This window comes from Ranitomeya variabilis, chromosome 6 (genome assembly GCF_051348905.1).
Source record: "Ranitomeya variabilis isolate aRanVar5 chromosome 6, aRanVar5.hap1, whole genome shotgun sequence".
Classification (NCBI taxonomy): domain Eukaryota; kingdom Metazoa; phylum Chordata; class Amphibia; order Anura; family Dendrobatidae; genus Ranitomeya; species Ranitomeya variabilis.
This window is the reverse complement of record NC_135237.1, coordinates 580,211,369-580,669,954: the sequence shown is the minus strand read 5'-3', so window position 1 is coordinate 580,669,954 and position 458,586 is coordinate 580,211,369. Positions and strand designations below refer to the sequence as shown.

General features: G+C 52.0%; 6 protein-coding genes across 16 annotated transcripts; 3 read left to right on the top strand and 3 right to left on the bottom strand.

Moving 5' to 3' along the window:
• Positions 1-2,025: 2,025 nt before the first annotated feature.
• Positions 2,026-29,986, bottom strand: LOC143783177 (uncharacterized). Its single transcript, XM_077271569.1, has 5 exons — positions 29,623-29,986; positions 10,742-10,804; positions 7,054-7,197; positions 6,822-6,980; positions 2,026-3,467 (listed from the first exon to the last, which is right to left on the bottom strand). The coding sequence occupies exons 1-5, from the start codon at positions 29,658-29,660 to the stop codon at positions 3,338-3,340; spliced, it is 534 nt and encodes a 177-aa protein (XP_077127684.1). The 5' UTR covers positions 29,661-29,986; the 3' UTR covers positions 2,026-3,337.
• Position 29,987: 1 nt separating this feature from the next.
• Positions 29,988-220,037, top strand: MROH1 (maestro heat like repeat family member 1). Of its 3 annotated transcripts, none has more exons than XM_077271557.1 (43): positions 29,988-30,121; positions 33,850-33,948; positions 35,378-35,523; positions 35,714-35,845; positions 37,657-37,819; positions 64,268-64,366; positions 66,325-66,476; positions 66,612-66,752; positions 71,428-71,520; positions 72,108-72,186; positions 73,227-73,340; positions 73,421-73,494; positions 74,923-75,045; positions 75,158-75,268; positions 75,497-75,641; positions 78,844-78,884; positions 90,810-90,951; positions 100,926-100,978; positions 102,960-103,064; positions 103,150-103,269; positions 104,679-104,801; positions 107,386-107,532; positions 108,540-108,566; positions 123,217-123,339; positions 123,995-124,074; positions 124,276-124,393; positions 126,293-126,388; positions 126,470-126,574; positions 127,444-127,579; positions 141,590-141,702; positions 142,726-142,878; positions 142,962-143,116; positions 149,897-150,062; positions 189,773-189,969; positions 192,019-192,156; positions 192,259-192,373; positions 203,238-203,384; positions 203,462-203,650; positions 213,668-213,823; positions 214,816-214,950; positions 215,068-215,170; positions 215,308-215,373; positions 219,425-220,037. In XM_077271557.1, the coding sequence occupies exons 2-43, from the start codon at positions 33,864-33,866 to the stop codon at positions 219,508-219,510; spliced, it is 4,992 nt and encodes a 1,663-aa protein (XP_077127672.1). In that variant the 5' UTR covers positions 29,988-30,121; positions 33,850-33,863; the 3' UTR covers positions 219,511-220,037. The 3 variants fall into 3 exon arrangements, with proteins under 3 accessions (XP_077127672.1, XP_077127674.1, XP_077127673.1); XM_077271558.1 differs by lacking the exon at positions 29,988-30,121 and adding an exon at positions 30,153-30,173; XM_077271559.1 differs by lacking the exon at positions 108,540-108,566.
• Positions 220,038-230,412: 10,375 nt separating this feature from the next.
• BOP1 (BOP1 ribosomal biogenesis factor) lies at positions 230,413-319,315 on the bottom strand. Its single transcript, XM_077271560.1, has 16 exons — positions 319,142-319,315; positions 289,344-289,487; positions 271,306-271,377; positions 237,448-237,602; positions 237,133-237,250; positions 234,546-234,647; positions 234,227-234,439; positions 233,985-234,146; positions 233,834-233,914; positions 233,663-233,732; positions 233,169-233,301; positions 232,433-232,613; positions 232,071-232,359; positions 231,886-231,970; positions 231,699-231,806; positions 230,413-231,612 (listed from the first exon to the last, which is right to left on the bottom strand). Exons 1-16 carry the CDS (start codon positions 319,172-319,174, stop codon positions 231,459-231,461), a joined length of 2,100 nt encoding a protein of 699 aa, XP_077127675.1. The 5' UTR covers positions 319,175-319,315; the 3' UTR covers positions 230,413-231,458.
• SCX (scleraxis bHLH transcription factor) lies at positions 238,495-251,362 on the top strand. Its single transcript, XM_077271568.1, has 2 exons — positions 238,495-240,045; positions 250,951-251,362. The coding sequence occupies exons 1-2, from the start codon at positions 239,536-239,538 to the stop codon at positions 250,987-250,989; spliced, it is 549 nt and encodes a 182-aa protein (XP_077127683.1). The 5' UTR covers positions 238,495-239,535; the 3' UTR covers positions 250,990-251,362.
• Positions 319,316-319,411: 96 nt separating the features above from the next.
• HSF1 (heat shock transcription factor 1) lies at positions 319,412-377,069 on the top strand. 7 transcript variants are annotated; one of them, XR_013217112.1, is made up of 16 exons: positions 319,416-319,554; positions 338,532-338,685; positions 345,923-346,031; positions 346,116-346,252; positions 346,365-346,489; positions 346,634-346,709; positions 346,901-346,962; positions 350,240-350,336; positions 361,779-361,909; positions 361,983-362,210; positions 365,822-365,899; positions 374,512-374,629; positions 374,738-374,803; positions 375,545-375,602; positions 375,678-376,367; positions 376,505-377,069. XR_013217112.1 is itself a non-coding variant. In XM_077271561.1 (15 exons), the coding sequence occupies exons 2-15, from the start codon at positions 338,578-338,580 to the stop codon at positions 375,854-375,856; spliced, it is 1,572 nt and encodes a 523-aa protein (XP_077127676.1). In that variant the 5' UTR covers positions 319,416-319,554; positions 338,532-338,577; the 3' UTR covers positions 375,857-377,069. The 7 variants fall into 7 exon arrangements, 4 of the variants coding, with proteins under 4 accessions (XP_077127679.1, XP_077127676.1, XP_077127680.1 ...); XR_013217111.1 differs by having other exon boundaries at positions 375,678-376,460; positions 376,495-377,069; XM_077271561.1 differs by having other exon boundaries at positions 375,678-377,069.
• A 20,940-nt stretch (positions 377,070-398,009) lies between these two features.
• LOC143783164 (uncharacterized) lies at positions 398,010-420,058 on the bottom strand. Of its 3 annotated transcripts, none has more exons than XM_077271521.1 (9): positions 419,983-420,056; positions 419,525-419,580; positions 418,080-418,133; positions 415,845-415,877; positions 414,893-414,934; positions 414,692-414,820; positions 408,769-408,813; positions 408,635-408,673; positions 398,010-398,711 (listed from the first exon to the last, which is right to left on the bottom strand). In XM_077271521.1, the coding sequence occupies exons 1-9, from the start codon at positions 419,997-419,999 to the stop codon at positions 398,701-398,703; spliced, it is 426 nt and encodes a 141-aa protein (XP_077127636.1). In that variant the 5' UTR covers positions 420,000-420,056; the 3' UTR covers positions 398,010-398,700. The 3 variants fall into 3 exon arrangements, with proteins under 3 accessions (XP_077127636.1, XP_077127637.1, XP_077127638.1); XM_077271522.1 differs by having other exon boundaries at positions 398,569-398,711; positions 414,893-414,931; positions 419,983-420,057; XM_077271523.1 differs by lacking the exon at positions 414,692-414,820 and having other exon boundaries at positions 398,569-398,711; positions 419,983-420,058.
• Positions 420,059-458,586: the final 38,528 nt, after the last annotated feature.

The window sequence follows — 458,586 nt, the reverse complement described above, 5'->3', positions numbered from 1 at the left end:
AAATGTGATCCCAAATGTTATGTAAAATGTTCCCAATAACAGCTTCAAGTCAATCCAGAAAAAAAGCAAGTCCCCACTCAGGTCTATCATGGTAAACGGAAATATAGGGGGCTTCCACGTTACTGTTGGCAGAAAACCTCTGGAAAAACGAAACAACGCCTCGCCCTCCAAAAGAATTCAGCAAATTCTCCATTCCCAAATCCAAATGCCCGCCTCTCTGAGTCCCAGTGTGTCTAAACAACATTCAGCGTCCACGTTTGGCATTTCTGTAGTGATGAGAGCCCGCCTAATTTACAGGTGCGTGTCTCCAGAAGCATGAGCTTGAACAACGTACTGGTCACTACAACGGCAGTTTGCAATTTTTCGCACAGCAACATCCACTGCGGTTGTTTCTGGAAAACACTCATGGAGTCAAAATCGTTACTACATCTGTAGATAAATTCCCAAAGGGTTATAATTTCCAAAATGGGGTCACTTGAGGGGAAATTCTGCTCTTCTAGCAATTAGGGGCTCTGTATATGGAGTCTGCAAACTATTGTAGGAAAATCTGTGCTCCAGGAGGCAAATAGCGCTTCGTTCCTCCCAAGTTTCTGCGTATGGCAAAGTAGCACTGTACAGGCACATATGGGGCATTGCCACGTTCAGTAGAAATTGTGGGAAAAACATTTGTGCCATTTTTACCCATTTCGTAGTATGAAAATGTAGAATTTGGGGCTAATGCAGAATTTTGGTGGTAAAAATGTAATTATTTTTTCTTAACTGCCCAATGGTATAAAATTCTATGACACACCTGTGGTGTCAATTTGAACACTGCACCCCTAGATGAATTCATTGAGAGGTTTAATTGGTAAAATGGGGTCATTTGTGGGGGGTTTCCACTGTGTAGGCACATCAGGGGCTCTCTGAAAGCTACATGGCGTCCGCTAACTATTCCAGGAAATTTTACATTTAAAAAGTCAAATGGTGCTCCTTCCCTTCCGAGCTCTGCCATGCACCCAAACAGTAGATTTCCCCCACATATAGGGTATCGGCATTCTTACGAGAAATTGCACAACAATTTGTATTGTCCATTTTATCCTGTTACCCTTATGAAAGTAAAATAAATTGGGTCTAAAGGATTATTTTTTTTGTGAAAAAAAAAAAAGATAAATGTTCATTTTTTCCTTCCATATTGCATCAGCTCCTGTGAAACACCAGAAGGGTTAATAAACATCTTGAATGTGGTTTTGAGCACCTTTAGGGGTGCAGTTTTTAGAATGGTGTCACTTTTGGGTATTTTCTGTTATGTTGACCCCCAAAACTCACTTCAAATGTGATGCAGTCCCTAAAAAAATGGTTTTGTAAATTTTGTGGTAAAAATGAGAAATCGCTGGTCAACTGTTAACCCTTATAACTTCCTAACAAAAAACAAAATTTGGTTCCAAAATTGTGCTGTAAAGTAGACATGTGGGGAATGTTATTTATTAACTATTTTGTGTAATAGAGAGAAGAAATGGGGATATTCAGCACGTCCATCCAGTGTAAGGAAAATAACCAAAATTTATTAGAACATTTTAAAAAACAATTTTAAGAAAAGAGAGAAGAACCCTCTTTGCCTGACGCGTTTCTGGCGCACCACAGCGCCCTTAGTCATAGGAACTAATACAACATGGATAAACAGGTTTATATATGACAGGGAACCAATCACAGACATAGCAATCAATTACGATTTTTTTTTAAATTGTTTTTTAAAATGTTCTAATAAATTTGGGTTATTTTACTTACACTGGATGGACGTGCTGGATATTCCCATTTCTCCTCTCTTCTACTTCAGCAGAAAATCACCAGCAGGTACGGCACCCACCAGTTACATCTGCGAGCCGTTGCAAGTAAATGTATGTCTCGGCGTGTCAAGCTTCAACCCTTCCCCCCTCCTCCTTTTTTTGAATTATTTCGTGTAATATCTCTCTGACTTAAGGGCATAAAAATTCAAAGTTTAAAAATTGCTAAATTTTTGCCAGAATTCCATTTTTTCATAAAGACAAGTAATATCAAATAAATTTTACTGCTAACATGAAGTACAATATGTCACGAGAAAATCTCAGAATCGGTGGGATAAGTTGAAGCGTTCCAGAGTTATTACCTCAAAGTGACAGTGGTCAGAATTGTAAAAATTGGCCCGGTCATTAAGCTGCAAATTGGCTGTCACTAAGGGGTTAATTAACCAGACGTCTATTTTCAGCAAGGCAGGAGGAATAGACTGTTATCTATACGCTGATTTTTTAATTTGTGTGTTTCTTACTGGTTTGTCAAGCAAACACATAACTTCTTTTTATAGTTTACCTGTGATGAAGGACCGTTGTTGAAGGGTAGAATGATGAAACCAACTCGGATTGTTTGAATATGTAATCTATTTGCATAGTTTTTCCTCCTCTGTTTTGCAAGTCAACAGACTGGCTGGCCTGGGCAATGTGTAATCAACATATCAGCAAACATCAGTAAACATTCAGGATAACAGCACCGCATGTTACATCAAATGTCAACTTTTGAAGTCAATATTACAGGCTTACACGAAACAAAGGTCTGTGTTTTCTTGACCAACCATAAAAAAAAAAAAAAATCAAAAGTCAAGCTATAGATAACAGTCTATTCATCCTGGCTTGCTGAAAATAGACATCTGGTTAATTAACATAAAATGCTGTGTCGTCACACATGTAGTAGACGAGATATTATTGTGTCTTATACATACACAGCAGAATAGTGAGTGCAGCTCACAGATGAGCGCCGCTCTCACTGTTAATGAATCTCTGTACGACTGACAATCACGTTTATTCTCTTCCATGTGATGACCGCACTGGAGACGTCTTATAGTTGCAGTATGGGACATGATGACGTTCCAACATCTCGCCTTTGCTCCTGTGCAGTTCATCCTGTAATGTCTGTATTCTTGGCGGGTGCTGGATCGGTGGTGTGGTGGCACTGGTCTGCAGAACATACTTCAGCTGTGGGATAAGTCTTGTCACACATAGGTGGGCCGAGTACATGGTGGCAGGAACCAGCACCCCGAACATGCAAGATCGCCCGTGTGTCATCCCTCAGTGGGAGGGACTGTATATGATGTTCAGCATGTATCGCCCTAGAGGGGCAGAGGCGAGTCCCTTGTCAGCTCACAGCTTTCCGTTTCGCCCTGCAGTGGGCGGAGCCTCGAGGATGAAGGCGTGCTTGATGCATAGCTCCTCCCATTACCACCTTGCTGTGATGACATCATATAAAACGTAACTTACACAACAATATGGGGTCAGATAATACAGACACCCTGGGTCGATCTACAGGGCGACCTCTAAGTCACTGTGCAGACTCACAGCTGCATCGCCTCCTCCACTTCCCGCCGGCTGCACCTGTCTTCCATACCCGCCAGCGAGCGCAGAAGCTGATGGATGGGACCAGATGGAGGTGACCAGAGGACCAGCTCCAAGCATGGTGACGACCTGGGGAAAATCAAAAGGAGTTCCTGACCGGTGTGAGAACAGAGACATTGACTGTGACATTCAGCGCAGTCTCCTCCTATCAGAAAGACCATGGTGGACGGCAGGGAGGCAGCCCCAAGGTGGAGGAAAGGGCAGGAGGTGGCCAAGAGGAGGCGGAAATGGCAGGATGCGGCCCATAGAGGGAGGACAGGGCGGGGGATGGTGGGAGGCAGCCCCGATGGTGGGAGCTGAGGCTGAGAAGGTGGCTCCGAGGGGAGCAGAGGGCGGGGGATGGTGGGAGGCAGCCCCGATGGCGGCAGCTGAGGCCGAGAAGGTGGCTCCGAGGGGAGCAGAGGGCGGGGGATGGTGGGAAGCAGCCCCGATGGTGGGAGCTGAGGCCGAGAAGGTGGCTCCGAGGGGAGCAGAGGGCGGGGGATGGTGGGAGGCAGCCCCGATGGCGGCAGCTGAGGCCGAGGGGAAGAAGGTGGCTCCGAGGGGAGCAGAGGGCGGGGGATGGTGGGCGGCAGCCCCAATGGCGGGAGGTGAGCCTGAGGGGAGCAGAGGGTGGGGGATGGTGGGAGGCAGCCCCAATGGCGGGAGGTGAGCCTGAGGGGAGCAGAGGGCGGGGGATGGTGGGAGGCAGCCCCAATGGCGGGAGGTGAGCCTGAGGGGAGCAGAGGGCGGGGGATGGTGGGAGGCAGCCCCAATGGCGGGAGGTGAGCCTGAGGGGAGCAGAGGGTGGGGGATGGTGGGAGGCAGCCCCAATGGCGGGAGGTGAGCCCGTGGGGGAGAAGACGGCTCCAAGGGGAGCAGAGGGCGGGGGATAGTGGGAGGCAGCCCCAATGGTGGGAGCTGAGGCCGAGAGCGTGGCTCCGAGGGGAGCAGAGGGCGGGGGATGGTGGGAGACAGCGCCAATGGTGGGAGGTGAGCCTGAGGGGAGCAGAGGGTGGGGGATGGTGGGAGGCAGCCCCAATGGTGGGAGGTGAGGCCAAGGGGGAGATGGCGGCTCCGAGGGGAGCAGAGAGCGGTGATCGTGGGAGGTAGCCCCAATGGTGGGAGGTGAGGCCGAGGGGGAGAAGGTGGCTCCGAGGGGAGCAGAGGGCAGGGATGGTGAGAGGCAGCCCCAATGGTGGGAGGTGAGGCCGACGGGGAGAAGGCGGCTCCAAGGGGAGCAGAGGGCGGGGGATGGTGGGAGGCAGCCCCAATGGCGGGAGGTGAGCCCGTGGGGGAGAAGACGGCTCCGAGGGGAGCAGAGGGCGGGGGATGGTGGGAGGCAGCCCCAATGGTTGGAGCTGAGGCCGAGAGGGTGGCTCCGAGGGGAGCAGAGGGCGGGGGATGGTGGGAGGCAGCCCCAATGGTGGGAGCTGAGGCCGAGAGGGTGGCTCCGAGGGGAGCAGAGGGCCGGGGATGGTGGGAGGCAGCCCCAATGGTGGGAGGTGAGCCCGTGGGGGAGAAGACGGCTCCGAGGGGAGCAGAGGGCGGGGGATGGTGGGAGGCAGCCCCAATGGTGGGAGCTGAGGCCGAGAGGGTGGCTCCGAGGGGAGCAGAGGGCGGGGGATGGTGGGAGGCAGCCCCAATGGTGGGAGCTGAGGCCGAGAGGGTGGCTCCGAGGGGAGCAGAGGGCGGGGGATGGTGGGAGGCAGCCTCAATGGTGGGAGGTTAGCCCGTGGGGGAGAAGACGGCTCCGAGGGGAGCAGAGGGCGGGGGATGGTGGGAGGCAGCCCCAATGGTGGGCGCTGAGGCCGAGAGGGTGGCTCCGAGGGGAGCAGAGGGCGGGGGATGGTGGGAGGCAGCCCCAATGGTGGGAGGTGAGCCCGTGGGGGAGAAGACGGCTCCGAGGGGAGCAGAGGGCGGGGGATGGTGGGAGCTGAGGCCGAGAGGGTGGCTCCGAGGGGAGCAGAGGGCGGGGGATGGTGGGAGGCAGCCCCAATGGTGGGAGCTGAGGCCGAGAGGGTGGCTCCGAGGGGAGCAGAGGGCGGGGGATGGTGGGAGGCAGCCCCAATGGTGGGAGGTGAGCCTGAGGGGAGGAGGGTGGGGGATGGTGGGAGGCAGCCCCAATGGTGGGAGGCAAGGCCAAGGGGGAGTTGGCGGCTCAGGGGAGCAGAGAGCGGGGATCGTGGGAGGTAGCCCCAATGGTGGGAGGTGAGGCCGAGGGGGAGAAGGTGGCTCCGAGGGGAGCAGAGGGCAGGGATGGTGAGAGGCAGCCCCAATGGTGGGAGGTGAAGCCGACGGGGAGAAGGTGGTTTCGATGGGAGCAGAGGGCGGGGGATGGTGGGAGGCAGCCCCAATGGTGGGAGCTGAGGCCGAGAAGGTGGTTCCGAGGGGAGCAGAGGGCGGGGGATGGTGGGAGGCAGCCCCGATGGCGGCAGCTAAGGCCGAGGGGGTGAAGGTGGTTCCGAGGGGAGTAGAGGGCGGGGATGGTGGGAGGCAGCCCCAATGGTGGGAGCTGAGGCTGAGGGGGAGAAGGTGGTTCCGATGGGAGCAGAGGGCGGGGGATGGTGGGAGGCAGCCCCAATGGTGGGAGCTGAGGCCGAGAAGGTGGTTCCGAGGGGAGCAGAGGGCGGGGGATGGTGGGAGGCAGCCCCGATGGCGGCAGCTAAGGCCGAGGGGGTGAAGGTGGTTCCGAGGGGAGCAGAGGGCGGGGATGGTGGGAGGCAGCCCCGATTTTGGGAGGTGAGCCCGAGTGGGAAAAGGCGGCTCAGAGTGGAGCAAAGGGCGGGGATGGTGGGAGGCAGCCCCAATGGTGGGAAGTGAAGCTGAGGGGGAGAAGGCTGCTCCGAGGGGAGCAGAGGGCGGGGGATGGTGGGAGGCAGCCCCGATGGTGGGAGGTGAGGCCGAGGGGGAGAAGGTGGCTCCGAGGGGAGCAGAGGGCAGGGATGGTGAGAGGCAGCCCCGATGGTGGGAGGTGAGGCCAAGGGGGAGAAGGCGGCTCAGAGGTGAGCAGAGGGCGGGGATGGTGGGAGGCAGCCCCAATGGTGGGAAGTGAAGCTGAGGGGGAGAAGGCAGCTCCGAGGGGAGCAGAGGGCGGGGGATGGTAGGAGGCAGCCCCGATGGTGGGAGGTGAGGCCGAGAGGGAGAAGGCGGCTCAGAGGGGAGCAGAGGGCGGGGGATGGTAGGAGGCAGCCCCGATGGTGGGAGGTGAGGCCGAGAGGGAGAAGGCGGCTCAGAGGGGAGCAGAGGGCGGGGGACAGTAGGAGGGAAAGGTCGGGGGACACTGTGAGGGCAGACAGTGTGAGGGCGTAGGGGGTGGGCGGTAGCCCTAAATGCAGAGGTGCAGGGATGAGAAAAGGCAGACCCACAAGTGGGGCACAGGGATGGCGGCAGGGAGGCAGCCCAGCAGAGCAGTTTCCCTTTGGTAGGTACAGTACTACTCACAGTGAGTGCAGCAGACTCTCGGGGATGATGCTCTCGGGTCGGGGGTCTCTCAGCGTCTCTTCCAGCAGTGGGCACACACTGATCACATTACAGCCGCCCAAACTGAACTCTCCAGGATCCAAAATAACATTGTCATCCTCAGTGCTGGGATCCGGGCTCCTGCAGGAAGCATGAGAGGATGAGAATGGCGACGAGGCCTCCAGGCCATGCTCAGGAGTGATCAGCCCCTCACCCGTTCTCCGGGTCCTGCGATTCCTGGTGTGCTGACATTTTAGGGAGGCCGTTCCCTCCATAGCTGTGATCATTCTCCAGGCTCAGGCGCTGAAGACGGGCAGAAACCACGTCCTCAGACATGTAAAGCTTCATGGCAGGACCCCTGCAAGAAACACAACTATAAGAGGACACGGAACATAGAAAAAACACAGGACACGTCAGATACAGGACACGCACACCGCGTCAGGTACCGGACACGCACACCGCGTCAGGTACAGGACACGCACACCGCGACAGGTACAGGACACGCACACCGCGACAGGTACAGGACACACACACCGCGTCAGGTACAGGACACGCACACCGCGTCAGGTACCGGACACGCACACCGCGTCAGGTACAGGACACACACACCGCGTCAGGTACAGGACACACACACCGCGTCACGTACAGGACACACACACACCGCGTCACGTACAGGACACACACACACCGCGTCAGGTACAGGACACACACACCGCGTCACGTACAGGACACACACACCGCGTCACGTACAGGACACACACACCGCGTCACGTACAGGACACACACACCGCGTCACGTACAGGACACACACACACCGCGTCAGGTACAGGACACACACACCGCGTCACGTACAGGACACACACACCGCGTCAGGTACAGGACACACCGCGTCAGGTACAGGACACGCACACCGCGTCACGTACAGGACACGCACACACCGCGTCAGGTACAGGACACACACACCGCGTCAGGTACAGGACACACACACCGCGTCACGTACAGGACACACACACCGCGTCACGTACAGGACACACACACCGCGTCACGTACAGGACACACACACCGCGTCACGTACAGGACACGCACACCGCGTCAGGTACCGGACACGCACACCGCGTCAGGTACAGGACACACACACCGCGTCAGGTACAGGACACACACCGCGTCAGGTACAGGACACACACACCGCGTCAGGTACAGGACACACACACCGCGTCAGGTACAGGACACGCACACCGCGTCAGGTACCGGACACGCACACCGCGTCAGGTACAGGACACACACACCGCGTCAGGTACAGGACACACACACCGCGTCACGTACAGGACACACACACACCGCGTCACGTACAGGACACACACACACCGCGTCAGGTACAGGACACACACACCGCGTCACGTACAGGACACACACACCGCGTCACGTACAGGACACACACACCGCGTCACGTACAGGACACACACACCGCGTCACGTACAGGACACACACACACCGCGTCAGGTACAGGACACACACACCGCGTCACGTACAGGACACACACACCGCGTCAGGTACAGGACACACCGCGTCAGGTACAGGACACGCACACCGCGTCACGTACAGGACACGCACACACCGCGTCAGGTACAGGACACACACACCGCGTCAGGTACAGGACACACACACCGCGTCACGTACAGGACACACACACCGCGTCACGTACAGGACACACACACCGCGTCACGTACAGGACACACACACCGCGTCACGTACAGGACACGCACACCGCGTCAGGTACCGGACACGCACACCGCGTCAGGTACAGGACACACACACCGCGTCAGGTACAGGACACACACCGCGTCAGGTACAGGACACACACACCGCGTCAGGTACAGGACACACACACCGCGTCAGGTACAGGACACACACACCGCGTCAGGTACAGGACACACCGCGTCAGGTACAGGACACGCACACCGCGTCACGTACAGGACACACACACCGCGTCAGGTACAGGACACACACACCGCGTCACGTACAGGACACACACACCGCGTCACGTACAGGACACACACACCGCGTCAGGTACAGGACACACACACACACCGCGTCAGGTACAGGACACACACACCGCGTCAGGTACAGGACACACACACCGCGTCACGTACAGGACACACACACCGCGTCAGGTACAGGACACGCACACCGCGTCAGGTACAGGACACGCACACCGCGTCAGGTACAGGACACGCACACCGCGTCAGGTACAGGACACGCACACCGCGTCAGGTACAGGACACGCACACCGCGTCAGGTACAGGACACGCACACCGCGTCAGGTACAGGACACGCACACCGCGTCAGGTACAGGACACGCACACCGCGTCACGTACAGGACACGCACACCGCGTCAGGTACAGGACACACACACCGCGTCAGGTACAGGACACACACACACCGCGTCAGGTACAGGACACACACACCGCGTCAGGTACAGGACACGCACACCGCGTCAGGTACAGGACACGCACACCGCGTCAGGTACAGGACACGCACACCGCGTCAGGTACAGGACACGCACACCGCGTCAGGTACAGGACACGCACACCGCGTCAGGTACAGGACACGCACACCGCGTCAGGTACAGGACACGCACACCGCGTCAGGTACAGGACACGCACACCGCGTCACGTACAGGACACGCACACCGCGTCAGGTACAGGACACGCACACCGCGTCAGGTACAGGACACGCACACCGCGTCAGGTACAGGACACGCACACCGCGTCACGTACAGGACACGCACACCGCGTCAGGTACAGGACACACACACCGCGTCAGGTACAGGACACGCACACCGCGTCAGGTACAGGACACGCACACCGCGTCACGTACAGGACACGCACACCGCGTCAGGTACAGGACACGCACACCGCGTCAGGTACAGGACACGCACACCGCGTCAGGTACAGGACACGCACACCGCGTCACGTACAGGACACGCACACCGCGTCAGGTACAGGACACACACACCGCGTCAGGTACAGGACACACACACACCGCGTCAGGTACAGGACACACACACCGCGTCAGGTACAGGACACACACACCGCGTCAGGTACAGGACACACATACCGCGTCAGGTACAGGACACACACATACCGCGTCAGGTACAGGACACACACATACCGCGTCAGGTACAGGACACGCACGCACACCGCGTCAGGTACAGGACACGCACGCACACCGCGTCAGGTACAGGACACGCACGCACACCGCGTCACGTACAGGACACGCACACCGCGTCAGGTACAGGACACACATACTGCGTCACGTACAGGACACGCACACCGCGTCAGGTACAGGACACACACACCGCGTCACGTACAGGACACACACACCGCGACAGGTACAGGACACACCGCGTCACGTACAGGACACACACACCGCGTCAGGTACAGGACACACACACCGCGTCAGGTACAGGACACACACACCGCGTCAGGTACAGGACACACACACCGCGACAGGTACAGGACACATAATAACACGTCAGATACAAGACACATAATAACACGTCAGATACAGGACACATAATAACACGTCAGATACAGGACACATATAACACGTCAGATACAGGACACATAATGTCAGACACAGGACACATAATGTCAGACACAGGACACATAATGTCAGACACAGGACACATAATGTCAGATACAGGACACATAATGTCAGACACAGGACACATAATGTCAGACACAGGACACATAATGTCAGACACAGGACACATAATGTCAGATACAGGACACATAATGTCAGACACAGGACACATAATGTCAGACACAGGACACACCACATGGGGGGCTGTGGACATCGTGTGACTTTGGAGTGCGCATTATATGATACAGATTACTTACTCGTCTTCTGCTTGAAATCTCCTCTTGGAGCATGAAGGGTCCGGGCGGACGGAGGTCGGTCCCCTGCAGAGGACACAGCGGGGGCTCAGAACCAGCAGCATATACCCAACCCATCATCCCAGAGCTAAGGTAATGCTGGAGTGGCAGGGCCGGTCTCTGAGGGGTTGGTAGTCTGATACTGGGGCGGTCCGGTCTGTGCTGGTCTGTAGTCTGCTAGTGGGAGAGTGCAGTCTCTGCAGGGGTCTCTAATCTGGTATTGGGGGTGTTTGGTCTCTGTATTTGGGGGTCTGGTCTCTGTATTGGAGTGTCCAAATTCTATGTATCGGGGGTGGGGGTGTCCTGCCTCTTTATTGGGGGTGGGGCGGTGTCTCTATTGGTGTCCTTTCTGTCTATTTGTGGTCCATTCTCTGTATTTGGGGTCCGTTCTCTGTATTTGGGGTCTATTCTCTGTATTGTGGGGTGTCAGGAATATGAAATATTTGATTGTCTATGATCACGCACACTGAGCTCTGCTACATCCATTAGAGTTGAGTACAGACACACGCTGCGGGATTTCCGACCCCCCTCCTCCCAGCTTTCTCCCTGCTGACAATACAGCTGTAATGTGAAACTCCAGTGTGTGACTGTTCCCCCTCCCTCAAGAATGCGGGGGTTAGCAGAAAACTTTCTTTTGTTTGCAGCCATGCGCTTTATGATTTGTGTGAAAGTTATTTGTGATGAATAATTCAATCCCAGGTGGTGACAGAGATATGAAAGTTACATATTTGGGATATGCAACAACAGGGCTACACACCAGTGCGTTTTGTAAGCGCAGCGCCTAGCAGAAACGGATTACTACTTAACCGGGGCACCCAGCTACTCCATGTGTAGACTTAAATGGAAGCTAACCTTGTGAGGACATGCAATACGTTCATCGTCACTCTACGAGGTTCCCAGTGTATGCAAGGACGAAAATGAGTTTTAATAAAGTTCTGCATCTCTGGAAAGGAGAGTGGAGTCCATAGCTCCACCCACTCAGTGATGTCACGGCCAGGGGTAGAAGTAAATGGGAGCTAATTTTTCACTAGTCTTGGTCCAGGAATCTAGCTGACTCTGATGCATTGGGACATATGCTCCCTTCCAGTGGTGCTGCCATCATGAGGCAATAATAATATTACTGAAGCAAGCATATTAGATGTAATTTTAAAGGTATAAAGAAGCAAATAGGTAACCAATATACATAAAGGACATGTAAGAAAAAGGGGCCAGCTGTAAAATATGAATACAGAAAAGAGGCTAAACAGCCATGAAGTCCCATAAAATGTAAATTTTATTAAATAGCATTAAAATCATTTAACAGGACATATTCAGTACAAACAAAGAGAAATAATGCACAGTACAAATGGCCATGGCAAGAAACGGGCCCAAGCCACCCACATCCGACCTGCCTAGCTATACCACCGGGTTATATAAGAATAAATGCCCATTGCTGCAAAAACATATGATGGAACAGTGCCAAAGCATAGGGTACCAAACATACATGTACCTACCCAGTGTGCGTATAAACCAGGCTGGACTGGCGGCTGGACCCGACCCCGACGCGCGTTTCGGAGCGGGCAGCTCCTTCATCAGGGGGTAAGTGTGGACATCCCAATATATATATATATATATATATATATATATATATATATATATATATATATATATATATATATATATATATATATATATATATATATATATATATATATATATATATATATACCATACCATAATCAGGAGAGCGCATTCATCCCACGCACCTGCGGCAGGACGCCGAGCAGCACGCGCGACCTCCATAATGGCCGCCGGACGGGAAGGGAAGCCGCGTGGCGCACAGCGCCCCAGCGCATGCGCACAGGACAGGGAGCACATCTCGGCCATATTTGAAAAGGGAATACAGAACAAGACCATAACAATTAACCCTAACAATGGAATACAGAGACAAAAACGCCATACGGTAATAGGACAATCACATGTCCATAGATCATGCACTACCTCAATAAGAATATGCATAACAGGTGGCCATATGATATACATGTTATTAAAAATGGCATATAACATACACCGCATGATCGACAACGGACCGCATATATAACAACAATACGTCCCATCGTATGAATAGCCAAACAGAACTAACTATATATATATATATATATATATATATATATATATATATATATATATATATATATACAGACATACTATAAATACCAACCATTTGTATATACATAGAATATATTAGATGGGCAATGGACAAGAACCTCCCGATGCAGAAAATATAGCGTCACACAAGTAGCAGTATCAGTCCCATCATTGTGACACGCAGCAATCTGTATTCCTTGGACATGATCTACAGGATTCCATTAGAATGTCAATATTGATGCTGTAATCAGACAAATAAAAATAAGACAAAAACCACACCAAAAATATGTAAGAGATTAAAAAATATATAGAAGCCAGGCCAAGAAATACTAGCATCCTTAATGGTGTGCAGCAAGAGTGCGGATCACAAAAATGGGGCAAATGAAAGATTCTCATTCAACCCGTCAGGGTGATTGGTGCGCAAAGTCCATATCCACCTTGTCTGTAATTGTGCACGGCGTTTGGACAGACAGCCCCTCTAATATTGATATTAAGAAGATCAATACCCCGCACCTTAAACAGCGCTGAATCCCAGGAGTGCATTGTGGTATCTTTACACTCTGCTGCCGCCTGTATCCCAAGAACGCGCTCTCTGACTCTTGTAGTCAGGCCAATATATATTAAGCCACAAGGGCAGGTGGCATGATAAATCACATATGTAGAAACGCATGATATGTGCTTCTTAATTACAAAGGTCTTAGTGCCATCAGAATTCGAGAAAGAAGAGCAACGCTCAATGTTTGGGCAGGCGACGCATCCTGTGCATTAGAACAAATGCGCCGTCAGCGCAAGAATTGGCCAACCGGAATAGCCCTAATCATATGGGAAGGATGGCACGATGAGGCATGCAGGAGGGTATTCGTGGCGGTCGGTTTACGGAAAATAGCCGTCTGAATACAGCCTCCCGCACCCCTACAAATCGTGACATCTAAGAAGTCAATCCTCTCATTATCCCACACCGGGGTAAGACGTATGTTGAGGTCGTTGCTGTTCAAAAGGGATATGAATTGCACAAGGTCGATGGAGGTGCCCTGCCAGATAAAGAAGATATCGTCGATATAACGTGTCCAAAATAGGACACGATCAATCCACCCCTGTTTATCGGACAGGAAGAGGTCCCTCTCCCACAGACCCAGGAACAGATTAGCATAGGAGGGCGCAAAGGCCGCCCCCATAGCTGTCCCCTGGATCTGTAGGTAAAAGGAACCTTTGAACACAAAAAAGTTGTGTGTTAAAGTGAACTCTAAGGGTATGTGTCCACGTTCAGGATTGCATCAGGATTTGGTCAGGATTTGACATCAGTATTTGTAGCCAAAACCAGGAGTGGAACAATTAGAAGAAAAGTATAATAGAAACATCTGCTCCACTTCTGTATTTATCACCCCCTCCTGGTTACAAACACTGATGTAAAATCCTGACCACATCCTGATGCAATCCTCAGCGTGGACACATACCCTTATAGCTCCAGGATGAGATCCCTGACGGGTTGAATGAGAATCTTTCATTTGCCCCATTTTTGTGATCCGCACTCTTGCTGCACACCATTAAGGATGCTAGTATTTCTTGGCCTGGCTTCTATATATTTTTTAATCTCTTACATATTTTTGGTGTGGTTTTTGTCTTATTTTTATTTGTCTGATTACAGCATCAATATTGACATTCTAATGGAATCCTGTAGATCATGTCCAAGGAATACAGATTGCTGCGTGTCACGATGATGGGACTGACACTGCTACTTGTGTGACGCTATATTTTCTGCATCGGGAGGTTCTTGTCCATTGCCCATCTAATATATTCTATGTATATACAAATAGTTGGTATTTATAGTATCTCTGTATATATATATATATATATATATAGTTAGTTCTGTTTGGCTATTCATACGATGGGACGTATTGTTGTTATATATGCGGTCCGTTGTCGATCATGCGGTGTATGTTATATGCCATTTTTAATAACATGTATATCATATGGCCACCTGTTATGCATATTCTTATTGAGGTAGTGCATGATCTATGGACATGTGATTGTCCTATTACCGTATGGCGTTTTTGTCTCTGTATTCCATTGTTAGGGTCTTGTTCTGTATTCCCTTTTCAAATATGGCCGAGATGTGCTCCCTGTCCTGTGCGCATGTGCTGGGGCGCTGTGCGCCGCGCGGCTTCCTTTCCCGTCCGGCGGCCATTATGGAGGTCGCGCGTGCTGCTCGGCGTCCTGCCGCAGGTGCGTGGGATGGGTGCGCTCTCCTGATTATGGTATGGTATATATATATATTGGTATATTGGGATGTCCACACTTACTCCCTGATGAAGGAGCTGCCCGCTCCGAAACGCGCGTCGGGGTCGGGTCCAGCCGCCAGTCCAGCCTGGTTTATACGCACACTGGGTAGGTACATGTATGTTTGGTACCCTATGCTTTGGCACTGTTCCATCATATGTTTTTGCAGCAATGGGCATTTATTCTTATATAACCCGGTGGTATAGCTAGGCAGGTCGGATGTGGGTGGCTTGGGCCCGTTTCTTGCCATGGCCATTTGTACTGTGCATTATTTCTCTTTGTTTGTACTGAATATGTCCTGTTAAATGATTTTAATGCTATTTAATAAAATTTACATTTTATGGGACTTCATGGCCGTTTAGCTTCTTTTCTGCATCATGAGGCAAGTAGAGTACTTTGCCTCAGGCGGCGTAGCATCCTTAAAGAAAGGAGCGGCAGAGCGGCAGTCAGAACACGTGGTGCCGACTCTCCCTGTAATCCCTGCTCTGACACTTGCTGACAGTGCAGGGTCACAACAACCTAACGTGCGGCGTGCCCAGCAGGTGACTGTTACTTACCCGGGCTGAGGTGCAGGGGCGGTGCCCAGTCTCCAGACCTGCTGGGACACACACTCTGCGGGGAGCAGTAACCGCAGTAAGTAACTGTAAAAAACATCACCCCCCACCCCACTGCTGCACAGCTCTGTCACGGTTCACAGCTGCCCTCCATCAGACTGTCAGAAGTAGAGAACCTATGTGAACCAGCTGGGGTTTTCAGATCTGAAAGCAGTAAAGAAGTGGGATATAGCAGAGTTGATGTGTGTTACCCTATGTGGATGAGCTGAGGTTGTCAGATATGGTCCTGCTAAGACTTATTTGTACTGATTTTACTACATGGGGGGTGCCGTTTTGCAGTTCGCCTCAGAGAGGCTAGGTTCACCCCTGCTCCCTTCCCCCCAGCCGCATGGTCAGCCATATGAAAGGACATAAGCAACTGTAAGTTGATTTTCATCTTTAATCCCGTTTTATTTTGTAATTGTCTGTATATACATAAGTGTCTCATTTTTTGTAATATCTTTTGATACTTTTGTAAACACTGCCTACCTTTTGGAGTAAAATGTATAAAATTACCAGCTTCGTTTCTCCTTGCTCTATAACGTACGGTCACGTCCTCTGAAGTGAATTACACTACTAACTGGGTTGGCTCCTGACCTGTTATTATTTAAGGAACAGGAGCTGGTGGCAGCGGACCGTACTGAGCTTGTTGGGTAAAGCTGGCAGCAACGGAACGGGGTTTAAAAGTGTATTGCTCGGCTGTGGCAGGGAATAATTATATCACCCTCGCTGCAGTGTGCCCAATAGCCAGTACATAGCAGGCAGCCTTTGTGGCGACTAATTATCCTAGGTGCAGTTCCCTGACTGACCTGAGGGTAAGGGGGGCGCCAGAGAGCTGCGAGTTCCAAACCAGAAAAGAACAGGGGGCAACCAAACTACCCCGGTTCATGACATGGGGTGAAAACCCCTTTTGAGAAAGCTGACCGCGAAACGTGCGTCAGGGGGCCGCTTGTGGAACAGGGAGAATCATCCATACACGTGGGTAAGCTGCCTGATGACAGGATATGACTGTTACGTATTATGTCGGACTGCACCTGAGATTGTTGTAGAGTCACATAGGACTACGGTATGTACTCCATAAGTCCCCAGCACTTGTGACATATTATAGGCAGTACCTGGGGTGTAATATTTCTTCTCTCTTTTGTTCCCCAAGCATACCATACGCTTCCTCCACACCCTATGTGGGCATACGTGCCTTCACTGTATTACTGGTCACAGTAAAATGTATACCTTTTTATGAATATAATCTCTGGGATGTTTTTACTCCGTTCTCTTGTGCACTATGTTATTTGGAGTTTCCGGATTTGTCCCATAGATTTGGACATGACATTGGGGGAGGTGTACACTTCTACCCCCGGCCACAAAGCGACCATAGGTTGTCTGAGTGTTGTGCTGAGCTTAGGACAGAGGCGGAATGCTGGACTGAGAGTGGGGGAGAGATAGGCCAAAATACGTGCGGAGAGCGGGCACGTGACATCCCTCTGTACTGGGGTCTCCTCCCTCTGTACTGGGGTCTCCTCCCTCTGTATTTTGGGGTCTCCTCCCTCTGTATTGGGGTCTCGTCCCTCTGTACTGGGGTCTCCTCTCTCTGTATTGGGGTCTCCTCCCTCTGTACTGGGGTCTCCTCCCTCTGTATTGGGGTCTCCTCTCTCTGTATTGGGGTCTCCTCCCTCTGTACTGGGGTCTCCTCCCTCTCTATCGGGGTCTCATCTCTCTGTATTGGGGTCTCATCTCCCTGTATTGGGGTCTCGTCCCTCTGTACTGGGGTCTCCTCTCTCTGTATTGGGGTCTCCTCCCTCTGTACTGGGGTCTCCTCCCTCTGTATTGGGGTCTCCTCCCTCTCTACTGGGGTCTCCTCCCTCTCTACTGGGGTCTCCTCCCTCTCTACTGGGGTCTCGTCCCTCTGTATTGGGGTCTCGTCCCTCTGTACTGGGGTCTCCTCTCTCTGTATTGGGGTCTCCTCCCTCTGTACTGGGGTCTCCTCCCTCTGTATTGGGGTCTCCTCTCTCTGTATTGGGGTCTCCTCCCTCTGTACTGGGGTCTCCTCCCTCTCTATCGGGGTCTCATCTCTCTGTATTGGGGTCTCATCTCCCTGTATTGGGGTCTCGTCCCTCTGTACTGGGGTCTCCTCTCTCTGTATTGGGGTCTCCTCCCTCTGTACTGGGGTCTCCTCCCTCTGTATTGGGGTCTCCTCCCTCTCTACTGGGGTCTCCTCCCTCTCTACTGGGGTCTCCTCCCTCTCTACTGGGGTCTCCTCCCTCTCTACTGGGGTCTCCTCCCTCTCTACTGGGGTCTCCTCCCTCTGTATTGGGGTCTCCTCTCTCTGTATTGGGGTCTCCTCCCTCTCTACTGGGGTCTCCTCCCTCTGTACTGGGGTCTCCTCTCTCTGTATTGGGGTCTCCTCCCTCTGTACTGGGGTCTCCTCCCTCTGTATTGGGGTCTCCTCTCTCTGTACTGGGGTCTCCTCCCTCTGTACTGGGGTCTCCTCCCTCTGTACTGGGGTCTCCTCCCTCTGTATTGGGGTCTCCTCCCTCTGTACTGGGGTCTCCTCTCTCTCTATCGGGGTCTCATCTCTCTGTATTGGGGTCTCATCTCCCTGTATTGGGGTCTCGTCCCTCTGTACTGGGGTCTCCTCTCTCTGTATTGGGGTCTCCTCCCTCTGTACTGGGGTCTCCTCCCTCTGTATTGGGGTCTCCTCCCTCTGTACTGGGGTCTCCTCCCTCTGTACTGGGGTCTCCTCCCTCTGTACTGGGGTCTCCTCCCTCTGTACTGGGGTCTCCTCCCTCTGTATTGGGGTCTCCTCCCTCTGTACTGGGGTCTCCTCTCTCTCTATCGGGGTCTCATCTCTCTGTATTGGGGTCTCATCTCCCTGTATTGGGGTCTCGTCCCTCTGTACTGGGGTCTCCTCTCTCTGTATTGGGGTCTCCTCCCTCTGTACTGGGGTCTCCTCCCACTGTACTGGGGTCTCCTCCCTCTGTACTGGGGTCTCCTCCCTCTGTATCGGGGTCTCCTCCCTCTCTACTGGGGTCTCCCTCTCTACTGGGGTCTCCTCCCTCTATATTGGGGTCTCCTCCCTCTATATTGGGGGTCTCGTCTCTCTGTATTGGGGGTCTCCTCCCTCTGTATTGTGATGTCTCCTCCCTCTGTATTGGGGGGGGGGTCATCTCTCTGTATTGGGGCTGTCATCTCTCTGTATTGGGGCTGTCATCTCTCTGTATTGGGGCTGTCATCTCTCTGTATTGGGTCTCCTCTCTCTATTGGGGTCTCCTCTCTCTATTGGGGTCTCCTCTCTCTCTATTGGGGTCTCCTCCCTCTCTATTGGGGTCTCCTCCCTCTGTATCGGGGGTCTCGTCTCTCTGTATTGGGGTCTCCTCCCTCTGTATTGTGAGGTCTCCTCCCTCTGTATTGGGGTCTCCTCCCTCTGTATTGGGGTCTCGTCCCTCTGTATTGGGGGGGGGGGTCATCTCCCTGTATTGGGGGGGGGGTCTCGTCTCTCTGTATTGGGGTCTCGTCCCTCTGTACTGGCGTCTCCTCCCTCTGTATCGGGGTCTCCTATCTCTGTATTGGGGGTCTCGTCTCTCTGTATTGGGGTCTTCTCCCTCTGTATTGTGAGGTCTCCTCCCTCTGTATTGGGGTCTCCTCCCTCTGTATTGGGGGGGGGGTCATCTCCCTGTATTGGGGGGGGTCTCGTCTCTCTGTATTGGGGTCTCCTCTCTCTGTATTGGGGTCTCCTCCCTCTGTACTGGGGTCTCCTCCCTCTGTATTGTAAGGTCTCGTCCCTCTGTACTGGGGTCTCCTCCCTCTCTACTGGGGGTCTCGTCTCTCTGTATTGGGGGTCTCCTCACTCTGTATTGGGCTCTCGTCCCTCTGTATTGTGAGGTCTCGTCCCTCTGTATTGGGGTCTTGTCTCTGTATTGGGGGTCTCGTCTCTCTGTATTGGGGTCTCCTCCCTCTGTATTGGGGTCTTGTCTCTGTATTGGGGGTCTCGTCTCTCTGTATTGGGGTCTCCTCCCTCTGTATTGTGAGGTCTCCTCCCTCTGTATTGGGGTCTCCTCCCTCTGTATTGGGGGGGGGGGGGTCCATCTCCCTGTATTGGGGGGTCATCTTTCTGTATTGGGGGGGGTCATCTCCCTGTATTGGGGTTTCCTCTCCCTGTATTGGGGTCACGTCCCTCTGTATTGGGCTCTTGTCTCCCTGTACTGGGGTCTCGTCCCTCTGTATTGGGGGGTCGTCTCCCTGTATTGGGGTCTCGTCCCTCTGTATTGGGGTCTCCTCCCTCTGTATTGGGGGGGGGGTCTCCTCTCCCTGTATTGGGGGGGTCATCTCCCTGTATTGGGGGGGTCTCGTCCCTCTGTATTGGGGTCTCCTCTCCCTGTATTGGGGGGGGTCATCTCCCTGTATTGGGGGGGGTCTCGTCCCTCTGTATTGGGGGGGTCATCTCTCTGTATTGGGGTCTCCTCTCCCTGTATTGGGGGGGTCTCCTCCCTCTGTATTGGGGGGTGTCCTCCCTCTGTATTGGGGTCTCCTCTCTCTGTATCGGGGTCTCCTCCCTCTGTATCGGGGTCTCCTCCCTCTGTATCGGGGTCTCCTCCCTCTGTATTGGGGTCTCCTCCCTCTGTATTGGGGGGGGGTCTCGTCCCTCTGTATCGGGGTCTCGTCCCTCTGTATCGGGGTCTCGTCCCTCTGTATCGGGGTCTCCTCCCTCTGTATCGGGGTCTCCTCCCTCTGTATCGGGGTCTCCTCCCTCTGTATTGGGGTCTCCTCCCTCTGTATCGGGGTCTCCTCCCTCTGTATCGGGGTCTCCTCCCTCTGTATTGGGGTCTCCTCCCTCTGTATTGGGGTCTCGTCCCTCTGTATCGGGGTCTCGTCCCTCTGTATCGGGGTCTCGTCCCTCTGTATCGGGGTCTCCTGTCCCTGTATTGGGGTCTCCTGTCCCTGTATTGGGCTCTCCTCCCTCTGTATTGGGGGGGGGGGTCTCCTCTCTCTGTATCGGGGTCTCGTCCCTCTGTATCGGGGTCTCGTCCCTCTGTATCGGGGTCTCCTCCCTCTGTATTGGGGGGGTCTCCTCCCTCTGTATTGGGGGGGTCTCCTCCCTCTGTATCGGGGGGGTCTCCTCCCTCTGTATTGGGGTCTCGTCCCTCTGTATCGGGGTCTCCTCTCTCTGTATTGGGCTCTCCTCCCTCTGTATTGGGGGGGGTCTCCTCCCTCTGTATCGGGGTCTCGTCCCTCTGTATCGGGGTCTCGTCCCTCTGTATCGGGGTCTCGTCCCTCTGTATCGGGGTCTCGTCCCTCTGTATCGGGGTCTCGTCCCTCTGTATCGGGGTCTCATCTCTCTGTATCGGGGTCTCATCTCTCTGTATCGGGGTCTCCTCTCTCTGTATCGGGCTCTTCTCTCTCTGTATTGGGGGGGTCTCCTCTCTCTGTATTGGGCTCTCCTCCCTCTGTATCGGGGTCTCGTCCCTCTGTATCGGGGTCTCCTCCCTCTGTATTGGGGTCTTCTCTCTCTGTATTGGGGGGGTCTCCTCTCTCTGTATTGGGCTCTCCTCCCTCTGTATCGGGGTCTCCTCTCTCTGTATTGGGCTCTCCTCCCTCTGTATTGGGGGGGTCTCCTCCCTCTGTATTGGGGTCTCCTCTCCCTGTATTGGGGTCTCGTCCCTCTGTATCGGGGTCTCCTCTCTCTGTATTGGGCTCTCCTCCCTCTGTATTGGGGGGGTCTCCTCTCTGTATCGGGGTCTCGTCCCTCTGTATTGGGGGGGTCTCGTCCCTCTGTATTGGGGTCTCCTCTCTCTGTATCGGGGTCTCGTCCCTCTGTATTGGGGGGGGTCTCGTCCCTCTGTATTGGGGTCTCGTCCCTCTGTATTGGGGTCTCATCTCTCTGTATTGGGGTCTCGTCCCTCTGTATCGGGGTCTCGTCCCTCTGTATCGGGGTCTCGTCCCTCTGTATCGGGGTCTCGTCCCTCTGTATCGGGGTCTCCTCTCTCTGTATTGGGGTCTCCTCTCTATCGGGGTCTCATCTCTCTGTATTGGGGTCTCCTCTCCCTGTATTGGGGGGGTCATCTCCCTGTATTGGGGGGGGGTCTCGTCCCTCTGTATTGGGGGTCATCTCTCTGTATTGGGGTCTCCTCCCTCTGTATTGGGGTCTCCTCTCTCTGTATCGGGGTCTCCTCTCTCTGTATTGGGCTCTCCTCCCTCTGTATTGGGGGGTCTCCTCTCTCTGTATCGGGGTCTCCTCTCTCTGTATTGGGGTCTCCTCCCTCTGTATTAGGGTCTCCTCTCTCTGTATTGGGGTCTCCTCTCTCTGTATTGGGCTCTCCTCCCTCTGTATTGGGGTCTCGTCCCTCTGTATCGGGGTCTCGTCCCTCTGTATCGGGGTCTCGTCCCTCTGTATCGGGGTCTCGTCCCTCTGTATCGGGGTCTCCTCTCTCTGTATCGGGCTCTTCTCTCTCTGTATTGGGGGGGTCTCCTCTCTCTGTATCGGGGTCTCGTCCCTCTGTATTGGGGTCTCCTCCCTCTGTATTGGGGTCTCATCTCTCTGTATTGGGGTCTCCTCCCTCTGTATCGGGGTCTCGTCCCTCTGTATCGGGGTCTCCTCCCTCTGTATTGGGGTCTTCTCTCTCTGTATTGGGGGGGTCTCCTCTCTCTGTATTGGGCTCTCCTCCCTCTGTATCGGGGTCTCCTCTCTCTGTATTGGGCTCTCCTCCCTCTGTATTGGGGGGGTCTCCTCCCTCTGTATTGGGGTCTCCTCTCCCTGTATTGGGGTCTCGTCCCTCTGTATCGGGGTCTCCTCTCTCTGTATTGGGCTCTCCTCCCTCTGTATTGGGGGGGTCTCCTCTCTGTATCGGGGTCTCGTCCCTCTGTATTGGGGGGGTCTCGTCCCTCTGTATTGGGGTCTCCTCTCTCTGTATCGGGGTCTCGTCCCTCTGTATTGGGGGGGGTCTCGTCCCTCTGTATTGGGGTCTCGTCCCTCTGTATTGGGGTCTCCTCTCCCTGTATTGGGGTCTCCTCTCTCTGTATTGGGGTCTCGTCCCTCTGTATTGGGGTCTCCTCCCTCTGTATTGGGGTCTCGTCCCTCTGTATTGGGGTCTCATCTCTCTGTATTGGGGTCTCATCTCTCTGTATTGGGGTCTCGTCCCTCTGTATTGGGGTCTCCTCTCTCTGTATTGGGGTCTCCTCCCTCTGTATTGGGGTCTCATCTCTCTGTATTGGGGTCTCATCTCTCTGTATTGGGGTCTCCTCCCTCTGTATTGGGGTCTCCTCCCTCTGTATTGGGGTCTCATCTCTCTGTATTGGGGTCTCGTCCCCCTGTATTGGGGTCTCCTCTCCCTGTATTGGGGTCTCGTCCCTCTGTATTGGGGTCTCCTCCCTCTGTATTGGGGTCTCCTCCCTCTGTATTGGGGTCTCCTCCCTCTGTATTGGGGTCTCCTCCCTCTGTATCGGGGTCTCCTCCCTCTGTATCGGGGTCTCCTCCCTCTGTATCGGGGTCTCCTCCCTCTGTATCGGGGTCTCGTCCCTCTGTATCGGGGTCTCGTCCCTCTGTATTGGGGTCTCCTCTCCCTGTATTGGGGTCTCCTGTCCCTGTATTGGGGTCTCCTGTCCCTGTATTGGGCTCTCCTCCCTCTGTATTGGGGGGGGTCTCCTCTCTCTGTATCGGGGTCTCGTCCCTCTGTATCGGGGTCTCGTCCCTCTGTATCGGGGGCTCGTCCCTCTGTATCGGGGCTCGTCCCTCTGTATCGGGGTCTCCTCTCTCTGTATCGGGGTCTCCTCTCTCTGTATTGGGGTCTCCTCTCTATCGGGGTCTCATCTCTCTGTATTGGGGTCTCCTCTCCCTGTATTGGGGGGGTCATCTCCCTGTATTGGGGGGGGGTCTCTGTATTGGGGTCTCCTCCCTCTGTATCGGGGTCTCCTCTCTCTGTATCGGGGTCTCCTCTCTCTGTATTGGGCTCTCCTCCCTCTGTATTGGGGTCTCGTCCCTCTGTATCGGGGTCTCGTCCCTCTGTATCGGGGTCTCCTCTCTCTGTATCGGGGTCTCCTCTCTCTGTATTGGGGGGGGTCTCCTCTCTCTGTATTGGGCTCTCCTCCCTCTGTATCGGGGTCTCGTCCCTCTGTATCGGGGTCTCGTCCCTCTGTATCGGGGTCTTCTCTCTCTGTATTGGGGGGGGGTCTCCTCTCTCTGTATTGGGCTCTCCTCCCTCTGTATCGGGGTCTCCTCTCTCTGTATTGGGCTCTCCTCCCTCTGTATTGGGGGGGTCTCCTCCCTCTGTATTGGGGGGGGGGTCTCCTTCCTCTGTATTGGGGGGGTCTCTCTCTGTATTGGGGTCTCCTCTCTCTGTATTGGGGGGGTCTCCTCCCTCTGTATTGGGGGGGTCTCCTCCCTCTGTATTGGGGTCTCGTCCCTCTGTATTGGGGTCTCCTCACCCTGTATTGGGGTCTCCTATCTCTGTATTGGGGTCTCGTCCCTCTGTATTGGGGTCTCCTCTCCCTGTATTGGGGTCTCCTATCTCTGTATTGGGGTCTCGTCCCTCTGTATTGGGGTCTCCTCTCTGTATTGGGGTCTCATCTCTCTGTATTGGGGTCTCATCTCTCTGTATTGGGGTCTCCTCTCTCTGTATTGGGGGGGTCTCCTCCCTCTGTATTGGGGTCTCATCTCTCTGTATTGGGGTCTCATCGCTCTGTATTGGGGTCTCGTCCCTCTGTATCGGGGTCTCCTCTCTCTGTATCGGGGTCTCCCCTCCCTGTATTAGGGTTTCCTCTCCCTGTATTGGGGTCTCGTCCCTCTGTATTGGGGTCTCATCTCTCTGTATTAGGGTCTCATCTCTCTGTATTGGGGTCTCGTCCCTCTGTATTGGGGTCTCGTCCCTCTGTATCGGGGTCTCATCTCTCTGTATTGGGGTCTCATCTCTCTGTATTGGGGTCTCATCCCTCTGTATTGGGGTCTCGTCCCTCTGTATTGGGGTCTCGTCCCTCTGTATTGGGGTCTCGTCCCTCTGTATTGGGGTCTCGTCCCTCTGTATCGGGGTCTCATCTCTCTGTATCGGGGTCTCATCTCTCTGTATTGGGGTCTCATCTCTCTGTATTGGGGTCTCATCTCTCTGTATTGGGGTCTCGTCCCTCTGTATTGGGGTCTCATCTCTCTGTATTGGGGTCTCGTCCCTCTGTATTGGGGTCTCCTCTCTCTGTATTGGGGTCTCCTCTCTCTGTATTGGGGTCTCCTCTCTCTGTATTGGGGTCTCCTCTCTCTGTATTGGGGGGGTCTCCTCCCTCTGTATTGGGGGGATCTCCTCCCTCTGTACTGGGGTCTCATCTCTCTGTATTGGGGTCTCGTCCCTCTGTATTGGGGTCTCATCTCTCTGTATTGGGGTCTCGTCCCTCTGTATTGGGGTCTCATCTCTCTGTATTGGGGTCTCGTCCCTCTGTATCGGGGTCTCCTCTCTCTGTATTGGGGTCTCCCTTCCCTGTATTAGGGTTTCCTCTCCCTGTATTGGGGGGGGTCTCCTCCCTCTGTATTGGGGTCTCATCTCTCTGTATTGGGGTCTCGTCCCTCTGTATTGGGGTCTCATCTCTCTGTATTGGGGTCTCATCTCTCTGTATTGGGGTCTCGTCCCTCTGTATTGGGGTCTCATCTCTCTGTATTGGGGTCTCGTCCCTCTGTATCGGGGTCTCCTCTCTCTGTATTGGGGTCTCCCTTCCCTGTATTAGGGTTTCCTCTCCCTGTATTGGGGGGGTCTCCCTTCCCTGTATTAGGGTTTCCTCTCCCTGTATTGGGGGGGTCTCCTCCCTCTGTATTGGGGTCTCCTCTCTCTGTATTGGGGTCTCCTCTCTCTGTATTGGGGTCTCCTCTCTCTGTATTGGGGTCTTTTCCCTCTGTATTGGGGTCTCGTCCCTCTGTATCGGGGTCTCCTCCCTCTGTATTGGGGTCTCATCTCTCTGTATTGGGGTCTCGTCCCTCTGTATTAGGGTCTCCTCTCCCTGTATTGGGGTCTCGTCCCTCTGTATTGGGGTCTCCTCTCTCTGTATTGGGGTCTCCTCTCTCTGTATTGGGGTCTTCTCCCTCTGTATTGGGGTCTCCTCCCTCTGTATTGGGGTCTCGTCTCTCTGTATTGGGGTCTCGTCTCTCTGTATTGGGGTCTCGTCCCTCTGTATCGGGGTCTCCCCTCCCTGTATCAGGGTCTCATCTCTCTGTATCGGGGTCTCATCTCTCTGTATTGGGGTCTCATCTCTCTGTATTGGGGTCTCATCTCCCTGTATTGGGGTCTCCTCTCTCTGTATTGGGGTCTCCTCTCTCTGTATTGGGGTCTCCTCTCTCTGTACTGGGGTCTCCTCCCTCTGTATTGGGGTCTCCTCCCTCTGTATCGGGGTCTCCTCCCTCTGTATCGGGGTCTCATCTCTCTGTATTGGGGTCTCGTCCCTCTGTATTAGGGTCTCCTCTCCCTGTATTGGGGTCTCCTCTCTCTGTATTGGGGTCTCCTCTCTCTGTATTGGGGTCTCCTCCCTCTGTATTGGGGTCTCCTCCCTCTGTATTGGGGTCTCCTCCCTCTGTATTGGGGTCTCGTCCCTCTGTATTGGGGTCTCCTCCCTCTGTATTGGGGTCTCATCTCTCTGTATTGGGGTCTCGTCCCTCTGTATTGGGGTCTCGTCCCTCTGTATTGGGGTCTCCTCTCCCTGTATTGGGGTCTCGTCCCTCTGTATTGGGGTCTCCTCTCTCTGTATTGGGGTCTCCTCTCTCTGTATTGGGGTCTCCTCCCTCTGTATTGGGGTCTCCTCTCTCTGTATTGGGGTCTCATCTCTCTGTATTGGGGTCTCGTCCCTCTGTATTGGGGTCTCATCTCTCTGTATTGGGGTCTCCTCTCTCTGTATTGGGGGGGTCTCCTCCCTCTGTATTGGGGTCTCGTCTCTCTGTATTGGGGTCTCGTCCCTCTGTATTGGGGTCTCATCTCTCTGTATTGGGGTCTCCTCCCTCTATATTGGGGTCTCCTCCCTCTGTATTGGGGTCTCCTCCCTCTGTATTGGGGTCTCGTCCCTCTGTATTGGGGTCTCATCTCTCTGTATTGGGGTCTCGTCCCTCTGTATTGGGGTCTCGTCCCTCTGTATTGGGGTCTCATCTCTCTGTATTGGGGTCTCCTCCCTCTGTATCGGGGTCTCGTCCCTCTGTATCGGGGTCTCCTCCCTCTGTATCGGGGTCTCCTCCCTCTGTATCGGGGTCTCCTCTCTCTGTATCGGGGTCTCATCCCTCTGTATTGGGGTATCCTCCCTCTGTATTGGGGTCTCCTCCCTCTGTATTGGGGTCTCCTCCCTCTGTATTGGGGTCTCCTCCCTCTGTATTGGGGTCTCCTCCCTCTGTATTGGGGTCTCCTCCCTCTGTATTGGGGTCTCCTCCCTCTGTATTGGGGTCTCATCTCTCTGTATTGGGGGGGTCTCCTCCCTCTGTATTGGGGTCTCATCTCTCTGTATTGGGGTCTCGTCCCTCTGTATTGGGGTCTCATCTCCCTGTATTGGGGTCTCCTCCCTCTGTATTGGGGTCTCCTCCCTCTGTATTGGGGTCTCATCTCTCTGTATTGGGGTCTCATCTCTCTGTATTGGGGTCTCATCTCTCTGTATTGGGGTCTCGTCCCTCTGTATTGGGGTCTCATCTCTCTGTATTGGGGTCTCCTCCCTCTGTATTGGGGTCTCATCTCTCTGTATTGGGGTCTCCTCCCTCTGTATTGGGGTCTCATCTCTCTGTATTGGGGTCTCCTCCCTCTGTATTGGGGTCTCCTCCCTCTGTATTGGGGTCTCCTCCCTCTGTATTGGGGTCTCCTCCCTCTGTATTGGGGTCTCCTCCCTCTGTATTGGGGTCTCCTCCCTCTGTATTGGGGTCTCATCTCTCTGTATTGGGGTCTCATCTCTCTGTATTGGGGTCTCATCTCTCTGTATTGGGGTCTCGTCCCTCTGTATTGGGGTCTCATCTCTCTGTATTGGGGTCTCCTCCCTCTGTATTGGGGTCTCATCTCTCTGTATTGGGGTCTCCTCCCTCTGTATTGGGGTCTCATCTCTCTGTATTGGGGTCTCCTCCCTCTTTATTAGGGTCTCGTCCCTCTGTATTGGGGTCTCCTCTCTCTGTATTGGGGTCTCATCTCTCTGTATTGGGGTCTCCTCTCTCTGTATTGGGGTCTCCTCTCTCTGTATTGGGGGGGTCTCCTCCCTCTGTATTGGGGTCTCATCTCTCTGTATTGGGGTCTCATCGCTCTGTATTGGGGTCTCGTCCCTATGTATCGGGGTCTCCTCTCTCTGTATTGGGGTCTCCCCTCCCTGTATTAGGGTTTCCTCTCCCTGTATTGGGGTCTCGTCCCTCTGTATTGGGGTCTCATCTCTCTGTATTAGGGTCTCATCTCTCTGTATTGGGGTCTCGTCCCTCTGTATTGGGGTCTCGTCCCTCTGTATCGGGGTCTCATCTCTCTGTATTGGGGTCTCATCTCTCTGTATTGGGGTCTCGTCCCTCTGTATTGGGGTCTCGTCCCTCTGTATTGGGGTCTCGTCCCTCTGTATTGGGGTCTCGTCCCTCTGTATTGGGGTCTCGTCCCTCTGTATCGGGGTCTCATCTCTCTGTATCGGGGTCTCATCTCTCTGTATTGGGGTCTCATCTCTCTGTATTGGGGTCTCATCTCTCTGTATTGGGGTCTCATCTCTCTGTATTGGGGTCTCGTCCCTCTGTATTGGGGTCTCATCTCTCTGTATTGGGGTCTCGTCCCTCTGTATTGGGGTCTCCTCTCTCTGTATTGGGGTCTCCTCTCTCTGTATTGGGGTCTCCTCTCTCTGTATTGGGGTCTCCTCTCTCTGTATTGGGGTCTCCTCTCTCTGTATTGGGGGGGTCTCCTCCCTCTGTATTGGGGGGGTCTCCTCCCTCTGTATTGGGGTCTCATCTCTCTGTATTGGGGTCTCGTCCCTCTGTATTGGGGTCTCATCTCTCTGTATTGGGGTCTCGTCCCTCTGTATTGGGGTCTCATCTCTGTATTGGGGTCTCGTCCCTCTGTATCGGGGTCTCCTCTCTCTGTATTGGGGTCTCCCTTCCCTGTATTAGGGTTTCCTCTCCCTGTATTGGGGGGGTCTCCTCCCTCTGTATTGGGGTCTCATCTCTCTGTATTGGGGTCTCGTCCCTCTGTATTGGGGTCTCATCTCTCTGTATTGGGGTCTCATCTCTCTGTATTGGGGTCTCGTCCCTCTGTATTGGGGTCTCATCTCTCTGTATTGGGGTCTCGTCCCTCTGTATTGGGGTCTCATCTCTCTGTATTGGGGTCTCGTCCCTCTGTATCGGGGTCTCCTCTCTCTGTATTGGGGTCTCCCTTCCCTGTATTAGGGTTTCCTCTCCCTGTATTGGGGGGGTCTCCTCTCTCTGTATTGGGGTCTCCCTTCCCTGTATTAGGGTTTCCTCTCCCTGTATTGGGGGGGTCTCCTCCCTCTGTATTGGGGTCTCATCTCTCTGTATTGGGGTCTCGTCCCTCTGTATTGGGGTCTCATCTCTCTGTATTGGGGGGGTCTCCTCCCTCTGTATTGGGGTCTCATCTCTCTGTATTGGGGACTCCTCTCTCTGTATTGGGGGGGTCTCCTCCCTCTGTATTGGGGGGGTCTCCTCTCTCTGTATTGGGGGGGTCTCCTCCCTCTGTATTGGGGTCTCGTCTCTCTGTATTGGGGTCTCGTCCCTCTGTATCGGGGTCTCCTCTCTCTGTATCGGGGTCTCCTCTCTCTGTATTGGGGTCTCCCCTCCCTGTATTGGGGGGGTCAGTCTTTCCCCCGCTTGTAGTCGGGCTTAGGCTCCCGTGGATTCGCCCAGCCATGCTGAGACTTGTAGTTCCGCCGATAGGAAGCACCAGTTACCTGCTGTCCGGCCTCCTCCGCAACCCCGGGACCCTCATCCCGAAATCCACTCCACAGAGGCTTCACAACAAGACCAGGCCTCTGCCACACTGCGCATGTGCCGGAATCACGGACTACAGCAACTTAATCATCAGAGGAGCCAGTAGACCACAGCGGCGGCGTCAGCGGTGCGGCCCTGCCAGAAACCCGTGTGATCCGGGGCGAAGAAGCCTCCGCCTCACCCTTCGCCTCTTGGAATTAACGAGCTAGACGAATTACAGGAAACCCACCAGAAACATGGCGGAAGTGTCCATAGAGGCGACACCAAGCGAGGCCGGAAGTAGGTGGGGCGCTGATCACGTGCTGCACATAAACACTCAGCCTGAGGCGATGTCTCGTGCTTCTGTCAAGTTTTCTGAAGACCACGCCCACGTGTACTTGTCAGCCAATCAGGAACTGAGTTGCAGATCATGTGATCACTCCCGGAGTCTCTACAGGAAAGCGGCGATTGTCAGAACAGGTGAGTCCGGAGGTAAGAGAAGAGGAGACGGTGTGTGGTGGAGGAGGAGACGGTGTGTGGTGGAGGAGGACGGGGCAGGAGACGGTGTGTGGAGGAGGACGGGGCAGGAGACGGTGTGTGTGTGGTGGAGGAGGACGGGGCAGGGGACGGTGTGTGGTGGAGGAGGACGGGGCAGGAGACGGTGTGTGTGTGGTGGAGGAGGACGGGGCAGGGGACGGTGTGTGTGGTGGAGGAGGACGGGGCAGGGGACGGTGTGTGTGATGGAGGAGGACGGGGCAGGGGACGGTGTGTGTGATGGAGGAGGACGGGGCAGGAGACGGTGTGTGTGGTGGAGGAGGACGGGGCAGGGGACGGTGTGTGTGATGGAGGAGGACGGGGCAGGGGACGGTGTGTGGTGGAGGAGGACGGGGCAGGGGACGGTGTGTGTGATGGAGGAGGACGGGGCAGGGGACGGTGTGTGGTGGAGGAGGACGGGGCAGGGGACGGTGTGTGTGATGGAGGAGGACGGGGCAGGGGACGGTGTGTGGTGGAGGAGGACGGGGCAGGGGACGGTGTGTGTGATGGAGGAGGACGGGGCAGGGGACGGTGTGTGGTGGAGGAGGACGGGGCAGGGGACGGTGTGTGTGTGGTGGAGGAGGACGGGGCAGGGGACGGTGTGTGTGATGGAGGAGGACGGGGCAGGGGACGGTGTGTGGTGGAGGAGGACGGGGCAGGGGACGGTGTGTGTGATGGAGGAGGACGGGGCAGGGGACGGTGTGTGGTGGAGGAGGACGGGGCAGGGGACGGTGTGTGTGTGGTGGAGGAGGACGGGGCAGGGGACGGTGTGTGTGTGGTGGAGGAGGACGGGGCAGGGGACGGTGTGTGTGTGGTGGAGGAGGACGGGGCAGGGGACGGTGTGTGTGTGGTGGAGGAGGACGGGGCAGGGGACGGTGTGTGTGGTGGAGGAGGAGACGGTGTGTGGTGGAGGAGGACGGGGCAGGGGACGGTGTGTGTGGTGGAGGAGGAGACGGTGTGTGGTGGAGGAGGACGGGGCAGGAGACTGTGTGTGGTGGAGGAGGACGGGGCAGGAGACGGTGTGTGTGATGGAGGAGGACGGGGCAGGGGACGGTGTGTGGTGGAGGAGGACGGGGCAGGGGACGGTGTGTGTGGTGGAGGAGGAGACGGTGTGTGTGGTGGAGGAGGAGACGGTGTGTGTGGTGGAGGAGGAGACGGTGTGTGTGGTGGAGGAGGACGGGGCAGGAGACGGTGTGTGTGGTGGAGGAGGACGGGGCAGGGGACGGTGTGTGTGGTGGAGGAGGAGACGGTGTGTGTGATGGAGGAGGACGGGGCAGGGGACGGTGTGTGGTGGAGGAGGACGGGGCAGGGGACGGTGTGTGTGGTGGAGGAGGAGACGGTGTGTGTGGTGGAGGAGGACGGGGCAGGGGACGGTGTGTGGTGGAGGAGGACGGGGCAGGGGACGGTGTGTGTGGTGGAGGAGGAGACGGTGTGTGTGGTGGAGGAGGACGGGGCAGGAGACGGTGTGTGTGGTGGAGGAGGACGGGGCAGGAGACGGTGTGTGTGGTGGTGGAGGAGGACGGGGCAGGAGACGGTGTGTGTGGTGGTGGAGGAGGACGGGGCAGGAGACGGTGTGTGTGGTGGTGGAGGAGGACGGGGCAGGAGACGGTGTGTGTGGTGGTGGAGGAGGACGGGGCAGGAGACGGTGTGTGTGGTGGTGGAGGAGGACGGGGCAGGAGACGGTGTGTGTGGTGGGGGAGGAGGACGGGGCAGGAGACGGTGTGTGTGGTGGGGGAGGAGGACGGGGCAGGAGACGGTGTGTGTGGTGGGGGAGGAGGACGGGGCAGGAGACGGTGTGTGTGGTGGGGGAGGAGGACGGGGCAGGAGACGGTGTGTGTGGTGGGGGAGGAGGACGGGGCAGGAGACGGTGTGTGTGGTGGGGGAGGAGGACGGGGCAGGAGACGGTGTGTGTGGTGGGGGAGGAGGACGGGGCAGGAGACGGTGTGTGTGGTGGGGGAGGAGGACGGGGCAGGAGACGGTGTGTGTGGTGGGGGAGGAGGACGGGGCAGGAGACGGTGTGTGTGGTGGGGGAGGAGGACGGGGCAGGAGACGGTGTGTGTGGTGGGGGAGGAGGACGGGGCAGGAGACGGTGTGTGTGGTGGGGGAGGAGGACGGGGCAGGAGACGGTGTGTGTGGTGGGGGAGGAGGACGGGGCAGGAGACGGTGTGTGTGGTGGGGGAGGAGGACGGGGCAGGAGACGGTGTGTGTGGTGGGGGAGGAGGACGGGGCAGGAGACGGTGTGTGTGGTGGGGGAGGAGGACGGGGCAGGAGACGGTGTGTGTGGTGGGGGAGGAGGACGGGGCAGGAGACGGTGTGTGTGGTGGGGGAGGAGGACGGGGCAGGAGACGGTGTGTGTGGTGGGGGAGGAGGACGGGGCAGGAGACGGTGTGTGTGGTGGGGGAGGAGGACGGGGCAGGAGACGGTGTGTGTGGTGGGGGAGGAGGACGGGGCAGGAGACGGTGTGTGTGGTGGGGGAGGAGGACGGGGCAGGAGACGGTGTGTGTGGTGGGGGAGGAGGACGGGGCAGGAGACGGTGTGTGTGTGTGTGGTGGAGGAGGACGGGGCAGGGGACGGTGTGTGTGGTGGAGGAGGACGGGGCAGGGGACGGTGTGTGTGGTGGAGGAGGAGGACGGGGCAGGAGACGGTGTGTGTGTGGTGGAGGAGGACGGGGCAGGGGACGGTGTGTGTGGTGGGGGAGGAGGACGGGGCAGGAGACGGTGTGTGTGGTGGGGGAGGAGGACGGGGCAGGAGACGGTGTGTGTGGTGGGGGAGGAGGACGGGGCAGGAGACGGTGTGTGTGGTGGGGGAGGAGGACGGGGCAGGAGACGGTGTGTGTGGTGGGGGAGGAGGACGGGGCAGGAGACGGTGTGTGGTGGAGGAGGACGGGGCAGGAGACGGTGTGTGTGTGGTGGAGGAGGACGGGGCAGGGGACGGTGTGTGTGGTGGAGGAGGACGGGGCAGGGGACGGTGTGTGTGGTGGAGGAGGAGACGGTGTGTGGTGGAGGACGACGGGGCAGGAGACTGTGTGTGGTGGAGGAGGACGGGGCAGGAGTCGGTGCGTGGTGGAGGAGGAGGACGAGGCAGGAGTCGGTGCGTGGTGGAGGAGGAGGACGGGGCAGGAGTCGGTGCGTGGTGGAGGAGGACGGGGCAGGAGACTGTACTGTGATCACAGCCTTGCCCCCTGATGACGCCTGTTGATGGCAGCAGTCAGTGATTTTGTGGTGTGGGGTTGATGTCGGCCGCCCTTCCCCCGGTCACTGTCACATGTCAGCCCTGTGAGCGCCGTTAATGACGCGTGTCTGATGATGAGCGCGCCTGTGTCCGGTCACACTCTGAGCGCTGCGGTCTAGTCCTTCTGATTTTCCTTGTGGCATTACTGTGGTCACATTCGGGGTCCTCGGTTGGGGGCTTCGCCTCTGACCTTTTGGACGGCAGGTGCTAATCTCCTGCACGGTGTGATCAGTTCCGGTGTCTCCTGTGACCTCTCACCATGTGGCCCTCGTGCTCTGCCCCGGGGGCCGCTCGCTGTGTCTGGGCCGCAGGCTTGTTTGCTCTCATCACTTGACTGCTGGGTGGATCCCGCGGGTGCCGGGTGGGGGAGGCGCGGTGTCACTTCTCGCTCTTATTTCACTTTCTCTCCTCCTGCGGTGGTCTGGATGATGGCGCCATGAAAGGGGGCGCTGTGTAGATGCCGCCACTGACCAGACACACTGAAGAAACGGACGAGCGGACCCTAAACGCCACAGCCAGCATGGCCAGCTCCAGTGTAAAGCGTGAGTACCCCAACTATCAGCACCGAGCCGTGTCTCCAGACACCCCCAGAGCTGCGCTCAATATTCTGCTGTTACATCATGTCTTATCCTCCGGTCACCTCCAGAGCTGCGCTCAATATTCTGCTGTTACATCATGTCTTATCCTTCAGTCACCTCCAGAGCTGCAGTCACTATTCTGCTGTTACATCATGTCTTATCCTCCAGTCACCTCCAGAGCTGCAGCCACTATTCTGCTGTTACATCATGTCTTATCCTCCAGTCACCTCCAGAGCTGCAGCCACTATTCTGCTGTTACATCATGTCTTATCCTCCGGTCACCTCCAGAGCAGAGCTCACTATTCTGCTGTTACATCATGTCTTATCCTCCAGTCACCTCCAGAGCAGCGCTCACTATTCTGCTGTTACATCATGTCTTATCCTCCAGTCACCTCCAGAGCAGAGCTCACTATTCTGCTGTTACATCATGTCTTATCCTCCGGTCACCTCCAGAGCAGAGCTCACTATTCTGCTGTTACATCATGTCTTATCCTCCGGTCACCTCCAGAGCAGAGCTCACTATTCTGCTGTTACATCATGTCTTATCCTCCGGTCACCTCCAGAGCAGCGCTCACTATTCTGCTGTTACATCATGTCTTATCCTCCGGTCACCTCCAGAGCAGAGCTCACTATTCTGCTGTTACATCATGTCTTATCCTCCGGTCACCTCCAGAGCTGCACTCACTATTCTGCTGTTACATCATGTCTTATCCTCCAGTCACCTACAGAGCAGCGCTCACTATTCTGCTGTTACATCATGTCTTATCCTCCGGTCACCTCCAGAGCAGAGCTCACTATTCTGCTGTTACATCATGTCTTATCCTCCAGTCACCTCCAGAGCAGCGCTCACTATTCTGCTGTTACATCATGTCTTATCCTCCAGTCACCTCCAGAGCAGCGCTCACTATTCTGCTGTTACATCATGTCTTATCCTCCGGTCACCTCCAGAGCAGCGCTCACTATTCTGCTGTTACATCATGTCTTATCCTCCGGTCACCTCCAGAGCAGAGCTCACTATTCTGCTGTTACATCATGTCTTATCCTCCGGTCACCTCCAGAGCAGAGCTCACTATTCTGCTGTTACATCATGTCTTATCCTCCAGTCACCTCCAGAGCAGCGCTCACTATTCTGCTGTTACATCATGTCTTATCCTCCGGTCACCTCCAGAGCAGAGCTCACTATTCTGCTTTTGGACTCTGGTATAGTGTGGTGCTCGGGCCTCTGGTGCTGCGGTGTAGCATGGTGTAATACCTCTGCTTGCTGTTGGTTTCGGTGGCTGTGGTGGGCATTGCTGTATGACGCCTCTTGTGTCACCGTCTGGGTGGTCTGTGACCCCTGGGATCTGTGGACGGTGTGCAGGTGAGGTGCGTGACTTCTGTCCATCCTTTCCAGGCCTGGCGGTGACCCTCATGGACGCCTCGACTGACAAGGACCCCGACGTACAGGAGCAGATCTACAGCTCACTGTGCTTCATAGGAGAGACCGCGCCGGTGGAGGTGCTGGAGGCCTGCGACACCTACCTGCGCCAGCATGAAAAGGTGAGGCGTATGTGTGAGCCGCGCTGCTGGGAGGCGGCCGCCGGTGCATTTCTGGCTGTTGTGCCGCTCCCCGCTGGGGCCGGAATGTTTCTGGCTGTCGGGCCGCTCTTCGCGGGGGGCGGTGCATTTCTAGCCCTCCTGCCGCTCCCCTCGGGGGGCCAGTAAATTTCTGGCTCTCTTGTCTCTCCAGCTATCGTACGCTCATCGCACCATCATCCTGAGAGCAATGGAGACGGTGGTGAAGAACAACCTGGGCAACCTGAGCAAGGAGACAGCGAAACTGACCATCGTCCTGGCATCCAGCGAGATGACCAAGTCTAAGGTGTGCGCTGAGACGACCCCACCACCTCTGTGTGTTCAACCCCCGCCTCCTACATGCAGTGTGTGTGCTGATACCACCTCCTGTGAGCAGTGTATGTGTGTGTGTGTGTGAGGATATCGCCTCCTGTGTGTGACTCCCGCTGACACTGTGTCCGTTCCTCCTGTGTGTGGATATCGCCGTGTGTGTGTGACTCCTGCTGACACTCTGTTCCTCGTGTGTGTGTGTGTGTGTGACTCCCGCTGACACTGTGTCCGTTCCTCCTGTGTGTGTGTGACTCCCGCTGACACTGTGTCCGTTCCTCCTGTGTGTGTGTGTGACTCCCGCTGACACTGTGTCCGTTCCTCCTGTGTGTGTGTGTGTGACTCCCACTGACACTGTGTCCGTTCCTCCTGTGTGTGTGTGTGTGACTCCCACTGACACTGTGTCCGTTCCTCCTGTGTGTGTGTGTGACTCCCGCTGACACTGTGTCCGTTCCTCCTGTGTGTGTGACTCCCGCTGACACTGTGTCCGTTCCTCCTGTGTGTGTGTGACTCCCGCTGACACTGTGTCCGTTCCTCCTGTGTGTGTGTGTGACTCCCGCTGACACTGTGTCCGTTCCTCCTGTGTGTGTGACTCCCGCTGACACTGTGTCCGTTTCTCCTGTGTGTGTGACTCCCGCTGACACTGTGTCCGTTCCTCCTGTGTGTGTGTGACTCCCGCTGACACTGTGTCCGTTCCTCCTGTGTGTGTGTGTGTGTGTGACTCCCGCTGACACTGTGTCCGTTCCTCCTGTGTGTGTGTGTGACTCCCGCTGACACTGTGTCCGTTCCTCCTGTGTGTGTGTGTGTGACTCCCGCTGACACTGTGTCCGTTCCTCCTGTGTGTGTGTCTGTCTCCCGCTGACACTGTCCGTTCCTCCTGTGTGTCTGTCTCCCGCTGACACTGTGTCCGTTCCTCCTGTGTGTGTGACTCCCGCTGACACTGTGTCCGTTCCTCCTGTGTGTGTGTGACTCCCGCTGACACTGTGTCCGTTCCTCCTGTGTGTGTGACTCCCGCTGACACTGTGTCCGTTCCTCCTGTGTGTGTGACTCCCGCTGACACTGTGTCCGTTCCTCCTGTGTGTGTGACTCCCGCTGACACTGTGTCCGTTCCTCCTGTGTGTGTGTCTGTCTCCCGCTGACACTGTCCGTTCCTCCTGTGTGTCTGTCTCCCGCTGACACTGTCCGTTCCTCCTGTGTGTCTGTCTCCCGCTGACACTGTCCGTTCCTCCTGTGTGTCTGTCTCCCGCTGACACTGTGTCCGTTCCTCCTGTGTGTGTGTGACTCCCGCTGACACTGTGTCCGTTCCTCCTGTGTGTGTGACTCCCGCTGACACTGTGTCCGTTCCTCCTGTGTGTGTGTGACTCCCGCTGACACTGTGTCCGTTCCTCCTGTGTGTGTGTGTGTGTGACTCCCGCTGACACTGTGTCCGTTCCTCCTGTGTGTGTGACTCCCGCTGACACTGTGTCCGTTCCTCCTGTGTGTGTGACTCCCGCTGACACTGTGTCCGTTCCTCCTGTGTGTGACTCCCGCTGACACTGTGTCCGTTCCTCCTGTGTGTGACTCCCGCTGACACTGTGTCCGTTCCTCCTGTGTGTCTCCCGCTGACACTGTGTCCGTTCCTCCTGTGTGTGTGACTCCCGCTGACACTGTGTCCGTTCCTCCTGTGTGTGTGACTCCCGCTGACACTGTCCGTTCCTCCTGTGTGTCTGTCTCCCACTGACACTGTGTCCGTTCCTCCTGTGGGGGCGCCTGTAACTTTGTCCTGTGTGTTTGCTTTCCTGTCACCTGCAGGATGTCATCTTCGAGTGGCAGCAGGCAGCCAGTAACGTCCTTGTAGCTGTTGGGAGACGTTTCATTAATTCCGTCATGGAGGAAATTCTGGTGAAGTTCCAGCCGGGGATTCTGCCACATTTCTTTGTCATGCAGACGCTGGCCAACCTCTCCCTGGCAAATGGTACGTTCCAGAGCCCCCTATATACCCTTGTGTGAGAGCGGTAACATGTACAGGAAGGCACTGCTGCCAGTGATAGCTTGCTGCTACCTGGTTTGGGGCTGGAGAAGTGAGCTGAGAAGGAGCAGGCGGTTTTGAGTTGTTTCAGGAGATTTCTGCGTGTAGTTGGTTTGTGTCTCCCAGTCTCTGCTCCCGTTTGGTTCGCCTCACCCTCCCCTTCCCTATTTCCCACTCAATTGTGAGTGTTTTTGTCTGATTGCGGTTTTCATTTGTCCCTGTCCGTTTGTGTCTTTACACTAGAGCAGGTGTCAAGAATCCCACCAATAATATGTCACGGTTCACGGGGAGGATACCTTTTTCATCCCCACTGTCACGGATCCCTCCGTGCTGCCACTAATTTGTCACGTGCCCGCTCTCAGCACGTGACTTAGATTAACCCTTGCAGGCGCATCCCCATCTCCCCTCTCTCAGTCCAGCATTCAGCCTCTGTCCTATGCTGTAATGGGACCTTAAATCACACACCGACCCAGACCACACACCCGCTCATACACGCTGCCACCACTCACCAAACACACGGGTGATGAGTCCCGGAAATATTAGTACTACTGTCTGCCACTCATAAGGATCAAACAGTTTAAGGCTATGGATTCTTTAGAACATACAAGGTTCAACTTGTTAAAGTTTTATGCTTTAATACAAAAAGGTACAGTGCTTACAGTAAAGAAAAGTATAAAAATATGCTAATAACAAAACATACAGATATGCAAAACAGTATAAAATAAACAGGAGAAAAAGGAGAAAACATACAGTAATAGCTAATTTGTATTCTGCTTCTGCTCCCTGAGGGGGGGGGGGTGAATATGGACTGGAACACATGAGCTAGGCTGCCCCTCAATCTGTGAACACTCCCCCCTTCCCCCCCCTTTGGGTGTAGGTCTAATTTATAGAGTCACCCTGGAGGTAAAATTTCTAGACCAGCCCCTCATGTTGATATTATAATTGCTTGTCTCTGATTGGACCATGGCCACTCCACCAATGAATATATTATTTTCTTCTGGTATTCCCTGTGTAAGGGTCCCTTTCCACTTGCGAGAGAAAAAACGGTCCGTAATCTGGACCGAAAAAACGGATGTAACGTATGCGAGTGTCATGCGAGTGCAATGCGATTTTTAATCGCATGATCCGTTTTTTGTAATTGCATCATCCGTATGACATCCGTATTACTGTCCGATTTGTACGCACCGGTGTCCTTTGAAAAGCCGGCAAATCAGTGCTGTGTACAGTAAAATCACACTGACTGGTTAGAATAGAGTAGATATATGCACATAGAATAGGTATATATACATATATATATATATATATATATATCAGTGAGACACCTATATATGTATATTTATATTTAATGCAGCGCTAGATAGCATTAAAGCCGCTAATTCAATTGCCGGCTTTTCATTTCTCCTTCCCAAACCCGACAGGATATGAGACATGATTACATACAGTAAACCATCTCATATCCCTTTTTTTTTTTGCATATTCCACCCTACTAATGTTAGTAGTGTGTATGTGTCAAATTTTGGGGCTCTAGCTCTGAAATTAAAGGGTTAAATCGCGGAAAAAATTGGCGTGGGCTCCCTCGCAATTTTCTCCGCCAGAGTGGTAAAGCCAGTGACTGAGGGCAGATATTAATAGCCTAGAGAGGGTCCATGGTTATTGGCCCCCCCCCGACTACAAACATCTGCCCCAGCCACCCCAGAAAAGGCACATCAGGAAGATGCGCCTATTCTGGCACTTGGCCACTCTCTTCCCACTCCCGTGTAGTGGTGGGATATGGGGTAATGAAGGGTTAATGTCACCTTGCTATTGTAAGGTGACCTTAAGCCAGATTAATAATGGAGAGGCGTCAATTATGACACCTATCTATTATTAATCCAATTGTCTGAAAGGGTTAAAAAAACACACATTATTAAAAAGTATTTTAATGAAATAAACACACAGGTTGTTTTAATATTTTATTGCTCTCTCAATCCATGTGAAGACCCTCGCTTGGCAAAATAATAAACCAACAATATACATACCTTCAGATGACCTGTCACGTCCCACGAGGTAATCCATCTGAAGGGGTTAAAATATTTTACAAGCAGGAGCTCTGCTAATGCAGCTGTGCTGGTGCTTGTAAGCCCCAGGGAATGAAGGAAATGTAGGTCAATGACCTATAGTTACCTTCAGTTGCGGTGATGCGCCCCTGCTGGCTGTCCTCATGAACAGCAGCCTAGGAACTTTTTCCCACGCTCGAGGTCATAGGACAACCAGCAGGGGGCGCATCACCGCGACTGAAGGTAACTATAGGTCATTGACCTACATTTCCTTCATTCCCCGGGGCTTACAAGCACCAGCACAGCTGCATTAGCAGAGCTCCTGCTTGTAAAATATTTTAACCCCTTCAGATGGATTACCTCGTGGGACGTGACAGGTCATCTGAAGGTATGTATATTGTTGGTTTATTATTTTGCCAAGCGAGGGTCTTCACATGGATTGAGAGAGCAATAAAATATTAAAACAACCGCTGTGTTTATTTCATTAAAATACTTTTTAATAATGTGTGTGTTTTTTTTAACCCTTTCAGACAATTGGATTAATAATGGATAGGTGTCATAATTGACGCCTCTCCATTATTAATCTGGCTTAAGGTCACCTTACAATAGCAAGGTGGCATTAACCCTTCATTACCCCATGTCCCACCGCTACAGGGAGTGGGAAGAGAGTGGCCAAGTGCCAGAATTGGCGCATCTTCCAGATGTGCCTTTTCTGGGGTGGCTGGGGGCAGATGTTTGTAGCCAGGGGGGGGGGCAATAACCATGGACCCTCTCCTGGCTATTAATATCTGCCCTCAGTCACTGGCTTTACTACTCTGCCGGTGAAAATTGCGCGGGAGCCCACGCCAATTTTTTTCCGCCATTTAACCCTTAAATTTAATAGCTACAGCGCCCAAATTTTGCACATACACACTACTAACATTAGTAGTGTGGAATATGCAAAAAAAAAAAATGGGGATATGAGATGGTTTACTGTATGTAATCATGTCTCATATCCTGTCGGGTTTGTGAAGGAGAAATGAAAAGCCGGCAATTGAATTAGCGGCTTTTATGCTATCTAGCGCTGCATTAAATATAAATATACATATATAGGTGTCTCACTGACAATAAATATATATATGTGTGTGTGTGTGTGTGTGTGTGTGTGTGTGTGTGTGTATGTATGTGTTCTATGTGTATATATATATATATATATATATATATATATATATATATATATATATATATATATATATATATATATATATATATATATACCTATTCTATGTGTATATATCTACTCTATTCTAACCTGTCAGTGTGATTTTACTGTACACCGCACTGAATTGCCGGCTTTTCAAAGGACACCGGTGCGTAAAAATCGGACAGAACTTGCATGGTGCGAGTGCTGTGCGATTTTTTTTTTTTTTTTTTTCTCAGTCTGATTTCAGCTGAGAAAAAAATCGCAAATGAAAAGACACCTATTGAATAACATTGGTCCGAGTGCAATCCAATTTTTTTATCGGATTGCACTCGTCCGTTTTCCTCGCAAGTGGAAAGGGGCCCTAAAAGTTTCTCACGGATAGATGGTGTCAGGCCCTAATTGACATCTCTCTTCAAAAGAGCCGAAGGTATGAAGCGCTTCATCTCCTTCCTGGTCCTTAGCTAGGCCCCCTGGCTGGCGAGATTGGAGACAGAAGGCTGCATTCTCAGGATAACACATTTTAACACCTTGGTGAGACCTGCAGCATTCAGGGCATATGCTAAACCACTGCAAGTCACACAATCATACCTAGACATATTTCACTACACCCACCGCTCACACCAATTTGTCATGAACCGGGGTTGTTCGGTTGCCCCTGTTCCTTTTCTGAAGGGGATTTATCTATATCCCACTTCCCAGTTCCGGTTTGGAACCTGCAGCTCCCTGGCACCGCCCTTACCCTCAGGTCAGTCATGGTACTGCACCTAGGATAATTAGTCGCCAGAAAGGCTGACTTACTTTGCACTGGCTATTGGGCACGCTGCAGCGAGGGCAATATAACTACTCCCACTCAGGCAGGAACAATAATTATCAATGCCGCCAGTCGCTACAAAGACTCCCAACCGCACAGGACAAATTCCGCTGCCACCAGCTCCGATTTCGTGATTATTAACGGGTCCGGAGCCAACCCAAATTAGTAGCGTAATTCATTTCAGAGGACGTGTCAGTTCGTTATAGAGCAAGGAGAGACAAGCTAGCAGTTTTATAGTTTACTCCAAAAAAAGGTAGGCAGTGTGTACAAAGTATAAAAAGATATTATAAAGACAATTATCATATGTACAAGACCATTACAAATAAAATGGGATTAAGGTTGAAAAATCACTTGCATTTCGTTGTCATATCATCTGATGGCTGACCATGTGCTGTGGGGGAAAGATGAGCATATATCCAGATGCATCACCCCTGTATAGCAGCTAGACCTCAGACCGAGACACTGCAAGACTGCTGTCTCACAGACCAAAACCCAGGCTCTCCCCCTGTCGTGACCTCACTTAGAGGCTGAAACCTCACCTTTACTTGGAGCTATGGCAACTATTTTTATGCCTACCTCGCTGTATGAATCTCGTATACTAAATACACAATGATCTTTTAAGTGTAAACACGGAGTAACTACATGACTCGCTAACTGAGAAATCCACTCTCTGCACTTGTTGCGTTTAGCTGCTAGCGGTTTCAGTGAGTTATAGATCTATCGATGGACATCTGGAATATATAATTCTTATATCTGTAGCCCATATCGGTGCCCCTATATATCACTTTAATAGAACAAAGAATCTCATGCTTTCTCTACTAGTTTTGGCCAGTACCAGGTGAGAGGGGGAATGAGTAGTGTTCAGAGTCTGGTATTTGCAACGTAGAGCTATATAAATTTCTTGTGGGAGGAGGGAAACTGAGGGGTTTTGAATTACACACACAGGCAGCAGGCAGAGTGAGAAGAGGGGGGGTGCGGAATGGCCCACAGCGTGTCTGCCATGGAATCTTCCAGAACTAAACTCATAATATGGCATTTTTACATTACACCTCCCCTTTTTGGACTGCGCTACGGTTGCAGAACCTCTCGGTACTCCTCCATGTGCACCTCGGATAGTTCACCCCGGCGGCACAACCGGTCGGCATTGCCATGTTCGCTGCCCTTTTGGCGCTAACCGCTTAAGCAGCTCCTCGATGCGCAGCGTTAGGTGCACGTCAGAGACTGTGATGGTGTTGAGCCTCCTGTAGTCCACGCAGAACCGGGTGGTCTGATCCTTCTTTGGTACGAGAACTACAGTCAAGGCCCACGCTCTCTTTGACCGTTGAATCACCCCCAGCTGTAACATTTCATCAATCTCCTGGCGCATAACCTGCTGCACCTGGTCGGAGATCCGATAGGGTGTTTGCCGTAGTGCGGCATGATTCCCAATGTCCACCTCGTGGACCGCTAACTCAGTCCTTCCAGGTCGGTTGGAGAACATTGCCGGAAGAGTTCCAGCGGGGTCCGCAACTGTGACCGCTGGGGTTCGGTTAACAAGGCGCTTACCTCCACGTCCTTGATGGGCCCCACCGGCCTTGGCTTGGGCCAGCATGTCCAGGAGGGGGTCTTCTGTTATGATCCAGTGACCTTGGAGCCGCATGAGACTTTCTCAGGAGTAGGTGGAACCTGTACTGACCGCAATCCCTAAACTGACACCGCAACTAGAAGTAGCCGTGGGGTGTACCTAACACATCCTAGACGCCTCGACACAGCTGGAGGACTAAATACCCCTATAGATGGAAATGGGAATTCTATCTTGCCTCAGAGCAGAACCCCAAAGGATAGGCAGCCCCCCACAAATATTGACTGTGAGTATTAGAGGAAAGACACACGCAGGCAGAAATCAGGATTTAGCAAAAGAGGCCACGCTAGCTAAATAGGAAGGATAGGACAGAATACTAAGCGGTCAGTATTAAAACCCTAAAAATATCCACAGCAGATAATACAAAAATTCCACCATCTAACTAAAGACATGGAATGTATATCTGCATCTCCTGAGAATCCAACTTGACTGAAATATCCAAACACAGTCTAAGCTGGACAAGAAAAAACAATGAATAGCACTGAATTGTAAAGCACACAGCATGTGTGCTGTAGAAACAAAAACCAGACACTTATCTTTGCTGATTTGGAAGCAGGGCAGGAGGAACCAGACAGATGAAAAACCTCCAAGAACAATGGACACCTGACAAGGGCTAATGAATCTTGCACACCTAAATACCCCAGTCAGAGCTGCAATCAGCAGGGACACCTGCCCAGGATTGCAACCCAGGGACAACTGCACTACCACCAACAACCACCGGAGGGAACCCAAGAGCAGAATTCACAACAGTCTTCCTCCCGTCTTCGGGCAGGCTGCAGACCTTTAGGACGTAGGCTTCACGTTCGTGATGAGCCTTCATCATATTGACGTGAAAGGCTTTTCGCCTACCCCGAGCATGCTCACCCTAAGGTCCCTGGACTCGCCTGCCGTACAGGAGCTCAAAGGGGGAGAACCCCGTCAAGGCCTGCAGAACCTCTCGGTAAGCGAATAGCAGGTGTGTGAGGTACCGCTCCCAGTCGCGTTCTTGTGTCAGCCAGCATGCCTTACATCTGTTTGAGGGTACCATTGAAGCGCTCACACAAGCCACTGGTCTGTGGGTGATACGCACTCGATACCAGACACTTCACATAATAATAATCTTTATATAGCGCCAACATATTCCGCAGCTCTTTACGGTTTAGGCTATGTGCACACGTAAGAAAAGAGGTGCAGAATTTTCTGCACAAAATCTGCATCTCCTGGCAGAATCCGCAGCTGCGTTTTTTGTGCGTTTTTTTTGTGCAGATTTTATTTCTATAATGGAGGGGTACAGAAACGCTGCAGAACTGCACAAAAGAAGTGACATGCACTTCTTTGAAATCTGCAGCACAAAAAAACGCTGCAGAACTGCACTGTGATTTACAGTAAAATGTAAATCAATGTGAAAAGAAAAAAGAAGCTGTGCAGATGGTGCAGAAAAATCTGCGCAGAAACACTGCAGATTTCAAAGAAGTGCATGTCACTACTTTTGTGCAGTTCTGCAGCCCTCCATTATAGAAATAAAATCTGCACAAAAAACGCAGCTGTGGATTCTGCCAGGAGATGCAGATTTTGTGCAGAAAATTCTGCACCTCTTTTCTTACGTGTGCACATAGCCTTACAGTTTCAAACACAACGGTCATAAGTAACAACGTTAACAATACAATAATAAAGCACAATAAGCCGCCCCTGCTCGTGAGAGCTTACAATCTACAATGAGGTGGGGAGATACAAAGTACCGGTGAGTATTTACAATGATGTATTTACAATGAGGGTCCGGCCATCTTCAGGGGGTGGGGGGTAGATGAGATAGTGAATGGGCTACACACAAACATAAAATGACTGATTAGGGAACGTGATAGGCCGCTCTGAACAAATGTGTTTTGAGCGAGAGCCTAAAACTATGCAAATTGTGGCTGGTCCTAATATGTTGGGGTAGAGCATTCCAGAGGATTGGTGCAGCACGGGAGAAGTCTTGGAGTCGGGAGTGGGAGGTACGGATTAGTGCAGAGGTTAGACGAAAGTCATTTGCAGAGCGCAGCGGTCGGCTAGGCTGATAGACAGAAATGAGGGAGGAGATGTAAGGGGGCCGCACTGTGGAGAGCTTTGTGGGGGAGAGCAAGTACTTTGAATTGTATCCTGTAATGAATGGGCAGCCAGTGTAACGACTGGCAAAGAGCGGACACGTCCGAGTAACGATTAGCCAGATGGACGACCCTGGCTGCTGCATTAAGGATAGAAAAAACGAAATTTCCAGCTTGCTCTTGATAAAATATAAATCTTTAATCCAAATGGTTAAAATAGCAGTACAGGCTCCCTGGACCCACCATAAACCCCTGAGGGTAAGCGACGCGTTTCGACTGACAAGCAGTCTTTATCCAAGCTAATCTACCCCATACAAACACCGTTATTTAAAGACCCGACAACCAATGAGAATCCTGATACAAATCACATGATATAATCAATGAACAGGTCCTGAGAAAATATGTGCGAATAAAAACCACACAAAAAGCGAGAGGTTTATTGACCCTTTCGATGCCAGAGACTCTGAAAGATGAAATGTCACGTGAATGATAATCTATAAAATGTTTGGCTGCAGAAGAGATATTGCGGGTAAAATTTCTTTCATTAGAAATGTCATGCAGATGCTCAGAAACCCGATTCTTTAGTTTACGAATAGTGCAACCGACATAAGATTTATTGCAAGCAACACAATCAATTTTATATATTACAAAACGGGTATTGCAATTAATGAATTTCTTTATATAAAAAATGTTAGAACCCGTATGATCAGTAAAAGATTTAGTGGTGATCATTTGTCTACAGGTGGAACAGTTGCGGACGTTACATTTATAGCTACCTTTACAACGTAACCATGTAGATTGCGGTTTCTCTGAAATAAATAGACTGGGTGATAAAATGTTCCCAAGAGTGGGTGCCCTTCTAGCCACAACAATGTCAGAGTCTCTGGCATCGAAAGGGTCAATAAACCTCATCGTGGGGGTGATTTCCATAGAACTTTACTCACCCGTGAAGCAGATTGGATTTTTACGCTGCGCACAAGGTTTCCTGACGGACTCAACCACAGAAATGAAATTGTTTCACTATTGATCTCCGTCATTTCTTTGCAGCTTAATTCATGTATAATTCTGTTATTTTATATTTGTATATATTTATTTCATTCTCGCTTTTTGTGTTGTTTTTATTCTCACCTATTTTCTCAGGACCTGTTCATTGATTATATCATGTGATTTGTATCAGGATTCTTATTGGTTGTCGGGTCTTTAAATAACGGTGTTTGTACGGGGTAGATTAGCTTGGATAAAGACTGCTTGTCAGTCGAAACGCGTCGCTTACCCTCAGGGGTTTATGGTGGGTCCAGGGAGCCTGTACTGCTACTTTAACCATTTGGATTAAAGATTTATATTTTATCAAGAGCAAGCTGGAAATTTCGTTTTTTCTATTTACTCACGTCACATTGGGACTTCTTCCGTGCTTCTCTTCAGGATCAGTGGGCTGGCTCCCTAGCTTTCTTTCCTTTCTATGCAATAAGGATAGACTGGAGAGGGGAAAGTCAAGTGAGGGGGAGGCCAATTAATAGAGCATTGCAGTAGTCCAGGCGGGAGTGGATTAGGGCGACAGTGAGAGTTTTTGTTGTCTCCATGGTGAGAAAAGGGCGGATTCTAGAGATGTTCGTTAGGTGTAAGCGGCACGAGCGGGCAAGAGATTGTATGTGGGAGGTGAAGGAGAGATCGGAGTCAGACATAACACCCAGACAGCGTGCCTGCTGCCGGGGTGTTATTATGGGGCCACCCAAGGAGAGGGAAATGTCAGATTTAGGGAGGTTAGTAGATGGCGGGAGCAGAAGAAGTTCAGTTTTGGAGAGGTTGGGTTTCAGATAGAGAGCGGACCTGATGTCGGAGACTGCGGACAGACAGTCAGTGGCGTTCTGTAGAACAGCGGGGGTAAGGTCAGGGGATGACGTGTATAGTTGTGTGTCGTCGGCATAAAGATGGTACTGAAAGCCAAATCTGCTGATGGTCTGTCCAATTGGGGCCGTGTAGAGGGAGAAGAGAAGGGGCCAAGGACTGAGCCCTGAGGTACCCCGACAGTGAGAGGAAGAGGAGATGAAGTGGAGCCAGAGAACAGAACACTGAAGGAGCGTTCAGAAAGGTAGGAGGAGAACCAGGAGAGAGCAGTGTCCTTAATGCCTAGTGACTGGAGCCTAGAGAGTAGGAGAGGGTGGTCAACAGTGTCGAAAGCTGCAGAAAGATCGAGAAGAATGAGCAGAGAGTGGTCACCGTTACTGTGAAGGAAGCCCCTGTTCCTCCCACGTCACCAATCCGTGACGTCACTACACAGGCACAGCTCTCCGGCGCCCCCTTTGTCTCTCAGGTCAGTAAGGGAACTGCACCTAGAGCAAATGGCCGCCGGGGAGACTGCCCTGTTACCCACACTGGGTATTCTAAGATTCGCAATCAGAGTAAAAGGATCAGCCCAAAATTAATTTATGATTTAATTGCCTTAAGGGCGCACTAGGTAATTACAAGAAATATACAATCACAATATATCAAGAGTTACAGTCAGAGTACAATATAACAATAATAATACAAGGCTTAAGGTATAAAGCTGGAGGTCACTTTACCAGGTTAGAGGTCGCTTGTGGAAGCCGGGGGGCGCAGCGTTCCGCAGGTCCAAACTTTAGTTGCTGGGCAGCCCCCAGAAAGCATGTGCTTGCCCCCCTCTGGCTGGCATATGCCCTGTTTCTTAGGTGGTCATCTTCTGTGTGTCCCACTCTCCACATGTTCCAGCTCTTAACCCTGCCGTGTCCCTCCCCCTGTAGCTGGGTGGGCTTAGCAATCTCCACCCCTCTGCCTTCCTGCAAGATTTATTCCAATATCTAATAAATGGGATAACTTCTCTCAGGATGATCGGATCAGTACCCGGGCAGTACCAGCGCCTGTGGTTTGTTCTGCCGGTCGGACAGGGATCAAACCTGGACCCATTCGGTCCCTGTGGGAGGCTGATCTCTATATCTCGGGTTTCAGACCTCCCAGGGACACAGGAGTCGCACTATTAGATGCACCATTTCTTTAGGACGAGGGGAATATTTTTTTATGAGCCGGTACCTCGGACGATGCGTCCATAATTCACGATTCCATGTCAGAGACGGTTTGACTGGACAGCCATAAGAGATGTGTATCCAGTGGCCCCTTGACATGCGTGCTTTAATTAAGCCCCCAGGCATTTCCAAGCCCCCTGCTGGTGTGGCTTCCTCCCTGAGCTTTGAAGTACCTTCTGCAATCTACACTGAGCTCAGCCGATTACCATACTAATAGGCACTATGTTCATTAGAAAAGGTGGGGGCCAGGAGCACTCCTCTCTGCAGACCTGTGACCAGGAGACAAAATGGAGTCACGCCAATCTCTGTTAGTATGCCCGTCCAAGATGGCGGCTGTTCCCTCGTCACAGTTACATTTTGCTGTCAGAAGGTCATTGGTCACTTTGATGAGTGCAGTTTCTATCGAGTGTAGGGGCGGAAGCCGGACTGTGAAGGGTCTAGAAGGGAATGGGTGGAGAGGTAACGGGTAAGGCAGGAGTAGATCAGGCGCTCCAGGAGTTTAGAGATGAAGGGGAGATTGGAGACCGGTCTGTAGTTATTTGTGCAGGATGGGTCGAGAACGGGTTTCTTTAGTAATGCAGTAATGATAGTGTTTGAAGGAAGAGGGGAAAATGCCTGAGGAGAGGGAGAGATTAAAGATTGTAGTTAGGTGAGTAGTGACGACTGGAGAGAGAGACTGGAGGAGATGAGAGGGAATGGGGTCGGTGGTGCATGTAGCCGGACGAGAAGAGGAGAGGAGCTTGGAGATTTCTTCTGTGATGGGATCGAATGTGAAGAATGATGCAGGGAGGGCTGGGAGTCACTGAACTTGGTGATTAGGAGTGGATTTCCTGACGGATGTTATCTAATATATAAAGCTGAATGTGTGTGTATGTATGTATGTGTGTATGTCCGGGATTGGCATCTGCACCGTCGCAGCTACAGCCAGAAAATTTTGCACAGTCACACGTCTGGACCCTGAGAGCGTCAAAGCTATGTTGTGAGGCGAAATTTTAACCCCGCGCGTTCCAATTCACTAAACAATTTTACCCCTATCTACATAATGGGGAAAAAGTGAAAGGAAAAGTGTTGGGGGCAAATTGACAGCTGCCAGATGTGAACAAGGGGGACTTAAAGAATGAGAGTGATGGCGCCAAAGAGTATATACCGTACAGTTGCTAAGGTGGGGCCCTGACATGGGATACTCACCACACCACCACGGGGATATGAACACACACACAAAATGCGCCACACACTACCACGTGCTTGAACACATATCACCCTCAGCACACATTTCACCACACATACACCAACCTCACCACATAAAAGTCGACACACAAAAGTCACCGCTTAAAACTCGCCACATGCAAAACTTGCCACATGCAAAACTTGCACACGCGGAAAAATTGCCACCTGCACAAAAGTTGCAATACATGCAAAAGTTGCCTCACACAACTTGCACATACTCAAAACGCACCACAAATAAAACTCGCCATGCGCAAAACTCGCCACGCGCAAAACTTGCTACACTAACCAGTCACATGCAACTCGACACACAAAAAGTCGCTACATGCATGTCTCCACACGTAACTCAACACACACAACTTGACACATGAAACTCGCCCTAAAACACACCCAAGTCTGGTATTATCCTTCAAAAATAAAAATCTGATTTATAAGCAGACAAACTACAAGAGCAACAACTGTACGATATAGGAAATACGGCAGCTGTCAGTCACATGACCTGTCTATTATGTGTATGTGTGAGCTAATATATACTGCCAGGGGGTGGGTTTATTGTTGGCTGGGGATTTATCAGGCTGCCAATTTAGCTTACAAATACTGAGGTAGAAATACTGAGCAAATAACGTGTGAACGAGGTGTAATACAGGAGGAGATGACATACAGATATATACTATATACAGGAGGAGATGACACACAGGTATATACTATTTACAGGGGAGATGACACACAGGTATATACTATATACAGGAGGAGATGACACACAGATATATACTATATACAGGGGAGATGCCATACGTATATACTATATACAGGAGGAGATGACATACAGAAATATACTATATACAGGAGGAGATGACACACAGGTATATACTATATACAGGGGAGATGACACACAGGTATATACTATATACAGGGGAGATGACACAGGTATATACTGTATACAGGAGGAGATGACATACAGATATATACTATATACAGGAGGAGATGACACAGGTATATACTGTATACAGGAGGAGATGACATACAGATATATACAGGAGGAGATGACATACAGGTGTATATACTATATACAGGGGAGATGACATACAGGTGTATACTATATATAAGGGAGATGACAAACATGTATATAATGAGGGGAAAATGAGAGGTGTGAGTGCAAAATGAGATGAGTGAGAGAAAATAGTGGAGTGATCAGAAAATGACAGATGTGAGGTCGAAATGACAAGTGTTAGGGGAAAATGAGAGATGTGAGGGGGAAGCTGAGAGAAGTGATGTGCTAAATGAGGCGTGATGGGAAAATAAGAGAAGTGAGGTGCTATAACTAACCACAGATATTTACTATGCCCAGGCAACGCCGGGCTCTTCAGCTAGTTTTCTCTATAAAGTGGGAGGCCAGGTCATCAGCACAAATGTCTGTGATAGGGGCTTGTGCTTTCGGCCTAAGGAGGGAGTGAAGGGTGTCAAAAATTTTCTTGGGGTTGTTGGTGAAGTAGGCCTGTTTGGCGAGATGAAGGGCAGATTTATAGGTTTTTAACATAAATTTGAAGTGTATGAAGTCTTCTGGTGTGCTAGTTTTCCTCCCATAAGCGTTCAGCACTTCTAGAGCATCGCTGGAGAAATCGGGTTTGCGATGTGAGCCAGGGCTGTTTCACTCTGTGTTTGGAGGTTCTGAGGGTGAGGGGAGCTACTTGGTCTAGGGTGCTTCTAAGAGTGTCATTGTAGTGATGTACAGCCAGATCAGGACAGGAAAAAGAGGAGATTGGGGACAATGATGAGTGTAAGGAGTCTGAAAGTGTATGAGAGTTAATGGCTTGTAGATTTCTGAATGTGTGGTAGGTAGGAGAGTGCTGGGGTGGGCGAGGAATTGAGCGTGAATGAGAGAATGCTGTGATCAGAGAGGGGAAGCGGTGAGTTGTCTAGGTAGGAGATTGAACAGAGCCGGACAAAGACCATGTCAAGGGTGTTACCGTCTTTGTGTGCTTCGGAGGTTGAGATCTGTGAGAGGCCGAGCGAAGTGGTTAGTGATAGAAGCTGGGATGCAGATGTGGAAGTGGGGCTGTTAATGGGGATGTTGAAGTCTCCCAGAATAAGGGTTGGGATTTCTGAGGACATGCACTGCGGCAGCCAGGCAGAGAAATGGTCCAGGAAGTGGGTGGGTGAGCCTGGGCGCCAGTATATGACCGCTACTCTGAGGGAGAGGGGACGGAAGAGCCTGATGGTGTGGACCTCAAAAGAAGGGAATGAGAGTGATGGAACTGGGGGGATGACCTGGAAAGTGCATTGTGGGGACAGGAGTATGCCAACTCCACCACCATGTCTGTTTGTGGGTCTTGGGGAATGTGAGAATTGTAAGCCACCATGGGAAATGGCAGCAGGGGAGACGGTGTCAGAGTCCTGGATCCAGGTTTCCGCGAGAGCCAATAGATTTAGAGTTGTTCAGAAAGTAGTTGTGCAGGAAAGGAAGCTTGTTACATACAGACCGTGGATTCCAAAGGGCACAATTAAAAGGAGACGAGGGAGTGCAGCTAATATTAGTAAGGTTAGAATGGTTTTGATGTCAGGTAGGGTAGCAGTTGAGGTTGTGGGATGGTGGACCTGGGTTGGGGGAGATGTCTCCTGAAATCAGTAGGAGGAGGAAGATAAAAAGCAAGAAGTTTTTGGAATTGTAAGAAGTTTTTTTGTGCAGTGTGTTTGGGCAAGACGGGCTGAGGTTTTTCAGGAAGGTGAGAAGTGCATGGGAGCTGTACATGGGAGAGTGAAGGAGAGAGGGGCTGATGTGTATGAGTCGTGATGGAGGTGGGATGGGGCTGTGAATGTGGATGGCAAGGGAATATAGGAGGATAGGAATATAGCACATGGATAGAAGGGAGAGCAGAGTGTGGGTTACCTGACTTCTGCCCTAACTGCCATGGAATAACTGCCCTATAACTTGATGCTTAGCTAATGCGATGCTTTGCTGAATGTGTGCGACCCCCACACCTGCATTCTCTTACAGAGAGCCTCCATTAGGCAAGAAATGAATTGGGTCCCTTGATCGGTAAGCATCTCCCTGGGAAATCATACCCGTGAAAAGATGGCCAACAGTGCATCCGCCACCTTATCCGTCCTAGTTGAGGACAGAGCCATTGCCTCCGGGTAGCGTAGTCTACCACAGTGAGGATGTATTGCTTTCCAGAGCTGCTGGGGACGGCCAGCGGGCCCACAATGTCCACCGCGATCCTCTGGAAAGGCTCCTCTATCTCTGGCAAAGGGATCAGGGGAGCCTTAAGAGCAGGCCCCGCCTTCCCCACTCTTTGACAGGTGACACAGGTGCGGCAGTAGTTTGTCACATCTGTCCCCATCTTAGGCCAATAGAAGTGTTGAGACAGCCGGGCCTTTGTTTTGCAGATCCCCAAGTATCCAGTGAGTGGGATCTCATGGGCAATCCGTAACAACTCACCCCTGAATAGGTATGGGACGGCCAGCTGTCTTTCCCTCAACCACTCCTTTTGCGATTTTCTGGGTACTGTCTCCCGGTACAACCTCCCTTGTTCCCAGAACACCCTCTCCTTATCAGTCACGGAGGTGGGCGTCTCAGCGAGGTGTCTCAAGGTCTCCAGGTTCGCATCTGAGTGCAGAGCAGCCTGGAACTCCTGGCTGGAGGCAGCCAGAAGTGACATCAGGGTCCCTTCCTCACGGGAACCCTCTGGGACCTGCTCTGGGTCCATCTCTGGTTCAGGCACACCTGTGACTGAGGAGGGTCCAGAAGGCAGAACGTTATCTGCGTTTCGGGCATTCTGACTATGGGTGACAGCAGCTACGTAGGCTGTCTCCCCGGGGATTTACACAGACCCATCAGCCGGTGCTGCTATGGGTACTACCTCCCCATCCACCCCCAACATTCCAGGAGCAGTGCTACTTATGGGGCAGTTACCTTCCTCTGCGTCACTGGTCAGTAGCACGGCATCACCTTCCTCACGGTTCCCATGCATCTCCCCATTTCCCTGAGCAGCTTGCTCTTTTTAGAGGTTCCTAATCCATCCCTCCCCGCGCAGTGTCGTGGCTGAGCACTCCTCCACCTGTGAACACATCATCCTTAGGATACAAATGTTTAGCAGGTAACACATGCACATTTTCATCATTATCAGTATTACCCTCGGCATTTTCAGAAAAATCATTATCAGGTACATCATTAATCGGTAAAGCATTGTCAGGTAACACATGTAATTTCCCATTGCTATCATCAGCATTCGATTGGGGAGAGGAGTCGGGGATATAATATGCAACCATCCGCCCCAAATCAGTCCCCAATAAAACATCAGTGGGCAGTTTATCGGACAGCCCAACTTCCTTCACTCCGCTCCCGGCACCCCAATCTATATACACCCGGGCCATTGGCAGGGGACAGCGGATGCCCTCAATCCCGGTGACATGGTTTTCCCCAGAATAATCTCTTCAGTTTCGTTCAGCCCCGGTGTCCTTGAGGCCTGTAGCGACATGGCCCCCCACGGTGACATGCTGCACGTTGTCACACACCCTCCTAACCACCCCACCCACCAAAAGAACTGCTGCATTAGGCCCTGGGGCCTTGGCTGGGGGGGTTCTGCTTCTCTGGACAATGGGCACTGATAATGACCAGTCCCTTTGCAGAGAAAACACTAGCGAGGGTCGGTCGGTGGTAGGTCTGATGATGTTGGCAACAGGGACAGGACCTCTGGTGAGTTGGCTGGCAGGGGTACTGGCATTGGTTGCAGGCTTACCCCCTCTCCAGCTGGTGGTGACTGGCTTCCGCAGTTCCGATTTACGGTTGGCCTTATAGGCATCGGCAATCTGCTCTCTTTATCTGCGTCTTTGGGCTCTCTGTCGATCATTAACTGTCGCACCTCAGCTGGCCATAGATGTAAGAACTGGTCTTTGATCATAAGGTCTCGCAGCTGTGCAAGGGTAGTCACTGACAGTCCTTGGATCCACTGGTCAAAGTGGGTCCCGAGTCCATTCGCCACATCGCCGTAGCTGTCGTGTGGGCCACGTTGGAGGTTCTGGAATTTTTCTACGGTAAACCTCAGGTGTTAGCTGGTACTTTGTTATCAGGGCCTGCTTGATGGCATCATAGTCACCATCTTGATCTTGAGGGAGAGCAGCAAACGCCTCCAGAGCTTTGCCTCTTAGCCCTGGGGTCAGGTATCGGACCTATTCATCATTCGGCAGCTGATACTGTCTACAGGCCTTTTCAAAGGCTCTCAGTGTCCAAGTTCCCTTCCTTTTCGATCATAGAAAAGTGCTCTGGCCGGGGTTTAGGGGTCTGAGCGCTGTTGGGCTCACCGCTGGACTGGGACGACTTCGGCCCCTGGAGTTGGGCTAACTGCAGCTGGTACTCCTGCTCCGCTTGGCCTCTCTCCTGGCATTGCTGGAGCAGCTGCAGACGTCCATCACAGTTGTCGGCGGGGAGTTGCTCCAAGGCCTCCAGCAGGTTGGGGTACAGTCCGCCCTGGTTGCAAGTAGGGCCATCATTCAGTGGTTGGACTTCTGCTGCAGCACCATTTTCGCTTGTGCTGGCTTCTGCGGCCACTGGGCTCTGAAACCGGGCTTGGTCGTCTTCAAATTGTACCAGTTCCGTGACCAATTGAGCCTTGGTTTTGCTATGTGGGTCCAGGCTATTGTACGTGCATACTCCAGCAAGAGTGTCCCTCTTCTGGGTGTACCAGGCTTCTTCTTTTGCGGAGATCATTGCCAAATAAAAGATAGGATAGAAAAATGAAAAGAAGGTTAGGGGGTAATCGCAAGTATATACCATTGTCTCAGGATTAGTCAACACTGAGCTGGTTCTTCAAAACTTTTTTGCGTCAAGTCCTCGCAAGAACTGTGCAAGTTTTTAGTGAGAGGAATGATTGCTCAAACCAGATAACTAATGCTCTATTATCCCACTGCTCTGCCACCAATATGTCACAAATCCCACCGTATGTCAGGGATCCCACCAATAATGTCACAGTTCACCGGGAGGACACCTTTATCATCCCCACCAGTCACACCAATTTGTCATGAACCGGGGTTGTTTGGTTGCCCCTGTTTCTTTCTGAAAGGGATTTATCTGTATCCCACTTCCCAGTTCCGGTTTGGAACTTGCAGCTCTCTGGCGCCCTCTTACCCTCAGGTCAGACAGGGTACTGCACCTAGGATAAAATCTATCGATGGACATCCGGAATATATAATTCTTATATCACTAGCCCGGATCGGTGCCCCTATATATCACTTTAATAGAGCAAACAATCTCATGCTTTCTATACTAGTTTTGGCTGGTACCAGGTGGGAGGGGGTAATGAGTAGTGTTCAGAGTCGGCTATTAGGAGCGTAGAGCTATATAAATTCTTGTGGGATGAGGGAAACTGAGGGGTTTTGAATTATACACGCAGGCAGAGTGAGAAGAGGGGGGTCGGAATGGCTCACAGCGTGTGTCTCCCATGTAATCTTCTAAAACTAAACTCACAATGTGGCATTTTTACATTATCATGACAGCAGGTCCATCATTCCTGCTATCCTATTCACGAGTCAGGGTGGTACTTGGGGTAAAACAGGGATAGGAACGTGATCGCTGCACGGGGTGAAAGAACCCATCTTGGGGCGGTAGGAAGCTCAGCGGGCGCAGGGCAATTATCGGGTGTCACCTTGTATCCTTCTCTAGTGGCAGAGCTTCCTCCCCCTCTGTCTCGCCGTGTGACAGATGGGAAGGAGAAAGTCTGGAGAAGGCTTGGAGCTGCTCCTGATCCTCGGCACATCCAGTGTAACACAAGGTGGAGGTGGTGTGATGGCGTGGGCATGCATGGCTGCCAATGGCATCGGGTCACTAGTGGTTATTGATGACATGGCTGATGAATCCTGTGTGTACAACTACAAACCACTATAGAAGTCACTGCAGGAAAGTTGGCAAAGCCTCAAACCAGAGGAGACCAGCGATGGTGACGTCCATGGCCTCCAGACTTCAGGCCATCGTTGCTGCAAAGCCTCACACTGGAGGAAACCAGCGATGGTGACGTCCATGGCCTCCAGACTTCAGGCTGTCATTGCTGGAAAGCCTCAAACCGGAGTAGACCAGCGATGGTGATGTCCATGGCCTCCAGACTTCAGGCCATCATTGCTGGAAAGCCTCACACTGGAGGAGACCAGCGATGGTGACGTCCATCGCCTCCAGACTTGAGGCCGTCAATGCTGCAATGGATTCTCTAGAAAGGGTTAAACATGGACATTTTATTTATGGGGAAGTGAATTTGTCCAATAACTTCTGAACCCATGAAATGAGGAGGATTTCTAGGAAAATGGCTGCAATTCCCTAACATTTCACAGGAGATTTCTGTTCAACCCCTTTAAATAACACTGAAAGTCTCCACTTAAATAGCAATAGAGCGGCCTGCAGAGCTGAAATTACCAGGATTCATTACTGGACGAAGATTTCTGGACCAAACTGTGTTGCCTCCATCATCAGTATCTGGTGACCTCTGTCCTCTCCATCATCAGTATCTGGTGACTGCCCGTCCCCTCAATCATCAGTGTCCCGATAATGAAAAAGTGCCATATCGTGAGTTTAGTTCTAGAAGGTACCGTGGCACAGACACACACTGAAGATTCGACCCCCCCTCCCCTTTCTCCCCCACTGCATTCACTGATACGAAAACAAAGCTCTATGGCAGACACACTCTGGTCAACTTGATACCAATGTGTAGCAGCCGCACTGAGCAGTTTATGGCTTTACGCTGCAAATACCAGACTCTGTGAACACTACTCATTCCCCCTCCCACCTGGTACTGGCCAAAATTAGTACAGAAAGCATGCGATTCTTTGTTCTATTAAAGGGACACTGTCACCTGAATTTGGAGGGAACAATCTTTAGCCATAGGGGCGGGGTTTTCGGGTGTTTGTGCTTGTGCAGGCGTGTACTACGGAGGACAGAGAATGAACTTCAATCCCATATTGCAGCCAGCGGGTAAGGAAAGGGTGAATCAAACACCCGAAATCCCCGCCCCTATGGCTAAAGATTGTTCCCTCCAAATTCAGGTGACAGTGTACCTTTAAAGTGATATGTAGGGGGCACCAATCTGAGCTAGAGATATGAGAATGATATATTCCGGACGTCCATCAATAGATCTAAAACTCACTGAAACCGCTAGCAGCTAAGTGCAAAGAGTGGATTTCTCCGTGAGCGGGTCATGTAACACTCCGTGTTTACACTTAATAGAATCCCCATGATGTGGGGCACATCCTGATCATTGTGTATTTAGTATACGAGATTCATACTGTGAGCTAGGCATAAAAATAGTTGCCATTGCTCCAAGTAAAGGGGAGATTTCAGCCTCTAAGTGAGGTCACCACAGGGGGAGTGCCTAGGTTTTTGGCTTTGAGACAGCAGTCTTGCAGTGACTTTCATCCGGGGTCTAGCTGCTGTATAGATGTGTGATATGCATCTAGATGTAACCCATCCTCCTCAGCACACGGCCAGCCATCATGATGCAATGACATAACGAGCTGTAAGTGTTCTTTTCAATTAAATGCTTTTTGGGCTCTGCCTTCCTCCTCTGTTCTGCTCCCTTCTCCCCTTCGGGTGGTTTCTGGGACCTCTCCTGGCCCACCTGACAGTGATCCCCTTCCTGGATGCCTGTTATGATCTGGTGGCCTAAGAGCAGCATGAGACGTACTCTGGAGAAGGTGGGCGCTGTACTGACCGCAGACCCTGAACTTAACACCGCAACTAGATGTAGTCGTGGAATGTACCTAACACTCCCTGGACATCTCAATACAGCCGGAGGTCTAATTACCCCTAGAGATAGAAAAGGGAAAACTATCTTGCCTCAGAGAAAATCCCCAAAGGATAGACAGCCCCCCACAAATATTGACTGTGAGAGGAGAGGGAAATAACATATGCAGACTGAAATCAGGATTTAGCAAAGGAGGCCACTTCTAGCTAAATAGAAAGGATAGGACAGAGTACTATGCGGTCAGTATTAAAACACTAAAAAATATCCACCACAGAAAATACAAAATCTCCACAGCTAACTAAAGATATGGAGGGTATATCTGCATCTCCAGAGATACCAGCTTGGCTAAACAAATCCTTATACAGACCAAGCTGGACAAGACAAAAACGTGGAAAAGAACTGAACAATAAGGCCCACAGCATGTGGACAGCAAAAATCAAGGCCAGAACTTATCTTTGTTGAAATGAACAGCAAAGAAGGAGAGACCAGGCAGGGATGTGAATCCTCCAGGAACAATGGACAACTGGCACTGACTAAAGGGTAGAGCAAGACTAAATAGCCCAGTCAGAATTGCAATTCAGTGGACACACCTGATAAATGCTGAGATCCAGAGACAGCAGCACTACCACTTATAACCACCGGAGGGAGCCCAAGAACAGAATTCACAACAGATGCCTCCCTGAGCCCTCCGGCTACTCCCCCTCCTGTGCGCGCCGTTCGGTGACCCGGAAGTCGCGTCACTTCCGGGTCCAGCGTTCCAGTGTGGAACGTGTACTTCTTCCTGTCTAAGCCCTGAGCGGGCCCTGGATGCCTAGTGGCGTGCTAAGCACGCTGAAGAGTCTGATGCCTGCTGCGGACCTTGGAGGGGGAGACATCTTGCCAGCTCTGATAGGCAGTGTTTATAGGCTATATAAACCTGCCAGAAGACGTCTCCCAGGTAAAACTGATCCCCTGTCAGCATGGAGAATACATCCTGCCCTGCGCCTGCAGAGCTCAGCGCTCCCCCTGCCCCAGTAAGTGTTGGGGAAAGGTCCTAATAGGAGTATGGGTATTATAAGGCTCCCCTACTTATATTTCCTTTATTTTAGGGAGACAAGTCTACCCATAAAACCTCCACTAGAAGCAAATGTGCCATCTGTAATCTAAAGCTGCCCTTGAGATGGGAGAAAAAGCTATGCCAATCTTGTACGGATAAGGTGGTCAGAGCTTAGGACCCTTCTCTAATCGAGGAGATATGTACGCTCGTCAAACGAGGTCCAGGTCTCATTAGCCACAGTTACCCCTCCCCCACCACCTCCCTCACCTGGTCCATCTCTCCATAAAAAGAGAGTTTCAGGTGGAGGACTTTGACTCCGAATCAGACATCTGAGTCGTCTTCAGGTAGATGGGAAGAGTCCATACCCCATAGGAACCTGGAGGTTAGGAAATATCTATTTTCCTCAGAACATATCGAAGAGTTGGTGAACGCAGTGCTGAGCACTATGGGGCTAGACTAGGAACCTGTCCCTCCATCCATCCATACAGGAGGAGTTATTTAGTGGCTTAAAAATGGACAGACAGACAGGTTTTCCCTTACATAAGAGTATTGTGAATATCTCCGTGCTGCCGCTAATTTGTCACATACCCGCTCTCAGCTTGTGACTTGGGGTTGTGCTTGCCATGGTTAATCTATCTCCCCACTCTCAGTCCAGCATTCAGCCTCTGTCCTATGCTGTAATGGGAGCATAAATCACACACCGACCCAGGCCACACACCCGCTCATACACACTGTCCCCACTCACCGAATACACGGGCGATGAGTCCCGGAAATACTACTACTGTCTACCACTCATAAGGCTCACTGTCATGGTTCTCAATGGCAAGAGACCGTAGTAAAGCATACAAAAGGACTAGCTCTTGGAAGATGGGAACTCGAGCTGACTGTGAGCTAAACCTACCGCACAACTAACAGTGGCCGGGTAGCGTGCCTACGTTTTATCCCTAGACGCCCAGCGCCAGCCGGAGGACTGACTGACCCTAGCAGAGGAAAATACAGACCTGGCTTACCTCTAGAGAAATTTTCCCCAAAAGGCAGACAGTAGCCCCCACATATATTGTCGGTGATTTTAGAGGAAAATGACATACGAAGTATGAAGATAAGTTTAGCAAATTGAGGTCCGCTTACTAGATAGTAGGAAGACAGAAAAGGGAACTTTACAGTCAGCTGAAAACCCTTTCAAAACACCATCCTGAAATTACTTTAAGACTCTAATATCAACTCATGACACCAGAGTGGCAATTTCAGCTCACAAGAGCTTCCAGCCTCAGAAATATTCAAAAACAGAGAACTGGAACAAAAATGCAAAACAATCTTTGGACTACAAGTCCAACTTAGCTGATAGTAGTCTAGGAGCAGGAACATGCAACAGAAAGGCTTCTGGTAACATTGTTGGCCGGCATAGAAATGACTGAGGAGCAAGGCTAAATAGAAACTCCCACATCCTGATGGAAACAGGTGAACAGAGGAGATGAAGCACACAAGTTCAGTACCACCAGTGACCACCGGGGGAGCCCAGAAACCAAATTCACAACAGCTCACACACCTTAGGCTATGAATTCTTTAGACCATACAAGGTTCAACTGTTAAAGTTTTATGCTTTAATACAAAAAGTACAGTGCTTACAGTAAAGAAAAAGATACAAAAATATGTAACTAAAAGACATACAACTATACAAAACAGTATAAAATAAACAGGAGGAAATTTATAGAAATAGCTAACTTGTAGTCTGCTTCTGCTCCCTGAGGGTAGGATGAATATAGATTGGATCACATCAGCTTCCCAGGCTGCCCTCACATGTGAACAATTTTGAATGTATACAAGCCAAATTTATAGTCACTCTGGAGGTCAGATTTCTAGACCAGACCCTCAAGTTGATATTCTAATTGCTTGTTTTTGATTGGACCACAACCGAGCCCCCAACGAATATATTATTTTCTCTGAGATTCTTTGTGTAAAGCTTCCCACAGATAGACAGTGTCGGGCTGTAATTGACATCTCTCTTCAAAGAGCTAGGAGGTGTCAAATGTTCCCTTGCTTCTTGGTTCCCAGCATGACCCCCCTGGTGAGATTGGAGACAGAAGTCTGCTGTCTCCGGAAAATACATATTAACACCTGGGTGAGACCTGCAGCCTTCAGGACAGATGTTCAATTATTACTAGTCACACAATAAACCTATACATAGTTCACTGCACACATATATTTTTATACATATTTCAATAGTCACGTCCTCTGAGGTGAATTACTCTACTAATCTGGGTTAGCTCCGGACCCGTTAATAATTACTAACTCGGAGCTGGTGGCAGCGGATTTGTTCTGTGCGTTTGGGAGGCTTTGTAGCGACGGACGGCGTTGATAATTATTATTCCCGCCTGAGTGGGAGTAGTTATACCGCCCTCGCTGCAGTGTGCCCAATAGCCAGTACAAAGTAAGGCAGACTTTCTGGTGACTAATTGTCTTAGATGCAGTACCCCACCTGACCTGAGATTAAGGGCGCGTCGGAGAGATACAAGTTCCAAACTGGAAGTGGGATATAGATAAATCCCCTTCAGAAGGAACCAGGGGCAACCAAACAACCCCGGTTCATGACAAATTGGTGTGATTCCTGACATACCCTCCATCATCAGTATCTGCTGACTGCACATCTCCTCCATCATCAGTATCTGGTGACCGCCCGTCCCCTCCATCATCAGTATCTGGTGACCGCCCGTCCCCTCCATCATCAGTATCTGGTGACCGCCCGTCCCCTCCATCATCAGTATCTGGTGACCGCCCGTCCCCTCCATCATTAGTATCTGGTGACCGCCTGTCCCCTCCATCATCAGTATCTGGTGACTGCCCATCCCCTCCATCATCAGTATCTGGTGACCGCCTGTCCCCTCCATCATCAGTATCTGGTGACCGCCCGTCCCCTCCATCATCAGTATCTGGTGACCGCCCGTCCCCTCCATCATCAGTATCTGGTGACCGCCCGTCCCCTCCATCATCAGTATCTGGTGACCGCCCGTCCCCTCCATCATCAGTATCTGGTGACCGCCCGTCCCCTCCATCATCAGTATCTGGTGACCGCCCGTCCCCTCCATCAGTATCTGGTGACCGCCCGTCCCCTCCATCATCAGTATCTGGTGACCCCCGTCCCCTCCATCATCAGTATCTGGTGACCGCCCGTCCCCTCCATCATCAGTATCTGCTGACTGCACATCTCCTCCATCATCAGTATCTGGTGACCGCCCGTCCCCTCCATCATCAGTATCTGGTGACCGCCCGTCCCCTCCATCATCAGTATCTGGTGACCGCCCGTCCCCTCCATCATCAGTATCTGGTGACCGCCCGTCCCCTCCATCATTAGTATCTGGTGACCGCCTGTCCCCTCCATCATCAGTATCTGGTGACTGCCCATCCCCTCCATCATCAGTATCTGGTGACCGCCTGTCCCCTCCATCATCAGTATCTGGTGACCGCCCGTCCCCTCCATCATCAGTATCTGGTGACCGCCCGTCCCCTCCATCATCAGTATCTGGTGACCGCCCGTCCCCTCCATCATCAGTATCTGGTGACCGCCCGTCCCCTCCATCATCAGTATCTGGTGACCGCCCGTCCCCTCCATCATCAGTATCTGGTGACCGCCCGTCCCCTCCATCAGTATCTGGTGACCGCCCGTCCCCTCCATCATCAGTATCTGGTGACCCCCGTCCCCTCCATCATCAGTATCTGGTGACCGCCCGTCCCCTCCATCATCAGTATCTGGTGACCGCCCGTCCCCTCCATCATCAGTATCTGGTGACCGCCCGTCTCCTCCATCATCAGTATCTGGTGACTGCCCGTCTCCTCCATCATCAGAGCTGCCCCCAGATCTTCTGTATAATGAGGCTTGTGTGGATCCTTCTTGTGATGACAGACGGGATGGGATCTCCTCTGCTTCCCCCCTCTGTAAATCTCTTCACTGGCTCCCATTCCCTCAGCCTATCCAGTTCAAACTACTAACACTGACCTACAAAGCCGTCCACAACCTGTCCCCTCCCTATATCTCTGAACTAATCTTCCTTCACGTAATCTTTGATCCTCCCAAGACCTCCTACTCTCCTCCACATATTCGTTCCTCACACAACCGCCTCCAAGATTTCTCCCGAATATCCCCCATCCTCTGGAATTCCATGCCTCAACACGTCCGACTATCCACCACCCTCGGATCCTTCAGATGGAACCTGAAAGCCTACAGCCTGCAATAACCATTTAATTCTGCCGCGCCACCACCAGCCGAGCTGCCGTCTCCCCATTATCCCGTAGAATGTAAGTCCGCAAGGACAGGGTCCTCGCCCCTCTGTACCAGTCTCCTTGTAAATATGTTTGCTGTAAACGATATGTATAATTCTGTATGTAACCCTTTCTCATGTACAGCACCATGGAATTAATGGTGCTATATAAATAATAATAATGTGAGATCAGATACCGACGCCGGAGGTGACGGGCGGTCACCGGATACTACTGGGATTATAATTCATGAGAATAGTCTATTAACCCTTCCATGACTGTAATCTGACTGTCTGCAGCCCCTCGCGTGCGCTGTAACATTACATAGCCATTGTAGCCTGCCTGGGGCCCCATGTTGTGAGTCCTCCGGGGCCCGCTGTATGTAGTGACTGTGGCTGTTCTCCGCAGTATTTGGCATGGTCCCGTTCCTGAACTCTATCCTGGGCACGATGCTCCCGATGTTGGGGATGGTAAAGCAGGACCCCGTGAAGGCCGTCTTCTGTGTTGGTGAGTAATGTGGGGAGACATGCTTGTGGTGCATGCAGGATGCACAGGAGCCCCTGACCCTGCACGGGTGTATATACATGAAAGTGATGGTCGGGGTCTCCCCGGGTGGGCGCTTTACTTCTCACTTCCTTTTCTGCACACTGGAGCTGTGCATCCGTGACGATCGGGACACGGCGAGCAGCTGGTGCTGCGCTCGAGCAACTTGGTGTTATTATTGGGCAAAAAGTGTGTAGGACCCTGGTTCTGTGATTGGGTCATTAGTCCACGGGCCGGCGGCCCAGAGCCCTGCGAGCTTCCCCACCACCCGCCAGCCCAGAGCCCTGCGAGCATCTAACCGGGAGCCGCCGCTATGATGGCGAGAGATGTACAGTGATCTAACTGCAAGAGAAGTGCTGCGTAAGTGTGCATCATCTGCCTGCCCCTCCACGGACACTCTCGCTGGTCACTCCCCAGCTGCACACCTCTCAGGCTCTGGCACACTGTCCACCATTAAATGTCTATTTTCTCCCTAACATAAGACCGCTCAGCTGCCTGACCGGTGAGGACGCGGCCCCCCTCTGGACGCACGGCCCCCCTCTGGACGCACCGCCCGCCTCTGGACGCGGCCCGCCGGGTGCATCTCACCCGGACCTGATTTTACCACACACAAAAATGAAACAAAAAGTAACCAAAAAACTGTGTCCCAAAGTATTAGCAATAAAATCTACGGCTCGTTTCACAAAAACCGAGTCCTCGCTCCGCTCAGTGGTGAGAAGGAAAAGCGCAGCCCTTCCATATAAACCGAGTATAATAGCACAAACTATGAGCTCCTTAAAAAAAACTGTTCTGGATTACAGTAATTTTTTACTAGAAGGCTCAAAAAATAATCCAAGTCCGATGTCCCAGTAAAAACGACCACTTTTCCCAAACAAGAAGCCTCATACAGTAGCATTGTTTTGTGTCAGGTCCTTCCAGAAAAGTGTGTAAAAGTTTAATGATTTACATGCACCCAACATGACGCTACTGACAAATACAACTGACCCTAAAAACAACAAAACTGCCCCCATATGACCACACCGTGATCATAAGTTCTGGCCCTAGGAGCTCGTAAGAAACAAAAACCCAATCGGGCCGTGACGTGTCACGCTCGTGCCACAGGGTGTGGGTGTGACGCTCGGGCCACGGGGTGTGGGCGTGACGTGTGACGCTCCGGTCATGGGGGGTGGCCGTGACGTGTGACGCTCGGGCCATGGGGGGTGGCCGTGACATGTGACGCTCGGGCCATGGGGTGTGGGCGTGACGTGTGACGCTCCGGTCATGGGGGGTGGCCGTGACGTGTGACGCTCGGGCCATGGGGTGTGAGCGTGACGTGTGACGCTCCGGTCATGGGGTGTGACCGTGACGTGTGACGCTCGGGCCACAGGGTGTGGGTGTGACACTCGGGCCACGGGGTGTGGCCGTGACGTGTGACGCTTGGGCCATGGGGTGTGAGCGTGACGTGTGACGCTCCGGTCATGGGGTGTGGTCGTGACGTGTGACGCTCCGGTCATGGGGTGTGGCCGTGACGTGTGACGCTCGGGCCATGGGGTGTGGCCGTGACGTGTGACGCTCGGGCCACGGGGTGTGGCCATGACGTGGGGTTATTTTCCATGGGGTGTGGCCGTCACGTGACGCTCGGGCCGTGACGTGTGACGCTTGGGCCATGGGGTGTGGCCATGATGTGGGGCTTAAAGGGGTTTTCTCGACCTCTTCCATGTAACGTTGTGAAGTGCATGAAAAAATCCAATTTGCAATTTCCGTCTTAATAAAAATCGTCTGACTTCTCCTAAACCTCTGGAACTGTTTTGCTCCCATTCACTTGCCGTTGCCTCGGTTACCAGCCACCTCCTGAGGCATTCAGCGGTGGACGGTCTCCTAAGCACAGAGTGCAGCGCTCATGTGCTTCTCGTTATAAAGCCTGTAACAGCGGCCTTTCTCAGCTCTGCAGCATTTCAGTGAGAGTATTCTGGAATACCTGGCTAATCTGGACAAGGCCCCGGACCCCACTGTGAGGAAAGACACCTTCTCCTGTGACCTGTACAGCGCCCATGACGTCCTGTTCAATAACTGGCTGCAGAACCGCGAGTCCAAGGTGAGAGCGCGCAGGCCGAGCTCCGCAGCATCTGCGCACCTCCCCCAATTATTGCTCCTGGGGGCTGCCCGCCACCACAAAACGGCTCCACTGTCCCTATGACCCACTGCCTTTCCCCCATGTGGCCCTCTGCAGGTCCGGCTCGCAGTGGTTGAGGCTCTGGGTCCAATGAGTCACTTACTTCCCAATGAGAAGCTGGAGGAACAACTGTCTCGCCTGCTCCCGGGCATCCTGTCCCTCTACAAGAAGAACGTGGAGCCGTACTATGTGACCAAGGTGAGAGCAGGGTCCTGCTGCTGCCACCCTGTGCTCTCTCTGTGCGCCGGCCCCCTCCTTCCCCCTGCTCTCTCTGTGCCCGGCCCCCTCCTTACCCCGGCGCTCTCTGTGCGCCGGCCCCCTCCTTCCCCCTGTTCTCTCTCTCTGTGCCCGGCCCCCTCCTTCCCCCTGCTCTCTCTGTGCGCCGGCCCCCTCCTTACCCCGGCTCTCTCTGTGCGCCGGCCTCCTCCTTACCCCGACTCCCTCTCTCTGTGCGCCGGCCCCCTCCTTCTCCCAGCTCTCTCTGTGCCCGGCCCCCTCCTTCCCCCGGATCTCTGTGCGCCGGCCCCCTCCTTCCCCCTGCTCTCTCTCTCTGTGCCCGGCCCCCTCCTTCCCCCTGCTCTCTCTGCGCCGGCCCCCTCCTTCTCCCAGCTCTCTCTGTGCCCGGCCCCCTCCTTACCCCGGCGCTCTCTGTGCGCCGGCCCCCTCCTTCCCCCTGTTCTCTCTCTCTGTGCCCGGCCCCCTCCTTCCCCCTGCTCTCTCTGTGCGCCGGCCCCCTCCTTACCCCGGCTCTCTCTGTGCGCCGGCCTCCTCCTTACCCCGACTCCCTCTCTCTGTGCGCCGGCCCCCTCCTTCTCCCAGCTCTCTCTGTGCCCGGCCCCCTCCTTCCCCCGGATCTCTGTGCGCCGGCCCCCTCCTTCCCCCTGCTCTCTCTCTCTGTGCCCGGCCCCCTCCTTCCCCCTGCTCTCTCTGTGCGCCGGCCCCCTCCTTCTCCCAGCTCTCTCTGTGCCCGGCCCCCTCCTTCTCCCAGCTCTCTCTGTGCCCGGCCCCCTCCTTCCCCCGGATCTCTGTGCGCCGGCCCCCTCCTTCCCCCTGCTCTCTCTCTCTGTGCCCGGCCCCCTCCTTCCCCCTGCTCTCTCTGTGCGCCGGCCCCCTCCTTCTCCCAGCTCTCTCTGTGCCCGGCCCCCTCCTTACCCCGGCGCTCTCTGTGCGCCGGCCCCCTCCTTCCTCCTGTTCTCTCTCTCTGTGCCCGGCCCCCTCCTTACCCCGGCTCTCTCTGTGCGCCGGCCTCCTCCTTACCCCGACTCCCTCTCTCTGTGCGCCGGCCCCCTCCTTCTCCCAGCTCTCTCTGTGCCCGGCCCCCTCCTTCCCCCGGATCTCTGTGCGCCGGCCCCCTCCTTCCCCCGGCTCCCTCTCTGTGCGCCGGCCCCCTCCTCCCAGCTCTCTCTGTGCCCGGCCCCCTCCTTACCCCGGCGCTCTCTGTGCCCGGCCCCCTCCTTCCCCCTGCTCTCTCTGTGCGCCGGCCCCCTCCTTACCCCGGCTCTCTCTGTGCGCCGGCCTCCTCCTTACCCCGACTCCCTCTCTCTGTGCGCCGGCCCCCTCCTTCTCCCAGCTCTCTCTGTGCCCGGCCCCCTCCTTCCCCCGGATCTCTGTGCGCCGGCCCCCTCCTTCCCCCTGCTCTCTCTCTCTGTGCCCGGCCCCCTCCTTCCCCCTGCTCTCTCTGTGCGCCGGCCCCCTCCTTCTCCCAGCTCTCTCTGTGCCCGGCCCCCTCCTTACCCCGGCGCTCTCTGTGCGCCGGCCCCCTCCTTCCCCCTGTTCTCTCTCTCTGTGCCCGGCCCCCTCCTTCCCCCTGCTCTCTCTGTGCGCCGGCCCCCTCCTTACCCCGGCTCTCTCTGTGCGCCGGCCTCCTCCTTACCCCGACTCCCTCTCTCTGTGCGCCGGCCCCCTCCTTCTCCCAGCTCTCTCTGTGCCCGGCCCCCTCCTTCCCCCGGATCTCTGTGCGCCGGCCCCCTCCTTCCCCCTGCTCTCTCTCTCTGTGCCCGGCCCCCTCCTTCCCTGCTCTCTCTGTGCGCCGGCCCCCTCCTTCTCCCAGCTCTCTCTGTGCCCGGCCCCCTCCTTACCCCGGCGCTCTCTGTGCGCCGGCCCCCTCCTTCCTCCTGTTCTCTCTCTCTGTGCCCGGCCCCCTCCTTACCCCGGCTCTCTCTGTGCGCCGGCCTCCTCCTTACCCCGACTCCCTCTCTCTGTGCGCCGGCCCCCTCCTTCTCCCAGCTCTCTCTGTGCCCGGCCCCCTCCTTCCCCCGGATCTCTGTGCGCCGGCCCCCTCCTTCCCCCGGCTCCCTCTCTGTGCGCCGGCCCCCTCCTCCCAGCTCTCTCTGTGCCCGGCCCCCTCCTTCCCCCTGCTCTCTCTGTGCGCCGGCCCCCTCCTTCCCCCTGCTCTCTCTGTGCCCGGCCCCCTCCTTACCCCGGCGCTCCCTGTGCGCCGGCCCCCTCCTTCCCCCTGTTCTCTCTCTCTGTGCCCGGCCCCCTCCTTCCCCCTGCTCTCTCTGTGCGCCGGCCTCCTCCTTACCCCGACTCCCTCTCTCTGTGCGCCGGCCCCCTCCTTCTCCCAGCTCTCTCTGTGCCCGGCCCCCTCCTTCCCCCGGATCTCTGTGCGCCGGCCCCCTCCTTCCCCCTGCTCTCTCTCTCTGTGCCCGGCCCCCTCCTTCCCCCTGCTCTCTCTGTGCGCCGGCCCCCTCCTTCTCCCAGCTCTCTCTGTGCCCGGCCCCCTCCTTACCCCGGCGCTCTCTGTGCGCCGGCCCCCTCCTTCCCCCTGTTCTCTCTCTCTGTGCCCGGCCCCCTCCTTCCCCCTGCTCTCTCTGTGCGCCGGCCCCCTCCTTACCCCGGCTCTCTCTGTGCGCCGGCCTCCTCCTTACCCCGACTCCCTCTCTCTGTGCGCCGGCCCCCTCCTTCTCCCAGCTCTCTCTGTGCCCGGCCCCCTCCTTCCCCCGGATCTCTGTGCGCCGGCCCCCTCCTTCCCCCTGCTCTCTCTCTCTGTGCCCGGCCCCCTCCTTCCCCCTGCTCTCTCTGTGCGCCGGCCCCCTCCTTCTCCCAGCTCTCTCTGTGCCCGGCCCCCTCCTTACCCCGGCGCTCTCTGTGCGCCGGCCCCCTCCTTCCTCCTGTTCTCTCTCTCTGTGCCCGGCCCCCTCCTTACCCCGGCTCTCTCTGTGCGCCGGCCTCCTCCTTACCCCGACTCCCTCTCTCTGTGCGCCGGCCCCCTCCTTCTCCCAGCTCTCTCTGTGCCCGGCCCCCTCCTTCCCCCGGATCTCTGTGCGCCGGCCCCCTCCTTCCCCCGGCTCCCTCTCTGTGCGCCGGCCCCCTCCTCCCAGCTCTCTCTGTGCCCGGCCCCCTCCTTCCCCCTGCTCTCTCTGTGCGCCGGCCCCCTCCTTCCCCCTGCTCTCTCTGTGCCCGGCCCCCTCCTTACCCCGGCGCTCTCTGTGCGCCGGCCCCCTCCTTCCCCCTGTTCTCTCTCTCTGTGCCCGGCCCCCTCCTTCCCCCTGCTCTCTCTGTGCGCCGGCCCCCTCCTTACCCCGGCTCTCTCTGTGCGCCGGCCTCCTCCTTACCCCGACTCCCTCTCTCTGTGCGCCGGCCCCCTCCTTCTCCCAGCTCTCTCTGTGCCCGGCCCCCTCCTTCCCCCGGATCTCTGTGCGCCGGCCCCCTCCTTCCCCCTGCTCTCTCTCTCTGTGCCCGGCCCCCTCCTTCCCCCTGCTCTCTCTGTGCGCCGGCCCCCTCCTCCCAGCTCTCTCTGTGCCCGGCCCCCTCCTTACCCCGGCGCTCTCTGTGCGCCGGCCCCCTCCTTCCTCCTGTTCTCTCTCTCTGTGCCCGGCCCCCTCCTTACCCCGGCTCTCTCTGTGCGCCGGCCTCCTCCTTACCCCGACTCCCTCTCTCTGTGCGCCGGCCCCCTCCTTCTCCCAGCTCTCTCTGTGCCCGGCCCCCTCCTTCCCCCGGATCTCTGTGCGCCGGCCCCCTCCTTCCCCCGGCTCCCTCTCTGTGCGCCGGCCCCCTCCTTCCCCCGGCTCTCTCTCTGTGTCCAGACCCCTCCTTACCCCAGCTCCCTCTCTCTCTGCGCCGGCCCCCTCCTTACCCCAGCTCCCTCTCTCTGTGTGCCGTCCCCCTCCTTACCCTGGCTCCCTCTCTCTGTGCGCCGTCCCCCTCCTTACCCTGGCTCCCTCTCTCTGTGCGCCGGCCCCCTCATTACCCCGGCTCCTTCTCTCTGCGCCGGCCCCCTCCTTCCTCCAGCTATCTCTCTCTGTGCGCCGGCCCCCTCCTTACCCCGGTGCTCTCTCTCTCTGTGCGCCGGCCCCCTCCTTCCCCCGGCTCCCTCTCTGTGCGCCGGCCCCCTCCTTTCTCCCGGCTCTCCCTCTGTGCGCCAGCCCCCTCCTTCCCCCGGCTCCCTCTCTGTGCGCCGGCCCCCTCCTTCCCCCGGCTCTCTCTCTGTGTCCAGACCCCTCCTTACCCCAGCTCCCTCTCTCTCTGCGCCGGCCCCCTCCTTCCCCCGGCTCCCTCTCTGTGCGCCGGCCCCCTCCTTCCCCCATCTCTCTCTCTCTCTCTCTCTCTCTCTCTCTCTCTCTCTCTCTCTCTCTCTCTCTCTCTCTCTCTCTCTCTCTCTCTCTCTCTCTCTCTCTCTCTCTCTCTCTCTCTCTCTCTCCCCCTCTCCCCCTCCTTCCCCCGGCTCTCTCTCTGTGCCCGGACCCCTCCTTTCCCCCCCGGCTCTCCCTCTGTGCGCCGGCCCCCTCCTTCCCCCGGCTCTCCCTCTGTGCGCCGGCCCCCTCCTTCCCCCGGCTCTCTCTCTGTGCGCCGGCCCCCTCCTTCCCCCGGCTCTCTCTCTCTCTGTGCGCCGGCCCCTTTAGTCTCTTCTATGATGGTTCTCTTCTTGCAGAGTCTGTGTCAGATCCTGGAGAGCGCGGTGGGTAATGAGAGCCGTACGCTGGAGCCTCAGATAGAGTCTGTGCTGTCAGTGCTGCACACCCAGGTGAGGTGACGGCCGCCCGCCGACCTGTTCTGTGCGATCCACTAATTAATCATGGAGGAGGGAAAGGGAGCAGCTAAGTAGTCGCAGGATTGCAGCGTGGAGGCATCGTTGGTCTCGGATTTGTTTACCAGTTAAAGCTGTGCTTACATGGGTCCTCTGGGGCGGTGCCCCCCAGCCTGCCTGCCTGGGTCCTCTAGGGCGGTGCCCCCCAGCCTGCCTGCCTGGGTCCTCTGGGGCGGTGCCCCCCAGCCTGCCTGCCTGGGTCTTCTGGGGCGGTGCCCCCCAGCCTGCCTGGGTCCTCTGGGGCGGTGCCCCCCAGCCTGCCTGGGTCCTCTGGGGCGGTGCCCCCCAGCCTGCCTGCCTGGGTCCTCTGGGGCGGTGCCCCCTGCCTGCCTGGGTCTTTTGGGGCGGTGCCCCCCAACCTGCCTGCATGGGTCCTCTGGGGCGGCACCCCCAGCCTGCCTGCTTGCATGAATCTTCTGGGGTGTGTGGGGGAAAACAGGACAGGTTGGGCGGGTGCGTTCTGGGGCGCTGGAACGAGCGTGTGCTGTGTAGGTGGACTGTTGACTCCTCCATGTTGTCTGCAGATCTGCTCCTCCACAGACGCGGCCACACAGATGCTGGTGAGGAATCGGAACGAGGTTCTGCGCTGCTTCACAGTTCTCGGTAAGCGGGGGGATAGTCTGGGTTTGTGGGGTGGAAGAACACTCTTGTTTATTCACTAGGGGTTTGCATTGACTCTTCATTAAAGGGGCAGTTGTTATATTCTCATGTGATTGAGGTAAATGCTGAGGGTTCTGTTCTGCTGCCTCTGTGACTGCACTACCATGTGGCTCCTCAGGGGCGGGGCATGTAAATAGTGATCTGATGGACCAACACCATTAAGGGCCCTCCCATCATTAAATACCAAAATCCTATAAACATGTAGGAACATGAGCCATAAGGAGAAAACTTCAACTCTTTATTACAACGATTAAGACGTAGAAAATGTATAAAAACATGAAAAGGAGAGTAACAAACACGGCAAAGGCACACAAAAAGCCATAAAGTACAACCGCCCTTACTGAATAGTAAGAGCAACCTCAATGTCACAATGTATCACTCACAAGTGCAGGTATATGGAGGGAGAAACGCCGGCCACAAAATTACATGAAAGGATTGGAAAGACCAGTGTACAAAGTAGAATTAGACCTGTGTGGCAGGGAAGGAGCCCCGACGCGCGTTTCATGTACGGCTTCCTCAGAGGAGGGGAGTGATTCTGTCCCATCACATCTACACACCGGTATTCCAGTGGCCTATAGATACACGTTGGTATAAGTTGGTCCCGGTATAGAAGTGGTCATTATCATTTGGTGGCTTACCGAGTGATTCCCGGCTGAATCTGCTGCGGATTCATCGGTTATTTTCGCCTCGCTTCTATACAACCTTCTGATAATGGACGTGTGTGCTGCGGATATTTTCTTTACCAGCATTTTTCGGCCCTGTCCCTTCGTATTTCTCCCTCCATATACCAGCAGTTGTGAGTGATACGTTGTGACAGCGAGGTTCCTGCCGCTCGGTGAGGGACGGCGGTTGTACTTTGTGACTTTACTGTTGTTGTCACTCTCCTTTTTCTACATCTCCTACGTCTCGATCCTTGTAATAGAGTTGAGGTTTTCTCCCGCTCACCTTCCTGCGTCTCGCTGTAACCTCCATCTTTCCCACAGCCTCTTCATTTCCCGATAACCTCCTCTCCTTTCTGCTCCCCAAACTGGAGACCAGTAACCCCAAAGTGCGTGTGGGGACCCTGGTAATCCTCAAGCAGGTCATCAACTCTGCAGGTAAGCGGGGGCCGGGGCCACAGGCTTCCCAGATGATGATGATGCTTTGCTCTCATTTTCTGACTGATCTTGGATTTCAGCTTCTGTGATGGAGGTGAAAAAACCTCTGATCCTGACTGCGGTCAGAGCGTCCCTCCAGGACGGCAGCAACCAGGTGAGTGTCCCTGCATCCCCCCAAAACTATTCCCACCATGGGAGTTTGTGCCATGGGCTCACCTGGGGTCCTCCCATTTGTATGTTTGTGTCTGGTGGGCTTGTCTGGGGTCCCCCTGTGTGTGGCTCACCTAGGGTGTATGTGTGGTGGCCTCACCCAGAGTCATCCCATGTGTGTGGGGGTTCCTGTTTTGGTGCGTCTACCCCTGGGGTCCTTATTTAGTGTCTCTGCCCATGGGGTCTTTATTTGGCATGTCTCTGCCCCGGGGGCCCCTTGCTTGGCTTGTCTCTGCCCCAGGGGTCCCTTGTTTGGCTTGTCTCTGCCCCGGGGGCCCCTTGTTTGGCTTGTCTCTGCCCCGGGGTCCCTTGTTTGGCTTGTCTCTGCCCCGGGGGCTCCTTGTTTGGCTTGTCTCTGCCCCGGGGGTCCCTTGTTTGGCTTGTCTCTGCCCCGGGGGCCCCTTGTTTGGCTTGTCTCTGCCCCGGGGTCCCTTGTTTGGCTTGTCTCTGCCCCGGGGGCTCCTTGTTTGGAGTGTCTCTGCCCCGGGGGTCCCTTGTTTGGCGTGTCTCTGCCCCGGGGGCCCCTTGTTTGGCGTGTCTCTGCCCCGGGGGTCCCTTGTTTGGCTTGTCTCTGCCCCGGGGGCCCCTTGTTTGGCTTGTCTCTGCCCCGGGGTCCCTTGTTTGGCTTGTCTCTGCCCCGGGGGCTCCTTGTTTGGAGTGTCTCTGCCCCGGGGGCCCCTTGTTTGGCGTGTCTCTGCCCCGGGGGCCCCTTGTTTGGCGTGTCTCTGCCCCGGGGGCCCCTTGTTTGGCGTGTCTCTGCCCCGGGGGTCCCTTGTTTGGCGTGTCTATGCCCCGGGGGTCCCTTTGTTTGGCGTGTCTCTGCCCCGGGGGCCCCTTGTTTAGCTTGTCTCTGCCCCGGGGGCCCCTTGTTTGGCTTGTCTCTGCCCCGGGGGTCCCTTGTTTGGCGTGTCTATGCCCCGGGGGTCCCTTTGTTTGGCGTGTCTCTGCCCCGGGGGCCCCTTGTTTAGCTTGTCTCTGCCCCGGGGGCTCCTTGTTTGGCTTGTCTCTGCCCCGGGGGCCCCTTGTTTGGCGTGTCTCTGCCCCGGGGGCCCCTTGTTTGGCGTGTCTCTGCCCCGGGGGCCCCTTGTTTGGCGTGTCTCTGCCCCGGGGGCCCCTTGTTTGGCGTGTCTCTGCCCCGGGGGTCCCTTGTTTGGCGTGTCTCTGCCCCGGGGGCCCCTTGTTTGGCGTGTCTCTGCCCCGGGGGTCCCTTGTTTGGCGTGTCTATGCCCAGGGGGTCCCTTTGTTTGGCGTGTCTCTGCCCCGGGGGCCCCTTGTTTAGCTTGTCTCTGCCCCGGGGGCCCCTTGTATGGCTTGTCTCTGCCCCGGGGGCCCTGGCACGTCCGGCGGTCTCCTGTACCCTCTCTCTCGGCAGGTGAGGAAGGCGATGGTGCAGCTGATCAGTACCATGGCCCATCATGGCTACCTGGAGCAGCCGGGGGGAGAGGTGATGCTGGACTACATCATCCGGCTGTGCTGCGTGTCTGCGGAGAGCTCGGTAAGCTGCAGGATGGGAGGAGTAGTACCTGCTGTGTGGGTTCTGCGCCATCACATGCGGAGCGTCCATCCGCGGACCCCTCAGATATTAACGGTCTCCCCTCCGTCATCAGCCGCGGCGGCGGCAGAGCATCGGGCAGGAAGACGTGACGGAAGAAAGTGTGAGACGGATCAGTATCAACACCCTGTACCTGATCAGCACCACGGTGGAGCGCATGAGCAACGTGAGTCCCCGCCACCGCTGCACATCGCGCTGTTAACCCCTGACATGCTGCCGACATTTTGATATTTTGTCTTTGATACTTTTATGCGATTCTTCTACTTGATGTGTGAAACGTGACCCTGTGCTCCGCTCAGACACCGATGTTGCGGTGTACTGCATGGCAGGAAGAGGTTAATGCACCAACGGCTTATGTCAGGTGAATAGTTAACACATCGTGTTCCTCCGGCAGATCCTGTGGCCCCACCTGCTGGAGTTTGTGGTCCCTGTACAGTTCACCAACGCCCTGACCCCGCTGTGCAAGAGCCTGGTGCACCTGGGCCAGAAGAAGCAGGAGGAAGGCGTGGAGGAGTTCCTCATCAACTTCAATGTGAACGGTGAGCCCACCGCCCAACATGTCACCCCTCCTAGGAGCTCCACGTCCAATATGTCACCCCTCCTAGGAGCTCCACGTCCAATATGTCACCCCTCCTAGGAGCTCCACGTCCAATATGTCACCCCTCCAGGAGCTCCACCCCCAACATGTCATCCCTCCTAGGAGCTCCACCCCCAACATGTCATCCCTCCTAGGAGCTCCGCCCCCAATATGTCACCCCTCCTAGGAGCTCCACCCCCCAATATGTCACCCCTCCTAGGAGCTCCACCACCCCCTAATATGCCACCCCTCCTAGGTGCTCCACCCCCAACATGTCATCCCTCCTAGGAGCTCCACCCCCCAATGGCACCTCTCCTAGGAGCTCCGCCCCAATATGTCACCCCTCCTAGGAGCTCCACCCCCCAATGTCACCCCTCCTAGGAGCTCCACCACCCCCTAATATGCCACCCCTCCTAGGTGCTCCACCCCCAACATGTCATCCATCCTAGGAGCTCCACCCCCAACATGTCATCCCTCCTAGGAGCTCCACCCCCAACATGTCATCCCTCCTAGGAGCTCCACCCCCAACATGTCATCCCTCCTAGGAGCTCCAACCCCCAATATGTCACCCCTCCTAGGAGCTCCACCGCCCCATATGTCACCCCTCCTAGGAGCTCCACCGCCCCATATGTCACCCCTCCTAGGAGCTCCACCTCCAAAATTTCACCCCTCCTAGGAGCTCCACCCCCAACATGTCATCCATCCTAGGAGCTCCACCCCCAACATGTCATCCATCCTAGGAGCTCCACCCCCAACATGTCATCCCTCCTAGGAGCTCCAACCCCCAATATGTCACCCCTCCTAGGAGCTCCGCCCCCCAATGTCACCCCTCCTAGGAGCTCCGCCCCAATATGTCACCACTCCTAGGAGCTCCAACCCCCAATATGTCACCCCTCCTAGGAGCTCCAACCCCCAGTATGTCACCCCTCCTAGGAGCTCCAACCCCCAGTATGTCACCCCTCCTAGGACCTCCACCGCCCCATATGTCACCCCTCCTAGGAGCTCCACCTCCAATATGTCACCCCTCCTAGGAGCTCCACCTCCAAAATTTCACCCCTCCTAGGAGCTCCACCCCCCAATGTCACCTCTCCTAGGAGCTCCGCCCCCAATATGTCACCCCTCCTAGGAGCTCCACCCCCCAATATGTCACCCCTCCTAGGAGCTCCACCACCCCCTAATATGCCACCCCTCCTAGGTGCTCCACCCCCAACATGTCATCCATCCTAGGAGCTCCACCCCCAACATGTCATCCCTCCTAGGAGCTCCACCCCCCAATATGTCACCCCTCCTAGGAGCTCCACCCCCAACATGTCATCCCTCCTAGGAGCTCCAACCCCCAATATGTCACCCCTCCTAGGAGCTCCACCGCCCCATATGTCACCCCTCCTAGGAGCTCCACCTCCAAAATTTCACCCCTCCTAGGAGCTCCACCCCCAACATGTCATCCCTCCTAGGAGTTCCACCCCCAACATGTCACCCCTCCTAGGAGCTCCACCACCCCCTAATATGCCACCCCTCCTAGGTGCTCCCAGGGTGGCGCCCCCTTACCCTCAGGTCAGTCAGGGAACCGCACCTAGGATAAGTAGTCGCCGGAGAGGCTGCCCTGTCACTTACTGGTTATTGGGGCACTCTGCAGTGAGGGCGGTATATATATATCACCAGTCCAAGGCCGGGAATATATATACCCTATAAGCAAGCAGGTGAGTATGATTTGACAGCCGCCGACACCCTGGGACAATGACTAGAATATAAGTTGAGAGGGGCACTTTCAGCCTACAAAAATGGGCTGAAAATCTAACTCGAGTATATACGGTGCATGTGTATGTGTGTGTGTGTGTGTGTATGTGTGTGTATATAAATATATATATATATCTCTATCTCTATCTATCATAAACCTCCGGTCCGTCGCTGCCAGGATCCCCCAATAACCCCAGAATGGTATGCTGCCACCAGTTTCTCGTTACATATAAGCCTGGTTCGTTATGAAGCTTAAATCGGGTCAGAGACCAACCCCAGGTAGCGTAAAAAAACTAGCCGGACTCATGGATGTGGGAAATTAGGTTTCGAGATAAAAGAGCAGCTCAAAATTAATTGATATTTCAATTGCGGAAAGCCGCACTAGATGATATAAATATATACAGAGATTACAGCCAGAAGTACAGATAAAGGGAGAGTACAGGCTGGGGATAGCAGTTAGCTGTATGGGTCACGTTACCGTGTCTTATAGCATGTGGGCCCAGGGAAGCGCTCGAGTCCACAGGTACTTAGTTCCTGGTCCGTCTCCACATGCGACATGACATGGCTTCCATGGCAGAACAATGACACTGGCTAAAGGTGTGCAGCCAGCTTTTAACCCTTCGCTCGCCTACTCCCATATTTGCCACCGCCCCTCTGGGTTGGACTGAATTCTCCTCCCTTGACCTCCTACCTGAAATAATTCCCAATATCTGGGATGGGTCATAACTTCCCAGGGGGAGGTCCAAACAGGACGACTGGTGTCTCAATGGGTTCGATGGGGCTGGACCGATATGGAGAGTCCAAACTTGGGTCGGCTTAGAGATTCTGGAGAGCCGGTCTCGATAGCTCAGGATCCGGAACAGCTAGAGAGGTATGAGATGCGGGGGTGCGTGCATGGGGCTCCCAGGGTTCTGGTGGTATATTGGACTTAACCCTGAGATGCACGGTACTTCAATAATTCATTTCTAGATGTTGGTGCCAAAGAGCCTAGAGTATTCTAGCTCTGCTCCTCCTGGCTTCATTAACATGTGGCGTCTAATTCTCTGGCCATTTGGCAAAGCGCTGCTCTTTTGGGAACTGTGTACTTTTCCCAAGGGTGGAGGCCACATTTCAGGAGTGGACAGAGATCTCCTGACTCTATGGGGACTGAATTCATAAATCCAAAATGGAGTCTCCCTCGTCCCTCACACCCTCCTAAGAGCTCCCCCACACCCCAGTGTCAATCCTCGTAAACTCAGCAACCAGCCAATATGTCACCTTCCCCCAGGAGCTCCACCATACCCCAATATGTCACCCTTGATAAAAAAAAATCCACTGCCCCATTTTGTCACCCCTCGTAGGAGCTCTGCCACTCCCAATGTGAGACCCCTCATAGGACATTTGTGCTCTACTTCTAATGGCTAATGATTTCAATTTTGTGTTCACAGTGAATCTGCCGTCACCACACGCTCTGTACGCAAGACTGCTGGTGAGTGTCCCCCTAATGTATATAGTATATACCCAGGAGGACGGTGGGGAGGAACGGACACTTGTAGTCCTGTCCTGTAGTGATGTATATAGTATATACCCAGGAGGACGGTGAGGAGGAGCGGACACTTCTAGTCCTGTCCTGTAGTGATGTATACTGTATATACCCAGGAGGGCGGTGAGGAGGAGCGGACACTTCTAGTCCTGTCCTGTAGTGATGTATACTGTATATACCCAGGAGGGCGGTGAGGAGGAGCGGACACTTCTAGTCCTGTCCTGTAGTGATGTGTATAGTATATACCCAGGAGGATGGTGAGGAGGAGCGGACACTTCTAGTCCTGTCCTGTAGTGATGTGTATAGTATATACCCAGGAGGATGGTGAGGAGGAGCAGACACTTCTAGTCCTGTCCTGTGGTGATGTATATAGTATATACCCAGGAGGGCGGTGAGGAGGAGCGGACACTTCTAGTCCTGTCCTGTAGTGATGTATATAGTATATACCCAGGAGGACGGTGAGGAGGAGCGGACACTTCTAGTCCTGTCCTGTAGTGATGTATATAGTATATACCCAGGAGGACGGTGAGGAGCGGACACTTCTAGTCCTGTCCTGTAGTGATGTATATAGTATATACCCAGGAGGACGGTGAGGAGGAGCGGACACTTCTAGTCCTGTCCTGTAGTGATGCATATAGTATATACCCAGGAGGACGGTGAGGAGGAGCGGACACTTCTAGTCCTGTCCTGTAGTGATGTATATAGTATATACCCAGGAGGACGGTGAGGAGGAGCGGACACTTGTAGTCCTGTCCTGTAGTGATGTATATAGTATATACCCAGGAGGACGGTGAGGAGGAGCGGACACTTCTAGTCCTGTCCTGTAGTGATGTGTATAGTATATACCCAGGAGGATGGTGAGGAGGAGCGGACACTTCTAGTCCTGTCCTGTAGTGATGTATATAGTATATACCCAGGAGGGCGGTGAGGAGGAGCGGACACTTCTAGTCCTGTCCTGTAGTGATGTATACTGTATATACCCAGGAGGGCGGTGAGGAGGAGCGGACACTTCTAGTCCTGTCCTGTAGTGATGTATATAGTATATACCCAGGAGGACGGTGAGGAGGAGCGGACACTTCTAGTCCTGTCCTGTAGTGATGTGTATAGTATATACCCAGGAGGATGGTGAGGAGGAGCAGACACTTCTAGTCCTGTCCTGTGGTGATGTATATAGTATATACCCAGGAGGGCGGTGAGGAGGAGCGGACACTTCTAGTCCTGTCCTGTAGTGATGTATATAGTATATACCCAGGAGGACGGTGAGGAGGAGCGGACACTTCTAGTCCTGTCCTGTAGTGATGTATATAGTATATACCCAGGAGGACGGTGAGGAGCGGACACTTCTAGTCCTGTCCTGTAGTGATGTATATAGTATATACCCAGGAGGATGGTGAGGAGGAGCAGACACTTCTAGTCCTGTCCTGTAGTGATGTATATAGTATATACCCAGGAGGATAGTGAGGAGGAGCGGACACTTCTAGTCCTGTCCTGTAGTGATGTATATAGTATATACCCAGGAGGACGGTGAGGAGGAGCGGACACTTCTAGTCCTGTCCTGTAGTGATGTATATAGTATATACCCAGGAGGACGGTGAGGAGGAGCCCACACTTCTAGTCCTGTCCTGTAGTGATGTATATAGTATATACCCAGGAGGACGGTGAGGAGGAGCGGACACTTCTAGTCCTGTCCTGTAGTGATGTATATAGTATATACCCAGGAGGACGGTGAGGAGGAGCGGACACTTCTAGTCCTGTCCTGTAGTGATGTATATAGTATATACCCAGGAGGACGGTGAGGAGGAGCGGACACTTCTAGTCCTGTCCTGTAGTGATGTATACAGTATATACCCAGGAGGATGGTGAGGAGGAGCGGACACTTCTAGTCCTGTCCTGTAGTGATGTATATAGTATATACCCAGGAGGACGGTGAGGAGGAGCGGACACTTCTAGTCCTGTCCTGTAGTGATGTGTATAGTATATACCCAGGAGGACGGTGAGGAGGAGCGGACACTTCTAGTCCTGTCCTGTAGTGATGTATATAGTATATACCCAGGAGGACGGTGAGGAGGAGCGGACACTTCTAGTCCTGTCCTGTAGTGATGTGTATAGTATATACCCAGGAGGATGGTGAGGAGGAGCGGACATTTCTAGTCCTGTCCTGTAGTGATGTATATAGTATATACCCAGGAGGATGGTGAGGAGGAGCAGACACTTCTAGTCCTGTCCTGTAGTGATGTATATAGTATATACCCAGGAGGATAGTGAGGAGGAGCGGACACTTCTAGTCCTGTCCTGTAGTGATGTATACAGTATATACCCAGGAGGATGGTGAGGAGGAGCGGACACTTCTAGTCCTGTCCTGTAGTGATGTATATAGTATATACCCAGGAGGACGGTGAGGAGGAGCGGACACTTCTAGTCCTGTCCTGTAGTGATGTATATAGTATATACCCAGGAGGACGGTGAGGAGGAGCGGACACTTCTAGTCCTGTCCTGTAGTGATGTATATAGTATATACCCAGGAGGACGGTGAGGAGGAGCGGACACTTCTAGTCCTGTCCTGTAGTGATGTATATAGTATATACCCAGGAGGACGGTGAGGAGGAGCGGACACTTCTAGTCCTGTAGTGATGTATATAGTATATACACAGGAGGATGGTGAGGAGGAGCGGACACTTCTAGTCCTGTCCTGTAGTGATGTATATAGTATATACCCAGGAGGATGGTGAGGAGGAGCGGACACTTCTAGTCCTGTCCTGTAGTGATGTATATAGTATATACCCAGGAGGGCGGTGAGGAGGAGCGGACACTTCTAGTCCTGTCCTGTAGTGATGTATATAGTATATACCCAGGAGGACGGTGAGGAGGAGCGGACACTTCTAGTCCTGTCCTGTAGTGATGTATATAGTATATACCCAGGAGGACGGTGAGGAGGAGCCCACACTTCTAGTCCTGTCCTGTAGTGATGTATATAGTATATACCCAGGAGGACGGTGAGGAGGAGCGGACACTTCTAGTCCTGTCCTGTAGTGATGTATATAGTATATACCCAGGAGGACGGTGAGGAGGAGCGGACACTTCTAGTCCTGTCCTGTAGTGATGTATACAGTATATACCCAGGAGGATGGTGAGGAGGAGCGGACACTTCTAGTCCTGTCCTGTAGTGATGTATATAGTATATACCCAGGAGGACGGTGAGGAGGAGCGGACACTTCTAGTCCTGTCCTGTAGTGATGTGTATAGTATATACCCAGGAGGACGGTGAGGAGGAGCGGACACTTCTAGTCCTGTCCTGTAGTGATGTGTATAGTATATACCCAGGAGGACGGTGAGGAGGAGCGGACACTTCTAGTCCTGCCCTGTAGTGATGTATATAGTATATACCCAGGAGGACGGTGAGGAGGAGCGGACACTTCTAGTCCTGTCCTGTAGTGATGTATATAGTATATACCCAGGAGGACGGTGAGGAGGAGCGGACACTTCTAGTCCTGTCCTGTAGTGATGTATATAGTATATACCCAGGAGGACGGTGAGGAGGAGCGGACACTTCTAGTCCTGTCCTGTAGTGATGTATATAGTATATACCCAGGAGGACGGTGAGGAGGAGCGGACCCTTCTAGTCCTGTCCTGTAGTGATGTATATAGTATATACCCAGGAGGATGGTGAGGAGGAGCGGACACTTCTAGTCCTGTCCTGTAGTGATGTATATAGTATATACCCAGGAGGACGGTGAGGAGGAGCGGACACTTCTAGTCCTGTCCTGTAGTGATGTATACAGTATATACCCAGGAGGATGGTGAGGAGGAGCGGACACTTCTAGTCCTGTCCTGTAGTGATGTATATAGTATATACCCAGGAGGACGGTGAGGAGGAGCGGACACTTCTAGTCCTGTCCTGTAGTGATGTATATAGTATATACCCAGGAGGACGGTGAGGAGGAGCGGACACTTCTAGTCCTGTCCTGTAGTGATGTATATAGTATATACCCAGGAGGACGGTGAGGAGGAGCGGACACTTCTAGTCCTGTCCTGTAGTGATGTATATAGTATATACCCAGGAGGATGGCGACGAGGAGCGGACACTTCTAGTCCTGTCCTGTAGTGATGTATACAGTATATACCCAGGAGGATGGTGAGGAGGAGCGGACACTTCTAGTCCTGTCCTGCAGTGATGTATATAGTATATACCCCTGGAGGATGGTGAGGAGGAGCGGACACTTCTAGTCCTGTCCTGTAGTGATGTATATAGTATATACCCAGGAGGACGGTGAGGAGGAGCGGACACTTCTAGTCCTGTCCTGTAGTGATGTATATAGTATATACCCAGGAGGACGGTGAGGAGGAGCGGACACTTCTAGTCCTGTCCTGTAGTGATGTATATAGTATATACCCAGGAGGATGGTGAGGAGGAGCTGACACTTCTAGTCCTGTCCTGTAGTGATGTATACAGTATATACCCAGGAGGACAGTGAGGAGGAGCGGACACTTCTAGTCCTGTCCTGCAGTGATGTATATAGTATATAACCAGGAGGACGGTGAGGAGGAGCGGACACTTCTAGTCCTGTCCTGTAGTGATGTATATAGTATATACCCAGGAGGACGGTGAGGAGGAGCGGACACTTCTAGTCCTGTCCTGTAGTGATGTATACAGTATATACCCAGGAGGACGGTGAGGAGGAGCGGACACTTCTAGTCCTGTCCTGTAGTGATGTATATAGTATATACCCAGGAGGATGGTGAGGAGGAGCGGACACTTCAAGTTCTGTAGTGATGTATATAGTATATACCCAGGAGGATGGTAAGGAGGAGCGGACACTTCTAGTCCTGTCCTGTAGTGATGTATACAGTATATACCCAGGAGGACGGTGAGGAGGAGCGGACACTTCTAGTCCTGTCCTGTAGTGATGTATATAGTATATACCCAGGAGGACGGTGAGGAGGAGCGGACACTTCTAGTCCTGTCCTGTAGTGATGTATATAGTATATACCCAGGAGGATGGCGACGAGGAGCGGACACTTCTAGTCCTGTCCTGTAGTGATGTATACAGTATATACCCAGGAGGACGGTGAGGAGGAGCGAACACTTCTAGTTCTGTAGTGATGTGTATAGTATATACCCAGGAGGATAGTGAGGAGGAGCGGACACTTCTAGTCCTGTCCTGTAGTGATGTATATAGTATATACCCAGGAGGACGGTGAGGAGGAGCGGACACTTCTAGTCCTGTCCTGTAGTGATGTGTATAGTATATACCCAGGAGGATGGTGAGGAGGAGCGGACACTTCTAGTCCTGTCCTGTAGTGATGTATATAGTATATACCCAGGAGGACGGTGAGGAGGAGCGGACACTTCTAGTCCTGTCCTGTAGTGATGTGTATAGTATACACCCAGGAGGATGGTGAGGAAGAGCGGACACTTCTAGTCCTGTCCTGTAGTGATGTATATAGTATATACCCAGGAGGACGGTGAGGAGGAGCGGACACTTCTAGTCCTGTCCTGTAGTGATGTATATAGTATATACCCAGGAGGACGGTGAGGAGGAGCGGACACTTCTAGTCCTGTCCTGTAGTGATGTATATAGTATATACCCAGGAGGATGGTGAGGAGGAGCGGACACTTCTAGTCCTGTCCTGTAGTGATGTATATAGTATATACCCAGGAGGACGGTGAGGAGGAGCGGACACTTCTAGTCCTGTAGTGATGTATATAGTATATACCCAGGAGGACGGTGAGGAGGAGCGGACACTTCTAGTCCTGTCCTGTAGTGATGTATATAGTATATACCCAGGAGGACGGTGAGGAGGAGCGGACACTTCTAGTCCTGTCCTGTAGTGATGTATATAGTATATACCCAGGAGGACGGTGAGGAGGAGCGGACACTTCTAGTCCTGTCCTGTAGTGATGTATATAGTATATACCCAGGAGGACGGTGAGGAGGAGCGGACACTTCTAGTCCTGTCCTGTAGTGATGTATATAGTATATACCCAGGAGGACGGTGAGGAGGAGCGGACACTTCTAGTCCTGTCCTGTAGTGATGTATATAGTATATACCCAGGAGGATGGTGAGGAGGAGCGGACACTTCTAGTCCTGTCCTGTAGTGATGTATATAGTATATACCCAGGAGGACGGTGAGGAGGAGCCCACACTTCTAGTCCTGTCCTGTAGTGATGTATATAGTATATACCCAGGAGGACGGTGAGGAGGAGCGGACACTTCTAGTCCTGTCCTGTAGTGATGTATATAGTATATACCCAGGAGGACGGTGAGGAGGAGCGGACACTTCTAGTCCTGTCCTGTAGTGATGTATATAGTATATACCCAGGAGGACGGTGAGGAGGAGCGGACACTTCTAGTCCTGTCCTGTAGTGATGTATATAGTATATACCCAGGAGGATGGTGAGGAGGAGCGGACACTTCTAGTCCTGTCCTGTAGTGATGTATATAGTATATACCCAGGAGGACGGTGAGGAGGAGCGGACACTTCTAGTCCTGTCCTGTAGTGATGTATATAGTATATACCCAGGAGGATGGTGAGGAGGAGCGGACACTTCTAGTCCTGTCCTGTAGTGATGTATATAGTATATACCCTGGAGGACGGTGAGGAGGAGCGGACACTTCTAGTCCTGTCCTGTAGTGATGTATATAGTATATACCCAGGAGGACGGTGAGGAGGAGCGGACACTTCTAGTCCTGTCCTGTAGTGATGTATATAGTATATACCCAGGAGGACGGTGAGGGGGAGCGGACACTTCTAGTCCTGTCCTGCAGTGATGTATATAGTATATACCCAGGAGGACGGTGAGGAGGAGCGGACACTTCTAGTCCTGTCCTGCAGTGATGTATATAGTATATACCCAGGAGGATGGTGAGGAGGAGCGGACACTTCTAGTCCTGTCCTGTAGTGATGTATATAGTATATACCCAGGAGGATAGTGAGGAGGAGCGGACACTTCTAGTCCTGTCCTGTAGTGATGTATATAGTATATACCCAGGAGGACGGTGAGGAGGAGCGGACACTTCTAGTCCTGTCCTGTAGTGATGTATATAGTATATACCCAGGAGGACGGTGAGGAGGAGCCCACACTTCTAGTCCTGTCCTGTAGTGATGTATATAGTATATACCCAGGAGGACGGTGAGGAGGAGCGGACACTTCTAGTCCTGTCCTGTAGTGATGTATATAGTATATACCCAGGAGGACGGTGAGGAGGAGCGGACACTTCTAGTCCTGTCCTGCAGTGATGTATATAGTATATACCCAGGAGGACGGTGAGGAGGAGCGGACACTTCTAGTCCTGTCCTGTAGTGATGTATATAGTATATACCCAGAAGGACAGTGAGGAGGAGCGGACACTTCTAGTCCTGTAGTGATGTGTATAGTATATACCCAGGAGGACGGTGAGGAGGAGCGGACACTTCTAGTCCTGTCCTGTAGTGATGTATATAGTATATACCCAGGAGGACGGTGAGGAGGAGCGGAAACTTCTAGTCCTGTCCTGTAGTGATGTATACTGTATATACCCAGGAGGACGGTGAGGAGGAGCGGACACTTCTAGTCCTGTCCTGTAGTGATGTATATAGTATATACCCAGGAGGACGGTGAGGAGGAGCGGACACTTCTAGTCCCGTTCTGTAGTGATGTATACAGTATATACCCAGGAGGACGGTGAGGAGGAGCGGACACTTCTAGTCCTGTCCTGTAGTGATGTATATAGTATATACCCAGAAGGACGGTGAGGAGGAGCGGACACTTCTAGTCCTGTCCTGTAGTGATGTATATAGTATATACCCAGGAGGACGGTGAGGAGGAGAGGACACTTCTAGTCCTGTCCTGTAGTGATGTATATAGTATATACCCAGGAGGACGGTGAGGAGGAGCGGACACTTCTAGTCCTGTCCTATAGTGATGTATATAGTATATACCCAGGAGGATGGTGAGGAGGAGCGGACACTTCTAGTCCTGTCCTGTAGTGATGTATATAGTATATACCCTGGAGGATGGTGAGGAGGAGCAGACACTTCTAGTCCTGTCCTGTAGTGATGTATATAGTATATACCCAGGAGGACGGTGAGGAGGAGCGGACACTTCTAGTCCTGTCCTGTAGTGATGTATATAGTATATACCCAGGAGGACGGTGAGGAGGAGCGGACACTTCTAGTCCTGTCCTGTAGTGATGTATATAGTATATACCCAGGAGGACGGTGAGGAGGAGCGGACACTTCTAGTCCTGTCCTGTAGTGATGTATATAGTATATACCCAGGAGGATGGTGAGGAGGAGCGGACACTTCTAGTCCTGTCCTGTAGTGATGTATATAGTATATACCCAGGAGGATGGTGAGGAGGAGCGGACACTTCTAGTCCTGTCCTGTAGTGATGTATATAGTATATACCCAGGAGGACGGTGAGGAGGAGCGGACACTTCTAGTCCTGTCCTGTAGTGATGTATATAGTATATACCCAGGAGGACGGTGAGGAGGAGCGGACACTTCTAGTCCTGTCCTGTAGTGATGTATATAGTATATACCCAGGAGGACGGTGAGGAGGAGCGGACACTTCTAGTCCTGTCCTGTAGTGATGTATATAGTATATACCCAGGAGGATGGTGAGGAGCGGACACTTCTAGTCCTGTCCTGTAGTGATGTATATAGTATATACCCAGGAGGACGGTGAGGAGGAGCGGACACTTCTAGTTCTGTAGTGATGTATATAGTATATACCCAGGAGGACGGTGAGGAGGAGCGGACACTTCTAGTCCTGTCCTGTAGTGATGTATATAGTATATACCCAGGAGGATGGTGAGGAGGAGCGGACACTTCTAGTCCTGTCCTGTAGTGATGTATATAGTATATACCCAGGAGGACGGTGAGGAGGAGCGGACACTTCTAGTTCTGTAGTGATGTATATAGTATATACCCAGGAGGACGGTGAGGAGGAGCGGACACTTCTAGTCCTGTCCTGTAGTGATGTATATAGTATATACCCAGGAGGATGGTGAGGAGGAGCGGACACTTCTAGTCCTGTCCTGTAGTGATGTATATAGTATATACCCAGGAGGACGGTGAGGAGGAGCGGACACTTCTAGTCCTGTCCTGTAGTGATGTATATAGTATATACCCAGGAGGACGGTGAGGAGGAGCGGACACTTCTAGTCCTGTCCTGTAGTGATGTATATAGTATATACCCAGGAGGACGGTGAGGAGGAGCGGACACTTCTAGTCCTGTCCTGTAGTGATGTATATAGTATATACCCAGGAGGACGGTGAGGAGGAGCGGACACTTCTAGTCCTGTAGTGATGTATATAGTATATACCCAGGAGGACGGTGAGGAGGAGCGGACACTTCTAGTCCTGTCCTGTAGTGATGTATATAGTATATACCCAGGAGGACAGTGAGGAGGAGCGGACATTTCTAGTCCCGTTCTGTAGTGATGTATATAGTATATACCCAGGAGGACGGTGAGGAGGAGCGGACACTTCTAGTCCTGTCCTGTAGTGATGTAAACAGTATATACCCAGGAGGATGGTGAGGAGGAGCGGACACTTCTAGTCCTGTCCTGTAGTGATGTATATAGTATATACCCAGGAGGACGGTGAGGAGGAGCGGACACTTCTAGTCCTGTCCTGTAGTGATGTATATAGTATATACCCAGGAGGACGGTGAGGAGGAGCGGACACTTCTAGTCCTGTAGTGATGTATATAGTATATACCCAGGAGGACGGTGAGGAGGAGCGGACACTTCTAGTCCTGTCCTGTAGTGATGTGTATAGTATATACCCAGGAGGATGGTGAGGAGGAGCGGACACTTCTAGTCCTGTCCTGTAGTGATGTATATAGTATATACCCAGGAGGACGGTGAGAAGGAGCCCACACTTCTAGTCCTGTCCTGTAGTGATGTATATAGTATATACCCAGGAGGACGGTGAGGAGGAGCGGACACTTCTAGTCCTGTCCTGTAGTGATGTATATAGTATATACCCAGGAGGACGGTGAGGAGGAGCGGACACTTCTAGTCCTGTCCTGTAGTGATGTATATAGTATATACCCAGGAGGACGGTGAGGAGGAGCGGACACTTCTAGTCCTGTAGTGATGTGTATAGTATATACCCAGGAGGGCGGTGAGGAGGAGCGGACACTTCTAGTCCTGTCCTGTAGTGATGTATATAGTATATACCCAGGAGGACGGTGAGGAGGAGCGGACACTTCTAGTCCTGTCCTGTAGTGATGTATATAGTATATACCCAGGAGGATGGTGAGGAGGAGCGGACACTTCTAGTCCTGTCCTGTAGTGATGTATATAGTATATACCCAGGAGGATAGTGAGGAGGAGCAGACACTTCTAGTCCTGTCCTGTAGTGATGTATATAGTATATACCCAGGAGGACGGTGAGGAGGAGCAGACACTTCTAGTCCTGTCCTGTAGTGATGTATATAGTATATACCCAGGAGGATGGCGAGGAGGAGCGGACCCTTCTAGTCCTGTCCTGTAGTGATGTATATAGTATATACCCAGGAGGACGGTGAGGAGGAGCGGACACTTCTAGTCCTGTCCTGTAGTGATGTATATAGTATATACCCAGGAGGACGGTGAGGAGGAGCGGACACTTCTAGTCCTGTCCTGTAGTGATGTATATAGTATATACCCAGGAGGACGGTGAGGAGGAGCGGACACTTCTAGTCCTGTCCTGTAGTGATGTATATAGTATATACCCAGGGGGATGGTGAGGAGGAGAGGACACTTCTAGTCCTGTCCTGTAGTGATGTATATAGTATATACCCAGGAGGACGGTGAGGAGGAGCGGACACTTCTAGTCCTGTCCTGTAGTGATGTATATAGTATATACCCAGGAGGACGGTGAGGAGGAGCGGACACTTCTAGTCCTGTAGTGATGTATATAGTATATACCCAGGAGGACGGTGAGGAGGAGCGGACACTTCTAGTCCTGTCCTGTAGTGATGTATATAGTATATACCCAGGGGGATGGTGAGGAGGAGAGGACACTTCTAGTCCTGTCCTGTAGTGATGTATATAGTATATACCCAGGAGGATGGTGAGGAGGAGCGGACACTTCTAGTCCTGTCCTGTAGTGATGTGTATAGTATATACCCAGGAGGATAGTGAGGAGCGGACACTTCTAGTCCTGTCCTGTAGTGATGTATACAGTATATACTCAGGAGGACGGTGAGGAGGAGCGGACACTTCTAGTCCTGTCCTGTAGTGATGTATATAGTGTATACCCAGGAGGATGGTGAGGAGGAGCGGACACTTCTAGTCCTGTCCTGTAGTGATGTATATAGTATATACCCAGGAGGATGGTGAGGAGGAGCGGACACTTCTAGTCCTGTCCTGTAGTGATGTATATAGTATATACCCAGGAGGATGGTGAGGAGGAGTGGACACTTCTAGTCCTGTCCTGTAGTGATGTATATAGTATATACCCAGGGGGATGGTGAGGAGGAGAGGACACTTCTAGTCCTGTCCTGTAGTGATGTATATAGTATATACCCAGGAGGACGGTGAGGAGGAGCGGACACTTCTAGTCCTGTCCTGTAGTGATGTATATAGTATATACCCAGGAGGACGGTGAGGAGAGGACACTTCTAGTCCCGTTCTGTAGTGATGTATATAGTATATACCCAGGAGGACGGTGAGGAGGAGCGGACACTTCTAGTCCTGTCCTGTAGTGATGTATATAGTATATACCCAGGAGGACGGTGAGGAGGAGCGGACACTTCTAGTCCTGTCCTGTAGTGATGTATATAGTATATACCCAGGAGGACGGTGAGGAGAGGACACTTCTAGTCCCGTTCTGTAGTGATGTATATAGTATATACTGTAGTATGGTGTGACGGTTGGGTGGTTTCCTTTGTTAGGTGGTGTCGGCGTCTCTGGACCTTGATGACGGGAGGACCGCTGCTGCTCTTCGCCTTCTGTCTGTTCTGCAGATTAACATCCACCCCAGTATCGGGCAGTGCTGGGAGCAGGAGATTCCGCCGCTGCTTCAGTTCCTGGAGGGTGAGGGCCTTTATTATTATTATTATTATTATTATTATTATTATTATTATTATTATTTTCTGTGTCTTCTATCTATATCTGTGTATGAATATATTGTATGTATAATAGTGCATATGTTTGAGCCCCGGCGGCTGTGTGACCCACATGCGAGGATCTCTTGCCTGTGACAGATCATATACAGTTCTTATCTCCAGGAGACACATGACCATCTAATGCTGGGTGGGAAATTCAACCACATGTTTAACATAGAGGAAGTGCGCAAATTGCATATAGATAAGAAGTGACCAAACTAATTAAAGCTCCCTTTGAAGCTGTGACTACCTGTGGTGATCCGATTGTTAAAACAGGGTTTCTATTGTGAGATGCACTTTTTTTTTCCCCCCCCCAAAATGTTGGTGGAAAATGGGGGTGTCTCTTATAATTGGAATATAGATCTTACCAGCTCTGGTGGAGGAGGGAAGAGTGGAGCGTTGCTGCAGGCCTCCAGGCTCCACAGATGGAGATGTAGGCACCAAGATCTCGGGAGATGAGATCTCAGCGCCAGGATCTCCATTGGCGCATGCACCGCCCCCGGCAGCCATTTTCCTGGAGTCCACCACATAGTAAACCATAGAAGTGCGGGGGCTCACAAAATGTCGGCGGAGTTCCCGCACCACTGAACACCCGCAGCTTCGCACATTCGAACACCCCTTTCTCTGGGGTCCGCAGCGACCGGGGGACCCCACTTCATTGCAGCTACAACCCCCAGTTAGCAATAAGATGCATGGATTGTTAGAAGCACCACCATTTCATTAAAAAAATAAATTCTATTTTTCTCCCCAAAATTTGGGCTTTGTCTTGTTATCCGGTGCTTCTTATAAACCACAAAATACGATAGGTGCTGATAAATAATAATAAAAAAAGATGGAAATTATGTTAAATGGCGGAAGGTGCATCGCCATGTGGAGTTGCTCCACATTTATCAGACGTACTTCTTGGGGATTGCTTCTATCCTCTGAGCTCTGTGGGCATGGTTGTGACATCAGGTTTAGTAACTTTCTTTCCAGGATGTCCCTCCTGACTGCACCACCTCCAGGAGGTAGTCCTTCGTATCCTTGATAGGGACAGGAACACAGAAGTAGCCCGTCCCCACCACCACCCTTCAGTGTTTTTCCTGTCTCTATCAGGGACAGACGCAGAAGCGGAGCTCAGTAGTGTGAAAAGTAAGAGCATACCTAACAGCCGCGCCAATGTTCCCTCCGGGCGTCGGAGTCCTGTCGAGCAGAGAGAACATCTCTATACCTTTCTAGAGGGTTCTGGGGCTGCGGAGGCCCTGTCCGGTGGGCAGGCTCCTGATTCATGCTGAAACCCAAAAGAGGTTCCTCAGCATCCGGTCGAGCTGGGCGCTCTTGGGGTCTGCCGTTTCCCTCCCCATGTGGCTCTGGGCAGCCGCTGCTGTTCCGGCTTTGCGCATCTTCGGGCCGGCGGCGCGCTCACCTGAGTACGTCCGGCGCACCGCGTCATCAGTGGACGCGCCGGTGACGCGGCTTCCGGGGGTGTGTCCGCAAGGCACCCAGATCAAGCTGGGAGCATGGCGCCGGATACAGACTTTTCTACTGTGGCGGGCGTGCGTTCCGGTGGAGTGTGCGTAGTACGGCCAGGAGGATGGGCTTGGGAGGATGACGATTCCGATGTCCTGAAGCCGGGTAAGGCTGGCTACTGAAAGGATGGACCGCTGACAGCACCTGACTTGGTACGGAGAGTGCTAGCCGTTCTGACGTCCAGTCCTTAGAGCCATCCGTGGACCATGTGAGTAAGGCGTAGTAAGGGTCTGTTAGCTGGGGCCTTCTTCATATATTGTCTTTTAGGACAAAGACTCCTAGACGGTCCACCTCAGCGGCCAAAAGGAATGCTAACAGATGTTCTATATGTAATGCCAGATTCCCAGAGAGCTACCATAAGAAGCTCTGTGAAGGATGTAGTTCCAAATTATTTAAGGAAGAGCAGACCTCTCTACTGGCCAGTATAAAGACCGTGATTAGGGAGGAGGTACACATGACCGTTTCTGCCCTAATGCCGTTCCAATCACCTCATCCTAAGAGACCCAGATGGAAGGAAGGAGAGGTATCTGGCTATTCTGACCCGGACTCTGGAGAAGGCGAGGGTTCCTCAGTAGTGCTTCCGGAAGAACGGAAAAGATGTTTTCCTCTGAAAATATGGACTTGCTCCTGCAAGCCATTAGGGGCACCATGGAGATTGATGACTCCATTGAACCTCTGACGGTCCAGGATGAAATGTTTGGGGGCTTGAGAACCCGTAGAAACATAACAGCAATGATACTGACAGAGTGGGAGGGCGTGGGGAAAAAGCTGGCGTACCCAAGCCTTTTTAAGTACCATCTCCTTTTGATCCAGAAGAGACCAAGGTATTGGAAACCGTGCCAAAAATTGACATGCCTGTAGCAAGGGTCTCTAAGAAGACTGCTATTCTCTTCGAGGACTCCTCTGGCCTTAAGGATCTGATGACAAAAGATTGGAGGACCTCCTTAAGAAGGTCAGGGAATCTTCTGCAGGGATTATGAAAACAAACATGGCAGCCACCTCGGTAGCAAAGTCTGAGTCTATGGGTGGATCAAGTGGAGAGTCATATTAAAAACAAGACTCCCAGGGAAGAAATCCTGAAATCGCTACCTATGCTGGAAAATGTTGACCGATTTCATGGCATACACTTCAGCAGAGTCAGTCCGGGTTAGAGAGTGCCTATACCATGTACCTATCTATACCTCGCACCAAAAATACCTCAAGTTTGCGATAAAGAATAGGGAAGGTGCAGCATTTCCGGTTTCACAATAAATTGCTTCACCCAACCACTAACCACGAGTGGAGAAAAAGTTTAGGTGTTATTCATATTCTCTGAAAAAAGGCCAAGAAAGCAAAAATTCTGCCGGTTTTTGTAAACTTCTGAGCACAACTGTATTTGTGTATAATATGTGTGTGTGTGTGTGTATAATATTCACTGCTCAAAAAAATAAAAGGAACACTAAACTCCCACATCCTAGACCTCACTGAATGAAATATTCCAGTTGTAAATCTTTATTCATTACATAGTGGAATGTGTTGAGAACAATAAAACCCAAAAATGATCAACGTAAATCACAACTAATATCCCACGGAGGTCTGGAGTTGGAATGATGCTCAAAATAAAAGCGGAAAATGAAGTTACAGGCTGATCCAACTTCAGTGGAAATGCCTCAAGACAAGGAAATGATGCTCAGTAGTGTGTGTGGCCTCCACGTGCCTGTATGACCTCCCTACAATGCCTGGGCTTGCTCCTGATGTGGCGGCAGATCGTCTCCTGAGGGATCTCCTCCCAGACCTGGACTAAAGCATCCGCCAACTCCTGGACAGTCTGTGGTGCAACGTGACGTTGGTGGATGGTGCGAGACATGATGTCCCAGATGTGTTCAATCGGATTCAGGTCTGGGGAACGGGCGGCCAGTCCATAGCTTCAATGCCTTCATCTTGCAGGAACTGCTGACACACTCCAGCCACATGAGGTCTGGCATTGTCCTGTATTAGGAGGAACCCAGGGCCAACGCACCAGCATATGGTCTCACAAGGGGTCTGAGGATCTCATCTCGGTACCTAATGGCAGTCAGGCTACCTCTGGTGAGCACATGTAGGGCTGTGCGGCCCCCAAAGAAATGCCACCCCACACCATTACTGACACACTGCCAAACCGGTCATGCTGAAGGATGTTGCAGGCAGCAGATCGCTCTCCACGGCGTCTCCAGACTGTGTGCCATGTGCCACATGTGCTCTGTGTGAACCTGCTTTCATCTGTGAAGAGCACAGGGCGCCAGTGGCGAATTTGCCAATCCTGGTGTTCTGTGGCAAATGCCAAGCGTCCTGCACGGTGTTGGGCTGTGAGCACAACCCCCATCTGTGGACGTCAGGCTCTCAGACCATCCTCATGGAGTCGGTTTCTAACCGTTTGTGCAGACACGTGCACATTTGTGGCCTGCTGGAGGTTATTTTGCAGGGCTCTGCCAGTGCTCCTCCTGTTCCTCCTTGCACAAAGGCGGAGGTAGCGGTCCTGCTGCTGGGTTGTTGCCCTCCTACGGCCCCCTCCACGTCTTCTGGTGTACTGGCCTGTCTCCTGGTAGTGCCTCCAGCCTCTGGACACTACGCTGACAGACACAACAAACCTTCTTGCCACAGCTCACATTGATGTGCCATCCTGGATGAGCTGCACTACCTGAGCCACTTGTGTGGGTTGTAGAGTCCGTCTCATGCTACCACGAGTGTGAAAGCACAACCAACATTCAAAAGTGACCAAACCATCAGCCAGAAAGCATTGTACTGAGATGTGGTCTGTGGTCCCCACCTGCAGAACCTCCTTTATTGAGGGGGTCTTGATAATTGCCAATAATTTCCATCTGTTGTCTATTGCATTTGCATAACAGCATGTGAAATTGATTGTCAATCAGTGTTGTTCCTAAGTGGACAGTTTGGTTTCACAGAAGTTTGATTTACTTGGAGTTATATTCTGTTGTTTAAGTGTTAAGTAACGGGCACACGTGATCACTCGATTGCTGCTGGCATCGGAACAAGATGCCAGGGAGTGCAGAGACTGTAAGTAGGATGGTTTTCTGATGGGGGCCATGCTTACCAGGATAGGGTTAAGGAGCCATGTATACCAGGATAGGGATGAGGGGCCATGTATACCAGGATAGGGATGAGGAGACATGTATACCAGGATAGTGATGAGGAGCCATACATACCAGGATAGGGATGAGGGGCCATGTATACCAGGATAGGGATGAGGAGCCATGTATACCAGGATAGGGATGAGGAGCCATGTATACCAGGATAGGGATGAGGAGCCATGTATACCAGGATAGGGATGAGGAGCCATGTATACCAGGATAGGGATGAGGGGTCATGTATACCAGGATAGTGATGAGGAGACATGTATACCAGGATAGTGATGAGGAGCCATACATATCAGGATAGGGATGAGGGGGCCATGTATACCAGGATAGGGATGAGGAGCCATGTATACCAGGATAGGGATGAGGAGCCATGTATACCAGGATAGGGATGAGGAGCCATGTATACCAGGATAGTGATGAGGGGGCATGTATACCAGGATAGGGATGAGGGGCCATGTATACCAGGATAGGGATGAGGGGCCATGTATACCAGGATAGGGATGAGGGGCCATGTATACCAGGATAGGGATGAGGAGCCATGTATACCAGGATAGGGATGAGGGGCCATGTATACCAGGATAGGGATGAGGGGCCATGTATACCAGGATAGGGATGAGGGGCCATGTATACCAGGATAGGGATGAGGGGTCATGTATACCAGGATAGTGATGAGGAGCCATGTATACCAGGATAGTGATGAGGGGCCATGTATACCAGGATAGGGATGAGGAGCCATGTATACCAGGATAGTGATGAGGGGGCCATGTATACCAGGATAGTGATGAGGGGGCATGTATACCAGGATAGGGATGAGGGGCCATATATACCAGGATAGGGATGAGGAGCCATGTATACCAGGATAGGGATAAGGAGCCATGTATACCAGGATAGTGATGAGGGGGCCATGTATACCAGGATAGGGATGATGAGCCATGTATACCAGGATAGGGATGAGGAGCCATGTATACCAGGATAGGGATGAGGAGCCATGTATACCAGGATAGGGATGAGGAGCCATGTATAACAGGCTAGGGATAGGGGAGCCATGTATACCAGGATAGGGATAGGGGAGCCATGTATACCAGGATAGTGATGAGGGGGCCATGTATACCAGGATAGGGATGAGGAGCCATGTATACCAGGATAGGGATGAGGGGGCCATGTATACCAGGATAGGGATGAGGGGGCCATGTATACCAGGATAGGGATGAGGGGGCCATGTATACCAGTATAGGGATGAGGGGCCATGTATACCAGGATAGGGATGAGGAGCCATGTATACCAGGATAGGGATGAGGGGGCCATGTATACCAGTATAGGGATGAGGGGCCATGTATACCAGGATAGGGATAGGGGAGCCATGTATACCAGGATAGGGATGAGGAGCCATGTATACCAGGATAGGGATGAGGGGCCATGTATACCAGGATAGGGATGAGGGGCCATGTATACCAGGATAGGTGTTATGACCCCAATGGCAGAGGGTCTCAGGAATAAATACCAAGTCTGCAAACACAAAAAAAACAGCTCATAGGGCAGTGGTAACTGGGCTGACCATATATCTAATCCTAGCACCACAAATAGAAGTAGCCGGGGAACGTGCCTACGTTTGTTCTAGACGTCTCGCGCCAGCCGAAGAACTAACTAACCCTAGAAGGGAAAAGAAAGACCTTTCTTGCCTCCAGAGAAAAGACCCCAAAAGTTGGATACAAGCCCCCAACAAATAATAACGGTGAGGTAAGAGGAAAAGACAAACATAAGAATGAGCTAGGTATTTAGCAACGAGAGGCCCACTAGCTAATAGCAGAATATAGTAAGATGACTTATATGGTCAGCAAAAACCCTATTAAAATTTCCACGCTGGATATTCAAGAACCCCCGAACCGTCTAACGGCCGGGGGGAGAACACCAGCCCCCTAGAGCTTCCAGCAAAGTCAGGAATCACATTTAGTACAAGCTGGACAAAAATAGTAGCAAAGCAAGTAAATCAAAAAACAAAGAAGCAAGACTTAGCTTAATTTTGCAAGAGCCAGGACCAGCAGACAGGAGCAACAGAAGGATCTGATTACAACGATGCCAGGCACTGGACTAAGGATCCAAGAAGTTAATATAGCGACACCCCTGGACTAACGACCCAGGTGAGTGCCAAACTGAAGAAAGACAATCCCAGAGTCATATCACTAGTAACCACAAGAGGGAGCCAAAAAGTCTAATTCACAACAGATAGGGATGAGAAGCCATGTATACCAGGATAGGGATGAGGGGCCATGTATACCAGGATAGGGATAAGGGGCCATGTATACCAGGATAGGGACGAGGGGCCATGTATACCAGGATAGTGATGAGGAGACATGTATACCAGGATAGGGATGAGGGGCCATGTATACCAGGATAGTGATGAGGAGACATGTATACCAGGATAGTGATGAGGAGCCATACATATCAGGATAGGGATGAGGGGCCATGTATACCAGGATAGGGATGAGGGGCCATGTATACCAGGATAGTGATGAGGGGCCATGTATACCAGGATAGGGATGAGGGGCCATGTATACCAGGATAGGGATGAGGAGCCATGTATACCAGGATAGGGATGAGGAGCCATGTATACCAGGATAGGGATGAGGAGCCATGTATACCAGGATAGGGATAAGGGAGCCATGTATACCAGGATAGGGATGAGGAGCCATGTATACCAGGATAGGGATGAGGAGCCATGTATACCAGGATAGGGATAAGGGAGCCATGTATACCAGGATAGGGATGAGGAGCCATGTATAACAGGCTAGGGATAGGGGAGCCATGTATACCAGGATAGAAATAGGGGAGCCATGTATACCAGGATAGTGATGAGGGGGCCATGTATACCAGGATAGGGATGAGGAGCCATGTATACCAGGATAGGGATGAGGGGGCCATGTATACCAGGATAGGGATGAGGAGCCGTGTATACCAGGATAGGGATGAGGGGGCCGTGTATACCAGTATAGGGATGAGGGGCCATGTATACCAGGATAGGGATGAGGAGCCATGTATACCAGGATAGGGATGAGGGGGCCATGTATACCAGTATAGGGATGAGGGGCCATGTATACCAGGATAGGGATAGGGGAGCCATGTATACCAGGATAGGGATGAGGAGCCATGTATACCAGGATAGGGATGAGGGGCCATGTATACCAGGATAGGGATGAGGGGCCATGTATACCAGGATAGGTGTTATGACCCCAATGGCAGAGGGTCTCAGGAATAAATACCAAGTCTGCAAACACAAAAAAAACAGCTCATAGGGCAGTGGTAACTGGGCTGACCATATATCTAATCCTAGCACCACAAATAGAAGTAGCCGGGGAACGTGCCTACGTTTGTTCTAGACGTCTCGCGCCAGCCGAAGAACTAACTAACCCTAGAAGGGAAAAGAAAGACCTTTCTTGCCTCCAGAGAAAAGACCCCAAAAGTTGGATACAAGCCCCCAACAAATAATAACGGTGAGGTAAGAGGAAAAGACAAACATAAGAATGAGCTAGGTATTTAGCAACGAGAGGCCCACTAGCTAATAGCAGAATATAGTAAGATGACTTATATGGTCAGCAAAAAACCCTATTAAAATTTCCACGCTGGATATTCAAGAACCCCCGAACCGTCTAACGGCCGGGGGGAGAACACCAGCCCCCTAGAGCTTCCAGCAAGGTCAGAAATCACATTTAGTACAAGCTGGACAAAAATAGTAGCAAAGCAAGTAACTCAAAAAACAAAGAAGCAAGACTTAGCTTAATTTTGCAAGAGCCAGGACCAGCAGACAGGAGCAACAGAAGGATCTGATTACAACGATGCCAGGCACTGGACTAAGGATCCAGGAAGTTAATATAGCGACACCCCTGGACTAACGACCCAGGTGAGTGCCAAACTGAAGAAAGACAATCCCAGAGTCATATCACTAGTAACCATAAGAGGGAGCCAAAAAGTCTAATTCACAACAGATAGGGATGAGAAGCCATGTATACCAGGATAGGGATGAGGGGCCATGTATACCAGGATAGGGATGAGGGGCCATGTATACCAGGATAGGGACGAGGGGCCATGTATACCAGGATAGGGATAAGGAGCCATGTATACCAGGATAGGGATGAGGGGCCATGTATACCAGGATAGGGATGAGGAGCCATGTATACCAGGATAGGGATGAGGAGCCATGTATACCAGGATAGGGATGAGAAGCCATGTATACCAGGATAGGGATAAGGAGCCATGTATACCAGGATAGGGATGAGGGGCCATGTATACCAGGATAGGGATGAGGGGCCATGTATACCAGGATAGGGATGAGGAGCCATGTATACCAGGATGGGGATGAGGAGCCATGTATACCAGGATAGGGATGAGGGGCCATGCTTACCAAGATAGGGATGAGGGGCCATGCTTACCAGGATAGGGATGAGGGGCCATGTATACCAGGATAGGGATGAGGGGCCATGTATACCAGGATAGGGATGAGGGGCCACGTATACCAGGATGGGAATGAGGGGCCACGTATACCAGGATGTGAAGGAGGAGCCACGTATACCAGGATGTGAAGGAGGAGCCACGTATGCCAGGATAGGGATAAGGGGCCACGTATACCAGGAAGGGGATGAGGGGCCACGTATACCAGGATGGGGATGAGGGGCCATGTATACCAGGATGGGGAGGAGGAGCCACGTATACCAGGATGGGGAGGAGGAGCCACGTATACCAGGATGGGGATGAGGAGCCACGTATAACAGGATAGGGATGAGGAGCCACGTATACCAGGATGTGAAGGAGGAGCCACGTATACCAGGATGTGAAGGAGGTGCCACATATGCCAGGATGGGGATGAGGGGCCACGTATACCAGGATGGGGATGAGGGGCCACGTATACCAGGATGGGGATGAGGGGCCATGCATACCCGACTTATACTCTAGTGAGTATGTTTCCACAGTTTTTCGTGGCAATATTTGGTGCCTCGGCTTACTCGTGGGTCTTATACTCTAGTATATACGGTGTTTGTGTATATTATATATTAGTGTGTACATGTATCTATATTATCTATTTGGTGTATACTTCTGTTATTATTGCATTGATCGTATTCGCAGCGCACACACGACGGTCGCACACACGACGGTCGCACACGACTGCGTCTTTGATAGATCGTTAGTTTTCCTGTGATCTCGGTCTCGCAGATTTCAGACTTTCTTCACTTTTTCTTTGTGTCCTGATCGGCAGATTGTGGATCTGATGATTGAACTCTTGTATTTGTAGAATCCCCGGAGAAACTTCTGCATCAGACTGTGTGGGAGGAGCGCTTACTGAAGGTAGGGGGCGGGGCGGGAGCGCTTACTGAAGGTAGGGGGCGGGGCGGGAGCGCTTACTGAAGGTAGGGGGCGGGGCGGGAGCGCTTACTGAAGGTAGGGGGCGGGGCGGGAGCGCTTACTGAAGGTAGGGGGCGGGGCGGGAGCGCTTACTGAAGGTAGGGGGCGGGGCGGGAGCGCTTACTGAAGGTAGGGGGCGGGGCGGGAGGGCTTACTGAAGGTAGGGGGCGGGGCGGGAGGGCTTACTGAAGGTAGGGGGCGGGGCGGGAGGGCTTACTGAAGGTAGGGGGCGGAGCGGGAGCGCTTACTGAAGGTAGGGGGCGGAGCGGGAGCGCTTACTGAAGGTAGGGGGCGGGGCGGGAGGGCTTACTGAAGGTAGGGGGCGGGGCGGGAGGGCTTACTGAAGGTAGGGGGCGGAACGGGAGCGCTTACTGAAGGTAGGGGGCGGGGCGGGAGCGCTTACTGAAGGTGCGGGGCGGGAGCGCTTACTGAAGGTAGGGGGCGGGGCGGGAGGGCTTACTGAAGGTAGGGGGCGGGGCGGGAGCGCTTACTGAAGGTAGGGGGCGGGGCGGGAGCGCTTACTGAAGGTAGGGGGCGGGGCGGGAGGGCTTACTGAAGGGCGGGGCGGGAGCGCTTACTGAAGGTAGGGGGCGGGGCGGGAGCGCTTACTGAAGGTAGGGGGCGGGGCGGGAGCGCTTACTGAAGGTAGGGGGCGGGGCGGGAGCGCTTACTGAAGGTAGGGGGCGGAACGGGAGCGCTTACTGAAGGTAGGGGGCGGGGCGGGAGGGGTTACTGAAGGTAGGGGGCGGGGCGGGAGGGGTTACTGAAGGTAGGGGGCGGAACGGGAGCGCTTACTGAAGGTAGGGGGCGGGGCGGGAGCGCTTACTGAAGGTAGGGGGCGGGGCGGGAGCGCTTACTGAAGGTAGGGGGCGGGGCGGGAGCGCTTACTGAAGGTAGGGGGCGGGGCGGGAGGGCTTACTGAAGGTAGGGGGCGGGGCGGGAGCGCTTACTGAAGGTAGGGGGCGGGGCGGGAGCGCTTACTGAAGGTAGGGGGCGGGGCGGGAGCGCTTACTGAAGATAGGGGGCGGGGCGGGAGCGCTTACTGAAGGTAGGGGGCGGGGCGGGAGCGCTTACTGAAGGTGCGGGGCGGGAGCGCTTACTGAAGGTAGGGGGCGGGGCGGGAGGGCTTACTGAAGGCAGGGGGCGGAACGAGAGCGCTTACTGAAGGTAGGGGGCGGAACGGGAGCGCTTACTGAAGGTAGGGGGCGGGGCGGGAGGGCTTACTGAAGGTAGGGCGCGGGGCGGGAGCGCTTACTGAAGGTAGGGGGCGGGGCGGGAGCGCTTACTGAAGGTAGGGGGCGGGGCGGGAGGGCTTACTGAAGGCAGGGGGCGGAACGGGAGCGCTTACTGAAGGTAGCGGGCGGGGCGGGAGGGGTTACTGAAGGTAGGGGGCGGAACGGGAGCGCTTACTGAAGGTAGGGGGCGGGGCGGGAGCGCTTACTGAAGGTAGGGGGCGGGGCGGGAGCGCTTACTGAAGGTAGGGGGCGGGGCGGGAGAGGTTACTGAAGGTAGGGGGCGGGGCGGGAGAGCTTATACTGGAGCGGGTGGGGCGAGGCTGGAGGGCTTATACTGGAGGGGGAGGGGCGAGGCTGGAGGGGGAGGGGCAAGGCTGGAGAGCTTATACTGGAGGGGGAGGGGCGAGGCTGGAGGGGGAGGGGCGAGGCTGGAGGGCTTATATTGGAGGGGGAGGGGCGAGGCTGGAGGGCTTATATTGGAGGGGGAGGGGCGAGGCTGGAGGGCTTCCTTTAGGGATCAGGCTGGGGATTTATGCAGGTTGGGGCAGAGATGTGGAGGGTACTGCACAATCCCTGTGCTGTGTACTGCACAATCCCTGTGCTGTGTACTATTCTTCTGCGCGGCTCCTGGTGGGCTTGCTGTGGGCCGTCTAGTCTTGGGTGTCAGGTACCTTTACTCTCTGGTGCAGTTCCTGGTGGGCTCGCTGCAGGTCGTGTCCGATGACGTCTGGATCTTTCAACTCTCTGAGGAGATGAGAAGACAACTACCAGAGTATACCTCCGCTCTGGAGAAGGTGAGAAACGTCCGAGCTGAGGATGATGGTGGTTCTGGTGCTCGGTGTCCAGTGGGGGGCGACATTCTCCACTTTCTCGTTTCAGAATTTCCTTTATAAATGCATCGGGAGCAGCCTGGGTGCCTGCTCCAACCGCGAAATGGTGAGGAAGGAGCTGCAGGAGCTGCTGACTGGTGCCCGTTACCAGCAGGAGGCTGAGAGAGAGGTATCGTCCCAGCCCCTGCCGCTCTGGTCCTCGGCCGCCCCCTGCCGCTTTGGTCCTCGGCCGCCCCCTGCCGCTCTGGTCCTCGGCCGCCCCCTGCCGCTCTGGTCCTCGGCCGCCCCCTGCCGCTTTGGTCCTCGGCCGCCCCCTGCCGCTTTGGTCCTCGGCCGCCCCCTGCCGCTCTGGTCCTCGGCCGCCCCCTGCCGCTCTGGTCCTTGGCCGCCCCCTGCCGCTCTGGTCCTCGGCCGCCCCCTGCCGCTCTGGTCCTCGGCCGCCCCCTGCCGCTCTGGTCCTCGGCCGCCCCCTGCCGCTCTGGTCCTCGGCCGCCCCCTGCCGCTCTGGTCCTCGGCCGCCCCCTGCCGCTCTGGTCCTCGGCCGCCCCCTGCCGCTCTGGTCCTCGGCCGCCCCCTGCCGCTCTGGTCCTCGGCCGCCCCCTGCCGCTCTGGTCCTCGGCCGCCCCCTGCCGCTCTGGTCCTCGGCCGCCCCCTGCCGCTCTGGTCCTCGGCCGCCCCCTGCTGCTCGGCCGCCCCCTATCGCTCTGGTGCCCGGCCGCCCCCTATCGCTCTGGTCCTCGGCTGCCCCCCGCCGCTCTGGTGCCCGGCACCCCCCACCGCTCTGGTCCCCGGCACCCCCCACCGCTCTGGTCCCCGGCACCCCCCACCGCTCTTGTCCCCGGCACCCCCCACCGCTCTGGTGCTCGCCCGCCCCCTACCGCTCTGGTGCTCGCCCGCCCCCTACCGCTCTGGTGCTCGCCCGCCCCCTGCCGCTCTGGTCCTCGGCCGCCCCCTGCCGCTCTGGTGCCCGGCCGCCCCCCATCGCTCTGGTCCTCGGCTGCCCCCCGCCGCTCTGGTGCCCGGCACCCCCCACCGCTCTGGTCCCCGGCACCCCCCACCGCTCTGGTCCCCGGCACCCCCCACCGCTCTGGTCCCCGGCACCCCCCACCGCTCTGGTCCCCGGCACCCCCTACCGCTCTGGTGCTCGCCCGCCCCCACTAGTATACTTCTCTCATCCTGTTTGTGCAGCATTTAATAAGAGGGAATTGTCGGTGCATGGGGGTGGTGTATCCCTCCGCTGTGTCCTGACCGCCATCTTGCTGCTTATAGGGTTAATATCTGCAGCCTCCTGGCTGTGTATGGCGGCCTCTGGCAGACCGTTTCCCTCCTATAGATAAGAATGGACCTGCTGTGCTGCAACTACAAGTCCCAGCATGTCAGGAAATATGTGGACTACTGGGACTATAGTGGAGGGATGGCGAGATGTCCGGGCATGCTGGGCAGTGTAGTGCAGCGAGCATGTTGGGGTGCAGTCTGCTGTGGAGGATGCACGACGACTGATCCTCTTTTCATAACAGCGCCCCCTTGTCCTCAGGCTTGGTGTGGTATTGCTCCACGGTAACACTCCTCTGTGTGCAGGGTCTGGCGGTGGCGTTGGGCATCTGCTCCGCTCATCACTTGGACGACACTTTGGCGAAGATGTCAGAGTTCCTGAAATCCGACATCATGAAGAAAAACACAGGAATCTTCAACCTCTTCAAGGTGTGTAGAGGCGGGCGGCGGGGCGAGCGCCATGGCCCAAGGCATTGTGGGTGACAGAGACAGTGCCTGCTAGTGTGCTGTGCCCCCAATCCAGCATCGGCCAGTGTGCGTCCGCTTCCCGCATCCAGCGTCGGCCGGCGTGCGTCCCCTTCCCGCATCCAGCGTCGGCCAGTGTGCGTCCCCTTCCCGCATCCAGCGTCAGCCGGCGTGCGTCCCCTTCCCGCATCCAGCGTCGGCCGGCGTGCGTCCCCTTCCCGCATCCAGCGTCGGCCGGCGTGCGTCCCCTTCCAGCATCGGCCAGTGTGCGTCCCCTTCCCGCATCCAGCGTCGGCCGGCATGCGTCCCCTTCCAGCATCGGCCGGCGTGCGCCCCCTTCCCGCATCCAGCGTCAGCCGGCGTGTGTCCCCTTCCAGTATCGGCCGGCGTGCGTCCCCTTCCAGCATTGGCCGGCGTGCGCCCCCCCCCCATCCAGCGTCGGCCAGCGTGCGCCCCCTTCCCCCCGTACTGGTGACGCTCCATGCAGGGAATGTTAATTCGATCTTCAGCCCTCACAGTAATGGACCTAGCAGACCCTGGATGACATGGCCGCCACTTCCTCCCGGAGGAGACAACCTGCACCGGAGGCCGGGGGCGAGCGATCATCTCCACCGCACGTGTATACAGGAAGCTGCACATGACTGTCCCTGTGTCTCCCTGCAGCACCCGGATCTACGCCGTGTGCCTGTAATATCCTGGCAATATCCGGAGCTCGGGGTGTTATACCCGGATTATAACCCCCGGCCCTGTAATATCCTGGCAATATCCGGAGCTCGAGGTGTTATACCTGGATTATAACCCCCAGCTCTGTAATATCCTGGCAATATCCGGAGCTCGGGGTGTTATACCCGGATTATAATCCCTGGCCCTGTAATATCCTGGGAACATCTGGAGCTCGGGGTGTTATACCCGGATTATAACCCCCGGCCCTGTAATATCCTGCGAATATCCGGAGCTCGGGGTGTTATACCCGGATTATAACCCCCGGCCCTGTAATATCCTGGGAACATCTGGAGCTCGGGGTGTTATACCTGGATTATAATCCTCGGCCCTGTAATATCCTGAGAATATCCGGAGCTTGGGGTGTTATACCTGGATTATAATCCCCGGCCCTGTAATATCCTGGGAACATCTGGAGCTCGGGGTGTTATACCCGGATTATAATCCCCGGCCCTGTAATATCCTGGGAATATCCGGAGCTCGGGGTGTTATACCCGGATTATAATCCCTGGCCCTGTAATATCCTGGGAACATCTGGAGCTCGGGGTGTTATACCCGGATTATAACCCCCCGGCCCTGTAATATCCTGAGAATATCCGGAGCTCGAGGTGTTATACCTGGATTATAACCCTGAGCCCTGTAATATCCTGGGAATATCCGGAGCTTGGGGTGTTATACCTGGATTATAATCCCCGGCCCTGTAATATCCTGGGAATATCCGGAGCTCGGGGTGTTATACCCGGATTATAATCCCCGGCCCTGTAATATCCTGGGAATATCCGGAGCTTGGGGTGTTATACCTGGATTATAATCCCTGGCCCTGTAATATCCTGAGAATATCCGGAGCTTGGGGTGTTATACCTGGATTATAATCCCCGGCCCTGTAATATCCTGGCAATATCCGGAGCTCGGGGTGTTATACCCGGATTATAACCCCCGGCCCTGTAATATCCTGGGAACATCTGGAGCTTGGGGTGTTATACCTGGATTATAATCCTCGGCCCTGTAATATCCTGAGAATATCCGGAGCTCGAGGTGTTATACCTGGATTATAACCCCCAGCCCTGTAATATCCTGGCAATATCCGGAGCTCGGGGTGTTATACCCGGATTATAATCCCTGGCCCTGTAATATCCTGGGAACATCTGGAGCTCGGGGTGTTATACCCGGATTATAACCCCCGGCCCTGTAATATCCTGGGAATATCCGGAGCTCGGGGTGTTATACCCGGATTATAACCCCCGGCCCTGTAATATCCTGGGAACATCTGGAGCTTGGGGTGTTATACCTGGATTATAATCCCTGGCCCTGTAATATCCTGAGAATATCCGGAGCTCAGGGTGTTATACCCGGATTATAATCCTCGGCCCTGTAATATCCTGAGAATATCCGGAGCTTGGGGTGTTATACCTGGATTATAATCCCCGGCCCTGTAATATCCTGGGAATATCCGGAGCTCGGGGTGTTATACCCGGATTATAATCCCTGGCCCTGTAATATCCTGGGAACATCTGGAGCTCGGGGTGTTATACCCGGATTATAACCCCCGGCCCTGTAATATCCTGGGAATATCCGGAGCTCTGGGTGTGATACCTGGATTATAATCCCCGGCCCTGTAATATCCTGGGAATATCCGGAGCTCGGGGTGTTATACCTGGATTATAATCCCCAGCCCTGTAATATCCTGGGAACATCTGGAGCTCGGGGTGTTATACCCGGATTATAATCCCCGGCCCTGTTATATCCTGGGAATATCCTCCCGGGTTAGTGCGGGGGCCGGGGATTGTAGCGCTGTACATCGCGCTCATCGTCTTCGTGTCTGTTTCAGGATCGGGCGGATGGCGACCTGGAGAAGATTAAGAGCGCCCTCATCCTGGGCTACGGCCACGTGGCAGTTTGCGCCCCCACAGAACTTGTGCTGCCACGGATTGAGTCCGATATTCTGCGCAATGTCTTCCTTTACTTCCACACCAAGGTGAGACGTCGTACTGCACTCCTGCCCCGTGCTCCCTCCATGTCCTGCCCCCCGCCATAAGGGAGAGCTCAGCAGTTTCCCCCTACAGATATCACCACCTCTTCTGCGCTGTGCCCCTACAGTTATCCCCACCTCCTCTTCTGCACTGTGCCCCTACAGATATTGCCACCTCTTCTGCGCTGTGCCCCTACAGATATCACCACCTCTTCTGCGCTGTGCCCCTACAGTTATCACCACCTCCTCTTCTGCACTGTGCCCCTACAGATATCACCACCTCTTCTGCGGTGTGCCCCTACAGATATCACCACCTCTTCTGCGCTGTGCCCCTACAGATATCACCACCTCTTCTGCGCTGTGCCCCTACAGATACCACCACCTCTTCTGCGCTGTGCCCCTACAGATACCACCACCTCTTCTGCACTGTGCCCCTACAGATATCACCACCTCTTCTGCGCTGTGCCCCTACAGATACCACCACCTCTTCTGCGCTGTGCCCCTACAGATATCACCACCTCTTCTGCGCTGTGCCCCTACAGATATCACCACCTCTTCTGCGCTGTGCCCGTACAGATATCATCACTTCTTCTGCGCTGTGCCCCTACAGATATCACCACCTCTTCTGCGCTGTTCCCTTACAGATGTCACCACCTCTTCTGCGCTGTTCCCTTACAGATGTCACCACCTCTTCTGCGCTGTGCCCCTACAGATATCACCACCTCTTCTGCGCTGTGCCCCCAACAGATATCGCCACGTCTTCTTCGCTGTCCCCCCTGCATTCGCTACTCAGCAGTGCCCCCTACAGATATCGTTGCCTCTTTTGCTCTATGCTCCCCTCCCTGCTCCTGCCGCTCAGAGGTGCCCCTTTGATTTATTGCCTGTCCAGTCTCCTCTTCCAGACCCTCGCACCTGCTCCCCGCCTCTCCTAGGTGCTGCCTGGGGTAGGCACAGTTGGGTACTTATTCCTTCAGACGGACCCTAACCTTCTGTTCTCCTAATTTACCTCTCAGGTTCTGGGGATAAAAGTAGAGCCCAAGGTAATGTGTGCCCTGCTCCTGCCCTTCTGCTCCTGCCTTCCTGCTCCTGCCCTCCTCTCTTTGCTCATATGTCTTGCAGACACTAGTTTGGGTATAGGGGTCGGGCTCCTCCAGAGTTGGGGGCACTGCAGACATCACTGCGAGCCCAGACCGGGTATAAATCAATGGAAAGGGCAGCTTCAGAGCAGAAACTATGCCGAAACGCAGGCGGCAAGCCGCAAGGGGGCGGGTATGGGGGCGGAGCCCTGATCGGCGGGTGAGACCTAGGGTTTGATTGGTGGGTGAGGGCTAGGGCAGGGTATTGGTGGTAGGTGGAACCCTGATCGGTGGGTGAGGCCTAGGGGCTAGCTATTGCTGGTGGTGGAGCCCTGATTGGTGGGTGAGGCCTAGGGCGGGGTATTGGTGGTAGGTGGAGCCCTGAACGGTGGGTGAGGCCTAGGGCGGGGTATTGGTGGTAGGTGGAGCCCTGAACGGTGGGTGAGGCCTAGGGCGGGGTATTGGTGGTAGGTGGAGCCCTGAACGGTGGGTGAGGCCTAGGGCGGGGTATTGGTGGTAGGTGGAGCCCTGAACGGTGGGTGAGGCCTAGGGCGGGGTATTGGTGGTAGGTGGAGCCCTGAACGGTGGGTGAGGCCTAGGGCGGGGTATTGGTGGTAGGTGGAGCCTTGATCGGTGGGTGAGGCCTAGGGCTAGCTATTGCTGGTGGTAGGCGGAGCCCTGATTGGTGGGTGAGGCCTAGGGCAGGGTATTAATGGTAGGAGGAGCCCTGATTGGTGGGTGAGGCCTAGGGCGGGGTATTGGTGGTAGGTGGAGCCCTGATTGGTGGGTGAGGCCTAGGGCAGGGTATTAATGGTAGGAGGAGCCCTGATTGGTGGGTGAGGCCTAGGGCAGGGTATTAATGGTAGGAGGAGCCCTGATTGGTGGGTGAGGCCTAGGGCGGGGTATTGGTGGTAGGTGGAGCCCTGAACGGTGGGTGAGGCCTAGGGCTAGCTATTGCTGGTGGTGGAGCCCTGATTGGTCGGTGAGGCCTACGGCAGGGTATTGGTGGTAGGTGGAGCCCTGATCGGTGGGTGAGGCCTAGGGCTAGCTATTGCTGGTGGTAGGCGGAGCCCTGATTGGTGGGTGAGGCCTAGGGCAGGGTATTGGTGGTAGGTGGAGCCCTGATTGGTGGGTGAGGCCTAGGGCAGGGTATTGGTGGTAGGCGGAGCCCTGATTGGTGGGTGAGGCCTAGGGCTAGCTATTGCTGGTGGTAGGCAGAGCCCTGATTGGTGGGTGAGGCCTAGGGCAGGGTATTGGTGGTAGGTGGAGCCCTGATTGGTGGGTGAGGCCTAGGGCAGGGTATTGGTGGTAGGCGGAGCCCTGATTGGTGGGTGAGGCCTAGGGCAGGGTATTAATGGTAGGAGGAGCCCTGATCGGTGGGTGAGGCCTAGGGCTAGCTATTGCTGGTGGTGGATCTCTGATTGGTGGGTGAGGCCTAGGGCGGGGTATTGGTGGTAGTTGGAGCTGTGATTGGTGGGTGAGGCCTAGGGTGGGTTATTGGTGGTAGGCGGAGCCCTGATTGGTGGGTGAGGGCTAGGGCAGGGTATTGGTGGTAGGTGGAGCCCTGATTGGTGGGTGAGGCCTAGGGCAGGGTATTGGTGGTAGGCGGAGCCCTGATTGGTGGGTGAGGCCTAGGGCAGGGTATTAATGGTAGGAGGAGCCCTGATTGGTGGGTGAGGCCTAGGGCTAGCTATTGCTGGTGGTGGATCTCTGATTGGTGGGTGAGGCCTAGGGCGGGGTATTGGTGGTAGTTGGAGCCGTGATTGGTGGGTGAGGGCTAGGGCAGGGTATTGGTGGTAGGCGGAGCCCTGATTGGTGGGTGAGGGCTATTGTTGATGACTGGATCCATGGATCAGGGTTACTGGCATTGTGTCGTCAGGGCTACAATTGGATACTAGAGGATTATAGGCTGCTGGTGGTTAGGTAGAGGTTGGAATATTTGTGCGTGGGGCCTGGGCTTCCTGGTGGGTGGGGCCTGGGCTTCCTGGTGGGTGGGGCCTGGGCTTCCTGGTGGGTGGGGCCTGGGCTTCCTGGTGGGTGGGGCCTGGGCTTCCTGGTGGGTGGGGCCTGGGCTTCCTGGTGGGTGGGGCTGGTTTAGTCTGCAGACTTCCTTGTACAGGCTGATGGTGGCGGCGGTACATCGTGTTCTCACCTTAGCGCTAATCTTTATCATTAACGCTTTTATGCTACAAAAGTGTGTAACTAACATGGCAAGTGGGCGGGGCTTCATAATGAGAACATGGACCGCGAATCCTGGAGAGACTGCAATGTATACAGGTGACGTATAACGATACGTAGAAGGTACCGAGAAAATCTACTGCCCTGCATTTCACACAAAGGCGTGGCCTATGTGCTCATTATAATACACGGCAGATGCTGTATATCGGGAGGACATGATGTAATATTACACACCTGATGCCGAAAGTCAAGGAGAACACCAGACAGGTCACCCAGATCCCACCGCTGCCACTAGTTGTCAGGAACTGTTCACTCCGCTGCCTCCAATCGTCTGGACAATTACACAACTGACTGAGGAGCAATGGACGAGGCTGCGGCTGCCCCCAATACTAGGCCGTATATTGGGGGGGATCACAGTGAGCGTATGGTGTATACACCTCCGAATCCAGCGCATGGAAAATATATAATATATATATATATATATATATATATATATATATATATATATATATATATATATATATATATATATATATATATATATATATATATATATACATATATATATATATATACATATATACATATACATACATACACAGTACAGAGCAAAAGTTTGGACACACCTTCTCATTCAAAGATTTTTCTGTATTTTCATGACTATGAAAATTGTACATTCACACTTAAGGCATCAAAACTATGAATTATCACATGTGGAATTATATACTTAACAAAAAAAGTGTGAAACAACTGAAATTATGTCTTATATTCTAGGTTCTTCAAAGTAGCCACCTTTTGCTTTGATGGCTGCTTTGCACACTCTTGGCATTCTCTTGATGAGCTTCAAGAGGTAGTCACCGGGAATGGTTTTCACTTCACAGGTGTGCCCTGTCAGGTTTAATAAGTGGGATTTCTTGCCTTATAAATGGGGTTGGGACCATCAGTTGTGTTGAGCAGAAGTCTGGTGGATACACAGCTGATAGTCCTACTGAATAGACTGTTAGAATTTGTATTATGGCAAGAAAAAGCAGCTAAGTAAAGAAAAACGAGTGGCCATCATTACTTTAAGAAATGAAGGTCAGTCAGTCCGAAAAATTGGGAAAACTTTGAAAGTGTCCCCAAGTGCAGTGGCAAAAACCATCAAGCGCTACAAAGAAACTGGCTCACATGAGGACCGCCCCAGGAAAGGAAGACCAAGAGTCACCTCTGCTTCTGAGGATAAGTTTATCCGAGTCACCAGCCTCAGAAATCGCAGGTTAGCAGCAGCTCAGATTAGAGACCAGGTCAATGCCACACAGAGTTCTAGCAGCAGACACCTCTCTACAACAACTATTAAGAGGAGACTTTGTGCAGCAGGCCTTCATGGAAACATAGCTGCTAGGAAACCACTGCTAAGGACAGGCAACAAGCAGAAGAGACTTGTTGGGGCTAAAGAACACAAGGAATGGACATTAGACCAGTGGAAATCTATGCTTTGGTCTGATGAGTCCAAATTTGAGATCTTTGGTTCCAAACACCGTGTCTTTGTGCAATGCAGAAAAGGTGAACGGATGGACTCTACATGTCTGGTTCCCACCGTGAAGCATGGAGGAGGAGGTGTGGTGTGGGGGGGCTTTGCTGGTGACACTGTTGGGGATTTATTCAAAATTGAAGGCATACTGAACCAGCATGGCTACCACAGCATCTTGCAGCGGCATGCTATGCCATCCGGTTTGCGTTTAGTTGGACCATCATTTATTTTTCAACAGGACAATGACCCCAAACACACCTCCAGGCTGTGTAAGGGCTATATGACCAAGAAGGAGAGTGATGGGGTGCTACGCCAGATGACCTGGCCTCCAGTCACCAGACCTGAACCCAATCGAGATGGTTTGGGGTGAGCTGGACCGCAGAGTGAAGGCAAAAGGGCCAACAAGTGCTAAGCATCTCCGGGAACTCCTTCAAGATTGTTGGAAGACCATTCCTGGTGACTACCTCGTGAAGCTCATCAAGAGAATGCCAAGAGAGTGCAAAGCAGTCATCAAAGCAAAAGGTGGCTACTGTGAAGAACCTAGAATATAAGACATAATTTCAGTTGTTCACACTTTTTTGTTAAGTATATAATTCCACATGTGATAATTCATAGTTTTGATGCCTTCAGTGTGAATGTACAATTTTCATAGTCATGAAAATACAGAAAAATCTTTAAATGAGAAGGTGTGTCCAAACTTTTGGTCTGTACAGTAAATCACATCCCCCCGATATACAACATCCAGGGTGTGACATTATAACATCCGGGGTGTGATACTATGTCGTATCTTCCCGATATACAGCATCCGAGGTGTGATATAATATTGCCCCAGATGCTGTATATCAGGGAGATATAATATATTACCCCCTCGGATGATGGATATCGGTGAGATATGGTATAATATTATCCCCCAGATGCTGTATATCGGGGGGATGTGATGTCACACCCTGGATGTTGTATATCAGGGAGATATGATATAATGTTACCCCCCTGGATGCTGTATATCGTGGAAATGTGATATCTCAGACCCCAGATCCTGTATATCGGGGAGATCTAATATTTCACTCCCGGATGCTGTGTATCGGGGAGATACAGTGGGGCAAAAAAGTATTTAGTCATTCAGCAATAGTGCAAGTTCCACCACTTAAAAAGATGAGAGGCGTCTGTAATTTACATCATAGGTAGACCTCAACTATGGGAGACAAACTGAGAAAAAAAAATCCAGAAAATCACATTGTCTGTTTTTTTATCATTTTATTTGCATATTATGGTGGAAAATAAGTATTTGGTCAGAAACAAACAATCCAGATTTCTGGCTCTCACAGACCTGTAACTTCTTCTTTAAGAGGCTCCTCTGTCCTCCACTCATTACCTGTAGTAATGGCACCTGTGTAAACTTGTTATCAGTATAAAAAGACACCTGTGCACACCCTCAAACAGTCTGACTCCAAACTCCACTATGGTGAAGACCAAAGAGCTGTCAAAGGACACCAGAAACAAAATTGTAGCCCTGCACCAGGCCGGGAAGACTGAATCTGCAATAGCCAACCAGCTTGGAGTGAAGAAATCAACAGTGGGAGCAATAATTAGAAAATGGAAGACATTCAAGACCACTGATAATCTCCCTCGATCTGGGGCTCCACGCAAAATCCCACCCCGTGGGGTCAGAATGATCACAAGAACGGTGAGCAAAAATCCCAGAACCACGCGGGGGGACCTAGTGAATGAACTGCAGAGAGCTGGGACCAATGTAACAAGGCCTACCATAAGTAACACACTACGCCACCATGGACTCAGATCCTGCAGTGCCAGACGTGTCCCACTGCTTAAGCCAGTACATGTCCGGGCCCGTCTGAAGTTTGCTAGAGAGCATTTGGATGATCCAGAGGAATTTTGGGAGAATGTCCTATGGTCTGATGAAACCAAACTGGAACTGTTTGGTAGAAACACAACTTGTCGTGTTTGGAGGAAAAAGAATACTGAGTTGCATCCATCAAACACCATACCTACTGTAAAGCATGGTGGTGGAAACATCATGCTTTGGGGCTGTTTCTCTGCAAAGGGGCCAGGACGACTGATCCGGGTACATGAAAGAATGAATGGGGCCATGTATCGTGAGATTTTGAGTGCAAACCTCCTTCCATCAGCAAGGGCATTGAAGATGAAACGTGGCTGGGTCTTTCAACATGACAATGATCCAAAGCACACCGCCAGGGCAACGAAGGAGTGGCTTCGTAAGAAGCATTTCAAGGTCCTGGAGTGGCCTAGCCAGTCTCCAGATCTCAACCCTATAGAAAACCTTTGGAGGGAGTTGAAAGTCCGTGTTGCCAAGCGAAAAGCCAAAAACATCACTGCTCTAGAGGAGATCTGCATGGAGGAATGGGCCAACATACCAACAACAGTGTGTGGCGACCTTGTGAAGACTTACAGAAAACGTTTGACCTCTGTCATTGCCAACAAAGGATATATTACAAAGTATTGAGATGAAATTTTGTTTCTGACCAAATACTTATTTTCCACCATAATATGCAAATAAAATGATAAAAAAACAGACAATGTGATTTTCTGGATTTTTTTGTCTCAGTTTGTCTCCCATAGTTGAGGTCTACCTATGATGTAAATTACAGACGCCTCTCATCTTTTTAAGTGGTGGAACTTGCACTATTGCTGACTGACTAAATACTTTTTTGCCCCACTGTATAGTATAGTATTACACTCCTGGATGCTGTATATCGGGGAGATGTGATGTAATATTACCCCCCGGATGCTGTATATCAGGGAGATATGGTATATTACCCCCTGGATGCTCTATATCGGGGAGGTATGATATAACATCACACCCCAGATGCTGTATATCGGGGAGATGTGATATAATATTACGCCCCGGATGCTGTATATCGGGGAAATATGATATGTCACACACCGGAAGCTGTATATCGGGGAGATGTGATATAATATTACGCCCCGGATGTCGTATCTGGGGGATATGATAGATTATCCCACTGTTGTTGTATTTCAGGGGGATGCAATATAATATTACCCCTCGGATGTTGTATATCGATGGGATGTGATATAATACTACCCCCCAGATGCTGTATAGCGGGGAGATATGATATGTTACACACCACATTCTGTATATCTGGGGGATATGATATGTCACACCTTGGATGCTGTGTATTGGGTGGATATGATATAACATTAGCCCCCGGATGTTGTGTATCGGGGGGATGCGATATAATATAACCCCGCGAATGCTACATATAGGGGCGATATGAAATATTACATCCTGGATGTTGTATATAGGGGGGGATGTGATGTAATATTACACCCCGGATGCTGTGTATCGGGGAGATATGATATAATATTACAACCCGGATGTTGTATTTCTGGGAGATTGTGATATAATATTACCCTCCGGATGCTGTATATAGGGGGGGATGTGATCTATTACCCCTCGGATGTTGAATTTCAGGGGATGGGATATAATATTACCCTCCGGATGCTGTATATAGGGGGGGATGTGATCTATTACCCCTCGGATGTTGAATTTCGGGGGATGGGATATAATATTACCCCCCCGGATGCTGTATATAGGGGGGGGGATGTGATCCATTACCCCTCGGATGTTGAATTTCGGGGGATGGGATATATAACCCTCTGGATGCTATATATCGAGGGGATGTGATATAATATTACCCCCCAGACGTTGTGTATCGGGGGGAGGCACATTATCGCGTGCAGTGCTGAGAATTGCGGCATTGTCGGGGGGAGCGGTTCATTCCAGGGTAAGTGGCGGTTTCCTTTTGGCTTCTGCTGGTGACACGAGCGCTGCCGGCGGTGACATCATCTCATCATCTTCTATATTTAGGGGCTGAGGTCAGGGATCTGCAGTATCCACAGTCACCACTGGGGGGCAGTCTCTCCTGTAAATTCATCCATCACATAATGTAATCTTAGAAACTGAGCTGCGGCCACAGATGCCCCCAAATACTGCAGGGTGTACCCCAACATGAGACGCCCCCAAATAATGCAGGTGTACCCCAACATGAGATGCCCCCGAATACTGCAGGGTGTGCCCCAACATGAGACGCCCCTGAATACTGCAGGGTGTACCCCAACATGAGATGCCCCCGAATACTGAAGGGTGTACCCCAACATGAGATGCCCCCGAATACTGCAGGGTGTACCCCAACATGAGATGCCCCCGAATACTGCAGGGTGTACCCCGACGTGAGATGCCCCCGAATACTGCAGGGTGTACCCCAACATGAGATGCCCCCGAATACTGCAGGGTGTAGCCCAACATGAGATGCCCCCAAATAATGCAGGGTGTACCCCAACATGAGATGCCCCCGAATACTGCAGGGTGTGCCCCAACATGAGATGCCCCCGAATACTGCAGGGTGTACCCCAACATGAGATGCCCCCAAATAATGCAGGGTGTACCCCAACGTGAGATGCCCCCGAATACTGCAGGGTGTACCCCAACATGAGATGCCCCCGAATACTGCAGGGTGTACCCCAACATGAGACGCCCCCGAATACTGCAGGGTGTACCCCAACATGAGATGCCCCCGAATACTGCAGGGTGTACCCCAACATGAGATGCCCCCGAATACTGCAGGGTGTACCCCAACATGAGATGCCCCCGAATACTGCAGGGTGTACCCCAACATGAGATGCCCCCGAATACTGCAGGGTGTACCCCAACATGAGATGCCCCCGAATACTGCAGGGTGTGCCCCAACGTGAGATGCCCCCAAATAATGCAGGGTGTACCCCAACGTGAGATGCCCCCGAATACTGCAGGGTGTACCCCAACATGAGATGCCGCCAAATACTGCAGGGTGTACCCCAACATTAGACGCCCCCGAATAATGCAGGGTGTACCCCAACATTAGACGCCCCCGAATACTGCAGGGTGTACCCCAACATGAGATGCCGCCAAATACTGCAGGGTGTACCCCAACATTAGACGCCCCCGAATAATGCAGGGTGTACCCCAACATTAGACGCCCCCGAATACTGCAGGGTGTACCCCAACATGAGATGCCGCCAAATACTGCAGGGTGTACCCCAACATTAGACGCCCCCGAATAATGCAGGATGTACCCCAACATGAGACGCCCCCGAATAATGCAGGGTGTACCCCAACATGAGACGCCCCCAAATAATGCAGCGTGTACCCCAACATGAGACGCCCCCGAATACTGCAGGGTGTACCCCAACATGAGACGCCCCCGAATAATGCAGGGTGTACCCCAACATGAGACGCCCCCAAATAATGCAGCGTGTACCCCAACATGAGACGCCCCCGAATACTGCAGGGTGTACCCCAACATGAGACGCCCCTGAATACTGCAGGGTGTACCCCAACATGAGACGCCCCCGAATAATGCAGGGTGTACCCCAACATTAGATGCCCCCGAATACTGCAGGGTGTACCCCAACGTGAGATGCCCCCGAATACTGCAGGGTGTACCCTAACGTGAGATGCCTCAGAATAATGCAGGGTGTACCCCAACATGAGATGCCCACAAATAATGCAGGGTGTACCCCCAACATGAGATGTCCCAATTAATGCGGACATAACCAATCAGAGGCGCCCCCAAATAATGGGGTGCGTACCCCAAACTGAGACATTGCTGGAAGGATCATCTGCGTAGTAACCAGGAATCTCCGGTCATCACCCTGTAGATGCTTAGTGATGGGGGCGTCCTGTGAAGCTCTGATTCCTGTACAGACCCTCACAGCGTCTCAGACCACCCAAAACTCTCATGTCAGGTGGAGGTTGTGGTCACTATATGGAGGGGGTTGAGAACGAGTGTTGTGGTCATTATGTGGCTGCGGGATAGGACAGCGTAGGCTGAGCTCACTATGTGGAGGGGGTCGGGGGTTAACATCACTGTGGAGGGGGACTGAGGGCTCTGGGGGTTAACATCACTATGTGGAGGGGGACTGAGGGTGCCGGAGTTTGTCGTCACTATGTGGAGGGGACTGAGGATGCCGGGGGGGGTTGCTGTCACTATGTGGAGGGGGACTGAGGGCGCCGGAGTTTGTGGTCACTATGTGGAGGGAACTGGGACCGCTGGGGCTTAGCGTCACTACGTGGAGGGGACTGAGGACGCCGGGGGGGTTACTGTCACTATGTGGAGGGGACCGAGGATGCCGGGGGTTGCTGTCACTACGTGGAGGGGACTGAGGATGCCCGGGGGGTTAACGTCACTGCGTGGAAGGGACTGAGGATGCTGGGTGTTAACGTCATTGTCACAGATTCCTTCTCTGTGGTGTCACTAATTTGTCACGTATCCGCTCTCATCACGTGACTTGGGGTTGTGCTTGCAAGGGTTAATCTATCTCCCCACTCTCAGTCCAGCATTCAGCCTCTGTCCTATGCTGTAATGGGGGCATAAATCACACACCGACCCAGGCCACACACCCGCTCATACACGCTGCCACCACTCACCGAATACACGGGCGATGAGTCCCGGAAATATTAATACTAATAATGTCTACCACTCATAAGGCTCAGATACCTTAGGCTATGGGTACGTTAGAACATTCAAGGTTCAACTTGTTAAAGTCTTATACTTTAATACGAAAAAGGTTCAGTGCTTACAGTAAAGAAAAAGGTATAAAAATATGATAATAAAAAGACATAAAACTTATGCAAAACAGTATAAAAATAAACAGGAGAAACTTACAGAAATCATCTAACTGGTAGTTGCTTTCTGCTCCCTGGGGGGGGGGGTGAATGGAGTTGGTGGAACACATCAGCTTCTCAGGCTGCCCCCAACATGTGAACCCGTTTCTCTGAATACAGGTTTACTTTATAGCTTTGGTCTGGAGGTTAGGTTTCTAGACCAGCCCCTCAGGTTAATTATTATTATTATTATTTATTTATATAGCAACATTAATTCCATGGTGCTGTACATGAGAAGGGGTTACATCAAATACAAATATCACTTACAGTAAGCAAACTAACAATGACAGACTGGTACAGAGGGGCGAGGACCCTGCCCTTGTGGGCTTACATTCTACAGGATTATGGGAAGGAGACAGTAGGTTGAGGGTTGCAGTAGCTCCGATGGTGTTGAGGTGGCCGTGTCGTCATTACAGGCTGTAAGCTTCTTTGAAGAGGGGGGTTTTCAGGTTTCTTTTGAAGGATCCAAATGTGGTTGATAACCGGACATGTTGGGGCAAAGAATTCCAGAGGATGGGGGATATTCGGGAGAAGTCTTTGACGCGATTGGGTGAGGAACGAATAAGTGTGGAGGAGAGAAGGAGGTCTTGGGAGGACCGGAGATTACGTGAGGGAAGATATTGAGAGATAAGTACGGAAATATACGCAAAAACAGCAATATATAATAGTTTGAATGTATCATATGATCCTACCAAAATCTTGAGAACATAGCATAAGCAGGAATCAAAATGAAAACATAACTTTTAATGTATAACCAAATAAAGGAATATATTAAATAAACTGTCACCCAAAAAAAAGTGTATCGATAAAAAAGTACTACTGGGTATACCCTGTCAGAGGACGTGCCATAAAAAATGTAGTACTTATACAAGATTTTATTGCAGACGCTGGCAGTGGTCCAGTGTCCTATCACTCAATCCAAGGTACCTGATTAAATGGTGATAATGCCTGTAGAAGAAGCATTTATCAATACAAATAAACAGATCGCCTTGTTTGCATTAATATTAGCAGTTATCACAAAGCAAAGGGAGGGGTAAGATCAATTGGAAAAGACATGTACACAAAGGTAATATTGGAACAATCTCCCCACTTGCTGAGGATAGGTGGAGCCCCAATTCGCTTAGGTGGAGAGATTCTTCCAGCCACAGCAGCAGGAGACAATTCCCTGTCAGTCCCTGGGGGGCTATCAATAAATCTCAATCCACGCAGTGGGCACCATATAATTGGTAAAAAAAAAAAAGAATTAAAATAAAAAATAGTCCTATACTCACCTGCGATGTCTTCCCGCCTCACCGCTGCATGCTGCCGCTTCGGTTCCTATAGCTGCTGTGCGGTGAAGGACCTGTGATGACGTCACTGTCTTGTGATTGGTCGTGAGCGGTCATGTGACCGCTCACGTGACCGCTCACATGACCGCGACGTCATGGAAGGTCCTGCGCGCACACACCAGCTATAGGAAGAGGAACGGACGCCGCTGAGGAGATGTCTGGGTGAGTATAACCATTTTTTTTATTTTTTTTATTATTTTTAAACATTCTATCTTTTACTATAGATGCTGCATAAGCTGCATCTATAGTAAAAAGTTGGTCACACTTGTCAAACACTATGTTTGACAAGTGTGACCAACCTGTCAGTCAGTTTTCCAAGCGATGCTACAGATCGCTTGGAAAACTTTAGCATTCTGCAAGCTAATTACGCTTGCAGAATGCTAAAAAAAAACGCAAAAAAAACCGCAAAAAAAACGCAAAAAAAAAAATGCGGATTTCTTGCAGAAAATTTCCGGTTTTCTTCAGGAAATTTCTGCAAGAAATCCGGACGTGTGCACATACCCTTACTCCGAGGCAGCGGATGACCGGGACAGGAGAAAGTGTGATTTCATTTATTTTGATGCATAGATCAGGTAGGGAAGATCTGTGAGATGGAGGAAAGATGATGAGTTCAGATTTGTCCACATTGAGCTTGAGGAAGCGAGAGGAGAAGAAGGAGGATATGGCTGATAGACCCTCCGGGATTAATATCATGCTGCTTGTTTTTTGATTGGACCACTGCCGCGCCCCCCAAAGAATATATTATTTTATCTTGAGATCCTTTGTGTAAACGTTCTTAGGGTACCGTCTCACAGTGGCACTTTTGTCGCTACGACGGTACGATCCGTGACGTCACCGCTGTGCTCTGCTTTCACTTTACGGCTGGCAGTCAGTCAGTGCGGGAAGCAGACGGCTAGGGACCTGACGGACACCGGAATGTAAGTATGTACGGTTTTTTTTTTTTTACATTTACGATGGTAACCAGGGTAAACATCGGGTTACTAAGCGCGGCCCTTCGCTTAGTAACCCGATGTCTACCCTGGTTACCCAGGGACTTCGGCATCGTTGGTCGCTGGAGAGCTGACTGTGTGACAGCTCTCCAGCGACCACACAACGACTTGCCAACGATCACGGCCAGGGCATATCGCTGGTCGTGATCGTTGGTAAATCGTTTTGTGTAACGGTACCCTTACAGAGGTACTATCAGGCCGTAATTGACATCTCTCTTCCAAGAGCTAGGAGGTGTCAAATGTAACCTTTCTTCTTGGCTTCCCGCAGGACCCCCTGGTGAGATTGGGGACAGAAATCTACTTGTCCCAGGAAAATACATATTAACACCTGGGTGCGACCTGCAGCTTTTCAAGACAAATTTTACATTATTGCCAGTGACAGAGTAAATCTATACATAGTCCACTGCACACACATATATAGATATATGTGTATATATACACATATTTCACCACAGTCACTATGTGGAGGGAACTAGGGACCCTGTGGGATTGCTGTCACTACGTGGAGGGGACTGAGGACGCCGGGGGGTTGCTGTCACTGTGGAGGGGACTGAGGACGCCGGGGGGTTGCTGTCACTATGTGGAGGGGATTGAGAATGTCATGGTTTGCGGTTATTGTGGAGGGAACTGATGACGCCGGGGGTTAATGTCACTGTGGAGAGGACTGAGGACGCCGGGGGGTTGTGGTCACTATGTGGAAGGGACTGAGGACGCTGAGGGATAACGTCACTACTTGGATGGGACTGAGGACGTCGGGGGTTGCGGTCACTATGTGGAAGGGACTGAGGATGCTGGAGGTAAACATCACTACTTGGGAGGGGACGGAGGATGCCGGGGCGTTGCTGTCACTACGTGGAGGGGATTGAGAATGTTGTGGTTTGCAGTCACTGTGGCGGGGACCGAGGACGCCAGGGGTTGCGGTCACTATGTGGCGGGGACCGAGGACGCCAGGGGTTGCGGTCACTATGTGGTGGGGACCGAGGACGCCAGGGGTTGCGGTCACTATGTGGCGGGGACCGAGGACGCCAGGGGTTGCTCTCACTATGTGGCGGGGACCGAGGACGCCAGGGGTTGCGGTCACTATGTGGCAGGGACCGAGGACGCCGCGGGTTGCGGTCACTATGTGGCGGGGACCGAGGACGCCGGGGTTGCAGTCACTATGTGGCAGGGACCGAGGACGCTAGGGGTTGAGGTCACTATGTGGCTGGGACCGAGGACGCCAGGGGTTGAGGTCACTATGTGGCAGGGACCGAGGACGCTAGGGGTTGAGGTCACTATGTGGCGGGGACCGAGGACGCCAGGGGTTGCTCTCACTATGTGGCGGGGACCGAGGACGCCAGGGGTTGCGGTCACTATGTGGCAGGGACCGAGGACGCCGCGGGTTGCGGTCACTATGTGGCGGGGACCGAGGACGCTGGGGTTGCAGTCACTATGTGGCAGGGACCGAGGACGCTAGGGGTTGAGGTCACTATGTGGCTGGGACCGAGGACGCCAGGGGTTGAGGTCACTATGTGGCAGGGACCGAGGACGCTAGGGGTTGAGGTCACTATGTGGCGGGGACCGAGGACGCCAGGGGTTGAGGTCACTATGTGGCTGGGACCGAGGACGCCAGGGGTTGAGGTCACTATGTGGCGGGGACCGAGGACGCCGGGGGTTGCGGTGACTTTTCTCCCATGTGATGACTGTTTCTTCAGTGGTTTTATCTATATCCGGTAATTTCCGGTGAAACCTGATGAAGATGATGATGGTGATTATCCTCCTCCTGCATGTGGCCCATTTATTGGTGGCATGTTATACATGGCAGCCCCTGTGTTAAGTCGCTGACATTTTGGGATGCCTGTAGAGATGCCCCCTCCTGGGGGGGTACATTCCAACCTCATAACTGTTTTCTTCTTGTCTTCCTCAGGACCTGAGCCTGAAGCTGAGTCTCATCAGGAGCATCTCTATGATAGGAATGGCCATCTGCAGCAGCTCGCAGGCTGGATTCTTCCACTTCAGCCGCAAGGCCGAGCTGATCAGCCAGCTGGTGGTGTGTGAGGCCATGTGTTCACTACCCCCTCCTTCGCGTGTTTCCCGCCCCCTCCTTCGCGTGTTTCCCGCCCCCTCCTTCGCGTGTTTCCCGCCCCCTCCTTCGCGTGTTTCCCGCCCCCTCCTTCGCGTGTTTCCCGCCCCCTCCTTCGCGTGTTTCCCGCCCCCTCCTTCGCGTGTTTCCCGCCCCCTCCTTCGCGTGTTTCCCGCCCTCTCCTTCGCGTGTTTCCCGCCCCCTCCTTCGCGTGTTTCCCGCCCCCTCCTTCGCGTGTTTCCCGCCCCCTCCTTCGCGTGTTTCCCGCCCCCTCCTTCGCGTGTTTCCCGCCCCCTCCTTCGCGTGTTTCCCGCCCCCTCCTTCGCGTGTTTCCCGCCCCCTCCTTCGCGTGTTTCCCGCCCCCTCCTTCGCGTGTTTCCCGCCCCCTCCTTCGCGTGTTTCCCGCCCCCTCCTTCGCGTGTTTCCCGCCCCCTCCTTCGCGTGTTTCCCGCCCCCTCCTTCGCGTGTTTCCCGCCCCCTCCTTCGCGTGTTTCCCGCCCCCTCCTTCGCGTGTTTCCCGCCCCCTCCTTCGCGTGTTCCCCCCCCCCTCCTTCGCGTGTTCCCCCCCCCCTCCAACCTTTTACGTGTGTTCCCCCCCTTTTCACGTGTCGTGTGCCCCCAGGATTTTCTGAAGCTGGAGCCAGTAGACGTCCTGAAGTCCCCCCTGCGGCACCGTGCCCTCGCCGCCTGCTCTTACCTGGTGTATCCTTAGACTACGACTCTCATCATTGTGAGGGGGCGGCCTCTGTAGCAGCTGACTGTGGCGGGGTCTTTTCACAGGCTTGCTGATTGTTTCCCTCCTGATGAGGGGTGGTATAGCGGAGCAGACTCCTCCGTCTCCTCTCTGCCGCCCGCCATGTTCACCCTGATTTTTCCAGATTTAGCTTCTTAATTCATGGTCAGTAAATTGGAGCCACCTCTGATCGACGCGGAGAAAGCGGAGCTGATGAACACGGCGCTGTCCTGCGTCTTCCCGCTGCCGCCCATCTCCACCGGGAACCTGGGAGAACTGCACAAAGGGGTAAGAAGAGTCCCAATGAGGAGCATGAGAGGGGAGGGGCTAATGTCACATGACTGAATTTGGAGGGGAAGCGGTCTCATTGTGTGGGGAGGGGGGCATCCTTGTATTTGTGTCCACTGCATCAGGTGGCGGGTGGGCCCTGACTGGAGCGGGTGGCGGGTGGGCCCTGACTGGAGCGGGTGGCGGGTGGGCCCTGACTGGAGCGGGTGGCGGGTGGGCCCTGACTGGAGCGTGTGGCGGGTGGGCCCTGACTGGAGCGTGTGGCGGGTGGGCCCTGACTGGAGCGCGTGGCGGGTGGGCCCTGACTGGAGCGCGTGGCGGGTGGGCCCTGACTGCATCAGGTGGCGGGTGGGCCCTGACTGCATCAGGTGGCGGGTGGGCCCTGACTGGAGCGTGTGGCGGGTGGGCCCTGACTGGAGCGTGTGGCGGGTGGGCCCTGACTGGAGCGTGTGGCGGGTGGGCCCTGACTGGAGCGTGTGGCGGGTGGGCCCTGACTGGAGCGTGTGGCGGGTGGGCCCTGACTGGAGCGTGTGGGCCCTGACTGGAGCGGGTGGGCCCTGACTGGAGCGGGTGGGCCCTGACTGGAGCGAGTGGGCCCTGACTGGAGCGTGTGGCGGGTGGGCCCTGACTGGAGCGTGTGGGCCCTGACTGGAGCGTGTGGCGGGTGGGCCCTGACTGGAGCGTGTGGCGGGTGGGCCCTGACTGGAACGTGTGGGCCCTGACTGGAGCGTGTGGGCCCTGACTGGAGCGTGTGGGCCCTGACTGGAGCGTGTGGCGGGTGGGCCCTGACTGGAGCGTGTGGCAGGTGGGCCCTGACTGGAGCGTGTGGCGGGTGGGCCCTGACTGGAGCGGGTGGCGGGTGGGCCCTGACTGGAGCGCGTGGCGGGTGGGCCCTGACTGGAGCGCGTGGCGGGTGGGCCCTGACTGGAGCGCGTGGCGGGTGGGCCCTGACTGGAGCGCGTGGCGGGTGGGCCCTGACTGGAGCGTGTGGGCCCTGACTGGAGCGGGTGGGCCCTGACTGGAGCGGGTGGGCCCTGACTGGAGCGAGTGGGCCCTGACTGGAGCGTGTGGCGGGTGGGCCCTGACTGGAGCGTGTGGGCCCTGACTGGAGCGTGTGGCGGGTGGGCCCTGACTGGAGCGTGTGGCGGGTGGGCCCTGACTGGAACGTGTGGGCCCTGACTGGAGCGTGTGGGCCCTGACTGGAGCGTGTGGGCCCTGACTGGAGCGCGTGGCGGGTGGGCCCTGACTGGAGCGTGTGGCAGGTGGGCCCTGACTGGAGCGTGTGGCGGGTGGGCCCTGACTGGAGCGGGTGGCGGGTGGGCCCTGACTGGAGCGCGTGGCGGGTGGGCCCTGACTGGAGCGCGTGGCGGGTGGGCCCTGACTGGAGCGCGTGGCGGGTGGGCCCTGACTGGAGCGCGTGGCGGGTGGGCCCTGACTGGAGCGCGTGGCGGGTGGGCCCTGACTGGAGCGGGTGGGCCCTGACTGGAGCGTGTGGCGGGTGGGCCCTGACTGGAGCGTGTGGGCCCTGACTGGAGCGTGTGGACCCTGACTGGAGCGTGTGGACCCTGACTGGAGCGTGTGGGCCCTGACTGGAGCGTGTGGGCCCTGACTGGAGCGTGTGGGCCCTGACTGGAGCGTGTGGCGGGTGGGCCCTGACTGGAGCGCGTGGCGGGTGGGCCCTGACTGGAGCGCGTGGCGGGTGGGCCCTGACTGGAGCGCGTGGCGGGTGGGCCCTGACTGGAGCGCGTGGCGGGTGGGCCCTGACTGGAGCGCGTGGCGGGTGGGCCCTGACTGGAGCGCGTGGCGGGTGGGCCCTGACTGGAGCGCGTGGCGGGCAGGGCATTCATGGCGGGGCCTGACTGTGGCGGGTCACCTCTCAGCACGGCCGCTCTCTTCCAGGCACTGTATCGGGACACGATGGAGGCCGTGTCGGAGCTGTTCAGAAGTCTCCTCTCTTGGAACATCACACCTCAGGGTCTGGAGGAAGTGTTCCAGGTGGGTGGTGTCTCGGTGGTCTCCTCCTTCGGGGGGCTTGGTATTGGGCTGCAGGACGCCTCATTCGGTTTGTTTCGGCAGATCCTGAACCCCTGGATTAGGTCCAGTAAGGAGCAGGAGCGGGATAGAGCCATGGAGATCAGCAGCGCCCTCCTGGACTTCTACCTGCTCAAGCTGAACGTCAATGTAAGGCCGGCTGCATCACCGCCCGCGGCCCTCCGCTCCCCGTGGCCCTCCGCACCCCGCGGCCCTCCGCTCCCCACGGCCCTCCACTTCAGAGCTCTCACTGTGTGGCCGGATACCCAGCAAAGCAACCCCCACCGCAGTGCAGAGAATTTAATTAGATGAAATGTAAACCACCATGGAGGAGCAGAGTCCTGGATGCTTTGTATACCCCCCACTGCCACCCGCAACTCTGGTAAATTCCACCCATGCCATGGTCTCTTGTCACCCACTCCCGTGTTCCTGGTATCCCACCCAACATTCGGTCTCTGGTATTCCCCCCACCTTTCCTTCGTTACCCACGCCTATATATCTGGTATCCCACCCAACACTCGTTCCCTGGTCTCTGGTATCCCCCCCCACCTCCCCCCTCTATCACCCATGCCTGTGTTTCTGGTATCCCACCCAACATTCGTTCCCTGGTCTCTGGTATCCCCCCCACCTCCCCCCTCTATCACCCATGCCTGTGTTTCTGGTATCCCACCCAACACTCGTTCCCTGGTCTCTGGTATCCCTCCACCTTTCCTTCGTTGCCCACGCCTATATATCTGGTATCCCACCCAACTCTAGTTCCCTGTCTCTGGTATCCCCCCCACCTTTCCCTCGTCACCCATTCCCGTGTTTCTGGTATCCCACCCAACAATCGTTTCCTGGTCTCTGGTATCCCCTCTGCCATCTGCACCCGGATCTCATGTATGTCCCCGCTCTGCCCACCAGCCCCTCTGTTTCTCACGGCTCTGTAGATGACTGGGTGGACTGCTGCTCTGGTGAGAGCTTGTGCATGTTGGGGGTTGTAGTCTCCCGGTACTGACCACCGCCTCCTTGGCTCGCAGAGCGTGGTGACATTCCATAACCTGGGAATCCTGGTGGGCCGGTTGTCCCCTCGCTGCTCGGACTCTCTGGCCTCCATCCGGCAGCACACGCTGGACTGCATCTACGCCCTGCTGTACATCCAGCTGAGATACGAAGGTAAGCGACGCCATCTCCTCCCAGTCACCGTCACCCCTCTGTAGTGCTTCCCCCATCTGACCATATACGAATATGGCTAGTGATGAGCGAATATACTCGTTACTCGGTATTTCTCGAGCACGCTCGGGTGACCTCCGAGTTTTTGTTAGTGCTCGGAGATTTCGTTTTTCTTGCTGCAGCTGAATGATTTACATCTATTATCCAGCTTGATTACATGTGGGGATTCCCTAGCAACCAGGCAACCCCCACATGTACTCAGGCTGGCTAACAGATGTAAATCATTCAGCTGCAGCAAGAAAAACTAATCTCCGAGCACTAAAAAATACTCGGAGGACCCCCGAGCGTGCTCGAGAAATCTCGAGTAACGAGTATATTCGTTCATCGCTAAATATGGCGTCACAGGGCCCATCCCTCCTGACTGCTGGCACATACTCGGAGAGCTCTGCTGCTGGCCAAGTGTCGAAGGATCGGATAAATCCTGGGGACTAGGAACATCCTAATAAGGGAAAGCGCTCCATTATGCCATGCTCTCCTACTGTGTCTGGTGTCCCCTCTGCCATCTACAGTGCCAGCTGCCTTACAGGATTTTATTCGGACTTTCTGTGACACAAACACTAATCAACAATAAGTATTTGTGACATGAAAAGCAAATTATACAAGGTGTACTAATTATTGTAAAAATATACATTTGAAAATTGTGACACTGTGCATTAGTATTCAGCCCCTGTAGTCTGATGCCCCTAAATAACATCCTGAGTGACCAATAGCCCCCAGAAGTCACTTAATTAGTTCATTGTGTCCCCCTGGGTGTGATTTCTTCTCTGTGTAATGACAGCTGTTCTGTGAAGGCCTCAGAGGTTTGTATGAGAACTTTAGGGATGAAACAGGATCATAAAAAGCAAGGAGCCCACCAGACAGGTCAGGGATAAAGTTGTGGAGAAGAGGAAAGCAGGGTGTGGTGAAATGTGTGTGCAGTGACCTATGTATAGGTATTGTGTGGTTAGTAACATCTGTCCTGAAGGCTGCAGGTCTCACCCAGGTGTTAATATGTCTTTTCCTGAGACAAGCAAACTTCTGTCTCCAAATCTCACCAGGGGGTCTAGCTAGGACCAAGAAGAAAGGTAACACTTGACACCTCCTAGCTCTTGGAAGAGAGATGTCAATTACGGCCTGATGGCATCTCTGTAAGAACGTTTAAACAAAGGATCTCAAAAGACAATAATGTATTCATTGGTAGCACGGCCGTGGTGAAATAAAAAACAAGCAAGTTATGATATTAACCTGAGGGGCTGGTCTAGAAATATGACCACCAGACCAAAGCTATAAATTAGACCTGTATACCTAGAATCGTGTTCACATATTGGGGGCAGCCTGAGAAGCGGATGTGTTCCACCAACTCTATTCACCCCCCCTCAGGGAGCAGAAAGCAGACTACCAAGTTAGATGATTTCTGTAAGTTTTCTTCTGTTATAATGTTTTGCATAAGTTGCATATCTTTTTATCATATTTTTATACCTTTTTCCTACTGTAAGCACTGAACCTTTTTGTATTAAAGTATAAACTTTAACAAGTTGAATCTTGAATGTTCTAACAAATCCATAGCCAAAGATGTTTGAGCCTTATGAGTGGTAGACAATATCATTAATATTTCTATGACTCATCATCCGTGTATTCGGTGAGTGGTGGCAGCGTGTATGAGCGGGTGTGTGGCCTGGGTCGGTGAGTGGTGGCAGTGTGTATGAGCGGGTGTGTGGCCTGGGTCGGTGAGTGGTGGCAGCGTGTATGAGCGGGTGTGTGGCCTGGGTCGGTGAGTGGTAGCAGCGTGTATGAGCGGGTGTGTGGGCTGGGTCGGTGAGTGGTAGCAGCGTGTATGAGCGGGTGTGTGGGCTGGGTCGGTGAGTGGTGGCAGCGTGTATGAGCGGGTGTGTGGCCTGGGTCGGTGAGTGGTGGCAGTGTGTATGAGCGGGTGTGTGGCCTGGGTCGGTGAGTGGTGGCAGTGTGTATGAGTGGGTGTGTGGCCTGGGTCGGTGAGTGGTGGCAGCGTGTATGAGCGGGTGTGTGGCCTGGGTCGGTGAGTGGTGGCAGCGTGTATGAGCGGGTGTGTGGCCTGGGTCGGTGAGTGGTGGCAGTGTGTATGAGCGGGTGTGTGGCCTGGGTCGGTGAGTGGTGGCAGCGTGTACGAGCGGGTGTGTGGGCTGGGTCGGTGAGTGATGGCAGCGTGTATGAGCGGGTGTGTGGCCTGGGTCGGTGAGTGGTGGCAGCGTGTATGAGCGGGTGTGTGGGCTGGGTCGGTGAGTGGTGGCAGCGTGTATGAGCGGGTGTGTGGCCTGGGTCGGTGAGTGGTGGCAGCGTGTATGAGCGGGTGTGTGGGCTGGGTCGGTGAGTGGTGGCAGCGTGTATGAGCGGGTGTGTGGCCTGGGTCGGTGAGTGGTGGCAGCGTGTATGAGCGGGTGTGTGGGCTGGGTCGGTGAGTGGTGGCAGCGTGTACGAGCGGGTGTGTGGCCTGGGTCGGTGAGTGGTGGCAGCGTGTATGAGCGGGTGTGTGGCCTGGGTCGGTGAGTGGTGGCAGCGTGTATGAGCGGGTGTGTGGCCTGGGTCGGTGAGTGGTGGCAGTGTGTATGAGCGGGTGTGTGGCCTGGGTCGGTGAGTGGTGGCAGTGTGTATGAGCGGGTGTGTGGCCTGGGTCGGTGAGTGGTGGCAGCGTGTATGAGCAGGGGTGTGTGGCCTGGGTCGGTGAGTGGTAGCAGCGTGTATGAGCGGGTGTGTGGCCTGGGTCGGTGAGTGGTGGCAGTGTGTATGAGCGGGTGTGTGGGCTGGGTCGGTGAGTGGTGGCAGCGTGTATGAGCGGGTGTGTGGCCTGGGTTGGTGAGTGGTGGCAGCGTGTATGAGTGGGTGTGTGGCCTGGGTCGGTGAGTGGTGGCAGCGTGTATGAGCGGGTGTGTGGCCTGGGTCGGTGAGTGGTGGCAGTGTGTATGAGCGGGTGTGTGGCCTGGGTCGGTGAGTGGTGGCAGCGTGTATGAGCGGGTGTGTGGCCTGGGTCGGTGAGTGGTGGCAGTGTGTATGAGTGGGTGTGTGGCCTGGGTTGGTGAGTGGTGGCAGTGTGTATGAGCGGGTGTGTGGCCTGGGTCGGTGAGTGGTGGCAGTGTGTATGAGCGGGTGTGTGGCCTGGGTCGGTGAGTGGTGGCAGTGTGTATGAGCGGGTGTGTGGCCTGGGTCGGTGAGTGGTGGCAGTGTGTATGAGCGGGTGTGTGGCCTGGGTCGGTGAGTGGTGGCAGCGTGTATGAGCGGGTGTGTGGGCTGGGTCGGTGAGTGGTGGCAGCGTGTATGAGCGGGTGTGTGGCCTGGGTCGGTGAGTGGTAGCAGCGTGTATGAGCGGGTGTGTGGCCTGGGTCGGTGAGTGGTGGCAGCGTGTATGAGCGGGTGTGTGGCCTGGGTCGGTGAGTGGTGGCAGCGTGTATGAGCGGGTGTGTGGCCTGGGTCGGTGAGTGGTGGCAGCGTGTACGAGCGGGTGTGTGGCCTGGGTCGGTGAGTGGTGGCAGCGTGTATGAGCGGGTGTGTGGCCTGGGTCGGTGAGTGGTGGCAGCGTGTATGAGCGGGTGTGTGGCCTGGGTCGGTGAGTGGTGGCAGTGTGTATGAGCGGGTGTGTGGCCTGGGTCGGTGAGTGGTGGCAGCGTGTATGAGCGGGTGTGTGGCCTGGGTCGGTGAGTGGTGGCAGCGTGTATGAGCAGGGGTGTGTGGCCTGGGTCGGTGAGTGGTAGCAGCGTGTATGAGCGGGTGTGTGGCCTGGGTCGGTGAGTGGTGGCAGTGTGTATGAGCGGGTGTGTGGGCTGGGTCGGTGAGTGGTGGCAGCGTGTATGAGCGGGTGTGTGGCCTGGGTCGGTGAGTGGTGGCAGCGTGTATGAGCGGGTGTGTGGCCTGGGTCGGTGAGTGGTGGCAGTGTGTATGAGCGGGTGTGTGGCCTGGGTCGGTGAGTGGTGGCAGCGTGTATGAGCGGGTGTGTGGCCTGGGTCGGTGAGTGGTGGCAGTGTGTATGAGCGGGTGTGTGGCCTGGGTCGGTGAGTGGTGGCAGTGTGTATGAGCGGGTGTGTGGCCTGGGTCGGTGAGTGGTGGCAGCGTGTATGAGCGGGTGTGTGGCCTGGGTCGGTGAGTGGTGGCAGTGTGTATGAGCGGGTGTGTGGCCTGGGTTGGTGAGTGGTGGCAGCGTGTATGAGCGGGTGTGTGGCCTGGGTCGGTGAGTGGTGGCAGCGTGTATGAGCGGGTGTGTGGCCTGGGTCGGTGAGTGGTGGCAGCGTGTATGAGCGGGTGTGTGGCCTGGGTTGGTGAGTGGTGGCAGTGTGTATGAGCGGGTGTGTGGCCTGGGTCGGTGAGTGGTGGCAGTGTGTATGAGCGGGTGTGTGGCCTGGGTCGGTGAGTGGTGGCAGTGTGTATGAGCGGGTGTGTGGCCTGGGTCGGTGAGTGGTGGCAGCGTGTATGAGCGGGTGTGTGGGCTGGGGCGGTGAGTGGTGGCAGCGTGTATGAGCGGGTGTGTGGCCTGGGTCGGTGAGTGGTAGCAGCGTGTATGAGCGGGTGTGTGGCCTGGGTCGGTGAGTGGTGGCAGCGTGTATGAGCGGGTGTGTGGCCTGGGTCGGTGAGTGGTGGCAGCGTGTATGAGGGGGTGTGTGGCCTGGGTCGGTGAGTGGTGGCAGCGTGTATGAGCGGGTGTGTGGCCTGGGTCGGTGAGTGGTGGCAGCGTGTATGAGCGGGTGTGTGGGCTGGGGCGGTGAGTGGTGGCAGCGTGTATGAGCGGGTGTGTGGCCTGGGTCGGTGAGTGGTAGCAGCGTGTATGAGCGGGTGTGTGGCCTGGGTCGGTGAGTGGTGGCAGCGTGTATGAGCGGGTGTGTGGCCTGGGTCGGTGAGTGGTGGCAGCGTGTATGAGTGGGTGTGTGGCCTGGGTCGGTGAGTGGTGGCAGCGTGTATGAGCGGGTGTGTGGGCTGGGTCAGGGTGTGATTTATGCCCCCATTACAGCATAGGACAGAGGTTGAATGCTGGACTGAGAGAGGAGATAGATTAACCCTTGCAGGCGCAACTCCAAGTTACGTGTGAGAGCGGGCACGTGACGAATTAGTGACACTACGGAGTGGGGATGCGTGACACAGGGTTAGACTATCGAAAATAGCCCAAGCTGTGGACATGTCACAGAGCATAAATCCATCATCCAAACATGGAAAGAGTATGGCACAACTGCAAACCTACCAAGACATGGCCGTCCACCTAACCTGACATCCCAAGCAGGGAGAGCATTAATGATAGAAGCAGCCGAGAGACCCATGGTCTCTGGAGGAGCCTCAGATCCACAGCTCAGGGGAGAATCTGTGTAGAGGACAACTATTAGTTGTATACTCCACAAATCTGGCCTTTATGGAAGAGGAGCAAGAATAAAGTCATAGTGGAAGCCAGAAGAAGTCCCATGTAGGGCACACAGCGAGCATATGTAAGAAGGGCTCTGCTCAGATGACACCAAACGAGAATTTTTGGGCTAAATGAAAAACGCTATGTGTGAAGGAAAACTAACTGTGCACATTACCTGAAAAACACCACCTGGCGGCATACATGGTGGTGGCAGCATCGTGCTGTGGGGAGGCTTTTCTTCAGCAGGGGCAGAGAAGATACTCCAGAAGTGATGGGAAGATGGATGAAGCTAAATACAGGGTAATCATGTAGGTTTGCCTTCCAGAAGGACAACGACTCTCAACATCCTGCCAGAGCCACAATGGAGGGTTTAGCTCCGAGCATCTTCATGTGTGTGAACATCCGAGTCATGGTCCAGACCCAAATCTCAGAGAATCTGTGACATGGAGACGTCTGTGATCAGCAATTTTCACATTGTGCTGTCAATCTGAAACAAAAGCAAATGTGCAAAGAAGGGGCAAAATGACACCCCTTGATGGAGAAAAGCTGGGGAGTCAGACCCCACAACACTGCAGAGAAATATGGAGAGACAGACCCCAAAAGACTGCAGAGAAAGGAGAGAGACAGACCCCAAAAGACTGCAGAGAAAGGAGAGACAGACCCCAAAAGACTGCAGCAGAGAAAGAGGGAGACAGACCCCAAAAGACTGCAGAGAAAGGTGGAGAGACAGACCCCAAAAGACTGCAGCAGACAAAGGTGGAGAGACAGACCCCAAAAGACTGCAGAGAAAGGAGGGAGAGACAGACCCCAAAAGACTGGAGAGACAGACCCCAAAAGACTGCAGAGAAAGGAGAGAGACAGACCCCAAAAGACTGCAGAGAAAGGAGAGACAGACCCCAAAAGACTGCAGCAGAGAAAGAGGGAGACAGACCCCAAAAGACTGCAGAGAAAGGTGGAGAGACAGACCCCAAAAGACTGCAGCAGAGAAAGAGGGAGACAGACCCCAAAAGACTGCAGAGAAAGGAGGAGAGACAGACCCCACAACACTGCAGAGAAATATGGAGAGACAGACCCCAAAAGACTGCAGAGAAAGGAGGAGAGACAGACCCCAAAAGACTGCAGAGAAAGATGGAGAGACAGACCCCAAAAGACTGCAGAGAAAGCTGGAGAGACAGACCCCAAAAGACTGCAGAGAAAGGAGGGAGAGACAGACCCCAAAAGACTGCAGAGAAAGGAGGAGAGACAGACCCCAAAAGACTGCAGATAAATATGGAGAGACAGACCCCAAAAGACTGCAGAGAAAGGTGGAGAGACAGACCCCAAAAGACTGCAGAGAAAGGAGGAGAGACAGACCCCAAAAGACTGGAGAGAAAGGTGGAGAGACAGACCCCAAAAGACTGCAGAGAAAGCTGGAGAGACAGACCCCAAAAGACTGCAGAGAAAGGAGGGAGAGACAGACCCCAAAAGACTGCAGAGAAAGGAGGAGAAACAGACCCCAAAAGACTGCAGAGAAAGGGGGAGAGACAGACCCCAAAAGACTGCAGAGAAAGGAGGAGAGACAGACCCCAAAAGACTGCAGAGAAAGGAGGAGAGACAGACCCCAAAAGACTGGAGAGAAAGGAGGAGAAACAGACCCCAAAAGACTGCAGAGAAAGCTGGAGAGACAGACCCCAAAAGACTGCAGAGAAAGGAGGGAGAGACAGACCCCAAAAGACTGCAGAGAAAGGAGGAGAGACAGACCCCGAAAGACTGCAGATAAATATGGAGAGACAGACCCCAAAAGACTGCAGAGAAAGGTGGAGAGACAGACCCCAAAAGACTGCAGAGAAAGGAGGAGAGACAGACCCCAAAAGACTGGAGAGAAAGGTGGAGAGACAGACCCCCAAAAGACTGCAGAGAAAGCTGGAGAGACAGACCCCAAAAGACTGCAGAGAAAGGAGGAGAGACAGACCCCAAAAGACTGCAGAGAAAGGAGGGAGAGACAGACCCCAAAAGACTGGAGAGAAAGGTGGAGAGAGAGACCCCAAAAGACTGCAGAGAAAGGAGGAGAGACCCCAAAAGACTGCAGAGAAAGGAGAGACAGACCCCAAAAGACTGCAGAGAAAGGTGGAGAGACAGACCCCAAAAGACTGCAGAGAAAGGTGGAGAGACAGAGCCCAAAAGACTGCAGAGAAAGGTGGAGAGACAGACCCCAAAAGACTGCAGCAGACAAAGGTGGAGAGACAGACCCCAAAAGACTGCAGAGAAAGGAGGGAGAGACAGACTCCAAAAGACTGCAGAGAAAGGTGGAGAGACAGACCCCAAAAGACTGCAGAGAAAGGAGGAGAGACAGACCCCAAAAGACTGGAGAGAAAGGAGGAGAGACAGACCCCAAAAGACTGCAGAGAAAGGAGGAGAGACAGACCCCAAAAGACTGCAGCAGACAAAGGTGGAGAGACAGACCCCAAAAGACTGCAGAGAAAGGAGGAGAGACAGACCCCAAAAGACTGCAGAGAAAGGTGGAGAGAGAGACCCCAAAAGACTGCAGAGAAAGGAGGAGAGAGACCCCAAAAGACTGCAGAGAAAGCTGGGAGAGACAGACCCCAAAAGACTGCAGAGAAAGGAGGAGAGACAGACCCCAAAAGACTGCAGAAAAAGGAGGGAAAGACAGACCCCAAAAGACTGCAGAGAAAGGAGGAGAGACAGACCCCAAAAGACTGCAGAGAAAGGAGGAGAGACAGACCCCAAAAGACTGCAGAGAAAGGAGACAGACCCCAAAAGACTGCAGAGAAAGGAGGAGAGAGACCCCAAAAGACTGCAGAGAAAGGTGGAGAGAGAGAGACCAAAGACTGCAGAGAAAGGAAGAGAGACAGACCCCAAAAGACTGCAGAGAAAGGAGACAGACCCCAAAAGACAGCAGAGAAAGGGGGAGAGACAGACCCCAAAAGACTGCAGCAGACAATGGTGGGAGAGACAGACCCCAAAATACTGCAGAGAAAGGGGAGAGAGACCCCAAAAGACTGCAGAGAAAGGAGGAGAGACAGACCCCAAAAGACTGCAGAGAAAGGTGGAGAGACAGACCCCAAAAGACTGCAGAGAAAGGAGGGAGAGACAGACCCCAAAAGACTGCAGCAGACAAAGGTGGGAGAGACAGACCCCAAAAGACTGCAGAGAAAGGAGAGACAGATCCCAAAAGACTGCAGAGAAAGGAGGAGAGACAGACCCCAAAAGACTGCAGAGAAAGGTGGAGAGAGAGACCCCAAAAGACTGCAGAGAAAGGAGGAGAGAGACCCCAAAAGACTGCAGAGAAAGCTGGGAGAGACAGACCCCAAAAGACTGCAGAGAAAGGAGGGAAAGACAGACCCCAAAAGACTGCAGAGAAATATGGAGAGACAGACCCCAAAAGACTGCAGAGAAAGGGGAGAGAGACCCCAAAAGACTGCAGAGAAAGGAGGAGAGACAGACCCCAAAAAACTGCAGAGAAAGGAGAAGAGACAGACCCCAAAAGACTGCAGAGAAAGCTGGAGAGACAGACCCCAAAAGACTGCAGCAGAGAAAGGTGGGAGAGACAGACCCCAAAAGACTGCAGAGAAAGCTGGAGAGACAGACCCCAAAAGACTGCAGAGAAAGGAGGAGAGACAGAACCCAAAAGACTGCAGAGAAAGGTGGAGAGACAGACCCCAAAAGACTGCAGAGAAAGGAGGAGAGACAGACCCCAAAGACTGCAGAGAAAGGAGGAGAGACAGACCCCAAAAGACTGCAGAGAAAGGTGGAGAGACAGACCCCAAAAGACTGCAGAGAAAGGAGGAGAGACAGACCCCAAAAGACTGCAGAGAAAGGTGGAGAGAGACCCCAAAAGACTGCAGAGAAAGGAGGAGAGACAGACCCCAAAAGACTGCAGAGAAAGGAGGAGAGACAGACCCCAAAAGACTGCAGAGAAAGGGGGAGACAGACCCCAAAAGACTGCAGAGAAAGGAGGAGAGACAGACCCCAAAAGACTGCAGAGAAAGGTGGAGAGACAGACCTCAAAAGACTGTAGAGAAAGGATGAGACAGACCCCAAAAGACTGCAGAGAAAGGAGGAGAGACAGACCCCAAAAAACTGCAGAGAAAGGGGGAGAGACAGACCCCAAAAGACTGCAGAGAAAGGAGGAGAGACAGACCCCAAAAGACTGCAGAGAAAGGAGGAGAGACAGACCCCAAAAGACTGCAGAGAAAGGAGGAGAGACAGACCTCAAAAGACTGCAGAGAAAGGAGGAGAGACAGACCCCAAAAGACTGCAGAGAAAGGTGGAGAGACAGACCCCAAAAGACTGCAGAGAAAGGAGGAGAGACAGACCCCCAAAAGACTGCAGAGAAAGCTGGAGAGACAGAGCCCAAAAGACTGCAGAGAAAGGAGGAGAGACAGACCCCAAAAGACTGCAGAGAAAGGGGGAGAGACAGACCCCAAAAGACTGCAGCAGAGAAAGCTGGAGAGACAGACCCCAAAAGACTGCAGAGAAAGTTGGGAGAGACAGACCCCAAAAGACTGCAACAGGAAATACAGAAAGGTGGTCTGTCAAGAATCCTACCACGCTGCCACCAATATGTCACGGTTCATGGGGAGGATATCTTTATCATCCCCACCACTCACACCAATTTGTCATGAAGCGGGGTTGTTTGGTTGCCCCTGGTTCTTCCTGAAGGGGATTTATCTATATCCCAGTTGCGGTTTGGCACTTGCAGCTCTCTGGCGCCCCCTTTACCCTCAGGTCAGACAGGGTACTGCACCTAGGATAATTGGTCGCCAGAAAGGCTGCCTGCTATATACTAGCTATTAGGCATGCTGCAGTGAGGACGATATAACTATTCCCACTGAGGCGGGAACAATACTTATCAACGCCGCCGGTCGCTACCAAACCTCTCAATTGCACAGGACAAATCCGCTGCCACTAGCTCCGATTTTGAAATTATTAACGGGGCCGGAGCCAACCCAGATTAGCAGCTTAATTCACTTCAGAGGACACCACCGTACGTTATAGAGCAAGGAGAGACAAGCTAGTCATTTTATATTTTACTCAAAAAAAAAAAAAAAAGGTAGGCAGTGTTTACAGATGTATAAAAAGATATTATAAAGACAATTATCATATGTACAATACAATTACAGATAAAATGGGATTAACCCCTTCACCCCCGGAGCTTTTTTCGTTTTCGTTTTTCGCTCCCCTCCTTCCCAGAGCCATAACTTTTTTATTTTTCTGTCAATTTGGACATGTGAGGGCTTATATTTTGCGGGACAAGTTGTACTTTTGAACGACATCATTGGTTTTACTAGAAAACGGGAAAAAAATTCCAAGTGCAGTGAAATTGCAAAAAAAGTGCAATCCCACACTTGTTTTTTGCTTGGCTTTTTTGCTAGGTTCACTAAATGCTAAAACTGACCTGCCATTATGATTCTCCAGGTCACTACGAGTTCATAGACACCTAACATGACTAGGTTATTTTTCACCTAAGTGGTGAAAAAAAATTCCAAACTTTGCAAAAAACAAAACAAAATTGCGCCATTTTCCGATACTCGTAGCGTCTCCATTTTTCGTGATCTGGGGTCAGGTGAAGGCTTATTTTTTGCGTGCCGAGCTGGCGTTTTTAATGATAGCATTTTGGTGCAGATACGTTCTTTTGATCGCCCGTTATTGCATTTTAATGCAATGTCGTGGCGACCAAAAAAACGTAAATCTGGCGTTTCGAATTTTTTTCTCATTACGCCATTTAGCGATCAGGTTAATGCTTTTTTTTAATTGATAGATCGGGCGATTCTGAACGCGGCGATACCAAATATGTGTAGGTTGGGGTTTTTTTTAATTGATTTATTTTGATTGGGGCGAAAGGGGGGTGATTTAAACTTTTATATTTTTTTTTATTTTTTTCACATTTTTAAAAACTTTTTTTTTTTACTTTTGCCATGCTTCTATAGCCTCCATGGGAGGCTAGAAGCAGGCACAGCCCGATCGGCTCTGCTATGTAGCAGTGATCATAAGATCGCTGCTACACAGCAGATTTGCAGGTGTGCTGTGAGCGCCGACCACAGGGGGGCGCTCACAGCCACCGGCAATCAGTAACCATAGAGGTCTCAAGGACCTCTATGGTTACAATGTACAAGCTTTGCCGACCCCCGATCATGTGACGGGGGTCGGCGATGAGCTCATATCCGGCCGCACGGCCGGATGCGGTAGTTAAATGCCGCTGTCTGCGTTTGACAGCGGCATTTAACTAGTTAATAGCGGCGGGTGATCGCGATTTCACCCGCCGCTATTGCGCGCACATGTCAGCTGTAAAAAACAGCTGACATGTCGCGACTTTGATGTGCGCTCACCGCCGGAGCGCACATCAAAGCGGGGGTCCCGACATGTGACGTACTATACCGTCACATGTCGGGAAGGGGTTAAGGTTGAAAAATCACTTACAGTTTGTTATGTCATCTTATCTCATGGCCGACCATGTGCTGTGGGGGATGGTCGAGTATATATCCAAATGCATCACCCCTGTATAGCAGCTAGACCCCAGAAAAAGACACATGAAGACTGCTGCTTCACTCACTTATTTCCTAGCCTAAACCCAAGGCACTCCCCCCTGTGGTGACCTCACTTAGAGGCTGGATACTCCCCTATCTTAGCAGTATGAAAAATCATCATCCCACATATCTTGGCGTAGGAACCTCGTAGAAAGCCGACACTCGTGTCATTAAGCTTAGCGTGCCATAGGGATTCTTTTAAAAGTATAAACATGGGGTGGCTGGGTGACCCAATTCTGTAGTAATCCGTTTCTCAATTGTGCTGGTTCTGGAACATAGAAAACTCACTGGCCGATGGTTCTACCGAAGCCCATGTCAAAAATGTATTTTTCCCACTTCTATCATTAATCAGTGCTATGATATTTACATTAGCAAAGACAAAGAAACTTTGATTTTTTTCCCCATGTGCTTCTACTTGTACTTTCACTTTGAAGCCATATAAATTCTTGAGGCAGGAGGGAAATGAGGGGTTTTGGATTACACACACAGGCAGAGTGGGAAGAGGGGAGTTGGAAAGCCCACAGCTTGTCTGAAAAGCCATGGTACGTTTAGGTAGATACTCAAACATGGCATATTCACATTATGTGACATAGTCCTACAAAGTACTGACTCAGGGGGGATTGAAATGCAGCTCACAATATTCAGATTTATATTTCTAAGAACACCCAGAATCATTTCCTTTACTAGTCACTGATACTTGTTACTTTGTATCAGAGAAAATCCCAATGAAATACAAAACTACATTTACATTTGTGGCTCTAACGAGAAAAAAAATTTGTGGAAAAGTTCATGGAGTTGTCATGTACATGTCATGTCTCACTCAGTCCAGCATTCAGCCTCTGTCCTATGCTGCAATAGGAGCATAAATCTCCCCCCCGACACAGACCACACACCCTCTCATACACGCTGCAACCACTCACCGAACACACGGGCGATGAGTCCCGGAAATATTACTACTACTGTCTGCCAATCATCAGGATCACACACTATAAGTCTATGGATTCTTTAGAGCATACAAGGTTCAGACTTATTAAAGTTAAACGCTTTAATAGAAAAGGTACAGTGCTTACAATAAAGGATATAAAAATATGGGAATAAAAAGTGACATACAAATATGCAAAACAGTTATAAAAATAAAGGGAGAAAAACCTACAGAAATATCTAAACTTTGCAGTCCGGCATTCTGCTCCCTGAGGGGGGATGAATATGGAATGGCTCACATCAGCTTGGCTGCCCCTCAATCTGTGAGCAGCTTTCTATGTGTAAACGCCTAATTTATAGAGTCAACCTGGAGGTCAAATTTATAGACCAGCTTCTCAGGTTAATATTCTAATTCTTGGTTTGTGACTGGATCCTGGCTATTTTACCAATGAATACATTATTTTTCTTTGAACACTATTCGTGTAATCTTTCTTTCTCTTATTAAATATACAGTGTCAGGCTGCAATTTGGCATCTTCCCATCAAAGGCACTAGGAGGTGTGAAATGTTTCAAATTCTGTGTGTTCCCAGGAAATCCCCCCTGGGGTGACTGGAGACCAGGAGACTGCCTGCTCAGGATAACATAGGTCACTCATTTTTGTGAGAACTGCAGTCGGTAAGACAGATGTTAATTTACTGCTGATCATACATCCATACATATACCGGTACATATTTCACTAGAGTATGAAAAAGTTTTAAAGCGCTGTATTTCTGGTCCCCATTTTGTATATCGGGGTCACTTTCCCCGTTGCCGTCCTCTCATCCTGTCTGGTCTCCATCTTGTATATTGGGGTCTCTTCCCCCCCCCTGTGCCGTCCTCTCATCCTGTGTCTAATCTTCATCTTGTATATTGGGGTCTCTTCCCCCCCCCCCCCCATGCCATCCTCTCATCCTGTGTCTGGCCTCCATCTTGCATATTGGGGTCTTTCCCCCCCCCCCCCGTGACGTCCTCTCATCCTGTGTCTGGTCTCCATCTTGTATGTTGGGGTCTCTTCCCGCCCGTTGCCGTCCTCTCATCCTGTGTGTGGTCTCCATCTTGTATATTGGGGTCTCTTCCCCCCTGCTGTACTTTCTCCCTCGGTTCTTGGGTCACTTCTACGTCTCAAATTTTCAGGTTTTGCTCCTGACCACAAGGATGAGCAGGTGGAGAAGCTGCAGACATTGAGGTGCGGCCTCCTGAACCCCGACTCTAATGTCCTGTTCCATACTTGCTATGAAATTGCGATGGTAAGAGACGGGGTTATGGCGGATTCAGGGGTCACTATTTTTGAGGGGCCATACTGCCATTTAAGAGTAAGACTCATAAATGGTGGCAGTCAGCATGGGCCGTCTCTCTGTGATAGGAGGAGGTGTCAGAGTGGGCCGTCTCTGCGATAGTAGGCGGGGTCATCATGGGCCATCTCGCTGCCACTAGGACAGCATCGGCTTTGGCGCATGTCAGTGACTTGAAGGGGGGTCAGCTTGGATCGTTTCTCTGTGATAGGAGGCGGGGTGAGGGTGGGCTGTCTCTCTGTGATAGGAGGCGGGGTGAGGGTGGGCCGTCTCTCTGTGATAGGAGGCTATGTCAGGGTGGGCCGTTTCTCTGCAATAGGAGGCGGGGTGAGGGTGGGCCGTCTCTCTGTGATAGGAGGCGGGGTGAGGGTGGGCCGTCTCTCTGTGATAGGAGGCTATGTCAGGGTGGGCCGTTTCTCTGCAATAGGAGGCGGGGTGAGGGTGGGCCGTCTCTGATAGGAGGCGGGGTCAGGGTGGGCCGTCTCTGATAGGAGGTGGGGTCAGGGTGGGCCGTCTCTGTGATAGGCGGGGTCAGGGTGGGCCGTCTCTGTGATAGGCGGGGTCAGGGTGGGCCGTCTCTGCGATAGGAGGCGGGGTCAGGGTGGTCCATCTCTGATAGGAGGCGGGGTCAGGGTGGGCAGTCTCTTGGTCACTAGGGAGCTGCGTCAGTCATGTGTCTCACTACGGGCAGGGTCAGCGTGGATTGTCTCTGGGTCTCCATGGGTTATGTGTCTATCACTATGGAGCGGGAGTTGGTGTGGGCCATTTATGGGGGCTTGGTTTACTAGGGGCTTGGTTGGCGTTGGTATCTAGGAGGTGTGGTCAGTCTGGGTGGTCTCTTTGCCGCTAGGGGGCAGGGTTACCTTGGGCCGTCTGTCACTATGGGGCGGCGTGGGCCATCTGTCACTATGGGGCGGCTTGGGCCGTCTCAGGTTCTCCAAGGCTCTTGCGATGTCAGATACGGTGGTGTCTCCTCAGATCATCGGGAAGCGCCTTCCCCCGGAGCAGCTCACCAGTCTCCTCTTCATCACCTTCGAGGGTCTCTCCGATCCTGATGCCAATTGCTCTAGAGCTGCCACTGTGATGATCAATTCCCTGCTGAAGGATCGGGGGGCCATCCTGCTGTCCAAGGTAGGGTCAGCTCTGCGGATCTGCGGCCCCTGACACCCATCCGGTGTAATCTAAAAATGATAGACTGATACTGTTCCTCCAAGGTCCCGGAGATAATTCTGCGAGTTCAGGAGCAGCTGGAGGAGACCCCTGAGGAGCACGTCAGGAAGGCAGCTGTACAGACCGTGTACATACTGGCCACACAACATGTGAAGGCCGTGGTGTCCAGCCTCCTGTCCTGCCCTGTACCGTACGACAGGTAATGGTCGACTCCACCCATCTACTGGCTTCACGAGAGACCAAACATGTGGAAGTGTCCTCTGAGCCTTCCCTAACCCCTCCACGATCCTCTGAGCCTCCCCTGACCTCTGTCTTCCGCTGAGCCCGTCTCCACCCCGCATGCCCCTCCTGTCCACTCTTTACTATCTGGTCCCCACCTGTACCCCCCTTTCCTCTTTGGGCCTCTCCTATTACCCCTACCTCCCATTTCCTTTCTGGGCTTCTCCTGTCTCCCCTTCCTTCCTCTCTGGGCTTCTTCTGTCCCCCCCTTCCTCTCTGGGCTCCTCCTTCCCCCCTTCCTTCCTCTCTGTGCCCCTCCTGTCCCCCCTTCCTTCCTTTCTGTGCCCCTCCTGTCCCCCCTTCCTTCTTCCCTCTCTGGGCCCCTCCCATCCCCCCTTCCTTCCTACCTTATGTCCCCTCTAGGCCCCTCCTGTCCCCCCTTCTGCCCTCTCTGGGCCCCTCCTAACCCCCCTTCTATCCTCCCTCCCTCTCTGGGCCCCTCCTTTCCGCACTTCCTTCCTTCCTCTCGGGGTCCCTCCTTCCCCCTTCCTTCCTCTCTGGATCCTTCCTGTCCCTCCTTCCTTCCTTCCTTTCTGCGTCCATCCCGTCCCACTTCCTTCCTCTCTGGGCCCTTCCTGTCCCCCCTTCCTTCCTTCCTCTCTGGGCCCTTCCTATCCTCTCCCTTTCTTCCTTCCTCTCTGGGCCTCTCCTGTCCCCCCTTCCTTCCTTCCTTCCTTCCTCTCTGGGCCCTTCCTGTCCTCCCTTCCTTCCTCTCTGGGCCCTTCCTGTCCCCCCTTCCTTCCTCTCTGGGCCCCTCCTTTCCCCACTTCCTTCCTTCCTCTCTGGGTCGCTCCTTCCCCCTTCCTTCCTCTGGACCCTTCCTGTCCCCCCTTCCTTCCTCTCGGTGCCCATCCCGTCACCCCTCCTTCCTCTCTGCACCCATCCCGTCCCCCTTCCTAACTCTCTAGGCCTCTCCTGTCCGCCGTTCCTTCATCTCTGGGCCCCTTCCGCCCCCCCTTCTTCCCCATCTGTGCCCCTTCCTTCCCCCTTTCCTTCCTCTCTGGGCCCCTTCCTTCCCCCTTTCCTTCCTCTCTGGACCCCTCCTGCCCCCCTTCCTTCCTCTCTGGGTGCCTCCTGTCCCCCCTTCCTTCCATCCTCTCTGGGTCCCTCCTGTCCTCCCTTCCTTTCTATCTGGGCCCCTTCCGTCCCCCCTTCCTTCCTCTAAGGACCCCTCCTGTCCCCCCTTCATTCCTCTCTGGGTCCCTCCTGTCCCCCCTTTCCTTCCATCGTCTCTGGGCCCCTCCTGGCCCCCTTCCTTTCTCTCTGGGCCCTTCCTATCCTCCCTTCCTTCCTTTCTGGGCCCCTCCTGTCCTTCCTTCCTTCCTTGTTTCCTCTCTGGGCCCTTCCTGTCCCCCCTTCCTTGCAACGTCTCTGGGCCCCTCCTGGCCCCCTTCCTTACTCTCTGGGCCCTTCCTATCCTCCCTTCCTTCCTTCCTTCCTTCCTTTCTGGGCCTCTCCTGTCCCCCCTTCCTTCCTTCCTCTCTTGGCCCCCCTGTCCCCCCTTCCTTCCTTCCTTGTTTCCTCTCTGAGCCCTTCCTGTCCCCCCTTCCTTCCTCTCTGGACCCCTCCTGTCCCCCTTCCTTCCTCTCTGGACCCCTCCTGTTCTCCCTTCCTTCCTTCCTTCCTTCCTCTCTGGGTCTCTCCTGTCCCCCCGTCCTTCCTTCCTCGGCCCCTCCTGTACCCCCTTCCTTCCTCTCTGGGCCCTTCCTATCTCCCTTTCTTCCTTCCTCTCTGGGCCTCTCCTGTCCCCCCTTCCTTCCTTCCTTCCTTCCTTCCTCTCTGGGCCCTTCCTGTCCTCCCTTCCTTCCTCTCTGGGCCCTTCCTGTCCCCCCTTCCTTCCTCTCGGTGCCCATCCCGTCACCCCTCCTTCCTCTCTGCACCCATCCCGTCCCCCTTCCTAACGCTCTAGGCCTCTCCTGTCCGCCGTTCCTTCATCTCTGGGCCCCTTCCGCCCCCCCCTTCTTCCCCATCTGTGCCCCTTCCTTCCCCCTTTCCTTCCTCTCTGGGCCCCTTCCTTCCCCCTTTCCTTCCTCTCTGGACCCCTCCTGCCCCCCTTCCTTCCTCTCTGGGCCCCTTCCTTCCCCCTTTCCTTCCTCTCTGGACCCCTCCTGCCCCCCTTCCTTCCTCTCTGGGTGCCTCCTGTCCCCCCTTCCTTCCATCCTCTCTGGGTCCCTCCTGTCCTCCCTTCCTTTCTATCTGGGCCCCTTCCGTCCCCCCTTCCTTCCTCTAAGGACCCCTCCTGTCCCCCCTTCATTCCTCTCTGGGTCCCTCCTGTCCCCCCTTTCCTTCCATCGTCTCTGGGCCCCTCCTGGCCCCCTTCCTTCCTCTCTGGGTCCTTCCTATCCTCCCTTCCTTCCTTTCTGGGCCCCTCCTGTCCTTCCTTCCTTCCTTGTTTCCTCTCTGGGCCCTTCCTGTCCCCCCTTCCTTGCAACGTCTCTGGGCCCCTCCTGGCCCCCTTCCTTACTCTCTGGGCCCTTCCTATCCTCCCTTCCTTCCTTCCTTCCTTCCTTTCTGGGCCTCTCCTGTCCCCCCTTCCTTCCTTCCTCTCTTGGCCCCCCTGTCCCCCCTTCCTTCCTTCCTTGTTTCCTCTCTGAGCCCTTCCTGTCCCCCCTTCCTTCCTCTCTGGACCCCTCCTGTCCCCCTTCCTTCCTCTCTGGACCCCTCCTGTTCTCCCTTCCTTCCTTCCTTCCTCTCTGGGTCTCTCCTGTCCCCCCGTCCTTCCTTCCTCGGCCCCTCCTGTACCCCCTTCCTTCCTCTCTGGGCCCTTCCTATCTCCCTTTCTTCCTTCCTCTCTGGGCCTCTCCTGTCCCCCCTTCCTTCCTTCCTTCCTTCCTTCCTTCCTCTCTGGGCCCTTCCTGTCCTCCCTTCCTTCCTCTCTGGGCCCTTCCTGTCCCCCCTTCCTTCCTCTCTGGGCCCTTCCTGTCCCCCCTTCCTTCCTCTCTGGGCCCTTCCTGTCCCCCCTTCCTTCCTCTCTGGGCCCTTCCTGTCCCCCCTTCCTTCCTCTCTGGGCCCTTCCTGTCCTCCCTTCCTTCCTCTCTGGGCCCTTCCTGTCCTCCCTTCCTTCCTCTCTGTGCCCTTCCTGTCCTCCCTTCCTTCCTCTCTGTGCCCCTCCTGTCCCCCCTTCCTTCCTACCTTACTTCCCCTCTAGGCCCCTCCTGTCCCCCCTTCTGCCCTCTCTGGGCCCCTCCTAACCCCCCTTCTATCCTTCCTCCCTCCCTCTCTGGGCCCCTCCTTTCCGCACTTCCTTCCTTCCTCTCTGGATCCTTCCTGTCCCTCCTTCCTTCCTTCCTTTCTGCATCCATCCCGTCCCACTTCCTTCCTCTCTGGGCCCTTCCTGTCCCCCTTCCTTCCTTCCTCTCTGGGCCCCTCCCGTCCCCCCTTCCTATCTTCCTTCCTCCCTCTCTGGGCCCCTCCCGTCCCCCCTTCCTTCCTTCCTTTCTGCGTCCATCCCGTCCCACTTCCTTCCTCTCTGGGCCCTTCCTGTCCCCCCTTCCTTCCTTCCTCTCTGGGCCCCTCCCGTCCCCCCTTCCTATCTTCCTTCCTCCCTCTCTGGGCCCCTCACGTCCCCCCTTCCTTCCTTCCTACCTTCCTTCTCCTCTAGGCCCCTCCTGTCCCCCCTTCCGTCTGCCCTCTCTGGGCCCCCCTAACCACCTTCCTTCCTCTCTGGGCCCCTCCTGTACCCCTTCCTTCCTCTCTGGGCCCCTCCTGTGCCCCTTCCTTCCTTCTTCTCCTCTGGGCCCCTCCTGTGCCCCTTCCTTCCTTCTTCTCTGGGCCCATCCCCCCCCCTTCCTTCTTCTCTGAGCCCATCCCGTCCCCCCTTCCTTCCTCTCTGGGCCTCTCCTGTCTGCCCTTCCTTCCTCTCTGGGCCCCTCCTGTCCCCCCTTCCTTCCTCTCTGGGCCCTTCCTGTCCTCCTCCTTCCTTCCTCTCTGGGCCCCTCCTGTCCCCCCTTCCTTCCTTCCTCTCTGGGCCCCTCCTGTCCCCCCTTCCTTCCTTCCTCTCTGATCCCCACCTGTACCGCCCCACCTTCCTCTTTGGGCCTCTCCTATTACCCCTACCCCCCATTTCCTTTCTGGGCTTCTCCGGTCTCCCCTTCCTTCCTCTCTGTGCCCCTCCTGTCCCCCCCCCTTCCTTCCTCTCTGGGCTCCCCCCCCTCCTTCCTTTCTGTGCCCCTCCTATCCCCCCTTCCTTCTTCCCTCTCTGGGCCCCTCCCATCCCCCCTTCCTTCCTACCTTACTTCCCCTTTAGGCCTCCCTTCTGCCCTCTCTGGGCCCCTCCGATCCCCCCTTCTATCCTCCCTCCCTCTCTGTGCCCCTCCTTTCCCCACTTCCTTCCTTCCTCTCTGGGTCGCTCCTTCCCCCTTCCTTCCTCTCTGGGCCCTTCCTGTCCCCCCTTCTTTCCTTTCTGCGCCCATCCCGTCCCCCTTCCTTCCTCTCTGGGCCTCCCCTGTCCGCCCTTCCTTCCTCCCTCTCTGGGCCCCTCCTGTCCGCCCTTCCTTCCTTCCTTCCCCTCTAGGCCCCTCCTGTCCCCCCTTCCTTCTGCCCTCTCTGGGTCCCTCCTGTCCCCCCTTCTTTCCTCCCTCCCTCTCTGGACCCCTCCTTCCCCCCCTTCCTTCCTCTCTGGGCCCCCCTATCCTCCCTTCCTTCCTTCCTTCCTTCCTTCCTTCCTTCCTTCCTTCCTTCCTTCCTTTCTGGGCCTCTCCTGTCCCCCCTTCCTTCCTTCCTTTCTGGGCCTCTCCTGTCCCCCCTTCCTTCCTTCCTCTCTTGGCCCCTCCTGTCCCTCCTTCCTTCCTTCCTTCCTTCCTACCTACCTTCCTTCCTACCTACCTTCCTTCCTTCCTTCCTCTCTGGGCCCCTCCTGGCCCCCTTCCTTTCTCTCTGGGACCTTCCTATCCTCCCTTCCTTCCTTCCTTTCTGGGCCTCTCCTGTCCCCCCTTCCTTCCTTCCTCTCTTGGCCCCCCTGTCCCCCCTTACTTCCTTCCTTGTTTCCTCTCTGAGCCCTTCCTGTCCCCCTTCCTTCCTCTCTGGACCCCTCCTGTTCTCCCTTGTTTCCTTCCTTCCTTCCTTCCTCCCTCTCTGGGCCTCTCCTGTCCCCCCTTCCTTCCTTCCTTCCTTCCTTCCTCTCTGGGCCCTTCCTGTCCTCCCTTCCTTCCTCTCTGGGCCCTTCCTGTCCCCCCTTCCTTCCTCTCTGGGCCCTTCCTGTCCCCCCTTCCTTCCTCTCTGGGCCCTTCCTGTCCCCCCTTCCTTCCTCTCTGGGCCCCCCTATCCTCCCTTCCTTCCTTCCTTCCTTCCTTCCTTCCTTTCTGGGCCTCTCCTGTCCCCCCTTCCTTCCTTTCTGGGCCTCTCCTGTCCCCCCTTCCTTCCTTCCTCTCTTGGCCCCTCCTGTCCCTCCTTCCTTCCTTCCTACCTACCTTCCTTCCTTCCTACCTACCTTCCTTCCTTCCTTCCTCTCTGGGCCCCTCCTGGCCCCCTTCCTTTCTCTCTGGGACCTTCCTATCCTCCCTTCCTTCCTTCCTTTCTGGGCCTCTCCTGTCCCCCCTTCCTTCCTTCCTCTCTTGGCCCCCCTGTCCCCCCTTACTTCCTTCCTTGTTTCCTCTCTGAGCCCTTCCTGTCCCCCTTCCTTCCTCTCTGGACCCCTCCTGTTCTCCCTTGTTTCCTTCCTTCCTTCCTTCCTCCCTCTCTGGGCCTCTCCTGTCCCCCCGTCCTTCCTTCCTCGGCCCCTCCTGTACCCCCTTCCTTCCTCTCTGGGCCCTTCCTATCCTCTCCCTTTCTTCCTTCCTCTCTGGGCCTCTCCTGTCCTTCCTTCCTTCCTTCCTTCCTCTCTGGGCTCTTCCTGTCCCCCCCCCCCTTCCTTCCTTCCTCTCTGGGCCCTTCCTGTCCTCCCTTCCTTCCTCTCTGGGCCCTTCCTGTCCCCCCTTCCTTCCTCTCTGGGCCCTTCCGGTCCCCCCCTTCCTTCCTCTCTGGGCCCTTCCTGTCCTCCCTTCCTTCCTCTCAGGGCCTCTCCTGTCCCCCCTTCCTTCCATCCTCTCTGGGCCCTTCCTGTCCCCCCTTCCTTCCTCTCTGGGCCCTTCCTGTCCTCCTTTCCTTCCTCTCTGGGCCCTTCCTGTCCTCCCTTCCTTCCATCCTCTCTGAGCCCTTCCTGTCCCCCCTTCCTTCCTCTCTGGGCCCTTCCTGTCCCCCCTTCCTTCCTTCCTCTCTGGGCCCTTCCTGTCCTACCTTCCTTCCTCTCTGGGCCCTTCCTGTCCTCCCTCCCTTCCTTCCTCTCTGGGCCCTTCCTGTCCTAGCTTCCTTCCTCTCTGGGCCCTTCCTGTCCTCCCTTCCTTCCTCTCTGGGCCCTTCCTGTCCCCCCTTCCTTCCATCCTCTCTGAGCCCTTCCTGTCCCCCCTTCCTTCCTCTCTGGGCCCTTCCTGTCCCCCCTTCCTTCCATCCTCTCTGAGCCCTTCCTGTCCCCCCTTCCTTCCCTCTCTGGGCCCTTCCTGTCCCCCCTTCCTTCCTCTCTGGGCCCTTCCTGTCCCCCCTTCCTTCCATCCTCTCTGAGCCCTTCCTGTCCCCCCTTCCTTCCTCTCTGGGCCCTTCCTGTCCCCCCTTCCTTCCTTCCTCCCTCTCTGGGCCCTTCCTGTCCCCCCTTCCTTCCTTCCTCGGCCCCTCCCGCTGTGATTTTCTAGCACTAATGCCCCCACTCTCCTGCGGCGGTCTCTTGCAGTGAGGTGTGCAGCCTGTGGTGGGCGCTGTCTTCGGATCCTCCGCTCGCGTCTCAGGTTCTGAATATTCTTGTGGAAAAAATAACAGGTGACGTCCCCTACAAAGAGTGCAAGACATCGCTGCTGAGCTCCACCTCCAGCCGGGTGGCCACCCTCATGCCGCTCGCGGTGAGTACAGCCCTGCCCGAACATGTGACCCCGGGACAGCGAAACGAATGGCTACTGACCCTGACAACTTCTGTGTACAGTGTGGTATCTCCTATAGGGGGTTGTCACCCGCCCCGCACACTGTATACATCCTATATACCCCGACCCTCCTCCTGACAACCACTGTGTACAGTGTGATATCTCCTATAGGAGGTTGTCACCCGCCCCGCACACTGTATACATCCTATATACCCCGACCCTCCTGACAACCTGTGTACAGTGTGATATCTCCTATAGGGGGTTGTCACCCGCCCCGCACACTGTATATATCCTATATACCCCGACCTTCCTCCTGACAACCTCTGTGTACAGTGTGATATCTCCTATAGGGGGATACGTCCGGAAAAGCCTGGTTGTGACCCTCCAGTCACCTGGCCCTTATACCTCAGTGGACTGTCATCTTTCTAAGCTTGTCGTTAACTCCTCTCTGTGTGCGTGTCACAGGTGGGTTAATCGGCCCTGGAAGCTCAGACATAACATCTGCCATTATCCCGGCGAGTCAGCCGAAGGGTGGGACTCTGTAACGTGCACCATCTGGGACTGTTCTTGTTATCTGTTGGTGGTTCGATAAAGTATTTCCACTGTGTTACCCTCACCTTGTGTTGTCTGAGTAGTGGGATGATATGGTAGGAAGATGAAAGTCCATTGAGTTACCAGGCCAGTTGACCAGAGGGTCACAACCTGGCTTCTCCGAACATCTCCATGGAGCCAGGCGACCCGTGGTGTCCAAATTCTGGCTTTCTCAAACATCCATGGGACTCCCAGGTGACCCATGGGATGGGGTATATAGGATGTATACAGTGTTCTGGGCGGGTGACAACCCCCTATAGCTGTTCTCACACTGTACACAGAGATTGTCAGGAGGAGGGTCGGGGTATACAGAGGTTGTCAGGAGGAGGGTTGTGGTATATAGGATGTATACAGTGTGCGGGGCGGGTGACTGTCTGTGTTTGATGCTTCTCTCTGTTATGGGACAGCGCTCTGTGTTTCCATATTACTCGTGCTCTTACTGACGCCGTCCTGCCGCTCTGCCCTCTGGTCTTCTCTCTGCTCTTTATCTGCTCTCTTCTCTGTTCTGCGCTCTGCTCTGTTCTTATCTCTGTTCTTCTCTTCTCTGCTCTTCTCTCTGCTCTTCACTTCTCTCTGCTCTATTCTTCTCTCTGCTTTGTTCTCTGCTCTGCTCTTCTCTCTACTCTCTGCTCTTCTTTCTGTCCTTCACTCTGCTCTTCTCTTCTTTCTGCTCTACTCTCTGCTCTTCTCTTCTTTCTCCGCTGTGCTCTTTGCTCTTCTCTTCTTTCTCCGCTGTGCTCTCTGCTCTTCTCTTCTTTCTCCTCTGTTCTCTACTCTGCTCTTTTCTCTGCTCTGCTTGCTCTTCTCTCTGCTCTCTTATCTCTGCTCTCTCCTCTCTGCTCTTCTCTCTTCCCTCTGCTCTCTTCTCTCTGCTCTGCTGTGCTCTCTGCTCTGCTCTCTGGCCGTCCATCCTGAACAGGAGCTTCATTCCAGACGCGCAGCTGTAACACATCTTCATTTCCTCCTGGCCGGGGAGGGAGCGCAGGGAGTCTGGAAATATGGTCTGGACGGTTTATTCTCCTCTATTCCAGTTAATCCCTGGCTGCATACACACCTCCGCTGTCCAGGTGTTCAGGACCCCCCTCCCCCGACACTTCACACTCCCTCCAATCTCTCCTCCTGTCACACTGTCACTGGCCTGTGCACCAGCACTGCCACCAGTCTGGGCCCTGCTCACTCTGCTGGTGCAGTCACTGTGTACATATATTACATTACTGATCCTGAGTTACACTCTGTATTATACTAAAGAGCTGCACTCACTATACTGCTGGTGCAGTCACTGTGTACATACATTACATTACTGATCCTGAGTTACATCCTGTATTATACTCCAGAGCTGCACTCACTATTCTGGCGCAGTCACTGTGTACATACATTACATTACTGATCCTGAGTTACATCCTGTATTATACTAAAGAGCTGCACTCACTATTCTGCTGGTGCAGTCACTGTGTACATACATTACATTACTGATCCTGAGTTACATCCTGTATTATACCCCAGAGCTGCACTCACTATTCTGCTGGTGCAGTCACTGTGTACATACATTACATTACTGATCCTGAGTTACACCCTGTATTATACTAAAGAGCTGCACTCACTATTCTGCTGGTGCAGTCACTGTGTACATACATTACATTACTCATCCTGAGTTACATCCTGTATTATACCCCAGAGCTGCACTCACTATTCTGCTGGTGCAGTCACTGTGTACATACATTACATTACTCATCCTGAGTTACATCCTGTATTATACCCCAGAGCTGCACTCACTATTCTGCTGGTGCAGTCACTGTGTACATACATTACATTACTGATCCCGAGTTACATCCTGTAGTTATACTCCAGAGCTGCACTCACTATTCTGCTGGTGCAGTCACTGTGAACATACATTACATTACTGATCCTGAGTTACATTCTGTATTATACTCCAGAGCTGCACTCACTATTCTGCTGGTGCAGTCACTGTGTACATACATTACATTACTGATCCTGAGTTACACCCTGTGTTATACTCCAGAGCTGCACTCACTATTCTGCTGCTGGAGTCATTGTGTACTGTCACGGTTCACGGGGAGGATACCCTTATCATCCCCACCACTCACACCAATTTGTCATGAAGCGGGGTTGTTTGGTTGCCCCTGGTTCTTTCTGAAGGGGATTTATCTATATCCCACTTCCCAGTTCCAGTTTGGAACTTGCAGCTCTCTGGCGCCCCTCCTTAACCTCAGGTCAGACAGATAATTAGTCACCAGAAAGGCTGCCTTACTTTGTACTGGCTAATGGGCACACTGCAGCGAGGGCGATATAACTATTCCCACTGAGGCGGGAACAGTAATTATCAACGCCGCAGTCGCTACACAGTTTCCCAAACGCACAGGACAAATCCCGCTGCCACCAGCTCCGATTTCTTAATTATTAATGGGTCCGGAGCTAACCCAGATTAGTAGCGTAATTCGCTTCAGAGGATGTGACAGTACGTTGTAGAGCAAGGAGAGACAAAGCTAGTAATTTTATATTTTGCTCCAAAAAACTTAGTTTTTACAGAAGTATAAAAAGATATTATAAAGAAGACAAATATCGTATGTACAGTACAATTACAAATAAAATGGGATTAAAGTTGAAAGAACACGTACATTTCATTCAGATCATTTCATCTCCTACCTGACCATGTGCTCAGGGGGACACATCAAGATGCATATCACACATCTGTATAGCAGCTAGACCCCGGACAAAAGACACTGGAAGACTGCTGCTTCACTCACTTATTTCCTAGCCTAAAACCAAGGCACTCCCCCTGTGGTGACCTCACTCGGGGCTGAATCCTCCCTTTCTTAGAGCTGTGACCGACCATTTTTATACCTAGCTCGCTGTATGAACTTGTATACGAACGACACAATGATCAGGTTGTGCACCACATCGGGGGGAATCTTTTAAGTGTAAACACGCAGGCAGAGTGAGAAGAGGGGGGGTCGGAAAGGCCCACAGCGTGTGTCTTAAAAACCATGGAACTTTTAGGTATATGCTCAAACATGGCATATTCATATTATCGTGACATGTACATACATTACATTACTCATCCGGAGTTACCTCCTGTATTATACTCCAGAGCTGCACTCACTATTGTGCTGGTGCAGTCACTGTGTACATACATTACATTACTGATCCTGAGTTACCTCCTGTAGATCTTTTATTATAAAAATGAAAAACATAACAATAATAATAACAGAAACAAAACAGAAATATCAGCCAGAAAAAAATAATCAGTATACTGAACACTGGTCCAGCCGCTCATTCTCTCCTCTCACACATATTATACAGTATATACAGAATAATAACTACTTTGACCTTCTGGTCCGGTCACCAAACAAAATAATAATAACAAATAAAATAAACTATGGCAAACAAAAACTATATACATAAACTTTTTTCTCTTTTTTTTTTTTTGATTTTTTGAATTATTATTTTTTTTTTATTATTTTTTTTTTTAGTTTTAAATAAAATAACTACAAATTAAACAAATATATACAATACTACAAGCTATCCTCCATTCCCAACCCCCCGCACTGACCTGAGAGCTGGTCCTGCGTCTCATGCCTCAGTCCATGTCCAACGTCCATAGGCCAGATCAGGCAGTGCCAGTTTTTCCCCCAAACAACCCAGTGTCCCATAGTCCCAGAAGATAATCCCACCTCCCCCCTTTTCCCACCACCCAACCTAATACCTACACCCAATTCTATATCCCTATATACAATATATACACTATATACAGCAGCACACACCACAATAATTACAAAACACGAAGCCCAAGTTCGGTGCCTGCAGCCCTACATCACTGTATAATGATCAAACAAAACAAAAATCTACAGTGTCAGCAGCAGCCCACCACCAGGAAAGGAGATGACCAGACTAGGGCACACTAAAAGAAAAGCCCCTCCAGAGGAGCGCGGCCCTCCGTGCGCCCAGTCGCCCATACTCCAGAGAGCGCACCTTCACCAGGTCACCGAGTATGGTCCTAAACACATCGTCCACTGGGAGGATTTTTCGTTGCGTCGATACTAAGCACCGTGCGTTCCACGTGTGATACCTAACCACTGCGCTAACTAGAAATAAGGTGCAGCGGTCCCGACCACCCAGGTCTCTGAATGCTCCATAGGCCCATTCCGCATAGGAGAGACCGGCCAGCCGAGACCAGCCAATGAAGGCGCCCACCCTGTTGTACACCTCTGTGTTGAAGGGACAATGAAGCAGGAAGTGGTCCATGCTTTCCAGCAAGGTACCACAATGCTCCCGAGGACAATTCCTGTCCTCAGAGCTCCTACACTTCAGATTGTCCCTCACACACAGTTTCCCATGGAAGCAGCGCCAAACCAAGTCCCAAAACTTCGAGGGGATCCTGATAGAATTCAAAAGATGCAAACCCACCCCAAGATCCCGACTTGGGCAGTCCCTGAGCGCCAGAGGCCTCTGGAAATGGGTCAACAGAACCCTACTGTCAAGTAGTTTCCTTGGCAGAGTCCTGATCTCCCACATTCCCAGACCCCACCGACGAATTACCTTCAGAACCAAGGTAGCGTAAGCCGGAAGATGTCCATGCGGTGTGCGAAGATCCTTCACTTGCCCTCCTGTCTCCCATTCCTGGAAGAAAGGCTGAAACCATCCCCTACAGGAGAATACCCACGGAGGAGCCCTCTCTTTCCAGAGGTTTGCGATATTGATCTTAATGAAGGTATCCACAAGGAATACCACAGGGTTGACCATACCCAACCCTCCTAGTCTCCTCGTACGGTAAGTAACCTCCCTCTTGACCAGGTTCAGTCTATTCCCCCATAACAGTTGGAAGAACAAACTGTAGACCCGAGTCCAGAGAGATTCCGGCAAGATGCACACACTGCCCAGATAAATCAGTAAAGGGAGCAGGTAAGTTTTGCTCAGGTTTACCCTTTCCCTTAGGGTCAAAGACCAACCCTTCCATTGGTTCACCTTCTGAGTGGCGATCTCTAGCCTGCTGTCCCAATTTTGTTTGGGGTAATCCCCCTGGCCAAATTCGATGCCAAGGACTTTTGCAGAGACTTTGGGTCTTGGAAGGGTGTCCGGGAGCTCAAAACCAGGATCTCCTCCTCCCAGCCAGAGACTCTCACACTTATCCCGGTTGATCTTGGACCCGGATGCCTCCGAGTAGCGATCTACCTCTGACATCAGCCACCCTGCCTCCTCGTGAGAGGAAGCAAACACAGTGACATCATCGGCATACGCCACCACCCTCAGAGTGGCTTCCGGTGCTGCCTGATCCATCCCGATCCCGGCCAACGGTCCACGCTCCACACTCCTAAGAAGAGGGTCAATCGCAAACACGTACAGCAGCGGGCTCAAGGGACAACCCTGGCGAACACCGGACCCAACCTCAAAAGAGCTACCAATCCAACCATTCACAAGCGGGAAACTCTCTGCCCCACTGTACAAGGTCTTAAGCCAATCAACAAACCCCCCCGGCAGGCCATATCTCAGAAGGACGGACCAGAGGTACTCGTGATTAACCCGATCAAACGCTTTTGCCTGGTCCAGTGACAGCATGTACCCCTTCCAGTGACCAGCCCTACCCTGCTCCACTGCCTCTCGGACACAGAGCACAGCACTAAATGTGCTGCGGCCTGGAACAGAGCAATGCTGGGCCCCCGAAAGGAGTCGGGGTGCAAATTTCACCAGCCGATTAAACAGCACCTTTGCCAGAACCTTCCTGTCTGCATTGAGAAGCGCTATGGGACGCCAATTCTCAATGCAAGACGGGTCCTTACCCTTTGACAAGATGATCAGAGCAGACCTCCTCATTGACTTCGGCAGAGTGCCCGAGGAAAGACACTCATTGAATACCTCAGTCAAGAGGGGAACCAAAACGTCCTTAAAGGTCTTATAGAATTCAGATGTTAAGCCATCTGGACCAGGCGATTTTTTGGGAGCAAGCCCTTCAATCGCCAACTGAACTTCCTCTTCCTTGATCATTTCTGTCAAAACGTCAAGAGAGGGGTCTACCCCTGGTTCGGGGACAGCTTCTGCCAGGAAAGCCGACATCTCATCCCAATCAAGATCCCTCTTCCCCAAGAGGTGCGAGTAGAAGGATCTGACAACCTCCAGGATCCCTGATCTGGATCGCCTCAGGGACCCCGTAGTGTCGACCAGTCCTGTAACCACTTTACTATTCACTGACATCTTGCAGTTTCTGTAAGGGTCGGGCGAGCGGTACTTCCCGTAATCCCTCTCAAAAACCAAAGATGCGTGTCTATCGTACTGACACCTCATAAGCAAAGATTTCACTCTGGAGATCTCCTCGCGGCTACCTCCAGTTGAGACAAGATGCTCGAGTTTCCTCCTCAGACCCTGATACAGGCGGTACCTGCTCAGACTCCTGAGGCTCGAGAGCTGGCGGAAGAATCTCGCCACCCTTTCCTTGAACATCTCCCACCACTCTGACCTACTACTACAAAGATCCAGTAAGGGTACCTGGCTCTGAAGAAAATCCTCAAAGGACTGTCTTATCTCCGCTTCTTCCAAGAGAGACGAATTGAGCCTCCAAAAGCCTCTTCCCATCCGGAGGGTCTCTGTAACATTCAGAGAAAACAAAATTAAACAGTGGTCGGAGAACTCCACCTCAACAACAGACACTGCTGAAGAGACAGCTTCCTCCTTTAAATAAAACCTATCTATTCTGGACCTACAGTTACCTCTATGATAGGTGAACCCCTCGTGGCCTGGGGTGTGCCGAATGTGGACATCCACCAGGCGAGCCTCACTAGCTATACTATTAAGGGCGACGCTATCATAAGTCAGCTTGTCTCTGGAACCTCCTCTATCTCGGGGCCTCGTGACAGCATTGAAGTCCCCTCCAAAGACAACCTGCCGACTTGTAAAAAGGTAGGGCTTGATCCTCATAAAGAGACACTTCCGGTCCCACTTAGATTGGGGACCATAGATGTTAATGAGCCGGAGCTCTTGTCCCTTCATGAGGACATCTAAGATCAGGCACCTCCCCATTTCTAACTCAATAACCCGTCGGCATTCCACCGGTGCGGTAAAAAGGACCGCCACTCCGCTATATGGCTCGGCCGCAAGAGACCAATAGGAGGGCCCGAGTCTCCACTCCCTCTTAGCTTTAAACACATCTGCCATGTTTGGCAGCCTGGTCTCTTGCAAAAAGAAAATGTCAGCTTCAACCCGGCTGAGAAAATCAAAGGCCGCAAATCTAGCTGTATTTGACTTTATGCTGGCGACATTAATGGACGCCAGCGTCAACGGAGTGGGTTCCGCCATCATTGGTGATTGAGTTAGATGGCTTTCTTTTTCCCACTCCCCTTATCCTCTGCCTCAGAGGAGGAATCCTTCCCCCTCTTTAATGACATGGAGGTATCCATTTCCACGCGTTTTTTATTTTTTTCATCCTCGTCTCCGGACTCTGGGCCAGTCCCTCCAAGGATTTTACGTTCCCAGAAGGAGGAGACTCGGCGCCCCCTGTGAGCCCCGCCGAAGCCAGAACCTCACCCTCAGCTTCCTCCTCAGAGGAAGAGATGTTTTCAAGGGCTTGGAACCGGTTAGAAAGACCAACCAGAGGGGAGTCGGTTTTTCCTTCCTTAGGTACCTTGGTCAGAGTGAGAGAAGATTTTTTATCTCCCTTCTTTCTCTTCTTTTTGGTGCCGAGCTTACGCTTGTCCTCTAGCCACTGCCTATTATCCTCATCCATACTTTCATAATGGGAGGACTCTGAGGCAGTGGCACTCTCCTCCCTGTGGATCCTCCTGACCTCCTCATCCAACTCATCATCCCTTGGGGCCTCAGCAGCAAGACTGGCATCCAGGACAGGGGCCGCCCCAGTAGCCCGAGGCTCGCCCAGCTCCCTATCCTGTCTGCGCTTGTCTAGACGCCTTAGCTGGGCAGGCGTCTTTTTATTGCTTTTCTTCCTTGGCCCCTCAGCTCCCTCACCCTTGCTAGTCCCTTCCCCAGCAGAATCAGCCTCACGGCTTTCTCCCACCGGGGTCACGACTGCGTTAGCGAAGGAGCGAGGACAACGGCTGAATGGGTGACCTAACTCACCACACAGGTGGCACCTAATCTCCACACAAGATGCAGCAAGATGGCCGACATCCCCACACAATGCACACTTCTGCACAGTGCAGTTTGCGCTGAAGTGTGTGGGGTCGCCGCACTTGTGACAGAGCTTCGGTTGCCCCTGGTAGAAGACCAGGATACGATCCCTACCCAGGAAGGCAGATGATGGTATGTGGGCAACCGTACCACCTGAACGATTAAGTTTTACCATAAACGTCCAGGCCCCTGACCAGATACCAAACTCGTCACGGTTTTTCTTTGGCATCTCCACTACCTCTCCATACCGGCCAAGCCACGTCATGATGTCATAACAAGAAAGCGACTCGTTACATGTCATCACGGTCACTTTCTTGACTTGATTTTGGCGAGACACCGCCTGAACGGCAAAGTCTCGCCAGCCGGGCTCATTTTTTGCCAACTCATAGTTCGACCAGAAAAGTTCAAGCCCCTCCGGCCGAACAAAGCTGACATCAAACTCAGGTGTGGAATAGGGATGTATCAAGGCGTAGATGTCAATCGCCTTGAAGCCCATCCTCAGCAGGAGCTCCACAACCTTCGACCTTGGAGGACACGCATCACTGCCCCTCCACCGAAGACGGACCACATTCCTACGCACACTACCCGGCCCGGCTGTTGGGAGGGACCACACTGTATCCCCCCCTCTTTGCTCTCGGAAGGCCCCGAGGCCATGCCTCTCTATCCAGAAGGATAGATCAACCTCTCGACCCTCTACCATTAGTGATCTATCTCCCCTCTTTAGAGCCTCCAGGAGACGCCGTTGCAACATGCCGTCCCCAGAGCCCAGAGACGAGGAGGACGCCCTATTTCCCCCGGAGGTGACAGCGGCATAACTCCTGACAGGTGCTGCCACCACCGAGGGGGCAACCGGACCAGTGACCACATCCACACCAACAGTATCACCATTACCCACCTCCATAACCTCCTCACCCTCCACCAAACCAGCAACCACACCACTAGACAAAGAGTTTTCCTCATCCATACCCACCACCACATTCACTCCTGCTGGACCAGTGACAACAGGGGGTGACATTTTGGCCTCCGCATCATCAGGCACAAGGGGCTGAGTCTCCTCCACAGAACTGGAGGTGACCTCACCCCTGGTTTTATGTGTGCCCTCCGCATCATCAGTTGATATTTTCCGCTGCTTCATGGTTGCTACCAGGCGCCGCTGATCTTTCGCTGCTGTGAGGCACCGCTGATCCTTAGCATCAGGATCTTGTTGACCAGCGGCGCCAACACAGAACAGGACTTTGGTGGGAGGACCGGAACGCCCAGCCCCGGTAACCCCCTCACACTGCCGCCGCTTCTCAACTAAGTGATCAGCGGCAACAGCATTCAGGGGCGCCGAGGCTACCGGAGCTGCCCCTGACACCGGGCTGCTCCCCCCTCCCACTGGGGAGCGCACCACAGTATTGTGGCCTGATTTTTCGCCCGCCGCCGGGCCGCCCTCACTGTCCAGCCTCTCGGCTGATGCACCTGCTGCTACGTCCCTGCTACTACAAGCAGAAACGGAGCTCTGCGCCTCACTACATTGCTTTACACTACACTACACTACATTGCTTTGTAGTCTCCCCGCGCCTTTGCACCGGATCCACAGCAGAACCCGGGCTGGGCTGGGCAACGGGGCTTATACAGCGAGCTGACCCTGCAGCCGACTCAGGGGGTACAGGGAGGGGGGCATACACATAGCTTACCGCTTCCTGCAGCTTAGGTTTGATCTTCTTCACCTTTTTTTTCCGGCCCCCAGGTGCCTCCTCTGGCAAATCATCACCAAGATGGAAGTTCTGAAGGCACACTGGGGACTCCAGGAGCTTGATCTCTGCCATTAGCGCCCCTCCCTGGCCGATGTTGTCACTGTCCTCCCCAGAGCCAGCAGAACTGCGACGAGATGTCATTGTCGCCTGTCCAGCAGGGAGCTCGCTGCACGTGGCCTGTGAGTGACTAAGCAGGCTGCCAGGTGGGGCTTTCTGCTGGTCATCCTCCTCCTTCTCATCATCATCATCATCATCATCCACCTGGCTCCCAGGCTGCAGCCCTATCTGCCTTTGCTCTCTGTTATCAGCCATTTCTCTAAATCGGTCTTCATTTTGCAATTTTTCTTTAAATGGTCCACTTTTTTCTTGGATAAAAGCTTTTCTTACCTCCAGGTCATTAATTTCAAGCTTCAGCCTCTTTACCTCAGCCTGGAATTGCGTCTTCCTGGGTCTGGAGGCGCCTGCAGCTTTTGCGCTTGTGCTTGAGCCTTCTCAATCTCTTGCTTGCTTCTTCATACTCACGAAGGTGGCTCATGACCCGGGAGGCATAGGTGGACACAGACTCCCGGGGTCTCTGCAGCGCCCAACCCTCCTCAGTGAGGTCAGCCTCACCTCCGTGAGCACTCAGCTTTCCTCCGGAAGGGCTGTCATCCTGCACGCTAGCAAGCTTCTCCTCCATGGAAGCCTTGCGGCTTCTCTGGGTCTCTGCAGACCTGGGGGGAGTAGGAGCCACATTGCTGCGACTCCTGGTGGAGCGTCTCACCCCCGAATCTTCTGATGTGCAGGCTGGTTGCTGGTTCTTTCTGCCCCCCGCCAGCCTGGTCCGGGAAGCAGAAGCCTGGGACTTGGCTCCTTCACTCATCCCAGGAAACCCACTCACTCCCTGGGTAAGAGAGAGAGCAGGTCCCCGGGTGGAGAGGTGGTGGTTCTCAGGAGCTCAGGAGCACACAGCAGGTTCAGCAGCGACCGCACCCACAATCAACACAGTGAGTAGCAGCTGAGCAGAGCTGCACCCACTATCCTGCTGGTGCAGTCACTGTATACATACATTACATTACTGATCCTGAGTTACATCCTGTATTATACCCCAGAGCTGCACTCACTATTCTGCTGGTGCAGTCACTGTGTACATACATTACATTACTCATCCCGAGTTACATCCTGTAGTTATACTCCAGAGCTGCACTCACTATTCTGCTGGTGCAGTCACTGTGAACATACATTACATTACTGATCCTGAGTTACATCCTGTATTATACTCCAGAGCTGCACTCACTATTCTGCTGGTGCAGTCACTGTGTACATACATTACATTACTGATCGTGAGTTACATCCTATATTATACTCCAGAGCTGCACTCACTATTCTGCTGGTGCAGTCACTGTGTACATACATTACATTACTGATCCTGAGTTACATTCTATATTATACTCCAGAGCTGCACTCACTATTCTGCTGGTGCAGTCACTGTGTACATACATTACATTACTGATCGTGAGTTACATCCTGTATTATACTCCAGAGCTGCACTCACTATTCTGCTGGTGCAGTCACTGTGTACATACATTACATTACTGATCCTGAGTTACACCCTGTATTATACTCCAGAGCTGCACTCACTATTCTGCTGGTGCAGTCACTGTGTACATACATTACATTACTGATCCCGAGTTACATCCTGTAGTTATACTCCAGAGCTGCACTCACTATTCTGCTGGTGCAGTCACTGTGTACATACATTACATTACTGATCCTGAGTTACACCCTGTATTATACTCCAGAGCTGCACTCACTATTCTGCTGGTGCAGTCACTGTGTACATACATTACATTACTGATCCTGAGTTACATCCTGTCACGGATCCCACAGGGAGGATATTTTTATCATCCCCACAGCTCACACCAATTTGTCTTGAACCGGGGTTGTTTGGTTGCCCCTAGTTCTTTTCTGAAGGGGATTTATCTATATCCAACTTCCCAGTTTCGGTTTGGAACTTGCAGCTCTCTGGCGCCCCCTTACCCTCAGGTCAGACAGGGTACTGCACCTAGGGTAATTAGTCACCAGAAAGTCTGCCTTACTTTGTACTGGCTAATGGGCACACTGCAGCGAGGGCGATATAACTACTCCCACTCAGGCGGTAACAATAATTATCAACGCCGTCCGTCGCTCCCCGGTTCCCCAAACGCACAGGACAAATCCACTGCCACCAGCTCCGATTTCTTAATTAAGAACTCGTCCGGAGCCAACCCAAACTAGTAGCGTAATTCACTTCAGAGGACGTGACAGTACGTTATAGCGCAAGGAGAAACAAAGCTAATAATTTTATATATTTTACTCTAAAAGCTAGGCAGTTTTTAAAAAAAGTTAAACATATTATAAAAGAAGACAAGTATCATATGTACAAACAATTACAAATAAAAAGGGATTAAAGTTGAAGAAAAACACTTTCAGTTCTCATATCATTTCAGATTGTGGCAAAACATGTGGCTGAGGGAGGGGCGAACATCAGATTGTACTACAGAGCGTCTCAGCTAGCTTCCTGGTGAAAGGCTCACTCACAACTCACCAGGGTTAAGATATGCCCTCTGGTTGTGACATCGCTGAGTGGGCAGAGTTACAGAAAGCACTCCTACTTTCTCAGAGGGACTCAGATTTATGGAACATTCTTATCCACCGTAGCTCCAGGATGCAACCTCGTATAGCGACGACGGAATTATCATTGATCTTGTTTTGCGACTAGCATTCTACTAAGACCAAACATGACCTGGCTATGCACCGCGAGTAAGCAGTAATTCGTTTCTCGGATACCAAGGGTATAGGAAATTGGAAAGCGCACTGGGTGATGGCCCGGCCGATACACATACCAAAAATATATCTTTCATGTCTGTCACTAATTGGGGTCAAGTTATGCCTTACTATTAAGTTTGTACATGAACAAAAGAGCACATGGTTTCAGACAAAAGACTGGTTATTTAACTCCCAGACAGAGTCCCACACTGGAGTTTCGAGTTACATCTGTATTGTCAGCAGGGAGCAAGAGTTGGGAGGAAGGGGGGTCGGAAAGCCCGCAGCGTGTGTCTGTGCTCAGCTTTAATGGACATAGCAGAGCTCAGTGTGCGTGATCGTAGACAATCAAATATATCATATTCCTGACACCGCTCCCTTTTGCACTGCCCTAAGGAGGCAGGACCTCTCGGTACTCCTCCATGTGCATCTCGGCAGGTTTGCCCCAGCCGGACAACCCATCTGCATTTCCATGCTCGCTGCCCTTTTTGTGTTTCACGGTAAAGTCGTACTGTGGGAGAGCGAGGCTCCAGCGTAGCCGCTTTCCGTTTGTTCCACACATGGCTTGTAGCCAGCGCAGAGGGTTGTGGTCAGTGACCATAGTGAAGGTGCAACCGTACAGGTAGGGCTGCAAACATTGCAGGGCCCAGACAATGGCCAGGCACTCCTTCTCGATGGTGAAATAGGCCACTTCCCTCAGCAGAAGCTTCTGATTCAGGTACAACATGGTGTGCTCTTGGTTCCCCAAGTCGACCTGGCTCAGCACCGAACCGAGGCCAAAATCGCTGGCATCGGTCTGCACCAGGAATGGTCGATTGCTGTCGACTGCTTTTAACACGGGAGAGTTGCACAGGGCTGTTTTCAAAGCCTGGAAGGCCACCTAACAGCCGTCTGTCCAGTCGACTGTTTTGGATAGCTTCTTCCTGTTGGGGTCCGTCAAGGGTTTTGCCAGGCTACTATAGTTCTGTACGAAGCGCCTATTGTACCCTGCAGTGCCCACTAAGGACATCACCTACTTCTTGGTCCTGGGGGTCGTCCACTTTCCCAGGCTCTGGCCTCATAGAGTTCCCGCCTACCCGGTGCCCCAGGTAGTGGTCCTCTCTCATGCCCATCTGGCACTTTTCCCGGCTTGATGGTCAGACCTGCTTGGTGAATTCGCCTGAGCACCTCCTGGAGATGCTTCAGGTGTTCATCCCAGGAGGAACTGAAGATGGCAATGTCATCCAAGTACGCCACCGTGTACCTCTCCAGTCCGTGAAGCAGGTGGTTGACCATCCGCTGGAAAGTGGCAGGAGCATGCTTCATGCCGAAGGGCATGACAGTCGACTCGTACAGTCCGAAGAGTGTGATAAAGGCGGACTTCTCCTGCGCCTCAGGGCTCAGGGGAATCTGCCAGTATCCCCAACTCAGATCCATTATGGCCAGATATTTTGCACCAGCTAACCACTCAAGCAGCTCCTCGCTACGCGGCATTGGGTGCGTGTCAGAGGCTGTGATGGCCTTGAGCCCCCTGTAGTCCACGCAGAACCGGGTGGTCCGATCCCGGGCGTTCTGGTCGTACCAGTGCTTCTGATCAGCCTGAGCCTGCGACATGTTGTCATGCACCAACTGCGCCAAGGTCTGGATTTTGTCACAGAAGCGCATGACATACTCCACGATGGACACTTCAGAAGGGTTCTGTTCCTCTTCCCAGGATTCCCTTACCAACTCAAGGGGTCCCCGGACTCGCCTGCCGTACAGGAGCTCGAAGGGGGAGAACCCCTGTCGAGGCCTGCAGAACCTCTCGGTAAGCGAATAGCAGGTGTGGGAGGTACCGCTCCCAGTCGCGTCCTTGGGTCTCAACCAGCATGCATAGCATCTGTTTGAGGGTACCGCTGAAGCGCTCACACAAGCCATTGGTCTGTGGGTGATACGCACTCGATACCAGACGCTTCACCTGCATTCTCTTACAGAGAGCCTCCATTAGGCGAGACATGAATTGGGTCCCTTGATCAGTAAGCATCTCCCTGGGAAATCTTACCTGTGAAAAGATGGCCAACAGGGCATCCGCCACCTTATCTGCCCTTGTTGAGGACAGAACCACTTCCTCTGGGTAACCGGGTAGCGTAGTCTACCACAGTGAGGATGTATTACTTTTCAGAGCTGCTGGGGACGGCCAGCGGGCCCACAATGCAAGTGATAGAGTAGCCTTTCCAGAGGATCGTGGTGGACTAAGAGATCAAGGGAGCCTTAAGAGCAGGCCCTGCCCTCCCCACTTTTTGTCTGGTGTTACAGGTGCGGCAGTAGTTTGTCACATCTGTCCCCATCTTGGGCCAATAGAAGTGTTGAGACAGCCGGGCCTTAGTTTTGCTGATCCCCAAGTGTCCAGCGAGTGGGATCTCCTGGGCAATCCGCAACAACTCACCCCTGAATTGGTGTGGGATGACCAGCTGTCTTTCCCTCAACCACTCCTTTTGCGATTTTCTGGGTACTGTCTCCCGGTACAACTTCGCTCGTTCCCAGAACACCCTCTCCTTATCAGTCACAGAGGTGGGCGTCTCGGCGAGGTGTCTCAAATTCTCTAGTCTTGCATCTGATTGCAGAGCAGCCTGGAATTCCTGTCTAGGGGCAACCAGAAGCGATGTTAGGGTCCCTTCCCCACGGGAACCCTCTGGGACCTGCTCTGGGTCCATCTCTGGTTCAGGCACACCTGTGACTGAGGAGGTTCCAGAAGGCAGAACGTTATCTGCATTCCGGGCACTCTGACTGTGGGTGACAGCAGCTACGTAGGCTGTCTCCCTGGGGATTTCCACAGACCCATCAGCTGGTGGTGCTATGGGTACTACCTCCACCCCCACCATCCCAGGAGCAGTGCTACGTATAGGGCAGTTACTTTCCTCTGTAGCACTGGTCAGTTGCACGGCATCACCTTCCTCAATGTTCCCATGCATCTCCCCATTTCCCTTAGCACCATCACTTGCTCCTGTTAGGGATTCCTCAGCCATCCCACCCCGCAGAGTGACGTGGCTGAGCACTCCTCCACCTGTGAACACATTCTTAGAACACAAATGGTTAGCAGGTAACACATGCACATTTTCCTCATCAGTATTGCCTTCAGCATTTTCAGAAAAATGGTTATCAGGTACCTCATTAACGGTAAAGCATTGTCAGGTAACACATGCAATTTCCCATCGCTATCATCAGCGTTCGATCGCGGAGGGGAGTCAGGGACATAATATGCAACCATCCGCCCCAAATCAGTCCCCAATAAAACATCAGTGGGCAAGTTATCGGACAGCCCCACATCCTTTACCCCGCTCCCAGCACCCCAATCTATATACACCTGGGCCATTGGCAAGGGACAGCGGATGCCCCCAATCCCGGTGACAGTCAGGGTTTTTTCCGGAATAATCTCTTCAGGGGCCGCCAGTTTGGGTCGGATGAGGGTTCGTTCAGACCCGGTGTCCTTGAGGCCTGTAGTGACATGGCCCTCCACAGTGACGTGCTGCACGTTGTCACACACCCTCCCAACCGACCCACCCAGAACTGCTGCATTAGGCCTTGAGGCCTTGGCTGTGGGGTTCTTATGCTTCTCTGGACAGTTGGCGCTGATATGATCAGTCCGTTTGCAGGAAAAACACTGGCGAAGTTCGGTGGTAGGTCTGGTGCTGTTGGCCACGGGGACAGGACCTCTGGTGTGTTGGTTGCAGGCTTACCCCCTCTCCAGCTGGCGGTGACTGGCTTCTGCACTTCAGATTTACGGTTGGCCTCATAGGCATCGGCAATCTGCGCTGCTTTCGTCACGTCTTTGGGTTCTTTGTCCATCACGAACTGTTGCACCTCAGCTGGGCAAAGATGTAAGAACTGGTTTTTAATCATCAGGTCCCGCAGCTGTGCAAAGGTGGTCACTGACAGTCCTTATGTCCACTGGTTAAAGTGGGTCCTGAGTCAATGCACCACATCGCTGTAACTGTCATGTGGGCCACGTTGGAAGTTCCGGAACTTTCTACGGTAAACCTCAGGTGTAAGATGGTACTTGGTTATCATGGCCTGCTTGATGGCCTCATTGTCTTCATCTTGGTCTGGCGGGAGAAAAGCAAACTCCTCCAGAGCTTTGCCTTTTAGCCCTGGGGTCGGGTAACGGGCCCATGCGTTCCCAGGCAACCGGTACTATCTGCAGGCTTTCTCAAATGCCTGCAGAAATGTGTCCAGGTCCCGTCCTTTTCCATCACAGGAAAGTGCTCTGGTCGGGGTTTAGGGGACGGAGCGTTGCTGGACTCACTGCTCCGCTTGGTAGATGGTACGGCTCTGAGTTCGGCCAGCTGCTGTTCATGGTTTCTCTGGGCCTCTCTCTCAGCCTCCTGGAATTGCTGGATCAGCTGCAGACGTCTCTCTGTGTCATCTACAGAGCATTGTTGCATAGCCAGCTGCAGGCGGGGGTCCACGCTCCCCTGGTTGCAAGTAGGGCCGGCATTCAGCGACTGGCCTTCGGCAGCAGCGCCACCTGCGCTGGTGCTGGCTTCTGCGTTTGCTGGGCTCTGAGGCCTGGTTGGTCCGCTTCAAATTTCACCAGTTCCGTGACCATTTGGGCCTTGGTTTTTCCATGGGTGTCCAGGCCGTGCTACGTGCATTTTCCAACAAGTGTCCTCCTTCTGCTGGGTGTACCAGGCTTCTCCTTTTGCAGCCATCATTGCCAAATAAAAGATTGTTTTTCTATCCTAAGAGAAAGGGAGGGGGTAATCGAAAGTACATACGGTATCGTCTCGGGACTAGGAAACACTGAGCTCGTTCCCCAAAACTTTTTTGTGCAGAGTCCTCTGAAGAACTGTGCAAGTTTTTAGTGAAAGGAATGATTGCTCAAACCCGATCACTAATGCTCTATGATCCCACCGCTCTGCCGCCAGTATGTCACAAATTACAAGGAGGATAATTTTATCACCCCCCAGCTCACACCAATATGTCATGACCCGCGGTTGTTTGGTTGCCCCTGGTTCCTTCTGAAGGGGATTTATCTACATCCCACTTCCCAGTTCCGGTTTGGAACTTGCAGCTCTCTTGTGGCCCCCCTTACCCTCAGGTCAGACAGGGTACTGCACCTAGGATAATTAGTCACCAGAAAGGCTGCCTTACTTTGTACTGGCTAATGGGCACACTGCAGCGAGGGAGATATAGCTACTCCCACTCAGTCGCTACCAGGTTCCCCAAACGCACAGGACAAATCCGCTGCCACCAGCTCCGATTTCTTAATTTAATAACGGGTCCGGAGCCAACCCAAATTAGTAGCGTAATTCACTTCAGAGGACGTGACAGTACGTTATAGAGACAAGAGAAACAAAGCTAGTAATTGTATGTATTTTACTCCAAAAAGGTAGGCAGTGTTTACAAAAGGGTAAAAGGATATTATAAAAGAAGACAATCTATCGTATAAACAATTACAAATAAAAAGGGATTAAAGTTGAAGAAAAACACTTACAGTTCTTTATATCATTTCAGATTGTGGCAAACCATGTGGCTGGGGGAGGGGCGAGCAGCAGAATGCATTACAGAGCATCTCTCAGCTATTCTATTAAGACCAAGCATGACCTGGCTATGCACCACGAGTAAACGATTAATTTGTTTCTCAGATACCAAGGGTACAGGAAATTGGAAAACGCACTGAGTGATGGCCCGGCCAATGCACATACCAAGTAGATAACTTTCGTATCTCTGTCACTAATTGGGGTCAAGTTATGCCTTACTATTAAGTTTGTACATAAAAGGAAAGAGCACATGGATTCAGACAAACGACTGGTTATCTGTTCACTCCTGCATTGGAGAGGGAGGGGGGACAGCATCCCACACTCGAGTTTCAAGTTACAGCTGTATTGTCAGCAGGGAGCAAGAGTTGGGAGGAAGGGGGGTCGGAAAGCCCGCAGTGTCTCTGTGCTCAGCTTTAAAGGGAACCTGTCACCCCCAAAATCAAGGGTGAGCTAAGCCCACCAGCATCAGGGGCTTATCTACAGCATTATGTAATGCTGTAGATAAGCCCCCGATGTATCCTAAAAGATAAGAAAAAGAGGTTTGATTATACTCGCCAAGGGGCGGTCCCGGTCCTGTCCGATGGGTGTCGTGGTCTCGTCCGGCGCCTCCCATCTTCATCAGATGACGTCCTCTTTTGGTCTTCACGCTGCGGCTCCGGTGCAGGTGTACTTTGTCTGCCCTGTTGAGGGCAGAACAAAGTACTGCAGTGAGGAGGCGCCGGGCCTCTCTGACCTTTCCCGGCGCCTGCGCACTGCAGTACTTTACTCTGCCCTCAACAGGGAGGAGAAAATACGCCTGCGCCGGAGCCGCAGCGTGAAGACCAGAAGAGGACGTCATCGTAAGAAGATGGGAGGCCCCGGACCGGACCGCGACGCCCACCGGATCGGACCGCCTGCCCAGGTGAGTATAATCTATCCTCTTTTTCTCATCTTTTAGGATACATCGGGGGCTTATCTACAGCATTACAGAATGCATTACAGAGTGCTGTACATAAGCCCCTGATGCCGGTGGGCTTAGCTCACCCTCGATTTTGGGGGTGACAGGTTCCCTTTAATGGACGTAGCAGAGCTCAGTGTGCGTGATCATAAACAATCAAATATATCATATACCTGACACATCCTGTATTATATTCCAGAGCTGCACTCGCTATTCTTCTTGTGCAGTCACTGTGTAACATAGTAACATAGTTAGTAAGGCCGAAAAAAGACATTTGTCCATCCTATATTCCATCATAATAAATCCCCAGATCTACATCCTTCTACAGAACCTAATAATTGTATGATACAATATTTTTCTGCTCCAGGAAGACATCCAGGTCTCTCTTGAACCCCTCGACTGAGTTCGCCATCACCACCTCCTCAGGCAAGCAATTCCAGATTCTCACTGCCCTAACAGTAAAGAATCCTCTTCTATGTTGGTGGAAAAACCTTCTCTCCTCCAGACGCAAAGAATGCCCCCTTGTGCCCGTCACCTTCCTTGGTATAAACAGATCCTCAGCGAGATATTTGTATTGTCCCCTTATATACTTATACATGGTTATTAGATCGCCCCTCAGTCATCTTTTTTCTAGACTAAATAATCCTAATTTCGCTAATCTATCTGGGTATTGTAGTTCTCCCATCCCCTTTATTAACTTTGTTGCCCTCCTTTGTACTCTCTCTAGTTCCATTATATCCTTCTTGAGCACCGGTGCCCAAAACTGGACACAGTACTCCATGTGCGGTCTAACTAGGGATTTGTACAGAGGCAGTATAATGCTCTCATCATGTGTATCCAGACCTCTTTTAATGCACCCCATGATCCTGTTTGCCTTGGCAGCTGCTGCCTGGCACTGGCTGCTCCAGGTAAGTTTATCATTAACTAGGATCCCCAAGTCCTTCTCCCTGTCAGATTTACCCAGTGGTTTCCCGTTCAGTGTGTAATGGTGATATTGATTCCTTCTTCCCATGTGTATAACCTTACATTTATCATTGTTAAACCTCATCTGCCACCTTTCATACTGATGCTGAATTGTAATGTAATGTATGTACACAGTGACTGCACCAGCAGAATAGTGAGTGCAGCTCTGGGGTATAATACAGGATGTAACTCAGGATCAGTAATGTAATGTATGTACACAGTGACTGCACCAGCAGAATAGTGAGTGCAGCTCCAGAGTATAATACAGGATGTAACTCAGGATCAGTAATGTAATGTATGTATACAGTGACTGCACCAGCAGAATAGTGAGTGCAGCTCTGGGGTATAATACAGGATATAACTCAGGATCAGTAATGTAATGTATGTACACAGTGACTGCACCAGCAGAATAGTGAGTGCAGCTCTGGGGTATAATACAGGAGGTAACTCAGGATCAGTAATGTAATGTATGTACACAGTGACTGCACCAGCAGAATAGTGAGTGCAGCTCTGGGGTATAATACAGGATGTAACTCAGGATCAGTAATGTAATGTATGTACACAGTGACTGCACCAGCAGAATAGTGAGTGCAGCTCTGGGGTATAATACAGGATGTAACTCAGGATCAGTAATGTAATGTATGTACACAGTGACTGCACCAGCAGAATAGTGAGTGCAGCTCTGGAGTATAATACAGGATGTAACTCAGGATCAGTAATGTAATGTATGTACACAGTGACTGCAGCAGCAGAATAGTGAGTGCAGCTCCAGAGTATAATACAGGATGTAACTCAGGATCAGTAATGTAATGTATGTATACAGTGACTGCACCAGCAGAATAGTGAGTGCAGCTCTGGGGTATAATACAGGATATAACTCAGGATCAGTAATGTAATGTATGTACACAGTGACTGCAGCAGCAGAATAGTGAGCGCAACTCTGGAGTATAATACAGGATGTAACTCAGAATCAGTAATGTAATGTATGTACACAGTGACTGCACCAGCAGAATAGTGAGTGCAGCTCTGGGGTATAATACCGGAGGTATCTCAGGATCAGTAATGTATGTACACAGTGACTGCACCAGCAGAATAGTGAGTGCAGCTCTGTAGTATAATACAGGATGTAACTCAGGATCAGTAATGTAATGTATGTACACAGTGACTGCTGTTGTGAATTCCGCTCTTGGGCTCCCTCCGGTGGTGGTAAGTGGCACTTTTGTGAGTTCTGCTCTTGGGCTCCCTCCGGTGGTTTTAAGTGGTACGGCTGCTCCTTGGATTTAGCAGTCAGCAGCTGCTTCCACTGATCGTCTGTTCTGGCTCGGCTATTTAAGCCTGGCTCTATCCTTCAGCCAGTGCCAGTTGTCAATGGTTCCTGGTTGGATTCACATCTCCTCTTGGATTTCCCTGATGTTCTGACCAGTTCAGCAAAGATAAGTCCTTGTTTTGTTCTTTTGCAGTCCACATTTTGTGGACTTTATCGTTCAGCACTTTCTATGTTTTTTCTTGTCCAGCTTGTCATTATGGATTTATTCAGTTAAGCTGGAAGCTCTGGGAAGCAGATTTACCCTCCACACCTTTAGTCAGGTGTGGAGATTTTTGTAAACTCTGTGGTGGATTTTTCTAGTTTTTAAATACTGACCGCAGAGTATTCTGTCCTATCTATCTAGCTAGAGTGGCCTCCTTTGCTTCATCCTGGTTTCATTCTGCGTATGTCATTTCCCTCTCCACTCACAGTCAATATTTGTGGGGGGCTGTCTATCCTTTGGGGATTTTCTCTGAGGCAAGATAGCTTTCCTGTTTCTATCTTTAGGGGTAGTTAGTCCTCCGGCTGTGACGAGGTGTCTAGGGAGTGACAGGAACATCCCACGGCTACTTCTAGTGTTGTGTTAAGATCAGGAACTGCGGTCAGTACAGGTACCACCTCCTCCAGAGCTCGTCCATGTTGCTCCTAAACCACCAGTTCATAACAGACTGCACCAGCAGAATAGTGAGTGCAGCTCTGGTGTATAATACAGGATGTAACTCAGGATGAGTAATGTAATGTATGTACACAGTGACTGCACCAGCAGAATAGTGAGCGCAGCTCTGGAGTATAATACAGGATGTAACTCAGGATCAGTAATGTAATGTATGTACACAGTGACTGCACCAGCAGAATAGTGAGTGCAGCTCTGGTGTATAATACAGGATGTAACTCAGGATGAGTAATGTAATGTATGTACACAGTGACTGCACCAGCAGAATAGTGAGCGCAGTTCTGGAGTATAATACAGGATGTAACTCAGGATCAGTAATGTAATGTATGTACACAGTGACTGCACCAGCAGAATAGTGAGTGCAGCTCTGGGGTATAATACAGGATGTAACTCAGGATCAGTAATGTAATGTATGTACACAGTGACTGCACCAGCAGAATAGTGAGCGCAGCTCTGGAGTATAATACAGGATGTAACTCAGGATCAGTAATGTATGTACACAGTGACTGCACCAGCAGAATAGTGAGCACAGCTCTGGAGTATAATACAGGATGTAACTCAGGATCAGTAATGTAATGTATGTACACAGTGACTGCACCAGCAGAATAGTGAGTGCAACTCTGGAGTATAATACAGGAGGTAACTCAGGATCAGTAATGTAATGTATGTACACAGTGACTGCACCAGCAGAATAGTGAGTGCAGCTCTGGTGTATAATACAGGATGTAACTCAGGATGAGTAATGTATGTACACAGTGACTGCACCAGCAGAATAGTGAGCACAGCTCTGGAGTATAATACAGGATGTAACTCAGGATCAGTAATGTAATGTATGTACACAGTGACTGCACCAGCAGAATAGTGAGTGCAGCCCTGGGGTATAATACAGGATGTAACTCAGGATCAGTAATGTATGTACACAGTGACTGCACCAGCAGAATAGTGAGTGCAGGTCTGCGGTATAATACAGGATGTAACTCAGGATCAGTAATGTAATGTCTGTACAGAGTGACTGCACCAGCAGAATAGTGAGTGCAGCTCTGGAATATAATACAGGGTGTAACTCAGGATCAGTAATGTCATGTATGTACACAGTGACTGCACCAGCAGAATAGTGAGTGCAGCTCTGGAGTATAATACAGGATGTAACTCAGGATCAGTAATGTAATGTATGTACAAAGTGACTGCACCAGCAGAATAGTGAGTGCAGCTCTGGGGTATAATACAGGATGTAACTCAGGATCAGTAATGTAATGTATGTACACAGTGACTGCACCAGCAGAATAGTAAGTGCAGCTCTGGAGGATAATACAGGAGGTAACTCAGTATCAGTAATGTAATGTATGTACACAGTGACTGCACCAGCAGAATAGTGAGTGCAGCTCTGGGGTATAATACAGGATGTAACTCAGGATCAGTAATGTAATGTATGTACACAGTGACTGCACCAGCAAAAAATAGTGAGTGCAGCTCTGGAGGATAATACAGGAGGTAACTCAGGATCAGTATTGTATGTACACAGTGACTGCACCAGCAGAATAGTGAGTGCAGCTCTGGAGTATAATACAGGATGTAACTCAGGATCAGTAATGTAATGTATGTACACAGTGACTGAACCAGCAGAATAGTGAGTGCAGCTCTGGGGTATAATACAGGATGTAACTGAGGATCAGTAATGTAATGTCTGTACAGAGTGACTGCACCAGCAGAATAGTGAGTGCAGCTCTGGGGTATAATGCAGGATGTAACTCAGGATCAGTAATGTATGTACACAGTGACTGCACCAGCAGAATAGTGAGTGCAGCTCTGGGGTATAATACAGGATGTAACTCAGGATCAGTAATGTAATGTATGTACACAGTGACTGCACCAGCAGAATAGTGAGTGCAGCTCTGGTGTATAATACAGGATGTAACTCAGGATGAGTAATGTAATGTATGTACACAGTGACTGCACCAGCAGAATAGTGAGCGCAGCTCTGGAGTATAATACAGGATGTAACTCAGGATCAGTAATGTATGTACACAGTGACTGCACCAGCAGAATAGTGAGCGCAGCTCTGGAGTATAATACAGGAGGTAACTCAGGATCAGTAATGTAATGTATGTACACAGTGACTGCACCAGCAGAATAGTGAGTGCAGCTCTGGGGTATAATACAGGATGTAACTCAGGATCAGTAATGTATGTACACAGTGACTGCACCAGCAGAATAGTGAGTGCAGGTCTGGGGTATAATACAGGATGTAACTCAGGATCATTAATGTAATGTATGTACACAGTGACTGCACCAGCAGAATAGTGAGTGCAGCTCTGGAGTATAATACAGGAGGTAACTCAGGATCAGTAATGTAATGTATGTACACAGTGACTGCACCAGCAGAATAGTGAGTGCAGCTCTGGGGTATAATACAGGATGTAACTCAGGATCAGTAATGTATGTACACAGTGACTGCACCAGCAGAATAGTGAGTGCAGGTCTGGGGTATAATACAGGATGTAACTCAGGATCATTAATGTAATGTATGTACACAGTGACTACACCAGCAGAATAGTGAGCGCAGCTCTGGAGTATAATACGGGATGTAACTCAGGATCAGTAATGTATGTACACAGTGACTGCACCAGCAGAATAGCGAGTGCAGCTCTGGAGTATAATACAGGATGTAATTCAGGATCATTAATGTAATGTATATACACTGTGACTGCACCAGCACAAAATAGTGAGTGCAGGTCTGGAGGATAATACAGGAGGTAACTCAGGATCAGTAATGTATGTACACAGTGACTGCACCAGCAGAATTGTGAGTGCAGCTCTGGAGTATAATACAGAATGTAACTCAGGATCAGTAATGTAATGTATGTACACAGTGACTGCACCAGCAGAATAGTGAGTGCAGCTCTGGTGTATAATACAGGATGTAACTCAGGATGAGTAATGTAATGTATGTACACAGTGACTGCACCAGCAGAATAGTGAGCGCAGCTCTGGAGTATAATACAGGATGTAACTCAGGATCAGTAATGTATGTACACAGTGACTGCACCAGCAGAATAGTGAGCGCAGCTCTGGAGTATAATACAGGAGGTAACTCAGGATCAGTAATGTAATGTATGTACACAGTGACTGCACCAGCAGAATAGTGAGTGCAGCTCTGGGGTATAATACAGGATGTAACTTAGGATCAGTAATGTATGTACACAGTGACTGCACCAGCAGAATAGTGAGTGCAGGTCTGGGGTATAATACAGGATGTAACTCAGGATCATTAATGTAATGTATGTACACAGTGACTACACCAGCAGAATAGTGAGCGCAGCTCTGGAGTATAATACGGGATGTAACTCAGGATCAGTAATGTATGTACACAGTGACTGCACCAGCAGAATAGCGAGTGCAGCTCTGGAGTATAATACAGGATGTAATTCAGGATCATTAATGTAATGTATATACACTGTGACTGCACCAGCAGAATAGTGAGTGCAGCTCTGGGGTATAATACAGGAGGTAATTCAACATCAGTAATGTAATGTATATACACTGTGACTGCACCAGCACAATAGTGAGTGCAGCTCTGGAGTATAATACAGGAGGTAATTCAGCATCAGTAATGTAATGTATGTACACAGTGACTGCACCAGCAGAATAGTGAGTGCAGCTCTGGAGTATAATACAGAATGTAACTCAGGATCAGTAATGTAATGTATGTACACAGTGACTGCACCAGCAGAATAGTGAGTGCAGCTCTGGAGGATAATACAGGAGGTAACTCAGGATCAGTAATGTAATGTATGTACACAGTGACTGCACCAGCACAAAATAGTGAGTGCAGCTCTGGGGTATAATGCAGGATGTAACTCAGGATCAGTAATGTATGTACACAGTGACTGCACCAGCAGAATAGGGAGTGCAGCTCTGGAGTATAATACAGGATGTAACTCAGGATCAGTAATGTAATGTATGTACACAGTGACTGCACCAGCAGAATAGTGAGTGCAGCTCTGGAGTATAATACAGGATGTAACTCAGGATCAGTAATGTATGTACACAGTGCCTGCACCAGCAGAATGGTGAGTGCAGCTCTGGAGTATAATACAGGGTGTAACTCAGGATCAGTAATGTAATGTATGTACACAGTGACTGCACCAGCAGAATAGTGAGTGCAGCTCTAGAATATAATACAGGATGTAACTCAGGATCAGTAATGTAATGTATGTACACAGTGACTGCACCAGCAGAATAGTGAGTGCAGCTCTGGGGTATAATACAGGATGTAACTCAGGATCAGTAATGTAATGTATGTACACAGTGACTGCACCAGCAGAATAGTGAATGCAGCTCTGGGGTATAATACAGGATGTAACTGAGGATCAGTAATGTAATGTCTGTACAGAGTGACTGCACCAGCAGAATAGTGAGTGCAGCTCTGGAGTATAATACAGGGTGTAACTCAGGATCAGTAATGTAATGTATGTACACAGTGACTGCACCAGCAGAATAGTGGGTGCAGCTCTGGAGTATAATACAGGGTGTAACTCAGGATCAGTAATGTCATGTATGTACACAGTGACTGCACCAGCAGAATAGTGAGTGCAGCTCTGGGTTATAATACAGGATGTAACTGAGGATCAGTAATGTAATGTCTGTACAGAGTGACTGCACCAGCAGAATAGTGAGTGCAGCTCTGGAATATAATACAGGGTGTAACTCAGGATCAGTAGTGTCATGTATGTACACAGTGACTGCACCAGCAGAATAGTGAGTGCAGCTCTGGAGTATAATACAGGAGGTAATTCAGGATCAGTTATGTAATGTATGTACACTGTGACTGCACCAGCAGAATAGTGAGTGCAGCTCTGGAGGATAATACAGGAGGTAACTCAGGATCAGTAATGTAATGTATGTACACAGTGACTGCACCAGCACAAAATAGTGACTGCAGCTCTGGGGTATAATGCAGGATGTAACTCAGGATCAGTAATGTCATGTATGTACACAGTGACTGCACCAGCAGAATAGTGAGTGCAGCTCTGGAGTATAATACAGGATGTAACTCAGGATCAGTAATGTATGTACACAGTGACTGCACCAGCAGAATAGTGAGTGCAGCTCTGGAGTATAATACAGGATATAACTCAGGATCAGTAATGTAATGTATGTACACAGTGACTGCACCAGCAGAATAGTGAGTGCAGCTCTGGCGTATCATACAGGATGTAACTCAGGATCAGTAATGTAATGTATGTACACAGTGACTGCACCAGCAGAATAGTGAGTGCAGCTCTGGAGTATAATACAGGATGTAACTCAGGATCAGTAATGTATGTACACAGTGACTGCACCAGCAGAATAGTGAGTGCAGCTCTGGGGTATAATACAGGATGTAACTCAGGATCAGTAATGTAATGTATGTTCACAGTGACTGCACCAGCACAAAATAGTGAGTGCAGCTCTGGAGTATAATACAGGAGGTAACTCAGGATCAGTAATGTAATGTATGTACACAGTGACTGCACCAGCAGAATAGTGAGTGCAGCTCTGGGGTATAATACAGGATGTAACTCAGGATCAGTAATGTATGTACACAGTGACTGCACCAGCAGAATAGTGAGTGCAGGTCTGGGGTATAATACAGGATGTAACTCAGGATCATTAATGTAATGTATGTACACAGTGACTACACCAGCAGAATAGTGAGCGCAGCTCTGGAGTATAATACGGGATGTAACTCAGGATCAGTAATGTATGTACACAGTGACTGCACCAGCAGAATAGTGAGTGCAGCTCTGGAGTATAATACAGGATGTAACTCAGGATCAGTAATGTATGTACACAGTGACTGCACCAGCAGAATAGTGAGTGCAGCTCTGGAGTATAATACAGGATATAACTCAGGATCAGTAATGTAATGTATGTACACAGTGACTGCACCAGCAGAATAGTGAGTGCAGCTCTGGCGTATCATACAGGATGTAACTCAGGATCAGTAATGTAATGTATGTACACAGTGACTGCACCAGCAGAATAGTGAGTGCAGCTCTGGAGTATAATACAGGATGTAACTCAGGATCAGTAATGTATGTACACAGTGACTGCACCAGCAGAATAGTGAGTGCAGCTCTGGGGTATAATACAGGATGTAACTCAGGATCAGTAATGTAATGTATGTTCACAGTGACTGCACCAGCACAAAATAGTGAGTGCAGCTCTGGAGTATAATACAGGAGGTAACTCAGGATCAGTAATGTAATGTATGTACACAGTGACTGCACCAGCAGAATAGTGAGTGCAGCTCTGGGGTATAATACAGGATGTAACTCAGGATCAGTAATGTATGTACACAGTGACTGCACCAGCAGAATAGTGAGTGCAGGTCTGGGGTATAATACAGGATGTAACTCAGGATCATTAATGTAATGTATGTACACAGTGACTACACCAGCAGAATAGTGAGCGCAGCTCTGGAGTATAATACGGGATGTAACTCAGGATCATTAATGTAATGTATATACACTGTGACTGCACCAGCAGAATAGTGAGTGCAGCTCTGGGGTATAATACAGGAGGTAATTCAACATCAGTAATGTATATACACTGTGACTGCACCAGCACAATAGTGAGTGCAGCTCTGGAGTATAATACAGGAGGTAATTCAGCATCAGTAATGTAATGTATGTACACAGTGACTGCACCAGCAGAATAGTGAGTGCAGCTCTGGAGTATAATACAGAATGTAACTCAGGATCAGTAATGTAATGTATGTACACAGTGACTGCACCAGCAGAATAGTGAGTGCAGCTCTGGAGGATAATACAGGAGGTAACTCAGGATCAGTAATGTAATGTATGTACACAGTGACTGCACCAGCACAAAATAGTGAGTGCAGCTCTGGGGTATAATGCAGGATGTAACTCAGGATCAGTAATGTATGTACACAGTGACTGCACCAGCAGAATAGGGAGTGCAGCTCTGGAGTATAATACAGGATGTAACTCAGGATCAGTAATGTAATGTATGTACACAGTGACTGCACCAGCAGAATAGTGAGTGCAGCTCTGGAGTATAATACAGGATGTAACTCAGGATCAGTAATGTATGTACACAGTGCCTGCACCAGCAGAATGGTGAGTGCAGCTCTGGAGTATAATACAGGGTGTAACTCAGGATCAGTAATGTAATGTATGTACACAGTGACTGCACCAGCAGAATAGTGAGTGCAGCTCTAGAATATAATACAGGATGTAACTCAGGATCAGTAATGTAATGTATGTACACAGTGACTGCACCAGCAGAATAGTGAGTGCAGCTCTGGGGTATAATACAGGATGTAACTCAGGATCAGTAATGTAATGTATGTACACAGTGACTGCACCAGCAGAATAGTGAATGCAGCTCTGGGGTATAATATAGGATGTAACTGAGGATCAGTAATGTAATGTCTGTACAGAGTGACTGCACCAGCAGAATAGTGAGTGCAGCTCTGGAGTATAATACAGGGTGTAACTCAGGATCAGTAATGTAATGTATGTACACAGTGACTGCACCAGCAGAATAGTGGGTGCAGCTCTGGAGTATAATACAGGGTGTATCTCAGGATCAGTAATGTCATGTATGTACACAGTGACTGCACCAGCAGAATAGTGAGTGCAGCTCTGGGTTATAATACAGGATGTAACTGAGGATCAGTAATGTAATGTCTGTACAGAGTGACTGCACCAGCAGAATAGTGAGTGCAGCTCTGGAATATAATACAGGGTGTAACTCAGGATCAGTAGTGTCATGTATGTACACAGTGACTGCACCAGCAGAATAGTGAGTGCAGCTCTGGAGTATAATACAGGAGGTAATTCAGGATCAGTTATGTAATGTATGTACACTGTGACTGCACCAGCAGAATAGTGAGTGCAGCTCTGGAGGATAATACAGGAGGTAACTCAGGATCAGTAATGTAATGTATGTACACAGTGACTGCACCAGCACAAAATAGTGACTGCAGCTCTGGGGTATAATGCAGGATGTAACTCAGGATCAGTAATGTCATGTATGTACACAGTGACTGCACCAGCAGAATAGTGAGTGCAGCTCTGGAGTATAATACAGGATGTAACTCAGGATCAGTAATGTATGTACACAGTGACTGCACCAGCAGAATAGTGAGTGCAGCTCTGGAGTATAATACAGGATATAACTCAGGATCAGTAATGTAATGTATGTACACAGTGACTGCACCAGCAGAATAGTGAGTGCAGCTCTGGCGTATCATACAGGATGTAACTCAGGATCAGTAATGTAATGTATGTACACAGTGACTGCACCAGCAGAATAGTGAGTGCAGCTCTGGAGTATAATACAGGATGTAACTCAGGATCAGTAATGTATGTACACAGTGACTGCACCAGCAGAATAGTGAGTGCAGCTCTGGGGTATAATACAGGATATAACTCAGGATCAGTAATGTAATGTATGTACACAGTGACTGCACCAGCAGAATAGTGAGTGCAGCTCTGGAGTATAATACAGGAGGTAATTCAGGATCAGTTATGTAATGTATGTACACAGTGACTGCACCAGCAGAATAGTGAGTGCAGCTCTGGAGTATAATACAGGAGGTAATTCAGGATCAGTAATGTAATGTATGTACACAGTGACTGCACCAGCAGAATAGTGAATGCAGCTCTGGGGTATAATACAGGATGTAACTGAGGATCAGTAATGTAATGTCTGTACAGAGTGACTGCACCAGCAGAATAGTGAGTGCAGTTCTGGGGTATAATACAGGATGTAACTCAGGATCAGAAATGTAATGTTTGTACACATTGACTGCACCAGCAGAATAGTGAGTGCAGCTCTGGAGTATAATACAGGATGTAACTCAGGATCAGTAATGTAATGTATGTACACAGTGACTGCACCAGCAGAATAGTGAATGCAGCTCTGGGGTATAATACAGGATGTAACTGAGGATCAGTAATGTAATGTCTGTACAGAGTGACTGCACCAGCAGAATAGTGAGTGCAGCTCTGGAATATAATGCAGGATGTAACTCAGGATCAGTAATGTCATGTATGTACACAGTGACTGCACCAGCAGAATAGTGAGTGCAGCTCTGGAGTATAATACAGGATGTAACTCAGGATCAGTAATGTAATGTATGTACACAGTGACTGCACCAGCAGAATAGTGAGTGCAGCTCTGGGGTATAATACAGGATGTAACTCAGGATCAGTAATGTAATGTATGTACTGTTGTGGATTCTGTTTGTGGGCTCCCTCTGGTGGTTACTGCTGGTACTGGGTGACTTTGGTGGGTTGCGGCCTTTGGTTTCCACCTGTCCATCAGAGGCTGGGTGTTTCCTATTTTACCTGGCCTTTCTGTCATTTCCCTTGCCGGCTATCAATGTATTCAGATGTGCTCTGTTTGGTTCCTGCCTACCTGCTCCCAGATCTTTCAGGATAAGCTAAGTGCTGATTTTCAGTTGTTTGGTTTTTTGTCCAGCTTGCTTAGAATGTCTCTATGCTAGCTGGTAGCTCTAGTGGACTGAGGTTCTCCCCATGTGCCATGAGTTGGCACATGGGTTCTTGTAATCTCAGGATGGTTTTTTGATTAGGGTTTTTTGCTGACCGCTCAGTCCCCTTTTGTATCGTTCTGCTTTCTAGTTTACAGCGGGCCTCAATTTGCTAAAGCTATATATATCATCTCTATGTGTGTGCCTTCCTCTCATTTCACCGTCAATACATGTGAGGGGGCAACTATATCTTTTGGGGTTCATTCCTCTGGAGGCAAGTGAGGTCTTTATTTTCTCTGCAGTACTAGTTAGCTCTTAGGCTGGTGCGTGGCGTCTAGAACCAACGTAGGCACGCTCCCTGGCTATCTCTAGTTGCGTTTGTCAGGCGTAGGGCAGCGGTCAGCCCAGGTTCCATCACCCTAGAGCTCGTCCGTTATTACTTTGTGCTTTGCTTGTCCTGTGCTATCCCTAGCCATTGGGGATTCATGACAGTATAGCCGGCCCACAAAGTGTTATTTGTTTGGGCTGAAGCAGGAGAAAAAGAAGTGTTTAAGGGTTATTTTTTTTTTTTTTTTTTTTTTCCCTTCAGAGTTTTGCTGCCTAGCCCTTAATTGCTGTCTAGCTGCTTCTTACCTCCTCTTAACCCTTGAATGGCTCTGATCTTGGCTGTTTAACATGGATGTCCAGAGTTTGGCTTCCAGCCTGAGTAATCTCGCGGCAAAAGTTCAAAACATACAGGATTTTGTTGTTCACACTCCCATGTCTGAACCTAGAATTCCTATTCCAGAGTTCTTTTCTGGAGATAGATCAACCTTCCTGAATTTCAGGAACAATTGTAAATTGTTTCTTTCTTTAAAATCTCGCTCCTCTGGAGACCCTGCTCAACAGGTCAAGATTGTAATATCTTTCCTGCGGGGCGACCCTCAGAATTGGGCATTTGCATTGGCACCAGGGGATCCTGCATTGCTCAATGTGGATGCGTTTTTTCTGGCATTGGGATTGCTCTATGAAGAACCCAACCTGGAGATTCAGGCTGAAAAGTCTTTATTAGCCCTCTCTCAGGGGTATGATGAAGCGGAAATATATTGTCAAAAATTTCGGAAATGGTCGGTGCTTACTCAGTGGAATGAGTGCGCCCTGGCTGCAAACTTCAGAAATGGTCTTTCTGAGGCCATTAAGGATATTATGGTGGGGTTCCCTGCGCCTACAGGTCTGAATGAGTCTATGGCTATGGCCATTCAGATTGATCGGCGTTTATGGGAGCGCAAACCCGTGCACCAGTTGGCGGTGTCTTCTGAACAGGCACCTGAGACTATGCAATGTGATAGAATTCAGTCCAGAAGTGAACGGCAAAATTATAGGCGGAAAAATGGATTGTGTTTTTATTGTGGTGATTCAGCTCATGTTATATCAGCATGCTCTAAACGCACAAAAAGGGTTGATAAATCTTTTGCCATTGGTACTCTGCAGCCTAAGTTCATTTTGTCTGTGACTCTGATTTTTTCACTGTCTTCCATTTTTGTCGATGCCTATGTGGATTCGGGCGCTGCCCTGAGTCTTATGGATTGGTCATTTGCTAAACGCTGCGGTTTTAGTCTGGAGCCTCTGGAAGTCCCTATTCCTCTGAAGGGAATTGACTCTACACCATTGGCTATGAATAAACCGCAGTACTGGACACAAGTGACCATGCGCATGACTCCCGTTCATCAGGAGGTGATTCGCTTCCTTGTACTGTATAATTTACATGATGTACTAGTGCTTGGTCTGCCATGGTTACAAACTCATAATCCTGTCCTGGACTGGAAAACAATGTCTGTGCTAAGCTGGGGATGTCAGGGGGTTCATGATCATGCACCTCCGATTTCTATCGCTTCATCTACTCCTTCGGAGATCCCTGCGTTTTTGTCGGATTATAGGGATGTTTTTGAGGAGCCTAAGCTCAATTCGCTCCCTCCTCATAGAGAGTGTGACTGTGCTATAGAATTGATTCCTGGCAGTAAGTTCCCTAAGGGTCGTTTATTTAATCTGTCACTGCCAGAGCATACTGCTATGCGGAATTATATTAAGGAGTCCTTGGAAAAGGGACATATTCGTCCATCTTCGTCCCCTCTGGGAGCAGGTTTCTTTTTCGTGGCAAAAAAAGATGGTTCCCTGAGGCCTTGTATAGATTATCGCCTTCTGAATAAGATTACAGTCAAATATCAGTATCCATTGCCATTATTGACTGATTTGTTTGCTCGCATTAAGGGGGCTAGGTGGTTCACTAAGATAGATCTTCGCGGTGCGTATAATCTTGTGCGGATAAAGCAGGGTGATGAGTGGAAAACCGCATTTAATACGCCTGAGGGCCATTTTGAGTATTTGGTAATGCCTTTTGGACTTTCTAATGCTCCTTCAGTCTTTCAGTCCTTTATGCACAATATTTTCCGTGAATATCTGGATAAGTTTATGATTGTGTATTTGGATGATATTTTGGTGTTTTCTGATGACTGGGAGTCTCATGTTCTACAGGTCAGGAAGGTGTTTCAGGTTCTGCGGGCCAATTCTCTGTTTGTGAAGGGCTCAAAGTGTCTCTTCGGAGTCCAGAAGATTTCTTTTTTGGGGTACATTTTTTCTCCTTCTACTATTGAGATGGATCCCGTCAAGGTTCAGGCTATTTGTGACTGGACACAACCTACATCTGTTAAGAGCCTTCAGAAGTTCTTGGGGTTTGCTAATTTTTATCGTCGGTTCATTGCTAATTTTTCCAGTATTGTTAAACCTTTGACTGATTTGACTAAAAAGGGTGCTGATGTTGCTGATTGGTCTCCTGCGGCCGTGGAGGCCTTTCAGGAACTTAAGCGCCGGTTTTCTTCTGCTCCTGTGTTGTGTCAACCAGATGTTTCACTTCCTTTTCAGGTTGAGGTTGATGCTTCCGAGATTGGAGCGGGGGCGGTTTTGTCACAGAGAAGTTCTAATGCCTCGGTGATGAAGCCATGTGCATTCTTCTCTAGAAAATTCTCGCCCGCCGAGCGCAATTATGATGTGGGTAATCGGGAGCTTTTGGCCATGAAGTGGGCATTTGAGGAGTGGCGTCATTGGCTTGAGGGTGCTAAACATCGTGTGGTGGTCTTGACTGATCACAAGAATCTCATTTACCTTGAGTCTGCCAGGCGTTTGAATCCTAGACAGGCTCGTTGGTCGTTGTTTTTTTCTCGTTTCAATTTCGTGGTTTCATACCTGCCAGGTTCAAAGAATGTGAAGGCAGATGCTCTTTCCAGGAGTTTTGTGCCTGACTCTCCTGGAGACTCTGGGCCTACTGGTATCCTTAGGGATGGGGTAATATTGTCCGCCGTATCCCCAGACTTGCGACGTGCATTGCAGGAGTTTCAGGTGGATAAACCGGATCGTTGTCCACCAGAAAGACTGTTTGTTCCGGATGATTGGACCAGTAGAGTCATCTCCGAGGTCCATTCTTCTGTGTTGGCTGGTCATCCTGGAATATTTGGTACTAGAGACTTGGTGGCCAGGTCTTTTTGGTGGCCTTCCTTGTCTAGGGATGTGCGTACCTTTGTGCAGTCTTGTGAAGTGTGTGCTCGAGCTAAGCCTTGCTGTTCTCGGGCCAGTGGGTTGTTGTTATCCTTGCCCATCCCGAAGAGGCCTTGGACGCACATTTCCATGGATTTTATTTCTGATCTTCCGGTTTCACAGAAAATGTCCGTTATCTGGGTTGTGTGTGACCGCTTTTCTAAGATGGTTCATTTGGTGCCCTTGCCTAAGTTGCCCTCCTCCTCTGAGTTGGTCCCTTTATTTTTTCAGAACGTGGTCCGTTTGCATGGGATTCCGGAGAATATCGTTTCTGACAGGGGATCCCAGTTTGTGTCTAGATTTTGGCGGACGTTTTGTGCCAAGATGGGCATTGATTTGTCTTTCTCGTCTGCATTCCATCCTCAGACGAATGGCCAGACGGAGCGAACTAATCAGACCTTGGAAACTTATTTGAGGTGTTTTGTTTCTGCTGATCAAGATGACTGGGTTGCTTTTTTGCCACTGGCCGAATTTGCTCTTAATAATCGGGCTAGTTCTGCCACGTTGGTCTCTCCTTTTTTTTGTAATTCGGGGTTTCATCCTCGTTTTTCCTCTGGTCAGGTGGAGTCTTCGGATTGTCCTGGAGTGGACATGGTGGTGGACAGGCTACATCAGATTTGGAATCAGGTGGTGGACAATTTGAAGTTATCTCAGGAGAAGACTCAGCAGTTTGCTAATCGCCGTCGCCGCGTGGGTCCCCGACTTCTTGTTGGGGATTTGGTGTGGTTGTCTTCTCGTTTTGTCCCTATGAAGGTCTCTTCTCCTAAGTTCAAGCCTCGGTTCATCGGTCCTTATAGGATCTCGGAGATTCTTAACCCTGTATCTTTTCGTTTGGATCTCCCAGCATCGTTTGCTATTCATAATGTGTTCCATCGGTCGTTGTTGCGGAGGTATGAGGTGCCCGTTGTTCCTTCGGTTGAGCCTCCTGCTCCGGTGCTGGTGGAGGGAGAATTGGAGTATGTCGTTGAGAAGATCTTGGATTCTCGTGTTTCCAGACGCAAACTCCAGTATTTGGTTAAGTGGAAGGGTTATGGTCAGGAGGATAATTCCTGGGTGGTCGCCTCCGATGTTCATGCGACTGATTTGGTCCGCGCCTTCCATAGAGCTCACCCTGATCGCCCTGGGGGTTCTCGTGAGGGTTCGGTGACCCCTCCTCAAGGGGGGGGGTACTGTTGTGGATTCTGTTTGTGGGCTCCCTCTGGTGGTTACTGCTGGTACTGGGTGACTTTGGTGGGTTGCGGCCTTTGGTTTCCACCTGTCCATCAGAGGCTGGGTGTTTCCTATTTTACCTGGCCTTTCTGTCATTCCCTTGCCGGCTATCAATGTATTCAGATGTGCTCTGTTTGGTTCCTGCCTACCTGCTCCCAGATCTTTCAGGATAAGCTAAGTGCTGATTTTCAGTTGTTTGGTTTTTTGTCCAGCTTGCTTATTATGTCTCTATGCTAGCTGGTAGCTCTAGTGGACTGAGGTTCTCCCCATGTGCCATGAGTTGGCACATGGGTTCTTGTAATCTCAGGATGGTTTTTTTGATTAGGGTTTTTTGCTGACCGCTCAGTCCCCTTTTGTATCGTTCTGCTTTCTAGTTTACAGCGGGCCTCTATTTGCTAAAGCTATATACATCATCTCTATGTGTGTGCCTTCCTCTCATTTCACCGTCAATACATGTGGGGGGCAACTATACCTTTGGGGTTAATTCCTCTGGAGGCAAGTGAGGTCTTGTTTTCTCTGCAGTACTAGTTAGCTCTTAGGCTGGTGCGTGGCGTCTAGAACCAACGTAGGCACGCTCCCTGGCTATCTCTAGTTGCGTTTGTCAGGCGTAGGGCAGCGGTCAGCCCAGGTTCCATCACCCTAGAGCTCGTCCGTTATATATTTGTACTTTGCTTGTCCTGTGCTATCCCTAGCCATTGGGGATTCATGACAATGTACACAGTGACTGCACCAGCACAAAATAGTGAGTGCAGCTCTGGAGGATAATACAGGAGGTAACTCAGGATCAGTAATGTATGTACACAGTGACTGCACCAGCAGAATAGTGAGTGCAGCTCTGGAGTGTAATACAGGATGTAACTCAGGATCAGTAATGTATGTACACAGTGACTGAACCAGCAGAATAGTGAGTGCAGCTCTGGGGTATAATGCAGGATGTAACTCAGGATCAGTAATGTATGTACACAGTGACTGCACCAGCAGAATAGTGAGTGCAGCTCTGGGGTATAATACAAGAGGTAACTCAGGATCAGTAATGTAATGTATGTACACAGTGACTGCACCAGCAGAATAGTGAGTGCAGCTCTGGGGTATAATACAGGATGTAACTCAGGATCAGTAATGTAATGTATGTACACAGTGACTGCACCAGCACAAAATAGTGAGTGCAGCTCTGGAGGATAATACAGGAGGTAACTCAGGATCAGTAATGTATGTACACAATGACTGCACCAGCAGAATAGTGAGTGCAGCTCTGGGGTATAATACAGGATGTAACTCAGGATCAGTAATGTAATGTATGTACACAGTGACTGCACCAGCACAAAATAGTGAGTGCAGCTCTGGAGGATAATACAGGAGGTAACTCAGGATCAGTAATGTATGTACACAGTGACTGCACCAGCAGAATAGTGAGTGCAGCTCTGGGGTATAATACAGGAGGTAACTCAGGATCAGTAATGTAATGTATGTACACAGTGACTGCACCAGCAGAATAGTGAGTGCAGCTCTGGAGTATAATACAGGATGTAACTCAGGATCAGTAATGTAATGTATGTACACAGTGACTGCACCAGCAGAATAGTGAGTGCAGCTCTGGGGTATAATACAGGATGTAACTTAGGATCAGTAATGTAATGTATGTACACAGTGACTGCACCAGCAGAATAGTGAGTGCAGCTCTCGGGTATAATACAGGAGGTAACTCAGGATCAGTAATGTAATGTATGTATACAGTGACTGCACCAGCAGAATAGTCAGTGCAGCTCTCGGGTATAATACAGGATGTAACTCAGGATCAGTAATGTAATGTATGTACACAGTGACTGCACCAGCAGAATAGTGAGTGCAGCTCTGGGGTATAGTACAGGATGTAACTCAGGATCAGTAATGTAATGTATGTACACAGTGACTGCACCAGCAGAATAGTGAGTGCAGCTCTGGGGTATAATACAGAATGTAACTCAGGATCAGTAATGTATGTACACAGTGACTGCACCAGCAGAATAGTGAGTGCAGCTCTGGAGTATAATACAGGAGGTAACTCAGGATCAGTAATGTAATGTATGTACACAGTGACTGCACCAGCAGAATAGTGAGTGCAGCTCTGGAGTATAATACAGGAGGTAACTCAGGATCAGTAATGTAATGTATGTACACAGTGACTGCACCAGCAGAATAGTGAGTGCAGCTCTGGAGTATAATACAGGGTGTAACTCAGGATCAGTAATGTAATGTATGTACACAGTGACTGCACCAGCAGAATAGTGAGTGCAGCTCTGGAGTATAATACAGGATGTAACTCAGGATCAGTAATGTAATGTATGTACACAGTGACTGCACCAGCAGAATAGTGAGTGCAGCTCTGGAGTATAATACAGGGTGTAACTCAGGATCAGTAATGTATGTACACAGTGACTGCACCAGCAGAATAGTGAGTGCAGCTCTGGCGTATCATACAGACTATTGTACAATGACAATACTGATTGTTTGTGGGGTCTCGTCTCTGCTGTTTCGGTCTCCGCTTCTGGTGTGGAGGATGTAAGGGGTTAATAAGCGCTGATGAGTGGAGGGTCTTCCAGGCAGCTGTGAGTCCTGGTGAATTGTGGTCGCTGTTGGTTATTTCGACTCCTCTTCTCCTTTTTCAGGTCCTCCAATGATGACCTGATCTCTTCGCTTTGTCACCCGCAGTTTTTGCTCTCGGGGGCTGTAGGAAAGCTGAGGGTGTAGTTGGGGGTCCGGTGATGTTTGGGGTTGTCTCTGGCGTCTCATACTTCCTCTCTGTTGCAGGCCACTTGTGCCCTCCGCGAGGTGCTGTCTCAGCCGCAGTCATTTCCTGCTGTACAGGAGCTTTACTCCCAGCTGTTTGTGGTGCTCCTCCTGCGGATCAGCTCTATGGTCAGTGTGCAGCCCCCCAAGAACCTCGGACCCACCAAAGAGCGGAAGAACAGCCAGAACCAGAGCAGCCGCAGCCTGGACCCGTGCAGGTAATATGTGAGCCACCGAGGGGTTAATGCCAGCTGTCACTGCTGAGGGATAAATGCAGTTGAGATGTTTCCTCAGAGTATATCCTCCGATGCGCCCTGCCCCGTCCTCCGGCCGCCCCTGCCCCGTCCTCCGGCCGCCCCTGCCCCGTCCTCCGGCCGCCCCTGCCCCGTCCTCCGGCCGCCCCTGCCCCGTCCTCCGGCCGCCCCTGCCCCGTCCTCCGGCCGCCCCTGCCCTGTCCTCCGGCCGCCCCTGCCCTGTCCTCCGGCCGCCCCTGCCCTGTGCTCCTGCCGCTTCCAGTCTGCCTTTGGTTCTATGCCCCTTTCTCCGGGGCACTACCACCCCTTTCTCCGGTACGCTGCCACCCATGTCTGTCTCCTCTGATTCTGGGCCCCTTTGTCCGGTACGCTGCCACCCATGCTCGTCTCCTCTGATTCTGGGCCCCTTTCTCCGGTACGCTGCCACCCATGCCCGTCTCCTCTGATTCTGGGCCCCTTTCTTCCGTACGCTGCCACCCATGCCCGTCTCCTCTGATTCTGGGCCCCTTTCTTCCGTGCGCTGCCACCCATGCCCGTCTCCTCTGATTCTGTGCCCCTTTCTCCAGTGCGCTGCCACCCATGCCCGTCTCCTCTGATTCTGGGCCCCTTTCTTCCGTGCGCTGCCACCCATGCCCGTCTCCTCTGATTCTGGGCCCCTTTCTTCCGTGCGCTGCCACCCATGCCTGTCTCCTCTGATTCTGGGCCCCTTTCTTCCGTACGCTGCCACCCATGCCCGTCTCCTCTGATTCTGGGCCCCTTTCTCCAGTGCACTGCCACCCATGCCCGTCTCCTCTGATTCTGGGCCCCTTTTATTCCGTGCGCTGCCACCCATGCCCGTCTCCTCTGATTCTGGGCCCCTTTCTTCTGTGCGCTGCCACCCATGCCCGTCTCCTCTGATTCTGTGCCCCATTCTCCAGTGCACTGCCACCCATGCCCGTCTCCTCTGATTCTGTGCCCCTTTCTTCCGTGCGCTACCACCCATGCCAGTCTCCTCTGATTCTGTGCCCCTTTCTCCAGTGCACTGCCACCCATGCCCGTCTCCTCTGATTCTGGGACCCTTTCTTCCGTGCGCTGCCACCCATGCCCGTCTCCTCTGATTCTGGGCCCCTTTCTTCTGTGCGCTGCCACCCATGCCCGTCTCCTCTGATTCTGTGCCCCTTTCTTCCGTGCTCTGCCACCCATGCCCGTCTCCTCTGATTCTGGGACCCTTTCTTCCGTGCGCTGCCACCCATGCCCGTCTCCTCTGATTCTGGGCCCCTTTCTTCCGTGCTCTGCCACCCATGCCCGTCTCCTCTGATTCTGTGCCCCTTTCTCCAGTGCGCTGCCACCCATGCCAGTCTCCTCTGATTCTGTGCCCCTTTCTCCAGTGCACTGCCACCCATGCCCGTCTCCTCTGATTCTGTGCCCCTTTTTCCAGTGCACTGCCACCCATGCCCGTCTCCTCTGATTCTGGGCCCCTTTCTTCCGTGCGCTGCCACCCATGCCCGTCTCCTCTGATTCTGGGCCCCTTTCTCCGGTGCGCTGCCCCCCATGCCCGTCTCCTCTGATTCTGTGCCCCTTTTTCCAGTGCACTGCCACCCATGCCCGTCTCCTCTGATTCTGGGCCCCTTTCTTCCGTGCGCTGCCACCCATGCCCGTCTCCTCTGATTCTGGGCCCCTTTCTCCGGTGCGCTGCCCCCCATGCCCGTCTCCTCTGATTCTGTGCCCCTTTCTCCAGTGCACTGCCACCCATGCCCGTCTCCTCTGATTCTGTGCCCCTTTCTCCAGTGCACTGCCACCCATGCCCGTCTCCTCTGATTCTGTGCCCCTTTCTCCAGTGCACTGCCACCCATGCCCGTCTCCTCTGATTCTGGGCCCCTTTCTCCAGTGCACTGCCACCCATGCCCGTCTCCTCTGATTCTGTGCCCCTTTCTCCAGTGCACTGCCACCCATGCCCGTCTCCTCTGATTCTGGGCCCCTTTCTTCTGCACGCTCAGCCCTGCGCCAGGCTCTGACTGTGTCCTCTCTCTCCAGCTCTGCGGCAGAGGCTCTGCACTTCATGCTGGTCCAGGGAGGCAGCGAGGAGGTGGCGCTGAATGTGGCAGCTGATGGAGGCTGGGAGAATATGAAACGGGAGGACACTCATCATATTGGAGTATCGTCACTGAGCAGGTAAGAGCCCGCAGCCACAGGTCACCCAAATGTTGTGCGCCCTATCTTCGCGCCCTATCTTCTCTCTTCCTGCCATGCGTCACGTCTCCTCTCTTCTCGCAGTGCCATGGTGCGGTACGCCGGACCCAAACTCCCAGACATCATGAAGAGACTGCAGGCGATCCAGAGCAGCGCGTATGACAACCAGCGGGTCACCACCACCGCCTTCCTCGCCCAGGTCAGGAGAACATTACCCTGGCCCATGTCTACCCCCCCCAACCTTGCTCTGTATATCCCCCCAATATTTTTGTACACCCTCTTCCGTGTTGAATTTTAGACAGTGCTTGACATATGCCAGTTCTGTTGGATCTAATGTCGGGGGTGCATGCGAGTGCCATTTGCGCATCTGAGCTCGGTTCGTGTACCAGTTGCGTGTCTGGACTTGGTGTTGGGTGTCTGGTGCCAGCTGCGTGCCTGGGCTCGGTGCGGGATCTGGTACCGGCTGCGTGCCTGGGCTCGGTGCGGGATCTGGTACCGGCTGCGTGCCTGGGCTCGGTGCGGGATCTGGTGCCGGCGGCTGTGCTTTGTGTGGGTGCCAGCTGCGTGCCTGGGCTCGGTGCGGGATCTGGTGCCAGCTGCGTGCCTGGGCTCGGTGCGGGTGTCTGGTGCCGGCGGCTGTGCTTTGTGTGGGTGCCGGCTGCGTGCCTGGGCTCGGTGCGGGATCTGATGCCGGCGGCTGTGCTTTGTGTGGGTGCCAGCTGCGTGCCTGGGCTCGGTGCGGGATCTGGTGCCAGCTGCGTGCCTGGGCTCGGTGCGGGTGTCTGGTGCCGGCGGCTGTGCTTTGTGTGGGTGCCGGCTGCGTGCCTGGGCTCGGTGCGGGATCTGATGCCGGCGGCTGTGCTTTGTGTGGGTGCCGGCTGCATGCCTGGGCTCGGTGCGGGATCTGATGCCGGCGGCTGTTCTTTGCGTGGGTGCCGGCTGCGTGCCTGGGCTCGGTGCGGGATCTGATGCCGGCGGCTGTGCTTTGTGTGGGTGCCAGCTGCGTGCCTGGGCTCGGTGCGGGATCTGGTGCCAGCTGTGCACCTGGGCTTGGTGTGGGTGCCTGATGCCGGCTGTGCGCCTGGGCTTGGTGTGGGTGCCTGATGCCGGCTGCGTGCCTGGGCTCGGTGCGGGATCTGGTGCCGGCTGTGCACCTGGGCTTGGTGTGGGTGCCTGATGCCGGCTGTGCGCCTGGGCTTGGTGTGGGTGCCTGATGCCGGCTGCGTGCCTGGGCTCGGTGTGGGTGCCTGATGCTGGCTGTGCACCTGGGCTTGGTGTGGGTGCCTGATGCCGGCTGCGTGCCTGGGCTCGGTGTGGGTGCCTGATGCCGGCTGTGCACCTGGGCTTGGTGTGGGTGCCTGATGCCGGCTGTGCGCCTGGGCTTGGTGTGGGTGCCTGATGCCGGCTGTGCGCCTGGGCTTGGTGTGGGTGCCTGATGCCGGCTGTGCGCCTGGGCTTGGTGTTGGTGCCTGATGCCGGCTGTGCACCTGGGCTTGGTGTGGGTGCCTGATGCCGGCTGCGCGCCTGGGCTTGGTGTGGGTGCCTGATGCCGGCTGTGCACCTGGGCTTGGTGTGGGTGCCTGATGCCGGCTGTGCGCCTGGGCTTGGTGTTGGGTGCCTGATGCCGGCTGTGCGCCTGGGCTTGGTGTGGGTGCCTGATGCCGGCTGTGCGCCTGGGCTTGGTGTGGGTGCCTGATGCCGGCTGTGCGCCTGGGCTTGGTGTGGGTGCCTGATGCCGGCTGGGCACCTGGGCTTGGTGTGGGTGCCTGATGCCGGCTGCGCACCTGGGCTTGGTGTGGGTGCCTGATGCCGGCTGCGCGCCTGGGCTTGGTGTGGGTGCCTGATGCCGGCTGTGCGCCTGGGCTCGGTGCGGGATCTGGTGCCGGCTGTGCACCTGGGCTTGGTGTGGGTGCCTGATGCCGGCTGTGCGCCTGGGCTTGGTGTGGGTGCCTGATGCCGGCTGTGCGCCTGGGCTCGGTGCGGGATCTGATGCCGGCGGCTGTGCTTTGTGTGGGTGCCAGCTGCGTGCCTGGGCTCGGTGCGGGATCTGGTGCCAGCTGTGCACCTGGGCTTGGTGTTGGTGCCTGATGCTGGCTGTGCGCCTGGGCTTGGTGTTGGTGCCTGATGCCGGCTGTGCGCCTGGGCTTGGTGTTGGTGCCTGATGCCGGCTGTGCACCTGGGCTTGGTGTTGGTGCCTGATGCCGGCTGTGCGCCTGGGCTTGGTGTTGGTGCCTGATGCCAGCTGTGCACCTGGGCTTGGTGTGGGTGCCTGATGCCGGCTGTGCGCCTGGGCTTGGTGTGGGTGCCTGATGCCGGCTGTGCGCCTGGGCTTGGTGTGGGTGCCTGATGCCGGCTGTGCGCCTGGGCTTGGTGTGGGTGCCTGATGCCGGCTGTGCGCCTGGGCTTGGTGTGGGTGCCTGATGCCGGCTGTGCGCCTGGGCTTGGTGTGGGTGCCTGATGCCGGCTGTGCGCCTGGGCTTGGTGCGGGATCTGATGCCGGCGGCTGTGCTTTGTGTGGGTGCCGGCTGCGTGCCTGGGCTCGGTGCGGGATCTGGTGCCGGCTGCGTGCCTGGGCTTGGTGTGGGTGCCTGGTGCCGGCTGCGTGCCTGGGCTCGGTGCGGGATCTGGTGCCGGCTGCGTGCCTGGGCTTGGTGTGGGTGCCTGATGCCGGCTGTGCGCCTGGGCTCGGTGCGGGATCTGATGCCGGCGGCTGTGCTTTGTGTGGGTGCCGGCTGCGTGCCTGGGCTCGGTGCGGGATCTGGTGCCGGCTGCGTGCCTGGGCTTGGTGTGGGTGCCTGGTGCCGGCTGCGTGCCTGGGCTCGGTGCGGGATCTGATGCCGGCGGCTGTGCTTTGTGTGGGTGCCGGCTGCGTGCCTGGGCTCGGTGTGGGTGCCTGGTGCCGGCTGCGTGCCTGGGCTCGGTGCGGGATCTGGTGCCGGCTGCGTGCCTGGGCTCGGTGCGGGATCTGATGCCGGCGGCTGTGCTTTGTGTGGGTGCCGGCTGCGTGCCTGGGCTCGGTGCGGGATCTGGTGCCGGCTGCGTGCCTGGGCTTGGTGTGGGTGCCTGATGCCGGCTGTGTGCCTGGGCTCGGTGCGGGATCTGGTGCCGGCTGCGTGCCTGGGCTCGGTGTGGGTGCCTGGTGCCGGCTGCGTGCCTGGGCTCGGTGCGGGATCTGGTGCCGGCTGCGTGCCTGGGCTTGGTGTGGGTGCCTGATGCCGGCTGTGCGCCTGGGCTCGGTGCGGGATCTGATGCCGGCGGCTGTGCTTTGTGTGGGTGCCGGCTGCGTGCCTGGGCTCGGTGCGGGATCTGGTGCCGGCTGCGTGCCTGGGCTTGGTGTGGGTGCCTGGTGCCGGCTGCGTGCCTGGGCTCGGTGCGGGATCTGATGCCGGCGGCTGTGCTTTGTGTGGGTGCCGGCTGCGTGCCTGGGCTCGGTGTGGGTGCCTGGTGCCGGCTGCGTGCCTGGGCTCGGTGCGGGATCTGGTGCCGGCTGCGTGCCTGGGCTCGGTGCGGGATCTGATGCCGGCGGCTGTGCTTTGTGTGGGTGCCGGCTGCGTGCCTGGGCTCGGTGCGGGATCTGGTGCCGGCTGCGTGCCTGGGCTTGGTGTGGGTGCCTGATGCCGGCTGTGTGCCTGGGCTCGGTGCGGGATCTGGTGCCGGCTGCGTGCCTGGGCTCGGTGTGGGTGCCTGGTGCCGGCTGCGTGCCTGGGCTCGGTGCGGGATCTGGTGCCGGCTGCGTGCCTGGGCTTGGTGTGGGTGCCTGATGCCGGCTGTGCGCCTCGGCTCGGTGCCAGATGTGTCCCTACCTGCTGTGACACGCTCCCCACCCGGCCCATCATACGTGTACACAGTGGTGAGGAAGGAGCAGTGTCCCGTCCTCGGTCATTCTCACCGCAGTCTGGAAGTTTCCAGCATAGCTAACATGTTGCGTCAGCGCTGAGCGGCTCTGGCAGGACGTCCCAGGTTATGGAAAAATCCATAATCTGCCGTTCCTCCGTGCTCCCTGGATGGCGGCTCGGTCACCGCTCCTGTGTCCTGGAAGCAGAGCCTGTAACACGAGCAGCTGAGGCCGATCTGCGGAGCAGGAGTGAGCCGGCCTGGCACGTCGCCCCATCTATCACCGCTGCACACTATCCATACTAAACCGGAGGTGCAGGACACAACCACAACCCCCATCCTCCCCCTGAGGGTGACGTGCTGCAGAATGGAGGTCTGCTGCTTGTGCTTCACACCTCGCCATGTACAGAATGGATAAAGAGGGACATGTAAAAGCCGAGCTAAGAGTACGCCGCACACCGGAGAGACGCCATGTATCATAGAATAGTGCAGCTAAGTGGTACTGGATCACCGCACACTGCTGAACATGTAGTGCTGATATGGAGAGGTGCAGGAAATAAATCATAGGTACAGTTGTGGCCAAAAGTATTGACACCCCTGCAATTCTGTCAGATAATACTCAGTTTCTTCCTGAAAATGATTGCAATCACAAATTCTTTGGTATTATTATCTTCATTTCATTTGTCTTAAATGAAAAAACACAAAAGAGAATGAAGCAAAAAGCTAAACATTGATCATTTCACACAACTCCAAAAATGGGCCAGACAAAAGTATTGGCACCCTCAGCCTAATACTTGGTTGCACAACCTTTAGCCAAAATAACTGCGACCAACCACTTCCGGTAACCATCAATGAGTTTCTTACAATGCTCTGCTGGAATTTTAGACCATTCTTCTTTGGCAAACTGCTCCAGGTCCCTGATATTTGAAGGGCGCCTTCTCCAAACTGCCATTTTTAGATCTCTCCACAGGTGTTCTATGGCATTCAGGTCTGGACTCATTGCTGGCCACCTTAGAAGTCTCCAGTGCTTTCTCTCAAACCATTTTCTAGTGCTTTTTGAAGTGTGTTTTGGGTCATTGTCCTGCTGGAAGACCCATGACCTCTGAGGGAGACCCAGCTTTCTCACACTGGGCCTTACATTATGCTGCAAAATTTGTTGGTAGTCTTCATAATGCCATGCACACGGTCAAGCAGTCCAGTGCCAGAGGCAGCAAAGCAACCCCAAAACATCTGGGAACCTCCGCCATGTTTGACTGTAGGGACCGTGTTCTTTTCTTTGAATGCCTCTTTTTTTCTCCTGTAAACTCTATGTTGATGCCTTTGCCCAAAAAGCTCTACTTTTGTCTCATCTGACCAGAGAACATTCTTCCAAAACGTTTTAGGCTTTTTCAGGTAAGTTTTGGCAAACTCCAGCCTGGCGTTTTTATGTCTCGGGGTAAGAAGTGGGGTCTTCCTGGGTCTCCTACCATACAGTCCCTTTTCATTCAGACGCCGACGGATAGTACGGGTTGACACTGTTGTACCCTCGGACTGCAGGGCAGCTTGAACTTGTTTGGATGTTAGTCGAGGTTCTTTATCCAACAGCCGCACAATCTTGCGTTGAAATCTCTTGTCAATTTTCTTTTCCGTCCACATCTAGGGAGGTTAGCCACAGTGCCATGGGCTTTACACTTCTTGATGACACTGCGCACGGTAGACACAGGAACATTCAGGTCTTTGGAGATGGACTTGTAGCCTTGAGATTGCTCATGCTTCCTCACAGTTTGGTTTCTCAAGTCCTCAGACAGTTCTTTGGTCTTCTTTCTTTTCTCCATGCTCAATGTGGTACACACAAGGACACAGGACAGAGGTTGAGTCAACTTTAATCCATGTCAACTGGCTGCAAGTGTGATTTAGTTATTGCCAACACCTGTTAGGTGCCACAGGGAAGTTACAGGTGCTGTTAATTACACTAATTAGAGAAGCATCACATGATTTTTCCAACAGCGCCAATACTTTTGTCCACCCCCTTTTTATGTTTGGTGTAGAATTATATCCAATTTGGCTTTAGGACAATTATTTTTGTGTTTTTTCATTTAAGACAAATTAAATGAAGATAAGACCAAAGAATTTGTGTTTGCAATCATTTTCAGGAAGAAACTGAGTATTATCTGACAGAATTGCAGGGGTGTCAATACTTTTGGCCACATCTGTTGATCTCCGATAACGTTTCCACCATGCCAGGATCTTCTTCATATTGTCGCCGAGGATAGATGACTGACAATTGACTTCATCATGTGCGTTTCCTACACCTTTCCAAGTATCCGGTGGTTCATTACTACTTATGTATCATCTACACACTGCTGACAGAGCGAGGCACCCATTATACTACGGGGCCTTCTGTATATGTCCCTGCCATATTGCATCCGGCCGTAGGGTCACCTATGATCTCCTGTATGTCAGTCTCTCCCTCCTGTGTCCATTCTAGGGTCACTTCCTGTATAATGGATATCTGTCCGTCCATTTTGTGTGCAGCTGTATGGTCCCCCCCGGTCTCCTGTATGACTGATGTCTGTCTATCCGTCCATCCTGTGCCCGGCTGTAGAGTCGCCTCAGGTCTCTTGTATGACTGATGTCTGTTCGTAATGTGTCCGAGTGCGGAGTCACCTCCGCTCTCCTGTATAACTGATGTCTTTCTGTCCGTCCTGTGTCCGGCTGTAGGCTAACCTCCGGTCTCCTGTGTAACTGATGTCTGTCTGTCCTGTGTCAGGCTGTAGGGTCACCATCGGTCTCCTGTATGACTGATGTCTGTCTATCCGTCCATCCTGTGCCAGGCTGTAGGGTCACCTCAGGTCTCTTGTATGACTGATGTCTGTCTGTCCCGTGTCCTGCTGTAGGGTCATCTCCAGTCTCTTGTATGACTGATGTCTGTCTGTCCATCCATCTTGTGTCCGGCTGTTAGGTCGCTTTCGGTATCCTATATGACTGAGGTCTGTCCTGTGTCCGGCTGTAGGATCACCTCTGGTCTCCTAAATGACTGATGTCTCTCATAGTTATTAAGGTTGAAGGAAGACTGTAAGTCCGTCTAGTCCAACCCATAGCCTAACCTAACATGCCCTAACATGTTGATCCAGGGGAAGGCAAAAAAACCCATGTGGCAAAGAGTAACTCCACCATGGGGAAAAAAATTCCTTCCCGACTCCACATACGGCAATCAGACTAGTTCCCTGGATCAACACCCTAACAAGGAATCTAATATATATACCCTGTAACATTATACTTTTCCAGAAAGGCATCCAGTTCCCTCTTAAATTTAATTAATGAATCCCTCATTACAACATCATACGGCAGAGAGTTCCATAGTCTCACTGCTCTTACAGTAAAGAACCCGCGTCTGTTATTATGCTTAAACCTTCTTTCCTCCAGACGTAGAGGATGCCCCCTTGTCCCTGTCTCAGGTCTATGATTAAAAAGATCATCAGAAAGGTCTTTGTACTGTCCCCTCATATATTTATACATTAACATAAGATCACCCCTTAGTCTTCGTTTTTCCAAACTAAATAGCCCCAAGTGTAATAACCTATCTTGGTATTGCAGACCCCCCAGTCCTCTAATAACCTTGGTCGCTCTTCTCTGCACCCGCTCCAGTTCAGCTATGTCTTTCTTATACACCGGAGACCAGAACTGTGCACAGTAGTCTAAGTGTGGTCGAACTAGTGACTTGTATAGAGGTAAAATTATGTTCTCCTCATGAGCATCTATGCCTCTTTTAATACATCCCATTATTTTATTTGCCTTTGTAGCAGCTGCCTGACACTGGCCACTGAATATGAGTTTGTCATCCACCCATACACCCAGGTCTTTTTCATTGACGGTTTTGCCCAGAGTTTTAGAATTAAGCACATAGTTATACATCTTATTACTTCTACCCAAGTGCATGACCTTACATTTATCCCCATTAAAGCTCATTTGCCATTTATCAGCCCAAGCTTCTAGTTTACATAAATCAGCCTGTAATATAAAATTGTCCTCCCCTGTATAGATTACCCTGCAGAGTTTAGTGTCATCTGCAAATATTGAAATTCTACTCTGAATGCCCCCTACAAGGTCATTAATAAATATGTTAAAAAGAAGAGGGCCCAATACTGACCCCTGTGGTACCCCACTGCTAACCGTGACCCAGTCCGAGTGTGCTCCATTAATAACCACCCTTTGTTTCCTATCCCTGAGCCAGCTCTCAACCCACTTACACATATTTTCCCCTATCCCCATTACTCTCATTTTATGTAACAACCTTTTGTGTGGCACCGTATCAAAAGCTTTGGAAAAGTCCATATATACTACGTCCACTGGGTTCCCTTGGTCCAGTCCGGAACTTGCCTCTTCATAGAAGCTGATCAAATTAGTCTGACATGATCGGTCCCTAGTAAACCCGTGCTGATACTGGGTCATGAGGTTATTCCTCTTCAGATACTCCAGTATAGCATCCCTTAGAATGCCCTCCAGGATTTTACCCACAGTAGAGGTTAAGCTTACTGGCCTATAATTACCGAGTTCAGTTTTTGCCCCTTTTTTGAATATTGGCACCACATTTGCTATACGCCAGTCCTGTGGTACAGACCCTGTTATTATGGAGTCTTTAAAGATTAATAATAATGGTCTATCAATGACTGTACTTAGTTCCTGCAGTACTCGGGGATGTATCCCATCCGGGCCCGGAGATTTGTCAATTTTAGTGATTTTTAGCCGCCGCTGTACTTCCTGCTGGGTTAAGCAGGTGACATTTAATTGGGAATTTTTATCACTAGTCATATTGGCTGCCATGGGATTTTCTTTTGTAAATACTGATGAAAAAAGTCATTTAGCATATTAGCTTTTTCCTCATCCTCATCCACCATTTCACCCAGACTATTTTTAAGGGGGCCAACACTGTCATTTTTTAGTTTCTTACTATTTATATAGTTAAAGAATATTTTGGGGTTATTTTTGCTCTCTCTGGCAATGAGTCTCTCTGTCTCAATCTTTGCTGCCTTGATTTGCTTTTTACAGAATGTATTTAATTTTCTGTATTTATTTAATGCCTCCTCACTACCTACTTCCTTTAATTCTCTATATTCTTTTTGTCCCTTATTGCGCCCCTTACAGCTCTATTTAGCCATATTGGTTTCCTCCTATTTCTAGTATGTTTATTCCCATACGGTATATACTGTGCTCAGGTCCTATCCAGGATGCTAATAAATGTCTCCCATTTTCTTTGTGTATTTTTGTGTCTCAGGATATCGTCCCAGTTAATTGCACCAAGATCCTCTCTCATCCGTTGGAAATTTGCCCTCCTGAAGTTTAGTGTCCTTGTCACCCCTCTACTACCCATCTTATTAAAGGTTACATGAAAACTTATTATTTTGTGATCACTATTCCCCAAGTGACCCCCAACCCTTATATTTGATATGCGGTCTGGCCTGTTGGTTAATATTAGGTCTAGCAGTGCCCCCCTTCTTGTTGGGTCCTGAACCAGTTGTCAGAGGTAATTGTCTCTCATAGTTGTCAGACCCCGATCACCTTTGCTGGAACTGCAGGTTTCTGTTCCCCAATCTATTTCAGGGTAGTTGAAGTCCCCCATAATAATGACTTCTCCTTGAGTCGCAGCTTCATCTATTTGCTTTATGAGGATATTCTCCATTGCTTCCATTATTTTTGGAGATTTATAACAAACCCCTATCAGTAATTTATTATTTTCCCCCTCCCCTTATCTTCACCCACAGGGACTCTACATTTTCATTAAATTCACCTATATTATCACGCAGGATGGGTTTTAAGGAAGATTTTACATATAGACACACCCCTCCCCCTCGCTTATCTGTACGGTCATTTCTGAACAGGCAATAGCCCTGCAAGTTAACAGCCCAGTCATGGCTCTCATCCAGCCACGTCTCAGATATCCCCACCATGTCATAATTATGCTCCAACAACATTAGTTCTAATTCATCCATGTTGTTGGCGAGGCTTCTGGTGTTAGTATACATGCACTTGATGTTCCTCTCTGTACCTCTATTCTTTCTTAAATTACTAACTGTTCTAACCCCACCCCCCATGCCACCGCCACCCCCTACTTCCTTATTTGTGCCCAGGTCTCTATCTGCACTATCTTCCCCTCCTATAAAATGAATACCCTCCCCCCAATCCCTAGTTTAAACACTCCTCCAACCTTCTAGCCATTTTCTCCCCCAGCACAGCTGCACCTTCCCCATTGAGGTGCAGCCCGTCCCTAGCGTAGAGCCTGTAGCCAACTGAGAAGTCGGCCCAGTTCTGCAGGAACCCAAACCCCTCCTTCCTACTCTCTCTGTCTTCCTTTCGACTGTAGGGTCACCCCCGGTCTCCTGTATCACTGATGTCTGTCTGTCCATCCATCCTGTGTCTGGCTGTAGGGTTACCTCCTGACTACTGATTGACTGATGTCTGTCTCGCTGGCTTCTTGCGTTCGACTGTTGGGTCACCTCCAGTCTCCTGTATGACTGATGTCTGTTCGTCCTGTGTTCGACTGTAGGGTAATTTCCTGTCTTCTGTTTGAGTGATGTCTGCCCGTCTCCGGCAATAGGGTCACCTTCGGTCTCCAGTGTGACTGATGTATGTCTGTCCATCATGTGCCCAGCTGTAGGCTCACATTCGGTGGTTTGTACGACTGATGTCTGTCTGACCTGTATCCGCCTGTAGGGTCACTTCCAGTCTCCTGTGTGACTGATGTCTGTCCGTCCTATGTCCGACTGTAGAGTCACTTTCGGTCTTCTGTATGAGTGATGTCTGTTCATCCGACCTGTGTCCGGCTGTAGGGTCACTTCCCGTCTCCTCTATGACTGATGTCTGTCTGTCCATCCTGTGCCCGGCTGTAGGGTCACTTCCGGTCTCCTGAATGACGTCTGTTTGTCCTGTGTCTGGCTGTAGGGTCACTTCTGGTCTCTTGTATGACTGATGTCTGTCCATATTGTGTCCGAGTGTGGAGTCACCTCCGGTCTCCTGTATGACTGATGTCTGTCTGTCCTGTGCCCGGCTGTAGGGTCACCTCTGGTCTCCTGTATCATTGATGTTCGGGTGTAGGGTCGCTTCCGGTCTCCTGTATGAATGATGTCTGTCCAACCTGTGTGCGGGTGTAGGGTCACTTTCGGTCTTCTGTATGACGTCTGTTTGTCCTGTGTCCTGCTGTAGGGTCACTTCCGGTCTCCTGTATGACTGATGTCTTTCTGTCTTGTATCTAGCTTCTGCTGAGTAGTGACCTCAGTGACCTCATCTTCCTGGAGCCGCTGATGGAGAATATGACTGGACGGCTGAAGGATAGCAATGTCACCGTTCGCATGCTCGCTGTTCGTGGCCTGGGGAACATCGCAAGTGGATATCCTGAGAAGGTCAGGACCCTGTGGTTAGTGGTAAGGGCGGTAAATAGCTGAAAATTTGCTGAGGCTTTGTGTCTGCCTCATTACAGGTCCGAAAACATGGATCTCACTTGCTGACCGCCATGATCAACGCCATGGATGATCGAGAAGACCCCGATCATATAGTGACCCAGGAGGCCATGTCCAATCTGTCTCGTCTACTGCCCCATGTGCAGGACTCTGACATGCAGTCGCTTCTCATTCATACCGCCATCCGCATCAGACCCTTCTTTGACCACGTGAGTAACAGGCAGCTACAGATGTCACTCTGTTTAGGGGTCTGCAAGACCCACCGAAAACTCGAGATGTTTCAATGATCGACCGCCGAAAAAATTATCGTCCTATTATCCCCGATGTATAGAGAGGATAGAACCTTGATCAAGAAGAGATCGGCCTATAATACACCTGGTAATAGTGTCACACATACAGTGCTCAGCATAAATGAGTACATCCCTACTGCCTTTACGTTCCTCTCACAACCCACACTCTCCATGGACACGGCACTATAGAACACTCCACAAATGTCGTTCACGGATTGTAAACAGGATTTGCTATTTTGCAAACATAAGTAATTTTCTGAAAATATTCATTCAAGACAATGTTGCAACAATGAGTACACCCCAATGAAAGTCTTTGGAGTAAAGCTAAAGTTTAGACCACAGAATTCTAAGTAACAAGAATTCCCCCAGGTCACTGTCATCCTTCAGTAAACCGGAGTCCAGCAAACGGGCGACTATAAGAGCCCGATACCTAACACAGAAAACCCCCATTACTGTCAGCAATGGCACCACATGGAAGAGAAATGTCACAAGACCAAGAAAGATGACGGCTACAAGAAGATCAGCGAAGCTTCACTCATCAGTCAGATACTGGAGCAAAAGTGATAGAAAATGGAAGAAAGATGGAGCTACAGCTTCTCACAGAGAGGTCCAGAGACCTCGAAGTCACCACTGAAACAGGTGAGAAGGGAAGAAGATCCACATGTAAGAAAAAGCCGAACCGGGGACACAATCCGGTGCACACTGCAGAGGAACGGTAGCATGGGGGGCATCCACGGAGGATGCCCCTCAAATATCAGGCACAAAAAAACCTGCCAACAATGTGCCGGGTGTCAGGCTGAGAAATATGGAGACACTGGGACTCTGTGATCTGGAGCTGAGACTAAGAAAAATGGGGTCACCAAGGTGAAGAGGACAAAGAAAACTACATGGGACCGTGTCATTATGTGGGGGGACATGTGAGCTGCTGGTGTCAGTAGTCAGGCACTTTTCCAACATGACAATGATCCAAAACTCACATCTGCTGTCTTTGTGAGGAAAAACAAGTGACTGTGGCCAAGTATCTCCTGATCTGACAACTGGACATCTATGAGGAGTTCTGGAGACATGTTCTCAGCACTCTCCATCCAGTGTCCAGGCTCTAGAGCTCGTTTTGAAGAATGGAGAAAGAAAAACGCTCTAATATGTCACCACCTTGTTCATTCCAGACCTAGAAGACTGAGCATGTTCCCTACAGCAAGTAAATGGTAATAGTACATGTAATAACATTTGGGACTTGGTTAACCGTGTGTTGATCAAAAAAGCATAAAAACCATCCCACTGCATTAAGGTGTATCCATAAGGATGGTCCTTACCGGTCTTTTAGTATTAAAACCTTACCAGCTTATAGTCCGGCTCATTTCTTTGGTTTTGTTGTAATTTCTTGTACTTTGTATAACCAGGCGTGTGGCCCTTTTTTCTGAACTTAGTATTTCATCTATATTGCTTCCCATGGACGGGTGTCTGTCGGGCCCGGTCCTTATTCAAATTAACACCGTATGACACATGATGAGGTTTTAATACTAGACAGGTTAGGACCGTCCGTATGGCTACACCTTGTCGCGGTGGATGGTTTTTATGCCTTGATTGATCAAAAGATATTAAAAGTGGCAAGGAATTACAAAAACAAAAAAAATCAGTCATAAAATTATTAGAGAACAAGAAACCAATCACAAACTAAGATGTTTACATACAAATGAACAGAGCACGGGCAACAAACAAGGGGAATTGGAGCTGCTAAGAAAGGGAGAGATATGATGTCATAGGCATCACTGAAACTTGGTCAGATGATACACATGCTTGGAATACAATCCTTGAAGGCTACAACATATTAGAAACTGAGCTAACAAGAAGGGAGAATGTTGGGAAAACGTATATCTCCACAGAGATCCAAGCTTAAGAGACTGGTAGCTCTGTAGAAACTGTTTGATAAGAATACAAGGAGAGAAGAACAGAAAGGACACTATTATAGGTGTTTACTATAGGCCACCTGGACAGACTGAAGATATGGATGAACTCTTTTTACCTCAGATGTCTCTCACAAAAGTGTGACATAGTGATCATGGGCGATTTTAACTATCCAGATATTTGTTGGGAATCTCTCAAACAAAAGTACTGGGACCAGAAAATTGTAATAATTATATGGATACTACGGAATCTGATAGCATGGGATAAAGCCAGTCTGAGAACAAAGTTGCAGCAAAAGATGTATTTACTCACAAACAAAAATGTAAACAGAACTAACAGATATTTCTGCAGTTGTAACGAGGTCCTCAGCTCTATATAGAAAACAGCCAACAGGTTAGCAAACAAAACATAGTACAGATATTCCTGCAATTGTAACGAGGTCCTCAGCTCTATATAGAAAATCACAGCAAACTGAGTAGCGGGGCTCAACCGCTAATGTGAACCAGTCCAGCAAGGAAATTATGTGGGAGCAAACAAGACACTTGAACGAGGAAGTCCAATAAGGTTTAGTGCAAATGCACACAGTATTTAAATGATGAAGTCCAGCAACACTTGCTCATACGTGCGCACAGTACTTGCTAGTAGGAGTCCAATAATTCACAGATGATGCGTCATGTGAATGACGTCCTAGAAAAGAGAGGACGAGGGGAGAAAGAGGGAGAGCGCCATCTAAGCGTAGTAGATAATAAATCTTGTAGCGATAACACAGCTTGAATCTTGCTCACCTGGTGTGGTTGTGCAAAGAGGCACAACACTGGGAAAAGTTTAGTACACAAAGGAAATCCTTCCACTGGTGTGCTGCAGTCGCAGCAGTTTCAGAGGCGAGAGGTAGCTGAACGGGGTGAGGCAGACCTGAGTAGTGAGCAGCAGAAGCAGGGAGTTAACCAGCAAACAGGCAGATGCTCAGGAGCCAGCAGCACAAAATATTCAGGCACAGGTGAACACAAGACACAGACAGACAGATCAGACAGACAGGAAGTTCCATGACAGGGTGAGATCCAAGCCTCCATCTTGGATCAGGGCGAACAGACACCAGGAAAGTCCGGAATCCTTACATTAATTCTTATCTTCTGTCGCTGACAAAGGGTAGAAGAGCGAACAAGAGCATCTGCTACCTTGAATCTAATCCTTATAAGCAGGGAGGAAATGGTTGTGGAAATAAAGGTGGCTGGGAGTTTAGGAGGCGGCGATCATGCTATCCTCGAATTTTGGATTACTAGAGGATGCAGACTTTAAGGTTGGACTTCAGAAATGCAGATGTTAATGAACTCAGAAAGAGGGTACGAAAAGTCCAGTGGCCGGATGTTATAAAGGACAGAAATGTCCAAGAGGAATGGGAGATTTTTCTAAATGAAATTCTCACTGCACAATTGGTAACAATCATGAAATGAAGGAAGAATTGGAAGCATTAAAGAGACCAGGGTGGATGAACACAGAACTTGCCACTTGTAAAAAAAGAAATGTATATCAAATGGAAAGAGGGGGCATATCTATAGTACAATATAACGCTGTCTGCAGGGAATGCAGGGCAAGAGCTAGAAGAGCTAAAGCCAGTAATGAAATGAGGCTTGCAAGGGAGACAAAAGCAGCAAAAAAAGGATTTTGGAGGTATGTCAAAAGCAAAAGAAAAGTCAGAGATGCTATAGGATTTTACTGGATGAAAAGGGTGAAGTGGTCAGAAATTATGTTGAGAAGGATTAACTTTTACCTCTCACTCCCGTCTCCAAGACTTTACACGTGCTGCGCCGATTCTTTGGAATGCACTACCCAGGTTAATACGATCAATCCCCACAGTTTTAAGCGTGCTCTAAAAACGCATTTGTTCAGACTGGCCTACCGCCTCAACGCATTAACCTAACTATCCCTGTGTGGCCTATTCAAAAAACTTAAACCATAATCAGGTTCCTCGCATCATGTTCTTATACACTTTATGCAGTTAATATCCCTCTGTGTCTGTACTGTTACATACTTAGGCAGTTAACTGGTTCATGCAGCTTTACATGAACACCCGAGCCTCACACTATGGCTGGTCTGAACAACGAAAGCAATTGTTACCATCCACCTCTCGTGTCTCCCCTTTTTCCTTATAGTTTGTAGCTTGCGAGCAGGGCCCTCATTCCTCCTGGTATCTGTTTTGATCTGTGTTTATTGTTATGCTGCAATGTCTTTTATTGTATGTACAAGTCCCCTCTAAAATGTAAAGTGCTGCGGAATATGTTGGCGCTATATAAATAAAAAATTATTATTACTTTTACATTCTTATTTTGCATCTTTAAGAAAGCAATTGTAATATCAACTGATCTTCATGGGGCCATCAAAGGAATAAAATAATCCACACTATCCATAAACAGAGAGATGGTGAGGGAACACTAGGCTAATTTACATGAATTTGCATCTCCTGATCCAGATGAATTTCATCCTAGGGAACTGAAAGAATTAAAGGAAACTGCAGAACCACTAGCCAGAATTTTGAAAAAATCCTTGAGAACAGGAGAAGACCCTGAAGATTGGAAAAGGGCAAATGTTGTCCCTGTCTTCAAAAAAGTAAAAAAGTAGAAAGTAGATGAAGTCAAGAAATTACAGGCCAGTGAGCCTTACATTTATACCAGGAAAGATCTTTCAACAAATTATTAAACAGCATGTATGAAAGTACTTGGATAAGGATACAGTAATTTACCAGATCCAGCATGGGTTTGTAGCAAACAAGTCATACCAGACTAATGTTATTTCCTTCTATAATGGAATCACTGACTTTGTGGATCATGGAAATGCCGTAGATATAGTATATGATGACTTCAGCAAAGCTTTTCATAAAGTATCTCAGACAATGCTTATTGAAAAAATGACCAAGTATGGGATTGACAAGGCTACAGTTAGGTGGACTCTTGACTGGCTCAGTGATTATACTCAGAGTGGTAATAAATGGTTGCATATCCAATTGAAAGAGTATTACAAGTGGGGACCCAAGGTTCTGTCCTGGCCCCAGTGTTGTTTAATGTTTTTATAAATGATCTAGATAAGGAAACTGAAGGTAAAATGATCAAATTTGTAGACAATGCAAAGGATAGCTAACACTATAGAAGACAGAGAAAGGATTCAGAAGGATCTAGATAAGCTTGAACAATGGGCAGCGACTAATAGAATCATATTTAACAGGAAGAAATGCAAGATTCTACATCTGAGCAAGAAAAACAAAAATTACATCTACAGAATGGGAAGAATAGAACTAAGCAACAGCACGTGTGAAAAGACTTGGGTATATTAATGGATCACAGACCGCACATGAGTCAACAGTGTGATGCAGTAGCAAAAAAGGCAAACAGAGTTCTGGGATGTATTAAGAGAAGCATAGAGTCTAGACCACGTGAAGTAATTCTCCCCCTCTACTCCTCGGTCAGGCCTCATCTGGATACTGTGTCCAGTTCTGGGCACCACACTCTAAAAAACACATTGAAAAACAGGAGCAAGTTCAGAGAAGAGCTACGAGGATGGTTAGCGGACTGAGAAGTATGTCTTACGAGGAATGGTTAAGGATCTGAGAATGTTTAGCTGCAAAAAAGGCTAAGAGGAGACTTAGTAGTTGTCTACATATATCTGAGGGTCTGTCACATTGTAGAAGGATCATTATTCTCATCTACCCATGGAAACATGAGAAGCAATGGAGTGAAGCTGAAAGGAGAAGATACAGATTAGATATTAGAAAAAAAAACGTTTTGGCATATAGGGTGATCTATGAGTGGAACAGGCGGCCACGAGAGGTGGTGAGTTCTCCTTCAATGGAAGTCTTCACTCAGAGGCTCCTGCATTGAGTGGGGGGTTGGACAAGATTATCCTGGAGGTCTCTTCCAACTCTAAACATTATTTTGAGTCGTACAATCATAGAATGTTAATGAAGTGCCCTCTGTTATTACATGTACCAGTACCATTTACTGATTTACTTACTGTAGGGTATATGCTCATCATCTTTTTTTTTTTTGTTTTATAATACAAAAGGTATACTTTATTTATGCTGGGCAATGGTATCTCTCATGTACTGATAATACAGAGGGTGTACTCCATAATGCTGAGCTCCGTTTGTGTGTGTATTTTTATATATATATATATATATATATATATATATATATATATATATATATATATATATATATATATATATATATATATATATATATATATATATATATATATGTGTATATGTATGTGTGTGTGTATATGTATGTGTGTGTGTATATATATATATATATATATATATATATATATATAATTACTGTAAAAGTCAGAAGGACGGTAAAACCTAGGATTTACCGGTCAATCTGGACATTCACCGAGCCCGTCGGTAAAAGCTCAAAGTGAAAAGTAAAATTGGACTTTTACCGGTGAAGTCTTGGTAAATGTTAATATTTCTCAACAGCGTTGGTAAAAGTCAGAAATATCTGGTGTGAAGAAGGAACATCTGACTTTAACCAAGCGCAGTTGGTAAATGTGCACACTTACCACGGCTTCTTGGTAAATGTAGCTGAGAAGGGTGTAATAAAAAGTGTAAGCCATTTCTAACGATTAAGGCCTTCATCAGAGTCAGAAATTGCGTTTAGTTAACTTTTACAACCATCATCTGCTGGTCAGAGTCAGAATTCTGTGACTCAAAGTTACTTTTACCAACACATGCTGGTAAATGTAAAGATTTACCGAATCGCCCAGGTAAAAGTCCAAAATCGTTCGTTTATATGGAATACATCTGACTTTTACCAACGCTGTTGAGAAATGTTAACATTTACCAAGACTTCACCGGTAAAAGTCCAATTTTACTTTTCATTTTGAGCTTTTACCGACGGCCTCGGTGAATGTCCAGATTGACCGGTAAATCCTAGGTTTTACCGTCCTTCTGACTTTTACAGTAATATATATATACACAGACCAAAAGCCAAAAGTTTGGATACACCTTCACATTTGAAGATTTTTCTGTATTTTTATGACTATGAAAATTGTACATTCGCACTGAAGGCATCAAAACTATGAATTATCACATGTGGAATTATATACTGAACAAAAAAGTGTGAAACACCTGAAAATATGTCTTATATTCTAGGTTCTTCACAGTAGCCACCTTTTGCTTTGATGGCTGCTTTGCACACTCTTGGCATTCTCTTGATGAGCTGCAAGAAGTAGTCACCGGGAATGGTCTTCCAACAATCTTGAAGGAGTTCCCAGAGATGCTTAGCACTTGTTGGCCCTTTTGCCTTCGCTCTGCGGTCCAGCTCACCCCAAACCATCTCGATTGGGTTCAGGTCTGGTGACTGTGGAGGCCAGGTCATCTGGCGTAGCACCCCATCACTCTCTTCTTGGTCAAATAGCCCTTACACAGCCTGGAGGTGTGTTTGGGGCCATTGTCCTGTTGAAAAATAAATGATGGTCCAACTAAACGCAAACCGGATGGCATAGCATGCCGCTGCAAGATGCTGTGGTAGCCATGCTGGTTCAGTATGCCTTCAATTTTGAATAAATCCCCAACAATGTCACCAGCAAAGCCCCCCCACACCATCACACCTCCTCCTCCATGCTTCACAGTGGGAACCAGGCATGTAGAGTCCATCCGTTCACCTTTTCTGCATTGCACAAAGACACGGTGGTTGGAACCAAAGATCTCAAATTTGGACTCATCAGACCAAAGCACAGATTTCCACTGGTCTAATGTCCATTCCTTGTGTTCTTTAGGCCAAACAAGTCTCTTCTGCTTGTTGCCTGTCCTTAGCAGTGGTTTCCTAGCAGCTATTTTACCATGAAGGCCTGCTGCACAAAGTCTCCTCTTAACAGTTGTTGTAGAGATGTGTCTGCTGCTAGAACTCTGTGTTCCATTGACCTGGTCTCTAATCTGAGCTGCTGTTAACCTGCGATTTCTGAGGCTGGTGACTCTGATAAACTTATCCTCAGAAGCAGAGGTGACTCTTGGTCTTCCTTTCCTGGGGCGGTCCTGATGTGAGCCAATTTCTTTGTAGTGCTTGATTGTTTTTGCCACTGCACTTGGGGACACTTTCAAAGTTTTCCCAATTTTTCGGACTGACTGACCTTCATTTCTTAAAGTAATGATGGCCACTCGATTTTCTTTACTTAGAATTTGTATTATGGCAATAGAAAAACAGCTAACAGTCTATTCAGTAGGACTATCAGCTGTGTATCCACCAGACTTCTGCACAACACAACTGATGGTCCCAACCCCATCTATAAGGCAAGAAATCCCACTTATTAAACCTGACAGGGCACACCTGTGAAGTGAAAACCATTCTTGGTGACTACCTTTTGAAGCTCAACAAGAGAATGCCAAGAGTGTGCAAAGCAGTCATCAAAGCAAAAGGTGGCTACTTTGAAAAATAAATCTTCAAATGAGAAGGTGTGTCCAGACTTTTGGTCTGCATTGCGTGTATGTGTGTGTATATATATATATGTGTGTGTGTGTGTGTGTGTGTATGTATGTGTGTATATATATGTGTGTGTGTGTGTGTGTGTGTGTGTGTGTGTGTGTGTGTGTGTGTGTATGTATGTGTGTGTGTGTGTGTGTGTGTATATATGAGGTGTACATCCGATTGTGACCCTGTTCAGTCTCTCACGATCGTTGGCTTCTTGTAGAGATTTGCACATTGTCTCATCGTCTGGTATTTCTGCTCTTGCTCTGACCCCTGGGCAGGAGACCTGTCTTATCCTTACAATGTTTTATCCTCTTTGAAATTCTGAGCCTTTCTGAGTCTGTGATTGGACGCATTGATGGAACTATCTGAGGGGAAGGGATGTAGTGCAAGGCTCACGGAGGAGGAGAACCACAGCACTGGGCCCACGATGGAGGAGGAAAACGTCGAGACCAGGCCCATGGAGGAGTAGGAGAACACCAGCATCTGGCCCACAGAAGAGAACACCTGCACCGCCCCACGGAGGAGAACACCAGTACCGGACCCATGGAGGAGTAGGAAATCACCAGCACCATACCTACAGAGGAGTAGGAAAGCGCTGGCATCAGGCCCACGGAGAAGTTGGAGAACACCAGCTCCGGGCCAACAGAGGATGGCAACACCTGCACCAGGCTAACTTAGGAGCAGGACACCAGGGCCAGACCCACAGATGAGAAGGAGAACACTAGGGCTGGGCCCACGAAGGAGTAGGAAAACACCGGCACCGAGTCTACAGAGAACACCAACGCCAAGCCCATGGCGAAGTAGGAAAGTATCAGCATCGTGCCCACAGAGGTGGAGGAGAATACCAGCACTGAGCCGACTGAGGAGGAGAACACTAGCATAGGGCCCACTTAGGAGGAGAACACTGGCATCGGGTCTATGGAGAAGGAGAATACTGGCTCCGGGCCTACGGAAGAGTAGAACACTGGGCTGGGATTATCTTTTTAGGGTTCTTAAGGGTTTTGGAGTTATCAGTTTCAGTGGGGTCTCATTATGGGGTCTACAGTATATAAGGATTGATAGAAGCACCCTTAAGAGTAACACTCATATCAGTGATACCAACTATGGGGTCCTTGGGAATGAGGAATGGGATCTGTGTTTGCTTGACGGTGGGGCCTGTGGAGGTTATTCTTGTGAGTGGGGTCTGCGTTTGCTTGGTGGTGGGGCCTGTGGAGGTTATTCTTGTGAGTGGGGTCTGCGTTTGCTTGGTGGTGGGGCCTGTGGAGGTTATTCTTGTGAGTGGGGTCTGCGTTTGCTTGGTGGTGGGGCCTGTGGAGGTTATTCTTGTGAGTGGCGTCTGCGTTTGCTTGGTGGTGGGGCCTGTGGAGGTTATTCTTGTGAGTGGGGTCTGCATTTGCTTTGTGGTGGGGTCTCTGGAGGTTATCCTTGTGAGTGGGGTCTGCGTTTGCTTGGTGGTGGGGCCTGTGGAGGTTATCCTTGTGAGTGGGGCCTGCGTTTGCTCGGCGGTAGGATTCTTGGTTACTATAGCACAATATCACATCTGTCTCTTTTTTTTTTTTTTTTTTTTTAGGACAGGGAAGAATTGCGCAGATCCTCCGTCATCTTGTTCGGGAATCTCACAAAGTTTAGCTCTAGTCGTGGGGGGGAAACTCTGTTCGAGCAGATCCTTAATGGTTTAGTGACGTTACTACTTCACCTGCAGGATCCTAAACCGGATGTGGTGAAGGTAAATGTTGCAGCTTGTGGGGAAGGGGCAGACGATTCTCCTCCATGTTGTCATCCTCAGGTCTTCTGGTTTCCACTCTAGATGGTTGGTGCGTTTTCGGGGGCCTCGCCCTTGTATACTGTAAATCCACAGATCAAAGCTCTTATGGATGATAAATTTCCTATCATCTTATAGATTGACAGAAACGTTATCCACTCAATTGTATTTGACTCAGAGCTTCAGCAGGTAAAAATAAACCCAAGATGTAATATAATATACAGAAGGTCGGCACCTTGCATCCAAAAACATCCCACATAGCATGGGCCACATGTTGCTCTGAAAGGTCTCCATGACCTGATGATGGACAAAAAGCTGCTCTGGAGTCTCCTGGTGATGGCGAAGGACAGCGGGTCATGGCGAGTGTGCCACAGGGGTAAAATGAGCTTACAGCACAAGTGCCACAGAAATAAGATACAGAGGCCACAACGCCATGTCTGTGCAATGTAAACCCGTCATAGAAGAGATCCGACATCACCTGGCCCCCTCGGGTCTGACCTGGTGTTACCTGATCCTGTGTCACTTGCCCTCGCATTACTTGGACCACCGGGTCTGATTCTTAGTTTCTTGGACCCCTCGGGTCTGATCCCGCGTTACTTGGCCCTCCTGGTCAGATTCGGCGTCACTTTGCCCCCGGGTCTGATCTGCCGTTACCTGCCACCAGCCCCCACCCCCCGGGTCTGATCCGGCATTGTCTGGTTAACTATCCACCCCCCCTGGGGGTGATCCGGTGCTACCTGCCCCCCGGGCCTGATCTGGAGTTACCTGGCTCCCGGGTCTGATCTGGCGGTACCTACCACCAGCCCCCCACCCCCTGGGTCTGATCCGGCGTTACCTGGTTAACTGCAACCCCCACCCCACCCCCCACCCCTGTGGGTGATCTGGTGTTACCTGCCCCCCCCCCCGGGCCTGATCCGGTGTTACCTGGCCCCCCCGGGTCTTCTCTTGTTTTGCAGGCCTGTAAGTTTGCTCTACAGATGTGCGCCCCGAATCTGAACAACCAAGGTCTGGCAGATATGTTCACAACCCACCTGCACCCCGATAGAGGACTGCACTTTGGGGAGTTCATGAACGACGTCTGCAAACACCTGGTGAGGAGCTGAGTGTGAGCCAGCAGAGTAGAGACACCCTGCGGTGGGGCAGGGGATTGTCTGCTGTCCTGGTGAGGAACAGTTGCCTTCTTGTGACATTAACCTGTTCTTTTCCAGCTGCTGGGATATCCAGACATGACCTCTCGCCTCATCGAGACCAACATTTCCTACTTCAAGAGCATCTGGCCCGATATCCGAGCAGCTGCCCCATTATTCATTGGTATTTTCTGCCACATTCGTAAATTGTTATATGAAGAGGTCCGCTCCACCCACCACTGGGTGACCTGGACGTAAGCGTGAAGACTGCTCCTCCCTCTACACTTGAGCTTAATGTGTTTTTGTTTTTCATCTCTGCAGGGTTCTTGGTGTTGCACATGCAGCCGGATCAGTGTAAAATGGTTGATTTAGATCATCTGGTGTCATGTAAGTTCCTTGTTATGTGGATGATGAGTTTAATGATCAGTAAGGGTCAGGGCTTCTCCCATAAGTGCTCCCTGTCTGCTTGCACTTGGTCTTATTATTATTTATGTCCACCCTGCCTATTTGCACCTTGTCTTTTTCCATGTCTTGTATGCCTCTCTGCGCTTCGTCTTCCTTTTACCCGTGTGGCCCCCCTGCTCTTGTTCTTCTTCATTTCTTCTCTGCCTGTCAGCACATGGTTTCCCTTGTGTCCTTTCTGCAGGCTTGGGTTTGATTACCCTCTTACTGTTGTCATCCCTGCCTGTCTGTGCTTGGTCTTTCTCTTCCTCCTGTTCTCCTGTCCTGTCTGCGATTGGTCTCTCTGCGCTTTGTCTCCCTCTGTCTCGGGTACTCCCTGCCTGTCTGCGCTCGGTCTCCCTCTTTCTCGGGTGCTCCCTGCCTGTCTGCACTCGGTCTCCCTCTTTCTCGGGTGCTCCCTGCCTGTCTGCACTCGGTCTCCCTCTTTCTCGTCTGCTGCTTGCTTGACTGGACTCGGTCTCTTCCTCGGGTGCTCCCTGCCTGTCTGCGCTCGGTCTCCTTCTTTCTCGGGTGCTCCCTGCCTGTCTGCACTCGTTCTCCCTCTTCCTTGAGTGCTCCCTGTCTGCACTCAGTGTCCCTCTTTCTCGGATGCTCACTGCCTGTCTGCGCTCGGTCTTCCTCTTTCTCGGGTGCTCCCTGCCTGTCTGTGCTCTGTCTCCCTCTTCCTTGTGTGTGCACTGTCTGTCTGTGCTCGGTCTCCCTCTTTCTCGGGTGCTCCCTGCTGGTCTGCGCTCGGTCTCCCTCTTTCTCGGGTGCTCCCTGCCTGTCTGCACTCGTTCTCCCTCTTCCTTGGGTGCTCATTGCCTGTCTGCACTCGGTCTCCCTCTTCCTTGTGTGTTCCCTGCCGGTCTGCGCTCGGTCTCCCTCTTCCTTGTGTGCTCCCTGCCTGTCTGTGCTCGGTCTCCCTCTTCCTTGTGTGCTCCCTGCCTGTCTGTGCTGTGTCTCCCTCTTCCTTGTGTGTTCCCTGCTGGTCTGTGCTCGGTCTCCCTCTTTCTCGGGTGCTTCCTGGCTGTCTGTGCTCTGTCTCCCTCTTCCTTGTGTGTGCACTGTCTGTCTGTGCTCGGTCTCCCTCTTTCTCGGGTGCTCCCTGCTGGTCTGCGCTCGGTCTCCCTCTTTCTCGGGTGCTCCCTGCCTGTCTGCACTCGTTCTCCCTCTTCCTTGGGTGCTCATTGCCTGTCTGCACTCGGTCTCCCTCTTCCTTGTGTGTTCCCTGCCGGTCTGCGCTCGGTCTCCCTCTTCCTTGTGTGCTCCCTGCCTGTCTGTGCTCGGTCTCCCTCTTTCTTGGGTGCTCCCTGCCTGTCTGTGCTGTGTCTCCCTCTTCCTTGTGTGTTCCCTGCTGGTCTGTGCTCGGTCTCCCTCTTTCTCGGGTGCTTCCTGGCTGTCTGTGCTCGGTCTCCCTCTTTCTCGGGTGCTTCCTGGCTGTCTGTGCTCGGTCTCCCTCTTTCTTGTGTGTTCCCTGCCAGTCTGCGCTCGGTCTCCTTCTTTCTCGGGTGCTCCCTGCCTGTCTGTGCTGTGTCTCCCTCTTCCTTGTGTGTTCCCTGCTGGTCTGTGCTCGGTCTCCCTCTTTCTCGGGTGCTTCCTGGCTGTCTGTGCTCGGTTTCCCTCTTTCTTGTGTGTTCCCTGCCAGTCTGCGCTCGGTCTCCTTCTTTCTCGGGTGCTCCCTGCCTGTCTGTGCTCTGTCTCCCTCTTCCTTGTGTGTGCACTGTCTGTCTGCGCTCGGTCTTCCTCTTTCTGGGGTGCTCATTGCCAGTCTGCGCTCGGTCTCCCTCTTCCTTGTGTGTTCCCTGCCGGTCTGCGCTCGGTCTCCCTCTTTCTAGGGTGCTCCCTGCCTGTCTGTGCTGTGTCTCCCTCTTCCTTGTGTGTTCCCTGCTGGTCTGTGCTCGGTCTCCCTCTTTCTCGGGTGCTTCCTGGCTGTCTGTGCTGTGTCTCCCTCTTCCTTGTGTGTTCCCTGCCGGTCTGCGCTCGGTCTCCTTCTTTCTCGGGTGCTCCCTGCCTGTCTGTGCTCCATCTCCCTCTTCCTTGTGTGTTCCCTGCTGGTCTGCGCTCGGTCTTCCTCTTTCTCGGCTGCTCATTGTCTCTGTGCTCGGTCTCCCTCTTTCTCGGGTGTTCCCTGCTGGTCTGCGCTCAGTCTCCCTCTTTCTCGGGTGCTCCCTGCCTGTCTGTGCTCTGTCTCCCTCGGGTGCTCCCTGCCTGTCTGCACTCGTTCTCCCTCTTCCTTGAGTGCTCCCTGTCTGCACTCAGTGTCCCTCTTTCTCTGGGTGCTCCCTGCCTGTCTGTGCTCTGTCTCCCTCTTCCTTGTGTGTTCCCTGCTGGTCTGTGCTCGGTCTCCCTCTTTCTCGGGTGCTCCCTGCCTGTCTGTGCTCTGTCTCCCTCTTCCTTGTGTGTTCCCTGCCTGTCTGTGCTCTGTCTCCCTCTTTCTCAGGTGCTCATTGTCTGTCTGTGCTCGGTCTCCCTCTTTCTCGGGTGCTCCCTGCCTGTCTGTGCTCTGTCTCCCTCTTCCTTGTGTGTTCCCTGCCTGTCTGTGCTCTGTCTCCCTCTTTCTCAGGTGCTCATTGTCTGTCTGTGCTCGGTCTCCCTCTTTCTCGGGTGCTCCCTGCCTGTCTGTGCTCGGTCTCCCTCTTTCTCGGGTGCTCATTGTCTGTCTGTGCTCGGTCTCCCTCTTTCTCGGGTGCTCCCTGCCTGTCTGTGCTCTGTCTCCCTCTTCCTTGTGTGTTCCCTGCCTGTCTGTGCTCTGTCTCCCTCTTTCTCAGGTGCTCATTGTCTGTCTGTGCTCGGTCTCCCTCTTTCTCGGGTGCTCCCTGCCTGTCTGTGCTCTGTCTCCCTCTTTCTGGGGTGCTCATTGTCTGTCTGTGCTCAGTCTCACTCTTTCTCGGGTGCTCCCTGGCTGCATTGGTCTTTCTATGACTTATACCCTTCATCAGAGGCAGGAGCTGTGCAGTGAGGCCGGGAGGACACACGCTGCAGATCCAAGGTGTGGATTATATGCAGCAGGAGGACTTGGAGGGTTGTAGTCTGCATAGATATGTTATCCTCTTCTCTGTGACTCCTGTTGTGGGCGCTGCTCTTCTATGTCTCCCATCCTCAGCACATTGCCTGATGTATAGCAGGATCTGGTGGGTCATCATTCATCTTTATGGCCTGTGTCTGATTACCGGGACGCTGCTGTTTTCCTTCCTCTATTGCTGTGATCAGCTGAGCAGCTTCCAGGATAAGGAGATTTACAGCTGTGTAACCTGCTCCTCTGTCCCCCGGGAGTCCACGCTTTGACTGCGGGGGCAGGAGGAAGCACCATGATCTCATTAGGCCGTCTGTCCTGCTAACGTGCAGACGGATCTCTCCGAGAGCTTCCCATAGGGTCCCATGTAAACAGCTACTGGAAGTAACGCTGCCCAGAGAGCGAGCCGGGCCCTGCGCCAAGGACAGAGAGCAGGGGGTGTAATAGGAGAGACAGGCGGAGAACCACTGACTGCCAAATCCCCAACACAAAGTGCGGGGAAGGGGCGTCCAGGAGGAAGAATAAGGCCAAGCTGTAGGTGATCGCACCGTCTGAATTACGGCTGCTAGTGTTCTTTGTAACTTTTATTCTGCTGTTCCTGGTCTGGAGCGAACGCCAAAAAGAGCAGTTTTTAGGGAAAAGAAAACAATTAGCAAAGAGAGGATGGGTGATCGTCCGTAACAGTCTAAACTTCATGAGGGGAAGTCTTCCAATCCGGGGAAAATACTTTGTTCTCATGAAATTCTAGGCCAGTGTCTGCGGCTGTACGACAGAATTAAGAACCCCGTATTCTCAGATTGCAGTTATTGATGGGGACACACCAGCTCTCCTGCCTGCTCACAGCAGTGCAGCCTCAGACTTTGGCCCTGGACTTTCACACTTTTCTACAGCTCTTCTGGATGGCTGATTGACGACTCGCCTCCTCCCTGTGAGCAGATTCTCTGTGGTAGACCTTCCTTGCTGACTGTCTTCTCTTTCCAGCTCTCATCGTCTTGTTGAAGGATCCAGTACCGCCTGTGCGCATGAAAGCTTCGGAGACCATGGGCCGCTTGGTGAAGTTTGTCTGAGAATAGCACTATTCCACCCATGGTCTTCACTGCTCCGGAGAGGAGTCCGGAGCCCCGAACGTTCGTCACCAGCATGAGCTGTCCCACGTGTCCTCGTCTTGTCTGTTACATCCTGCACCTGACCGGAAGGTTGGAGACCAGCAACCTCATGTTTTCGCTAATGGTTATGGACTTGTTGCAATAAAGACTCTGGTTGCCAGTCCCAGAGATGCCGCTCCAGGTCTTGAACTCTGCAGTCGTCCACGTTTTGAGTCCTCCATGTTTTGTGTAGGTTTCTCGCTGGGGTGTGTATATTTGGCTGTGTCTACGGTTCTGTATATTTTGGGCTCATGGGACTTTTTCTATTGTGGCTGTGGGGGCATCAAAAATAAGACTATTTTCACTATGACTGAGTCGTGAATTAACCTGGACTGCTTTGATGTGGAAGATTGAATGCTGCGGGACTATGGCGCTGGGATTTTAAATGTTTCTTAGCTCTGTGAACTCCTGCACTTTTCCTTTCTCACAAAAATGGCATCACATTCAGACTTGTGGGTTTGTGTTTCCATCATGTAGGAAACTATTGCAGTTGTGATTTTGTATAGAGGGCAATGCTTCTGAAGAAAGGGCCAGCTACCCATGATAGCAATGCGGAGAGTGTAGGTGCTGCTGCACCTTTCTGGGGGGACATTTCACCTGTTGGTTCCTACGAGGAAAGCTCTGAGCAGAGGGTAGAACTTACTAGAGATTTCTTCTCAATAAGAGATTGCTCAGAGCCCTGCCACCAATCAGCCATGAGCCAAACGAGGACAAGATAGACCTGGACACAGATCCTTTGAGCGAACCTTAGGCTACTTTCACACTAGCGTCGGGCCGAGGTCACCGACGCTAGCGTTGTCTCCGCCGCACGAGGGCAGCGGATGCATTTTTCCAGCACATCCGCTGCCCCATTGTGAGGTGCGGGGAGGTGGGGGCGGAGTTCCGGCCGCGCATGCGCGGTCGGAAAAAGCGGACCGTCGGGAGCAAAAAACGTTTTTTGCTCCCGACGGTCCGCCACAACACGGCGCAACCGTCGCACAACGGTTGCGACGTGTGTCAATGCGTCGCTAATGTTAGTCAATGCAGAAAAAACGCATCCTGCAATCACTTTTGCAGGATGCGTTTTTTCAACCAAATGACGCATAGCGACGTGCAGTGCACGACGCTAGTGATGAAGAGGCCTAAGGCTATTTTCACACTAGTCCGTCGGTACGGGCCGTCGCAAACCATCGGCCTGACGGACAGTGTGTTAATTAATCACAACGTGGGCAGCGGATGCAGTCTTACGACGCATCCGCTGCCCAGTGTGATGAGCGGGGAGGAGGGGGCGGAGTTCCAGCCGCACATGCGCAGTTGGAAAAAGCGGAACCGACGGACCAAAAAACGTTACATGTAACTTTTTTTGTGCCGACGGTCCGCCAAAACACGATGCATCTGTCGCATGACAGATGTGACGTGTGGCACTCCGTCGCTATGTATAAGTCTATAGGAGAAAAAACCGCATCCTGCAGACAACTTAGTAGGATGCGTTTCTTCTACATAACGACGCATTGTGACGTGCGTCGAACGACGCTAGTGTGAAAGTAGCCTTAGTCTTCCTCTTTAGCTTGTCCCTGCTCCTTGTCTTTGTACAGATGCTCAGCTATTACAATTTTTCTGTCCTCCTAGACTACTGGTCATTAGAAACTGTATCTCAACCATCACAGATTTACATTGGCCTAGGATTTGCCTTCAACGAAGGACATTAGTTTTGGGCAATGGAACAATTACTGCGGTCTTTCTAGTCTGGGTTTTGACTGAGCGGTCTACATCTCCTCATTCGATCTTCCGTTGGCTTCATTGTGACACAGACCTGCCATCCATGGTTAAACTTCTGTGATTTGTACTCCATCCATGAGGTACAGATTTTTCGGTGTAATCTGCAGTCCGGACCTCAAAAGATGGGATAGGTAATCCGGTTTCTTTCAGTAAGATGCAGATACTTTGGCCGACAGCCAACTCTCACAAGAGTGCTCATTCCGCCGGCTACACATTGTTCTCTGTAAGCAATCCATCGACACTCACATCTCCGGCAACTTCTCAGGAACAATGACGTGATCGAGATCAGGTGTCGGTCGCCAACTTATATGGTAGATCATGGATACTGGCAGGTCTGGCTTACTAATGTGTATGGGATCTGGTGACATCTGTGTCTCCACTGCTGGGATGCAGCGAGCTATGGGCTCCTTCGATGAGATGTGGATCTGTCAGGCTGTGATGGTTAAGGCCTCTTCGAAAAGCTGTCGGACTGCGGTGATTTGAGTTCTTTCATGAGACGCAGATGTGTCTGTCTACAGTGAGTTGGATGTCTTCAACGGAATGTGGATCCATCGGTCTGTGGTGAACTGGGCTCCTTCGATGAATGATCTGGATGAACTCTTTTTACATCAGATATCTCATCAAAAAAGTATGACCTGGTGATCATGGGAGATGTTAACTATCCAGATAATTGTTGGGAATCTCAGGCAAAAGTACTGGGTCCAGAAAATTCTTCTCTTGCTGACAACTTTATCTTTCAAAAGGTAGTAAAAAGAACAAGAGGATTAGAAATGAGCGAATTTGCTCAGGTTCCCTCTTAGGGTATGTTTCCACGTTCAGGATTGCATCAGTCTTTGGTCAGGATTTTATGCAAGTAAAATCCTGACCAAAACTGCACCTGAGGTCACTGGCAGGTCACCTGTGGTGTACCTGCGTGTTTTGCTCATAGTAGCAACATGCAGCGTTTTGAAAAAACGCACAACGCATGCGTTTTTAAACGCATAGTGGAGTCTGGATTTCATAAAATCCCATCCACTATGCTGTAACATCTGGACGCTGCGTTTTTGACGCAGCAGAAAAACGCAGCGTCAAAAACGCAGCGTTTCCTGAACGTGGAAACATACCCTTAGGCTTCTTTTACACTTACCTTGATTTTGCATCCCGTTTTTGCAGCCCCAATAGATTTCTATGGGGCCGCAAAAACATAGAAAGAAGGAATATAAACCAGCTCACCCGTGATGCATAAACCAATCTTCAGGAGCACGGACCCGCTGTGTCCAGGCGTATAGAATCCAAAAAAGTAAAGAATGTCCAGCTTCACCCAATCCGTAAAAAAGAGTTTTCTTTATTCACAAACTTTTAAGCATAGAGGATACAGACTTCAGCACGAGCCATATGGGTAAGAATCTCAACGCGTTTCTGGAGACTAAGCTCCCTTAATCATGACCATCTTAATCTTACCCATATGGCTCGTGCTGAAGTCTGTATCCTCTATGCTTAAGTTTGTGAATAAAGAAAACTCTTTTTTACGGATTCGGTGAAGCTGGACATTCTTTTCTTTTTTGGATTCTATACGGCCGCAAAAACAGGCTGCAATAATTCCACAGAGCGCCATATGGCTTTGAAAAAATATCGAGCCTGCTTGCTGAATAAGCTGCAGAGGAAACCCGGCTTCCTGGATAGCACCGACTGATCAGCCGATCGGTGCAGCTGCATGTGTTGCAGCTGTGTGACAGTCACGACACATGCATGGAGAGCCCAACAAACATGCATGCGTCAGGACTGTGACACAGCCGCGACACATGCAGCTGCGGCGACGATCAGCTGGTGCGACACAGGAACCCGGGTTCCCTCTGCAGCTTATTCAGCAAGTACTATAGCTTGCCAAATAAGAGGGAACCCAAGCAAATTTGCTCATCTCTAAAGAGTATCTGCAATCTTGGACCTAATTCTTACCAACAGCGAGGAAATGGTTGAGGAAGTAAAAGGAGGCTGGGAAATTAGGAGGCAGTAATCCTCGAATTTTGGATTACAAGAGGAAGAAAACCAGCGATAACTCAGACTTTAAGGTTGTACTTCAGAATAGCAGACTTTAATGGACTCAGAAAGAAAGATTGTAGGAAAGGTCCAATGGCCGGATGTTCTAAAGGGCAGAAATGACCAAGAGGGATGGGAGATTTTACGTAATGAAATTCTCAATGCACAATAGGTAACAATCCCGAAAAGAAGGAAGAATTGGAAGCATTAAAGAGACCAGGATGCATGAATACAGAACTTATCACTTGTTAAAAAGGAAAAAAGAAATGTGTATCAAATGGAAAGAGGGTGACATATCTAAAGAAGAATACAGCCCCTGGCAAGAATTATGGAATCACCGGCCTTGGAGGATCTTCATTCAGTTGTTCATTTTTGTAGAAAAAATGCCGATCACAGACATGGCACAAAACTAAAGTCATTTCAAATGACAACTCTCTGGCTTTAAGAAACACTAAAAGAAATCAAGAACAAAAAATGTGGTAGTCAGTGATGGTTACTTTTTTAACCAAGCATAGGGAAAAAATGATGGAATCACTCAGTTCTGAGGAAAAAAAATCATTGCCACCGGCATGTATCACTAATATTACCAGCCCATTGGCCCACCTGGAGATGTGGACTATCTCCGGGAACACATGTTGCCATTGGCACCCTCTGATATCTCTCCAGTTGATCACAAGTCTCGGGAAGTCTAGATTTTTCCCCTTGGTCGAATCTCGGCTCTTTTTGCCACACAGTACATACGAGTGACCTAATACCCAAACTGCAGGCTTACTGACGCGTGTAAGAGACAGAATGTGGTACTTCTGCAAATCAGGTCTTATATATCTGGCGAAGCATGCAAATTTCCAACGACCTTATCTCTGCACTTCGGCCTCCAATACTCCTGCCCTAGCTGCTTTGGTGGCTGCCCCGATTCGGAAAGAATGCGTTATGTATTCCTTTGGGTTAGTGCCAGTTTTTGATAAGCACTGCTTGTAAATTGCCTGAAATTGATTCATGGTAAGAGGGGACCCGTCAGAGAGAAAAAAATCTGCTTGTGTGTCTTATTACCACGTAATGACTATTTTTAGTGGGCATGCTGGACCATTAGATGAGTTCACCAGGACCCACGTGTCCCTACCGGCGGGATCGCACTTGGATTTACGCACACGAAGGCGCAGAGCTTCTTTGCATATGACTAAGTCCTCGTTGATCAAACTGCCTTCTGATGCAGTTTTTGACAGCGGCTACAATTTGCTAATGTGCAGCCATAGGTGATAGCAAAGGCTGATGATGAGGATCGCCTCGTATTGTGAATTGCGTACTGATGGGGATATAGAAATAATGTCATGCAATAATCTTAATGAAATGGGTCGCCGACATTCCTGGCTCAGTTGAAGCCTTTTCCAGCCTTTAATAGCTTGTTTGATGAAAAAGAACTTCGTAACATCCACCCACCCCATTAGTTGAAAGGAAAAGACTATTCCGGATAATTTCCGTTGCGTTGATGTACCCGACACGCCCCTCTTTGAGCCGAAGCAAAAATGCCGATAACAGTTCACATCTTGCTCGGTCGTACATATGGCCTACCATGAATTAGGGAGCACCACCCTTCCCAAGCCTAAGGCTACTTTCACACTAGCATTTTTTTCAATATGTCGCACTGCGTCGTTTTGGCAAAAAAACGCATCCTGCAAAAGTGCTTGCAGGATGCATTTTTTTCCCATTGACTAACATTAGCGACGCATTGACACACGTCGCAACCGTCGTGCTGTGGCGGTCCGCCGGGTGCAAAAAAAGTTACATGTAACGTTTTTTGCTGCCGACGGTCCGCTTTTTGCGACCGCGCATGCGCGGCCGGAACTCCGCCCCCACCTCCCCGCACCTCACAATGGGGCAGCGGATGCGCTGGAAAAATGCAGCCGCTGCCCCCATTGTGCGGCGCAGAGAACGCTAGCGTCGGTAACCTCGGCCCGACGCACTGCGACGGGCCGAGCCCGACGCTAGTGTGAAAGTAGCCTTACCATAGACCTGACCAGTAGCCGGTGTAACGGACGCACAGATTAATGGCATCAGTGATTGGCCACTGTGTCCTAGAGGGAAGGAGGACACTGGTAACCTGATGGTTGCGCATTGGGAAGGTCTTTGAAGGCCTGCCAATGGGACGATAACAGTGAGTTAATGAGATTATGGTCTACATCTGCCACTAATCTAGCTCAGCACTAAATGTTGATTTTCAAGCATAGTAGTACTAGCCCATGTAAGAGAGCGAGTACGGGCGTCGACGCAGAAGACATATGGTTTAATGGTTTAAAGGGAACCTGTCACCTCCAAAATGGAAGTTGAGCTAAGTCCACGGGCATCAGTGGCTTATCTACAGCATTCTGGAATGATGTAAATAAGCCCTCGATGTATCCTAAAAGAGGTTATATTATACTCACCCAGGGGCGGTCCCGCTGCGGGCCGGGTCTGGGGCCTCCCATCTTCTTACGATGACGTCCTCTTCTTATCTTTACGCTCCAGCGCAGGTGTACTTTGTCTGTCCTGTTGAGGGCAGAGCCAAGTACTGCAGTGCGCAGGTGCCGGGAAATGTCAGAGAGGCCCGGTGCCTGCGCACTGCAGTACTTTGCTCTGCCCTCAACAGGGCAAAGTACGCCAGCACCAGAGCATGAAGACAAGAGGACGTCATCGTAAGAAGATGGGAGGCCCCGGACCACGACGCCCATCGTACCGGGACCGCCCCTGGGTGAGTATAATATAACCTCTTTTTCTCAGTCTCCCATGACAGCACCACGGAGAGAGGGGATCCGCCCTTCAGGGACAGGAAACCTACAGATAAAAGGGCGGTACCTCTCCCTCGCATCAGTTGGTTTCCTGTCCCTGTTGGGGAACCTTTTATCGGCGCGGTACCTGCAAAAGAAGCCGTATCCAAAGGGCCGGTTAGCCGGGTTCCGACAGCGAGGAGGCTCCTGTCGCGGCTGGTCCGGTACTCGAACCCACCATCGCTAGAACAGATGGGTTCTTCAGGGTGTGCGGTGGGAGAATCGCCGCCACTCAGAGAGGAAGGGGTGCTGAGACACCCGGAGCTCCTGTGCCGACAAGCGCACACTCCGGGTGCACAAAGATGGCCGCCGCTCCGGAAATGCGGTAGGACTTCCGGATCATCGCCGCGCGCATGCGCAGTAGCGTTTTCTCCCCGGGGACGTGACGTGGAGGGGGTCTGGAACAAGATGGCTTATACTGGAAATACAGTCAATACTAAAAGACAATTTAGAGGGTCGCATCACTCTAAAGTCCTCAGTTATTCATTCTCTTCTCTGGTGGGGAAAAAAACAAAACCTTTCAAAGAGAATTCCTTGGATACCAAAAATATCTTGAGTAATAACAACCGATGCGAGTCTCAGGGGGTGGGGGGCTCACATGGGAGACAGAGTGGCTCAGGGAAACTGGACAGTTCAGGAACTATCAGCATCCTCAAACCAAAAAGAACTTTGGGTGGTGCATCGAGCTCTTCTATTTTTTCTGCCTTATACTCGAGGACATCATGTCCAAATTTTTTCGGACAACAAAGTGACAGTAGCATATATAAATCACCAGGGAGGAACAAGGTCTCGATCACTGATGAGTTCCTCCTCCAAAATTATCAGTCTTGCAGAGGAAAATCTATCCCTTTCGGCACTACATATTCAGGGTTCAAACAAGGAAAAAGCAGATTACTTGAGTCAAACTCAGTTGAAACAAGGCGAGTGGTCCCTAAACCAATCTATCTACAACCAGATTACAGAAATTTGGGGGACCCCAACAACAGATTTATTCGCCAGTTTCGAAAACAAAAAAGTAAACATGTTTTGCTCACTGAACCCGAAAGGGAATCCCAAGGCCCTGGATGCTTTTCTGATTCCATGGACCCACAAACTGACATATGCTTTTCCTCCAATTATTCTGATCCCGGCAGTCATTCGGAAGATCAGAGAAGACATAACAAAAATGATCCTTATAGCTCCGTTCTGGCCAAAAACAACATGGTTTTCCTGGCTAAGGATACTATCGGTCTCAGACCCATGGATCCTACCGAATATACCAGACCTACTACAGCAAGGACCGGTCTTCCACCCGCAGGCGACAAACCTACATTTAACAGCCTGGATTTTGAATGGACACTATTAAAAGGGGGTTTTCGAACAACTTAGTAACTACTTTACTAAAAAGTAGGAAACCTGTTACTACTAAAGCCTACAGTAAAACTTGGAGAAAATTCTTATCCGTCTCCAAGGTGAAAGTCCAGGATGGGGCTTCAATTAATAAGATACTTGAATTCCTGCAAAAGGGTCTGGAACAAGGGTTGGCGGTCAGTACTCTAAAACTACAGATAGCAGCTCTGGGAGCACTCTATAATCAAAATATTGCCGCCAATCCATGGGTAATAAGGTTAAAGCAGTAACAAGATCAAAACCTCTAGTTACTCAAAAAATACCTTCGTAGGACCTATACCTAGTCCTCTCTGCACTAACAGGTCCTCCATTTGAACCCATAGACACAATTCCCATAAAAACACTATCACTTAAGACCATTCTTCTGGTGGCTTTGGCATCTGCACGCATAATAAGTGATCTTCAGGCCCTGTCTTCTAACCCACCTTTTACAAAAATATTAGATGACAGAGTCACTCTTAAACCTGACCCGGCCTATTTGCCAAAAGTGGCATCCAAATTTCATAGGTCACAAGTAGTATCCCTGCCGTCCTATTGCCCAAACCCAAAAAATGAGAAAGAGCGAAATTTCCATAATTTAGATGTCAGAAGATGTCTAGTCCAATATTTAGATTCCACCCGGGAGTATAGGAAGGAAGGCTCTTTGATTGTCTGTTTTCAGGGTCCCAGGAAAGGATTCTGGGCATCCAAAGGTACCTTGGCAAGGTGGATAAAGGAGGCAATAGCCTTGGCATATTCATCCACAGGGAATACGATCCCGGATAGTATAAAAGCGCATTCCACAAGAGCGGTAGCTGCCTCATGGGCTGAGAGGTCAGAGGTATCAATAGAGCAAATCTGCAAAGCGGCCACCTCGTCATCACCAACCTTTTTTAGACACTATAGATTAAATCTAGCCTCTGTGTCTGACTTGACCTTTGGGCGAAGGGTTCTCGAGGCGGTGGTCCCTCCTTAAGCTTAAGTCTCTGCAATTCTCTCCGTGGTGCCGTCATGGGAGACTGAGAAAGTCATAGTTACTCACCGATAACGGTGTTTCTCAGAGCCCATGACAGCACCCACTTATTCCCTCCCATCACGAGTGTGGTGAGCACTTATATATAACTAACGTAACATAATATAGGCACGGTGTTCCTCTAATAAGCAATGTTATATGTTTTCTCTGTTGTAACTAACCTGGAGGTCCTCCGATGCTCTGTAAACCAACTGATGCGAGGGAGAGGTACTGCCCTTTTATCTGTAGGTTTCCTGTCCCTGAAGGGCGGATCCCCTCTCTCCGTGGTGCTGTCATGGTCTACCGTTATCGGTGAGTAACTAACTTTCTCTTCTTTTAGAATACATCGGGGGCTTATCTACAGAATTCCAGAATGCTGTAGATAAGCCACTGATGCTGGTGGGCTTAGCTCACCTTCGATTTTGGGGGTGACAGGTTCCCTTTAAGTTCTTTGCGGAAGTTGGATTTTTCATTTGAAATTGAATGTTCGCGTTTCTCAACTGTGTACCCCATAGCTCCACCGACGATACTATTGCAAAAATTTCTAACAGTGCAGTATCGCGCCCCCAGCCTGATGTAGTCCATAGCTCTGGCCACCTGCCTATGCACTTTTGGTTTTAGGAGATTGCTGCAAAACCCTCTTTGTAACGTCCTCCGACTGCGAGCCCTAGGTCCTTGCTTGACATCTCTTTTGCCATGACACAGATATGGCCATTGTAGGAATGTTTTCCAGATTAGTAAGTCTGCCTTCAACAAGCGAGAGATCCTAATTCTATGGCCGGGCTGGGAAATGCCCTTTGTTGCCAGTGATAAACGGCAAAGAGAAGACTCTGCCGACCGGCATTATGCAGCTGGTGAATGTCAGCAGACCCAGCAAGGACTGCATCTGTTGGAGGGTGACCTTTTTAACCTCACTGAAACCTTCCACCATGTATAGTGTTATCTGCATTTTTTTTTCTGCTGGAAAGTGAAAAACCGTCAAATTGGTGTCTATTTCAAAGCCAAGGAAAGGCAATACATTACATGGTCCAACTGTTTTTTCGGGTGATAGCGGTATGCAGAAATGCCATGATATAAATTACATTTTTTCTAGAAGAAAGGAGCAGAGTTTTGAATTTTTGGGGCCGACGAACAAAAAATTGTCGGGGTAGTGAATCAGAGAATTGCTGCCTGTTTAATAACGGACTACCCAGTCCAGAAAAGTAAAGACTAGCTTGAAATAGTGACACGAAATGGAACATCCCATGGGCAGGCACATATCAAAATAATAGTGCTGGTCCACCTCGCAACCTAAGAAGTGGAAGAAGTCGGAGGGCACGGGTAATAGGCGGAAACCACATTTTAAAAAAAAGACATTGAAACACTGGAGCAAGTTCAGAGAAGAGCGATCAGAATGGTGAGCTGACTGCAAACTATTCATATGAAGTAAAAGAACAATGCGGCACTCACCCTTTAGTTGCTATGCTTGCGTGTTCTTTATTGGATAAGAAAAAGTTAATCACAAACGTCCATTAGGACTACAGATGAGCGAGGTCCTGGACCCGTCGAAGCACATTTGGTGCGAAACGGCCGTCGTCCACACTCCCGCACCCTCTCGCTCATCTGTAGTCCTAATGGACGTTTGTGATTAACTTTTTCTTATCCAATAAAGAACACGCAAGCATAGCAACTAAAGGGTGAGTGCCGCATTGTTCTTTTACTTCATATGAATATCTAGTCTATTATTCCATGCTGAGCACCATATACCCAATCAGCTCGTGTTCCCTGCACAACAGTGGTTAATCTACTCAAGACTGAGAAACTTTGCACGCTTCTAGTGCCGTCTGACTCTTGTCTCAGTGACTGCAAACTATGTCCCACGAGGAACGGTTAAAGGATCTGGAAATGTTTAATTGCATAAATGAAGACTAAGAGGAGACCTAATAGTTGTCTACAAATATCTGAAGGGCTGTCACAGTGTAGCGGGATCATTATTCTCATTTGCACAAGGAAACACAAGAAGCAATGGCATGATACTGAAAGGGAGAAGATACAGATTAAATATTACGGAAAAAAAACAAAACATTTTTTGATGGTGATAAATGAGTGGAACAGGCGGCCACGAGAGGCAGTGAGGTTCTGATTATCCTGGAGGTCCCTTCCAACTCTTAACATTCTAAGATTCTATGATGGGCTCCAGTGAGCTGGGCGCCTTTGAGATGCAGGTCAGTTGCTCTTGCCTTTCAGTTCCAATGCTGGTCAGTGGACCTTTGGTCTATATGTACAGGACTCGCTCAGTGAACAAGGAAGTGTTCAATATCTAGATGGCCCCCAGCATGACTCTTGTATTGACCTTGATATTAATGCTACTTCCTCAATGTGACTTGTATACCGTAAAAGACAACACAAAAATATAAAGATACTTCTGGCCAGAGCTGGTATGTCGCTCTCCACAAGGAAAAACCTTAGACCTCAGTCCAAAGCCTCTCACCTAGCCAAATCAGTTCTCATGCTTCGCACTGACGAGGGCCAACAGCCCGAAACACCGTGTCTGCGAATTGAGATACTGATTTGGCTTTTATCCTAAGTCATATTGCACGACTCAAAAGGTTGATTGTGACTTGTAGGATCGCTACTTCCAATAGGTGGCGCTATAGAGGTCAAGTCCTTTTTCTCTGAAGAGGCAATTTACATATTAAAGATACTTCTGCACAACGAAATCAAGAGGTCATGGTGGAGGAGATTTTACGCGGCAGAAGTGCCAATTGTGGAGCCATTACAAGTTTTATTATAAAACACACTGGCTGAGCTGATCCACACATATATACAAGAAGGACACCGCCATCATAGCTGCCGGCGCACTGTCTGCGGGGTGGAGGACAGGAGACTAACGCCCCATGCTTCATCTCAGGGGTCTTGTATCAGATGAGGTCCAGTTATGTGAAGAGACGGATTGTAGAATCAGCCCCAGAAGAGAAGACCCAAGGCTGTGTGGGGTGGAAGACAACATCCAGGACGCCCAGATCTCGGGTAATATCATGTCCTCTGAGAACCTTCACGGGAACAATGAGCGGATTCTGCAGGAGATCGCTGCACAACATAAGAGATGGGTCAGATCATTCCTCCTTGATAGCAGACAAACACCCCCCTCCCCCACGACAGGCTATCGCACTTACTTGTAGACCATGCCATGGCACACGATGACACTGCCGTCATCTGAGCCAGAGGCAAAGAGCGGGTACTGTCTGTGAAAGGCCACTGCCCTTAGTGCCTTCTTATGATGTCTGTAAAACAAAACATCTCAAATAGCCACTGCACAAATTGATCCCCCATCACGAGAGCAGACCACCATTCACAACTTACCTGAGCACCTTGTAGGGTTTGGTGGAGAGATCCATATCAAACCAGGCCAACTTGGAATCATAACTTCCATAGATCAGATTATCCCCTGGAACGACATGAGAAGTGACTGCTCTGACCTCATCCCCCAGAGAGGCCACCACCGCTTGGACCGCAGCAGAGTAGTACCCCCATCATTCTCCGCTCACCTGCAGGGTGGATAGCGAGGCTGGAGATCCACTTGCAGTTGGCGAGTAGCTTCTTAGTCAGCTCCTGTTTCAACAGATTGTAGACCCTGATGTAGCGCTGTGTGGCCACAAAGAAGAACGGGCGAGTGGGGTGGAACTGGACGCGCTGGACCTGGCCTTTGTTTTTGCGGAAAGGGTTTTGGCTGCGTCTGCGGCTGAGCTGATGAATAAAGACTTGAGAATTCCCATTATCTGGAAGGACCACTGCAAAATAATCCCCGCGTCCATGCCACGTGACTTGCTTCACTGCCTGTGAGAAGAGAAGCGAAGTGTGAAAAGCAGCCGAGGCCACAGCAAACAGCGCCCATCATGGAAAAGTCTACCTTCTCATGGTGAAGTCGGAGCCGCAGTCCTTGGTCATAATCTGCCCCCTCTGCGGTCGCCCAGGTCACCGGCTGCTGATTCTGCTCCTCAGGTGCCTCATACCCCTCTAAATGTTGATCAGTGGAACTGCACAGAAGACGGTCTCCAACGCCGGGGTTCACAATGACAACGGAGTTCTCCCTGAGCAAAACAATCAGCATGTGACTGATAGCACATAACTGGAGTCGGCACATGTCAGACCAGAGCTGCATCCATCCAATAATAACAGCAGCAGAATAGTGAGTGCAGCTCTGGGGTATAATACAGGGTGTAACTCAGGATCAGTAATGTAATGTATGTACACAGTGACTGCACCAGCAGAATAGAGAGTGCAGCTCTGCGGTATAATACAGGATGTAACTCAGGATCAGTAATGTAATGTATGTACACAGTGACTGCACCAGCAGAATAGAGAGTGCAGCTCTGCGGTATAATACAGGATGTAACTCAGGATCAGTAATGTAATGTATGTACACAGTGACTGTACCAGCAGAATAGTGAGTGCAGCTCTGGGGTATAATACAGGATGTAACTCAGGATCAGTAATGTATGTACACAGTGACTGCACCAGCAGAATAGTAAGTGCAGCTCTGGGATATAATACAGGATGTAACTCAGGGTCAGTAATGTATGTAGACAGTGACTACACCAGCAGAATAGTGAGTGCAGCTCTGGAGGATAATACAGGATACTTACACACATGCAGCCACCAGCACCAGTGAGGAGTTTGGGTTCCAGCTCACACTTTTGATGGCCCCATCTAGATTAATCGTTTTCATGCAACGACCGGTACAAATTTCCCAAAACTTGAGTGTTGAGTCATCAGAGCCTAAGAAGAGCAGGAAAGTTATCCTCTCGGCTAGTGACGTGACTTACCAGGGTTCTGTAGACCACAGATTGTCCTTGGGGCCTCTGAGGTTCAAGTGTGCTCAGGTTAAGGCAGCTGAATTAGAGTAATCGTCCATTAGTCTGGCACCGACTGGGCAAGAAATCGTGATAATTCAGAAGACAAAAACAATCTGACGGCAAAACCTCAGTGGTGGAGCAATCGTCGTCCTCTGGGCCAGATCTCCAAGACATGTGAATGGCAGATCTTTACATCCTTCCACAAATCAGTGTCAGCTCCACAGATGATGGCGGAGGACATAACACAGAAATAACGTCACACATCTGATTGTGAATCCACGTACCTGAGACAATCCACTGACCGGAGGGAGAGACACTGACACAGCGCACAAGGGATGAGTGACCACGATAAATCTGACGGGACCAACAGAAAGGAGAGCGATCAGCGGAGGGGCAGACGGGACAGATAGATCAGGACCAGCAGAATCCGGGGAACCCCCAGAAGCTACACTCACCATCGACTGTGTGGTAGGGAATGGCTGCAGGTCTCGGGGTTTGGGTAGTTTGGGGATCAGATCCTCAGGATCCACATTGACCTGTGTGATAGAAGCACAAATGAGGCGGACGTTCCTAAAAGTGCAGCGTGCTCATCTGGTGGTCGCTTACCCTCATCTTCCTCTGGCGAGGACACAGGTACAGGTCCAGGCAGCGCTCAAACCTCTCGTGTATGAAGCGAGCATATGCGGGGACGGAGCGCAGGGAAAGGTGGTGCTTGGGAAGGAACGGCAACTTCCGGTCTTCAGGATCCTGCTGCTCCCAGGCCAATTTCTACAGAGGAAGGAGGAGACGTTGGACATGATGGATCCTCACACACAGCAGGTGAATCACAGGCCCATCAGATGTCGCACCTCCTCCTCGGTCATCAGGTACTCTGGAGGGGGGTTGTAGGACTCCTCGTGTCCTGGCAGTGGCAGCCGTGGAGCGGGAACGTGCATTTTGTGCCTCCCTAGTATGGCGTTCGGATCTTCCTGAGCCCACAGGTCATAGTAACTGGGGGTGTCATCTCGAGGCTTCCGTGGACGGATCCAGCCCATCTTAATGGCATGAACCAACTTGGAAACCTAAAACCAGCAACAAATGTGATCAGTGAGGAGGTTCCGCAGCAGCTACCGCCACTATGAGGCCTATCAGAGACGGCACCATCGTCAGCAGCCAAAATGCTGTTACCTTCTCCTTCTCAATGAGGGAAGGAATGAAGCTTTTCTTGTCCGCCGGTCGGTTGGTGACGGGATGGATCATGGTCTCATGTGTGAAGAAATCCACTGATGGCTGCAGAAAAAGATCAGAGCTCATCAGACCGGCAGGCACCATACATGGCAGCATCTGCCTGCCGGCACGTACATCGCAGGAGAACCCACATTATCACTAGAAGAGGCTTGTGTCCTCAAGAACGGACGGGCTACAGGGGGCTTTATGTGACCATGTGGTGGAACAAGGGAAAGAAATTTGCCTCACCACTTGACACCCCACAGATATTACTGCCCAGTTCCCTCTCAATGGAGCAGAGCAGCCACAACAAATACCACCCAGGGGCTTCTCACTACTGGGGAAGAAGGCGGACTGCTCTGAGTACTGGGGAGAAGATGGTGGTTGCATCAATAACTAGCTAAGGAGAAACTGCACTGACTACTGGGGGGAATGGAGGGTGTGGCAGGAAGACTGCACCAACCACTGGGGTGGGAGGGTGTGGCAGAAATACTGCACCAACCACTGAGACTGGGGTGGGAGGATGTGGCAGAATGACTGCACCAACCACTGAGGAGGCTGGGGTGGGAGGATGTGGCAGGAAGACTGCACCAACCACTGAGGAGACTGGGGTGGGAGGGTGTGTCAGGAAGACTGCACCAACCACTGGGGAGACTGGGATGGGAGGGTGTGTCAGGAAGACTGCACCAACCACTGAGGAGACTGGGGTGGGAGGGTGTGGCAGAAATACTGCACCAACCACTGGGGAGACTGGGGTGGGAGGGTGTGTCAGGAAGACTGCACCAACCACTGGGGAGACTGGGATGGGAGGGTGTGTCAGGAAGACTGCACCAACCACTGAGGAGACTGGGGTGGGAGGGTGTGGCAGGAAGACTGCACCAACCACTGAGGAGACTGGGGTGGGAGGGTGTGGCAGGAAGACTGCACCAACCACTGGGGAGACTGGGGTGGGAGGGTGTGGCAGGAAGACTGCACCAACCACTGAGGAGACTGGGGTGGGAGGGTGTGGCAGGAAGACTGCACCAACCACTGGGGTGGGAGGGTGTGGCAGAAATACTGCACCAACCACTGAGGAGACTGGGGTGGGAGGGTGTGGCAGGAAGACTGCACCAACCACTGGGGAGACTGGGATGGGAGGGTGTGTCAGGAAGACTGCACCAACCACTGAGGAGACTGGGGTGGGAGGGTGTGGCAGGAAGACTGCACCAACCACTGAGGAGACTGGGGTGGGAGGGTGTGGCAGGAAGACTGCACCAACCACTGGGGAGACTGGGGTGGGAGGGTGTGGCAGGAAGACTGCACCAACCACTGAGGAGACTGGGGTGGGAGGGTGTGGCAGGAAGACTGCACCAACCACTGGGGAGACTGGGGTGGGAGGGTGTGGCAGAAATACTGCACCAACCACTGAGGAGACTGGGGTGGGAGGGTGTGGCAGGAAGACTGCACCAACCACTGAGGAGACTATAGGAAGACTGCACCAACCACTGAGGAGACTGGGGTGGGAGGGTGTGGCAGGAAGACTGCAGCAACCACTGAGGAGACTGGGGTGGGAGGGTGTGGCAGGAAGACTGCAGCAACCACTGAGGAGACTGGGGTGGGAGGAAGACTGCACCAACCACTGAGACTGGGGTGGGAGGGTGTGGCAGAATTTCTGCACCAACCACTGAGGAGACTGGGGTGGGAGGGTGTGGCAGGAAGACTGCACCAACCACTGAGGAGACTGGGGTGGGAGGGTGTGGCAGGAAGACTGCACCAACCACTGAGACTGGGGAGGGAGGGTGTGGCAGAATGACTGCACCAACCACTGAGGAGACTGGGGTGGGAGGGGGTGGCAGGAAGACTGCAGCAACCACTGAGGAGACTGGGGTGGGAGGAAGACTGCACCAACCACTGAGACTGGGGTGGGAGGGTGTGGCAGAATTTCTGCACCAACCACTGAGGAGACTGGGGTGGGAGGGTGTGGCAGGAAGACTGCACCAACCACTGAGGAGACTGGGGTGGGAGGGTGTGGCAGAAATACTGCACCAACCACTGAGGAGACTGGGGTGGGAGGGTGTGGCAGGAACAATGCACCAACCACTGAGGAGACTGGGGTGGGAGGGTGTGGCAGAATGACTGCACCAACCACTGAGGAGACTGGGGTGGGAGGGTGTGGCAGGAAGACTGCACCAACCACTGAGGATACTGGGGTGGGAGGGTGTTTCAGAAATACTGCACCAACCACTGGGGTGGGAGGGTGTGGCAGGAACACTGCACCAAACATTGGGAACTTTGAGAGGGTGGGGATGGTTGGGCAGGAGGACTGCACTAGTTATAGAGAAGGTTGGGGGGGGCAGGTAGAATGCTGGAGAAATAATAGGAGGCTTTTGTACCCAGTGGAGGTGACAATTTGCAGTGACTAGTGAGTTACTAAAAGGCCGAGCACAATTTTTACATTTATAAAAAGGCAATAACAAAGGGGCAGTGCCCCGGGCAGGCGAGTCTCCCCGCTGCAGTGCAGGCTGCGCTCGTTGGGTCCGGTGGGACCTTCTCACTCATTACACCATACCTCGTATGGATCACAGTTCACATCTCCAAACTGTCCTCGCTGCAGCCGGTCAACCAGATCCACCTGCTCATCCGTCAGTTTTATGTCCCGACCGGTTTTCTTATCGTGAACAGTTCGCCTGTAAAAATAAATAAATAAAATGAAACAAAACCTCCAAAAAAAACCAAACCATGTAAATCAGTGTGGGTAACACGGTCCCGGAGTGAGAGGGTAGGTATGCGGTCCTGGAGTTGGTGCTGAGAGGGGTATGTGATCCCGGAGTTGGGGGGTAATGTGCTCCTGGGGTCAGCAGGGTGGAGGTGTGGAAACACTCACCAGTAATCTGGATTCTCCATCTTGTCCAGAAACTCTTCCAGTTGGTCCTTATTCCTCAGCGGTTTGAAGATCTTTTTCCCGTCCAGGTCGTAGCCGATGTGCGGGAAATCCTTGTACCATTCCATAGGAATATTCCCAACAGTGTTTCTGATGTCCTGAGAAGGAACAGATACCAGGTCAGGAGTGACCAACCACGATCAGACAGGTGATCTACAGTCGGTCCGACAGCCCCCCGCCGGACCCCAGAAGCTGTGGCTCCAGAGGACTCATCCAAAAAAATTAACTGGAGTATAAGTTAGTATTGCATGCCAAAGATAGGAACATGTTCACACTGGTCATTAAACAGACTAAACCTAAGATAATGAACATCTCCCCTGCTGTAAGGGTGTGTGCGCCCTTTCTTTGAGATGGACATTACGTTTATATAGCTTCCCATCATGGGTGTCCATGTTCACGACCCAGATAGGGAAAAGATTTTAATACTAGAGTTTAGGACCATCCCGAATTTGGGTCACCTTGTTGTGGTGGGATGGCTGTTAGGCCTTCCCAAGTCCCCCATGTGATTTATATATGATTATTGTTGTGATACTCTGTGGTCTAATTACAATATTAGTTACAATTTTTGCTACTAAGAATCGGTCAAACATTATCCAGCAGTTTTCCGCCTCCCGGCCAATCGGCCACTGTCGCGGAGACCGCTGGTTCTCCAGGTTGTCTGTAGCCATCTCCAATATTGGGAGAGTTGGAGTCAAGAGGCCAAGAACTACAGGTACGGACAGACCCCTGGCACCAGTGTTACCTACTGCGCTCCCTCAGGTCCACGTGCACAATCTGTGTCCAGGTATAATGGAAACAATCATAGATATCACCGGCCATCACAACTAAGGGACAGACATCCTCAAAAAGTTATCAATAATACCAAATCTTCATCACTTCTCCAATATAACGGAACAATCCGAAATCTGCGGCAAAGGAAGAAGCTTGCGAGGGTGTAAGAAGGGTTAATACTGCGCTGGTTAGGAAGCACAGGCCAGTCTAGGCTGTTAAATCCCACAGCCGTCTGGGGACTCCCTTCCCCCCTCTTCCAGCTTCCGATGGAGCCCCCCTCACTCGTGTCTGCTGCCGGCTGAGGGAGGAACCAGACTCACTCTCAAGGGTCACTATAAAAAGTCAATCACAGCTGCAGCTCCGCCAGACGGCTGCATCCACACGTGTGAGACCAGGACTCCATACAGGGGGAGAGATGGACAGAAGGGCAGCAGCAGAGACACAGAGCAGGCAGTGACAGAGCTCCATCCGTCTGGGGACAGAGGAGGCAGTGACAGCGCACCGTCCGTCTGGGGACAGAGGAGGCAGTGAAGGCGCACCGTCCAGGGACAGAGAGGAGGCAGTGACAGCGCACCGTCCGTCCGGTGACACAGAGGAGGCAGTGACAGCGCACCGTCCGTCCGGTGACACAGAGGAGGCAGTGACAGCGCACCGTCCGTCTGGTGACAGAGGAGGCAGTGACAGCGCACCGTCTGTCCGGTGACACAGAGGAGACACAGACAGCGCACCGTCCGTCCATTGACACAGAGGAGGCAGTGACAGCGCACCGTCCGTCCGGTGACACAGAGGAGGCAGTGACAGCGCACCGTCCGTCCGGTGACAGAGGAGGCAGTGACAGCGCACCGTCTGTCCGGTGACACAGAGGAGACAGAGACAGCGCACCGTCCGTCCGTTGACACAGAGGAGGCAGTGACAGCGCACCATCCGTCCGGGGACACAGAGGAGGCAGTGACAGCGCACCATCCGTCCGGTGACACAGAGGAGGCAGTGACAGCGCACCATCCATCCGGGGACACAGAGGAGGCAGTGACAGCGCACTGTCTGTCCGGTGACACAGAGGAGGCAGTCACAGCGCACCGTCCGTCCGGGGACATAGAGGAGGCAGTGACAGCGCACCGTCCGTCCGGGGACAGCAGAGGCAGTGACAGTGCACCATCCGTCCTGTGAAACAGAGCAGGCAGTGACAGCGTACCATCCGTCCATACAGAGTCACAGGTGGAGGCCTAGTCATCCTTCAGCATTGCTGCCCGCCGCTTCAATATGTCGTTTGCAATGCTCCGCCATGCCCCGCCTGCCCGCTTTCTCTACCCGGACATCAGCATGCTTTCAGACGATGAGGACAGCAGTAGTGACAGCTCCGGCTGCGACGAAAAAGGATTCCATCACTCGGGAGGTGGAGGTAAAAGGGAACATAAAAAGTGCCCACGACTGCATCGAGAACCACGTCAGCGACATACGGCCAACGCCCGCGAGAGGGACCGGACCAACAGCGTCAACAACGCCTTCACGGCCCTGCGCACGCTCATTCCCACCGAACCCGCAGACCGCAAACTCTCCAAAATAGAGACTCTACGCCTGGCGTCCAGCTACATCTCACATCTGGGAAATGTACTACTGCTCGGAGATGCGTGCGGAGACGGACAACCCTGCCACACGAGTCCCCCGTACTACCAGCATCACCCCACCACTGCCAGTCCCAAACATCGGGAGCACGAGCATGGCCAACCAAAGCAAATCTGCACCTTCTGCCTCAGCAACCAGCGGAAACAGGTGAGAACCAATGTCAGAAGGCCTATAATCGCCACGACCTGGGGGGCACACACACGACCTGGGGTCTATAATACCTCCCTAAACCCATGCACATCCCAAGGTCCCATAATTGCAACATCCAACCCAGCAGAACAATGAGAGACAACTATACATGTACATGGTGGATAGTGAGAAGCGGACACTTCTAATCCTGTGATGTATACAGTATATACCCTAGAGGACGGTGAGGAGGAGTGGACACTTCTAGTCCTGTCCTGCAGTGGTGTATATAGTATATACCCAGGAGGAGGAGAGGACACTTCTAGTCTTGTCCTGTAGTGATGTATATAGTATATACCCAGAAGGACGGTGAGGAGGAGCGGACACTTCTAGTCCTGTCCTGTAGTGATGTATATAGTATATACCCAGGAGGACGGTGAGGAGGAGCGGACACTTCTAGTCCTGTCCTGTAGTGATGTATATAGTATATACCCAGGAGGACGGTGAGGAGGAGCGGACACTTCTAGTCCTGTCCTGTAGTGATGCATATAGTATATACCCAGGAGGACGGTGAGGAGGAGCGGACACTTCTAGTCCTGTCCTGTAGTGATGTATATAGTATATACCCAGGAGGACGGTGAGGAGGAGCGGACACTTCTAGTCCTGTCCTGTAGTGATGTATATAGTATATACCCAGAAGGACAGTGAGGAGGAGCGGACACGTCTAGTCCTGTCCTGTAGTGATGTATATAGTATATACCCAGGAGGATGGTGAGGAGGAGCGGACACTTCTAGTCCTGTCCTGTAGTGATGTATATAGTATATACCCAGGAAGACGGTGAGGAGGAGCGGATACTTCTAGTCCTGTCCTGTAGTGATGTGTATAGTATATACCCAGGAGGATGGTGAGGAGCGGACACTTCTAGTCCTGTCCTGTAGTGATGTATATAGTATATACCCAGAAGGACAGTGAGGAGGAGCGGACACTTCTAGTCCTGTCCTGTAGTGATGTATATAGTATATACCCAGAAGGACAGTGAGGAGGAGCGGACACTTCTAGTCCTGTCCTGTAGTGATGTATATAGTATATACCCAGAAGGACAGTGAGGAGGAGCGGACACGTCTAGTCCTGTCCTGTAGTGATGTATATAGTATATACCCAGGAGGATGGTGAGGAGGAGCGGACACTTCTAGTCCTGTCCTGTAGTGATGTATATAGTATATACCCAGGAAGACGGTGAGGAGGAGCGGATACTTCTAGTCCTGTCCTGTAGTGATGTGTATAGTATATACCCAGGAGGATGGTGAGGAGCGGACACTTCTAGTCCTGTCCTGTAGTGATGTATATAGTATATACCCAGGAGGATGGTGAGGAGGAGCGGACACTTCTAGTCCTGTCCTGTAGTGATGTATATAGTATATACCCAGGAGGACGGTGAGGAGGAGCGGAAACTTCTAGTCCTGTCCTGTAGTGATGTATACTGTATATACCCAGGAGGACGGTGAGGAGGAGCGGACACTTCTAGTCCTGTCCTGTAGTGATGTATATAGTATATACCCAGGAGGACGGTGAGGAGGAGCCCACACTTCTAGTCCTGTCCTGTAGTGATGTATATAGTATATACCCAGGAGGACGGTGAGGAGAGGACACTTCTAGTCCTGTCCTGTAGTGATGTATATAGTATATACCCAGGAGGACGGTGAGGAGGAGCGGACACTTCTAGTCCTGTCCTGTAGTGATGTATATAGTATATACCCAGGAGGACGGTGAGGAGGAGCGGACACTTCTAGTCCTGTCCTGTAGTGATGTATATAGTATATACCCAGGAGGATGGTGAGGAGGAGCGGACACTTCTAGTCCTGTCCTGTAGTGATGTATATAGTATATACCCAGGAGGACGGTGAGGAGGAGCCGACACTTCTAGTCCTGTCCTGTAGTGATGTATACAGTATATACCCAGGAGGATGGTGAGGAGGAGCGGACACTTCTAGTCCTGTCCTGTAGTGATGTGTATAGTATATACCCAGGAGGACGGTGAGGAGGAGCGGACACTTCTAGTCCTGTCCTGTAGTGATGTATATAGTATATACCCAGGAGGATGGTGAGGAGGAGCGGACACTTCTAGTCCTGTCCTGTAGTGATGTGTATAGTATATACCCAGGAGGATAGTGAGGAGCGGACACTTCTAGTCCTGTCCTGTAGTGATGTATATACCCAGGAGGACGGTGAGGAGGAGCGGAAATTTCTAGTCCTGTCCTGTAGTGATGTATATAGTATATACCCAGGAGGACGGTGAGGAGGAGCGGACACTTCTAGTCCTGTCCTGTAGTGATGTATATAGTATATACCCAGGAGGACGGTGAGGAGGAGCGGACACTTCTAGTCCTGTAGTGATGTATATAGTATATACCCAGGAGGATGGTGAGGAGGAGCGGACACTTCTAGTCCTGTCCTGTAGTATGTATATAGTATATACCCAGAGGATGGTGAGGAGGAGCGGACACTTCTAGTCCTGTCCTGTAGTGATGTATATAGTATATACCCAGGGGGATGGTGAGGAGGAGCGGACACTTCTAGTCCTGTCCTGTAGTGATGTATATAGTATATACCCAGGAGGATGGTGAGGAGGAGCGGACACTTCTAGTCCTGTCCTGTAGTGATGTATATAGTATATACCCAGGAGGACGGTGAGGAGGAGCGGATACTTCTAGTCCTGTCCTGTAGTGATGTGTATAGTATATACCCAGGAGGATGGTGAGGAGCGGACACTTCTAGTCCTGTCCTGTAGTGATGTATATAGTATATACCCAGGAGGATGGTGAGGAGGAGCGGACACTTCTAGTCCTGTCCTGTAGTGATGTATATAGTATATACCCAGGAGGACGGTGAGGAGGAGCGGAAACTTCTAGTCCTGTCCTGTAGTGATGTATACTGTATATACCCAGGAGGACGGTGAGGAGGAGCGGACACTTCTAGTCCTGTCCTGTAGTGATGTATATAGTATATACCCAGGAGGACGGTGAGGAGGAGCCGACACTTCTAGTCCTGTCCTGTAGTGATGTGTATAGTATATACCCAGGAGGATAGTGAGGAGCGGACACTTCTAGTCCTGTCCTGTAGTGATGTATATAGTATATACCCAGGAGGACGGTGAGGAGGAGCGGACACTTCTAGTTCTGTAGTGATGTATATAGTATATACCCAGGAGGATGGTGAGGAGGAGCGGACACTTCTAGTCCTGTCCTGTAGTGATGTATGTAGTATATACCCCTGGAGGATGGTGAGGAGCGGACACTTCTAGTTCTGTAGTGATGTATATAGTATATACCCAGGAGGATGGTGAGGAGGAGCGGACACTTCTAGTCCTGTCCTGTAGTGATGTATACAGTATATACCCAGGAGGATAGTGAGGAGGAGCGGACACTTCTAGTCCTGTCCTGTAGTGATGTATATAGTATATACCCAGGAGGATGGTGAGGAGGAGCGGACACTTCTAGTCCTGTCCTGTAGTGATGTATATAGTATATACCTAGGAGGATGGCGAGGAGGAGCAGACACTTCTAGTCCTGTCCTGTAGTGATGTATATAGTATATACCCAGGAGGACAGTGAGGAGGAGCTGACACTTCTAGTCCTGTCCTGTAGTGATGTATATACCCAGGAGGACAGTGAGGAGGAGCGGACACTTCTAGTCCTGTCCTGTAGTGATGTATATAGTATATACCTAGGAGGATGGCGAGGAGGAGCGGACACTTCTAGTCCTGTCCTGTAGTGATGTATATAGTATATACCTAGGAGGATGGCGAGGAGGAGCGGACACTTCTAGTCCTGTCCTGTAGTGATGTATATAGTATATACCTAGGAGGATGGCGAGGAGGAGCAGACACTTCTAGTGCTGTTGAGCTGTATATAGAATATACCCAGGAGGACTAGAAGTGTCTACTCCACACAGTCCTCCTAAGGTACAGTGCCTTGAAAAAGTCTTCATACTCCATGAGCTTTTCCACATTTTTGTTGTTACAGTCACAAACATAAATGCGTTTTATTGGAATTTTCTATGATCTGGTTTTCTAAATATTTTAACAATATAAATCTGGCAATTGTGAGTTACATTAGTAATCATCTCCCTGAATCAGTACTTTGTAGGACCACCTTTCTCTGCTGCGTCTGTCTCTCCTCCTTTCTCTGCTGCGTCTGTCTCTCCTCCTTTCTCTGCAGTCTTTTGGGGTCTGTCTCTTCACCTTTCTCTGCAGTCTTTTGGGGTCTGTCTCTCCTCCTTTCTCTGCAGTCTTTTGGGGTCTGTCTCTCCTCCTTTCTCTGCAGTCTTTTGGGGTCTGTCTCTCCACCTTTCTCTGCAGTCTTTTGGGGTCTGTCTCTCCTCCTTTCTCTGCAGTCTTTTGGGGTCTGTCTCTCCTCCTTTCTCTGCAGTCTTTTGGGGTCTGTCTCTCCTCCTTTCTCTGCAGTCTTTTGGGGTCTGTCTCTCCTCCTTTCTCTGCAGTCTTTTGGGGTCTGTCTCTCCTTCTCTCCAGTCTTTTGGGGTCTGTCTCTCCTCCTTTCTCTGCAGTCTTTTGGGGTCTGTCTCTCCTCCTTTCTCTGCAGTCTTTTGGGGTCTGTCTCTCCACCTTTCTCTCCAGTCTTTTGGGGTCTGTCTCTCCACCTTTCTCTGCTGCGTCTGTCTCTCCTCCTTTCTCTGCAGTCTTTTGGGGTCTGTCTCTCCACCTTTCTCTGCAGTCTTTTGGGGTCTGTCTCTCCTCCTTTCTCTGCAGTCTTTTGGGGTCTGTCTCTCCTCCTTTCTCTGCAGTCTTTTGGGGTCTGGCTCTTCCTTTCTCTGCAGTCTTTTGGGGTCTGGCTCTCCCCCTTTCTCTGCAGTCTTTTGGGGTCTGTCTCTCCACCTTTCTCTGCAGTCTTTTGGGGTCTGTCTCTCCTCCTTTCTCTGCAGTCTTTTGGGGTCTGTCTCTCCACCTTTCTCTGCAGTCTTTTGGGGTCTCTCCACCTTTCTCTGCAGTCTTTTGGGGTCTCTCTCCACCTTTCTCTGCAGTCTTTTGGGGTCTGTCTCTCCTCCTTTCTCTGCAATCTTATGGGGTCTGTCTCTCCCCCTTTCTCTGCAGTCTTTTGGGGTCTGTCTCTCCTCCTTTCTCTGCAGTCTTTTGGGGTCTGTCTCTCCACCTTTCTCTGCAGTCTTTTGGGGTCTGTCTCTCCCCCTTTCTCTGCAGTCTTTTGGGGTCTGTCTCTCCACCATTCTCTGCAGTCTTTTGGGGTCTGTCTCTCCACCTTTCTCTGCAGTCTTTTGGGGTCTGTCTCTCCTTCTCTGCAGTCTTTTGGGGTCTGTCTCTCCTCCTTTCTCTGCAGTCTTTTGGGGTCTGTCTCTCCAGCTTTCTCTGCAGTCTTTTGGGGTCTGTCTCTCCTTCTCTGCAGTCTTTTTGGGGTCTGTCTCTCCTCCTTTCTCTGCAGTCTTTTGGGGTCTGTCTCTCCTCCTTTCTCTGCAGTCTTTTGGGGTCTGTCTCTTCACCTTTCTCTGCAGTCTTTTGGGGTCTGTCTCTCCCCCTTTCTCTGCAGTCTTTTGGGGTCTGTCTCTCCTCCTTTCTCTGCAGTCTTTTGGGGTCTGTCTCCACCTTTCTCTGCAGTCTTTTGGGGTCTGTCTCTCCCCCTTTCTCTGCAGTCTTTTGGGGTCTGTCTCTCCACCTTTCTCTGCAGTCTTTTGGGGTCTCTCCACCTTTCTCTGCAGTCTTTTGGGGTCTCTCTCCACCTTTCTCTGCAGTCTTTTGGGGTCTGTCTCTCCTCCTTTCTCTGCAATCTTATGGGGTCTGTCTCTCCACCTTTCTCTGCAGTCTTTTGGGGTCTGTCTCTCCTCTGCAGTCTTTTGGGGTCTGGCTCTTCCTTTCTCTGCAGTCTTTTGGGGTCTGTCTCTCCCCCTTTCTCTGCAGTCTTTTGGGGTCTGTCTCCACCTTTCTCTGCAGTCTTTTGGGGTCTGTCTCTCCTCCTTTCTCTGCAGTCTTTTGGGGTCTGTCTCCACCTTTCTCTGCAGTCTTTTGGGGTCTGTCTCTCCCCCTTTCTCTGCAGTCTTTTGGGGTCTGTCTCTCCTCCTTTCTCTGCAGTCTTTTGGGGTCTGTCTCCACCTTTCTCTGCAGTCTTTTGGGGTCTGTCTCTCCCCCTTTCTCTGCAGTCTTTTGGGGTCTGTCTCTCCACCTTTCTCTGCAGTCTTTTGGGGTCTCTCCACCTTTCTCTGCAGTCTTTTGGGGTCTCTCTCCACCTTTCTCTGCAGTCTTTTGGGGTCTGTCTCTCCTCCTTTCTCTGCAATCTTATGGGGTCTGTCTCTCCACCTTTCTCTGCAGTCTTTTGGGGTCTGTCTCTCCTTCTCTGCAGTCTTTTGGGGTCTGGCTCTTCCTTTCTCTGCAGTCTTTTGGGGTCTGTCTCTCCCCCTTTCTCTGCAGTCTTTTGGGGTCTGTCTCCACCTTTCTCTGCAGTCTTTTGGGGTCTGTCTCTCCTCCTTTCTCTGCAGTCTTTTGGGGTCTGTCTCTCCTCCTTTCTCTGCAGTCTTTTGGGGTCTGGCTCTTCCTTTCTCTGCAGTCTTTTGGGGTCTGTCTCTCCCCCTTTCTCTGCAGTCTTTTGGGGTCTGTCTCCACCTTTCTCTGCAGTCTTTTGGGGTCTGTCTCTCCCACCTTTCTCTGCAGTCTTTTGGGGTCTGTCTCTCCACCTTTCTCTGCAGTCTTTTGGGGTCTGTCTCTCCCCCTTTCTCTGCAGTCTTTTGGGGTCTGTCTCTCCACCTTTCTCTGCAGTCTTTTGGGGTCTGTCTCTCCACCTTTCTCTGCAGTCTTTTGGGGTCTGTCTCTCCACCTTTCTCTGCAGTCTTTTGGGGTCTGTCTCTCCTTCTCTGCAGTCTTTTTGGGGTCTGTCTCTTCCTTTCTCTCCAGTCTTTTGAGGTCTGTCTCCTCAGCCGTGCACATCTAGAGGGGACAATTTGCCCTTTTTTCTTTGCACACTCGCTCCGTGACATTGGATGGAGACATCGGTGATTAGAGTTGAGCGAATTTTTGAAAATTCGGCTCGGATTACGATTGGCAGTGGATATTGAATCTGCATTATTGGCCAACACAGCCGAATGTCATTGGAGTCAATGGGAGTTGAAATGACCGAATATGTTCAGACCCGATCTTCAAACAAATTCTGCACAAATAGGGTAACAATACAGCACGAATATGGCAAAATCAGATTCGGCGATCATTTCTGAACAAATTCGCTCATCTCTATCTGTGATCAGCAATTTTCACAGATTCTCTGAGATTTGTGTCTGGACTATGACTGGGACGTTCACCCACACATGAAGATGCTCTGATCTAAACCCTCCACTGTAGCTCGGGCAGGATGTTAAGGGTCATTGTCCGCTGGAAGGGAAACCTACACCTCAGTCTGAAGTTTTCTGCACCCTCTAACAGGTTTTCCCACTGGACTGCCCTGTGTTTAGCTCCATCCATCTTCCAATCACCTCAGACCAGCTTTCTGCCCCTGCTGAAGAAAAGCCTCCCCACAGTATGAGGCTGCAACCACCATGTGTGATGGTGGGGATGGTGTTTTCAGGTGGATGTGCACTGTGCTTTTTCCACCAGACATAGTGTTCTGTATTTAGCCCAAAAAGTTATCTATTGGTCTCATTTGACCAGAGCCCATTCCTCCACATGCTCATTGTGTCCCCTACATGGCTTTCTGCAAACCAAAAACAGGACTTCTTACAGCTTTCACAAACGACTTCTTCTTGCCACTCTTCCATAAAGGGTAGATTTATGGAGAACACGACTAATAGATGTCTTGTGGACAGATTCTCTCATCTGAGCTGTGGATCTCGGTAGCTCCTCCAGTGACGATGGGCCTCTCGGTTGCTTCTCTAATTAATGCTGTCCTTGCTTGGGATCTCACGTTAGGTGAACACACATGTCTTAATAGGTTTGCAGTTGTACCATACTCCTTCCATTTTTGGATGATGGATTGATGCTCTGTGAAATGTTCAGACACCATCCAGGACAGAGCTGCAACATGAAGGAACCTGGAGTGTGGGGGCCAAGGGGCGCAATAAAAGTGTTACACCATCCGGGACAGAGCTGCAACATGGAGGAACCTGGAGTGTGGGGGCCAAGGGGCGCAATAAAAGTGTTACACCATCCGGGACAGAGCTGCAACATGAAGGAACCTGGAGTGTGGGGGCCAAGGGGCGCAATAAAAGTGTTACACCATCCGGGACAGAGCTGCAACATGGAGGAACCTGGACAGTGAGGAGGAGCGGACACTTCTAGTACTGGCTTGTAGTGATGTATATAGTATATACCCAGGAGGATGGTGAGGAGGAGCGGACACTTCTAGTCCTGTCCTGTAGTGATGTATATACAGGACTAGAAGTGTCCGCCCCTCCTCACCGTCCTCTTGGGTATATACTATATACATCACTACAGGACAGGACTAGAAGTTTCCGCTCCTCCTCACCATCCTCCTGGGTATATACTATATACATCACTACAGGACAGGACTAGAAGTGTCCGCTCCTGCTCACTGTCCTCCTGGGTATATACTATACACATCACTACAGGACAGGACTAGAAGTTTCCGCTCCTCCTCACCATCCTCCTGGGTATATACTATATACATCACTACAGGACAGGACTAGAAGTGTCCGCTCCTCCTCACCGTCCTCCTGGGTATATACTATATACATCACTACAGGACAGGACTAGAAGTGTCCGCTCCTCCTCACCGTCCTCCTGGGTATATACTATATACATCACTACAGGACAGGACTAGAAGTGTCCGCTCCTCCTCACCATCCTCCTGGGTATATACACTATATACATCACTACAGGACAGGACTAGAAGTGTCCGCTCCTCCTCACCATCCTCCTGGGTATATACTATATACATCACTACAGGACAGGACTAGAAGTGTCCGCTCCTCCTCACCGTCCTTCTGGGTATATACTATATACATCATTACAGGACAGGACTAGAAGTGTCCGCTCCTCCTCACCGTCCTCCTGGGTATATACTATATACATCACTACAGGACAGGACTAGAAGGGTCCGCTCCTCCTCGCCATCCTCCTGGGTATATACTATACACATCACTACAGGACAGGACTAGAAGTATCCGCTCCTCCTCACCGTCCTCCTGGGTATATACTATATACATCACTACAGGACAGGACTAGAAGTGTCCGTTCCTCCTCACCATCCTCCTGGGTATATACTATATACATCACTACAGGACAGGACTAGAAGTATCCGCTCCTCCTCACTGTCCAGGTTCCTCCATGTTGAAGCTCTGTCCCGGATGGTGTAACGCTCTTTTATTGCGCCCCTTGGCCCCCACACTCCAGGTTCATTCATGTTGCATCTCTGTCCTGGATGGTGTAAAGCTCTTTTATTGCACCCCTCCACACTTCAGGTTCCTCCACATTGTTGCTCTGTCCTGGATGATGTAACACTTTTATTGCGCGCCTCGGTCTCCACATTCCAGGTTCCTCCATGTTGCGGTTCTATCCTGTATGTGTAACCTTCTTTTATTGCGCTCCTCGGTCCCCACACTCCAGATTCCTCCATGTTGTGGCTCTGTCCTGGATGGTGTAACACTTTTATTGCGCTCCTCGGTCCCCACACTCCAGGTTCCTCTATGTTGTGGCTCTGTCCTGGACGGTGTAACGTTCTTTTATTGTGCTCCTCGGTCCCCACATTCCAGGTTCCTCCACATTGTTGCTCTGTCCTGGATGGTGTAAAGTTATTGTATTGCACCCTTCCACACTTCAGGTTCCTCCACATTGTTGCTCTGTCCTGGACGGTGTAACGTTCTTTTATTGCGGTCCTCGGTCCCCACTTTCCAGGTTCCTTCATGTTGCATCTCTGTCCTGGATGGTGTAAAGCTCTTGTATTGCACCCCTCCACACTTCAGGTTCCTCCACATTGTTGCTCTGTCCTGGATGGTGCAACACACTTTTATTGCACTACTCGTCCTCCACACTCCAGGTTCCTCCACGATGTTGCATTGTCCTGGATGGTGTAACGCTCTTTTATTGCGCTCCTTGGTCCCCACATTCCAGGTTCCTCCACATTGTTGCTCTGCCCTGGATGGTGTAAAGCTCTTGTATTGCACCCCTCCACACTCCAGGTGCCTCCATCTTGCGGCTCTGCCCTGGATGGTGTAACACTTTTATTGCGCTGCTCGGTCCCCACACTCCAGGTTCCTCCATCTTGCGGCTCTGTCCTGGATGGTGTAACACTTATTGCGCTCCTCGGTCCCCACACTCCAGGTTCCTCTACGTTGTGGCTCTGTCCTGGATGGTGTAACACTTCTATTGCGCTCCTCGGTCCCCACACTCCAGGTTCCTCTACGTTGTGGCTCTGTCCTGGATGGTGTAACACTTTTATTGCGCTCCTCGGTCCCCACACTCCAGGTTCCTCTACGTTGTGGCTCTGTCCTGGATGGTGTAACACTTCTATTGCGCTCCTCGGTCCCCACACTCCAGGTTCCTCTACGTTGTGGCTCTGTCCTGGATGGTGTAACACTTATTGCGCTGCTCGGTCCCCACACTCCAGGTTCCTCCATCTTGTGGCTCTGTCCTGGATAGTGTAACACTTTTATTGCGCTGCTCGGTCCCCACACTCCAGGTTCCTCCACGGCTCTGTCCTGGATGGTTTAACGCTCGATCTTGCATTGCACCCTGCAGACCCCATGCTATCTTGCTCGCTTCCCCCTATTACTCTTCTTGCTGGAAGCAGTTACCATTTCACGGTTTCTGATAAGGAAACAATTCTTTGAAAATAACGTACTTATCCCGCATAAAACAAAGCGCACCCATCAGCGCCACCTTCAGGCCAATCCATGGAGTGCACAGGGGGCTAGTCACTGGGGTCTTTCCAGGTTAACGCTTTCCTTCATTCTCTGTTTAGGGAAAAGATCGAGAGAGGAAGACTACGATCAGAACCTAATGAAGGCTGTGGGGGGCATTGACCCCCGGTGACTCCCTGAAATCACACAGCGGGTGAGAGCAGTGAGCCCGGACAACACATCCAAGAAGAACAGGGGGCAGATGCACCCCAAATCCAGGAAGGGAGGCTCGGCATCTCATCTTTGAAGGAGGAGCTTGTGGAAGTCAGTGGGGGTTGCACACAGGCCACCAAGCGGCCAATGCCAGCCGTGGACAAGACCAATGCTGCGCTGTATGGTGGTCACCACAGAACACTCATCCTACCGCCCAGACGATCCTGGAGGGTCACTGCTCAGAGGCCCGTGCTGCGGCCCATACAGGACTATAGGACTGGGGTACTGTCCATCACCTCAATAAAGAGATGTTGTCTATTTATACTACCGATACTGTCTGTGTCACAGCAGAGGTCCCCCTACATGCAGATATGGGCGGTCCGAAGATACCCCCACAGGCAAAAATGGGAGGGGAGAGGAGGTGAGACCCGAGGACCCCCTATATGCCCACTGGTAGATATAAGAGGGAGGGTGGGGGCTAACCAGAGGATACCCCCGCAGGCAAAAATGGGAGGGGAGAGGAGGCGAGACCCGAGGACCCCCTATATGCCCACTGGTAGATATAAGAGGGAGAGTGGGGGCTAACCAGAGGATCCCACCACAGACATATGGGGGAGGGGAGAGGAGGGGAGACCCGAGGACCCCCTATATGCCCACTGGTAGATATAAGAGGGAGAGTGGGGGCTAACCAGAGGATCCCACCACAGACATATGGGGGAGGGGAGACCCGAGGACGCTCTATATGTCCACTGGTAGATATAAGAGGGAGAGTGGGGGCTAACCAGAGGATCCCACCACAGACATATGGGGGAGGGGAGAGGAGGGGAGACCTGAGGACCCCCTATATGCCCACTGGTAGATATAAGAGGGAGGGTGGGGGCTAACCAGAGGATACCACCACAGACATATGGGGGAGGGGAGACCTGAGGACCCCCTATATGTCCACTGGTAGATATAAGAGGGAGAGTGGGGGCTAACCAGAGGATCCCACCACAGACATATGGGGGAGGGGAGAGGAGGGGAGACCTGAGGACCCCCTATATTCCCACTGGTAGATACAAGAGGGAGGGTGGGGGCTAACCAGAGGATCCCACCACAGACATATGGGGGAGGGGAGAGGAGGGGAGACCTGAGGACCCCCTATATGCCCACTGGTAGATATAAGAGGGAGAGTGAGGGCTAACCAGAGGATCCCACCACAGACATATGGGGGAGGGGAGAGGAGGGGAGACCCGAGGACCCCCTATATGTCCACTGGTAGATATAAGAGGGAGGGTGAGGGCTAACCAGAGGATCCCACCACAGACATATGGGGGAGGGGAGAGGAGGGGAGACCTGAGGACCCCCTATATGCCCACTGGTAGATATAAGAGGGAGAGTGAGGGCTAACCAGAGGATCCCACCACAGACATATGGGGGAGGGGAGAGGAGGGGAGACCTGAGGACCCCCTATATGCCCACTGGTAGATATAAGAGGGAGGGTGAGGGCTAACCAGAGGATCCCACCACAGACATATGGGGGAGGGGAGAGGAGGGGAGACCCGAGGACCCCCTATATGCCCACTGGTAGATATAAGAGGGAGAGTGGGGGCTAACCAGAGGATCCCACCACAGACATATGGGGGAGGGGAGAGGAGGGGAGACCTGAGGACCCCCTATATGCCCACTGGTAGATATAAGAGGGAGAGTGGGGGCTAACCAGAGGATCCCACCACAGACATATGGGGGAGGGGAGAGGAGGGGAGACCCGAGGACCCCCTATATGCCCACTGGTAGATATAAGAGGGAGAGTGGGGGCTAACCAGAGGATCCCACCACAGACATATGGGGGAGGGGAGAGGAGGGGAGACCTGAGGACCCCCTATATTCCCACTGGTAGATATAAGAGGGAGGGTGGGGGCTAACCAGAGGATCCCACCACAGACATATGGGGGAGGGGAGAGGAGGGGAGACCTGAGGACCCCCTATATGCCCACTGGTAGATATAAGAGGGAGGGTGGGGGCTAACCAGAGGATACCCCCGCAGGCAAAAATGGGAGGGGAGAGGAGGCGAGACCTGAGGACCCCCTATATGCCCACTGGTAGATATAAGAGGGAGGGTGGGGGCTAACCAGAGGATACCCCCGCAGGCAAAAATGGGAGGGGAGAGGAGGGGAGACCTGAGGACCCCCTATATGCCCACTGGTAGATATAAGAGGGAGAGTGGGGGCTAACCAGAGGATACCCCCGCAGGCAAAAATGGGAGGGGAGAGGAGGGGAGACCTGAGGACCCCCTATATGTCCACTGGTAGATATAAGAGGGAGGGTGGGGGCTAACCAGAGAATCCCACCACAGACATATGGGGGAGGGGAGAGGAGGGGAGACCTGAGGACGCCCTATATGCCCACTGGTAGATATAAGCAGGGTGGATTGATTTAAATCACGCCGATTTAAATCATGATTTAAATCACGATTTAAATCAAAAGATTTTTTTTAATATAAATCACGATTAAAATGAGAAGTGAGAGCAGTGCGCATGTGCGCCCATAGTTACACGGACGAAACTAGGGGCAACGATCTAACGCCAGGGTGAGGGGGGGGACCCCAAAGTAAGTAAAAATCTTTTTTGTTTTACTATATGGCAATAGGTAGGTGTTTAAAAGCAGCATGTCTTAATTGTATAAACTATTAATAGCCTCCACATTTTGTTCATACTGCCCCTTTAATTCCACACTTCTAGCTTGGTTTCACTTTTGGTTTAGTTTCTTTTTCCATTCAGTTGACATGCCCAAACTTGTTGGATAGTCAGCATCCTACAGAAACCTCTGGAAGAGCATGGCATTGTGAATGTTAAGGCCCCGTCTCACTAAGCGATTTACCAACGATCACGACCAGCGATACGACCTGGCCGTGATCGTTGGTAAGTCGTTGTGTGGTCGCTGGGGAGCTGTCACACAGACCGCTCTCTCCAGCGACCAACGATCAGGGGAACGACTTCGGCATCGTTGAAACTGTCTTCAACGATGCCGAAGTCCCCCTGCAGCACCCGGGTAACCAGGGTAAACATCGGGTTACTAAGCGCAGGGCCGCGCTTAGTAACCCGATGTTTACCCTGGTTACCAAAAAAAACAAACAGTACATACTCGCCTTTCGGTGTCCGTCAGGTCCCTCGCCGTCTGCTTCCTGCTCTGACTGAGCCGCCGTACAGTGAGAGCAGAGTGCAGCGGTGACGTCACTGCTGTGCTCTCACTTCTCACTTTACGGCCGGCACTCAGTCAGAGCAGGAAGCAGACGGCAAGGGACCTGACGGACATCAGAAGGCGAGTATGTACTGTTTGTTTTTTTTTACATTTACGCTGGTAACCAGGGTAAACATCGGGTTACTAAGCGCGGCCCTGCGCTTAGTAACCCGATGTTTACTCTGGTTACCAGTGAAGACATCGCTGGATCGGTGTCACACACACCGATTCAGCAATGTCAGCGGGGCCTCAACGACCAAAAAAAGGTCCAGGCCATTCTGACACGACCAGCGATCTCGCAGCAGGGGCCTGATCGCTGGTACGTGTCACACATAGCGAGATCGCTACTGAGGTCGCTGTTGCATCACAAAACTTGTGACTCAGCAGCGATCTCGCTAGCGATCTCGCTATGTGAGACGGGGCCTTTACACATATACAGCCTTTATTCTACTGAGTTAAACAACTCAGCTTTATCTCATGATGGAAGAACCTTTGGATGGTAAAATATTTTCCTCAAAAAGCAGTTTATTGAAAAAAATCCGATTTAAATCAAAAAAATCCGATTTAAATCAAAAAAATCCGATTTTGATTTTTTTAAAAAAACATTGATTTTTATCCACCCTGGATATAAGAGGGAGAGTGGGGGCTAACCAGAGGATCCCACCACAGACATATGGGGGGAGGGGAGAGGAGGGGAGACCTGAGGACCCCCTATATGCCCACTGGTAGATATAAGAGGGAGAGTGGGGGCTAACCAGAGGATCCCACCACAGACATATGGGGGAGGGGAGACCTGAGGACCCCCTATATGCCCACTGGTAGATATAAGAGGGAGGGTGGGGGCTAACCAGAGAATCCCACCACAGACATATGGGGGAGGGGAGAGGAGGGGAGACCTGAGGACCCCCTATATGCCCACTGGTAGATATAAGAGGGAGGGTAGGGGCTAACCAGAGGATACCCCCGCAGGCAAAAATGGGAGGGGAGAGGAGGGGAGACCTGAGGACCCCCTATATGCCCACTGGTAGATATAAGAGGGAGGGTGGGGGCTAACCAGAGGATACCCCCGCAGGCAAAAATGGGAGGGGAGAGGAGGGGAGACCTGAGGACCCCCTATATGCCCACTGGTAGATATAAGAGGGAGAGTGGGGGCTAACCAGAGGATCCCACCACAGACATATGGGGGAGGGGAGAGGAGAGGAGACCTGAGGACCCCCTATATGCCCACTGGTAGATATAAGAGGGAGAGTGGGGGCTAACCAGAGAATCCCACCACAGACATATGGGGGAGGGGAGAGGAGGGGAGACCTGAGGACCCCCTATATGCCCACTGGTAGATATAAGAGGGAGGGTGGGGGCTAACCAGAGGATACCCCCGCAGGCAAAAATGGGAGGGGAGAGGAGGGGAGACCTGAGGACCCCCTATATGCCCACTGGTAGATATAAGAGGGAGGGTGGGGGCTAACCAGAGAATCCCACCACAGACATATGGGGGAGGGGAGACCTGAGGACCCCCTATATGCCCACTGGTAGATATAAGAGGGAGGGTGAGGGCTAACCAGAGGATCCCACCACAGACATATGGGGGAGGGGAGACCTGAGGACCCCCTATATGCCCACTGGTAGATATAAGAGGGAGGGTGGGGGCTAACCAGAGAATCCCACCACAGACATATGGGGGAGGGGAGAGGAGGGGAGACCTGAGGACCCCCTATATGCCCACTGGTAGATATAAGAGGGAGGGTAGGGGCTAACCAGAGGATACCCCCGCAGGCAAAAATGGGAGGGGAGAGGAGGGGAGACCTGAGGACCCCCTATATGCCCACTGGTAGATATAAGAGGGAGAGTGGGGGCTAACCAGAGGATACCCCCGCAGGCAAAAATGGGAGGGGAGAGGAGGGGAGACCTGAGGACCCCCTATATGCCCACTGGTAGATATAAGAGGGAGGGTGGGGGCTAACCAGAGAATCCCACCACAGACATATGGGGGAGGGGAGAGGAGGGGAGACCTGAGGACCCCCTATATGCCCACTGGTAGATATAAGAGGGAGGGTTGGGGCTAACCAGAGGATCCCACCACAGACATATGGGGGAGGGGAGACCTGAGGACCCCCTATATGCCCACTGGTAGATATAAGAGGGAGGGTGGGGGCTAACCAGAGGATACCCCCGCATGCAAAAATGGGAGGGGAGAGGAGGCGAGACCCGAGGACCCCCTATATGCCCACTGGTAGATATAAGAGGGAGGGTGGGGGCTAACCAGAGGATCCCACCACAGACATATGGGGGAGGGGAGAGGAGGGGAGACCTGAGGACCCCCTATATGCCCACTGGTAGATATAAGAGGGAGGGTGGGGGCTAACCAGAGGATACCCCCGCAGGCAAAAATGGGAGGGGAGAGGAGGTGAGACCCGAGGACCCCCTATATGCCCACTGGTAGATATAAGACGGAGAGTGGGGGCTAACCAGAGGATCCCACCACAGACATATGGGGGAGGGGAGAGGAGGGGAGACCTGAGGACCCCCTATATGCCCACTGGTAGATATAAGAGGGAGAGTGGGGGCTAACCAGAGGATACCCCCACAGACATATGGGGGAGACCTGAGGACCCCCTATATGCCCACTGGTAGATATAAGAGGGAGAGTGAGGGCTAACCAGAGGATCCCACCACAGACATATGGGGGGGGGGGGGGAGGGGAGAGGAGGGGAGACCTGAGGACCCCCTATATGTCCACTGGTAGATATAAGAGGGAGAGTGAGGGCTAACCAGAGGATCCCACCACAGACATATGGGGGAGGGGAGAGGAGGGGAGACCTGAGGACCCCCTATATGCCCACTGGTAGATATAAGAGGGAGGGTGAGGGCTAACCAGAGGATCCCACCACAGACATATGGGGGAGGGGAGAGGAGGGGAGACCTGAGGACCCCCTATATGCCCACTGGTAGATATAAGAGGGAGGGTGAGGGCTAACCAGAGGATCCCACCACAGACATATGGGGGAGGGAAAGGAAGGCGACAACATCCAAGGACCCACCTCACAGGCAGATAAGGGGGCAGCCCGAGGATTCCCCACAGGCAGAAATGGAGGTGAAGGAGGCGGCCTGAGGATCCCCCCCCAGGCAGATAAGGGGGCAGCCTAGGGATCCCCTACATGCACATAAGGGGGCGGCCTGAGCATCCCCCACAGGCATATATGGGGGTGAAGGGGGCAGTCAGGGGTTCCCCCAGAGGCACATATGGGGTAGTAGGGGGGAAGGCCCCGGTGATGCCTCCCAGGTAGATAAGCGGACAGCCTGAGGATCTCCCACAGGCACACATGAAGATGAAGGGGGTGGCCCAGGGGATAGGGGGCATATTTGCGACCCAAGGACCCCCTGCGGGAAAATAAGGGGGCAGCATGAGAATCTCCCTACAGGCATTTATGGGGTGTTTGTGACCTGAGGACCCCCTGCTATCCACAGGCACATATGGAGCCAAGGGGGCATTGCCCAGGGATCCCCCTAGACAGATATGTGGGGGGAGCAAGGAGGTGCGTTATCGGGGGGAGTCTGGCTCGCCCACCACAGGGCAACAAAGGAGACACCAGAAACGGTCCAGCCGAATTTGCACCTCCCATCATGTGTAGCAGGAAGAGAATGAGCTTCTCCCCCTCATCATCATTATCCCGAGTAATGCGGGTGTGGAGGATGGTGGCTCCGCCCACAGTAGGGTAATAGAGGGACGCTGTGTGAACCGTCATTCGGTGCTGACAGGTCCGGGCTCACCCCCACCGACTCACCCCCACAGGCCTGCTGCACTCTAGCTCCGCCCCCTCTCCTGTGATTGACAGCTCTGTCAGAGCCACAGGCGTCCAGAGATGGAGGAGACAACCACTGTGCACGGAGCGCCTGGGCTGGGTGTGAACAGCACTCTGTACCGACGAAGGCCTTTTAAGGGGGCAGCGACCCGATGAGTGACAGGTAGTGAAGCCACACATTAGCCCCAACGACAACTACTCTGACGAATGGCAACACTGACAGGCAGCCTCACGAGCGGTGCAGAGCGGCAGGGGTTAATGTCTCGGGTGTTTAGTTTCGGAGGAGATGGGTTATAGGAAAATCTCCCTCAGATCCGCTGGGGTTTGGCAGGAATCTCATCATTCCACCCCGGACCGGGGCCAAAAAGGCGTCTCACAGCGGCGACCACCCGGGCATGGAGGGGTTAATGCTGCGTGATGTCATCCCAGGGACACGGTGGCGATTAACCCCCGAGCAACTGATAACGCAGAGAGGCCGACAAGTCAGAAAAGGCCACCCGCTCCGGCCCCCCAGAGAGAGGCCGACAGGGCAGAAAAGGCCACCCGCTCCAGCCCCCCCAGAGAGAGGCCGACAGGGCAGAAAAGGCCACCCGCTCCAGCCCCCCAGAGAGAGGCCGACAGGGCAGAAAAGGCCACCCGCTCCTGCCCCCCAGAGAGAGGCCGACAGGGCAGAAAAGGCCACCCGCTCCTGCCCCCCAGAGAGAGGCCGACAGGGCCACCCGCTCCGGCCCCCCAGAGAGAGGCCGACAGGGCAGAAAAGGCCACCCGCTCCGGCCCCCCAGAGAGAGGCCGACAGGGCAGAAAAGGCCACCCGCTCCGGCCCCCCAGAGAGAGGCCGACAGGGCTGAAAAGGCCACCCGCTCCTGCCCCCCAGAGAGAGGCCGACAGGGCCACCCGCTCCAGCCCCCCAGAGAGAGGCCGACAGGGCAGAAAAGGCCACCCGCTCCGGCCCCCCAGAGAGAGGCCGACAGGGCAGAAAAGGCCACCCGCTCCAGCCCCCCCGAGAGAGGCCGACAGGGCAGAAAAGGCCACCCGCTCCAGCCCCCCAGAGAGAGGCCAACAGGGCAGAAAAGGCCACCCGCTCCGGCCCCCCAGAGAGAGGCCGACAGGGCAGAAAAGGCCACCCGCTCCAGCCCCCCCAGAGAGAGGCCGACAGGGCAGAAAAGGCCACCCGCTCCGGCCCCCCAGAGAGAGGCCGACAGGGCAGAAAAGGCCACCCGCTCCAGCCCCCCCGAGAGAGGCCGACAGGGCAGAAAAGGCCACCCGCTCCGGCCCCCCAGAGAGAGGCCGACAGGGCAGAAAAGGCCACCCGCTCCGGCCCCCCAGAGAGAGGCCGACAGGGCAGAAAAGGCCACCCGCTCCAGCCCCCCCAGAGAGAGGCCGACAGGGCAGAAAAGGCCACCCGCTCCAGCCCCCCCAGAGAGAGGCCGACAGGGCAGAAAAGGCCACCCGCTCCTGCCCCCCAGAGAGAGGCCGACAGGGCAGAAAAGGCCACCCGCTCCTGCCCCCCAGAGAGAGGCCGACAGGGCAGAAAAGGCCACCCGCTCCGGCCCCCCAGAGAGAGGCCGACAGGGCAGAAAAGGCCACCCGCTCCAGCCCCCCAGAGAGAGGCCGACAGGGCCACCCGCTCCAGCCCCCCAGAGAGAGGCCGACAGGGCAGAAAAGGCCACCCGCTCCAGCCCCCCCAGAGAGAGGCCGACAGGGCAGAAAAGGCCACCCGCTCCAGCCCCCCAGAGAGAGGCCGACAGGGCAGAAAAGGCCACCCGCTCCTGCCCCCCAGAGAGAGGCCGACAGGGCCACCCGCTCCAGCCCCCCAGAGAGAGGCCGACAGGGCAGAAAAGGCCACCCGCTCCGGCCCCCCAGAGAGAGGCCGACAGGGCAGAAAAGGCCACCCGCTCCAGCCCCCCCAGAGAGAGGCCGACAGGGCAGAAAAGGCCACCCGCTCCTGCCCCCCAGAGAGAGGCCGACAGGGCAGAAAAGGCCACCCGCTCCTGCCCCCCAGAGAGAGGCCGACAGGGCCACCCGCTCCAGCCCCCCAGAGAGAGGCCGACAGGGCAGAAAAGGCCACCCGCTCCGGCCCCCCAGAGAGAGGCCGACAGGGCAGAAAAGGCCACCCGCTCCTGCCCCCCAGAGAGAGGCCGACAGGGCCACCCGCTCCAGCCCCCCAGAGAGAGGCCGACAGGGCAGAAAAGGCCACCCGCTCCAGCCCCCCAGAGAGAGGCCGACAGGGCAGAAAAGGCCACCCGCTCCGGCCCCCCAGAGAGGCCGACAGGGCAGAAAAGGCCACCCGCTCCTGCCCCCCAGAGAGAGGCCGACAGGGCCACCCGCTCCAGCCCCCCAGAGAGAGGCCGACAGGGCAGAAAAGGCCACCCGCTCCAGCCCCCCAGAGAGAGGCCGACAGGGCAGAAAAGGCCACCCGCTCCGGCCCCCCAGAGAGAGGCCGACAGGGCAGAAAAGGCCACCCGCTCCAGCCCCCCAGAGAGAGGCCGACAGGGCAGAAAAGGCAACCCACTCCGGCCCCCCAGAGAGAGGCCGACAGGGCAGAAAAGGCCACCCGCTCCGGCCCCCCAGAGAGAGGCCGACAGGGCAGAAAAGGCCACCCGCTCCTGCCCCCCAGAGAGAGGCCGACAGGGCAGAAAAGGCCACCCGCTCCAGCCCCCCCAGAGAGAGGCCGACAGGGCAGAAAAGGCCACCCGCTCCAGCCCCCCCAGAGAGAGGCCGACAGGGCAGAAAAGGCCACCCGCTCCTGCCCCCCAGAGAGAGGCCGACAGGGCCACCCGCTCCAGCCCCCCAGAGAGAGGCCGACAGGGCAGAAAAGGCCACCCGCTCCTGCCCCCCAGAGAGAGGCCGACAGGGCAGAAAAGGCAACCCACTCCGGCCCCCCAGAGAGAGGCCGACAGGGCAGAAAAGGCCACCCGCTCCGGCCTCCCAGAGAGAGGCCGACAGGGCAGAAAAGGCAACCCACTCCGGCCCCCCAGAGAGAGGCCGACAGGGCAGAAAAGGCCACCCGCTCCGGCCCCCCAGAGAGAGGCCGACAGGGCAGAAAAGGCCACCCGCTCCAGCCCCCCAGAGAGAGGCCGACAGGGCAGAAAAGGCCACCCGCTCCTGCCCCCCAGAGAGAGGCCGACAGGGCCACCCGCTCCGGCCCCCCAGAGAGAGGCCGACAGGGCAGAAAAGGCCACCCGCTCCTGCCCCCCAGAGAGAGGCCGACAGGGCCACCCGCTCCAGCCCCCCAGAGAGAGGCCGACAGGGCAGAAAAGGCCACCCGCTCCGGCCCCCCAGAGAGAGGCCGACAGGGCAGAAAAGGCCACCCGCTCCGGCCCCCCAGAGAGAGAGGCCAACAGGGCAGAAAAGGCCACCCGCTCCAGCCCCCCCAGAGAGAGGCCGACAGGGCAGAAAAGGCCACCCGCTCCTGCCCCCCAGAGAGAGGCCGACAGGGCCACCCGCTCCAGCCCCCCAGAGAGAGGCCGACAGGGCAGAAAAGGCCACCCGCTCCGGCCCCCCAGAGAGAGGCCGACAGGGCAGAAAAGGCCACCCGCTCCTGCCCCCCAGAGAGAGGCCGACAGGGCCACCCGCTCCAGCCCCCCAGAGAGAGGCCGACAGGGCAGAAAAGGCCACCCGCTCCTGCCCCCCAGAGAGAGGCCGACAGGGCAGAAAAGGCCACCCGCTCCTGCCCCCCAGAGAGAGGCCGACAGGGCAGAAAAGGCCACCCGCTCCAGCCCCCCAGAGAGAGGCCGACAGGGCAGAAAAGGCCACCCGCTCCAGCCCCAGTGGAGATGGGGGATGAGTGGTGGAGACGGGGGATGAGTGGTGGAGACGGGGGATGAGTGGTGGAGACGGGGGATGAGTGGTGGAGACGGGGGATGAGTGGTGGAGACGGGGGATGAGTGGTGGAGACGGGGGATGAGTGGTGGAGACGGGGGATGAGTGGTGGAGACGGGGGATGAGTGGTGGAGACGGGGGATGAGTGGTGGAGACGGGGGATGAGTGGTGGAGACGGGGGATGAGTGGTGGAGACGGGGGATGAGTGGTGGAGACGGGGGATGAGTGGTGGAGACGGGGGATGAGTGGTGGAGACGGGGGATGAGTGGTGGAGACGGGGGATGAGTGGTGGAGACGGGGGATGAGTGGTGGAGACGGGGGATGAGTGGTGGAGACGGGGGATGAGTGGTGGAGACGGGGGATGAGTGGTGGAGACGGGGGATGAGTGGTGGAGACGGGGGATGAGTGGTGGAGACGGGGGATGAGTGGTGGAGACGGGGGATGAGTGGTGGAGACGGGGGATGAGTGGTGGAGACGGGGGATGAGTGGTGGAGACGGGGGATGAGTGGTGGAGACGGGGGATGAGTGGTGGAGACGGGGGATGAGTGGTGGAGACGGGGGATGAGTGGTGGAGACGGGGGATGAGTGGTGGAGACGGGGGATGAGTGGTGGAGACGGGGGATGAGTGGTGGAGACGGGGGATGAGTGGTGGAGACGGGGGATGAGTGGTGGAGACGGGGGATGAGTGGTGGAGACGGGGGATGAGTGGTGGAGACGGGGGATGAGTGGTGGAGACGGGGGATGAGTGGTGGAGACGGGGGATGAGTGGTGGAGACGGGGGATGAGTGGTGGAGACGGGGGATGAGTGGTGGAGACGGGGGATGAGTGGTGGAGACGGGGGATGAGTGGTGGAGACGGGGGATGAGTGGTGGAGACGGGGGATGAGTGGTGGAGACGGGGGATGAGTGGTGGAGACGGGGGATGAGTGGTGGAGACGGGGGATGAGTGGTGGAGACGGGGGATGAGTGGTGGAGACGGGGGATGAGTGGTGGAGACGGGGGATGAGTGGTGGAGACGGGGGATGAGTGGTGGAGACGGGGGATGAGTGGTGGAGACGGGGGATGAGTGGTGGAGACGGGGGATGAGTGGTGGAGATGGGGGATGAGTGGTGGAGATGGGGGATGAGTGGTGGAGATGGGGGATGAGTGGTGGAGACGGGGGATGAGTGGTGGAGACGGGGGATGAGTGGTGGAGATGGGGGATGAGTGGTGGAGATGGGGGATGAGTGGTGGAGATGGGGGATGAGTGGTGGAGATGGGGGATGAGTGGTGGAGACGGGGAATGAGTGGTGGAGACGGGGGATGAGTGGTGGAGACGGGGGATGAGTGGTGGAGACGGGGGATGAATGGTGGAGACGGGGGATGAGTGGTGGAGACGGGGGATGAGTGGTGGAGACGGGGGATGAGTGGTGGAGACGGGGGATGAGTGGTGGAGATGGGGGATGAGTGGTGGAGATGGGGGATGAGTGGTGGAGATGGGGGATGAGTGGTGGAGATGGGGGATGAGTGGTGGAGATGGGGGATGAGTGGTGGCGCTGGCAGCAGGTGAGTGTCAGACGGCAGCTGCGGGGGCTGCGGATCCCCCAGGCCTGTCTGGGGCTGGAGGAAGCGGCCACCTCTGGAACACTTCACTCGCTCCTCATCTCCCCCCCACGGGACAATAATCCGCCCCCCACTCTCCTCCTTCCTGAGCCCCAGATCACTTTACAAGAGCAGCCGCCTCCCCCGCTGCAGGTGACGCTTTAACCCCCTGAATGCCAGAGGAAAACCGCTCTGATATTAACCCCTCACATCCCGAGAGACATTAGTCCCTGCTGAGGTGGCGTCACTGTGGGGCCCCGTCATCTGCTTGTGGCCCCCGGATAGGACGTCTGGTGTGTGATAATGAGCTGAAGTAGGCGGGGTTAGATGAAGGGGCGTGGCCTTACACATCAGCAAGAAAATTACACAGAAAACAGCGCAAAAGCCGCTGCGACCTGTGAAAAAGCCGCCGTCCACCTGCGCCAAGACCTCATCACTCAGGAGCTCCGCCGTCTGTCAGTGAACAGAAACATCTACTGCATCCTGTCCCAATGCCGCTCACAGCAGAGGGTTTGTTACATCACCCTGCGCCAGGAGGGCGGCCGTGTGACGAGGCACCACCCTGCGCCAGGAGGACGGCCGTGTGACGAGGCACCACCCTACCCCAGGAGGGCGGCCATGTGACGAGGCACCACCCTGCGCCAGGAGGGCGACCGTGTGACAAGGCACCACCCTGCGCCAGGACGGCCATGTGACGAGGCACCACCCTGCGCCAGGAGGGCGACCGTGTGACAAGGCACCACCCTGCGCCAGGACGGCCATGTGACGAGGCACCACCCTGCGCCAGGAGGGCGACCGTGTGACAAGGCACCACCCTGCGCCAGGACGGCCATGTGACGAGGCACCACCCTGCGCCAGGACGGCCATGTGACGAGGCACCACCCTGCGCCAGGACGGCCATGTGACGAGGCACCACCCTGCGCCAGGACGGCCATGTGACGAGGCACCACCCTGCGTCAGGAGGATGGCCATGTGACGAGGCACCACCCTGCGTCAGGAGGGCGGCCGTGTGACGAGGCACCACCCTGCACCAGGACGGCCATGTGACGAGGCACCACCCTGCGCCAGGACGGCCATGTGACGAGGCACCACCCTGCGCCAGGACGGCCATGTGACGAGGCACCACCCTGCGTCAGGAGGATGGCCATGTGACGAGGCACCACCCTGCGCCAGGAGGGCGGCCGTGTGACGAGGCACCACCCTGCACCAGGACGGCCATGTGACGAGGCACCACCCTGCGCCAGGAGGACGGCCATGTGACGAGGCACCACCCTGCGCCAGGAGGGCGGCCGTGTGACGAGGCACCACCCTGCGCCAGGACGGCCATGTGACGAGGCACCACCCTGCGCCAGGAGGGCGGCCGTGTGACGAGGCACCACCCTGCGCCAGGACGGCCATGTGACGAGGCACCACCCTGCGCCAGGACGGCCATGTGACGAGGCACCACCCTGCGTCAGGAGGATGGCCATGTGACGAGGCACCACCCTGCGCCAGGAGGGCGGCCGTGTGACGAGGCACCACCCTGCACCAGGACGGCCATGTGACGAGGCACCACCCTGCGCCAGGAGGACGGCCATGTGACGAGGCACCACCCTGCGCCAGGAGGGCGGCCGTGTGACGAGGCACCACCCTGCGCCAGGACGGCCATGTGACGAGGCACCACCCTGCGCCAGGAGGGCGGCCGTGTGACGAGGCACCACCCTGCGCCAGGAGGGCGGCCGTGTGACGAGGCACCACCCTGCGCCAGGAGGGCGGCCGTGTGACGAGGCACCACCCTGCGCCAGGAGGGCGGCCGTGTGACGAGGCACCACCCTGCGCCAGGAGGGCGGCCGTGTGACGAGGCACCACCCTGCGCCAGGAGGGCGGCCGTGTGACGAGGCACCACCCTGCGCCAGGAGGGCGGCCGTGTGATGAGGCACCACCCTGCGCCAGGAGGGCGGCCGTGTGATGAGGCACCACCCTGCGCCAGGAGGGGGTCCGTGTGATGAGGCACCACCCTGCGCCAGGAGGGCGGCCGTGTGATGAGGCACCCTCGTGGCTGACCCCAACCCTGACTAGTCAACGTGTCCATACACTGACAGCAAGCAGAGATCTGAGAGTCGGCTCCAGCTATGAGGACCCCCGTGGTCCGGAGATTGGCATCGCTCCATATGTAAAGTGGTCACCCGGAGAGCCACAGCCAGTATTGGGTGGGGGCTAAGCCTCTGTACCCGGAGACCCCCATCTGGCTGCAGACCCTTCTCTCCTGCAGGTGGCGCTGCATACCACCATTAGGTCCTGGCACTTATGACCAGAGCTGACAGGGGCCGGACCCCGGAGTGCTCAGTCCTCGCCGCCGGCAGCCTCGGGGTTAATGTGCTGGTCCGGCTCATGTGCCGTCTGCCCAGAATTCAGTCCAGTTTTATTAGAAGCTGCAGGGACGGGGCGAGGGGCTGCCAAGTGCTGGAGAGGAGGGGGCACCTCACAAGGAGCAGCTACCGAACTCCTCCGCCCCCCTCCAGGGTCACAGTCAGCTTCTGCAGAGAGGGGGAGCCGGCAGCCAGAGACAGCGCCAGCAGCCGGGGGCTCATTCATTACCTGAGCAGCTGGAAAAGACATTGTGCTCCCCGCCGAAAACTTCCTAACCCCGGAGCGGGGGAGGGGATCCTACAGAGGCCGGAGGAGCCAGGGCGAGGGAAAGTGGGGGATCCAAAGATAGAGGGGGGATCCTACAGAGGCCGGAGGAGACAGGGCGAGGGAAAGTATGGGGATCCAAAGATATAGGGGGGATCCTACAGAGCCCGGAGGAGCCAGGGCAGCGGAAAGTGGGGGATCCAAAGATATAGGGGGGATCCTACAGAGGCCGGAGGAGCCAGGACGAGGGAAAGTGGGGGATCCTACAGAGGCCGGAGGAGACAGGGCGAGGGAAAGTGGGGGATCCAAAGATATAGGGGGATCCTACAGAGGCCGGAGGAGAAGGGCGGCGGAAAGTGGGGGATCCAAAGATATAGGAGGGATCCTACAGAGGCCGGAGGAGCCAGGGCGAGGGAAAGTGGGGGATCCTACAGAGGCCGGAGGAGACAGGGCGAGGGAAAGTGGGGGATCCAAAGATATAGGGGGATCCTACAGAGGCCGGAGGAGACAGGGCGGCGGAAAGTGGGGGATCCAAAGATATAGGGGGGATCCTACAGAGGCCGGAGGAGCCAGGGCGAGGGAAAGTGGGGGATCCTACAGAGGCCGGAGGAGACAGGGCGAGGAAAGTGGGGGATCCAAAGATATAGGGGGATCCTACAGAGGCCGGAGGAGACAGGGCGGCGGAAAGTGGGGGATCCAAAGATAGAGGGGGATCCTACAGAGGCCGGAGGAGACAGGGCGAGGGAAAGTGGGGGATCCAAAGATAGAGGGGGATCCTACAGAGGACGGAGGAGCCAGGGAGAGGGAAGGTGGGGGACCCAAAGATATAGGGGGATCCTACAGAGGACGGAGGAGCCAGGGAGAGGGAAGGTGGGGGACCCAAAGATATAGGGGGATCCTACAGAGGCTGGAGGAGACAGGGCGAGGGAAAGTGGGGAATCCAAAGATAGAGGGGGGATCCTACAGAGGCCGGAGGAGACAGGGCGAGGGAAGGTGGGGGACCCAAAGATATAGGGGGATCCTACAGAGGCCGGAGGAGCCAGGGCGAAGGAACCCAAAGATATAGGGGGATCCTACAGAGGCCGGAGGAGCCAGGGCGAGGGAAAGTGGGGGACACAAAGATAGAGGGGGATCCTACAGAGGCCGGAGGAGACAGGGCGAGGGAAAGTGGGGGATCCAAATATATAGGGGGGATCCTACTGAGGCCAGAGGAGCCAGGGCGAGGGAAGGTGGGGGACCCAAATATATAGGGGGGATCCTACTGAGGCTAGAGGAGCCAGGGCGAGGGAAGGTGGGGGACCCAAATATATAGGGGGGATCCTACTGAGGCCAGAGGAGCCAGGGCGAGGGAAGGTGGGGGACCCAAATATATAGGGGGGATCCTACAGAGGCCGGAGGAGCCAGGGCGAGGGAAGGTGGGGGATCCAAAGATATAGGGGGATCCTACAGAGGCCGGAGGAGCCAGGGCGAGGGAAAGTGGGGGATCCAAATATATAGGGGGGATCCTACAGAGGCCGGAGGAGCCAGGGCGAGGGAAGGTGGGGGATCCAAAGATATAGGGGGATCCTACAGAGGCCGGAGGAGCCAGGGCGAGGGAAGGTGGGGGACCCAAATATATAGGGGGGATCCTACAGAGGCCGGAGGAGCCAGGGCGAGGGAAGGTGGGGGATCCAAAGATATAGGGGGATCCTACAGAGGCCGGAGGAGCCAGGGCGAGGGAAGGTGGGGGACCCAAATATATAGGGGGGATCCTACTGAGGCCAGAGGAGCCAGGGCGAGGGAATGTGGGGGACCCAAATATATAGGGGGGATCCTACAGAGGCCGGAGGAGCCAGGGCGAGGGAAGGTGGGATCCTACAGAGGCCGGAGGAGCCAGGGCGAGGGAATGTGGGGGACCCAAATATATAGGGGGGATCCTACAGAGGCCGGAGGAGCCAGGGCGAGGGAAGGTGGGATCCTACAGAGGCCGGAGGAGCCAGGGCGAGGGAAGGTGGGGGACCCAAATATATAGGGGGGATCCTACTGAGGCCAGAGGAGCCAGGGCGAGGGAAGGTGGGGGATCCAAAGATATAGGGGGATCCAACAGAGGCCGGAGGAGCTAGGGCGAGGGAAGGTGGGGGACCCAAATATATAGGGGGGATCCCACAGAGGCCGGAGGAGCCAGGGCGAGGGAAGGTGGGGGACCCAAATATATAGGGGGGATCCTACTGAGGCCAGAGGAGCCAGGGCGAGGGAAGGTGGGGGACCCAAATATATAGGGGGGATCCTACAGAGGCCGGAGGAGCCAGGGCGAGGGAAGGTGGGGGATCCAAAGATATAGGGGGGATCCTACAGAGGCCGGAGGAGCTAGGGCGAGGGAAGGTGGGGGATCCAAAGATATAGGGGGATCCTACAGAGGCCGGAGGAGCCAGGGCGAGGGAAGGTGGGGGATCCAAAGATATAGGGGGATCCTACAGAGGCCGGAGGAGCTAGGGCGAGGGAAGGTGGGGGATCCAAAGATATAGGGGGATCCTACAGAGGCCGGAGGAGCCAGGGCGAGGGAAGGTGGGGGATCCAAAGATATAGGGGGATCCTACAGAGGCCGGAGGAGCTAGGGCGAGGGAAGGTGGGGGACCCAAATATATAGGGGGATCCTACAGAGGATGGAAGAGCCAGGGGCGAGGGAAGGTGGGGGACCCAAATATATAGGGGGGATCCTACAGAGGCCGGAGGAGCCAGGGCGAGGGAAGGTGGGATCCTACAGAGGCCGGAGGAGCCAGGGCGAGGGAAGGTGGGGGACCCAAATATATAGGGGGATCCTACTGAGGCCAGAGGAGCCAGGGCGAGGGAAGGTGGGGGACCCAAATATATAGGGGGGCTCCTACAGAGGCCGGAGGAGCCAGGCTGAGGGAAGGTGGGGGATCCAAAGATATAGGGGGATCCTACAGAGGCCGGAGGAGCTAGGGCGAGGGAAGGTGGGGGACCCAAATATATAGGGGGGATCCCACAGAGGCCGGAGGAGCCAGGGCGAGGGAAGGTGGGGGACCCAAATATATAGGGGGGATCCTACTGAGGCCAGAGGAGCCAGGGCGAGGGAAGGTGGGGGACCCAAATATATAGGGGGGATCCTACAGAGGCCGGAGGAGCCAGGGCGAGGGAAGGTGGGGGATCCAAAGATATAGGGGGATCCTACAGAGGCCGGAGGAGCTAGGGCGAGGGAAGGTGGGGGATCCAAAGATATAGGGGGATCCTACAGAGGCCGGAGGAGCCAGGGCGAGGGAAAGTGGGGGATCCAAATATATAGGGGGGATCCTACAGAGGCCGGAGGAGCCAGGGCGAGGGAAGGTGGGGGATCCAAAGATATAGGGGGATCCTACAGAGGCCGGAGGAGCCAGGGCGAGAAAAGGTGGGGGACCCAAATATATAGGGGGATCCAACAGAGGCCGGAGGAGCCAGGGCGAGGGAAGGTGGGGGACCCAAAGATATAGGGGGATCCTAGAGGCCGGAGGAGCCAGGGCGAGGGAAGGTGGGGGACCCAAATATATAGGGGGATCCTACAGAGGCCGGAGGAGCCAGGGCGAGGGAAGGTGGGGGATCCAAAGATATAGGGGGATCCTACAGAGGCCGGAGGAGCCAGGGCGAGGGAAGGTGGGGGACCCAAATATATAGGGGGGATCCTACTGAGGCCAGAGGAGCCAGGGCGAGGGAATGTGGGGGACCCAAATATATAGGGGGGATCCTACAGAGGCCGGAGGAGCCAGGGCGAGGGAAGGTGGGATCCTACAGAGGCCGGAGGAGCCAGGGCGAGGGAAGGTGGGGGACCCAAAGATATAGGGGGATCCTAGAGGCCGGAGGAGCCAGGGCGAGGGAAGGTGGGGGACCCAAATATATAGGGGGATCCTACAGAGGCCGGAGGAGCCAGGGCGAGGGAAGGTGGGGGACCCAAAGATATAGGGGGATCCTAGAGGCCGGAGGAGCCAGGGCGAGGGAATGTGGGGGACCAAAATATATAGGGGGATCCTACAGAGGCCGGAGGAGCCAGGGCGAGGGAAGGTGGGGGACCCAAAGATATAGGGGGATCCTAGAGGCCGGAGGAGCCAGGGCGAGGGAAGGTGGGGGACCCAAATATATAGGGGGATCCTACAGAGGCCGGAGGAGCCAGGGCGAGGGAAGGTGGGGGACGCAAAGATATAGGGGGATCCTAGAGGCCGGAGGAGCCAGGGCGAGGGAAGGTGGGGGACCCAAATATATAGGGGGATCCTACAGAGGCCGGAGGAGCCAGGGCGAGGGAAGGTGGGGGACCCAAAGATATAGGGGGGATCCTACAGAGGATGGAAGAGCCAGGGGCGAGGGAAGGTGGGGGGCCTAAATATATAGGGGGATCCTACAGAGGCCGGAGGAGCCAGGGCAGGTGGGGGACCCAAAGATATAGGGGGATCCTACAGAGGATGGAAGAGCCAGGGCGAGGGAAGGTGGGGTACCCAAAGATATAGGGGGATCCTACAGAGACCGGAGGAGCCAGGGCGAAGGAACCCAAAGATATAGGGGGGAGCCTACAGAGGCCGGAGGAGACAGGGCGAGGGAAGGTGGGGGACCCAAAGATATAGGGGGATCCTACAGAGGTCAGCGGAGCCAGGGCGAGGGAAGGTGGGGGACCCAAAGATATAGGGGGGGATCCTACAGAGGCCGGAGGAGACAGGGCGAGGGAAGGTGGGGGACCCAAAGATATAGGGGGATCCTACAGAGGTCAGCGGAGCCAGGGCAAGGGAAGGTGGGGGACCCAAAGATATAGGGGGGGGGATCCTACAGAGGCCAGTGGGGGAAGGTGGGGGACCCAAAGAAAGAGGGGGGATCCTACAGAGGGCAGCAGAGCCAGGGTGAGGGAAGGTGGGGGACCCAAAGATAGAGGAGAGGGAAAAATAAAAGAAAGTGAGGAGGGGCGACCCAAATCGTGACCACAGACTGGGGCTCCGTTACCCCCCACCTGAGAGCGGTGAGGGTGGGGAACCACAGAGTGACCAGACTGCGCTTTACCTGGAGAGTCTGGTTCGGTAGTGCCGAGCAGAGCACTACGGTTCGCCTGCAGGAGCACAGAGCGACGGCATTGTCACCAGATTATCAGGGTCACATCGGCGGTATTAATGATCTTCTCTTCACCATGTCCACACCTCCCATCAAACTGGTGACTCCTCCCTCCAGACTCCTCGCTGACTCATACAGTCACAGGGCAGCCTCCCTAGCAGCATCTTACCTCTTCATCTGAGGAGTCCTGCTCGTACTCATCCTTCCCTCCGCTCTCCGGATCCGGCCTCCTCTGTAGAGCCTAAAAGAGAGGCAAGAAGAAAGTCAAGAGATGCCCCCGATCCTGACAACTACATCCCCAACATCATAATGACAGGAAGCATGAAAGTACACCCCATCCATACAACAGGTGTGAATAAAGAGATCAGCGGCAACTTCATCACTAGGGGGAATGATCTAGGGGGAAAGATCAGCGGAGGCCCCATCACTAATATGGTGTATATAGGGGAGTAATGATCAGCGGAGGCCCCATCACTAATATGGTGTATCTAGGAGGGAATGATCAGCGGAGGCCCCATCACTAATATGGTGTATATCACTAATATGGTGTATATAGGGGGGGTAATGATCAGCGGAGGCCCCATCACTAATATGGTGTATCTAGGGGGGTAATGATCAGCGGAGGCCCCATCACTAATATGGAGTATCTAGGGGGGTAATGATCAGCGGAGGCCCCATCACTAATATGGTGTATCTAGGGGGGTAATGATCAGCGGAGGCCCCATCACTAATATGGTGTATCTAGGGGGGTAATGATCAGCGGAGGCCCCATCACTAATATGGAGTATCTAGGGGGGTAATGATCAGCGGAGGCCCCATCACTAATATGGTGTATCTAGGGGGGTAATGATCAGCGGAGGCCCCATCACTAATATGATGTATCTAGGGGGAGAATGATCAGCGGAGGCCCCATCACTAATATGGTGTATATAGGGGGGTAATGATCAGCGGAGGCCCCATCACTAATATGGTGTATCTAGGGGGGTAATGATCAGCGGAGGCCCCATCACTAATATGGTGTATCTAGGAGGGAATGATCAGCGGAGGCCCCATCACTAATATGGTGTATCTAGGAGGAGAATGATCAGCGGAGGCCCCATCACTAATATGGTGTATCTAGGGGGGTAATGATCAGCGGAGGCCCCATCACTAATATAGTGTATCTAGGGGGGTAATGATCAGCGGAGGCCCCATCACTAATATGGTGTATATCACTAATATGGTGTATATAGGGGGGGGAATGATCAGCGGCGGCCCCATCACTAATATGGGGTATCTAGGGGAGTAATGATCAGCGGAGGCCCCATCACTAATATGGTGTATCTAGGGGGGTAATGATCAGCGGCGGCCCCATCACTAATATGGTGTATCTAGGAGGGTAATGATCAGCGGCGGCCCCATCACTAATATGGTGTATCTAGGGAGGGGAATGATCAGCAGCGGCCCCATCACTAATATGGTGTATCTAGGAGGGAATGATCAGCGGAGGCCCCATCACTAATATGGTGTATCTAGAGGGGTAATAATCAGCGGCGGCCCCATCACTAATATGGTGTATCTAGGGAGGGGAATGATCAGCGGAGGCCCCATCACTAATATGGTGTATCTAGGAGGGAATGATCAGCGGAGGCCCCATCACTAATATGGTGTATCTAGGGGGGTAATGATCAGCGGCGGCCCCATCACTAATATGGTGTATCTAGGAGGGAATGATCAGCGGCGGCCCCATCACTAATATGGTGTATCTAGGGAGGGGAATGATCAGCGGAGGCCCCATCACTAATATGGTGTATCTAGGAGGGAATGATCAGCGGAGGCCCCATCACTAATATGGTGTATCTAGGGGAGTAATGATCAGCGGAGGCCCCATCACTAATATGGTGTATCTAGGAGGGTAATGATCAGCGGCGGCCCCATCACTAATATGGTGTATCTAGGGAGGGGAATGATCAGCAGCGGCCCCATCACTAATATGGTGTATCTAGGAGGGAATGATCAGCGGCGGCCCCATCACTAATATGGTGTATCTAGGGGGGTAATGATCAGCGGAGGCCCCATCACTAATATGGTGTATCTAGGGGGAGAATGATCAGCGGAGGCCCCATCACTAATATGGTGTATCTAGGGGGAAAGATCAGCGGAGGCCCCATCACTAGTATGGTGTATCTAGGGGGGGGGAATGATCAGCGGAGGCCCCATCACTAATATGGTGCATCTAGGAGGGAATGATCAGCGGAGGCTCCATCGCTACTATGGTGTATCTAGAGGGGTAATAATCAGCAGAGGCCCCATCACTAATATGGTGTATATAGGGGGGTAATGATCAGCGGCGGCCCCATCACTAATATGGTGTATATAGGGGGGTAATGATCAGCGGCGGCCCCATCACTAATATGGTGTATCTAGGAGGGAATGATCAGCGGAGGCCCCATCACTAATATGGTGTATCTAGGAGGGAATGATCAGCGGCGGCCCCATCACTAATATGGTGTATCTAGGAGGGAATGATCAGCGGAGGCCCCATCACTAATATGGTGTATCTAGGAGGGTAATGATCAGCGGAGGCCCCATCACTAATATGGTGTATCTAGGAGGGAATGATCAGCAGAGGCCCCATCACTAATATGGTGTATCTAGGAGGGAATGATCAGCGGCGGCCCCATCACTAATATGGTGTATCTAGGAGGGAATGATCAGCGGCGGCCCCATCACTAATATGGTGTATCTAGGAGGGAATGATCAGCGGCGGCCCCATCACTAATATGGTGTATCTAGAAGGGAATGATCAGCGGCGGCCCCATCACTAATATGGTGTATCTAGGAGGGAATGATCAGCGGCGGCCCCATCACTAATATGGTGTATCTAGGAGGGAATGATCAGCGGAGGCCCCATCACTAATATGGTGTATCTAGGGGGGTAATGATCAGCGGAGGCCCCATCACTAATATGGTGTATCTAGGAGGGAATGATCAGCGGCGGCCCCATCACTAATATGGTGTATCTAGAAGGGAATGATCAGCGGCGGCCCCATCACTAATATGGTGTATCTAGGAGGGAATGATCAGCGGAGGCCCCATCACTAATATGGTGTATCTAGGGGGGTAATGATCAGCGGAGGCCCCATCACTAATATGGTGTATCTAGGAGGGAATGATCAGCGGCGGCCCCATCACTAATATGGTGTATCTAGAAGGGAATGATCAGCGGCGGCCCCATCACTAATATGGTGTATCTAGGGGGGTAATGATCAGCGGCGGCCCCATCACTAATATGGTGTATCTAGGAGGGAATGATCAGCAGCGGCCCCATCACTAATATGGTGTATCTAGGAGGGAATGATCAGCGGCGGCCCCATCACTAATGTGTATCTAGGAGGGAATGATCAGCAGCGGCCCCATCACTAATATGGTGTATCTAGGAGGGTAATGATCAGCGGAGGCTCCATCGCTAATATGGTGTATCTAGGAGGGTAATGATCAGCAGAGGCCCCATCACTAATATGGTGTATCTAGGAGGGAATGATCAGCGGCGGCCCCATCACTAATATGGTGTATCTAGGAGGGTAATGATCAGCGGCGGCCCCATCACTAATATGGTGTATCTAGGAGGGAATGATCAGCGGCGGCCCCATCACTAATATGGTGTATCTAGAGGGGGGAATGATCAGCAGAGGCCCCATCACTAATATGGTGTATCTAGGAGGGAATGATCAGCGGCGGCCCCATCACTAATATGGTGTATCTAGAGGGGTAATAATCAGCGGAGGCCCCATCACTAATATGGTGTATCTAGAGGGGTAATAATCAGCAGCGGCCCCATCACTAATATGGTGTATCTAGGAGGGTAATGATCAGCGGCGGCCCCATCACTAATATGGTGTATCTAGGAGGGTAATGATCAGCGGAGCCTCCATCACTAATATGGTGTATCTAGGGGGGGTAATGATCAGCGGCGGCCCCATCACTAATATGGTGTATCTAGAGGGGTAATGATCAGCGGAGGCCCCATCACTAATATGGTGTATCTAGAAGGGAATGATCAGCGGAGGCCCCATCACTAATATGGTGTATCTAGGAGGGAATGATCAGCGGAGGCCCCATCACTAATATGGTGTATCTAGGAGGGAATGATCAGCGGCGGCCCCATCACTAATATGGTGTATCTAGAGGGGTAATAATCAGCAGCGGCCCCATCACTAATATGGTGTATCTAGGAGGGTAATGATCAGCGGCGGCCCCATCACTAATATGGTGTATCTAGGAGGGTAATGATCAGCGGAGCCTCCATCACTAATATGGTGTATCTAGGGGGGGTAATGATCAGCGGCGGCCCCATCACTAATATGGTGTATCTAGAGGGGTAATGATCAGCGGCGGCCCCATCACTAATATGGTGTATCTAGGGATAATGATCAGCGGAGGCTCCATCGCTAATATGGTGTATCTAGGGATAATGATCAGCGGCGGCCCCATCACTAATATGGTGTATCTAGGAGGGTAATGATCAGCGGAGGCTCCATCGCTAATATGGTGTATCTAGGGGGGTAATGATCAGCGGAGGCCCCATCACTAATATGGTGCATCTAGGGATAATGATCAGCGGAGGCTCCATCGCTAATATGGTGTATCTAGGGGGGGGTAATGATCAGCCGTGCTCCTCCACCACTACGATTGGTCACTTTCCTTTCTACCAGGTAACTATTTTTGCAATTTTTAAGCTTTAATATGTTTATTCCCTTACGCCAGAGAGTCCCGCACACAGTAACATTTCCCACCCGTCTACTTCACATCAGAACAAATTTTTTAACTTTTTTTTTTTTTGTTAGGTTATAAGGTTAAAAGATGTCCAGTGAAAATACCTAAAAGTGACACCATTCTAAAAACTGTGCCCCTCAAGGTGCTGAAAACTGCATTCAAGAATTTTATTAACCCTTCAGGTGCTTCACATGAATTAAAGCAAAGTGTAAGGAAAAAAAACATTAAAAATGTTACTTATTATCACATAATAGTCGCTTTAGCCCTAAATTTTACATTTTCACAAGGGTAACAGGAGAAAGGGCACCATACAGTTTGTATTGCAAATTCTGCTGAGTATTCATATAACCCATAAGTGGGGGAAAACTACTGTTTCGGTGCACAGCAAGGCTCTGAAGAGATGGACTGACTTTTGACCGAGCGCAAAATTGACAAATCAAGAACAGGCGCCATGTCGCCTTTGCGGAGACCCCTGATATGGCTACACAGTGGAAACACGCCACAGGTGATCCCATTTTGGAAGCTAGACTCCTTGAGGAATCTCTGTGGGTGTGAAAACAATCATTATAGTACCACACAGATTTTTAAAGGGAACCTGTCACCCTAAAAATCGTACCAGAGCTAAGCCCACCGGCATCAAGGGCTTTTCTATAGCATTCTGTAATGCATTCTGTAGTGCTGTAGATAAGCCCCCGATGTATCCTGAAAGATGAGCAATAAAAGTTAGATTATACTCACCCAGGGGCGGTCCCGTTCTGTTCTGGTCCGATGGGCATTGCGGTCCGGGGCCTCCCATCTTCTTACTATGACGTCCTCTTCTTGTCTTCACGCTGCGGCTCCTGCGCAGGCATACTGATTTGCCCTGTTGAGGGCAGAGCTAAGTACTGCAGTGCGCAGGCGCTGGGCCTCTCGGACTTTTCCTGGCACCTGCGCACTGCAGTACTTTGATCTGCCGTCAACAGGACAGACAAAGTACGCCTGCGCCGGAGCCACAGCAGGAAGAAAAGAAGAGGACGTCATCGTATGAAGATGGGAGGCGCTGGACCCGGATCGTGACGCCCATTGGACCGGACCGCAGCGGGACCGCCCCTGGGTGAGTATAATTTAACCTCTTTTTCTCATCTTTCAGGATACATCGGGGCTTATCTACAGCAATACAGAATGCATTACAGAATGCTGTAGATAAGCCCCTGATGGCGGTGGGCTTAGCTCAGGTACGATTTTTGGGGTGACAGAGTCCCTTTAAAATATTGGGATGTGAAAATGAAATGCGTTTTTTTTTCACGAAAGTTGATTTAGCCTCAATCTTCTTCCCATTTTCACCAGTGTAAAAAACAGAAAACCTTCACCCTATCAGTGCCTGTGCAGTACTGACGGAGCGCTATTTCACTATTGGAGAGCAGATTTTTCCAGAATAGTTTGAGGACTCCATTTGCAGATACGCTGAGTGCCAGAATAGCAGAATCCCCTGAAGTGACCTATCCCTCCCCTGAGGAAGCCTGGTTAGTCGAAACTTGTTGGGGATGCTAGGAGTTATTTTTGCTTTAGTGCAGCCAGCATATGTGTAATCGGCATTTGTACATAACTGAACTGATTGATGGATTCTGATCAACATGAACAGAAAATTATCATTTTAAGAACACAAATATTTTAAATTAATTTATCTACTTACCTTATGCAATAATAAACACCTCCCCTATATCACAATAAATGGGTTTGTAATTACAGTGACTGGATCGCTCACTGACAGCTCTCGTCAGACGCACTTGTCATTGTTCCTCCGCTCATCGCTCACTGACCGCTCTCGTCAGACGCATTTGTCACTGTTCTCCGCTCAGTGACAGCTCTCGTCAGACGCACTTGTCACTGTTCCTCCGCTCACTGACAGCTCTCATCAGACGCACTTGTCATTGTTCCTCCGCTCAGTGACAGCTCTCGTCAGACGCACTTGTCACTGTTCCTCCGCTCACTGACAGCTCTCATCAGACGCACTTGTCACTGTTCCTCCGCTCATCGCTCACTGACAGCTCTCGTCAGACGCACTTGTCACTGTTCCTCCGCTCACTGACAGCTCTCATCAGACGCATTTGTCACTGTTCTCCGCTCAGTGACAGCTCTCAGACGCACTTGTCACTGTTCCTCCGCTCACTGACAGCTCTCAGACGCACTTGTCACTGTTCTCCGCTCAGTGACAGCTCTCGTCAGACGCACTTGTCACTGTTCCTCCGCTCAGTGACAGCTCTCGTCAGACGCACTTGTCACTGTTCCTCCGCTCACTAACAGCTCTCAGACGCACTTGTCACTGTTCCTCCGCTCACTAACAGCTCTCAGACGCACTTGTCAGTTCCTCCCCTCATCGCTCACTGACAGCTCTCGTCAGACGCACTTGTCACTGTTCCTCCGCTCACTGACAGCTCTCATCAGACGCACTTGTCACTGTTCCTCCGCTCAGTGACAGCTCTCGTCAGACGCACTTGTCACTGTTCCTCCACTCACTGACAGCTCTCATCAGACGCACTTGTCACTGTTCCTCCGCTCACTGACCGCTCTCGTCAGACGCATTGGTCACTGTTCTCCGCTCAGTGACAGCTCTCGTCAGACGCACTTGTCACTGTTCCTCCGCTCAGTGACAGCTCTCGTCAGACGCACTTGTCACTGTTCCTCTGCTCATCGCTCACTGACAGCTCTCGTCAGACGCACTTGTCACTGTTCCTCCGCTCACTGACAGCTCTCAGACGCACTTGTCACTGTTCCTCCGCTCACTGACCGCTCTCGTCAGACGCACTTGTCACTGTTCCTCCGCTCAGTGACAGCTCTCGTCAGACGCACTTGTCACTGTTCCTCCGCTCACTGACAGCTCTCAGACGCACTTGTCACTGTTCCTCCGCTCATCGCTCACTGACAGCTCTCGTCGGACGCACTTGTCACTGTTCCTCCGCTCATCGCTCACTGACCGCTCTCGTCAGACACATTTGTCACTGTTCTCCGCTCAGTGACAGCTCTCGTCAGACGCACTTGTCACTGTTCCTCCGCTCACTGACAGCTCTCAGACGCACTTGTCACTGTTCCTCCGCTCACTGACAGCTCTCGTCAGACGCACTTGTCACTGTTCCTCCGCTCAGTGACAGCTCTCGTCAGACGCACTTGTCACTGTTCCTCCGCTCACTGACAGCTCTCATCAGACGCACTTGTCACTGTTCCTCCGCTCAGTGACAGCTCTCGTCAGACGCACTTGTCACTGTTCCTCCGCTCACTGACAGCTCTCATCAGACGCACTTGTCACTGTTCCTCCGCTCACTGACCGCTCTCGTCAGACGCATTGGTCACTGTTCTCCGCTCAGTGACAGCTCTCGTCAGACGCACTTGTCACTGTTCCTCCGCTCAGTGACAGCTCTCGTCAGACGCACTTGTCACTGTTCCTCTGCTCATCGCTCACTGACAGCTCTCGTCAGACGCACTTGTCACTGTTCCTCCGCTCACTGACAGCTCTCGTCAGACGCATTGGTCACTGTTCTCCGCTCAGTGACAGCTCTCGTCAGACGCACTTGTCACTGTTCCTCCGCTCACTGACAGCTCTCGTCAGACGCACTTGTCACTGTTCCTCCGCTCACTGACAGCTCTCAGACGCACTTGTCACTGTTCCTCCGCTCATCGCTCACTGACAGCTCTCGTCAGATGCACTTGTCACTGTTCCTCCGCTCATCGCTCACTGACAGCTCTCGTCAGATGCACTTGTCACTGTTCCTCCGCTCACTGACCGCTCTCGTCAGACGCATTGGTCACTGTTCTCCGCTCAGTGACAGCTCTCGTCAGACGCACTTGTCACTGTTCCTCCGCTCAGTGACAGCTCTCGTCAGACGCACTTGTCACTGTTCCTCTGCTCATCGCTCACTGACAGCTCTCGTCAGACGCACTTGTCACTGTTCCTCCGCTCACTGACAGCTCTCGTCAGACGCATTGGTCACTGTTCTCCGCTCAGTGACAGCTCTCGTCAGACGCACTTGTCACTGTTCCTCCGCTCACTGACAGCTCTCGTCAGACGCACTTGTCACTGTTCCTCCGCTCACTGACAGCTCTCAGACGCACTTGTCACTGTTCCTCCGCTCATCGCTCACTGACAGCTCTCGTCAGATGCACTTGTCACTGTTCCTCCGCTCATCGCTCACTGACAGCTCTCGTCAGATGCACTTGTCACTGTTCCTCCGCTCATCGCTCACTGACAGCTCTCGTCGGACGCACTTGTCACTGTTCCTCTGCTCATCGCTCACTGACAGCTCTCGTCAGACGCACTTGTCACTGTTCCTCCGCTCATCGCTCACTGACAGCTCTCGTCAGACGCACTTGTCACTGTTCCTCTGCTCATCGCTCACTGACAGCTCTCGTCAGACGCACTTGTCACTGTTCCTCCGCTCACTGACAGCTCTCAGACGCACTTGTCACTGTTCCTCCGCTCACTGACCGCTCTCGTCAGACGCATTGGTCACTGTTCTCCGCTCAGTGACAGCTCTCGTCAGACGCACTTGTCACTGTTCCTCCGCTCAGTGACAGCTCTCGTCAGACGCACTGGTCACTGTTCCTCCGCTCACTGACAGCTCTCAGACGCACTTGTCACTGTTCCTCCGCTCATCGCTCACTGACAGCTCTCGTCAGATGCACTTGTCACTGTTCCTCCGCTCATCGCTCACTGACAGCTCTCGTCAGATGCACTTGTCACTGTTCCTCCGCTCATCGCTCACTGACAGCTCTCGTCAGACGCACTGGTCACTGTTCCTCCGCTCACTGACCGCTCTCGTCAGACGCATTTGTCACTGTTCTCCGCTCAGTGACAGCTCTCGTCAGACGCACTTGTCACTGTTCCTCCGCTCAGTGACAGCTCTCGTCAGACGCACTTGTCACTGTTCCTCTGCTCACTGACAGCTCTCAGACGCACTTGTCACTGTTCCTCCGCTCACTGACAGCTCTCAGACGCACTTGTCACTGTTCCTCCGCTCACTGACAGCTCTCAGACGCACTTGTCACTGTTCCTCCGCTCACTGACAGCTCTCAGACGCACTTGTCAGTTCCTCCCCTCATCGCTCACTGACAGCTATCAGACGCACTTGTCACTGTTCCTCCGCTCATCGCTCACTGACCGCTCTCGTCAGACGCATTTGTCACTGTTCTCCGCTCAGTGACAGCTCTCAGACGCACTTGTCACTGTTCCTCCGCTCACTGACAGCTCTCAGACACACTTGTCACTGTTCCTCCCCTCATCGCTCACTGACAGCTCTCAGACGCACTTGTCACTGTTCCTCCGCTCATCGCTCACTGACCGCTCTCATCAGACGCACTTGTCACTGTTCCTCCGCTCATCGCTCACTGACCGCTCTCATCAGACGCACTTGTCACTGTTCCTACGCTCACTGACAGCTCTCGTCAGACGCACTTGTCACTGTTCCTCTGCTCATCGCTCACGTGACAGCTCTCAGATGCACTTGTCACTGTTCCTCCGCTCATCGCTCACTGACAGCTCTCAGATGCACTTGTCACTGTTCCTCCGCTCATCGCTCACTGACAGCTCTCAGACGCACTTGTCACTGTTCCTCCGCTCATCGCTCACTGACAGAAGACCAGAGTAACAGTTCTATGTGGCAAATCACCCAGGAAAGCTTGTTTCTACAATAAACCTTCCCAGTAACTCCTGTAATTGGCTAGCTTGAAGGTGACATCATCAGGACGTGAACCAATCATGTCTTGATGAGGTCGGGGGTCAGTGCTAGCGTTCTGCACCGGAATCCCTGCGCTTGCAGGTATGTGTGGGTCCCGATCTCTACAAGACTGCCGACCGGAGACAAATGTCGGCGCTGCACAAAGCCCAGCAAGGACCAATGTTTATTTACCGGGGACAGTCATGAGGGGGTTAAAGACTGATGAGCTGAATCCTCCTAAAATGTATGTAGATACAGGAGATCAATTCTCCCTGCATGAGTCATCAGTCACTGCAGAAGCTCCTGGCAGAGGGAGGAGCAGCTGGGTCAGGAGGTGAAGCAGGGAATGATAAATGCAGGGACAAGAGACGTCCTGTTTATACATAGAGCAGAGAGAGAAGAATTAGGCTATGTTCACACACTGCGTTTTTGCAGCATTTTTAATGCAGATTTTCAGCTGTATTTTACAGAACCAGTAAAGCCTAGGAGAGTTCAGCAATCTCCTGCAGACATTGGTTTATTTTTGCTGACGGATGTGGAACACTGCGGTGTGTCACTTGTATGAGCATCTCTTCACACAGTGATGAGTAAGTGCAAAAATGCCACAAAAAACGCAGCACAACACACAGCTATCAGGTTGTGCTCTGATTTTGGTGCAAAAACCTTAAAGGGGTTTTCACTACAAGCACAATATCTTCAAAATGTTTGGCCCCTGTAAAATAATGAAGCCAATGGTCACCTCCAGTGCCGGGGTGCCGGCACCATTCCCGGGGTGCCGGCACCATTCCCGGGGTGCCAGCACCATTCCCGGGGTGCCAGCACTCGCAGTCCTGGGGCTCTCCTGCTTACCCTGACCCCTATTAGCACCGGCGTCACTGTCTCCGCCTTCAGACATATGGACCATGAGGACGTCCAGGCTCCAGCTGTCTCAAACTGCCGCTTCCTCAGGAGGTGGACACCAGGACGCCGGGATAACAATGGCACGGGAGCCACGGGGAGAGCGAGCACCGACACTGCAGGAACAGTGCAGGCACAGAAGGTGAGTATAGGCTGTATTTATAGGGAACCGGCGAGGGGTACGAGGAGGGGACGTCCTAGAAGGGGACAAGGTCTGTAAGGAGTAAAGTCTGCAAAGACTTTAGTCTGCAGCGTGTTTCCAATATTTGTGCCCTAGAAGTGTGAAGATTACTGTAGAATTAAAACCAGAAGGATATATACAGACTGTGCCCTGCTATCTGCCACCATCGCACTCTAACAAGCATGTCTATTCTTCCTACAGGTATGTTCATGCACCCAGCTCTCCAGCCTGCTCTCCTGCTTTGTCTGTCTATGAAGTGCATATAGTACATTACCCAACTTTCCACACAGACTTGCTTCTACTCCTAGCTTTCAGATGGTATGTCTTTTAACTAACCCCAGCTCTACCTCAGTGTTATTTATGACCTTGCTTACTTTGACTTGATTATATGCATCTGGTCCACTCTTAATTCTCTGACCAAGATGAACAGAGACCACTCCTCTCTGCTTCACACCTGAATGCACTTTGTAGCAGATATATTGCATAGCACAAGTCTGCAAAGACTTTAGTCTGCAGGGTGATCCTATAAGTGTGAAAATTACTGTAGAATTAACACCAGAATTGAACCAGAAGGGAACTGAAGGTAACTGGACATAGTCACTGTAAACAATGTTTCTGATTGTTTTCACTCTCACCCCTATAATCCTTCACTTTCTGCAAACTACCCTAATCCCTACACCAAGTAAGGAACTGTTTATCTCTGCTTCAATTCTCCCCATCAGAACTGTTCCTCAACATACGCTCCTCTGACGCCAAGCACAGACAGCCACCTAATGCCCTCTCCTGCTCCCACCTGCTAACACTTTCTCTGCTCCTTCTCAATGCTGGTGATATCTCTCCAAATCCTGGTCCTCCTCACCACATCCCCACAGTCAGTTCTACCTCCCATCCACGCTCTATCACAAACTTCCGTAACCTCTCTAACCTTATACCCATTTGCCCAGCCCCCGCTTCCCCAGTCCCACTAACAGGAGCTCCGTGGAACACTTGCTCTGTCAGCAACAAGCTTTCCTACATCCATGATCTTTTTGTTACTACCAAACTTTCCTTCCTCGCCATCACCGAAACCTGGCTCACCCCCTCCGACACAGCCTCTCCTGCTGCACTTTCGTATGATGGCTTCCACCTTTCCCACACACCCCGCCCCAGCAGCAAGCATGGTGGAGGAGTTGGTTTTCTCCTGTCAGATAACTGCTCCTTCACCCCAATCCCACTGCCACCCTCTGTTATCCTCCCTTCCTTTGAGGTGCACTCTGTGCGCATCTACTCCCCCTCCAACCGGTTGTCATTTACCGCCCCCCAGGGCCAGCCACCACCTTCTTTGACCACTTCACCACCTGGCTACTTCAATTCCTCTCCGTGGACATCCCCAATATCATTATGGGCGACTTCAACATCCCCATTGATACTTCCCTCTCAGCTGCCACTAAACTTCTATCTCTCACTTCCTCCTTCGGCCTCACTCAATGGTCTTCTGCAGCCACCCACAAAGATGGTCACACATTGGACCTCATCTTCACCCGCCTCTGCTCCCTATCTAACCTCTCTAACTCGCCTCTTCCTCTTTCTGACCACAATCTACTCACATTCTCTTCCCTCTCCACTCCTTGTCTACAATCCCCACCCCACAAACTTGCACACCCTTGCAGAAATCTTAAACACTTTGATCTACACTCACTCTCTGAATCCCTCCTCACTCTCACAGACATAAGTTCCCTACACAATGCGGATGACGCTGCCGCTCTATATAACACCACAATAGCTGTAGCTTTGGAATCTCTTGCCCCTCGCACACATACCAAAGCTCGCAAAATCAACAGACAGCCCTGCCACAACAGCCTGACCAAAGAACTGAGGCGGGCTTCCAGGGCTGCTGAGCGGAGATGGAAAGATCCCACTCCAACGAGCACTTCATCGCAATCAAACAGTCCCTCACTACTTTCATGGCCACACTCGCTGCAGCAAAACAAACCTACTTCTCATTTCTCATATCCTCCCTGTCTCACAACTCTAAACAGTTATTCAACACTTTCAATTCTCTCTTCCATCCCCCAACACCTCCTCCCTCCCCACTTATCTCAGCTGAAGACTTTGCCTCATTTTTCAAGCATAAGATTGATAACATCAGACAGTTTTGGTCAACAACCCCCAGAGTCCTTCCTCCCAACTTCCCAGCCCCTCCACCTCCAAATCCAACTTCTCCACCATTACAGAAGATTGTCTCTCCATTCTACTCTCAAGATCGCATCTCACCACCTGTGCACTTGACCCGATCCCATCCCACTTCATCCCAACATCACCACAGTCTTCATCCCAACCCTAACCCATCTCTTCAACCTATCACTAACAACTGGTGTTTTCCCTAAAGCTTTAAACATGCCTCCATCACACCTATCCTCAAAAAGCCCTCTCTTGACCCATCCTCTGTATCTAGCTATCTCCCTATATCACTTCTCCCCTATGCCTCCAAACTACTGGAACAACACGTCTACCTTGAACTGTCCTGCCATCTATCTTCCTGCTCCCCCTTTGACCGCTTACAATCTGGCTTCCGGTCACACCATTGCACTGAAACTGCCCTAACTAAGGTCCCCAATGACCTATTAACCACCAAGAGCAAGCAACACTACTCTGTCCCCCTCCTCCTGGACCTGTCGGCTGCCTTTGACACAGTGGACCATTCCCTATTACAGACCCTCTCATCCCTTGGCATCACAGACCTCGCCCTATCCTGGATCTCGTCATACCTACTGACCGAACATTCAGCGTCTCCCACTCACCCACCACCTCACCTCACCCCCTATCTGTCGGAGTCCCACAAGGTTCAGTCCTTGGGCCCCTGCTCTTCTCCATTTACACCTCTGGCCTCAGACAGCTCATAGAATCTCATGGCTTTCAGTATCACCTCTATGCTGATGACACAGATCTACATCTCTGGACCAGATATCACCTCCCTACTAACCAGAATCCCTCAATGTCTGTCCGCTATTTCATCCTTCTTCTCCGCTAGATTTCTGAAACTTAACATGGACAAAACAGAATTCATCATCTTTCCCCCATCTCACGCGACCCCCCCAACGAACCTATCCATTACAGTAAATGGCTGCCCACTCTCCCCAGTCCCACAAGCTCGCTGCCTCGGGGTAATCTTGGATTCTGATCTCTCCTTCAAACCACATATCCAAGCCCTTTCCACTTCCTGCCGCCTTCAACTCAGAAATATTTCACGGATCCGTACATTCCTCAACCAAGAATCTGCAAAAACCCTAATCCATGCCCTCATCATCTCTCGCCTTGACTACTGTAACCTCCTGCTCTGTGGCCTCCCCTCTAACACTCTTGCACCCCTCCAATCTATTCTAAACTCTGCTGCCCGACTAATCCATCTGTCCCCCTGCTATTCCCTGGCCTCTCCCCTCAGTCAATCCCTTCACTGGCTCCCCATTATCCAGAGACTCCAGTACAAAAGCCTAACCATGGATGTACAAAGCCATCCACAACCTGTCTCCTCCATACATCTGTGACCTCGTCTCCCGGTACTGACCTGCACGCAACCTCCGATCCTCACAAGATCTCCTTCTCTACTCCCCTCTTATCTCCTCTTCCCACAATCGTATACAAGATTTCTCTCGCGTATCACCCCTACTCTGGAACCCTCTACCACAACACATCAGACTCTCGCCTACCATCGAAACCTTCAAAAAGAACCTGAAGACCCACCTCTTCCGACAAGCCTACAACCTGCAGTAACCACTAATCGACCAAACCGCTGCATGACCAGCTCTATCCTCACCTACTGTATTCTCACCCATCCCTTGTAGATTGTGAGCCCTCGCGGGCAGGGTCCTCTCTCCTACTGCATCCTCACCCATCCCTTGTAGATTGTGAGCCCTCGCAGGCAGTGTCCTCTCTCCTCCTGTATCCTCACCCATCCCTTGTAGACTGTGAGCCCTCGCAGGCTGGGTCCTCTCACCTCCTGTATCCTCACCCATCCCTTGTAGACTGTGAGCCCTCGCGGGCAGGGTCCTCTCACCTCCTGTATCCTCACCCATCCCTTGTAGATTGTGAGCCCTCGCAGGCAGGGTCCTCTCTCCTCCTGTATCCTCACCCATCCCTTGTAGATTGTGAGCCCTCGCGGGCTGGATCCTCTCTCCTCCTGTATCCTCACCCATCCCTTGTAGATTGTGAGCCCTCGCGGGCTGGATCCTCTCTCCTCCTGTATCCTCACCCATCCCTTGCAGATTGTGAGCCCTCGCGGGCAGGGTCCTCTCACCTCCTGTATCCTCACCCATCCCTTGTAGATTGTGAGCCCTCGCGGGCAGGGTCCTCTCTCCTCCTGTATCCTCCCCCATCCCTTGTAGACTGTGAGCCCTCGCAGGCAGGGTCCGCTCTCCTCCTGTATCCTCACCCATCCCTTGTAGATTGTGAGCCCTCGCGGGCAGGGTCCTCTCCTCCTGTATTCTCACCCATCCCTTGTAGATTGTGAGCCCTCATGGGCAGGGTCCTCTCTCCTCCTGTATCCTCACCCATCCCTTGTAGACTGTGAGCCCTCACAGGCAGGGTCCTCTCACCTCCTGTATCCTCACCCATCCCTTGTAGATTGTGAGCCCTCGCAGGCAGGGTCCTCCTCCTCCTGTATCCTCACCCATCCCTTGTAGACTGTGAGCCCTCGTGGGCAGGGTCCTCTCCTCCTGTATCCTCACCCATTCCTTGTAGACTGAGCCCTCGCGGGCAGGGTCCTCTCTCCTGTATCCTCACCCATCCCTTGTAGACTGTGAGCCCTCGCAGGCAGGGTCCTCCTCCTCCTGTATCCTCACCCATCCCTTGTAGACTGTGAGCCCTCGCAGGCAGGGTCCTCTCTCCTACTGTGTTCTCACCCATCCCTTGTAGACTGTGAGCCCTCGCAGGCAGGGTCCTCTCTCCTCCTGTATCCTCACCCATCCCTTGTAGATTGTGAGCCCTCGCAGGCAGGGTCCTCTCTCCTCCTGTATCCTCACCCATCCCTTGTAGACTGTGAGCCCTCGCAGGCAGGGTCCTCTCTCCTACTGTGTTCTCACCCATCCCTTGTAGACTGTGAGCCCTCGCAGGCAGGGTCCTCTCTCCTCCTGTATCCTCACCCATCCCTTGTAGATTGTGAGCCCTCGCAGGCAGGGTCCTCTCTCCTCCTGTATCCTCACCCATCCCTTGTAGATTGTGAGCCCTCGCGGGCAGGGTCCTCTCTCTTCCTGTATCCTCACCCATCCCTTGTAGATTGTGAGCCCTCGCAGGCAGGGTCCTCTCTCCTCCTGTATCCTCACCCATCCCTTGTAGACTGTGAGCCCTCGCGGGCAGGGTCCTCTCTCCTCCTGTATCCTCACCCATCTCTTGTAGATTGTGAGCCCTCGCAGGCAGGGTCCTCTCACCTCCTGTATCCTCACCCATCCCTTGTAGACTGTGAGCCCTCGCAGGCTGGATCCTCTCACCTCCTGTATCCTCACCCATCTCTTGTAGATTGTGAGCCCTCGCAGGCAGGGTCCTCTCTCCTCCTGTATCCTCACCCATCCCTTGTAGATTGTGAGCCCTCGCGGGCAGGGTCCTCTCTCCTCCTGTATCCTCACCCATCCCTTGTAGATTGTGAGCCCTCGCGGGCAGGGTCCTCTCTCCTCCTGTATCCTCACCCATCCCTTGTAGATTGTGAGCCCTCGCGGGCAGGATCCTCTCTCCTGTATCCTCACCCATCCCTTGTAGATTGTGAGCCCTCGCGGGCAGGATCCTCTCTCCTTCTGTATCCTCACCCATCCCTTGTAGACTGTGAGCCCTCGCGGGCAGGGTCCTCTCTCCTCCTGTATCCTCACCCATCCCTTGTAGATTGTGAGCCCTCGCGGGCAGGGTCCTCTCTCCTCCTGTATCCTCACCCATCCCTTGTAGACTGTGAGCCCTCGCGGGCAGGGTCCTCTCTCCTCCTGTATCCTCACCCATCCCTTGTAGACTGTGAGCCCTCGCAGGCAGGGTCCTCTCTCCTCCTGTATCCTCACCCATCCCTTGTAGACTGTGAGCCCTCGCAGGCTGGATCCTCTCACCTCCTGTATCCTCACCCATCTCTTGTAGATTGTGAGCCCTCGCAGGCAGGGTCCTCTCTCCTCCTGTATCCTCACCCATCCCTTGTAGACTGTGAGCCCTCGCGGGCAGGATCCTCTCTCCTCCTGTACCAGCTGTGACTTGTATTGTTCAAGATTATTGTACTAGTTACTTGTTTTTATTATGTATACCCCTCCTCACATGTAACGCGCCATGGAATAAATGGCGCTATAATAATAAATAATGCAATGATGAGTGCCGGGTGAGTGCCGCATCTGTTTGAACTTTGCAATATGTGGATTTCTATCGTCTTGTTATATGAAGAGCACCTCCCGTATATGTAACAATAGAGCTTTGTGTTTGGAGTCTTTGAAAGAATCCGTCCTCTATAGTCACAGCCTGTGAAGATTATTCAGTTTACCTGGTGCCGCTCAGTTCTGAATCTGTTTGGTGTGCAATAATAAATAATAATAATAATAATAATAATAATAATAAGGAAGGAGAATAATGACTTTTTGGGGTCCTAATCTTGAGCAGTGAGCACAAGACAACAACGACGCAGCAAATCCGGCCTCTTATAATCAGCCTGTAGATAATAAGATGGGGGTCCGACAACATGTCCTGACTTACCGCATCTTCATCCTCCACCTTCTCCTCCTCCTCGCTGCTGTCAGTGGCGGAGTCCTCCAAGCCGGAGTACTGGCTCTCCTCACTGTCACTGAGGTCCGACTCATCCGCGTCACTCAGCACCGCGGCCTCCCCGAGCAGCGCCCCCTGCAGGAAGGAGAGACAGCGGATTATACACGGGGCGGGGAGCGGGGGACATTCTCCTCAGTACAGGGGGAGGAGGAGGACATTCTCCTCAGTACAGGGGGGGGAGGACATTCTCCTCAGTACAGGGGGGAAGGGGAGGGAGGACATTCTCCTCAGTACAGGGGGGGGGGGGGGGAGGACATTCTCCTCAGTACAGGGGGGAGGAGGACATTCTCCTCAGTACAGGGGGGAGGAGGACATTCTCCTCAGTACAGGGGGGGGGGGGGAGGACATTCTCCTCAGTACAGGGGGGAGGAGGACATTCTCCTCAGTACAGGGGGGGGGGGGGGGGGGGAGGATATTCTCCTCAGTACAGGGGGGGGGGGGGAGGACATTCTCCTCAGTACAGGGGGGGGGGGGGGGAGGACATTCTCCTCAGTACAGGGGGGGGGGGGGGAGGACATTCTCCTCAGTACAGGGGGGGGGGGGGGGGAGGACATTCTCCTCAGTACAGGGGGGGGGGGGGGGGAGGACATTCTCCTCAGTACAGGGGGGGGGGGGGGGGGAGGACATTCTCCTCAGTACAGGAGTACAGGGGGGGGGGGGGGGGAGGACATTCTCCTCAGTACAGGGGGAGGAGGAGGACATTCTCCTCAGTACAGGGGGGGGGGGGGGGGAGGACATTCTCCTCAGTACAGGGAGGAGGAGGACATTCTCCTCAGTACAGGGGGGGGAGGAGGACATTCTCCTCAGTACAGGGGGAGGAGGAGGACATTCTCCTCAGTACAGGGGGGGGGGGGGGGGGGAGGACATTCTCCTCAGTACAGGGAGGAGGAGGACATTCTCCTCAGTACAGGGGGGGGAGGAGGACATTCTCCTCAGTACAGGGGGAGGAGGAGGAGGACATTCTCCTCAGTACAGGGGGGGGGGGGGGGGGAGGACATTCTCCTCAGTACAGGGGGGGAGGGGGGAGGACATTCTCCTCAGTACAGGGGGGAGGAGGACATTCTCCTCAGTACAGGGGGGGAGGAGGACATTCTCCTCAGTACAGGGGGGGGAGGAGGACATTCTCCTCAGTACAGGGGGGGAGGAGGACATTCTCCTCAGTACAGGGGGAGGAGGAGGACATTCTCCTCAGTACAGGGGGGGAGGGGGGAGGACATTCTCCTCAGTACAGGGGGGAGGAGGACATTCTCCTCAGTACAGGGGGGGGGGGGAGGACATTCTCCTCAGTCCAGGGGGGGGGGGGGGGAGGACATTCTCCTCAGTACAGGGGGAGGAGGAGGACATTCTCCTCAGTACAGGGGGAGGAGGAGGACATTCTCCTCAGTACAGGGGGAGGAGGAGGACATTCTCCTCAGTACAGGGGGGGGAGGAGGACATTCTCCTCAGTACAGGGGGGGAGGAGGACATTCTCCTCAGTACAGGGGGGGAGGAGGACATTCTCCTCAGTACAGGGGGAGGAGGAGGACATTTTCCTCAGTACAGGGGGGGGGGGGAGGACATTCTCCTCAGTACAGGGGGAGGAGGAGGACATTCTCCTCAGTACAGGGGGAGGAGGAGGACATTCTCCTCAGTACAGGGGGGGGGAAGACATTCTCCTCAGTACAGGGGGAGGAGGAGGACATTCTCCTCAGTACAGGGGGGGAGGGGGACATTCTCCTCAGTACAGGGGGGGAGGGGGACATTCTCCTCAGTACAGGGGGGGAGGACATTCTCCTCAGTACAGGGGGGAGGAGGACATTCTCCTCAGTACTGGGGGGGGGGGAGGGGGAGGAGGAGGACATTATCCTCGGTACAGGGGGGGGGGGGGGGGGTAGGACATTCTCCTCAGTACAGGGGGGGGGGGGGGAGGGACATTCTCCTCAGTACAGGGGGGAAGGGGGGAGGACATTCTCCTCAGTACAGGGGGGAAGGGGGGAGGACATTCTCCTCAGTACAGGGGGGAGGAGGACATTCTCCTCAGTACTGGGGGGAGGAGGACATTCTCCTCAGTACTGGGGGGAGGAGGACATTCTCCTCAGTACTGGGGGGAGGAGGACATTCTCCTCAGTACTGGGGGGAGGAGGACATTCTCCTCAGTACTGGGGGGGGGGGGGGGAGGGGGAGGAGGAGGACATTATCCTCGGTACAGGGGGGGGGGGGGGGGAGGACATTCTCCTCAGTACAGGGGGAGGAGGAGGACATTCTCCTCAGTACAGGGGGAGGAGGAGGACATTCTCCTCAGTACAGGGGGAGGAGGAGGACATTCTCCTCAGTACAGGGGGAGGAGGAGGACATTCTCCTCAGTACAGGGGGAGGAGGAGGACATTCTCCTCAGTACAGGGGGAGGAGGAGGACATTCTCCTCAGTACAGGGGGAGGAGGAGGACATTCTCCTCAGTACAGGGGGAGGAGGAGGACATTCTCCTCAGTACAGGGGGGGGGGGGGGGGGGGGGGGAGGACATTCTCCTCAGTACAGGGGGATGAGGACATTCTCCTCAGTACAGGGGGGGGGGGGGGGGAGGACATTCTCCTCAGTACAGGGGGAGGAGGAGGACATTCTCCTCAGTACAGGGGGAGGAGGAGGACATTCTCCTCAGTACAGGGGGAGGAGGAGGACATTCTCCTCAGTACAGGGGGAGGAGGAGGACATTCTCCTCAGTACAGGGGGAGGAGGAGGACATTCTCCTCAGTACAGGGGGAGGAGGAGGACATTCTCCTCAGTACAGGGGGAGGAGGAGGACATTCTCCTCAGTACAGGGGGAGGAGGAGGACATTCTCCTCAGTACAGGGGGAGGAGGAGGACATTCTCCTCAGTACAGGGGGAGGAGGAGGACATTCTCCTCAGTACAGGGGGAGGAGGAGGACATTCTCCTCAGTACAGGGGGGGGGGATATTCTCCTCAGTACAGGGAGGAGGAGGACATTCTCCTCAGTACAGGGGGGGAGAGGGGAGGACATTCTCCTCAGTACAGGGGGGGGGGGGGGGGGGGAGGACATTCTCCTCAGTACAGGGGGGAGGAGGACATTCTCCTCAGTACAGGGGGAGGAGGAGGACATTCTCCTCAGTACAGGGGGAGGAGGACATTCTCCTCAGTACGGGGGGGGGAGGACATTCTCCTCAGTCCAGGGGGGGGGGGGGGGGGGGAGGACATTCTCCTCAGTACAGGGGGGGGGGGGGGGAGGAGGACATTCTCCTCAGTACAGGGGGAGGAGGAGGACATTCTCCTCAGTACAGGGGGAGGAGGACATTCTACTCAGTAGAGGGGGGAGGAGGACATTCTCCTCAGTACAGGGGGGAGGAGGACATTCTCCTCAGTACAGGGGGGAGGAGGATATTCTCCTCAGTACAGGGGGGAGGAGGACATTCTCCTCAGTACAGGGGGGAGGAGGACATTCTCCTCAGTACAGGGGGGGGGAGGAGGACATTCTCCTCAGTACAGGGGGGGGGAGGAGGACATTCTCCTCAGTACAGGGGGTGGGGGGAGGACATTCTCCTCAGTACAGGGGGGAGGAGGATATTCTCCTCAGTACAGGGGGGGAGGAGGAGGACATTCTCCTCAGTACAGGGGGGGGGGGGGGGGGAGGATATTCTCCTCAGTACAGGGGGGGGGGGGGGACATTCTCCTCAGTACAGGGGGGGGGGGAGGATATTCTCCTCAGTACAGGGGGGGGGGGGAGGATATTCTCCTCAGTACAGGGGGGGGGGGAGGATATTCTCCTCAGTACAGGGGGGGGGGGGAGGAGGATATTCTCCTCAGTACAGGGGGGAGGAGGAGGACATTCTCCTCAGTACAGGGGGAGGAGGAGGACATTCTCCTCAGTACAGGGGGGAGGAGGAGGACATTCTCCTCAGTACAGGGGGGGGGGGGAGGATATTCTCCTCAGTACAGGGGGGGGGGGAGGATATTCACCTCAGTACAGGGGGGGGGGGGAGGATATTCTCCTCAGTACAGGGGGGGGGGGGAGGAGGATATTCTCCTCAGTACAGGGGGGAGGAGGAGGACATTCTCCTCAGTACAGGGGGAGGAGGAGGACATTCTCCTCAGTACAGGGGGGGGGAGGAGGATATTCTCCTCAGCACAGGGGGGGGGGGGGGAGGACATTCTCCTCAGTACAGGGGGGGGGGGGGGGGGGAGGACATTCTCCTCAGTACAGGGGGGGGGGGGGGGGGGAGGACATTCTCAGTACAGGGGGGGAGGATATTCTCCTCAGTACAGGGGGGGGGGGGGGGGGAGGACATTCTCCTCAGTACAGGGGGGGGGGGGGGGGGGAGGACATTCTCAGTACAGGGGGGGAGGATATTCTCCTCAGTACAGGGGGGGGGGGAGGATATTCTCCTCAGTACAGGGAGGAGGAGGACATTCTCCTCAGTACAGGGGGGAGGAGGACATTCTCCTCAGTACAGGGAGGAGGAAGACATTCTCCTCAGTACAGGGGGGAGGAGGACATTCTCCTCAGTACAGGGGGGAGGAGGACATTCTCCTCAGTACGGGGGGGGGGGAGAGGACATTCTCCTCAGTACAGGGGGGAGGAGGAGGACATTCTCCTCAGTACAGGGGGGAGGAGGGCATTCTCCTCAGTACAGGGAGGAGGAGGACATTCTCCTCAGTACAGGGGGAGGAGGTGGACATTCTCCTCAGTACAGGGGGAGGAGGTGGACATTCTCCTCAGTACAGGGGGGGGAGGATATTCTCCTCAGTACAGAGGGGAGGAGGGCATTTTCCTCAGTACAGGGAGGAGGACATTCTCCTCAGTACAGGGGGGAGGAGGATATTCTCCTCAGTACAGGGGGGAGGAGGAAATTCTCCTCAGTACAGGGGGGAGGAGGAAATTCTCCTCAGTACAGGGGGGGGGGGGGGGAGGACATTCTCCTCAGTACAGGGGGGGGGGGGGGGGGGAGGACATTCTCCTCAGTACAGGGGGGAGGAGGGGGAGGACATTCTCCTCAGTACAGGGGGGGGGGAGGACAGGAGGACATTCTCCTCAGTACAGGGGGGGAGGAGGAGGACATTCTCCTCAGTACAGGGGGGGGGGGGGGGAGAGGACATTCTCCTCAGTACAGGGGGGAGGACGGCATTCTCCTCAGTACAGGGAGGAGGAGGACATTCTCCTCAGTACAGGGGGGAGGAGGATATTCTCCTCAGTACAGGGGGGGGGAGGATATTCTCCTCAGTACAGGGAGGAGGATGACATTCTCCTCAGTACAGGGGGGAGGAGGACATTCTCCTCAGTACAGGGAGGAGGAGGACATTCTCCTCAGTACAGAGGGGAGGAGGGCATTCTCCTCAGTACAGGGGGGAGGAGGACATTCTCCTCAGTACAGGGAGGAGGAGGACATTCTCCTCAGTACAGGGGGAAGGAGGGCATTCTCCTCAGTACAGGGAGGAGGAGGACATTCTCCTCAGTACAGGGAGGAGGAGGACATTCTCCTCAGTACAGGGAGGAGGAGGACATTCTCCTCAGTACAGGGAGGAGGAGGACATTCTCCTCAGTACAGGGGGGAGGAGGACATTCTCCTCAGTACAGGGGGGAGGAGGACATTCTCCTCAGTACAGGGGGGAGGAGGACATTCTCCTCAGTACAGGGGGGAGGAGGATATTCTCCTCAGTACAGGGGGGAGCAGGAAATTCTCCTCAGTACAGGGGGGGGGGGGGGGAGGACATTCTCCTCAGTACAGGGGGGAGGAGGAGGACATTCTCCTCAGTACAGGGGGGGGAGGAGGAGGAGGACATTCTCCTCAGTACAGGGGGGGGACATTCTCCTCAGTACAGGGGGGGAGGACGGCATTCTCCTCAGTACAGGGAGGAGGAGGACATTCTCCTCAGTACAGGGGGGGGAGGATATTCTCCTCAGTACAGGGGGGGGGGGGAGGATATTCTCCTCAGTACAGGGGGGGGGAGGACAGGAGGACATTCTCCTCAGTACAGGGGGGGAGGAGGAGGACATTCTCCTCAGTACAGGGGGGGGGGGGAGGACATTCTCCTCAGTACAGGGGGGGGGAGGACAGGAGGACATTCTCCTCAGTACAGGGGGGGAGGAGGAGGACATTCTCCTCAGTACAGGGGGGGGGGGGGAGAGGACATTCTCCTCAGTACAGGGGGGAGGACGGCATTCTCCTCAGTACAGGGAGGAGGAGGACATTCTCCTCAGTACAGGGGGGAGGAGGATATTCTCCTCAGTACAGGGGGGGGGGGGAGGATATTCTCCTCAGTACAGGGAGGAGGAGGACATTCTCCTCAGTACAGGGGGGAGGAGGGCATTCTCCTCAGTACAGGGGGGAGGAGGACATTCTCCTCAGTACAGGGGGGAGGAGGACATTCTCCTCAGTACAGGGGGGAGGAGGACATTCTCCTCAGTACAGGGGGGGGGGGGGGGAGGACATTCTCCTCAGTACAGGGGGGGGGGGGGGGGGAGGACATTCTCCTCAGTACAGGGAGGAGGAGGACATTCTCCTCAGTACAGGGGGAAGGAGGGCATTCTCCTCAGTACAGGGAGGAGGAGGACATTCTCCTCAGTACAGGGAGGAGGAGGACATTCTCCTCAGTACAGGGAGGAGGAGGACATTCTCCTCAGTACAGGGAGGAGGAGGACATTCTCCTCAGTACAGGGAGGAGGAGGACATTCTCCTCAGTACAGGGGGGAGGAGGACATTCTCCTCAGTACAGGGGGGAGGAGGACATTCTCCTCAGTACAGGGGGGAGGAGGACATTCTCCTCAGTACAGGGGGGAGGAGGATATTCTCCTCAGTACAGGGGGGAGGAGGAAATTCTCCTCAGTACAGGGGGGGGGGGGGGGGGAGGACATTCTCCTCAGTACAGGGGGGAGGAGGAGGACATTCTCCTCAGTACAGGGGGGGGAGGAGGAGGAGGACATTCTCCTCAGTACAGGGGGGGGGGGGGGGAGGACATTCTCCTCAGTACAGGGGGGGAGGAGGAGGACATTCTCCTCAGTACAGGGGGGGGGGGGAGGACATTCTCCTCAGTACAGGGGGGGGGGGGGGAGGACATTCTCCTCAGTACAGGGGGGGAGGAGGAGGACATTCTCCTCAGTACAGGGGGGGAGGAGGAGGACATTCTCCTCAGTACAGGGGGGGAGGAGGAGGACATTCTCCTCAGTACAGGGGGGGAGGAGGAGGACATTCTCCTCAGTACAGGGGGGGAGGAGGAGGACATTCTCCTCAGTACAGGGGGGGAGGAGGATGAGATTCTCCTCAGTACAGGGGGGGAGGAGGAGGACATTCTCCTCAGTACAGGGGGGGAGGAGGAGGACATTCTCCTCAGTACAGGGGGGGGGAGGATATTCTCCTCAGTACAGGGAGGAGGAGGACATTCTCCTCAGTACAGGGGGGAGGAGGACATTCTCCTCAGTACAGGGAGGAGGAGGACATTCTCCTCAGTACAGGGAGGAGGAGGGCATTCTCCTCAGTACAGGGAGGAGGAGGGCATTCTCCTCAGTACAGGGGGGAGGAGGGCATTCTCCTCAGTACAGGGGGGAGGAGGACATTCTCCTCAGTACAGGGAGGAGGAGGACATTCTCCTCAGTACAGGGGGTGGGAGGACATTCTCCTCAGTACAGGGGGGGGGGGGAGGATATTCTCCTCAGTACAAGGGGGGGGGGGGGGGGGGGGAGGACATTCTCCTCAGTTCCGGGGGGGGGGGGGGGAGGACATTCTCCTCAGTTCCGGGGGGGGGGGGGGGGAGGATATTCTCCTCAGTACAGGGAGGAGGAGGACATTCTCCTCAGTACAGGGGGGAGAAGGGCATTCTCCTCAGTACAGGGGGGAGGAGGGCATTCTCCTCAGTACAGGGGGGGGGGGGGGGGGGAGGACATTCTCCTCAGTACAGGGAGGAGGAGGACATTCTCCTCAGTACAGGGGGAAGGAGGGCATTCTCCTCAGTACAGGGAGGAGGAGGACATTCTCCTCAGTACAGGGAGGAGGAGGACATTCTCCTCAGTACAGGGAGGAGGAGGACATTCTCCTCAGTACAGGGAGGAGGAGGACATTCTCCTCAGTACAGGGGGAGGAGGAGGACATTCTCCTCAGTACAGGGGGAGGAGGAGGACATTCTCCTCAGTACAGGGGGGAGGAGGACATTCTCCTCAGTACAGGGGGGAGGAGGACATTCTCCTCAGTACAGGGGGGAGGAGGACATTCTCCTCAGTACAGGGAGGAGGAGGACATTCTCCTCAGTACAGGGGGGGGGGGGGGGGAGGACATTCTCCTCAGTACAGGGAGGAGGAGGACATTCTCCTCAGTACAGGGGGAAGGAGGGCATTCTCCTCAGTACAGGGAGGAGGAGGACATTCTCCTCAGTACAGGGAGGAGGAGGACATTCTCCTCAGTACAGGGAGGAGGAGGACATTCTCCTCAGTACAGGGAGGAGGAGGACATTCTCCGTACAGGGGGGGGAGGAGGATATTCTCCTCAGTACAGGGGGGGAGGAGGACATTCTCCTCAGTACAGGGGGAGGAGGAGGACATTCTCCTCAGTACAGGGGGAGGAGGAGGACATTCTCCTCAGTACAGGGGGAGGAGGAGGACATTCTCCTCAGTACAGGGAGGAGGAGGACATTCTCCTCAGTACAGGGAGGAGGAGGACATTCTCCTCAGTACAGGGGGAGGAGGAGGACATTCTCCTCAGTACAGGGGGAGGAGGAGGACATTCTCCTCAGTACAGGGGGAGGAGGAGGACATTCTCCTCAGTACAGGGGGAGGAGGAGGACATTCTCCTCAGTACAGGGGGGAGGAGGACATTCTCCTCAGTACAGGGGGGAGGAGGATATTCTCCTCAGTACAGGGGGGAGGAGGAAATTCTCCTCAGTACAGGGGGGAGGAGGAAATTCTCCTCAGTACAGGGGGGGGGGAGGACATTCTCCTCAGTACAGGGGGGAGGAGGAGGACATTCTCCTCAGTACAGGGGGGGAGGAGGAGGACATTCTCCTCAGTACAGGGGGGGGGGGGGGGGAGGACATTCTCCTCAGTACAGGGGGGGGGGGGGGGGGGAGGACATTCTCCTCAGTACAGGGGGGGGGGGGGGGGGAGGACATTCTCCTCAGTACAGGGGGGGAGGAGGAGGACATTCTCCTCAGTACAGGGGGGGAGGAGGAGGACGACATTCTCCTCAGTACAGGGGGGGAGGAGGAGGACATTCTCCTCAGTACAGGGGGGGAGGAGGAGGACATTCTCCTCAGTACAGGGGGGGAGGAGGAGGACATTCTCCTCAGTACAGGGGGGGGGGGGGGGGGGAGGACATTCTCCTCAGTACAGGGGGGGGAGGATATTCTCCTCAGTACAGGGGGAGGGGGGGGGGGGGGAGGACATTCTCCTCAGTTCCGGGGGGGGGGGGGGGGGGGAGGATATTCTCAGTACAGGGAGGAGGAGGACATTCTCCTCAGTACAGGGGGGAGGAGGGCATTCTCCTCAGTACAGGGGGGAGGAGGGCATTCTCCTCAGTACAGGGGGGAGGAGGGCATTCTCCTCAGTACAGGGGGGAGGAGGGCATTCTCCTCAGTACAGGGGGGGGGGGGGGGAGGACATTCTCCTCAGTACAGGGGGGGGGGGGGGGAAGGACATTCTCCTCAGTACAGGGGGGGGGGGGGGAGGATATTCTCCTCAGTACAGGGAGGGGGGGGAGGATATTCTCCTCAGTACAGGGAGGAGGACATTCTCCTCAGTACAGGGAGGAGGAGGACATTCTCCTCAGTACAGGGAGGGGGGGGGGGGGGGAGGACATTCTCCTCAGTACAGGGGGGGGGGGGGGGGAGGACATTCTCCTCAGTACAGGGGGGGGGGGGAGGATATTCTCCTCAGTACAGGGAGGGGGGGAGGATATTCTCCTCAGTACAGGGAGGAGGAGGACATTCTCCTCAGTACAGGGGGGGGGAGGACATTCTCCTCAGTACAGGGGGGGGGGGGGGGGGGAGGACATTCTCCTCAGTACAGGGGGGGGGGGAGGACATTCTCCTCAGTACAGGGGGGGGGGGGGGAGGACATTCTCCTCAGTACAGGGAGGAGGACATTCTCCTCAGTACAGGGGGTAGGAGGACATTCTCCTCAGTACAGGGGGGAGGACATTCTCCTCAGTACAGGGGGGAGGACATTCTCCTCAGTACAGGGGGGGGGGAGGATATTCTCCTCAGTACAGGGAGGAGGAGGACATTCTCCTCAGTACAGGGAGGAGGAGGACATTCTCCTCAGTACAGGGAGGAGGAGGACATTCTCCTCAGTACAGGGGGGGGGGGGGGGGGGAGGACATTCTCCTCAGTACAGGGAGGAGGAGGACATTCTCCTCAGTACAGGGAGGAGGAGGAGGACATTCTCCTCAGTACAGGGGGGGAGGGCATTCTCCTCGGTACGGGGGGGGGGGGGGGGGTGGTCGAGGATATTCTCCTCAGTACAGGGGGGGGGGGGGAGGATATTCTCCTCAGTACAGGGGGGGGGGATATGCTCCTCAGTACAGGGGGGGGGGGGGAGGATATTCTCCTCAGTACAGGGAGGAGGAGGACATTCTCCTCAGTACAGGGGGGGAGGACATTCTCCTCGGTACAGGGGGGGGGGGGGGAGGATATTCTCCTCAGTACAGGGGGGGGGGGGGGACATTCTCCTCAGTACAGGGGGGGGGGGGAGGATATTCTCCTCAGTACAGGGAGGGGGGGGAGGATATTCTCCTCAGTACAGGGAGGAGGAGGACATTCTCCACAGTACAGGGGGGGGGGGAGGATATTCTCCTCAGTACAGGGGGGGGGGGGAGGATATTCTCCTCAGTACAGGGGGGGGGGGGGGGGAGGACATTCTCCTCAGTACAGGGGGGGGGAGGATATTCTCCTCAGTACAGGGGGGGGGAGGATATTCTCCTCAGTACAGGGGGGGGGAGGATATTCTCCTCAGTACAGGGGGGGGGGGGGAGGATATTCTCCTCAGTACAGGGAGGAGGAGGACATTCTCCACAGTACAGGGGGGGGAGGACATTCTCCTCAGTACAGGGGGGGGGGGAGGATATTCTCCTCAGTACAGGGGGGGGGAGGACATTCTCCTCAGTACAGGGGGGGGAGGACATTCTCCTCAGTACAGGGGGGGGGGGGGGGGGAGGACATTCTCCTCGGTACAGGGGGGGGGGGGGGGGGGGGGAGGACATTTTCCTCAGTACAGGGGGTAGGAGGACATTCTCCTCAGTACAGGGGGGGGGGGGGGAGGACATTCTCCTCAGTACAGGGGGGGGGGAGGATATTCTCCTCAGTACAGGGGGGGGGGGGGGGAGGATATTCTCCTCGGTACAGGGGGGGGGGAGGATATTCTCCTCAGTACAGGGGGGGGGAGGATATTCTCAGTACAGGGGGGGGGGGGGGGAGGACATTCTCCTCAGTACAGGGGGGGGGGGGGGGAGGATATTCTCCTCAGTACAGGGAGGAGGAGGACATTCTCCTCAGTACAGGGGGTAGGAGGACATTCTCCTCAGTACAGGGGGGGGGGGGGGAGGACATTCTCCTCAGTACAGGGAGGAGGAGGACATTCTCCTCAGTACAGGGGGGGAGGACATTCTCCTCGGTACAGGGGGGGGGGGGGGAGGATATTCTCCTCAGTACAGGGGGGGGGGGGGAGGATATTCTCCTCGGTACAGGGGGGGGGGGGGAGGATATTCTCCTCGGTACAGGGGGGGGGGGGAGGATATTCTCCTCAGTACAGGGGGGGGAGGATATTCTCCTCAGTACAGGGGGGGGGGAGGACGTTCTCCTCAGTACAGGGGGTAGGAGGACATTCTCCTCAGTACAGGGGGTAGGAGGACATTCTCCTCAGTACAGGGGGGGGGAGGACATTCTCCTCAGTACAGGGGGGGGGAGGACATTCTCAGTACAGGGAGGAGGAGGACATTCTCCTCAGTACAGGGGGGGAGGAGGACATTCTCCTCAGTACAGGGGGGGGGGAGGACATTCTTAGGGGGTAGGAGGACATTCTCCTCAGTACAGGGGGGGGGGGGGGGGGAGGACATTCTCCTCAGTACAGGGGGGGGGGGGGAGGATATTCTCCTCAGTACAGGGAGGAGGAGGACATTCTCCTCAGTACAGGGGGGGGGGGAGGACATTCTTAGGGGGTAGGAGGACATTCTCCTCAGTACAGGGGGGGGGGGGGGGGGAGGACATTCTCCTCAGTACAGGGGGGGGGGGGGGGGAGGATATTCTCCTCAGTACAGGGAGGAGGAGGACATTCTCCTCAGTATTCTCCTCAGTACAGGGAGGAGGAGGACATTCTCCTCAGTACAGGGGGGGGGAGGACATTCTTCTCAGTACAGGGAGGAGGAGGACATTCTCCTCAGTACAGGGGGGGAGGAGGAGGACATTCTCCTCAGTACAGGGGGGGGGAGGACATTCTCCTCAGTACAGGGGGGGGGGAGGATATTCTCCTCAGTACAGGGGGGAGGAGGACATTCTTCTCAGTACAGGGAGGAGGAGGACATTCTCCTCAGTACAGGGGGTAGGAGGACATTCTCCTCAGTACAGGGGGGGGGGGGGAGGACATTCTCCTCAGTACAGGGGGGGGGGGGGGGAGGACATTCTCCTCAGTACAGGGGGGGGGGGAGGACATTCTCCTCAGTACAGGGGGGAGGAGGACATTCTCAGTACAGGGAGGAGGAGGACACTCTCCTCAGTACAGGGGGGGGAGGACATTCTCCTCAGTACAGGGAGGAGGAGGACATTCTCCTCAGTACAGGGAGGAGGAGGACTGTTATGACCCCAATGGCGAGGGTCTCAGAGGAACGTGGAAGTCTGCAGAATACAAAAATCCAGCTCATAGGGCAGTGGTAACTGGGTTGACCATATATCTACTCCTAACGCCAACACTAGAAGTAGCCGGGGATCATTCCTACGTTGATTCTAGATGACACGCGCCAGCCGGAGAATCTAGCTACCCCTAGTAGAGGAAAACAAAGACCTTTCTTGCCTCCAGAGAAGGGGACCCCAAAGCTGGATAGAAGCCCCCCACAAATAATGACGGTGAGGTAAGAGGAAATGATAAACACAGAAATGAACCAGGTTTAGCACAGAGAGGCCCGCTTACTGATAGCAGAATAAAGAAAGGTAACTTATATGGTCAACAAAAACCCTATCAAAATCCACACTGGAAATTCAAGAACCCCCGAACCGTCTAACGGTCCGGGGGGAGAACACCAGCCCCCTAGAGCTTCCAGCAAAGATCAGGATATAGATTTGGAACAAGCTGGACAAAAATACAAAACCAAAACAAATAGCAAAAAGCAAAAGGCAGACTTAGCTGATATAACTGGAACCAGGATCAGTAGACAAGAGCACAGAAGACTAGCTCTGATAACTACGTTGCCAGGCATTGAACTGAAGGTCCAGGGAGCTTATATAGCAACACCCCTAACTAACGACCCAGGTGCGGATAAAAGGAATGACAGAAAAACCAGAGTCAAAAAACTAGTAACCACTAGAGGGAGCAAAAAGCAAATTCACAACAGTACCCCCCCCCCTTAGTGAGGGGTCACCGAACCCTCACCTCGACCACCAGGGCGATCAGGATGAGCGGCATGAAAGGCACGAACTAAATCGGCCGCATGAACATCAGAGGCGACCACCCAGGAATTATCCTCCTGACCATAGCCCTTCCACTTGACCAGGTACTGAAGCCTCCGCCTGGAGAGGCGAGAATCCAAGATCTTCTCCACCACGTACTCCAACTCGCCCTCCACCAACACCGGAGCAGGAGGCTCAGCAGAAGGAACTACAGGCACAATGTACCGCCGCAACAAGGACCTATGAAATACATTGTGAATAGCAAACGACACAGGAAGATCCAGACGAAAAGATACAGGATTAAGGATTTCCAATATCTTGTAAGGCCCAATAAAACGAGGTTTAAATTTGGGAGAGGAGACCTTCATAGGAACAAAGCGGGAAGAAAGCCATACCAAATCCCCAACGCGTAGTCGGGGACCCACACCGGTTGGCAAAGCGCTGAGCCTTCTCCTGTGACAACTTCAAGTTGTCCACCACATGATTCCAGATCTGCTGCAACCTATCCACCACAGAATCCACCCCAGGACAGTCAGAAGGCTCCACATGACCCGAAGAAAAGCGAGGATGGAAACCAGAGTTGCAGAAAAAAGGCGAAACCAAGGTGGCGGAACTAGCCCGATTATTAAGGGCAAACTCAGCCAACGGCAAGAATGTCACCCAATCGTCCTGATCAGCAGAGACAAAACACCTCAAATAAGCCTCCAAAGTCTGATTGGTTCGCTCCGTCTGTCCATTAGTCTGAGGATGGAAAGCAGACGAAAACGACAAATCAATGCCCATCCTACTACAAAAGGATCGCCAGAACCTGGAAACGAACTGGGATCCTCTGTCTGACACAATATTCTCAGGGATGCCGTGCAAACGAACCACGTTCTGGAAAAACACAGGAACCAGATCGGAAGAGGAAGGCAGCTTAGGCAAAGGAACCAAATGGACCATCTTGGAGAAGCGATCACATATCACCCAGATAACGGACATGCCCTGAGATAGCGGAAGATCAGAAATGAAATCCATGGAGATATGTGTCCAAGGTCTCTTCGGGACAGGCAAGGGCAAGAGCAAACCGCTGGCACGAGAACAGCAAGGCTTAGCTCGAGCACAAGTCCCACAGGACTGCACAAATGACCGCACATCCCTTGACAAGGAAGGCCACCAAAAGGACCTGGCCACCAGATCTCTGGTGCCAAAAATTCCCGGGTGACCTGCCAACACCGAGGAATGAACCTCGGAAATGACTCTGCTGGTCCACTTATCCGGGACAAACAGTCTGTCAGGTGGACAAGACTCAGGCCTATCAGCCTGAAATCTCTGCAACACACGTCGCAGATCCGGAGAAATAGCTGACAAGATAACTCCATCTTTAAGAATACCAACAGGATCAGCGACTCCAGGAGCATCAGGCACAAAGCTCCTAGAAAGAGCATCGGCCTTCACATTCTTTGAACCTGGTAAATACGAGACAACGAAGTCAAAACGGGAGAAAAACAATGACCAGCGGGCCTGTCTAGGATTAAGGCGTTTAGCAGACTCGAGATACATCAGATTTTTGTGATCAGTCAAGACCACCACACGATGCTTAGCACCCTCGAGCCAATGACGCCACTCCTCAAATGCCCATTTCATGGCCAACAACTCCCGATTGCCCACATCATAATTTCGCTCGGCAGGCGAAAACTTCCTAGAGAAAAAGGCACAAGGTTTCATAACAGAGCAACCAGGGCCTCTCTGCGACAAAACGGCCCCTGCCCCAATCTCCGAAGCATCCACCTCAACCTGAAAGGGAAGTGAGACGTCAGGCTGGCACAAAACAGGCGCCGAAGTAAACCGGCGTTTCAACTCCTGGAAAGCGTCCACGGCAGCAGGAGCCCAGTTAGCTACATCGGAGCCCTTCTTGGTCATATCCGTCAAAGGTTTCACAATGCTAGAAAAATTAGCGATAAAACGACGGTAGAAGTTAGCGAAGCCCAAGAACTTCTGAAGACTCTTAACTGACGAGGGCTGAGTCCAATCAAGAATAGCTCGGACCTTGACTGGGTCCATCTCCACAGCAGAAGGGGAAAAAATGAACCCCAAAAAGGGAACCTTCTGTACACCAAAGAGACACTTTGAGCCCTTGACAAACAAAGAATTTTCACGCAAAATTTTAAAGACCAACCTGACCTGCTCCACATGCGAATCCCAATTATCAGAAAAAACCAAAATATCATCCAGATAAACAATCAAAAATTTATCCAGATACTTCCGGAAAATGTCATGCATAAAGGACTGAAAAACTGAAGGCGCATTGGAGAGCCCAAAAGGCATCACCAAGTACTCAAAATGACCTTCGGGCGTATTGAATGCGGTTTTCCATTCATCACCTTGCTTAATGCGCACAAGGTTGTACGCACCACGAAGGTCTATCTTGGTGAACCACTTGGCACCCTTAATCCGGGCAAACAAGTCAGACAACAGCGGTAAAGGATACTGAAATTTGACAGTGATCTTATTTAAAAGCCGATAATCAATACAAGGTCTCAAAGATCCGTCCTTTTTTGCCACAAAAAAGAATCCCGCACCAAGAGGGGAAGAAGACGGACGAATATGTCCTTTCTCCAGAGACTCCTTGATATATGAACGCATAGCAGTATGTTCAGGTACCGACAGATTAAACAGTCTTCCCTTAGGAAATTTACTGCCTGGGATGAAATCTATAGCACAGTCACATTCCCTATGAGGAGGCAGTGCACTGGACTCAGACTCACTGAAGACATCCTGATAATCAGACAAATACTCCGGAACTTCCGAAGGCGTAGAAGAAGCAATAGACACAGGCAGGGAATCCCCATGAATACCACGACAGCCCCAACTTGAGACTGACATAGCCTTCCAGTCCAGGACTGGATTATGGGTCTGTAACCATGGCAGCCCCTAAAACAACCAAATCATGCATTTTATGTAAAACCAGGAAACGTATCACCTCGCGGTGTTCAGGAGTCATGCACATGGTAACCTGTGTCCAATACTGCGGTTTATTTGCTGCCAATGGTGTAGCATCAATACCCCTAAGAGGAATAGGATTTTCTAATGGTTCAAGAGTAAATCCACAGTGCTTAGCAAATGACAGATCCATAAGACTCAGGGCAGCACCTGAATCTACAAACGCCATGACAGGAAAAGACGACAGTGAGCAAATCAAAGTTACAGACAGAATAAATTTAGGTTGCAAATTACCAACGGTGACAGGACTAACAACCTTAGCTATACGTTTAGAGCATGCTGAGATAACATGTGTAGAATCACCACAGTAGTAGCACAAGCCATTCCGGCGTCTATGAATTTTCCTCTCATTTCTAGTCAGGATTCTATCACATTGCATTAAATCAGGTGTCTGTTCAGACAACACCATGAGGGAATTTGCGGTTTTTCTATCACATTGCACCGAATTAGGTGTCTGTTCAGACAACACCATGAGGGAATTTGCGGTTTTGCGCTCCCGCAACCGCCGGTCAATTTGAATAGCCAGTGCCATAGTATCATTCAGACCTGTGGGAATGGGAAAACCCACCATAACATTCTTAATGGCTTCAGAAAGGCCATTTCTAAAATTAGCGGCCAGTGCACACTCGTTCCAATGTGTCAGCACGGACCATTTCCGAAATTTTTGGCAATACACTTCAGCCTCGTCCTGGCCCTGAGACATAGCCAGCAAGGCCTTTTCTGCCTGAATCTCAAGATTGGGTTCCTCATAAAGTAAACCGAGCGCCAGAAAAAACGCATCAAGATCAGCCAATGCCGGATCTCCTGGCGCCAGCGAAAAAGCCCAATCCTGAGGGTCGCCCCGTAAGAACGAAATAACAATTTTTACTTGCTGAGCAGAATCTCCAGATGAACAGGGTCTCAGGGACAAAAACAATTTACAATTATTCACGAAATTCCTAAACTTAAACCTGTCTCCGGAAAACAGTTCAGGAATCGGTATTTTAGGTTCTGACCTAGGATTTCTGATAACATAGTCTTGTATGCCCTGCACACGAGTAGCCAGCTGGTCCACACTTGTAATCAAGGTCTGGACATTCATGTCTGCAGCAAGCATAGCCACTCTGAGGTAAAGGGGAAGGAGAAAAAAAAAACTCAGAATCTTCTTTCTTATAATCCCTCTTCTGCAATGCATTAAACATTTAATACTGGCCTGGCAAACTGTTATGACCCCAATGGCGAGGGTCTCAGAGGAACGTGGAAGTCTGCAGAATACAAAAATCCAGCTCATAGGGCAGTGGTAACTGGGTTGACCATATATCTACTCCTAACGCCAACACTAGAAGTAGCCGGGGATCATTCCTACGTTGATTCTAGATGACACGCGCCAGCCGGAGAATCTAGCTACCCCTAGTAGAGGAAAACAAAGACCTTTCTTGCCTCCAGAGAAGGGGACCCCAAAGCTGGATAGAAGCCCCCCACAAATAATGACGGTGAGGTAAGAGGAAATGACAAACACAGAAATGAACCAGGTTTAGCACAGAGAGGCCCGCTTACTAATAGCAGAATAAAGAAAGGTAACTTATATGGTCAACAAAAACCCTATCAAAATCCACACTGGAAATTCAAGAACCCCCGAACCGTCTAACGGTCCGGGGGGAGAACACCAGCCCCCTAGAGCTTCCAGCAAAGATCAGGATATAGATTTGGAACAAGCTGGACAAAAATACAAAACCAAAACAAATAGCAAAAAGCAAAAGGCAGACTTAGCTGATATAACTGGAACCAGGATCAGTAGACAAGAGCACAGAAGACTAGCTCTGATAACTACGTTGCCAGGCATTGAACTGAAGGTCCAGGGAGCTTATATAGCAACACCCCTAACTAACGACCCAGGTGCGGATAAAAGGAATGACAGAAAAACCAGAGTCAAAAAACTAGTAACCACTAGAGGGAGCAAAAAGCAAATTCACAACAGAGGACATTCTCCTCAGTACAGGGGGTAGGAGGACATTCTCCTCAGTACAGGGAGAGGGAGGACATTCTCCTCAGTACAGGGGGGGAGGACATTCTCCGCAGTACAGGGGGGGGGGGGGGGGGGGGGGGGGGGAGGGACATTCTCCTCAGTACAGGGGGTAGGACATTCTCCTCAGTACAGGGGGGGGGGGGGGGGGAGGATATTCTCCTCAGTACAGGGAGGAGGAGGACATTCTCCTCAGTACAGGGGGTAGGAGGACATTCTCCTCAGTACAGGGGGGGGGGAGGACATTCTCCTCAGTACAGGGAGGAGGAGGACATTCTCCTCAGTACAGGGGGTAGGAGGACATTCTCCTCAGTACAGGGAGGAGGAGGACATTCTCCTCAGTACAGGGAGGAGGAGGACATTCTCCTCAGTACAGGGGGGGGGGGGGGGGGAGGACATTCTCCTCGGTACAGGGGGGGGGGGAGGACATTCTCCTCAGTACAGGGAGGAGGAGGACATTCTCCTCAGTACAGGGGGGGGAGGACATTCTCCTCGGTACAGGGGGGGGGAGGATATTCTTCTCAGTACAGGGGGGGGGGGGGAGGACATTCTCCTCAGTACAGGGGGGGGGGAGGATATTCTCCTCAGTACAGGGAGGAGGAGGACATTCTCCACAGTACAGGGGGGGAGGACATTCTCCTCAGTACAGGGGGGGGGGGGAGCATATTCTCCTCAGTACAGGGGGGGGGGGGGGGGGGGGGAGGACATTCTCCTCAGTACAGGGGGGGGGGGGGATATTCTCCTCAGTACAGGGAGGAGGAGGACATTCTCCTCAGTACAGGGGGGGGGGGGGGGAGGATATTCTCCTCAGTAACAGGGGGGGGGGGGAGGATATTCTCCTCAGTACAGGGGGGGGGGGAGGATATTCTCCTCAGTACAGGGGGGGGGGGAGGATATTCTCCTCAGTACAGGGGGGGGGGGGGGAGGATATTCTCCTCAGTACAGGGAGGAGGAGGACATTCTCCTCAGTACAGGGGGTAGGAGGACATTCTCCTCAGTACAGGGGGGGGGGGGGAGGACATTCTCCTCAGTACAGGGAGGAGGAGGACATTCTCCTCAGTTACAGGGGGTAGGAGGACATTCTCCTCAGTACAGGGGGTAGGAGGACATTCTCCTCAGTACAGGGAGGAGGAGGACATTCTCCTCAGTACAGGGAGGAGGAGGACATTCTCCTCAGTACAGGGGGGGGGGGGGGGGGGGGAGGACATTCTCCTCGGTACAGGGGGGGGGGGGAGGACATTCTCCTCAGTACAGGGAGGAGGAGGACATTCTCCTCAGTACAGGGGGGGGAGGACATTCTCCTCGGTACAGGGGGGGGGAGGATATTCTTCTCAGTACAGGGGGGGGGGGGGAGGACATTCTCCTCAGTACAGGGGGGGGGGGAGGATATTCTCCTCAGTACAGGGAGGAGGAGGACATTCTCCACAGTACAGGGGGGGAGGACATTCTCCTCAGTACAGGGGGGGGGGGGAGCATATTCTCCTCAGTACAGGGGGGGGGGGGGAGGACATTCTCCTCAGTACAGGGGGGGGGGGGGATATTCTCCTCAGTACAGGGAGGAGGAGGACATTCTCCTCAGTACAGGGGGGGGGGGGGGGAGGATATTCTCCTCAGTACAGGGGGGGGGGGGAGGATATTCTCCTCAGTACAGGGGGGGGGGGAGGATATTCTCCTCAGTACAGGGGGGGGGGGGAGGATATTCTCCTCAGTACAGGGGGGGGGGGGGGGGGGGAGGACATTCTCCTCAGTACAGGGGGGGGGAGGATATTCTCCTCAGTACAGGGAGGAGGAGGACATACTCCTCAGTACAGGGGGGGGGGGGGGGAGGATATTCTCCTCAGTACAGGGGGGGGGGGGGAGGACATTCTCCTTGGTACAGGGGGGGAGGACATTCTCCTCAGTACAGGGGGGGGGAGGACATTCTCCTCAGTACAGGGAGGAGGAGGACATTCTTCTCAGTACAGGGGGGGGAGGAGGACATTCTCCTCAGTACAGGGGGTAGGAGGACATTCTCCTCAGTACAGGGGGGGGGGGAGGAGGATATTCTCCTCAGTACAGGGAGGAGGAGGACATTCTCCTCAGTACAGGGGGGGAGGACATTCTCCTCGGTACAGGGGGGGGGGGGGAGGATATTCTCCTCAGTACAGGGGGGGAGGAGGACATTCTCCTCAGTACAGGGGGGGGAGGAGGACATTCTCCTCAGTACAGGGGGGGGGGGAGGAGGACATTCTCCTCAGTACAGGGGGGGGGGGAGGATATTCTCCTCAGTACAGGGAGGGGGAGGAGGACATTCTCCTCAGTACAGGGGGTAGGAGGACATTCTCCTCAGTACAGGGGGGGAGGATATTCTCCTCAGTACAGGGGGGGGGGGGGGGATATTCTCCTCGGTACAGGGGGGGGGGGGGGACATTCTCCTCGGTACAGGGGGGGGGGGAGGACATTCTCCTCGGTACAGGGGGGGGGGGGGGGGGGGAGGACATTCTCCTCGGTACAGGGGGGGGGAGGACATTCTCCTCAGTACAGGAGGAGGAGGATATTCTCCTCGGTACAGGGGGGGGGGGAACATTCTCCTCAGTACAGGGGGGGGAGGAGGATATTCTCCTCAGTACAGGGAGGAGGAGGACATTCTCCTCGGTACAGGGGGGGGGGGGGGGGGGGGGGAGGACATTCTCCTCAGTACAGGGGGGGAGGAGGATATTCTCCTCAGTACAGGGGGGGGGGGGGGGGGAGGACATTCTCCTCAGTACAAGGAGGAGGAGGAGGACATTCTCCTCAGTACAGGGGGGGAGGACATTCTCCTCAGTACAGGGGGGGGGGGATATTCTCCTCAGTACAGGGGGGGAGGACATTCTCCTCAGTACAGGGAGGAGGACATTCTCCTCAGTACAGGGGGGGGGGGGAGGACATTCTCCTCAGTACAGGGGGGGGGGGGGATATTCTCCTCAGTACAGGGAGGAGGAGGACATTCTCCTCAGTACAGGGGGGGGGGATATTCTCCTCAGTACAGGGGGGGGGGGGATATTCTCCTCAGTACAGGGGGGGAGGACATTCTCCTCAGTACAGGGGGGGAGGACATTCTCCTCGGTACAGGGGGGGGGGGGGGAGGATATTCTCCTCAGTACAGGGGGGGGGGAGGATATTCTCCTCGGTACAGGGGGGGGGGGGGAGGACATTCTCCTCGGTACAGGGGGGGGGGGGAGGATATTCTCCTCAGTACAGGGGGGGGGAGGACATTCTCCTCAGTACAGGGGGTAGGAGGACATTCTCCTCAGTACAGGGGGTAGGAGGACATTTTCCTCAGTACAGGGGGGGGGGGAGGACATTCTCCTCAGTACAGGGAGGAGGAGGACATTCTCCTCAGTACAGGGGGGGAGGAGGACATTCTCCTCAGTACAGGGGGGGGGGGGGGGAGGACATTCTTAGGGGGTAGGAGGACATTCTCCTCAGTACAGGGGGGGGGGGGGAGGACATTCTCCTCAGTACAGGGGGGGGGGGGGAAGATATTCTCCTCAGTACAGGGAAGAGGAGGACATTCTCCTCAGTACAGGGGGGGGGGAGGACATTCTTAGGGGGTAGGAGGACATTCTCCCTCAGTACAGGGGGGGGGAGGACATTCTCCTCAGTACAGGGGGGGGGGGGGGAGGATATTCTCCTCAGTACAGGGAGGAGGAGGACATTCTCCTCAGTATTCTCCTCAGTACAGGGAGGAGGAGGACATTCTCCTCAGTACAGGGGGGGAGGACATTCTTCTCAGTACAGGGAGGAGGAGGACATTCTCCTCAGTACAGGGGGGGGAGGACATTCTCCTCAGTACAGGGGGGGGGGGAGGATATTCTCCTCAGTACAGGGGGGAGGAGGACATTCTTCTCAGTACAGGGAGGAGGAGGACATTCTCCTCAGTACAGGGGGTAGGAGGACATTCTCCTCAGTACAGGGGGGGGAGGACATTCTCCTCAGTACAGGGGGGGGGAGGACATTCTCCTCAGTACAGGGGGGGGGGGGGGGGGAGGACATTCTCCTCAGTACAGGGGGGGGGGGGGAGGACATTCTCCTCAGTACAGGGGGGGGGGGGGAGGACATTCTCCTCAGTACAGGGGGTAGGACATTCTCCTCAGTACAGGGGGGGGGGGGGAGGACATTCTCCTCAGTACAGGGGGGGGGGGAGGATATTCTCCTCAGTACAGGGGGGGGGGAGGAGGATATTCTCCTCAGTACAGGGGGGGGGGGGGAGGATATTCTCCTCAGTACAGGGGGGGGGGGGGGAGGACATTCTCCTCAGTACAGGGGGGGGGGAGGATATTCTCCTCAGTACAGGGGGGGGGGGGAGGACATTCTCCTTGGTACAGGGGGGGAGGACATTCTCCTCAGTACAGGGAGGAGGAGGACATTCTCCTCAGTACAGGGGGTAGGAGGACATTCTCCTCAGTACAGGGAGGAGGAGGACATTCTCCTCAGTACAGGGGGTAGGAGGACATTCTCCTCAGTACAGGGGGGGGGAGGACATTCTCCTCAGTACAGGGGGGGGGGGGGGAGGATATTCTCCTCAGTACAGGGGGGGGGGGGGAGGATATTCTCCTCAGTACAGGGGGGGGGAGGATATTCTCCTCAGTACAGGGGGGGGGGGGGGGGGGGAGGACATTCTCCTCAGTACAGGGGGGGGGGGAGGATATTCTCCTCAGTACAGGGAGGAGGAGGACGACATTCTCCTCAGTACAGGGGGGGGGGGGGGGAGGATATTCTCCTCAGTACAGGGGGGGGGGGGGGAGGACATTCTCCTTGGTACAGGGGGGGAGGACATTCTCCTCAGTACAGGGGGGGGGGGGGGGGGAGGACGTTCTCCTCAGTACAGGGAGGAGGAGGACATTCTCCTCAGTACAGGGGGGGAGGACATTCTTCTCAGTACAGGGGGGGGGAGGAGGACATTCTCCTCAGTACAGGGGGTAGGAGGACATTCTCCTCAGTACAGGGGGGGGAGGACATTCTCCTCAGTACAGGGAGGAGGAGGACATTCTCCTCAGTACAGGGGGGGAGGACATTCTCCTCGGTACAGGGGGGGGGGAGGATATTCTCCTCAATACAGGGGGGGGAGGAGGACATTCTCCTCAGTACAGGGGGAGGAGGAGGACATTCTCCTCAGTACAGGGGGGGGGGGGAGGACATTCTCCTCAGTACAGGGGGGGGGGGGAGGATATTCTCCTCAGTACAGGGAGGGGGAGGAGGACATTCTCCTCAGTACAGGGGGTAGGAGGACATTCTCCTCAGTACAGGGGGGAGGAGGACATTCTCCTCGGTACAGGGGGGGGGGGGGGGGGGAGGACATTCTCCTCGGTACAGGGGGGGGGGGGGGGGAGGACATTCTCCTCAGTACAGGGAGGAGGAGGATATTCTCCTCGGTACAGGGGGGGGGGGGGGAGGACATTCTCCTCAGTACAGGGGGGAGGAGGATATTCTCCTCAGTACAGGGAGGAGGAGGACATTCTCCTCGGTACAGGGGGGGGGGGGGGGGGAGGACATTCTCCTCAGTACAGGGGGGGAGGAGGATATTCTCCTCAGTACAGGGAGGAGGAGGACATTCTCCTCAGTACAGGGGGGGGGGGGGGGGGGGAGGACATTCTCCTCAGTACAGGGGGGGAGGACATTCTCCTCAGTACAGGGGGGGGGGATATTCTCCTCAGTACAGGGGGGGAGGACATTCTCCTCAGTACAGGGAGGAGGAGGACATTCTCCTCAGTACAGGGGGGGGGGGAGGACATTCTCCTCAGTACAGGGGGGAGGAGGATATTCTCCTCAGTACAGGGGGTAGGAGGACATTCTCCTCAGTACAGGGAGGAGGAGGACATTCTCCTCAGTACAGGGGGTAGGAGGACATTCTCCTCAGTACAGGGGGGGGGGGAGGACATTCTCCTCAGTACAGGGGGGGGGGGGGGAGGATATTCTCCTCAGTACAGGGGGGGGGAGGATATTCTCCTCAGTACAGGGGGGGGGGGGGGGGGGAGGACATTCTCCTCAGTACAGGGGGGGGGGGAGGATATTCTCCTCAGTACAGGGAGGAGGAGGACGACATTCTCCTCAGTACAGGGGGGGGGGGGGGGGGAGGATATTCTCCTCAGTACAGGGGGGGGGGGGGGAGGACATTCTCCTTGGTACAGGGGGGGAGGACATTCTCCTCAGTACAGGGGGGGGGGGGGGAGGACGTTCTCCTCAGTACAGGGAGGAGGAGGACATTCTCCTCAGTACAGGGGGGGAGGACATTCTTCTCAGTACAGGGGGGGGAGGAGGACATTCTCCTCAGTACAGGGGGTAGGAGGACATTCTCCTCAGTACAGGGGGGGGGAGGACATTCTCCTCAGTACAGGGAGGAGGAGGACATTCTCCTCAGTACAGGGGGGGAGGACATTCTCCTCGGTACAGGGGGGGGGGGAGGATATTCTCCTCAATACAGGGGGGGGAGGAGGACATTCTCCTCAGTACAGGGGGAGGAGGAGGACATTCTCCTCAGTACAGGGGGGGGGGAGGACATTCTCCTCAGTACAGGGGGGGAGGATATTCTCCTCAGTACAGGGGGGGGGGGAGGATATTCTCCTCGGTACAGGGGGGGGGGGGGACATTCTCCTCGGTACAGGGGGGAGGAGGACATTCTCCTCGGTACAGGGGGGGGGGGGGGAGGATATTCTCCTCAGTACAGGGGGGGGGAGGATATTCTCCTCAGTACAGGGGGGGGGGGGGGGGGGAGGACATTCTCCTCAGTACAGGGGGGGGGGGAGGATATTCTCCTCAGTACAGGGAGGAGGAGGACGACATTCTCCTCAGTACAGGGGGGGGGGGGGGGGAGGATATTCTCCTCAGTACAGGGGGGGGGGGGGGAGGACATTCTCCTTGGTACAGGGGGGGAGGACATTCTCCTCAGTACAGGGGGGGGGGGGGGAGGACGTTCTCCTCAGTACAGGGAGGAGGAGGACATTCTCCTCAGTACAGGGGGGGAGGACATTCTTCTCAGTACAGGGGGGGGAGGAGGACATTCTCCTCAGTACAGGGGGTAGGAGGACATTCTCCTCAGTACAGGGGGGGGGAGGACATTCTCCTCAGTACAGGGAGGAGGAGGACATTCTCCTCAGTACAGGGGGGGAGGACATTCTCCTCGGTACAGGGGGGGGGGGAGGATATTCTCCTCAATACAGGGGGGGGAGGAGGACATTCTCCTCAGTACAGGGGGAGGAGGAGGACATTCTCCTCAGTACAGGGGGGGGGGAGGACATTCTCCTCAGTACAGGGGGGGAGGATATTCTCCTCAGTACAGGGGGGGGGGGGAGGATATTCTCCTCGGTACAGGGGGGGGGGGGGACATTCTCCTCGGTACAGGGGGGAGGAGGACATTCTCCTCGGTACAGGGGGGGGGGGGGGGGGGAGGACATTCTCCTCGGTACAGGGGGGGGGGGGGGGGGGAGGACATTCTCCTCAGTACAGGGAGGAGGAGGATATTCTCCTCGGTACAGGGGGGGGGGGGGGAGGACATTCTCCTCAGTACAGGGGGGAGGAGGATATTCTCCTCAGTACAGGGAGGAGGAGGACATTCTCCTCGGTACAGGGGGGGGGGGGGGGGGAGGACATTCTCCTCAGTACAGGGGGGGAGGAGGATATTCTCCTCAGTACAGGGAGGAGGAGGACATTCTCCTCAGTACAGGGGGGGGGGGGGGGGGGGGGGGAGGACATTCTCCTCAGTACAGGGGGGGAGGACATTCTCCTCAGTACAGGGGGGGGGGATATTCTCCTCAGTACAGGGGGGGAGGACATTCTCCTCAGTACAGGGAGGAGGAGGACATTCTCCTCAGTACAGGGGGGGGGGGGAGGACATTCTCCTCAGTACAGGGGGGAGGAGGATATTCTCCTCAGTACAGGGAGGAGGAGGACATTCTCCTCGGTACAGGGGGGGGGGGGAGGACATTCTCCTCAGTACAGGGGGGGAGGAGGATATTCTCCTCAGTACAGGGAGGAGGAGGACATTCTCCTCAGTACAGGGGGGGGGGGGGGGGGGAGGACATTCTCCTCAGTACAGGGGGGGAGGACATTCTCCTCAGTACAGGGGGGGGGGATATTCTCCTCAGTACAGGGGGGGAGGACATTCTCCTCAGTACAGGGAGGAGGAGGACATTCTCCTCAGTACAGGGGGGGGGGGAGGACATTCTCCTCAGTACAGGGTGGGGGGGATATTCTCCTCAGTACAGGGGGGGGGGATATTCTCCTCAGTACAGGGGGGGGGGACATTCTCCTCAGTACAGGGAGGAGGAGGACATTCTCCTCAGTACAGGGGGGAGGAGGTCATTCTTCTCAGTACAGGGGGGGGGAGGACATTCTCCTCAGTACAGGGGGGGGGGGGGGGGACATTCTCCTCAGTACAGGGAGGAGGAGGACATTCTCCTCAGTACAGGGGGTAGGAGGACATTCTCCTCAGTACAGGGAGGAGGAGGACATTCTCCTCAGTACAGGGGGTAGGAGGACATTCTCCTCAGTACAGGGGGGGGGAGGACATTCTCCTCAGTACAGGGGGGGGGGGAGGATATTCTCCTCAGTACAGGGGGGGGGGGAGGATATTCTCCTCAGTACAGGGGGGGGAGGATATTCTCCTCAGTACAGGGGGGGGGGGGGGGGGGAGGACATTCTCCTCAGTACAGGGGGGGGGGAGGATATTCTCCTCAGTACAGGGAGGAGGAGGACGACATTCTCCTCAGTACAGGGGGGGGGGGGAGGATATTCTCCTCAGTACAGGGGGGGGGGGGAGGACATTCTCCTTGGTACAGGGGGGGGAGGACATTCTCCTCAGTACAGGGGGGGGGGAGGACATTCTCCTCAGTACAGGGAGGAGGAGGACATTCTCCTCAGTACAGGGGGGGAGGACATTCTTCTCAGTACAGGGGGGGGAGGAGGACATTCTCCTCAGTACAGGGGGGGGAGGACATTCTCCTCAGTACAGGGAGGAGGAGGACATTCTCCTCAGTACAGGGGGGGAGGACATTCTCCTCGGTACAGGGGGGGGGAGGATATTCTCCTCAATACAGGGGGGGGAGGAGGACATTCTCCTCAGTACAGGGGGAGGAGGAGGACATTCTCCTCAGTACAGGGGGGGGGGGAGGACATTCTCCTCAGTACAGGGGGGGAGGACATTCTTCTCAGTACAGGGGGAGGAGGAGGACATTCTCCTCAGTACAGGGGGGGGAGGACATTCTCCTCAGTACAGGGAGGAGGAGGACATTCTCCTCAGTACAGGGGGGGAGGACATTCTCCTCGGTACAGGGGGGGGGGAGGATATTCTCCTCAATACAGGGGGGGGAGGAGGACATTCTCCTCAGTACAGGGGGAGGAGGAGGACATTCTCCTCAGTACAGGGGGGGGGGGAGGACATTCTCCTCAGTACAGGGGGGGGGGAGGATATTCTCCTCAGTACAGGGAGGGGGAGGAGGACATTCTCCTCAGTACAGGGGGTAGGAGGACATTCTCCTCAGTACAGGGGGGGAGGATATTCTCCTCAGTACAGGGGGGGGGGGGGGAGGATATTCTCCTCGGTACAGGGGGGGGGGGGACATTCTCCTCGGTACAGGGGGGAGGAGGACATTCTCCTCGGTACAGGGGGGGGGGGGGGGGAGGAGGACATTCTCCTCGGTACAGGGGGGGGGGGGGGGGAGGACATTCTCCTCAGTACAGGGAGGAGGAGGATATTCTCCTCGGTACAGGGGGGGGGGGGGGGAGGACATTCTCCTCAGTACAGGGGGGAGGAGGATATTCTCCTCAGTACAGGGAGGAGGAGGACATTCTCCTCGGTACAGGGGGGGGGGGGGGGGAGGACATTCTCCTCAGTACAGGGGGGGAGGAGGATATTCTCCTCAGTACAGGGAGGAGGAGGACATTCTCCTCAGTACAGGGGGGGGGGGGGGGGAGGACATTCTCCTCAGTACAGGGGGGGGGGGGATATTCTCCTCAGTACAGGGAGGAGGAGGACATTCTCCTCAGTACAGGGGGGGGGGAGGACATTCTCCTCAGTACAGGGTGGGGGGGATATTCTCCTCAGTACAGGGGGGGGGGATATTCTCCTCAGTACAGGGGGGGGGGACATTCTCCTCAGTACAGGGAGGAGGAGGACATTCTCCTCAGTACAGGGGGGGGGAGGACATTCTCCTCAGTACAGGGGGGGGGGGACATTCTCCTCAGTACAGGGGGGGGAGGACATTCTCCTCAGTACAGGGAGGAGGAGGACATTCTCCTCAGTACAGGGGGGGGGGGAGGACATTCTCCTCAGTACAGGGTGGGGGGGATATTCTCCTCAGTACAGGGGGGGGGGATATTCTCCTCAGTACAGGGGGGGGGGGACATTCTCCTCAGTACAGGGAGGAGGAGGACATTCTCCTCAGTACAGGGGGGGGGGGGGGGACATTCTCCTCAGTACAGGGGGGGGGGGGACATTCTCCTCAGTACAGGGGGGGGGGGGGGACATTCTCCTCAGTACAGGGGGGGGGGGACATTCTCCTCAGTACAGGGGGGGGGGGGAGGACATTCTCCTCAGTACAGGGGGGGAGGACATTCTCCTCAGTACAGGGGGGGGGGGGGGATATTCTCCTCAGTACAGGGGGGGGGGATATTCTCCTCAGTACAGGGGGGGAGGACATTCTCCTCAGTACAGGGAGGAGGAGGACATTCTCCTCAGTACAGGGTGGGGGGGACATTCTCCTCAGTACAGGGGGGGGGGGATATTCTCCTCAGTACAGGGGGGGGGGGAAGACATTCTCCTCAGTACAGGGGGGGGGAGGAGGACATTCTCCTCAGTACAGGGAGGAGGAGGACATTCTCCTCAGTACAGGGGGGGAGGAGGACATTCTCCTCAGTACAGGGGGGGGGATATTCTCCTCAGTACAGGGAGGAGGAGGACATTCTCCTCAGTACAGGGAGGAGGAGGACATTCTCCTCAGTACAGGGGGGAGGACATTCTCCTCAGTACAGGGGGGGGAGGACATTCTCATCAGTACAGGGGGAGGAGGACATTCTCCTCAGTACAGGGGGGGGGTGGACATTCTCCTCAGTACAGGGGGGGAGGACATTCTCTTCAGTACAGGGAGGAGGAGGACATTCTCCTCAGTACAGGGGGGGAGGACATTCTCCTCAGTACAGGGGTGCCGTCTCCTTCCTCCTCACCGGCTCTGCGCTGTCCGTGCTCCGCCTCTTCATGGTTCCGCTGTTCCCGGTATTTTCTGCCGGTGTAGCCGTCAGTTGGTTCCCGGATTACAGGAGAGCAGGGAACCGGCCGGGAACACGTGTGTCTGCAGCCAACAAACCGGAAATGAACGTCCAGTGATGACTCCGCCCTCTGCTCTGCCGGAAACCACCGGACGCCATCTTGGTAGTGGCAGGAGAGAAGTACTTGGCGACTGTAATTACTCCTTATGAAGCGCCTGAGGCTGCGCACTAAGGAGGCGGAGCACGCATGCGCAGCTTGTCACGGCACACCAAGATGGCGGCGACCAGAGCCTTGCGGGCCCCGGCCTGTGTGCGGAGTGTGAGGGGCCCCTGAGCGCTGCCGGGCGGAGAGTGCAGACCCCGAGCATCAGGTACAGAATAACCACACTTGTAGCCATAGCTCCTCTGCTATCATGTATGTTAGTAACAATAATCTTAATATAGCGCCAACATATTCCGCAGCGCTTTACAGTTTAACAGTTTCAAACACAACAATCATAGGTAACAATGTTAACAATACAATAATAAAGCACAATAAGCCGCCCCTGCTCGTGAGAGCTTACCATCTACAATGAGGTGGGGAGATACAAAGTACAGGTGAGTATTTACAATGATGTATTTACAATGAGGGTCCGGCCATCTTCAGGGGGTGGGGGGTAGATGAGATAGTGAATGGGCTACACACACACAAACATAAAATGACTGATTAGGGAACGTGATAGGCCGCTCTGAACAAATGAGTTTTGAGCGAGCGCCTAAAACTATGCAAGTTGTGGCTGGTCCTAATATCTTGGGGTAGAGCATTCCAGAGGATTGGTGCAGCACGGGAGAAGTCTTGGAGTCGGGAGTGGGAGGTACGGATTACTGCAGAGGTTAGTCGAAAGTCGTTTGCAGAGCGCAGTGGTCGGCTAGGCTGATAGACAGAAATGAGGGAGGAGATGTAAGGGGGCCGCACTGTGGAGAGCTTTGTGGGGGAGAACAAGTACTTTGAATTGTATCCTGTAATGAATGGGCAGCCAGTGTAACGACTGGAGAAGTGCGGACGCGTCCGAGTAACGATTAGCCAGATGGACGACCCTAGCTGCTGCATTAAGGATAGACTGGAGAGGGGAAAGTCGCGTGAGGGGAGGCCAATTAGTAGAGCGTTACAGTAGTCCAGGCGGGAGTGGATCAGGGCTACAGTGAGAGTTTTTGTTGTCTCCATGGTGAGAAAAGGACGGATTCTAGAGATGTTCTTTAGGTGTAAGCGGCACAAGCAGGCAAGAGATTGTATGTGGGAGGTGAAGGAGAGATCGGAGTCAAACATGACACCCAGACAGCGTGCCTGCTGCCGGGGTGTTATTATGGTGCCGCCCACGGAGAGGGAAATGTCAGATTTAGGGAGGTTAGTAGAAGGTGGGAGCAGAAGAAGTTCAGATTTGGAGAGGTTGAGCTTCAGATAGAGAGCGGACATGATGCTGGAGACTGAAGACAGTCAGTGGCGTTCTGTAGTACAGTGGGGGTAAGGTCAGGGGATGATGTGTATAGTTGTGTGTCATCAGCGTAAAGATGGTACTGAAAGCCAAATCTGCTGATGGTCTGTCCAATTGGGGCTGTGTAGAGGGAGAAGAGAAGGGGGCCAAGGACTGAGCCCTGAGGTACCCCGACAGTGAGAGGAAGAGGAGATGAAGTGGAGCCGGAGAACAGAACACTGAAGGAGCGTTCAGAAAGGTAGGAGGAGAACCAGGAGAGAGCAGTGTCCTTAATGCCTAGTGACTGGAGCCTAGAGAGTAGGATAGGGTGGTCAACAGTGTCAAAAGCTGCAGAAAGGTCGAGGAGAATGAGCAGAGAGTAATAGTAATGTGTATATCGCCGCCAAATACCGCTGTGCTGTACAATAAGCAAGTACAACACCAGACATCACAGGAAAAGCAAGGATACTGCCAGTATGTGTATCTGTACATGTATGACCCGGTCACCGGCCAGTATGTGTATATGTACATGTATGACCCAGTCACCGGCCAGTATCTGTATATGTACATGTATGACCCGGTCACCGGCCAGTATCTGTACATGTATGACCCGGTCACCGGCCAGTATGTGTATATGTACATGTATGACCCGGTCACCGGCCAGTATGTGTATGTGTACATGTATGACCCGGTCACCGGCCAGTATGTGTATATGTACATGTATGACCCGGTCACCGGCCAGTATGTGTATGTGTACATGTATGACCCAGTCACCGGCCAGTATGTGTATGTGTACATGTATGACCCAGTCACCGGCCAGTATGTGTATATGTACATGTATGACCCAGTCACCGGCCAGTATGTGTATATGTACATGTATGACCCGGTCACCGGCCAGTATGTGTATATGTACATGTATGACCCGGTCACCGGCCAGTGTGTGTATATGTACATGTATGACCCGGTCACCGGCCAGTATCTGTATATGTACATGTATGACCCGGTCACCGGCCAGTGTCTGTATATGTACATGTATGACCCGCTCACCGGCCAGTATGTGTATATGTACATGTATGACCCGGTCACCGGCCAGTATGTGTATATGTACATGTATGATCCGGTCACCGGCCAGTATGTGTATATGTACATGTATGACCCGGTCACCGGCTAGTATGTGTATATGTACATGTATGACCCAGTCACCGGCCAGTATGTGTATATGTACATGTATGACCCGGTCACCGGCCAGTATGTGTATATGTACATGAATGACCCAGTCACCGGCCAGTATGTGTATATGTACATGTATGACCCGGTCACCGGCCAGTATATGTACATGTATGACCCGGTCACCGGCCAGTATGTGTATATGTACATGTATGACCCGGTCACCGGCCAGTATGTGTATATGTACATGTATGACCCGGTCACTGGCCAGTATGTGTACATGTACATGTATGACCCGCTCACCGGCCAGTATGTGTATATGTATATGTATGACCCGGTCACCGGCCAGTATGTGTATATGTACATGTATGACCCGGTCACCGGCCAGTATGTGTATATGTACATGTATGACCCGGTCACCGGCTAGTATGTGTATATGTACATGTATGACCCAGTCACCGGCCAGTATGTGTATATGTACATGTATGACCCGGTCACCGGCCAGTATGTGTATATGTACATGTATGACCCAGTCACCGGCCAGTATGTGTATATGTACATGTATGACCCGGTCACCAACCAGTATGTGTATATGTACATGTATGACCCGGTCACCGGCTAGGATGTGTATATATACATGTATGACCCAGTCACCGGCCAGTATGTGTATATGTACATGTATGACCCGGTCACCGGCCAGTATGTGTATATGTACATGTATGACCCGGTCACCGGCCAGTATCTGTATATGTACATGTATGACCCGGTCACCGGCTAGTATGTATATATGTACATGTATGACCCGGTCACCGGCCAGTATGTGTATATGTACATGTATGACCCGGTCACCAGCCAGTATATGTACATGTATGACCCGGTCACCGGCCAGTATGTGTATATGTACATGTATGACCCGGTCACCAGCCAGTATATGTACATGTATGACCCGGTCACCGGCCAGTATGTGTATATGTACATGTATGACCCGGTCACCAGCCAGTATATGTACATGTATGACCCGGTCACCGGCCAGTATGTGTATATGTACATGTATGACCCGGTCAGAATGTGTATATGTATGACCCACTCAACAGCGAGTATGTGTCCATGTATGACCCGGTCATCGTCCACAATCTGAATATTTACGTGTATGACCCAGTAATTAGCTACTATGTGTACAAGTACAGACTCATGGTGCTTCTGAGTGCATGGAGGAGAGAACAGGGGATAGTCATATTTCTGCGGGATTAGTCCGACCAGGAGAAATGTGTTTTTAGGGCGCACTTCAAACTGTGGATACGGGAAATTACTCGAGTTTTCCTGGTATGTGCAATCCATTAATCTGGTGCAACATGGGATGGTAAGAAGAAATATGCAGCTAATGAATTCTTTTGAGAGCCTGATATTAAAAACAGCAAGCTCTAAATGAAAATTGAGGAGCAAGAGAAGCCAACTACAAACTAAAATGTCTATACAAATGCACAGAGCATGGGAAATAAACAAGGAGAATTGGAGCTGCTAACCCAGGAATAGAGATGGGATGTCAGAGGCATCACTGAATCCTGGTGGGATGATACACATGGTTGGAATACATACCTGGAAGGCTACAACACATTTATTAGAAACAGGATTAACAAGAAGTGAGGAGGTGTTGCATTGTATGTTAGGAAAACGTATATCTCCACAGAGATCCAATTTTCAGAGACTGGTAGCTTTGTAGAATCTGGGTAAGAATACAAGGAGAGAAGAACAGAAAGGACACTATTGTAGGTGTTTACTATAGGCCACCTGGACAGACTGAAGATATGGATGAACTCTTTTTACCTCAGATGTGTCCAAAAAAGTGTGACATAGTGATCATGGGAGATTTTAACTATCCAGATATTTTATTTGTTGGGAATCTCTCTCAGGCAAAAGTACCATATTTTTCATTTTTTTAGACGCTCCTGATTATAAGACGCACCCCAAAGTTTGAGGAGAAAAATAGGAAAAAAACTTTTTTTAATAAAATGGTGCTTCTTATAATCCATGTATCTTATTGCTTACCGGGGGTGGTGGCTGCGATGAAGCGGGGTCCCAGAGTGGAGCGTTGCTGCAGGCTGGGATGACAGGTGTGCAGGTGTCCTGTGCTGCGGGGGTGTCTCCGGTGATGCTGGCGTCTCCATTGCTGCGGGGGGGCTCTGCTGACATTTTGTGAAAGGCCAGAACCCCCCGGCAGTTCGTCCATTCTTTCCTGTGCGGTGGTCTTCGGTACAATGGCCGCCGGGAGGCGGCACATGCGCAAATAGAGATCTCGGGACCAAGATCTCGGGAGATGAGATCTCAGCGCTGAAATCTCCCGGGATCTTGGTCTCGAGATCTCCATCTGTGCATGCGCCGCCTCCAGGTGGCCATTGTCCCGAAGACCACCGCATAGGAAAGCATAGACGAACTGCCGGGGGGCTCTGGCCTTTCACAAAATGTCGTCAGAGCCCCCTGCAGCATGGGAGATGCCAGCATCACCCTGGGCAGCGGTGGCAGACACCCTTCCTCCCAGCCTGCAACGGTATCGGTAAGCGGTATATCCACATTGTAAGGCGCACCCCCATTCCCCCCAAAAAAGAACTTGGGGGAAAAAATGTGCATCTTACAATGCACAAAATACGATAATGGACCCAGAAAAGTCTTATCTTCTTTTGCTGACAACTTTATCTTTCAAAAGGTAGAAGAGAGAAAAAGAGGATCTGCAATCTTGGACCTAATTCTTACCAACTGAAAGGAAATGGTTGAGGAAGTAAAGGTGGCCGGGAATTTAGGAGGCAGTGATTATGCTATTCTCGAATTTTGGATTACAAGAGGATGAAGACCTGCGAAGACTCAGACCTTAAGGTTGGACTTCAGAAAGGCAGATTTTAATGGGACTCAGAAAGATGGTAGGAAAGGTCTAATGGCCGGATGTTCTGAAGAATGGAAATGTCCTAGAAGGATGGGAGATTTTACTGAATGAAATTCTCAATCAGTAACAATCCTGAAAAGAAGGAAGAGTTGGAACCGATAACCCCTTCACGACCAGAGGTATTTTGGGTTTTGCATTTTCATTTTTTTTAACCAGAGCCAGCATAGGTTTGTAGCATACAAGTAATGCCAGACTAATCTAATTTCCTTCTATGATGGAATCACTGATTGGGTGAATTAGGGAAATACGGTAGATATGATATATCTCGATTTCAGCAAGGCATTTGATAAAGTATCTCATGCTATCCCTATTGAGAAAATGACCAAGTATGAGATTGACAAGGCTACTGTTAGGTGGATTCATGACTGGCTCAGTGATCGTGCTCAAAGAGTGGTAATAAATGGTTGCACATCCAATTGGAAGAATGTTACTAGTGGGTACCACAAGGCTTTGTCCTGGCCCCAGTGTTACAAGAGGGTACCACAAGGCTCTGTCCTGGCCCCAGTGTTACAAGCAACTGCACATGTGAAAAAGACTTGGGCATACTAATAGATCATATATTGAACATAAGTCAACAGTGTGATGCCGCAGCAAAAAGGGCAAATACAATTCTGGGATGTATTAACTGAAGCATACAGTCTTGATCACGTGAAGTCATTATTGCTCTCTACTCCTCTTTGGTCAGACCTCATCTGGAATACTGTGTCCAGTTTTAGGCTCCACATTTTAAAAAAGACCTCAACAAACTAGAGCAACTTCAGAGAAGAGCGACCAGAATGGTGACCGGTCTGCAAACCATGTCCTATGAGGAACGGTTACAGGTTCTGAGAATGTTTAGCTGCAAAAAAGAAGACTGAGAGCAGACTTAATAGCTGTCTACAAATATCTCAAGGGCTGTCACATTGTAGAAGGATCACTTTCTGTCTGATGACATTCCCACCATCATCATGGGTGACTTCAGCATCCCCATTGACACCCACCAGTCAGCAGCCTCCAAACTCCTGTCCCTTACTTCATCTTTTGGACTTACTCAGTGATCCTCCTCAGCCACCCACACAGACGGACACGCATTAGACCTGGTCTTCACCCATCTCTGCTCCCTATCTAACTTCACAACCTCCCCTCTCCCTCTATCTGACCACCATCTACTCACTTTCTCATCCGTCCTCCTCACCAGTCACCCATGTCCAGCAACATGCGCACCCCCGCAGAAACCTCGCACACCTTGACACCCACACACTCTCTGACTCTATCCTACCACTGGCATCCATATCCTCACTCCACGACACAGACACTGCCACTAGTTTCTACAATGCCACTCTGGCATCAGCCATCGACTCGGTCGCCCCTGTAAATCATAGCAGAGTGCGACAAATCAATAGACAACCCTGGCACAATAACATCACTAAAAAGCTTCAGTAAGTATCCAGAATTACAGAACAGCGTTGGAAGAAAACACATTCGCAAGATGATTTCACTGCACTCAAACAAGCAACACTCGCATTCAAATCAGCTCTCACCTCTGCTAAACAGGCCTACTACACAACCCTCGTATCTTCCTTATCCCACAACCCCAAACAGTTGTTCAACACTTTTAACTCCCTCCTCTTCCCACCACTGCCCCCTCCAACCTCCCTAATCGTTGCCGAGGACTTTGCCTCGCACTTCAAAAATAAGATCGACCAAACAAGGCAAGTCTTTGTTGTCAAACCACCACAACCCCTTTGTATACCAGACCAATGCCCTAACCCCATAACTTCCCTTTCCAACATCACTGAAGGGGGGCTTTCTCATCTCTCCAAATCACACCTCACCACCTGTGCACTCGACCCCATCCCACCTCCTCCCCAATCTCACCACCACACTAATCCCATCCCTAACCCACCTCTTCAACCTATCACTAAGTTCTGGTACCTTCCCCTCTGCTTTCAAACATGACACAATCAAACCATCCCTTGACCCAAGCGCTATGTCCAGCTATCGCCCCATATCTTTGCTCCCATTTGCTTACAAACTCCTTGAGCAGCACGTCCATGCTGAACTTTCCTCTCACTTTGCATCTAACTGTCTCTTCGACAACCTACAATCTGGCTTCCGTCCCCACCATTCCACTGAGACTGCCCTGACCAAAATTACAAACGACTTACTTACAGCCAAAGCTAACAGACAATTCTCTATACTACTCTTTCTAGACCTGTCCTCTGCCTTCGACACAGTTGACCACTGCCTCCTACTACAGATCCTTTCTTCCTTTGGTGTCAAAGACCTGGCCCCATCCTGGATCTCCTCACACCTTACCAACCGCACATTTAGCGTTTCCTACTCCCATACTACCTCTTCATCTCGTCCTCTCTCTGTTGGTGTCCCTCAAGGCTCTGTCCTAGGACCCCTTCTCTTCTCCATCTATACCCTTGGCCTGGGACAAATCATAAAGTCCTATGGCTTCCAGTACCATCTATATGCTGATGACACTCAGATCTACCTCTCTGGCCCAGATGTCACCTCTCTGATCTCCAGAATCCCAGAGTGTCTAGCAGCCATATCCTCCTTCTTCTCCTCTCGCTTCCTCAAGCTCAATGTGGACAAATCTGAACTCATCATCTTTCCTCCATCTCACATATCTTCCCTACCTGATCTATGCATCAAAATAAATGAAATCACACTTTCCCCTGTCCCCAAAATCCACTGCCTCGGAGTAACCCTGGACTCTGCCCTGTCCTTCAAACCGCACATCCAAGCTCTCACCACCTCCTGTCGCCTCCAGGTCGAAAATATTTCAAGAATCCGTCCTTTCCTCAACCCTCACTCTACCTAAATACTTGTGCATGCCCTCATCATCTCCCGCCTCGACTACTGCAACATCCTCTTTTGTGATCTACCTTCTAACACTCTCGCACCCCTCCAGTCCATCCTTGACTCTGCTGCCTGACTAATTAATCTCTCTCTTCGTTACTCCTCCGCTTACCCTCTTTGCAAATCCCTGCACTGGCTCCCATTCCCTCAGCGTATCCAGATTAAACTATTAACACTGACCTACAAAGCCATCCATAACCTTTCTCCTCCGTATATTTCCAAACTAATCTCTCAATATCTTCCCTCATGTAATCTCCGGTCCTACCAAGACCTTCTCCTCTCCTCCACGCTTATTCGCTCCTCACCCAGTCGCCTCCAAGACTTCTCCCGAATTTCCCCCATCCTCTGGAATTCTGTGCCCCAACACGTCCGGTTATCCACCACATTTGGATCCTTCAAAAGAAACCTGAAAACCCCCCTCTTCAAAGAAGCTTACAGCCTGTAATGACGACACGGCCACCTCAACACCATCGGAGCTACTGCAACCCTCAACCTACTGTCTCCTTCCCATAATCCTGTAGAATGTAAGCCCACAAGGGCAGGGTCCTCTTCCCTCTGTACCAGTCTGTCATTGTTAGTTTGTTTACTGTAAGTGATATTTGTGTTTGATGTAACCCCTTCTCATGTACAGCACCATGGAATTATTGGTGCTATATAAATAATAATAATTCTCATTTGCACAAGGAAAGACTAGAAGCAATGGGATGAAACTGAATGGGAGGAGACACAGATTAGATATTAGAAAAAACTTTTTGACACTGAGGGAGATCAATGAGTGGAACAGGCGGCCACGAGAGGTGGTGAGTTCTCCTTCCATGGGAGTTTTCAAACAGAGGCATCTATCTGGGATGATTTAGTGAATCCTGCTTTGAGCAGGGAGTTGGACCAGATGACCCAGGAGGTCCCTTCCAACTCTACCATTCTATGAGTTTAAGTGGGGTACCACAAGGCTCTGTCCTGGCCCCAATGTTCAACATTTTTATAAATGATCTAGATAAGGAAACTAAAGGTGAACTAATCATATTTGCAGACGATGCAATGCTAGGAGGGATAGCTAACAGTAGAGAAGACCGAGAAAGGATTCAGAAGGATCTAGATAAGCTTGATTAATGGGCAGCGACTAATAGAATGGTATTTAACAGGAAGAAATGCAAGATTCTACATCTGGGCAAGAAAAATGAAAATTACTTATATAGAATGGGAGGAATAGAACTAAGCAACAGCATGTGTGAAAAAGACTTGGGTATACTACAAGATCACAGACTGCACAGGAGTCGGTGTGATACAGCAGCAAAAGAGGCAAACACAGTTCTAGGATGTCTTAGTAGAATCATAGAGTCTAGATCACATGAAGTAATTATCGCCCTCTGCTCCTCCTTGGTCAGGCCTCATCTGGAATAATGTTTTTTTTTTAAAAAAAAAAAAAAAACATTGAAAAACTGTAGCAAGTTCAGAGAAGAGCGACCAGGATGATGATCTGTCTGCAAACCATGTCCTATGAGGAACGGTTACAGGATTTGGGAATGTTTAGCTGCAAAAAAGAAGACTGAGAGCAGACTTAATAGCTGTCTACAAATATCTGATGGTCTGTCACATTGTAGAGGGATCATCATTATTTGCATTTACACAAGGAAACACGAGAAGCAATGGGATGAAACTAAATGGGAGGAGGCACAGAGTGGCTATTAGAAAAAAACTTTTGGACAGTAAGGGTGATCAATGAGTGGAACAGGCAGCCACGAGAGGTGGGGAGTTTTCCTTCAATGGAAGTCTTCAAACAGAAGCTGGAGAGACATCTGACTGAGATGGTTTAGTGAATTCTGCATTGAGCAGGGGGTTGGACACAAGGACCCCGGAGGTCCCATCCAACTCTTAACATTCTATGATCTTGAGAGAGCACTGTGGAGAGGTCGGGTAGGTTAATACTCAAAGATGAGGAGGAGATGTAGGGTAGTGCGGCACTGTGGAGAGAGCATTTAGAGTGATATAGTGCTGCACCACCTTTCTCATCTCTATCGAGAGGACCCTGAGAATCCCCCGACAGTAAGGGAAGAGGGTCTGGCATTAGATCTAGTGAAGGAGCAGTTAGAGAAGTAGGATGAGAACCAGGGGAGCAGTGTCCATGAGGCAGATACAGCAGAGCATAGTGAGGAGGAGCTGGTGATCCGCGGTGTCAGGTCAGCAGAGATCCAGGAGAATGAGCAAGGACCAGAGATCATTAGAGACCTCGGTGAGGTCAGATACTGTCGAGAGTAAAGAGCAGAAACCAGGTTGTAAAGGTTGAAGAAACAGAGCGATATCTGAGATGGTGGATTAGATGGGAGTGGACCTAGAGATGAGGGGAGATTAGCGACCGGTCTGTAGTCAGTAGTGCAGTTCTGGTCCAGGGCTGTTTTTATTTTTTTTAGTAATGGGGTTATGACTTTGTGTGTGAAGGAGGGAAATGTATTGGAAGAAAGAGAGGTTAGATATTATAGTTAGGTGGTGACAGCGGAGAAAGGGAGGAGGAGAGGGAATAGGTCATTGGTGCAGGTTGTAGGGCGAGAAGAAGCGAGGAGCCAGGTAACTTCTTTTGTAACTGGCGTAAGTGGACAGTGAAATGCGGGAGAGAAGAAGAGCCGCGATATTGGGGATTGGGAGATGGTTTCCTGTCAGATAGTGAATTTTTTTTCTGTGAAATGATTGTGTGGATCGTCAGCGCTGAGGACGGTGATCGGGGGGTGGCATGCTAGGACTGAGGAGCGAGTGACGAGTGTCGGTGGTTAAGGATTGTCCGACAGTGATGTGAGGAGGGCGGTGAAGTCGCTTGTTGGGCCGGATGGAGGCAGGCTTACTTATACGTTATATAGTGGATGAAGTTTTCTGCTGGAAGTAATTTTCTCCATTCACACTCGACACCTGGAGCACCGCTGGTGAACACGTGTTTGCAGCGTGTGCCAGGGTCACCGCCGTCTGCGCCTGGTCGTTTTCCTTGTAGTCGGTGCTGCTTTAGCCAGATACTGTCCAATGTATAATTCTAATTTGATAATGCAAAGTCGACATGAGCAAGGAGATCGCGGCTAAATACGACTGCTGATTGTTCTTTGGCTGCTGGGTATTGATGGCACGTAGGTCTCTGTAGTCTCTGTATATGCGGTCAGTGAGGGGGTCCTGAGTGGGCGACCGTCACTGACGGAGAAGGAAAGAAGCTTGTGGTCAGAGAGGGGAGTTAGTGAAGTCATGTAGTGAGCAGAGCCAGTAGAAGATCAGGTCCAGAGTTTTCTCTTCTTCATATAGGAGAATTAGTAGCTGTGAAAGAAGAGAGCGAAGGTTAGAGAAAGAAGATGAGGGGCTGATGGGGAGAGCGGATCATCATTGGGGATGGTAAAGTCCCCCATGATGAGTGGGAATGTCACAGGATAGGAAGTCTGGAAGCCAGGTGGGAAAGTGATCAAGGAACTGACTGGAGGAGCCCGGAGGGTGATACACAACTGCTATTTGCAGGGGAAGAGTCTGGTTTGAGAGTGTGGACCTCAAAAGAAGGAAGGATAAGAGAGAGACAGGGGGATAACCTGGTTATGAGAGGAGAAGACCCCACGTCCACCTTCTCTTCTCAGTTCTGGGCATTTGTGAAAAATGTAGCCCACCATGCGACAGAGCAGCAGTGATATCCGACTGTTGGATCCCGGGTTCAATGATAGCCAGAAGGTTAATGGAATTAGAAAGGTAGAAGTGGTGGATGTCGGGGAGTTTGGTACACACTGACCGAGACGTCCAGAGAGCACCAATACAGGAGACAGTGCAGCCTTATGCTGAGTGTTAACGGGATCAGCAGAGTTTCTATGTGCAACAGAGAGGGAATTACATTTATTAATACAAGAGGGGTCGGGGTTAGGCTGCTTTCACACATCAGTTTTTTTCCCATCAGTCACAATCCGTCGAATGTTGGAAAAAACAGATCCGTCACAGATTGTGAAAAACTGATGCGACGGATCCGTTTTTTCACTGGATCCAACTAGCTGATCCAGCTAATTGGATCCTAAAAAAATTGGAGCATGCTTAGTAAAATAAAAAAACGGAATCCATCGCCAGATTCCGACATTTGACGGATCCGGCGCCATAGGCTTCCATTCTAGCAAACAATGGACGGCGACGGATCCGTCACTGTCTGTTTTTTCGACGGACACAAAAAACTTTACTATGTCCGTTTTCTCCGGCCGCCGGAAAAACAATTTTCGACGGATCCAGTGAAAAACGGATGAAACGTGAGGCCATCCGTCGCTAATACAAGTCTATGAGGAAAAAAAAACGGATCCGGCGGCAACCTTTGCCAGATCCTTTTTTTTCCAAATTCGCTGGATTGTGCCCGATGGCAAAAAACTGTTGTGTGAAAGGGGCCTTAGAGGAGATGTCTCCTGTTACTGTAAGGGTACCGTCACACAGTGCCATTTTCATCGCTACGACGGCAAGATTCGTGACGTTGCAGCGTCATATGATTATCGCTCCAGCGTCGTAGACTGCGGTCACACGTTGCAATACACGGCGCTGGAGCGATAATTTCATGACGTATTTGCGATGTAGAAGCCGTTGGTTACTGTCCGCACATCGTATACAACCTGTGTCACACGATGCAATCATGCCGCCACAGCGGGACACTAGACGAAGAAAGAAAGTTTCAAACGATCTGCTACGACGTACGATTCTCAGCGGGGTCCCTGATCGCAGTAGCGTGTCAGGCACTACGATATCGTAACGATATCGCTAGAACGTCACGAATCGTGCCGTCGTAGCGATGAAAATGGCACTGTGTGACGGTACCCTAAGAGGCAGAACACTGAGAGTGAGCAGAAGGTTCAGTGATTTGTGAGGGCACCTCTTCAGTTTCGTTGGTGTATTTATCTGTGCAGCTTAAAATGAACCTGACAGCAAAGGCTACGTTCACATTTGCGTTGTGCGCCGCAGCGTCGGCGACACAACGCAAACAAAAACGCATGCAAAACGCTGCGTTTTGCGACGCATGCGTCCTTTTTTTGGTTGATTTTGGACGCAGCAAAAATGCAACTTGCTGCGTCCTCTGCGCCCGGATGCGGGCGCCGCAGTGACGCATGCGTCGCAAAACGCAAGTGCAACGCATGTCCATGCGCCCCCATGTTAAATATAGGGGCGCATGACGCATGCGGCGGCGCCCAACGCTGCGGCGCAGACCGCAAATGTGAACGTAGACTAATACCTGTGCCCAATCCCCGGGCCGCATTTATCAGGCATCGGCTGTATGATCAAGCCAAGTATGTCTGACTCTGGACGCACAGTGTTCAGAAAAACATACTTGTCAGACTGGAATTTATTTGGCATATTCTCTGTCTGCTCCTCCAAATTGTCAGATCTCTGATGACATGTCCATGAGACCTCACTACCAGGCCCAGGCGGTAGTGTTGTTGGTGGGACGGGGCAGTAGTGTCATTGGGGGACGGGGCGGTGCGGTAGTGTCATTGGGGGACGGGGCGGTAGTGTCCATTGGGGGACGGGACGCTGCGGTAGTGTCCATTGGGGGACGGAGCGGTAGTGTCATTTGGGGGACGGGGCGGTAGTGTAATTGGGTAACGGGACGGGGCGGTAGTGTCATTGGGGGACGGGGCGGTAGTGTCATTGGGGGACGGGGCGGTAGTGTCATTGGGGGACGGGGCGGTAGTGGCATTGGGGGACGGGGCGGTGCGGTAGTGTCATTGGGGGACGGGGCGGTGCGGTAGTGTCATTGGGGGACGGGGCGGTAGTGTCCATTGGGGGACGGGACGCTGCGGTAGTGTCCATTGGGGGACGGAGCGGTAGTGTCATTTGGGGGACGGGGCGGTAGTGTAATTGGGTAACGGGACGGGGCGGTAGTGTAATTGGGTAACGGGACGGGGCGGTAGTGTAATTGGGTAACGGGACGGGGCGGTAGTGTCATTGGGGGACGGGGCGGTAGTGTCATTGGGGGACGGGGCGGTAGTGTCATTGGGGGACGGGGCGGTAGTGTCATTGGGGGACGGGGCGGTAGTGTCATTGGGGGACGGGGCGGTAGTGTCATTGGGGGACGGGGCGGTAGTGGCATTGGGGGACGGGGCGGTAGTGTCATTTAGGGATGGGGTGGTGCGGTAGTGTCATTGGGGGATGGGGCGGTAGTGTCCATTGGGGGACGGGACGCTGCGGTAGTGTCCATTGGGGGACGGAGCGGTAGTGTCATTTGGGGGACGGGGCGGTAGTGTAATTGGGTAACGGGACGGGGCAGTAGTGTCCATTGGGGGACGGGATGATGCGGTAGTGTCCATTGGGGGACGGAGCGGTAGTGTCATTTGGGGGACGGGGCGGTAGTGTCATTTGGGGGACGGGGCGGTAGTGTAATTGGGTAACGGGACGGGGCGGTAGTGTCATTGGAGGATGGGGCGGTAGTGGCATTGGGGGACGGGGCGGTAGTGTCATTTGGGGACGGGGCGGTGCGGTAGTGTCATTGGGGGACGGGGCGGTAGTGTCCATTGGGGGACGGGACGCTGCGGTAGTGTCCATTGGGGGACGGAGCGGTAGTGTCATTTGGGGGACGGGGCGGTAGTGTAATTGGGTAACGGGACGGGGCGGTAGTGTCATTGGGGGACGGGGCGGTAGTGTCATTGGGGGACGGGGCGGTAGTGGCATTGGGGGACGGGGCGGTGCGGTAGTGTCATTGGGGGACGGGGCGGTGCGGTAGTGTCATTGGGGGACGGGGCGGTAGTGTCCATTGGGGGACGGGACGCTGCGGTAGTGTCCATTGGGGGACGGAGCGGTAGTGTCATTTGGGGGACGGGGCGGTAGTGTAATTGGGTGACGGGGCGGTAGTGTCATTGGGGGACGGGGCGGTAGTGTCATTGGGGGACGGGGCGGTAGTGTCATTGGGGGACGGGGCGGTAGTGTCATTGGGGGACGGGGCGGTAGTGTCATTGGGGGACGGGGCGGTAGTGTCATTGGGGGACGGGGCGGTAGTGGCATTGGGGGACGGGGCGGTAGTGTCATTTAGGGATGGGGTGGTGCGGTAGTGTCATTGGGGGATGGGGCGGTAGTGTCCATTGGGGGACGGGACGCTGCGGTAGTGTCCATTGGGGGACGGAGCGGTAGTGTCATTTGGGGGACGGGGCGGTAGTGTAATTGGGTAACGGGACGGGGCAGTAGTGTCCATTGGGGGACGGAGCGGTAGTGTCATTTGGGGGACGGGGCGGTAGTGTCATTTGGGGGACGGGATGGGGCAGTAGTGTCATTGGGGAACGGGACGGGGCGGTAGTGTCATTGGGGAACGGGACGGGGCGGTAGTGTCATTGGAGGACGGGGCGGTAGTGTCATTGGAGGACGGGGCGGTAGTGTCATTGGAGGACGGGGCGGTAGTGGCATTGGGGGACGGGGTGGTGCGGTAGTGGCATTGGGAGATGGGGCGGTGCGATATAGTCATTGGGGGACGGGGCGGTGCGATATAGTCATTGGGGGATGGGGCGGTGCGGTAGTGTCATTGGGGGATGGGGCAGGGCAGTAGTGTCATTGGGGGACGGAACGGGGCGGTATTGTCATTGGGTGTTTTTTTTCTGTTAAACCAAAATTGACATGTAGAGAAGCAGAGACGCGCCGTCCGCTCCTCATCACTGGTATCCAGGAGGTTGCACAGATGGTTCTTCTGTCAGTGTTCGGTTATTTCAGCGACACAGGGCTTTTTTATATACAGTGCCTACAAGTAGTATTCAACCCCCTGCAGATTTAGCAGGTTTACACATTTGGAATTAACTTGGCATTGTGACATTTGGACTGTAGATCAGCCTGGAAGTGTGAAATGCACTGCAGCAAAAAAGAATGTTATTTCTTTGTTTGTTTGTTTTTTAAATTGTGAAAAGTCTTTTCAGAGGGTCATTTATTATTTAACCCCTCAACCCACCAGAATTCTGTTTGGTTCCCCTAAAGTATTAAGAAGTAGTTCAGGCACAAAGAACAATGAGCTTCACATGTTTGGATTAATTATCTCTTTTTCCAGCCTTTTCTGACTATTTAAGACCCTCCCCAAACTTGTGAACAGCACTCAAACATGGTCAACATGGGAAAGACAAAGGAGCATTCCAAGGCCATCAGAGACAAGATCGTGGAGGGTCACAAGGCTGGCAAGGGGTACAAAACCCTTTCCAAGGAGTTGGGCCTACCTGTCTCCACTGTTGGGAGCATCATCCGGAAGTGGAAGGCTTATGGAACTACTGTTAGCCTTCCACGGCCTGGACAGCCTTTGAAAGTTTCCTCCCGTGCCGAGGCCAGGCTTGTCCGAAGAGTCAAGGCTAACCCAAGGACAACAAGGAAGGAGCTCCGGGAAGACCTCATGGCAGTGGGGACATTGGTTTCAGTCAATACCATAAGTAACGTACTCCACCGCAATGGTCTCCGTTCCAGACGAGCCCGTAAGGTACCTTTACTTTCAAAGCGTCATGTCAAGGCTCGTCTACAGTTTGCTCATGATCACTTGGAGGACTCTGAGACTGAATGGTTCAAGGTTCTCTGGTCTGATGAGACCAAGATCGAGATCTTTGGTGCCAACCACACACGTGACGTTTGGAGACTGGATGGCACTGCATACGACTCCAAGAATACCATCCCTACAGTCAAGCATGGTGGTGGCAGCATCATGCTGTGGGGCTGTTTCTCAGCCAAGGGGCCTGGCCATCTGGTCCGCATCCATGGGAAGATGGATAGCACGGCCTACCTGGAGATTTTGGCCAAGAACCTCCGCTCCTCCATCAAGGATCTTAAGATGGGTCGTCATTTCATCTTCCAACAAGACAACGACCCAAAGCACACAGCCAAGAAAACCAAGGCCTGGCTCAAGAGGCAAAAAATCAAGGTGTTGCAGTGGCCTAGTCAGTCTCCTGACCTTAACCCAATTGAAAACTTGTGGAAGGAGCTCAAGATTAAGTCCACATGAGACACCCAAAGAACCTAGATAACTTGGAGAAGATCTGCATGGGGGAGTGGGCCAAGATAACTCCAGAGACCTGTGCCGGCCTGATCAGGTCTTATAAAAGACGATTATTAGCTGTAATTGCAAACAAAGGTTATTCCACAAAATAATAAACCTAGGGGTTTAATAATAATTGACCCACACTTTTATGTTTAAAATTTATAAAAATTTAACTGAGCAACAAAACTTTTTGGTTTGTAAGATTTATGCATCTGTTAATAAATCCTGCTCTTGTTTGAAGTTTGAAGGCTCTAACTTATTTGCATCTTATTAAACCTGCTAAATCTGCAGGGGGTTGAATACTACTTGTAGGCATTGTGTGTGTGTGTGTGTGTGTGTGTGTATATATACACACACACACAAGAATCTGCAAAAACCCTAGTCCATGCCCTCATCATCTCTCGCCTTGACTACTGCAACCTCCTGCTCTGTGGCCTCCCCTCAAACACTCTCGCACCCCTCCAATCTATTCTAAACTCTGCTGCCCGACTAATCCACCTGTCCCCCCGCTATTCTCCGGCCTCTCCCCTCTGTCAATCCCTACACTGGCTCCCCATTGCCCAGAGACTCCAGTACAAAACCCTAACCATGACGTACAAAGCCATCCACAACCTGTCTCCTCCTTACATCTGTGACCTCATCTCCCGGTACTTTCCTACACGCAACCTCCGATCCTCACAAGATCTCCTTCTCTACTCCCCTCTTATCTCCTCTTCCCACAATCGTATACAAGATTTCTCTCGCGTATCACCCCTACTCTGGAACCCTCTACCACAACATATCAGACTCTCGCCCACCATCGAAACCTTCAAAAAGAGCCTGAAGACCCACCTCTTCCGACAAGCCTACAACCTGCAGTAACCACCGATCAACCAAACCGCTGCATGACCAGCTCTATCCTCACCTACTGTATTCTCACCCATCCCTTGTAGATTGTGAGCCTTTGCGGGCAGGGTCCTCTCTCCTACTGTACCAGTTATGACTTGTATTGTTCAAGATTATTGTACTTGTTTTTATTATGTATACCCCTCCTCACTTGTAAAGCGCCATGGAATAAATGGCGCTATAACAATAAATAATAATAATATATATGTATGTATATTTTATATACCGTGCTCAGTATAAATGAGTACACTCCCTGTAAAAAGTCAGATTTTAGTCGATATCTCACTGAACACAAGAACATTTTACACATTCTGACAATTCTGTTTCATAGAACTTTTTTTAACCCTTAACGTGACAGTGAGGTGAATAATATCCCTTTCATTATTCTAACTGATGAGTGAAGCTTCGCTGATCTTCTTGTAGCCGTCATCTTTCTTGGTCTTGTGACATTTCTCTTCCATGTGGTGCCATTGCTGACAGTAATGGGGTTTTCTGTGTTAGGTATCAGCCTCTTATAGTCGCCTGTCTGCTGGACTCCGGTGTAATGAAGGATGACAGTGACCTGGGGAGATTCTTGTTATTTAGAATTCTGTGGTCTAAACTTTAGCTTTACTCCGAAGACTTTTATTGGGGTGTACTCATTTTTGCAACATGGTTTTGAATGAATTTTGTGGGAAAATCACTTTTATGGGTGCAAAATAGCAAATCCTATTTGCAAACAGTGGACGACATTTGTGTAGTGTTCTGTAGTGCATTGTCCATGGAAAGTGTGGGTTGTGAGAGGTTCTCTGACCAATCTGTAGGGGTGTACTCATTTATGCGGAGCACTGTATGTACGGATTACTGCCCCTGGTCATATTTGTGTGTTACTCCTCACTGTTGTTCTCTGCCTGTGCCAGGTCCAGCGCTCCATGGAGCTGACACTTTTTCCTTCCCCTGTGCACAGTTTGTAATATCAGTGACCTGGTGATATGGTGGCCGCAGTGTCACAGTTGAGTTGTTTTCCTCCCGGCCTCCACTGGTGTCGCTGTTCGGAGGCGTGTTTATAGTTTGGCTCCGCCCCTGAGGTCTTGTTTCCTCTATTTTCAGCTGCTTCTTTTCCTGCATCCTTCAATCTTCGGCTGCCCAGTAGACGATGGAGGCGCAGGCTGCATCCACGGGGAGCAATGTCCCTGCCTTCCTGGCCAAGTTATGGAGTCTGGTTGAAGACCCGGAGACAGACCCCCTGATATGCTGGAGTCCAGTAAGTATTGGGTTCCCATGTCACTGGCCCCGGGTCACACAGAGCATAGCCTCAGTGAATGAGCACTATGAAGTGTGTACGGCAGCCCCTCGGCCTCCTCCCCGTTATATACAGTCATATGATTGTACATGTAAACGTGGCTGAAGACCACGTGTTCTTCGTCTCTACCTCCGCATAAGTACTGCCCTAATTCACCATGTAACAATTATCATGAGGGTCCTGACTCTACACACCAGTTTCCCACTCCATGTTCTCTTTCCTGTAATATCCTCTGCTGATAAAATCATGTGAAGGACCTGACCAGATCAGCGACCTCGTGTGTGTGGTACCAAATCTGATCAGCGACCTAGTGTGAGAGACCTAACCGGATCAGCAGCCTAGTGCGAGGGACCCAACACCTAGTATGAGGGACCGGACCTTATCAGCGACCTAGTGTGTGTGGTACCGGACCTGATCAGCGACCTAGTGTGTGTGTGGTACCGGACCTGATCAGCGACCTAGTGTGAGAGACCTAACCGGATCAGCGACCTAGTGCGAGGGACCCAACACCTAGTATGAGGGACCGGACCTTATCAGCGACCTAGTGCGAGGGACCGGATCAGCAACCTAGTGCGAGGGACCCAACACCTAGTACGAGGGACCCGACCTGATCAGCGACCTAGTGTGTGTGGTACCGGACCTGATCAGCGACCTAGTGTGAGAGACCTAACCGGATCAGCGACCTAGTGCGAGGGACCGGACCGGATCAGCAGCCTAGTGCGAGGGACCCAACACCTAGTATGAGGGACCGGACCTTATCAGCGACCTAGTGTGTGTGGTACCGGACCTGATCAGCGACCTAGTGTGTGTGTGGTACCGGACCTGATCAGCGACCTAGTGTGAGAGACCTGACCGGATCAGCAACCTAGTGCGAGGGACCCAACACCTAGTACGAGGGACCCGACCTGATCAGCGACCTAGTGTGTGTGGTACCGGACCTGATCAGCGACCTAGTGTGAGAGACCTAACCGGATCAGCGACCTAGTGCGAGGGACCGGACCGGATCAGCAGCCTAGTGCGAGGGACCCAACACCTAGTATGAGGGACCGGACCTTATCAGCGACCTAGTGTGTGTGGTACCGGACCTGATCAGCGACCTAGTGTGTGTGTGGTACCGGACCTGATCAGCGACCTAGTGTGAGAGACCTGACCGGATCAGCAACCTAGTGCGAGGGACCCAACACCTAGTATGAGGGACCGGACCTTATCAGCAACCTAGTGTGTGTGGTACCGGACCTGATCAGCGACCTAGTGTGTGTGGTACCGGACCTGATCAGCGACCTAGTGCGAGGGACCGGACCGGATCAGCAACCTAGTGCGAGGGACCCAACACCTAGTATGAGGGACCGGACCTTATCAGCGACCTAGTGTGTGTGGTACCAGACCTGATCAGCGACCTAGTGTGTGTGGTACCGGACCTGATCAGCGACCTAGTGTGTGTGGTACCGGACCTGATCAGCGACCTAGTGTGAGAGACCTGACCGGATCAGCGACCTAGTGCGAGGGACCCAACACCTAGTGTGAGGGACCGGACCTGATCAGCGACCTTGTGTCTGTGGTACTGGCCATGATCAGTTACCTAGTGTGAGAGACCTGACTGGATCAGCGACCTAATGTGTGGTACCGGACCGGATCAGCCACCTAGTGCGAGGGACCCGACCGGATCAGCCACCTAGTGCGAGGGACCCGACCGGATCAGCCACCTAGTGCGAGGGACCCGACCGGATCAGCCACCTAGTGCGAGGGACCCGACCTGATCAGCGACCTAGTGTGAGAGACCTGACCGGATCAGCGACCTAGTGCGAGGGACCGGACTGGATCAGCAACCTAGTGCGAGGGACCCAACACCTAGTACGAGGGACTGGACCTTATCAGCGACCTAGTGTGTGTGGTACCGGACCTGATCAGCGACCTAGTGTGTGTGGTACCGGACCTGATCAGCGACCTAGTGTGAGAGACCTGACCGGATCAGCGACCTAGTGCGAGGGACCCAACACCTAGTGTGAGGGACCGGACCTGATCAGCGACCTAGTGTGAGAGACCTGACCGGATCAGCGACCTAGTGCGAGGGACCCAACACCTAGTGTGAGGGACCGGACCTGATCAGCGACCTAGTGTGTGTGTTACCGGACCTGATCAGCGACCTCGTGTGTGTGGTACCGGACCTGATCAGCGACCTAGTGTGAGAGACCTAACCGGATCAGCGACCTAGTGCGAGGGACCAGACCGGATCAGCAGCCTAGTGCGAGGGACCCAACACCTAGTATGAGGGACCGGACCTTATCAGCGACCTAGTGTGTGTGGTACCGGACCTGATCAGCGACCTAGTGTGTGTGGTACCGGACCTGATCAGCGACCTCGTGTGTGTGGTACCGGACCTGATCAGCGACCTAGTGTGTTTGGTACCGGACCTGATCAGCGACCTAGTGTGAGAGACCTGACCGGATCAGCAACCTAGTGCGAGGGACCGGACCGGATCAGCAACCTAGTGTGTGTGGTACCGGACCTGATCAGCGACCTAGTGTGAGGGACCGGACCTGATCAGCGACCTAGTGTGAGAGACCTAACCGGAACAGCGACCTAGTGCGAGGGACCGGACCGGATCAGCAGCCTAGTGCGAGGGACCCAACACCTAGTATGAGGGACCGGACCTTATCAGCGACCTAGTGTGTGTGGTACCGGACCTGATCAGCGACTTAGTGTGAGAGACCTAACCGGATCAGCGACCTAGTGCGAGGGACCAGACCGGATCAGCAGCCTAGTGCGAGGGACCCAACACCTAGTATGAGGGACCGGACCTTATCAGCGACCTAGTGTGTGTGGTACCGGACCTGATCAGCGACCTAGTGTGTGTGGTACCGGACCTGATCAGCGACCTCGTGTGTGTGGTACCGGACCTGATCAGCGACCTAGTGTGTTTGGTACCGGACCTGATCAGCGACCTAGTGTGAGAGACCTGACCGGATCAGCAACCTAGTGCGAGGGACCGGACCGGATCAGCAACCTAGTGTGTGTGGTACCGGACCTGATCAGCGACCTAGTGTGAGGGACCGGACCTGATCAGCGACCTAGTGTGAGAGACCTAACCGGAACAGCGACCTAGTGCGAGGGACCGGACCGGATCAGCAGCCTAGTGCGAGGGACCCAACACCTAGTATGAGGGACCGGACCTTATCAGCGACCTAGTGTGTGTGGTACCGGACCTGATCAGCGACCTAGTGTGAGAGACCTAACCGGATCAGCGACCTAGTGCGAGGGACCCAACACCTAGTGTGAGGGACCGGACCTGATCAGCGACCTCGTGTGTGTGGTACTGGACCTGATCAGCGACCTAGTGTGAGAGACCTGACTGGATCAGCGACCTAGTGTGTGGTACCGGACCGGATCAGCCACCTAGTGCGAGGGACCCGACCGGATCAGCCACCTAGTGCGAGGGACCCAACACCTAGTGTGAGGGACCGGACCTGATCAGCGACCTAGTGTGTGTGGTACCGGACCTGATCAGCGACCTAGTGTGAGAGACCTGACCGGATCAGCAACCTAGTGCGAGGGACCCAACACCTAGTATGAGGGACCGGACCTTATCAGCGACCTAGTGTGTGTGGTACCGGACCTGATCAGTGACCTAGTGTGTGTGGTACCGGACCTGATCAGCGACCTAGTGTGAGAGACCTGACCGGATCAGCGACCTAGTGCGAGGGACCCAACACCTAGTGTGAGGGACCGGACCTGATCAGCGACCTCGTGTGTGTGGTACCGGACCTGATCAGCGACCTAGTGTGAGAGACCTGACTGGATCAGCGACCTAGTGTGTGGTACCGGACCGGATCAGCGACCTAGTGCGAGGGACCGGATCAGCCACCTAGTGCGAGGGACCCGACCGGATCAGCCACCTAGTGCGAGAGACCCGACCGGATCAGCCACCTAGTGCGAGGGACCCAACCAGATCAGCGACCTCTAGTATGAGGGATCCTACTGGATCAGAGACCTACTGCGAAGGACCCTACCGGATCAGCGACCTAGTGCTAGGGACCCGACCGGATCAGCGACCTAGTGCTAGGGACCCGACCGGATCAGCGACCTCTAGTATGAGGGACCCGACTGGATCAGAGACCTACTGCGAAGGACCCTACCGGATCAGCGACCTAGTGCTAGGGACCCTACCGGATCAGCGACCTAGTGCTAGGGACCCGACCGGATCAGCGACCTCTAGTATGAGGGACCCGACTGGATCAGAGACCTACTGCGAAGGACCCTACCGGATCAGCGACCTAGTGCTAGGGACCGGACCGGATGAGCGACCTAGTGCGAGGGACCGGACCGGATGAGCGACCTAGTGCTAGGGACCGGACCGGATGAGCGACCTAGTGCTAGGGACCGGACCGGATGAGCGACCTAGTGCTAGGGACCGGACCGGATGAGCGACCTAGTGCTAGGGACCGGACTGGATGAGCGACCTAGTGCAAGGGACCGGACCGGATCAGCGACCTAGTGCGAGGGACCGGACCGGATCAGCGACCTAGTGCGAGGGACCCGACCGGATCAGCGACCTAGTGTGAGGGACCGGACCGGATCAGAGACCTAGTGTGTGATACCGGACCGGATCAGCTACCTAGTGTGAGAGACCCGACCGGATCAGCAACCTCGTGTGTGATACCGGACCGGATCAGCTGCCAAGTGTGAGGGAACGGACCGGATCAGCGACCTCGTGTAAAGGACCGGATCAGCGACCTAGTGCGAGGGACCCGACCGAATCAGCGACCTAGTGCAAGGGACCCAACACCTAGTGTGAGGGACCGGACCGGACCAGCGACCTAGTGTGAGGGACCCAACCGGATTAGCGACCTCGTGTGTGATACCGGACCATATCAGCGACCTAGTGTGAGGGACCGGACCAGATCAGCGACCTCGTGTGTGTGAGAGACCTGACCGGATCAGCGACCTAGTGCGAGGGACCCGAACGGATCAGAGACCTAGTGTGAGGGACCGGACCGGATCAGCGACCTCGTGTGTGATACCGGACCGGATCAGCGACCTCGTCTGTGATACCGGACCGGATCAGCGACCTCGTCTGTGATACCGGACTGGATCAGCGACCTCGTGTGTGTGTGAGAGAGACCTGACCGGATCAGCGACCTAGTGCGAGGGACCTGAACGGATCAGAGACCTAGTGTGAGGGACCGGACCGGATCAGTGACCTCTAGTATGAGGGACCGGACCCTGTCCCCGACCTCGCGATGAGTGAGCGGACCGCGTCACCCTAAAGATTCTCTGACCAGTCTGTTAAGAGTGTACTAATTTATGCTGAGGGAGCTGACCCAACTCATTGTGCTCCTGCACTTAGGAGTCGGTGTCCGCTATTGTTCTCTGTGGTCAGCCTCTGTTAGGTAATGAGTATCACACGTTTTCCCGGGAGTCGGTGACCGCTGTTGATCCGGTGGCTCCGGTTCGGATCGAGTTTCACATTTCTCCATTCGGTCATCTCCTCATTGTATGTTTCCTGTGTCCTGCGCCAAGTGCAGCGCTGTAAAGTGATCTCCCCGCTCACACATGGTTATCATTACTCTGCTCCGGGGGTGTGATGTTCCTGCCACAAGTAGCGGTCTGGCCGGTGGCCAGTGGGGAAGAGGAGGGGGCCGTCTGCTCCGAACTGATTGCTGATCCTACCGCACTCCTCGCTGTCCAGATACACGCGCCCTGGTGGTCACCCTGCGCGTGCCGCTCTGCCAGTGACCCTGGCCTGTGCCGCTCTGCTGGTGGTGCCCATGCCGCTCTGCAGGTGATAAGCCTGCTTCGTGCCGCCCAGCCGGTCACTACCAAATCCTGATTGTGGCCACTCGCTGCGAGTACCCCACTACATGGCTTGCAGCCCGGTCGTGGCCCCCGCTCTCTCCGGCGCCCAGCCCGGTCTTGGCCCCCGCCTCGTAGCCTGGTCATTGCCCCCGCTTCCTCCGCCTCGCAGCCCGGTCATTGCTCCCTCTGCCTCGCAGCCCGGTCATTGCCCCCGATCCCTCGGCATCGCAGCCCGGTCGTTGCCCCCGCTCTCTCCGCCTCGCAGCCCGGTCTTTGCTCCCTCTGCCTCACAGCCCGGTCGTTGCTCCCTCTGCCACGCAGCCCGGTCGTTGCCCCCGCTCCCTCTGCCACGCAGCCCGGTGGTTGCCCCCGCTCCCTCTGCCTCGCAGCCCGGTGGTTGCCCCCGCTCCCTCTGTTTCGCAGCCCGGTGGTTGCCCCCGCTCCCTCTGCCTCGCAGCCCGGTGGTTGCCCCCGCTCCCTCTGCCTCGCAGCCCGGTGGTTGCCCCCGCTCCCTCTGCCTCGCAGCCCGGTGGTTGCCCCCGCTCCCTCTGCCTCGCAGCCCGGTGGTTGCCCCCGCTCCCTCTGCCTCGCAGCCCGGTGGTTGCCCCCGCTCCCTCTGCCTCGCAGCCCGGTGGTTGCCCCCGCTCCCTCTGCCTCGCAGCCCGGTGGTTGCCCCCGCTCCCTCTGCCTCGCAGCCCGGTGGTTGCCCCCGCTCCCTCTGCCTCGCAGCCCGGTGGTTGCCCCCGCTCCCTCTGCCTCGCAGCCCGGTGGTTGCCCCCGCTCCCTCTGCCTCGCAGCCCGGTGGTTGCCCCCGCTCCCTCTGCCTCGCAGCCCGGTGGTTGCCCCCGCTCCCTCTGCCTCGCAGCCCGGTCGTTGCCCCCGCTCCCTCTGCCTCGCAGCCCGGTCGTTGCCCCCGCTCCCTCTGCCTCGCAGCCCGGTCGTTGCCCCCGCTCCCTCTGCCTCGCAGCCCGGTCGTTGCCCCCGCTCCCTCTGCCTCGCAGCCCGGTCGTTGCCCCCGCTCCCTCTGCCTCGCAGCCCGGTCGTTGCCCCCGCTCCCTCTGCCTCGCAGCCCGGTCGTTGCTCCCTCTGCCTCGCAGCCCGGTCGTTGCCCCCGCTCCCTCTGCCTCGCAGCCCGGTCGTTGCCCCCGCACCCTCTGCCTCGCAGCCCGGTCGTTGCCCCCGCACCCTCTGCCTCGCAGCCCGGTCGTTGCCCCCGCTCCCTCTGCCTCGCAGCCCGGTCGTTGCCCCCGCTCCCTCTGCCTCGCAGCCCGGTCGTTGCCCCCGCTCCCTCTGCCTCGCAGCACGGTCGTTGCCCCCGCTCCCTCTGCCTCGCAGCCCGGTCATTGCCCATTTCCTACTTCTCGCCCTAAGTACTTTTTCCCTTCTGTCTGTCTTCCGCCTCCAGGAGGGGAGCAGTTTTCATGTCTTTGACCAGGGATGTTTCGCCAAAGAAGTTCTCCCCAAGTACTTCAAGCACAACAACATGGCGAGCTTCGTGAGGCAGCTGAACATGTGTGAGTACGGGAGGGCAGGGGTGGCAGCCCGCAACCAAGTGGGCAGCATTCTTCTGGATGCAAGCATCCTTTGCTTTTCCTCAGATGGATTCCGGAAAGTGGTCCACATCGAGCAGGGTGGTCTCATGAAGCCGGAGAAGGATGACACTGAATTTCAGCATCCGTATTTCATTCGTGGCCATGAGACTTTACTGGAAAACATCAAGAGGAAGGTCAATAATGTGAGTGTGCAGCGGGTGAGGGCTCTGGTGGTGTATAGTCTGGGGTCGTGGTTTGGGAGCCGTAGGTGGGTTTCATGTTCACACTCGCATGATGTCATCTCTTCTGCCTCAGCTGTCGGGAACTAAACCGGTGGAGGTGAAAGTTCATCAGGACAATGTCAGTAAGCTGCTAACGGACGTGCAGGTCATGAAGGGAAAGCAGGAGACCATTGACTGCCGCCTGCTGGCCATGAAGCAGTGAGTGATCTGTAGCTCAGCATCCACATAACGTGTGCCATTTGATGTTGTCGGACAGCTGGGTGACAACCAAGCCACAATAACAGCTGTCTCTGAGGTTGTCACCCGGCCACCCGTTGACGATCTGATGTCCCTCCCCTACAGTGAGAACGAAGCACTCTGGAGAGAGGTGGCCAGTCTGCGCCAGAAGCATACACAGCAGCAGAAGGTGGTGAATAAGGTGAGAGCCTCGAAGGATTATGTATCACTACAGCTACCAGCACGCCCTGACAGACACTAGCTGTAAGACCTCTGCCATATATGATATCTGCATGGATGCTGTTTGAGGCCATGCTGGCTGCCCAGGTCCTGTCCAGGCCCATTGACTTCACCTTCTCTTTCTTTCTTTTATTTTTTTTTTCTTTCTCCCAGCTCATCCAGTTCCTCATTTCTCTAGTCCAATCCAACCGGATTCTGGGGATGAAACGGAAAATGTGAGTTATGGAAACCTCTCCAACACACACTGCAGATTTGTGATGTATCCACCTGTATCCAGAGGAGAAGAGGCAGATCTGTGTGTGGTGTGTCTACCTGTATCCAGAGGAGAAGAGGCAGATCTGTGTGTGGTGTGTCCGCCTGTATCCAGAGGAGAAGAGGCAGATCTGTGTGTGGTGTGTCCTCCTGTATCCAGAGAAGAAGAGGCAGATCTGTGTGTGGTGTGTCCGCCTGTATCCAGAGGACAAGAGGCAGATCTGTGTGTGGTGTGTCTACCTGTATCCAGAGGAGAAGCTGCAGATCTGTGTGTGGTGTGTCTACCTGTATCCAGAGGAGAAGAGGCAGATCTGTGTGTGGTGTGTCCGCCTGTATCCAGAGGACAAAAGGCAGATCTGTGTGTGGTGTGTCCGCCTGTATCCAGAGGAGAAGAGGCAGATCTGTGTGTGGTGTGTCTACCTGTATCCAGAGGAGAAGAGGCAGATCTGTGTGTGGTGTGTCTACCTGTATCCAGAGGAGAAGAGGCATATCTGTGTGTGGTGTGTCCGCCTGTATCCAGAGGACAAGAGGCAGATCTGTGTGTGGTGTGTCCTGCCTCTTCTCCTCTGGATACAGGAGGACACACCACACACAGATCTGCAGCTTCTCCTCTGGATACAGGCGGACAAACCACACACAGATCTGCCTCTTCTCCTCTGGATACAGGTAGACACACCACACACAGATCTGCCTCTTCTCCTCTGGATACAGGTAGACACACCACACACAGATCTGCCTCTTCTCCTCTGGATACAGGTAGACACACCACACACAGATCTGCCTCTTCTCCTCTGGTTACAGGCGGACACACCACACACAGATCTGCCGCTTCTCCTCTGGATACAGGCGGACACACCACACACAGATCTGCCCCTTCTCCTCTGGATACAGGTGGACACACCACACACAGATCTGCCTCTTCTCTGAATACAGGTGATCTGTGTGTGGTGTGTCCGCCTGTATCCAGAGGAGAAGAGGCAGATCTGTGTGTGGTGTGTCTACCTGTATCCAGAGGAGAAGCTGCAGATCTGTGTGTGGTGTGTCTACCTGTATCCAGAGGAGAAGAGGCAGATCTGTGTGTGGTGTGTCCGCCTGTATCCAGAGGACAAAAGGCAGATCTGTGTGTGGTGTGTCCGCCTGTATCCAGAGGAGAAGAGGCAGATCTGTGTGTGGTGTGTCTACCTGTATCCAGAGGACAAAAGGCAGATCTGTGTGTGGTGTGTCCGCCTGTATCCAGAGGAGAAGAGGCAGATCTGTGTGTGGTGTGTCTACCTGTATCCAGAGGAGAAGAGGCAGATCTGTGTGTGGTGTGTCCGCCTGTATCCAGAGGACAAGAGGCAGATCTGTGTGTGGTGTGTCCTGCCTCTTCTCCTCTGGATACAGGAGGACACACCACACACAGATCTGCAGCTTCTCCTCTGGATACAGGCGGACACACCACACACAGATCTGCCTCTTCTCCTCTGGATACAGGTAGACACACCACACACAGATCTGCCTCTTCTCCTCTGGATACAGGTAGACACACCACACACAGATCTGCCTCTTCTCCTCTGGATACAGGTAGACACACCACACACAGATCTGCCTCTTCTCCTCTGGTTACAGGCGGACACACCACACACAGATCTGCCGCTTCTCCTCTGGATACAGGCGGACACACCACACACAGATCTGCCCCTTCTCCTCTGGATACAGGTGGACACACCACACACAGATCTGCCTCTTCTCCTCTGAATACAGGTGATCTGTGTGTGGTGTGTCCACCTGTATCCAGAGGAGAAGAGGCAGATCTGTGTGTGGTGTGTCCGCCTGTATCCAGAGGAGAAGCGGCAGATCTGTGTGTGGTGTGTCCGCCTGTAACCAGAGGAGAAGAGGCAGATCTGTGTGTGGTGTGTCTACCTGTATCCAGAGGAGAAGAGGCAGATCTGTGTGTGGTGTGTCCGCCTGTATCCAGAGGACAAGAGGCAGATCTGTGTGTGGTGTGTCTACCTGTATCCAGAGGAGAAGAGGCAGATCTGTGTGTGGTGTGTCCGCCTGTATCCAGAGGAGAAGCGGCAGATCTGTGTGTGGTGTGTCCGCCTGTATCCAGAGGACAAGAGGCAGATCTGTGTGTGGTGTGTCCTCCTGTATCCAGAGGACAAGAGGCAGATCTGTGTGTGGCGTGTCCTGCCTCTTCTCCTCTGGATACAGGTGGACACACCACACACAGATCTGCCTCTTCTCCTCTGAATACAGGTGATCTGTGTGTGGTGTGTCCGCCTGTATCCAGAGGAGAAGAGGCAGATCTGTGTGTGGTGTGTCTACCTGTATCCAGGGGAGAAGAGGCAGATCTGTGTGTGGTGTGTCCTCCTGTATCCAGAGAAGAAGAGGCAGATCTGTGTGTGGTGTGTCCGCCTGTATCCAGAGGACAAGAGGCAGATCTGTGTGTGGTGTGTCTACCTGTATCCAGAGGAGAAGCGGCAGACCTGTGTGTGGTGTGTCCACCTGTATCCAGAGGAGAAGCGGCAGATCTGTGTGTGGTGTGTCCGCCTGTATCCAGAGGAGAAGAGGCAGATCTGTGTGCAGTGTGTCCTCCTGTATCCAGAGGAGAAGAGGCAGATCTGTGTGTGGTGTGTCCGCCTGTATCCAGAGGAGAAGAGGCAGATCTGTGTGCGGTGTGTCCTCCTGTATCCAGAGGAGAAGAGGCAGATCTGTGTGTGGTGTGTCCTCTATCCAGAGGACAAGAGGCAGATCTGTGTGTGGTGTGTCCTCCTGTATCCAGAGGACAAGAGGCAGATCTGTGTGTGGTGTCCGCCTGTATCCAGAGGAGAAGAGGCAGATCTGTGTGTGGTGTGTCCACCTGTATCCAGAGGAGAAGAGGCAGATCTGTGTGTGGTGTGTCCTCCTGTATCCAGAGGACAAGAGGCAGATCTGTGTGTGGTGTCCGCCTGTATCCAGAGGAGAAGAGGCAGATCTGTGTGCGGTGTGTCCTCCTGTATCCAGAGGAGAAGAGGCAGATCTGTGTGTGGTGTGTCCACCTGTATCCAGAGGGAAGAGGCAGATCTGTGTGTGGTGTGTCCGCCTGTATCCAGAGGACAAGAGGCAGATGTGTGTGTGGTGTGTCCTCCTGTATCCAGAATAAAAGTGGCAGATCTATATGCAATGTGTCAGTCTGTATCCAGAATAGAAGCGGCAGATCTATATGCGATGTGTCTACCTATATGCTGGGGAATAACTCTTTTTCCTCTTCTCTTTCAGACCCCTCATGCTGAATGACAGTAGTCCAACCCATACCCTACCAAAATACAATCGACAGTATTCTCTGGAGGCTGTGCATGGAGCCGCCACTTACCCTGTAAGTTTAGAAATGCCTCTTTCTCCAGATCACTCACTTGATGTTTCCACATCTCTGTTCTCCACCACAATACATTGCATCTGTCATCTGCTGGGCAACAGTCTCACGTTCTTTATCTTACACCCTCTCTGTCCGCCGGGGCTTTGGCACTCTTTGTGCTCCTTGTCCGCTGGGGTTTCAGCCCTCTCTGTGCGCCGTGTCCGCCGGGGTTTCGGCCCTCTCTGTGCGCCGTGTCCGCCGGGGTTTCGGCCCTCTTTGTGCACCGTGTCCGCCGGGGTTTCGGCCCTCTTTGTGCACCGTGTCCGCCGGGGTTTCGGCCCTCTCTGTGCGCCGTGTCCTCCGGGGCTTCGGCCCTCTCTGCGCCATGTCCGCTGGGGTTTCGGCCCTCTCTGCACCATGTCCGCCGGGCTTTCAGCCCCCTCTGCGCGCCGTGTCCGCCAGGGCTTCGGCCGTCTCTGTGCGCCGGGGCTTTGGCCCTCTCGTGCGCCATGTCCGCCGAGGTTTCAGCCCTCTCTGTATGCCGTGTCCGCCGGGGCTTCGGCCCTCTCTGTGCGCCGTGTCCAGCGGGGCTTTGGCCCTCTCTGTGCGCCGTGTCCAGCGGGGCTTTGGCCCTCTCTGTGCGCCGTGTCCAGCGGGGCTTTGGCCCTCTCTGTGCGCCGTGTCCAGCGGGGCTTTGGCCCTCTCTGTGCGCCGTGTCCAGCGGGGCTTTGGCCCTCTCTGTGCGCCGTGTCCAGCGGGGCTTTGGCCCTCTCTGTGCGCCGTGTCCAGCGGGGCTTTGGCCCTCTCTGTGCGCCGTGTCCAGCGGGGCTTTGGCCCTCTCTGTGCGCCGTGTCCAGCGGGGCTTTGGCCCTCTCTGTGCGCCGTGTCCAGCGGGGCTTTGGCCCTCTCTGTGCGCCGTGTCCAGCGGGGCTTTGGCCCTCTCTGTGCGCCGTGTCCAGCGGGGCTTTGGCCCTCTCTGTGCGCCGTGTCCAGCGGGACTTCGGCCCGCTCTGTGCGCCGTGTCTGCCATGGCTTCAGCCCTCTCTGTGCGCCGTGTCCGGCGAGGTTTCAGCCCTCTCTGTGTGCCCTGTCCGCCGGGGCTTCGGCCCTCTCTGTGTGCCCTGTCCGCCGGGGTTTCAGCCCTCTCTGTGTGCCGTGTCCGCCAGGGTTTCGGCCCTCTCTGTATGCCGTGTCCGCCGGAGTTTCAGCCCTCTTTGCACTCTTTGTACTAGCACCTAATTAGACTATATGCGGCACATCACTAAGTTATGTGGAGGAGGCTGCAGGGCTAAGCACAGTATGGCAGAGAATGCTGGAAGCCTGTGCTATTGTACACATTTATCGGCCCGCCGGCTTCTAGCACACCTGTGTCCTGCACTCGGAGAGCTGGTGCTGGTCCGGAGTTCGCAGGAGACGGATCCCATTGATCTTGGCGGTGGGATCTCTCCTGCATTTCTCTGCTCCTGGTTAGATTGGATTTTGTGCAGCTTTTGTAGTGGACTCCACAATCAGGGCTGTGGAGTCGGAGTCGTGGAGTCGGAGTTAGTTTTGGTTGGAGTCGGAGTCGGTAGAAATGTACCGACTCCAGCTTTAAAAAAAAAAAAATGTATTAATATTTCATAATTGAACTTTCATATGAATTTTATAAATGTTTCTCAAATATATATGTTCTATCAAACTATGAACAACACAGTGATAAGCAGTTCTGCTGGAGATAGAGACATTTCTTACTTCTTGCGTGTCACTGATCTCCACTGCCCTTATCTAATCTTATACTTGGTTAACCTCATGGTGCCCCAACCCCCCTACTTACAATGTATGAAACTGAAAGTGAAAATGTGTTGCAAATTCTTAGCAGTAAAGCTCCTCCTCTAGACTAGATGTTTACTAGGTGTGCGTCTTCCAAGCATCTCACAGCTGCTACTCAGAAGAGGAAGACTGTAAGAAGTATTATCCTTTCAACAAACTTTGCATCAGTTAACTGTGAGTACATGAGGAATAACAGTATTACTGACCACTATATCAGTTGTACGACCCGGCAATAATTTCGTACAATTGTTTTTAGGAAAAACAATTGTCATTTGGATTGTGAATGCAGAATTAAAAACCTGAGAATGTCCAAGAAGCGTCACATTAAATCAGCTGTATTTGAACATTTCACCATCACTCAAGATAGAAAACATTATGTCTGTCAGTGTATGACAAATGATCCAGACGAAAACAAATGCTGTGAAGCCAAGATCAGTGCATATTCAGGCAAAGATAAAAATGCTCCTACCAGAGCTTCTAATCTAAAGAGACATTTACAACGCTTTCATCCAGAAGTACTGAAAGCGGTGGATGAGAAAGACTGCATCCAAACCAATGAACCAGTGCCTAGCTCTTCCAGCCAAACAAAGGAGCAGAGAACTTTGCAGCCATCAGTTGCAAGATATTTTGTCAGTGACAAAGTTACTGTGACAATGACAGTAGATATATTTAAAAAACAGATCATAGAGCTTGTTGTAAAGGATAGTGTGCCTATTTCATTATTTTCACGACCAGCTTTTATGTGTCTGAATGGGGAAATGGCCCGCAAGCTAGGTGTTTCTCTGGAGAGAGATTATTAGAAAATTAGTAATCGAAGAAGCTTTTAAACAAAAGGAAGAACGTAAAAAAAACTCTCAAGGGACGCTTTCTGTTTCTTAAAATGGATGCCTGCACCCCTCACAGAGTGAACTATTTTGCCATCAATGTCCGATTTGTTTGTGACAAAAATGAAATAGTTACCAAGACATTGGCAGTAAAAGACACCAAAGCTCATCACACCAGTGAGTTTCTCCAGGTCTTGGTGGAAAAGGTTCTGCAAGACTATGAACTTAAAAAAGAGCAAGTTCTTTCGGTCGTAACTGACAATGCTTCAAATATGATAAGTACTATTAAGCTAATGAATGAGAGTAATAATGGTGACCAGCAGCTAGAAGAACATTCTGGGTCCACAGACACAAATGTTTGAAATAGAGGAACACAGTATTGTAACTGAGGAGCAAACTGAAGTTGCTTCAGATGAACAGCAACATGATAGTTTAGATGATCTTGTTGAAACTGTGTCAATACGTTCTTTCATTCATCACATGCGCTGTGTTGTGCATACGCTACAGCTGGCTATAAGAGACAGTCTGCAAGAAGGACATGCTGCACTGATTGGCAAGGTGAGAAAATTGGCTACTGTTGCCACAACCCCTAAAGTTGACTCAATTTTGAAGAGACGTCCTGGAAAAGGGGCAATTATTGATCAAGCCACACGATGGGGCAGTAGTTACTTAATGATTCAGCACTTGGTTAAACTGAAAACCTTTCTTGTAGACATGGCTAACCCTCAACTGACGCTAAATGAAAGTCAGTGGAATCAGGTGACTGAGCTGGAAAAATTGCTAGAGCACCCATTTACAGTGACTAAATAATTACAAGCAGAGGACTTAACTCCAGGTATTTTCTTAAAGGAGTGGAAGAACCTGATGTTTCGCCTGTCCCAAAGAGGAGGGTTAATTGCAAGTGGCATTGCTACATCAATGAAACAGAGAGAGGAGCTACTATTACAAAATAACATTCTTTTGGCAGCTGTTTATGTAGACCCAATGCATCGGATTCTTCTAGATGATCAACAGCTAACTAAAGGAAAAGAAGCTCTGTTTGAAATAGCAGTAAGGATGAAAGGGTTGCAGAACAGTCAGGAGGAACAAGAAGAATTTGGTCGTCCTGCCACATCTTCACCCTCATCAACTGATGAAGAATTTAATTTTGAAAAATATTTGGATCACAAGGACCGTGCAAAGCGTTCCCGCATAGAAGAAGAGTCATCCCTATCAAAGAACACAGCCAGGACATTTCAGCAGAATTTTTCATGTGCACTAAAAGAAACTGAGAAATTTGACCGTTCATCAAAAATAACAGTGCAACAAGCGATTCCTCTGTATCCTGACATTGTCAGAGATGTTGCCCGAGTGGTTACTGCTTTGCCACCAACCCAGGTTAGTGTAGAGAGGTTGTTCTCTGCTCTCAAAATAATTAGATCAGATTTGAGGGCATCCATGAAGGAGGATCTGACAGAGGCAATACTTTTTCTGAGAACAAATTTATAGATTTCTTCTTATTAACTGCATAAGTGTTTATTGCAGATTTACTTACAAGAGTTTATAAAAGTTTATAAAAGTTATTTGTTATATTCTAATTGTATTCTAATAAATATAGTTTTTGCTCTAAGTGGTCTGATTACTTATATGATGGTGAGAAACTGAATAAGCACGATGTTAATATTTTACAACAGTAAATTTATTGTTACAAATTGGCCATTTATGAAGGAGTCGGAGCCGGAACCTGATAAAATCTAGGAGTCGGAGTCACAACTGTGGCTTACCGACTCCACAGCCCTGCTCCACATGTGGTTGAGTGTCCATTATCCCCCACACGTCGGGGTTTTTTTTTTTTATATGGATTTCTAAGACCAACAGTACAGGTAGAATATCCTCAAAAAGTGAATGTATTTCGGATCTTCAATACAAAAAGTGAATCTCATGTATTCTATAGAGTCATTACACACAGAGTGATCTATTTCATGTGTTTATTTTTGTTAATGTTGATGATTACGGCTTACAGCCAATGAAAACCCAAACGTCATTATCTCAGTAAATTAGAATAATTAACATAAAACACCTGTAAAGGCTCCTAAGTGTTTATAAAGGTCCCTTAGTCTGTTTCAGTAGCTCCACAATCATGGGGAAGACTGCTGACTGACATGTCCAGAAGGCGTCACTGACACACTCCACAAGGAGGGGAAGCCACAAAGGTCATTGTTATAGAAGCCGGCTGTTCACACAGTGCTGTATCCAAGTATATTAATGGAAAGTGGAAGGAAAAAGTGTGGTAGAAAAAGGTGCACAAGCAACCGGGATAACCGCAGCCTGGAAAGGATTGTTAAGAAAAGGCCATTCAGTAATGTAGGGGAGATTCACAAGGAGCGGACTGCTGCTGGAGTCATTGCTTCACCACACACAGACGTCTCCAGGACATGGGCTACAAGTGTCACATTCCTTGTGTCAGCCACTCATGACCAATAGACAATGCCAGAAGACATCTTCCACAAGCTGTGGCAACCGTGGATTGACTTGAATTAGTATGATAAATGAGACTATAGGGAGCCTAGTATTCAATGGAAATATAATGGATGTTTATTCAAATGCTTGTATTATGATGGGAATTGGGGTGGCTCTGGCTGAGGTCTCTGGGGGTTGGGCGGGATGGGGGGGCTCTGGGTTGGGGGTAAAAAGTTATCTATAAATGTTTAATGTAACATGGTCATGAGAAATATTCTGATTGTTTATTCTATCTGATAAAAAAAAAACAACGCCAGAAGCGTCTTACCTGGGCCAAGGAGAAGAAGAACTGGACTGTTGTCATTGGTCCAGAGTCTGGAGGAAGAGTGGAGAGGCCACAATCCAAGCTGCTGGAGGTCTAGTGTGAAGTCTCCACAATCAGTGATGGTTTGGGGAGCCATGTCATCTGCTGGTGTAGGTCCACTGTGTTTTATCAAGACCAAAGTCAGCGCAGCCGTCTACCAGGACATTTTAGAGCACTTCATACTTCCCTCTGCCGACAAGCTTTTTGGAGATGGAAATGTCATTCTCCAGCAGGACTTGGCCCCTGTCCACACTGCCAAAAGTACCAATACCTGGTGTAAAAACAACAGTATCACTGGGCTTGATTGGCAGCAAACTCGCCTGACCTTAACCCCATAGAGAATCTATGGAGTATTGTCAGGAGGAAGATGAGACACCAGACCCAACAATGCAGACGAGCTGAAGGCTGCTATCAAAGCAACCTGGGCTTCCATAACCCCTCAGCAGTGCCACAGGCTGATCGCCTCCATGCCACGCCGCATTGATGCAAAAGGAGCCCGACCAAGTACTGAGGGCATTTACTGATCATACATTTCAGTAGGACGACATTTCAGATTTTACAACCATTTTTCAAGCTGTTGTTATAAAGTATTCTAATTTACTGAGATAATGACTTTTGGGTTTTCAATGGCTGTAAGCCATAATCATTAACATTAACAGAAATAAACATGTGAAATCGATCACTCTGTGTGTAATGACGCTATAGAATATAGGAGATTCACTTTTTGTGTTGAAGAACGGAAATAAATTCACTTTTTGATGATTTTCTAATTTTTTGGAGAAGCTCCTGTATAAGCAATAAATCCGTCCCCCTCACACGTGACAAAAGGTCACAGCGGCTGGTCAGCAATGGAGGGTAAAGACCTGCAGTCAGACCACCGAGTAAGAGACGTCCGTCACCATCGCGTTATCGTCGGGACCATCGCACTGACGCCAGAGGCCAGAACCCCCAGAGATAATTGTGGATGATGTCAGGCAACATCTGCGGGATCTCGCCATAGACCGCAGTCATTAGATCTCCTGCCAATACCCCATAGCAGTGTCTAATACGCCCTGCACCTCATATAAACACATGACGGTGGATTACCCCCAGATCTATTAGGGTGTCCAGTCCCAGATCTGCCGATGCCCCTCATTTCACCCCACTCCGCAGAAGGGATTCTCGGGACACAAATCTAACGAGTGGCTGTGTAGTATGGAGATGGCCCTTAGGGGTCACCACTTAGGGGTCACCAATCTGTCCCCCTGAGTCCCACCTTATACACAGGACTAGCGTCTACAGTGAGGTCAGATGGCCGTGGTGAGAAGGACGTGTGACCTGCCCCGTGTACCCGGGACGCGTGACCTGCCCCATGTAACCGGGATGCGTGACCTGCCCCGTGTTCCCGGGATGCGTGACCTGCCCCGTATAACCGGGACGCGTGACCTGCCCCGTGTAACCGGGACGCGTGACCTGCCCCGTGTAACCGGGACGCGTGACCTGCCCCGTGTAACCGGGACGCGTGACCTGCCCCGTGTAACCGGGACGCGTGACCTGCCCCGTGTAACCGGGACGCGTGACCTGCCCCGTGTAACCGGGACGCGTGACCTGCCCCGTGTACCCGGGACGCGTGACCTGCCCCGTGTACCCGGGACGCGTGACCTGCCCCGTGTACCCGGGACGCGTGACCTGCCCCGTGTACCCGGGACGCGTGACCTGCCCCGTGTACCCGGGACGCGTGACCTGCCCCGTGTACCCGGGACGCGTGACCTGCCCCGTGTACCCGGGACGCGTGACCTGCCCCGTGTAACCGGGACGCGTGACCTGCCCCGTGTAACCGGGACGCGTGACCTGCCCCGTGTAACCGGGACGCGTGACCTGCCCCGTGTAACCGGGACGCGTGACCTGCCCCGTGTAACCGGGACGCGTGACCTGCCCCGTGTAACCGGGACGCGTGACCTGCCCCGTGTAACCAATCTGTCCCCCTGAGTCCCACCTTATACACAGGACTAGCGTCTACAGTGAGGTCAGATGGCCGTGGTGAGAAGGACGTGTGACCTGCCCCGTGTACCCGGGACGCATGACCTGCCCCGTGTAACCGGGACGCGTGACCTGCCCCGTATAACCGGGACGCGTGACCTGCCCCGTGTAACCGGGACGCGTGACCTGCCCCGTGTAACCGGGACGCGTGACCTGCCCCGTGTAACCGGGACGCGTGACCTGCCCCGTGTAACCGGGACGCGTGACCTGCCCCGTGTAACCGGGACGCGTGACCTGCCCCGTGTAACCGGGACGCGTGACCTGCCCCGTGTAACCGGGACGCGTGACCTGCCCCGTGTACCCGGGACGCGTGACCTGCCCCGTGTACCCGGGACGCGTGACCTGCCCCGTGTACCCGGGACGCGTGACCTGCCCCGTGTACCCGGGACGCGTGACCTGCCCCGTGTACCCGGGACGCGTGACCTGCCCCGTGTACCCGGGACGCGTGACCTGCCCCGTGTACCCGGGACGCGTGACCTGCCCCGTGTACCCGGGACGCGTGACCTGCCTGGTTTACCCCAGCTTGTGTACCCCCGTGCACTCCCCAAGTCCCAGGAATAGGGTGGCCATGGCGCGTCCCATACAGGTGTGAATGATTTCCCACCACACTGTTAGCAGATGGGCCGGAAACGGACACATTGGGGCTTTGGATTTGTCCCCATCTTTTCATATCGACCTACAGGCTAAGTTGCACTGAGGATGAAAAACAAAGTTTTCTCGACCTCCGAGGTGCAAGAACATCCAGGTATGAGTTGTGCAGAGCCGCCTGCCATTGTCCTCTTTTCTTGCCCGAGCTGGTCCTCCTCTCATATTAATTTCTGAAAAGCCCATTTCTAGAATCTGCTCCGGGGGTCCTGACTTGGTGCTGTGTTTATTGAGGCATCCAGATGGTTTAGTGAGGTTGACGCCACCCGCTGTAGATGTGCGCCACCCGCTGTAGATGTGACCTCAAGGGCATTGAAATATGACCCCCGAGGTTTCTATATTTGGAGAGCACCACAAGGCTTGCTCCGCTATATGGTCATCTATCATCAAGAAGACAGACTTATGGCATCTACCAGTCCTGAATACTGATCACTGGGTTTAATAACTTCCATAGCCTCCTAGGTGACAGAAGACGAGGGTCCTGACACTTACCATACACCCCCTGACCAGGCATAATTCATCCATCGTCTGTCTCGTGGTGAGGGAGGAGGGCGGCTTTCTTTGGAGGCTCCAGTCCTCAGACAGGCATTATGGGTATGGAGGACGATGGTGGGACTTCTCAGGATAGGTGGGATTCATGTGCATACTCCCTCCGGCACAGTAAGAAGGTCCCGAATTTGCGGTCCCTCTCTGGTGACCGGAGATGGGAGCAACAAGCTGTGGGTGCATGACCAAAGAGCCCACCTCTACTGCGTCAACGATGGTTCTTCACCATCCACCTCCCTCATGATGTCCACCTTTGTGCAGTGCTCCTTAATGAGTGCAGGGAATCTTCCCGTATTCCTTCAGTTGGCACAGTGAAGGTGAGGAGTGGAGGGCGCAGTGGCCTTAAGCTTTACATGACAACATTGGGCGTCCTCCACGACTTTACGAGTAGCCGGGGGTAGACCTGCTCACCCAGATGCCCCAAATGTCGTGCAGCTGTGCAGCTCCAGGGACGTTCTTCCACCTAGTTTGGAGCTGCCCATGGATCCTGGATTTTTTTGAAGCTGGTGATTAGGTTCCTAAATCATCTAACGGAACCCCTGTCCTCCTTACTGTGCAATGATATGGAAGCCTGCGAGTCAGGAGAGAGGCGCACGTGTCTGCGGGGAGAGGAAGAAGGTGGTGACCGGCTCAATCCCCAACCATCACTGAATGGTGCTGTTGCTCCACAATAAATGGCCGGCCCATCTCCAGCATCATCCTGAAATATTACATCATGTGGGACTGATGGCTGCCGGCTCCACATTGTCGTAGGGCCCGGTTTATCGTGCCGATTCTCCAGGAGAGGTACCTCACGTTCTCGTGGCTCATTCTTGGCCCTTTATTAGCACGTCTGTTCTATCAGGATGAATAATCTTCATTACACCGGACCTTGTGGAGCGGATGACACAAGTATTGGACATGTCACCAGTCTTCTCAGTAAATCTATGGTAAAGGAGCGATTGTCATGAAATTCTCCCCATATGTCGGGAACAACCCGTCCAATGCACACAGGACAGAAATTCCCAGAGATGTCCATAAATTGTGTAATGATGAGAGATGACGCAGGATAAAGTACCGAACACGTTACTGAAGTGTTGTGATACTTCGTACAAAAGCCTTTGTGGTGGTGATGCCTCACAGCGCCTCCTTTCAGTTATTCATTGGCAGCCATGCCTGCCCGCGTCATCATACTGCCTCCACCATGTGTTACATAGGATATGCTGAGGATCAGGAGCCATGCCGAGGATAAGGAGCTGCTCCAAGCCTTCCCCAGACTTCCTTCTTCCATCATTCTGGTACAGGTTGATCTCAGTTTTGCTTTTCCAGAACTGGGCGGCTTCTTTACATGTTTTTGGTAAAGTCTAACCTGACCTTGCTATTTTCCGGCTGATTAATGGTTTGCACCCTGTGGTGACCCCTCAGTATTTGCTCTCATGAAGTCTTCTCTTTATGGTGGACTTAAGGCCCCGTCTCACTTAGCGACGCTAAAGCGATCCCGACAACGATACGACCTGTCAGGGATCGTTGCTGCGTCGCTATGTGGTCGCTGGTGAGATGTCAAACAGTGAGATCTTCCCAACGATCGCTGCTGCGATCTCGCTGTTTGACATCTCACCAGCGACCTGTAGCGACCTGTACAACGATGTCACATGGGAGCTATTATGACGATTCAGTGTCTGAGTCGTCAACGAGGTCGTTGGTAAGGTGTCAAACACAGCGATGTGTGCTACCCAGCGGGACCTCAACGATCAGAAAACGGTCCAGGCCATTCCGACACGACCAGCGATCTCGCAGCAGGGGCCTGGTCGCTGCTACGTGTCACACATAGCGAGATCGCTACTGAGGTCGCTGTTGCGTCACAAAACTTGTGACTCAGCAGCGATCTCGCTAGCGATCTCGCTATGTGAGACGGGGGCTTTAGATACTGAGACACCGACTACCTGGAGAGTTTCTCCACTATGAGAAGTGATCATCCGCCACTGTTGTCTTCCGGGGATGTCCAGGCCTTTCTGAGCTCCCGAGCACACCAGGACGCTTTCCTTCTTCTTCTTTTTTTTTTTTTATGCAGAATGTACAAACTTGATTTGGCCGCTCTTAACATTTCTGCTCTTTCTGATAGATTTATTTTTCTTTTTAAAATATTTTTTTTTAGCCTAATGATGGTCTGTTTCTCTTCCATTGAGAGCTGCTTTGTACGCATGTTGTGGGTTTACAGCAACAGCTTCCAAATGCGAATGCCGCACCTGGAATCAGCTGCAGACCTTTTACCTGCTTAATGGATGATGGATTAACTAGGGAAAAGCCCATGCAGCCATTAATGAGCTTCTGATATAATTGACCATTTACTTGTGGTCCCTTTAATAAGAGGCTTGTCCATATTAAAGAGCTGTAATTCCTGAACACTTCACCCAATTAGGATGTGAATCCCCTGAGATTGAAGCTGAGTCGCCACTTTACGCCCAGATTGGTGATATAACTGGATCTTGTGAAAAGCTAAAATGTTCTTAACTGTGTACATGGAGATTCCTGTATCAGTGTCTCCGCTGTGCTGTGTCGTGCGCTCTGCTGTGATGTCTGCGCCCGTACCCGGTCGCAGATTTCAGCAGGATCCTCAGCTCATCGACATTGTGAGAGAATGATCTGCACCTGTACAGCAGCCGATATCTGCGTGATCACAACATGGAGGCTTATAAGCAGAACTGACCCAGACTCGGAGGTCGTACAGTCCAGAAAACACGTTATCTAGATCTGCTAAAGATGGTTTCTCCACAACATAAGCCTGCAGCTGTTGTTTATTCAATCAGGGTTATACCAGTCTCTGTCTTCCTGTTCCAGGCATCTATCTCAGGGTACTCGGCCGCTGGGCGCTACTCCCCAGATTCCACAGATGGCCCCATAATCTCTGATGTAACGGAAGTGGCGGTCTCCAGCCCCCCAGCGTCTCCAGATCCCAGCGTACAGGAGAGGTGAGTATGGAGCCCACACGGCCCTCTACTGTTCAGTGCACACGAATGTTACTCTCCCCCTCTACTCTTCTAGATGCAGTCCAGTCATCCTGATCAAAGAAGAGCCCCTCACCCCTGATAGTCAGGTGACCTCGGACCCCAGCCCACTCCCTGCCGAGGACGTGGAGGGCTCCTTGTCTCCTACCACTTTCATTGACTCCATTCTGCAGGAGAACGACCCCAGTGTGCAAGCTGCCAGGGATGATGGGCGACTATCGGCCGAAGAAAAGGAACCCTGCCTCAGTGTGGCCTGCCTGGACAAGTAAGTGTGGTCCGAGGCTGGAGGCCAGTCATCCTTCCCAACCTCAGCAGGCGCGCGTCCCCTGACTGCTCCTCAGCCTGTGCTGCCTCTCCGTGCTCTGACAGCTCTCTCCTGTCCTGTGACTGCTGTGATCTCTCCTGTCCTGTGACTGCTGTGATCTCTCCTGTCCTGTGACTGCTGTGATCTCTCCCGTTCTGTGACTGCTGTGATGATCTCTCCTTTAGCCGCTCGCTCTCCTCTGTCGGCTCTGTGTCGCCCGCTCTCCTCTGTCGGCTCTGTGTCGCCCGCTCTCCTCTGTCGGCTCTGTGTCGCCCGCTCTCCTCTGTCGGCTCTGTGTCGCCCGCTCTCCTCTGTCGGCTCTGTGTCGCCCGCTCGCTCTCCTCTGTCGGCTCTGTGTCGCCCGCTCGCTCTCCTCTGTCGGCTCTGTGTCGCCCGCTCGCTCTCCTCTGTCGGCTCTGTGTCGCTCGCTCGCTCTCCTCTGTCGGCTCTGTGTCGCTCGCTCGCTCTCCTCTGTCGGCTCTGTGTCGCTCGCTCGCTCTCCTCTGTCGGCTCTGTGTCGCTCGCTCGCTCTCCTCTGTCGGCTCTGTGTCGCTCGCTCGCTCTCCTCTGTCGGCTCTGTGTCGCTCGCTCGCTCTCCTCTGTCGGCTCTGTGTCGCTCGCTCGCTCTCCTCTGTCGGCTCTGTGTCGCTCGCTCGCTCTCCTCTGTCGGCTCTGTGTCGCTCGCTCGCTCTCCTCTGTCGGCTCTGTGTCGCTCGCTCGCTCTCCTCTGTCGGCTCTGTGTCGCTCGCTCGCTCTCCTCTGTCGGCTCTGTGTCGCTCGCTCGCTCTCCTCTGTCGGCTCTGTGTCGCTCGCTCGCTCTCCTCTGTCGGCTCTGTGTCGCTCGCTCGCTCTCCTCTGTCGGCTCTGTGTCGCTCGCTCGCTCTCCTCTGTCGGCTCTGTGTCGCTCGCTCGCTCTCCTCTGTCGGCTCTGTGTCGCTCGCTCGCTCTCCTCTGTCGGCTCTGTGTCGCTCGCTCGCTCTCCTCTGTCGGCTCTGTGTCGCTCGCTCGCTCTCCTCTGTCGGCTCTGTGTCGCTCGCTCGCTCTCCTCTGTCGGCTCTGTGTCGCTCGCTCGCTCTCCTCTGTCGGCTCTGTGTCGCTCGCTCGCTCTCCTCTGTCGGCTCTGTGTCGCTCGCTCGCTCTCCTCTGTCGGCTCTGTGTCGCTCGCTCGCTCTCCTCTGTCGGCTCTGTGTCGCTCGCTCGCTCTCCTCTGTCGGCTCTGTGTCGCTCGCTCGCTCTCCTCTGTCGGCTCTGTGTCGCTCGCTCGCTCTCCTCTGTCGGCTCTGTGTCGCTCGCTCGCTCTCCTCTGTCGGCTCTGTGTCGCTCGCTCGCTCTCCTCTGTCGGCTCTGTGTCGCTCGCTCGCTCTCCTCTGTCGGCTCTGTGTCGCTCGCTCGCTCTCCTCTGTCGGCTCTGTGTCGCTCGCTCGCTCTCCTCTGTCGGCTCTGTGTCGCTCGCTCGCTCTCCTCTGTCGGCTCTGTGTCGCTCGCTCGCTCTCCTCTGTCGGCTCTGTGTCGCTCGCTCGCTCTCCTCTGTCGGCTCTGTGTCGCTCGCTCGCTCTCCTCTGTCGGCTCTGTGTCGCTCGCTCGCTCTCCTCTGTCGGCTCTGTGTCGCTCGCTCGCTCTCCTCTGTCGGCTCTGTGTCGCTCGCTCGCTCTCCTCTGTCGGCTCTGTGTCGCTCGCTCGCTCTCCTCTGTCGGCTCTGTGTCGCTCGCTCGCTCTCCTCTGTCGGCTCTGTGTCGCTCGCTCGCTCTCCTCTGTCGGCTCTGTGTCGCTCGCTCGCTCTCCTCTGTCGGCTCTGTGTCGCTCGCTCGCTCTCCTCTGTCGGCTCTGTGTCGCTCGCTCGCTCTCCTCTGTCGGCTCTGTGTCGCTCGCTCGCTCTCCTCTGTCGGCTCTGTGTCGCTCGCTCGCTCTCCTGTCGGCTCTGTGTCGCTCGCTCGCTCTCCTCTGTCGGCTCTGTGTCGCTCGCTCGCTCTCCTCTGTCGGCTCTGTGTCGCTCGCTCGCTCTCCTCTGTCGGCTCTGTGTCGCTCGCTCGCTCTCCTCTGTCGGCTCTGTGTCGCTCGCTCGCTCTCCTCTGTCGGCTCTGTGTCGCTCGCTCGCTCTCCTCTGTCGGCTCTGTGTCGCTCGCTCGCTCTCCTCTGTCGGCTCTGTGTCGCTCGCTCGCTCTCCTCTGTCGGCTCTGTGTCGCTCGCTCGCTCTCCTCTGTCGGCTCTGTGTCGCTCGCTCGCTCTCCTCTGTCGGCTCTGTGTCGCTCGCCCGCTCTCCTCTGTCGGCTCTGTGTCGCTCGCCCGCTCTCCTCTGTCGGCTCTGTGTCGCTCGCCCGCTCGCCTCTGTCGGCTCTGTGTCTCGCCCGCTCTCCTCTGTCGGCTCTGTGTCTCGCCCGCTCGCCTCTGTCGGCTCTGTGTCTCGCCCGCTCGCCTCTGTCGGCTCTGTGTCTCGCCCGCTCGCCTCTGTCGGCTCTGTGTCTCGCCCGCTCGCCTCTGTCGGCTCTGTGTCTCGTCCGCTCGCCTCTGTCGGCTCTGTGTCTCGCCCGCTCGCCTCTGTCGGCTCTGTGTCTCGCCCGCTCGCCTCTGTCGGCTCTGTGTCTCGCCCGCTCGCCTCTGTCGGCTCTGTGTCTCGCCCGCTCGCCTCTGTCGGCTCTGTGTCTCGCCCGCTCGCCTCTGTCGGCTCTGTGTCTCGCCCGCTCGCCTCTGTCGGCTCTGTGTCTCGCCCGCTCGCCTCTGTCGGCTCTGTGTCTCGCCCGCTCGCCTCTGTCGGCTCTGTGTCTCGCCCGCTCGCCTCTGTCGGCTCTGTGTCTCGCCCGCTCGCCTCTGTCGGCTCTGTGTCTCGCCCGCTCGCCTCTGTCGGCTCTGTGTCTCGCCCGCTCGCCTCTGTCGGCTCTGTGTCTCGCCCGCTCGCCTCTGTCGGCTCTGTGTCTCGCCCGCTCGCCTCTGTCGGCTCTGTGTCTCGCCCGCTCGCCTCTGTCGGCTCTGTGTCTCGCCCGCTCGCCTCTGTCGGCTCTGTGTCTCGCCCGCTCGCCTCTGTCGGCTCTGTGTCTCGCCCGCTCGCCTCTGTCGGCTCTGTGTCTCGCCCGCTCGCCTCTGTCGGCTCTGTGTCTCGCCCGCTCGCCTCTGTCGGCTCTGTGTCTCGCCCGCTCGCCTCTGTCGGCTCTGTGTCTCGCCCGCTCGCCTCTGTCGGCTCTGTGTCTCGCCCGCTCGCCTCTGTCGGCTCTGTGTCTCGCCCGCTCGCCTCTGTCGGCTCTGTGTCTCGCCCGCTCGCCTCTGTCGGCTCGCTGTCTCGCTCGCTCGCCTCTGTCGGCACAGAGCCGACAGAGGCGAGCAAGCGACACAGAGCCGCTTGCTCGCTCTCCTCTGTCGGCTCGCTGTGTCGCTCGCTCGCTGTGTCGCTCGCTCGCTGTGTCGCTCGCTCACTCTCCTCTGTCAGCTCTCTGTGTCGCTCGCTCTCCTGTCAGCTCTTCTTTATAATTGTGGCGGACGCCTTCATCCTGGATTTTTCCTGTGTTTGGGACAGTCTCTTCCCCCAGTGTGGCCCCTGACTCTTGTTTTTCTCCTATAGCTCCTGTGTTTGTCTCTTTCAGCATTTCTAGCAGTCGCCAGATGTCTGAGATGTCTCTCCTCTGCTCCTCTCCCTCTCTGCAGAGCAGGATGGAGCCCCGGTCAGATTTTTTTCTGTATGTTGCCTTCCTCGCGGCCTCCGCACTCTCACTCTTGGCCAGTAGGGCAGATCCTTCCCTCATCTGCTCGCACAGTGCGCCTCAGCGGAGCGATCCCGCTGGGGAGGGGGTGGTCACAGCTGCAGAGAAGGAGATAAGCCGCGATCAGGAAGTGCAGAAAGCCCTTAAAAGCTCCCATCATGCGTCATTTTACAAACTGGGAGGAGCTCTGTGCTCACATGATTGATTAAGACCTGTGCTTGAGACCTCCGAGGAGGAGACAGCTTGTACGTGTGGGCTGTGATGTGGGTGACCTCTCTACACATACAGCACGTCGGTGGCAGTTGGCATGTACAGTGGGTACGGAAAGTATTCACACCCCTTTACAGTTTTCACTCTTTGTTTCATTGTAGCCATTTGGTAAATTCAATAAAGTTCATTATTTTCTCATTAATGTTCACTCTGCACCGCATTTTGACTGAAAAAAACAGAAATGTAGTAATTTTTGCAAATTTATTATTAAAGAAAACCTGAACTATCCCATGGCCATACGTCTTCAGCCCCTTTGCTCAGTACTGAGGAGAAGCACCTTTTGAGCTAGTGCAGCCATGAGTCTTCTTGGGAATGATGGAACAAGTTTCTCACCCCTGGATTTGGGGATCCTCGGCCATTCTTCCTTGCAGATCCTCTCCAGTTCCGTCAGGTTGGATGGTGAACGTTGGTGGACGCCATTTTCAAGTCTCCAGAGATGCTCCATTGGGTTTAGGTCAGGGCTCTGGCTGGGCCGGTCAAGAATGGTCACATTTGTCCTGAAGCCACTCCTTTGTTATTTTAGCTGTGTGCTTAGGGTCATTGTCTTGTTGGAAGGTGAACCTTCGGCCAAGTCTGAGGTCCAGAGCACTCTGGAAGAGGTTTTCATCCAGGATATCTCTGTACTTGGCCGCATTCATGTTTCCTTCAATGGCAACCAGTCGTCCTGTCCTGCAGCTGAAAAACACCCCATAGCGTGATGCTGCCACCACCATCATGCTTCACTGTGGGGATTGTATTGGGCAGATGATGAGCAGTACCTGGTTTTCTCCACACATGCCGCTTAGAATTGTCACCAAAAAGGTCTATCTTCACATCATCAGACCAGAGAATCTTATTTCTCATAGTCTGGGAGTCCTTCATGTGTTTTTTAGTAAACTCTATGCGGCTTTCATATGTCTTGCACTGAGGAGAGGCTTCCGTCAGCCACTCTGCCGTAAAGGCCCGACTGGTGGAGGGCTGCAGTGATGGTTGACTTTGTGGAGCTTTCTCCAATCTCCCTACTGCATCTCTGGAGCTCAGCCACAGTGATCTTGGGGTTCTTCTTTACTTCTCTCACCAAGGCTTTTCTCCCACGATTGCTCAGTTTGGCTGGTCCCAAACGTCTTCCAATTAAGGATTATGGAGACCACTGTGCTCTTAGGAACCTTAAGTACTGCAGAAATTCTGCTGTAACCTGGGCCACGTCTGTGCCTTGCCACAATTCTGTCTCTGAGCTCCTTGGCCAGTTCCTTTGACCTCATGATCCTCATTTGGTCTGACATGCACTGTGAGCTGTGAGGTCTTATATAGACAGGGGTGCACCTTTCTAAATCAAGTCCTATCAGGTTAATTACACACAGCTGGCATCCAATGAAGGAGTAGAACCATCTCAAGGAGGATAACAGAAATGGACAGCATGTGACTTACATATGAGTGGCTGAGCAAAGGGGCTGAAGACTTATGACCCTGGGATATTTCAGGTTTTCTTTTATTAAATTTGCAAATATTTCTACATTTCTGTTTTTTTTTCAGTCAAGATGGGGTGCAGAGTGTACATTAATGAGAAAAAAAAATGAACTTTATAGAATTTACCAAATGGCTGCAATGAAACAGAGTGTAAAATGTATAGGGGTCTGAATACTTTCCGTACCCACTGTATGTGTAATGGGGATAGGGGAAAATATGTGTAAGTGGGTTCAGAGCTGGCTCAGGGATAGGAAACAAAGGGTGGTTATTAATGGAGCACACTCGGACTGGGTCACGGTTAGCAGTGGGGTACCACAGGGGTCAGTATTGGGCCCTCTTCTTTTTAACACATTTATTAATGACCTTGTAGGGGGCATTCAGAGTAGAATTTCAATATTTGCAGATGACACTAAACTCTGCAGGGTAATCAATACAGGGGAGGACAATTTTATATTACAGGATGATTTATGTAAACTAGAAGCTTGGGCTGATAAATGGCAAATGAGCTTTAATGGGGATAAATGTAAGGTCATGCACTTGGGTAGAAGTAATAAGATGTATAACTATGTGCTTAATTCTAAAACTCTGGGCAAAACCGTCAATGAAAAAGACCTGGGTGTATGGGTGGATGACAAACTCATATTCAGTGGCCAGTGTCAGGCAGCTGCTACAAAGGCAAATAAAATAATGGGATGCATTAAAAGAGGCATAGATGCTCATGAGGAGAACATAATTTTACCTCTATACAAGTCACTAGTTCGACCACACTTAGAATACTGTGCACAGTTCTGGTCTCCGGTGTATAAGAAAGACATAGCTGAACTGGAGCGGGTGCAGAGAAGAGCGACCAAGGTTATTAGAGGACTGAGGGGTCTGCAATACCAAGATAGGTTATTACACTTGGGGTATTTAGTTTGGAAAAACGAAGACTAAGGGGTGATCTTATTTTAATGTATAAATATATGAGGGGACAGTACAAAGACCTTCTGGTGATCTTTTTAATCATAGACCTGAGACAGGGACAAGGGGGCATCCTCTACGTCTGGAGGAAAGAAGGTTTAAGCATAATAACAGACGCGGATTCTTTACTGTAAGAGCAGTGAGACTATGGAACTCTCTGCCGTATGATGTTGTAATGAGTGATTCATTAATTAAATTTAAGAGGGGACTGGATGCCTTTCTGGAAAAGTATAATGTTACAGGGTATATACACTAGATTCCTTGATAAGGCGTTGATCCAGGGAACTAGTCTGATTGCTGTATGTGGAGTCGGGAAGGAATTTTTTTCCCCATGGTGGAGTTACTCTTTGCCACATGGGGTTTTTTTGCCTTCCCCTGGATCAACATGTTAGGGCATGTTAGGTTAGGCTATGGGTTGAACTAGATGGACTTACAGTCTTCCTTCAACCTTAATAACTATGTAACTATGTAACTATGTATGTGGGGGCCAGCGGGGACATAACAGCAGCTCTGGAGGTCAAACTACTGCTCTGACCAGTAATATTCTCTGCAAAATAGGTGCACAAAGATGCCATCTACCATGCCATGTCTAATGGCCAGCTACAGGCAGTCTTGCCCTCCCCAGTGTGGCCCCCAGCCTCTTCCGTATCATGCTATCCTCGCCACTGCTGCCCCCAGCCCCCTCCATACCATGCTGTCCTCCCCACTGCTGCCGCCAGTTTACTCCATGCCATGCTATTCTCCGTATACTGATCATCCCAACCTTCCCTGTACCAAACTGTCCTCCCAATTACTGATCCCAACCTCCTCCATACCTCGCTGTCCTCCCCACTGTTGCCCCAGCCTCCCTCCATACAGCCCTATCCTTTCCATTGTTGCCTCCTCCATACCGCCCTGTCCTCCCCACTGCTGCCCCCAGCCTCTTCCATACCGCCTAGTCCTCCCCACTGCTGCCCACAGCCTCTTCCATACCGCCCAGTCCTCCCCACTGCTGCCCACAGCCTCCTCTGTACCACCCTATCCTCTCCACTACTGATCCCAACCTCCTCCATACCACCCTGTCCTGTTCACTCCTTTCTCCAACCTCCTCCGGTCCACCTTGTCCTCCCCAGTGTGGTAACCAGCCTTCTCCCCACCATGCTATCCTCCCCACTGCTGCCCCCAGCCTCCTCCACACCGCCCTGTCCTCGCCACTGCTGCCCCCGGACTCTTCCATACCGCCCAGTCCTCCCCACTGCTTTCCCACAGCCTCTTCCGTACCACCTTATCCTCTCCACTACTGATCAGTACCTCCTCTGTTCCACCCTGTCCTCCCCACTCTTTTCTTCAACCTCCTCCGGTCCACCTTGTCTTCCCCAGTGTGGCCCTCAGCCTCCTCCATACCACGCTTTCCTCTGCTGCACCTTTTACGCTCCTCCCTGCTGCTGCTCCTTTTTTCTTCTCTTTGCTGCTGTGCCTCTTCCTTCTCTCCTGCCATCCTTATTCTTGGCCTCTTCCTCTTTTCTGCAACTTTTCAACCTGTTCTTTTCCTCTTCTTGACTGCTGCTCCTCTTCCTCTCCCTGCTGCCACACCTCTCCGTCTTTTTTTTATCCTCCCTGCTGGGATGCCTCTTCCTTTTTTACTCCCTGCTTCTACCCCTCTTCCTCTCCTCTTTGCCCTCCGGTTGCTGCTCCTCTTTCTCTCCTCTTTGCCCTCATGCTGCAGCTCCTCTTTTATTCCTCTTTGCCCTCTTGTTGATGCTTCTCTTTGCCCTCCTTTTGCCACTCTTCTTTGCCCTCCTGTTGCCGCTCTTCTTTGCCCTCCTGTTGCCTCTCTTCTTTGCCCTCCTGTTGCCTCTCTTCTTTGCCCTCCTGTTGCTGCTCTTCTTTGCCCTCCTGTTGCCGCTCTTTCTCTCCTCTTTGCCCTCCTGTTGCTGCTTCTCTAGCTTACCTGTTGATGCTCCTCTTTCTCTTCTCTTTGCCCTCCTGTTGCCGCTCTTCATCTCCTCTATGCCCTCCTGTTGATGCTTCTTTTTCTCTCCTGTTGATGCTCCTTTGCCCTCCTGTTGATGCTCCTCTTTCTCTCCTCTTTGACCTCCTGTTGATGCACCTCTTTCTCTCCTCTTTGCCCTCCTGTTGATGCACTTCTTTCTCTCCTCTTTGCCCTCCTGTTGCTGCTTCTCTTTCCTCTTTGCCCTCCTGTTGCTGCTTCTCTTTCCTCTTTGCCCTCCTGTTGCTGCTTCTCTTTCCTCTTTGCCCTCCTTTTGCTGATTCTCTTTCTCTCCTCTTTGCCCTCCTGTTGCTGCTTCTCTATCTCACCTGTTGATGCACCTCTTTCTTTACTCTTTGCCTTTCTGTTGATGCTCCTCTTTGCCCTCCTGTTGATGCACTTCTTTCTCTCCTCTTTGCCCTCCTGTTGCCGCTCCTTTCTCTCCTTTTTGCCCTCCTGTTGATGCTCCTTTCTCTCCTTTTTACCCTCCTGTTGCTGCTCCTCTTTCTCTCCTTTTTGCCCTTTTGTTGATCCTCCTCTTCTCTTTGCCCTCCGGTTGCAGCTCCTCTTTTATTCCTCTTTGCCCTCCTATTGTTGCTCCTCTTTGCCCTCCTGTTCCTGCTCCTCTTTCTCTCCTCTTCGCCATCCTGTTGCTGCTTCTCTTTCCTCTTTGCCCTCCTTTTGCTGATTCTCTTTCTCTCCTCTTTGCCCTCCTGTTGCTGCTTCTCTATCTCACCTGTTGATGCACCTCTTTCTTTACTCTTTGCCTTTCTGTTGATGCTCCTCTTTGCCCTCCTGTTGATGCACTTCTTTCTCTCCTCTTTGCCCTCCTGTTGCCGCTCCTTTCTCTCCTTTTTGCCCTCCTGTTGATGCTCCTTTCTCTCCGTTTTACCCTCCTGTTGCTGCTCCTCTTTCTCTCCTTTTTGCCCTTTTGTTGATCCTCCTCTTCTCTTTGCCCTCCGGTTGCAGCTCCTCTTTTATTCCTCTTTGCCCTCCTATTGTTGCTCCTCTTTGCCCTCCTGTTCCTGCTCCTCTTTCTCTCCTCTTCGCCATCCTATTGCTGCTTCTCTTCCTCTCCTCTTTGCCCTCCTGTTGATGCTCCTCTTTCTCTTCTCTTTGCCCTCCTGTTGCTGCTCCTCTTTTCCCTCCTATTGCTACTCCTCTTTTCCCTCCTGTTGCTGCTCCTGTTGATGCACCTCTTTGCCCTCCTGTTGCTGCTCCTGTTGATGCACCTCTTTGCCCTCCTGTTGCTGCTCCTCTATCTCTCCTGTTGCTGCACCTCTATCTCTCCTGTTGCTGCTACTCTTTGCCCTCCTGTTGCTGCTCTTTGCCTTCTTGTTGCTGCTCTTCTCTCTCCTCTTCGCTATCCTATTGCTGCTTCTCTTCCTCTTCTCTTTGCCCTCCTGTTGATGCTCCTCTTTCTCTCCTCTTTGCCCTCCTGTTGATGCTCCTCTTTCTCTCCTCTTTGCCCTCCTGCTGATGCACCTTTCTCTCCTCTTTGCCCTCCTGTTTATGCTCCTTTCTCTCCTCTTTGCCCTCCTGTTGCTGCTCTTCTTTGCCCTCCTGTTGATGCTCTTCTTTGCCCTCCTGTTGATGCTCCTCTTTCTTTACTCTTTGCCCTTCTGTTGATGCTCCTCTTTGCCCTCCTGTTGATGCACTTCTTTCTCTCCTCTTTGCCCTCCTGTTGCCGCTCCTCTTTCTCTCTTCTTTGCCCTCCTGTTGATGCTCCTTTTTGCCCTCCCGTTGCTACTCCTCTTTCTCTCCTTTTTGCCCTCCTGTTGATCCTCCTCTTCTCTTTGCTCTCCGGTTGCAGATCCTCTTTTATTCCTCTTTGCCCTAGTATTGCTGCTCCTCTTTGCCCTCCTGTTCCTACTCCTTTTTCTCTCCTCTTTGCCCTCCTGTTGCCGCTCCTCTTTCTCTCCTTTTTGCCCTCCTGTTGATGCTCCTTTCTCTCCTTTTTACCCTCCTGTTGCTGCTCCTCTTTCTCTCCTTTTTGCCCTTTTGTTGATCCTCCTCTTCTCTTTGCCCTCCGGTTGCAGCTCCTCTTTTATTCCTCTTTGCCCTCCTATTGTTGCTCCTCTTTGCCCTCCTGTTCCTGCTCTTCTTTCTCTCCTCTTCGCCATCCTATTGCTGCTTCTCTTCCTCTCCTCTTTGCCCTCCTGTTGATGCTCCTCTTTCTCTTCTCTTTGCCCTCCTGTTGCTGCTCCTCTTTTCCCTCCTGTTGCTACTCCTCTTTTCCCTCCTGTTGCTGCTCCTGTTGATGCACCTCTTTGCCCTCCTGTTGCTGCTCCTGTTGATGCACCTCTTTGCCTTCCTGTTGCTCGTCTTCCTCTCCTCTTTGCCCTCCTGTTGCTGCTCCTCTATCTCTCCTGTTGCTGCACCTCTATCTCTCCTGTTGCTGCTACTCTTTGCCCTCCTGTTGCTGCTCTTTGCCTTCTTGTTGCAGCTCTTCTCTCTCCTCTTCGCTATCCTATTGCTGCTTCTCTTCCTCTCCTCTTTGCCCTCCTGTTTATGCTCCTCTTTCTCTCCTCTTTGCCCTCCTGTTGATGCTCCTCTTTCTCTCTTTGCCCTCCTGCTGATGCACCTCTTTCTCTCCTCTTTGCCCTCCTGTTTATGCTCCTTTCTCTCCTCTTTGCCCTCCTGTTGCTGCTCTTCTTTGCCCTCCTGTTGATGCTCTTCTTTGCCCTCCTGTTGATGCTCCTCTTTGCCCTCCTGTTGATGCTCCTCTTTGCCCTCCTGTTGCTGCTCTTCTTTGCCCTCCTGTTGCTGCTCCTCTTTGCCCTCCTGTTGATGCTCCTCTTTGCCCTCCTGTTGATGCTCCTCTTTGCCCTCCTGTTGATGCTCCTCTTTGCCCTCCTGTTGATGCTCCTCTTTGCCCTCCTGTTGATGCTCCTCTTTGCCCTCCTGCTGATGCTCCTCTTTCTCTCCTCTTTGCCCTCCTGTTTATGCTCCTTTCTCTCCTCTTTGCCCTCCTGTTGCTGCTCTTCTTTGCCCTCCTGTTGATGCTCCTCTTTGCCCTCCTGTTGATGCTCCTCTTTGCCCTCCTGTTGATGCTCCTCTTTGCCCTCCTGTTGATGCTCCTCTTTGCCCTCCTGTTGATGCTCCTCTTTGCCCTCCTGTTGATGCTCCTCTTTGCCCTCCTGTTGATGCTCCTCTTTGCCCTCCTGTTGATGCTCCTCTTTGCCCTCCTGTTGATGCTCCTCTTTGCCCTCCTGTTGCTGCTCCTGTTGATGCACCTCTTTGCCTTCCTGTTGATGCTCGTCTTCCTCTCCTCTTTGCCCTCCTGTTGCTGCTCCTCTATCTCTCCTGTTGCTGCTACTCTTTGCCCTCCTGTTGCTGCTGCTCTTTGCCTTCTTGTTGCTGCTCTTTCTCTCCTTTTTGCCCTCCTGTTGATCCTTTTCGTCTCTTTGCCCTCCGGTTGCATCTCCTCTTTTATTCCTCTTTGCCCTCCTATTGCTGCTCCTCTTTGCCCTCCTGTTCCTGCTCCTCTTTCTCTCCTCTTTGCCCTCCTATTGATGCTCCTCTTTCTCTCCTTTTTGCCCTCCTGTTGCTGCTCCTCTTTCTCTCCTTTTTGCCCTCTTGTTGCTGCTCTTCTTTCTCTCCTCTTTGCCCTCTTGTTGCTGCTCCTCTTTGCCCTCCTGTTGATGCTCGTCTTCCTCTCCTTTGCCTTCCTGTTGCTGCTCCTCTATCTCTCCTGTTGCTGCACCTCTATCTCTCCTGTTGCTGCTGCTCTTTGCCCTTTTGTTGCTGCTTTCTTTGCCTTCTTCTTGCTGCTCTTCTTTCTCTCCTCTTTGCCCTCCTGTTGATGCTCTTCTTCCCGTCTGCTGCTGTTCCTTTTTCTTCTACTCCCTGCTGCAACCCCTCTTCCTGTTGTCGTCCTCCTTGATGCTTCTCCCCCGTTCTCATTGCTCTTTTCTGTTGCCTTTAGGACTGAGTTGAATGACCATGTGGATATCATCGACTCCGGGCTGGACAGTCTGCAGAGCCTGTTCAGCGGCCACAATTTCAGCATGGACTCAAGCACCTTCTCAAGCTCCTTCTTGGATGTGAGTCACCCGGATCTCTGCCCCCTCTGAGCCCTTTCCTCCTCCCCCTTCGAATGACCACCTTCTTCGGACCCCCGCTCCCTTTCTGACCACTGGCTTTTTTTTCAGCTCTTCAGTCCTTCCCTGACGGTCCCGGAGCTGCCGCTGTCAGACCTGGACTCCAGCCTGGCCAGTGTGAGTGTACAGTGAGGGCCCCATGTGGGTGACAAGCAGGGCCACAGCCCTCCTAATATCGATGTGTGCGGGTTTATCCTCTTCTCTGTAGTACCGCTAGATGCCTGCTTGTTGTCAGTGAATGAGAGCAGTGCTGTGCGCAGTCAGAGGCCTCAGCTGAGGGTTTGTTACAGTAACGCTCTGTGAGCAAAGCCCTCTGCAGTGGCTGCACAGAGTATCAGTCAGGAGTCCAGGATGCTGGTAGAGCATTGCCTGCATCGGAGCAACGCACAAGATTCCTGCCTCTGAACGGAGACCAGTGTCTGTGCCCTGACAGCAAGCAGAGATCCTGAACGTCCATGTAAATCTATCAGTGCCTGATTGGTAAAGGGGCCGGGGGGGCTGCATACATGACCTTCAGCCGTTCTTTCTGGGGAATGTCTCCCCCTGGAGGACCCTACACCCTGGACACCATGTAATGCCTCATTTCTATTGTGGAGGCGCTGCAGGGGATGATATCCTGGCTCCTTGCAGGGGATCTCACTTCTCTCTGACCCCCTAATTAACATCAGCACCCCCATGTAATCACCATATAACCCTTCAGGATCTCTGCGTGCTGTCAGTGAACGCAGCCATTTTTCCATATGCAGAGGACAAGAGCCCCTGCACTGGTGGTGCCGCCCGGCTGAGTGTCTGTTACAATGTGTCGTGCAGGCTTGGATGTGACCCGGGGTCTGAGTTTTTGTGTTTTTCTGGTCACAGATTCAGGAACTGCTCTCCCAGGATCAGAAGGAGACTGACGGAGGCGCGTCTGGCAGCGGTGAGGTCTCCGGGTGTTATGGGGGTCCACACACCTCCGCTGCGTGCAGAATTAACCCTTCCTCCTTGTCTGCAGGAAAGCAGCTGGTCCAGTACACAGTGCAGCCCCGGATCCTGATGAACTCGCCGAGCTCGGACCTCCCCATCCTGCTGGAGCTCTCCGGAGACGAGACAGGCGATCACCCCGAGGACCTCTCCCTGTCTCTGCTGTCCTGGGACGCTCACAACAAGTCCAGGGATTCTGGGGTCTCTTAGATGAGGGGATACTGGCACCATGAGCGGCACCCCTTCCCCACTCTGCGCAGCAGCTTGTCTAGCCCGCCTGCTTATATGGACTCTGCGGGGGCTCTACTCATTGGTAACCTCTGGATGTCTCTAGAGAGACCGTCACATCTCTCTGGGGGGTCCCGCTCCGCGCCCCTCCCTCAGTGTGGCAACAATGATTTCCTGGTAGACGCTGATCAGATTTTATTATAGGTTGCGCATTTACTATAAAACGGGAGTGATGGGCCCCGGGACAACTGTAACACGATGGCGACGGGCCCCTGCACGACTGTAACACATGGCAACAGTCCCAAGGGCGACGACAGGTCCCAGGACGACTGTAAGACCAAGGCAGTGAAGCGCCCCCGGGACGACACGAACACAAAGGCGGCGACGGGCATCGGGACGACTGTAACACAAGGGTGATGAAGGGCCCCGGGACGACTATAACACAAAGGCTGCAACAGGCATCGGGACGACTGTAACACAAAGGCAGTGACTGGTATCGGGACGACTGTAACACAAAGGCAGCGACGGGCTCGGGACGACTGTAACACAAAGGCAGCGACGGGCTCGGGACGACTGTAACACAAAGGCAGCGACGGGCTCGGGACGACTGTAACACAAAGGCGGCGACAGGCATCGGGACGACTGTAACACAAGGGTGGTGACAGGCCCTGGGACAACAGACTCTCTTGGATCAGCCATAGGCTATAACTCGCCCTCCTGCCATCTTTCCATGATACTGGCGGCGTCGGTCAGACGTCCAGTGGTCGCTGCGCTGCTTCTTTTTCATCATGTTTTTATTGTGTGATGTCATCGCTTCACTGCTCTCTGATAGGGCGGCGACAGCAGACATAACCAATTAGAACTCCTGATCCAGCAGGGGAGGGGTTGACGTTTGAGATTACTCGCGGGAGCAGGAAGTGCCAAGTACTCAGCAATAAGCTGGAGGATCGCTGACAACGGGTCAGGGGGCTGCACTACAGAGAGCCCAGATCTGGGGCCACATTCAGCTTTGGTGTAGCCCCCCCATGGGTCACTGTGGTGTAGCATGATGGCACCTCGAAGCTCTGGCTTCCTGGACATCCGAGGGTCCCGCTCTGACGTCTCTATATCGACTTGTTTCTGGTGTGTTCTGGATTTTTCTGACAATTTTCTTTTTCTGCATAATCTTCTGTAATAAATATGTTCTGCTGTGTAACCCTTGCTGTGCCGACTCCTTGCTGGGGGGGCCGGCGGATGGGCTGGGAGGTAAGCACTGGATATGGAGGCTGGATGTCTGTGGTCCAATTCAGGATCCCTGTAATACAGTGCCTTGATAAAGTCTTCATACCCCATGACCTTTTCCACATTCTTTTCATGTTACACAAGCGGAAATGTATTTTCTATGATACAACATAAAGTAACAAGTATTTGTGACGTGTAAAGGAAATTATATGAGGTTTTCTGATGCCCCTAAATAAAATCTTGAGTGGCCATGTGCCTCCAGAGGTCACATAATTAGTACCTTGCGTCCACCTGGGTGTGATTTTTTTTTTTTTTTTGTATAACAACAGTTGTTCTGTGAAGGCCTCAGAGGTTTGTGTGAGAACATTAGGGATTAAACAGTATCATGAAAACCAAGGAGCCCACCAGACAGGTCAGAGATAAAGTTGTGGAGAAAAGGAAATCAGGGTTAGGTTATAAAAATAAAAATAGCTCAAACTCTGAACATCTCAGGGAGCATCAACCCATCATCCAAACATGGAAGGAGTCTGGTGCAACTGTAAACCTTAAAAAACATGGCCATCCACCTAACCTGACATCCCAAGCAAGGAGAGCACTAATTAGACAATGGGTTCATGGTCACTGGAGGAGCTGCCAAGATCCACAGGGCAACGATTACTTGTCTACTTCACAAATGTGGCCTTTATGGAAGAGCGGCAAAAAAAATCCATTTGTAAAAGCCATAAGAAGTCCCATGTAGTGGACATAACGAGCATGTGGAGGAAGGGGCTCTGCTCAGATGAGTCCGTGAAAGCGCCATCCCCACTGTCACACATGGTGGCAGCATCCTGCTGTGGAGAGGCTTTTCTTCAGCCCACTAGTGTGTGCGGTGACTGAATAATTTGAGCCTCTTCTTTGCTCCAGTAGTCTAATATTAGACACTTGTACACATCTGAGTGCGGCGGCCGCTTCAACCTGCTGCTGTTGGGACCTGATTCTACCTAGATATTCTGGTCCGTCCTGATTTTGTAAAGGCATGTGAACCTGTTAATTTTTTCTTCACTTTTAATATAAAAGGTTTCTTTATTTTTTTAGAATCTGTATTTGACTTGTCTACTCCAGATACCGTAACCCCACAGCCGTACTGCTGTTGGTGCCACGTATTTACCGGCTGTGAACCTACATTGTAGCAACTTCATAGCTGAGGATTTTAGGTTTCATTAAATTACTTTTCATTTGGCAGAATGCAATTATTTAAAGAAAAACAATGAGGTTTGACTTGTCGCATTTAGTAGTCGTAGTTGCCACCACAATACTGCTGGTGCCACAGATTCCTTTCTGTGCGTGTAACGTTTTCGACATCTTTAGGGTTAGGGGGTTTACTTGTCAAGGTTGGAAGAATTTTAATAAAAAAAATTGGTTGTTTGTTAAAGATTAGAAACAAATAAAATGTACTTTTGTGCAAAATGTATACTTTACCCGAACATAGTACAGGCAACAGACAAGACGGTGGTGGAAGAAACCTAATATCATGAATAAGAATGTGGTGGCCACCGCGCAATAATGATATGCCCAGGGATGTGATCTTAAAACTACATTATGAGGAGGCACGAGATCTAATCCTGAATGCTGCACGTGATAATCCAGACCTACCGGGACTGCCGTCTTCAGTACATATCTATGCGGATATCGCATCAACCACCCTCGCCAGAAGGAGATCCCTCAAACCGGTGACATTAGCTTTACAGACGGCACAGATTAAATACAGATGGAGCTTCCCCTTCGCTCTCATCTTTACATACAACTCTCAACTATACACCTGCCGTTCACTACAAGAAGGGAAACAAGCCATGCTTAAAGCTGGGATCCCGATCTCTATAGAGACTTCAGCCATGCCACAGAGAAAACCAAGACCACCAAGAGAATGGCAAAACACCCCCAGAACGAGGAGCCAAAACGCACGGATCGTCTGATATGTCTAACTTACAAATTTGTCTATCTCTCCCTTTTTTTGTCCTCTGCCTCCTGCGCGGACGCTGCCCTCCGATGCCGTTTGCGGTCCCTGCGCTTCCATGTCTCGTGCCCGGTGATGTGCGGTTGGGCGCCTGCCGTCATACCGGACATGCGCATTGGGGGTGCGGGATCGTATTTGCGGCGCTGGGGACAGTGTCCGCGCATGCGCAAAGACAAGTAATGCAATTGGCCCTATTCTGGTCAGATGACCGGAACGGCTCTGCATTTAAGATGGACAGCTAGACCAGTGAGACCACGCCCCCTTGAGGAAGTGAGGTTTATCCTCACGAAACGTGCGTCGGGGATAGCGGTCCGGTCCCTCATCACCTTACAGACTCCATGGGTAATTAACCGTTCATTTTTCACTGTTTATTGGTTACTTTATTGGCAGCAATCCTTCAACATGAGTTTGTGGTGACAATCCACCAAACTTCTTTACCGGAGGTGAAAGGTTTTTTCCTTTCCCCTTTTGTTACATATATGTGGAAGTTGTCCCCTGTAGATTTTCAGTTATATCTGATGTCTCTAAGTTTATACGTTTGATTGCTGCTACATAGGGCCTGGACCGCTGTGCGTACTATAGCACATTATTTGGGATCAGATTATATATACTGATATAAGTCCATGTTAATATGATTATTATTTGTGTCAATATTTTCATTATTTGTGTTAATATTTACTTGCCACTGTTACCCTTTGTGGTAACTTTTTAATATTTTGTGTTTAATAAAAATATTTCTTTAGAAAATAACTCTGGTGCTGTTTAAATTGTCATAGTTACTATTGAGTTGATATATGCAATTTCTTATATACTGCTTGTTTCTCTATATATTGTTTCCTGGGAGGCGGAGTGGGTTGATATTGTTCATCCTGATTGCTCCTGGAGTTGGGAGAAAGGAGACGATAGTTCCTTGCCGTCTCTCCTCTCAGCCTCCCAAACTTAGTAATGAAATACTAATTGTTTATATAGATAATCTATTCTAACTTTAAATACAAGAGGTCCATCAAATTCCTACATCTCTAATCGACCCTATTTCTTCCCTACCTCTCCCCTCTCTGATTCCCCCCTGCTTTTCCCCTCTTCCGCCAACAATTCCCTTTCTGCAATTCCCCCCTTCCCCTCTCCCTTTCCCCCTCCTTCCCCTTTTCCCCCTTCCTCTCCTTCCCCTCCCCCCTCTCTTCCCCCCATCCCCCACTCCCCCCCTCCTTCTCCTCTTTACTCTTCCTCCTTCCTTCCCTCCCTTTCTCCCTCCCCCACACCTCTCCTCCCTCCCATCTCTCCCCTTTTACCTCTTCCCCCTCCCTCCCATCCTTTCCTTCTTCCCCTCCTTCCTTCTCCCCCCCTCCCCCCTTTTTTTTTTTTTTTTTTCTTCTCTCTCTTCTCTCTCCTCCTTCTCTTCTCCCTTTCTCTCTTTATTCCCCTTTATACCTAGCTTTCTATCAAGGGCCTAAATGTCGGGTTTATAACATGCTGCCTAAACTTGGCGATACCTGGTACTCCACCTAATATGGTAAACCAGATCGCCATATTTTCCGGATTTGATATCCGTCTGTTCATATTAATTGTTATGTTTGTCTTTGTCTCTCCCCAGTTTGTTTCCTTCCTACTGTTTTCCCACAGAGATCATCACTGCACTTACCAGTCAACTCAACAACTGCTAATCGGGAACACAATTCTGGACCCCGCTCGAGCCTCTCCATTCTTTAGCGGTAAATATTCAATGAAAAATGTGTAATGTTATTTCTCATAATGTCCGAGGATTCAACTCGCCCATTAAACGTAAGAAGGCCTTCCTTGATTACTCAAAGCACACACCAGACATTATCTGTCTCCAGGAGACCCATTTTTCCACCTCTTCCCACCCTAAGTATTTTGACGCCAACTATTCACAACACTATATGTCAAGCTGGGATAAAAAAACGAGAGGTGTCGCCACTTTCATTAGAAACAACTTCCCATTTCAGCTCATCAGCACACAGTCAGACCCTGAGGGCAGATTCCTCATTACTCTGGGAACATCACGAAACCAGACAATTTGCATTGTTAACAGCTATTTACCCGCAGCTTCCCAGAGGTCGGTTTTTCAGCTAATTACATCAAAACTAGCCACTCTTACGTATGACCACCTTATCTGGTGCGGCGACTTTAACTTCATCATTAATCCTAAATTAGATAGCAGATCTCAGAAGCGATCAGATATAACAAAAGCTGACAAAAAGAAAATCCAACACCTAATGAAAGAAAACTGCCTGGTCGATGTATGGAGGGAACTAAATGGTCCTGTAAAGGGTTACACATACTTCTCACCTGCGCACCAGTCCTATTCTCGAATAGACCTACACCTAACTACAGCAGGAACGATCCCATCGGTCCTATTCTCCCGTCATATTCCATCATCGTGGTCTGACCATGATGTTGTCCTATCATCATTTAAATTCAATGTCACCACTTCTAAATTATTCAAATGGAGACTGAACGATTCCTTACTTACTGACCCTACTACTCTCACTAAAATTAAAGAGGAGTTGGGACTGTACTTCCAGACCAATTCCACTGATGACACTTCCCCTGGACTAGTGTGGATGGCACATAAAAAATTTATTACCGGCTCACTAATCAAAATTGCATCTAATAAAAAGAAACAAAGATCTGAATTACAAACATGCTTAGAGACTAAACTTATGAAACTTGAACTTGCTAACCAAGCCACCACTTCCCTCTTTTTGATTAAACAAATTAGAGACACTAAGCTACAATTAGACACTATTCTTACAAATAAAACAGAGCGTTAACATGGACCAAGTCAACTTTTTATAAATACGCAAATAAACCCTCTAACATGTTGGTGCGTAGACTCAGAAGCAAAGAATTTTTAAATAATGTCACCTCCATCAAAGATTCCAAAGGCAGAATCTCTGCACACCCGGATATAGTATACGAAGCATTCCGAGACTACTATCAAACTATATTCCTCCCCACAGACACCGCCACCACAATCCTTATCCTCCTTCCTTGATGAACTGAAAATACCTAAAATCCCCAACTCTGCTGTAGGCCAACTGCATACACCAATATCTGAAGACGAAATCTCTGCGGTAATTAAAAACCTAAAGAGAAATAAAGCCCCTGGACCTGACGGCCTCACGGCATTATATTACAAGAAATTTACAAACATCCTCACACCGCACATTAAAAATGACTGTAATGCTCTACTAAATGGCACCCAGATGCCACCTGAATTCTATATAGCTCATGTGACGGTAATCCCAAAACCAAAGAAAGACCATCTCCTTCCCAAGAATTATAGACCTATATCGTTATTAAATGTTGATCTCAAACTCTTTACATCCATCATTACCACTAGACTTAACAAATTATTACCTACCCTTATTCACCGTGATCAAGTGGGATTCATGCCCAATAGACAAGGCCCTGACAACATTAGGAGAAATTTAAATATTATACATACAGCTAATTATCACAAACAACCCCTGCTATTATTAGCTTTAGATATAGAGAAAGCTTTCGACTCAGTCTCATGGTCCTACCTATTTGAAGTCCTATCCAGATTTGGCATCCCTCGCAACCTTATTTCATGCCTCCAACTACTGTACGACAGCCCTACAGCTTATCTGAAACTCCCGTCAACTAGACCTACTCCTATCAACATACAAAGGGGGACGAGACAAGGCTGCCCACTTTCTCCAACCCTGTTCGCCATGGCCATGGAGCCACTGGCTGAGGCAATAAGGCTTAACCCGAACATACTTGGGCCTGCAGGATTTATCGCACAATATAAGGTGAGCTTATTTGCGGATGACTTACTGCTAACTTTGTCCAGTCCACTTACCACTCTCCCAAATTTATTTTCAGTTCTACGTAGATTTGAGTCGATCTCAGGACTCAAAATTAATGTTGACAAATCCGAAGCTCTATTTCTTAACACCGCTAAGGACATGCAAACAAATATTATCTCCCAGTTCAAATTTGTTCAAAATGAACATTACATAACTTATCTCGGAGTCAATCTTACCTCTCATAAGTCGACCTTACTCAAATGGAACTACCTCCCGTTAATAAAAAACCTCCGAGCTGACTTAACCAGATGGTCTGCCATGAAGTTGACCTGGTTGGGCAGGTTGCATGCAATTAAAATGGTCTCTCTGCCTAGATTTCTGTACCTATTCCGCTCTCTCCCCATTCCGTTGTCGCATGAGACCTTACACGAAATTCATTCTATGATTTCAAAATTTATTTGGCAGGGGAAAAAACCCAGAATCCGTCAAAAAATTATGTTCATACATAGAAGGCTGGGGGGACTTTCCATGCCTAACTTCACACTGTATTACAAGTCGGCTCAGCTGGCCCAATTGACAAATGCCTGCGCTGCCACTCAGGCTCCGAGGTGGGTTGACCTGGAATCGTCCCTCTTGCTACCATTTTCCTTGCCTGGCCTTATGTGGTCTACACAAAAACTACCAAAAGGCCTACACATTACAGCACCTTTCACAGCACATTCCCTGATCCTTTGGAGGAAGGAAAGGTTTAAATTTGAACTCCAATCTAAGTCCGCCCCACTGACCCCCCTCTTCTGTAACCCCATGTTCCCACCGGGTCTTGACTCGCGCTCTTTTGCTTGGTGGAAACTTAATGGAATTACCACACTAAAACACCTCTGCTCACCCTTTAATATAATTCTAACTAGACAAGAATTCCTACATAAATACAATCCACCCACTAATGAAACCTTTCGTATCTATCAGGTTTTCCATTTTGCGGAACAGCTTCTACAACATAACATCCCTTTTTGCGTAACTAGCTTTGAACAGAGGTGTATGGATGACCCACTGGGAAGGGGAACCATTTCTCTGCTATACGGATCTCTCAATGCGGCACATGGAGTTGACAAACTACATTACATGAAACAGTGGGAGGAAGACCTGGGTATCCAATTAACTTTGGAAAATTGGAGGCGATGCTGTGACACAGTTTCCAGGGGTAGTCATCAAGCCTCCCTGGCAGAGACATCCATTAAGGTCCTGCACAGAACGTACCTAGTCCCAAGTAAGCTCCACACTATATACCCCAACATTTCAGACAAATGTTTTAGAGGATGTGACACAGTGGGAGACATGAAGCATATTTGGTGGGAATGTCCAATAGCCTCAACCATGTGGCGGGAAGTAAGATTAATAATTGAAAAAATGTATGGCGGGGCAATACAACCTGACCCGGCCACATTCCTCTTGGGAGCCAAGTACCCAGGATTCTCTAACAAATTCCACAGGCTGATAAGCCAGTTGCTTATGGCCGCTAAGCTGCATATAGCTACCAACTGGAGGACGCCATTACTCTCTTTCCAAGCAGTTAGAGACAAAATGAATTCAATCCTCTTATATGAACGTATACACGCGACTAGGGAAGATGTGTGGGAGGTCTTCTACCAGATTTGGAAACCGTGGATGGATCTTAACACGAACTTGAATCTTGCACAAACCTTGACTTTATCTATTTGAGACTACATTATCCTGTGAGAGATTTCGATGACACTGGGGTTGAGCCTGCGTTAGGTGGGGTGCGGGGAGGTGGGAGGCGGAACTCACAAAACGGAACAAAATATAATCTTGTCTTGTAAATATACTGCAGTCTATCTACCACGAAGTAAAGTGCAGAATCTCTTTTTCCTCCCCATTTTCCCTCTTTTATGTCTCCCCATGTTCTTGTCTCGTCATAGCTGTATCTTTGAATTTGAGTTAATGTATGTATGGTTTTTTCTCTTTGTTTGGTTTGAAACCTACTGAACTCCCTTGTAGGGGAATCTGTTATTTAATTGATATGTTATTGAAAATAGAATCTTATTACCCATGTATAATTTCCCCTGCGCGGGAGAAAGTTATGAGAAAATGTCCTGAATTCTTTTGAGTTTCTGAAAATAAAAATTTATTGAAACTAAAGAATGTGGTGGCCACTAGCAACCACTCTAACACCTCCGGCAGCCACCGTCCTGACAGTAGTACCCAATGCCAGTCACATTTGATGATTAGGCTAAATACTGGTTGGCCTAGTTTGACTGTTGGCATGGGATGCTGCCCGGTCTCTTGGGCCTTAAGACTGCCTAGACTATGAAACTATTAAGGACACCCTGTTGGCCCTTTTTACTATCACCCTGAGAGATATTGCACCAAGTTCTGGACATTGTCTCGCCAGAGGGTCTCTTACATAGTATTTCGCAGTAAACTTCGGCGACACTGCACCCGCTGGCTCGACGGCAGGGCTGCCCACTCCGCTGCTGCCCTACGGAACTTGATTGTGCTCGACCAACTTTATATAGAGAAAGGCCCCAGAAATACAAGAGTTGGTAGCCAACCTGAAGTCCAACAACCCAGAGCAAGCAGTCTGATTGGCTGAAGAGTTTACAGCCAACCGACCCCGCTGGAGTCCCGATATGGCCACCGATCCCATAAGGCTCATCAACCAAAGATTCAACCTGCCACCAGTCACTCAAGCAGGATTATCCAGTTACCCAGCAGAAAACCCAACAGTACAAAGGGTTACCAACAGTACCCATGATTTGCCAAACCCATGGCACTGATATACATGCTGGAACTATGGACACATTGCCAAAGACTGTCCCGAAGGCCGGGGCCCCATGCCTGTAGCCTGTCTGCCAGATCATCGGGTCAACATCTGCCAAAACAAGGCAGCAGGGTCTGAGGGACGCTATTCCTGGGATACGCCAGCAGCGGAGGAAGTGATATATCCCATCCATACTCTATGGCGGATTGGCCAACCTACACCAGCCAACCTCCGTCGCCACATCTAGCCGGTCAAGGTCGGTGATATCCAGCCCCAGGGACTTCAGGACACTAGGTCCTCCATCACCCTGGTCAGCTCAGATATTGTGCCACCAGAACAGTATTTACCAGGCTGCCAAGTGACCATCTCCGTGGCTGGAGGTCAGAGCTCAGACATCCCTCTAGCCCATGTGCAGCTGGACTGGAATACTGACCAGGGAGAGGTCAAAGTGGAACTCATGGATGGCCTCCCGCCACCTGTTATTTTGGGGAATGACCTAGGACAAGGACTGTCCAGCCACACAGTCATTGCCCACAACCAAGCCAAGCAACACCCTGATGTGGATCCTTCTGACAACCATTAAGATAACCCACACTCCAAGCCTCCATCCTCCTCTGAGCCGACCACGGTGAGTACACCTGACCAGGCTGTGGCGAATGACTGGGGAGAGACAGATCACAAGGAGTTTAGGGAAGCCCAACTCATGAACCCCACCCTAGAGCTTGCCTGCAGTATGGCCACTCGACATGGGGAAAGAAATCAGGGGGAGGTGTATAGGTGGGAGAAACATGGTTTCCGCGCAGTGCGTACCACCCCAAAACAAACTGGTTGTGTAAGCATTTCAACGGAACGCTCAAGCAGCTCATTAGTCGGTATGTGGAGTCCGAGGGAGAGAACAGGGAGAAAAATCTATTGCTATACAGATGAAAAGTACGAGGGCCGTTGGAGCTAGTAAGAGAGAGTTGGAAGAGCAGTTTTACCACAGAAGAGGCTCCCATTCTGGAGTATGTCCAAAAGTTTAGGGAGAAGATGCAGTACCTCATGGCCTTAGTATCATGGTCTGCCAAGTTTCTGGGATTAGCTGGTTTTAGGGTTAACATGGATGGCCTCACTTTGGGATTCTGGGAGGCTTCTTATAGCCTCATTGTGGGGCCATTCCCTGTCGCTTATACTCTGACCCTTGGCCTAGTGTGTTTGACCCTGTTGTGCTTTGTGCTACGTTACATCTGTCTGGTTCTGATTTGGCTGTGTCCCTGTTACGAGTTTTGCCTGTCCTTTTTGTACTGCGCTGACCTCTCTGTGTACGACCTCTTGGCTACATCCTGACTACCCTCTGCCTGTTTCTCTTGTACTGCGCTTTCCTCTCTGTGTGTGATCCCTTGGCTACGTTCTGACTATCCGTTCTGTCTAATCCCTTGGTAACTTTGTCCCGTAGTTACCTTTCTAGGAGTTTTCCTTCAGCTCCTTGCCCTCTAGAGCTTAAGCCACGTCCCCAGCAGTCACATGTTTCAGGTCCTGTTTGTTTGAAGCACACATCTTCCCCGCTCCACAGGTATCTTTGGGCACAGTTTGTTTTACTCAGGACACACGCACTGGCTCAGTGAGCAAATGCAGTGCGGTGTTCCTGACATTATAAGCGACCATACATAATTTTGTGTAGGGGAGTTTAGTTTCTGTCCCAAACCAAATCTGGCTTTATGGATCCCATGTAAGCTTTGGCTGATCAGGTCAAGTCCTAACCGAAATGTTCCAAACACTCAATGTGGAACAGCGCACGATGGCCCATACCCAGCAAAAGTTGGTGGATACTGTGCAGGGGGCTGTTGCTGCAGGGGCTTCTAGTTCTGGGGTAGAGATGTGTCATTAGCGTCCCCCGAATCTCCGGTCAACTTGCGAGATCCTTTCTCGGGATAAAAGGGAGTTCAGGTCCTTCAGAGAAGGATGTAAGCTTTTTTTTTTTCTCTAAGGCCCCGCTCCTCCGGGGACGAGTTCCAGAGGGTGGGGGTCGTCAGTTCCCTACTTCGGGGTGCTCCGCAAGCATGGGCCTTTTCTCTATCTTTCTGCCCCGGGGAGAATGACTGTCAATGCCTGTTTTGAAGCCTTGGGTCGCATATATGATCAACCGGACATGGTTCGTATGGCTGAAGATATGGTGATGAATGTGCGCCAGGGTGAACGCTCGGCTGAGTGGTTTTGTGCGGAGTTCTGACACTGGGCAGCGGAGATCTCGTGGGATGATGCTGCCCTTCAGGGCCTATTCTGCAGAGGCCTGTCCGAACGCCTCCAGTATGCACTGGCCCTTCACCCTCCACCAGACACTTTGGAGGATGCCATTACGCAAGCAGTCTGTATGGACCGCAGGCTTCGGGCTAGGGGTGTCATGCAGTCCGAGACATCTCTATTCTCCGGCAGCAAAGAGACTGGAATCACGCCTGCTACTCCTGAGCCTATGGAAGTTGGCGTCACCTCTGTCAGAGAAAAAGAGAGAGAACGTCGCCGGGAGAAACAGCTGTTGTTATTGTGGGGAGTCCGGCCACTGGAAAAAGGAGTGTCCCTTGTGTCTGTCATCCTCCAAGGCGACGGGAAACTACTAGGTCTGGGTAGTGATTGAAGAGGCTGCCCAGACCTTCAGATACTTTCGTCCTCATGTACTAAGGTTTTCCTTGAACAGTTGGTAGACAATTATCGTTTTTTCTCTACAGCACTGGTGGACAGTGGTACATCACTCAACCTGGTCAGCTCTGATATAATTTCCCAATACCAGATAGGGACAGTCAGGCTTCCTACACCACTAAAAGTCGTGGCCATGGAATCGTCTCCTCTCACCCGAATAGGGATTGTTTCTGAGAAATTTGTGTTGAACATTGGTTCTTCCCACATGGAAGAAATTGAATGTTTTATTATGGACAAATTGCCCTCAGGGCTGGTTTTGGGCATGCCGTGGCTTCAACGCCACAATCCTATGATTGATTGGAAATTGGGGGAGATTGTCAAGTGGGGGTCCAAATGTGTTGACTGTTACCATAAATCTGTTTTTTGTGTGAAAATTGCAAAATCTGTCTCCTATCAGTCTGGAGGGTATTCCGGAATACCTAAAAGACTTTGAGGACGTTTTTTCAGAAAGTGAGGCTGAGGCGTTTACCCCTCATAGGCCATGTGACTGTGCAATCAATCTCATTCCAGGAGCCAAATTGCCCAAAGCTTGTTTGTTTATTTGTCTGGTCCGGAGCGCCTGGCTATGAGACAATATATTGTTGAGAGTCTCCGTAAGGGGCACATAAGACCTTCAGTTTCCCCGCTAGCAGCAGGGTTTTTCTTTGTTAAGAAAAAAGATGGTGGCCTACGTCCCTGCCTCGACTTTCGAGAATTAAATAAAATCACAGTCAGGAACACACATCCCCTGCCTTTGATTCCCGATCTCTGTAATCAGCTCTCTGAGATCCAGTTTAGAGAACCATCTGGATCCAGAGGGGCCTATAATCTGATAAAGATATGGGAAGGGGATGAGTGGAAAACGGCTTTTCTTAATTCTGAGGAGTTATTTGAGAACTTGGTAATGCCGTTTGGTCTCACCAATGCACCAACGGTTTTCCAAAATTTTATCAATGTCGTGTTCTCAGACCTCATCTGCTGTTTTGTAGTTGTATACCTGGATGATATCCTGATATATTCTGCCGATAAGCAGTCACATTTGTTAATTGTTAAAACTGTACTCCAGAGGCTCCGAGAAAAAATCAATTGTTCGTCAAACTCGAGAAATGTTCATTTTTTTGTTCAAGAGTTGTCATTTTTAGGTCTTATTATCTCACCTCAGGGGTTTCGCATGGATCCCAAGAAGGTGCAAGCTATTGTGGAGTGGGTCCAGCCTTGGGACCTTAAGGGACTCCAGCGCTTCTTGGGATTCGTGAATTATTATCACAAGTTTATTAAAGGGTTCTCACAGATAACTAAGCCCCTTACGGATCTCACTTGTAAAGGGGCAGATGTCAGGAATTGGTCCCCGTTAGCTAAACAGTCATTTCTAAAGCTAAAAAACTGTTTCACATCTGCTCCTATCCTGGTTCAACCCGACCCTTCTATGACATTTGTGGTCGAGGTTGATGCTTCTGAGGTGGGGGTGGGGGCAGTGTTATCACAGGGATCGGCTTCCTTAACTATTCTCAGGCCTTGTGCTTATTTTTCAAAGACATTTTTGCTCGCTGAAAAAAATTATGCCTTACGCAATAGGGAGCTCTAGGCTATTAAATTGGCGTTCAAAGAATGGATGCATTTTTTGGAGAGGGCGGCTCACCCTATTACAGTTATCACGGACCATAAAAATTTAGAATACTTCAAATCTGCTAAGAGACTGACTTCTAGGCAAGCCCGCTGGTCACTTTTTTTTTCCAGACTTTGATTTTCCATTACTTTTCGTCCAGGGTCAAAAAACGTGAAGGCTGATGCTTTGTCGCGCAGTTTTGAACCATTGTCCGCCCCCAATCCGCCGTCTCCCATTCTTCAACCCAGTATCGTGGTTGCCAAAGTGTCATCGGAATTGAAGCGGGAGATTGTGGGGGCTCAATCTTCAGCACCAAGGTCCAAACCTGAAGACAAATTATTTGTTCCGCAGCATTTGCGCACCAAACCCCTGTGGGAGTTCCATGAGTTTCAAAGTTAGGTGCTGATCCGGATATAGCGACCACGCGAGAAGCAGTGGCAAGAGTTTTTTGGTGGCTTTTAATGGCTTCGGATGTTAAGAAACATGTTGCTGCATGTGGAATATGTGCCCCTTCTTAGAGCTCTCATTGCCGGCCGGGGAATTGGTGCCTTTACCAGACCCGGGAAGAACATGGACTTCATTACTAATCTTCCATCGTCCCATAGAAATACTGTTATTTGGGTAATTGTGGACAGATTTTCTAAATTAACACATTTTGTACCCATGGCAAGTTTACTATCAGCAGAGACTCTCTCTAGACTTTTCCTTTCCCAGGTGGTATGTTTGCATGGGGTGCCTATGAATATTATGTCTGATAGAGGGACTCAATTTGTGTCTAGGTTTTGGCGGGCATTTTGCAAAAAATTGGGGATATCTTTGTCGTTTTCCTCAGCTTATCATCCAGAAAGTAACGGACAAACAACGCACCAACCAGTCGCTTGAACAAATTCTGCGGTGCTTGACTTCTAGCCTGCAAAGCGACTGGTCTGATGTCTTACCCTTACCGTTAGCAGAGTTTGCCTTCAACAACTGGGTAAACCAGTCTACCAGTAGGTCACCATTTTTTGTTAATTAAGGCATAAACCCTCATTTTGGCGAATTCTCGCATATGGATTCCGGTTGCTCGGGGGCAGAGGATGGGATCAATCGTCTCAGAGATCTTTGGTCAAAGGTTCGATTAAATATTTCTAGGGCTCAGGAAAAATATAAACGTTTTGCAGATAAAAAAAGTGACTGTGCTCAGATGTTGCAATGTGGAGATAAGGTTTGGCTTTCCACACAGAACATAAGCCTTCGAGTGCCCTCCGCCAAACTTGGACTTAAATTTATTGGCCCCTATGGAGTCATGGAGGTGGTGAACCCGGTAGCCTATATCGCCTTCGTCTGCCCCCCTCTTTAAAACTCCATAATGTGTTTCATAGGTTCTTACTTAAACCTTTGGGGTCAGTGAGGGAGGATTCAGACGCCGGTCCTTCTCCAGTCTTGGTTGATGGGCATATGGAGTTCGAAGTGCAACATATTGTGGACTCCAGGTGGGTTTGGGGGTCTTGGAATATCTGGTGCATTGGAGGGGGTACAGTCCGGAGGATCGGTCTTGGGTACCAGCCACATCCGTACACGCTGACTGCCTGGTTCGTGCATTCAATTCCACCCTGAGAAACTTGGGGGTCCGGAGGCCCCCCGTTAAAAGGGGGGGTAATGTCATGGTCTGCTAAGTTTCTGGGATTGGCTGGTTTTAGGGTTAACAGGGATGGCCTCACTCTGGGATTCTGGGATGCTTCTTATAGCCTCATTCCCTGTCGCTTATACTCTGACCCTTGGCCGAGTGTGTTTGCCCTGTTGTGCTTTGTGCTACGTTACGTCTGTCTGGTTCTGATTTGGCTGTGTCCCTGTTACAAGTTTCGCCTGTCCTTTTTGTACTGTGCTGCCCTCTCTGTGTATGACCTCTTGTCTACGTCCTGACTACCCTCTGCCTGCTTCTCTTGTACTGCGCTGCCCTCTCTGTGTGTGACCTCTTGGCCACGTCCTGACTAACCTTTCTGTCTTGGCCCCTTTATAACTTTGTCCTGTAGTTACCTTTCTAGGAGTTTTCCTTCAGCTCCTAGCTCTCTGGAGTTAGGCCACGCTCCCAGCAGTCACGTGCTTCAGGTCCTGTTTGTCTGAAGCACACATCTTGACCGCTGCTGCCCCGCTCCACAGGCATCTTTGGGCACAGTTTGTTTTACTCAGGACACGCGCACTGGCTCAGTGAGCAAGTGCAGTGCGGTGTTCCTGACACTTAGCCCATGGGAATTTAGAAGTAGCTCAGGAAAGGCAACAACTGTGTTATAACTCGAGATGACAGAATTGGCTCGGGTCACTGCTTATACGGCAAGCTATAGCTCTTACTGAATAAGCTGCAGAGGGAACCCGGATACATGGAGCGCTCCGACTGATCAGCTGTTTGGCTCCACGGCTGCATGTGTCGCGGCTGTGTGACATGCATGGAGAGCCTGATTGTTGGCTCTTCGTGCATGTGTCATGAATATCACACAGCCGCAACACATGCAACTGTGGCACCGGACAGCTGATCAGCCAGCGCGATCCAGGAAGCCAGGGTCCCTCTGCAGCTTATTCGGTAAAAGCACTACAGCTTGCAGAAGAAGCCCTGACCCGATAAAATTCACCCATCTCTAGTTACAACCGCACTGCCAGATTCCGAGAATTTACCTGTGGACAGAAGGTTCTAGTTCTAGTACCAGTATGCAAAAACAAGCTGCAAGCCATGTGGGCAGGTAAATTCACCAGGGAATGCGGGGAGGTTGACTACACAATGGGGGTAACAAATATCCCATTGGGGGAGCGGCTTGGTCCATCACAGAAGCAGCAGTTAATAAAACTGCTTGGAACATATGGCTCCCTGTTCACGAGTCAGCCTGGTCGAACCCCCTTGGTCCAGCATCATGTCAACACAGGGGTAGCCACTTCACTCACAACCTGCCACCACGTGACACCTCCAGTGTTGGGAATGATGAAGGCCGAAGGGGATCACATGTTGAATATGGGGGTCATAGTTCCTTCCCATAGCCCATGGGCAGCCAGTGTAGTGTTGGTGCCCAAGAAAGACAAGAGTGTGGACCATAGGCGACTCAATTAGGTCATTGTTACAGATGCATACCCAATGCCTTGGGTGGATAAACTACTAGACAAATTAGGCGGATCTAAGGTTCATATCTACCATCAATTTGAGCAAGGGATACTGGCAGATCCCACTCAGAAAAGAGAAGTCTGCATTCATCACCCCTTTTGGCCTGTATGAATTTACCAGCATGTCATTTGGAGTGAAGAACGCCCGCGTCAAGGGTCCCCACACTTGTGAGTCCCAACACTAAACAAATATAGCACAAAAAGAAAATTCAGAGATCCTCCAAAAATTATAAAAAACACTAGCAAAAGGCAGAGATTTTTTATATGTGTTTTTTGCATTTATTTCGGGGTGCAGTTGGGCCTATTTGGTCTTGTAAACTGTGGCCTCTGTTCACATGGAATGCATCTGGATAGCGCTGGGCAGCCCACCTGATCTAATAGTATGGGCGTACAGTGCCTACAAGTAGTATTCAACCCCCTGCAGATTTAGCAGGTTTAATAAGATGCAAATAAGTTAGAGCCTTCAAACTTCAAACAAGAGCAGGATTTATTAACAGATGCATAAATCTTACAAACCAAAAAGTTTTGTTGCTCAGTTAAATTTTTATAAATTTTAAACATAAAAGTGTGGGTCAATTATTATTCAACCCCTAGGTTTAATATTTTGTGGAATAACCTTTGTTTGCAATTACAGCTAATATTCGTCTTTTATAAGACCTGATCAGGCCGGCACAGGTCTCTGGAGTTATCTTGGCCCACTCTTCCATGCAGATCTTCTCCAAGTTATCTAGGTTCTTTGGGTGTCTCATGTGGACTTTAATCTTGAGCTCCTTCCACAAGTTTTCAATTGGGTTAAGGTCAGGAGACTGACTAGGCCACTGCAACACCTTGATTTTTTGCCTCTTGAACCAGGCCTTGGTTTTCTTGGCTGTGTGCTTTGGGTCGTTGTCTTGTTGGAAGATGAAATGACGACCCATCTTAAGATCCTTGATGGAGGAGCGGAGGTTCTTGGCCAAAATCTCCAGGTAGGCCGTGCTATCCATCTTCCCATGGATGCGGACCAGATGGCCAGGCCCCTTGGCTGAGAAACAGCCCCACAGCATGATGCTGCCACCACCATGCTTGACTGTAGGGATGGTATTCTTGGGGTCGTATGCAGTGCCATCCAGTCTCCAAATGTCACGTGTGTGGTTGGCACCAAAGATCTCGATCTTGGTCTCATCAGACCAGAGAACCTTGAACCAGTCAGTCTGAGTCCTCCAAGTGATCATGAGCAAACTGTAGACGAGCCTTGACATGACGCTTTGAAAGTAAAGGTACCTTACGGGCTCGTCTGGAACGGAGACCATTGCGGTGGAGTACGTTACTTATGTTATTGACTGAAACCAATGTCCCCACTGCCATGAGATCTTCCCGGAGCTCCTTCCTTGTTGTCCTTGGGTTAGCCTTGACTCTTCGGACAAGCCTGGCCTCGACACGGGAGGAAACTTTCAAAGGCTGTCCAGGCCGTGGAAGGCTAACAGTAGTTCCATAAGCATTCCACTTCCGGATGATGCTCCCAACAGTGGAGACAAGTAGGCCCAACTCCTTGGAAAGGGTTTTGTACCCCTTGCCAGCCTTGTGACCCTCCATGATCTTGTCTCTGATGGCCTTGGAATGCTCCTTTGTCTTCCCCATGTTGACCATGTATGAGTGCTGTTCACAAGTTTGGGGAGGGTCTTAAATAGTCAGAAAAGGCTGGAAAAAGAGATAATTAATCCAAACATGTGAAGCTCATTGTTCTTTTTGCCTGAACTACTTCTTAATACTTTAGGGGAACCAAACAGAATTCTGGTGGGTTGAGGGGTTGAATAATAAATGACCCTCTGAAAAAACTTTTCCCAATTTAAAAAAAAAATAAACAAAGAAATAACATTCTTTTTTGCTGCAGTGCATTTCACACTTCCAGGCTGATCTACAGTCCAAATGTCACAATGCCAAGTTAATTCCAAATGTGGAAACCTGCTAAATCTGCAGGGGGTTGAATACTACTTGTAGGCACTGTAACTGCAACGCTGTTAACCTGGATGCTGTGCATTTCCATTGTGTGAACAGCGCCACATACAAGTCCTCTTTGTGAAATTATAGACCAAGCAAACACCCGCCCATTGGGATTGGCCGGCTGTAAGTGGTTGTCTGATCAGTATTTTTGCAACTGTGTTGCCGCCATCTTAACTACATGGGTCCACTGCATCCTGATACTGCATTTGTTTGGCGGCCTGGGCAGGTAAACATCTCTGCCTTTTGCTAGTGTTTTTTGTTTCTTTTTTACACTGCCGCTCACTTTATCTCCATGGCCTGCTCTCCTAGCGCGTCCAGCATCCGCCTCAGCTCCGTTGGTCGATCCTCCGCCATCTGGATGTCGGCCCTAAGCTGTGGTCCCTCCTCATGTTGTTGTTCACAGTTCGTCTTACAAGCGTTGTATTAGGGTTGCCCCGTTGTCCTCCGGCAACCACTCTAGCTCTCTCTCAGAGCAAAGGACTCTCAGCTCCTCCTTCTTGAGCCTCTTATAGATGGAGTCTGCCATCTGTCTTGCCAACTCACTGCTCAGTAACTGTCCCTGGAATGCTGTCCAGAGATAGGCAATCCCACCAGCTGACACCACTTGTGAAGATCAGAGGTTGTGGGTTATAAAATCACCTAGGCAGGTTAACGATGCATTTTTTATTTCATACATCCATGGTTGAACAACAAATCCATGTAGATGGCCAAAATACAATGTCCTCAGTCCACAAGTTCCCAATCTGAGATCGGTTGTTCCACTGGCCCCATACCAGGCGACACCCACTGTCGCCCAAGTTTTGGTTGGCCCACAGCTTTTGGTATCTCCAACCGGTATAGTGTGCAGTCACAGCCTATGTTCCTCCAGATGATGGATATCATGACCATAGCTAATGGATACCCCTCTAGACAGCAATCTACAAAACTCCTTAGATCATCCATCCATCCCAGCTTGGATCCTCTCCCATCAAAGTCCCTCCAACTGCCTGATTCAATCCATGTGCCTTTTTCTCCCCCCCCCCCCCCCCCCCCTCCTTAAAAGAAATTTTTTTTAGCTCACAGAACAAAACATATTCCATTACCTGGGACTGCATGTGAGATCTCCTGTGGTAATGGCTCCCCTGGGTCTACTATCTCCATCCATGAAATGGGCCTAGGCTGGTAGAACAATGGATTGATAGGATGATTGCTTTACATTTACCTGTAGCAGTCTCCTGTCTGGCCTTAGGTTTACATAAAATCCATCCTGATTGTCTTCTTCTGCTTCAGGTACCTTCACACTAAGCGACGCTGCAGCGATATAGACAACGATGCCGATCGCTGCAGCATCGCTGTGTGGTCGCTGGAGAGCTGTCACACAGACCGCTCTCCAGCGACCAACGATGCCGAAGTCCCCGGGTAACCAGGGTAAACATCGAGTTACTAAGCGCAGGGCTGCGCTTAGTGACCCGATATTTACCCTGGTTACCATTGTAAATGTAAAAAAAAAAAAAACACTACATACTTACAAGCGCCCGCCATAAAGCAGAGCGGTGATGTCACCGCTGTGCTCTGCTTTACGGCCGGCCGGCGCTGACCCAGTGCACGGAAGCGGACGCCGGGGGACACGACAGACACCAGAATGTAAGTATGTAGTGTTTGTTTTTTTTTACTTTTACAATGGTAACCAGGGTAAATATCGGGTTACTAAGCGCGGCCCTGCGCTTAGTAACCCGATGTTTACCCTGGTTACCAGTGAAGACATCGCTGAATCAGCGTCACACACACCGACTCAGCGATGTCAGCGGGTGATCCAGCGATGAAATAAGGTGCTGGCCTTCTAGCTCCGACCAACGATGTCACAGCAGGATCCTGATCGCTGCTGTGTGTCAAACACAATATCGCTATCCAGGACGCTGCAATGTCACGGATCGCTATCGTTATCGTTGTTAAGTTGTTCAGTGTGAAGGTACCTTTACTGTGAGTGAATGTAACATTGATTCCTGAGGATGAACTGACGAGCAAGAAAATCACTAATAAAACACAACAAAACCGGTGCTCCGTGCTGGAAAAAGTCTCCGCTCTACGTCCATTTGTCTTATAGTCTTTAGTAAGTGGCCATATCCGCACACATAACTATTGTGTTTAGTGTACAGTGTAGGATTTAGTAAATAGGATATATAGTGGTGTGATGACAAAGCATTTATTTCTTAATTATGCCAAATGTATTTTCCAGTAGGTCAAGAGACATAAGCCATGGTTCATATGAGCCTGAACGTTGACTCTTGAATTGATGCTTGTTGGAGCTTATTGTGCTTCTATCCTTGTAGGACAGGGTAGCAGGGTCATTAAATAATCAATGTTTGCTAATATGTTGATTACCCATTGTATCAGTTCATGTAGCATGTTGACCTGCAAACATGGAAGGACAAAATATGCAGATTGTTTGAATACTGGAACAAAAAAGGGATGCTCGGCGGCTCCTGAAGATGGAGGTCTGGAGCCGGTGGAGGCCTGTGGCCTACAAATTAGTTTGATACACCCCACACATGGTCAGCACATTGGGACTGGGTCACCATTTTCCTGTAAAGCAACAAGGCTTTATGAACCAGCAGCTCACTCGCAGTCACATTACACATCAATGGAGGAATAGAGCTGTGCAGTGAGAACATATGGAGTTACCATGCTGCAGGACATCTATCACCAGGAGAACTTCTTGGTCTACAAGCATCAGTTCAGCCTAGTAGAGGATCAAAGCCTCCGATAGTGAACATCCACCATCTGGGAATGGAAGATTTCTCACACTGGATCTACAAGTGTAAGTTCAGCTTAGTGAGGAAGCAGAGAAGCTGTAGAGGTAACATGGTGAAATGTCCACAACTGAGTCATGAAGACTTCTACTAGGTCCACAAACATTAGTCCATCTTGTGGTTCTTCAGCTGTTCTGTAGCTGCGACAGCCACCATGCTATGACACCGATAATAAAATCACGGACACATGGCGGATGCTGAGATGTTTAATAGCTGGAAGGACAAAGCTTAGTACACAATCTATAGAGAGCGGTAGTGTGACACTCAACCCCACACGTGATGGGAAACGAGACCCCTGATTGTCAGCTCTCCTATCCTGGGCACTAGAAGATGGGAAGATGGGAGGAATTGATCAAGGACAGGCCAAACCCTGACTAATAATGAGGCTCTAATATTGAGTATTAATGACCAGATGGAGCAGAGTATGGCTGGTTTTGTATCGTCCCCACACAGCAGCGACGTGGATAGCTTTTGGGTTTGGGTTACATCTGTATTTCTAGACTTTGTTGACTTCTTTAAGGAGATTATGGCTGCATTACCAATCAGAAAAGGAGAAGTATAAGGATGACCATCAGATCTACCCTTATAATTGGAAATCTACTGAAGTAATGAGGACTCGATCTCCAGACAGTTCATTGTCGTCTTCTGTGTGGATGGAAGCTTCTCGTTGGGAATCGAATGTTTTCTCTTTGTGGGCAGGTTCTCAGGGTAAAGGGGCACCCCAAGCATGGAGATGTCAATGGTGATCAACATAGTCTTGCTGCTGTAAACATGTTATGGTCAGGGATCTTGGACATTGTGTCTCCTGTAGAAGGAGTCATACTTGGAGGCATGAGTCTTGAGGTACACGTAGGGAGAAGGAAGAAAATAGATTTTGGAGGTTTCATTTTCCAGCTGAAAAAAGGAAAAAAACAAAGTATATATCAGAGTGTAAATGTGTATAAAGGAGTGTATCATGCATATATCAGTGTAGAGTGGATATAAAAAGTCTACACACCCTTGTAAAATGTCTGGTTTTTGTCATGTAAACAAATCCTATTAAGAATAATCATCTCAGGACATTTTTCACCCAATGTTGCCCAGAAATATTGAAAAGACAAGAAGAAAATTGATATTGGAGGCTGACAGCAACATTAAAGGAGCTGCAGGAATTTCTGTTCAGTCCTGGTTGTGTCCTGCATGTGACCACAATCTCCCATGATTTTCATATGTCTGGAGTGAAGGTTGGGGGATGTAATGGCAACTTACAATCCTCCTGTAAACATGTGTAGCTGCAGCAAGACACCTGGATCTGCAGGTGGTCCTGCCTTTCAGCTGCAAAGTCATAGATAACACCCTCACCATTAGCTAGAATGCAGCTCCTACAGGAAGACCCCCTGTGGATCCAAACCATGCTGTCTGCTTTGTTCTGAATTTCACAGGGAAAATATGGGCTTGTCGTGCACCCTGGCCACACACCTGTTACATTTTCATGAGCTCTGGGCTGGACTGAATACCTTCCAGGGTCTTGATCTGTTCTAGCACCCAGGGTATGGAGATACGTAAAACCACTACTAGAAGTCATGTAGCAAAAATGTGCTTGGTCTTAACACGTAGCAAGGGCCCGGCCAGATGTTCAGAAAGGAGTTATGATTTTTCATAGGTTTTGGGCGATTTAGCTACAAACTTCCAGGGTAGGGGACTTAGGATCAGCCCAGAGGGCAGGAAGGGACTGACCCAAAGGGGATAAAAGCTAGTGTAAGACCATGTTGTCTGTCTCTCTGATCCATGTGGTCCACTGCAAATGGGGGAAGAGGGGGCTAACGTTGACTAACTTGCTGTGAAGGACCTAGGACCCAGCTGTAAGCCGATGCCTTCTGAGGTCTAGCGCACACATGATCGAACATCACCCGGTAATTAACATGAACCATCTGCTTATATCTTTTGTACTTCCCTCTTATTTGCATATCTGGCCATTGTATACGTGTAACCATCATGTATATAGTGTATTGTCTAGTGTTCCCTTAAGGCGACTAAATATATAATTTAACCTTGGACTGCTCTTTTATCTTGATTCACGTATCCACACGTCCGTTTCTCGGTTTAATTTTCCATGCTACCGGGGCTGATTTCTGGCCTGATATAACCCCATTACCGGACCAGATGTATATCGAACAAAGAACTGGTAGCAGTCCTACCAGGCACTGTTTCACTGGTGCTAGTGAAAGGCGCCTGTCAGGGTTGTGGGCCAGTGTGGTGCCACGTCAATGACTGCGAGGGCCACCTTCTCTCACTCCCATGCCTCCCTGGGCCCGTGTGGACAGGGGGAGTCTGGGTAAAACTGTACCAGTCTGACCTTACGTGTCCCAAGGGGGTGCGGAACATCACGTTGGTACAATTGGGGAGCCCTTACCACGTGATTCCACTGATGTAATATTGACGTCAGGTGGGATGGCAAGGAGCGGATCCTTCACAAGTAGAGATGGGCAGACACCTGGATGTTCGGTTTGGCCGAACAGTTACAACAAGTTCAGGTACCAGAACAGTACCCGGACCCCATTCACTTGAATGGGGGGCCTGAACATCCAGTGTATGCCACTCTGTCATGTGCATGACAGCGCAGCAAACACCGCTTCTGATCGGCGGTGAAATCATTCCCGCCGGTGAGAGAGCCGCAGTTCCCACGCTGTCAAAAGACAGCATGAGCACCAGAAGCAGACATACCGCATGTGCAGCTGCACCGAGGCCCGGAGGTGGAGGGGGCCCTGCAGGAGAGCTAATAATGAGGGCAGTCTGGACCACTTCTCCGGCCCCGAGGCTCTGAAGGGGGCCCTGGCCAGATTGCCCTCATGTACGGCGGACAGCGAGCGATCCCTGCAGCTTCTGCCACGGACGCCGGAAGGTGAGAATATAATATATATATTTTTTTATTATTATTATTTTTAACATTCTATGTTTTTACTATTGATGCTGCATAGGCTGCATCAATAGTAAAAAGTTGGTCCGTGGGTGCTGACTGGAGGGGAGTAGGGATGGGCCAATTCGCGGCCGGACTGTACCTGTCGCTGATTGGGCGCGACCAATCAGCGACGCGGGATTTCCATGACAGAAACAGACGGAAATGGACCTTAGACGATTATATATAGATATTGGTGCGTGGCTAATAGTATATTAATGGTGGGTACATATCTGTATTCAGGGGGGACACAAGTATGTATAGAATGTACGTGACCTTGTTATTTCCTGGCCTGGGATGATCATCGTGACAAGACGAGTCGTGGCTGGGAGATGTCGACATGAAGGTCTGACCAGATGGAGAAGAAACAGCAGAAAGCGGCTCTAATCAGACGAGACGTCAGCGGTGCCTGGATGTAGATATTATTCTGTGTGACGTGCAGTGATAATCTTATCTGTTACATCCCTTATTCTACATTCTCAGTGTGAAATGTCCGTGTGCTGCCAGGTTATTTATCAGACGGCACATGGACTCAGTTTTATATGTTCATTCACACATGCATGAAAATCACAGATCTGTGAAGGTCAGAGAATGTTCTGTTCTGATCCGATTTTGAAGATCAGAATAGGACATGCGCAATGCGTCTGTAAAAGCTCGCAGCATACCAACACTGCACACGGATACAGGAATGTAGCCGTACTATGTACAGCACAGTCCCTTAGTATATAGTGTACTCACTTATTATGTACAGCACAAACCCTTAGTATATAGTGTACTCACTTATTATGCACAGCGCTGTCCTTAGTATATAATGTACTCACTTATTATGCACAGCGCTGTCCTTAGTATATAATGTACTCACTTATTATGTACAGCACAGACTCTTAGTATATAGTGTACTCACTTATTATGCATAGCGCTGTCCTTAGTATATAATGTACTCACTTATTATGTACAGCACAAACCCTTAGAATATAGTGTACTCACTTATTATGCACAGCGCTGTCCTTAGTATATAATGTACTCACTTAATATGTACAGCACAGTCCCTTAGTATATAGTGTACTCATATATTATGTACAGCGCTGTCCTTAGTTACATAGTTTCCTCTTTTATTATGCATAACACCGGCCCTTATTACGTACAATCCTCTCTAGTTATATATGGTGCTGTCCCTTATTATATAGCTTCCTCTGCTGTTATGTACAGTGCTGTCTCTTACATAGTGTATTCTTGTTATTTTTGTTGTTCACAGCGCCCTCTTTTATTACATAGTCCCCTCTCTTGCTAGATATAAAATGACTGCTGGCGGAGCAGCCAGTGACCAGATGACCAGTCTATCAGCCCCTCCATTAGAAAAGAAGTTTTCCCGTGGTACATCAGCCATCATTGCATTATATCTCTAACAAGAGAGGATGGTATGTAATAAAGAACAAGGCTCTACATAACCCCATGTGTTAAGGACAGTGCTGTACATAACAAGAGAGGGCATTGTGTAATCCAAAGGTGACATCAACCCCACAAATATGAACCCCACTTGCCACCGCTACAGGGCAAGTGGGAAGAGCCGGGCAAAGCACCAGAATTGGTGCATCTAATAGATGGCACATCTTTTCTGGGCGGCTGCGGGCTGCTAGTTTCAGGTGGGTGGGGGGGGGAGCAATATCCATGTCCCCTTACCAGCCTGAGAATACCAGCCCCCAGCTGTCTGATTTAGCAAGGCTGGTTGTCAAAAATGGGGGGACCCCACATAATTAAAAAAAAAAAACTATTTAAATAATTTTAAAATACGGCGAGGGGACCCTTCTATTCTTGATAACCAGCCCTGCTGAAGCTGACAGCTGAGGGTTGCAGCCCCCAGTTGTGAGTTTTGCCTGGCTGGTTATCAAAAATACAGTGGAACCCACTCAATTTTTTAATTATTTACGGCGCGTGAGCTCGCTAATTAATACACCCATCAGCCACTCCTGCTTTTACTGTTATTGGCGGCAGCAGGTGTCAGATGATGGGAGCAGTTGTCCCATCAGCTGACCCCAGTGACCGGAGGTAAACTCTATACTTCCGATCACAGCTGAGCGCTCCCGCTGTCCTTTGACAGCATGGGAACCGTGGGTCTCTGACCGACGTGGAGGATTTCACTGCCAATCAGAAGTGGTGTTTGCCGCACTGTCATGCATGACAGAGTGACAAACACCCGGTGTTCGGGCAGCCGAACCCAAACAGTAACACGGACTTCCTGGTGAAGTCTGTGTTCAGTGTCCATGACAGTAGTTGTTTGGTACGGACGCCGAACTTTACTGTTAGGGTATGGCTCCACGGTCCGGAGGGGCGGCGGTATCGCCGCAGCGGCGAAGCCGCTCGGCGCTAAGCCCCGCCCCCTTTCTGGGACGCGATGGTGCCGGATGTGTACAGTACACATCCGGGATCATCGCACCCCTCGCCATAGGGCCCTGTGATATGCCTTGCGGGGACGCTGCGTCCCCGCAAGGTGTACGGACATGCTGCGATCTGAAAAGACACGCAGCATGTCAGGAGTTTCCACGCATAGTGGAGACGGGATTTCATAAAATCCCCTCCACTATGCTGGAACATCTGGACGCTGCTTGTTTGACGCTGCAGCGTCAAACAAGCAGCGTTTACTTACCGTGGAAACATACCCTTAGGGTTCGCCCATCTCTGTTCACAAGTGGTGGTAGTGGTGGGATTCTGTGTGATCTCTCTGGTGTCTGTCACCACATCCAGTCTTTAGGAGAGAGTTACATGATGGAAACCTTTTCCTACAAAGAGAATAATCCAGGCCTGGCGATGTGTAACCAAAACCTCCATCACATTGGCCAGAAGCAGGAAACGTGATCTGTCTGATGAGACCAAGCAGGAACTCTGTGGACATAATCCCAGAAGATGTAAATCCGACACTGGTCATCACCAGAAGACTTCCATCCCCACAGTGGGGCATAATGGGGGCAGCATTTGGCTCTGGGGTTGTTTTTAGGCTGATGGAACTGGGGCCTTAGTTAAGGGGGAGGGGATTATGAACAGAACAAAGACAATTTCACAAAACAACTTCACCAGGAGAAGATGGAAGTTCTGGTACGGCACAGCCCAGACCTGAACCAAGGAGCAATCTGTGGTGACCTGAAGAGGGCCCTGTACACAGGAGATGTCCCACAATCTGTGGTGACCTGAAGAGGGCGCTGTACACAGGAGATGTCCCCACAATCTGTGGTGACCTGAAGAGGGCGCTGTACACAGGAGATGTCCCACAATCTGCGGTGACCTGAAGAGGACACTGTACACAGGAGATGTCCCCGCAATCTGTGGTGACCTGAAGAGGACGCCGTACACAGGAGATGTCCCCGCAATATGTGGTGACCTGAAGAGGACGCTGTACACAGGAGATGCCCCCGCAATCTGTGGTGACCTGAAGAGGGCGCTGTACACAGGAGATGCCCCCGCAATCTGTGATGACCTGAAGAGGGCGCTGTACACAGGAAATGTCCCCACAATCTGCGGTGACCTGAAGAGGGCGCTGTACACAGGAGATGTCCCACAATCTGCGGTGACCTGAAGAGGACGCTGTACACAGGAGATGGCCCCGCAATCTGTGGTGACCTGAAGAGGACGCTGTACACAGGAGATGCCCCCGCAATCTGTGGTGACCTGAAGAGGGCGCTGTACACAGGAGATGCCCCCGCAATCTGTGGTGACCTGAAGAGGGCGCTGTACACAGGAGATGCCCCGCAATCTGTGGTGACCTGAAGAGGGCGCTGTACACAGGAGATGTCCCCACAATCTGTGGTGACCTGAAGAGGGCGCTGTACACAGGAGATGCCCCGCAATCTGTGGTGACCTGAAGAGGGCGCTGTACACAGATGTCCCCGCAATCTGTGGTGACCTGAAGAGGGCGCTGTACACAGGAGATGTCCCCACAATCTGTGGTGACCTGAAGAGGGCGCTGTACACAGGAGATGCCCCGCAATCTGTGGTGACCTGAAGAGGGCGCTGTACACAGATGTCCCCGCAATCTGTGGTGACCTGAAGAGGGCGCTGTACACAGGAGATGTCCCCGCAATCTGTGGTGACCTGAAGAGGACGCTGTACACAGGAGATGTCCCCGCAATCTGTGGTGACCTGAAGAGGACGCTGTACACAGGAGATGTCCCCGCAATCTGTGGTGACCTGAAGAGGGCGCTGTACACAGGAGATGTCCCCGCAATCTGTGGTGACCTGAAGAGGGCGCTGTACACAGGAGATGTCCCCGCAATCTGTGGTGACCTGAAGAGGGCGCTGTACACAGGAAATGTCCCCACAATCTGTGGTGACCTGAAGAGGACGCTGTACACAGGAGATGTCCCCGCAATCTGTGGTGACCTGAAGAGGGCGCTGTACACAGGAGATGTCCCCGCAATCTGTGGTGACCTGAAGAGGACGCTGTACACAGGAGATGTCCCCGCAATCTGTGGTGACCTGAAGAGGGCGCTGTACACAGGAGATGTCCCCCGCAATCTGTGGTGACCTGAAGAGGGCGCTGTACACAGGAGATGTCCCCACAATCTGTGGTGACCTGAAGAGGGCGCTGTACACAGGAGATGCCCCGCAATCTGTGGTGACCTGAAGAGGGCGCTGTACACAGATGTCCCCGCAATCTGTGGTGACCTGAAGAGGGCGCTGTACACAGGAGATGTCCCCGCAATCTGTGGTGACCTGAAGAGGGCGCTGTACACAGGAGATGTCCCCGCAATCTGTGGTCACCTGAAGAGGACGCTGTACACAGGAGATGCCCCCGCAATCTGTGGTGACCTGAAGAGGGCGCTGTACACAGGAGATGTCCTCGCAATCTGTGGTGACCTGAAGAGGACGCTGTACACAGGAGATGTCCCCGCAATCTGTGGTGACCTGAAGAGGACGCTGTACACAGGAGATGTCCCCGCAATCTGTGGTGACCTGAAGAGGGCGCTGTACACAGGAGATGTCCCCGCAATCTGTGGTGACCTGAAGAGGACGCTGTACACAGGAGATGTCCCCGCAATCTGTGGTGACCTGAAGAGGGGGCTGTACACAGGAGATGCCCCCACAATCTGTGGTGACCTGAAGAGGACGCTGTACACAGGAGATGTCCCCGCAATCTGTGGTGACCTGAAGAGGGCGCTGTACACAGGAGATGTCCCCGCAATCTGTGGTGACCTGAAGAGGACGCTGTACACAGGAGATGTCCCCGCAATCTGTGGTGACCTGAAGAGGACGCTGTACACAGGAGATGTCCCCGCAATCTGTGGTGACCTGAAGAGGACGCTGTACACAGGAGATGTCCCCGCAATCTGTGGTGACCTGAAGAGGACGCTGTACACAGGAGATGCCCCTGATAGATGTGGAGCTAATGCCAGGAGGAGCCGGCTAAGATGGCCAATTCAAGATGTGCCAAGTGAAGGAGCCGACTCAAAAACACAGAGCTCTGCCAGAAACTCACAGGGGACTGCAGCAAAGGATTAGTGTAAGGGTGTACATGTAGCGCCCCCACTGCCGCAGGGCCGAGGGGTACCCGGTACCGGGCCTCTGAGTCCCTGCTCTGGGGTTGTCACGGTGGCTAGGCCCGATCCGTGACCCTGCCGAGGGGCGCACAGTGCAAGATGTGGATAGATGATGGTGGTAGTGACGCTATAGTGGTGCGGTGCAGTAAATAACGAGGACACCAGGTTGCAGTCTCTTTACCTCTTTACTGAAGATCTCGGGGTCCTCAGTCCGGAGTCCGGATAACCAGGCTGCGCAAGTCCGGCCGGTCCAATGGCACCTCCAGAGTTCTCTTAACAGGTGGAAATCTGTGCCTTCCTTCTTAGCGCTATGTGTTGTGGTCCTTCCCTGCTGTGCTTACGGAAAGTCCCCACAACTGTTGTGTCCGTTTCTTAAGTTCCCTCACAACTCGATTAGATGATGTTCTGCTAATCCTCCGTCCCTCCCTGATGTTACGGTTAGGACGGCACCCGTATGACGGGTAGGCTCGGAGCTCTTCCGGGACCCTAGAGTCGCCCCTCTCCACTAGTTGCCCCCCAAGACTGCATAGGTGATTTAGGTGAGACAGCCCGCCTGAGACTGACTGTCCTGCAGCTGTTTGGAGTATTGCTTGAAGCTGAATGTTATGATACTCCCTCGGCGTTCCGGCCACCGGTTGTGCGCCTCAGTAGGATGTTGCCTCGGTCTTACAGCATGACCCCTACTGGTATTTCTCCTTGTTGCTTTGATCTCGTTTCTCACTCAGCACAATCTATCTCGCTTCTAATCCTTCCTTGGGCACCGCCGCTATCCTGAGCAGGCACGGTCCCGTTACGTTCGCTCAAGTTGCCAAGCCTCTGTCAGGATCCCACCCCTGACAGAGACCCTACCGAATCTTCTCCCGCAACACCCTCTGCCACAAGGTGTTGCCTGGTTCCAACCCAGTCAGCTTTCTCTCTAACTTCCTGCCTGACCCCCAGTTTTACCAGTGTGTGGAGAGTGGCCTAATGAATAGCACCCTTAGCTCCCCCTGGAGGCCCGACTGTGAAATGTATTGGTGTCTGTGATACCTGATCAGATGAACTCCTTCAGTGCCATCAGACGTACCATAGCTCCCCTTAGTGGCGGAGCCACAGTACTGCAACGACCAGGACTCTGGGGCGCTGCATACAGATTAATGCAACTACGTTGTTTCTACATCTGAAATATTTCAGTTCCTCAATGGATTTGTACAGATTATCGGCTAAATTAAACAGGGAAAAGTCCTGAAATTATTCTCCTATGTTGGATTATTTACATGACAAAAACCTGGGATTTTAAAGCACCACTTCAGCGTTCTTGTTTTTTTAATTCCAGCATTGCAGTAGTATCACTAATAACGTTTCCCTGCTCATAGTAAAATACTCACCAGCCGCCATCTTATTCTGTTCTCTACAAAACAAATCTGGCCTTTACGAAAATGCGCAAGAATAAGCCATTTTTTAAAGCAAGCCATAAGAAGTCCCATGTAAGGGACACAGTGAGCACAAGGAAGAAAAGGCTCTGGTGACACCAAAGGAGAATTGGGCTTAAAGAAAAATGCTATGTGTGGTGGAAAACTAACACTGTACATACTCCTGAAAACATCATCCCCACCGTCACACATGGTGGTAGTATGCTGCTGTGGGGACATCTTTCTTCAGCAGGGGCAGGGAAGCTTGTCACAGTTGATGAGAAGATGGATGGAGCTAAATACAGGACAATCCTGGAGGAAAACCTGTTGGAGGCTGAAAACAAAAACTGAGACTGGGGTGCAGGTTCACCTTCCAGCAAGTCAACGACCCTTAACATCCTGCCTGAGCCACAATGGAGGGTTCAGAACAGAGCAAATTCCTTTGTGTGAACGGCGCAATCACCGTCTGGACCCAAATCCCAGAGAATCTGTGACAAGATGTGAAAATTACTGATCACAGACATCTCCATCCAATCTCACTGAGCGAGGGGGCAAAATGTCACCTCTAGATGAGCAAAGCTGGAGAGACAGACCCCAAAGACTGCAAGGAAAGGTGGTCCTAGAAAGTACTGACTCAAGGAGGCTGAATACTAATGCACGGCAGAGAAGGAGGCCAGGACAAGACTCACACAGAGTTTGTAGTCAGAAGCTGCAGTCTCAAGATGGCGGATCAAGACCGGAGCGGCGCTGGGAAGAGCTGGAGATGGCGGCTGGTGGGTGTAAGAATAGGGGCAGGGGGCTTACATTAATGCCACCACTTAGAAATAGAAAAACAAATGCTGGACTGGAGCTTTAATGGGTGTGTAGACTTTGTATATGCCCGACATATCGGAGGGTGTCGGTGTATATGTCAGTATAGACCAGAGGGCATCGCCATCCTCCATGGTGGAGGTTTCACATTACCTGGGAGCGTGAAGGATTCCTCCGACTCGGGATCAGGATCTGAAAAAATAAATAAATAAATGATCAGTAGTGATCGGGGCGACTGGATTAGGGGTCATGTCACCTGCCACAGACTCCACCTTTTAGGCTCTTACCTTCTTTGGACTCCAGAGACTCCGCCGGGATATCGAGGACGGGACCTACAAGAGAAAACGGTGCAACATAACAAAATGTGGCCGCCATGTTACCGCCATGTCAGGGGCTCCGATTTACAGATCTCGGCCTCCAGGCAGTGAACGGGAGCAGAGGATGGAAACCTGTGAGGACCTAGTCCTGCTCACACAGCTGACGGTTTGTTACAATGTAGCAGGATTCAGCACTATACACATCGGGGCTGTTATTTGGGGAGGTGACATTGCCCCGCGGCTCGGAGCTCGTGCACACTGCGCTTCTTAGTAGTCGTGACTCCACCATACTCGGAGAACAGCGCCACCCAGTGACACAAGATAGACGGCAGGTTTCCTAGGGGCGATCTCAGGACTTTGTAATGTGAGGAGCAATCCTACAGTAGTGTTCACAAGCACGAGTTCTTCACAATCTTTCTCCTAGTTTTAGTTCCAGCATCGGGAACATCGCTCGCTGTTATCTATATCATTTATAACTACTTTACAGAAAACAACAAGAAATGAACATTGGGCCGTTGTAATAATCTGCAGTGTCTGCTTTTGTCTTTACTATTTTGGGGGGGATTTATCCTTCCTGTGAGTCACTGACCTGATATTTCATTGTTACCTGCAGTTTTTTTAGACGGAGTCACCACCTTCTGCCCCCATCACCTGTTATTCCAGCCCAGGATGCTTGGACGACATCACACAATGTTTGGCATTTGTTGGCTTTGCCTCAGAAACGGCATTTTTTTATATCGCCCCACACGTGCTTTATCGGATTAAGGTCCGGGGATTGGGCTGGCCGCTCCATAACCTCAATTTTGTTGGGCTGGAACCAAGATTTTGCTCATCTACTGCTGTGTTTAGGGTCGCTCTCTTGGTGAAACCCCCATTTCAGGGGCTTATCCTCATCAGTGTAAGGCAACACGACCTCAAGTATTTTAATATGTAAAACCTGGTCCATGATACCTGGTATGGGGTAAATAGGTCCGGCACCATAGTAAGAAGCCTGCCCGTATCATGATACTTCACCACCATGCTTCACTGTGTGCAGAGTGTACTGTGGCTGAAAATTTTGGGGTCGTCTGCGAACTGTCGGTGGCCATTGAACACACCATTTTACTTTCATCAGTCCACAAAATGTTTAACCATTTCTCTTTAGGACAGTTGATGTGTTCTTTGGCACATTGTATCCTCTTCAGTACATGTTTTTTTGTTTTGTTTTTTTAACAGTGGGACTTTGCGGTGACTTCTTTGCAAGAGTAATATCACACAGGAGTCTTCTGTCTCAGTCCTCACAGGTAACATGAGACTGTGTGATCATCCTGGAGCCGATCATTGGTAACGTCAGACTGTGTGTGATCATCCTGGAGCCAATCACTGGTAATGTGAGACTGTCTGATCATCCTGGAGCCGATCATTGGTAATGTGAGACTGTGATCATCCTGGAGCCGATCATTGGTAGCGTGAGACTGTGATCATCCTGGAGCCGATCATTGGTAACGTCAGACTGTCTGTGATCATCCTGGAGCCGATCATTGGTAGCGTGAGACTGTGATCATCCTGGAGCCGATCATTGGTAACGTGAGACTGTGATCATCCTGGAGCCGATCATTGGTAACGTGAGACTGTCTGTGATCATCCTGGAGCCAATCACTGGTAATGTGAGACTGATCATCCTGGAGCCGATCATTGGTAACATGAGACTGTGATCATCCTGGAGCCGATCATTGGTAACGTGAGACTGTGATCATCCTGGAGCCGATCACTGGTAACGTGAGAGTGTCTGATCATCCTGGAGCCGATCATTGGTAACGTGAGACTGTGATCATCCTGGAGCCGATCATTGGTAACGTGAGAGTGTCTGATCATCCTGGAGCCGATCATTGGTAACGTGAGACTGTCTGTGATCATCCTGGAGCCGATCATTGCTAACGTGAGAGTGTCTGATCATCCTGGAGCCGATCATTGGTAACGTGAAACTGTCTGTGATCATCCTGGAGCCGATCATTGGTAACGTGAGAGTGTCTGATCATCCTGGAGCCAGACATTGGTAACGTGAAACTGTCTGTGATCATCCTGGAGCCGATCATTGGTAACGTGAGAGTGTCTGATCATCCTGGAGCCGATCATTGGTAACGTGAGAGTGTCTGATCATCCTGGAGCCGATCATTGGTAACGTGAGACTGTGATCATCCTGGAGCCGATCATTGGTAACGTGAGACTGTCTGTGATCATCCTGGAGCCGATCATTGCTAACGTGAGAGTGTCTGATCATCCTGGAGCCAGTCATTGGTAACGTGAAACTGTCTGTGATCATCCTGGAGCTGATCGTTGGCGGAGCCTTTGCCATTCTTCCATCCATTTGATGGTCGTCTTCCATTTTCTTCCTCGTCTCTCTGCTTTGGTTTCCATTATAAAGCATTGGAGATCATTGTAGCCGAACGGCCGATCATTGTCTGCACTTCTATATAAGTTTTACCTTCTCCAATCAACTTTTTACTCAAAGTATGCTGTTCGTCTGAACAATGTCTTGAACGACTCATATTTCCCAGGCTTTCTAGGAGAAATACATGTACAACATGTCCTGGCTTCATCCTTAAATAAGGACCACGTGAGTCATCCGTCTCCTCACAGAATGATGGACCTCACTGATTGATCTCCACACTGATATTATTGTGATCATCCCCTGTCAATTAATTATTCTATTACACAGACTCAGTAACCTGCAGATCATGGATGCGGAGTCTGGTGGCTTTCTTACAATCTATTGCACCGACTGGCAAGTTGTGGAATCAACATGTTAGGGCATGTTAGGTTAGGCTATGGGTTGAACTAGATGGACTTAAAGTCTTCCTTCAACCTTAATAACTATGTTGTGATAGAATTTATACAAAAAACAGGGATTCATCTGGACAGTCATATTGGACTGATAGTATTGAACACTACTGTATATGACTATACACAAGTCCCCCCAAACAGACATGGACCACAGAAACCAGAATTCAAAAATGAGACCTCCTGCAAAACGACGCCAGACACCTAAAAAATGACCACCTCTATATCTGCCAGGACATAAAGAGACCAGAATCCGAAAAAGTAATAAAATCGGCATCTTCTCTGATAGAGCCACCATCCATGCAGAATATGGAGGAGACCAGCAATAAAGGAGACAATCGCTGGTCTGGATAGCACACATCCAGCCTATGGTGAACAGCCAAACCTAAGTGACCATACGTGGGAAGAAGGAGGAACGTGGTGACAGGATTTAAGGGTTCATCAGAGAGTAATGGTGGTCCAGCCGAGTCTCCAGGTTACAACAGGACAGAGCAGAGATTCACCAGAAAGGTCAACCATGGTTAGAGGAGTCCTCAGTGGGAAGCTCTGATGCTCCTCTTACATCACTGTGAAATCTGCCATAATCCTTGAGAGTTTTACACCAGATAGTGGAATATGAGGTGACCACAGCCCGGCTTAGTAATTGTCCCCAATATACAGAACTGCTAGGACTTCTCCATTTGTTTTGACAGAGGAACTTTCTGCGTGACCCACAGCAACCAATCACAGTATAGCTTCGTTTATCGAAAAAATAACACAACTTTGGCTGCTATGGGTGGCAAGGCTTGGTTTCATGGCAGAAACGAGGTCTCATTTATCAAAACTGCCTGGAAGATATGCTGTCTGCAGGACCCATAGCCACCAATTAGAATGCAGCTTTCATCCTGTAAACAGCCCTGGGATTATAAGAGTAACATTGTGATTGGTCATGGTTGGTAAAAAAAAGACAGTTTAGATAATTCTGCTATTATGTGGGATCCTTAGGAAAAATCAAGACTGCTGCCACATCCGGCTGAGCTGTGCATCCTGCGCTGTGCACCATACGCCAGTCATCAGCCCAGAAGACTCTCAGAAAAAAAAGTGAATTGTTCAAATCAAGTCTCTGTAATAAATATTTTAGTTTTTTTTCCCCCTGTCTCACTGTTAGTATTGGAAAATAGCCTGAAATATTGCAACCTGAGCAGTGATCACCGAAATTATCTGCCCACAAACTGTGGAAAAACAGAAAACATGCCACTGAGGTGATCTCCTCAGCATTGTTACAATCTCTGTCGAACAGATTACATTGTAAAGAATCCCAGGAGAAACACAGATGGGAGGAAGACACCGAGGAGAACCACAGACTGAATTAAGAGGTCGAAGAGAACCACCAACAGAAAGAAGACACCGAGGAGAACCACCAACAGGAAGAAGACACCGAGGAGAACCACAGATGGGAAGAAGACACCGAGGAGAACCACAGACTGAAGTAAGAGGCTGAAGAGAACCACCAACAGGATGAAGACGCCGAGGAGAACCACCAACAGGAAGAAGATGCCGAGAAGAACCACCGACAGGAAGAAGACACTGGGGAGAACCACAGAGGTGACGAATACACCGAGGAGAACCACAGACTGAAGAGGCTGAAGAGAACCACCAACAGGAAGAAGATGCCAAGGAGAACCACCAACAGGAAGAAGACGCCGAGGAGAACCACCAACAGGAAGAAGACACCAAGGAGAAACACAGAAGGGAGGAAGACACCGAGGAGAACCACAGACTGAAGTAAGAGGGCAAAGAGAACCACAGACAGGAGGAAGATGCCGAGGAGAGCCACCCACAGGAAGAAGAAGCCGAGGAGAACCACCCACAGGAAGAAGATGCTGAGGAGAACCACCAACAGGAAGAAGATGCCGAGGAGAACCACCAACAGGAAGAAGATGCCGAGGAGAACCACCCACAGGAAGAATACACTGAGGAAAACCACAAACAGGAGGAAGACACCGAGGAGAACCACTGACTGAAGTAAGAGGGCGAAGAGAACCACAGAGAGGAGGAAGATGCAGAAGAGAACCACCAACAGGAGGAAGACACCGATGAGAACCACCGGCGGGAAGAAGACGCCAAGGAGAACCACAGATGGGAAGAAGACACCAAGGAGAACCACAGACGGGAAGAAGACACCAAGGAGAACCACAGACGGGAAGAAGACACCAAGGAGAACCACAGACTGAAGTAAGAGGCTGAAGAGAACGACAGACAGGAGGAAGGTGCCGAGGAGAATCACCCACGGGAAGAGGACACCGAGGAGAATCACCAACAGGAAGAATACACTGAGGAGAACTACCGAGGAGAACCACAGACTGAAGTAAGAGGCTGAAGAGAATCACAGACAGTAGGAAGATGCCGAGGAGAACCACCAACAGGAAAAAGACACAGAAGAGAACACAGATATTGTACAGATGCCAGAGAAAACCACATGCAGAAGAAATATACCAAGGAGAATCGCAGACATCATAAAGACGCCAGAGAGATCCACAGTCATCGTAAAGATGCCAAGAAGAATCAGAAAAAAAGATCCTAAAGAGAAGCACAGAATGAAGATAGATGCCGAAAAGAATCACAAATAGAAGAGGAGAGGGACACACAAAAGAAAGATGACAGAGAGAACCATAGACAGAAGAAAGAAAAGTTACTAAGGAGAACCAAAGACTGAAGAAAGCGGGAATAGAGAACCACAGACAAGAGAAGAAAGACGCCTCAGTGATTAAAGTATAATAATTTTCGTACATATTTTTATCCTATCAGTGGTCTTCAAAGTGCACGTGATCACTATTCACCCATTACTTTCTCCTTTTACCATCCCCAAGCATCTTCCCACTTACCTCATTCTCAGGCGCACACTGTTTTCTTATTTTCACCTCCCATATCATTTGCTTTGGCTCTACTCACCCCTTCCTGCTTCCCCTATCCTCTCCTTTATCTCTCAATTCTATCATCCTATAACCACCATCCTCAGGTCCCCCAGATCCACCAATCATGTTCTTATCCTCACCCTTATGACCCCACCATCCCTCCATACCCTCATCCTCACCTCCTTGCATGGTTTCCACATTCACGCTGTCATTGTTCTCACTATTGGAGGACTCGCTGTTGGATGATGCACTTTCCCCTGTTCCATCTGTCTGTAGCCTTTGGCTTCCCTGAAAACTCACTGGATCCTCTACAGAAAAGCATGAAGAGTGAGACCCATCAACGAATGCACCTCCCACCTGCTGGACAAACTACAACTTACCGGCTGGGAGCATTGTCGTCTCAGCCGCCGACTTAGTTTCTGCTACAAGAAGAGACAAAACATGAGGTAACAGAGTATAAAGAAACAAGTATCTCTACACTCAGAAGCACTAATCAATCCCCTCTGATTCTGAACGGAAGATCCATTCTACGATCCACAAACCCAGCCAATATTGAGGATCTCTTCTACAATCCACGCACACTGAGGATTCCCTGTACAATCTACACAACCAACCAACACTGAGGATCCCCTTCTACAATCCCCACACTCCACCCACACTGAGAACCCCTTCTACAATCCCCACACCCCACCAACAAGGAGGATCCCCTCTACGATCTACACATCCCACCCAAACTGAGGATACTGGCTACGATTCACACATCCCACCCACACTGATTATCACCTATACAATCCACACAACTCACCTACATTTACGACTCCCTCTACAATCCACACAACTCCACCACTCCTCCAGAATGAGGACTCCCTCTACAATCCACACCTGACCCACACTGGGGATTTCCTCTACAATCCACACACCCCAGCCACACTGAAGATCCCTTTTATGGTCCACACACCCCACCTACACTGGGGATCCCCTTTATAATCCACGCACCCAACCCAAACTGAAGATCCTGTCTACAATCCACACCCCTTATCCACAGTGGAGACTCCATCTACAATTCCCACACCCCTCTACGATCCACGCTTTCCACCCATACTGAGGATCCCCTCTACAATCCACACACCCCACATTGAAAATCTCATCTACAACCCACCAAAACTAAGAACCCCCTCTACAATCCATACACCACATGCACAATAAGGACTCCCTCTACAATCCACCCACCCCACCCACACTGAGGAGTCTGGGTGGAAGTCCAAAAACATTCCTACACACGGTCCCTCCACAGTTATTATTTGTCAATGTCATGGAGGTTTGAGGTCTCACTTTGTTGTGGGACATCTGTAATCTCCTCGTTTTCTAAAAAAAATGAAAAGAGAAACCCGAGTGAGAAAATATCAAATAAACGTTTATAGGCTGATTATGCCAGCAGACAATGTGGACATGAGGTAATCAGGAGTGGGAGCTGGAGCCTCTATGTGATACTCATACCTGGATGGCCTGCCACTCCAACCATGGACCCGAGACTTCTGACTACTGAGACACAGTCACTGGTCAGAACTGATCAGTTCATTATCATAATTAATTACCCTGTCCAGACCACTCAGCACATTTATGGGCTTCTTATCGGACTCCATTCTAGGAGCGGGGAGACATCTACTTGGAGAGGTGACCTCTTATATCCAACAGCCCATAGAATTGTATCCAACAGAGTGACTAGAAGTGCTTCACAGACTACAAAATCATAACCAGACCAGTCCCAACAATTACCCTGGGGGTATAGAGGAGGACACGAGTCTGCCGTGAGCCTGTAGGGTTAAGGCCCCGTCTCACATAGCGAGATCGCTGCTGAGTCACAAGTTTTGTGACGCAACAGCGACCTCAGTAGCGATCTCGCTATGTGTGACACGTACCAGCGATCAGGCCCCTGCTGCGAGATCGCTGGTCGTGTCAGAATGGCCTGGACCTTTTTTTGGTCGTTGAGGTCCCGCTGACATCGCTGAATCGTTGTGTGTGACACCGATCCAGCGATGTCTTCACTGGTAACCAGGGTAAACATCGGGTTACTAAGCGCAGGGCCGCGCTTAGTAACCCGATGTTTACCCTGGTTACCATCGTAAATGTAAAAAAAAACAAACAGTACATACTCACCATCTGATGTCCGTCAGGTCCCTTGCCGTCTGCTTCCTGCTCTCACTGACTGCCGGCCGTACAGTGAGAAGTGAGAGCACAGCAGTGACGTCACCGCTGCGCTCTGCTCTCACTGTACGGCCGGATCTCAGTCAGAGCAGGAAGCAGACGGCGAGGGACCTGACGGACATCAGATGGTGAGTATGTACTGTTTGTTTTTTTTGGTAACCAGGGTAAACATCGGGTTACTAAGCGCGGCCCTGCGCTTAGTAACCCGATGTTTACCCTGGTTACCCGGGTGCTGCAGGGGGACTTCGGCATCGTTGAAGACAGTTTCAACGATGCCGAAGTCGTTCCCCTGATCGTTGGTCGCTGGAGAGAGCGGTCTGTGTGACAGCTCCCCAGCGACCACACAGCGACTTACCAACGATCACAGCCAGGTCATATCGCTGGTCGTGATCGTTGGTAAATCGCTTAGTGAGACGGGGCCTTTAAGGCTGAGTCACACATAATGATATCGTTAACGATATCGTTGCAACGTCACGCTTTTGGTGACATAAGCAACGATCCCGCTAACGATCTCGTCATGTGTGACAGCGACCAACGATCAGGCCCCTGCTGGGAGATCGTTGGTCGATGGGAACGATCAGGACCTTTTTTTGGTCGCTGATCACCCGCTGTCATCGCTGGATCGGCGTGTGCGACGCCGATCCAGCGATGTGTTCACTTGTAACCAGGGTAAATATCGGGTTACTAAGCGCAGGGCCGCGCTTAGTAACCCGATATTTACCCTGGTTACCATTGTAAAAGTTAAAAAAAACAAAAACAAACAGTACATACTCACATTCTGATGTCTGTCACGTCCCCCGGCGTCCACAGGGTTAAAACTGCTTTCGGCAGGAGCGCTGCTATGCACGCGCTGCTGCCGAGAGCTTCCCTGTGTCAGCACTGGCTGTAAAGCAGAGCACAGCGGTGACGTCACCGCTGCTACTGCCGGCGCTGACACATTCAGTGCAGGGAAGCTCTCGGCAGCAGAGCGTGCATTAGCAGCGCTCTTGCCGAAAGCAGTTTTAACCCTGTGGACGCCGGCAGGGGACGTGACAGACATCAGAATGTGAGTATGTAGTGTTTTTTTTTTTTACTTTTACAATGGTAACCAGGGTAAATATCGGGTTACTAAGCGCGGCCCTGCGCTTAGTAACCCGATGTTTACCCTGGTTACCCGGGTGCTGCAGGGGGACTTTGGCATCGTTGAAGACAGTTTCAACGATGCCGAAGTCGTTCCCCTGATCGTTGGTCGCTGGAGAGAGCTGTCTATGTGACAGCTCCCCAGCGACCACACAACGACTTACCAACGATCACGGCCAGGTCGTATCGCTGCTCGTGATCGTTGGTAAGTCATTTAGTGTAACTCCAGGTTTATAGACTTACCTGCAATGGAGCTCTCTATGGGGGGTGTCGTGTCCACAATGGTCACAGTCTCCTCTACAGATAACACAAGGAGACAATGATGAGACGTGAAGTCCAGAAGAAAACTGAGTGCTTCTCTGTGCGACCAGAGGACTTTTCATGGGGCCTCACAGTTACTAAAATGATCATTATCAAGAAAGCAAAAATTTTAACTCAATCACCACAATAATTGAAAATGCCATAAACTATGCATTCATCGACCCAAAAGTCAGAAAAAAGCAGACAAGGTAAAATATCAGAGAAAAAGCAACAATGCAGAAACCAACTATGTACCCACCATGAAGACGCAACACCTTAGGGTCAACACCTCCACCACAGAGTGACCAACTTCAAACCTGCCACCATACAGCACCCCAAGGGTCACCACTCCACTGCCCCCAACATGGTGTAACCAACTACAAACATGCCACCACCACACAATGCCCAGAGGGTCACCACCCCACCGCCTCCAACCAGGAAACGATCATCACACAGCACCCTGAGTGTCATGACGTCCACCACAGTGGGACCAACCACAAACTTGCTACCACACAGCACTTAATGGGTCAACACCCCACCGCCTCCAATATGGAGTAACCAACCACCAACTTGCCACTACCTACAACATGGAGTAATCAATCACAAACCTGCCATTACCATGCAACTCTCCGAGAGTTGCCACCCCACCGCCACCAACATGGTGTAACCAACCATGAACTAGCCACTACCACACAACACCTTGAGGGTCATTACCTTCAACATGGAGTAATCAACCTCAAACTTGCAACCATCATACCACACCCCAAGGGACGCTACCCCACTGCCTCCAACTTGGTGTAACCAACCAGAAACCTACCACCACTATAAAAAACTCCCTGAGGGTCACCACCCCACCACCTCCAATATGGTGTAACAAACCACAAACCTGCCACCACACAACTCCCCAAGGGTCACCACCCCACCACCTCCAACATGGTGTAACCAACCGTGAACCTGCCACCACCACACAACTCCCCAAGAGTCACCACCCCACCACCTCCAACATGGTGTAACCAACCGTGAACCTGCCACCACCACACAACTCCCCAAGAGTCACCACCTCCATGTAACAAACCATAAACCTGCCATCACCACACAACTCCCCGAGAGTCACCACCCCTCCACCTCCAACATGGTGTAACCAACCGTGAACCTGCCACCACCACACAACTCCCCAAGAGTCACCACCTCCATGTAACAAACCACAAACCTGCCACCACCACACAACTCCAGGAGAGTCGCCATCCCATCACTTCTAACACAATGCAATCCTGGAAGAAAATGGAGACCGCATCCCAGTTACATGACTCTACATTGTGAGCTGAGGAACCCCCAGATGATAGTGACAACCTAAGTCATGTCCCAGAGCCCCGACTACCCAGACTTACCCTGAGCGGCCACAGTAGAGACAATCAGAAGAGCAGCCAAACAGAGGAGAGCCATCCTGAGGAGAGCAGAGGCCAATGTAAGCAACCACAGACCAAGAACTAAGAAACCAGCCCCCTTTCTGACAACCAGCCAGTATATATGTGTGAGAGGTTGTCAGCCCCGCTCCCAGGTGATGACAATACTGATAAAATGACATGCGACCAGAAAATGAGACCAAACCCCTTATACTCCAGCACCGACCCTCATCTACCACTGCTGACAACCTGCCTGTATACATGTGAGAGGTTGTCAGCCCCGTTTTACGTCGGGGGCTTTCTGTATCTGGTGGTCGCAGTTTTTCTGGGGTTCCTTGGGATAATCACAGGACTTTCCCCAGATGAGACCCCACTAACCAAAACTCCACAGTCAGTGATCGGCACCTGTGAATGACAACCCCCATGATTTCATCAGAGCGTACCTGGTGAGAGTGCTCATTGTGCTGCGTCCTCTGAAGAGCAGACAGGTGAGTGCAGCCCCCCAGTCCTGACTGATATACAGGTACCGCCCGCACCGCCCACTACAACCCCCAGCGGACACGTCTGTCAACCCCGGAGTCACCGCCAGATACACGGCTCAGCAGTCAGTATCACACAGGAGAGGATTAGATACACGGCTCAGCAGTCAGTATCACACGGGAGGGGATTAGATACACGGCTCAGCAGTCAGTATCACACAGGATAGGATTAGATACACGGCTCAGCAGTCAGTATCACACAGGATAGGATTAGATACACGGCTCAGCGGTCAGTATCACACAGGAGGGGATTAGATACACGGCTCAGCAGTCAGTATCACACAGGATAGGATTAGATACACGGCTCAGCGGTCAGTATCACACCGGAGAGGATTAGATACATGGCTCAGCAGTCAGTATCACACGGGATAGGATTAGATACACGGCTCAGCAGTCAGTATCACACCGGAGAGGATTAGATACATGGCTCAGCAGTCAGTATCACACAGGAGAGGATTAGATACACGGCTCAGCAGTCAGTATCACACAGGATAGGATTAGATACACGGCTCAGCGGTCAGTATCACACAGGAGGGGATTAGATACACGGCTCAGCAGTCAGTATCACACAGGATAGGATTAGATACACGGCTCAGCGGTCAGTATCACACCGGAGAGGATTAGATACATGGCTCAGCAGTCAGTATCACACGGGATAGGATTAGATACACGGCTCAGCAGTCAGTATCACACCGGAGAGGATTAGATACATGGCTCAGCAGTCAGTATCACACGGGATAGGATTAGATACACGGCTCAGCAGTCAGTATCACACAGGAGAGGATCAGATACACGGCTCAGCAGTCAGTATCACACGGGAGAGGATTAGATACACGGCTCAGCAGTCAGCATCACACGGGAGAGGATTAGATACACGGCTCAGCAGTCAGTATCACACAGGAGAGGATTAGATACACAGCTCAGCAGTCAGTATCACACAGGAGAGGATTAGATACACGGCTCAGCAGTCAGTATCACACAGGAGGGGATTAGATACACGGCTCAGCAGTCAGTATCACACAGGAGGGGATTAGATACACGGCTCAGCAGTCAGTATCACACAGGAGAGGATCAGATACACGGCTCAGCAGTCAGTATCACACGGGAGAGGATTAGATACACGGCTCAGCAGTCAGTATCACACAGGACAGGATTAGATACACGGCTCAGCAGTCAGTATCACACGGGAGAGGATTAGATACACGGCTCAGCAGTCAGTATCACACAGGAGAGGATCAGATACACGGCTCAGCAGTCAGTATCACACGGGAGAGGATTAGATACACGGCTCAGCAGTCAGTATCACACAGGACAGGATTAGATACACGGCTCAGCAGTCAGTATCACACGGGAGAGGATTAGATACACGGCTCAGCAGTCAGTATCACACAGGACAGGATTAGATACACGGCTCAGCAGTCAGTATCACACGGGAGAGGATCAGATACACGGCTCAGCAGTCAGTATCACACAGGATAGGATTAGATACACGGCTCAGCAGTCAGTATCACACAGGATAGGATCAGATACACGGCTCAGCAGGCAGTATCACACAGGATAGGATTAGATACACGGCTCAGCAGTCAGTATCACACGGGAGAGGATTAGATACACGGCTCAGCAGTCAGTATCACACAGGAGAGGATCAGATACACGGCTCAGCAGTCAGTATCACACAGGATAGGATTAGATACATGGCTCAGCAGTCAGTATCACACAGGATAGGATTAGATACACGGCTCAGCAGTCAGTATCACACAGGATAGGATTAGATACACGGCTCAGCAGTCAGTATCACACAGGAGGGGATTAGATACACGGCTCAGCAGTCAGTATCACACAGGAGAGGATCAGATACACGGCTCAGCAGTCAGTATCACACGGGAGAGGATTAGATACACAGCTCAGCTGTCGGTATCACACAGGACAGGATTAGATACACAGCTCAGCAGTCAGTATCACACAGGAGAGGATTAGATACACGGCTCAGCAGTCAGTATCACACAGGAGAGGATTAGATACACGGCTCAGCAGTCAGTATCACACAGGAGGGGATTAGATACACGGCTCAGCATAGTATCACACAGGATAGGATTAGATACACGGCTCAGCAGTCAGTATCACACAGGAGAGGATTAGATACACGGCTCAGCAGACAGTGTCACACAGGATAGGATTAGATACACGGCTCAGCAGTCAGTATCACACAGGATAGGATTAGATACACGGCTCAGCAGTCAGTATCACACAGGATAGGATTAGATACACGGCTCAGCAGTCAGTATCACACAGGATAGGATTAGATACACGGCTCAGCAGTCAGTATCACACAGGAGAGGATTAGATACACGGCTCAGCAGTCAGTATCACACAGGAGAGGATTAGATACACGGCTCAGCAGTCAGTATCACTCAGGAGAGGATTAGATACACGGCTCAGCAGTCAGTATCACACAGGAGAGGATTAGATACACGGCTCAGCAGTCAGTATCACACAGGAGGGGATTAGATACACGGCTCAGCAGTCAGTATCACACAGGAGGGGATTAGATACATGGCTCAGCAGTCAGTATCACACAGGAGAGGATTAGATACACGGCTCAGCAGTCAGTATCACTCAGGAGAGGATTAGATACACGGCTCAGCAGTCAGTATCACACAGGAGAGGATTAGATACACGGCTCAGCAGTCAGTATCACACAGGAGGGGATTAGATACACGGCTCAGCAGTCAGTATCACACAGGAGGGGATTAGATACACGGCTCAGCAGACAGTATCACACAGGAGAGGATTAGATACACGGCTCAGCAGTCAGTATCACACAGGAGGGGATTAGATACATGGCTCAGCAGACAGTATCACACTGGAGAGGATTAGATACACGGCTCAGCAGACAGTATCACACAGGAGAGGATTAGATACACAGCTCAGCAGTCAGTATCACACAGGAGAGGATTAGATACACAGCTCAGCAGTCAGTATCACACAGGAGAGGATTAGATACACGGCTCAGCAGTCAGTATCACACAGGAGAGGATTAGATACACGGCTCAGCAGTCAGTATCACACAGGATAGGATTAGATACACGGCTCAGCAGTCAGTATCACACAGGAGAGGATTAGATACACGGCTCAGCAGTCAGTATCACACAGGAGATGATTAGATACACGGCTCAGCAGTCAGTATCACACGGGAGAGGATTAGATACATGGCTCAGCAGTCAGTATCACACAGGAGGGGATTAGATACACGGCTCAGCAGTCAGTATCACACAGGAGAGGATTAGATACACGGCTCAGCAGTCAGTATCACACAGGATAGGATTAGATACACGGCTCAGCAGTCAGTATCACACAGGAGAGGATTAGATACACGGCTCAGCAGTCAGTATCACACAGTATAGGATTAGATACACAGCTGAGCAGTCAGTATCACACAGGAGAGGATTAGATACACGGCTCAGCAGTCAGTATCACACGGGAGAGGATTAGATACACGGCTCAGCAGTCAGTATCACACAGGAGAGGATTAGATACACGGCTCAGCAGTCAGTATCACACAGGAGGGGATTAGATACACGGCTCAGCAGTCAGTATCACACAGGAGAGGATTAGATACACGGCTCAGCAGACAGTATCACACAGGAGAGGATTAGATACATTGCTCAGCAGTCAGTATCACACAGGAGGGGATTAGATACACGGCTCAGCAGTCAGTATCACACGGGAGAGGATTAGATACACGGCTCAGCAGTCAGTATCACACAGGACAGGATTAGATACACGGCTCAGCAGACAGTATCACACAGGAGAGGATTAGATACACGGCTCAGCAGTCAGTATCACACAGGATAGGATTAGATACACAGCTCAGCAGTCAGTATTACACAGGAGAGGATTAGATACACGGCTCAGCAGTCAGTATCACACAGGAGAGGATTAGATACACGGCTCAGCAGTCAGTATCACACGGGAGAGGATTAGATACATGGCTCAGCAGTCAGTATCACACAGGATAGGATTAGATACACGGCTCAGCAGTCAGTATCACACAGGATAGTATTAGATACACGGCTCAGCAGTCAGTATCACACAGGAGGGGATTAGATACACGGCTCAGCAGTCAATATCACACGGGAGAGGATTAGATACACGGCTCAGCAGTCAGTATCACACAGGAGAGGATTAGATACACGGCTCAGCAGTCAGTATCACACAGGAGAGGATTAGATACACGGCTCAGCAGTCAGTATCACACAGGAGGGGATTAGATACACGGCTCAGCAGTCAGTATCACACAGGAGGGGATTAGATACACAGCTCAGCAGTCAGTATCACACAGGAGAGGATTAGATACACGGCTCAGCAGTCAGTAGCACACGGGAGAGGATTAGATACACGGCTCAGCAGTCAGTAGCACACAGGAGAGGATTAGATACACGGCTCAGCAGTCAGTAGCACACGGGAGAGGATTAGATACACGGCTCAGCAGTCAGTATCACACAGGAGGGGATTAGATACACGGCTCAGCAGTCAGTATCACACAGGAGAGGATTAGATACATGGCTCAGCAGTCAGTATCACACAGGAGAGGATTAGATACACGGCTCAGCAGTCAGTATCACACAGGATAGGATTAGATACACGGCTCAGCAGTCAGTATCACACAGGAGGGGATTAGATACACGGCTCAGCAGTCAGTATCACACAGGAGAGGATTAGATACACGGCTCAGCAGTCAGTATCACACAGGAGGGGATTAGATACACGGCTCAGCAGTCAGTATCACACAGGAGGGGATTAGATACACGGCTCAGCAGTCAGTAGCACACAGGAGAGGATTAGATACACGGCTCAGCAGTCAGTATCACACAGGAGAGGATTAGATACACGGCTCAGCAGTCAGTATCACACAGGAGAGGATTAGATACACGGCTCAGCAGTCAGTAGCACACGGGAGAGGATTAGATACACGGCTCAGCAGTCAGTAGCACACGGGAGAGGATTAGATACACAGCTCAGCAGTCAGTAGCACACAGTTCTCTCCATGCACAATGCTGTGTATCTAATCCTCTTTGTCCTGCAGTACAGATACCTGGATGGTGGGGGTGGTTGTCCCTGTGCAGCGCCCCTCCTCTGCACCCTGTGATTTGGGATGAATGGATGATTGTGTCGATCAATGCTCCATTATGTGTCCTCACCTGCAGGTCTGACTCCAGCCGCGAATTCCTGCCCAGCCGACCTTGCACTGCCGGAGCGTCCTGTATACGCCGTACATCACCAGACCCCGTCCTGTATACGCCGTACATCACCAGACCCCGTCCTGTATACGCCGTACATCACCAGACCCCGTCCTGTATACTCCGTACATCACCAGACCCCGTCCTGTATACTCCGTACATCACCAGACCCCGTCCTGTATACGCCGTACATCACCAGACCCCGTCCTGTATACGCCGTACATCACCAGACCCCGTCCTGTATACTCCGTACATCACCAGACCCCGTCCTGTATACTCGTACCAAGAAACAAAAAGAAAAAGAAAGCCACTATACTATGCACACCACGGACATATAAACAATAATGAAGCAATTGTAGAAACAAGAATTTATTGGCACACCACACAAAAAATAAATAATAAGCGGTGGAAAGTACACCGCCTTCCCCTGACGAAGCCCTATTTGGAGGGCGATACGCGTTGGGTCGTGTCGCTTGGTCCGTGTCAGCCTGTACACGGGGACTGTGTCCCTGGCTACTCCCCTGGGTAATATTATATATCTCTCACTTTAGTCATGGGTGACTTTATCTGTTTATACACTGTGCATTTCTTGCGGTGATTCATCTTTGCGGTGCACTTTCCACCGTTTTTGCCCAGGTGGCTCATTATCGAGAGCAGCAGTCAGGGCTATTCTCTGCCTCGGTTGGATATCTCGCCATTGTATTTATGGCTGGGGGTGATCTATAGGTGCTAAGGCCATGAATACACATTTTGTCCTTTAGTCCCATGAGCCAGGGGGTAGGTATTGTTGAGGGAGGATTTAAAGTGATCCTTCACGGTTAACCCAGTGATTTCCAAATTAATATATAAGGTGTTGCCGGCAACTGAAAATGACCAGACGGAGACGTGTCTCTCTGTATGGGGGATCGAGCAGATCTCTGGCCCCCGTTTATTCTGTATGACTTTATCATAGTCATAGAAATTACACTTCAACCAATCAGCATAAGAACACGCTCACAGTTCTTAGCCTATAAGAATACAGGAACAATCTGTGCGTCAAAGTTTTGTAGAACAATACACCCTCAGTCTCATGTTCTACCGAGGTTGCAACAATCAAGGTCTCATCAAAATCTCATAACAGCTGTAAACGTTAGCCTACTAACAAAATTTATATCAAAACAACAAAATGGAGTCGAAAAGCACAAAATGGAGAATCTTTCTTAATTTCTTCCTTCACATTCCCCCCTAGATAAATTTTGTTAATTAATGTCCAGCATCAGAGGTACTATCCCAAGCTATAAGCTCGAGGGGTACTGGTCTTCACATGACTGGTGCCATGTTACCAGCCATGGCTGTTGCGGCGTACCCGTCCCCCCTGTATACTAGAATTTACGAATAACAATTATTGATAACAGTAGTGGGGATCTTTTGAAGATAGCCATGCGCTTGGCTTCAACATCTTCATCAGGTAACTTTATAAAATCGGTGTAGAGAAGAGCAGGGGTGGCAACGCTTTTGGTTTCATCATTAGTTATCCTAGTACAGAATTTCCTAATACACACAGAAATACACCAAAAAACAAGTTTTAGTATTACATACATGACAAAGATAAAGGTGAATACTGGCAGCCATTTTAAATACAGTTATATCTGCAAGCATAGGAAAAACTTATTGTTTCACAGTATAAGTATAGCAGTACAAAAAGGTATAATGATATATATATTTTCACCTTGACAATTCCCCCTAAATACTAAGTTTTTCCCCTAAAGAAAGATCCTTCGAGACTGTCCATGTGATGGGAAAAGGGGAGGTGGATTTCTTCATCCAGACACCTCAGAAACTCTCCCCTAACGAGAGGCCTCCAGGCAGCTGAACCCTTCACTAACCTCACATGGAGTTCTCCCACTGTCCCTAAACTAAATCTCTTAGCATCATCTGAGAATGGGGGGTTCTGTCTACTCTCTTGAGGGGGACATACTTAGGGATCTCCCTTGGATCAGTACCATCGTACTCTGGTGGGTCTACTTCTTGATTGAGGAAGGTGCCAGTCGGGATAGCTTTCACTAACTACCTAGGCCTGCCCAGGTGCACTTATACATCTATCATATTATCATTATTTGTTTGTAAAATGAGAGAGGTTGGTTCTCAGGGTCAGCCAATTGTTTTTGCATAGCTAGTCAGAGGGCCTCCAGGGATAATACTCCTGTATCTGTCTTACCCTACCTGATGTGGTTGGTTCTCTGGTGGTGGGGAGTGACATGACATGCTGGTCTACAGCTCCTTCCCAAAAGGATTACTGTCAGCCTACTCCCAAAAGTTAATGTCCCCACTATCCACCAACCACAATCCTGTGTCAGCTTCTTATGTCACTACATGTGATCTTGTCTGGACAGGATTCAGTGTAATTCTCGTAGGTCGGGTTGCAGTACGGGTCATACAAGTGTTAGGGCTCAAATCCTCAACTATACCCTAAAAGGCATCTGTTATGACCCCAGTGGACAGGGTCTCAGAGGAACGTGTAAGTCTGCGAAATACAAAAATCCAGCTCATAGGGCTGTGGTAACTGGGTTGACCAAATAGCTACTTCTAACGCCAACACTAGAAGTAGCCGGGGATCATGCCTACGGTGATCGCTAGATGACTCGCGCCAGCCGGAGAATCTAACTACCCCTAGGAGAAGAAAACAAAGACCTCTCTTGCCTCCAGAGAAAGGGACCCCAAAGCAAGATACAAGCCCCCCACAAATAATAACGGTGAGGTAAGAGGAAATGACAAACACAGAAATGAACCAGGTTCAGCAAAGAGAGGCCAGCTAACTAATAGCAGAATATAGCAAGATAACTTATCTGGTCAACAAAAACCCTATAAAAATCCACGCTGGAGATTCAAGAACCCCCGAACCGTCTAACGGTCCGGGGGGAGAACACCAGCCCCCTAGAGCTTCCAGCAAAGGTCAGGATACAGATTGGAACAAGCTGGACAAAAAATACAAAACAAAACAAAAGCAAAAAGCAAGGAAGGAGACTTAGCTTAGAAAACCGGAACCAGGATCAGAGGACAAGAGCACAACAGATTAGCTCTGATTTCAACGATGCCAGGCATTGAACTGAAGGTCCAGGGAGCTTATATAGCAACGCCCCTAACTAACGGCCCAGGTGAGGATAAAGGAAAAGACAGGCGCTCCAGAGTCAAATCACTAATGACCACTAGAGGGAGCAAAAAGCAAAATCACAACAGTACCCCCCCCTTAGTGAGGGGTCACCGAACCCTCACCACGACCACCAGGGCGATCAGGATGAGCGGCGTGAAAGGCACGAACTAAATCGGCCGCATGAACATCAGAGGCGACCACCCAGGAATTATCTTCCTGACCATAGCCCTTCCACTTGACCAGGTACTGAAGCCTCCGCCTGGAGAGACGAGAATCCAAGATCTTCTCCACCACGTACTCCAACTCGCCCTCAACCAACACCGGAGCAGGAGGCTCAGCAGAAGGAACCACAGGCACAACGTACCGCCGCAACAAGGACCTATGAAACACGTTGTGGATAGCAAACGACACAGGAAGATCCAGGTGAAAGGATACAGGATTAAGAATTTCCAATATCTTGTAAGGACCAATAAAACGAGGTTTAAATTTGGGAGAGGAAACCTTCATAGGAACAAAGCGGGAAGAAAGCCACACCAAATCCCCAACACGTAGTCGGGGACCCACACCGCGGCGGCGGTTGGCAAAGCGCTGAGCCCTCTCCTGTGACAACTTCAAATTGTCCACCACAAGATTCCAGATCCGCTGCAACCTATCCACCACAGAATCCACCCCAGGGCAGTCAGAAGGTTCCACATGACCCGAAGAAAAACGAGGGTGGAAACCAGAGTTGCAGAAAAACGGCGAAACCAAGGTGGCGGAACTAGCCCGATTATTAAGGGCAAACTCAGCCAACGGCAAGAAGGTCACCCAATCGTCCTGATCAGCAGAGACAAAACACCTCAAATAAGCCTCCAAAGTCTGATTAGTTCGCTCCGTCTGTCCATTAGTCTGAGGATGGAAAGCAGACGAAAACGACAAGTCAATGCCCATCCTACCACAAAAGGATCGCCAGAATCTGGAAACGAACTGGGATCCTCTGTCTGACACAATATTCTCAGGGATGCCGTGCAAACGAACCACGTTCTGGAAAAAGACAGGAAACAGATCGGAAGAGGAAGGCAGCTTAGGCAAAGGAACCAAATGACCATCTTGGAGAAGCGATCACATATCACCCAGATAACAGACATGCCTTGAGACACCGGAAGATCAGAAATGAAATCCATGGAGATATGTGTCCAAGGTCTCTTAGGGACAGGCAAGGGCAAGAGCAACCCGCTGGCACGAGAACAGCAAGGCTTAGCTCGAGCACAAGTCCCACAGGACTGTACAAATGACCGCACATCCCTAGACAAGGAAGGCCACCAAAAGGATCTGGCCACCAGATCTCTGGTGCCAAAAATTCCTGGGTGACCTGCCAACACCGAGGAATGAACCTCGGAAATGACTCTGCTGGTCCACTTATCAGGCACAAACAGTCTGTCAGGTGGACAAGAATCCGGCCTATCAGCCTGAAATCTCTGCAACACACGTCGCAGATCTGGAGAAATAGCTGACAAGATAATACCATCCTTAAGAATACCAACAGGTTCAGCGACTCCAGGAGCATCAGGCACAAAGCTCCTGGAAAGAGCATCGGCCTTCACATTCTTTGAACCTGGTAAATACGAGACAACAAAGTCAAAACGGGAGAAAAACAATGACCAGCGGGCCTGTCTAGGATTCAGGCGTTTAGCAGACTCGAGATACATCAGATTTTTGTGATCAGTCAAGACCACCACACGATGCTTAGCACCCTCGAGCCAATGACGCCACTCCTCAAATGCCCATTTCATGGCCAACAACTCCCGATTGCCCACATCATAATTTCGCTCCACAGGCGAAAACTTCCTAGAGAAAAAGGCGCAAGGTCTCATAACAGAGCAACCAGGGCCTCTCTGCGACAAAACGGCCCCTGCCCCAATCTCCGAAGCATCCACCTCAACCTGAAAGGGAAGCGAGACATCAGGCTGGCACAAAACAGGCGCCGAAGTAAACCGAAGTTTCAACTCCTGGAAAGCCTCCACGGCAGCAGGAGCCCAATTAACCACATCGGAGCCCTTCTTGGTCATATCCGTCAAAGGTTTCACAATGCTAGAAAAGTTAGCGATAAAACGACGGTAGAAGTTAGCGAAACCCAAGAACTTCTGAAGACTCTTAACTGACGAGGGCTGAGTCCAATCAAGAATAGCTCGGACCTTGACTGGGTCCATCTCCACAGCAGAAGGGGAAAAAATGAACCCCAAAAAGGGAACCTTCTGTACACCAAAAAGACACTTTGAGCCCTTGACAAACAAAGAATTTTCACGCAAAATTTTAAAGACCATCCTGACCTGCTCCACATGAGAGTCCCAATTATCAGAAAAAACCAGAATATCATCCAGATAAACGATCAGAAATTTATCCAGATAGTTCCGGAAAATGTCATGCATAAAGGACTGAAAAACTGAAGGGGCATTAGAGAGCCCAAAAGGCATCACCAAGTACTCAAAATGACCTTCGGGCGTATTGAATGCGGTTTTCCATTCATCCCCTTGCTTAATGCGCACAAGGTTGTACGCACCACGAAGGTCTATCTTGGTAAACCACTTGGCACCTTTAATCCGGGCAAACAAGTCAGACAACAGCGGCAAAGGATACTGAAATTTGACAGTGATCTTATTTAAAAGCCGATAGTCAATACAAGGCCTCAAAGATCCGTCCTTTTTAGCCACAAAAAAGAATCCCGCACCAAGAGGGGAAGAGGATGGACGGATGTGTCCTTTCTCCAGAGACTCCTTGATATATGAACGCATAGCGGTATGTTCAGGTACCGACAGATTAAACAGTCTTCCCTTAGGAAATTTACTGCCTGGGATCAAATCTATTGCACAGTCACAGTCCCTATGAGGAGGCAGAGCACTGGACCTGGACTCGCTAAAGACATCCTGATAATCAGACAAATACTCCGGAACTTCCGAAGGCGTAGAAGAAGCAATAGACACAGGCAGGGAATCCCCATGAATACCACGACAGCCCCAACTTGAGACTGACATAGCCTTCCAGTCAAGGACTGGATTATGGGTCTGTAACCATGGCAGCCCCAAAACAACCAAATCATGCATTTTATGTAAAACCAGGAAACGTATCACCTCGCGGTGTTCAGGAGTCATGCACATGGTAACCTGTGTCCAATACTGCGGTTTATTTGCTGCCAATGGCGTAGCATCAATACCCCTAAGAGGGATAGGATTTTCTAATGGTTCAAGAATAAAACCACAGCGCTTAGCAAATGACAGATCCATAAGACTCAGGGCAGCACCTGAATCTACAAACGCCATGACAGGATAAGATGACAGTGAGCAAATCAAAGTTACAGACAGAATAAACTTAGGTTGCAAATTACCAACGGTGACAGGACTAACCACCTTAGCTATACGTTTAGAGCATGCTGAGATAACATGTGTAGAATCACCACAGTAGTAGCACAAGCCATTCCGGCGTCTATGAATTTTCCGCTCATTTCTAGTCAGGATTCTATCACATTGCATTAAATCAGGTGTCTGTTCAGACAACACCATGAGGGAATTTGCGGTTTTTCTATCACATTGCATCACATCAGGTGTCTGTTCAGACAACAACATGAGGGAATTTGCGGTTTTGCGCTCCCGCAACCGCCGGTCAATTTGAATAGCCAGGGACATGGTATCATTCAGACCTGTGGGAATGGGAAAACCCACCATAACATTCTTAATGGCCTCAGAAAGGCCATTTCTAAAATTAGCGGCCAGTGCACACTCGTTCCAATGTGTCAGCACGGACCATTTCCGGAATTTTTGGCAATACACCTCAGCCTCGTCCTGGCCCTGAGACATAGCCAGCAAGGCTTTTTCTGCCTGAATCTCAAGATTGGGTTCCTCATAAAGTAAACCGAGCGCCAGAAAAAACGCATCAATATCAACCAATGCCGGATCTCCTGGCGCCAACGAAAAAGCCCAATCTTGAGGGTCACCCCGTAAGAATGAAATAACAATTTTTACTTGTTGAGCAGAGTTTCCAGACGAACAAGGTTTCAGGGACAAAAACAATTTACAATTATTCCTGAAATTCCTAAACTTAAATCGGTCTCCTGAAAACAGTTCAGGAATCGGTATCTTGGGTTCAGGCCTAGGATTTCTGGTAACATAATCTTGTATACCCTGCACACGAGCGGCAAGCTGGTCCACACTTGTAAACAAGGTCTGGACATTCATGTCTGCAGCAAGCTCAAGCCACTCTGAGGTAAAGGGGAAAAGAAGAAAAAAAAAAAAAAAAAAATGAGAGAGGAAAAAAAAAAACTCAAAATTTTCTTTCTTATAATCCCACTTCTGCAATGCATTAAACATTTAATACTGGCCTGGCATACTGTTATGACCCCAGTGGACAGGGTCTCAGAGGAACGTGTAAGTCTGCGAAATACAAAAATCCAGCTCATAGGGCTGTGGTAACTGGGTTGACCAAATAGCTACTTCTAACGCCAACACTAGAAGTAGCCGGGGATCATGCCTACGGTGATCGCTAGATGACTCGCGCCAGCCGGAGAATCTAACTACCCCTAGGAGAAGAAAACAAAGACCTCTCTTGCCTCCAGAGAAAGGGACCCCAAAGCAAGATACAAGCCCCCCACAAATAACTAACGGTGAGGTAAGAGGAAATGACAAACACAGAAATGAACCAGGTTCAGCAAAGAGAGGCCAGCTAACTAATAGCAGAATATAGCAAGATAACTTATCTGGTCAACAAAAACCCTATAAAAATCCACGCTGGAGATTCAAGAACCCCCGAACCGTCTAACGGTCCGGGGGGAGAACACCAGCCCCCTAGAGCTTCCAGCAAAGGTCAGGATACAGATTGGAACAAGCTGGACAAAAAATACAAAACAAAACAAAAGCAAAAAGCAAGGAAGGAGACTTAGCTTAGAAAACCGGAACCAGGATCAGAGGACAAGAGCACAACAGATTAGCTCTGATTTCAACGATGCCAGGCATTGAACTGAAGGTCCAGGGAGCTTATATAGCAACGCCCCTAACTAACGGCCCAGGTGAGGATATAGGAAAAGACAGACGCTCCAGAGTCAAATCACTAATGACCACTAGAGGGAGCAAAAAGCAAAATCACAACAGGCATCACAGCTATAATTGACAAATCTTTGTTCTCTGTAATATATATACAGTGGGGCAAAAAAGTATTTAGTCAGTCAGCAAAAGATGAGAGGCGTCTGTAATTTACATCATAGGTAGACCTCAACTATGGGAGACAAACTGAGAAATAAAAATCCAGAAAATCACATTGTCTGTTTTTTTTATCATTTTATTTGCATATTATGGTGGAAAATAAGTATTTGGTCAGAAACAAACAATCAAGATTTCTGGCTCTCACAGACCTGTAACTTCTTCTTTAAGAGTCTCCTCTTTCCTCCACTCATTACCTGTAGTAATGGCTCCTGTTTAAACTTGTTATCAGTATAAAAAGACACCTGTGCACACCCTCAAACAGTCTGACTCCAAACTCCACTATGGTGAAGACCAAACAGCTGTCAAAGGACACCAGAAACAAAATTGTAGCCCTGCACCAGGCTGGGAAGACTGAATCTGCAATAGCCAACCAGCTTGGAGTGAAGAAATCAACAGTGGGAGCAATAATTAGAAAATGGAAGACATTCAAGACCACTGATAATCTCCCTCGATCTGGGGCTCCACGCAAAATCCCACCCCGTGGGGTCAGAATGATCACAAGAACGGTGAGCAAAAATCCCAGAACCACGCGGGGGGACCTAGTGAATGAACTGCAGAGAGCTGGGACCAATGTAACAAGGCCTACCATAAGTAACACACTACGCCACCATGGACTCAGATCCTGGAGTGCCAGACGTGTCCCACTGCTTAAGCCAGTACATGTCCGGGCCCGTCTGAAGTTTGCTAGAGAGCATTTGGATGATCCAGAGGAGTTTTGGGAGAATGTCCTATGGTCTGATGAAACCAAACTGGAACAGTTTGGTAGAAACACAACTTGTCGTGTTTGGAGGAAAAAGAATACTGAGTTGCATCCATCAAACACCATACCTACTGTAAAGCATGGTGGTGGAAACATCATGCTTTGGGGCTGTTTCTCTGCAAAGGGGCCAGGACGACTGATCCGGGTACATGAAAGAATGAATGGGGCCATGTATCGTGAGATTTTGAGTGCAAACCTCCTTCCATCAGCAAGGGCATTGAAGATGAAACGTGGCTGGGTCTTTCAACATGACAATGATCCAAAGCACACCGCCAGGGCAACGAAGGATTGGCTTCGTAAGAAGCATTTCAAGGTCCTGGAGTGGCCTAGCCAGTCTCCAGATCTCAACCCTATAGAAAACCTTTGGAGGGAGTTGAAAGTCCGTGTTGCCAAGCGAAAAGCCAAAAACATCACTGCTCTAGAGGAGATCTGCATGGAGGAATGGGCCAACATACCAACAACAGTGTGTGGCAACCTTGTGAAGACTTACAGAAAACGTTTGACCTCTGTCATTGCCAACAAAGGATATATTACAAAGTATTGAGATGAAATTTTGTTTCTGACCAAATACTTATTTTCCACCATAATATGCAAATAAAATGATAAAAAAACAGACAATGTGATTTTCTGGATTTTTTTGTCTCAGTTTGTCTCCCATAGTTGAGGTCTACCTATGATGTAAATTACAGACGCCTCTCATCTTTTTAAGTGGTGGAACTTGCACTATTGCTGACTGACTAAATACTTTTTTGCCCCACTGTATATGTGTATATGTATATATATATATATATATATATATATATATATATATATATATATATATATATATATATATATATATATATATATATATATATATATTTGATCCATTCAACATTTTTATTAATCTGCACCTGTGGGATTATAGAAGCAAAGCCAGCATAAATCTGGTTCTGGGCTTTAAACTGGTCAGGCACCCCCCCTTGGCACTCCAATGGCATCAATATATACTAGTGGATCTTCTTCATAACTCATGGGGCGCTGATCAAAACTTCTCCTCTTTCTGGTAGGTTCATCAGGTGTCTTTGGATCCCAAGATAAAATCTTGAACTGCATGGCTAGTTTAACAAGGGTGCATTGGCCTGTCCAGGCATTAGGCAACCTAGGACGGAGCTTACCATCTCCACATAACCAATAAACGTCGTACATATATTGTGTATGTTTAATTAGCAAATCAGTATCTAGAGAACTGTTCTCCTTGCAGAAACCTGTCTCGAAGATTTCTACTGGTGTACCTATGGTGTTGTGGGAATTACAGCAGGTGTAATTGTCAGCTAATACAGTTACTTCTCCTGGGACCTTTAGTTTAGGTTCCTTATGAATTAGTGGGACGTAATCTGGGCAATCAGTGGGCTTCAGACCTTTCAACAGATTCATGACACAGGCAGTGGTGTTGTCATCAGGAAAAAGCAATGCATGTGTGTAGAGATGTGTATTCGCAGCAGCACAAGCAATACATCCTACAGAGATATTCTGGACTCTTACATTGTATCTCACCCATTCTAACCACAGGTTTTTCCTTGGGGCTGTTTGTGTTTCTATGGAGAAAACCTCTTGCTAACTGAGACCTGGAATGGGGATCACTTCATTAACTACATTTTGCAAACGCTCACCTGGGCCTGCTTTAGCTGTACTGGTAACAGGGGCCTTGGTTGGTCTGAAACGAATATCCTGGAGCTGTATATGGCCTAAATACCCATGGTATCCACTACTAAATACATAATTATAATGCCTTCCCAGTACAAACGTCTGCAGGTCAGCAGATTGGGAGCTTTCGAGATTTAGGAGGAGGGGGTGACAACTTTTACCCCATTTACAGCCCCTAAGTGGTTGCAGAAGGGCTGTTAGATGCATTCTTTCACGAAGACTCTTACCCGTCCCATCCTTAGGGAACATGGCTTCGCTAGGTTTATATCCCCAATCATCTCCCATATTCCAGGCAGCATCTGTCCAATAATAACAATTATTGTTGTCATTTCTGGTAACACACATATAAAACTGGATGGTCCCCTCTACCACCCGTTCAGTCTCGGGGCACTTGACTACATCACAGAAATCAAATCGCCAGATATTCACCGGGGCTGTCAGGTTTCCCCAGAGAATAGTGGGACCAGAATTCTTATTTACAATAGGGGCCGAAGAGGTAGGGGCGAGGATGGCCCCCAACCCCAAAATCAAAAACAACAGCAACATTTCCCTTCAGTCACTACTGTGACTAAACACTGGTTCGGTCTCTTTACAATATGAGGCGTGGATCCAGGTGCTCTTTCCTTCAAGTTTTACTGCAGTGGGGGTAACCAGGATCACCGTGTGGGGTCCTTCAAATCTCGGCTGGAGACAATCTCTGCGCACAAACTTTTTCACATACACCAGGTCTCCTGGCACAAAATCATGGTGTCCAGGAACCTTGTCTGAGTCTGGAAAAGAACTGAAAACGGTTAAATGCACTTTGGCAAGGTGTCCATGTAAGGCCTGCACATAGCTAGTCAAGTCCTGGTATTTGAGCTGCAACTGTTGTGGAAAGAAACATTCAAGATTGGGGCCCCTGCCAAACAGAATCTCATACGGTGACAGTCCTGTCTTCCTGTTTGGGGTATATCTTACTGAAAACAAAGCTAGAGGAAGGCATTCTGTCCATGGTTTACCAGTCTCTGTCATTGCCTTCTGGATTTTAAGCTTAAGAGTTCCATTTAGTCTTTCCACTTTTCCACTACTCTGTGGATGGAGTATGCAATGCTTGACTTACCCCCAGTGCTGCCATTACCTCTGACATGATCTCTCCAGTAAAATGGGAGCCCCGATCGCTTTCAATGACTTCAGGAACTCCATACCTGCATATGATCTCAGGCATCAGTTTCTTCGCCGTTGTCTTAGCCGTAGCTTTGGCAACTGGGTAGGCTTCTGGCCAACCTGAAAATAAATCAATGCAGACCAACACATACTCATACGTCCCTACCCTGAGTAACTGAATATAATCAATCTGCAGTCTCTGGAATGGGTAAAGGGGCCGGGGAGTGTGTTTGGATGGGGTTTTCACTGTCCTACCCTGATTATGTGTGGCACATATCATGCAGCTCTGTACCTGGCTTTCTGCGCAGGTGGAAAACCCGGGGGCAATCCATTGTTTCTGTAGGGTGTCACACATGGCCGTCTTCGAGTGGTGCACATTCTCGTGCAGAACCTGTGCCATCATTGGGTACAGTACCTGTGGCAGGCAGACCTTTTCACCCCTCCCCCATAGTCCAGTGACGGTATCAGAGCAAGCCCCTATCTTTTGCCACCTATTTTTCTCCTCCTTACTTGCCTGTTCTTGTAACCGGGCTAAGATGTCTTTCAACACAAGTGGAGATGGTGAGGTGTCTAGGTGATGTACTTGAGAGGCTACAGGTGTGCTTGCTGCTTTCTTAGCAGCCTGGTCTGCCAGTGCGTTACCCTTTGTCCGTCCATCAGTGCCTTTGGTATGTGCCTTTACCTTTATGATGCCTGCTTGGGTGGGAAGCTGTAGTGCATTCATAAGTTGCTGGACTGCCTCAGCATGTTTAATGGGGTGGCCATTTGCTGTCAGGAAAGCCCTGGCTCTCCAGATAGGCCCATAACCGTGTGTAATGCCAAAAGCATACCTGGAATCAGTGTAGATATTTACAGTCTTACCTTCTGCTAGTTTGCACGTTTTTATGAGCTCTGCTTCTTGTGCAGACATATGAGCTGGCATTGACTCTGCCTTGATTACCTCATGTTCTGAGACCACAGCATATCTGGTACAGAAGCGTCCTTGGTCATCTTGGTGACGGGATCCATCTACAAAAAGCTCAAAATCAGCATTAGAATAGGCACACTAGAGACCAGCCGTTTCCTGAGACATCAATTCTAGACAATCATGTGGTTTGGAAACCTAATCTTGTTCCTCTGGATCCATTCTAGAAAGAAAAAGAGTGTCCTTTTTCATGTCACCTACTCCTCCCCCTTTGGATCCAGTGCACCTTTTCAAGATCACATTGGTAGGCATGAGAATAGCACACCGAAGTCACAGCTGTCTGGTCATGGACATATGGCTAGATTGTACTTGGTTAAATATACTATATACATCGTGTGGGGTATGGACCGTCAGTGGGTGATCCAAAACAATCTCTGAAGACTTGTGTAGCAACAGCTGGACAGACAACACAGCCCAAACACATAAAGGATTTCCTCTTGCCACCTTAAGCAACAGGTCACTGTTTGTCTCCATGAAGCTGAATCAGCACACCTATAACATATGCTGCATAGATCAGCTCTGTCTGCAAGGCAGTCTGCAGACATAGGGTTAAAAGAAATATTTGAGTAGGGGACTGAATTCATATAAGGTGGGAGGACTGGAGTTAGAGTTTGCTGCTGGGCAGATAAGGAGCCAGCTGCTTGCTTGTACCTGGGGTGGGGGCTGGAATTGGAGCAGAGAGTGCTGCAGCTACAGTTTTAACCCTTAATTACTCTGTTGATACAGAACGTGCTAAATTCTTTTAAAAACTTCTGATATTACTGACTCGGGGGCGGGAGGAGGTGGCATACAGAATTGCGTTCTGGACAGCCTCAGTAAGTAACTGTTTGGACCTGGGAATGTTGGCAGGATTATACCGTGGCCCCACTGCATATATTACATATTGACACGGAAACTGTCCTGCTCTGGTTGCTGCGACCTGTCCTGTTTCTACCTGGCCATAAGTTTGTATATATATGAATTAGATTCTTCCTGTATCATGGGTCCACCTTTCTGTGAAATCACTGCAGCCAGTCCTCCAGCATGGCGGAGCTGGTTATCTGCGGCATTTACTATGGCCCCAACATATTATTTTGTGAGATCCCCTGTCCCTATCCTAAAGAGCACATTATGACGGTGGGGTCCAGGAATAACATTAGAATACATTTCCTGAAAATCTATCTCCTCTGTATATCCTGTCTCTGACCGAGTGACTAAGATAAGTGGGGGCGGATACTCATAATCACTAGCAATACTAGGCATAACAGGCGCTTGTGCTGGCGGTGGCTGATAATAGATGCCGTCAGCGTTTAGCAAGGGAAAGGTGGGGGCTCACTAAGTTTTGGCAACCCAGTATATATTGGCGCTCTGGGATTGAGGGGCACAACCAGATTTCACTTTCAATTTACAATATTTCACAGATCTACCAGCGCGTACAACACTAAGAAAACACAGAGAGACTCAAGAGCGCAGCGACGCGCGCGCCCCCTCCCTTTTCAGAAACAGCGATAAGAAAAATCACAGCATTCCTCAGTGCAGAAAGGAAAAAAAACCACAGCGCAGCTGCTCAACCCCTCCCATCGGATATTCCAAAGACAAACACAGACACAAAATATAGCAGTTCTTAGACTTAATTAATTTCTATAAAATCTTCATCGCACAATTCACATGCCAGATTGAGAATATTTTCCCTGCATTCCTGACAGATTTATTTTCCCTTCTTTGGGCTAACAATATCAAATTTTTATCACACAATTCAAAGTCTTCTTCTTCTTTTATAATGGAAACATGATTCTCCTTTAAAGCGAAATACCCCTACTTAGTCGTGTATAGATACCAGAGCGGCCGCTTAGTCTATTCCACTAGGGTTTTTACCTGTCCCCCGCTGAGACAACCCAAAATCGCGGTACTCAGTGAAAGGAGGAGGGCGTCTTAGACTTAACCCTCCGGACGCCCCTGGACATACACATATATATCTATGTATTCCTGAGTTACGCATCCTACCCAATCTTCGATCACCTCACCGCGCCTGATTCTAACAGTGATCAGGAATTCAGGATATTTTGACTGTAAAGAGAATTACATCACTGGTCAATCCGGGGTGTCCGTCCCTTATGAGGTACAGTTCGAGCACTGGGCTTCCAACGGAACTACACCTCTATATGATTCCACCCAAGAATCATCCCACTCCGGGGACAAACCTCAGATCCTCTTTGCAGCAACAAACACAGGAAAACCACACCAAACGGTTAGTCTGAACAGTATAACTGCCAACTTACCGTGGTTGTTGTGGGGGATGATCAGTCCCAATTTTCCAGTGCCTGCGTCCGGTCCGAGGGTCCTTTGTCTTGTTGTCCTCCGGGCGGCAGAAGCGTTCCTGCTTGGAGCCCCACGTTGGGCGCCAACTGTTGAGGGAGGATTTAAAGTGATCCTTCACGGTTAACCCAGTGATTTCCAAATTAATATATAAGGTGTTGCCGGCAACTGAAAATGACCAGACGGAGACGTGTGTCTCTGTATGGGGGATCGAGCAGATCTCTGGCCCCCGTTTATTCTGTATGACTTTATCATAGTCATAGAAATTACACTTCAACCAATCAGCATAAGAACACGCTCACGGTTCTTAGCCTATAAGAATGCAGGACTTCAACCAATCAGCATAAGAACATGCTCACAGTTCTTAGCCTATAAGAATGCAGGAACAATCTGTGCGTCAAAGTTTTGTAGAACAATACACCCTCAGTCTCATGTTCTAGAGGTTGCAACAATCAAGGTCTCATCAAAATCTCATAACAGCTGTAACCTTTAGCCTACTAACAAAATTTATATCAAAACAACAAAATGGAGTCGAAAAGCACAAAATGGAGATTCTTTCTTAATTTCTTCCTTCACAGTATATATCAGTGTTGTTGTGCAGGCTTGCTTTTGTTTATTTAAATACTCTAAATATTATATGTTACCATCTGTATATGGACCAAGTTTTCTTGTGTATTGTTTTTAATTATGTTTTAATATTTTTTGTGTGGTGTGCCAATAAATTCTTGTTTCTACAATTGCTTCATTATTGTTTATATGTCCGTGGTGTGCATAGTATAGTGGCTTTCTTTTTCTTTTTGTTTCTTGCTACTTGATTATTGCCACTTTTTGCACCCCGGTTTATATTTATTTATTTATTTATTATAGTAGTACGCTCAGTTTTTTGTTTCTGTATACACCGTACATCACCAGACCCCGTCCTATATACACCGTACATCACCAGACCCCGTCCTGTATACGCCGTACATCACCAGAACCCATCCTGTATACACCGTACATCACCAGAACCCGTCCTGTATACACCGTACATCACCAGACCCCGTCCTGTATACTCCGTACATCACCAGAACCCGTCCTGTATACACCGTACATCACCAGAACCCATCCTGTATACACCGTACATCACCAGACCCCGTCCTGTATACACCGTACATCACCAGAACCCATCCTGTATACGCCGTACATCACCAGAACCCGTTCTGTATACACCGTACATCACCAGACCCCGTCCTGTATACACCGTACATCACCAGACCCCGTCCTGTATACACCGTACATCACCAGAACCCGTCCTGTATACGCCGTACATCACCAGAACCCGTTCTGTATACACCGTACATCACCAGACCCCGTCCTGTATACACCGTACATCACCAGACCCCGTCCTGTATACACCGTACATCACCAGACCCCGTCCTGTATACACCGTACATCACCAGACCCCGTCCTGTATACACCGTACATCACCAGACCCCGTCCTGTATACGCCGTACATCACCAGAACCCGTCCTGTATACGCCGTACATCACCAGACCCCGTCCTGTATACGCCGTACATCACCAGACCCCGTCCTGTATACGCCGTACATCACCAGACCCCGTCCTGTATACGCCGTACATCACCAGACCCCGTCCTGTATACGCCGTACATCACCAGACCCCGTCCTGTATACGCCGTACATCACCAGACCCCGTCCTGTATACGCCGTACATCACCAGAACCCGTCCTGTATACGCCGTACATCACCAGACCCCGTCCTGTATACGCCGTACATCACCAGACCCCGTCCTGTATACGCCGTACATCACCAGACCCCGTCCTGTATACGCCGTACATCACCAGACCCCGTCCTGTATACGCCGTACATCACCAGACCCCGTCCTGTATACACCGTACATCACCAGACCCCGTCCTGTATACGCCGTACATCACCAGAACCCGTCCTGTATACGCCGTACATCACCAGACCCCGTCCTGTATACGCCGTACATCACCAGACCCCGTCCTGTATACGCCGTACATCACCAGACCCCGTCCTGTATACGCCGTACATCACCAGACCCCGTCCTGTATACACCGTACATCACCAGACCCCGTCCTGTATACACCGTACATCACCAGACCCCGTCCTGTATACACCGTACATCACCAGACCCCGTCCTGTATACACCGTACATCACCAGATCCCGTCCTGTATACGCCGTACATCACCAGACCCCGTCCTGTATACACCGTACATCACCAGACCCCGTCCTGTATACACCATACATCACCAGATCCCGTCCTGTATACACCGTACATCACCAGACCCCGTCCTGTATACACCGTACATCACCAGAACCCGTCCTGTATACACCGTACATCACCAGAACCCGTCCTGTATACACCGTACATCACCAGACCCCGTCCTTTATACACCGTACATCACCAGAACCCATCCTGTGTACACTGTAAATCACCAGAACCCATCCTGTATACACCGTACATCACCAGAACCCGTCCTGTATACACCGTACATCACCAGAACCCGTCCTGTATACACCGTACATCACCAGAACCTGTCCTGTATACACCGTACATCACCAGAACCCATCCTGTGTACACCGTACATCACTAGAAGCCGTCCTGTATACGCCATTTCCTGCAGCTGTTTATTAATGTGCAGTCTGTCAAGTCTTAGCTGCTCTATCTCCCTTAGGTATGCCACCCGATATTCAAGGAGCATTCGGGTATTCCTAAGGCTTTCCATTGACCCGACAATGACGAATGGAACCATTCCATCTTCACCAGCTACCTGGTCTTCATCAGCCAGGATCCTCACTCTCGCTACACCGGATTTATTCACGATTTCCTGCATCACTTTTCTAAGTCTCCTAATGACTTTTCTCACCAGATTTCTGGGGACTTGAACAATGTCTTCCACAATGCCCAGCCGACATTGAGCTTTCCTTGCATGCTCCAGACGTTGAGCGGCTTCCTTATTCCTCAATAGGTTCCTCTGTTTCGTGCGGAGGCAGTGTAGGTGCATGTCACTCAGGATAGTCACCCGCTTCACTGTGACTTCCCTAGTGGACAGTATGACCAACTGGTGAGTCTCTGGCGCCCAGTACACACTACACGCTTCTACTGCCTTCCTAAAGGCCTCATGCACAGCATCACTGGCACACGCTTCTCGCACATCTTTAGCTACCTCTATCACACACCTGAAGAGCGAAGTCTCACTCTCTTCATGGGCAGATGGCTCCTGCTTTGCCTTGGACATTCCCATCAAGTCATCTGCCACGATCGGGTGATTGTCTTGTTCAGCTCTTAGCGCAAACTCTCCATGAGCTTCACACTTTTCAAGATGCCTCGCCACGATGGGAATTTGCAGCTCCGCCTTGTTCCCTCTCTGGCACTGCCGCTGTAAGTCTGTGACCACCAACTCCTTCTCTTGTAGAAATCCTCCTAATGCTTCTCTGAGCACCTCCATATGTTCCAGTATGGCCTTGTTCACAGTTTGACATGTTGACAGGTGACCTTTGAGCTCAGAGACTTCCTTCTCCAGCTGATCCACTCTGTACTCAGCCGCTGGTCTCAGGACCTTTTCTCATTCGACATGCTCTTTTACTATGTCTTTAAGCATCTCTATTTCATGATCCTGTTCTCTTTTGGCTAGCACGTGTCGCACCATAACTTCTTTAGGTATATTTTCAGATGGGGTAGCTCGCACACCCACACTCTGCTGCTTTAAAGTTCTACCTGTTCCTTCATCAACAGGTTCAGTTAGCTCTTGGGTCTTCCCTCCATCACCTCCGACTGCCTCTAGGGTCTGGGCTCTGCTGGGCTCTCTGAAGAATTACTGTTCTTGCTCTCAGACTCCAAAGTCGCGATTTCTTCAGATTTCTGTTCTTGTGCTTCCTTCTCTCAGAGCTGAGCCTTGACTGCCGAGAGCTTGGACTCTAGGTGATGCACCTGACTGTCATGATCTCCATGGCCAGAGAACTAGCATAAGCCTCAATAGGAACAAGCTCTTGGAAGATGTAACTATACTGACCATGAACTAAACCTACCGCATCATCTAGAAGTAGCCAGGTAGCATGTCCTACTTTTTATCCCTATATGCCCAGCGCCGGCCGGAGAACTAAATAATGCTAGCAGAGGGAAATATAAGACCTGACTCACCTCTAGAGAAATGCCCAAAAAGGAGACAGAGGCCCCCCACATATATTGGCGGTGATATGAGATGAAACAACAAACGCAGCAGGAAAATAGTTTTAGCAAATTTGAGGTCCGCTTTCTAGATAGCAGAAGACAGAAAGCATACTTTCATGGTCAGTAGAAAACCCTAACAAAACACATCCAGAAATTACTTTAGGACTCTGGCATTAACTCATAATACCAGAGTGGCAATTCCTGATCAACAAGAGCTTTCCAGACACAGTAACGAAACTGCAGCTGTGAACTGGAACCAAAATACAAAAAACAAAACATGGACGAATGTCCAACTTATCTAGTAGATGTCTGGGAGCAGGAACAAGCACAGAGAGGCTTCTGATAACATTGTTGACCGGCAAGCATCTAACAGAGAAGCCAGGTTATATAGCGACACCCAGATCTAATCAGAACAGGTGAACAGGGAGATGACGATGGACGAATATGTCCCTTTTCCAAGGACTCCTTTATATATTCTCGCATAGCAGTATGTTCAGGCACAGACAGATTAAATAAACGACCCTTTGGGTATTTACTACCCGGAATTAAATCTATAGCACAATCGCACTCACGGTGCGGAGGTAGTGAACCCAGCTTGGGTTCTTCAAAGACGTCACGATAATCAGACAGGAACTCAGGGATTTCAGAGGGAATAGATGATGAAATGGACACCAAAGGTACGTCCCCATGAGTCCCCTTACATCCCCAGCTCAACACAGACATAGCTCTCCAGTCAAGGACTGGGTTGTGAGACTGCAGCCATGGCAATCCCAGCACCAAATCATCATGTAGATTATACAGCACCAGAAAACGAATAGTCTCCTGGTGATCCGGATTAATACACATAGTCACTTGTGTCCAGTATTGTGGTTTATTATTAGCCAATGGGGTGGAGTCAATCCCCTTCAGAGGAATAAGAGTCTCCAAAGGCTCTAAATCATACCCACAACGATTGGCAAAGGACCAATCCATAAGACTCAAAGCGGCGCCAGAGTCGATATAGGCGTCCGTAGTAATAGATGACAAAGAGCAAATCAGGGTCACAGACAAAATAAATTTAGACTGTAAAGTGCCAATGGGAACGGATTTATCAAGCTTTTTAGTACGCTTAAAGCATGCTGATATAACATGAGTAGAATCCCCACAATAGAAACACAACCCATTTTTCCGTCTAAAATTCTGCCGCTCGCTTCTGGACAGAATTCTATCACACTGCATGTTTTCTGGCGTCTTCTCAGTGGACACCGCCAGATGGTGCACTGGTTTGCGCTCCCGCAGACGCCTATCGATCTGAATGGCCATTGTCATGGACTCATTCAGACTTGCAGGCACAGGGAACCCCACCATAACATCCTTAATGGCATCAGAAAGACCCTCTCTGAAAGTAGCCGCCAAGGCACACTCATTCCACTGAGTAAGCACAGACCATTTACGGAATTTTTGGCAGTAAATTTCAGCTTCATCTTGCCCCTGCGATAGGGACATCAAAGTTTTTTCTGCCTGAAGTTCCAAATGAGGTTCCTCATACAGCAAGCCCAAGGCCAGAAAAAACGCATCCACATTGCGCAACGCAGGATCCCCTGGTGCCAATGCAAAAGCCCAATCTTGAGGGTCGCCGCGGAGCAAGGAAATCACAATCCCAACCTGCTGTGCAGGGTCTCCAGCAGAACGAGATTTCAGGGACAAAAATAACTTACAATTATTTCTAAAATTCTGAAAGCTAGATCTATTCCCTGAGAAGAATTCCGGCAAAGGAATTCTCGGCTCTGATACCGGAGCATGAACAACAAAATCCTGCAAACTTTGCACTTTCGTGGCGAGATTATTCAAACCTGCAGTTACACTCTGTAGATCCATTATAGACAGGTGAACATAGAGCCATTCAAAGATTAGAAGGAGAGAGAAAAAAAAGAAAGACTGCAGCATAGACAGACTGGCAAGTGATCCAATTAAGAGCACACTAACTACTAGAGAAAAAAAAAAAAAAAAAAAAAAATTTTCAGCAGACTTCTTATTTCTCTCCTTTCTCAGCCAAGGATTTTAACCCTTTAGTGGCCGGTCAAACTATCATGATCTCCATGGCCAGAGAACTAGCATAAGCCTCAATAGGAACAAGCTCTTGGAAGATGTAACTATACTGACCATGAACTAAACCTACCGCATCATCTAGAAGTAGCCAGGTAGCATGTCCTACTTTTTATCCCTATATGCCCAGCGCCGGCCGGAGAACTAAATAATGCTAGCAGAGGGAAATATAAGACCTGACTCACCTCTAGAGAAATGCCCAAAAAGGAGACAGAGGCCCCCCACATATATTGGCGGTGATATGAGATGAAACAACAAACGCAGCAGGAAAATAGTTTTAGCAAATTTGAGGTCCGCTTTCTAGATAGCAGAAGACAGAAAGCATACTTTCATGGTCAGTAGAAAACCCTAACAAAACACATCCAGAAATTACTTTAGGACTCTGGCATTAACTCATAATACCAGAGTGGCAATTCCTGATCAACAAGAGCTTTCCAGACACAGTAACGAAACTGCAGCTGTGAACTGGAACCAAAATACAAAAACAAAACATGGACGAATGTCCAACTTATCTAGTAGATGTCTGGGAGCAGGAACAAGCACAGAGAGGCTTCTGATAACATTGTTGACCGGCAAGCATCTAACAGAGAAGCCAGGTTATATAGCGACACCCAGATCTAATCAGAACAGGTGAACAGGGAAGATGATGTCACAAGTTCAATTCCACCAGTAGCCACCGGGGGAGCCCAGAATCCAAATTCACAACACCTGACCCAGCTGCATTTAGTTGGCGGCTTCCACACTCGACACCTTCAACCTCCCTTGAGGCTCTGCTGTCATGTCGGACGCTGTTCAGGCCAGGTCATCCGACAGACAGCGGTAGTTCCGCTTTTGACCACTATTTGCTCATTGGCGTCGGCTAGATTTTGTCTAGCTGTTCCGGGGTTAATTTACCTGATCCTCGGACTGGAGGCTGGGCCATGCCCACTGCCTTTTTATAGTTCTCCTGATCATTGGGTGTCACCGATTATAGCTTCTGTCTTGCGCATTTGTTATCTCGGTCTGGAGTGAAGAGCTGGTCATAGGAGTATCGTTGCTGGTGGTGCATTTTCCCTTGTCTTATTTACTCCTTCCTATATTTGTGTTTATTTTGCCCTGCACATTTATAGTGTATTCCTGAGTGACTGCAGCGTGATGTATATTTTCCTTTATCCTTGTCTGTGCTAACTGTGGGTACTGGTGTATTGCATTCACTGGGTGGAGGGCGGAGGTTTCCAGCTCAGGGTTGTATCAGGAGGCAGGGTGAGGTTCGAGGCCTGAACATGCACACCATCAGTGTAAACTTCAGGTAGAGGGCCAGTCAGTATTTCCCTAGTCTTAGGGAAATTGCAGGGGCCCGGGTTATAAGCTCTCGCCCACCTAGTCTCTCCGTGACATTATAATCGGCCAACATTATTTCCATGGATCCCATGATTTCCATAAACCGCCAGTTGAGGGCGCTGTTCCTACAGGTCACTGAGTTGAGTGGGGCAGTGCAGCAACAGGGAATAGCAGTATCTAATGTGCAAGCCGTTGTTACAGATAAAGTTGCTGAACCTAAGTATCTGTTGCCTGAAAAATTTGCTGGGGAACGCAGTAAATTTGTTACTTTTCGTGAGGCTTGCAAACTATATTTTCGGATGCGTCCGACTTCCTCCGGTAATGAGGCTCAGCGTGTGGGCCTGGTATTATCATTATTAAGCGGGGATCCCCAAGCATGGGCGTTTTCTTTGCCATCTGATTCTACTGCATTTGACTCTGTGGAGAGTTTTTTTTCTTCACTTGGAAACATCTATGACGAGCCTGACAGAATGGCTCTAGCAGAATCTAAGATACGCACTATTTGCCAGGGGGAGCGAGTAGCAGAGGATTACTGTTCTGAATTCCGCCGCTGGGCGGTCGACACTCAGTGGAATGATTCCCCGCTGCGGAGTCATTTTATTCATGGAGTTTCTGACAGGGTTAAAAAAGCCCTCCTGATGTACGAGACTCCTACTTCACTAGATTCCGCTATGAGTCTTGTTATCCGTATTGATCGCCGTTTGCATCTGGGAGAGCATGTGACGTCATCTGTGGGAGGAGGTTTGGGTTTACGTGAGGTTGCTGCAGGTGAGCCCACGGAACCTATGCAAATCGCAGGGGTATCACATGTTAAGCATCAGGCTTCTGTACATGGGAGGCAGGGAGCCTGCTTTTTCTGCGGTAAAACTGGTCATTTTATTAATATCTATAAAAATAAACACCGTGTGCACTGCTATGTATGGGTGCAGAGACTAGGTTCCCAAGCCGTATAGTTAATTATAAGAAAGTCTCGCACTCAACTTAAATCTGATAGATTTATTGGTATAATATCTGTCCTCTGCTGCCAAAGAAAAATGCAACGGCGGAAAGACTTCTAAGCTCAGAGGGTGTGGAGGAGACCAATCTGAGCTTATGTATGTCCTCCATGATGGTATCTCAGTGCATGCTCCCTGCCAAGGTTGTTGTTGCTGGCAGAGAGTTGCCAATCACTGTTTTTGTGGATAGTGGTTCTGCCACAAATCTCATTGATGAGGAGTTTGCGCACACTGCTGGTTTTAGGATCGAAAAACTGCCTCATCCTATCCGCGTGGTCACCATCAATTCTGCTCCTCTCCCACAGGGGGAGATTACTGAGTTTGTGGCTGAGATTAAACTCCACATTGGGGTTCTACATACCGAGCAGGTTACGTGTAAGGTGCTCAAGTGTCTTCCGGCACAATTGGTTCTGGGTTTTCCTTGGCTGTCTACACACAACCCGGTAATTGACTGGAAAACTCAGGACATAATTCAGTGGAGCGAGTTCTGCCAGGAGAATTGCCTGGCCACATGTGTGTCTACTGTGACTTCAAGCGTTCCTGAGTCACTTCTGGATTTTGCGGATGTGTTCTCTGAGAAGGGTTGTTCAGAGTTGCCGCCACATCGTCCCTATGACTGTACTATCAGGTTTAAACCAGGGGCCAAATTGCCGAAAGCTAGGATGTTTAACATCTCCAGTCCGGAGAGACAAGCGCTAAAGGATTACATTGCTGAAAGTTTGAGCAAAGGGCACATCAGGCCGTCATCCTCTCCGGTGGCAGCAGGGTTCTTCTTCGTTAAGAAGAAAGATGGCGGATTACGCCCGTGTCTGGATTTCAGGGAGTTGAACCAGATTACGGTTCGTGATCCATACCCTATGCCACTAATACCAGATTTGTTCAACCAGGTGGCAGGTGCTAAGTGGTTTACCAAGCTTGACCTCAGGGGGGCGTACAACCTCATAAGAGTCCGTCAAGGTGATGAGTGGAAGACGGCTTTTAATACCCCTGAGGGTCATTTTGAAAATTTGGTGATGCCTTTTGGGTTAACTAACGCACCTGCAGTGTTCCAACATTTCATCAATGATGTGTTCTCGCATGTTTTGGGGAAATTTGTTATCGTGTACCTAGATGACATCCTCATATATTCTTGCGACCGTGATGCTCATTTAGATCATATCAGGCAGGTGTTACAGCTTCTCAGAGAGAATAAGCTGTATGCTAAACTTGAGAAATGTGTATTTTTTGTTCAGGAGTTGCCTTTCTTGGGTTATATTGTGTCTGCTTCTGGGTTTAAAATGGACGCCGCTAAGGTGCAGGCGGTGTTGCATTGGGAACGGCCTGATAACCTAAAAGCACTTCAGCGGTTCCTTGGGTTTTCTAACTACTATAGGAAATTTATCAAGGATTTTTCCACCATTGCTAAACCGCTAACTGACATGACTAAAAAGGGTACCAATTTCTCCGTTTGGCCTGAGGCTGCTGTGCGCGCATTTGAATTTCTTAAGAACAGTTTTGTTTCGGCCCCCATTCTTGTGCAGCCAGACGTATCTAAACCCTTTGTTGTGGAAGTCGATGCATCTGAGGTAGGTGTGGGGGCGGTACTATCACAAGGCTCATCTTTGAGTGGTTTACGTCCGTGCGCCTATTTTTCCAAGAAATTGTCGCCCGCCGAACGTAACTACGATATCGGCAACAGGGAGTTGTTGGCAATCAAGTTGGCCTTTGAGGAATGGCAACACTTCTTGGAGGGGTCGATTCATCAGGTCACTGTTGTTACTGACCATAAGAATTTGCTTTATTTGGAGTCTGCCAAGCGTCTATCTCCCCGGCAGGCTCGCTGGGCATTGTTTTTCACGCGGTTCAATTTTGTTGTCACCTACAGACCGGGGTCTAAAAACACTAAGGCGGATGCTCTGTCCAGGTGTTTTCCGGGGGGAGAACCTCGGGAGGATCCAGTACCCATCCTCCAAAAGGGTGTTGTGGTTTCGGCTCTCACTACCGAGGTGGAGGCTGAGACTGCCGAGGCTCAGGAGGAGGTACCATCTGAGCTACCTATCAACAAATCTTTTGTACCGCTTCATCTCCGCTTAAAGGTTTTGGCGGAGCATCATGATGCTGTCCTGGCTGGCCACCCAGGGGTTAGAGGTATCTTGGAGTTGGTGTCACGTCGGTTTTGGTGGCCCAAGATCCGACAGGACGTGGTCTCATACGTGTCAGCTTGTACCACGTGCGCTAGGGCTAAGACGCCCCGCTCCCGTCCTGTTGGCACACTACTTTGTTGTGAATTTGGTTTCTGGGCTCCCCCGGTGGCCGCTTGTGGAATTGGATTTGTCATCCTCTTTCCTGTTTCACCTGGTTCCATCAGTAGTGGGTGTCGCTATTTAAGCTCATTTCTCTGGTGGTTTCTTGCCGGTCAACAATGTTATCTGATGCCTCTCAGTGCTTGTTCCTGCTTCTAGACAACTACTAGATAAGTTGGACTTTTGTCCATGTTTCATTTTGCCTATTTGTTCCAGTTCACAGCTGAAGTTTTGTTACTGTGTCTGGAAAGCTCTCGTTGATCAGGGATTGCTACTCTGGCGTTATGAGTTAATGCCAGAGTTTAAGGTAATCTCTGGATGGTGTTTTGTTAGTGTTTTTCTGCTGACCATGAAAGTATACTATCTGTCTTCTGCTATCTAGTAAGCGGACCTCAAATTTGCTAAGACTATTTTCCTGCTGCGTTTGTTGTTTCATCTGAACTCACCGTCATTATATGTGGGGGGCTACTGTCTTCTTTGGAATATTTCTCTAGAGGTGAGCCAGGTCTTATATTTCCCTCTGCTAGCTATTTAGGTCTTAGGCCAGAGCTGGGCATCTAGCTATAAATAGGAAATGCTACCTGGCTATTTCTAGTTGCGCGGCAGGCTTAGTTCATGGTCAGTATAGTTCCATCTTCCGAGAGCTTGTCCCTCTATAGGCTTGCTATGATCTCTGCCTGCAGAGATCATGACAGTTTGACCGGCCAATAAAGTGTTAAAGACCCAGGTTGAGAAAGGAGAGTTATAAGAAGTCTGCTGGTATTTTTTTTTTTTTTTTTTTTTTTCCTCCAGTTTGCCTTGCTGCAGTCTTTTTTCTCTCTCTCCTCCTAATCTCTGTATGGCTCTGTGTGCACCTGACAATAATGGATCTTCAGAGTGTAACTGCGGGTTTGAATAATCTCATCATGAAAGTACAAAATTTACAAGATTTTGTGGTACATGCTCCGGTATCTGAGCCGAGAATTCCTTTGCCGGAGTTCTTCACAGGGAATAGAGCTAGCTTCCAGAATTTCCGAAATAATTGTAAGCTTTATTTGTCCCTGAAGTCTCGTTCAGCTGGAGACCCTGCTCAGCAGGTTAGGATTGTGATTTCCTTGCTCAGGGGTGACCCTCAAGATTGGGCCTTCTCATTGCCAGCAGGGGATCCTGCGTTGCGCGATGTGGATGCGTTTTTTCTGGCCTTGGGCTTGCTTTATGAGGAACCTCATTTGGAACTTCAGGCAGAAAAAACTTTGATGGCACTATCTCAGGGGCAAGACGAAGCTGAAGTTTACTGCCAAAAATTCCGTAAATGGTCTGTGCTTACTCAGTGGAATGAGTGCGCCTTGGCGGCAACTTTCAGAGAAGGCCTCTCTGATGCCGTTAAGGATGTTATGGTGGGGTTCCCTGTGCCTGCAGGTCTGAATGAGTCCATGACTATGGCTATTCAGATTGATAGGCGTCTGCGGGAGCGCAAACCGGTGCACCATCTGGCGGTGTCTTTGGAAAAGACGCCAGAAAGTATGCAGTGTGATAGAATTCTGTCCAGGAGCGAGCGACAGAATTTTAGACGGAAGAATGGATTGTGCTTCTATTGTGGGGATTCTACTCATGTTATATCAGCATGCTCTAGGCGTACAAAGAAGCTTGATAAGTCTGTTTCCATTGGCACCATTCAGTCTAAGTTTATTTTGTCTGTAACCCTGATTTGCTCTTTGTCATCCATTGCCACGGACGCCTATGTTGACTCTGGCGCCGCTCTGAGTCTTATGGATTGGTCCTTTGCCAATCGTTGTGGTTTTGATTTAGAGCCTTTGGAGACTCTTATTCCTCTGAAGGGGATTGACTCCACCCCATTGGCTAATAATAAACCACAATACTGGACACAAGTAACCATGCGTATCAATCCGGATCACCAGGAGATTATTCGTTTCCTGGTGCTGTATAATTTACATGACGATTTGGTACTGGGATTGCCATGGTTGCAGTCTCACAACCCAGTCTTGGACTGGAGAGCAATGTCTGTGTTGAGCTGGGGATGTAAGGGTATTCATGGGGACTTACCTTTGGTTTCTATTTCGTCGTCCATTCCCTCTGAAGTCCCTGAGTTCCTCTCTGATTATCAAGACGTCTTTGACGAACCCAAGCTTGGGTCGTTACCTCCGCACCGTGAGTGCGATTGTGCCATAGATTTGATACCGGGTTGCAAATATCCAAAGGGTCGTTTGTTTAATCTGTCTGTGCCGGAACATGCTGCTATGCGGGAATATATAAAGGAGTCTTTGGAAAAGGGACATATTCGTCCATCTTCTTCTCCCTTGGGAGCTGGGTTTTTCTTTGTCTCAAAAAAGGACGGCTCTTTGAGACCATGTATTGATTATCGGCTTCTGAATAAGATCACTGTTAAGTATCAATACCCATTGCCATTGCTTACTGATTTGTTTGCTCGTATAGAGGGTGCTAAGTGGTTCTCTAAAATTGATCTTCGTGGGGCGTATAATTTGGTGCGGATCAGGCAGGGGGATGAGTGGAAGACCGCATTTAATACGCCCGAGGGCCACTTTGAGTATTTGGTCATGCCTTTTGGTCTTTCTAATGCCCCTTCAGTTTTCCAGTCTTTTATGCATGATATTTTCCGCGATTTTCTGGATAAATTTATGATAATATATCTGGATGATATTCTGATTTTTTCTGATGACTGGGACTCTCATGTCCAGCAGGTCAGGAGAGTTTTTCAGGTTCTGCGGTCTAATTCTTTATGTGTGAAGGGGTCTAAGTGCGTTTTTGGGGTCCAGAAAATTTCCTTTTTGGGGTATATTTTTTCTCCCTCTTCCATTGAGATGGATCCCGTCAAGGTGCAAGCTATTTGTGACTGGACTCAGCCCTCCTCTCTTAAGGGTCTTCAGAGATTTTTGGGCTTTGCCAACTTTTACCGCCGATTTATTGCTGGTTTTTCGGATGTCGTTAAACCACTGACTGATTTGACCAGACAAGGCGCTGATGTTGCTAATTGGTCCCCTCATGCTGTAGAGGCCTTTCAGGAGCTTAAGCACCGTTTTGCCTCTGCCCCTGTGTTGCGTCAGCCTGATGTGAATCTGCCTTTTCAGGTTGAGGTTGACGCTTCGGAGATCGGAGCTGGGGCAGTGTTGTCGCAGAAAGGTTCCGACTGCTCCGTCATTAGGCCTTGTGCCTTCTTTTCTCGCAAATTTTCGCCCGCAGAGCGGAATTATGATGTTGGGAATCGGGAGCTTTTGGCCATGAAGTGGGCGTTTGAGGAGTGGCGCCATTGGCTAGAGGGGGCTAAGCATCAGGTGGTGGTATTGACTGACCACAAAAATTTGATTTATCTTGAGACTGCCAGGCGCCTGAATCCTAGACAGGCGCGCTGGTCTTTATTTTTTTCTCGCTTTAATTTTGTGGTGTCATACCTACCGGGTTCTAAGAATGTTAAGGCAGATGCCCTTTCTAGGAGTTTTGACCCGGACTCTCCTGGTAATTCTGAACCCACAGGTATCCTTAGGGAGGGAGTAATTTTGTCGGCCGTTTCTCCTGATCTGCGGCGGTCCTTGCAAGAGTTTCAGGCGGATAGACCGGATCGTTGTCCGCCTGATAGACTGTTTGTTCCGGATGATTGGACCAGTAGAGTCATCTCTGAGGTACATTCTTCTGCATTGGCAGGTCATCCCGGAATTTTTGGTACCAGGGATTTGGTGGCAAGATCCTTCTGGTGGCCTTCCCTGTCACGAGATGTGCGAGTCTTTGTGCAGTCATGTGACATTTGTGCTCGGGCCAAGTCTTGTAGTTCTCGGGCTAGCGGACTGCTGTTGCCCTTGCCTATTCCTAAGAGGCCTTGGACACACATCTCGATGGATTTTATTTCAGATCTGCCTGTTTCCCAGAAGATGTCTGTCATCTGGGTGGTCTGTGACCGTTTCTCTAAAATGGTCCATTTGGTTCCTCTGCCCAAGTTGCCTTCTTCTTCTGAGTTGGTTCCTCTGTTTTTTCAGAATGTTGTCCGATTGCACGGTATTCCTGAGAATATTGTTTCTGACAGAGGTACCCAATTTGTGTCTAGATTTTGGCGGGCATTCTGTGCTAGGATGGGCATAGATTTGTCTTTTTCATCTGCTTTTCACCCTCAGACTAATGGCCAGACCGAGCGGACTAATCAGACCCTGGAGACATATCTGAGGTGTTTTGTCTCTGCTGACCAGGATGATTGGGTTGCTTTTTTGCCATTGGCAGAGTTCGCCCTCAATAATCGGGCCAGCTCTTCCACCTTGGTGTCCCCGTTTTTCTGTAATTCGGGGTTTCACCCTCGATTTTCCTCCGGTCAGGTGGAATCCTCGGATTGTCCTGGAGTGGATGCGGTGGTGGAGAGATTGCATCACATCTGGGGGCAGGTTATGGACAATTTGAAGTTGTCCCAGGAGAAGACTCAGCGTTTTGCCAACCGTCATCGTCGTGTTGGTTCTCGGCTTTGTGTTGGAGATTTGGTGTGGTTGTCTTCTCGTTTTGTCCCTATGAGGGTCTCTTCTCCTAAGTTTAAACCTCGGTTCATCGGCCCTTATAGAATATTGGAGATTCTTAATCCTGTTTCTTTCCGTTTGGACCTCCCTGCGTCCTTTTCCATTCATAACGTTTTTCATCGGTCGTTATTGCGCAGGTATGAGGTACCTGTTGTACCTTCAGTTGAGCCTCCTGCTCCGGTGTTGGTTGAGGGTGAGTTGGAGTACGTTGTGGAGAAAATTTTAGACTCTCGTGTTTCCAGACGGAGACTCCAGTATCTGGTCAACTGGAAGGGTTACGGCCAGGAGGATAATTCTTGGGTCAATGCATCTGATGTTCATGCTTCTGATCTTGTTCGTGCCTTCCATAGGGCTCATCCTGGTCGCCCTGGTGGATCTGGTGAGGGTTCGGTGCCCCCTCCTTGAGGGGGGGGTACTGTTGTGAATTTGGTTTCTGGGCTCCCCCGGTGGCCGCTTGTGGAATTGGATTTGTCATCCTCTTTCCTGTTTCACCTGGTTCCATCAGTAGTGGGTGTCGCTATTTAAGCTCATTTCTCTGGTGGTTTCTTGCCGGTCAACAATGTTATCTGATGCCTCTCAGTGCTTGTTCCTGCTTCTAGACAACTACTAGATAAGTTGGACTTTTGTCCATGTTTCATTTTGCCTATTTGTTCCAGTTCACAGCTGAAGTTTTGTTACTGTGTCTGGAAAGCTCTCGTTGATCAGGGATTGCTACTCTGGCGTTATGAGTTAATGCCAGAGTTTAAGGTAATCTCTGGATGGTGTTTTGTTAGTGTTTTTCTGCTGACCATGAAAGTATACTATCTGTCTTCTGCTATCTAGTAAGCGGACCTCAAATTTGCTAAGACTATTTTCCTGCTGCGTTTGTTGTTTCATCTGAACTCACCGTCATTATATGTGGGGGGCTACTGTCTTCTTTGGAATATTTCTCTAGAGGTGAGCCAGGTCTTATATTTCCCTCTGCTAGCTATTTAGGTCTTAGGCCAGAGCTGGGCATCTAGCTATAAATAGGAAATGCTACCTGGCTATTTCTAGTTGCGCGGCAGGCTTAGTTCATGGTCAGTATAGTTCCATCTTCCGAGAGCTTGTCCCTCTATAGGCTTGCTATGATCTCTGCCTGCAGAGATCATGACACTACTTCCTCTTGAGGTACCTAGTAAGCCATGGACGGAAATCTCCATGGATTTCATCACTGATTTGCCCTCATCAGCTGGGAACACGGTCATCTTGGTGATTGTTGATCGGTTTTCTAAAATGTCGCACTTTGTGTCTTTGCCTTCGTTGCCTAACGCTAAGACTCTGGCGCAGGTATTTGTGCAGGAGGTGGTCAGACTTCATGGGGTTCCGTCTGACATCGTGTCTGATAGGGGGTCTCAGTTTGTGGCAAAATTTTGGAAAGCATTTTGTTCACGGCTGGGGATCAAGTTGTCTCATTCTTCGGCGTTTCATCCTCAGTCAAATGGTCAGACGGAGCGTATGAACCAAAATTTGGAACAGTACTTACTGCTTTGTCTCTGATAACCAGGAGGAGTGGTCTACCTTTCTTCCTTTGGCTGAGTTTGCCATCAATAATCACCGCCAGGAGTCGTCTGGGGAGTCTCCGTTTTTTTGTGTTTACGGGCTACATCCTCAATTTTGTACTTTGAGTCAAAGGGGTTCTTCCGGCGTTCCGGAGGAGGACTGCTTAGGAGCACAATTGTCGTCAGTCTGGAGGAGAGTTAAACAGCGCCTGTTGAGTGTGGGTGCTAGGTACAAACGTGTGGCTGACAGTAGGCGTGTGCAAGGTCCGGACCTGAGTGTGGATGACTGGGTGTGGTTATCCACAAAAAACATAAGACTCAAAATACCGTCCCTTAAATTGGGTCCACGGTTTATTGGTCCATTTAGGGTCACCGCCGTCATTAACCCAGTAGCGTACTGACTGGAGCTCCCTACGGTGTATAAGATACGCAAAGTGTTCCACAGGTCTCTTCTGAAGAAGGTGGTGGGTTCTGTGGACGCGGCGCCTATGCCATCTCCAGTCTTGGTGGATGGTAACCTGGAATTTGAAGTCTCCAAGGTGGTTGACTCTCGTGTAGTGCGCCGCACTTTACAGTACTTGGTACACTGGCGTGGTTATGGGCCTGAGGAGAGGTCCTGGGTACCAGCCTCAGACATTCATGCGGATCGGCTGATCAGGTTTTTTCATCGTCGTCATCCGGACAAGCCGGGTCCTATAAGCCGTGAGGGCCCTGGGGTCCCTCGTAGAAGGCGGGGTACTGTCATGTCGGACGCTGTTCAGGCCAGGTCATCCGACAGACAGCGGTAGTTCCGCTTTTGACCACTATTTGCTCATTGGCGTTGGCTAGATTTTGTCTAGCTGTTCCGGGGTTAATTTACCTGATCCTCGGACTGGAGGCTGGGCCATGCCCATTGCCTTTTTATAGTTCTCCTGATCATTGGGTGTCGCCGATTATAGCTTCTGTCTTGTGCATTGTTATCTCGGTCTGGAGTGGTGAGCTAGTAGTTGGAGTATCATTGCTGGTGGTGTATTTCCCTTTGTCTTATTTACTCCTTCCTATATTTTTATTTATTTTGCCCTGCACATTTATAGTGTATTCCTGAGTGACTGCAGCGTGATGTATATTTTCCTTTATCCTTGTCTGTGCTAACTGTGGGTACTGGTGTATTACCAACAC

Bases quoted from the DNA above. Each gene is read 5' to 3' on its own strand.
- HSF1 (XM_077271561.1), top strand. From the start codon at position 338,578: ATGGAGGCGCAGGCTGCATCCACGGGGAGCAATGTCCCTGCCTTCCTG. The intron at 365,900-374,511 runs GTCAGATTTTTT...TGTTGCCTTTAG, and splicing joins CAGAGCAGGATGGAGCCCCG to GACTGAGTTGAATGACCATG. The intron at 374,630-374,737 runs GTGAGTCACCCG...CTTTTTTTTCAG, and splicing joins TCTCAAGCTCCTTCTTGGAT to CTCTTCAGTCCTTCCCTGAC.
- MROH1 (XM_077271557.1), top strand. From the start codon at position 33,864: ATGCCGCCACTGACCAGACACACTGAAGAAACGGACGAGCGGACCCTA. The intron at 124,075-124,275 runs GTATCCTTAGAC...ATTCATGGTCAG, and splicing joins GCCGCCTGCTCTTACCTGGT to TAAATTGGAGCCACCTCTGA. The intron at 189,970-192,018 runs GTAATATGTGAG...CTCTCTCTCCAG, and splicing joins CGCAGCCTGGACCCGTGCAG to CTCTGCGGCAGAGGCTCTGC.
- BOP1 (XM_077271560.1), bottom strand. From the start codon at position 319,174: ATGAAGAGGCGGAGCACGGACAGCGCAGAGCCG. The intron at 271,378-289,343 runs GTAAGTCAGGAC...CCTCTCTTTTAG, and splicing joins AGGTGGAGGATGAAGATGCG to GCTCTACAGAGGAGGCCGGA. The intron at 234,648-237,132 runs GTATGGTGTAAT...CTTTTTCTGCAG, and splicing joins TGAACTGTGATCCATACGAG to CCATCAGTGGATTTCTTCAC.
- SCX (XM_077271568.1), top strand. From the start codon at position 239,536: ATGTCGTTTGCAATGCTCCGCCATGCCCCGCCTGCCCGCTTTCTCTAC. The intron at 240,046-250,950 runs GTGAGAACCAAT...TTCTCTGTTTAG, and splicing joins TCAGCAACCAGCGGAAACAG to GGAAAAGATCGAGAGAGGAA.
- LOC143783164 (XM_077271521.1), bottom strand. The intron at 414,935-415,844 runs GTGAGACCTCAA...CTCTTCTTGTAG, and splicing joins TACAGATGTCCCACAACAAA to CAGAAACTAAGTCGGCGGCT. The intron at 408,674-408,768 runs GTAAGAGCCTAA...TTATTTTTTCAG, and splicing joins GTCTCTGGAGTCCAAAGAAG to ATCCTGATCCCGAGTCGGAG.
- LOC143783177 (XM_077271569.1), bottom strand. From the start codon at position 29,660: ATGAGGGTCCCGGGGTTGCGGAGGAGGCCGGACAGCAG. The intron at 6,981-7,053 runs GTGAGGGGCTGA...TGCTTCCTGCAG, and splicing joins TCGCAGGACCCGGAGAACGG to GAGCCCGGATCCCAGCACTG. The intron at 3,468-6,821 runs GTGAGTAGTACT...GATTTTCCCCAG, and splicing joins GAGAGTCTGCTGCACTCACT to GTCGTCACCATGCTTGGAGC.